Genomic DNA, 576,716 nt, shown 5'->3' on the forward strand with positions numbered 1-576,716 from the left:
CTGCTGAAACTGTGTCATCAAAATGCAACTCACCAAGTCACGAGGAGAGGTTCTTGCTGACTGGAAGCAGTGTCAGAGCCTCAAGATTAAGTATGGCAAATGACCTAGGGAAGATAGAGGTGATCCTTAAACTCCAGCACTTCCCAATGAGTCCACTGGTGGCAATATCATTCCCTGGACTACGTGGGCATCTATCAGACTTTATGGAAAAGAAACAATTGGTACTACAGGGCACGGACCAAACCTTGGTTTCCTCTTCTGACCCATAATTATGTGTAAAGGTAATATGGTCAAGAACAAAAATGGAGTAAAAATTCCCTCAAACAAAGGACAAATACAAAGAAATAATGCATGTGTGGGGTTATGGGTGTCCACCACAGTTAACAGAGCAGCATGAGTGCAATCTTTTATTGAAGAGCTTCAAAATAGCAGAATTCATAAAATTCAAGATAGTTCACAAAGCAGTGAGTCCCCCAACATGGACTTTTGATTTGCCCAAAGGCTGTGACAGCTCAAACTACAACATTAGGTTTTTTATAATGTACATTATAATGTTTTTGTTCTTTGTAAAAAACCTGTTACTTTTGTTTATGTTGTAGCTTGAACACCCCAGATGCATGATTCTATACTACTTGGCATTGAATCCCAGCTGCCAAATCTTCAACCACTCTTCAAGCTTTTTAAAATCATTTTTCATTCTCTCTACTTCTTCAGGTGAGTCCACTTTGTTACAGACAGATAGAAAAGCTTTACCTTCTATCCCTTCCGCAATGTCACTTACAAAATTATTGAACAGAACTGGTCCCAATGCCGATCCTTGTGGCACTCCACTTAATACAGTTCTCTCTTCAAAGCAGGTACCATTTATCATTACACGCTGTTTCCAATCAGTCAACCAGTTTGTAATTCACATCATCACCTTGGCGCTCACTCTCAAACTTCTCATTTTATTCACAAGTCTCCTGTGTGGGACCGTTTCAAAAGTTTTTCTGAAAACCAACTAGATCACATCAAGTGCTCTTCCTTGATCCAATTCTCATCACCCAATCAAAAAAAAAAATAATCCAGATTTGTCTGACTGGACCTTCCCATGGTGAATCCATGCTGCCTTTGGTCAAGCAACACACACAATCATAGATAGCTTACTATCCTTTCCATGGGCAGTGTCTCCATTAATTTTCCCACCACCGAGGTGAGGCTAACTGGCAAGTAGTTTACACTCTGCTTTTTTCTACCACTCTTGAGAAGCGGGGCCAACACTGCTCTTCCTCAATCCCATGACACCACTCCTGTTTGCAGGGATCTATTGAAAACTCCTTCAGCGGACCCGCTAACACATCTCTGACCTCCATCAGTATACTGGGATGTATCTCATCTGGCCCCATGGCCTTGCCCACTTTCAGTTTGCCCAGCTCTTCCCATAAATTCTGTTCTGTAAATGGAGTTTCATCAACCCATTTCCCATCTACAGTCATGTCAACCAGCAATGGTCCTTCTCCTGGGTCTTTTTTAATGAACATTGAAGTGAAGTATTTGTTTAATATTTCCACTATTTATTTGTCTCTCTCCACAAATTGCTCCTCCTCACCATTCAATTCAACTATACCACTTCTGGTTTCCTTTCTTTCTCTGATATTTCTGAAAAATGTTTTGTCACCTTGCTTTATCTCTTTCGCAAGTCTTTCCTTCGCTAGACCTTCTGCTTTCCTTATTTCTTTCTTCATCTCCCTCAGTTTTAACAGATATTCATCCCTGTGTTGCCATTTTGGGATTCTTTATACTTCTTGAACACTGTTCTTTTTGCCTTTATTTTTTCAGCCACCTCTTTTGAGAACCAGATCAGTTTCTTTTGCTTTTACTCTTGTTTACTTTTCTAACATATTGCTTTGTTGCCTTTGTAATTGCTCCTTTTAATGTGGCCCACTGTTGTTCCACCTCACCCATTTTCTCCCAGTCTTCCAGTTCTTCTTCTAGGTATCTCCACATTTTGACAAAGTCCATATTTGTAAATTTCCAAACTCAGATCATCATTTGACCTCTCTGTATCCTATTCGCCATATCGACCCATACTGTTTGATGATCATTGGTGCTTAGTTGAGCCCCTACCTGAATATTAGAGACATTATCACCATTAGTGAGCACTAGATCGAGTATCACACCCTCCCTCATGGGTCCCATTACCATTTGTTTTAGCTGAGCCCCTTGAAGGGCATTCACTTTCTCTCTACTTCTTGTAGATTCTGCAGAAGAGATAGTCCAATCCACATAAAACATATTAAGATCACCGAGCAACACTTCTCCCTTCTTTCCAGTCTTTTGGATGTCTTCAGTCAGATTTATGTCTAGTTCTTCTGTTTGAGTCAGTGGCCTGTAGATCATACCAGTAAAAGTGGAAATACCATCTTCATTTTTTAGGACAGTCCCCCCCCCCCATGTTCCTTGCTTTTCAGTTGCTTGGATATTGTTTTTGACATAAAGAGCTACTCTTCCCTTTTCTGTCCTCTCTGTCCTTCCTTAACAAGTTATAGCCTAGGATGGCCATATCCCAATCATTAGACTTAGTGAACCTTGTCTCCATAATAGCAGCAATGTCCAAGTCTGCCTCTATGATTAGGGCCTGCAAGACTGGGATTTTATGGTCCAGACTACAAGCGTTTGTAGTCAAAGCTTTCCAGCTGTTCTTTCTAATTTCCTTTTCTGCTTTTTTGAACTGATTGATTTTGTTACTTTCCTTTCCCTCTTCCTGTTTTGCTTGAGGGTGACATGCCAGTTTTACTGGCCACCTCCTGCCACTTCTGCTCTCTATAAATGCCTGATAAAGTAGGATTAGAATTTTTCATTTAGTATCCTCTTTCCTGCCATAGACAAATGCAGGCCAGCCTTACCATATAACTTTTAAACGGCTCCATTCATGGCCCTGGTCTCCAATGTATCCAAAACCACTTTCTTTACACCAAGTTTTGAGTCAGGAATTGAAATTACTTATGTGACATAGTCTTTCCTTTCCCTTTCCATGAACAGGTAATATTTTTCCACATATCTAATCTTCTTCACTAGATTCTGGAATTTTTTATGTACTTCATGGACACCATTACTAGCAAGGTCATTGGTCCCCAGATGGATGATAACATTGATATAAGAGTCCTTACTTTCTTCTATAATTGCTTTGAGCACCTAGTTTGCATTCCTATTAGCTGAGGATCTTGGAAGGCATTTAACTGTTGTGTCCCATCAAAATGAGTTCCCAAATTGGTTCTTCTGATGACTGAGTTCTCCAGCAGAAGAAGCTTTATTTTTTTGGCATTTGATCATATTGAAGGGTTTCTCAGTATATTGGGTGACTTCTTCCCTTTCAGATATCACTTTGTAGTCTATTGCTGGTGCATCTTCATTTTACAATGCAGAAAATGGAGAAATTACTTACCTGATAATTTTGTTTTCCTTAGTGTAGACAGATGGACTCAGGACCAATGGGTATAGTGTACTCCTGATAGCAGATGGGAGACAGAGTCAGATTTCAAGCTGACGTCAGCCTACATATACCCGTGCAGGAAGCTTAGCTCTTCAGTATTCTCCTCGAAAAGCAATTGTGGATATATGTGTGTTTTAATAATTTGATTAACTTGTTTAACTTGATTAACTTGATTAACTAGGACTGGTTAAACTGATTTCCAAATTGGAGACTGCCAGTGCACTCAACCAAGAAACGCCGACACCTGGCAACTATGGGTGTCTTGAACTAGGGGTAATACCTGGCTTACCCATGCTTGTCCTGTTCTCGGGGATTGTCACCCGAGGTTTCCGGGTTTCGGGGCAGCCGTGGGTGGGATGCTGAGTCCATCTGTCTACACTTAGGAAAACAAAATTATCAGGTAAGTAATTTCTCCATTTCCTAGCATGTAGCAGATGGACTCAGGACCAATGGGATGTACCAAAGCTACTCCCGAACCGGGTGGGAGGCTGCCCATGGCCCACTTAGTACTGCCCTTGCAAAGGTTGTGTCCTCCCAGGCCTGGACATCCAGGCGGTACGACCTGGAGAAGGTATGTATGGAGAACCATGTCGCCGCCCGACAGATCTCGGCAGGTGACAACATCTTGGTTTATGCCCAGGACACTGCCTGGGCCCTTGTAGAATGGGCTTTGACTTGTAGAGATGAAGGCTTCCCTGCCTCTACGTAGGCCGCCTTGATTACTTCTTTGATCCAGTGGGCTATGATTGCCCGCGAGGCCGCTTCCCCTTGTTTCTTCCCACTGTGAAGGACGAATAGGTGGTCCGTCTTTCGTACGGATTCTGATCTTTCCAGGTATCGGACTAGGAGTCTGCCGATGTTTTATTGGCAAAGATGGCATGAGTCTTCTGAACCTTGAGGGAGTTGAGAGACAACCCCTTCTTCAAGCTGTCTGCAGAAATTCCAGGATCATGGGAATTTTGACTGTCCACGGAAGGATCTCACGGTCCTCACACCAGGCTTTGAATAGTCTCCATATTCGTTTGTAAGCTAGAGACAAGGAGAACTTGCGTGCTCGGAACAAGATGTCAATCACTGCCTTAGAGTATCCGCTCTTCTTTAGGCAAGTCCTCTCAATGGCCAGACCGTAAGAGAGAATTGAGTTGGGTCTTCGTAGAGGATCAGTCCTTGCCAGAGAAGGTCCCTGTGTGAAGGTAGACACAGAGAGTTCCCCGCAAGAAGTTTTCGCATGTCTGCATACCATGGTCTTCTTGGCCAGTCCGGGGCCACTGGAAGTACTAGCCCCATGTGTTGTTCTATCTTGTGGATGATCCCGCCCAGTAGTGGCCATGGGGTAAAGGTATACAGCAGGACTTCCTGTGGCCAGGTCTGGATGAGGGCGTCGATTCCCCGGGATTGCGGTTTTCATCTGCGGCTGAAGAACTTGGGAACTTGGGTGTTGGACCGGGTTGCCAGGAGATCCATGGCTGGGATTCCCCAGTGGTTTACTATCAACTGGAAGGCTGTGGTCAACAGCGTCCATTCCCCTGGGTCTAGACTATCTCTGCTGAGGTAGTCCGCAGTGACGTTGTCTTTTCCCGTGATGTGGGCGGCTGAGATCCGTTACATGTTTGCTTCCACCCATGTCATTAGGGGATCTATTTCCAGGGACACCTGTTGGCTTCTGGTTCCTCCCTGGTGGTTGATGTAGACAACTGTTGTGACGTTGTCCGACATGACTCTGAGAGATTCGCCCCGGAGTCTGTGACTGAATTGCAGGCAGGCTTGTCTGACTGCTCGGGCTTCCAATCGGTTTATGTTCCATCCCAACTCTTCCTTGTCCCATTGCCCCTGGGCCGTCAGTTCCTGGCAGTGGGCTCCCCATCCTCACAGGCTCGCATCCATGGTGAGCAATATCCAGGTCGGTGGGGATAGTCTTACTCCCTTGCTCAGATGGTCTTCCTGTAGCCACCATTGGAGCTATGTCTGAACCTCTGTCAGTAGCTGGAGGCAAATGGAGTATTTCTGGGACATCGGGTTCCATTGTGACAGTAGGGAATGTTGTAATGGGCACATGTGGGCCCTTGCCCATGGAACGACTTCTAGGGTTGATGTCATGAGACCAAGGACTTGGAGGTAGTCTCATACCTTGGGGCGAGCATAGTTCAACAGTTTTCGCAATTGGTTCATCAGTTTCCTTCTCCTTGTGGGGGGAAGGATGACCTTGTCTTGCTTGGTGTCGAACCGGACTTCCAGGTACTCCAGCAACTGGGAGGGCTGCAGCAGCTCTTGGCTGTGTTGATGACCCACCCCACATTCTGCAGTAGATTCTTGACTTTGGTAGTTGCCTGGTAACTTAACTCTGGAGATTTTCGCCCTGATCAGCCAATCGTCCAGATATGGATGTACGAGGATTCCTTCTTTCCTCAGTGTCGCCGCCACCACCACCATGATTTTGGTGAATGTCCAAGCAGCGGTAGCTAGTCCGATGGGTAGCACCCGGAACTGGTAATGATGGTCCAGTATCGCGTAGCATAGGAAGCGCTGATGGTCGTGGTGGACCAGGATGTGGAGATAGGCTTCAGATAGATCCAGTGAAGTCAGATAGATCGTAAAGATGGCGCCGGCCAGCCAGTGCTCCTACCATGTGACAGGGGCCAGCCAATGGCATGGATACCCTGTCACATGGTAAGGGCAAAGGGCCATCGGCGCCATCTTTATGATTGGCAGCCAACGGCCCGAGAACGGGAGATCGCTCCCGAAACCACCACTAGACCACCAGGTAATTTAAAAATGTTTTGGGGGGATCAGGAGGGTGGGAGAAGCTAAGGGGTCATCTTTAAAGGGTCGGGCAGGGCTTTTTTTAATCGGGCCATCGGCGCCATTTTTGAGTGGCAGTCAAAATGGTGCTGATGGCCTGAGAGTGGGAGATCAGTCCCCGTGCCCCCACTGGACCACCAGGTACTCGTAAAAAGTTTGGGGGGGGGGGGGGGGGGGGGGGGGGGGAAGGTAAGGGGTCAATTTTAAAGGGTCGGGCCTCATTAAAAAAAAAATTAACGATGTGAATCGGAACCGTATCCGATTCACATCTCCAGCGATCAGATTTTTTTCTCCCTCCAGCCGAACCCAATCGTTAAGACGATCATGCACACGATTCACATCTCTAGAGTCCATCTGCTACACACTAGGAAATGCATTATGTAAGGGTAACAGCTGGGAGAGTGAGTATCTCTTCATCACATGCCTTACTGCCAGAGGCCACTGTAATCAATTTATTCCTGAGTTCCTGAACCTAGATGTTTGATTTCTCTGTGGGAGTGGGACAGATACACAGGAGAAATTGGGTGTCTCAGAGTTACATACCTTATTCTACTAGAGCCCACTGTAAATGATTTACGCCTGGGTTTCTGTATCCACTGTGGGAGTTGGGAGAGAGATTCTGGATGCTGGAAAGAAGGGGAGGTTATTAAAACAATTTCTGTTTCAGGTGATTTAGCTCCTTATTCATGGCAGACAGCTGAAGGCAAATTGGACAACCCTTAATTCTCCAAATAATGGGCTTTGGGATATAAGTTCCACAATCGTTGCACTGAATAAAGGACATTTTGCTAATACTGACTAATAATCAAGTTGTGAGATTGGTACTCTGGTCCCATATTTGTTACTAGAATAAAATCAATAAATTTCAATAAATCTTCTCAAAATATCTATTTCCTGTTAAGAAATATGTTCACTAGAGTTCATCTCACAGAATAAACTAGGAAGAAGGGGCACGCATACTCATGACATTATAAAGCACATGTCACAGTTATAATAATGACTTGACAGAGTGAAAAGTAGCTTGATTGTAATTATTGCTATGATTATTAGGGATGTGCACACTAATTTTTTGTGTTCATTTTTTTTTATTTTTACTTTGTTTTCTTTCAAACTTTTTCTTTATTTGTTTTTTTAAATTTGTTTTTTTCATTTTCAAGAAACAGTGTACCCTAGTTCCTGAAAACATCAAATTTACAAAGTTTTTCATTTTTAAAAAATATTTTTGGTTCATTTAAAACAAAACAAAAAATGAGCTCATTTCTCACACTTTCATTTCAAATGAATGCACAGCCCTAAAATTTATAACTGTGATATGATCATGGACATGTGATGGATATTGTGGTGTGTATATGTATCCTTCTTCCTAGTTCAGTGATCTTCAGTAGCCTTCAAGCAGTGGCCACTTTGGCAAAAAAAACAAACATGACAGTCTGGACCATACCTGGTCAAATGACCCAGTGCCCTGGGCAAAGGAAGAACCCCCTTTATTGACATAGCTGGCCAGGGGTTGGGGTTTTCCTCTGAAGATGCATCCAGCTCTGCTACTGTTATGTTTGCCGTCAGCGGAGCCCTGCAGCCGGTTCCACCTACCTCCCGATGCCCTCCAGTGTTGGCAACAGGCCCCGGCTCCCTGGCAGCTGCGGGGAGCGTCTCCCGATGCAGGCCGTCTCGCTCCCACACCGCTGAGGTCTCGTCTGCTCTGTCGGTGGCCGGGACGCTGCCGACTGCCGCCTCGGCACGGGCCTCCCTTATGTGCGCGTGTGTGGCCCCAGCTGGGATTTATAGGGCCGGCAGAGGAAAAATGCTGCCGGCCCCTCTGGATGACATCACTAGTCCCAGCCTATTTAAGGCTGCATCGGGCTTCCATCAGGAGGCTTGGCAACAGGTCTCCATGCTGTCATCTTCAGCGTTCCTGATCCAGCGTTCCTGATCCAGGGTTCCTGACCCTGCCCTCCTTTTCCTGTTCCGAATTCTTCATCCCTCAGATTGATCTCGGCTCTTGACCCGGCTTGCCTCTTGACCTCACCTTCTGCTGCTTGCCTCCGACTCTGGACTGGACTTGACCTCGCCTTCTGCTGCCTGCCTCTGACCCCTGGACCAGACCTCACTTCACCTGCTGCCGCCTGTCTCCGAACCCCAGCGACTCACTGCTCATCTGGATTCCGTGGTCCCCTCTGGTTCGTCGGTTCCTCCTGCTTCAGGGTATGCAGCCCCCATACCAACGGCACATCCCATCATACCTCTTCCTGCTCCTCCATGTTTCTCCGGGGACCCTCAACACTGTAAAGGCTTCCTGAATCAGTGCAATATGCACTTCTGCCTCCAATCTGCGCTCTTCCCTGATGATACCACCAAGACCACCTACATCCTTTCCCTCCTGGACGGCAAGGCCTTGGCCTGGGCCTCCCCCCTGTGGAAGTGCTCTGACCCGGTCCTGCAAGACCTACAAGGCTTCCTGTCTCTCTTCAGCACTGTCTTCAATGACTCTGGCCAGCAGACTACCTTGGGCTCGTCTCTCCTACACCTACGCCACGGTTCCCGTTCCTTAACGGACTACGTTATCGAGTTCCGTACCCTGGCCTTGGAGCTTCACTGGGGTGAGAACTGCTTATGCTCCATCTTCCTAGATGAACTGGCTGCCCGAATCAAAGAAGAGCTGGCAGACCGTGATTTACCTGCCTGCCTAGACATTCTCATAGATCTAGCCGGTCTTATAGACCGCCATCTCCAGGAGCGGACCCAAGAAGAACAATCCTCGAAGGGGCATCCACCCACTTCCCAATGCTTCCGGAGCTCTCCCTCTCCCAAGCAGAGCTCTGCCCCGACCGGGGCCACTGCAGAAGAACCCATGCAGTTGGGTCGTGGCAAGCTATCCTCAGAAGAACATCTCTGATGCTGACAAGCTGGACTCTGTCTATATTGAGAAGAGGCTGGGCAAGTAATAGCCCATTGTTCGGTGCTTCTGGTAAACTCTCGGGCCTAGATCACAGTGGGGGACTGTCGCTAGGCCTGACTTCACCAGCTCCCCTGCTTACCCTTCCCATGACGCTTTCGGTGGGTAATCATGATTTCCATACCCTGGCACTTGTGGACTCCACCATGGGAGGCAACTTCATCCTGAAGCAGCTGGTGAAACATCTCCAGACTCCCACCTGTCTCTCCTTGGTGTTGCTCATGTTCTCCTCCAATCATGGCAAACCCCTACCTGGCAGGATCACCCACACCACCATTCCTGTTATGCTCTGCACAGGCTCCCTCCACATGGAGCACTTGGCGTTCCACGTCATTGACAAAGCCATTCACCCCGAGGTCCTTGGTCTACCTTGGCTCCAGCAGCACTCCCCCCAATTTGAATGGGCGTCTCTGCAGCTGTCCTAGTGGAGTCCATCCTGCTGCTCCTCTTGTCTGGAGATGGTCACCAACCAACAATGTCTCATGACCTCGCTGGGCTCCCTGCTGGGCTTCTGACCCACTACACATCCTACACAGATGTCTTCTTGAAGAAGGGGGCAGACACACTACTACCAAATTGCCAGTATGATTGCGCTATCAACCTCCTGCCCAACACGGAGCCTCCCTGGGGCAGGGTCTACCCCCTGTCCCTTACCAAGACCTGGGCAATGTCGGAAGATGTGCAAGAAAACCTGGCCAAGGGCTTCATCTGGCTCCTCCGCAGGGGTGGGCTACTTCTTCGTGGTGAAGAAGAACGGGACGCTTTGTCCATGTATCAACTATCGGGGCTTGAACGCCATCACCCAAAAGGACCGCTATCTGTTGCTGCTCATCGTGGAACTGTTCGACCACCTACAAGGGGCCAGGTTGTTCTCCAAGTTGTATCTTCAGGGGGTCTACAACTTGATTTTCATCTGGGAGGGTGACGAATGGAATATGGCCTTCAACACCAGAGACAGCCATTACAAGTAATTGGAAATGCCATTTGACCTCTGCAATGCACCAGCCATCTTCCAAAATATGATGAACGAGGTATTCCATGCTATGCTGTACGAGTGTGTAGTCGTTTACCTTGACGACATTTTGATCTTCTCCAAAGACCTCCACATTCACCGCTGAGATGTCGCCCGTGTGCTCCAATGCCTCCAGGACAACCAGTTATTCGCCAAACTGGAGAAATGTTCCTTCAAGAAGGAGAGTCTGCTGTTTTTGGGTTACATAGTCTCCAGACAAAGAGTCCAGATGGACCCAGAGAAGCTCAAAAGCATCCAAAATTGGCAACAACCGACAGGCCTACGGGCCTTACAAAGATTTCTTGGCTTCGCCAATTTGTATCGCACGTTCATCCACAATTATGCGAGGCTGGCGGCTCAACTCACGGCCCTGACACATAAAGGGGCAAATCCTAAGCGATGGCCTCCCGAGGCTGAAGCAGCTTTCCAGCATTTAAAGGCCTCCTTCCTCTGGGAGCTATGTCTCTGGCACCCTGACCCCCAACGTCCTTTCATCGTGGAGGTTGACACTTCCTCCAAAGAAGTTAGGACTATCCTGAGCCAGTGTTCCGCCACTGACACTCTCCTTCCATGCTCCTTCTTTTCTAAACAGTTTTCCCCAGCAGAACAAAATTACGGGATCGGCGACAAGGAACTCTTGGCGATCAAACTCGCCTTCAAAGAATGGCACCCATGGCTGAGGGAGCACAACACCACATCACCTTGTACACGGGTCATAAAAACTTGGAATATTTACACCAGGCCCAGCGGTTGAACCCACCTCAAGCCCAATGGGCTCTCTTCTTCGCTTGCTTTGACATTGTGCTCTGCTACTGCTTTGACATTGTGCTCTGCTACTGACCCGCAGCCAAGAACATCAGAGCGGATGCCCTCTCATGCCACCCAATCATTGAGGCATATTATAGACCCTGCACGAGTTCTACTCTCCACCACTATAACTGTTCCCACTGGGAAAACAGTCGTCTCATGCAGACTCCGCGACAAGGTACTGTTTTAGGTTCACAATTCCTGCATTGTGGGCCACCCCAGACAAGCTCATACCCTCGCCTCCCTCCAATGGTGCTATTGGTGGCCCACCATTAGGAGGGGCGTTCGGACCTACATGGACTCGTGCCACGTCTGCACTCAGCAAAAACCCCTGACAGGCCAACCTTGGGGGTTACTACAGCCTTACCAGCCCCCAAGGAGCCGAAGATGCACATTTCATTGTGGATCTTCTGCCCTCTGAAGGCAAAACTATAATCTGGCTGGTAGTCAACCACTTCTCAAAGATGTCACATTTCATCGCCCTGCCCAGTCTCTCCTCTGCTCCTCAACTTGCACAACTCTTTCACATATCTTACATATCCACGGTCTCCCCAAACAAGGGTCCATGTCTGGTAACAGATTCATAACAGCTATTCAGAGGCACTCAGATCAACTCATGCAACTAAATCAAAATCTTCTGCTCCATACAAGTGCTCTTTCAGCCCATCTCCACCCCACTGTCTTTCTTCCCCTCCTCAAACCAATCTCCCCCTGCACATTTCCCTCAGCTTCTCTCCCAATGCTATCCCCAACATTCCCTCTCTCCTCAGCTTCTCTTCTCCATGTAGTCTCTTCCCCCAAACAAATCACAGCCCATCTCCACTTACCTCCCCTCCACATCGTATCCTAACCCCCAACCCCCATCCCCACATCATCCCCTCCAAGACTGCATTCCCCCCCCCCCCCCCGAAATACTCAGTGCCCCCTCACCTTATTCAGAGGCTTGCTGCTGGCACCTCCTTCAAAACAGGTATTCTGTTTCTTTTCTGACCCTGTGTGGCTCTCTCTGTCAGTAAGTTTGAACTGTGAGGTGCCTGAACTCTCACTATTCTTGCAAGACTTGAGAATAGTACAATAGTTTGGGCACTATACAGCTCAACAGTGCCAACAGGAAATACTCTGGAGATGATAAAGAAGAGTGTGTACTGACGACAAAAGGTCAGAGAGCCACATTTAAAGTCAATTGGAGTTGCTACTAGCTGTCAGGCCTTACAATAAAGAACACTGCCCTAGTTTATACTTTTTGCCATATTTTTATTTTCTGGAAGAGAGCGGCACCCCCCAATCCTTCCACATACAGTCAAAACCTCTCTCTCCCAGCACTCCATCTGTGCCTCTCTCCATCTTCTGTCATCACCTACAGAGTCCTCCATCTCTTTTTAATCTCACCAGGCCCTTTTTATTCTCTCTTACTACAACCCCTTACTGCTATAATCTCTCTCCTCCCTATCATCTGCACACTCTTCGCCTTTTATTGGAGGCTATATTTTTATTTTTATATTTGTGTTAGATGTTATGCATTATTTGATTTTAAGCTTTGGTGTTTTGTATGTATGTATGTGAATTTTAACTGAAGGTGTAAGGAAATATGTACATGTTTTGTTGTAATCCACTTTGTGCTAATTAATGATATCAAATTAAAAAAAAAATATATATATATAAATTAACTTGCTGTTTCTCTTCCTCTCCCTTCCACCTGCCTGTTCTTCTCTCCCTCCTGCTGTCTGTTTTCCAGTCACCCTTTCTCTCCTTGCCATGTTGGTTCCAATCCCCTCTATCTTTCATTTACTCTCATCTTTTCCTTCTACTCTTTTTTTAGGTACTGGAGCAGGAACTCTGGGATAATTAAAACCCATTTCAGTTTATTCTCAGTGTTTAAAATCTGCAGCTGTTCACTGTTTTATTCTCTCTTGATTGCTTTTGTAATTAGATTCACATCTTCTAGTTCATGCCTTTAGGTGGAAAAAATATTGTTCAGTATTGTTGTGATTGTCCTTATCACAACAGACAATTAACGTAAGTGGAAGTACTCTTCATATGGGAAAAGAGACGGTCACAGTATCCGAAGGGAAATATATGAGAGAGCGAGCAGCAACACTCTGCGAAGAAAAACAAAATGGATCAAAAGAAGTGAAAGTGCGTGCCACCGTTTAGGATGCAAGAACCAAGGCTAATCTATATTTCACATAGCTGTGGCTGGGGCGACGGGGGGGGCGACGGGGGGGGATTTAAAGGCTAACTCCTTGTATGCACCTCTATCTTCGCATTAATATCGTTCATCCTTTCCCCCCATCTATGAAAACGAGAATGTTTTAGAGCTTTCCGTAAACCATTTTGATCAACTGCAGTCTCCAGTCTGTGAAGGAATGGGAAGGGGAGGGTCGGAGAAAAGTGGGCGGGGAAGGGGGGAGAAGGAAGCCTGTTGCCCCCCTAGGGAGTTAAAGGCTCGGGCAAACTTGTGCACCAGGCATGTGCAAAATAAGGCATGAGGCAGAGAAAACAATAATAAAGAAGATGTCGGTTTTAAGTTGAGATCGTGCACCCAAGGGGCTGCCCCTCACTTTCTCCTGTGTGCGTGCGTCTCTCCTTGGTGTGTCTCTGATGTGTGTGTGTTTTTCCTTGGCGACTGTGATCTCTCCTCTGGACAAGGCATTTAGCGAAGAGAAACGTGAACAGGCTTAAAGTATGGCATGCAAAGATGGTTTCTGTCAAGAAGGCGCCAGTGATCGCGATGTCCTCCTGCGCTTTTGCCACTCTCACGTACTTTCTTTGCCTGACGGCTTGGTGAGTACTCAAAGCAAGTAAAGACCTAGCTGTGCCGTGCCACCCTTTTATTTCAGAGATGCCGCCCTATTGTTGCCTGCTTTGTACTAGATTCTTGCTCCGGCGATTCCTAATCCGCTGCAGGCGAGCCATCCTGACTATTCGCTTGTTTTTATTCAGTCGCTTCTCTTCCCTTATTTTTGCAGTATAGCTGATTCCCCGGGAGAGATCAAAAAGGATGAGAAATTATATCCCGAAAATTTTACACGCATCCTGGACAGTCTGCTGGATGGTTATGACAACAGGCTGCGTCCTGGATTTGGGGGTATGATGATTTCAAGCGCTCGACTACCGTGTGCACTGTGCAGTGCTCCTGTCTGTCTGTCAGTCTGTCTGGTGGTTTAACAAGCTCCAGTACTGTATAGCATGATGTGTGCATAAAACGGAACCGACGTCTGTCGGATCTTGTTAGGTCCTTTGCGTGTGCAGGATTTATGTAGATTTCAGAAATCACACCTTTCTAGTCATTCGCCTTTTCTGATAGAAATAAATGACGTTCGGCAGATGAATAAATGCTTAGACGTGGCTTTCTTGGAAGTACTTTTCTGCTTTCCAGAAGTCTGCCTTCACTTTACACGTGACGCACCTACAGGATCATATATGTATATGTTGTGTGTGTGTGTGTACAGAGGCAGAGAGCAAGAGAGCCAGAAGAATCTCTGTTTTATGTGTGTGTATTGCTTGAACATACAGCTAACCATATAATTATAGATATAGATCTAAATACAAATCTAGAAATGGATCAGAATATACGGATACTTTCATAAAAAGGCACATGCATAAACAGCTTTGCAATAACTGAAAAAAAAATGAACATAATGAACTCATTCGGTGCATCCTTTTCACTGCTTGCATTACTGATATGCGTTTTCAGTAGATTGTATTCACTGTTCTCATAAACAATAAGAGTTCATAAAACTCCTATGGCACCTAGGAAAGTAAGCAGATGATCCGAGGAGTTGGGATGTCCTAAGGACAGATTGCTTTTCACATTTCAATAATGATCAAGCAGGAAGTGTCTCTGTATTTGACATTTGGAATGCAATTGTGATGTGGCTATTATTTTGGTGTAAAGTTTTTGCATCACTCAAGAGCCCTGCTTCCCAGCATGCAGGCTTTCCATCTCCTTCGCCTGGGAGGAAGCCTTGAATAGGTTGATAGAGATGTTTTCATAGTCACATAATGGGAGGAAACCCCTAGTAGCTCATATAGTATGTACTATAAAAAGAATTGGCAGTGCAACTGGTAGATGGATGCCCAGTTGTCAGGTTCATGCTGACTGTGCTGCAGAATTGCTGAATCTATCCACTTGGCTTTTGCAAATACACACTTACTATCCACTTTATCTGAAATCAGTTTGAAGCTTTTCCTTCTGAAATGAAATGTCACTCCATATAGCTTTTTTTCCCTAGTTTAAGACAGTTTACCCTAACCAGTCCTGGTTTTCTGGATAGCCACAATGAAGCTGCATGAGATATGTCTGCATATACAGTAGGTCTCCAATGTATGCAAATCTTTCTCATGCATATTCATTACAGATACCCTGAAAAATAGACTGATTTGCTGTGCCTCCAGGACAGGGTAGGGAATCATTCATTTGAGAGAATATTACAACACTAGGTCAATGTCAGCTTTGTTACAAAAATATTACTTTAGGGGAATGTAAGATCATGCAGATAGATAGTGATTGTTGTTGAAAGCATTGTTAAATTAATACCACTCAAAGCTTATGAAATATAATTGGCATTGTGATGCTCACAGTCCAAAACTGTGCTAGTTCAAACTGAGGCGATTAAAAAAAAATGCAATAAAATTCTAAGGACATTAGTTGTTTATCAGCCCCTTTCAAAAACAAAACAAAACAAAATCAACTAGTCCCTTGCGTAATTCTATGTATTTTAATGCATTGGAATAGACAGCAGAGAGTTCTGTTCAAACAACGTTGCTTAGCAACCTGGTGGTGTGCATCAGAAATTGTTGCTGGTGTTCCTGCATTAGTAGTGTTCGATCGGAAAGCAGTCACTTGTACTTTTCCAAAGCATGTCACATGACCTAATTCTAAGCAGTCATGTTCCTTAAAAAAATGAATAGATAGTATATATTCTCTTTATTTCTATGATTTTTTAAAAATAGAGCTGTAAATCATCTGATATTCAGAAGCAGTGGACTTAATGGTTTTGTGGCCAATCAACTACTATAATGCTATGCTGTGACTGATTCTGTACTTTAATTTAGAGATTCTCGGAAACAGCACATTTAATAAAAATAAAAATGAAGAAAAAAATTGCTGCCTTGAGCTTTGTGTAGGAATGACTAATGAATACACCAAATAAATGTAAAAAATTAACTTCCATTTTTCACTTTTTGAACAAGAATGAGCCAAAAAGGCTTTTTTTTCAATCTGAAAAGTAACTGAAGATTTGATTCTTTTTTAAAGATAGCTACATCTTTTTTTGATCCTTTTTTCCTTGTCCTGAGGAAGCAGGTGAGACAAGGAGAGAGACATAGTCTTGGAGAAACCTAAGTTTTTACAATATTATAAAAATAATATATAATAAAACTAAACGGATATATAGTGTTGAAGCTTAGCTGCAAATTATCATTTATTGCAAAGTCATTTTAACTAAAATTTTCAGTATCTGCAGCCAAAAATATAACATACATATACTATAGAATCCATTTTCAACAAGTGGCTGAGCAGCAAAAAATAATAATGTTATTTTATCTGGCTATCTTTAGTCAAATTTTCATTTATAGCTAACCACAGGCCTGGATTTACCAATAGGCACATTAGACTGTGCCTAGGGTGGCAACATTCTAGAGGAGGGGCAGCAGGCCAGCTGAAGATTAGCTTCCTCCCAGTTTGGCCTTCTGATCCTGCTTCAACCCCTCCTCTCCCAATGCAGAGAACAGGGAGGAAGGAGTGAGACTGGAAGGGAGAGAGCAAAGAAAAACTACTTTACTCTCTATTTCAGCCCCACCCATTCTGTCTTGTGCAGGAAACAGGAAGAGGGAGGTGAAGCCAAAGCACAAAGCTGGGAGCAAAGAAAAGTAATTCTATACTTAATACAGCCATTGTTCCCTCTAAGGCTTAGGTTGCTCTGTACGAATATTTTTGCTCCTGAGCAAAAATATTTGGTTCCATTACCATATGAGCACTACTTTCTTTGATGCAAAACGTCTATCAATTTTAAGCTTACAACAACCCAATCCTTAGAGGGTATATTGGAGAAGCATGCACCCAAACTTTCACACACACACACACACACACACACACACACACACACACACACACACACACACAAACACTAATACACTTGCATATTCATTCAAACTCTCACACACATAGATGTTCATTCTCACGAGCATACACGGACACATTTACACACATGCATACACACACACACACATACTCACACTCATTCCTCTTATTCACTCCCCAGACTCTCACGTACATGCACGCACACTCACTCAATTCTCCTCCTCTTCCACATACACACTTAGCTCAGTAACTGCAAACTCTTCACTCCCAAACATTTTGAGAAGTAACACAAAACCCTTTAGGACTCAAACAGCAGCACCTTATCTATGACATGGCAGCAGTGCAAATATTATACTTTGCTGTAGAATACTAATATTCCACCTACTGGGTTTAACAGAACAAAGTCCTAGAGAAAAACTACATGCCAGCAAAAATACTGCACCTCATTTACACATACAGAACACAGACAGACCTTTACCTAATACAAAATAAGGAACTACAAATTAGAAACCAAAACATGCAGACAAAAGTAAAATGGAAAGCCTGAGAAACCAGACTCTGAACAGTGGAATATTGAAGAACAAAATACAAATATGTAATGTACATTCCCAAAGATAACATATGCCAATCACTAAAAAAACAAAGACTTTTTTTTTTTTTTACCTTTGTTAGCTGATCTTATTTTTCTAATCAGTTGGTCCTAGGCTTCTTTTTTCCCACATCACCTTTCTTGGTTTTTTTCCCAATTCCTTTTACAGGGTCCCACTTTTTTTCTTTCTGTTTTTACTTTCTCCATCTGTCTTCTTCACTTCCTTTCTCCATCCACACCCACACACTGGCAGTCACACACAGGCTGTCACCCAGCCATTCATTCCCACACAGGCTCTCAAACCCCACCTCCACACATACACAGCCTTTCTCACACACACAGCCTCTCATCCACCCCCAAACACTCACTCAAGCTCTCACCCACCCACAGGCTCTTATCCTCTCCCCCAACACACACAGACAGACATCCGCACACAGGCAGTCATACACCCTCACCGACAGGACCTCACCCAGCCACACATACACCCAGCCTCTCACCACCCCATACACACAGCCTCTCTCACACACACATCCACACAGCCTCTTACCCACACATATACAGGATCTCACCCACCTAGGTAGTATTCTACACACACGGGCAGTCCCCCCTCACCCTCCAAGTACACACACACACAGCCTAGCTCTCTCACCCCCACAGCCAGGTACTCATTCATCCACCCACACACAAGCAGTCACCACCCCACCACCCAGGCTTTCACCCAGCCAAACACACATACACAGGGCTTCAGCCGCCAGTGGGATAGGCTCCGAGGCAGCCTGCCAAGTTGAGGGGAGCACAGCAGCAGGAGTCACGTTTATCCTAATGTCATCTCCTGCTGCCATGGGGCTGATCTTGTGGTAAGAGCTGTGGGGCTGGCCCCCACGGCAGCAGGAGATGACGCTTGGATAAACGTGACTCCTGCTGCCCGGAGAGAGATATAGGGGTGTGAGATGCCATTGATCAGATTGGGCAAGGGTTTGGTTTATTCCTGCCCAATTCGATCCCTGCCTGGGGGTGGTAAAAGCTGTGTACAGCTGTGCATGCGCGCAGCTTAGATGGAACAGTGAATCCAGCCCCTCTCTTTCTGTCGTTCAGGGACATAAAGGGAAGTGGTGAATCTGGAACAGATAGAGCAGAACAAACTAGTCTGTGCCTTAAACCTTCTGCTCTGTTGTGTCTTGTGTGGGGTGGGGTGGGGAGAGGGGGAAAAGGGGGGCAACAGCACCAGCAGTGCCTGGGGGTGGCAAAATCCTAAATCCATCACTGTCTAACTGGCCAGATATACCGATGAAACCTTTCCTAGATCTAGCCGTATAAAATTTGACTGACTAGATTTTGGACAACTATTTGTTCAACCAGAGTTTTCTGGCTAAATGTAGTCAGTTCGTGCTGACAATCCACATACTGACTAGCTAAATTGAATACTAACTGGCCTGGGAGTGTCACAGAGCTAGCCCTTTTTTGACTTGCTAAAATGCGTATTAATTGTGAATTTGGGAAGACAAAGTTATCTGGTCAGTGGGGACAAATTTTCACAGTCAGAAGTTAACTCAGCTAACTTTAGAAGTTAGCTAGGCAAATGTTTTCAAAACTGACAAGTATCTATTCCAGTAGCTAGGTTTTACCTTTAGTTATCCTGAGTAAGTGCAGCAGGACGTCCCAAACCTGTCCTGGGGACCCCACAGCCAGTCAGGTTTTCAGGATATCCACAATGAATATGAATGAGATAAATTTGAATATACTGTCTCCAGGGTATGCAAAATTATCTCCTGCACATTCATTATGGATACCCTGAAAACCTATGGGGTCCCCAGGACAGGTTTGGGGAGCTGTGAACTATAGCATGTGTAACCTATTCCATGCTCCCTACTGTTTGGTTTTCTGTATTGCTTTAAACATAAGGTATAATTTTTTTAGTTTAAAAAGTATGCATGTAAATTCTCTCAGCAAAGTTACATGCATCAAACAGTAGTTGTAACTGTGTGTGCTTAGTTTTGCAGGGATTATTTTCAAAGCAAATGTGCATAAACTCACTTTGAAAACTGGTATAACTTATGTGCATATGTGCTGGCTAGTGGTTAACTTATGAGCGATGTTACAAAATTACCCCTATTAAAAGCTTACCTTTAATCAATGATATATTCTTTATACCATGTGTCTCTTTCACCTCTCCAAAATATTGGCAAATTAAAAAACAATCCGAATTGAATAAAACAGAAAATAAGCGAACTAATGTTAATTCAGTTTTCATAAATGTGTTATGTGGGCTTACAGTTTCCAAAAATCACAGCATTGTGAAGAAATTCAAATTGGTTGACAGCTGCTGATATTCAGCGGTGAATGGCATAGATAGATTGACTTGTTTAAGTTGTCAATGAAATGTCTGAAGAAAGTCGCATAGGGTAGTATTGGAAGATGGACTCTGAGCAGCTTATTTGACTTCTTTATTGGATGAGTTGATTACTGTGGGCTCCTGGGTTTTGAATTATAATATCTGATTTTTTTAAATATATATACAGTGAGTGCAGCTATCTTAAGTTGCCATGTCTTCTATTTGCTTGTTTGAAATTTGAGATCATCTTTCAGGTTGTTCTTCAAATGTTTCCTTCAGCACTATGAACCTTATTTCTTCTTTTTTTTTTGTCTCTTCCTTTGTTCATCTGGAAAATGAAAAGTCTTTTCTAAGTCAGGCCTTTAGCATCAGCAGACTTCAAGCCGTTGGTTATGCTATCCTGGTTTGATTTTATAACTGTGTTGATGGGAACAAATTGAAGTTCCTCATTATGTTAAATATATTATCCATGACAAGTAGCAGTGGGATGTGACTTATTCTTATAGTGGATGAAGTGGGGAATGGAGAATTATAACTCACTGTGACTGTAAAGATTTAAAATGAGCTATGATGAGCCTGTTCTCTTATAATGAAAAATGAGAATAATCACTTTTGCACTGCTTTCTAATGTGCGTATTGTCTGTCCTGTATTTCTTGAACCCTAGCTGGGCTTCAGTCCGTCTTTAACTTACCCGTTACTTGCCCCACCTCCTGAAATTATATTCCTTACCCTCCTTTCCTGATCTTTTTTGGATACTTGCCAGGTACTTGTGACTTGGATTGGCCACTGTTGGAGACAGGATGCTGGGCTTGATGGACCCTTGGTCTGACCCAGTGTGGCATGTCCTTATGTTCTCAAGTTCTGATGCTAAAATATCGCAAGTAGCTGCTACACTTCTTCAAACATGCTCTTGCATTATTAATCTGTAAACTGACATGCTGAAATGTTTTTGCCTATCTGCTTTGCTGACAGTCTCTTGAAAGTATTATATTATGCTGCAGAGTTGACTCAATATAAAATAATAATCACTATGAAGTTAAATTATGTTATTTAGTAATAATGGGAATATAATGCTTTGCTGCAAGTGTACTGTGCTTTGCCATCTTAATTTAGGCTGCATTTGAAAATGGGCCAAAACCTACCAATTGCTTCTTCAGCCCTGGGTTTTATTATTGTGCATTAGCTTAAGTAGCACAACCGTTCATCAGAGTAGTGACCTGTGCAGAAAGGAAATATTCTTCATTAGGGAAGAAAGTCTCATAATGTTTATGAGCCCCCGTCAAGCTTTTATTCCTTGTGTTTCCAGTCTTTCAAGCCACTGTACTTGCTAATGGCAGCTTGATGCAAGTGTAAGGGGGCAAGGCATGGTGGGAGGTGGGGGGGGGGGGGGTGGGAGGCAGAAACTTTCTAGTGTGTTGGTAGCATGAAGAAAACACATGAAATAGAAGAGGGTATAAGAATACTTTCATAGACCTGGCCACGTTTACCCAAATGTTGGAATACCTTCTGTAATCTGTAGCTCCTTGGTAAAGTGAGAATTTTGCTAGGGATATTAAAATGATGGCTAATCTTCCTGTTGTACACAGCATAGCCACACTGACTGCAGGTAACAATAGAATGATCATTTTATAGTCAAAAATTATAACTGTCAGAAAAAGGGTAGCTGATTTAACATGCTAACTCTGCCAGAGAATTGGGACACAGTTATTTTTATCTAGAATAAAGCAAACTGCCCTATGCCATCATTAATCAAATAATTGCAGTTGAGCAAATAGTGAAAACTCAGTACCATTATTTCCTCTTATGTATGTTTTGATGTTTTTCACATTTCTTTCATTTATTATTATTAATTCTGGGTCAACAGGAGAGTATTCAACTGATGTGCATGGAAAATGTTTTCTTTTTGTATTGTTATGCTGTTGTTGCTTTTTTTTTCAGTTTTATGCTATTACTATTGTTTCATCTTCCCATGTATATCATTTGTAACATTTTGGCACATTTTATTAGGGATATGCATTCATTTGAAACAAAAGTACAAAATGGGACAAATGAGCCCATTTTCAATTCATTTGAAAGGAATAAACAAAATTAGTGATTTTTCATTTTTGGAAAAAAAGTGCACAATATTTGCAAATAGCACTGAACCCTTCCCTCCCATAGAAACCTAGAAACATGATATCAAAAAAAGAGCATATGCCCCATCTAATCTGCCCATCCATCCAATTTATTTAGGATTTTAATTCCCATCAATCACTTCCTTAGAGATCCCTAGTACTTAATCCATGCTTTCTTGACTTCAGATACTATTTTTGTCTCCACCACCACCATTGGGAGGCTATTCTGTGCATCCACCACGCTGTCTATAAAGAAATATTTCCACCTTTTAACTTCATCGTATGACCCCTTGTTCTAGAGCCTCATTTCTGTTGAAAGAGGCTCACCTCCTGTGCATGGAAACCTTTGAGATAATTGAATGTCTCTATAACATCTCCCCGATCTCACCTTTCCTCCAGAGTGTACATGTTTAGATCTTTAAAGTCTTTCCTCTTACGCTGTAGAATGAACACCACTGACCATTTTAGTAGCCACCTTCTGGACTGACTCCATCCTGTTTATATCCTCATGGTTAGACCTGCTGGAGGAAGTGAGTTTAATAAGATGATACAACGTTGCTCACATTAGATCAAAAATAGAGAAAAGTTGTCGTCCCCCCCCACCCCCCAATCATCCCCCAAGCCTGTGGTAAGCAGTGCTCTATAACAAAAAACCTGAGGTCAGAAATAGAATGCGGTGCATGTAGCTAGGGGCACTACCAAGGGAGCTTCTAAGTGCAACTGGCAGATGCAAACATCAGTCGTGCTTCTGCAAATTATTGTCTAGTGTGCACTGTGTGTGCACTATAGTTTCTCTTTGATGTATTTCTTGGCCATGAATATTAGTTTTTGCCAACTGTTTTGATTGGCTACAGTCCTTGGGTTGTTTTCTGTTTGGCTGTTCTGTGCCATGCAATTTTTTTTTGTTCCCATTTTTGAAAGGTCCCTGTAGTTTTAAAAGGCTTTGTGTTTGGTTTTAAGTGGGTTTGAATGTCTTCATTGATGGAGTCTGTTTAAAGCTCTGTTTTGGAGATGTTTTATAGGTTTGATCGCATTTATATTGTTTATCATCTGGGCTGTATTCACCTTTTGTTGGATCTGTCATTAATGTTACTGCTTTACTTCTTAGGTTATTTTTCCTCCCAACACAGCCACAGTGAAACATGATCTGTGTTGGGGACTACATTAATAACTTTCCTGTTTAACCTCTTGAGCAATTTTGTCTACAATAAATGATTTTACATCTCCTGTATGGTTTGGACAGTTCCTTAAATTGTTTTATGCACACCTACAATTATTATTGTTGTATTATCTCCACCCCTGTGTTTGCTTTGTTTCCATGTTGTTTTAAAACAACATCAAGTCCCTAGAGCTTTCTGTGTCACTGTTGTTTCACAAATGGAGGTCACAGATGACCATCTGAATGCTATTTAAGGAGAAAAGTTTAAACAGTTTTCTGAAAAGTTCTCAACAATTCTTTTTTTGTTTTTGCTGGTTGAAAATTATCTTAAGAGAAGCTTTATTTTAAAATGCTGTTTAAATGACTTAAACTAAGAGCTTTGATGCTATTAGTTGTGTTGCCTATTAGTAAGACTTGGTAATCAGAAAATTTGTCTTAATTAATATAAAGAGATTTTCCATGAAAAAAAAAATATCCTGTCTACCTCAACACAGTCACCAGAGTAAGGAACCATGGCTGACCTCTATATTCAGTTTGATGAAAAATACCAGAAAAATTATATGTAGCGCTTAAACCAGTGGCATAGCCTTGGTTGGGCCTGGGTAGGCCATTGTCCACCCACATTTTACTCAGTTTTTACTCAGTTTACCCAATTTTTTCTGCAGTCTTGCCATGGGAACAGTATCTTATTGCAGCCACACAGGGTGCCTGACAGCAGCTTCAGCAAATGGCATTGTGACGCCAATAAACGGTAGCAGCATCAGTGAAGGGCTAATCATAAGGAGCTAGGATGTGGGTTTAGCATTCACAGGGCAGAAGCCAGAATGCTGGCTTTTGGGGGTGAAGCTGAAGAACAGAGCAGTCAGTAGCAGTGGAAGCTTATTTTGGCAGGTGCTGACGACAGGATCAGCAGTAGGCAGGCCTTCCTCCCATTGTGAAGAATCAGTGTCAGTCAGGACAAAAGGTAGTATGCCCTGAGGTTAGGAGCTGCTACTAAGAACATGAACGATGTTCATGTTCTTAGTAGCAGCTTGGATGACTGGGGCAGAGAGGTGAGTGAGATACAACTTGAGGGGATGAGTATGGGAGATCGGGAATGGTGAGGGGAGAAGAAGGGTGAGTGTGAGACTGCTGGGGTTGGTGGAAGAGTGAAGAGGAAAGGGTTGAGTGTGGGAAGCTCATGACAGGAGGATAAATGATGGGTGAATGTGAGACTTCTGGAGAAAAGGGAGGGCAGCAGAGGGGTGAGTGTGTGACTCCTGGGGACGGGGAGGAGAGGAGAGGAGAGAGTGGGGGACTGCTGGGTAAGGGGGATTAGTGGAGAGGGGGAGTGAGAGACTGCAGGGGTAGTGGGGGGGAAGATACATTTGCACTGAAGAAGGTACAGAAAACAGCAACCAAAAAGAAAAAGGGGAAGAAACGGCTTCCCTGGGAGGAAAAGCTAAAGAGGTTAGGGTTGTTCAGCTTGGAGAGAAGAAGGCTTAAGGGGGGATATGATAGAAGGCTATAAAATAATGAGAGGACTAGAATGTGTAAATATGAATTGGGTGTTTACTCTTTCAGATAATAGAAGGCCTAGGGAGCACTCCATGAAGTTAGCAAACAGCACGTTTATAACAAATCAGAGAAAATATCTTTTTCACTCAACGCACAATTAAGCTGTGGAATTTGTTGTTGGAGGATGTGGTTAACGCAGTTAATGTAGCTGGGTTTAAAAAGGGTTTGGATAAGCTCCTGGAGGAGAAGTCCATAAACTGTTATTAATCAAGTTGACTTAGGGAATAGTCACTGCTATTACTGGCATCAGTGGTATGGAATCTAATTAGTGTTTGGGTACTTGCCAGGTACTTGTAACCTAGATTGGCCACTGTTGGAAACAGGATGCTGGCTTGCTGGACTCTCGGTCTGACCCAGTATGGCATGTTCTTATGTTCTTATGATAGACAAGAGGGTAAGAGTGTTGAGGTCATAGGATGAGGTGAAGGATGAGAGTACAGGTGATGAGGGTAGAGGAGAGGGTGAAAGTGCTGGGAATGGGGAGGAGTAGAAGGTAAGTGGTGAATGAGACTGCTGGAGATGGTGGGGGAAGGAGGAAGAGCAGGATGAGTGTGCTGTGGACTGAGGGAGGAGATGAAGGGTGAATGTGAGAGTGTTGGAGAGGAGGAGAAGCTGAGGGCTGAATGAGAGACTTCTGGGAATGATGTGGCATTGAGGGAGGAGGAGGAGACTGCTGGGGATGGTGGAGGATGAGAAAATGAATGTGAGTGCTGGGGATGGAGGGAGGAGGAGAGGAGTGAGTGAGAGAGTGCAGGGGATGGAGAGCAGGAGGAAGAGAAAGGTGAGTGTGAAAGTGCTGGGGATGGGGCAGGAAGAGGAAAGGGGTGAGACTGTCATCCTCCATGTGCCTGCAGTCTCAAGCCTCAATGCTCCTCCTCAGTTTTCTCTCCCAATGCCCCTCCTCCTTACAAGGGTCTCTCTCTCTCTCTCTTTATGGCAAGGAGGGGTGTTGAGAGAGACTGCGAGGGACAGGGGAGTAGACTTATTGGTTCCATTTCAGGAAACATGACAATTTCTACATTTGTTGCAAAAGTAATACATAAAGTTGTTAAAATACATAATTGTGGTAACAGTAAAATAATGTTACATGTGAAAGAGAGGACAATAACAATTCCCAGGTTCTAGTGTCGGTCCATTTTTCACCTTTACTAGACAAAAAGAGCAAACACCTCTCAATAGTAAAAACCACAAAGGAAATGAGGTGAGAAAGCAAAATTCCAAAAACTATCCCCCCAATTTTTGTATTTTATATATATAATTAAATGACTCCAATTTAAAAAAGGAGAGAATGTATCAGAACATGTAAGAGCTAAAGACTTAATCTACTGTCTCCTGCCCACAATGGGCTTCAAACAGTATCACTCAAAAGCACAAGGTTTCAAATCATCTACCAAATTTCTTACTGTATAATCCCATATGCAAAATAACTAGGACTGAAAACTGTCAAACCGATGACAATCCTTTAACCAGAATGCACACAAAGTTACACTTGCTCCTGAGGTGCATGGTTATGCGCATTCACATGAACTTTCAATGTGGATTTAAGCGAATAAATCAGCTTTGAAGATTCTGACTGAAGTAGGCAGGTAAAAAAATACTCACAGATGCTTATATAGGTTGTTTGAAAATTACCCTTAAAATATTGAAAGTATTGTCTGTGATGTATGACATCTGTTGAGGACTATTTAGAAATCTGTTGTCAGGTGAACTCTAAAGCATTACCTGTCAATAAGAATAAAACTGCCATGGTTCAGACCTGTATGCCTAATGCCCATCCATATTAACTTTGGGCCCAGCCAAAAAAGTCATTTCTGGCTATGCCACTAACTTAAACCCACTTAACTGAATTTAGATTGAGTTTACATTCAAAGAAATTCTATTGAGAACCAATCATTCTCTGGTTTGATTTGGCTTTGTAAGTATTTTTGGCTTTGTAAGTGAATTACTCCTACTTTCGTAGTGTAAGCCAAAAGCAGTGTGTGTGAGATTTGAAATCTGAACAATATGTATTTTATTTATTTATTTATTTGTTTTTTGTATACCGATATTGAACCATGGCCATCACATTGGTTCACATATAACAATGATAAAAAGTTACAATGTAGAGAATAGAAATAATGGAATTATACAATATAATAGAGAGAATTAAAGAGGAAAGAAGAAAGAGAAAAAGAACAACAATAGAGATAAAATTTAGTATATAATTAAATTGAACATGTTGGAAAAGCTTTTAGAAAAAGGAAAGTTTTTAAATTCTTCTTAAACATTTTAGTAGAGGATTCTAGTCTTAAATCAATAGGAAAGGAGTTCCATAAAATTAGACCAGCTATTGAAAAGGCATGTTGTTTTGTTGAAGTAAGACGGTATAATTTAGTAGATGGAATTTCGAGGAGACCAGTGTTTTGAGGATCGTAAAGATCGCCTTGAGTTGTATATAGATAGTATGATGTTAAAAGCAAATTAATGCTTGAAATTCACTATTATCTCATCTTAAAGTAACTTTCTTATGAATTCCTGCCATGAAAAATGTTTAGCAGCATAATTTGAGAAGCTTTTGCAGTTTAAAATTATGTTGCTCAAATGTAATTCTCTTTTCTGTTCAGATTTATTTCACTTAGTAACATAGTAATAGTGGCAGAAACAGACCAAAACGGTCCATTGGTAATTAATTGGTAACATTGGTAATTTCATTGCTGCACACATGTTAGAAAATCTCCCAATTTACACCTATAAAAGCCGACTAATGTATCTAATTTACACATGTTAAATTTATTTGTGTTTAACTTTAAAATTAGAAGTGAAACTATGTAGTTATACCAGTTGCACATACTTATACAGCTAAATTCCAGCTTATCAGGTTTTGGTGCTAATTACCTGAATATGTTCTCTGACTTAGTAATGGCACTTAGGGCCTCATTTTCTAAAGTATCGCAGGCCTGCAATACTTTAGAAGATGAGGGGCGGGGGGGCCAAAAACAGGGGGGAGGGCCTGCGCTAGCCGGCAGTGATTGCACCATCTCGGTGTGATCACTGCCGGTTTCGCACCCAATAGCGCCACCATAGGAGGTGTAGCTATTGGGAGCGAAAGCGGACGTGAAAAGGCACTTACCTTTTCGCTGTCTGCGGCGTCGGCGCAGAGTCGGCCCCAGTGATGCCCCAACTCCTCCTCTTCCTGGGCCGTCTCCACCCCGACTCTGCCCCCATCCTGGTATCGCACGCGATAAGGGACTTTTCGCGTGCGAAAGGTCCCTTATCGCGTGCGAGCGGCGTGGAAAATGAGGCCTTTAGCTGGCTAAGGGCCTTATTTACCAAGGCTATCGCAGGCTTGCGCTGTTAGCACAAGCCTGCAATAGCCTGTGAAGGTAGCGCCCGCCTGCGCTACCTAAATTGGCGGGGAGTCGGCACCGGAAGAGGAGGAGTCGGGGCGTCACCGGGGACGACTCCGTTAAGACGCCGCGGACGACGAAAAGGTAAGGGCCTTTTCGCGTCCTACTTCACGCTCAGTAGCTACACCTTCTATGGTGGCTCTATTGGGTGTGAAACCGGCAGCGATCGCACCACAGCGGTGCGATCGCTGTCAGCTAGCGCAGGACCGCCCCCCCCCCCCCCCGTTTTGGCCCCCTGCCCCTCATTACCTAAAGTATCGCAGGCCTGCGATACTTTAGAAAATGAGGCCCTAAGTCTTAAAATGCTACTTATCTGATTAAATCAATAAGCTAGATATATCTAAAAGGTGCTACTTATCTGACTTAGCTGGATAAGTAGCATTTTAAGATTTATCCAGCTTTGCTGATATGTAGCTGGATAAATCAGAACTGGATAAGATAAGGGCCGATACTTTGCTGGATAACTCAAAACTTATCCAGATAAGTTCAAAATATATATCTGCATATTTTTTTACATGCGGGCACATATTCTGGTGTATATTTACACATATTTTATGACCTGTATAACTTGTATATGTGCAGGCTATAAAATAGCAGTGCAGTTATGTGTGCACCCATATATATATGTGTGTATATGGGTGCACACGCTCATGTTTTAAAGTTAGTCTCCCTATCAATCAGGCAATAAGTTGCACACCAACTTAAATTGAGAATCAGAGTTCTGAAGAAATTTAAAAGATCACCTACCTAAAATGTTTTAGCATGGAAAGATTTATTGTGTGAATTTCTTTCAGGCATAAAAAAGTTTACATTTTAGGTGTCAGTTTGATTTAAACTTACAACCTTTGACATATCCTCTGTTTGCCCTTTGAATATGGAGTCTTAGTAGATTATGATACCTTAGGATCAACAGAAAATGTAGTGCATGAACTTCCAAGATTACAAAAGTCTCTTCAGATGCATCACAGCCTACTAAGGCAGCAGTATTCTCCAAACCAATATATCTACTAGAACTGTTCTTTTAGTATAAAGTAAATTATTTCCAGGTTCGTCAGTAGAATAAGGATTGAAAGTTCCTTAAACTATTCCCAACTGTATGCTTTGCTTTTTTTTATCTCATTATATCCCCTCCTCCATCTGGTACTTAAAAAAAAAACAAAACCCTCTCAGTTCAATAACTCACTGTTGCCCCAAAGTCTTTTTATTTTATTTATGTATTTAATCGTGTTTATATATCGGTATTCGTCAAAACTTCATATCGGTTTACATGGAACAGAGCATGGAAAGTACACAAAACAGGGGGAATGGAACTGGGAGGAGTAATTGGTAATGCATTAAAGGTTAAACAGTATATACAGGAGATATAGGGGTAACGTCATAAATACAAGGGTCTAGTCATGTTATGTACAAATGAGAAGAGAAGTTCAAAGATCTACAAGGGTACCATGGTGTTCAGGTTGTTTGCTGGGGGATGGGGGAGGAGGAAGGGGGGAGTGGTACTATTCTGGGAAGGCTTGTTTGAATAGCCAGGTCTTGAGTTTTTTTTTTAATGTTTGTGTACTTGGCAAAAGCCGAAGATCAGTTGGCATTGAGTTCCAGAGGGCGGGTCCGGCCAGGGAGAAGGCGCGGTCTTTTGTAGCGCATAGGTGTGAAGACTTGAGGGTAGGGGCATGGAGGGTTCCCTTGTAGGTGTATCTGGTAGGGCGGCTGGATGTGTGAAGGCGGAGGGAGTTGTAGAACCAGTGAGTGTCATTGTTGTGGATTGTTTTATGCATAATGGAGAGGCATTTGTAGGTGATACGAAAGGGGATAGGTAGCCAGTGAAGCTGCTTGAGGACAGGGGTGATGTGGTCAGTTTTGCGGGTGCTTGTGAGGATTCTTGCAGTTGCATTCTGTAGCATTTGGAGGGTTTTAAGGGTGGAAGCCGGGAGACCTAGTAACAGGGTGTTACAGTAATCAATTTTTGAGAAGATAGAGGATTGGAGGACGGTGTGGAAGTCATTAAGGTGGAGGAGAGGTTTAAGCTTTTTATGGAGCTTGCAGTAGCATTCTTTGATGGTAGTATTGATGAAGGTTTTTACGTTGAATTGGTTGTCAAGTATGACACCAAGTTTTCGTACGTTTTGCTGGAAGGGGGTTGGGCATAGTGAAGGTTGTGGTTGGATGGGGTATGGGGTCATTGCGGGGGGAGATGATGATGAGTTCAGTTTTTGCCGTGTTAAGAGCAAGATGGAGGTTGGTGAGGAGGGAGTTTATGGAAAGGAGGCAGTTTTGCCAGAATTCAAGGGATTTGTGTAGGGATTCTTGGATAGGGATGAGTATTTGCACATCGTCCGCATAGAGGTAATGGGTGAGGCTGAGGTCTGAGAGGAGTTGGCACAGGGGCAGGAGGTATATGTTAAAGAGGGTGGATGAGAGGGGTGAGCCTTGGGGGACTCCTTGGGGGAGCTGGATGGGTTTAGATTCAGAGTTGGCAATTTGGACTGTGTACTGTCTGTTTTCCAGGTAGGAAATGAACCATAGTAGGACTGTTCCAGAGATCCCAATCTCTGTAAGGCGTTTAATGAGAATATTGTGGTTAATGGTATCAAAGGCGGTGGAGATGTCTAGTAGGGTGAGGATGTATGAGTGTCCTTGGTCCAGGCCTTTATGGAAGCTGAATTGGACAGGAGATAGGATGTGGTGGGTCTCCAAGTGATCGGTGAGCTGTGTGTTGACAATTTTCTCCATTACTTTAACCAGAAAGGGGAGGTTAGAGATCGGTCTGTAGTTGGCTGGGTCAGCAGGGTCGAGGTTATGTTTTTTAAGGATGGGTTTCACTATAGCATGTTTTAGGGAATTGGGGACTATGCCATGGGAGAGAGAGCAGTTTATTATCTCAGCCAAGGGTTTGGCAATTGTGCTTGCAATGGGTAGGAGGGCTTTGCTGGGGATCATGTCAGCTGGATGTGATGAGGGGTGTAATCTCTTTAGTATGGTTTCAACTTCTGAGGGTGTGGTGGTGTCGAGGGACTCTAGTATGGTGCTAGAGTATTTAGAGGAAGAGGGCATGGAGGGAAAGGGTGTGGAGAATTGCTGAAAGATGTTTGCGATTTTTTCTTTGAAGAAGTCTGCGATCTGATTGCATCTGATTGCATTTTGCTTTTGTGTCTTCTTCGGAGATCTGGGTGAGTGAAGGTTTGGTAAGTTCGGCAACGTATGACAAAAGGGCTTTGGGGTTGAATAGGTAATTGTGGATTTTAGTAGCGTAATAGTCTCGTTTGTTCTTGAGTATGGCGGTTCTATAGTGGTGTAAGGTTGCTTTGTAGTCAACTTGAGTGGAGTGGGAGGGATCTTTGCGCCACTTTCTTTCTTTTTGTCTAAGGTCATGTTTCAGTTTCCTTAGTTCCGGTGTGTACCAAGGTTTTTTTGCATTGGGTGAGAGGGTCAATTTCTTGGTTGTCAGGGGACATAGGTTGTCGGCAATGGAGTGGGTAAGGTTGTTCCAGGAGGAGAGTGCTGTGTCAGAGTTCGTGAGGTCAAGGTGGTGGAGGGAGTCAGTAAGGGTGGCAATAAAGTCTTTGTTGTTGCAGAGTTTCCTGAATTGAATGTTGTTATTGTGTTTGAGGGGGGGAGAGGGGTGTGTTTCAAGGTTAGGTGAGCCTTTATGAGCGAGTGGTCAGACCATGGGACAGGGGTGCAGGATGAGGTGTTGGGGGAGAGTATATGGTCGTTCAGAGACAGACGGTTGAGGGTGTGTCCAGCTTTGTGGGTGGGGGAGTTGATGAGTTGTTGAAAGCCTAAGGCATGAAGGGCATTTAAGAGGGATTCACAGGATGATGAGAGGGGCATGGAGTCCACGTGGAGTTTAAAGTCTCCCAGAATGATGGCAGGGATGTCAAAGTTGATGTTCTGGGAAATAAATTCAATGATGGGTGAGGGATTGTATTTCAAGAAGCCAGGCGGTGCATAAATAAGGCAGAGTTGCAGATATTGCGATTTAAAGAGGCCAATTTCCAGTCTGGAGGGGGTGTTGGTGTTCATGGGTCTAAGACTGAGGTCCTTCTTGGCGGCTAAGAGGAGCTCTCCGCCTATTTTCTTGGGCCTTGGGATTGAGAAGAGGTCATAGGTTTGTTTGGGTAGCTGGTTCAGAAAGACGGTATCAGTGGGTTTCAGCCAGGTCTCTGTGATAGCACAGATGTCTGGTGTGCAGTCTAAGAGAAGGCCATTCAGAATGGGTGCTTTTTTATCTAAGGATTGGGAATTGAATAGTATGATGGAGAGAGCGGTGAGGCCAAGGAATTGAGTGAGAGGGGTGATCATGATGAGTAAGAGTCATTTAGGGTGAGTGGTGGAGGTGTGTGACTTGAAGGATTTGTGGCAGTGTGTGCGGTATTGTAGAATGGGGATAGGGAAGAGGGATATATTGGTTTGATTGCAAGGAGGGGAAGGAGGTTCCATCATTGGGTCAGCCTGCTGTGGAGTGGGCAGCAGGAGAGGCAAGGGGGAACGGGCTGATTCTGGATAGGCTCAGGAGCGGTGGAGGTGGGCAATGTGTGGTAAAGGGTTATAGGGGGCTGCCAGGTGGAGGGGGGAAGGGACGAGAGCATGAAGGGAGGGGGGATTGAGGGGTTTACAATTGAAAGAGAGTGCTGGTAGAAGTATCGACAGGATAAGAGGACTAGATGTGGCGCCAGGGGGGGGGGCACGAAGGGGGCAGCATGAAGGGGTGCACTAAGGGGCAGGCCCCTTAGTCGCGCTCCTTCAGTGCGAGATGCCGGAGGCCTGAGTACTGTCTAAGTAGGCCCTGGAGCTTCCGGCGTGACATCAGCGTGGTGGGCGGTCTCGAAGTGGTGTCGGACAGCCAATCGGGCTCAATCGAGGTAGGCCAAAACCGCGGCCTCAATTTGCAGCTCGGCTCGGCTAGGACCCTGGAGGGTCTCCCATGCCGATGGCGTTGAGCCGGGATGTTGGGGGGGCGCGCGGATCGGGAGCGGCGCAGAAAGGGCAGTTCGGAGGCCTGCGTACTGTCTAAGTAGTCCCTGGAGCTTCCGGTGTGACTTCGGCACAGTGGGCGGTCTCGAAGCAGCGTCGGGCAGCCAATTGGGCTCGATCGAGGTAGGCCAAAGCCGCGGCCTCAATTTGCAGCTCAGCTTGGCTCGGATCCCGGCGGGTCTCCCACGCCGATGGCGTCGAGCTGGGATGTTGGGGGGACACTCAGATTGGGAGCGGTGCAGAAAGGGCAGTTCAGAGGCCTGCATACCGTCTAAGTAGGCCCTGCAGCTTCCGGCGTGACTTCGACACGGTGGGTGGTCTCAAAGCGGCGTGGGGCAGCCAATCGGGCTCGATCGAGATAGGTCAAAGCCGTGGCTTTTACCTTGCCTACCTCTGGAACTTGCTTTCCCTTTCGATATCCCAGACTCCCTCCCTCTCCACTTTATGAAGACCACTTCTGTTGTGATCTACAATCGCATTATCTTGGCTGTTGTCATCCTCCTATTTCTTGTATGCCTTCCAGTTTCCTATGCAGATTAAAAATCTCAAATATTCACTAATGGTATGGAGTTTTCTTACCAGTTTGACGGTACATCTTATTCACCTTCTGATTTCACTTATAATAATTCTGAGTAGACTCCCAGTGCTATCTACCATGCAGTTTACATTTCATTTTCCATCAAACACATTTGAAATACATTCAAATACAGTTGAGTAAATGTATTTGAATTTCAAATGGATATCATTTCATCAGATCTGAAGAAAAGTTAAATGAGAGTTTCATTGTAAAAGCAAAATATTAATGATAGCAATTTGGGTACAATTTCAGCATGTTTATCTTTCCAATAAAATATCTTGTTTATCCAATAGAATGGCTGTTCATCTTTGGCAATATTTTTATTTAGATACCCTTTGTTGTTAGCCTATTTATTTAGATACCCTTCTGTAATTTAGCCTATTAATCCTTTAAAATGCCCTAATCTTCAAATGATTATTTTTAAATATCCCTATAAATGAGAGCTTTGGCTTCTGTTTTGTCCATCACTCAGCTGGAATTTATGTTCTAAATCCTTAAAAAAATAAACAACAATAGTAGAAAAGAAAAATCATCTAAGAAAGAACAAATTCTCCTACAGATTATATTGATCAATAATCCTAAAAGCAGGATGGACCTCCATACTAAGATGTGATAATACAAGTGCTACTGGTTATCTGTATATATAATTCTTTGATCCATGTGGAATCATTTTTTTTTTTAAATTGTATTTCTGTTTCACTAAAATGTCCCCGTCAATATCATGTGCTACTTATGTTCCAGCAGAAACTTGACTGCTACCACTAACTGTGGAACAACCCAGCACTGGCACAATGTTCACAGCATCCCTAACATTGAAACATTGCCAGTGTTGATTTTTCTAGAGGAACAAGAATACAAAAAAAAATAAGATTTCACATGGACTGATGATTATATATATATACAAACAGCCCATAGAACTTGCAGTTGGTGCATTATGGCTTCTTTGTATGGGGTCCATCCAGCTTTCATTGATTACTGAACAAAACTAGGTTGGTGGGAGGGGGAAATACAGAAGGGACATAGGGTTGGCAACCATAGAAGAGAAGGGAGAGAAAGGTGTTTAATAATTATAAAGAGGAGGAGGGGGTGTTAGGTGAATAGGTGTGAGGTTGGGTTGGAAGTCTCAAAAAAGATGAATGGTCTTTTTCTTAATGCTAGATCTTTCAGTAAAAAGGTAGCTTTTCATGACAAATTCTAAGAGCAAAGAATGACCCAGAAGAGCTATTTAAGATAGTGCAGGTTTTATTAGGTAAATATTCTAGGCCAATTGTTGGAATTACTGATGTGCTGGATTATTAATTGTTTTTTCTGGATACTGGATGTATAAACTCAAGGGGTGTTGTAAAGAACTGGGAGATAAGTTAGTGACCTGGAGAGGGCAGATGGTTGTAAAGGAGGGGTTGTATGAAAGAAGGGAATTGTGGAACACTAAACAAGGCTTAGTACATTTTTGCTCAGTAGGACAGAGAGAAATTAAATTGATTTTGTCATCCTGCAGGCCTACTTGGAGTCTGTTAGATCCACATCCTTTGCTTTTGATAAAATCCCTTCCAGAAGATTTGTTGCTGTGATTAAAACAGATTGAGAACTCCTCTTTAGAAGATTGCTGTCTTGCAGTTCACCGTAAACAAATGGTGGTGACTCTCCTCCTGAAGAAACATACCCTGAATATGACCTCTTGTGCCAGTTACCTTTCCTGTCCAAAGTTACAGAGAAATCATCTTTTTCCCCAACTTTCCTCTTATTTGGAAGAAATGGAGGATTTGCATGATTGTCAGTCTGGATTCAGGAGTGGGTATAGCATGGAGACAGTACTAGCGGCATTAATTGAAGAGATGATACATTTAGAGATCGTGATATTTTGTGATTTTAATTCTGCTTGGTTTATTTAGTGCCTTTGTCTGGTATAGCACAAATGAGATTTAGGTAGATAAACATAAGAAAATTGGATTGGGAGGGACAGTGGTTGAATGGATGTCTTCTTTCCTGATGGCTAGAACCTCTGTGGTAGGTGTGAGAGGCGAGTTGTCTGAGCCATTTCAGATGTAATGTGGGGTCCCTCAAGGGTCTGGGTCTCCATTATCACCAACACTGTTTAATTAGTTTATGCAGCCACTGGGAGCCCTTATACACTTTTTAGGACTCACAGGATCTTTATATACTGATGAAATTCCGTTAATGGTCCCAGCCAAGTTGGATCTAACGTCTACCATAGAAAGTTTGAATAAAGGATTAATGAGGATCTCAGGGTGACTGTTGGATAAATCCTTATTCTTAAATGAAAGAAAAACAGAAATATTGTTTGCGGATGGAGTGATCACTTAACCCTTCTCTGACTCTTAAAATTAATCAATTTATCTATTTATTTACTTACTTACTTATTTATTTCAAATTCTTTATCACCTAACAGATTAAAACATCTTCCTAAGCGATTTACAACACAATTAAAAAACAATTAGTTACACAATTGCATCATGAATAACAAACAAACATCCTTTAAAATATAAATTCATTAATCTTGCTGAATCATATCATTCATTAGGGAAGTTTTTAAAGCCTTCCAGAATTTTAGTAAATCCACCTTCTTTCTCAAATTGGATGACAAACTGTTTCAAAATTGTAGGATCATCCCTGAAAAAAATCTAGCTTTCAGATGGGAATGATAGTACATTTCAGCCACTTGACCTTTCAGAAAATGCCCTTTCATTGATCTTAAATTTCTGCTAGGCCTATACCAAGTTAAATGATTTCCCAATGAAAGTGTGCTAAATTGAGGAGAAAAGGTAAGAGATTTGGGAGTTTAATTGAATACTTTATTTAATCTGGAATCCACTAGGGGTGTGCATTCGGATTGACCGCATTAGTAAAACGCAACTCATATTTTTTTTTTACTTAAAAAATTGATTCGACATAAACGATCGGATTTCCCACATATCGAACATAGATATGTTCGATATGTGGGAAATCGCGATTGTTGAGCCAAAATAAAAATATAAACCCCCTCACCCTCCTTAATCCCCCCCCCCCCCGACTTACCACAACTCCCTGGTGATGGAGCGAGGAGTGAGGACGCCATTTCTGCAATCCTTGGCGAGAAGCATGTGACGTCGGCGGCATGTCGAGTGACGCCGGCGTCACGTGATTCCCGGCTCGTTCGCGCCGGACGGCTCGTTCGGCCCAAAAAGAACTTTTGGCCAGCTTGGGGGGGCCTCCTGACCCCCCCAAGCTGGCCAAAAGTTCTTTTTGGGCCGAACGAGCCGTCCGGCGCGAACGAGCCGGGAATCACGTGGCGCCGCGTCACTCAGACGCGACGTCACGTGATTCCCGGCAAGTTCGCGCCGGACGGCTCGTTCGGCGCGAACAAGCCGGGAATCACGTGATGCCGACGTCACGTGATTCCCGGCAAGTTCGCGCCGGACGGCTCGTTCGGCCCAAAAAGAACTTTTGGCCAGCTTGAGGGGGTCAGGAGACCCCCCAAGCTGGCCAAAAGTTCTTTTTGGGCCGAACGAGCCGTCCGGCGCGAACGAGCCGGGAATCACGTGACGCCGCGTCACTCGACGTGCCACCGACGTCACATGCTTCTCGCCAAGGATTGCAGAAATGACGTCCTCACTCCTCGCTCGATCACCAGGGAGTTGTGGTAAGTCTGGGGGGGGGATTAAGGAGGGTGAGGGGGTTTAATTTTTTTTTTTGCACATATGTACATATACCCAACTCATTGGATTTTTTTTATGTCCATATTGGCCGCAAGTGGGACCCCCTTTCGGACATAAAAAATATGAACATAAAATTTTGCTCTGCACATCCCTAGAATCCACGGTGGTGCATAAGGTTTTTTTCAACTCACGCACATACGGAAATTATGTCTATTTTGTCATTCAGATTTATATATTGCCATGGGTCTCCTGAACACAAGTATTTAGGGGTAGATTTTAAAACATGTGCGCGCATGTCCATGTGTGCATGATTCCCGGCGTGCGCACTTGGACGTGCCGGTTTTATAACATGCGATACTCGCACACACATGAGAGCCCGATTTTAATATCGGCGCAAGTATGTGTGGGCAGGTCGTGACTCGCTTGCACTGGGGGGGCGTGGGATTTTTTTAAAGTACTCGAGGCCATGCAATCAGGCCTTTAGCAAGTTCCCTTCCAGTCCGCTCCAATTAAGGAGCGGACTGGAAGGGAACTTTCCTCTACCCCTACCTACCTACCTTTCCTCCCTTTTCCCCTCTCCTCCCCGACCCCTAAACTAACCCTAGCTACCCTCATTTTTCTTGTTGATGAACTTACCCGCTCCTCCGAGTGGGAGTAAGTTTTGCATGCCGGCCGGCTGCTGGCGCGTGTTTCCCTGGGACAGGGGGTAATGGCCACTGTCCCAGCTGGCTCCTGCCCTCCTCCGCCCCCGCCCTACCCAGACCCCACCCCCCGGCCCGACCCTTTTCAAAACCTGGCTCTTCTGCATGTACTGGTAGATACGTGTATTATTGGGCTGTTTTGAAAATGTATCCCCCCATTTTGGTATGCGCAAAGTTTTGAAACTTTGGGCTTTTATGTTTACAAATGTAATTCCTGGGCTGGTCATACCTGGATAGTTATACTAGGGGCCTCATCTCAAATCACAGTTTCAGGTGGTAAATTTCTCATAATGTTAAAATAACTCAAACTGCGGGTTTCCCTGAGCAGGGGGAAAGATAACTTTCAAGCCCTTGCATTGCTACTTTTAATTCCCAGTTCAAAGTTCTTATATCTTGCAGTGATGATAACAGCACAGATACCCATTAAAGTCATTAAATCAGGAAACAGACTGGAAGCTTTGATGATTTCCAACAATACATTTACTGATATGGTATGAAATGATGAAAATGTTCTTTACAGCAAATGATGTTGCAAATGCTTTAAATAAATTTGTGACTGCTCCTAATATGGAACCTAACATCGTGTAACTACAGCAAGGGTTATTTTTCCCTATGTGCAACACCTTGCATGTGTCCACATTAAATTTCATCTGCCATTTGGATGCCCAATCTTCCAGTCTTGCAAGGTCCTCCTGTAATGTATCACAGTCTGCTTGTGATTTAACTACTCTGAATAATTTTGTATCATCCACAAATTTGATAACCTCACTTGTCGTATTCCTTTCCAGATCATTTATATATATATTGAAAAGCACCGGTCCAAGTACAGATCCCTGAGGCTGTTTACCCTTTTCCACTGAGAAAATTGACCATTTAATCCTACTCTCTGTTTCCTGTCTTTTAACCAGTTTGTAATCCATGAAAGGACATCGCCTCCTATCCCATGACTTTTTAGTTTTCGTAGAAGCCTCTCAAGAGGGAATTTGTCAAACGCCTTCTGAAAATCCAAATACACTACATCTACTGGTTCACCTTTATCCACATGTTTATTAACCCCTTCAAAAAAATGAAGCAGATTTGTTAGGCAAAACTTCCCTTGGCTAAATCCATGTTGACTGTGTTCCATTAAATCATGTCTTTCTATATGCTCTACGATTTTGATCTTGAGAATAGTTTCCACTATTTTTCCCAGCACTGAAGTCAGGCTCACTGGTCTATAGTTACCCAGATCGCCCCGGAGCCTTTTTTAAATATTGTGGTTACATTGGCCACCCTCCAGTCATCAAGTACAATGGATAATTTTAATGATAGGTTACAAATTTTAACTAATAGATCAGAAATTTCATTTTTGAGTTCCTTCAGTACCCTAGGATGCATACCATCTGGTCCAGGTGATTTGCTACTCTTTAGTTTGTCAATCTGGCCTACTACATCTTCCAGGTTCACAGTGATTTCGTTCAGTTTGTCTGACTCATCACCCCTGAAAACCATCTCCGGAACTGGTATCTCCCCAACATCCTCATTAGTAAACAGGGAGGCGAAGAATTCATTTAGTCTTTCTGCTATGGTCTTATCTTCCCTAAGAGCCCCTTTAACCCCTCAGTCATCTAATGGTCCAACCGAGTCTCTCACAGGTTTCTTGCTTTGGATATATTAAAAAAAGTTTTTATTATGAGTTTTTGCCTCTATTGCCAACTTCATTTCAAATTTTTCTTCGCCTGTCTTATCAATGTTTTACACTTAACTTGACAATGCTTATGTTTTATCATATTTTCTTCAGATGGATCCTTCTTCCAATTTTTGAAGGATATTTTTTTTGGCTAAAATAGCCTCTTTTACCTCACCTTTTAACCATGTCGGTAATCGTTTTGCCTTCCTTCCACCTTCCTTAATGCATGGAATACATATGGACTGCGCCTCTAGGATTGTATTTTTAAACAATGTCCAAGCCTGTTGAACACTTTTAACCTTTGCAGCTGCACCTTTCAGTTTTTTTCTAAATATTTTCCTCATTTTATCAAAGTTTCACTTTTTAAAATTTAGTGTTAGAGCTGCAGATTTACTTATTGTCCCCTTCCAGTTATTAGTTTAAATTGGATCATGTTATGATCACTGTTGCCAAGTGGCCCCACCACCGTTACCTCTCTCACTAAATCCTGCATTCCACTAAGAATTAAATCTAAAATAGCTCCCTCTCTTGTTGGTTCCTGAACCAATTGCTCCATGAAGAAATGATTTATTACATTCAGGAACTTTATGTCTCTAGCAAGTCCTGATATTACATTTATCCAGTTAATATTGGGGTAATTGAAATCTAAAGAACACACGAAGCAGCAACCTGCACTTAACCAAGGAGCTCCTTGGTGAAATTTGTAATGCCAATATATAAAATTATATTGAAGTCTACGGTCCCTCCCGACACAGCCATGGCGAAACACGGGACTGTGTCAGGGGACCTCTATGAGATGTTTTCTGCTTAAAAATTTATTTATTTATTTATTTAACAGTTTTTTATACCGACCTTCATAGTAAATAACCATATCGGATCGGTTTACATTTAACATAGGGTATAACTGAAGGAACAATTCAGGTAAACAATAAATAACCATAGATAGGAATAAGTCACAGTTACAATCAACGGGAGTCAAGAACTTGGAAGCTTAAAACAAGCTGGAAGGAAGATAAAGGCAAGTATTAATTATGAAAGATACGATAGAGATACGATAGATAGATAAATGGAGTTGTCAGTTTAATGTTATGAAATAAATATACATATTTCAAGACTCAAGGTGGAATTGAGACATTTCCTTGCACTAACGTGGTTTTGGGTAATTGAAATCTCCCATTATTATTGCACTGCCAAATTGGTTTGCTTCCCTGATTTCTCTTAGCATTTCATCATCTGTCTGACCATTTTGTCCAGGTGGATGGTAGTATACTCCTATCACAATACTCTTACCCAACACACATGGAATTTCTACCCATATAGATTCTACTGAGCATTTAGTCTCTTGTATGATCTTTATCCTGTTGGACTCTATAACCTCCCGGACATAAAGTGCCACACCCCCACCAAGTTGATCCTCTCTATCATTGTGATATAATTTGTACTCTGATATAGCACTGTCCCATTGGTTATCCTCCTTCCACCAAGTCTCTGTGATGCCAATTATGTCAATCTCATCATTTGCTGCTATACACTCTAACTCTCCCATCTTACTTCTTAGACTTCTGGCATTGGCATACAGACATTTCAAAATGTGGTTTTTGCTTGTTTTAACAACCTGCTTTTCAGTTGATTGGGATAATTCGGAAATCATTAGCTTTGGTGATTTTTTACATATAGGCATATGGACAAGTGTGGTTTGCATCCCTATGAGCAGATAGAGGCAGAGAATAAAAACATTTCAGGTACTGCAACATAACAGAGAGTGCCATCTGCAGTCCCTCAGTATTTCTCTATCTCCAGCAGATGATAGAGCTGCAAACCTGCAGTCTGAGAGAAATTAAAAAAAAAAAAGTAAAGAGAGAGATCTAAGGGCTGATCAGTAAGATATTAGGCACCTTTGTGTGCCATCCCTCAGGTGGAAACAGGTGAGCAGGGAGTTGGTAATCCCTGTCTGGTCTCTGCCTGCAACATCCAGAGGAATTGATAGCCAGTGGTCTGGCTCCCTCTCTTCTTCTGTGGTCTGCTCCCCAGGGCCTTTATTCGGATCAGGGAAGTATATCTTTTTGTAAGGGCTTTCTTTTAAAAAAGTGCTGTGCCTTTATTTAATTACAAAAAATATAAGGCTAGGCTTGTCAGCAAGGCCTGTTGGCTGTGGGAAGCTTCAGCAGGAGCTGAAAGCTCTGTGGGGAGTGATATTTTCAGGCCCTCCTCAGCCTGGGGTCCAGAGCAGTTTGAGCAGGGTGTATCGTGCCAGTGGCATAACTCCTGCAATCGTGTGTCTTGGCAGGCCTCATTAACCGTGTGGCACTGCGATTGGGCCACATGAACTGAAAAGATGGTGCTGGCTTCTCTCCTCAGGGGATCCTGTTAGGCATGCAGTTCGCAGCGCACTCACCTTAATTCAGCTGTGATCTGTTCCAACTGTCCCTTGGTGGGGGGGGGGGGAAGGGAATCTCCTCCGAGGTAGACAGCAGGAGGAAAGCTTCCAGATCAGCAGGGCCTGCTGCAGAAGACCCTGGGGGAATTGAAGAGGCAGCTAATGTAGCTGAGCCATGCAATAGGAAGCAGGTGGCTTCCATGATGCTCAAGGATTCCCCCCACTTCTATCTCTGATGGTGGAAACAACAAGCATCAGGAATAGGAAGGAGAGTCTCAGCATTCAAGCCAAGGATTCTGCTGAAATAGATTTCTCAGCATATTTTGATCTGCTCCTTCACAAATCCTATTTGGCAAGGAAGGGGGCAGGGAGGAAGCGGACCCTGAACCAGCAGCCATGGTGCTCCCCTCAGAGAGTGAAGATGACCCTAGAATGGGCTCTGGATGCTTGGAATCTGGGGGTTTGGATGCTTGGGGTCTGGGGGCTCTGGATGCTAGGGATGTACAGGCAAAACGTTTTCGTTGTGTATGTGATACGTATTCGTGGGGGGTCAATTCTGTTTCATGCGGAAGTATGGAGAATTCCATAAGTTGTCGATCTGTAAATATGTTACTACGGCGAGTTAAATTATTGTCCCAGCTAAAATTAAAATTAACTACAACCTCCTTCCCTCCTGACCCCCCCCCCCCCCAAGACTTACCAAAACTCCCTGGTGGTCCAGCGGGGAGTCAGGAAGCTATCGCTGCACTTGTTTGCTGGTTTCGTAACGGCGCCGATAGCCTGTGTCACAGGGGCTACTGGTGCCATTGGTCAGTCCCTATCACATGGTCACTGGTGCCATCTTGTGCTCCTACCATGTGACAGGGGCTGACCAATGGCACCAGTAGCCCCTGTGACATAGTATGGGCAAAGGCTATCGGCGCCATTTTGAGTCCTGGCGTTGGACAGCAGGTCACTCCGGGACCCCCGTTGGACCCACAGGGACTTTTGGCCAGCTTGGGGGGGCCTCCTGACCCCCACAAGACTTGCCAAAAGTCCAGCGGGGGTCCTTGCACGCCGGCCGTCCGATGCCAATACTCAAAATGGCGCCGATCGCCTTTGCCCTCACTATAACACACATAGTGAGGGCAAAGGCGATCGGCGCCATTTTGAGACTCAAAATCGCCGTCCGATGCCAATACTCAAAATGGCGCCGATCACCTTTGCCCTCCCTATGACGGCGATCGTCATAGTGAGGGCAAATACGTGGAAAACGGATGCACACCTCTACTGGATGCTTGAGGTCTGGGGGCCCATTGATTCCTAAAGTTGATGCTTTGGTCTCGGCAGTGACCAAAAAGACAACTATTCCAGTGGCGGGGTTGGCCACACTGAGGGAAGTGCAGGACCGCAAACTGGAGATTAAGAAAAAAGGGATGTTTGAGGTCTCCGCCTTGAGTCTGCGGTGACTATCTGTGGTAGTCTTATGCAGAGGGCCTGCTTATGCTGGGTATAGAAGGCTCAGGAGAAGGATTCCTTCCAGACAGCTAATTCCATGCAGGCAGCTAGGTTGGAGGGCAGGGTAGCCTATGTGGTGGATGTGCTGTATGATCTTGCGCATATATTAGCCAGGAGTATGGTTTCAGCTGTTAATACGCATCAACTTTTGTGGTTTCAAAACTGGTCAGCAGATATGTGGTACAAGACCCAGCTCTGTAATCTTCCCTTTAAGGGGAAGCTGCTGTTCAGTGAAGATCTAGATAAGCTGATGAAGCAGCTGGGGGAGTCAAAATGAAATAGGTTGCCGGAAGATAAGAAAAGTAGTAAGAAAAATGTTTACTCCTCGTCTCCATTTTTAGGATACGAGGAGGTTTTATTCCAGCAAGAGTGCCTCAGGCTCTGGGCAGAAGAAGACCTCAGGAAGGCAGCAACCCTTTCAGGATTTCCACAGACTCTCTGGAGACTCTTCCAGTCAGGGGACTGCAGGAAGAAAGTCCTCACAGTGAGGCTATAGGGATGTCCACTCTTCCATAGAGGTTGTAGGGAGAAGATTACCCCACTTTTATGGGAAGTTGTCCAGGATCATGTTGGACTAGTGGGTCCTTGAGGTGGTAAAAGATGGATACACTTTAGAATCTTCAAGCCCAGTCAGAGAAACCTTCCTAGAATCTCATTTCTCATCTCGAAGCAAGCAAGAGGCAGTCTGGGACATGTTTCTTTGATTGCAAATGCTGGAAGCTATTGTCCCAGTTCCACCTGCGGAACAGGGACAGAGGAGGTACTCAATTTATTTTATGATTCCCAAGAAGGAAGACACCTTTCGGCCAATTCTGGATCTTCAGAAGGTCAATCTATCATTGTGGATTCTGCGCTTTCATATGGAACATTGTGGACAGTGATAGCAGCAGTATGCAGGGGGGAATTTCTTGTGTCATTAGACCTGATAGAAGCCTACTTGCATATCCCATTATGAGCGGAACATCAGACGTTTCTGAGGTTCATGGTGTTAGGACAACAATTCCAGTTCTGAGCTCTCCCTTTTGGGCTAGCAAAAGCATTGTGGACATTCATGAAGGAGGTGGTGGTAGCAGAGGCTTTCAGAAGGGAGGGGATTCTAGTCCATCTTTACTTGGACAACTGGCTCATTTGAGCAAAGTCAGAGGAGGAAGGCTGTCAGTTGGTTTGACAGGTTGTAGAAAGGTTGCAATCACCCGGTTGGATTATAAACCTGACAAAGAGTCTTCTAGTACCCATCCAATTCTTGGAATACCTGGATGCGAGATTCAACATCAAGATTGCCTTCCTGACTCCAGAAAGGATTGTGAAGTTGCAGGCACAAATAACTTGTGTATTATGCCTTGCGGTGCCCAGGGTCTGGGATTATTTACAGGTGTTGGGCTCCATGGCGTCCACACTAGATTTGGTGCCATGGGCTTTTGCTCACATGCATCCACTGCAGAGGGCACTTTTATCTCATTGGGATCCATTGTCGGTCTTCCCTCTCTTCTGCAGGAGGAATCCTGATCCAGTCTCTCATAGTGGCTGTCTCCAAAATTTGGAAAAGGGAGTGGACCTGGAGATTCCAGACTGGGTGGTGGTGACAACCAATGCCAACCTCAAAGATTGGGGGGCAGTCTGTCAGGGGTGGACAGTGCAAGGTCAGTGGATGACAGTGAATGTGGTCTGGTTTATCAATCATCTGGAAATGAGAGAGGGACACAGAGTGTTGTTGTCCTTCCTTCCTCAGTTTCGTGGGAAGATTGTGAGGATCTTCTCAGACAATGTGACAAATGTGGTGTACATCAATCATCAGGGAGGGACAAAGAGCCATGTGGTAGCCCAGGAGGTTCAGGAGCTGTTTGCCTGGGCAGAGCTGCATCTGGAAGGAATAGCAGCATCTCATGTCACAGGAGTTGACAATGTGCAGTAAGACTTCCTCAGCAGGCAACAGCTGATCCTGGGATAATGGTAGTTATCTTCTGAGGATTTTGACCTCATTTGCGCCAAGTGGGGCAACCTGCTGTTGGATCTGATGGTGTTGCAAGACAATGCCAAGTTGCAGGCACAAATAACTTGTGTATTATGCCTTGCGGTGCCCAGGGTGTGGGATTATTTACAGGTGTTGGGCTCCATGGCGTCCACACTAGATTTGGTGCCATGGGCTTTTGCTCATATGCATCCACTGTAGAGGGTACTTTTATCCCATTGGGATTCATTGTTGGATCTTCCCTCTCTTCTGCAGGAGGAATCCTGATCCAGTCTCTCATGGAGCGCCGGAGGCCATCGTGGCCCTCCAATGATGCCTGCCCAGACCGCACTGCACCCGACCATATCAAGGCCGCCCAAGACTCCGCCCACCGACATCAGACCAACGCGACGAGGGACAGATCTTCTTAAGCGAGACAGTGAGTGTGTCCCAGCCCTTTCACCAGCACTGAGCTCGCCGTCGGGACCCTACCGGAGTGCTCTCCAGGCCTGTGAGGTCTTGCTGGTCTGCCCCTTTGCAGCACCGATCGATCTGGCTTGCACAGACCCCTGCGGACCGCCCCTGCCATCTTGGACCACGCTGCTCCCCCGATCTAGTCCCGAGCCTACCTGGGGTCCCTGGGAGTGTGCCTGCCACAAGTTTGGAGCGCCGGAGGCCATCGTGGCCCTCCACTGATGCCTGCTCATACAGCGCCGCACCCAACTGCATCGAGGCTGCCCATGACTCTGCCCACCGATGTCAGACCAACGCGACGAGGGACAGATCTTCTTAAGCATGACGGTGAGCCTATGGCGCCGTGCACCAAAGGAGCACGACAAAGGGGCCTACCCCTTGGCATGCCCCTTTGCGCTGCCACTGAAGCTGCTCACACTCGCTGCTCCCAACGTCGGAAGTGCTAAATCTGTTTTTAAGACATTTCCTAAGTGGCGACCTTAGCCCCTCCTGCCTGCGTCAGTGGAGGCCACCGCCTGCCAGGCCTGCCCCATCCATCCGTGGCTCACTGACGCTCCATGCGGCTGGCGTAGTCCCATCGGGGTCAGGAAAAGCCACAACTGACACCAGGGAACACCCGCACCGTACCGACAAGAGGCAGGGCTAGACAATCATTAAACCTCGGCAGCCATCCCAGCTATCCTCACCCAAGGAGCATGACAAAGGGAACTGCACCACATTGCCCCCCGTCTATGCATCTGTGCCCCTTCCCCTTGCTCATCCCATCCTACCCTCACTCAGTGCCGCCTCTGTTGGTCGCCTCTACCCCTGAGCGTCTCTCCGTATTGGCTTCAATCTCGGCACCCTCCTTCCCCCCACCCTCCCCTTTTTCTCCACACCGGCTCCACAAACACTAGCAGCAAGATGCAAACCTACCCTATTCCCATCATAAATCACCTTGGCCACAATCCCAAAAAAGCAGCCACACATAGCCAGACCCACTCAACAAGAACTCTTATCACCATTATGACCTCTCCCCTTACTCAGCTTCTGGGACTCACACTCTTCACTCTAACACTCTTCAATGTGCAGTCCCTCACAAAGAAAACCCATATCCTCAACGATCACCTACTAGACTCAAAACCAGACATTTGTGCTATCACCAAAACCTGGCTCAAACACACGAACATAGCCCTTTGCCCTCACTATGTCGACATAGTGAGGGCAAAGGTAGCACCGGCACCATTTTGAATATTGGCAATACGGTCCGAGTGCAGAAGGTCGCTCCCGGACCCCCGCTGGACTTTTGACAAGTCTTGTGGGGGTCAGAAGGCCCCCCCCAAGCTGGACAAAAGTCCCTGGGGGTCCAGCGGGGGTCCGGGAGCGATCTCCTGCACTCGTGACGTCGGGTCACAGGAACCAAAATGGCACCGGCGCTACCTTTGCCCTGTCATATGATAAGGGCAAAGGGCCACTGGCGCCATTTCTCTTAACGCAGCCGTGGCCAGAGAGCGGGAGATCGCACCAGGATCCCCCCCAACTGGACCCCAGGTAATTTAAAACATTTTGGGGGGGTTCAGGAGGGCGGAGGATTTATTTTAAAGGGTCGGGGTGGGTTTTAGGGCTGTTTTGGTGTGCTGGTTTTCCCGCCCTCCCCCCTCCCCCGATAAAACGATTTTTTAACCTACAAAACTAAGACAATCAGATTCCCCCCCCCCCCTCAGCCAAAATCGATCATTAAGACGATCGATCTCACGATTCACATCCCTAGATAGAATAGCTCCCCTAAGTAGAAAGGCTGAAGAGGTTAGGGCTGTTCAGCTTGGAGAAGAGATGACTGAGGGGAACATAAGAACATAAAAAATTGCCATTTTGGGTCAGACCAAGGGTCCATCAAGCTGAGCATCCTGTTTCCAACAGAGGCCAAACCACGCCACAAGAGAATAGAAACATAGAAATGACATAGAAATGATGGCAGAAGAAGACCAAATGGCCCATCCAGTCTGCCCAGCAAGCTTTCACACTTTTTTTTCTCTCACATACTTATCTGTTTCTCTTGGCTCTTAGTAACCTTTTTTTATTCTATTGGCAAGTACCCAACACCAAGAAGATCCCATGCTACTGATGTGATTAATAGCAGTGGCTATTCCTTAAGTCAACTTGATTGATAGCAGTTAATGGACTTCTCCTCCAAGAACTTATCCAGACCTTTGAACCCAGCTACACTAACTGCATTAAACACACCTTCTGGCAACAAATTCCAGAGCTTAATTGTGTGTTGAGTGAAAAAGAATTTTCTCCAATTAGTCTTAAATATGCTACTTATTAACTTCATGGAATGCCCCTAGTCCTTCTATTACCCAAAAGTGTAAATAACCTATTCACATCTACTCGTTCAAGGCCTCTATGATCTTAAAGACCTCTATCATGTCCCCCCTCAGCCATCTCTTCTCCAAGTTGAACAGCCCTAACCTCTTCTGCCTTTCCTCATAGGGGAACTGTTCCATTCCCCTTGAATATATGTCTGAAAATCCAGACATCTCAATCAATACAAAGAGAAACAAAATGACCTAATTATGTTAAATGTTAACAATCGCATGAATCTTTTCGACACTATGTTAAACATCGAAACTTTGTAAACCATTGTGATGGTGAAACCGAACAACTGTACATAAAACTCGATGAATAAATAAACAAATAAATAAATAAGTATAGCCTTTGTCTAACAAAGGCTAAAACCATCAAAATCAATCACTATACAAGAAGACAGATATAGACAACTGTTTCATACCTTTACAGACCTTTCTCATCTTTGACTCTTATCATACCATCCCCCTTCTCTCCTTTTCTCTTTCCATAAGGCACCATTCTCTGTAATATAACTTAGAAACATGCTTGCATATCTCATATAAAATATTCTTATTATACAAATACCTGCCTTTGTTTCTACTCTCTTCTGTACCCACTGCCCTATGAAAGTGAACTAAGGACCTTGCATGTCATTACTATAAGAAGATTACATGACAACCTTAATTTCTGAAAATTTTACCCCACCTCACCCCCTTCAGTTTTTATATATATATTTATTTGTTTGGTTTTAGATACCAGTGTTCTGAAACAATCACATTAATTTTATTACATTCGTGCCTCTTCTTGCCCCTTGCTCCACCCTCCCTACCTTGGGAGTGACACCCTTTGGCTCTGATGGACGGATGCAGCCGCAGCTTCTCTCTGCCTCTTGGTCCCAGTGTCCCCGGGCTGGCTTGACACTACAAATCCACCATGTTCCTGATAACATAAGGGCACGCACGTGCATGCACTCCAGACTTTGTACTAGCAAGGGCTCAAACCTCGGGGGCATCCCCCCGTAGTGATGTCATCCATTTCCACTTTAAAAGGTCTTTGTTTGCTAACCTCTAATGAGTTAGCAAGGAACTCCAACAGGACTTGCTTCGGCAGTCCACGATACGTGCAACAACGATCCAAGTCAGCTAGGGGAATCCTTCCCCACTGCTTGGCCTTTTCAAACTTACCAGGAGTTACCGCTCCACGGGGGCTCCACTCTCTCTTCTTGATTTCAGATTGCCAGAACACTCGGAAGGCTCCTCATTGCCTGGAGGCGATCGCAGACGTGAGCACAGTGAGTTCTATTGCAGATAGGAATCGGTACTCGCTCCATGAGGGCCTACATTCCCATAGCTCTGAAGACTCCCTTCTGTCCTAGATGTTATCGCAGGTACAGGAGATCGTGAGTTACATTGGCAAGATTACAGATAGGAACCAGTACTCGCTCCACGAGGGCCCATGTTCCTGGAATCCTTTACAGACTCTCTTCTACTCTAGAAGCCATTCCATATAAAACTATTGTGAGTTCTTATTACAGACTGTTTGCAGGAACCAGTGCTCACCTACAGCTCCTGTTCCTATATATACTGAAGACTCTCTGTGGCATAAGAGACCATTACAGTCATCTACTATTGTGACTGTATCATCTTGTATCCAGTATACCCTGTCTACTCACTACTTCTAGTCTCTCTCTATAGCTCAGCGACCCAGAGATTATATTCCAGTATCAGAGGGACTTCAGCCTGCCGAACACATTGACTCACTACTGCCACCTCTGGTGATCCACCTTCCAGCATAATAAAGAACTATTGTGTTTATCTCATATTCTAGCCTAGCCGGTGGTTCCTCTCAGGATCTCCTCCTGGGGGCGCTGTCATCTGCCATCGGCCCAGGGATTCACCATTTCCTCTACGTGGTCATTCCTTACACTACTATCACTCTGTGGGAGCCAACCACTACAGACCACTAACACCGCTTACGGAAGTATTATATAGAATAGCTAACTCCTCTTTCTATGGGACTTGCCAGCAGCCTATATATAACAGATTACTACTCCATAGCGGAGGCATGATAGATTGCTATCTCAGTAGCGAAGTACAATATATCTATTGTTAGCACCTCTCATTAGAAGAGTATCATCAACAGATTGCCATCTCCTCTTCTCTGGAGAGTTGACCCATAACAGATTGCCACCTTCCCTTACAGGAGCATCTAACAGCAGTTCGCTAACAGATTATTAACTCCGCCTCCCTGGCAGGGTAAGCATTACAGATAGCTAACTCCTCCCTTCTGGAGGAGCAGATCATGCCAGATTGCTAACTCCTCCTCCTTTCAAGAAGAATGCAGAACAAGAATGCTAACTCCGCCCTCCTGGTGGGGTAAGTGATGACAGATTGCTAACTCCTCCCCTCTGGAGGAGGAGAGCATTACAGGCTTACAGCATAAAATATTACAAAATTTAAATACAGCATAAACTACATCAATGGGAATACACGTTTGACATATTAAATAAATAAATAACCTCTTAAAACATAAAATCAAATCAAAGTAAATCAAATCAAATAAGATCAAATGAAATCTAAAACATAAAACACAATAATAAAAGTTCAATAAAGTCCAACAATAACCATTCTCCTCCAAACGCTTGCAACAAAGTTATACATTACTCTATCTTCAAAAGCTTGCCAAAACAGCCATGTTTGAGATTCTTTTTAAAAGATGAAAAACTGGTTTCTAATCATAATTCCATTGGCATAGTTTTGGTCCGGCTAATGGTAAAGATCTCTCTCATACTTTATTGAGTCATGCCATTTTTGGTGAAGGTATTATTAAGAGGCACTTATTCCCTGATCGAAGATTTCTTTGTGGAACATAAATGTGTAATAATGTATTATACATTATTTATTTATTTGTTTATTTATTTACTGATTTTTTTATACTGCCTACAGCAGAAAAAAACTGTACTAGGCAGTGGACAGTTAAACAAAAAATTAACGCATAATGGAGTGGAAGAGTAGCCTAGTGGTTAGAGCAGGGGGCTATGAACCACGAGACTGGGGTTTGAGTCCTGCTGTTGCTCCTTGTGACCTTGGGCAAGTCACTTTATCCTCCATTGCCTCACCTCATTTATCAAAATGCTATAAGGTGTTTTTGCATGCAATAAGCCCTTAAGGCATGCAAAAACACCATATCATATTGTGCTATGCAAATCTGCCGATTTTAGCTACAATGTTTTCAGTAGCATTAAGACATGCAATAGCTTGCGTTGGTAGGTTGAAGCTCCCAAAGAGCTAACCTAGATTTCAGGAATCTCAGATGAGAGAGAGTGAGCCTAGCCATAATGCCCTCACACTAGATAGGTATTTATATCCCTATGGAAGGCCTACCTAGTAACTCGAGTTGAGGTTTAGGTATTAGTGTAGGGGTTAGGGGCCAGTTTGACATTCAAAGTGAGACGTACGAACAGAACAGTGCTCTCTAGTGAAGATTTGATGACCCTCGGAGTGAGGACACTCACCCAAAGCTGAGATTTTACTTCTGGGGGAATTCTGCGCAAAAAAATTAAAAATTCTGTAACAAAAAATTGAAAATTCTGCGCACACATTTTCTAAATTCTGCAAAATTGTGCACATTTATTTTTCAAAATAACACAATATTCTTTGCTAATTATTATGCATTTCAGTGCAATGAGTGTCCCTGCCAAGCTGGCAGGGACTGCTGCAGTTGTTGCTAACCTCTCCACCTCAGTCTGACCCCCTTCCCCCTCCCCTATGTTCCCCTCCCTTCTCTCTCTCTCCCTCTTCTCCTCCTCTCTTTTCCCCCTCTTCTCCTTTCCCCCTTCTTTCTCTCTTTCCCCCTTCCCCCTTCCCCCGTCTTTCTCTCTTTCCCCCTTCCCCCTTCTTGCTTTCTCTTTCACCCTTCCTTATCAGGGCCTAGGAGGAAGCTAAACCATGGTGCATGCTATAGGGAAAATTATTCATGCATTCTGTGATTTCTCTTCTGCGCTGTCTTATGCTGAGCTACTTTTGGAAAATTGTTTCTCAGAAGGAGGCTCAAACCGGCTGGGAGCTGTGTTTGTGGTGACTAAAGTGTGAGCGAGACCTGCACACCCCGCTGCTGGAGGCAGCGCTCTGCTGCCAGGACCTGCCCTGGGGCTGTGTGTACCTGAAGAAGCTCTTCGCTCATAATCTGCTGTGGAACCAGTGCGCGGCTGGAGAGGAAATGGGTTTTGGGGATCACTTGTAATTTTTCATTGCAGGTGATGAGCTGCGATGCTATGCCCCCGGCATGCTTTTGTTTTTTTTTATCCTTTTCCGCGCAGGAGGAAATTGCGAGGCAATGGTGTGAGGAAGGGCAGCGAGGGAGGAAATCTGCGCGGCAGCAATGAAATCTGCGTGGCGGAGGTGAAATCTAAGAAATCTGTGACATGAGGGAGGAAATCTGCGTGAAGGAGGAATTCTGTGTAAATTCTGCATTCCGCAGTAGCGCAGAATTCTCCCAGGAGTAAGATTTGTACAATGTTTTCTCAACCTAGCTTGATGGACTCTCTCTATCTGATAACATCAAACTAGGTTGAGAGAACATTGCACAAATCTCATCTTTGGGTGAGTTTCCTCTATCCGCAGGTCATCAAATCTTTAGAGAGCACTGTTCTGTTCGTATGTCTCACTTTGCATGTCAAACTGGCCCCTAACCCCTACACTAATACCTAAACCTCACCTCTAGTTACTAGGTGGGCCTCCCATAGAGATATAGATAGCTATCTAGGGTAAGGCATTACGGCTAGTCTCTCTCTCTTCCCCCCCCCCCCAGTGGTTGAAATGGCACTTCACACCCCTTTTCTATCACAGGTGATATTTAGTTGATATTAGATTGTAAGTCCTCTGGGGATAGGGTAATACCTACAGTACCTGAATGTAATCCACTTTGAAGAGCTGAAAAAAGTGTGAAAAGCAGAATATAAATGTAAATATTAAAACAAAATAATAAAAAAACCATAAAATTATAAACACATAACCAAATAAAATATCACGGAAAAGCCAAGCAGAAAAGATGCGCTTTCAGCAACTTTCCAATAAGTTTATAATCAGAAAGAGTCCTCAGGTCCATAGGTAACTCATTCCACGACATGGGACTGGAAAAACAAAAAGCCGTGATACAAATTGTCTGAAGATGGTAAAATTTAACTGTTGGGACAAGATCTTATCTGCAGACCTTAAGGACCACAGCAGGATGTACCTTACAAGTTTATTAGCCAAAGAAACAGAACCTACAGAATGAAGAGCTTTGTGTACTAAAGTCATAAGTTTAAACTGAATCCTATACTTAATAAGAAGCCAGTAGAGTTGGCACAAAGCAGGAGAGATGTGTTCCTTGATGGGGCAAGAAGTAATTAAGCAGTCAGCCACATTTTGTAACAAAATGCATATAATTTAACAATCCTGCACATTAAGGTTCATCTGGAGAGACTTTTGCTAAGTTCCATCTATAAACTGTGTGTAAATCACCATTCACTGCAAAGGATACATGATTGTCTTCTATTTTCAGGAACAATGCACAGCAGGTAACTGGATACATATAATCAAACTAGAACAGCCGGCAGCATGCAACCTCATAGCAAGTGGAGTTGGAGCAGTAGAAGGGAAATAGAGTTGTGCTGATTTGATATCTATCGGTCAGAGTGCAGATAGATGTCAAAATACCTCACAAGATGAATCAGGATGAGAGGAAAGAGAGAAACATTCACCGGCATGAAAATGTGCCATTTGCCGGTTCTAGGGTGCAACACATGGGGGATGGGAAGGGGGTAACATTTTCAGAAATCAAAGGTCATAATGATCTATTCATGGAATGATGGTATATTAAAATGTCTAAAATGTCTAAATAATGTAGTCCCAGAATTGCAATGTGCTGCAATCATGTACACTGATTGTGCAAGCCTTTAAAATTTGCACCAGCTTGAGAACGTGCCGGCAGTGGTTCTAATTAATGCAGCTTAGTAAATGACCCCTTTAGATTGTAAGCCATCTGGGTCAGCAAAATTCTACTGTACCTGAAATGGTAGCTTACCTTGAACTTGTATTTGGAAAGATGAGTAATTAATCAAAAAAATAAAAAATCAAATTACAGATGTTCATATTTAAACAGATATAACACATACAATCTTAAATGGTACATCAACATTGCTAGGCAATCTTCAGGTGAAACAAATTGGCTATTACGTTTTAATTTGAATGCGCTATGCAGTATGGGGTGTTCTGGTAGTGATGTAACTGTTCACATTACAATACAAAAATTGTTTTCTGAGCTCTGATTAAGAGAAGGCCCATTGCTAAACTTGTTTACAGTGATTCATGCACATTTGCAGTACTCGTTCACTGCTTATTTGTAATGAATCATTCACATGCAGCTTCACTGTTTGTTGGTCTGGAGTTAAGATTCTATTTTAAGTATATGGCCTTTTGTTTTTCACCCTATTTGATTGAGGCTTGTTCTTCTCCTGTGGGTAAATTTGCTTTTTTAACTCTTAGGGTCACTATGAGTTCTTTTTGGTGAGGGGAATGATGTTCCCACCGTTAGTAGATGAACAAAAGTGCTCTTTTAATCATCTAAAATTAGTTCTGTCCTAGAAGAACCTACAAAAAATGTTCAGCTGACAAACTCTTTTTTAATATTATTTTCTTTTCCATCATTCTGTACAATCTGGGATTTAATGAGATCTTTTAATTTAGGAAGCTATTCGATTCTTCTATGGATCACATGTTCCACTTTTGTTATTGTTTATGGATTCTTATAGCATTCTTACTGTGTACCAGTTTAAGCTTTTCCAGCTTTTGCTTTTAACTTAATTGATTACACCTGAACAGGTAAGAAGCATTTAACTACCCTTGCAGGTAAAGACCTTGTATGATCCAATGAGCTCACACTAAAACTCATTAATGTTTGAATATTTTCTATTGCTGTTTTGGGCAACACATCCAGAGCTGGATTTAACATAAGCCATATAGGTACGTGCCATGGGTGCCAGATTCTGAAGGTGCTCAAAAACTGGGACTTCCACCCATTGCCCTCTGCTTTCCAGGGAGAGGAGAAGGAAGAAACCCCTTGCCTTAAGCCCCTGCCTATGGACGCCTTCATCTTAAATCTGGCCCTGAATACATCTATTTGTGTCTTATGTTTAAATCTTTTTATTGAAAGATTCACAGAAACAGCAGCATAGTACATCAGTGTTTCTTTCTACATACTATAAAATAGATTCCCAATCCACAGTTTTTACTGTTATATCTTTCCTGCCCCCACCTAGGCTGAATTCACAAGATCATACTCCACTCCACCCCCTATCCCCCGAGGCAGACCTGACAGATATATCTCTTTCAAAGATTTTCATTTCTGGCTTGCTCCAATGTGTTTCATCATCTTAAATCATTTCTTTTTTTTCAAGAATTCTGTTGGCAGCATGGATTAACAATAACATTGTATGCCTCCTTTAAAGTTTTCCTTTTGGCAGGTGCCATATATCAGATCAGTAAAGCTCCATTCTGGAATACAGGATTTTGATATAGTAACATAATAGAAAACACTGCTAAAGGTATACCCCACTTGGAGGCCATAGAAGCTTGACTGCTTGTAAGATATTACTATTCAAGTCAGTTCTTGTTGCTTTCCTCTTTGGTTCTATATCACTCCGGGAGCATATAAATTTCCATACTTAATCCAGCACCCAGACATTCCCCCCCCCCCCCCCCCCCATTAAAAAAAAATAAATTCTTAGCACCAAGCTTTGTAATAATCTATACAGCTACCAAAAAATAATGAGGCCTTTGCCTGAACAGCTTGCTGCCTAACTCTCTGTGGCCTTGCTGGTCAATACCCAGTCAATACCCAATCACTACACCGCACCTGAAGAAAAGCAGAATATAAATAAATAAATAAATAAAATATAGTGAGAAAATGTCTAATATATCCAAAGTGCTGGCATCGGTCTGGTTGGTTTCTGAGTTGTTGTAGCCTGCTGGTTCCAACCCATCTAGCCCATGGTCTGAGATGGTGCTGGGTCATACTTCCTTTATCTGCCCTTTGTTTTCCTCCTTACCATTTGTGCTTATGGGGCATGGTTCCTTGAACATGTTTCTGGTTTTGTACACTTGCATCCAGTATGGAAGAATCTTCTTTCATATTTTTTTTTTGTAACCCCAGCCCCAGATGGGGACTGCTACCCGATGAGGCAATAAAGGAATTTAAGTCTTCAGGACTGGAACCACTCACCGGTTAACTCTCTCACTGGCCTTCTCTCCTCCAGGACTGGATCCTTTGTAGGTGGGGGGAAGGTTTTGCTTTCAGGGCCCAGTGGGACAGTGGTGAATCTTAACGGTGATTCCTGGGAAAGGTACACTTATCCCCACACTGTGGATGCTGTAGGCACCAGAAAGAATAAATAGGTGATTCTGAGTGTCCAAAAGCAAAACTTTTACTGATGGGTAATTAGATAAAATAATGGCACAATTCAACTTAATTCCTTTGACTCCCACAGGTGGCCATTACAGTTCTTGGTCTCTCTCTGTGCAATGGTCTCTTTGATTGGATCCAGGGCGCAGGGGAACCACTCTCCATCTAGGGCTTAAATTAATGAGGTTCCCAACTGGGCAGGAATATAATTTTTGGGATGGGAAAACCCCCTTCAAACTGGTCAAAAATCTACCGAACAGTCTCTGCTCAATAATCTCAGTTATCTCTCCTCCCAAGGAGAAGACTCCAAGTAGGGGGTCCTCAAATGTAACTCAATTTGGCATTACTTACTGTTCTTCTCAGTCCTTCTCAATCTCACTCACAATCTTCGTATCCCAAGGTGACATGGGATCTCCCTGGAACACACAGCTTTCAATGTTCCTTTTCAGGGCAGGAAGAAGGGGTGGAGACTCGTCCTCCCAGATCTTCTAACAAAAATGTCTCTTTATCCCCCACGTAGACCTTCCCCATATTTTATCTTAGACCTTTCAATTAACCTGTAATTTAGTTGATCTCAAATGTACTCTTTTGTTTATCCCTTAACCTGCTCTCAAAGTTGTGAGCTTTCTCACCTGGCTTTCAACAGTTTCTCATTTTCTCTGTAAGCGTTATTAATTTTTTGTATCACATGTTCCTTGTATCGCTCCCAGGCGACTGTTCAGGTTCTATGTAAACCGGTGTGATGTGTATTCTATATAGGAACGTCGGTATATAAAAAAGTTAAATAAGTAAGTAAGTAAGTAAATAAATAAATAAATAAAAACATATCTGAACACCGGAGTTGTTCCTTGCGTCAGCTTGCCACCTCCTCCATCCTTGTTGAGGGTTTGGAAGGGCAGGTCTTCCCTAACCTGAGCAGCCTCAGAAACAGGGTTCACCGTGCCCTGAACCTAGGTGGTACACAGGCTTTCACAAGGCTCCTACCATGAAAAGGTGTAAACCCGAAAACAACCCACAGAGAAAATCCTAACCAGCCAGGGAGTGGACTGGAAAAGGAATACCCTCCCAACTCTGGTCAGTCTCTGCAGTCAGGGTTTCCTGGTTCTTCTGACAGGGCCTGAAAAATCCAACTCAAAAAAAGCTCAACACTACCTCCTAACTCTTAACCAAACTAAAAGGATTGCCCCCAGATTGGATTTCTGCTAATTGCTTTTGTTACCTCATAGAAGGACGGTTATTCCAGCACCCTCAAGGGGAAGGGCTGTATTTGAATGGAAGCCAGAGGCGTTCTAAGGGGAGGGTGAGGGGAGAGATCTGCCCCTGGTGACAACAGGGGGAGGGGTGCCATTGCTGCCAACAGGAATGTCCTGCCGTGACGCAAAGCAGTGACGTGCTGGTGGGGTTTCCACTCCCCACTAGCAAAAGCAAGGAAGAGGCCAGCTGCAGAAGAAGAGACCCAGCATTGCCACTGGCATTTTCTGGAGCTGGCAGTAGAAGAAGAGGCCCAGCGTTGCCGCTATCTCCTGAAGCTGGCGGCAGAAGAGGCCCAGCATTGCCGCCGGTATTTCCTGGAGCCAGCGGCAGCAGAAGCAGCCGTGCTGTGCAACCCGCGGCCGAAGAAGCGAGAGACTGGCCCTATGAGAGTAAGTGCCAGTGTATGAGAGGGGTGTGTCGGTGGGTGTGAGGATGTGGATGGGGGTGTGGGTGTGTGTGTGTGTGTGTATGAGGAGGTGTGTGTGTGTGTGTAGTATGTATGTATGAGGGGATGCCTGTGTGTGTATGAGATGGTGAGTGTATAGAAGAGTGAGTGTGTGTGTGTGTGTGTGTGTGTACCTGTGAGTGTGTATGAGAGGGTGCCTGTGTGTGTGGGGGTGGGGGTGAGAGAGAGGAAGCATGAATGTGTGTGGGTGGGAGATACAGGAATCGTGTGTGAGAGATACAGATGAAGCGTGTGTGTGTATGTGTGAGAAGGAGACGGAGGAAATGTGTGGGTCTCTCTCTTTCACAATCACACACACATACACGCACGCTCAAGCTCCCTTTGACTCTCACTAAGGAGTTGATTTTAAAATGCGCACTCACGCGTCCATGTGCACATGGTTCCTGGTGCGCGCATGTGGATGTGCCGATTTTATAACATGCATATGTCACAACATGCATGTAATAAAATATGATATCTATGCGCACATAAGTGGCCGATTTTATAATTGGTGTGCGCATGTGCAGGCAGGCATCAGTCACGCGTGCAACGGGGAGGATTTTTAAAAAATAAGCGCAGTCATACAGATAGGCCTTTCCCAGTTCCCTAACCCTAACCCTATCTTTCCTCCCTCGTCCCCTCTCCTCCCTGACTCCTAAACTATCATTAACTATCCCCTATTTTTTTTTTTTTTGCAACTTACTACTCCTCTGGAGTAGAAGTAATCTTTGCACACTGGCCGGCTGCCAGCATGCGCTTCCCTGGGACAGCGTTGAATGGCACTGTCACCCCCCACCTTGCCCTCCCACGCAGACCATCCCTCCCAGCCTGCCCCTTTCTTTGGGCCCAGCACTTCGGCATGCAACAGGGACGGCCTCGCATGTAACTCTCCAATCTTATATGCGCCAGGCTTTTAGAATTTGGAAGTAAGCGTGTATGCGTGTGTGAGACAGAGGGAGCATATTTTGTTTGTGACTCTGTGTGCGTGTGTGTGTGTGTACCCCCAGTCCACGACAATCTCAGGGTGACAGGCGAGGAGTGCAGGGGATTTTAAAAATCCTTATTAGTTTTAATTACTGGGTGTTATTTGATGTCTTCTGTTTTGAAATATTTTATCGATGTTTAGGAATTTTTTTTAAATTTGTACAGGAGTTTCTAATTATTGAATGTTATTCTGTTCATCAACTGTTTTGAAATGTACATTTTTTGGTATGGTTTTACTATTTTGATTGATTTATATTTCTTGAATGCATTGTTTTGAGGAATAGTAATTTTCTACTTTTCCATTGTTGAACTGCATACAGAATCTGACTTGTAGTTTCCAGTTCAGTTTTTGTCTGCATGTGTGCGTGTGTTTGAGAGAGAGAGATAGGTGAAGCATGTGTGTGTGTGTGTGTGTGTGTGTTAGCGATATGAGATACAGAGGAAGTATGTGTGTGTGAGAGAGAGATGGAGGAAGCATGTCTATGTGTGAGAGAAACACAGAGAAAGTGTGTGTGTGTGTGTGTGTGTGTGTGTGTGTGTGTATGAAAGGTACACAGAAAGTATGTGTGTGTGTGTGTGTGTCTCACACACACACATGCTCCCTCTATTCTCACCAAGCATGTATATGTGTGTGTATGAGAGAGAGTGGGATATTTTTAAAATCCTTATTAATTTTAATTATTGGGTGTTTTTTGATGTGTCTGCTGTTTTGAAATATTTTAACGATGTTTAGGAAATTTTAAAATTATATATTGGGGGGGGGGGGGTGCAAAACAAGTATTCACCCCGAGTGCCAAATAGTTTGGGAATGCCTCTGATGGAAGCTTCCCATTTCTAACTTACACTACTGCTTTTTGAATACAGGAGTATCCAGGGCTTAATGGTGATATGAATGTAGGTTCTGTCACACTTTCATCAAGATTGTCTCAGACTGCAATAGTGCATAGCACTAGTTTCATGACTGAGCCAGGAAGAATGACAACACTAATCTCTTCATATTCATTCACCCAATTATATTGGGTAATTAATAGGAAGCACATTAAATCATTTCATTTTTCCACAGTTAGGTCCTGGTAGAAAAAAGTCAATCAGATTCTGTACTGTGTGATGCAAAAATCATGCCAGGCTAAAAGCCCAGTGAGTCAGAGTCCTCAAGGGCTGCAGACCAGTTTGTTTTTCAGGTTATCCATAATGAATACTCATGCAATATATTTGCATGAATTTGATCTAAGGACCAGAAACATTTGCATATTTTGGTTCCATTGAAAGCCAGACTTGTTTGTGACCCTTGAAGACCAAATTTGTGCACCTTTCTAGTAGGTTATAGCTGGCTGACAATGATGATTCAGTTATAAAACCATTTAAAACTGTTCTGGATCTTGTACCTTTGCTATTACTTTTTTATTTCATTCTAAGACTAATATGAATTAGGGATATATTGGCATTTTTAACAACATTTGCAATGTCAACAGCATTGAAAATGTCATTTCATATTGTTTCAAAATTGAAACAGATTTTTCACAAAATGTTTTTATTTTTTTTTTAGTTCACACTTTTTCCATTTGGCTTGCAACTCAAATAGTGTGTACTAAATGGGAATAGTGTACACTAAATAGAAAGTGTGCACTAAAACTAAAAAAAAAAACCCCCAAAAAGTCCCCTCATGAATTAAAAAGAAATGGGTACCTAATGAAATGAATCAATTCCAAAACAATAATTTAATTTACAACCCTCATAATCAGATGAAAAAATGGCACAATCCTTCCTTTGACTCCCATAGGTGGCTATTAAGGTTCTTTGTCTCTATCTGTGCAATGATCTCTTTGATTGGGTTCAGGGGCAAGGAAAACGCTCACCATCCAGGGCTTGAATTAATGAGGTTCCCAAGTGGGCATGGGTATCTTTGTTGGGATGAAAAACCCCCTTCCAACTGGCCAAAAATCTACTGCAGATTCTCTGCTCAATATTCCCAGTTATCTCTCCTCCCAGGGTGATAAATCCATGTGGGGGTCCTCCATGTAACTCAGTTTGGGGAGTGTTATCCACTGATCTCTTTAATGTATACAGTGTATGTCATACTATGTTCTGTTTTGGATTGGCATTCCATTACATTCCGCATGTATGCAGACAATTTGCAATTATAATTCCAGTAACCGGGTCTTTACAAGCTACATCGGTTACTGTTTCTAAGGGTCTTAAAGTAATCAATAATTGGATGACTGCCCATCATCTTGGGCTGAAAATTGCCAAAACGGAGGCTGTTTGCTTTCTAGAGACCCCGATTATTTGGTTAGTCATGGGCGTACTTTCCTTTGGGTATGTTGTTCGAACTTTAGGATTTTTCTTTGACTGTAGACTTTCTTTTTGCCCAGAGACATCAGCAAATTTTTTGTGTGGGTTTTATAAATTATGGTTATTAGAGGCATCTAAGATATACTGTATTTCAGATCAAAATGATTTTCGTACAATTGTTAAATTTTTTGTTTTATCCATAATTGATTAATTTCGTTTTTGTGTGGCTTTTAGCTTCTTCTGTACATCCATTACAGGTCCTTAAAAACTCTGGCCCATTTGATTTCTGGAGGCCATAGATGGGATCATGTCTCCCCACTGTTGCATTGGCTGCCTGTTCATAAATGAATTGAATTCAAATTCCTAAAATTAATTTTTAAAGTATTACAATTTGTGGAGCCAATTTATTTGACATCCTTATTTAAAAGTTATTTGTCAGTTCATAATTTATATTCTCAAGGCAAATTTTTGCTAGAGATCCCATCTGTAAAGGCAGCTCATTTAGAAATATTTTTAAGAAGCATTTGAAAGCTTTTATGTTTAACAAATCCAAACTACTGGATGTCAGCCTTGTCCTTATTTAGCATCAGCATGGAATGTTATTGTATTATGAAGCTATTTTATAATATTATATTTAACTGTTTTATTATAATATTTTTAGATTGTGTTAATTATCTGTAATCCTCCTAGCATGGATTTTCAAAATAGGTAGAATAAAAATTGTTGGAAATAAATAAAATAGTAAGAATGTTTCTTCTGAAAAGAAAATTTTACTATATGCAGGATCCCCAGTTTCCTGTGATTGAGTCAACTGCCAAATAATTTTTTCTCTGCCACTAAATATAGTCTTGGCCCCAGATATGTGGGTAACCTTTTGGCTACCTCCAACTGATGGAGATGAGGCCTGCTGATGGAGATGAGGCCTTCACTCCAGTAATTCTGTTGCCAGCAGCTACTGCTTCCTCCCTTTCTCTTCTCAACCAATGTTGATATAGGCCACCATCTACTCCCTCCCTCCTGCTAGTAGTGATATGACTATTACCACCTCCTCCCTCCAATTCATGTGCAAACAGCTGCCTCTCTTATATGCTAATATGAGCCACTGCCAGTCTATTTCACTTCTCAGTCTGGGTATACAGCTGCCTGTCGAACATTAATGTAAGCTGCCACTCTCCTCTCTATTTTCTTCTCTCTTAGGTCAGAGTTGCTGTTTCCTTCCCATGCAGATTTGGAAAGCTGTTGTTCCCCTACTTCCTGTTACCACTTCCTTTCTCTTTCCCGTGGCAGCAATATTTCTCTTTTGCTGCCTGTACTGCATGCAGGGGTAGTTCTATCATGAAGCAAGGTGACGCGGCAAAATTTTAGAGTGGCAGAAAGTGCCTCTCAAAACACACCTGTGGTGGTGGCCTCACTCTGCATCCACAACCAGACAGAAAAAAAATGCCAACTGCCCCAAATAATGGCATGCCTGAGGGGATCCTGGGACCTGCAGGCAGAAAGAAAAAAACCTAGCGCAGGTGGCACAGAAGTCTGACATGACACGGCCAGGAGTATGAATTGCTTGTGGGGATCCCAAGTCCTGCAGGCAGAAAGTCATTAGTGACAGCGGCACAGGATTATGCCATGCCCTATAGGATCCCATACCCGTGGACAGGAATACACACCCTTGAACCGGTGGATCGAGATTTTGACATATCCAACAGGATCCCAGGCCCGCAGGCAGGAAGACGCACCCCCGAACCGGTGGCACAGAATTATGATGTGCCCATGAGGATTCTAGGCCCCACAGGCAGGAAGAAAGAGACACAGTGATTGAGGTGAACAGGAAGAGGTGGGGTGTGAGCGGAGGAGGGCTGAATGAGAGAGAATGGCATGGGGAAGGGGGTTAAATGAATGATATGGGATGGAAGGAAAACAAAGGAGGCTGAGTGAGTGAGAGGGGAAGAAAGGGAAAGTGGGGTAAGTGAATGAGTAGGAAAGGAAGAGAAGCATTTGAGTGAGGGAATAGAAAGGAAGGTTGAACAAGAGGTCAGTATGTGCATGTGACAACCTGCGAAAGTGTAAGTGAGTATGTTTGTGTGAGCATGTGAGAAAGTGTGAGGAAGAAAGTGTGTGAGCATGTGAAAGAGTTGAAGTGGGTGTATGTGTGTGTGGGTATGAGCATACGAGAGAGTGTGGACGAGCATGCATATTTGAATATTTGAGCATAAGATAGAGCTTGATCGAGCATGTGTATGTGACCGAGTGCATGTATATGTGTATGCCTGTGAGTGTGTGTTTTGAAAATGAACATATGTTTGTTAGAAAGTGTGTGTCTATGAGAGAAGGTAGACAAAGTTTGTGTATAACTCTCCTTCCTACACTAATCCAGGACAATTTCAAGGTGACTAAATCAAAAGTTCCCAGGTATGGAAAACTAGGAATATTTTTTTATCCTTATTAGTTTTAATGATTATTGGATGTTATTTGATGTAGCTGCTGTTTTGAAATATTTTATTGGCTTTTGGGAACATTTTAAAAATTTGTAAATGAATTTAATTATATAATGATATTCTATTCATCAGCTGTCTTGAAATATGTATTTATTAGTATGGTTTTATTATTATGATTGTTTTATATTTTCTGATTTTATTGTTTTATAAGGAATGGTGATGTTTCTTTTTTTTCCACTGATGCATTACATACAGAGTCTGGCTTTTTGCAGTTTCCAGGACAGTTTTTTGCTGTGCATTTATCTTTATACTTTATGGTGACTTTATTCTGTATTTGGCGAGGGTCTAACTATCTTCTGGTGTATCATGGAGGTGAGATATTCTGCTATTGTGTAGTTTCTATGAAGGGAATTATATATAGCAGTCTGGCTTGTTTCTGCTTTTTTTAATAGTATTGATTTTTTAGGGCCTGGTGTTATGGGGCAGATTTTCAAAGGGGTACGCGCGTCCCCCCCCCCCCCGAAAACCTGCCCCAAGTTCCCCCTGCACTTGCCGAGCCTATGTTGAATAGGCTCGGTGGCGCACGCAAGCCCTGGGATGTGCGTAAGTCCCGGGGCTTTCCTGGGGGGGCATGTCAGGGGCTTGTCGGGGGGGCATGTCGCGGCGGTGTGTCATTCGGGGGCAGGGCCGTGGGCGTGGTTCCAAATCATAGGCATTTTGGGGGCATGGCCGAGGCCTCCGAAACTGCTCCCGGGCCGGGGATTTGCACAGCTGGCGCACACATGTAATGCCTGCCTCGGGCAGGCGTAACTCTTCAAACAAAGGGAGGGGGGTTTAGATAGGGCTGGGGGGGTGAGTTAGGTAGGGGAAAGGAGGGGAAGATGCAGGGGGTGGAAGGAAAGTTCCCTCCGAGGCCGCTCCGATTTCGGAGCGGCCTCGGAGGGAACGGAGGCAAGCTGCGCGGCTCGGTACATGCAGGCTACCAATTTTGCACAGCCTTGCGCGTGTCGACCCCGGATTTTAAAGGATATGCATGGCTACACGCGTATCTATTAAAATACGGCGTACTCTTGTTCGCGCCTGATGCGAGAACAAAAGTATGCACGGGCGTACTTTATTAAAATCTACCCCTATATTTGCAGTGTTGTATTTTCATACGTAGCGTTTTTACTGTTTGAATGCTGGCAGTTAAAGTCATTTTGGTATGGGAGGTTTACTATATTGTAGTTGTACTTCATTTATTCATGTCTTTCTGAGGGCCAAGCTCAAACCTAACACACTTCACAATAGGCCTATGGGATCCAAGTGACGTTTTTTGTAGAGTTTCCTCATTGTCACTACAGCACTGCATGTAAATATAATATCCATGTTGTTGTCAGTGATATTTTTATATCAGAAAACTGTACTTTGAATGCCTTTTTCATATAAAATCGGTTATTATAAATGCATAATTTTTAATTGTGTGTGTGGTGAGAGATGGGTAGGATGGGAGCAAGGCTGAAAGGTTTGCAGAGTGCCTAATACCCTTGGACTAACCCTGACAGACCCTTGCCATTCACTTATCTCCCACATTCTGAAATGCAAATGCTAGGGAAGGTTGGGAAGCAGATGATAGGGTTCACAGCGTCCTAGAAATATTAGCGCTGACATTCTTTTCTGGGAACCCTGACCTCTTCCTGCCCACTTCCACAACATTTCAAATCATCGAAAGGGACAAACTCCAAGGGGACCCTTGCCCCCTACCTTCCCAGGTCCATCTTGGTGATTTGAACTGCATTGTGCTTTGTGGGGTGGGCACCATCTCATCCCTCGCCTCAGGCAGCAGATTGTCTTGAGCCTCCCCTGTCTGCCTGATCCACACAAACCAAGAGTTGAAGGTGTCCAGGAGAGGGCAGCAATATCAGGCTGGTGTATAGCAGGATAGGTGAGAAAAGGAAGAAGAGGGAATGATGAAGGAAAAAGCTGTAAGGGATGGCAGACAGGATAGGGAGGAAGGAGAAAGAGGTGAGAGGAGGAGAGAAAAGAGTAAAGGATAGAGAGAAGGAAGAGAGACAAAGAAAGGGAAGAAAGATTAAATAGAGCCTGATATGCTGATGAGGTTTTTCCATTTTTATCTATGGAAAAATTGCTTAGTGTAGAGGTACATGAGGGGAAAGAAGGTGATTGGAGATAGCAAATTGTAGAAATGGAAGGAAGACACCACCACAGAAAGGAGGAGAAGCAGGGGATTAGAGAGGAGGTGTCTTCGATAGGGTGATAAATTAGTTATAGTGAAAGAATGGGGCAAGTGGAGAGACAGGGAAGCCAAAATGGAATGGGGGAAAGCAAAACCAATGAAAGATTTTAAAAGAAAGAGAAATGAATTATAGTAATAATAGAAATAGTAAAAATTGACCTTTTGTGACCATAATGAAAATATTGGACATTTGACAATTTATCCAAATGTGATACAGAATTAATACCCTATTTAGAAAAGCTTGCCACAGAATTTTCTAACCCTGGATGCAGAATCAACCTTTGAATTGCCACAAGAGATTGGGGGACTTGAATATGTGATACAACATAGTTAGGATAAAATATTCACAGAGTTCACAAATATGAACTGAAGAATCAATTTCTCACAAACATTCCCTGTGTCAAGCACCCATCCCAACTTTAGTATGTATTTTTACTATTCTCACAATAATTATTTAAAAAGATAATTCCATTGTGATAGACCAAAAAATTATTGTGCATCACAAATTATTCCTTTAAGCTAGTCAGGATCTTTTTTATGCCTTTTTTGAATGCGCTGGAGGATCTTAGTAACTGTGTTTGTCACTTTTGTTTTGAATGTTTTGTTTTTTGAATAAATTGAACTTGTTAAAAGCATTAGAAAATGAATATTAACAATAATGAGGTATAATATGTTAGTTCAGTCTTATAATTATAATTCTAGATGATTCCAATATAAATATATATATTTGTCAATTTCTTTTTGCAGAGTTTTGATTATTGAATACAGTTTTCTCAATTTTCAATTATAAGCAACTCACCATGACAAGCATAGTGTTACGCTTGGGCTGAGTTCAGGGGTAGTGAACACCACCCAAAAGGGTGGCTCCAGGTGGAGAGAGACAGGAATGGCTGGAAACCGTGTCTGGGTCCCGGCTGGGTCAGGGCAGACAGCAAGTAGCAGTGTCTGGGTCCAGGCTGAGCCAGGGCAGGCGGCAGTTAGCAGGGTCTGGGTCCAGGCTGGGTCAGGGCAGGAGGCAGATAGCAGTGTCTAGGTTCAGGCTGGGTCAGGGCAGGCGGCAGATAGCAGTGTCTAGGTTCAGGCTGGGTCAGGGCAGGCGGCAGATAGCAGTGTCTAGGTTCAGGCCGGGTCAGGGCAGGAGGCAGAGCAAGGCAGGTCAGAAGGCCCGTAGGCCACACACACACAGAAGGCCCGTAGGCCAGACACCGTAAGCGGGGCAAAGCAGGTCAGAAGGCCCGTAGGCCACACACCGTAAGCGGGGCAAGGCAGGTCAGAAGGCCCGTAGGCCACACACACACAGAAGGCCCGTAGGCCACACACCGTAAGCGGGGCAAGGCAGGTCAGAAGGCCCGTAGGCCACACACACACAGAAGGCCCGTAGGCCACACACAGTAAGCAGGGCAGAGAGCCCGTAGGCCAAACACACACAGACAGTAGAGCAGAGGGCCCGTAGGACCGCACGCACAATAAGCAAGGCAGGGCAGGGCAGAAGGTCCGAAGACCATACACAGCACAAGGTAGAAGGCCCGAAGGCCGCGCAAGGCAAGACAAGACAAGGTAGAAGGCCCGAAGGCCGCGCAAGGCAAGACAAGACAAGGTAGAAGGCCCGAAGGCCACGCAAGGCAAGGCAAGGCAAGACAGAAGGCCCGAAGGCCACGCAAGGCAAGGCAAGGCAAGACAGAAGGCCCGAAGGCCACGCAAGGCAAGGCAAGGCAAGACAGAAGGCCTGAAGGCCACGCAAGGCAAGGCAAGGCAAGACAGAAGGCCTGAAGGCCACGCAAGGCAGGGCAAGGCAAGACAAGGTAGAAGGCCCGAAGGCCACGCAAGGCAGGGCAAGGCAAGACAAGGTAGAAGGCCCGAAGGCCACGCAAGGCAAGACAAGACAGAAGGCCCGAAGGCCACGCAAGGCAAGACAAGACAGAAGGCCCGAAGGCCACGCAAGGCAAGGCAAGACAGAAGGCCCGAAGGCCACGCAAGGCAAGGCAAGGCAAGGCAAGGCAAAGCAAGGTCAAAGGACCACACGCACAGCAAGCAAGGAAGGCTAGAGCAGGGAGCCCAGGCGAGCTCGATGCCGAAGCACTGAGGGAACTGTCAGGCAGGGTTATAAGGGAAAGCCCAGAACATAGAGAGGAGAAGGGAGATAGACTGGGCCTGTCAGGGGAGCCAGCTCTAGAGGGACCCCTGGTGGTGAGGCGGTTGCACAGCAGCCATAGCCGTAACAGTACCCCTCCTCAAGGCCTCCCCCTCCTCCTGGATCCCATTTTTGCAGGAGGTACTCAATAATAACGTGAGACCACTCCGGGGGCGATGCGGCAGGTTCAACTCTCTCCCGAGGCAGCAAGGCAGTCCATAACCCTTCCTGAAGTACTAAGGCAGACGCAACCCCAACCTGGGGCAGCAACATAGTCCATAACCCCTCCTGGGACAAGGCGGCAGAGTTAGACCCCTCCTGGGGTAGCAGAGGCGGTGCAGATTTCCATAACCCCTCCTGGGGTGACAAGGGGAACATAAACCCCACCTGGGGCAGAGAAATAGTCCGTAATCCCTCCTGAGACAACAGCAGGACTGGTCCGGACCCCTCCAGGATCGGCATCAGGGCCGGCACAGACTCCTCCGGGGTCGGCGACCGTAGGACCAGTACGGGCCCCTCCCGAGTCGGCAGCTGGATCGTTATAGCAGGCTCAGATGGTTGAGTAACAAAGTCTGTTGGCAGGCCCGGTTCGGACCCCTCCGGGGACTGCAGCAGGGCCGGTTCGGACCCCTCCGGGGACTGCAGCAGGGCCGGTCCAGCAGGCTCGGATGGCTGAGTCAGAAAGTCTGTCAGTAGGGCCGGTTCAGACCCCTCCGGGGACGGCAGCAGGACCGGTTCAGTAGACTCAGATGGCTGAGTCAGGAAGTCTGTCAGTAGGACCGGTTCGGACCCCTCCGGGGACGGCAGCAGGGCCGGTTCGAGCCCCTCTGGGAATGGCAGCAGGACCAGTTCGAGCCCCTCCAGGGGCGGCAGCAGGACTGGTTCAGTAGACTCAGATGGCTGAGTCGGAAAGTCTGTCAGTAGGACCGGTTCGGACCCCTCCGGGAACGACAGCAGGGCCGGTTCGAACTCCTCCGAGGACGGCAGCAGGGCCGGTTCGAGCCCCTCCAGGGGCGACAGCAGGACCGGTTTGGACCCCTCCAGGGGCAGCAGCAAAACCGGTTCGGACCCCTCCAGGGGTGGCAGCAAAACCGGTTCGGCAGTGTCAGACGGCTGAGAAACACAGTCTGTCAGTAGGACCAGTTCAGACCCCTCCAGGGGCGGCAGCAAGACTGGTTCGGACCCCTCTGGGGGCGGCAGCAAGACCGGTTCGGCAGTTTCAGACGGCTGAGAGACACAGTCTGTCAGTAGGACTAGTTCAGACCCCTCCAGGGGCGGCAGCAAGACCGGTTCGGACCCCTCCGGGGGCGGCAGCAAGACCGGTTTGGCAGTTTCAGATGGCTGAGAGACACAGTCTGTCAGTAGGACCTGGTTCAGATCCTTCCGGGGCCAGCAGCAGGACCGGTTCGAGCCCCTCCGGGGGTGAAGCAGCGGGCTCGGACTCCACTCGAGGCGATGCAGCAGGCTCGGAACCCTCTCGGGATGATGCAACAGGTTCAGGCCCCTCTTGGGGTGATGCAACAGGTTCGGACCCCTCTCGGGGTGATGAAACAGGCTTGGGCCCCTCTCGGGGTGATGAAACAGGTTCGGGCCCCTCTTGGGGTGATGAAACAGGCTTGGACCCCTCTCGGGGTGATGCCACAGGTTCAGACCCCTCGCGGGGTGATGCCACAGACTTGGGCCCCTTGCGGGGAGATGCAGCAGACTTGGACCCCTCTTGGGGTGGTGCAGCAGGCTCAGGCCCCTCTTGGGGTAATGCAGCAGTCTTGGAACCCGCTCGGGATGATGCAACAGGTTCAGACCCCTCGCGGGGTGATGCCACAGACTTGGGCCCCTTGCGGGGAGATGCAGCAGACTTGGGCCCCTCTTGGGGTGGTGCAGCATGCTTGGGTGGCAGAGCAACAAGGTTAGAATTAAGGCGCAGGGAGGACAAAGATTGTACTGCCGTGGGCTTGATACCTTGAGTCAGAAGCTCCTGCTTTTGTTTCTGGAGGAGCTGCTTAGAGAGGGCACAGGCAGTTCTAGGACGTCTAGGGAAGGTGCTCCTTAGTGTCTTAACTGCAGCTGTGGGAAGCAGAGCTCTGCTAGAGTTAATTACTTCTCTCAGCTTTCGTTTCTGAGGCTCTAGCGTGGAAGTTATAGAAGGCTTCTTAACCCGGTGAGTTCTAAGATTTTCAGAATTAATACTTGTTTCCTGGTAGCAAGTTTTTTCCAAAGTGTCCAGAGATGAAGTGCTAGAATGCTTAATCCATAAACTGTTACATGAAATAATGTTGCTAACTGAGCCAGAAGCTGAACGCCCGGTAGTAGAACTAGCTGAGCTTTTGGGAGAAACAGATGGCCCGTTAGCTTTGCAGCGGGGGCAGGGTTCGCCTGGAGGCAAAAGGCACGGAAGACATGAACATTTCCACCATCCTGGCTGTGGAGTAGAACAGTTTAAACACTCTTGATAGACAGAGACATTTCTCTTATTGCAGGTACTGCACGACCAGTGTTCCTGACCAGCAAGTTGACAGGCTAGACAGTTCTGATAGCTTAGGTAATTCAAGGTCTGACAGGAATTGCAGGTATAAAACTTTGAAGGAGGCATTTTGTAATAGGGAAAAAAAGTTGACTCACCGGATTAGCACACAGACCTATCTCTTCCCCTGGAATTTTGATGGCTTCGGCATACTGTTACGCTTGGGCTGAGTTCAGGGGTAGTGAACGCCACCCAAAAGGGTGGCTCCAGGTGGAGAGAGACAGGGATGGCTGGAAACCGTGTCTGGGTCCCGGCTGGGTCAGGGCAGACAGCAAGTAGCGGTGTCTGTGTCCGGGCTGAGCCAGGGCAGGCGGCAGTTAGCAGGGTCTGGGTCCAGGCTGGGTCAGGGCAGGAGGCAGATAGCAGTGTCTAGGTTCAGGCTGGGTCAGGGCAGGCGGCAGATAGCAGTGTCTAGGTTCAGGCCGGGTCAGGGCAGGAGGCAGAGCAAGGCAGGTCAGAAGGCCCGTAGGCCACACACACACAGAAGGCCCGTAGGCCAGACACCGTAAGCGGGGCAAAGCAGGTCAGAAGGCCCGTAGGCCACACACCGTAAGCGGGGCAAGGCAGGTCAGAAGGCCCGTAGGCCACACACACACAGAAGGCCCGTAGGCCACACACAGTAAGCAGGGCAGAGAGCCCGTAGGCCAAACACACACAGACAGTAGAGCAGAGGGCCCGTAGGACCGCACGCACAATAAGCAAGGCAGGGCAGGGCAGAAGGTCCGAAGACCATACACAGCACAAGGTAGAAGGCCCGAAGGCCGTGCAAGGCAAGACAAGACAAGGTAGAAGGCCCGAAGGCCGCGCAAGGCAAGACAAGACAAGGTAGAAGGCCCGAAGGCCACGCAAGGCAAGGCAAGGCAAGACAGAAGGCCCGAAGGCCACGCAAGGCAAGTCAAGGCAAGACAGAAGGCCTGAAGGCCACGCAAGGCAGGGCAAGGCAAGACAAGGTAGAAGGCCCGAAGGCCACGCAAGGCAGGGCAAGGCAAGACAAGGTAGAAGGCCCGAAGGCCACGCAAGGCAGGGCAAGGCAAGACAAGGTAGAAGGCCTGAAGGCCACGCAAGGCAAGGCAAGACAAGGTAGAAGGCCCGAAGGCCACGCAAGGCAAGACAAGGTAGAAGGCCCGAAGGCCACGCAAGGCAAGACAAGACAGAAGGCCCGAAGGCCACGCAAGGCAAGGCAAGACAGAAGGCCCGAAGGCCATGCAAGGCAAGGCAAGGCTAGGCAAAGCAAGGTCAAAGGACCACACGCACAGCAAGCAATTAAGGCTAGAGCAGGGAGCCCAGGCGAGCTCGATGCCGAAGCACTGAGGGAACTGTCAGGCAGGGTTATAAGGGAAAGCCCAGAACATAGAGAGGAGAAGGGAGATAGACTGGGCCTGTCAGGGGAGCCAGCTCTAGAGGGACTCCTGGTGGTGAGGCGGTTGCACAGCAGCCATAGCCGTAACACATAGTCCCAGAACAATATTTAATAGCACATGCCATGCTCAAAAGCAAGTGCTATTAAAATTACAAAATATAATATAGGCAGCCAGGATTTTGGCCTCTCCCTGCTTCTTAGAAACATAATAATGTGATGGCAGAAAAAGACCATATGGCCCATCTAGTTTACTCAACCACACCAATGATACATGATTCAGCTTTACAATCCTTATCATTCCATCAGAGATTCTTTGTGTATATCCCCTGCTTTCTTGAATTCAGATGTTATCCTTGTCTTCACAATATCCATGGGGAGGCTGTAACTTGCATCCACCCCTCTTTCTGTAAAGAAATATTTCCTTAGATTACTTCTTAATCTTTCCCCCTTTCCCCCTTATCCCATAGCCCTCATTCTAGAGCCTTCTTTTCTTTGAAAGAGGCCCTCTGCATATAAACCTTGGAGGTATTTAAATGTCTCTATCATATCTTCCTTATCCCACCTTTCCTCAAAGGTAAACATGTTTAGTTCTTTACGTCGGACCCCATATGCTTTAGAATAAAGAGCACTGACTATTTAGTGGCTACCTTTGGACCGACTCCTTCCTGTTGATATCCTTTTGAAGAAGTAGCGTCCACAACTATACATAGTATTCTAAATGAGGTCTCACCAGAGGCTTATACATTCATCCTTTTTACAAAGACAAACCACAGACACAATAACAAACCAACACCATTACTTGGGAGTCAACAGGCCACAGCTTTTTTGACCAACAAATATACATCATTACCAGAGCTATACAAAGACTGCTAATTACCTTAACCCTGGTGAATATCTACTGCCCCCCAACTCTACCTCTACTCCCAATTCCATCTCTCCCTCCTCAAATACCAGAACATTACTGGAATCATTTGAACCTACTTCCGCTCTAGAGATAGAATCTTTAATAAAGAAAATGAAACCCTCATACCACCCCCTCGACCAAATCCCAACTAAACTACTCTTATCGGTGCCAGACACCATTTCCAAGTTCCTAGCAGATATCATAAACTGCTCACTATCTCAAGGAATCTTCCTGGACATCCTAAAAATTGTCACCCTCAAACCACTTCTCAAGAAACCAAACCTAGACCCTAAGGAACCCAACAACTTCCACCCCATCTCCAACCTGCCTTTTGTGGCTAAGATTATGGAAAAACTAGTCAATACCCAATTATCAGACTACCTGGAAGACCATAACATTCTCTACCCAACACAATATGGATTCAGCAAATCACTAAGCACCGAAACCCTCCTCATCTCCCTTACAGATCATCTCATCATGGGTCTGGACTCTGGACACTCCTACCTTCTAGTACTTCTTGACATCTCAGCCGCATTCGACACGGTGAATCACTCTATCCTCCTTAAACGACTTTCAGACATTGGGATAACAGGTACGGCCTTCAAATGGTTCAACTCCTTTCTCAGTAACAGAGGCTACAAAGTAAAGATCAATAACAAGGAATCTCCTCTCCTCAACTCCTCAAGAGGAGTACCGCAGGGCTCCTCTCTGTCTCCCACACTCTTCAACATATACCTTCTTCCCCTCTGCCAGTTGCTCACGAATCTAAAACTTAAACACTATCTCTATGCTGACGATGAACAAATCCTGATCCCAATAACCGAATCCCTCTCAAAAACACTTAAGTTCTGGAACAACTGTTTCCAAGATATCACTACCTCCTCACTAACCTAAACCTGGTTTTAAACATGTCTAAGACATAAATGCTCCTTATATCTCCCAACCACAACGATAACCTCCAGTCGACCCACACCAACACCCTGGTCAGCCAAGCAAGAGACCTCGGAGTTATAATTGATAACCAGTTAAATCTAAAGAAGTTCATCAACAACACAACCAAAGACTGCTTCTTCAAACTTCAGGTGCTAAAAAGACTCAAACCGCTTCTGTACTTTCAGGACTTCAGATCTGTACTCCAGGCCATTATATTTTCCAAATTAGACTACTGCAATTCCATTCTACTAGGCCTTCCCGCCTCCTCCACCAAACTGCTTCAGATGCTTCAAAACTCGGCCACTAGACTCTTAACAAATTCCAACAGAAGAGACCACATCACATCCATCCTAAAAAATCTGCACTGGCTTCCTGTAAGCTTTAGAATCTTACACAAGTGTCTCACCATCATCCACAAATCCATTTACAACTGGACCCCTATCGATATCCACTACCCACTCACTCTGCACACCTCTTCCAGACCCATCAGAGAAGCTTACAAGGGCTCGCTACACTCTCCCCCATCCAAATCCACACTCCACTCCTCCACCAAAGAATGAGCCTTCTCGACAGTGGCACCAACCATCTGGAATGCTATGCCCCTTGACCTTAGACAAGTACCCTGTCTACTGTCGTTCAGAAAAAAACTCAAGACTTGGCTATTTCTACAAGCCTTCCCTTAATCAGGGACCTCCACAGCTACAGTAACACTCCAAGGCCCTCTAGTCGATGCACCCCAATTCCGATATTGTACATGACTTGATATTGTTTAGTTCCGAGTTACTTCTGCCTCTGTCTCCTCTTCTTCCCAGTTCGAGTATCCCTGTTTTATTGTAACTTTTTGCTATCTTTGTTTATGTTAATGTTATTTCCCCCTTGTTCCTTGTAAACCGATATGATATGATCTGTATCATGAATGTTGGTATAAAAAAGCACTAAATAAATAAATAAATAAAATACTCCATCAAGATGACCAACCCTCAGGCTACAATACTGTAGACATCCTGCAGCCATCTGCTTCCTCACTGTATAGCCCCCACCGCAGCCTACCTCTGAGACAACTGAAACCAATCACTCCTCAGACCCAGGGTTCCCAGTGCTGGCCTGGCTAACATGTTGACAGCACTCTGAGAAATCAACCTTGCTTGGGTAAACCCCCACTTATCCCATGTCACTCAAAGATGCACCTTATGATTCCATGAATAAAGTATACTCCAAGGCCTCCTAAAATACATTATTTGACAAATCCGACCCTCATCAGACAAGTGCTCACTGTTGGCCTTATACGGGTCTCTACACACATCCCACGCCTAGGCAGGCTTAATGTGCTGACCTCTTTGAGAATGCTGCCCTGAACCAATTTGCTTGTTGGCTTTCACTTGACTGTGCCCATAATTGATATGTTTCATTATTGAAGACATACCGCCATAATAGGCAAGCATATTAATACTGTGGCTAAATCTTTTCTGACAACATCAATTAATATGCAGGAAGGCCATTTCCTCAAATTATTCCCCTCTAGAAGTATCATCAAGACCTCAGACTAGGCTCTTGATTTTAAATACTACTGCATGGAAGATAGAAAATAGTTCCAGTGCATTATTCGCCATCCAAACACCATGCACCATCAAACCCAAATGTCAGCCATAAGGGCATTGACAAGCTCGCTTTTAAGCCTAGGCTATATGAGAGTGCCCCATGAGCCACACACATTCCTGTCACCTTGCCATCAAATTAAAATACAAATAAAGTTAAATTGACAGAAATTATACATCTCTCAATCCTGGCCTCACATATAAGTCAAAGGCATCTGAATTCCACTGATCCATCCGTCATATAATCACATTCCATAGGCCAGACATCACTACAGAAGTAGCAGCTCCAATCCAAAATTAATGAGTCTTACGCATTGGTTACCTTTTCATTACAGCGTCTGTTTAAATGTATAACATTGGCATTTAAAATCATGAAAGAGTGATGGTCTCCACATTTCAGGGAAAAATTAAAATGGTACAGTAGCAGACAGGCCTTTCAGTCTTCTCAAAGATGTCAGCTGCAATTTCCCATTGTAAAGGCTTTTCACCATGGGGCGGATTTTCAGACCCCGCGAATAGGCCTACTTTTGTTTGCGCTCCAGGCGCAAACAAAAGTACGCTGGATTTTAGTAGATACGCGCGGAGCCGCGCGTATCTGCTAAAAACCTGGATCGGCGCGCGCAAGGCTATCGATTTTGTATAGCCGGCGCGCGCCAAGCCGCGCAGCCTACCCCCGTTCCCTCCAAGGCCGCTCTGAAATCGGAGCGGCCTTGGAGGGAATCCTCTAACGCCCTCCCCTCACCTTCCCCTCCTTTCCTCTACCTGACCCACCCGCCCGGCCCTGTCTACACCCCCCCCCCTTACCTTTCTCCGGGGATTTACGCCTCCCGGAGGGAGAAGTAAATCCCCGCGCGCGAGCGGGCCTCCTGCGCGCCGGGCCGCGACCTGGGGGCGGGTACGGAGGGCGCGGCCACGCCCCTGGACCGCCCCGGGCCGTAGCCACGCCCCCGTACCCGCCCCCAAAACGCTGCCGACACGCCCCCGAAACGCCGCGACGACCGGGGCCGCCCCCGACACGCCCCCGACACGCCCCCCTCGGAGAACCCCGGGACTTTCGTGAGTCCCGGGGCTCTGCGCGCGCCGGTAGGCCTATGTAAAATAGGCTCACCGGTGCGCAGGGCCCTGCTCGCCTAAATCCACCCGGTTTTGGGCGGATTTAGGCGAGCAGGGCTCTGAAAATCCGCCCTCATGTGTAGATACAAAATAGGGCCTTTTTTGCAGTCACTCCTTCAGTTTGGAATAAGTTACAATCCCAGCTTAGAGGGGACACTGATTTGTTACAATTTAGAAAATACATGGGCCCATGGCCGATGATTAGAGCCTACCTGTAACTGCGCACCATGGGTGTCGGCCTGGTGATGGCCAGTCGACTCGAGACTTTGGCACTGCGTCAGGGCAATGGGAGCCCTGGTGCAGCTCTCTCTCCTCCTTTAGCCGTTCCCCTCTGATGACGTGGCTGAGCGAGGGAGGGGGGAGGGAGAGCGGTTGCAGGCTGATGATGTAATGGCCTGTTTAAAGGGCTGTGACCGAGGTGCATTCGGCTTCTTTGATGCTGGCCAGACTTCCCACTCTCCCACCCTAATTACGATGTGCGGCAAAAAAGTTTCATGATTGTTAATAATGAATGTTAATTATGTGAAATGCTAGACACTGTTTAACATGAATAATATCTGTTACTGTAAATGTTATGGTTTGTGCATATGATAGATAGCATCCAATGTTAATTAGCAATTCATGTTCTCCAGGATGTAATATGAGAACGATGTAGTTAGTGGTACATGTTAGTCACACGTTGATGAATGTATAATTGCATGGTAATGTGGCAGCAGGGAGGGAGGAGGCAGTTACCAAGGCTGGTGGGGGCATTTCAGACATGGTATAGGCATGCATCACAGTCCAGGTCAGCAGTGGACTGGCACCTTGATGGCACATGGCGGGGCATCCATAAACCTCAGGGGGCCCCCTTGCTTGGGGACAAGGTGGGGGGCCTGGGTTTCGATGCTGCCTTGCTTGGTTTTTTCGGCAAGTGGCTGAGGTGGTGGTGTAGCCTGGTCTTTGACAATTACCATATCAGCTTGGGTACCAGTTTTTAGGGGTATATATATCTTGTTTAATAAAGCTGTGTGTCTGTTATTGCATTGTGTTGAAGGATGTACACAGTTATGGCAGTGAATTATTAGAGATAATGTGGAAGGTAGGGGATTTGGGAGTGGGAGGGATGTAGACAGGGTCGACACTATAGTCACGGCTGCTAGAGTTAAAGTTGAAAGACATGTCTGATGCTTGCCAATAGTTGATCAGGTTGAATGTACTGGTTGCATTTGAAAGTGTCTAATCAATGATGCTCTGGAATTTTAATGGACTTTGCGAGTTGGACCGTATTAGAGAAGAGAATAAAGAGATATTATTGAAGATAGTGGTGTAGAGAAACAACGAAAGAGAAGAATTAAGCACGTGGATGATATTTGAGAGAGGAACGGTATATTGAATCTCCCTGAGGAAGCCTTGGGGTACAAGGCGAAACGAGGCTCTCGTAGGAGGATGTGAATTCATCTATAACTTATATACAAAATACAAAATACAACTTATATACAAAATACAAAATACAGTTTTTCATTTTTTGTATACTTTTGTATATTTCTGGATATTTTTATGTGGGTAATGTGGGGAATGTGTGTGTGAGGTATGAACGAGAAGTGAGTATGAGTTGGGGTATTTCTTGGGTAGCATATTAGAAATGTTAGAAAATAGTGTTTTCTTAAATGTAGTCTTGATGATTTATATGTGATGATATGGTCCAATCGCAAGATTAATTGCAGATGTAAAAAGATGTTATGGTAAAAAGATGTTGTGGAATAAAAGATAAATGTGAAATGTTAATTAATATGAACTCTGATTTAGTTGCCATTATTGGTTATGGCAAGAGCAGTTTTATTGTTGTCTACTATTTGTTTTATTATATGTTTTATATAATGTTTTGTAACTTGTACATTGCTTTGGGTGATTTTTATCTGGAAAGTGATTGATAAATGTCAATAAATGAAATGAAATTATACCATCCCAAATTGATACTTTGTCAGCCGCTTGTCAGCATGTATCAAGCATGTATTAAAAAATCCCTTACCTTCAACACCAGACAAGTCCTCATACCTCTCACTGCCTTCAAGATTATGTTATCAGCTATATTCGCCTGGTCAGTTTTGAAACTATTGATCTTCAAAGTGATCTTCACCCTCTCCAGCACCATATGCCAAAACTGCAGCCCTGACTACTCCACTCCAAAATTAGCTCTACCAACTAACTCAGTAATTTGAAAAGCTCCAAAAAACATCAGCACAATGTCAACTTGAAGAACACATGACACATAACCCAAAATGCATTCCAAAGGACCACATCCTACAACCTACAATTGCTATAGATCCCTTCACAGACACTATATGCTAGCAGAATCTCTCACTTTAGTCACATGCGCAGAAAAGAGGTAGACCCTCACCTACAAAGGAATAAAATCAAAGATCACAAATTAGAACCAGCAAAATGCAGACAAAAATGGAAATGGAAACTCCAAGAAGCCAGACTCTGTCTACAGTGTAACAGTGGAAAAACAGAATCACCATTCCTCATAAAACAAACAAAATCAGGAAACATGACGCATCAATTATAATAGTAAAACCATACTAATAAAAGAATAAATATTTCAAACTACTGATGAATAGAATGACATACATTAATTAAAGGCATATACATTTAAAAAAATATCCCAAACATCAATAAAATATTTCAAAAACAGCAGACACATCAAATAACATCCAATAATTAAAACTAATAAGAGTAAAGAAAAGCCCCTGCTGTCCATACCTGGGAACTCTTGATTTCCAGTCACCCTGAGATTGTCAAGGATTAGAGGGCTGGGGGGGACGACACAAACTTTATCCTCTCTCTCTCACACACACATTTGCATGTTCAATTTCTCTCACATACACACACTGTCACATACACACACAGACATGCTTTCAACCTCTGTCTCTCACAGACACAAACATACACAGGTTCTCAGACCCTTTCTCCCCCACAACCCCCCATGCTCACCATCACACACAAGCACTTAGTCCCCCAGATTCCCTCATACACACATAGGCTCTAACTCTAACTGGCTCTTTCACATATATACACACACATGCCCTCATTCTAGTTCCTTCACACACACACATACACACTCACACACACACACACACATATGCACTCACTCTCACTAGCTCCCTCACACACACACACAAACCCCAGGCTAGCTCCCATTCAATCACTCACACAAAGACCCCCCAGGCCGGCTCCCATTCATTATCTTACTGGTCCCCCATATCCACAACTCTTCCATTCATTCTCACACCCACACAGAGAACCTAGGCAGGCATCTATTATCTCTCTCTCATACACAGGCACATACACACTCACACAAATCCCCAGACAGTCATTCATTCATTCATTCATTCATTCACTCACACACACAGAGACCCCCAGACAGGCACCCATTCATTCTTTCTCTGTCTCAAGCACACAAACACACACACACACACACACATACGCACACACAGAGGCAAGTTCCCACTCATTCTCACGTATGCAGACCTTGAGGCAGGGTCCCATTCATTCTCACAAACAGGCAGTCCATTAGGCAGGCACCCATTCATTCTCACAGCACACCCCCACCCCCAGGTTGGTACCTGTTTATTCTCACACACACACACACACAGACCCCCAGGCACGCACCCATTCTCACACAGTCACACACAGACAGACCCCAAGCAAACTTCCATTCATTATCACGCACACAGACTCCCATGCAAGCTCCCATTCATTCTCACACAGACTCACAGACAGACCCCCCCCAAGCAAACTCCCATTCATTCTCACATATAGACAGATCCCCAGCAAGCTCTCATTCTTTCTCACAATGCTCCCCCACCCCCACTCCTAGCCAGGCTTCCATTTATTGTTACACGCACTCACAGTCTCCAAGGCAGCACCCATTCATCCTCACAAACACACAAAAAGAGACCCCCCAGGCAGGTACCCATTCATCCTCACACACATACCCAGGCAAGTTCCCATTCACTACATACATACAAACACAGACCCTCAGGCAGGCCCCCATTCATTCTCACACTGCTTCCCCATCTGCAGGCAGGCTTTCATTCATTTTCACACCCACACATAGATCCCCAGTTAAGCACCCATTCATTTTCTCTCTCTCTCACACACACACACATACGCACAGGACCCCTGGCAGACACCCATTCTCACACATTCACACACAGAACGACCCTCAAGCAGGCATCCATTCATTCTCTCACAAACAGTCCCCCAGCCAAGCTCCCATTCATTCTCTCACTTGCAGACCTCCAGGCAGGGTCCCATTCTTTCTCACATTGTTCCCCCACCCCCCACTCCCAGCCAGGCTTCCATTGATTCTTAAACCCACGCAGATTCCCTAGCAGGCACTCTCTCTCTCTCTCTCTCTCTCTCTCTCTCTCTCTCACACACACATACACACACACACACAGAGGCAGGCACCCATTCATTCTCACACACACAGAATTTCAGGCAGGCATCCATTCCTAATATCAAACTCACACAGACTTCTCTCATATGCAGATCTTCACGTAGGGTCCCATTCATTCTCACAAACAGGCAGACCCCCAGGCAAGCTCCCATTATTTCTTTCATTGCTCCCCCCATCCCTCCTCTGCTAGACAGGCTTCCATTTATTCTTACACACACTCACCAACTCCCAGGTAGGCACACATTCATCTCTCTCTCTCATACACACACACACTCAAACTCACATAGACCCCCAGTCAGGCACCACTCATCCTCACACACACCCACAAAGAGACCCCCAGGCAGGTACCCATTCATTTTCACAAACAGACCTCCAGGCACTCACCCATTCATTCTCACACACATACCCAGGCAAGTTCCCATTCGTTACATACATACAAACACAGACCCCCAGGCAGGCTCCTATTCATTCGCATACACATACAGAAACAGACCCCCAGGCCCGCACCCATTCATTCTCATACACACAGACTCCCAGGCAGGCACCCATTCCTAATATCAAACTCACACAGACCTCCAGGCAAGCACACATTCATTCTCTCTCTCTCTCACACACACACACACCACACACACACAGACACACACACACACACACACACACACACACACACAGTCCCTCAGGCAGATACCCATTCATTCTCACACACACAGACTCCCAGGCAAGCTCCCATTCATTCTCTCATATGCAGATCTTCACGTAGGGTCCCATTCATTCTCACAAACAGGCAGACCCCCAGGCAAGCTCCCATTATTTCTTTCACTGCTCCCCCCACCCCTCCTCTCCTAGACAGGCTTCCATTTATTCTTACACACACTCACCAACTCCCAGGTAGGCACACATTCATTTCCTCTCTCATACACACACACACTCAAACTCACATAGACCCCCAGGCAGGCACCACTCATCCTCACAAACACACACAAAGAGGCCCCCAGGCAGGTACCCATTCATTCTCACAAACAGACCTCCAGGCACTCACCCATTCATTCTCACACACATACCCAGGCAAGTTCCCATTCGTTACATACATACAAACACAGACCCCCAGGCAGATTCCCATTCATTCTCATACACATACAGAAACAGACCCCCAGGCCCGCACCCATTCATTCTCACACACACAGACTCCCAGGCAGGCTCCCATTCATTCTCTCACAGACAGACCCCCCAAACAAGCTCCCTTTCATTCTCATATACACACAGAAACAGACCCCCAGTCCGGCACCCATTCTCACACACAAACTGACCCCCAAGCAGGCACCCATTCATTCTCACACAAACAGACCCCCCCCCCCAAGCAAACTCCCATTCATTCTCACATACAGACAGATCCCCAGGCAAGCTCTCATTCTTTCTCACAATGCTCCCCCACCCCCACTCCTAGCCAGGCTTCCATTTATTGTTACACGCACTCACAGACTCCAAGGCAGCACATATTCATTCTCTCTCTCTCTCTCTCTCTCTCACACACACAGACACACACACACACACACACACAAACACACATACACAGACTCCAGGCAGGCACCCATTCATCCTCACAAACACACAAAAAGAGACCCCCAGGCAGATACCCATTCATCCTCACACACATACCCAGGCAAGTTCCCATTCATTCCATACATACAAACACAGACCCTCAGGTAGGCCCCCATTCATTCCTCACACACACAGAAACAGATCTCCAGGCAGGCACCCATTCTCACACACACACACAGACTGACCCCCAAGCAAGCTCCCATTCATCCTCTCACATGCAGACCTCTAGGCAGGCTCCCATTCTTTCTCACATTGCCTCCCCCCCCCCCCCACACTCCCAGCCAGGCTTCCATTGATTCTTACTCCCACACACAGATTCCCTGGCAGGCACCCTTTCATTCTTCTCTCTCTTTCTGTCTCACACACACATACACACACACACACATACTCACACACACATACATAAGACCCCCAGGCAGCCTCCCATTATTACACACATGCATACACACACACACACACACACACACACACACACAGATACATAAGACCCCCAGACCCCCAGGCAGCCTTACATTATTTCTCTCACACACACACCCAGGCAGGCACCCATTCATTCTCACACACACAGGCTCTCAGGCAAGCACTCATTCATAATCTCACACTCACACAGACCTCCAGGCAAGCACACATTCATTCATTCATTCACACACAGACAGACAGACACACACACACACATACACACACACACAGAGTTCCCCAGGCAGATACACATTCATTCTCACACACACACGTGCATACTCACACACATACCTCCAGGTGGGTACTCATTATTCTCACACACACATACACACACACACACACACACACACACACACACACCCAGGCACATTACATACATACACACACAGACACCCCCCCCCCCAGACAGGTTCCTATTAATTCTCACACCACTTCACCACCTCCAGGCAAGCTTCAATTTATTCTCACACCCACACACAGATCCCCAGATAGCCACCCATTCATTCTCACACACACCCCAGACCCCCAGACAGGAACCCATTATTACACACACACACACACACACACACACACACACACACACACACACACACATACCCCAGACAGGCATCTATTCATTCTTACACACACCCAAACAGACCCCCAGGCAGGCACCCATTCATGCACAAAGATACACACACTGAAGGCAGTCTCCCTCTCTTTCTTTTTCCAGGAGCCTTGGAGCCTCTCTCAGTCCTTTGCTGCTGCAGTCACCACTGCCGCATGCTTGTTGGGGGAGGAGTCAAGCTGATCACTGCTATTGAAGCCCTGCTGCCTCCTCTGTGCAGGCCTCTTGGTATTAAAAATTCATGAGGCTAGCACCTCCTCCATGCTGATCCTGTGCATTGCACAGACAATGAAAAGAGCACACTTTTCTGCTGAGCCGCTGGTGGGATGAGAATCACTGGCGGCAGCACAGTCTCTCTTCCTGTTTTTCAGCCGCTGGTAGAAAGGGGGTTCACCAGTGACTACTCGGGCCTCCCTATGTTAGCCATCAGCAGCCCCTTATGGCCCTGCATCCAGGGCATTGGCACTCCTCACTGTCCCTCTCCCCCATTATGCCACTGCTCAATATACTGCACCAACAAAATATCAGACACTGGGCCCCAGGATCAACCCTTAGATAAAAGGAAATTCAAAACTTTATGAGTACAGCTTTTGCACCCAGTCCATGTAGATAAGAGCATAAGAATATAAGAGCATAAGACTTGCCATAAAGAGTCAGGGTCCATCAAGCCCAGTATCCTGTTTCCAACAGTGGCCAGTCCAGGACACAAGTACCTGGCAGGATCCCAAGGGGTAGATAGATTCCAAGCTGCCTATCCCAAGAATAAGCAGAGGATATATGCAACTTCACCTTAATAATGGTTTATGGACTTTTCCTCTCGTAACTTGTCCAAATGGTTTATAAATGCAGCTACACTAATAGCTTTCACCACATCCTCTGGCAACAAATTCCTGAGCTTAATTATGCATTGAGTAAAATATAGTTTCTCTTATTAGTTTTAAATATATTACCTAGTAACTCCATTGTGTGTCCCCTAGTCGTTGTACTCTTTGAAAGAATAAGAACTGCACACAATACTGAAGATGTGGTCGCACAATGAAGTGATAAAGAGACATTATGATATTCTGTTTTATTCTCCATTTCTTCCTAATAATCCCTACCATTCTCTTTGCATTCTTGGCTGCTGCTGCTGCACACGGAGCAGACAATGTCAGCTTATTATCAACAATGATGCCTAAATCCTTTTCCTGAATGGTGACTCCCAATGTGGAACCTTGCATTTTGTGGCTATAATTTGCGTTACTCATCTCTAAGTGCATTACATTACATTTCATTTGCCATATGCATGCTCAGTCTCTCAGTTTTGAAGGTCTTCTTGCAATTTCTCACAATCTTCTTGTGATTTAACAGCTTTGAAAAATTTTGTGTTATTGGCAGATTTGATCACCTCACCTGTTGTTTCCATTTCCAGATAATTTATAAATATATTAAAAAGCAGTGGTTCCAGAACAGATTTCTGGAGAACCCCTCTATTCACTTTTCTCCATTGGGAAAATTTACCATTTAGCCCTACTTTCTGTTTTCTATCTTTTAACCAGTTGGCAATCTACAACAGGACTCTGCCAACTATCCCATGACTTTCTAATTTCCTACGAACTCTCTCATGAGGGACTGTCAAATGCTTTCTGGAAATCTAATAAACTATCAGGTGAATTTTAAAAAGACTGCACATGCGCCCATAAATACGCCTCATTTTATAAAGTATGCACTTAGTATTTAAAATGCTGTTGCCATCTGTAGTTTTACAGACTCTGTACATATTTTTTTTTGGGGGGGGGGGGGAGAGAGAGACCCTGTAAGGAGCTAGTCTGATATTCTTTATATATGTACCACTCTAGGGGTCACTTTAATTCAGGGTGGGTTTTCGGGAGGTAGGTTGGGGTTTGGGGGGGTGTTGTTTACAGACATATTGAGAGGTATTCATAGAAAAATTGACATCAGTAATGAATTTCAGTCCTTATAAGCATTGAAAAGTCTAACAAGAGGAGTTGATTTGTACACTGCAGTTCTAGCTGCAGTGTACAAATCTATACCTTTTCATCGCTTTCTTGTAACAGAGGCTACTGGTGCCATTGCACAGCCCCTGTCACATGATAGAGACAAGCCCTTTTCCCCATCATTTGACAGAGGATGCCCAATGGCACTGGTAACCCCTCTCATAATATAGGGGTGAAGTGAGGCTGGTGCCATTTTGACTAATGGCAACCACTGGCCTGGGAGTGGAAGTTGCTCCAGAGTCCCCCACTTGACAACCAGGCATTTTTTATGAGTCTTGGGGTGGTCGGGAGGGTGGGCTAGGGTGGGTGGGGGTGTCTGCTGGCGAGAGTCCTCAATATTTTAATAAATAGGAAAAGATGGGGTGGGTTCTGGGACTATTTTCTTAAAACTTGGTTTTTTTCTTTTTGCACCCCCTAAAAAACGATAGGAAAAGCAACAAGAAATGTTGTTCTTATCATTTTTTTAAAATTTCAAAATGCAACAAAATAGGAAATATCATCAGTATTTCCTTTTTCATTGCAAACGAATGCCCACCTTACTAAACAATAACATTGGGTAACAGCACAATAAACTTGTGCTGTTACCCAATGTATAAATGTACTGAACATCTCAAACTTTGCACAAGCCACCAAGCAGCCCATCAACATACACTTATCTAAATAATAATGCCCTCAATGAAAGCCCAAGAAAGGAAATCTATCTCACTGCATCGGCAAAAGACAAAATGCTGACTCAGTATTTACCTTCACCATTACCACTTCCCACCCACATAAATGCATCAGCCATACCACAAAATCAAAGACTACTCTGTGCATAACTCCAGAGGCACAAAATCATTAACAGAACTTCCATTCAGAAAAGTCAAATTGTGGATCAATCAAAATTTACCAAGTTCCTTTTTAGGGATCACTATCAATGGATTCACAATCATCTTCTCAAAAGAAAGCTCTGCAAATGGCTCAGCAATCCTACCTAACTCCAACTCATTCTGCATCTTTTCCTGCACCAAGTTTCCCATCCTGGAGACTGAACTTGGGTTCACTAATTGAGTCTTCTCAAGACGACCTGTACATGGGATCTTCAAGCCATAACAAAAAACAAATAATCAAATGCAGCCTTGTTTTAAGGATATAGCTGAAGCTACAGCTCTATGACCTCCACGGTAACAGTGTGGGAGCCCTCTCAGTCCTCTAGTGGGACTCCCTCCTGGCCATTTAGCATATTTAGTGGCTTGATGCTTGGTTCCACACATTGAACAGAGATGCTTAAATGTACAGTCCTGGAATTTGCAGGCAGATTTGTTTTATTGTCAGCATTCCTTCAGGAACCTTACCCCTGACTTAACCACACGTCCTGTTATAGAAGCATCCCAAAAGGATTTTGCTGCTGGTGCTGGAACTGTTCCCACTAGAGATGTGAATCGTGTGCCAGATCATCTTAACGATCAGATTCGGCTGGGGGGGGGGGGGGGGAATCTGATCGTTAAGATATGTGAATTGGAATCGTTTCCGATTCCAATTCACATCACTAATTTTTTTTTTAGGGAGGCCCGTGCCGCTTAAAAAAAAACCCCACCCGACCCTTTAAATCGACCCCCCCAAAATCTTTTAAAATTACCTGGTGATCCAGGGGGGCCTCGGGGGGCCTCGGGGAGAGATCCAGGGGGGCCTCAGGGTGAGAGGAGAGATCCAGCTATGGGCTGATGAGTAAAGATGGCCGGCGCCATCTTTAAAGATGGCGCCAGCCATCCAGTGCTCCTACCATGTGACAGGGGCTGGCCAATGGCACGGATACCCTGTCACATGGTAAGGGCAAAGGGGCATCGGCACCATTTTTTTTTTAGAACAGCTGATGCCTGGGAACGGGAAATCTTTCCCCGAGGCCCCCCTGGATCTCTCCTCTCACCCCGAGGCCCCCCTGGATCTCTCCCCGAGGCCCCCCAAGGCCCCTCTGGACCACCAAGTAATTTTAAAAGGTTTTGGGGGGGTCGGGGGGGGGTCGATTTAAAGGGTCGGGTGGGTTGTTTTTTTTAGCGGCGCGGGCCTCCCTAAAAAAAAGGGTCGGGATGGTGGGGGAGGCTAAGGGGGGTCGATTTAAAGGGTCGGGTGGGTTTTTTTTTTAATCGGGCCATCGGTGCCATTTTAATTAGTGGCAGCCAAAATGGCGCCGATGTCCCGAGAGCGGGAGATCGTGCCGGGACCCCCCCCCCCAACTGGACCACCAGGTAACTTAACATTTTGGGGGGGTTCGAGAGGGTGGGGGAGGGTAAGGAATTGGTTTTAAAGGGTCGGGGTGAGTTTAGGGGTTGTTTTGGTGTGCCGGTTTTCCCGCACTCCCCCAAATAATTCCCGTGCCCTATTTAACAATACAATACAAATGCCCCTGACGATAAATCAGGGGCATTTGTATTGTATCGTACACTCTAACGATTTAGAACGATTTTAAAATTATCTGACGATAATTTTAATCGTTCAAAAACGATTCACATCCCTAGTTCCCACAGCTAGTCCTGACCCAGCCACTTTGTTGATCATTTGGTATGCCAAAGACCCACATTCTGTATGCACTGGGACATACATTTGTTCTCTTGCATTTTTTCCTGTAAGTGTTCATCAAAGTTGAGCCAAGACCAACCTTCATGATCCAGAATCATGTTGGCATTAGGGTTTCCAACTGCCTCCATATTTTCAGGACAGGTTAATCCAGCCCTGGTTTTACCCCCACTTATAGTCTTGAGACAGCTGGGGTAAAACCAGGACTGGACTCTCATACTGAAAATCTGACACAGTTGGCAACCCTTGTTGGCATAGGCCAGCAGCATTCCATATTGAGATGAGTCATGGTGACCTATCACACTGGCCAACCAAAAAAAAGCACCTAATCCAATTCAAAATATTTTAAGGAACTCACTTCTGTGTACTCCAAGACCTCTCCTTATCCTGCTTTTTCTTCCCTTCCTTCCTCTTGCATCTACAGCCTTCCAGCAACATAAGTACTGTATATCAATATATTTGTGCTTACTTATTTTATTCCTAAAGATCATGGCATACACTACCAAACCTCCAAAAGTGCCATCAAATCCGGCAGCCCATTATCATCCCTTTTATTCGATTTTTCTAGGACCTGGGAAGAATGATGAAGAAGCAAAAGAAGTACATAAGAACATAAGAACATAAGAAATTGCCATGCTGGGTCAGACCAAGGATCCATCAAGCCCAGCATCCTGTTTCCAACAGAGGCCAAACCAGGCCACAAGAACCTGGCAATTATCCAAACACTAAGAAGATCCCATGCTACTGATGCAATTAATAGCAGTGGCTATTCCCTAAGTATGATTATTTTATTTTATTTATTTATTTATTTAACATTTTTATATACCGGCATTCGTAGGACACATCATGTCGGTTCACAATTAACTGAGAAAGGAAATTACATTGAACAAGGGGGTTTAACTGGGAGAAATTGGATAATAATTGGATAAAAAGAACAAGGTAAAAAGCGAAGTACGAGAGAAAAGAGAAAGCAAGCATGGATAACTTAATTGGAAAGATATGGGTTTAAAATTACATATTACATATGTGAACTTATTTACAACGTTGGGGGGAGGGGTGAGGGGAGAGGGAAAGGGGGGGAGAATATATGCGAAAGGGGAGGTAGAGGTAAGGGAGGGAATGATATGGTAAAGAAGGCGGGGGGGGGGGAGGCTGAAGAGGCTAAAGGCGGGGGGGGGGGGGGGGGAGTGGAGGGGGGGAGTTAGGGGGAGCATGGGGTATGCTGGAAGGGTTACCAGGGTGGGAAAGGTGGGAAGGGCTGTATATAGAAAGCAGGTTCCTGCATGCGTGGGAGGCCTAGGGTTGAGAGGAGTTGGGGTAGGCCTGTTTAAACAGCCATGTTTTTATTCCTTTTTTGAAGTGGCTCAGGGATGGTTCTAGTCGGAGTTTGGCCGGGAGGGAGTTCCAGAGGGAGGGGCCCGCGATAGAGAAGGCTCTTTCCCTGGTGGCGGTGAGGTGCCCAATTTTGAGTGAGGGGGTTTGGAGGGTGCCGGCAAGGGCGTTTCTGGTGGGGCGGTTCGATTGCCGGAATTGAGGCATATCTTCAAGCCAGGGGGAGCTGTTTTTGTATAGGGTGTTATGTAGGATGGTGAGTGTTTTGTATTGGGAACGGAATGCAATGGGGAGCCAGTGGAGATTTTGTAGTATGGGAGTGATATGATCGGATTTTCTTGTGTTTGTTAGGATACGTGCCATGGCATTTTGGAGGATTTGAAGAGGTTTAGTAGTAGAGGCTGGGAGGCCTAGGAAAAGGGCGTTGCAATAATCGAGTTTGGATAACATGGTGGTTTGCATGACGGTGCGGAAATCATGGGCGTGAAGGAGGGGCTTCAATTTTTTGAGGGTTTGGAGTTTAAAGAAGCCTCCTTTTAGCAGTGATTTAATGTGGGATTTCAAGTTTAGTTGGTTGTCTAGGTAAACTCCTAAGTCTCTGACGCTATGTGGTAGTGATTGAGCTTGTGAGGCGTTTTGGATCATATGGTGGATCGAGTCGGAAGATTGATTTGTTAGGATAAGGATTTCAGTTTTGGAGGTGTTGAGTGCAAGGTGGAGATTGGAGAGGAGTGAGTTGATGGAGGTCAGACAAGTTTCCCAGTACTGCAGGGTTTCGTTGAGGGATTTTCGAATGGGAATTAAAATTTGTACGTCATCTGCGTATAGGAAAAATTTCAGTCCTAGTTTAGATAGTAAGTGGCAGAGTGGGAGTAAGTAAATATTGAAGAGGGTGGATGATAGGGAGGAGCCTTGTGGGACGCCCTGCATGAGGGGAATGTGAGCGGATTCGAAGTCATCGAGTTTGACTAAGTACATTCTATGATCTAGGTATGAGGAGAACCACGATAGGGCTGTGTTTGATATGCCTATCTCGGATAAGCGTGATACTAGGATTTGATGGTTCACAGTATCAAATGCGGCTGAGATATCTAGGAGGGCAAGGATGTAGGATTGGCTGTGGTCCATGCCCTTAAGGATGGTATCTGTTATGGCAAGTAGGAGTTTTTCGGTGCTTCGGTCTTGGCGGAAGCCATATTGGGCGGGGTGTAAAATATTGTTTTCTTCTAGGAATTCTGTGAGTTGGGTGTTGACCACCTTCTCCATGATTTTGGAGATAAAAGGTAGATTCGATATGGGTCTGTAGTTTGCAGGATCATTGTGGTCAAGGGTGGGTTTTTTTAGTAGAGGCTTTACAATAGCAAGCTTAAGGGGGTCGGGGACTTTGCCGGTGGTGATGGAGCAATTTATAATGTCTGCTATTGGTTTTGCAATGGCGGTAGGAATGGTAAGGAGGATTTTTGATGGGATGGTGTCTGCGGTGTGGGTGGCTGGTCGCATCTTTTTTAGTATGGATTCAATTTCCTTCAAGGAGGTGAGGTCAAGGGAGCTGAGGGTACCTCCATTGTGGAAAGGTAGTGGGTCTGTTGGGGCAGGGTTGGATGGGAGCCGAGTTAAGATTTTGGAGATTTTATTTTTAAAATAGTCAGCAAGCTTCTCACATTTCTCTAAGCTGTTTTCATCTTGGGGGGAGGGAAAGGGGGATTTTGTGAGATCTGAAACGAAGGAGAATAAGGCGTTGGGGTTGAAAGTGTAGTTATGGATTTTGGCTGCATAATAATCACGTTTGGCGAGGAGAATAGCTTGCCGGTATGTATGCAATGTATGCTTGTAAGCCATATTGAGGGAGGGTGTGGGTTGTTTACGCCAGGTGCGTTCCTTGGATCGGAGCTCTTGCTTTAGTGTTCTTAATTCATTTGTGTACCATGGTTTTTTTTTTTCAGTGCGTGTCGGTGTTATGGTTTTGTGGATGGTGGGGCAGAGGGCATTAGCAATGTCGGAGATGGACTTATCCCAGGACTGTAGGACAGTATCTGGATTGGTAAGGTCGAGATATTCACTAATATTGTTGAATGCTAGGGAGAGTTGCTCAGAAGGACATGGTTTACGGAAGGAGATCGTTTTCTTTTTTAGTGGATTTGAGATCGGTGTGTTGGTGTTGATAGTAAGGTGGGCATTGATGAGAAAGTGGTCGGACCAGGGGATGGGGGTGGTGGTGGGTGCGTGTGGTACTATGATGTCTGTATTTACGAAAAGGAGGTCGAGTGTGTGACCAGCTTTGTGTGTAGGCTTGGAGATTAGTTGTCTGAAACCCAGGGCGTTTAAGGTGACGAGTAGGGTTTCACAGGCAGGCGTTGCGGGGAGGGTGTCTATATGGAGATTGAAGTCTCCGAGAATTACTGCGGGTATATCTGGTTTTATGTTTTCAGTGATGTATTCGATGAGGGGGGATGGGTCCTGTTCGAGTATTCCAGGAGGGGCGTAGATAAGGCATATCTGCAGGGATTTCGATTTAAGTAGGCCAATTTCAAGTCTTGGTGGGGGGGAGATGGTTTGTAGCTTAAGGTTGAGGTGTTTCTTGGTAGCTAGGAGTAAACCTCCTCCTCTTTTTTTAGGCCTTGGGATTGAGAAAATGTCGTATGACTGTGTGGGGAGTTGGTTGATAAAAACATTGTCAGACTTTTTTAACCAGGATTCTGTGATCGCACAGATATCAGGGTTGGTGTCAGTGAGCAAATCTTGGAGTATGGGGGCTTTTTTAAGAATGGATTGTGCATTGAAGAGGGAGATGGCGAGCGTGGCTAGGCCTAGGAGTTGTGTGATGGGGGAAATCATGATGGGGATTAGGGATTTTTGTTGGGTTAGGAGGTGAGGGTGTACTTGGCGTAGGATTCGCCGGTTGGGATGGTGTATGATAGGTATAGTAGGGAAACACATTTTTTTTGGGGGGGGGGTGAGGACAGGTGGAGAGGAAGACAAATTTTGAAGTGTTGGCACAGAATGCAATTAAACAGAATGCAATTTTAAACAGTTTTACAGCAATTGTAGCAGGTTACTGCAGATGGTGGGGTAGTACAACAGGTTAATAGCCATTAATGGAATTCTCCTCCAAGAACTTATCCAAACCTTTTTTGAACCCAGCTGCACTAACTGTACTAACCACATCCTCTGGCAACAAATTCCAGAGCTTTATTGTGCGTTGAGTGAAAAAGAATTTTTTCCGATTAGTCTTAAATATGCTACTTGTAACTTCATGGAATGCCCCCTTCTATTATTCGAAGTAGAAGATGAGGAGGAGCTTGAATCCAATAAACTGAATAAGTTGCTGAGCTTCTGCTGGTGCCTACTCTTGTACCTGCTGTACTTCTCACACTGGGTATCACTGCCGCCTTTCCTCCTAACCCTGTTGCTCATACTCCCAATGACTCCTGCACCCACATCTGCCACCTTCAGTCCCTGCCCCTTCTCTGGCAACCCCGATGATGAATCACCTGTTAATTCCAAACCAAACACTCCTGGATCCTGTGCAACCTGTTGTACTGCCCCACCATCTCTCTGCACGACATTGACTGAACCAGTCCCCAAACTTTTCTATCCTCTGCTATGCTTCATCTAGGTAGTTCCTCTATGCCTCTTGCTGTGATATCCCAATACAGTTTGTGGCATCCAATTTCCTTTGGCACTGCGATCCCACCTGAAAAGGAAACAGAGCACAATCTCCAAGCACTTCCATAGCTGCTTCATAAGGCTGCTGACTCCAATGGGATCAAGTCTACCTTGCCCAACCCCTCATGTGTTGCTCCATTTTCATTCAATGTTATCTCACCCATAACGTCATCTAATTGCTCAGGCTATTCTGACACTTCTCTTCAATGGTTCCTTCACCTTATACTCTGTACCTGTTCCTTCACCTTTCTCCTGATACACCTTAACTGTTCCAGCACCTTTCTTATAGTGCTCCTGTTGCACTAGAGGTGGAACCTTGGCCTGGTGCAGGATTGGTAAGATCCTCCGGTCGGACCCGGAGAGCACCTGCCACCAGGAGGCGGAGCACAGGAGGAGACAGAGGCTAGCTGGAGCTTTACCAATTGCAACATGGGGTTCCCTCAGGTCGAGTCCTTGGTTACCCAGGCCGCCTGGTCTTAGGTGGGACTCACAGGGTCTCCTAGAGAGGAAGTGCAGAGGAGTGCCCACCACCAATGTCGATGTCCAAACCAGAATGTCCAGAGGTCATAGGAGGCCAGAACAGAGAGTCCTAATGAATAGCGAGGATCAAGGCCACAGTAACAGTTCAGAATGGTCAGCTGAAGAAGGGGTCAATACCTGTAGTCAATCCAGACGTACTCAGGTCAGGCAGAGGTCAAGTTCCAGGCAGTGATCAAGAATAGTCAGTGTTCAGAGGTCAGTTCCAGGCAGCGATCAGGAGTAGTCAATGTTCAGGCAGAGGTCAGGTCCAGGCAGCAATCAAGAATAGTCAGGAGCAAGCAATAGTACCGTGAGATCAGTCTGAAGGGTACTACCAGGGATGGAGAGACAAAGGAATGGAAGATGCTGGAACAGGAGACACAGGAGACGCTGGAACAGGAGACGCTGGAACAAGAAACACTGGAAGGCAAACTAGACACACCAGAGTATGTGTCTAGTTGCCAAGGTGAGGAAGTGGTGTCAGACCACTTCCTTTAATACAGCCATCAATCAGGGTGCGCCGCGGAGGTGAGATCCGCCCCTGGCCCTTTAAGAGGCGGGTGGTCCACGAGCTCGTGCCTAGGGGCATGGCCAATGCCACAGAGGACGCCGAGCCCCACCGCGAAGCCTGGACTGGAGCCTGAACTCAGGGGAGCCGGGGACGCCGCGAACTGGCTACAGCTGTGGCGTGAGAGAGCCCGGAGCTCGTGGACAGTCGGGAAAGTTGAGCAGGCCCAGCCACTTCGCTCTGTGGCCGGGAAGTGCAACAGCTTCTTGATAACTGTTTTAACTTATTTATTCTGGGGATTCTCTCTAAATCTCGTTTGGTCTCTAGCTCTCTTTCTGCATCAGCACTTAATTGTTTTAAAATGTTATTACTAACTTACATCTTTAAGACTTACTGTACCTCTCAGATTTTTACTAAAACCCTATTTGGTTCTTCCCAGTTGATTAGTATTTAACTCTCCTTGACACCCCTGTTGCATCTGTACTTGCATCCTCTGTATACACTTTGAACTCTCTGGTTGGAAAAGCATAATATAAATAAATGATGATGATGTTGGTTCAGAAAACTTGCAACCCCTAAAACAGCTCTGCTTCTGAGGTCTGAAGTGGAGAGAATAATTTAATGGAGTAAATTTCTCTCACCAAGTGAACTCATTTCAGTGACCACATGGTGACATCATCTCAGTAGGGTGAGCATTACTACCGAAGTATGAAAGGAAGCAAAAAGAAAAATTCATACTGGTCTCACATCACTCAGAATAAAAAACGTGCCCACCTTTAGCTTCAGCACTAGGGCTAATCATGATGGTAGCGATAGTGTAGACCCTTCAGGTGATGACAACATAGCTGGTACAGCTATAGATCATGGTGACTCTGTTCTTGGCTCACTGAAGCAAAAAACTTACCACAGAAGCTAATGAAAATCTAACAAAAATAGATAAAATGATATGGATACCTGAAGATAACCATGTACCTAAACCTATTTCTTGAATTTTTTTTGAGGAACCTGAATTGGAAATAGCGATAAGTTTTCCTCAAATTCTTTTTGTGTTTTTAAGAGCAATGAATAAAAAATTGAATATAAAAAAAGTACTTAAAGTGACCAATGATTAGATTTGGGCAGTGTTACATATTATAAGTGCTTTAATACACTGAGAAGTGTGATTTATAGCCCATAATTATGAAGATCCTTAAATGATATCCCTATAAGTCTTGGTAATGAAGCATTTAGTTTTATAGTGAGAATGCTAGATTTATTGAGAGAATGATTTTTACAATATTTCTGGGTTAAATAAAGCCTTGTGTTTGACTTGTGGACTTCAAGGATGGTGTAATAAGATTGGTTGCTTGAAAACAAATGCTATTAGCCCTGTTGATTTAGGGTCTTGTTTATCTTGTCTAAAGCTTCTATTTAGTAGCAAGGGATATGCTGTCAGCTGGATTACTGGTAAATAATGGCTGCCTATAGTTTTCAATGGAAAATGGAAGATTTAAATATTTCATTGTAAAATGGTCATTTTTATATGAGAGAGGTTTTGTTCTGAACTGGCCATAAGGTTGAAGGAAGTGCAAAAATTTATGCTTGCTTTTGAAACAAATGCTGTGATTCCTTTTCCAAAATCAGGGGTGAAATGAAAGCTCTTAGGAGTTAGTTCCTACTTCCAAGTATTGATTCAAAAACCTCCATAGTACTGTAAAATTCAGCTCCATGTAAAGCAATGCAATTTTTTGTCAGCATTTCTGAATTCCTTCCTAGAATCCGTTGAACTCTTATGTTGGTTGAATACCCTCCTTGCCCCTTATCCTTGTATTCTTTATATAAACTTACTTTTCTGTTTCTATGTTAAATTAATATTATGGCTATAAGTTAAATTATTACAGAGAACAGAAGATAACAAAACCCAATGAATGCAAAACTTTATTCATTTTGCATACATCTATAGGGGTTTACAGTATTGGTAGCAGTAAATTGATAATATGGTAACCTGCAACAGAACATATGTGATTTCCTATAAATGGACCATTATTTTCTATGGTGTTGCTAATATTCTATCACGGTAAAAGGATTATTTATTTTACCCTACCAGTTTCCTTCCAGTTTAATCTGAATTAGTATCTATTTGTACTATCTATCTATCTATCTATCTATCTATCTATCTATCTATCTATCTATCTATTTATTTATTTATTTATTTATTTATTTGGCCAGTTTTATATACCAATGTTCGGTTTTTTGGACCTTCACAATGGTTTACAATTGTATAAAAGTAAAAGAACATGCACTACAGAATACAAACAATATAATTTAAATAAAATTGACTTATAAACTATAACAATTACAATTAAAAACTTAATAAAATACAAATAAAAATAGCTCACTGACAAACTTAAAACTATTAAAAAACACATTAAACTAAATAAAATAAAAATAAAAATCTAAATCTAAATCACTGGCTTGAGTCAATACAGCTTCATTCTCTACTACAAAAGGATTTTCAACATTTGTAGCCCTTTCACCCCTGCTGTCTAGGCCAGCCACCACATCATTCATTGACCAGGGTTAACAGATCATGGCTCCTTGGAACCTGGAACAGGTACACCTGAGTCTGATCATGTGTCATAGGGTAATGTCTCTAAATGGGTTGATTTTGCACATACCTTGACAGTAATGAACCTCGCTCAGAAGACATGTTATCTGTCTAAATGACAAGTTTTTTAATATACTGAGCAACTTATCTGGCTAACTTTTATCTGGATAAGTCATAATCTGGCTAACATCTAGCTAGATAAAAAAGGCATTCCATGGGCATTCTGGGATGCTTGTAGGCTATCTGGCTAATAGGGTCATTCATCAAAATGCGTTATGGTGTTAACACATGTGAAAAGGCATTAACGCATGTGTTAATGCCATAATGCATGCGATAATTGTGTTAATGCATGGTGTGAATGCATATTTTTAGAAGGGGTGGGATTGGGGAGGAGTTTGTGTGGAATTAATTAAAATGAGGGGCAATATTGCATGGTTTTAATGCTGGAAATGACTACACCCTTTTTCCTGGTGTTAAGGTGTGTGATATGCCTGAAATGACCATAATGCAATTTGTGATAAATTTTGCAAATTGCATTTTGGTCTTCTCTGGGCTTGGGGAGGGAGGGAGGGGGGAGGGAGTGAGAGCCTCTGAGGGGCTGTTTCAGTATTCAACTATTTATATCTCTATAGGAGGGCAGCTAATAGCTCGAGGTGAGGTGTTGGTGGTGATTTAGGGTTTAGGGGTCAGTTTTAGATGCGGATTGAGACATACAAACAGCACAGTACACCGAGATGAATATTTGATGTCATTTGGAGTGAGGAAAGTCTCACAAAGGTGAGATTTCTACTATGTTATCTCGTCCTAGCTTGATGGTACCCTTTTATAGAGTCCATCAAGCTAGGACGAGAGAATATAGTAGAAATCTCATAATACATTTTGATGAATGACCCTATAAGTTATCCAGCTGTGTGTGGCTGGATAAATTGCTACTTAATTGGATATCTTCAAAGATCTCGTGCTAAGTAGAACTGAAAAGGAAGGAAAAAAAATAGCTTGCGGGTCTGCAGCCTGATTCACTACTTTTTCCCCAATATATAATAACTGTACCTTCTGAGTCAAGCAGCCCCCCCCTTTCCAAACACTTCACCCCCTCTCCCCCACCCCCTCTTTCCTTGTATTTTTAACAGTTTACTTCTGTGCCTTTTTCCCACCCTCTTTCCACCTGCAACCTTGAGAACATCCACTCCCCAACATAGTAACATAGTATTGACGTCAGAAAAAGACCAAATTGGTCCATCTAGTCTGCCCAGCAAGCTTCCCAAGGTAGTAACTACTGCTCCATGCAGGTTACCCCATGTTTCTCTTAAAGGTAGTAACTGCCGCTCCGTGCAGGTTACTCCCATGTTTCTCTTAGATTTAGCTTTTTTTATTTATTCCCATCCTCTAGCCTTTTAGGGATCCACAGTGTTTATCCCATGCCCCTTTGAAATCCTTCACAGTTTTAGTCTTCACCACTTCCTCCGGAAGGGCATTCCAGGCATCTACCACCCTCTCAGACCCCTGCCGAGAGCGAGGTAACTGTTAACTGCTCCTGTGCCTACAATGCTGTTCTGATAAGAGAAGCTTGAGCTTCTCTTATCAGAACAGCATTGACACTTTTCTGATAAGAGAAGCTTGAGCTTCTCTTATCAGAAAAGTGCCTGAAGTGTCTCCTGATAGGAGCTTTTCAGGTCCTGGGGGAGAGTGAAAGTGCAGGTATATGTGTTCTTGAGTTTGCGGGTAGGTAGAGAATGGAAAGGGGGGCAGGAAGAGACAAAATTATTCAGAGTAGTTAAATCACAAGCAGACTGTGATACATTACAGGAGGACCTTGCAAGACTTGAAGATTGGGCATCCAAATGGCAGATGAAATTTAATGTGGACAAGTGCAAGATGTTGCATATAGGGAAAAATAACCCTTGCTGAAATATGTTAGGTTCCATATCAGGAGCTACCACTCAGGAAAAAGATCTAGGCATCATAGTGGATAATACTTTAAAATCATCGGCTCAGTGTGCTGCAGCAGTCAAAAAAAGCAAATAGAATGTTAGGAATTATTAGGAAGGGAATGGTTAATAGAACAGAAAATGTCATAATGCCTCTATATCGCTCCATGGTGAGACCACACCTTGAATACTGTGTACAATTCTTGTCGCCGCATCTCAAAAAAGATATAGTTGCGATGGAGAAGGTACAGAGAAGGGCAACCAAAATGATAAAGGGGATGGAACAGCTTCCCTATGAGGAAAGGCTGAAGAGGTTAGGGGTGTTCAGCTTGGAGAAGAGATGGCTGAGGGGGGATATGATAGAGGTCTTTAAGATTATGAGAGGTCTTGAACGAGTAAATGTGACTCGGTTATTTTCACTTTCGAATAATAGAAGGACTAGGGGGCATTCCATGAAGTTAGCAAGTAGCATATTTAAGACTAATCGGAGAAAATTCTTTTTCACTCAACGCACAATAAAGCTCTGGAATTTGTTGCCAGAGGATGTGGTTAGTGCAGTTAGTGTAGCTGGGTTCAAAAAAGGTTTGGATAAGTTCTTGGAGGAGAAGTCCATTAATGACTATTAATCAATTTTACTTAGGGAATAGTCACTGCTATTAAATGCATCAGTAGCATGGGATCTTCTTAGTGTTTGGGTAATTGCCAGGTTCTTGTGGCCTGGTTTTGGCCTCTGTTGGAAACAGGATGCTGGGCATGATGGACCCTTGGTCTGACCCAGCATGGCAATTTCTTATGTTCTTATGTACTTTAGAAAATTGCGCTAATGGGGGGGCAGGGGGTCAAAACAGGGGGGTGGTCCTGCACTAGCCGGCAGCGATCACACTGCCGCAGTGTGATTGCTGCCGGTTTCGCACCCAATAGCGCCACCGTGAAAGGTGGCGCTATTGGGCACAAAATAGGATGTGAAAAGGCTCCCCATGTTCACCGTCTGCGCTTTCTTTGCAGAGTCGGCCCCGGTGACGCCCAGACTCCTCTTCTTCCGGGGCCTACTCTGCCCCCCATATCGCTAGTGCACGCTTGCGCTGATAACACAAGACTGCGCTGCTAGCACAAGCATGTGCTAGCATTGGAAAATGAGGCCCTTAGTCTCTGAGGAAGATGGGATAGTTGAAACACTGCCAGTGTCGGGCTTACAGCTCTAACTTCACTAATATGAATGATTCATAAAAGAGAAGATCACTTCTGACTTAACAGAGTTAAGTACAAAATAACACTGAAAATTGGCGAAGTGGGTTGACCGTATAAGAGAGTGCTATTTGAACAAGACCATGAATACAACTTTTAAATAAACACCTCAGGTGGAGGGACGGTATTGGATAAAAGAATCACACAATTGAATATAAAATATCAAAAAAATATAATAAATACGGTATTAGTACCAATAATGCTATCACCGATTTGTGGTTGAGCCTATTTTACAATACCGAACATCCATGTACAGAAGATAATATATTGCCTCTGTTTGGTGGCATTTAGGTTTTTAAGTAATCCAGCTACATGCAGCTGGATAACTTAAGGTGAGTAAATTCAGTGGGATGTTTATTCTGTTGAATATCCAGTACAAGTTATCCTGCTAACTTTACCGGGATAACTTGCCCAATTGCCAGCTTACTGAATATGGACCTTGGTGTATTGAGTATGATCTCAATCTATCAAATTCACTGCTAGTGACCTTCTTAATACTTGCATTGTGCCAAAGACAGCTTTCTTCTGGAGTCCTAAGATGTTATGTGGTCGATATACAAAAGCCATTTAGATGGATAACTGAAAATGATCTGTCTAAATGGCTATCTGACAATATTGATCACCAAAGTCGGTGGTGTTGCAGGGGCAGGCGGGAGGTGTTAGCTGTTTAACCTATGCGGCTAACTCTGGTTGGACTGTAGGGCTGTCCTAAAGTTAGCTGGTTAGACTTAAGATAGCCACTTATGGTCAGCATCGTAATAATGCTGCTGAATATACCTTACGTTAGCCATATATGTTTATCTGGCTAACTAGTTAAGCCACACAGTGGCTGAAAATGGACCCCTATATATTAGGCAACTTATCTAGACGCACCTGGAAGTTCTTTTTAATCAGTCCATTGGTACCCAATAAGGACAATTTCTGTATCTTTCTGCCATATGTTTTTGTGTCTCTGATTCAATCATTTGATACTTGAGTATCTTTTCTCTTTCTCCATATGATCCTCAGGATAGTCGCTTGATGCTTCTATCAACAATGCTGTTCTAGTGTTTTTCTCCTTGTCCAGAATATCGGTTTTCTGCATTGAGCTTTCTATCTGTTGGAATAGGAATGACCCAAATGATCACAACTTGTTCATTCTCTATAGTTCTCCCAGGTTCACAAACCCAGTGCTTTTCTGGTACAATGGTGTTATAATGTTTACACAATTCCCAGTGGGTGTGCTTTGCCACCTTATCATGCCTTTCTGTATACAGATCTTCTGACATCAACACTTGAAATGCATGCAATGAGGTGTATAACTGTTTCTAGTTCTGTTTCACAGAATCTGTGTTTATCTCATTTAATCTTTGTTTCTATGCTGACTGTGAACCTTCTTTTCTGTAATCCACTATCATGTGTTGCACTTATCAATCTCTCATCTTCAGGTTTAAGCTCACATCTCCTTATACCATTCCTTGGTCATATTTTGATTCACATGTGGTTTCTAAAGCAAAGCCTTGTATTTCCCTACTATGCTTATACTTTTGCCAATAGATTTTCCTTGTCTGCTGGTCAGATTCTTTAAAGAATTTCTTGCCTTACTTTGCAAATCCCATTGCCTCTTTCCCATTGTTTGCTGGTAAATTCTCACTCATTCCTTCCACTTGGTGAAACAATTTTCTGATCTTAAGGATGGAAACCAAATTTGACCATTTACTTTAATACTTCAGCACTTTTTGAGAATTAGGATCTGTTGATGCTGTTATAATAGCAGTTTTATTTGTATAATCTATTTCTGTAAGGTACATACCACCTTCAGTTCTTGGAATATTCAGTCATAGCATACACTGATTCTTGATGTGCATGAAGGAGATTTCTTGTATTTACATCAAACTGTTTAAAATCTTTATCTGAGCAATCTACTATTACAAACTATAGGAGAGTATAGAAATTGCAAGTTGATTAATAGCTTGCATCGTATTTCTTGTTGTTAAAGCACTTTTCAAAATCAATTTCATTCTCCTGTAGTATTCTTTACTGGTCTTTTCTCTCAGTAACTTGTGCTGAATTTGTTCACCTACATCTACCACTAGATATTTGTATACACCTTTCCGCTTAAGTGATCTCAGTCAGAAAGATGTTTTTAGTTTTGTTTAATTTTCCTTTATGGGATGTTGCCTTAGCACATTTATCCAGGTTGAATGTCATGCTGATGTCATCAGAGTTTTTCTGCTAAATGATGATCATTCAAGCTATAAAGCTTCAAGTCAGCTACATACAGTAGGTATGAAGTTTGTGGATCATTAGTATCTCCAGAACTAAGGCAAAGTTCATATTTGAAAAAGTTTATGAGTACTCAAATGGATTTAGTGCCAACCAAAACAGGAGTGATGACAAGAAATCTCCCTGAACTTTTCATTGCTGGATCTTGATGTTAGGAATGACATATTGTCCATCTTCTTAATTCAAGTGGAGTGTAGTCTGACACATTTTCATGGTAAACTTAATATACTCAGTCAATCCAGGATTCACTCTATACATGTCAAGGCAATTTATTATCTAAGAGTGTAGAATACTATCAAAAGCTTTTGTATAGTCTATACATGCTATACCAAGGTTTCAACCTGTCCTACCGCTAATCATGATGGCTTTATTCAGTATCAACTGGTCCTTGGTTGCATAGGCTACTCTTTTGTTGCCCTTCTGATCTATTGCATTGATTTTATTAATATAGCCAACACAAATTCAGAAATGCTCTGAAATTGTAGACGCACTGATTATGGATGATATTCGACTACTGTATATTTATGACCGTCATAAATATACAGTAGTCGAATATCATCCATAATCAGTGCGTCTACAATTTCAGAGCATTTCTGAATTTGTGTTGGCTATATTAAATATAACATAAGAGTCGCCGATACAGTCAAGCATACAATAGTTATTATTCTCACTCTGTTTTTTGTTGAATTGATTTTATTAAAACATAAATGATCATATATTCTATCTCCATCTATTACAGTGAAAAGCTTGTCTATTGTAGGTAAGCATGATATTGATTGATTTTTTCAGGGATGTTGCTTGGGTCACCCTTGGAAAGTAGAAGTGTTCTTCCTGTTGTTAACCACTGTGGTTTAATTCTAGTTGACTAATGGATTTATGCAGTTTTCCAGATCTTGGTATAAAGATATTAATTGCTTGAGCCAAAAATTGGGTACTCTGTCAGGGCCAGAGCTCTTCCAGTTTGAGGTTTTATTTTAACCTGCCTTCCAACTCTCTCATTGTTAGTGCAGGACATTCCACAGTTTGATTCTCTTGTGTAGCCATTCTGCTTCTCTGTTATACTCTATGGGATCCACATATAAAATTCTCCAAAACTCTTCTGTTTTAGCCTTAGTTGGTGGTGTTTTAACTGCTCTAATCCACACATATTAGTGTAATGGCTGGTGCTCCTCCTTTTCTACAGCCTGAAGAGCAGGGAGCTGGCTTCAGAAATTTCAAATCCAGATCAAGCCACATGGCAGTGAGCAGCACCACCATGTAAAATGGTTATATTATTGCATGATCACATCCAAACAATGTTTGCTTAGATTGTAATTGAAGTCAACACAAGTGAGTCATGGTTTGTAAGCATATGTATTTATTTTATTTTGTGTCTGTGTACAGACACATTTTTTTTATATACATAAAATTGTATTTATACATAAACTTGATTTTATGCTCATAAATATGACTTTATATCCATGACAATGCATTTATGTGCAAGAATTAACAAAGCAAAATGAAAAAAAAAAACCCACAACTAAAATAAAATGAAACAAAACAAAACAAATACCTTTGTTTGTATACACTCCTAATAGTTTGCATTGTCTTTGGAGTAAGTCTTTGGTTTACATGTTTCATATCTCATACTTATCCCCCACCCATAAAATAGTTTGAGCCACTACAATCAAATAATTTCATCTTCTTTTTTTTTGTCCTTTCCTTTCCTTTTGCATGTGGTTTGTTATTTTCTCTTTCCATGTAAAATGCAGGGACTCGCTAAATCATCTAACAGATTGCAATCTGAATTCCATGTATAATAATATGACTTTGGACTTGATTTTGTATATTAATGCCAAATGATATATGCAGCGGTCACAGTTTCTGCTAGAAGTTCAGAAAGCTATAGTTCCCTTTTTATGAGTGACTCTTTTGTGCTACATTTCCTGTGACACATTTTAGATGAGCTCTGTGATGACAATTTGAAATCTGGATAATAAATATATAATTATGGCTCAATAAATTCTGTTTAAAATGCTGGTCAAAAATCAGCATGAGTGCCAAGATACCCTAACAAGGAAATGAGATCTTGATGTTTCCAGCTTCTCAATCCCTGTTAGATTTTCATGAAGGCAGAGACAAATGAGAAATGGGCAGTTTATATATCTTAAAAACAACATGTTTTCTCTCATCTGTTACTTTAATCAAACCTGGATGCATGTAGCGCGATTATGTCACTAACAGACACAGAAGTGCAAAACATTCTGTGCCTGCGTGAATGCATTTTTCAGAATATTCGTCAAAAGAAAAGAACACCAACCAGCTATTTTTAAGGTACATTAACAGACTCATTTCCCATTTTGTCTCTGCCCTGCTGAAAATCTGACATCAAGTGAAATATTTTACTGATGCAGCATTTTGTTTTTTGTTTTTTTTACTTCATGCTGTTAGACAAAAACATGATGATTTGAGCACACAGATTGCCTTTTGTTTTGTTTTTTTTTGGATTTTTTAAAATAAATTTAATGACATGCTTTGGTTTTCAGTCTTAAAATGGAATTATGGCATAATAAATATGGACTTGCTTTCATACTTGAAGCAAATGTAGTACTTAAGCTTGAATCAGCAAACTCTTTAAGGCAATATATAGCACATTATTTGTCACTTTCTCTCTGGGGCATGTTTTCCAAACATTTTTTTTTCACATTGTTGAACTTTTTTTGTACATTTAGGTCCTGTTACTGAAGTGAAAACAGATATATATGTTACCAGTTTTGGACCAGTATCCGATGTAGAAATGGTATGTATATATGAAACTGAATAATTTTGTCTGGGAATTCTGTCCAAAAAGTATACCATTCCATAGGGAGGGGTACGTAATATTAATCTCTTTCACCTTTGTGCTGTGCATCAAACCAATTAGACCATAATAATTTTAGCTGTTAATAAAGTGTAAGTTGAGATCTTACATGGTTGGTGCCGCTTCTAGATAATATTATATATAAAAACTATAAGGTGAATTTTAAAAGCCCTACGTGCACATCGGTCATGAGATAAGTCGAGCTTGTGCGCCGAGCAGATTTTAAAAGCCACTGAGATACGCACATATCTCCCGCAGCGAGCTCATCTCAAAGGTTCTCAAAAAGGAGCGTAGACACGGGCTTAGTCTGAGCGGGGCATGGGCATTTTAGGACGGGATCCTGGGATGTGTGCAGAAATGCTGACGTGACCCAGCACACACCGAACTCCCTCCCGGGTAACTTTACTTCTGCTATGGATGCCGTGTACGTTAAAAACGAAAGAAAACTAGGCAGATATGTGGGGTTTTAAAAGTTGGGGCTAACTGGGGAAAGTGAAAGCTATCAAACTAGGGGGGGTTGGAGGACCTATCTCTTAACTGGGCAAACTGGGGATGAACTGGTAAAACTGGAAGTGGCATTGGCGAGTGCCCCTTTTAAAATCCCCCGATTTACATGATAGAAGTAGGATTTGCACGCATATGTGTGGGTCCACTTAAAATTTGGTGCATTTGTGCACGCGGCCACGTTATTTTATGACACGTGGCACATGTTATAAAATAGCCCCATCCCTGGGCGCAGGCCGATGCACATGCATTCATGTGTGCCTGCTCGCCGGTTTGAAAGTTATGGTCTTTAGGAGGCAATAGCTACAGAACACATATTTTGCTAATAAGGTTTTTTTAGGATTGTAAATTTAATGTAGCAATGTAGGGGATAATTTTCACAAGCATGTACATGTACAACTGTACTTTTTGAAAATTACCCTAGAGGATGCACGCATTAAAAGCATGAGCAGAAGGGATTTTCTTCATTCTTTTACACATACTGCAAAGAGGTATCTCCCAGGGCAGAGTTGAGGGTAGGGAAATCATTTATGTGCATGCTTTCAGTTTTCAAAAGTATGCCTGTATGTGTTCACCTGAACATTTATACCTGTTCTCCAGCAGGTGTAAATGGGTGTGCCTATGTTGCACTAAGGCAGGGGTGGGCAGTTCCGGTCCTCGAGGTCCACAAACCAGTCTGGTTTTCAGGATATCCCTAATGAATATGCATGAGAGAGATTTGCATGCACTCTGCCTCGGTTGTATGCAAATCTATGTCATGCATATTCATTAGGATATCCTAAATCCTCGACAGGTTTGTGGCTCTCGAGGACTGGAATTGCCCACCACTGCTAAGGTATGCCTGGTCCTGCTAATTTTTCTGCTTTTTAAATTAGGGCTGAAGTCCATGTGTACAAAATGTGCAAGGACTTCAGCAGACTCTTATAAAATTACCATCTAAACGTAAAATGTACGTTGATACAAGTATGTATTATAGTGGAATAATTTTATACCCAACCCAGTTCTAGGAAACCAACAACAGGAAAATCCATAGCTAAATAACTAGGAAATTGTGCCCTGTGATTGCATAAAGGCACAATTATATTCCACTGACTGGTAGCCTAATATTAAGGCTTGAAGCCTGACAATAGTTTTGTAGACTGTAACTGTAGCTAGTGCTGTAAGGTGCATTATGCATTGTCACTGCAGTGGGCATTAACACCATGGCAACCTTGTTGAAGCACTCAAAGCATAAAGAAATGGTTAAAAAAAATCATAATTTTTTCAAAGCTTTTGCTTTCACATTGCTTTGTTTTCTTTTTCTTTTTGGACTAGTGCTTCCCAAAATTGCCATATGTTGTTTGGAACTGCCATGGTTAGCTTCATGCATCAAACTCTTCTTTCTACAGACAATGCCTCCTTATAATTGCTAGGGATGTGAATCGTTTTTGGACGATTTAAAATATCGTCCGATATATTTTAAATCGTCAAAAATCGTTAGGGCCACGATACAATACCAATTCTCCCGATTTATCGTTAAAAAATCGTAAATCGGGGGAAGGGGGAGGGCAGGAAAACCGGCACACTAAAACCCCCTAAAACCCACCCCCGACCCTTTAAATTAAATCCCCCACCCTCCCGAACCCCCCCCCCCAAATGCTTTAAATTACCTGGGGATCCAGCGGTGGTCCAGAACGGCGGCGGTCCGGAACCCCCGCTGAACGACCTCCTGCAGTCGATCTCCTGCCGGCGCCATTTTCCGTACGGAAAACGATTCACGGCAAGAAATCGCTTCCTGAACCCCGCTGGACTCCCAGGAACTTTTGGCCAGCTTGGGGGGGCCTCCTGACCCCCACAAGACTTGCCAAAAGTCCAGCGGGGGTCCGGAACGACCTCCTGCGTCGAATCGTTTTTGTCTATGGCCGCCGCCATTTTGCGGCGGCCATTTTGCAAAATGGCGCCGGCTGAAGACAACAGGATTCAATTGAGGGGGCCGTTCCGGACCGCCGCCGTTCTGGACCACCGCTGGATCCCCAGGTAATTTAAAGCATTTGGGGGGGGGGGTTCGGGAGGGTGGGGGATTTAATTTAAAGGGTCGGGGGTGGGTTTTAGGGGGTTTTAGTGTGCCAGCTCACGATTTTAACGATTTTCACGATAGTTTACACACCCAAACGGCAACAATACGATTCCCTCCCCCTCCCGGCCGAAATCGATCGTTAAGACGATCGAGGACACGATTCACATCTCTAATAATTGCTTGCTTAGGCAGGCAAAATAATGCTGCAATATGTATAAAGTAACATTATGCAGTGTTTCATGTTTCTGGGTACTGTGCTATTATTACATGTTTACAGTGTATACATTATAAATTATGTCCAATATGTATATTTTCTCATTAAACAGTCTTTTGCAATTAGTTTGAGTTGTGTTGTAGCTCTTCCATGTTGGAGAAAATAATGTTGGAGTCCTATCCTATAAATGAATTTTGAGTTGCCCATTCCAGAGGTAGCATGCTGTTATGTTGCTCCTCACATTTTTTTGTTTTTGAAAACAAGGACCTTTGGGATTCTTGGAAAGAAACTTGGATTTGAAATAGAATATAAAATACCTTTTACCCTATTAGAGAATCCAACTTCCTCCAACTCCTTTGATTGGAGGAAGAGATTTTATCTACCCTTATTTCCACATTTTCGGCCCTCTTTTTAATGGCCCGTATGCGTAAAAAACAGGGTTAAGCACGTGGTTGGGCCTTGTGCGCGCCACGCGCATTATAAAAGGGGCCCGGTCCCATGTGTAACCCCTGTTACGTGCACAAGAGCCAGGCATAGGTAAAGGGGAGGTCCGGGAGGCGGGGTGAGGTGGAGCTGGAGGTGCCAGTACAGTGGCCATTTGCTGCTGTGCTGGGTGATCGCGTGCCGGCAGGGTGCCGGCACACGCAACCTACTACTGCTCCTTTGGAGGAGCAAAAGGTAATTTTAAAAAATTGGGGGTACCTAGGATAGGGATAGGGGGCGGGTAGGGGAAGGGAGGTTAGGGTAGGGGTTAGGGAAGTTCCCTCCCAGTCTGCTCCTTAATTGGAGCGGACTGGGAGGGAACTGGAGAAGCCCGATGATGCGTCGCCGCATGATTTTTGCTTAACTCTGCCCCTTCTTGCGCGCGCCGCCTGCGATTTTATAACAAGTGCAGACCGGCTCACGCATATTATAAAATCGCACGTCCATGTGCGCACGCCGAGTAGCGCGCGCACATGGATGCACACGCGTATTTTTTAAAAATCTACCCCTGATTTATACCATTCATCCTCGTTTCCTTTGGGACCCAGGAACTCAGAGAATGTCATCCTAAAAGAGAATAGGAGTTTCTCATTCGAAGAGACTGAATAACCTTCCAGAGGTTACTCAAGGAAGGAGTCTTCATTCCTTGGAGAAAAAGAAGTTGGACTTTGGAAAAGAACAGTGGCACCGATTCGGTGTTAGCCTCTATAATATCAACATGATAGTGAAGAGAAAAGTGGAGACAGTTTGAACTGGGAAATAAAGAGTACATTCTGTTCATCTGGAGAAAGCATATGTCTTTTGGGGCTTTAATATATATTGTCTAAATTGGATTAGAGGAACCTGAATTCTGAATTTGAGAGGGAGCTCCAAAACTAACTTTATAAGTGGTCCAGGTTCAGGGTAATGCATTAAGCATTACAAAGTCACAGATTTATTGATGAGCTAAACCTGTAAATGGTTTGGATTGCATGATTAGTTATAAATAATAATTTTCACTATTCAATAATCAGCTTCCAGTCTGATTATTATTGCTGTATACAAAGACTGTTTTAACAATGCTCAGAGCCTTGAAATAGTCTCTTCCACCCTTGACAGAGAATCTTGCAACTCAGAAAGGGACTTAAGTACTGGATGTGAAGTTGACTGTATTAAGCCTATTGAAATTAAAATTGATCCTGGGGTTCCATAGAGATGTTAATAGCCAAACAGAGACTCGGTGGTAATGGAAACTGACTTTGTGAAGAAATCTGTATTTTGAACTGTTTAAGACATTTTCACTGTGATTGAAATTGAAAATGCAAAGTGTTTTAAGAACTGCAGGATAGATACAAGATGGTCACCATTCTCACTGCAGGAGCGTATTGAAGCAAAAGCATGTGACTACAGCCCCCCAAAAATGAGTTTTGTGCATGTTATGTTGTCATTGAGTTATATCAGTATTTTCCATAGAATGTGAGTAAAGAGCATGGAGTGCAATGTCAGTATGTAATCAAAGCAAGCATAGAGAGTATGCAAAGCACATGGTATGGGCTTGGTGCTAGACTGTGCCTGGGTATCTAGCTGCACATTTTGTTGTGTGCCAAAGATTCACCAAGAGAAGTGTGAAAAGCTACCGATGTTTGGACTGCTTTCGGTAATCTGAATCACAATCCCTGTAAGGGGCTGCTGTCAGAGAGAAAGCCACAAATCTTCCTTCTTAGATGGAAGGTGCCATTGGGTTCTATGTCTGAAAGGTAAGTGATCTGAAAGTTGCTGGATAAATTTGTTTGCTGCTGTGCACAATCAGGACAGGAAACTGCCATTGAGCATGTCACGTTCTGAGTGCCAGCTCTCCTTCGGTTTGTTAGCATTCAGAGAAAAGTCAAGGTATGACAAACCACCAAGAGCATCCTATCCTTTATCGAGTTAAAGAATGTGTGTGGCTGGGAGTGGATGATGGTATGCTGAAGGTTAATTATAAGTGCTAAGGCTACCACATTTGACAGAGATGGATGCCTGCTGTGCTTCAGTGTTGCTGAGGACCTACAGAAAGAGCTGTTATTCCCTAGCAAGTTTGTTCTAATTTGAGAATCTGGACCATTTGTGGGAGAAATGAGTGGAACGGTGTTATCAAAATCCTCTATGTCATCGGGTGGTAAGATTTATAATAAATCTGAAAACATGCCAATTAGCCCAAAGAACTTTATCGACACCAGCATTTCTGGATCACTACAAATAGCCGCAATATGAGAATCAGAAATTAAGATTTCCTTATTGGGGAGAGCCAGCTGTGTGGAAACTGGAAAGTGTACTTCCCATAACTGAGGTTTCTAAATGTGGGCCTTGACTTAAGCCACATTGAATCTGAAATTGTGCCTACACCCTCTTCTGAATTTTTTGAACCTAGCAGAGTGTAAAGATCATTCTTAGCATTGAGACTGCTGTGATTCCCAAGAAGGGGGTCATAGTTTGATGCAACACATTTATGAGAGAAAATTGGAGAATTTGGAAGCTACTGCACCTGTCATTTCACCTAGTCCTTAAGATCAATGGATAGAAACTCTGAAAAATTGGAATATTATTTGAAATCCATAGCGTCAGGCAGTAGCCCAAGCCCAAGGAAGGTCCCAATATTGGTGGCTCCCATTCCTGAGATATTCCAGGACTATTTAGATTTGGCCCAATAACTTGGTTATGAGCTATTATCATCTGGTGTAAGTAAAGGGAGTTTTTCAAGGAGCTCCCTGTATTTGCTCCTTTGTGAGGAAGGCCAATTTAGGAGATGAAGTTCCTTTGAGGACTAAGGTGAATCAATACCATTGTCAGAAGTAGACTTATCAACTATTCCATTCCAGAGTCATGGAGAACAAGATACTGTATTAGTCTGGAAACCCACCTGATGATAAGATCTTAACCTAGTTATTACAAGTTGAGAGACTGGTAAAAAAGAAATTTGCCAGATATTTGGAGCACAGTACCCCTATGTCCCTCTACATATTATGGAATTTGTGGAGCATAAATGAGATCAGTGTCTGTGTGAGTTTATAGAAGAGCAGCTGATTAAGGACTAAACAAGAGCAGAAATCACAAGGAATCACCCAGTGTTCCAAAAAGTGATGGAATTTGGAGTGAAGGAAATGAATTATGGGCATAATATGCATAGACATTATGGGGTAGATTTTCAGAGCCCTGCTCGCCTAAATCCGCCCAAAACCGGGCGGATTTAGGCGAGCAGGGCCCTGCGCGCCGGGAAGCCTATTTTACATAGGCCTCCCGGCGCGCGCAGAGCCCCGGGACTCGCGTACGTCCCGGGGTTCTCGGAGGGGGGCGTGTCGGGGGGCGGGGCCGGAGCGCGCGGCGTTGCAGGGGCGTGTCGGCAGCGTTTTGGGGGCGGGTACGGGGCGTGGCTACGGCCCGGGGGCGTGGCCGTGCCCTCCGTACCCGCCCCCAGGTCGCGGCCCGGCGCGCAGCAGGCCCGCTGGCGCGCGGGGATTTACGTCTCCCTCCGGGAGGCGTAAATCCCCCGACAAAGGTAAGGGGGGGTGTAGACAGGGCCGGGTGGGTGGGTTAGGTAGGGGAAGGGAGGGTAAGGTGAGGGGAGGGCAAAGGAAAGTTCCCTCCAAGGCCGCTCCGATTTCGGAGCGGCCTTGGAGGGAACGGGGGGAGGCAGCGCGGCTCGGCGCGCGCAGGCTATACAAAATCGATAGCCTTGCGCGCGCCGATCCAGGATTTTAGTGGATACGCGCGGCTCCGCGCGTATCTACTAAAATCCAGCGTACTTTTGCTTGAGTCTGATGCGCAAGCAAAAGTAGGCTGATCGCGCTTCTTTTAAAATCTACCCCTATGTAGTGTTTGTTCTACTTAGTGGGCCAGGAAGTATGGCTCAGAAGAAAATATTCTATCTGATGGGACTTCTGTGAGGAAGACTAATCCCACACATTATATGGCCTATTAAGTGAAATCCTATCATATGGACTGGATCCACTGGACTTTTTTTTCGGTCACTAAGAATTTTTTTCCTTTTGTCCCCCTTTGTGGAGAGGACCGTACAATTGAAATGAACACTGCTTCAAAGACATTCTCCTATGTTTTATTTGTGTGTGTTTGTGTCTGTTTTGTTGCAGGTACAGTGTTATGGAATCCAGAATCTCAGAACCAGTGATCATCTAAAGATTCCATATGTATAGAAACCTTAAGGGTTCAAATGGACTTTCTTTTGTCTCAGATGTGACTTTTCTTGCAAACAGATGACCTGGTTGTCAAGAATGCCAAGAAGAACAAAAGAAGTCATGGAGAGTTAAACTAATTTGTGACATTTCCCCTTAATAGAGACAATTCAAATGCCTTATTATCACAAACTTATTTTTTATTATTAGAATATGTTATTTAGGGGGTTATTTTCCAACTCGCATTATGGCCTTAACACATGCGAAAAGCACCATAACACATGGTACAATGCTAATTTGGAAAAGGGGAAGAAGTTTGGATGCCTGTCAAAGTGTGCTGGCTTTGCAAAGCCATATTGCACAATTTTAACACTGGAAATAACCATACCTTTTTCACTGGCCTTAAAGCTGTATGATCTAGCTTGATAAGAGAGAGACTGAGACTAGCTATAAGAGCTGTTTAGTAGTTAGGTATTTATACCTCTATAGGAGGCCCACCTAGAAACTCAAGGTGAGGTTTAGGTAGTAGTGTAGGGGTTAGGGGCCACTTTGACATTCAAAGTGAGACGTATGAACAGAACAGTGCACTTTTGTAAATATTTGATGACCTTTGGAGTGAGGAAACTCACACAAAGATGAGATTTGTGCAATGTTTTCTCAACCTAGCTTGATGGACTCTCAACATCAAGCTAGGTTGAGAAAACATTGCACAAATCTCATCTTTGTGTGAGTTTCCTCACTCCAAAGGTCATCAAATATTTACAAAAGTGCAATGTTCTGTTCATAAGTCTCACTCTGCATGTCAAAGTGGCCCCTAACCCCTACACTACTACCTAAACCTCACCTTGTGTTACTAGGTGGGCCTACCATAGAGATATAAATAACTAACTACTAAACAGGCCTTATAGCTAGTCTCTCTCTCTCTCTCTCTCTCTCTCTCTCTCTCTCTCTCTCTCTCTCATATTACCACAGTGTGAAAAAGTTATCAAACTTGTAATACCTATGAATCTAACCCATTGGGGTAGATTTTTAAAAATTGCACGATCGCGTACTTTTGTTCGCGCACCAGGCATGAACAAAAGTACGCTGGATTTTATAAGATACGCGCGTATCTTATAAAATCAGGGGTCGGCGCGCGCAAGGGGGTGCACATTTGTGCAACCTGCGCGCACCGAGCCCAGCGCGCGCTACCTGTTCCCTCCGAGGCTGCTCCGATTTCGGAGTGGCCTCAGAGGGAATTTTCTTTCGCCCTCCCCCTACCTTCCCCTCCATTCCCCTACCTAACCCACCCCCCCGGCCCTATCTAAACCCCCCCCCTTACCTTTGTTGGCAGATTTTCGCCTGCTAAAAGCAGATGTAAATCTGCGCGCGCCAGCGGGCTGCTGGCGCACCGTCACCCAACTTGGGGGCTGCTCTGGAGGCCTCGACCATGCCCCCGGGCCGGCACCACGCCCCCGGGCCCGCCCCCAAAATGCCACGGCACGCCCCCGAAACGCCGCGTCATTTCCGGAACGCCCCTGACACGCCCCCTCCCCGCCCCTTTTACAAAGCCCCGGGACTTACACACGTCCCGGGGATCTGCACGCGCCGGCGGCCTATGCAAAATAGGCACGCCGGCGTGCGCAGGGCACTAAAAATCCGCCTCATAGTGTGTTAAGGTGAATGGTATGCTGTTAAATTATGTGAGATACCAATTAACTAGGAGTAGATTTTAAAAAATTGCGCGATCGCGTACTTTTGTTCGCGCACCAGGCGCGAACAAAAGTACGCTGGATTTTATAAGATACGCGCGTATCTTATAGAATCCGGGGTCGGCGCACGCAAGGGGGTGCACATTTGTGTAACCTGCGCGGGCCAAGCTCAGCGCGCGCTGCCTGTTCCCTCCGAGGCCGCTCCAATTTCGGAGCGGCCTCGGAGGGAACTTTCCTTCGCCCTCCCCCCCCTCCCTTCCCCTACCTAACCCACCCCTCCGGCCCTATCTAACCCCCCCCCTTACCTTTGTTGGCAGATTTTCGCCTGCTAAAAGCAGGCGTAAATCTGCGCGCGTCAGCGGGCTGCTGGCGCACCGTCACCCGACTCGGGGGCTGGTCCGGAGGTCTCGACCATGCCCCCGGGCCGGCACCACGCCCCTGGGCCCGCCCCCGAAATGCCACTGCACGCCCCCGAAATGCCACGTCGTTTCGGGAACGCCCCCGACACGCCCCCTCCCCGCCCCCTCCCCGCCCCTTTTACAAAGCCCCGGGACTTACGCATGTCCCGGGGCTCTGCGTGCGCTGGCGGCCTATGCAAATAGGCGCGCCGGTACGTGAGGGTCCTGCGCACGTAAATCCAGCTGGATTTACGTGTGCAGGACATTTAAAATCCACCCCATAGTGTGTGTTAAGGTGAATAGTATGCTGTTAAATTATGTGAGATACCAATTAACTAGGGGGTAGATTTTTAAAAAATTGCACGATCGCATACTAAAGTCCGGGGTCGGCGCGCGCAAGGGGGTGCACATTTGTGCAACCTGTGTGCGCCGAGCCCAGCGCGCGCTGCCTGTTCCCTCCGAGGCCGCTCCAATTTTGGAGCGGCCTCAGAGGGAACTTTCCTTCGCCCTCCCCCCACCTTCCCCTACCTAACCCACCCCCCCCTGGCCCTATCTAAACCCCCCCCCCTTATCTTTGATGGCAGATTTATGCCTGCTAAAAGCAGACGTAAATCTGTGCGCGCCAGCGGGCTGCTGGTGCACCGTCACCCGACCCGGGGGCTGGTCCGGAGGCCTCGACCACGCCCCCGGGCCGGCACCACGCCCATGGGTCCGCCCCTGAAACGCTGCGGCACGCCCCCGAAACTTCGCGTCATTTTGGGAACGCCCCCGACACGCCCCCTCCCCGCCCCTTTTACAAAGCCCCGGGGCTTACGCACATCCCGGGGCTCTGCGCGCGCCGTCGGCCTATGCAAAATATGCACACCAGCGTGCGAGGGCCCTGCGCGCGTAAATCCGGCTGGATTTACGTGCGCAGGGCATTTAAAATCCGGCCCTAGATGCGCTATTAATAATATGCAGAGTGATATATACCTCAAATCTACAAAATGGATGAATAACCATTACAATTTTGAAAGAGCTTTTTCACAGACAAGATATATTTTTTTCTTTTTTTAACAAGAATAAGAAAGGTGAAACCACGCTATATTATAGATACAAAAGTACCAGGCAGGAGAAGGTTAGTTAATGATTATATTGAATACACTACCAGATGTAGTGACATAGAAAATTGTATGAAACCTTCCTTCTCTTTCCTTAAAACATTTTTTGTTTGTTATTTGAACACCACTTAAAAATCATGCAAAAAGCAAGCATACATTCATGTGGGTGATTAACAAGATAAACATACACTATAAAAAAAAATTGAAAAAGAGGTGATATTTTGTTAAATTATGTGATGCATCACAATGTTCTGTTTGGTTTTTAAGATATATATTTAAAAGCCCTAGTATCAAAGTTAATAAAATATTTAAAAATTGTTTTCCAACCTAACACTGGTTTCATTCTATTTTCTCATTAATTCCCCTTTTGTCTATCAGGTATTTTGGATCTTGCTGCATATTTTTTTTAGTTCTTGACTAAGGCCTGGATTCACTATTCTCGCAGAGAATAGTGAATCCCGGTGCTAACGGGGGGCAGGAGGTGTGAAGCGGGGGGGGCGGGCCTGCGAAAGCCGGCCACGATCGCACCTCCGCGGTGCTATCGCTGCTGGCTTTCACACCCAATAGCGCCATCGTGAAAGGTGGTGCTATTGGGCGCGCTACTGGCAGCGATAAGGGTTCTTACATTTTCGCAGCCAGTAATGTTGCCACTGCGTCCGCCCCGGTGCTGCCCCAACTCCTCCTCTTCCAGTGCCAACACCGCCCCGAATCCACCCAGATTTAGCTATCGCATGCGATCCCATTAGAAAATGACCCCCTAAGTAATGTTTTCTTACAGCTTTGATTTTAATCCATACATTTTGTCCAGGAGACAGATGTGTGTCAGAGTGTCAGAAGAAGTAGAAGACGACTACAAAATACAATTGTAAATGACATTTATCCTAGCAGCATGAGTTATTGGAGTACTTTCAGATAGGGTAAAGACTGGTTTTTCATCTAAAAAGTATGTTCTGCTAATAGTTTCATTGCAGTAGGAATGAATTATGTTAAAGTAATATTCATGCCTTGTAAAATTTAAGAGTATAATGCTTTTATGTCCACCTCCCTGAAAAGGTATGATGGAGAAGCATGCTTATTAATGTATAGAGTTATCTCAACAAATAAAATAACTATGTAGTGTGTTGAAAAATGAGAAGGACACATGGATATGAATAGGCTTGGTAACAACTGAGTTTGAGAGTGAGTAGACCTCTTGGGACATCTATAAAGTAATTTCTGTCTATTTCAGCAGACCCCAACATAGATGCCTAAATGAAATTTAAGTGATGTTATTGTATTAATTTTGGTATTTTTCATTTTAGTATACAGCTAAGATTGAAGAAGATGGTTTTGAATGGATACTTATTAGTGGCCAAGATAAGCAGTTGTTTTATCCATTTCAGATGTCTTCTTTTCACCTTTATTGGGAGAAACATTTGGTGATAAGATTTTCAATTATTTTAGTATTTTGTGTTAGGAGAATAATTAATAAGACTCACCAAGAAGATAGGAATGGTGTTTGATGTTCTCATAGAAACTCTGTTCTAGCATGTGCAGTTTTGGGATCAGTGTGACTATACTGAGTTCTCATTTTTTTCATAGACCCAGAGCCAAGATGTATATGTGAAAAGTATATTCATTGGTTTTAGTTGTTTACAGTAGGGGTTCCCAAATCTGTCCAGGAGGACCCCCAGCCAGTCATGTTTTCAGAATACCCACAATGAATATGCATGAGAAAAATTTGCATTCACTGCCTCCATAGCACGCAAATTTTATCTCATGCATATTCATTGTGGATATCCTAAAAACCTGACTAGCTGGGGGTCCCCCCGGAAAGGATTGAGAACCTCTGGTTTACAGGGATTGGTGAAAGTGTCCCACACCATTGAGCTGTGAGAGAGCTCAGGCATAACCACATAGTGAGAGTATATTGTAGTATGGTACATATAACAGTTGGGTACTTTTGGTGCACTCCACCTACGGAGCCTGTCAGCAGGAGTGACAGAGTTTCATGGCTGTTTCATATTACATTTGTTTGGAGATTCCACTTGGGGAGGTAGATGGCACTAAAAAAGGAAGCATTTGAGTATGATATGGTATGTTTAACCAGTGATTGTAAGAACTTTCATGAAGTGCAGGTAAGGAGGTCTCTTAGAATGTGTTTTTGGAGGATCTCATTGAAATGGACATAAAACTCTGTTATTTGAATATTTTCACATGTATAAAATACAATGTGGTAATTTGTCACTTATCTAAATTTTCAGTTTATAGAATGGAGCAAAGCCCAAGATTTAGAATGCCTGTATCAGTTTCTATTTGGTTTGGAACATTTAACCAAAGTAGTAATGGGTAGGGATGTGCAGAAAGAAAAAATGTGTTTCGATTTGTTTTTCGTTTCGTCGGGACCCAAATTTGTTGCATAAGTTTCATAGGGGAAAAAACCAATTTGTTGATTAGTTTTATTCGTTTTTCATTTTCCCATTAAAGTCAATGGGGGAAGTATATTTTTGGCTGAAGAATTGGGGTTTTCTTTTCAATTCTGATGAAACTTCTGGGGAGCAATCATCAGAACGGGAAAAGGTACTTTGACTGTGGTGCACCAAAGTGGCATGAATAGCCTAAGGCACTGTAAAGGGGCAAAGGGGTACCAGGAGTGGCAAGAATGCTTTAACAGAGGTGCAAAACAGCAGCAAGAGTGTCAAAAACACACCACAGATTCAAAAGAGAGCATCGATAACAGTTGAATGAACCCTCGAAGACAGCATGACAGGCAAAGTAGCAAGACAAGTGGCATCAACATCCTACAGCATAATGAAGGGGGAACACAGCAAGCAGAAAGAGTGTCAGAAAAAAAAACCAAGGCGCCGATAAAGGGACAAAGCAGCAGAAAGTCTAGCACCAACACACTGAGGAACCATGATAGTGGCAAGAACACCACAAGGAGTAGAGTGAGTCATCTGGTGTATGGCAGCAAGGCAGACTGGCAGAAAGTTGATAGGGGCAAGACAGGCTGGCAGAGCGGAGGTAGTCTGGTTCCTGTGGTTTTGATAGGAGCAAAACAGGCTGGCCCCGGGGAGAGTTCCCTTTCCTTTGTGCAGGAAAGGGCTCCCTAGAATGGGTTCACCCCTAGAGTGGGGTGTTTCTGTTGGCATCTAGTGAGTTCTTGCTGGTCTTTTAAAATCTGGTGGACGTAGCAGATATACAAACGAGAATTTTGAAAGCTGAGGCAGAGGAGGTTTCCATGTGAACAGCGGTTCAACATGGGTCAGCGGGTGTTAAGAGATAGGTGTTGTGTCCATCGGTCTCAGACGACTTCGCCCGTATGCCTCACCTTGTTCTCGGCTCCTCCCACTTACCTTGGGAAAATGTACACTGCCGCATCTGCAAGCCGCCCTTTCCGGCGTCCCCAGAACGGCTATGGCGTTGCCTCCTGCCATGTTCCTCCCAAGGGCCTACTAGGGTGCGCGCGCACGTGCTGCCCACTTTTTTATTCCAGCAGTGGCGTGAACCTTGGGGGTGCTCCCCTCAAGTGACGTCACGCCATCCGGGTATTTAGCCTGCCCTTACTTGCTAGCTAATCGAGTTAGCAAGGACTGGATTCGGATTGGTCTCGGTCGGTCTAAGCTACTCTGCTGCTTCCGTGCTGCCGCTGGAAGCTCTCTCTCTGCCCTTCGGGGTATTGACTAACCTGGGTACCCACTCCTCGGGGGCCCTCTGCTTTATTTCAGGTGCCTTACTGTGATCAGGTACTCGTTCCTCTAGGGCCTGCTCTCCCTGCCTCGGTGCCTGTACCATCTACTTCAGCCTGGTGGAATCCCAACCTACAGCTACCATCTAGTGAGTAATCTAACTCTCATTCTGTCTCATCTACAGCATTACCTTGCCTGGGAAATCTACACTGGAATCCCCTATACCAACGTGGTGAGACGGGCTCCCTCTGCCGAGGGTCCCGGGACTGCTACCTCTGGATCACCTCACTACTGCCACCTCTGGTGGTACACATCAAGCTGTATAATAAAAGAGCTAAATTCTGTGTTTGTGCATCCTAAGTCTAGCCCAGTACTGTGGCTCTCCACGAGGCTCCTCCCCGTGGGTGTGGTCATCTGCCACAGTACCCAAGAATCCACCCAAACACTGCTAAATAATAACAATAGGCTGTCTACACACGGGGAGAGTTCCCTTTCCTTTGCGCAGGAAAGGGCTCCCTAGAATGGGTTGGCTCCTAGAGTGGAGCACAAGCCTTCAAACTGTGGTGAGTCGACGTGGAGGAGGTTTCCATGTGAACAGTGGTTCTGGATCAACATCAGTCAACGGGTACTAAGAGATAGGCTGGCTACACCCGGGGAGAGTTCCTTTTCCTTTGCACAGGAAAGGGCTCCCTAGAATGGGTTGGCCCCTAGAGTGGAACAAGAGCCTTCAAAGTGTGGCGAGTCGACGTGGAGGATGTTTCCATGTGAACAGCGGTTCTGGTTCAACATGGGTCAATGGGTACTAAGAGATAGGCTGGCTACACCCGGGGAGAGTTCCCTTTCCTTTGCACAGGAAAGGGCTTCCTAGAATGGGTTGGCCCCTAGAGTGGAGCACGAGCCTTCAAGCATGGCGAATTAACATGGAGGAGATTTCCATGTGAACAGCGGTTCATCATGGGTCAGCGGGCGTTAAGAGATAGGCTGGCTACACCTGGGGAGAGTTCCCTTTCCTTTGCGCAGGAAAGGGCTCCCTAGAATGGGTTTGCCCCTAGAATGGAGCATGAACCTTCAAAGCGTGGTGAGTCAATGTGGAGGAGGTTTCCATGTGAACAGAGGTTATGGTTCAACATGGGTCAACGGGTACTAAGAGATAGACTGGATATACCCAAGAGGAGTTCCCTTTCCTTTGTGCAGGAAAGGGCTCCATGGAATGGGTTGGCCCCTAGAGTGGGGCACAAGCCTTCAAAGTGTGGCAACGTGGAGGAGGTTTCCATGTGAACAGCGGTTCAACATGGGTCAGAGGGCGCTAAGAGATAGGCTGGCTACACCCGGGGAGAGTTCCCTTTCCTTTCCGCTGGAAAGTGCCATCTGGAATGGGTTGGCCCCAATAGTGTGGGTGTTCCGTTGACGTCTAGTGAATACCCAGAAGCTAATAACTGTACTTATGCACTTCAGCTGATGATAAAGGAATTTAAAGAGCTCTCAGAAATAAGAAAACTGCTACTCAAGTCCAAATGTACAATATCAACCTATGTTGACTTTGTACCCTACAGTGCCTCTGTAAATTATGGGAACACAGAAAATGAACTAGAGTACAACTACAACCAGTTTTCTATAGTACTAGAAACATTAATGTTGGCATCTAAGAAAGATTTAGGGAAAATGGTCCATATTATTAAGGTCATGAAAACTATTGAGCATATGAAATATCCAAGCTCCAAACTGGACAGACAGTCACAGAATTTGAGATCAAGCCCTTGTAAGGATGTAAGACCTGGACAGTGGACAGACTGGCACAGCGTTTCATGTCAGGCCCTTGTAGGGACGTAAGGCCTGGTCAGACAGGCACAGCATTTGAGGTCAAGCCCTTGTAGGGATGTAAGGCCTGGATGGACAGGCACAGCATTTGAAGTCTAGCCCTTGTATGGACGTAAGGCCTGGATGGACAGGCACAGCGTTTGAGGTCAGCCCCTTGTAGGGACGTAAAGCCTGGACAGTGGACAGACTGGCACAGAGTTTCAGGTCAGGCCCTTGTAGGGACGTAAGGCCTGGACGGACAGGCACAGCATTTGAGGTCAGGCCCTTGTAGGGACGTACGGCCTGGACAGTGGGCAGACTGGCACAGTGTTTCAGGTCAGGCCCTTGAAGTGACATAAGGCCTGGACGTTCAGGCACAGAGTTTGAGGTCAGGCCCTTGTAGGGATGTAAGGCCTGGATGGACAGGCACAGCATTTGAGGTCAGGCCCTTGTAGGGACGTAAGGCCTGGATGGACAGGCACAGCTTTTGAGGTCAAGCCCGTGTAGGGACGTAAGGTCTGGACGGACAGGCACAGCATTTGAGATTAGGCCCTTGTAGGGACGTACAGCTTGGACAGTGGTCAGAGTGGCACAGCGTTTGAGGTCAGGCCATTGTGGTGATATAAGGGCTGGATAGACAGGCACAGTGTTAGAGGTCAGGTACATGTGCTGATATTATCTGGAGCATATGAGGCAGTTGGAGCTGCTGTAAGGCTTTAAATTGCTTTTATTCATCTTGCCATTCACAGAGAAAATTTGTAAACCCAAGCAAAGGCAGGTTTATTTTCAAAAACACTAGCATTTCCTTCAACTCTGGTGCCAGCCTTTAGCGGCGAGGGCTCATGATATCCCCTGTCATTGAAAATACATGTTCACTGGGCACACTGGTTGGTGGACATGACAGATATCGCTGAGCCACTTTGGATAGGTGTGGCCAGACAGTGGACTTGGGTGCCCAATATGCCAGCGGATCTGTCTCCATGTCCTCAGTGGGCTCTATGAGATACCATGTCACTGACATTTGTGCTGGTGTCTCCTTTGCTTGGGTGGGCTGAGAGTCCTTCTTGCCAGCTGCTTTCACTCTAGCCCGTTCCAGAACAGATGCTTGTTTATGGGCAACATGGCTTTGGCGTACTGAAATGGAGGAGGAAGTACTAGCTGTCTCTGACAGAGTGCTGCACCTGTTTGGGCTAGCACTACTCTCTGAAGTGCTCGCTGTTTCCTCCTCTGCTTCATGCCTAATCTGTCTCTGCCTATGGCGCTCCTGTTCACGGACTTTTACTAATAGCAGGACCTTCACAAATGTGAGACAATCGGACTGTAGGGCGAGTTTCCCTTTCACTTGGGGATCACAGACTGTGGCAAGCATGTATGTGTGGTCTTTTGTTAAAGGTCTTAATCTCTCTTGCACCTGCTTCTGCAAAAAGTCCAGACAATGCAACACTTTTGCTGTCATTCTCTCTTCCTGTTTAAAGCCCTCCATATTTTCCTCCAGAAAATTAACTATAGGGATGATGTCAGCCAAGGTGGCACTTCTGGAACTCAGCTCCTCCGTGGCATCCTTGAAGGGCTGCAGGATTTTTACCAGCTGACTGATGACTAACCAATCATGATGCCCTAGGGGACTCTGCACACCTATGTCCATTGCTGAAGAAAGTTCATGAAGGGGTGTCTGCTACTCCACTAACCTCTGCAGCATCATATAGGTGGAATTCCACCGGGTGCCAATGTCTTGAATGAGACGCTTGTGAGGCATCTCCAAATCAGTCTGCTTTTGTCGGACAACCTGCCCCGCCTTCACACTTCTGTGGAAGTGTGCTGCTATGTTTCTGCACTTGTGTATTAATGTATGCAGGTATTCATTCTCTTGGTGAATGGACTCCAACCCCAGAGCTGACTTCACTACCAGGTGCAGAGTATATGCAAAACATCGGATGTTCTTAAAGCACCCGTTGCATATTGCCTTTACTATGTTTGCACCATTGCCTGTGACAAAGAGCCCTGCCTGAAGATTCCTGTCTCGCTGGTGTAGCTTCCAGCCCACCAGCATCTGTCTGATGCATGCTAGAATATTGGCTGAGGTATGGGCCTCGTCCATAAGGTGGGTGTACAGCAAAAGAAGCCCACCTCCACCCTGATACTTGTTCACTAATAGAGCTGCTGTCTGCCCCTGCCTCAGTCAGGTCCCACCGGTGTACTGTCAGGGAGAGGTAAGATTGTGCAGCATTCATGGCGGTCCAGATATCGCAGGTGAAATGCACACTCCCCTGTGCTTTAGCTAGCAGCACTTGTAGCCAGTTTCCCGCCAGTGCCGACTCCGCCCAATTCCTGACGTCAGACGCCGCGGCCTTGATAAGCCGGCCGCGGCCATCCAACCTTTGCCTTGCAATGGGTTAGCTTCCTGGTTTCCTGTTGCGTTGCGCCCCAGAGTGACCTGCTTGGCTACATCGCTCCGTTCCTGCTACAGTACCTGCTTGGTTCCTGCCTGCTTGGTACAGTACCTGCTTGGTTCCTGCCTGGTTCCAGTATCCGAGTCTTGCTATAGTTCCTGCCTGGTCCCAGTACCCGAACCTGCTACAGTTCCTGCCTGTTTCCAGTACCCGAGTCCTGCTACAGTTCCTGCCTGGTTCCAGAACCCGTACCCACTTACAGTATCTCTACTGTTCTAGTCTGGTTCCAGTTACCTGTCCTGATCCACAACCCGCCTAAGTCCCAGCGGCTGGGCCCCTACGGGCTCCTCCCGGGGGTCTTCGGCTTCCTAGGGTGAAACCACCTACGTCCCAGCGGTTGGGCTACTACGGGCTCCTTCCGGGGAAGCACCAGCTTCCAGGGTGAAGAGCATCTACGTCCCACCTGAACATCTGCCTCCCGGCCCGCTGTTCATCAGAGACAGTGTCCATCTTGTCCTAGTCTCCAGCAGGTCGGCCCAAGGGTCCACTAAACTGAGACTCCCACAACAGAGGCCTACTGGGGATTTGGCTTCAAAGAGCACTGCTGTCCCAATATATTGGAGTCTGCAAAACTGCCCACAGATGCACGATGCAGTGCCTTGATGTACACTACAACTGGGACCTCTGTATGTGCACACACCAAACTTGTAACTACAAAAGAGGCCTACTGGGGATTTGGCTTCAAAAAGCACTTTTGTCCCAATATATGTGAGTCTGCAAAACTGCCCACAGATGCACAATGCAGTGCTTTGATGTACACTACTACTGAGACTGCTCTGTCTGCACAAAAAAATGAAACAGCAGAGAAAAGACTTGACTAGAAGCCCGAGCAAGCACAATTCCTAGTGATGTTGCTTCTTGTTTGAAAATACCAACTCACACTATCTCCTACCCACACCCTGCCTATGCCTGCAACTACCTTCCCCAGGGGGGTAAGATAAGCAGCAAAATGCCACTGCTAGCAGCTTGTCTCATTGGGAGAGTCAGAGAAACCGTCTGAGTTCAATAAACAAAATGTGTGGTCAAAAAAAGCCTGGCTGGCTGTCACTGCAGCAAAAACAAATATCTTTTTCAATGGAAAATTCTATCAAAGTAGCCAGCAATTGAATACAAATTTGAGACACTCAGACTAGCTCTGAGTAAAGCCACCTCCCCAGGCAACCCCCGCAAAGAAAGAGCATGACACGCTGCATGCTTAACGTATAAATAGTACAGCGTCAACAGGAACAGTGTCACAGAGCACTGAGTGAGAGCGGCGATTGACTGCATTAGAAAAATGCTTAGCTCTGATAGGTTGCATTCTCATCTCCTTGCCAAACTGTCCGACCCACTCTATGACAGGGCTGTGAGGTCATTTATGACTCACAGGAAAGGGCTGGTTTTTGCTATAGATACTCCCACATGGCCTACTCCTATTTCAAATGGCTGCTAAGAAATCACTGCAAACCAAAAGAATGAAACTAATATGATATGTTTTATTTGTGGGGGATCGCCATGTGTTTCCCGAACCCACGAATCAAACGAACAGGGAATTATGTGTTGCGGATTGCACATTCGTTGAATACGAATGCACATCCCTAGTAATGGGTTTTGAATTACTCTCTTAAAATGTTATGTTTGTCTATGACTGCAATAGATTGTTTTATAGTTATTTAATCCCAAATAAATGTGTGAATGTGTCCCAAATTTAATTAGCTGGGGAAGAGTGAAGCAAACTCTACTGTCTCTACTAAAGGAGAATATCAATTAACTAAGGGGGTCATTTATCAAAGTGGGGGGGTTCACATGCAAAAAACGCCTTTAACGCATGCAAAAAAAGTGGAGGATATTGGCTGGGCTCACAGTTTTGCATTAGAAATGCTGTTTAGTGGTTTTAAGCTGGAGAGCCCTCCTATAAGGAGTGAGTGAGTGAGTGAGTGAGTGAGTGAGTGAGTGAGTGAGAGAGAGAGAGAGAACCTAGCCATAATACCTGCTCCCTAGATAGGTATCTATATCTCTATGGAAGGCCCACCTAGTAACTCAAGGTGAGGTTTAGGTATTAGTGTAGGGGTTAGGGGCCACTTTGACATTCAAAGTGAGATGTACAAACAGAACAGTGCTCTCTTGTGAAGAATTGATTACCTTCGGAGTGAGGAAACTTATCAAAAGATGAGATTTGTGCAATGTTCTCTTAACCTAGTTTGATGTTACCCATGTAGAGAGTCCATCAATTCAGGTTATGGACGGTTGCTTGCTCTGCATGGGAGGGTGAAGATACATCTTTGAATCTGTGCTGGCCCTCCATGGGAAGGTGAAGTTCCAGACACCTCTCGAGTGGGAGATTACTTCACGTACAAAGACTTAATAATCCTGAACTCTATAGCTGAATATAGTAAATATGAATGTATTGATTATCTGCCACCACAAATTATAATGTTATTTCAGGCTTTAATGCTGTTTCACATACTTAGGTGGTTTATTCCTGCATCATGAATATATCAAATTTTAGAAAAAATTCATAAAAATGGGTCTTTAGATTTATTTATTGCCATTTTTATGATTAATCATTAATTTTCTTCACAGGTGGATTCCTACAAATAGGATTGGACAGTGCCATAGTTAAGCTATTTGGCACCTACGGTTAAGTGAAAAAGTGTGCCCTTACTTTTAACGCAACACACAACACCATGAGTTGGGAGATTCAGTTAAATATAGGGTGATTTAATTTCTAATTTTATCTGACAGTTTCTTCCTGCTCGTTTGGGCTTCCAGCTCAGTTGGAACCAATATGGGCATCCTATTGCCTTAGCCTTGTTTATTTATAAAAATGTATAATTCACTCAATCTACAATTTTAGGAATGGTACAAAATGGCATACATATTATAAACTATGAAAAGATTCACCAAAAAATATACATCCACACATCAAATACTGTTCACTGTTAGTTAGGTTTCTAATGTTGGAATAATGAGCATGGACAATATTTTTATCTGTATCTTATGGATAAATCAGAGGATTTAGTATCATCAGACATATCCAATATACATAATGTAAGAGACTAGGAAACTGCCTACGAAGTTTCTCTTTGAAAATCTGGACCCAGTGGGTACTTACACACCCACAGACTTTGCTCCTGCTTTGTAGCAGGTTCAAAGTCAACATAATACAGCACACAGGAATTTCAAAATGAAATCCCAGCATGTTGCTTGCCAGCTCCACTCTCCCCCTTACAATCTTGTACCCCAAACATACAATTAAATATTATGCATTTATAATAAGATTTTATATGAAAACATTCAAAGTACAGTCTTCTAAGACTAAAAATCCCTCTTATAACATGTATATTATATTTACATGCAGTGTTGTGGTGCCAATCAGAAAACCCTGCTAAAAAGTAAACAAAAAAAGATATTTGTAACCTATATGGTATTAGGCCTATGGCATGTTGGTTGTGCTCTTGGCCTTGAAAAAGCCATGAGTAAACTGAATTACAATTACAATATAGTAAACTTCAATACCAAAACAGCACTAACTGCCAACACTCAAACAGTAGCAACCCTACTTATGAAAAGACAGCACTGCAAATATTATACCAGTCCCTAAAACACTAGGAAAATAGAAAAAGCCAAGCTGCTATAGATTCCTACAGAGAAATTACATACTAGCAGAATACCTCAAATTCAATCACACATGCAGAGCACAAACAGACCCTCACCAAATACAGATAAAGAGACCATAAAGTGTAAATGGAAATGTGTAGATAAAACCTTAATTGGAAACCACAAATAAGCCAGTCTCTGTTTGTAGTGCAACAATGGAAAATCTGAAACATGCTCAACAAAGGAGAGAAGGAACAAAAATCCTCAAAAACAATTATCATATCCAAAAAATATTTAATTCACATTTAATTATTGTCACTCACAGTTTGATTTAGATTTTTTAAAGAAGTGAAATTTGTAGAGCTAAACTTTTTAAAAGAGTTTTACAAGTCATTCCATCTTGAATGAGACAAAAAACAATTATTTATTTATTTATTTATTTAATTTGAAGTTTTTATATACCGACATTTGTTTAGTAACCTCACATCGGTTTATATTCAACAAAATGTTGCAGCAGTACTAAATAACAGGAGGTTAGCTCCAGTGCATTACAATTAATGAATAAACTAAGTAAAGAGGGGGTGGAAAAAAGGTGCAAAAAGATACAATAAGGGCCGGATTTTAAATGCCCTGTGTGCGTAAATCCGGCCGGATTTACGCGCGCAGAGCCCTCGCACGCCGGCGCACCTATTTTGCATAGGCCGCTGACGCACGCAGAGCCCCGGGACGCGCATAAGTCCCGGGGCTTCGTAAAAGGGGCATGTCGGGGGCGTTCCGTAAATGACGCGCCGTTTCGGGGGCGTGACGTGGCGTTTCGGGGGTGGGCCCGGGGCCGTGGTGCCGGCCCGGGGGCGTGGTCAAGGCCTCTGGACCAGCCCCCGGGTCGGGTGATGGTGCGCCAGCAGCCCGCTGGTGCACGCAGATTTACGTCTGCTTTCAGCAGGCTTAAATCTGCCAACAAAGGTAAGGGGGGTTTAGGTAGGTCTGGGGGGGTGGGGGGAGGGTGAAGGAAAGTTCCCTCCAAGGCCGCTCGGCCTTGGAGGGAACCTGTGCGTGCCGAGCCCAGCACAGGTTGCACATTTGTGCAACCTGTACTGGGCTCGGCACGCACAGGTTGCACAAATGTGCACCCCCTTGCGCGCGCTGACCCCGGATTTTATAAGATATGCGCGGCTACGCACGTATCTTATAAAATCCAGCGTACTTTTGTTCGCACCTGGTGCGTGAACAAAAGTACGCGCTTGCGCAAAATTATAAAATCTACCCCTAAGTGAATAGAGATACAAAGAATAATGCTATAAAGTGGGACAAAGAAAGATAATTGTAAAATACCTTAAGTGAAGAGCGTTACAAGGCAAAATGCCATATAGTGGAACTTGAATAAATAAATGTGAGAAAGTTTCTAGAAGATTGGGGATCTTATGAATATTCCACAGAAAAACGATTGCGGACAAGCAGGTAAGAGGAAAATGTGTGAATTATGTATAAGCTTGAAGCAATAGCCACTATGTCATACGGCCCGTGAGGGCAAAAGTAGCGCCGGCGCCATTTTGAATATTGGCAATACAGCGCGAGTGCAGGAGGTCACTCCCGGACCTTCGCTGGACTTTTGGCAAGTCTTGTGAGGGTCAGGAGGCCCCCCCCCCAAGCTGGCCAAAAGTCCCTGGGGGTCCAGCGGGGGTCCGGGAGCGATCTCCTGCACTCGTGACGTCGGGTGACAGGAACCAAAATGGCGCCGGCACTACCTTTGCCCTGTCATATGGTAAGGGCAAAGGGCCACCGGCGCCATTTCTATTAACGCAGCCGTGGCCCGAGAGCAGGAGATCTCGGGAGATCGTGCCGGGACCCCCCCACTGGACCCCAGGTAATTTAAAACATTTTGAGGGGGTTTGGGAGGGTGGAGGATTTGTTTTAAAGGGTCAGGGTGGGTTTTAGGGTTGTTTTGGTGTGCCGGTTTTCCCGCCCTCCCCCCTCCCCCGATTTACAATTTTTTGACGATAAATCAGGGGAATTGTTATTGTATCGCGGCTCTAACAATTTTTGACGATTTAAAATATATCTGACGATTGTTTTAAATCGTCAAAAAACGATTCACATCCCTACGGTATATATGTCTTTCACAGATGTGTTTAATGTGGTCAGGTATAGATAATCGGTGCCGAGGAAGGACTCAGACTACCTCATTAGCAGTTAGGGACAAGAAGCCACAGACATCAATGTTGTCTGATGACAAACATTCCAGGAACATATGCATTGCCCATATGTAGGTACAGGAAGTGCTTCAGGTAGTCTGTATTTAAAAGATAAGTGTGTCAGTATGCGTCTTGGTGAGTGGCATGCTGTATTAGCCTCTGTCAATCTCTGTATTTGGGGGTGCTGTTGCACTCAAATGTCTCTCCTTTACCACAGCAATGCATACTCCAGAGCAGGCAGTGTGTGTGCATTCATTTTGCACCCACTGCTTTTGTACAGTAGTGATCAAGTGCTTCCACTCTTGAGAAGGGGAGCCTCTGAGAGTTGAGCATATGGGCTGCAGTATGAATGGCCTCATGCCTTGTACTCTAAAATTTCCCTAGTCTGCTCACTGTTTAAACCTAGCATTGAGAGAGGGGCGGAAATGTGAAAGTTGCCAACATGACACATCAAATTTGCAGTCTTACATGTGTGTATTAGTTGACATTAGTTTCTTGGAGTGGGCCCAATAGTCCAATTATTTGGGGGTGTCACAGAGGCTTGCCACTTAGGGAGAGAGGTAGTGGGTGTTAAGAAGCTCTCCACTGAATGTGGGTATGCTGGGATGGCAGGAATGTGGAGTGGCAAGCACCACCTAATGGCATCTATGTTGGTCTGATTCAGATGAATGGTTTGGATGAGGGTTTAGTGGCAGCATGTAGTGAGATACCCGGTGCAGGGGGTTGTGTGTGTGTGTGTGGGGGGGGGGGGGGGGTTGGCTTGGCAGGTGCCTGAGCTGAGGCCTGGCGCTAGTCCTGTTTGAGATTCCCTTTTTCCAGTCACTGGTCTCCTTAGCGTCTTCCCTGTTGATCATATCATGCACAGATGACATAGAGGCTTCCACCCAGGCTGCTTCATTTGACACTCACTCTCTCCTCTGTATACGCTGGCAGCGTAGGGCTTCCTTCTTTATGCCACAAGTAGATCAATAGCTTTCCTGTGCATACATAGAGGTGGTGCACCTATATCTGCTGTAGAATCTAGGGGACAGGTTTTGCTTGGCACTTTCAGCTCTTCACTTGTACCCTAACCAACCTTTTCCTTCTTCACCACTGTGTACTTGGTGACTGTTGGAACAGAGTCTCAGCTTCTGTGTGACAACTAGGGAGGAGGAGTGAGGGAGTAATGTCTTGTCAAGAATGTTCACAGATGAAGAGCAGAGGGCATAAAGGGCTGCTCCTGCTGCTTGGGACTAGGCAGTAGAGATGTGAATCGTGTGATCGATCATCTTAACGATCGATTTTGGCTGGGGGGGGAGGGAATCGGATCATCGCGGTTTTTGTTTTTTAAAATCGTGTAAATCGTAAAATCGGGGGAGGGCGGGAAAACCAGCACACTAAAACAACCCTAAAACCCACCCCGACCCTTTAAAATAAATCCCCCACCCTCCCGAACCCCCCCCCCCAAATGTCTTAAATTACCTGGGGTCCAGTGGGGGGGTCCCGGTGTGATCTTCCACTCTCGGGCCCCGACGTCACGAGCGCAGGAGATCGCTCCCAGACGCCTGCTGGACCCCCAGGGCCTTTTGGCAAGTCTTGTGGGGGTCAGGAGGCCTTTGCCCTGTCATATGACAGGGCAAAGGCCCGAGAGTGGAAGATCACACTGGGACCCCTCCCACTGGACCACAGGTAATTTAAGACATTTTGGGGGGGTTCGGGAGGGTGGGGGATTTATTTTAAAGGGTCGGGGTGGGTTTTAGGGTTGCTTTAGTGTGTTGGTTTTCCCGCCCTCCCCCTTCCCCTCCCCCTTCCCCCGATTTACGATTTTTGACGATAAATCGGGGGAATTCCTATTGTTTCGCGCCTCTAACGATTTTTGACGATTTAAAATATATCGGACGATATTTTAAATCGTCAAAAAACGATTCACATCCCTACTAGGCAGACTTGCACAGACTGGCTGGCCCCCTATACTGCCATGGCTTGGGGATCTGTATAATATGTGTAAGGTAAGGATGACCTTACAGGTAGCATGAAGATCCCAAAGGCAGCCCCTACTGGGATGGCAGTCAGTCTGTGGAAGTCTGCCTGGTCCCAAGCAATAGCAGCCCTCTATGCCTCAGCTGTTGGCCTGTGGACATTCTCGACATGACGATACTCCCTGACTCCTCCTTCCTAGTTGTACACAGCAGCTGACACTCTGTTCCATCAATCAGCAAGTAGACGTCATATTTGGTTTAGTGTGAAAGTTACAAATGGTTGGGTATAGATAGCCTTTGAATCATGACACAAGTAAGGGGGATGAAGATCTAGTCTTTTGAGATTATGATTCTAACTTCCCCTTAACACCACACGAGCTCTACATGTGGCCCAGTACAATATACTGTGTGGGCCAGCTAGCTACTGTCCATCTCACATATAGGCCCTGGTAAGTAGGAGTTAGTTAAGAGTATGCAGTGTGAAGAAGGCCAAAATTGAAGGTCCCCACTAATGAGCTTCTTCTTTAGTTCTTGCTGTCTTCCTTAGGAGCATATACTGAGCGTTCACTTGTATGGTGTAGTCCATATGGTCTTGCCTGCCAGATAATTGGCTAGTTGGAATGTGCAAGGGCATGCAAGCATGCAAGGTCATGTGGAGAGAAAACCTTGTACCTAGTGAACTGTTAAGCATAAACCAGGAAGTGTATTTTTCAAACCAATGACCACTTTATTAGCAAAGACATATAGTCCTCATTTTGAAATAAAGTCAATGTCTTTGGTAATCACATTCTGCAAGTGTTATGCTTGCTGCCCACAGCAGCACCGCGGTGCGGCCCTCTCACCTCTCTGCACAAGCTTCAGGCTCTAGCTCCTCATCGTTGGCGGCAGTGGGCTGCCAGTCTCGACCTCGGAGTTCTGCCAGCACTTTCGGCCCTGCTCCGCTTCCCGGGACCTCCAGCCAGGATGTCTCCACTTGGGCCTCTCCACGGGCCCCATGGAGAGACGCCGCCAGCAGCACCGCGCCCCTCCCTAGGAGCGCGCGTGCATCAGTGAATAATTTAAAGGGCCCACAGCGGGAACCTGGCCGTGGACCCGGATGCTGACGTTAGATCCTTCGGCACATAAATACTCAGGCCATGCTCCTCAGCGTCTCCTTTGCAACAGATCTCCTTGATCTCCTGTTTCTGGTTTCCGAGTGCACATTGCTATAGTACTTGTTTGTTCGTGTTCCTGATTTTCAAGTTCCCGGTTCCTGGTTCCTGTTCCACTGTTCTTCTCGTCTTGTGTTTGATTGACTTCCTGGATTTAACCACTGCTTCACCTGACTTCAACTACCTGCCTTCTCCAAGCCTGACCACTGCTTTGCCTGACTTTGCCTACCTGCCTTCTCCAAGCCTGACCACTGCTTTGCCTGACTTTGCCTACCTTCCTTCTCCAAGCCTGACCACTGCTTCACCTGACTTTCCCTACCTGCCTTCTCCGAGCCTGACCACTGCTTCGCCTGACTTCGCCTACCTGCCTTCTCCAAGCCTGACCTCTGCTACATCTGACCACGCCTGCCTTCTCCGTGCCTTGACCATTGCTACATCTGACATGCCTGCCTTCTCCGTGCCTTGACCATTGCTACGTCTGACTACGCCTGTCTTCTCTGTGCCCTGACCATTGCTACGTCTGACCATGCTTGTTTTCTCTGTGTCTTGAACTTTGCTATGTATGACTTCGCCTCAGACTCCCTTGAGTCCAGAATTTCCACGTTGCTTGCTGCACCTTCAAAATGCCATCTGCCTCTAATCAAGTTTGAGAGTGACACCTCTGACCCTATCCTCTGGACACGGACTATTAAGTCTTCGGCCTTCCTTTGCTCAAGGACCTTCAGTATCCTCCTGTTCCCTGGTGCTTGGGTTTCCGTTCTGCCTTCTGTCCAGGATAGGATCATGCCACCTGCTGGCTGCTGTCTCTGGACTGAACCAGCTATTACTGATACCCAACCTCGAGGCCCGCCTAAGTCCTGCCGGCCCCGGCATCCAAAGGCTCAACCCTAGGGGAATGAGGGCTGGTATATGTGAAGATCCAGTGGCCTCCAGCTTCAGCCCACTCCACCTGCTGACGGTGGGGACCCGTAGGCCCTCACCTACAGGTTGCGTCAACCCCACCTCAGCCCAAGGATTCACCTCCTACGCAACAGGTTGCAAAGGCCATGGATTTGGTGGAGCCATGTGCCTCCCAGGTCATCGCTGACTTGGCTTCCAAGGTACAACAACAGCAGCAGTTGTTGGAGGCCCTGGCCGCCTCCATTGGATGTCTTCATATCCGGTTCAACGTTCTGAACCAGGATTCAGCTTCCACCCTGGCTTTTCCTTCTCAGCCGCCTCCATCCTCACCTCATGCCTTGTTGGCACTTCCAGCGCATCCATGTTTCAATGGCGACTCCAAGCTCTGCAGAGGGTTCATAAACCAGTGCTATATCCAATTTGCTCTGTAGCCCTCTGTCTTCCTGGACGAGCTAAGGTCACTTTTATCCTGACTTGCCTTGAAGGGAAGGCCCTGGCCTGGGCTTCCCCCCTGTGGGAATGCTCAGATTCCTTGCTAAGAGAACTGGTTTGATTTGTGGCTGTATTTAAATGGACCTTTGATGATCCAAGGTGGCGTGCTGTAGCAAGCACCAGTCTACTACATCTTTGTCAAGGACAACAAAGACTTTTTGATTAAACAATAGAGTTTCGGACTTTGGCTACTAAGCTCGCTTGGCAGGAGGACTGCCTTCGAGCTATCTACTTGGATGGTCTCTCCTCACAGTTAAAAGATGAGTTGGCTGCTCGGGAGCTCCCCTCCTCCATGGAGGACCTTATAGATTTGACAGGTCATATTTACCACCGTCTTCAAGAGCGTCACGGGAGAGTTGGATGCCCAAGAGGCCCGTGCAGCTTCGCTCCCGCTCACCACCCGTTACTAACCTCACATCTAGTGACAGCAGAGTGGTCAAGGCGGAAGAACCCATGCAATTGGGTTAAGGGCAGCTGACACCAGAAGAGCACCACCGTGAAGACAGGCCAGCTTGTGTCTGTATTGTGGAGCCCCAGGCCACCATCTACAAAATTGTTCCATCCATCCAGGAAACTCCAGGGCCCAAATTCCATAGGGGCCTTGAACTTGGGTGCAACTTCTCCTGCCCACCAACTCTCAGTTCCAGTCAGACTAATTTGGAACTCAAGATCCTTTCCGTGCCTCACTCTGGTAGATTCCAGAGCAGGAGGTAATTTTATCCTCAAAGATCTTGTACAACTCCTGGGTATTAAAACCTGTTCGCTTAACCCTTCCTTATGCATCACCTCTATCTACGGAGAGCCACTTCCAGGTCATATCACTTTGACCACCGAATCTGTCCAGTTATGTACAGGGGCCCTATACCTTGAAGAACTTGAGTTACTGGTGTTGGATAAGTCAATCATCCCATTCTGCTTGGACTTCCTTGGTTACAGAAACATTCCCCCCAGTTTAATTGGACTTTGCTACAACTGGTAGAGTGGGGTCCAGCTTGTCACCAATCTTGTCTACAGAATATGATTCCATCTTCAATGATTCCTTTGGTTACCACCTCTTCTGGTATACCACCTCCATACGACACCTATGAGGATGTATTTTCTAAGCAAAAAGCCGATCTCCTCCTGCCTCTCTGTCAGTTCAATTGTCCAATTGACCTGTTTCCTGGAACTACACCTCCTCGTGGACGCATTGTCATTACCTGAGATGAAAGCAATGACCGAATACATTCTGGAGAATCTGGCAAAAGGGTTTATCTGTCAATCCACGACACCCGCCAGAGCAGTATTTTTCTTTGTAACCAAGAAAGACGGATCGCTCAGACCATTCATCAATTACTGTGGTCTAAATGCTATCACCTGTAAGGATAAGTATCCCTTGCCATTGATTTCTGAACTATTTGATCGTCTACAAGGTGCTACCATCTTCACGAAACTGGATTTACGTGGGGCGATAACTTGGTGAGAATCTGCTCTGATGACATCTGCTAAACCGCCTTTAATACTAGATACGGCCACTCTGAATACTTGGTGATGCCTTTTGGCCTTCTAACACACCAGCTGCATTCCAGCGGATAATGAATGAAATTTTCAGAGATCTGCTATATACTAAGGTCGTGGTCTATCTGAACGATATCCTCATATTTTTGAAGGATCTCGACACCCACTGGACCATCGTGCGAACGGTGCTACAACGCCTATGAGAAAACCACTTGTTTGCAAAACTGGACAAGTGTTTGTTCGAGAAGTCCAGTTTACTGTTCCTTGGCTACATAATCTCTCCTCAAGGCTTCTCCATGGATCCAGAAATTGAAGGCAATCCGGGATTGGCCATAACCAGTGAGACTTAAAGCGCTCCAGTGCTTCTTGGGATTCCTTAATTATTATCGCCACTTTATCCCACATTACTCCACACTGGCTGCTCCTTTGATGTTCCTGACCCGGAAAGGTCAAAATACATGGAATTGGCTGCCCGAGGCCGTTACCGCTTTACATCATTTGAAGGAAGTCTTCCAGTAGGGATCCTGCTTAAGTCACCCTGATCTGACTCGTCCATTTTTAGTTGCGGTAGACACTTCTGCCATTGGGACTGAAGCCGTTCTAAGTCAGTGTACTGCTTCTGGCACTACTGTCCCATGCTCATTCTATTCTCGAAAATTTTCTTCAGAAGAGCAGAACTATAGTATTGGGGACCATGAGTTACTCGCTATTAAATGAAGAACATAAGAATATGCCATGCTGGGTCAGACCAATGGTCAATCAAGCCCAGCATCCTATTTCCAACAGTGGCCAATCCAGGCAATAAGAACTTGGCAAGTACCCAAAAACTAAGTCTATTCCATGTTGCTGTTGCTAGTAATAGCAGTGGGTATTTTCCAAGTCAACTTAATTAATAGCAGGTAATGGACTTCTCCACCAAGAACGTATCCAATCCTTTTTTAAACACAGCTATACCAACTGCACTAACCACATCCTCTGGCAACAAAGTTCCAGAGTTTAATTGTGCGCTGAGTGAAAAAGAACTTTCTCCAATTAGTTTTAAATGTGCCCCCTGCTAACTTCGTGGAGTGCCCCCTAGTCTTTCTGTTATCTGAAAGAGTAAATAACCGATTCACATCTAGATCTCTCATGATTTTACACACCTCTATCATATCCCCCCTCAGCCGTCTCTTCTCCAAGCTGAAAAGTCCTAAGCTCTTTAGTCTTTCCTCATAGGGGAGCTGTTTCATTCCCTTTATCATTTTTGTCGTCCTTCTCTGTACCTTCTCCATCGCAATTAAATCTTTTCTGAGTGGCGGCGACCAGAATTGTACACAGTATTCAAGGTGCAGTCTCACCATGGAGCAATACAGAGGCATTATGACATTTTTCGTTTTATTAACCATTCCCTTTCTAATAATTCCTAAAATTCTGTTTGCTTTTTTGACTGCCGCAGCACACTGAACCGATGATTTCAATGTGTTATTCACTATGACGCCTAGATCTCTTTCTTGGGTGGTACTACCTAATATGGAACCTTAAATTGTGTAACTATAGCATGGGTTATTTTTCCCTATATGCATCACCTTGCACTTATCCACATTAAATTTCATCTGCCATTTCGATGCCCAATCTTCCAGTCTCACATGGTCCTCCTGCAATTTATCACAATCTGCTTGTGATTTAACTACTCTGAACAATTTTGTATCATCTGCAAATTTGATTACCTCACTCGTCGTATTTCTTTCCAGATCATTTATAAATATATTGAAAAGTAAGGGTCCCAATACAGATCCCTGAGGCACTCCACTACCCACTCCCTTCCACTGAGAAAATTGTCCATTTAATCCTTCTCTCTGTTTCCTGTCTTTTAGCCAGTTTGTAATCCACAAAAGGACATCGCCACCTATCCCATGACTTTTTACTTTTCCTAGAAGCATCTTGAAGAGTGGTGCCCATGGCTTGAGGGTGCACAAGATAAATTAATGGTGTTCACTGACCACAAAATCTTAGAACATCTAAGCCACTTCCAGTGCCTCAATGCCTGTCAAGCTTGATGGGCTTTATTTTTCTCTAGGTTCAACTTCAAGCTCCATTACCTCCCTGTGGATAAGAATCTTCGGGCAGACGCCTTATCCTGGTCTTTTAAACCTGAGGACATCCCCGAAGAGCCAATTCACATCATCAACCCAGCCTGTGTTTCTATGTCTGCTACCCATCCTGGAAAAACTGTGGTGCCCCGATGACTCCGGGAAAGAGTCCTTCGCTGGGCACATGATGCCAAATTTGCCGGCCACCCAGGTCGTGCGCAAACCGTGGCACTGTTCCAGAGGTTTTTCTGGTGGCTTACTCTGGTCTCCGACGCTAAGGCATAAGTCTATTCCTGTAATGTGTGTGCACAACAAAAAACCCCGGTCGGGTAACCTTGGGGACTTTTACAACCACTTCCAGCATCTGAAGAACCATGGACTCACTTATCTATGGATTTCATCGTAGATCTGCCTCCTTCTAAGGGAAATACCGTGATATGGGTCACCATAGACTGTTTTTCTAAAATGTCCCATTTTGTACCTCTTCCGGGCCTAACATCTGCAACAGAGCTAACACGTCTCTTTTTTCATCACATTTTTAGACTGCATGGCCCTCCAGTGGATATTGTTTCCGATCGAGGTCTTCAATTCATTGCCAGGTATTGGCGTTCCCTCTGCCAAAAATTTGGTATTAATATCAGCCTCACGACCACCTATCACCCCCAGGCCATCGGACAAGCTGAACGAATGAATTACTCTTTGAAGGTGTTCCTGCGGGCCTATATCAATGACCAACAAGACAACTGATCGGACCTCTTATCCTGGGCAGAGTTTTCCCACATCGCCACAGCTACTGGAACATCGCCATTTTCTATAGTCTATGGGAAACAACCTCGACCGCCTCTACCCATACCTCTCTACGTGCCGTCTTCTGCGGCACAGGCTACTGAGGATACCCTTAAGACATTATGGGAACAGATGAATCTTTGCCTGCACCAGACTGCTTCCCGGGCCAAGAAGACTGCTGACAGTTGCGCCGCGCAGCTCCTGAATTCCTTCCTGGCCAGAAAGTCTGGTTGAGTACCAAGTACATTAGACTCCAAATCCCTTCACAGAGATTTGCTCCGAGTTTCATTGGACGATACCTAATTACTTGACACCTCAGACCGGTGACTTACCAGCTCCGGTTGCCTCCTTCTTTGGGTATACATAATACCTTCCACGTTTCCTTACTTAGGCCATGCTGCACCTGTCAGTCACAGATGGCTGCGCCTTCTACTGCTCACCTTTTTTCTGCCTGACTCAGTACATTTCGGAAAGATGGCTGCCTCCGCTTCTCCATACCAAACCCTCCGGCGTCCCCGGGCTGGCATGGGTGATTGCATTTGCCATCTTTCTCCAGGAGTCACCTAGGGCATGCACGCGTGCGCAGCCCCAACCTTTACATCCATCATGACGTGAACCTTGGGGGCATCCCCACTGCATGACGTCACTAGCTCTGGTATTTAAACTTCATTCATGATTCGTAATACGAGTTAGCAAGGAATCTTCCATGCTGATCTCTCCACGTTACCAGACACTCCCGTTCTGTGTACTCTCGCTCCAGGACGACTTAGGTACCCGCTCCATGGGGGCCTTGCCTCGCTCCTCTTTACCCTCTGAGGTATTCAGCTACCAACAAGGACGCCTAAGGTACCCGCTCCTTGGGGACCTTGCCTTGCTCCTATCTACCCTTCGGGGTTGCCTACCTATTACCAGGACACCTATGGTACTTGCTCCTCGGGGGCCTTGTTTGTCCGAGACCTCCGCTCCTCGGGGGTTCTCTCCTACAACAACTACCAGCATCAGAGTGAGTACTGCCACTCCAGTTCTGCCTTTGCATTGTCTCATCTCTCTCTCCATAGATTCTCAGCCTACCTCCCACTGCGGACCACTACTGGATCTATTGGCCTCTACATCTAAGCTTGGGTTCTCGGCCTACCCCACTTCACAGACCACTACGAGACCCATCTCCCGCTTGGGACCTGATGAGACTTTGGAACTGACTTTTCCATCCTGCAACCTACAGATGGAACATTGCCATCTGGCTTCTCCTCTCCTAGCTGGAATCATCACCCGTTCCTCAGGTTACCATTTACGTTGCAGTACAATAAAGCTATTTCTCTGTGTCCATCTCTGCCTTGAGCTAGCCTATTGCTGCAAGTCCCCACAGGGCAGAGCACTGTAGGAGGTGCTATCTCTTATAGCAACCAAGGGCCCACGCTTCAATGTCTAAAGTACAACAAGCTGGTAGTATTGTCCTGGCCTACTCGGAAGGTCCCTGAGCCACCTGCATTGGTGGCAGAGACTGATACCACGTATAAGGTCCACAAAGTTCTGGACATCTGCTGCAGAGGTCGCCGATGGGAGTACCTCCTTTCTTGGGAGGGTTATGGACCAGAGGAGAATTCATGGGAGCCCGCTCATAACATCTTGGACAAGACCCTCCTCTCGAGCTTCCAGGAGGGAGTGTAAAGGGGGGGGGGGTTACTGTTACGCTCGCTGCCCGCAGCAGCCGCACTGTGCAGACCTCTCACTTCTCTGCACACGCTTCAGCTCCAGCTCCTCATCACTGGCAGCAGTGGGCCGCCAGTCTCTATCTCGGACTCCCGCCAGCACCTCCGGCCCTACTCTGATTCCCAGAACCTCCAGCCAGGATGCCTCCTGGAGCCTCTCCGTGGGCCTCACGTAAAGATGCTGCTAGCAGCGCTGTGCTCCTCTATAAGCGCTCCTCCCTAAAACTTCCTGGATTCGACCACTGCTTCGCCTGACTTTGCCTACCTGCCTTCTCCAAGCGTGATCACTGCTTCGCCTGACTTTGCCTACCTGCTTTCTCCGAGCCTGACCACTGCTTCGCCTGACTTCTTCCTTGTTTGAAATGGCATCATTACATATACAGGCTTAGCTTATTATCCTTTTGCACTGCTGGTCTCTGGGGCTTGCTGGCTGGGACCGGCAGCTTCGTAGGCAAGAGCTGTGGAAACAAAACATAAGACATAAGTAACAATGGCAGCAAATATCCTTTTTTCATTTGGCATCAGAGATGTACTTTGCTTCTTAAGCATTTTAAGCATCATATGCCAAATGATGTGTACACCCGTTGCTGCCTGCCCATTTACAGGTGAGGTGAACTTACTGTCTGCGGCTCACGTGGTGTCCAGCCGCTCGGCCATGACTTCAAAGACATCTGGTCCCAGCCTTTGCACGAGGTGCTCCTTCATGGGGGTGAGGATGATGGGTCAAGGGGCACCTCCTCTGATCCACTGTATATATTTATTACTGCTCGCCACCTTTGCTTTCAACTGTGTTTTGATGTTCTGGTACCTGAGGGCCACCTGCTCCTCGCTGTGTAGGACTCCACTGTGCTTGGAGATACCCTGGGCTATATTGTGCCAGATCTGACCCTTGGCTACCTTTGAGGTCTTGGCCACACAGTTGCCAGACAGCATGACATAATACTTCAGGACCCCTGTAATGATCATCTCATTATCCTGCACACTGAACTTGATAGCCCTGAGAAGAGGGCATCCTGCTGCCTGGCTTCCAGAAGGAGGGTGCCACTACCACTTCTGGAGATGTGTCCTTCCTTTCCTCAATCTCCTTTCCACTCCTCTCTCCCCTCCCTTCCTCCACCTCCTGCCCCTGCCCTGAAAACTCCTTTCCCCTCTGCCCTCTCTGTCTATCCCTAGCCTGCCGGCCTCCTCCCTCTGTTCTTGCCTGCCTATCCCCTTCCTCCTAATGCCTCCTATCACTTCCCTCCTGCCGATCTCTACTCCTTTCCCTGTCCATACTCCTCCTCCTCGCACTCCTGCCCCCATCCTCCCTCCTCCTCTCCTCCTCTCCTCCTCTCCTCCCTACCCCCTCTCTTCTCCTCATGCCTCTCCTCTCCGCTCTTCCCACACCTCTTATGTTCCATCCTCCTTACTCCTCCTCACCACAACCACCACTCCTCCACAACAGCACTCCTTGTCACTCCTCCACTCACAACAATCCTTCTCACTCCTCCACTCTTCCACCAACACTACTCCTCACTCCTCCCATCCTCCACCACCACTGCTCCACACCAAAGGACAAACTGGACAAACAAACAAAAACTTTCACTCCAACAAAGAAGACAAAAGAGTAAGGTAAAGGGAAACAGATGGCAACAGAAGAGCAGAGAACGCACTCAGGTAATCGAATCAAAAAAAGCTTCTACTCCTAATAAAGCACTCACCAATTCTCCTCTCCTCTCTCTACCATGCCTGACACACCATGAGGAGGCAGCTGCAGGAAGCCAAGATATATAAACTGAAAAAATAATACATGACGCACTAATCTACGTTATCCACGTAAAATGATGTGGTACGCGGTAATACAACGCGCGATCCGATGACGCAACACACTGTGCTCTCATGCAGTGCCCCGTGCATTAGTTACTTATGCGATGCAGTAGGCAGGAAATTAGCTATTTGCACTAAATTTATAGCTATTTGATGAATCTAGGTCTAAATGAGAAGGCAGTTTGCAGAAAGCTCACATTGCAGTGAAGTCTGCACATATACTGTACATGCAAACTTTACAGAGTATTTTCAAAGCAAAGAAAGTGAGCAAATGTGATTGAAAATACTTGGGTAATTGGCCAAGAATGAACATACATATGCTTACTCCACTTCAGAAAGTGTAATTTTTGCATGTGTAGTTCTATGCATACTTTTTAAATTAAAAAATTATGTGCTCGTATCCTACCCAGATGGGGCACATAAAATGTGACACGGTCTGGCACCCGAATGAGTTGAGTGCCAATTTCTTGATAGCATTCAAGAGAATTTAGGTCAGGAAAACACATCAGTATAATTCTTTTGCTTTTAGAGCAAACAGCAACAGCAAAATATGACTGATTTCTACCAAATTGCATCATTTCCTTCTGTTTTGGGGGCTATCCATTGTCCCTGTGAGACCACCTGCAGGCAGCAAGGCCACCTTCCGCAACCATAAGGGCTTTCACTCCCACAACATGCAAGTGGTCTGTAATGCCAAGGAGATCATTTTGGACAAAATACCCAGGTTTCTGTCATGACACATATATCCACATACAGTCAGGAAGTAATGACCACTTCCAGGATGGTCTCATCACATGGACTGGCTTCTAGGTATGTATGCTGCTCTCACAACACCAACACTACAACTAATCTCTGCCAGTCAGGTTTTCAGGATATCTACAATGAATATGCATGGGAGAAAATTTGCATGTTAAAGAGGCAGTGCATGCAAATCTTCTCTTATGCATATTCATTGTGGATATCCTGAAAACCTGACTGGATGGAGGGTCCCCAGGACAGAGTTGGGAACCACTGGTCTAGATAGTATTACTAGTTTGCATCCTGAGGTTTGCTCCAGCATATATCATGGGGTAGCCTTACTGCCTACCAGCTTTGGATATCTCACTCTCTTCTTCTTTGCCTTCTCCCCACAGGGAGGATATCCACTCAAAACCTGGCTCATGACCGCACTCTGGTACACCAACAGACTGCAGCAAATGTCCACTTCAAAAGGGCCTACAGCAGACCAGAACCTATGGACCACTCAAAATACATTTCTGCTGCCTGGGCATTTCAGGGGGGGAATGTCTTGTCTACAACCCAAGTCTGTGACATCTTTCTAGCCTGCTTCATGATTCATAACCTTTCCAAAACCAAAGGCCTGTTGCCTCCTGAGGGAGAAGATGCTCCTTTTACAGTGCCCAATAATGAAAAGGAGAAAGTAGAAAACAACTTGAGTGAGTAGGAATTGAAAGAGGTACAGCATCAGACTCACCAGCAAATTGTAGATGAAAGAATTACTCTAATTCAAATAAATTGTTAAAGGTGGTACATTTATGTACAGCTGAAAGGTGCTATTTATGCATTAGATAAGCATTATATTTTCCTGGGTCATCCTCTCTTTATGGAGGAGGAGGGCTCAATTAGCTTGTACTGCCCTAGCCTGGTGCCTCTGTGCCATAGCCACAGACGGCTTTGCCAGAGGTGACAGCTGTAGGAGTGCACTGAGTGTGCAAAAGGATGCTGAGAGCTGAGGTATGTGAGACCAGAGGATGAAGGCCTGGCAGCTTTGATGTGCTGCACCTCTTAAGAGGGTGTGGACAATGAGGCCATACTTTTGTCAGTGGAGATACTTGTGTCATCAGAGGGAGAGAAGACATTGGTGAATGAGGCATCCTTGGAGGTGATGGAATCATAAGTGCAGGAGTTTATTTTTTTACTTTTATTTATATTCCGCCTTTAGGACCAGCATGCGACTCCTGACGGAAATGAAAGGTGCCTCATCATCTGATCTGGGAGAAGAGCTGGCCTCTTTCCTTCCTCTACCTTCTTGTCCAAAGACAGCTGGAGTATCAGGTTCACTCTAGGTGGGAAAGGTCTTGTCCTCTAACAATACCTAATCTTCTGTCACATCTCTTGCATGCTCTTCTGTGGCTGCTACAAACTCCAGAGACCCCATCCTCTTCAACTTGCCCTGGACTTTACCTCAGCAATTGAGGATGCTCCCTAAAACATCCTGGGCCATTTCAGCCTGGCCCATTTGAGTCATGATGTGTGTCTCACCACCTGCAAGAAGGTAAAATGTCACAATTGACTCTTTCTATCTGGCCTTCTCTCTTCTCATACACTGGACCTCTCTTATAGATATGGAGAACTGCAAAATGGGCCCCTCTGAAAGACCTTCAGCTACCGAACAATCTTCTAGTCTAGCAATCCCTAGGGTGGCTGTGCTAGCATTATGCAATTTTTTATATCAAGAGGGTTAGCAGTAAAGTGCTGCCCATGACTGCAGGTGCTATCTGCCTTTTAGATCATATAATGTAAATATGTATATTTATTTATAGTTTGCTACATTATAATAAATCCTATATACAAGTACCTTAATACCTTTCTTAAAAAGACTATTCATCTTGTCTTGGTCCTGAGCACCAGGTGTCCTGCTCACCAACCCTCTTTTTGCAACCTCTGAGTACTCAGGAACATCCATTCTTCTTGGGTGAAGATTATCTGACTGACAGGATCCTCTGCCTTCATTCTTGCCTGTTTCTCTTTGACCTTGCATCTAAGGTCTCACCATTTGTGACTGAGGTTTTACACATTTCTATTGAGGAAGAGCTGGGAAGAGAACTGGTTTATGTAGCTAGAAGGTGAGGATTGGGGATCTAGTTACATCAGCCAGGGATGGTTCTATCATGAGGCAGGGTGAGGCAACCTCAGGCGGCAGAATTTTGGAGCGGCAAAAGGTTCCCCTCCAAAACACCTCTACCGCAGCTGCTGCCTCACCCTGCCTCATCCTGCTCTAAAGTCAAACATTGGATCGGGCAGGAATAAACCAAACCTCTGCCCGATCTTCTCAGGGGAAACACATGTCTCTAATCCCGGGCAGCAGGAGTCGGGTTTAGCCCGTCATCATCTCCTGCTGCCTGGGGTTAGGGATGCAGGAGCACTGGCAACTCCGGGCAGGACATTTGGTAACTGCATCTCTTTCTTCCTGCCCCCATGGCTGGAAGAGGGAGTGGTGTTGCTTGGTGCTGTGGGGGCTAGAAGAAGGATGTCCAATCACAACGCACAAAGGAGCAGGAAGAGCAATGTTGGCCCCCACAGACCAGAAGAAAGGCCTCCTGGGGTGGAGCAGCATCAGCCAACCTTTGCAGCCGAAGAGAAGCAGGAGCAATGTCGGTAGTGCAGGCAGTCTCAGAGAGGAGGGGCTTTGGTTGGGTGCAGGCAGCAGCAGAAGGAAGAAAGGAACAGTTAGCAGGAGCAGCCTTGGCTGGGCTTGCACGGCTACAAACAGGAGAGAGCGTGAGATAGATAGAGGAGGCGTTGGGAATGCAAGCCTGCCCAAGGAGGCTGCTGCTTATGCTTACCGGTAGGAGGGAGGGAGGGAGGGAGAGCTTGAGTGTGTGTGTGAAACCATGCTTGACTGTGTGTGTATATAAAAGCATGTGTGTGTGTGTGTGTGTGTGTGTGTGTGTGTGCCGTTGTGATTGGACCTCCTTATTCCCGCCTCCGTGGCCCATGCAACACAATTTGCTCTTCCGATGGGGGAGGAGGGAGAAGGAGGTATAGTTATCAAAAGTCCTGCTGGTGCTCAGCTTTCTCTACTGCTCAAATGTGAAAGCTTTGTGTGTGTGTGTGTGAAAGCAAGCTTCGCTCTGTGTGTATTAGTATGTGAAAGTATGTGTGTGTGTGTGTGTGTGTGTGTGTGTAAGCATGCATGTTTGGAGGTGTCTGTATGTGTGTAAGCATATATGTATGTAAGAGAGAGGAGAAATTTTGTGCTCTAACCCCTCCCTTCACCAATGAACGACAGTCTCTGGATGACTGAAATCAAAAGTTCACAGGTATGGAAAGCAAGGGATATTTGTAATTCTTATTAGTGGTGGTTGTTTATTATATGTGCTGCTTGAAATATTTTATACAGAGTCTGGCTTTTTGCAGTTTCCAGTTCAGTTTTTATCTTCATGTTTCTGTTTATACTTTATGGACTCTTTATTTTGTATTTGGTGAGGATCTGACTGTGTTTTGCATGTGATCAAGGTGAGATATTCTGTTATCATGTAGTTTCTGTGTAGTGATCTATAGCAGTTTAGCTGATTCAATTTTTCCTACTTGGAGGTGTATTGGTGTTTTAGAGCCTGGTGTAATATTTACAGGGTTGACTTTTTATAGGTATGGCTGTTCTGGTTTGAGTACTGGCAGTTAGTATATTTTAATTGTAATTGTTTCCTCATGGCTTTCTGAGGGTCAGGCTCATACAAAACACAATTTATAATAGGTCTAATACAAGTCCAGATATTGAAAAGAATAATATACTACTAGTACTAAAAGGCTTTCTAGTAACCTCCCTGGTTACAAAGAGACTTTCTGGGACAGGTTAAGGGGGTGGGGAGGAGAGGGGAAGAGGGGAGGAGGTTTAGGTAGGAGGGTAGGGAATGGGGGAAGGCCTGATTGCACCCAGGTAGAGAGTGCATCAAGCTAGGGCAAGAGTACATTGTAGAAATCTCATGTTTGTGTACCTTTCCTCATTCGAATCACATAAAATCTTCACTGATGTGTACTGTGCTGTTCGTACCTCTGATTGTGGAAGTAAAACTGCCCCCCCCCCCCCCCCAAACCCTAGACCACCACCAAAATCTACATGACCCTCCTATAGTATTATAAATAGATGACTAATATGAGAGTCTCTTTCTCTCTCTCTCTCTCCCTCTTTCTCTCTCTTCCCCTCCTCCCAAAAACAAGGACATGAATGCTTGCAAAGCTAAAATATTGCAGGTGTGATAAATTTAACATGTTGCAGTAATTAAAAAATTACCCTAACCACACCCGTTTTAAAATCACAGGCATTATTCATGCGAAACTTATAGCATTTTGATGAATCTAGGAGTTAGTCACCTAATTTAGGGGCCTACATTTAGGAGCTTAGCATTTTTTGAATATCAGTCCCTGTGCATTTAAATCCTTATCCTCACTTTGACTCTACCTCCGGAATGCGTTCCACATTTAGAAATGGGTTTTACACATGTAAATGCACTTTACACATGCATAAGTTGGATTTTGAAAATTGCTACGATATAGCAAATTGAACTGTCATTAGGTTTTATCTGCGTTAAGTGCACTTTAAGCACGTAAATGGATTTTTGAAAATTGCTATGATGGTATATTACATATATCTGCATGAAACTCCTTTGAAAAGTACCTTCCCTGTTTATGCATATAAATTTATATGCACACATGGTGTGAATTTTAAAAGGGGCTATTTATGACTTAATTGATATCATTGACTTTCCCTAGCTTTATAATGGCATAAAACTATTTTAACATTTAATGGCAAATACTTGATCTGCTTTTCTTAACAACATTCATTTTCTACTACTGGATGACTAAATGGAAGTCGTAGACTGTAGATTACATTTTTTAGGGGGTCAATGTAAAAAAGTGCACAGAATTTCATGCAGAAGTTACAATTTTGCACACATAAGTTTTCTACCGGGACTTGTATGCAAAAATGTCTGATAGAGAACGTATGCATATAAGTTTTTTATGGACAACTTTACAGAAAAAAATATCATTTTTGTGAAATCTGGTCTGCAAAAACCTTTTTGTGCATATTCTAGCACTGTAAACATAGATAATGAGCTGCTTTCCATAATTTTATGTATCAGCAGCTCAATAACTGAATTTGCATGAAATTGCACAAGAGTAAACATACATTTGTAACTTTATAACATGCAAAGCCAAATAAAATTGCAAAGTCCACTCTATATGTATATAGAGAAACTTGTGTGCCTAAGGTCAGCTTAGGTGCACAGGTTGCCATTTTTTCATGCAAAGCAGACTTTGCAAAATTTAGCACACTTTATTATATCAATCTGTTGGTTAGGGTATATTTTTAATTTCTAGATTTTGCTTAAGGCAAAAAAAGAAAATTATAAAGGTGATAATTTTCAAAAGAATGAATGCACAAAAATCCAGGTTTATGCATGTAAATTGGCTTTTGAACATTATCACAAGTTCTGTACAGGGAAAAGTACATACATAACTCAATTACACATATAGCATGTTTCTGGCTCACTTTAGTCCTACTCAATAGCAGGTCAAATTGATCCATCTAACTGAGCCAGATAAGTCTGAATATTGCCACTTATATGGCTAAGTTAGTTGGATAAGTAGCTCCTCCCTGGTAGGCCCACCACGTAGATGGATAACTATATGGCCAGATAAATAGTAATCTGGCTAAATGGCAGCTGCTGAATGCAGCCGAATATTGAAATGCTACTATGGCACTTAGCTGGATAAGTCCAAACTTATACTGCTAAGTGCAAACTTTTGTTGCTCTTGTGGTGGTCTTGAGTTGCTATATGGGAAAGAATTTAAGCATATATTATAGATTTTTGAAAGTATGGACATAAATGTAAACGCAGAAAGTTACACTTGCTTAAGAGTAGGTGTAACTTCCTGTATATTTGTGTATTGATTAGGAGTGTTACAAAAAATAATTTCAGTTCGTTTTTCCTATCGTTTCAGGGGTGGGCCATTTCAGGTCCACCCCTGGATTATAGGTTTTTAATTTGTTTCATTAACAAAAAAAAATGCTGCAAGAACCCAGCCCAACCCTTTCACTTTTTTACATTATTCAACGCTGACCAGTTGGCTCATTTTGGTCCAACCTAGCCCACCTTCCTGAGCCTCCCCCAGATTCATCAAAATATCCCTAGTGGTTTAGTTGGAGCCCGGGAATGACCTCCTGCTCCCAGGCCTTTATTCAAAATGGCACTGGCTGCCCTTTGCTCTATCATGTGATAGGGGCTACCAGTGCCATTGCACAGGCCCTGTCACATGATAGGGGCAATGGGCTGGCCGACACCATTTTGAATAATGGCAGCTGCCAGGCTGGGCATGGGAGATCATTCTCAGGCCCCCATTAGACCATTAGGAATATTTTGGTGTGTCCACAGGGGCTCAGGATGGTGAGCTAGGGTGGGCCAGCTGTCAGCATTGAATAGTGTAAAAAAAGGGAAAAGGATGGGGTGAGTTCTCACAGCAGTAAATCCACTTTGAAAAGTCGGGCTAAAGACCTCACGTACTTTCTGTCTCAAAACTTTAGCCATATATTGGCTGCTAAAATTGACTCTCTAAATATAAAATTGTCTCCTGTCTGATACAGAAGCGGTGGCTGTTTTCTTGTCTCTATTAGAAGGGATATAGGAGTTGGTTATAAAGCTGATTCAGTCCTTGCAAGTGATTATTCTGGTATGTCATAAATTTACAAAGGAAGTAGAGGAGAAATAATAATACAAAATTATTATTAATATCAATAGATATGAATGTGGCTTTACAAGTTGTGGATTCTTTTACAAGGTTTTCAGCAGCATCAACACCTTCAGGAATGCCTTCTGTTATTTGTAGAGCCAAGATAGCTTTCACAAATTGCTCCATAAATTTTATAATGACTTGACTGGGGTTTCCTCTTTCAGTCTTCTGGACCTCTGCGCTCTGCTGTGCAACTTTCTTCTTAGCTAATGCTGAATTTTCCTAATTTCCTATTGGCCACCCCAAAAGAATGAATTTGTTCAAGAAATGTCTATGATATGTCATTTTGAGGCATAGACAATTTGAGACTAGGAGTGCCAAAAAGCTTGATTTCAATTGACAATGACATTTTGAACCAACATATCCAGCTCTGCCTCAGAAAATAGATCCTATTTTTCCTGACATTCTCCTGCTTAGATATATTTTCTTTGGGAGTCATTTTTCCTATTAAAGCAATTTTGTACTGGAGGCCATGATAGAAGGTGCAAGAGACAGGAGAACAGAGAGTAGTCTGGAGTGATGATATCAAGCAAAGGCCAGAATCTGGTAACATGGGCAAAACAAAGAGGAAATCTGAGCATAGTGAGAACTAGTGCACCATGGTTGCTGACCTTTGTATCAAAGATGTCACTTATTGATGAGGGTGATGATGATGGTAATGAAACTCGGCATTCCCTCCTTGTCCTACAAATTGTGCCAGTGTATAAAGGAGGAGCCGAGCAACTTTTCATGCAACCCTTCAGAACTGGAAGCATGCATGCATAATACAAAAAAATTCTTGGAAAATTGTATTAAATTCCACAAAGTTTTGGCATAACAGTGTGCCAAAACCTTGGTAGAAAATGTGCAAGCACACATTTATTTCTATATTTGTCACATTTCTGAGTGAAAACATTTTTTGGCTTTAATCAGGTGCAGCACATTTAATTTTTGCATACATAAAACATTGTACTGTATGCTATACACAGCATGAAAGCTTAAATCAGCCTCTATGTATTCAAGTCCAATTCTTCTATTTAGCTGACTATATCTGGCTATACAAAAAGACCAACTGACATTTGTTGCCTCAGATAGTCATTTTTTTAGTCAGTAATATGCCAGAGTACAAGCTTAATTGCCTGCTTCTGGCAATTTCATCAGATTATAGTAATTATTCCTGAGCGATTAAAAAAAGTGTACTTGTTTATTCATATGACTAATGCAGTAAATTAAGGAATTAAAAAAGTACTCTGTTCCAATAATTGGATGGAAACTATTTTTCCTTTTGACATATTTATACTACCACTTCCGTCTTTGCTTTCAGGTTTTTAAAACAAAACATGAGTAAAATATTAACTCTTTTGCTGTTATTTAGGAATACACAATGGATGTCTTCTTCCGTCAGACATGGGTTGACAAAAGATTAAGATATGATGGTCCAATTGAAATTTTAAGGCTGAATAACCTGATGGTCACAAAAGTATGGACACCTGACACTTTCTTCAGGAATGGAAAAAAGTCAGTCTCTCATAACATGACAGCTCCAAATAAACTTTTTAGGATTATGAGGAATGGCACCATCTTGTATACAATGAGGTATTCCCTTAATTTATGTACTGTCTTGGAATCACAAAGAATTGTTGCTGCTCTGGAATGAAAAGCTGCAAGTCTAATGCTGTGTTTGATGTTGTTTTTCTTACTGTAGACTCACCATACGGGCAGAGTGTCCCATGAGATTGGTGGATTTTCCAATGGATGGTCATGCTTGTCCTTTAAAATTTGGGAGCTGTGAGTTACAGACTTGACACTTTTATTACTGAAAGATAGCATTATAGAAGTTAATTAGCTTTTTATCACAGTGGACTTTTCATACACAAGTTCGAACTAATGGCACAATTGACTCACAAAATATAAATTATTACAATTATATAGATACCGACTGATAAGTATTCAGGAAAGCATATTGAACCCCAACATTATACATTAAGGGCCGGATTGTAAAAGCTCTACATGTGTAAATCGCCTTACGCGTGCCAGGCCTATTTTATAAAGGCTCGGCGACGCACATAAAGCCGCAGGACGTGTCTGTCCTGGGACTTTACTAAAGGAGAGGTCCGGGGGGCGGGGGCGGGGCCAGAGGCCTCCGACACAGCAGTCATTGCCGGCACGCACAACTTACATCAGCCCCAGGAGGGCTGGGGAGGTAGGGGAAGGGAAGGGAAGGTGGGATGGGGGTAGGGAAGTTCCCTCCGAGGCCGCTCCAATTTCGGAGCGGAAGGCAGTGCGGCTTGGCGCAGGCTCGGTGCACGCAAGGTGCACAATTGTGCACCTCCTTGCGTGCGCCGACTCCCAATTTTATAGCATGCACGCGCCTGCATGCGTATGTTATAGAATTGGGCATATATGTGTGCACACCGGGTAGCGCGCAGGTCTTAAAATCTACCCCTAAGTGCTACAAAGGACTGCATGGAAGATAAATATCTTTAAAAAAGCATAACAGATAACTTATTTGGCTAAAGTTAGCTGGATAACTTATCAGGGTTAGTTAGCAAGATAAATGTTCTGCTGAATATCCTCTAATAAAGTTATCTGGATAAACCTGCCCAGATAACTTTGAAATCTAATCGGCTATGTTTGAATATTGCTAGTTAGGCTTCAATGTTATAACTTTAACCTTATCCAAATATATTCTAAAGAATATAGCCAGTTAAGTGCTGAACAGGGTTTAAAATAATTACACTCAAGTGGGCCCAGTGGCCCGATCCCCAACTTCCACTGGCATTTGCCAAATATTGGGCCTGTCAGCCCGATCCTCCCTTCCCCCTCAAGCCCCTCCAAACATTAAAGAATATACATATTGAAAGTGACGGATCACCACCCCTCCCCCTTCCCTCCTCGCTTTAGCTATATAGATTAGCATCTGGCCAGTTCCTCTTCCCTCTTCCCTTCCCCTTCTCTCTCCCTCTCTGGCAGCCCAACCCTAACCCTAACCCTCCCATCCCACCCAGCAGCCTCAAACATTCTCTGCAATTCCCTGTGATTGTGCTACACTCGTGCAAGAATCCTAAGCTTCTAGCATTGCTGTCAGACAGTTACTTTGACAGGAACATTAGTCATAGATTTAATAATAGAGAAAAGCGCACGCGGGTAGTTTGCTGCTTATTGAATTCTTTGAAGAAAGGATTTTTTTCTTAGCGGCATCAATCATATTCTTATATTGCTGCATTAAATCTAGACATAAATCTTTATCAGCGGGTGTGGAAGATTTCCTCCATCACTGCTCAGCTGGTTTTAACCTTGTCTTAAGTGATGCCAAGTCAACAGTAAACCAGGAATTATTAGCATGCTTCCTAGGACCATGCAATGTAACCCCATCTCTGAGTGTAGTCCTAATACCAATGTGGCCATAAAAGAATTTGTCTTTTTGGGGCTGGAATCACCCTGGCTAGCTTCTTTCACATTTTCTCTTTCCCCTAGGGTCGGGAACCTTTATGGGTGGTGGAGGGGAAGATTTATCTTTCAGGGCCCAAAGTGACAAGGGTGCTAGGATACTCTTTTCCCTGGGAAGGTGCACTGAATTTTCCCAATATGGGTGCTGTAAATGTTAATAAAACACCAGAGTCTTTGGTTTGGTGTCCAAAAAATAAAATCTTACTGATGGATATTTAAAGGGAGTAATGGCACAAATAAAGTTCTCAGCACCACAGAGATTCTCAGAATATAGTCTCTTTCCCTCAATCTGTGCAGGAATCTCTATTACCGGGACAGAGAGGCCCTCATGTTCCAGGATGTGGAGGTAGCAAGGTTCGAGGTGGACAGGGTATTCTTTGTTGGAACAGGGAAAGAAACCTCCAGTTCTAGTGAAAAGGGTAAACACAGTCTTTGCACCCAGAGTCCAATTTTCTCTTTCTTGAGGGCGTGAAGACTCCGGATGGGTGTCCTCAATGATCTCAATTGGTTCTTTTCTCTCAACTAATTGTTTGTTCTTCTTCTCTTTCTCGCTATATGAATCCCTGATGGGAGGGATTCCCTCTGAAACCAGCAGCTCCAGTTCTTCCTTAGTCAAGTAGGAAGAGGGGCAGCCAAATCTTTCCCTTTGATCTTGAACAAAAATCTGCTTCCCCAAAACTTAGACGGAACACTTAGAAATTCCTGACTGTGGGTCCCTGAGGTGGCAGATGGGCAGATGTTCCCTAGCCTGGATCTGCCAGGCTCCCTGTACCCTCCCTGTAGGCTGCACACAGGGTTCTCACCAGGCTTCTTACAAATAAGACTCTGCAAAAGTCTCTGGGATACAGCCCTCACTCACTAGGGAGTGGATAGGCAGGGCCGATCCCTGATCTGTGTCACAGATTCCAGTCAGGGTTTGCCTGAGCCCTTGGAGAAGGCCCCAAAATTCCAACTAAGGTAACAGGCTCCAACCACCTCCTCTAACTTCCAAAACCAAACTGCACTCCCCCCCCCCCACCCCCAAGCACTCAGTAGAGAGCTTCTTATGAAACCTACAGAGGGGAACAGCCATCCCTGGTCCTTCAAAGGGAGGGACTGTACCAAGTGGCATCTCCTCTCACTATTTTAGTATCCCCCTTCCCTTGTTTAAAGAGTTAATCCATTCCTGTAGTGGAGCCCAGAGGGTCCATTACACTTAATAACAGGAGCAATAGTATCAAGAATTTTCACAATATCACAGTTGCAATAATTGTTTATTTCAGCAGTGGAGAGATCTCTTAAATGTTTACCAGTTGCTTCCCAGTACAACTGTAATATGACAGGGTCAATAGGATTATGTCTTTAAGAAAGCAGAGGAGGACACAGAACTAGAGAAACTCGTAGGTTTACAATTAAAATAGATTAAATCTGTAGTCAGTCCATGAGACAATACTATAACTGAGATTGGACAACAAACTCAGACCAAAGGCAGATTCACCAATAAAAACCAAGTCTAAACTATGACCAGCAGTGTGAGTGGGGAATTGGATCACTTGTTTAAATCCAAGGACAGTCATAGCAGATAAAATTGTGGTTGTGGTTGCTTTAACAGAGCAAGGCAAATCAACTTGAAAACTAAAATCCCTTAATACCAAAAAGGTTTTCAGCAAAAATTCAGAGCATGCAAGAAATTCAACAGTAGGTGACAGATTAATACTAGCAAGGAAAGGAGGACGATATAACACCAGAAACCACCTGGACTGAGAGACCAAAGGCTTGCAAGGTTGTGGTAGTGTCTAAATGAGTCAGTTCTAGTTCCTCCTTGAATAGACCTAATTCACCTCCTCCTCTTTTATCTTTCCTTGGATAGTGTTCAAACCTGAACCCAGGAGGATATAATTGATTTAATATTACAATATCAGAGTCCAGAAGCCAGGAGTTGGTAATACTCAGAATATCCAGGGAATGCTTCTCAAATCATAAAGAATAGGAACTTTGTTTCTGTCACATCTAGTATTAATATGTACACCACAACAACACTTGACCAATTCAAATCCCCTCTACTATTCAATAAACAACATACCACTCATGGGGAATTTCTAGTGAATATGTTTATGTGCGGTAACAAGAAGGTTATTACCTTCTTGTTCTCCTATTCTTCCTACTGCCTTTCTGTTCTTCCCCCCGCCCAGTTACATTCCCCTGTTGCAATGTATTTTCCAATCTTTTCAATTACTATGTGAACCGGTATGATGTCCCCACAAATACCGGTATATAAAAGTTTCTAAATAAATAAATAAATAAATAAATAAATCTTATGAGAACCACTGTAAGGTTATCTTTTTGTTCGTGCATACCGTATTTAATTTAAATCTTCAAATTTATTTATATTTATATTTTTTCTTTTTTCTTAAAAAGCTTCAATATCTTATACCGTACTGGCTTCCCTATTCGGTGATCCCGACTCACTTAATTTGTTTTATTTGTGTAGCCAATTACTTAACTCCATTAAGACAGCATATTTTAAGGTCAGATACCAGGCCATTAGGACCATGCAGAAAATAAAGGGCAGTCTCTGGCAGAGAGAGATGGACAGAGATTGTTAAGTCCAAGTCCCCTCCAGCACTGACCCTACCTCCACAGGACTCAAACATGGAAAACTCTCCCTGAGTACCTGATCTGCCTCTGTAAAAGTGCTTGTGCCATCAGATATTCCCAATGAGACGTCTCCATTGACCACTTCAAGTTGCTTAATCCTTTGGGTTTCTGGAGTGGGAAGGCTGCTGATATACTAGGATTGTGCCTCAGGGATTGGTTCTTCAATATTTTAGTAAGGGATAATGCATAAGGATTGTTGGGAAAGGTTTGTCTTTTTGTCAATAATAACAAATCTGCAAAAGTGTAGAGAGCCAGAAAGATATGGAAAACATGAGGAGGGATCTAGAAAAATGCAAGGAATGGTCTGAGGTCTGGCAGCTAATATTTGATGCTAAAAAATATTCAGAGTTGTATAGAGTATAGAGGATTTAATTTTTCTAATCAAAAAAGAAGAGCATAATGTAGGGGTGATCTTATCTGATGATCTTAAGGTGGCCAAACAGGTGGATAAAGCCAGAAGAATGCTTTGCTGCATAGGGAGAGGAATGATCAGCATGAAAAGGGAGGTGATATTGTCCCTATATAGGTCCCCGATGAGACATTGTTTGGAATACAGTGCACTAGGGATGTGAATCATTTTTTGACGATTTAAAATATCATCCGATATATTTTAAATCATCAAAAAATCGTTAGAGGCGATATTTAATAGGAATTTCCCCGATTTATCGTAAAAAATCGTAAATCGGGGGAAGGGGGAGGGGAAGGGGGAGGGCGGGAAAACCCGGCACACTAAAACATCCCTAAAACCCACCCCGACCCATTAAAATAAATCCCCACCCTCCCGAACCCCCTCAAATGTCTTAAATTACCTGGGGTCCAGTGGGGTGGGTCCCATTGTGATCTTCCACTCTCGGCCACAGGTGCGTTGATAGAAATGGGCGCCAGCGCTACCTTGCCCTGTCATATGACAGGGCAAAGGTAGCGCCGGCGCCATTTTGCTTCCCTGTCCCCCGACGTCACAAGCGTAGGAGATCGCTCCGGACCCCTGCTGGACCCCCAGGGACTTTTGGCCAGCCTTGGGGGCCTCCTGACCCCCACAAGACTTGCCAAAAGTCCAGCGGGGGTCCTGGAACGACCTCCTGCACTCGAATCGTGTTGCTGTACGGCCGGCGCCATTTTGCAAAATGGCGCCGGCCATATTGCAAAATGGCGCCGGCCATACGGCAACACAATTTGAGTGCAGGAGGTCATTCCAGGACCCCCGCTGGACTTTTGGCAAGTCTTGTGGGGGTCAGGAGGCTCCCCCAAGCTGGCCAAAAGTCCCTGGGGGTCCAGCGGGGGTCCGGGAGCGATCTCCTACGCTCGTGATGTCGGGGGATAGGAACCAAAATGGCGCCGGCGCCATTTTCTATCAACGCACCCGTAGCCCGAGAGTGGAAGATCACAACGGGACACCCCCCCCCCCCCACTGGACCCAGGTAATTTAAGACATTTGGGGGGAGTTCGGGAGGGTTGGGGGATTTATTTTAAAGGGTCGGGGTGGGTTTTAGGGATGTTTAAGTGTGCCGGTTTTCCCGCCCTCCCCGATTTACGATTTACACGATATTTACAAAACAAAACTGTGACGATTCGATTCCTTCCCCCCCCCCCCCCCCCCCCAGCCGAAATCAATCGTTAAGACGATCGATCACACGATACACATCTCTACAGTGCACAATTCTGGAGACTGCACCTTCAAAAAAATATAAACTGGTTGGAATCTGTCTACAGGGTAAAATGGTCAGTGGTCTTCATTCTAAAGCATCTGGGGACACATGAAAATCTAAACATGCTAAATTAGTTTGCAGATGGGCAGACCAGATAGTCTGGTCTTTTTCTGCCATCACATTTCTATGTTTCTGTGTTACCTGCCAGTGGTAGAAGGGATTCAGCAGTGTTTCAGGCTCCAGTGAGGATGTGCACACACTTGCCAAGGTATCCCCAAAGGCTCCTTTGACCTGAACAACAAATCTGTCCATACCACCATTCATAGGAGTTGAGGTGGGCTCTGGTAAAAAGACCTGATTCGACCCCTTTCTATTGATCATCCTTTGGGTCAAGAGCTTCCCATAAGTAAGTGGAAAAAATACAAAATGATAGGATCTCATAGTGCAGGCTGTTCCTCTGCTCTCACCATCTTCCTTTAAGAACTTATTTCTCGGTGTCATTTAAAGTTGTCAGCATGAGGACAGGAGGTAACCATGCTGTTTTCTGTCCTAATCTTTGATATGGCTTATTCAGAAAGGGTAGGCGGGAGGAGGGAGGAAATGGAGTATGAGAATTGAATTAGGATGCCCAGGGTCATTAATTGTGTCAAAGGGGTGCAGGCAGCTAGTGCTAATGTTTACAATTGCTTTTTGTGTGTATAGTATAGATTGTACAAGGAAAAATATGCTTGTAGACCTGAAAATATAATCTACATTAGGGATGTGCATTTGTTTGAAATTAATGTGTAAAACACTACAAATGAGTCTATTTTTATTTCGTTTATGGCCTCTTGAACTGAATGGAGGGTTCCCATGAAAGAGATGAAAAATTGTGTCTCATTTATGTGTTTCCAATTCAAGTCTATGGCCCATTAAAATCTATGGCTATATACTGTTGAGCACAAAAAACCACTGGTAACTAGCAATCAACTCTTGTCTGTGTGACTTCACAGGTCTTTTTAGAGACAAGGCAGGACACGGCAAGAAAACCACACAGAGGAGAACTCACAGTGCAGCATCTTTTTAAATAGCCTGATGCTTTTATCTAGATCATGTGACATTGACCTAGTCCCACTGTAAACTCTGAGCATATGCAAGAAGCTCTGTATTTCCTCTCTAGCAGTTAATAAAGAAGGATGTATTTGGAGAAGGTTTCTCAGAGTTTTAAAAAAAGCTAGAAACTTCTAGCTAGAAATGTCTTGCTTCTTATCTACTCTAGGTTGTAGTGATTTCACTCACTGTGCCAGAAGAGCAGAGGCAGTGCAACATTGCTGGTGTTTTTGATTTTTCAGTTCTCTGGGGGAAGGTCAGGGTAAGAGACAGTGTGCAGATTGTAGCAGTGCTAGTGATTTTTTTTTGTCTCTGTCTATCTGGACATCTGTGAGGTGAGAGCACACGGACAAACTGAACAAGAGTCTTACCATGCTGACAGTCATTTTGGTTCTGATAGTGTTTAACAGTTATTTTGTGTGTGGATTGGAAAAGGAGTCCATCAGCACTGAGTGCAGACAGCACACACATGCACTGTATGTACCTGTATCTTTGTCTGTATGTGACAGATAGTTATCCACACTGTGAGGGTCATTCACTAAGCTGTGATATTTTTCCAAAAATGGAACACTAGGCTCCGATCCCATGATGGCCATTTTTCAAAATTGCCACTGCCCAGCCATTTTCTCCTAGTATGTGAGGGGGAAAATGGCCAGGTGATGCTCATTTTGGAAAATGGCCACTCTGAGTCCAAAGTCTAAGGGGTACTCTGGTCCCCAATTGCTAACTTTTTGCAGGTTAGAAGGAGGTCTGGGGTAGGGGTCTAGTGGTACACTAAGTCTACCAGAGAGATTGTTAGGAGTAAGAATGAGGTTCAAAAGCATGGGGAGAGGCAATTCCCTGGATATGTATTAGCTCTACAATCACCACAATTTTACAAGTAACAAATGGAATCATAATTGATTTATTGAATCATTTGCAGTTTCACTGTACTGGCCGTGTGAACATTACATGCACATGACTTGATCTTTACAGTTTGACAGAAGCAAATGCTATTAGTAAGATCAATCAAATTCTTCCTACTGAAAATAGGTAGCCCCCACTCCATCTGTCTTTAGGGTACTTTTCAAATCCCCTTTTCTTACGATACTTGTTGACTCTTGGCCTTCCGTTGCTTTGCATACTTGCTGCACCACTTCTCCTGCCCTTCTTTCCAATCCAGGTACTACTTTGCCCTTCCATTTTGCACTCTACTGTTCTGGATGGCTTCTTAGTGTCCAAATCCCCTTCCCCTACAGTATTTTCTGACCCTTGGTCTTGCCCTGGCATCCATTGCTTTGCACACTTGCTGGAACACTGCTTAGACCTTTTGTGCCACTCCAGGTACTGCTTTTCTCTTCCTGGTGCCTTAGCTTTTGATGCCATTTTTCCACTTCCTGCCTCAGCCCTCTAGGTACAACTTTGGTCTTTCTGGCTACTCTTCTTTCTGCTGCTTCTCTCTGTTCCTACCATTTCAGTTTTTAATTATTGCCAACACCACTGCTGACTCCACCATTCCAAGTCAGTCTTGGTACCTTAGGGTGCTTCCTCTGCTGCTCTGGCTGGCTTCTTGGTGCTTTCCAAATCTCCTTCCCCTTATACAGGCCTTACCCAGTTCTTTGATAGCTCTTGCAATTATTGGTATCATCTAGTGTTTAATCTTCAATGGATTATACTATAGCAAAAGGCAAGAGCTGTATAAGTGCAGCAACAAGAACCAGGAACTCACTCTTCCATGATTACTGCTGAGGTAATGGAGGAACTATTTACAATAACTGATCAGAAGAAGAATTGTGTCCTGGATTCCCTGAATCACAGGACAGTAAACCTCTAATGGCAAAAGAGCGTTTGGCATTTGGTGCCTCTAGTTAGTAGCATCTTAGCCTCAAGTGAAGACCAACTCCAAGCCTGAACTGCCAGCTCCTTCACCTAATGATGCCATATGGAAATGGCATTAGGCCTCCTCCAGGAATTTCCTCTAGGAAAGTCCTACCTAGGACTTTCTACTAATTTTGCCTCTTATTTGGAGTCTTGGAGTATTCTTGTCATTCTGGGTGGCTGCTTTGCACCTCTTATGATGCTTTGGGTTCTTTATGCCACTTTGTCAGTTTCTTTTGACCTTTATCACTGCCTTAGGTGGTTTTCTTCCTCATTTGGTGCTTTGTTCCCCTCTTCATGGTGTCTTGAGCTCTTCAACCACAATTGGTGCCACTTTGCCCATCTCATACAAACTTGGGAAGTTCATGCCACTGTTGCTGGTGCCCTTTGTTCTACTTTTTCAGCCTTGGGGTGATCTGGCCATGCTTGCTGCTGTTTTGCTCCTCTGTTGGTGCTTTGCAGAACTACTGCCACTGCTGGTACCATTTTGGCCCATTGCAGGTTTTGGAGATCTTCATGCCACTTTTATTTATTTAGTTATCTGAACGTTCAAGGCAGGGCTCATAATTGAAACATACATAATTAAAACAAATTAGGTCATCAAATGACATCAGAGAGTTTAACAAAAAGAGGACAATACATATCAGCAAGCATGATGTTTACCCTTTCTGAAGTTTGCATTAATACAATTAACATTCACTAAAAGCTCATCAGAACAGGCAAGCTGTTAATGTCTTCTTAACAGGCTTGGCATGTTGACATCGTCTTGTTGTGTTAGCATGCCTTCACCCTTCTGATGATGTCTAACCACCCATTTCATTAAAAATGATTAGAAAAAGAGAATTTGGAAGCTAAAAATACTCTGCATTGTTTCCTCCATTGACTAAAATTGTAAACGAATGAAAGAATAAAATGAAAAAATAAATATTTTTTGCATTTGAAATGAATTTAATGAATTACTGTGACCTATAAAATGAATGAATGAACTGAAACAAATTTGTTGACTCTGCACAGGCCTAATCTACATGTATTATTTAATGCTAGCAGCCGCGACTATAAGTCGTATAGGGGCGGATTTTAAAGCCCTGCTCGTGTAAATCCGCCCGGATTTATGCAAGCAGGGCCTTGCGCGCCGGCGCGCCTATTTTGCATAGGCCGCCGGCGCGCGCAGAGCCCCAGCACACGCATAGGTCCCGGGTTTTTTTTAAGGGGCGTGTCGGGGGTGTATCGGGGGGGCGGGACCGGATGACGTGGTGTTTCGTAAATCTACGCTGCTGGCGCGCGTAGATTTACGTCTGCTTCTCGCAGGTGTATATCTAGGGACAAAAGTAAGGGGGGGGGTTTAGATAGGGCCGGGGGGGGGTGGGTTAGGTAGGGGAAGGGAGGGGAAGGTGAGGGGAGGGCGAAAGAAAGTTCCCTCCGAGGCCACTCCGATTTCGGAGCGGCCTCGGAGGGAACGGAGGCAAGCTGCGCGGCTCGGCGCGCGCAGGCTGCACAAAATCGGCAGACTTTTGCGCGCCGATCCAGGATTTTAGAGGATACGCGCGGCTATGCGCGGATCTTATAAAATCCAGCGTACTTTTGTTTGCGCCTGCTGCGCAAACAAAAGTACGCGATTGCGCTTTTTAAAAAAATCTACCCCATAATCTGGGTGCCCGGCGGCATAGCTCTACCCTATGTATCCGGACTGCTAATGCATCCCGCCCGAACCCGATGGTATGCCATCTGTATTCGCAGGATACACATACCTACTGCCATGTTGATGCCCTTGTTGATACACAGTCCAACCGGTCTGTGGCTGTGCCCTTTCATGGGGACTCTTGTGTGAGGTGAAAGGAACCGCTGCCTCCCTGGGGGTGTCCTGCTGTGAGTCAAGCTCTGCGGACCACCCTGTCATCTCCATATCCATCACTGCATTTCAGATTGGTGGGCTCCCTAGGTCCATCCATGTTTCATTCGATGAGGTGCTGACTGGATGCCCTCCTTGGACAGATACGTTTATTGCCTCATTAATTGCTGATGCTCCTCTGTCCCTTCTCCAGCCACCATGGTCTCTGCTTTCCCAGTTACTCACTGCTCTTGACAGTTTGCCTTACCACAGCATCAGCTGTACCTCGGTTGCTGCAGTTACCACGTGAGCCATCTCGCAGGTAACGCACAAACGTAAATCGAAGCCCTGCACTGGCTCTGTCAGGTGTGCCTGGACTGAGATGCACTATTTATTTAGTTATGCTATTTTTCTGTCTATATATGTATTTTATTTTATTTATTATTATTATTTGTTTTTTTTAATATAACTTGCACTCCTTAACTTTTTACCAGTGCTAGATTCAAACTCCCAGCCCTGAGCCCCGGGCCCTCCACCTCACTGCCTATACCCGGCCCACGATCTGCTCCCCCCCCCCCCCCCCCCCCCCCCCCCGCACGTGGCTGTGGTCCAACCGCGTGCTTCTGCTCGCTCAGCCACGCTCCCAACTGCTTGAGAGAGCACGATTGATGTTTCTCTCTGTGCTGTCCTTGCCTCCCCCCAGCACCCAGGAAGCTGTCTGGCCGACCGCGGTTTGCCACTGTTGCAAAGGAGTAGGAAGCTAGCCGGGAATGGAGAATGTGGGCAATGATCCAAGCCGGTTGGGAGGAAAAAGAGGCAACATGTGCCTCTGTTGTGGCCCTTTAAAGGGCCTGTGACATCATCATCCAGCAACGACTCTTCCTCCCCGCCCCCCCATGCCTGGCTGCGCCATTGTCGTGCTAGAGCTGGGAAGGGGCCTATAGGGAGAGGGGGACCACCGCTGCAACGCCGAAGTCCCACCCACTGGGATGTGACCAGGCCACTGCGCACAGCGGGGCGGATTTTAAAAGCCCTGCTTGCGTAAATCCGCCCGGATTTACGCGAGCAGGGCCTTGCGCGCCGGCGCGCCTATTTTCCATAGGCCGCCGGCGCGCGCAGAACCCCGGGACGCGCGTAAGTCCCGGGGTTTTTCGAAGGGGGCGTGTCGGGGGCGGGGCCGATCGACGTGGCATTTTGGGGCGGGGCGATGCGTTTCAGGGGCTGGATCGGGGGCGTGGTTTTGGGCTGGGGCATTCCGGGGGCGTGGCCGCGACCTCCGGAACTGACCCCGGGTCGGGTCTCGGCGCGCCAGCAGCCCGCTGGCGCCCGTGGATTTACGTCTCCTTCCGGGAGGCGTAAATCCATGGATAAAGGTAGGGGGGGGGGTTAGATAGGGCCGGGGGGGTGGGTTAGGTAGAGGAAGGGAGGGAACAGAGGCAGGCTGCGCGGCTCGGCATGCGCCGGCTGCCCAAAATCGGCAGCCTTGCGCGCGCCGATCCAGGATTTTAGAGGATACGCGCGGCTATGCGCGTATCTTATAAAATCCAGCGTACTTTTGTTTGCGCCTGCTGCGATCGCGCAGTTTTTAAAAATCTACCCCAGCGTGCGGTTATGGGTGGGCTCTGGCCACGGGGGCATGGGTCCACGTATTTTTTATCCCCTTTACCCATTTCCTCTCCAGACATGCAACAAACATGAAATGGACATACTTTTAGCTGTATTGAGAAAGGACAATTTTCGGACATCCAACTTACCCAAGTAAATAGCTGTCTGTTGGCATAATTGTCCTCTAAAGAGCATAGCTGTATAGATGTATTCATGTGGATGTTCAACACAATAAGAAGATTAAAAGTTGCCAGACTGGGTCAGACCAAGGGTCCATCAAGCCCAGCATCCTGTTTTCTACAGTGGCCAATCCAGGTCACAAGTATCTGTCAAAGTACCCAAAGATTAATAAATTGAATGGCACTAAAGTTGGTAATAAATAGTGGCTATTACCTAAATCAACTTGATTAATAGCAGTATATGAACTTCTCCTCCAGGGACATATTCAAACCTTTTTTAAACCCAGCTACACTACCTTAATCACATCCTCTGGCTATGAATTCCAGATTTTAATTGTGCATTGGGTGAAAAAGACTTTTCTTTGATTTGTTTTAATTGTTCTATTTTCTAACTTCATGGCATGCCCTCTAGTCCTTGTGCTATCTGAAAGAGTAAATAACAAATTCACATTTACCTGTTCAAGTCTTTTCATGAATTCATAGACTTCTATCATATTCCCCCTTCAGACGTCTCTTCTCCAAGCTGAATAGTCCTAACTTCTTTAGCTGGTCCTCAAAAGGGAGCCGTTCCATCCCCTTTAACAGATTGGTTGCCTTTCTCTGTACCTTCTCTAGTTCAACTGTATCTTTCTTAAGATGCATTGACCAGAATTTCACAGTGTATTCAAGGTGTTGTCTCACCATAGAACAATACAGGGTTCTCAGTTTTATTTAGCATAATAAATGCTTTTAATATTAACTTGTAGATTTTATTTTTTGGCCCAACAGTTTCCTCATGCCCCTTTCTAGACATCTAAAAGGGGGGGGGGGGGCATTTTCAGCACCAGGATTGAATATCTAGAGGGCAATTTTCACACTTCCCCTTAGAAAAGTGGTTTCACAATTATGCATCTGCTTTTTGAGCAGATGCTTTTTCCAGGTAATGTTACTCTCATACTTTTGAAAAATGTTAAAGTATGCACATACTTGCAAGCTTCTCTGTAACCCTGCCCTAGGAAAGCCTCATTTCATTGAAGGTAAAACTATGTGCCTGCTGGCACATATTCATAGATCCTATTTCCTCAGGTAACACTGTTCTACCCACAGGAATGGTATGGAAAATGCCCTTTCTAGTATTCTTTGAAAATTCACTCCACTTTCCATGTAGAACTTCCATAACTTTGTAATGTACTAAAATCCTAGTATTATTTACTGCAGTACTTGTTTTTATGGTTGTCTTGTTTTTTTTTTACATCTTTTTCTACAATTCATTCGAAAACAGTTTTGGTAACTTTAAAATATGTTCCAAGGGGGTGAAAAGCAGTTTATGTGGTAATAGTTAAACTGCCATGAATCTTATTTCCAAGGAACGTGATGTCATATATATAAACAACTGCAAAAATGGGTTTTACATCATCATAGAATATATAATATATTAACTAGAAAAGAAATGCAATAGCATTTTTGAAAAAGTTTAATGAATACTCAACTGTACCAGAAATTGACCACAAAATCTTCATGTTAATAGCAAACGCAGGGTTAGATATGATCAGGCATTTATCACATGGTTAAGTTATTTACTGAGTGATAAACACATCACTTATGTATTATATACTTCTGGTAATAATATTTATTGCACCTATTTAAATATGGTAATGGCTATGCAAATGAATAATAATGAGTTGATTAGTAGGGATGTGAATCGTTTTTTGACGATTTAAAATATCGTCCGATATTTTAAATCGTCAAAAATCGTTAGGGCCACGATACAATACCAATTCCCCCGATTTATCATTAAAAAATCGTAAATCGGGGGAAGGGGGAGGGCAGGAAAACCGGCACACTAAAACCCCCTAAAACCACACCCGACCCTTGAAATTAAATCCCCCACCCTCCCGAACCCCCCCAAATGCTTTAAATTACCTGGGGATCCAGCGGTGGTCCAGAACGGCGGCGGTCCGGAACGGCCCCCTCAATTGAATCCTGTTGTCTTCAGCCGGCGCCATTTTGCAAAATGGCCGCCGCAAAATGGCGGCGGCCATAGACCAAAATGATTCGACGCAGGAGGTCGTTCCGGACCTCCGCTGGACTTTTGGCAAGTCTTGTGGGGGTCAGGAGGCCCCCCCAAGCTGGCCAAAAGTTCCTGGGAGTCCAGCGGGGTTCCGGGAGCGATTTCTTGCCGCGAATCGTTTTCCGTATGGAAAATGGCGCCGGCAGGAGATCGACTGCAGGAGGTCATTCAGCGGGGCTTCCGGACCGCCGCTGAACGACCTCCTACAGTCGATCTCCTGCCGGCGCCATTTTCCGTACGGAAAACGATTCGCGGCAAGAAATCGCTCCCGGAACCCCGCTGGACTCCCAGGAACTTTTGGCCAGCTTGGGGGGGCCTCCTGACCCCCACAAGACTTGCCAAAAGTCCAGCGGGGGTCCGGAACGACCTCCTGCGTCGAATCGTTTTGGTCTATGGCCGCCGCCATTTTGCGGCGGCCATTTTGCAAAATGGCGCCGGCTGAAGACAACAGGATTCAATTGAGGGGGCCGTTCCGGACCGCCGCCGTTCTGGACCACTGCTGGATCCCCAGGTAATTTAAAGCATTTTGGGGGGGGGGTTCGGGAGGGTGGGGGATTTAATTTAAAGGGTCGGGGGTGGGTTTTAGGGGGTTTTAGTGTGCCGGCTCACGATTTTAACGATTTTCACAATAGTTTACACACCCAAACGGCAACAATACGATTCCCTCCCCCTCCCAGCCGAAATCGATCGTTAAGACGATCGAGGACACGATTCACATCTCTATTGATTAGACCTGCTGCTATGTACTAAAGTATAAGTAGGGCAATATCTATCACATGATAGCTTAAAAAAAACATTGCCACCTGACAGTGCTAAGTGCAGATTTCATCAGACAGGGTGATGTCTTTATGTAACATGAAGCCTCTTGTTGTGTTCTGACTACAGCAGCAGAGAAAAAGGAAAGAAAGAAGAGAGAGAAATGGGGGTGGGGAAAAAAGAATAAAAAAGTAACAAGGGAGACAGGAGGATAAACCTCAGCAATTATGCATCTGCTGAGAAGGCAAAACAGGTAGTTCAGAGCTAGGATTTTTAGGACATAATGACTCTGCTAGACTTTCTTGTGGTGAAAGTCATCCACAGCTATAGATTGTCAATATGGCCTTATATGAAGAAATACATAAATAATCACATTGAACTTCTAACAACTAAGCAGATACCTGGTTGACTCTGTATGTGTGAGAGAGGGAGATTGTGAGGTTGAAAGCATATGTGTGTGTGTGTGTATATATGTGTGTGAGGGAGCTTGTGCAAGTGAGAGGCTGTGTGTGTGTATGTGTGAGAGAGAGAGAGCTTGTATGTGTTAAAGGAGCATGTGGGAGAGAGAACCTGTGTTAATGTGGGAGAGAGAACATGTGGGATAGAGGGAGTCTATGTAAGGAGAGTATGAATGTGTGAAAGCATGTTATGTGTGTGTGTGTGTGTGTGTATATATATGTATGTGTGTGTTTCTGTGTGTGTGTGTGAGAGAAAGAGAGCGTGTATAAGAGCATGTGCTTGAGAGAGTGTATGTGATAGCATATGTGTGTATGTTGTGTGAGAGAGAAGGAGTGTGTGTAAGAATATTTGTGTGTCTGTGTGTGTGAGAAAGAACGTGTACATATAAATATACAAAGAACGTCTTTCTATATTTATTTATTTTTATTTATTTATCTGTTTTTATATACTGATACTTACCCGAGGGTATCACATCGGTTTACATGATGTAGTGAGATAGTGTGATATTTGTGAAAGATTGTGTGTGTGTGTGTGTGTGTGAGAGAAAGAGAAAGAGAGTATATGTGAGAGAGATTGAAAATATGCGTGTTATAGAATGTGTGTATATGGCTCGTCGTTTTCCCTCTTTCCATTCCTCCACTAGACCATCTTCACTAACCTGTCTCTCGCTCTCTCTCTCTCCCCTTTCAACACTCCATCCTTGCCAGTCTCTCTCTCTCTCTGTCTCTCCCACCCTTCCAGTCCCTTTCTGTCCCTCTCTCTACCAGTCCATTCTCCCAGTCACTCCAGATCCAGCTATGTGACTGCCTGTAGTTACACTACAGAAGTTACTATGAATAATATGAATACAAATATGAATAAGAATATGAATACATTCTTGCACATTTACTGCTGCACTTTGCAATTATAAGGTGAATTTTAAAACCTGCATGCGGGCACACATGTGCTCGCATATGTTGGCCTACGCCCAGGGACATGACCATTTTATAACATATGCGAGTATATGCATGCATGTTATAAAATAGACTGGCTGTGTGCACATATGCACCCAATTTTAAGTGGGTGCACCTGTGTGCGGAAATGCCATTTCTACTGCATAAGTGAGAGGATTTTAAAAGGGGCACATGCCGCCGCCATTGCCACTATAAACAGTTTGCTCCCAATTCACCCAGTTAAGAGGTAGATCTTCCAAACCTCCCCTAGTTTAATAGCCTTCCCTCCCCCCAGTTCGCCCTGACCCTTAAATCCTCACTGATCTGCCGAGTTGTCTTTCTGTATCACTTACATGCCAGCCATAGCAGAAGTAAAGTTATGGGGCAGGGTATCTTGGCACGCAGCAAGGCGCATAATTATTTACTTGCACATCTCAGATACGCATCCAGAAATGCTCCTGCCCCACCCAGACCACAGCCCCACCCAGCCCCTTTTTTGAAAACTTCTGAGATGTGCGTGCCTCTGGAGAGATACACGTCGTATCTCGGTGGCTTTTAAAATCCACTCGGCGCATGTAGCCCAACTATTTGTTCGTCCACTAGTTGATGAGTGCACTGGGCTTTTAAAATTCACCTTTACATGTATTCAGTATTTATATATATATCGGTAAGCATTATTTACCAAGTTTTATATATTATGAATAAGTCTGTTTGTGGATATAATGATCTCGTTGTTAAAACTGTTCTATAGATGGTATATGACTGCAGGTAAAAATTAGAGAAGCATATGGAGGTCCATAAATATTTTAGAGGCCCAAAAGGGGTCCATGCTCCCAAAAAGGTTGGGAAACCCCTGTCAAAACCATAAAGGAATGAACTAAAGAAAAGCAATAAGAGATAGAGGACTTCCTTTGCTAAGTTTCTCCCCCCGCCCCCCATAGACACAGAATGGGAAAAGCTCATAGTAAATCAGATCCTCCATGGCATTTTTTTCTTCTTCAACCATATAATTTCAAGCTGGACATGAACAGGATGTCTCACTGTCGGGATGAAGAGGATACACAAGCACTGAGAAGAAAAATGAACTTCAAAATTTACAACCACTGCTCTACTTTAGTTCCTCTCCTTTAAGTTTATGGTGTAAATTAAAGTGAAGTTGAATAACTGTGGGAGAGAGCATGAAAGATACACGAAGGAGAGCAGAGGGCAGAGGTGATGCATTACGTGCTGCAGATCAGAGGGGGAGAGTAAGGAAACCAAAATTAGGAAATGAAAAGGAGCGAGAAAAGCATTTTTTTATCAACCAGATACACAGAAGATGGATATGACTGAGGCTCCCAGCATTTCCTCTTCTAAACTTTAACCCACACTGAGAACGCGAGGTGTTCATGACATCTGTTCATACTGTGGAGAAAAATGGAATCTGATATCCTTATTCTACCAACACAACCCCTCCCCCCCAAAAAAAAAAAACAAAAACTACAATCCTAATTTAATAAGAAACACGCTGCACTGCAATAACGAGGTATTTTATACAAGTACTGCATTTGCAGTATTAACATTTTATACATTGTTTCATATGTAATAGTATGAATATTATTTTTGGTCCTTTAGCATATAGTCATTGAGATTGTGTTTAATTTCATCAAGATGAACGGTTTCAGTCTAGCAATAATATACTCAATTTTTAAATTCAAACTACTGCCAATTTTCACTGTTTTAGTAAAATGTGGACAAAGTGGGAGCAGAATTCAAAAACATGATATTGTGCCAGAAACGAATCATGTATTCTGTATTTGATGATGCTCCCTGGTTAAAATTTAAAAAAAAAATAATTGTTTTTTGAAACCTTGAATGTACCCAGCACTTGCTGATTCTCTTGTAGCTAGAGATGACTATTGTCTTTCTTTATACGTTGGTCCATTTATCTTTCTACAATGCTTTCTCTGTGGTCACTAATATGGTCAATAAACAGGTCTCTTACACACAAAATAAATCCAGATCCCCCTTTTGATGAAAAGTGACTCAGGTCAATTCACCCTGACCTTTTTCATCATAAAAGGGAATATTCTGCTGCTGTTTAATCTGGGCTCGATATTCAAACAGAACTGGATGAGTAAGTTGGCTGGATAAGATGGTAGACAGCCAGAAAAGTCACTAGTTAGCTGGATAAGTCTTATCCTGCTAACTTTAGATCTGCTATTGAGCAGGTCTAATTTATCCATTTAACAGGATAAGTCTGAATAACAGCAAGTAGCTCCCCCCAATCCTGTCCACCACTTATCTGGCTAACTACTTAGCCGGATAAGTGCACTAAAACAATTATGGTGCACTGAATCAAAATAATGCGCACAGGGATGGTAACTGAAACCGATGCACAGGCGCACATTTTATAACTTGTGCATATATGCATGCCTGTTATAAAAAAGCCTGGCCACATTGACATGCATGTCTAATTTTAAGAGGGCACATGCACAGGCGCTCAAATCCCCCTTCAGCCATGTAAATCGGGTGGTTATAAAAGGGGCACGCGCCTGCAACATTCCCAGTTTACCAGTTTGTCCATCGGTTCACCCAATTAAAAGCAACCCTCCTACATGCCCCCTGGTTACCCTAGACCAGGGGTGGGTAGTTCCGGTCCTCAAGGGCCACAAACAGTCTGATTTCAGGATATCCCTAATGAATATGCATGAGAGAGATTTGCATGCACTCTGCCTCAGTTGTATGCAAATCTATGTCATGCATATTCATTAGGATATCCTAAAACCTCGACAGGTTTGTGGCCCTCGAGGACTGGAATTGCCCACCCCTGCCCTAGACCCTTTAAACCCCACAGAAATGACTCAGTCCTTTTATTTTATAACTTACATGTCATCCATAGCAGAAGTAAAGTTACGCGGCAGGGTTCTCAGTGCACATAGGGACACTTAGGTTGGGGACAGGGAAATACCTACAGTACCTAAATGTAATCCACTTTGAATTGCTGAAAAAAGTGTGAAAAGTGGAATATAAAAATCTAAATAAATTATACAAAACAAATATGTGCACATCTCTTGGACAGGCCCTGAAACATGCACGCCTTGCCCAGACCGTGCCCTGCCCTGCCCCTTTTTGGGACATTTTTGAGATGTGCACACATTGGTATTTATGTGTGCAGGACCGGTGCGACCATTATGTGGGATTAGGTAGTCGCCTAGTGCAAGAGCCAGAAGGATTTCCTCACCCAAACACCTCAATAATGAATGTTTCCAATCTCTTCCCACACAAGCACATCATAAACCCCTCTGAAACATCCCCTCCCAATTCCCACCCTATATGAATAATGACATTGGCCTCTTCCAAGGCATCCTTCTACCACCCCTCCCCCCCCCAAAAAAAAATTACATCCACTCTCTCCAGGGCAAATCCCACACTTCCTCCCCACCTGAGCAATGATATTAGCTCCTATTAGAAAGGGGGGATACCTAAGATTGCCCACCAGTCCTTTGAAATAATCCCTTACCATTGCAGAGATACTTTTTCTCATCTGAATGAGGGACTGAAGATCTCTCCTGCCAACTCTGGTAACAAACTGCAAATGACACCACATACTAGTGCTTCACTATATGTCAAATAGTTCTATGCTTGATATGTAGTGAAGTGCCACTAGGCAGCATCATTTACAGTTTGACAGGTCTCAGCTATTCCTTTCTCCAGAATGATAACTGGCCATTCTGGATAGGCAGGTGGGGATGGGCATTAGTAGCCTCCAGAGGGAGCTAATATTTTTTTCACAGGAAGGAGAGGAGAAGGAAACAGGAAGTGAGCTCCTGGAGAGGGCTTATGATGCCACAGAAGGGGGTGGAGACATTCTTTGTGGCATGAGTAGGAGGAAATTCCCCATACTAACCAGCCATTTTACTTAGGCATCAGTTCATTGAAGGACGTTTGGGAGGTAGTTAGCATACATAATATTTTTTTTAGGTTACAATGCATGTTAGGTCAGAGGCCACACAAATGTGCCAAAACTTCAAAATACACACAGTACAACATTAGATACAATATTTACTATGTGTATTCAATTTTTACTGACTCACATGCTAATCTTCTATTCAGCATGAGTTTTATTGCATGGGCTCCTAAATGCCAATCAAAATAAATGTATATATTTATTACAAAACAAAATGATTAGGTTTTTCCCCATCCTGGGTACTAAGCAGGTCCTCACTCTCTCTAGGAGGCCTTTGTCGCCTTTTCCTCCTTCTCTTGGAGGCAGAACATGACACTGAAAGAGTGAGAAAATAGGACAGTTATTTAGGGTACTTCACAGATAAATCAGAAAGCAACTGGTGCAAAGCAGCTGAGAAGGCAACAACAGCATCATCATCTATAATACCTTAATGCTTCTGTATTGCTCCATGGTGAGACCACACCTTGAGTACTGTTTTTAATTCTGGTTGCCGCACCTCAAAAAAGATATAGTTGTACTGGTTAAGGTACAGAGAAGGTCGACCAAAATGATAAAGGGAATTGAATGGGTCCCCTATGAGGAAAAACTAAAGAGGTTAGGGCTGTTCAGCTTGGAGAAGAGAAGGCTGAGGGGGGAATATGATAGAGGTCTATAAAATCATGAGAGGTTTAGAATGGGTAAATGTGAATTGGGTATTTACTGTTTCGGATAATAGGACTATGGGGCACTCCATGAAGTTGGAAAGTGGCACGTTTAAAACTAATCAGAGAAAATTCATTTTCACTCAACACACAATTAAGCTCTGGAATTCATTGCCAGAGGATGTGGTTGTGGCAGCTAGTATAACTGGGTTTAAAAATTGGTTTGGATAAGTTCTTGAAGGAGAAGTACATTAACTGTTATTAATCAAGTTGACTTAGAGAATAGCCACTACTTGTTGCCGGCATTAGTAGCATGGGATCTGTTTAATGTCTGGGTACTTGCCAGGTACTTGTAACCTGGATTGGCCACTGTTGGAAACAGTATGCTGGGCTTGATGGTTTCTTGGACTGACCCAGTACGGCAACTTCTTATTTTCTTATGTTCTTATATATATGCTACTTATATAAGGGGTGTAGCAGCTCTATCATTAGGCAGGGTGAGGCAGCTGCCTCAGGCAGAAAAACCTTGGGATAGCACTGACTGCTCCCCAAAAACACTCCTGTAGTGACTGCCTCTCATTGCCACCAGATGAGTATTTAATGATGTGCCTGTGGGTTCCCATACCCCATATTAAGGAAGAAGCAACCATAACTGTGCCTGGGTAGCACATCAGCAGCAAAAGGTGATTTGCCCACAGGGTTCCCACTCCATAGGTCACAAGAATAGCCCATGGCAATGCCCATGATATCATACCAATGGAGTTTCCATCCCCCTACCAGCAAGAAAAAAATAAGACCTTGTGAGGGGGGAAGTAAAGGGGACTAAGTGAGAAAGGAGGCAAGGGTAGGGAGGAGAAAAGAATGGGGTGTAAATGAGTGAAAGGAAAAGGAATGGAAGGGGAGAGCAAGAAGGAAGGGGGGAATGAGTGAGAGGGAAGGGGTAGGGAGTGTAAAAGGGAAGGGAATGGCTTGTGTGAGAAAGTAGGCAAGGAAAGGGAAGAGGGTGTGAGTGAGAAGGAAGAGGTGAGTGAGAAGAGAGATAAGTGGGAAGGATGGGAAGAGGATGGGTGAGGGAAGACGATGAGTGAGAGTTGAGGGGAAGGAAGGAAAGGGTGAGGGATAAGAGACTGGTGAGTCAGTGAGAGAGAAGGGAAGGAAGTGGTGAATGAGAAGGAAGGGATGGGAGGTTAGGGATTGGATGAGTGAATACATGGGTGGAAGGAAGGGAGGGTGAGTGAGAAGGGGGTAAGAGGGGAAAGAGGAGAAGAGGGGAAACAGAAGACTAGGGGAGGACGGGAGGGAAGGGGATGTGAATGAGAGGAGAATGGAGGGACAAGAAGATAGCTGAATGAAAAATGAGGGAAGTTAAGGGGCATGAGTCAGAGGGGAGGAAAGGAAAGGGGTATGTGGGAAGGAAGAGGGGAGTTTTATTCTTTATTTGTTTGTTTAAAAGTTTTTATATTCCACATATATTGGAGAACCCATACTAAATGGACTGCATCAACAACATAAGCAACATTTAAAACAAATTAGAGAAGCAAGACCCAGTTAACACAATATAAACATAAATATAAAATCGTTAGCAAAGTTATGAATATGTAAGCTAAAACAGATGACCTTTTAGCTTTTTTATGGAAACGTTTCTAGTCTGTAAAAGCACAACGTTCCTGAGGGAGGACATTCCATATCTTTGCATCAATAACCAAGAAGACTCAATAGAAAGAGGACAAAGTTTGTGTGCAGCATTTTCTCCCTTACTAATCCATATCAATCTTTGCCCTAGGTTCATCAAAATGCTATAAATATAGTGGAAATAGTGCCTGCAATAAAAGGGGGCATGGTTAGAATAATTTCCCTCTTGCATAGATAATTTTCACAACATGCAATACACTTTTCACACCCTGATTAATCTGTGCTCTTTAGGTGTATTACCAACTGAAAAGAGAGGGAGAGGGAGTGAGAGAGACTCTATAGGGAGCATTATGTCACTCTACTATTTATAGAACTGTAAGAGGGAGCACTAGTAACTTGGGGTGAGTTTTGGGTTTCGGGTAGGGTACACAGTCAGAGGTACAAACAGCAAGGTTGACATCAGTGAAGATTTTCTGTCATTTGGAGTGATGAAAGATAAAAGAGGAGTTGATTTGTACTAGGGGTGTGCATTCGTTTTGAACTTAATGGAAAACGCAACTTATTTTTTTTTTTTAACTTAAAAAAAAGATGAGGCTTAAACGATCGGATTTCCAACTTATTCAACATAGCTATGTTGAATACGTTGGAAATCGCGATTGTTGATCTAAATAAAAATTTAAACCCCTCACCCTCCTTAATCCCCCCCCCAAGACTTACCAAAGCTGGCCAAAAGTTCCGTGAGGGTCCGGGAGCGGACGTGTGGGGAATCATGTGACGTCCGCGTCACGTCAGAGTGACGCGGCGTCACGTGATTCCCCTCGGGTTCGCTCCCGGAACCCTCGTTGGGCCCAATTTCACGTAAATCCGACGCACGTTGGATTTACGTGAAATTGGGAAGTATTACGTGCGTCGGATTTACGTGCATCGTATTACGTGCGTCATATTTACGTGAAATTGGGAAGCACAACATGTGAAGATTTTTTCATTTAATGGAATATGAGAAGTGAACCACTACGATTAAGTTTCAAAGGATTAGAAGTTCAACAGTTTTTGCCGATGTGGTGTTAATGGAGGTAGCGGTGACGAGTATTGAAATACTTATACGGGGTAATGGCTGTGTTCGCCAGCTTGTAGTGGTGTGTATATAGAAGGTAATCACATCCTGGCCACGATTGTATCGTGGTATGGTTTAGAAAGAATACTTTATTGGAGTGTGGCTACATTGTAAGAGAATTGAGTCATCTATGAATAATTTATGTGAAATCCACGATATCAACAAAGTGGTTCATGGTGTGATGAATTAATCCCTGAGGAAGCCTGAAGTTACAGGCGAAACGAAGACGTCTTTCGTTGGATAATAATAACGTAACATTTATTGAGGCCGACATTGAAGTATGTGGGCAGAGATATAAAATAGGAGGTTTCATCCAATGAGAGGGGATATATTCAAATTTTGTATTAATATTAATTTGTTATATATACATTGAAATATTTGTAATTTATACAGAGTGCTTTTTGGTGAAGAAATGTTTTTTAATATGATGGTATGAATGTATGGGTGGAATGAATGGGCTAGTTTAGTTTTTAATGTGTCTATTTAGGTATGTGTTGTGAATTCTAAATAAATGGTTGCACTTTATATGAATATAAGGTCTCTCTGTGATGTGATATAACCACACTGTACAGAGAGACATTCTGTCTCTTCCTTCTGCCTGTTCAATGATACAGTATAGCTATAAAGTGTAACATTGAACAGACAAAAGATTTACATTCAGTTACATTCAATGTGTGACAAGAAGAAATAGCGGCAGAGTCCACCTCACGTTTAAATTATCTTAGGTTTTTTCTTGAATGTTTTCAAACTTTTTCTTTAGCTGAGAGCTTAAGAAGACACAAACTTCCTCTGTACTTTCCAGCACATAAAGGAACTAATATGGTGCTGCCAAAGTTTCTTGCATTTTCAGGTTGAAAAAAAAAGAGGAAACATCTCTGAATCCATGCAGATATCAACTAGAATAGGTTTGTTAAAAAATTTGCTTCGCCTTCCCTATCCCAACTCAAATATTCAAATATTATATGAGCATTCAATTCTTCAAACTGCCCGTTAAATATTTGTAGGATTAATGTTCTAAAAATCACCAGAGAAGTGATTACTCCTTTAATAAGTCATTTGGTTAATCTCTTATTATCTGAGGGTTTTGATGCAGGCCCACTCAAAATGGCTACTGTTCGACCCTTTAAAAAAAAACAAAAAAAAAACCAGTTCTTGATCAAACTGATCTTCTGAATTTTAGACCCATTTCCTTATTACCATTTTTATAAAAGATTTTAGAATCAGTGGTCTTAAAGCATTTAGAAATCTTTGTTGATGACAATATTATCCTGCCCAATTTTCTATATTGTTTTAGGAAGGCTTTTAATACTGAGATGCTGTTGATCTTTCTTACAGATACCATCAGTTGTAGTTTTGAGAAAGGCCATAGCTGTATTCTGGTAATGTTAGCTAACACGACAGCATTTGACACTGTTGATCATTTGATTTTATTATCTCAATTGAGAGAACTTGGGATTTTGGACCCAGTTCACAGATAGTTCCAAACCTATATCCAGAATAGAAAGCAATAGGCCTGGTGCAATTAGAAAAAATCAGATTGATATCCCGTGAATTTAGGAGTCCCTCAGGGGTCCACCTTATCTGCTTAATCTTTAACATCTATTTGGCTCCTGTCTGTGACTATTTGGCTGACCATGTCAACTTCCAAATTAATGTGGATGACATACAATTCTTGCTACCCATTGAAGACTCCTGGTCTGAGACATTGAATTCTGGCTTAGTGAAAACAGGTGATCACTCAATTTATCCAAAACTGAATTTGTAAATCTTCAGCATCAGAATGTTATTCCTAGACCAATGTCTATTTCTATTCATGGAGATACAATGAAAGTAAGTTCCCAGCCTCAAAACTTTGGTGTCATTATTGACTCAACTCTATCTTTTGTCTCTCAAATTAAGGCTGTTGTAAAATCTGGTTTTTATAAACTTTGGCTGTTGTGTCCTCTCAAACTTTTGCTTCTTCCATTTGATTTCCATACTATGGTTCAGTTGACGATCATGCCTCACCTAGACTATTGCAATGGCTTATGTCTAGGTCTTCCCTAGTCTGTCATTAAGCCAATCCAACTCTTATAGAACACAGCAGCTTGTTTCATGTCCAGACTCTCTATTTGCAATCATATATCTCCTCTACTGGTAGACCTTCATTGGCTTCCATTACAATCAAGGATCAACTATAAAATTGCTAGTCTGATTCATTTTCATAACCATCTTTCCATTCCTTGGATTTCTACAATGTTAAAATCTTATTGTCCTAAAAGAACCCTAAGATCCTCTCAGAAGTTTTTATTGGAGGCTCCATATATCAATCAAATACATCTAATGGAATTTTCTAAATGTGCCTTCTCTTTTGCTGCAGTAGAGTATTGGAATCAATTACCAGATGATTTATGTTTGGTTCAATGCTCCAAATTTTTCAGAAAGCAACTTTCCTTTTCTTTCATGATTTTTTATAAGAAAATGTTCATCCAAAATTTGTATTCTATTTTTGCTGTTCTACTTTATTTGAATCCACTGTTTTACATTAGTTTTAATGATATATTTTAATCTCTTTTAATTCTTTTGATTGAGTATTGGACATATTGATTTTAACAGTTTCTTTTAACAATGCTTATTTTGTTAGCCACTTAGGGTTATGATCATAAGCAGCATACAAATAAACTAACATAACATAAAATAACTCTGACCAGTCTAGTTTCACTGTGACATCACTGGATTCCAGCAATTTTGCTTGCCCCGTAGACTTCAGTAGGATCCAAAAATAATCACAAATGAACATTTTTGTTATTTTTGGGGCACTCTCAAATTCATTTTGGATTTCAATGAACTAAAATTAAAATGGTTTTTTTTTCAGATCAAATTCCTTATTTATATAAAACAAATACACATCCCTACAACTGAATGAAAAAATTACCAAGCTAGACTTAAGGGGGAAAAAATGTTTTCTTTGACTAAGTGGCATTTCTAAAATATCCATTTGCCATAAATCAAATGACATTTACCATTTACAATCTCTATATTATACAGATGCATACCCAAAGAGTGAAATGATCTACACCTGGACAAAAGGACCTGAAAAGTCAGTGGAAGTCCCTAAAGAATCTTCTAGTTTAGTTCAGTATGATCTGATTGGGCAAACAGTTTCTAGTGAAACCATTAAATCTATTACAGGTAAGAATATTTTAAAATAAGAACAATTTAAATTGTAGTTTAACAGTCATATTTATTATGTATTTTTGTGTTCTTAAAATAATAAAACTAATGTTCTGAAGACTCTGACCTGCCTTTATTTTACAAGTTCTCTTGCATATATATTTATAGGATATATGTTATTGTTTTTTTTAATGTCAATTTGTGCTATCTCTGTACATCATGTATTTAAAGCAGCATTCAATTTTCTTGTTTTTCTTTTTGTCATTCCATGTCAAAAATACAATACAAAGCAACAGTTCTTAATGGATGAATATTCCAAGTAGATTCATATTAAAATTATAGGCAGATACAGCTAATGTTTATCCTACTAAGTAAAAAACATTTTTTGACATTCAGTAGCCATAATTAGAGATGAAATAATCAGTTGTGATTAAATCAGAACACTATCTGCACTGGGGAGGTTCAAATAATCAGAGCTAAATTGGGGCAGGCCTCAGATTGATCAGGATAACTGAGCTATTTGTAGATTTCCAAAGCTCTATATTCATCTTGTTTTAGATTTTTTTTTTACCTATTTCAGATGCAAATAGTTGTTGATTCATACTTCTTTTACTTATTGTTTTTTTGTTCCATAGGTTTCCTCCTGTTCCATTGGGCTTATAAATCAATTATAAGCAGCCACAATGCCAAGGGTCTTTATTCACAACTACTTGGGAGGTTTCTCATATCTTTTTTATAACTCTTGTAGCATGGTCATAGTAGTAACAATCCTTGGCTAAGGGCAACAGACTACAACTCTCCCTGGAACCTGGTATGGATGCACCCTAAGGGCCAGATATTCATACCTACGCGCGGGCATAGATTTGTGTGCGCAATCCGGTGTGCACAAATCTACGCCCGATTTTATAACATGCACGCGCAGCCGTGTGCATGTTATAAAATCCGGGGTCGGTGCGTGCAAGGGGGTGCACATTTTTGCACCTTGTGCGCACCGAGCCCTAGGGGAGCCCCGATGGCTTTCTCCATTCCCTCCGCCCCCCCCCACCTTCCCCTCCCTTCCCCTATCTAACCCACCCCCCTACCCTACCTAAATCCCCCCACCTTTATTTTTTATTTACGCCTGCCTCTGGGCGGGTATAAGTTGCGCGTGCCTGCTGAGTGCTGGTGCCCGATCTCCAGGCCCAGCAGCAGTGGAGAGGCCTCTGGCAACGCCACGCCCCTAGACCTCCCCGCCCCATCCATACCCCGCCCATTTTTTCAAGCCCCGGGATTTACACACATCCTGGGGCTTGTGCGCATCACCGGGCCTATGGAAAATAGGCTGGGCGCACGTAGGAGCAGGTTTTCGTGGTTACGCACGTAATATAAGCGCATAAACCTTTTAAAATCCGTCCCTAAGTTTGGCTAGTAGGTTATGGCCATTGAGTGGTGGCTGACACTTCTCTCTCCTGCCCCAGTGGCAGATAATGCTGCTTTCATTGCATCCCCAGCCCTGGATGACCTGAGAAGCATAAACCGGGCCTTGAAATCAGATCTTGGTCTATCAAGTCAGCCTTTAATTCACATTTTTCTTTGAAGTATTCAAAGATTCATATTAGTTTTGAATTTTTCAAACACTTCAAATTTATGACTACTTTCAAACTCACATTTGGAAGAATCACACATTCATGAAATACATTAAATTCTTTGTTACTACAAATATTTACATAAATCTAAACCAAACTGAATACATCAGTAGGGGATGTGCACACATCCCCTAGTTTTGATTTTCATTGTGTTTTTTCTTTCATTTGTTTCTATTTTGTTTTTGTTTGATTTGTTAGATTTTTTTACTTGAAATAAAAATTAAAAAATGAATTAAATAAACAAATAAAAATCAAAAGAAACCAAAATAATTGTTGGATCTTTGCCACTGCCAGAAAAAACTTTAACCCTTCCACACCCTCCTCTTTTCATGAGGCAGGAGCAATCCCGTTACTCCTGCCCCATCAGTGTTACAGTTGTAAATGGCAAAAGCAAACTGACATGGTCAATTATCATTAGCACTCACAATAACACCCTAATGCACATTTTAAATAGCACAACAAGAGAGAGAGAGAGAGAAAGACCACACCTTTGTATAGCAATCAATATGTCACTCTCTATTTATACCACTGTAAGAGGGGGTATGGGAGTACCTTTAACTCGGTGTGGGGTTTGGGGAGGGTAGGTTTGAGGGGGGGTTACATACACAGAGATGCAAACAGCAAAGTTGACATCACTGAAGATTGTATGTCGTTTGAATCGATGAAAGTTACAAGAGGAATTGATTTGTACAATGCACTCTCTACCTAGCTTGCTGCACTCTCTACCTAGCTTGTCTGAGGCTAGGTAGAGAGTGCATTTTACAAATCAACTACTTTTGTACCTGTCATTGATTCAAATGACAGAAAATATTCAGTGATGTCAACTTTGGTGTTCGTACCTCCTATTGTGTATGCAAAACCACCCCCCAAGCCCGAGATAAACGTATCCCCTCTTACAGTGGTATAAATAGCGGCATATTGACTTCTATATAAAGGTGCTCTCTCTCTCTCTCTCTCTCCCTCCCCCTAATAAATATTTTTAGCTCACACCTAAACCTACAGGTGAGTCTGGTGCCATATTCAATTTTTTCTATAAAAGAAAATGGCACTAGTCTGGCTTAGTCCATTATCATTTTCTTGTATGGCAGACATTTATATTAGCTCATCCCACGGGACATGGATAGCCTCCTATTGAGTGCTTATCTGGTTGCTCACATACCCTAAACTGTGGCCCTCTTTCATTTTTCAATTTAGAATCACCAGCATTTGCTCTAATGCTTTATTTATGATCTGAAGGGAAAAATCTTTCTCCCATCTGACAATTGGATACCATCCATTAGCTATAATCCACAATATACCCAATCGAACCTAACTTGTTGCTGCCATCGCCTTGTAACCTTGAATATCCTTTTAGTCCCTTTGTCATCTAGTGGTCCAGGTGACTTTATCACTGGCTTCTTGCTTCAAATGTACTTGAAAAAAGTTTGTATTATTAGTTTTGCCTACATGGCAAGGTTCTTTTCAAGTTCTCTCTTGCCTGACTTATTTTTTTTACATCTAACTTGCTGGTGCTTATGCCCTTACTTATTTCCTGATTTGAATCTTTTTTTCATTTTCTGAAAGATTTCCTTTTGGCTTTAATTTTTTTTTCCACTTCACCATTTGACCATGCTGGCAGTCATTTGGTCTTCATTTGCTCTTTTTTAATGTGTGGAATACATTTTATCTAGGCTTCCAATATAGAATTATTAAATAATGTGCATGCCTCATGCAAACTTTTAACCTTTGTATCATTTTAGTTTTTTTCTAATGAATTTCCTCATTTTATCAGTGTCTTCTTTTTTAAAGTTAAATGCTTCTGCTGTAGTGTTATTTAATGTCTTTCTGCCTGTGATTATGCTAAATTTGATTGTATTATAGTCAGGTCACTATTACTAAGTGGCCCAACCACCATTACTACTGTTACCATCCTCCCCCATGTAAAACTGAGTGCGTGCCACTCGGTGCAGAGATGTCTTAGTTATTTGCAGCGTCCATGCACATTTGCATGGCACCATTCATATAACAATTTACATCTGTAAATTGGTTTTCTGAAAATTGGCCTCTTTCAATACATCTAAAAATATGTATATTGTTCCAAAATGCATATAATTTTGCCATCATCAGAGGAAGACATTCCTGGTGGCATGTTTAGGTGAGAGGAGGAAAATAGTACACATGGATTACATTTTCAAATCTGCACATATTTTCAGTTACAAAAGTACCATTACAAAAGGTACAAATGTCTGTTGCAACCTTGAACCAGGTGCAAGTTTCAAAGCAAAAGTTTAAGTAAGTGCATACATTTAAAAAAATGGTGCAAAGATCCCTGTTAAAAAGAGTGAAACAAGTGGTCTTTGACTATCTGACAGTTTTTGGTACATTTCTTTACAGCATCCAAAGTTGTAGCCAGGCCCTTGGTAAAGCATCCTCTTATCCTGTGTGATAAGCAATAAAGAGGCAAGAAACCAATGTAGATGTTCTTAATGAAGATATAGAAGTACATTTTAAAACATAGCGCACCCGCGTACTTTTGTTCGCGCATCAGGCGCGAACAAAAGTACGCTGGATTTTATAAGATACGCGCGTAGCCGCGCGTATCTTATAAAATCTGGGGTCGGCGCATGCAAGGGGGTGCGCATTTATGCAAGTTGTGCACGCCGAGCCCTGCGCATGCTGCCCGTTCCCTCCGAGGCCGCTCTGAAATCAGAGCGGCCTTGGAGGGAACTTTCCTTCCACCCCCTGGACCTTCCCCTCCCTTCCCCTACCTAACCCACCCCCCCGGCCCTATCTAGACCCCCCCCCACACCTTTATCTGAAAAGTTACTACTGCCTCCGGGCAGTAGTAACTTACACACACCGGCGTGGCAGGCCCTGACACAGGCCGCTGTGTCGGGGCACTCGGTCACGCCCCCGGACCGCCCACACGCCCCTGAACACGCCCCTGATCCAAAACTGTGACCCCTGGCCATGGCCCCGACCGCCCCTTTTTGCAAACCCCGGGACTTACGCGCTTCCCGGGGCTTGCGCACGCCGCCGAGCCTATGCAAAATAGGCTCGGTGTGCGCAGGGGAGGTTTACAAGGGTTACGCGCGTACCTTATGCACATAACCCTTTTAAAATCTGGCCTATAATCTAGGATTATTAGAGGCATTTGAGATCATATCAAACAGGAGATAAAAAGCCAGATATATTAAGCATTATTTTGATTGATTCAAAATGAGGAAAATCATTGAGAACATATGGCTCAATGTATGGATTCCTAAGAAAAAATGTATTTTTCAATGTTTAATATTTTACTTATTCGCACTAGCTATGAGAAAAACCATGCAGTATGGTCTGGCAAAGATCACACATTTCTTTTTGTGTGAACCATTCTGGGGGCAATTTTCAAACTTTCCATATTGTGACAGTCCATGAATTCCTTTTACTTTTTCTCACAGTGCAATTAAAATTGTGCAGTTAAATGAGCACTTTTAGCCATGTTAACTAGAGAAGTTTTCAGTCAATTTACACATCTAAATCTCTATTTTTCTTTATAAATAGCTTTGAAAATTGTCTTTTCCATGAATAGAATAGAAAGAATATATTCTTTTAAATAATATACTACTATAGTATTGCAGACTCATTCAAATCAGGCATGTTTTCTTATGGTGTTGAAATATTAGCACACATATGAAAATCTGTGTCCAGCATATTATCAAGGAGTAACATACATCATGGTCTTTATTTAATTTATAGTGCCAAGCAATTTTCTTTCATGAGCAATTTTATAAATCAAAGCATATATGGATAACCTTTATACTGTTCTGAAAATGGTCTGGTGTTGGTAAAAGTAATCTCAGTTGTATGGAAGAATAATTAAATTGTTTTAAACTTTGGTATACTAGAATACTGTATATCTTCCTAGAAATATCCTATGAAATGTAGGCTTTTCATTTCTGGACATGGTTGTCCAAATTTGGGTAATATGAACAGATTGCTCTCAGCGGACTGAAAAGTAATAGTAGTTGATAGCAGAAAAAAATGAATTGGCCCATCTCATCTGCCCAGCTACTCCTACCTATCCTGAATGGATATATCTCAGCAGCCATCTGCAGATGCTTGGTTACTTGCAGGATATCACTCTTTATCCATGTCTGTTTCTGTTGTCTTCCTTTTCAGTTTTCTACCATCTTGGTGGTGAACATACAAATTCCAAGTTTTAATCTAATATCCAGCCAGCTTTCCTCCAACTAAACCACACAGCTGTTAAAACTAGAGAGGTACTTGCCCAAATATATGACCTTCATGATATTCCTGGAAACTAGCCAACTACCAGTGCCACGAAATTGCCGGCACCAACTCACTTGGTTTCTGTGGAGTTGTAACCTGCACAGCATGACCTGGACTGTGCTTCCTTTATTTGTCACTTATTTTCACCTTTTCATTTTGCCGAACAGTACAATGGCCACTACATAAGAACATAAGAAAATGCCATACTGGGTCAGACCAAGGGTCCATCAAGCCCAGCATCCTGTTTCCAACAGTGGCCAATCCAGGCCATAAGAACCTGGCAAGTACCCAAAAACTAAGTCTATTCCATGTAACCATTGCTAATGGCAGTGGCTATTCTCTAAGTGAACTTAATAGCAGGTAATGGACTTCTCCTCCAAGAACTTATCCAATCCTTTTTTAAACACAGCTATACTAACTGCACTAACCACATCCTCTGGCAACAAATTCCAGAGTTTAATTGTGCGTTGAGTAAAAAAGAACTTTCTCCGATTAGTTTTAAATGTGCCCCCTGCTAACTTCATGGAGTGCCCCCTAGTCTTTCAACTATCCGAAAGAGTAAATAACCGATTCACATCTACCCGTTCTAGACCTCTCATGATTTTAAACACCTCTATCATATCAACCCTCAGTCGTCTCTTCTCCAAGCTGAAAAGTCCTAACCTCTTTAGTCTTTCCTCATTGGGGAGTTGTTCCATTCCCCTTATCATTTTGGTAGCCCTTCTCTGTACCTTCTCCATCGCAATTATATCTTTTTTGAGACGCGGCGACCAGAATTGTACACAATATTCAAGGTGCGGTCTCACCATGGAGTGATACAGAGGCATTATGACATTTTCCGTTTTATTCACCATTCCCTTTCTAATAATTCCCAACATTCTGTTTGCTTTTTTGACTGCCGCAGCACACTGTACCGACAATTTCAATGTGTTATCCACTATGACACCTAGATCTCTTTCTTGGGTTGTAACACCTAATATGGAACCCAACATTGTGTAATTATAGCATGGGTTATTTTTCCCTATGTGCATCACCTTGCACTTATCCACATTAAATTTCATCTGCTATTTGGATGCCCAATTTTCCAGTCTCACAAGGTCTTCCTGCAATTTATCACAATCTGCTTGTGATTTAACTACTCTGAACAATTTTGTGTCATCTACAAATTTGATTATCTCACGCGTCGTATTTCTTTCCAGATCATTTATAAATATATTGAACAGTAAGGGTCCCAATACAGATCCCTGAGGCACTCCACTGTCCACTCCCTTCCACTGAGAAAATTGCCCATTTAATCCTACTCTCTGTTTCCTGTCTTTTAGCCAGTTTGCAATCCACAAAAGGACATCGCCACCTATCCCATGACTTTTTACTTTTCCTAGAAGCCTCTCATGAGGAACTTTGTCAAACGCCTTCTGAAAATCCAAGTATACTATATCTACCGGTTCACCTTTATCCACATGTTTATTAACTCCTTCAAAAAAGTGAAGCAGATTTGTGAGGCAAGACTTGCCCTGGGTAAAGCCATGCTGACTTTGTTCCATTAAACCATGTCTTTCTATATGTTCTGTGTTTTTGATGTTTAGAACACTTTCCACTATTTTTCCTGGCACTGAAAACAGGCTAACCGGTCTGTAGTTTCCCGGATCGCCCCTGGAGCCCTTTTTAAATATTGGGGTTACATTTGCTATCCTCCAGTCTTCAGGTACAATGGATGTTTTTAATGATAAGTTACAAATTTTTACTAATAGGTCTGAAATTTCATTTTTTTAGTTCCTTCAGAACTCTGGGGTGTATACCATACGGTCCAGGTGATTTACTACTCTTCAGTTTGTCAATCAGGCCTATCACATCTTCTAGGTTCACCATGATTTGATTCAGTCCATCTGAATCATTACCCATGAAAACCTTCCTCATTACGGGTACCTCCCCAACATCCTCTTCAGTAAACACTGAAGCAAAGAAATCATTTAATCTTTCCACGATGGCCTCATCTTCTCTAAGTGCCCCTTTAACCCCTCGATCATCTAATGGTCCAACTGACTCCCTCACAGGCTTTCTGCTTCGGATATATTTAAAAAAGATTTTACTGTGAGTTTTTGCCTCTACAGCCAACTTCTTTTCAAATTCTCTCTTAGCCTGTCTTATCAATGTTTTACATTTAACTTGCCAATGTTTATGCTTTATCCTATTTTCTTCTGTTGGATCCTTCTTCCAATTTTTGAATGAAGATCTTTTGGCTAAAATAGCTTCTTTCACCTCCCTTTTTAACCATGCCGGTAATTGTTTTGCCTTCTTTCCACTTTTCTTAATGTGTGGAATACATCTGGACTGTGCTTCTAGAATGGTATTTTTTAACAATGACCATGCCTCTTGGACATTTTTTACTTTTGTAGCTGCTCCTTTCAGTTTTTTTCTAACAATTTTTCTCATTTTATCAAAGTTTCCCTTTTGAAAGTTTAGCACGAGAACCTTGGATTTGCACACTGTTCCTTTTCCAGTCATTAAATCAAATTTGATCATATTATGATCACTATTGCCAAGCGGCCCCACCACTGTTACCTCTCTCACCAAGTCCTGTGCTCCACTGAGAATTAGATCTAATATTGCTCCCTCTCTCATTGGTTCCTGAACCAATTGCTCCATAAAGCTATCATTTATTCCATCCAGGAACATTATCTCTCTAGCGTGACCCGATGATACATTTACCCAGTCTATATTGGGGTAATTGAAGTCTCCCATTATTACTGCACTACCAATTTGGTTAGCTTCCCTAATTTATCTTAGTATTTCACTGTCCATCTCACCATCTTGACCAGGTGGACGGTAGTATACCCCTATCACTATAGTCTTCCTTGACACACAAGGGATTTCTACCCATAAAGATTCAATTTTGTATTTAGTCTCATGCAGGATGTTTATCCTGTTGGACTCTATGCCATCCCGGACATAAAGTGCCACACCTCCTCCCGAGTGCTCCTCTCTGTCATTGCGATATAATTTGTACCCTGGTATAGCAGTGTCCCATTGGTTATCCTCTTTCCACCATGTCTCTGTTGTGTAACGATGGTTTAGTGTGCCCATGGGCCTCAGCCCGACCCAGGCCATCCCGGACCGGACCAGGGGTTGACAGTGGCTCCGCGTGGCTGAACACTCTACCCTCTGCCAGGCCGGCAAGCTCCCATGGCCAAACATCCGAGGATGTTGGAAGGTGAATGGTCCTCCGACCATTCCGGGCCCTTTCGGGCCTGCTGCGAGCAGCATGGGGCAGCAGGCCTGGCCTGAGGTTGAGGGCAGACGGGCCTTGACATGAAGACGTGGAAACAGTTGATGCAGCGGCATCCAAGACGAGACGAGGATGGTGCAAACGGCACCCAAGACGAAGACACTTGGCAGGATTGATGCAGACGACATCCGAAGCAGGAAACATGGCGGGGTTGATGCAGACGGCATCTGAAGCAGGAAACATGGCGGGGTTGATGCAGACGGCATCCAAGGCAAGACACTGGACATCAAGGCAGACACCGGACATGGACTTTGGCACTGTCTCTCAGGGCGCCCTACTCAGACCACCCACGGGACTGAGTCGCGGACCACCCTGTCCGTTACGTGCCCTATACAGCCCCAAGGCTGGTCACGGACCACGACGGGAGCGGGCAGCACAGGAAGACACACCAGGCTTCACGGCTCAGGAGCACAGGACAACCATCCACCGGTAGCCTAGTCCACCCAGGAACTACATCTGGGGAACCCCCGGCCTACCGGTACCAGAAGGCTCCAGAGCGAGGACGAGGTGGAGTGAAGGCAGAAACATTAGGAAGGCTGGAACACCAGGACGAAGACGAAGACTTCTGGACATGGACCTCAGGCACAACATGGAACATGGGATCAGGATGAGGAGCTCCACGAAGAAGACCTTACAACGAGCTCTGGCAGGCGGGAGCCTCCAGGGCGAAGACTAACAATGATACAAGGCAAGGAAGAACTGATGGAGCAGCCCTAAATAGGGCTCAGGCAGGAAACAGTCATTCAGGTGGGGCCCAGACACTTCCTGTGTCTGGCCCTTTAAATCATGAAGAGAGACGCGGCCGCGCGTCTAAAGCAGGCAGAGCAGGGCTGTGCAGGACCCTGGACAGCGGCCTGCACAGCGTCTTCACGTTGGCAGCGTCAGACGCTGCAGAGAAGGCAGGGGAGAGCCTGGACGCAGGCTTCAGCGTCGGCAGCGGCTCCAGCCGCTGCGGGAGGCCCCGGGGGTGGCTCCTGCCGCTACTCGAGCCCGGGGCTGCGGCCTAAACACCGCGAAGATCCGAATGGCGTCGGGGGCGATCCCAGGCCCCGAGGAAGCTGCGGCTCCAACCGCGGAGCCCGAAGTTGTGGTAGGCGGCCTCCTGGCCACATGGGCATGCCGACGGTGGCGTCCTGCCACGTCGGTGAAGACGACGACGCGGTGAGTGTGTCTGCTCGCAGGGGGGGGACGGGACCCCGCGGGCGGCAATCATAACAGTCTCTGAGATGCCAATTAAGTCTATGTCATCATTTACTGCTATAAACTCTATGAAGACTCTCTTAAAATGTCAATGTGTGGTAGCAGCTAAATTCAATCAGAGCCAAAATGTACTGTAACACCACAAATCATCTGTTGTGATTACTATCACCTCCAGTGAGGAAAAATTATTTTTGTTCTCATATACCAGACCTCATATAAGGGCATGAATTGTAATGCTAAATAGCATATGTTTAGTCAGCCAGATTTTATAATCATAGGTCATTGATGAGTATTTTAGTATGCTTCATGAATCCAATACACCAAATAGTATTAATAAAAATGGTATGCAGTTGCATAAATTGTAGAAACACGTATTCTTAAATTATTCAATTTTTCAATAATAATATCGAGCTTTCAATAGCGTGAACTTAGCTTTGTTAGTGCGGTGAAGAAACGCCATGTTCTTCATGCGAGTCTAGTATGGAGAAAAGCCCGACACTGGATCCGTGTTTCGGCTTGTGCCTTCATCGGGGGCCGAAATAGCTGTCAATGCAAATGTACATGATTACTAAAAACATTTAACAAAAAATCGGGTGAGTACTTATCAATTGTAAAGACGAGATCACTACACCGACATGTTATGGAGCGGCATGAGGTGGCCGCGTCTGCCGGTAATGCCTTTCTTCAACCAAAAGTGAACGGAAGTGCGCCCTGTCTTAAACTCACTCACAGCCAATCATAATGCAATACGTCAGCAGATGAGGTTAAAACATTCAGGTGGCATTTAAACCAAGGAATACCATTCAACCGCAATATTGAGACCCTGCAGTTGTACAGAATTTAATTTAAAAATCCATTGTTGTTCTCTGATGTTCAATATTTTCTGTGGATCACCCTCCCTCCTTGGTAGTTGGATACAGTCTATTCAACTGGATACAGTCTATCCAGTCTATTTTGTTTTCAATGGACGTTTCTACAAGCAAATCCATGGGACGGCCATGGGCACAACCATGGCCCCAAGCTTGGCCAATTTATTTATGGCTGATTTTGTGTCAACACATATATATCCTTCTGCATATTTTTCTCATATATCTCATTGGTTCCGTTATATTGACGATATTTTCTTTTTATGGCACAGCAATATTCAGCATTTAAATCAATTTTTAGATTGGCTCAATTCAGTTGATAACAATATTTTTTTCACGTTACATTATCATCACACATCGATTAATTTTTTGGACATTCTGATTACTAAACAAGAAGATCATCTTATCACTTCATTGTACAAAAAATCCTGCTGACCGTAATACTTTATTACATTTCTCTAGTTTTCACTCATACAGTCTTAAAAAGAATCTGCCCATTGGACAATTCCTCCGGTTATGACGTTTATGTTCTGAGAAGTCTGAATTTTTTCTACAAGCACAACAATTGGCAACAAATTTGTTGCAGCGTGATTATCCACCTCGCATTATCAAAAAGGCATTGAAGCGAGCATCTAATGTACATCGTCAATGGTTACTGTTAGAAACCTCATCGACCTCTGAAGAACATCCCCTTGTGTGCACTATACGTTTTTCTTCAAAATCTGCCACAATAGCATCAATTATATGAAAATACTGGCATGTATTACAAACTTACACTATTTTTTCTGAGTTGCCCATAATTGCGTATAGCCGTGGCAGGAACTTAAGAGAGATGTTGACTCATTCATTTTTTACGCCTCCTAATATTGTTGCGCCCGATCAACCTTCTGGACATTGGCCATGCCATAAATGTTCTTTATGTCAACTTACCCTTGCAGGTTCTGATTGGACTGACAATCAAGGAAGAACATGGTCGGCCAAAACTTACTCAGATTGTCAGACCTCATATGTTATATACATAATTAAATGCCCTTGCGATAAACTATACGTCGGCCGTACTAAACACGCCATACGCACCAGACTCATTGAACAGAAAAGTTGTTTACAAACTGAAAAGATTCAAGCTCCAATCGTAGCGCACTGTCTCCTGGAAAACATCAGTTCGTGGATCTAAGATGGAGGGTGATAGACTGTACCCAACTACCAGGGAGGGGGGGGGGGTGATCCACAGAAAATATTGAACATCAGAGAACAACAATGGATTTTTAAATTAAATTCTATACAACCGCAGGGTCTCAATATTGCGGTTGAATGGTATTCCTTGGTTTAAATGCCACCTGAATGTTTTAACCTCATCTGCTGACGTATTGCATTATGATTGGCTGTGAGTGAGTTTAAGACAGGGCACGCTTCCGTTCACTTTTGGTTGAAGAAACGCATTACCGGCAGACGCCGCCACCTCAAGCCGCTCCATAACATGTCGGTGTAGTGATCTCGTCCTTTACAATTGATAAGTACTCACCCGATTTTTTGTTAAATGTTTTTAGTAATCATGTACATTTGCATTGACAGCTATTTCGGCCCCCGATGAAGGCACAAGCCGAAACACGGATCCAGTGTCGGGCTTTTCTCCATACTAGCCTCGCATGAAGAACATGGCGTTTCTTCACCGCACTAACAAAGCTAAGTTCACGCTATTGAAAGCTCGATATTATTATTGAAAAATTGAATAATTTAAGAATACGTGTTTCTACAATTTATGCAACTGCATACCATTTTTATTAATACTATTCGGTGTATTGGATTCACGAAGCATACTAAAATACTCATCAATGACCTATGATTATAAAATCTGGCTGACTAAACATATGCTATTTAGCATTACAATTCATGCCCTTATATGAGGTCTGGTATATGAGAACAAAAATAATTTTTCCTCACTGGAGGTGATAGTAATCACAACAGATGATTTGTGGTGTTACAGTACATTTTGGCTCTGATCATTTACTGATATACATTCTAATTCTCCCATCTTACTTCTTAGACTTCTGACATTAGCATACAAACATTTCAGAGTTTGTTTTTTGTTTGTATTTTAGTTCTGCTTTTTAATTGATAGGGATAAGTTAGAATTTTTTACCTCAGGGGAGTTTTTAGTTACAGGCACTTGGACTACTTTTCTAATTATTGGAACCTCACTGTCGGGATGCCCTAATTCTAATGCATCATTAGTATCCTTTAAAGATACCTCTCTCCGAACCATGCGCTGCTGAGCGACTGTTGGCTTTCCCCTTTGTTCTAGTTTAAAAGCTGCTCTATCTCCTTTTTAAAGGTTAGCGCCAGCAGTCTTGTTCCACCCTGGTTAATGTGGAGCCCATCCCTTCGGAAGAGACTCCCCCTTCCCCAAAAAGTTCCCCAGTTCCTAACAAAACTGAATTCCTCTTCCTTGCACCATCGTCTCATCCACGCATTGAGACTCCGGAGCTCTGCCTGCCTCTGGTGACCTGCACGTGGAACAGGGAGCATTTCAGAGAATGCTACCCTGGAGGTTCTGGATTTAATCTTTCTACTTAAGAGCCTAAATTTGGCTTCCAGAACCTCCTTCCCACATTTTACTATGTTGTTGGTGCCCACATGTACCACGACAGCCGGCTCCTCCCCAGCACTGTCTAAAATCCTATCTAGGTGACGCGTGAGGTCTGCCACCTTCGCACCAGGTAGGCATGTTACCAGGCGATCCTCACACCCACCAGCCACCCAGCTATCTACATTCCTAATAATCGAATCACCAACTATGACGGCCGACCTAACCCTTCCCTCCTGGGCAGTAGGCCTTGGGGAGATATCCTCAGTGCGAAAGGACAATGCATCACCTAGAGAGCAGGTCCTTGCTACAGGATCCTTTCCTGCTACACCTGGTTGGTGCTCTCCCATCATGAGACCTTCTTCCTCCAAGGCAGCACCAGTGCTGCCAGTCTGAAGTTGGGACTTGACTTCTGTGTCCCTGAAGGTCTCATCGAAAAGTATATTCCCTGGTTTTGAACTTGGCTCTGCCTAGTTCGGGGCTGAGGTTTTGCTTATAGAGCCACTACTAACCTGCCAACCAGCCACTACTAACCTGCCAACATCTGCTGATTGTTCTCTGGGAGATGTAGCCTTCTGATACCAATCCAGCTATCCCATGGTTTCCTGTGTCAGCTAATTTTTTCTTGAAACAAAATTAACTAGATAGCCACAGTGTATTTTAGTACAGGGATATCACACTTAATATCTTCTATTCTACAGATAAAGAATATTGAAACATATTATAATTTTCCTAAGCACTGGAAATCAGATATTTATTTCAAATCCAGCTTAAACTTCTGAAATAATAAAAACGTTGAAGAGATTCAATTCTGTTTTTGAGATCCCTGTTTCTGTTTTTTTTTTTAGGTGAATATATTGTTATGACAGTTTATTTCCACCTCAGGCGAAAGATGGGTTATTTTATGATTCAGACCTACATCCCTTGTATCATGACAGTAATACTCTCCCAAGTGTCATTTTGGATTAACAAGGAATCTGTTCCAGCTCGAACAGTATTTGGTAATTCTAATTTTCTTTTTATTAACTATATCATTATGTTATTAACCATATTATTGCTATACTAGTATAGCTACTGTAAGTGAGATATATATTGTCTGTGATAACATGAAATTTCAAACTCAGCTCAAAAGAAGATGTACTACATGCAGAGATAGGCATCTGCTTTTTTTCTGCAGATATTTTTCCTGACCAAATCAACATGCATAGTTTTGAAAATTCAAACCTGTGCATGCATATACTTTTCTTCTTCAAACTCACCCCACCCTGGAAATGCTCCTACCACAATGTTGTAAAAGTAACCATCTAATGGAACTGTGTGCATAACTTCACCCACATCACTGGTTGGGCAGTTTTCACCCAAGAAAATCCCTTTGAAAGTTGTCCTCTTCATACAGAACAACATACACACCAAATTTAATACACAGTGGTAGGTTTCATCCATTAACGGACAAGAGAAAATAGAGATGTGCATCATTTTTTTAAATTATTTCGTGCTTCATTTTGGGGCCTCCCGCGGGAAATTTCATTTTTCCTGTGGTTCGGGGTTTTCTTTTTTTTTTGGGGGGGGGGACCCAATTTTCTGGCTAGTGCGCACTAACAGGTCAAATATTATACGTCCCATTTGTTTATGTTTCTCATTCATTTCTTTGGCCCATTGAAGTCTTTGCCTCTGCAACAGGTACAAGTAACTATCACAACCAGCTCTTCCTTGTGTGACCTCACTGCCTTGACAGAGCTAAGCACATTGGCAAGGAAATGACACATTTGACAAATCACAGTGTAGTATTTTTCTAAATGGCCTATTGCTGCTATTTGAATCAAGTGATGCTAAACCACTCCTACCAGAATGTCTTAGCATGTGTAGAAAGTATTGTATTTTCTCTCTAGCTTTGGTTTTAGAAAGGCTTAAGATCTCTCAGGTTAAAAAAAAGCTTTTTTGCTGCTTCTAAACAACTCTTTGCACCACTGGTGTCACTCAATGTGCCAGTCACCAGAGAAAGAAAGGCAGTGGCATTTTTATCTTCACTGGGGAAGGATCTGGATGTGGGTGGGAGACAGTGTAGAATATTTTTTTTTGTCTATGTTTGGGCACTAGTGAGGTGACTGAGCAGTGACAGAGACTGAAGCAAAGAGTTCATACCAGGCTCCTATTCTTTATTTGTGTGTGGAGTCTATCAACATGGCACAACACTGCAGGCAGCACGGCACAGCACACATACACTGCACTATGTGTGTGAGAGTGAGACAGACAGTTCTCCACACGTAGTAAAGTGATACTGTGATTGGGGTACAGTTTCAATACTAATAACTAAATATTTCCTTGTAATATCCAAACTCGAGGAAGGCAAATTCTATCCTGTCAGGGAAAGACAGAGGAGGGAATATTGGCAGCAAAAAAAAGCAATCCCACACCTAATTTGAAGAGGGGCATTTTCAAGTCAAGAATGGAAGGAGAGTAAAGTAGTTCTAAGCAGACAAAATTGAAATTTGGAAAGGCTATGCTACCACCTGTTGTTTTGGAGTAGAGGGATGTGTTAAGACAGCCATCCAAGGCAGACAGTAGCAGGGCAACAGAGGTAGCAGAAGTACAATGCTCTAAACCAGCAGAGTGCTCTTCTTTTGTTACTTCTGCTGAGGCAGTTAAGGCAATATTTTTATCAAGTGATTCTGAGGAATAATTTTATATGAGATTTCCTGAATTAGATATTGAAAGCTACGAGTGGAAGAAAATTTTGGAGGATTAGTTAGTAGCATCTAAGCTTCAATTTCAGTGAAGGGGTGATAGAAAAAAACTGAGGTTAATGAAGAAAAACAAGCAGCATAGGTAGAGAATGTAAGTAATGCAGCTGGCATTGTTCCTCAGGGTTCACCCTGTACTTAGGCTAACATCAGCCCCCAAGAATGTAGAGAAGTGATTGCAGAGGAAATCCCTGATCTTGAGACATTTCAAACTGAGGGAGGATCTGTGTTTTGCTTAGTGTATTCACTGGCTCCCGAACCAGCATCTTGTGCTCCTACCATGTGACAGGGGCCGACCAATGGCACCGGTAGCCCCTGTGACATAGTAAAGGCAAAGGCTATCAGCGCCATTTTGAATACTGGCAGCTGATGGCCCAAGTGCAGGAGATGGCTCCAGGACCCCTGCTGGACCACCAGGGACTTTTGGCAAGTCTTGGGGAACTCCTGACCTCCCCAAGACTTGCCAAAAGTCCCTGGTGGTCCAGCGGGGGTCCTGGAGCCATCTCCTGCACTTGGGCCATCAGGTGCCAGTATTCAAAATGGCGCCGATAGCCTTTACCCTTACTATGTCACAGGGGCTACCGGTGCCATTGGTTGGCCCCTGTCACATGGTAGGAGCACAAGATGGCTGTCCATTGCTCCTACCATGTGACAGAGGCCGACCAATGGCACCGGTAGCCTCTGTGACATAGTAAGGTCAAAGGCTATCGGTGCAATTTTGAATACTGGCAGCTGATGGCATGAGTGCAGGAGATGGCTCCCAGAACACCACTGGACCACCAGGGAGTTTTTGTAAGTCCTGGGGGGGGGGGGGTCAGGAGGGTGGTGGGGGGTTGTAGTTAATTACATTTTAGCCGGGAAATGAATAAGAATGGAACGCATGAATGGATCGGGGCCCCCCCTTGGGGGGCAGATACGAATGCAACGTATCTGTCCCCCCATGAATATGAATACTGAATGTGATGTATGCGGTCCCTCTGCACATCCCTAGTATCAAGTGCTTCCACAGGAAGACTGATATTACCAATGCCCCTATGCCTTGCTGCAATACCCCTTATCCTTCATCTTAGGAGTCTTTCTTCTACTCAGCATTGCTGCCATACCCAGTATTGTATAGCTTGAGGATCTTGCTGTCACTCTGCCTTTCTGTCATACCTCAGGCTGTACACTTTGGTGTGTGTTCTTGCCACTGTGGAGGGCTGCTTTGCACATCTCATGGTGCTTTGATGGATTGATGCCACTTTTTGTACTGCTTTGTCTCTTTATCTGTGCCTTGAGGTTTTTTATGCCACCTTTTCTGCTTTATTCCCCCTTTTTGCTACCTTAGGATATTGCTGCTATTCTTGGTGATACGTTGCCTCTCATGGTCCCTTTGAGGGTTCATGCTACTATTGTTGGTGCTCTCTTTTGAAGCCTTGGTGTGTTCCTCCTCCTTTTGTTGGTCTGCTGATGCTTTGGATAATTTCTACCACTGCCGGTACCCCTTTACCTCTTTACTGCACTTTAAGTTATTCATGCCACTTTTGTTGCCACTTTGCTACATGCCTTGGAGTTCTTTCCCCTTTCTGAATATGTCTTCCCATGAATTTTATAAGAATTGTTGAGAAAAACCCAATCCTGGTGCCCAAAACAGGCTGCAGTGCTTCCCCCATTGATTTTAATGGTAAACAAATGAACAAATAAATAAAAGTATTGTTGCGCGTCCTGGCCGCGCTAGGTCCATGCCTGGGCCTGCTTACCTTGCTTGTGCTCCAGCGTGCCCCGGTCCGACCTCTCCCGCTACTGTAGCCAGCTCCCTGCGCCTGTGGCACCTCGTGGAGGCATCCCCAGGTCCTTCCGGGCCTTCAACCTCCCAGAACTCCTCCCGGCGTGGTTCAGCGTCCTCTTCAGCGTCGGGCCCGCCCCTAGGCACGCGCACACGGACCGACGAGCCCTTTAAAGGGCCCATGGCAGGAAACTGCTCTGCAGCACACAGAGATAACATCACCTAGCTCTAGTATTTAAGCGAGGGCCCGCTCCTCAGTCCCTCGCCTTGGCAATCGGGTCATCACCTCTGTGTGAGCTAGTTTGCCGTCCTCGTTCCTGTGCTTGTTCCAGTGTTCCTGCGTTCATTGTTCCTGTGCTTGTTCCAATGTTCCTGCATTCTTTGTTCCTGTGCTTGTTCCAGTGCTCCTGCATTCATTGTTCCTGTGCCTGTTCCAGTGTTCCTGCCTTGCTCCTGTGTTCCCATGGTCCTTCCTGTGTTCCAGCATCTGTTCCTAAGTTCCTGAGTCCTGTTCCTCGTCTTGCTACCCAGGTAATACCTTCTCGGACTGATACCCGGTACTAACCTCGGCTTGTCTTGACCACGCTCAGACTGATCCTTGGAACTGACCTCTGCTTGCCTTTGACTATGCTCAGACTGATACCTGGAACTGACCTCTGCTTGCCTTTGACCACACTTGGACTGATACCTGGAACTGACCCTTGCTTTGGCTGACCATTCTCGGATGGATACCCTGGCTCTGACCCTTGCGCTCCATTCGGACACTCTCTTTACTCCTCCTGTGATCACCAGGCCTGCCTGCTTCGACACTACCCACAGCCTTATTCGAGCTGGACCACTAGGCGCTGCCTATCCTACCCGGAGGACCTTCCATTCCTGTCTCGTTCCAGTGGTCTCTGGTACTCTCGGTTCCGGTCTAGCTCGCCTATTCGCTGACAGCTGCTCACTTCTCTTGGTGGGCACACCTCTCAGTCATCTTTTTGGGAGAACCCAAGAGGCCACCTAAGCCCAGACAGTCTGGAAATTCAAGGGCTCAACCTGCAGAGCCCCCGGACTGCTATTGGTGAAGTTCCTATCTCCATGTGTGCTCCGCCTCCTGGCGGCAGGCACCCCCTGGGATCCCTCAGAGGGCCATACCAATCCTGCGCCAGGTCAAGGGTCCACCTCCAGCGCAACAAGTATAATGATTTATTCTGAAATTAATAAAATGAATTTATGTGCACAAAGCAAATGACTGAAGCTGATAGGTTAAAGATTATAAAAGTGATGATCAGAGAGGGCAAAGAAGAAGAAATTACATATCCATAACAAAGCAGAATATTGGAGGCAAAAGTAAGCACATAGACAACACACACCTTTAATTCCAAAACATGTTGATATATGAGAAATAAAATATTCAAAATGAAAACAAATGGATGGTTATAAATATATGAAAGGAAGAATCTATAGACCTTAAAAGCAAGTTACTTAAAATATAATAACATTTTTTTCTGAATAATGTTGTGATCATTAGGGATGTGAATTGTGTGCCCGATCGTTTTAACGATCGGGTACGGCTTGGGGGGGGGGGGGGGGAATCAAATCGTTAGAGATGTGAATTGGGATCGGTTCCGATTCCAATTCACATCACTAATTTTTTTTAGTGAGGCCCGCGCCGATAAAAAAAACCCCACCCTGACCCTTTAAAATTACCCCCTTAGCCTCCCCCACTCTCCCGACCCCCCCCCAAAAAAAACTTTTTACACATACCTGGTGGTCCAGGGGGGCCGCGGGGAGCGATCTCCCGTTCCCAGGCCATCAGCTGCGCTAAAATAAAATGGCGCTGATGGCCATTTGCCCTTACCATGGGATAGGGTATCCGTGCCATTGGCCGGTCGCTGTCACATGGTAGGAGCACTGGATGGCCGGCGCCATCTTTAAAGATGGCCGCTGCCATCGTAAAGATGGCCGCCGCCATCCTTAAAGATGACGCCGGCCATCCAGTGCTCCTACCATGTGACAGGGACCGGCCAATGGCACGGATACCCTGTCACATGGTAAGGGCAAAGGGCCATCGGTGCCATCTTTATGAGTGGCAGATCGCTCCCCGCGCCTCCCCTGGACCACCAGGTAATTTTAAAAGGTTTTGGGGGGGGGGTCGGGAGGGTGGGGGAGGCTAAGGGGGTCGGTTTAAAGGGTCGGGTGGGTTTTTTTTTTTAATCGGGCCATCGGCACCATTTATATTAGTGGCAGCCAAAATGGCGTCGATGGCCCGAGAGCAGAAGATCATGCCGGGACCCCCCCCCCCCCCCCACTGGACCACCAGGTAATTTAACATTTTGGGGGGGTTCGGGAGGGTAAGGGATTGGTTTTAAAGGGTCGGGGTGGGTTTAGGGGTTGTTTTGGTGTGCTGGTTTTCCCGCCCTCCCCCCAAATAATTCCCGTGCCCGATTTAACGATTTTTGACGATAAATCGGGGGAATTTGTATTGTATCGTGCACTCTAACGATTTTTGACGATTTAAAAAATATCTGACAATTTTTTTAAATCGTCAAAAAACAATTCACATCCCTAGTGATCATTAAAAATGTTTTATTGGCAATATCATAAGTGTAAGAATCTGATATTCTAGTTAATAAATCTAAGTACCTAATAGAAAATTCGCCCCTTCTGAGTTCATAAATATAGGCATTTAAATAAACAAGGCTCCTAAATTTATGTTCGTTAAGAATGAGAGGGTCCAGAGTGAAGTTAGGAATTAAGTCCAGATTTCATGCACTGGGTGCTTTACTGAGGTGCCTAAATTTATGAAAATCAACAGCAATCTTAAATACGATTACTTCAGTTTTAGACACATACAATGTCATTTAGATGCTGTAGGAAAGTGGGATTGGGGTTGGGTATTAGGAATATGCATTCATTATAAAGGAATGCAAAAAATGGGATGAATGTGGCCATTTTCAGTTCACTATAAATGAAACAACCAAAAATGGCCTTGCAAGAAAATTCCTGAAAATTTTCAGGTATTTTCATTTTGTGCCCTAAAAAGTTAAATAAAAAAAGGCATTCACTAGGTTTTTCACTCCCCTCGTGCCTCTGAACAAAGACTTCGAGCCTGAGCCAAGCCCAGCTAGGGCTTTCTTGGGTCCCATTGAACCCCTCTTCTACCCTGCAGATCTAGTTTCAGGGCCCAAGCCTACCTAGATAGGCCTTGCTGAGCCCAGCTGAGACCTTCCTGGGCCCATCAAATAGCTGGTGAAGTATTTACTGGTGTTTCCCAGCTTCCACTTACCCCTTCCATTTGGGAGTCTCCAAGAAAGGGGCAGAGGCAATTTTCATTGTTCCTTCCCCCAGCAAGTCCTGATAAAACTGGCACTGACCAGCTGGAGGATGGCACCAAAGAAATTCCACATCAGCACATGTCCTAGGGGCGGGCAGGGCCATTATGTTGAACAGTGATGTCACTTTGTCACCGTCCTGCAGGCAGCTGGCACCATTGTTTGATTCTCTAGGGGGCAGCAGCAATGGGAATTTTGTCTGCCCCTTTCATGGAGATTCCCATTAACAGAAAGGGTAAGTGGGTGCCAGAGACATCCTTTGCCCCTGCACATACTTCACTGGTTATTTGAGGACCTGAAGAAACCTGTCTGGATAGTATTGGGTCCTAAGCCTAAATTTGTGGGATGGGAAGAGGGTCACAGGGGGCCAGGCAGGGGCCCAAGCCCCAACTCCTTTTTAATGGGTGGTAGAAGGGGATGGAAGGACTCGGGGAGGCCCATTCAAATTCATTTTAGTTTTTTGGGGAGTTTTTTTGGTTTGGAAAATGAACCAATCCAAAAAAAAAAAACAAAAAAAATCCCAGATATGAAATTATTGGGCCAGTACATCTCTGTTGGGTATAGAACAGCTGAACTCTGCCACACAACTATATTTCACAAGAGTTTATTTAGGGTCAAGCCTCTATACAGTCTTTAATGTCCATATTCAACATGTTTGTCCTGATACGTTTTGATCAATTGCTGGAATTTAAAAATTCAGCTTGGAAAAGAAACAGCTGAGAGGGGACTGGATAGAATGTTATAAAATCATGAGTATGGGAGGGGGGAGCAGGTTATTTACCCTTTCAAATAATACTAAACCAAAGAGACACTCCATGAAATAAACAGCCAGTAGTTTCAAAACAAATCATGGAAAGTACTTTTTTTTACTCCGTGCACATTTAATCTGTGTTGCCAGTGGATGTGATCAAGGCCACTAGCATTGGGGATTTGAAAGAGGTTTGGATAATTTCCTGGATGAAAAGTCCATAACACATTATGAACCAGGTAGGCTAAAGAAAGTTATTGCTGTCCCTGGGAGTACATTAGATCTACTTTGTGGGATCTGCTGGGTACTTGCAACCTGGATTGGCCATTTTCAGAGACAGGATGCTGGGATCAATGGTCCTTGATCTGACCCAGTATACAATTCTTATGTTCTTAAGACTAAAGTCAGTGGAGCTCATTCCTGGTCAGGTGGCTTGACTGAGAATCCAGGCATGATACTTCAAGCCTGGTGATAACCACATATATTGCTGGCCAATGGAACGAGGTCAGCATCTTCTTGGTTTTTCTCTTCTCAGGTGGCCTATCCAAAGGATTACATGGGATAATGGAAGTACTTTAGCTTTAAAAACCTTGGCTCTTGTTCACTATCCTGCATATCTGCAATTTTTTCACAAAAGGGTAGTTCTTCAAACTCATTCCAAGTTTCTTCCAAAGGTGGTCTTTTCTTTCTATATCAATCAATCCATTATTCTGCCTACATTCTTCCCAAAAGCTGCATGCACCTGATGGAAAAAAAGCCCTTCATATCCTGGACTGTAAACAAGCATATGCATACAACAAAAGAAGGACTCAGCCACACCATCAAACCAATCAGATTTTCATCTTCTATAACCTGAACTGCAGTCAGCAAGCAAACGTTTTCTAATTGGTTGGCTGAGTGCATTCAACTCTGCTACCATTTAGCAGGCAAACATCTTTCAGACTCGGTTAAAGCTCATCAAGTGAGAGCTATGGCTTCCTCTGTTGCTCACCTTTGTGAAGTACCTGTGGGAGATATCCACAAAGCTGCAACTTCTTTTTCAGTTTATACTTTCACTTCCCACTACTGTCTGGATAGCCTCTCAAAGGTTGACAGTAAATTCAGATAAGCAGTTTTGTGCAACCTATTTACGCTATAGTACACTTTCCACAATGGAGACCAGGTTGATTATCAAGTAAATGGTCCGCTGCAAACCTTAGCTTGGGACTACCCACATTTAATGGTTAATTCAGCCCACTCATTGATTGAAAAAGCAAGTTTGCTTAATATAAGCATTGTTCTCAATAGATAGCAGGATGAATTACCCATGGAATGCCTGATCTGCCTGGAGAGTCACCTACATAGCTAGATTTAGCTTTGGGACTGACTGAGGAGGTTAACGAAGTAATGGCCAGAGGGGAATTCCTACACATGCTCACTCAGCAGAGTTCAAAGCTGTACTATTTTGGAGAGATGAGTCCATTTGGTGCTGCCAAATGATGTCACCTATATATAATGACAAATTCATCCTGCTATCTATGGAAAACACTATTTATGGTGAGAAAATGTGCTATTTTTGCAGATAAGTGAAGAAGATCCAAGGGTAATGACTCTTGGATGTGTACTGAACTCCTGTTTCCCCCTTTGGGCTTTATATCCTAAAAAAGCATGAAAGTGGGGCTAGTCTCTCCCCAAGAGTATGGAGAATTGTAATCTGTCAGTTATCTCCATCATGATCATATCATTTTTGGCTCCCATTCCCAGTGTTATCTTGTCTGTAGAAGAGGCCTGGACATCCCCGTGGATGCAGGGCATGTTTTGGGTTTATCTCATCTGTAAACTAGTGTGGTTAAGAAAAGTCTGCATTATCTAAGTTCTGACAGAGCCCAGCAGTATCTTTACCTTTATCCCATTTACCTATATAGGGATACACAAATCCCTGAGGTGGCTGAGCCCTGAGGTGGATGAAGAGGCATTTTTAAAAGTACAGTCCATGAAAGGGCCTTCCAGATCCACATGATAGTTTGACCACAGAGCTTATACCAGTTTTTGCAGGCTAGGTCTAGAATTTTTCAGTCCAGGAAAGGCCAAAAGAAGCCCTTTCCTTTTACCCTTGGGACTCTTGGGATGTATTCCTGGAGTTGTCTTTAGGCCCACTTATGGGACCACCGTAGCAAGTGTCTTGGATTCCCCAGATGTTTCTGCCTCCTTTTCCTGATTTCAGAAGTCCCTTAGGATAAAATCCCCCTCTGGATGTCATCTGGGCCACAGGGGACTCTCTCAGTCAGTCGCAGTAAACCTTTTCTTGCTAGAACACTGCCATCTCCATGGTACATTTGATGTCATGCACTTGGTAGGATTGAGAGGAGTAGCTCATAAGAATATAAGAACATAAGAAATTGCCATGCTGGGTCAGACCAAGGGTCCATCAAGCCCAGCATCCTGTTTCCAACAGAGGCCAAAACCAGGCCACAAGAACCTGGCAATTACCCAAACACTAAGAAGATCCCATGCTACTGATGCAATTAATAGCAGTGGCTATTCCCTAAGTAAAATTGATTAATAGCCATTAATGGACTTCTCCTCCAAGAACTTATCCAAACCTTTTTTGAACCCAGCTACACTAACTGCACTAACCACATCCTCTGGCAACAAATTCCAGAGCTTTATTGTGCGTTGAGTGAAAAAGAATTTTCTCAAATTAGTCTTAAATGTGCTACTTGCTAACTTCATGGAATGCCCCCTAGTCCTTCTATTATTCAAAAGTGAAAATAACCGAGTCACATCTACTCGTTCAAGACATCTCATGATCTTAAAGACCTCTATCATATCCCCCCTCAGCCGTCTCTTCTCCAAGCTGAACAACCCTAATCTCTTCAGCCTTTCCTCATAGGGAAGCTGTTCCATCCCTTTTATCATTTTGGTTGCCCTTCTCTGTACCTTCTCCATCGCAACTATATCTTTTTTGAGATGCGGCGACCAGAATTGTACACAGTATTCAAGGTGTGGTCTCACCATGGAGCGATATAGAGGCATTATGACATTTTCCATTCTATTAACCATCACAATGATCTTGACAATTGACAATTGACAATTGCTGTCATGCTTCTGTTGTTGAGTTTTAGCCAGCACATGAGAACTTATGTAGCTGGACCAATAGGACTCTTGGCAAGATCATAGATAGATTCCAGAACGTGTGTTGGTAGCTACTGTCTGTGATGGTCAGATGGTGCTGGATGGCAGCCTTCACTGATCTTAATCATTACTGACCTTACGTGATAATGTATATACCACATGAGAAGTTTCTGTCAGGAAAGAAATGAAATACAGCACCCACTGTTCATTTGGCCACTGTGAGATAATGGTAGCCCTCTCAAACATCAGCAGGTAAGCCTATGGGTCATCTGCCATTCATATTTTACTCAACTGAATCTTTGGTGGAGTTGGAGACTCCAATATGCCACCTTGAGACATCTTCCCCAGCAGTCGGTGCTGTAACTTCTATTGCTTTTGCAACTGAACCTGGCATTTCTGCTAGGCTTTGGTCTGCTCCTGATGCTGGGCTAAGATCCATTTCAATAGCTGTACTTGCTTGGTTTGGAATTGTTGTTACTGGTCTTAGGTCACCTGCTGCTGTTAGGTGAGGACCTATTGTAGTTAGGCTTAGGCCTGTTGCTGAACTACAAAAGTTCTTCTATCCATCCTCCAGATTCCATATGAAAACAATTTCTAAGATCACTTTTCACCAATGCCACTTAAAAAAAAAATCATTCTGTAACCTCCTTTTTCAGAAAGAAATCAGACCCCACTTATGAGCACCCTAGGATATGGGATTGGGTGTAAAACAATCAAACTGCCACATGAACATAGTTCATAAGGGTTTATTTAAAGCCAAGCCAGCACACAGTCTCTGGTTCTTTATCACTGCATGACAAACAGAAACCCCCAGACATAGTATGACTTCTCTTCAGCAAAAGGTACATCAAATGAAATGCTTCTTGGCAGCAGAAAAAGTTTAACACAAAAACAGTGTCTTGACAGCAAAGATATATACCTGGAAGTTATCAGAGTACCCCACTTTTAGGTGTAGAGCCTTGACTCTGGAAAGCAAAACTGATCTCTCCTTCCCCTGCTAAATTTCAGGCTTTCCTTATTGGGGTGTGTCTGCTCCTGGAAGCCTATTCTCCAGCAACTCGATGCTTCCTTCCCTCCTAAATAGCAGAAGAAAGATCCAGACCCTGGGCTAGATACATCCACTCCATGAACCTGTAACTAAGAGTATCTTTTACTCTTAGTTACAGGTAACTAAGAGTATCTTTTACACTGTTATAGGCACATATATTCAGACCAAAATTAAGATGTCTTAAATTAGGCACATAACTTACCCTGGATTCATCAAAAATGCTAGAAATATAGCAGAAATAGTTTTCCCTGTTACTGCATCACACCGGTATTTTCTACAACATGTTAGTTTTTTCCATTACATGAGTTATGAGTATCTGCGCCTCGGCCTTCTTGTTATATGGTTTTGTTAAGTTAACCCCTAAGTTTGATGTAAACCGGCCTGATATGAAGCTTGTCATGAAGTTCGGTATAGAAAAATGTTAAATAAATAAATAAAATATATAAGTTTACTATTTATACCACTGTAAGAAGGGTGAAGTTTGGGGGGTGGAGTAGGTTTGGAGGAGCAGTTTTACATTTACAGTCAGAGGTACAAACAGCACAGTTGACATCAGTGAAGATTTTTTTTCTCTCTCTCTCTCAGATTTTCATAAGTGCACACACTCATGGACATGCCAATTTTATAACATGCGTGCGTATGTTATAAAAAAGCCGGGCCGCGTGCAAGGGGTAGTACAATTATGCAAAATTTGTGGGGTGATGCATCCCGGCCTTCCCCAGTTCCCTCCCAATTCACGCCAATTAAGGAGGGAACTTCCCTACCCTAACCTCCCTTCCCCTTCCCCTCTCCTCCCCACCCCCTATCCCTATCCTAGCTAACCCTGGTTTATTAAATTTACCATTTGCTCCTCAACTGGAGCAGTAGCAAGTAGCATGCACTAGCACCTTGCCAGCGCACACTTCCCTGGCACAGCGGCAAATGGCCCTTGAGGAGGCCCGGCACTTGGGCCCCTTCGAAAATTTGCTCAGCCCGCACAAGGCCCAGCCACGCATGTAAAGCTTGGATTTTACGCTCTCAGGGCTTTTAAAATCTGGGCGTTACCAAATAGTAAATAAGTGACACATTATAAAAAAAAAGAATATACAAATGTTTAAATGAAAACACTAAGAAATACTAAGAGTTGTATGTTGTGCAACTCTGGGACACTAGAAACTGATATGCATTTCCTCCTTTATGGTGCAAAATACAGATGTAAAAGCACATTTCCTTAAGATGATGGAAAAAAATAAAATACTTCCCAGAAACAGAATGGGCAGGCAAAAAGAGACAAAGCAACTTTGCAACAAAATATGTCATATCCTGCTACCATGCCAGAAAGGTAACCGGAGACAAAACCAAACATTACCAGAATCCTGAAATTGTCCCTGTTGTTTTTATTCTGTATTTTGTAATTTTTTCTTTTTACCCCTTTGGGTTGACTCACGAAAGCTTTTTTCTCATTCTGTGCCTTGATGAGTCAGTCCCTAAAAGTGTTACTTTAGCAACTCATGTACACATTTGCCATGTCAATAACGTTTCTGGAATGTGCATCCATCAACTCATTTCCACAGAAGCAACTGAGAATTGATATATTCTGCTCAAGAAAATAATATTTAGCCTGTGAATTTTTCACCTCTGCCCAATAATTGTACTAATGAAGAAGGAACAATTCTTTTCTTAACATGAGGCACTTCTTTACTGGATTATTTAGCATATCAATAATATATATATATTATTGATGACACATATTGCAGTTATCTCTATTCCTTTGAAAGAGTCCCTGAGTGCTCATTTTTCTAAATTGGAAATTGATTTTCTTTCTCTTTATTACTAATTGTATGATTTGAGCGCTATGTATAATTAAATGACTACTTTTAAGAACTGCAGTTTAATTGCATTTTGTTGTTGCTGATTGTATTTGATTTTACAATCATAAAAGCAAAAACTAAATTGTGAATGTATTTTGTCTCAGGTTACTTGGTTATTATGTTCATGTGATAACATTTAATAAAAGGATTAATTGTGCTTTACCTTTTGCTTTAAAGGAATAACTACAGTGTTAACAATGACAACGCTGAGCATCAGTGCAAGGCATTCCTTGCCAAAAGTGTCCTATGCCACCGCCATGGACTGGTTCATAGCTGTTTGCTTTGCTTTCGTCTTCTCTGCTCTTATTGAGTTTGCTGCTGTCAACTATTTTACAAATGCTCAAATGGAGAAAGCCAAAAGGAAAACAATGAAGTTCCTCCCTGCATTTCCATCTAGTCCTGCACAGAAAGAAAAGTGTAAAGAAGAATCACATCTGGTATACTAATTATTATTATTATTACAATGAAATTTGTATAGAAATCTGTCTATCAGTAATTGACTGCTTGGATGCAACATGAGAATGTCTATAAGCACAGCACAGTTTATTATGTGAATCTCTTGTGGTAATACCACCTGTTCACAACCAATGATAAATGAGAAAATATAATATGCAATATATCAAAATGCTAAATACTTCTAATTGATACACAATATTTCAAAGGTTGCTCCTTATGAAAAGATGCATTAATGCAACAGAGTATAGGAACATAGTAATATACATAGTAAATGATGGCAGAGAAAGCCAATTAGCCTATCCAGTCTGCCCAATTCATATTCTTCCTCTCTGGTTCTTTACCACCCTGGTTAAATGAGCAGACAAATTCCCATGCTCAAACCAACACTAGCTCCCCCAATCACTCTCACCTGACCTACTAGCCTTGCCCCATCCCTACACCCGAAGAATCTATCCTAAGAATGTGCAAACCTTGCCACTGCATCAGCCTTTATCACCGCTCCTGGCAGGCCACAAACTCCTCATGATCTTTTTTTGATTCTCACAGTATCAACCCTTGATTAATTATCTAGATCCTTCTCAGCCCCTTTACCAAGACCTATGAGGCTGTTGTCTTATAGATCCAGCCCTTCCATGTTCATTGATGTTTGGATGTTAACCATGGTCACTCTATGCAGATTACACCAGACTTCTTGCAAGACAAATACAGTTGAACAGCTGGAGATCAATACTGAAAGCAATTTAGATGGAGAACTCACAAGTTCTCCATCTAAATGCCAAGTTACCCATCTAACTCCAGATTATCCAAATTATCCATATAACTCCAAATTATCCATCTAATTCCAAGTTAGCCATCTAACTCCCAGTTAGCCATTTAAATGTTTAGTTTTGAATATTGACCTCCTGTTATTTAGAATTGTTAACTGTTGTTCAACAAAGGTTACCTCAGTGCAGTTCAGGATATAACCATGGAGATGCTGGGCATGTTACCCCAGTGTTCTGGAAACCTTGATGTAGTTGAAGCACACTCTCCATCCATTAGCCTGTATCTGCCCCTCTTTGGCCCTCTTAAATTTAAAATGACTGAGCAAACACTCAAGCTCTCACCTTCGTTGCTTTACCTGTTTTGACCCTCCTGAACCATATCACTGTGCTCTGTGTTTATTCCAAGTATGTTTAAATTCTGTCTTATTTTGGTTGACAGTCAAATCAGTTATGTTATCTGAAGATTGAAAAGTAGCCTACATAATGCCCTTTAAAAAAAAAGCAAAAAAAGACTTCAGGGTGATTTGGTTAATTACAGACCAGTGAGCTTGATGTCAGTACCAAGCAAAAATGATAGAAGCTATTCTGTAGAAAAAACATTTACTAGCCATATGGATAAATGTAGAGTAATGGGGCAGAGCCAACATGGAATTAGCAAAGGGACGTCTTGTTTTACAAATCTGTTAGACTTTTTTGAAGGGGTTATCAAAAATGTGGAAATAGATGAATCAGTTGGCATAATATATCTGGATGTTCAGAAGAAATTTGATAAAGTCTCTCATGAGAGACTCATCAGGAAATGTAAAAGTCATGAGATAGGAGGAAATCTTCTAGTGTGAACTGGTAACTGGAAAAAGAGATAGGAAACAGAGAGTAGAACTGAATGGTCATTTCTCTCAGTGGAGAAAGTTCTGACTAGAGGCATGCCCCAACACTGGTGCTATTTGATATGCTTATGCATGATCTGGAAAAGGAGTGAGGTGGTCAAATTCACATTTGATACAAAATTATTCAGAGATGTTAGATGACAAGCCAGTTGTGAGGAACTGCAAGAGAACATTACAAGTCTGGGGGATTGGGTATCTAAATGGCAGATGATAAAATTAAATGTGAAAAAGTGCATAGTGATGCATATAGCAATTCATAGGCTTCACCACCCTGGAAAAGGATCTTGGAATCATTGTGGAAAATACTTTGAAATCCACAGCCCACAGCATGGGAGTGGTCAAAAAGAGCATATAGAATTTAGATATTATTAGGAAAGGAATGAAAATGAAACAAGATATCATAATTAGGGATGTGAATCATTTTTCTGATGATTGAAAATATCGTACAATATTTTCAAACTCATCAGAAATCGGGGGTTCCCCGAAACCGATAGGAAAACCCCACGAAAATGTTTGTGGGGTTCTCTTATCGTTTTGGGAGATGGTTGGAAAAATGGCACACAAAAAAACCCCCTAAACCCACCCGACCCTTTAAAACACATTCTATAGCTTCCAAAGGGCCATCGGCGCCATTTTGATTAGTGGCAGCCGACAGCCCGAGAGCGGGAGATCTCTCCCAGGACCCCCACTGGACCACCAGGTACTTTAAAAAAAGTTTTGGGGGGGGGGGGGTTGGCAGGGTGGGGAAAGCTAAAGAATGTGTTTTAAAGGGTCGGGGTGTGTTTTTTGTTTATCAGCTTGGGCACAGCCGATAAAAAAAAAACGATCGGTCCCCATAATAAAAAATTCACGATTGTCCCCGAACCTGGAATCAGAACCGATTCCGGTTCCGATTCACATCTCTAATCATAATGTCTCTGCATTATCCGTGCGACCACACTTTGAGCATTTTGTGCTAGGGATGTGCTTTTATTTAAATGACAGACAATGTCAGTGACTTAATCTATATCGGGTCATCTCATTTTGTAATTGAAATGATAGTTTAAAAAAATCACAACATTTCATGTTTTTATTTCTTACATTTTTAGTGCCTACAACTTGCAAACAGTGCATACTATTCATAAACAGAGCACACTATTTGCTGCAACAAAAAAAAGAAAAAGAAGAAAGCCCTCAACAAAATGGTATTCAGATGAGAACGTCTTCCCAGTGCATTGAAACAAAACAAGATATTTTGGCCTGCGTATCCCTATTGTGTGTGGTTATGGTTACTCCATCACAATAAAGATGTAACAAAACTAGAAAAGATAAAGAGAAGGATGGCCAAAATGATACATGGGATGGAATGACTCCCTTTTGAGGAAAGGCTAAACAGGTTAAATCTCTTCAGACTGGAGAAGAGACAGCTAAGAGGAGATATAGTGGAGGTCTATGAATGCTTGAGAGGGGTGCAGTGGGTAAATAGGAAATGGTTATTTACCCTTTCAAATAGTATTATGACTTGGGGACACTTCATTAAGCTCATAGCAAAATTAAAACTAAGGAGGTAATTTTCAAAAGGATTTCCAAGCATAAATGGTCTTTTGAAAATTGATACTTTAAGTGCATACTCCTTGAAATTTCACTGAATTTTCAAAAGGTTTTATATGCTAGAATATAGGTTACTTTTACATGCGTAGCTCCTTTTAAAATTCACTCCAAATTGTAGGACTTTTTTTTTTTTTCACTCAGCTTACAATTAAACTGTGGAATCTGTTCTCAGAGGATGTGGTGTAAACAGAATAGCTTGGTTTACAAAGGTATTAGACAAGTTCCTGGAAGAAAAATCCAAAATGAATTATTAGCCATGGAGACTTAAGAAAGCCACTGTTTATCCCTGATTATGAGCAAGAAGGATTAACTCTATTCTTTAGGTTCTAATCGGGTACTTGTGATTTGGACTGGACCCTAGGGGTGTGCATTCATTTGAAACAAAATAGGAAATATCAATGATATTTCTTCCCATACCTCGGCACAGCAGCTGGCATTACTCAAAATGGTGTGGACTACCCTTTGCCTGTATTATGCAACAAGGGTTACCAGTACCATTGGGCAGCACCTGTCATATGATAGGGGCAATGGGCAGTAAGGAACATTGTTCAAAATGGCATCAGCCAACCCTTTATCACTTTTCATCTAATTTCTCTTTTTCTTCCAACCACTGGGCTCTTTGATGGTCTCTGTCAATGGTAGCTATGCTACTAGGTTTCCCTCCCTAACTCTGCACCACAGAATGCCTCTTTCTAGTGAGAGTAAATGTAGATGCATAATGTCTTCTGAATATATTTTTACATGCACAAACCCCCAAGCAGTTTTCAGAAAACCATCTTTATGTGAATAAATCCAGATTTTTGCACATAAATTCTTTTGAAAAATCAACCCTGAAAGAGATTTCAGGGTGTAGAATGGAAGGTCCACTTGACTCACTAATTTAAAAAAAAGATTTCTGGGGGGCAAAAGGCCCCCCAGAAATTTTGTAATATTTCTTAGGAAGAGAGAGGGAAGGGGGGGATCTGCTACAGCTTGATGGCTCATTTTTTCTCCTTTTTTATATACATATTCAGTAAAGCCCAAATTTTCAAAAGGCCACAGGCACGTGCAAGTTTTAAAATTAGGGGTCGGCGTGCGCAAGGGGGTATATAATTGTGCACCCTGTGCGTGCTAAGCCATGCTGCCTTCCCCCATTCCCTCCCCCCCTAACCTGACCTTCCCAACCCTTCCCCTAACCTTTCCTCCCCCTAGACCTACTCTAACCCCCCCTCAAAATTTTATTTTACCTTTTGCTCCTGCCTCCGGACAGGCGCAAGTTGCACATGCTGGCAGCCTGCCGGCATACGATCCTCTATCACAGCGGCAATGGCTGCTCTGTCGAAGGCCTCTGGCCCTGCCCCCACCCCCAGACCACCCCTTTTGTTAAGCCCCGGGACTTACATGAGTCCCGGGGCTTTACGCACATTGCCGGGCCCTTTTAAAATAGGCCCGGTGTGCATAGATCCAGTTACGCCCGTAAATCTTTTAAAATCTGGCCCAGTATACGCAGAAGTGCCAGGCTTTCAAAAAGGGGTGGGCATCGGCCGGGAAAACACCATTTTGTGCTGTCCCGGGGAAGTGTGCGCCGGCTGGCACACACAACTTATATCTGCTCCTTAGAACATGTAAGCAATAAAACAAAAAAATCTAGGGTAGTTAGGGTGGGTTTAGGGGTCAGGGAGGAGAGGGGAAAAGGGAGGAAGACCAGGTAGAGGTTAGGAAAGTTCTTCCTAGTCCGCTTAGGAACACCAGAGGCAGAGGTACAGTGGAGATGTAGCAAAGGAAAGAGTTGTCACCTCAGAAAGTAGTGGAAGAAGAAGCAGCATCCTGTCAGCTACCACTTTCTCCCCCATCTCAATACATCAAAGTCATGCTGCTTACAAAGAACCATCTCTCCTGACACAGGTCAAAGCTAGAGCATCTGTAGAGATCCTCTCCCCACCCCAGCAAAAGAGACAGCAACACAAATTTCTGTGAAGAGCCCATCGAGGACATGGACACAGATGCACTGGCACGATCATACTCAATCCAGTACTCAGGACATACATAGCCAGTCTGGTTTAAAATATATCCACAGTGAATATGCATGAGAGATATTTGCATGCACTTCCTCCATTGTATGCAAATCTATCTAATACATATTCATTGTGAATATTTTGAAAACCTGACTGACTGGGCATGTCCCATGTACTGGGTTGAGAACCTATGCATTGGCATCCTGTGCATACAAGTCCACACTCTGGCCAAACCTAGCCAAGATGGCTCAGCACCATCTTTTCTACCCACAAACTAGCATGCCCTGTGAATGTGTCTTCTCGATGGAAAGGGACATTGTGAACCCTCATCACTCAAGAACTGATGGAAAAGCTTGTCTTTTTAAAATCAATCTGCCTTTGCTTGGGTTTCCAGAATTTCCATGTGATTGGCAATAAGACTGACATCATATTGAATACCTTGTTTCTGATCTTCCTGTCTGCCATGTCTTAGATGTAGCACTTTAGAGATATTGCTGCCGTTGCTCTGCCTACCTGCCATGCCCCTTAAGTATAACCTTGTTACTGCTCTGCTAATCTGTCATGCCCCAGATTTTCCATTTTAGGAATCTTATCATTACTTTGCCTATCTGCCAATCCTATGATGTACCAACATGGGAGTTTTGGTTCCTCTATGTTGTTTGCTGTTTAGATCTCTGCCTAGTTCTCCCACCCTGTTTCTTCATTAGTTATTTTGGGGGGTTTGTCCCCAGAAAAACTATTTGAAAAAAAGAAAAAAATACAAGTTTCTCCTCCCACCCCACCTCTTTTCTATGTTTTATTTTTTTTTATTTTGTTCTATCTCTAAAATCTCAGATGAGTTCTGTCACCCTATTTTATTGTTGGTTATACAGAGGTGTTTTGTCCCCAGAAAAAAAAATTGAAAAAAGAAAAAAATACAAGTTTCTCCTAACACCTTATTTCATTTCTGGTTCTCTTTCTTATTGCTTTGTAGTACATCTCTAGGATTCCAGCCTCATTCTCCCACTCTTCTTTTTTGGTAATACTGGGCTTTGTTGACCCCCAAAACTCTCAGTCAGAAGGAAGTAATGCAAGCACAACATAAAACATGCACAGGAGAAAACTTTTACGTGTTCTGAATTTGGTAAAGGTTTCAATAGGAAGAAAAAATTAATGCAGCATCAGAAAATCATCAAAGGGAAGAAATTGTGTTCAGCTGCAGAATATGGGAAAAGCTTTCTTAATAAAATAAATCTCAAAAATTACCAAGAAAGACACACTGATGAGAGACCATTGTCATGTTCTGATTGTGACAAAAGTTTCAATTGGAAAGCAAATTTCATAAGAAACCCAAAATTCCACCCATCAGCAAAATCAATTTCAAGAAGAGAATGTAATTAAAGCTTATGTCAGAAAAGTAATATTGATTACAGATCATTTTCTTGTACTAAATCTGGCAAGGTCTTCAACAGAAAAACAGACATCTCGCATGCCATTTTGCCCTACTGCTATAACGCTTATACTACACCTTAGGGATCTTTCTTTTACTCAGAAATGCTATCATACCCAGATTTTGCAACTTGAAGTCCTTGCTGTCTCTGCCTTGCTGTCATAACCCAGACTTAAACCATGAGGAAAGGGGTCTGTTTTGTTCATTTCATGGTGCCTTGGTGTTTTAATGCCACTCCTTGTGCTGCTTTGTCCCTTTATCTGTATTTTGGGATTTTTCTTTGTAGCTTTTCTGCTTTGTTCCTCTTTTATGGTGCTTTATGATGTTGAAGTCACTTTTGGTACCATTTTGTCTCTTGTGCTGCTTTTGATAGTTCATGGTATTGTTTTTGGTACCTTCTTATGAAGCCTTGAGATGTTCTTCCCATTCTTGCTGCTTCTTTGCTCCTCTCACATTGCCTTGGAGAATTCCTGCCACTGCTCATACATCTTTGCCTCTTTATGGTGTCTTGGGCTATTCAGGCCACGTTTGGTGCCTCTCTGCTACTGTCTATGTACCTTGGAGGATTTTTTACCTTCTGATGAATACTTCTCACAAGTTGAATTAGAATTTGTAAGAAAACCCCAATTTTAAGCTCAAAATAAGCTGCATTGTCTCCCCTATTTACAATGAACAGATAAAATGAGCAATTTTATTTAGTTTGAAACTAATGAATTGAGATGCCTTACAAAATGAATGAACCAAAACAAAAAGCTTTCTTCTATATATCCCTATTATTTACCCTCCCAGATAATAGTTGAACTAGGAATATTCCATGAAACTAACTGATGGCAGATTTCAAATAAATTTAAGAAAATATTTATTTTGGTTACTGTACAAACTGTAGAAGTAGATGTTGGCACGTGATAAATATTAAATCTATTGTAAGGTTTTAAATAGCTTGGATAAGTTAGTGGCCAGACAGAGTTGTAAAATCATCATTTATTACTTCTGGGAGTAAGCAACAAGAAATCTGTGGGTATTTCCTTATGACCTGGATTGGTCAATGTCAGACTCAAGATGCTGAGCTTGAAGGATGATTGCATGCAACTTCTTATGTTCTTAAATTAGTTATTATATTTTGCTTTCTTGATGCACAGGAGGTTAAGTTTTTAACTTGGAGTTAGACACACAACTGATTCTTATTCCTGAAATGTTTATTGATCACTAAAATAAAGTTCTTCCTATGATGACTACTGACAGTACATACACAGCATACATAGAGATTAGGTATGTGCAGGGGTAAACAATTTGTTTCATTTTTCATTTAATTTTCAGGAGGTTTTTTCCCCCGTGAATTTCAATTTATTTAATGCTTGATTTATTTCTTTTGTTTAAAAAAGAATCAAACATTAAAAAAAAAAGAAAAAGAAAAAGAAAACAAAACAGGGCCTCCTGACCCCATCTGGAAAAATGCCAGGGCGATGATCTCTCCCAGCCACAAATTATCCAGTCCAGTGGTGATCTGGTGGTGAGACCTAGGCCCAGGCTGAAGCCTCAATCTTGCAAAGGCTGAGGCTATGGTAGGTCACTGTGAACTCAGTTGAGACTCTGGCAAGGCTGAGGCTTGGAGGACTGGTCCTGACACCACAGCCTAGGCCCAATGCCAGAGCTAAAACCAGATGCCAGAGCCTTGGCCTAGGATGGAGCCAAGGCCTGACACTAGGGCCCTGCCCGGAGGTCGGGTCACAACATTTGTGCTTCAGCTCAGATCCAGACCTGATGCAAGGGCCTGACCTGGAGGCAGGATCCTGATGTCAGGGCCTCAGTCCAGACCCAGGCTTGACATCGGGGCCTGGCCTGGAGGCCGGGTCCCGATTCTTTGACCTTGGCCTGAGGTTAGGCTCTGGCCCATAACCCACGCTTTAGAGGTCTTCTTCTTGGGTCTTCTCTCTTCTTTTTTTGAATGACACGGTCTACTGGGGTCATGCAGGAGTAAATAAACTTTGACTTATCCTCCTCAGCAGAGGGAGCCATTTTGCTGTATGAAACAAATTGCCCCTTATTCGTTACATTTTGCAAATTTGTTTAAAATGAATGCATATCCCTGATAGAACTATTGAGAGGCATTTGTTTAGGTAAAACAGTGCTTTATCCACAGAAGTGACTTGTTATAATATTGGCTATTCAGTATGCGGGGAAACATTTGTATGTATGCCCTATGTATGCCCTATATGCACACAAGAATATTCATGAGATACATTTGCATATACAGAGTCTCCATGATGTGCAAATTTATCTCGTGCATATTCATTGCGGATATCCTGAAAACCCAACTGGCTGTGGGGTCCCCAAGACAGGTTTGGGAAGCCCTGTACTGCTCTAACATCAGTCACAGGCCAGTTATTAGGGTGTTAATGAGAACTCTAAAAAACCTTAACCAGTGAATCTCTTTGCCTCCCTTCTAACAAGGTCTCGTTGACTAGTGGCAGCATCATGACCACTGAGGTCCTGGAATCCAAGGCAGAATTCACAGAAACCTGCCCTGCTACATAGCCTATCTGGGAAGCACTATCACTAAATGGGCACCATGCTGTACTGATTAGGTGTACAGACCTTTTGTTTCTGTTAGAACCTATATATGGTCCTCCTAATAGCAGATGGGTGACCCATGGCTTGGATTACATCCCATTGCAAACTCCATAGAAACCTGTCCTGCCACTATCACTAATTGGACACCATCCTGAAAAGACTAGGTTTACAGAAGCCTCTGTTTCTGTGAGAGCCTATATATGGTCATCCTGATAGCAGATGCGTGTCCCACTGCTTGGATCTCATCCCATTTCCTATACCTCTTCCATAAATGGAATGCACACACAGTTTTATGATGCTCTACATCTCATCCTTCTGCATCCCAGCTGACGGCTTGCCACATACTTTTTTTCTATTTTCACAGACAATTCTAGCTTCTCCTCTATCAAGGAGGAGGAAGAGGATGAGGAGGAGGACAAGAAGATGGAAAAGTCCCCTTCTGTCAGTGCAACTGCTATGCTGGTTGCAAGTGGCCATCTTCCTCCACCTCCACCACTTGCAACAGCCGCTCATCCAGGCTGCCCTGGGTCTCTTGAGGATCTGCCTCCCCAGGCAGCTCCCCCTGGATCTATCAGTGATCTACAAACTTTCCTTCATATCCCCCTCCCTATTTTCCCCAGAACCTCAAGATGCAGGTCCTGAGAATGCCCTGCATTTGCTGGGGGAGGGGGATGAGAATATAATAATGGGGAACAGCTTCTCTTTGAATTAGGGCAGCACCATATGGTTATATATGCTGGCTCTGTGGCAGGAACTCCTGCTCCTAGACCAGAGGCCCAGTCTATCATAGCTACACACACACACACACACACACACACACACTAACACACACACACACATAAATGCACACATCCACCCATATCCTAGCTTCTTACACACAAATCTTGATTCCCCAGTATCATATCACACATAGCCATCTCTCTGTCCCTTCTCACACAAGCCCCATCTCCCCTAGTCACACACCTTTCCCAGCCCCTCCATCAAACATCCATCTCCCATCTTCTTTCTCATAATCTCTCCAATCCCTGCATCAGATCCTCATCCCGTTTCACATATTACCTCACCACCTCTTTCTATTATCCCCTCCAGCCTCTACCCTTTCACAATCTCCATGCCCTAGTCTCTTCCTGTGTCACACAATCATCCCACCATTTTTCCCCTTATCCCTTCCAACTTCACCATTTCACTTGATCACCCCATCCTCCCATCCTCCCAGCCTATCCCTGTTTCACACAATTACCACATCCTCTTTATCCCTTATCTTCACCTCTCCCTCTTTCACACAGACACCGCCATGCTTTTTCCCCTTATCCCCTTCACCTGGTCACTGTAAGGAGGAAAAGATAGCAGCACATCAAGCCATGTCTTCCTCCTCAACCAACCAGGCCTGACTGCTGCTTTCAGCTACAGGACTGTGCAGTGTCCCATAGTTGAAAGCAGCAATCATGCCCAATCAGCAGAGGAGGACACGCCTGACGTGCTACCACTCTCCAGTCCTCCTCTTCACGTATGCATGCATAGGCCTGGGGGGGGGGGGGGGGGAGGACCATGGACCATGAAGGGGTTTTATGGGGATTTGAAGTCAGAACAAATACATACATATCTGTATATACACACACAAACACACATACTCATGAGGATGGTATGTTTATTTTGGTTTTCCCTTATTAATGCTATTTGTGCTATTCACAATGGTTTCTACTTTGCCAAATTCTAAACTGTGTATTTTTAATCTGGCTACATGGAGGAGAGTTAACTCTATTATGGAGGTTTTCTTTTGTGCATTGCTTTCTCCATAAGGGCCTGATTCGCCAAGGTATTTTCCCATAGACACAGAATGGGAGAAAAGCCTTAGGGGTAGATTTTTAAAAAATATACGCGCGCGTCCATGTGCACACACATGGACACGCGCGCAAGGGGAGGCAGAATTATACAAAAATGATGCGGGCTTTCCCAGTTCCCTCCCAGTCCGCTCCAATTAAGGATACAAGCGTGACTGGGACACGTGCAGGCCGTGCAGATTTTAAGAGGCCTTCAGCCACATGCGTATCTCCCGATGCGCACATTGGAAAGGCTTTTGCAAAAGGGGCGGGCCGAGGGCGGGATCTAGGCGGGTCGTGGGCAGGGCATTGGTGGGCCGGGACAGTGCCATTACATCAGTATTATGCACAAGCGTTGCTCAGATCCCATAACTACATAAGTTGCTGCTGCTATGGACTGTGGGTAAGTAGTAAAATAAAAAAAATTAAAGGTAGATTTTAAGAGCCGCGTGCGGGCGTACATGTGTGTGTGTTTGCCGACGCACGCACATTGACACGCCGATTTTAGAACATGTGCGTGTCTATGTGAGTATGTTTTAAAATTTGCTACCCGTGTGCACATGCATGCACAATTTTATATCGATGCACGCATGTGCACGCAAATGATGTCTCGCGAGCATAAGTGAGGGGATTTTAGTAGATGCGCACGGCGATGCATTAGGGCCTATTTCCTTGTTCCCTCCCAATTCGCCCCAGTAAAGAAGCAGTCTTCCTAATCCCCCTACCTAATCTGCCTCCCTTCTACCCTACTAGGCCCGACCCCTAAAACCACACTGCCTACCCTAAATTTTTTATTTTACTACTTACCCACAGTCCACACCAGCAGCGAGTTACGTGGTTGTGGGATCCCGGTGCGTGCTTGTGCATGACCCTGACTTAAGTACACTGTCCTGGCCCACCCATGCCCCGCCCACACCCTGTCCATACCCTACCCCCACCCCTTTTTTGCAAAAGACTTTCCAATGCGCGTACCAGGAGTTATGCATGTGGCCGCGGGCCTCTTAAAATCCTCACGGACTGTACGTGTCCCAGTCACGCGCATATCTCCCGGATTTGCCGTGCGTAGGGCTTTAAAAATTCACCCTTTAGGGTTGTCAGCGGGATTTTAGTGGTTGGGGCTAGTAGGTAAAAGGGAGGCAGGTTAGGTAGGGGTTTTGGAAGCCCGCTCCTTTATTGGGGCGAACTGAGAGGGAACAGGGTGCATCTACTAAAATCCCCCCACTTATATGCACAAGACGACATTCGCTTGCACACGTGCACGTTGATATAAAATCATGTGTGAATGTGCACGTGGGAGATGGGTTTTATACAATGTGCACATAGACTCGCGCATGCTATAAAATCGGTGCTTCCATGTGTGCATGCTGGCAAGCATGTGCCCGTGTGCGGATCTTAAAATCTACCTTATAGTTTCCATGCCATAAATATATTTTTTGATAAAAAAAAAATATTGTATCATTTATTTTTCAAATTTGCTTTAGAAAAGTGTCCTATAGAGGTCCAAGGCTTTATTAGTCCTCTTGAAGGAATCATGGTTTAACAACAACAAAATCCCCCTCTGTTTTTCAAAAGTATAAGCTTTTATAGACTCCCTGGCATTAGCTTTTTGATTTATTTTCTAAAGGGAAGGAAGTTCTAATAGTAACAACTGATGAAACAGGAGCACATCCTTTAGGCATTTGAGATGGTTTTGAAAAGTTTCTGAAGCTCCTCATTCACACAGATAGAGTTCTTTGCACTAAACTATGCATACCCTTAAAGGTAGATTTTAAAAGCTTTGTGATGAAAAGGAGATGATTTGTACAATGCAGTCTCTGCTAGCTGCATTGTACAAATCAACTCATCGCTTATAAGGTCAAAAGTTATTTAATGAAGTTAATTTTACAATGGTACCTCGGAATGTGTCTGTAGCAACACTCCCCCAACCCCAACCCACCTCCCGAAAACTCGTCCTGAATCAAAGTGCCCCCTTACAATGGTCCACATATAGAGTATCAGACTGAGCCTGATAGAGTCTCTCTCTCTCTCTCTTTCTCTCCCTTTTCTGTGCTTAACAAGGAGCAGTAGGAAAGTGGCGTGTGTACAGCTCCAGGCACATGGAGAGTATTTTATAACCTACATGCATAGGTTATAAAATAGCACGTATTTTTGTGCGTGGCGAGACGGGCGCATGCGCGGCCCTTTTAAAATCTACCTTTTACAGTTTATAGAGTGAATTAAGGGTGGTAGAATAAACATCATTATCCTGCTGGAGAAGCAGCATACTTGACATTTGCTGATCCTGTTTTCTTTGGACTGTTCATTTCTGAGATGGCAGCTTAGTGAAAAGTGCCCTTCAGGGGCACTGATGATAATTTTTTTTTTACATTTTAATGTTTTTGCCTAAATGAAGACTTCATACAGGCTGCGCTGTGAGCTCAATATGCTCAGTCTGTTTCTCTGTCAGATTATAGATCATGTGTGCTTGCCTTGTAGTAAGAGTTGTTAAATCTGCCTAGCAGTGGTAGGTTTTATGACCTCATAGGTATTGGATGGATATCTAACAACACCACCATACCCGAATTTAACCAATCCAATGGAAAAAAAAATATTTTCCATCCCTTTTCTAATCATATTTCCACACTGGGCAAGAGGATGCAGCAGTGTCAGTTGCTAGGTAACAACAATGAAATGCAGAAGGGAAGAGAAACATTACTGTGGATTATGAAGCTGAGCAAAATAAAATAAAACACTTGGACAGATCATGGCTACTGCTTCTTTTGTAGCAGTAGTCAGATGTGGTGTTCTCCATCCCTTCTTAACTTCTAACTTGGCAAAAATGCATTCATAAATTTAGCAAATGTCTTCCCCTTGGGCTTCAGTAGAATTCACATCTTGTTTCTAGGCATTGCATGTTGCTATCCTATGACGGCAGCACTGATTGCGGAAAACTGCAGAGGGCCATGGGAATCTTCAGGCAGCTGGAAGGATATTTATGGTAGATTCCTTACACATAAATTATGCGCATACTTTTGCTTTGAAGCTTCCAGAGTGCAAGGTATGCGTAATGACTTGATCCTGCTTTTTCTGAGGGAAGATTTTTGCTAGTAATGTACACACAGTGATTTAAAAATGTCATCTTTGTGGGCACTTTCCTCCTCAACTTAAACATGCTCCCAGAAATATACTGTAACCTCTCAATAGGGATGTGCATTTGTTTCAAACAAATGCATATTTCATAACAAAAAAGTCACATTTTAGTTTGTTATGAATGGAATGAACTAAAAATTATTTTCAAAAATTCCCCAAAATATTTGGATATTTTAGGTTTATTTAAAAACAACAACCTGGGGATCCCCAGATGTCCCCATCCTGCCCGAACTGAAATAAGACCTCTCTGGCCTCCATTTACCCTTTCTGTGGAGTCTTCAATGTAGAAAGGTAAAGATCAATCCCCATTTTTTCAGGCTCCATTGATTTCTGCTGCACAATGGTGCTGGCCAGCCCCAGAGATGGCACCAGTTTGTTTTAGGGCCTTCCAGTTTACAGCCATAAAATGGAAAATGTCATACTGCATCTGTATCTATCCATGGTGTGACCGCACCTTGAGTACTGTGTGCAGTTCTGGTTACCCTATCTCAAAAACTACATGGTAGAAGCAGAAAAGGTGCAAAGAAGGGTGACAACAGTGATAAAGGGAATGGAACAGTTCCCTGTAATGAGAGGCTACACAGGTTAGGGAAAGAGACGACTTAGAAGGGACATGATAGAAGGTTATAAAAACATGAGTGGGGTGGAAGGGTTAAAGAACAGTTATTTACCCTTTAAAATAATATTTAAATAAGAAGATGCTCCATGAAACTAACAATCAGCAGATTTAAAACAAAGCATAGAAAATTATTTTTTACTCAGTACAGAATCAAATTGGAATCTTTTGCCAGAGGACGTGGTGAAGGCATCTTGCATAGTGTGATTTAAAGGAGGTTTGGATAAGTTCCTGGAGGAAAAGTCCAGAAAACATTATTAGCCAGGTAGACTAAAGAAAGCTATTGCTAACCCAGGGAGCGAGAACATGAAATAGGTCTACTTCATAGAATGTACCAGGTACTTGTGACTTTGAGTGCCCACTGTTGGAGACAGGGTACTTGGCTTGATGAACCTTGGTCTGACCCAGCATGGTTTTTTTCATGTTCATATGTTCATGAACCATTGGTGCTGGTCTCAGAGCCAGCCTCTGCCATTGTGAAGTGGGAGCCAGCAGGCCAGGAACGACTGGGGATCACTCATGCCTCTTTCTATATTGAAGACTCCACAGAATCTTTAGGGCGAGGATGGTCCTGGCTCACCTGTGGAGGGTCAGAGGTTTGGCATAGAGAGGTCCCAGCTCTTTTGGGGCAGCAGCAGGGAGAAAAAGGAAGTCCCATTTCAGTATTTTTTTTTTTATTTAAAGTTTATTTCTGTTCGGTAAATGAACTGGATTAACATTAACATGAAATAAACCAAATCCCAAAGAAAAAAAAAGATACAAAAATCTTTGCTGTGCACATCCTTACATCTCAATGGGCCTTATTTTCCAAGTGGCTCGCACGCGATAAGGGATGTCCATTACCTGCTATTAAGTTCACTCAGGGGCGGATTTTAAAAGCCCTGCTCGCGTAAATCCGCCCGGATTTACGCGAGCAGGGCCTTGCGCGCCGGCGCGCCTATTTTCGATAGGCTGCCGGCACGCGCAGATCCCCGGGACTCGCGTAAGTCCCGGGGTTTTCAGTCGGGGGTGTGTCGGGGGCGGAACCGATTGACGCGGCGTTTTGGGGGCGGGATGCGGTGTTTCGGGGGCACGCCCGGGGGCGTGGTTTCAGGCCGGGGCATCGTTTTGCTGTACAAAATGGCGCCGGCCATACAAGGTATGGCCGGCGCCATTTTGTACGGCAAAACGATTCGAGTGCAGGAGGTCGTTCCCGGACCCCCGCTGGACTTTTGGCAAATCTTGTGGGGGTCAGGAGGCCCCCCCAAGCTGGCCAAAAGTCCCTGGGGGTCCAGCGGGGGTCCGGGAGCAATCTCCTATGCTCCTGATTTCGGGGGACAAAAACCAAAATGGCGCCGGCGCTATTTCTATAACGCACCGGAGGCCCGAGAGTAAAAGATCACACTGGGACCCCCCCTCTGGACCCCAGGTAATTTAAGGCATTTTGGGGGGGTTCGGGAGGGTGGGGGATTTATTTTAAAGGGTCGGGGTGGGTTTTAGGGATGTTTTAGTGTGCCGGTTTTCCCGCCCTCCCCCAATTTACGATTTACACGGTATTTAAAAAACCAAAACTGCGACGATCTGATTCCCTCCCCCCCCCAGCCGAAATTGATCACACGATTCACATCCCTAACCGCATCTACGGTTAGCCCATAAATGGAATTTTAATACACTTTACATATAGCTTATTATATTGAATCATGTATCTGAACACCTGCGGCACCCCCTGGTTAAAGTACAATCCATCTCGAATTTATTTATGTGCCTATTTGTAAACCGTTGTGATGGTATATCACTAAACGACGGTATAGAAAAATTTTAAAATAAATAAATAAAATAAATTTTGGCCCCCCGCCACTCATTCCCTAAAGTATTGCAGGCCTACGATACTTTAGAAAATGAGGCCCAATGTGACTATGGGCCTCATTTTCTAAGCGGCTCACATGCGATAAGGGACATTTCACACGCTAAAAGTCCCTTATCGCGTGCGATACCAGGATGGGGGCGGCGTCGGGGCGGAGTTGGCCCCAGAAGAGGAGGAGTCGGGGCGTCACCGGGGCCGACTCTGCACCGACGCCGTGGACAGCGAAAAGGTAAGGCCCTTTTCGTGTCCTGTTTCACTCCCAATAGCTACACCTCCTATGGTGGCGCTATTGGGTGCGAAACCGGCAGCGATCGCACCGCAACGGTGCGATCGTTGCCAGCTAGTGCAGGCCCGCCCCCCGTTTCGGCTCCCCGCCCCTCATTTCCTAAAATATCGCCAGCCTGCGATACTTTAGGAAATGAGGCCCTAAATTCCAAATGAACTTTTAGCCACATTAGAGTGTTATTTACAGACAATTAACAGGGAAAAATATTTTTACCTGTGTAAATCACTTTCATCATTGTCCTCAGGGAGATTAAGTGACGGTCTTAAGATCACAGAGCAATAGCATGCGCTATTTGCAAAAGTGTGCATCATTTAGATATAGTATGCACTAGAAACCAAAGGAGAAAAAAATAGTATTTTGTGATTTTTCCTGTTTCATTTAAAAAATTGCATGAAACAATATAGAGTATGTTGTTGACATTTTCTGTGTCAATTTTAAATGAAAGCATATTCCTTCTGTGCCAATAATATTACCAGAACTGATTGCAGATTTTGTGATTTGGTCAGCATTGCTGGTTTGAGACAACAGATGCCACTAAATGGCTTTCACATGATAATGATAGTAATGCATGGCCAACAGCAAGAACCCGCAGCCTACTCTTTGTGTAAAAGCTTGCATTTCTGTCAAGATTCCAAAATGTCAATTTTTTTTTTGCTTCTAAAGTTACCTTAATTATGAAATCATGGCAATAATTACTTGTAGAAATATTGTTTGGCTAATGAACGCAAGGGTATTTTCTAAGCTTCCTTATTCCAAAACTTTGTGTAAATCAAAGCAAGTTCAGTCAGAATATTTGTGTTAGTTTTGTACTTAAAAACTTTACCTAGTTTTATGAAACACTAGATGGCACCAAAGAAGGTTTAAATGGCTTTGTGGGTCAAATAAATTCCTGAATTGATCATAAAATCAGTGCTTTAATGGTAGTTTGTGCCTGAAAAAGATGAAAATAAATGATCAGTGTGAACATTAATGGCAAGCTGTAGGCAAAACTATTTAGTGCTTCTCGTGCCATTGATGGATTTCTACAGACGCCATCCCTAGGCACTGCTGGTACCATTATCATTGCCGGCACACCTCTCCCAGAAATTTTTAACATCTTATCTTTCCCTTTGGTTGTCATCCCCAAGACACTCGAGGAGCTCCACTCCAGCTATGTATGCTTTGATTGCAGGGAGTGCATAGTAACTAAGTCAGTGCATGCTCACAGGCCTTACTTTCTCCATGGAAGCCTGGAGAGGGAGAGCCATTGCAGAACCTATGAGCATAATCTGACAGAAACCCCATGCATACTCACTGCTTTAGGAAAATTCATTACTGGAGCTGAGCTCTGAGGTCTGGCATGGCAGGGGTGCATGGCAGGGGTGGAAAGGGAAGGTTCCTACCCAGATTTGCAGTGGGATTGGAGGTCTGCAGCGCAGCAGGGGCAGGATCTTTTATTATCCCCCCCCCCCAAAAAAAAAAGAAAACCCCCCAATATTTATTTACAGGCCTAGTAGCACTGTAAGTAAATCCAAGCCTGTGTTATAAAAGGATTTGGGTGCACAGCTGCTTTTTATGAATTTTTATACTTTGGCACATCTGCTATTTCAAAATCACATAGCCATCCTACTGAAGAGGGTACCTTTATGGACTGAAAAGTTCAGGAACAACATCTTTGGATAATCTATATACTGGGCCAGTAAAAAATATCACAGTCTGCAAAGAAAACAAAATTGTGCATGCAAATTGATAGGGTATGTCTTAACATTTTAAAGTTGTATTTAAATGCAACTATGCTTGTCTCCCACCTAAATTGCTGCATCAAATATTTTAATGATTTAATCCTGATGTGGACTATCTTGATTTTGATCTTTTGGAGCATTTTAGCATTATAGTTTACCAGCTATATACATACACACATAGATTGCTCTGTAGGCATAATGTTTTGTACCATCTCAAAAGGAAGGAGACTGGCACATGTTCAGTTTTATTAACATAATTTGTTAAAGCAAATTAAACACATAAAAAACACCCCCACTATACATAAAAGGCAGTGGGTTTAGTCGGGCCAAGTTTGCCTGTTTCACTGGCCCCTGAGCTACTAGCAGTCTGATTGTTTAATCTTCAGCTGCACTGGGGTACCAACCAATCTGCTGAAGGTGCAGCACGATGCCAACTGATGGACTGGAAAACCAAAGACAATGGTGCCAGCGGGAGCCGCAGAATGCATCAAACTGCTGAGGGGAGGGGGAAAATTGGTCCATGTGGACTGGAGGACAGCTGGAGTGGCAGAAGTAAGAGGCTGAAGAGGGAAACAATCACCAACCCAAAGCCTTTTGAGCTTGTCTACTTTTTTTTTATTTATTTATTTATTTATTTATTTATTTAAAATCTTTTCTATACCGTCGTTAAGCGGGTGCCATCACAACGGTTCACAATAGGGCTCAAAAACTATATGTTGTATAAAGTGTCTAGAATTCTAACTCTTAAACAGGTGCCATCAAAATACTGTAACATAATTTCACAATAAATATTATTTGGTGGGTGTTATAAGTTAGGGATGTGAATTGTTTTTTGACGATTTAAAACAATCGTCAGATATATTTTAAATCATCAAAAATCGTTAAGAGTCGCGATAAAATAGAAATTCCCCTGATTTATTGTGAAAAATCGTAAATCGGGGGAAGGGGGAGGGCGGGGAAAACCGGCACACCAAAAAAAACCCCTAAACCCACCCCGACCATATAAAACGAATCCCTTACCTTCCCCCACCCTCCCGAACCCCCCCAAAACGTTTTACGAATACCTGGTGGTCCAATGGGGGCACGGGGACCGATCTCCCGCTCTCGGTCCATCGGCGCCATTTTGGCTGCCACTTAAAAATGGCGCCGATGGCCCGATAAAAAAAACCCCCACCCGACCCTTTGAAAACGACTCCTGATCCCCCCAAAACATTTTAAAATTACCTGATGGTCTAGTGGTGGTCCCGGGAACGATCTCCCATTCTCAGGCCGTCGGCTGCCACTCATAAAGATGACGCCGATGGCCCTTTGCCCTTACCATATGACAGGGTATCCGTGCCATTGGCTGGCCCCTGTCACATGGTAGGAGCACTGGCTGGCCGGCACCATCTTTAAAGATAGCCGCCGCCATCGTAAAGATGGCCGACGCCATCTTTAAAGATGGCGCCGGCCATCCAGTGCTCCTACCATGTGACAGGAGCCGACCAATGGCACGGATTCCCTGTCACATGGTAAGGGCCATCGGCGCCATCTTTATGAGTGGCAGCCGACGGCCCGAGAACGGGAGATCGGTCCCGGGACCACCACTAGAGCACCAGGTAATTTTAAAATGTTTTGGGGGGCTCGGGAGGGTGGGGGAAGCTAAGGGGTCGTTTTTAAAGGGTCGGGTGGGGGTTTTTTTTATCGGGCCATCGGCACCATTTTTGAGTGGCAGCCAAAAATTGGGCACCAAAGTAAAGATGCAGAAAGTTGAATACGATGGCCACAAATTATTTAATGATTTTCATAACGTGGTCTTTTTTTGGAAGGAAGTGGAGTTGCTCTGTTTGACCTTGCACCACTGAGGAATTCATTTTGCACTCATGTACCCAGCAAAACTGAGTGTTTTATGAAGGTTCTGTGAAATTTTTCACCAATAAAGCCAAAGCTACAGCATTTGTGGAGCAGCTTAACGAGGCAGCAGGCTGAACCTAGAAGTTCTTTGTCTTCTTAGTTGGTTCAATTACTAGGAGTTATAATGCAGCACAGCCATAAAGGTTTTTGATTCATGCTGCTTTTCCTGTTCATGAGGCAAGATAACGTACAGTCAATATGGGATTAAACTGCTATGGATATGCTATCTTACCGGTTGCTGAAGCCTATTAGCTAGCAAGTTTGATGTTTGGTCATATTGACAGTTTCTAAGTTTTAATTGTTAATGGCTAAAGTTAAACTTTGAGATGTATTGAATCATGGGGTTCTCTCTCTGGGCACATCTAAGGAGGAATGGGAGATACAATGGTGGATATGGTCCCTTGGAGCTTAGGGTTTCATGAGTTTGTGTGGATGATGGGAATGTTTGTGTGTGTCTGGCAGTATGTATGTATGGCAGTGTGAATGCAAGGAGGAGGGGCTAGCATTTGGCTCAGGTGTGTGGTGAAGATGGGATTGTTACAAAGCTGGCTTGGGAGCCCTAAGTGTCTAGGCTGGGAAACACTTGGGAAGTTTTTTGTGGGTTTGATACAGCCTATGCATATGCTTGTTTATTTTTATATTAGACAATGGTTATGGTAAATGTCTGCACACTAAGGGGGCATTTTCTATCGGTATCGCATGCAAAAAGGGAGAGCTTCAGAGGGGTGGAGTCAGGGCGGAGTCGGAACCGGAAGAGGAGGAGTCGGAGCGATATCGGGGCGGATGTGGTGGTAACTTCACTGGCGGTGATAAGGTAAGACCCGTTATCGCCGCCAGTAGTGCGCCCAATAGCACCACCTTTCACGGTGGCACTATTGGGTGCGAAAGCCGGCAGCGATACCGTGGTGGTGTGATTGCTGCTGGCTTTCGCAGGCCCGCCCCCCACTTCGCCCCCCATCCCTCATTACCGTGGGATTCACAAACCTGTGCGCCGATAGAAAATCCAGGCCTAAATGTCGATGGAATACACTCCCAATTAAAAGGAAAAAGTTGTTGACCATGTTTGCAAGGCAAAAATCTCATATTGTTATGATTCAGGAAATGCATCTGACCACGGAGGAGCATCTTAAATTGAAGAAAGAATGGGGGGGGGGGGGGAATGCTATTATTCCTCGTACACTTGAGAGTGAACTCACTCTTTTATAAGGTCCTTGGTCTTCACAATGCTGCTGTTTAGTAATTGGAACCCATAGAGATACTTCACCACTAGCATGTCATAATGGTGAAGTACTAGTAGTGATGAATTGACCCCAGTAGGGCCATTCATCAAAGAAGAGTTTTGCAGATGGAAGAGCTTTGCCTTCCTTTCTGCTTATGAAGACCTGGAACACTCTGGAAAGGGAAGAACACTCTTCAGGTCAATATAACCAGGAAAACTGCATATTTTCTTCAGTATTAGTCTATTTATATATATTCAGACATTTCCCTTTATCAGCTTTTTTTTTTTCAAATTGAATATTAGGGATGAGCATTCATTTTAAATCAAATGGTAATATGAACCAAATTGAGCATTTATGCTTTGATTTGTTTTATATCAAACCAGTACATAAGTCCCCAAAACATCTCCAAAATGTTGGGGTTCTATCATTTTGGGAAAGAGTGTGCATTATTTTCAAAAATGAAGAAAAATAAAAATTGAAGAAAAAAGACCAAAAATAATGAAAAAACCAAAAACAACTAAATAGAAAATTATCTTAAAATGACTAAAATGAAACGGCCAAAAAACATATTTCCCTTCACATCACCATTGCATATCATTCTATTTTATTTATTTATTTATTTAGAATATCTTACAGCCTGCCTCCTCCAATTAAATTGTTTGACACGGCTAACATCATTATATACATAATAATAAGGACAGATATACATATACATCATTGATTAATATTTTCCTAATATAATTATCAGATATTTAAAAGCATCCTGAAAAAATAATGTTTTTAAACCTTTTGAATCAGATATATTTCACAATTCAACTTGTAGAAAGTTCCAAATCACAGTTGCTGCCCTGGCATAGGCTTGTTTGCTTGTTACTTGTAAATATCCGATCGTCCACAACAGAAAGTAATACAATCAACCCTGACCCTCTAGATTTTAAAGATCAAACTGGCTCATACTATTATTTGACCCCATTTGATCCTGCCAATTTCTTTTTAATTTGCTGAGTAGAAATGATTTGTGGAAGTTTGAGAAAATCTGCAGACTTTTTTTTATTTTAGTGCATTTTAGATTTTTGCCTTGGCAAATCAAGTCCTTTATTTGGTACTGTAGTTATTTATTGATTTTGTTTTGATGCATTGATTAGTTTCTTTGTGGTATTTTTACAGTTTCCTCTTAGCGGTTTATTTTTTTTTATTTATTCAACTAATGAAACCAGCTATTCACTTCAGAACTACAATCCCCTTTCTATCATTAGGTGGTTCTATAGGTTAAGTGATAACTCAGAATTATTATATTTTAATTAGTTGCTTTATAGATAAGCAATTGCAATCAAAATGTGAATTTCCTACTTGTGAATGAAACAATTTTTAACAGTTTTCTGTTTAGTAAGTGCTAGGTTTCAAGTTTTTCAGTTTAGCCCTGATGCTGATACCTTACCATCAATGCTTCTATAAATCACAACATGCCTATACTAACTTTGGCCTGGATTTATCAAAATGTGGTAAGTACCACAAAAGGTGCAATAAATGTAGGGGGTTAGGGGCCACTTTGACATTCTACATGACACCTACGAACAGAACAGTGGTCTCTTGTGAAGATTTGATGGCCTTCGGAGTGAGGAAACTCACTCCAAGATGAGATTTGGGCAATATTCTCTCAACCTAGCTTGATGTTACCCAGGTAGAGAGTCCATCAAGCTAGGTTGAGAGAACCTTGCCCAAATCTCATCTTGGAGTGAGTTTCCTCACTCCAAAGGTCATCAAATCTTCATGAGACCACTGTTCTGTTCGTAGGTGTCACGTAGAATGTCAAAGTGGCCCCTAACCCCCTACACTCTTACCTAATCCCCACCTTCTCTATAGTAGGCCCACTAGGTGGGCCTACCATAGAGAAACAAATACCTATGGGCCATGATATTATGGCTTCTCTCTCTCTCTCTCTCATGATGAAACATTACTGCACAGTCATGGCAGCTAAAGCTTAGAAATTTGCAGTGTGATGAAACAACTGTTATGGTAGGCTATTACATCACAAACATAAATGGTAATAGTAAAAAGCTGATTTTGTGACAAATTTATTTGCCCTACTTTAGTCTTGTATACAGTAACTGCTAAGTATATGGGACCAGATACATAAACGTTTCCTAGTAGACACAAGATGGTTAAAATCTCTTAGTACATTTTGCTCAAAATGATTAAAATTGCCCTGTTGTATAATATACTGAGAGCAATTTTTAAAGGGATTTCCCAGGGTAGTAAAGGTGTTACCTGGGTAAATCTCTGTGGGTGATAATTGCCCTCCCCTCTTGTTAAAGAAAGCATGTTAGAAACATAGAAACATGAAGGCATAAAAAGACTGTATGCTCCATCTAGTCTGCCCACCCATCCAATTAATTTAGCATTATAATTCCCATCATTTCCTTAGAGATCCCCTGAATTTATCCCATGCGTTCTCAAATTCAGATAACTGTTTCGTTACAGAGAGGGTGGTTCCACTCACCCACCACCCTCTCTGCAACAAAATATTTCCTAAGATTACTCCTGAGTCTGCCTCCTTTCAACCTCATCACATGACTCCTCATTCTAAAGCCTCCTTTCCATTGAAAGAGGCTCACCTACTATGCATGGAAACATTTGGATGACTCTATCATATTTCCCCTTTCTTGTCTTTCCTCTAGGGTGTACATGTTTAAAAATTTGCCTAGAATGAAGACCACTGACTATTTTAGTAGCCGCCTTCTGGACAGACTCCATCCTGTTTATATCCTTTTGAAGGTTAAGTCTTCAGAACTATTCCAAGTGAGGTCTCACCAGAGACCTATACAGTGGCAATATCATCTTTCTTTTTCTACTGACCATTCCTTTCCCTATGCAGCTAAGCATTTTTCTGGTTTTTACCATCGCTTTATCCACCTGTATTGCCACTTTAAGATCATCAGATACAATTAACCCCAGATCCCGCTCTTCCTTTGTGCCTAGAAGAATATCACCTCCAATACTGTAGCTTTCCTTTGGGTTTTTGCATCCTAAGGGGCGGATTTTAAAAGCCCTGCTCGCGTAAATCCGCCCGGATTTATGCAAGCAGGTCCTTGCGCGCCGGCGCGCCTATTTTCCATAGGCCTGCCGGCGCGCGCAGAGCCCCGGGACTCGCGTAAGTCCCGGGGTTTTTTGTCGGGGGCGTGTCGGGGGCGTGTTGGGGGCGGGGCCGATTGATGCAGCATTTTCGGGGGTGGGCCCGGGGGCGTGGTTTCGGCCCGGGGCGGTCCGGGGGCATGGCCGCGCCCTCCGGAACCGCCCCAGGGTTGCGTCTCGGCGCGCCAGCAGCCCGCTGGCGCGCGTGGATTTACGCCTCCCTCTGGGAGGCGTAAATCCGTCAACAAAGGTAGGGGGGGGTTTAGATAGGGCCGGGGGGTGGGTTAGGTAGAGGAAGGGAGGGGAAGGTGAGTGGAGGGTGAAAGAGGGTTCCCTCCGAGGCCGCTCCGATTTCGGAGCGGCCTCGGAGGGAACGGAGGCAGGCTGCGCGGCTCAGTGCACGCCGGCTGCCCAAAATCGGCAGCCTTGCGCGCGCCGATCCTGGATTTTAGCAGATACGCGCGGCTACGCGCGTATCTACTAAAATCCAGCGTACTTTTGTTTGCGACTGGTGCGCCAACAAAAGTACGCGAACGCGCATTGTTTTAAAATCTACCCCCAAATGCATTATTCTGTATTATTTAGCGATAAATCTTAGCTGCCAAACCTTAGACTATTCCTCGAGTTTTGCTAGATTCATCATCATATTTTCCACACCTTCCTAGCTGGTCACCCTGTTACAGATTTTAGTATCATCAGCAAAAAAGATTCCATACTAAGGGTGCCCAATTTATTTATAAGTCTTCTGTGCAGAACCATTTAGCTTGATAGGACCCTGGTATAGAATCCATCAAGGCAGGGCGAGAGAATATTGAAGAAATCTCATCTTTGTGAGAATTTTCTCAGTCCAAATGATGTCAAATCTTCACTGAGGTATACTGTACTGTTTGTACATCTCACAGTGCATGTAAAACTTGCCCTTAAACTCTAAACCACCACCAAAACTCACCTCGAGTTATTAGCTGGCCCTCCTATAGTGATATAAATAGTTGAATACTATAAAGGCCTTAGAGTCTCTCTCTCTCTCTCTTATGCTTGTCTGGGCATGTACTAAAGTACAAGTATTGTGGGGTGTGAAAACTTTACCACATGTTGCAGTAAACTGCCTGTGTGATAATTCTAAAATTACCATAACCACACCTCTTTTTCTTATTGCAGGTATTATCTGTGTGAAATTATAGCATTTTGATGAATCTAGGGGTCTGTTTGTAGAAAACTTTGGAGCATTATATAGATGAAATTCCATTGGGTGCCAATATTTTGAATTAGATGCTTGTGAGGCATCCCTAATTCTTCCTGCTTCTTATAGAGAAGCTGCCCTACCTTCACACTTTAATGGAAATACACCAATATTTTCCTGCACCTCTCTATAAGGTCCTTCAGGAATAGATTCCAGTCATCATTGGGTTTCAGCCCCAAAGTATCCCTCACTTCCAGGTGCAGCAGGTGTGCAAAGCAATGGATGGATACCATGAAAGCTTCCCTTTTCTATTGCCTTTACCATTTCTGCACCACTGTATTTCACAAAGAAACCTGCTTCAACATTCCTGCCTCTCCGGTCTAGCTGCCAGCCCGCCAGTATTTTTCTTACAGTGAACAGAATATTGCATGAGATATGGGGACTGCATCAACTTGGTGTGCAGGAAAGTCCATCTGATCTCTAATACTCTGTCCCTGTTAGAGCTGCTGCCAGCCCCTGCTTCAGCCAAGTTCCATTCAGTATGCCATCAGGGAGAGATGAATGTGCAACTATGCATAGCATTTGAACTGATCCAGAAACACTGGTGAAATGCACTCTACTCCCCTCTGCCTTAGCCAGCTGTGCCTGCATTCAGCTATGGCATTGGTTGTAAAAGGTGAAGGTGACCTTCCTACTAAATGTGGGACTGGAGGGGACTTTCCAATTAGGGACTAACACATGGAGCATATGCTCAAACCCCATGTTCTTCACTACCTGCAAAGTCTGGTCCTCAAATGCAATCATTTCACCTATGCTCTTTATTACTACTTTCAAGACTGCTTGCCTCTTACCCCATTTCTTCTATGTTGAGTTGCCACTTCAGACAATGGCTGAGGACTGCTGGTTTGCCACCAGCTGCTGGAAGGGGACTTGTAATTAGCTCGGGGAAAAAAAAGTCTTCTGTTTTTCAACTCCTTTCCTCTAGCTTTTATTTTGACTGGCAGAAGGGGTTCTCATATGGCCGCCGCCATATGTAAAAATGGCGGCAGCCATTTTTACATATGGCGGCGGCCATCTTTAAATATGGCGGCGGCCATCCTTACGAAGGTGGCGGCCATCTTTAAAGATGGCGCCGGCCAGCCAGTGCTCCTACCATGTGACAGGAGCCGGCCAATGGCACGGATACCCTGTCATATGGTAAGGGCAAAGGGCCATCGGTGCCATCTTTATGAGTGGCAGCCGATGGCCTGAGAACGGGAGATCGCTCCCGGGACCACCACTAGACCACCAGGTATGTTTTGGGGGGATCGGGAGGGTGGGGGAAGCTAAGGGGTCGTTTTTAAAGGGTCGGGTGGGTTTTTTTTTTTATCGGGCCATTGGCGCCATTTTTGAGTGGCAGCCAAAATGGCGCCGATGGACCGAGAGCGGGAGATCGGTCCCCGCACCCCCACTGGACCACCAGGTACTCGTAAAAAGTTTTGGGGGGGTTCAGGAGGGTGGGGGAAGGTAAGGGATTTGTTTTATAGGGTCGGGGTGGGTTTAGGGGTTTTTTTGGTGTGCCGGTTTTCCCCGCCCTCCCCCCTCCCCCGATTTTTCACGATAAATCAGGGGAATTTCTATTGTATCGCGACTCAACGATTTTTGATGATTTAAAATATATCTGACGATTGTTTTAAATCGTCAAAAAATGATTCACATCCCTAATAACCAATGTACAGGAGCATGCAACTGATTTTGGCTGTTGCACTTCTGCTGTCCCAGTCTGTGCCCCTGCTATTGTCTGCCTTATATGGCTTGCATGCTTTTTCTCTCTGCTCCTAAACAAGAGGGAGGGGAACAGGTGGCAGTAGTACATGCTCTTCAAATTTAAAATTCTAAGGCTTTGAACTACTTTCTACTCCTGCCACTCTATGTTCAAAAAAGACTTTCTTTAATTTGGGGGCAGGACTAACATTTTTACTACTGCTCCTTAGCTGGGCTCCCTCTGCACCACTTCCTTTACTCCTGTCAAAATACACTCCTTTCCTGTTTCCTGACATGATGGAATTTGTTGAAATGCACTGCCTACCTGGGGGTTGGGTATTACAAATGAATGTATTTAGTGATACTATTATTGCACCTCTGCCCAAAGTACCACTTACTGTATGGAGAACTATCTGTTATACACACACACAGACAGACACATATATAATGTATGTGTGCTGTGTTGCCTGTGCAAGTGCTGACTGATTCTACACACAAAAACAGTTAAACAGTTAAACAGTTAAACACGCTTCCCCCACAATTCCCACATGCCCCAATTCAATAACTTATGTCACACAAAAGAATCTGCACCTCAGCTAACAATCTTTGAAAACACAGCAACAACTGAAATTGTATCCCTACTCAAAAAAGCCAGACCCTCCTCTCACCCTTCTGATACCATCCCCACAAAACTCCTCCTCACTGTCCCTGATCTAATAGCCAGCCCTATCTCTAACATTATCAATGCATCCATTGAATTTGGGCAAGTGCCCAACTCTCTCAAATTTGCTATTCTTAAACCCACTTTAAAAAAACCTAAGCTCGACCCATTAGACCTTGTTAATTACCGCCCTATTTCTAACCTCCCATTTATTGCTAAAATCCTAGAAAAAACTATCAACCGTCAACTTAGTGACTATTTAGAAGAACACCATATCCTCTCTTCCTCACAATATGGATTTCGCAAATTACACAGTACTGAAACTCTTCTCTTATCCCTGTCTGATTACATTCTCAAAAGCCTTGATAGAAATCAACTTCATCTTCTAGTAATTCTGGATATCTCAGCGGCTTTTGATACCGTTAACCACCAAATTCTCCTCCAACGCCTACACGAGATTGGAATAACTGGTACTGCTCATAACTGGTTTACTTCCTACCTGTCTAACCGTAATTATAAAGTCAAAATTGGCAATCACCTATCTAAAGAAATCCCTTTAAAGCAAGGAGTCCCGCAAGGCTCTTCACTTTCATCTACCCTTTTTAACATCTATCTTCTACCGCTTTGCCATCTCCTCGCCAATCTTAAGCTTCCACACTTTTTGTACGCTGATGATGTACAAATTCTTATCCCAGTAATGGAATCCATATCCAAAGCCCTTGAAATCTGGGACACTACTCTTATCTTCTATCAATAATCTTTTAACTTCCTTACAACTTGCCCTCAACTCCACAAAAACTGAACTCATGATCATATCTCCTCCCACCCCATTACATGCTTCTCCTACCTCACTTATAACATCAACGCACATACAATTCGCCCACCAAGTCCGAGACCTAGGAGTCATTATTGACGACCAAATGACCCTCAAAAAATTTATCAGTGCAATCCTTAAAGAGTGTTTTTTCAAATTACATACACTCAAAAAATTGAAACCATTGCTTCACGCATCTGATTTCCGGACAGTTCTACAAGCCATGCTGTTTTCCAAAACAGATTATTGTAACTCACTCCTCCTAGGCCTACCTAAAAATGCCATCTGCCCCCTACAAATCCTGCAAAATACTGCAGCCCGTTTTCTTACTAACACAAACTCAAAGGAACATATTACGCCAGTTTTGAAGGAACTACACTGGCTCCCCATTCAATCTCGCATACACTACAAGACACTAACACTTATCCATAAAGCCCTCCACAATCCTGAAATGAAATGGTTTAATAATTCACTACAATTTCAAACTTCTATTAAACCTACTAGAAATCAATACCTCGCCACATTACAAACCCCTTCGCCCAAACTATATAACCATGCTTCCACCAAAGCACGAGCGCTGTCTTTTGCTGCCCTTTTGTTATGGAATACCATGCCCACTGAACTGCGCCTCGAGCCATCTCCCAAAACATTCAAGCAAAAACTCAAGACATGGTTATTCACACATGCCTATACTTGAAATTTTCATGTTTTTCCTCTCCTTTATATGCCCTGCATTAACTACCCCTCTCCCCCGGTCTAGACACCATCTCTAATTTCCCCAAATTCTGCTTACTGTAAATACCTCTCCTTACAATTGCTCTTAACTGCACTCAATGTGCTTTCTCCCCCCTCTTACTATCTCTAATTTAGAACTCCATCTCATCCTAACGCTCTCCCTTACTCATCCCAACGCTCTCCCTTACCTCATACCCAATTTACTAGAATCCCTTTTCTTCTCCAGTTCTGTTTAACTCAGCTCTGTTAAGTTACTCCTAAATTATAGTTCTGTTTTTTAAAAGACTCTACTTGCTCTATGTTCAAATATTTATATTTTTACTATTGTTAAATGTATAACGATTATATAACCCTGTTAAATGTATAACGCTCCGGCGTAAGTTCCTGTTCACTGTACACCGACGTGATATCTTTGATGAGCGGCGGTATATAAAAAATTATTAATAATAATAAATAACAGCACCAAACTAACTGGCAGCCTGGTATGACTCTCAATCTCTGAGTGTCAACTGCTCACCTCATTGGTATCAAGTCAGAAAAAAAAAATCACTAGCATTGCTGCAACTGCCTTCACATTGTCCCTAGTCTGGTATATTGAAAAATCAAAATCAGCAGCCGTGCACTGCCTTTCTAGCACAGTGAGAAAGAGACCATTCAGTGGAAAGGATCAGAAGCAGCCAAACACCAGTGCCAAATCCAAATTTTTCCAAATGTTTCTGTTACGAGTGCCGGCCACGGCACACCTGCATCCCAGCCCCCTTACCTCTCTCAGACAAATCCAGTGCCTGGTTCCTCGTCCCTGGTGGCGGTGGGCCGCTGGCTCTATCCTCAGGCTGCCCCAGGTACCCCTGGCTCAGCTGCAGATCCCTGTGCTCCATGTCGGGCCTCTCCGCGTGGCCCACAGAGAGACACTTCCATCCAGCGCAGTGCTCCTCTCTAGGGCCCATGGCGGGAACCTAGCCACGGTCCCAGATGATGACGTCTCCTGAGCTCTGGTATTTAAGGCCGGGCTCAGCTCCCTATGATCGCCTTTGTAACAGGTCTCCATGCTGGTCATGTACTCGTTGCCTCCTGGTGATTCTCCTGTGTTCCTGGTTCATGATCCTCACAAGTCCTGTTCCTGTTCTCCTTTGTTCCTGTGTTCCTGATTCCTAACCATTCCTCAGATTGCTTCCTCGGACATGACCTCTGCATTGCCTGACCACGCCATTGACTCTCTCCAAGCCCGGACCTCTGCATTGCCTGACTACACTACTGACTCTCTCCAAGCCTGGACCTCTGCATTGCCTGACTACGCTATTGACTCTCTCCAAGTACGGACCTCTGCATTGCCTGACTACGCTATTGACTCTCTCCAAGCCCAGACCTCTGCATTGCCTGACTATGCTACTGACTCTCTCCAAGCCCGGACCTCTGCATTACCTGACTACGCTATTGACTCTCTCCTCTGCATTGCCTGACTACGCTATTGATTCTCTCCTCCTACGGGTAGCGTCAACCTCACCTTGGCCCAAGGGTCCACCTCTGGCACAACATTTTCTTTAAACTCAGAGAGCTTCTATGCACATGCTCTTCCCTACCAACTGCTAGAGAGAAACAACAGAGCTTCTTGCACATGTTCAGAGTTTATAGTGGGAGAATGTTAGTATCATTCAGTATAGCTAGCTGCTATAGGCTAATTGAAAAATACTGCACCAAGATTTGTCCTCTAGCTATTCTCCTTGCCAATTTGTCCTGTCTCAGCTCCAATAAGGCTCTAACAAGGATGTGAGGCCTCACAGGCAAGAGGTGTTTGCTATAGTGATCAGATTTTTTTCTCAGCAGTACACAGCCTTCAATAGGTCATAGAAATGAATGGGAAACAAATGATTATTTGTTTCATTTGTGGGACCACTCCCTCCATTTATTTCTGGGGGCCAATAATGAAATGAATATGGATTCATTCATTGTGTTTTACCCATTTTTCAAACAAATGCATATCCCTAGGAAGCTAACAGGAGAACATTGGAGCCGATGCAATAACATTTGTGGAAAGAGGGTGCTGACTTTTCAGCGCCCGCTTTCTTAGCACATGCGGTTACCGGCAGTCTGCCAGTTAAGAACACTGATGCCAATAAACTCAGCGTCGGTTTTCATAACTTTAGTCAGCCGGTTATGAAAAGCGCCACCAACTTTATTGGCGTCAGTTTTCATTACTGCGGCCAGCTGATTATGAAAACCGACTCCAAGCATATCGGCGTCGGTCTTCAAAGTGGCCAGCAGAGATTTTTTTTTCTTTTTTTTTAACTTTAAAAAAGTACAGAAAAGCAGTTTTATCCATGTGATGAGCACTAACTCATTCACTCCATGTGGGACGCGCATTAAATAGGCGCTAATCCCCCTATTGCATTAGGGGGTAGATTAGAACCTATTTAACCCATGTCACACAGGGGGTTAAACAGTGCGCTCGGCTGAGTGCACTGTATTGCATCGGCCCCATTGAGAGGGAACTTGAGAGTAATTATATGGGGAGAGGAGCTGGGATAGGCTGGGTCAGGAAGAAGTAAGAAACAGTGCAGGTTTGGATGTGGGGGTGTAGAAGACTGAGTGGGAGTGTAGAAGACTGGGTTGTGTAGAAAGTGTTGCAGGAAAGATCCCTGCTCTCAAATTTAAAGATCAAATTATGCTTATAGAAAAGAGGGAAACTTTATAAAAATAAATCAGAGAGAGTAAAGAAGAGTGTGAGAAGAGAGGAAAAAAGTGGAGAGGATGATGAAGAAATTGGGAGGAAGTGATAGATAGAGGAGTGAAACTAGTGTGGGTAGGCTAGAGCGGGGAGTGAGACTGGAGAAAACTGGTTGGATAGGAGATTCCATTTATATTAATAGACGGACCATGAGTTGCTAGTAAGAATTGTCATTCTTTCAGCTGTTGGCTTGGAAAGGGCAACTTTCAAACCTTTTTATGTAGGTAAACCGCTGTTTACTTAGGTAAGAAAGGTCAATGAAATTTAAGCTGCCCTTCTAACCCCCCTCCCCCCCCCCCCCCCACTGTGGATAAGGAGGAAGAATTAGATTGGTGAGGGAAAGAAACATGGGGCTTTCATTTTGAAAGCTCTGCACATACTTTCATGAGTACATTTTCACCTGCTTCAAAGTACACTGGGGTAGATTTTCAGACGAGCGCGAATAGCCTACTTTTGTTTGCGCTCCAGGCGCAAACAAAAGTACGCTGGATTTTAGTAGATACGTGCGTAGTCGCGCGTATCGGCTAAAATCCTGGATCGGCGCGCGCAAGGCTATCGATTTCGTATAGCCTGCGCGCGCCGAGCCGCGCAAGGCTATCGATTTCGTATAGCCTGCGCGCGCCGAGCCGCGCAGCCTACCCCCGTTCCCTCCTAGGCCGCTCCGAAATCGGAGCGGCCTAGAAGGGAACTTTCCTTTGCCCTCCCCTCCCCTTCCCCTCCCTTCCCCTACCTAACCCACCCGCCCGGCCCCGGCTAAACCCCCCATCCTACCTTTGTCGGGGGATTTACGCCTCCCGGAGGGAGGCGTAAATCCCCGCGCGCGAGCGGGACTCCTGCGCGCCGGGCCGCGACCTGGGGGCGGGTACGGAGGGCGTGGCCACGCCCCCGGACCGCCCCGGGCCGTAGCCACGCCCCCGTACCCGCCCCCAAAACGCTGCCGACACGCCCCCGCAACGCCGCGCGCTCCGGCCCCGCCCCCGACACGCCCCCGACACGCCCACTCCGAAAACCCCGGGACTTACGCGAGTCCCGGGGTTCTGCGCGCGCCGGTGAGCCTATGTAAAATAGGCTCACCGGCGCGCAGGGCCCTGCTCGCGTAAATCCGCCCGGTTTTGGGCGGATTTACGCGAGCAGGGCTCTGAAAATCTGCCCCACTATGTGCTGCTGGTCTGTTTTTCAAAGGGAAGTCCCTTGAAGCATAGATTTCAATTTGGGAATAAAACTTTAGTAGGCGGTAGGATTGTACTTTTGTTTGAAATAATATAGACAATATCAATGATAAAGCCTACATCGTTTCACATTTTTTAAAATGATAAGACAGTAAAAATCGTGAAATTTCATTGTTTCAGTTCAGTGCATGTTTTTTTGTTATTTTTGAATAGCACACACTATTTGGAAATAGATTGGGCTGTTCCGAAAGTGCCTAAGCAAAAAAAAAAAAGGAAAAAGAACCCTCCCTTTAATGAAACAATTTTTTGGCCTGCATACCCTTAGGAGACAAATCTTTAAATCACTTTATTTAAACACAACACTGCAGAGAAAATGTGTTTCACATATCTGAAATTCCACATGAGGAAAAGTACTATACCTTCCAACTCAGGGCTCCTTAATCATGAAGTGAATGAGTTTTTCATACCATTAATGCAGTGATTCTCAAGCCTGTCCTAGGAACACACCCAACCAGTTGGGTTTTTAAGGATATATACAATAAATATGTATGAGATAGATTTGCATGTGCTACCTCCAATGCATGCAAATCTATTTCATGCATATTCATTATGGATATTCTCAAATCTGGAGTGGCTGAGTGTGTTCTGAGGCCTGGGTTGAGAACCATTGCATTAGTGGATCATGCCAAATATTTAGGATAATGCATTACTTATATTATATATTGTTTTGTTTGTTTTTCTGTTTATAGAATGCGGATGCCAATTCAAATGTGAGAAAAAGAACAAATGTAATGCTCCAATCAGAAGGTGACAGTGGTATCAAAACAGACAAGGAATGCAGCAAGAAGAGTAGCTCTACCAGACATACCACTTTTGGTCAAGTGTCTTCAGCCTTTGCATCCCCATCTCTTTCCATGTCAAGTCCAAACCCTTTCAGTCGTGTTAATGCATCAGAAACACTTGCTTCTGCAAAATGTACTCCTCCAGCTCCTCCCTCTACTCCAATTTTAACTGGCTATGTTCCCCAGCATAGTGTAACTGGCTCTCCAGCAATGCATAATGTCCTAGGCTCCAGACTGGAACAGATTCAAGCCACAGGTAATACTCCAGGATCTACTACAAAGCCCTCTGTGGTTACTCCTGCTCCAGCTCCTCCAGCTTCAAGCTCTGGCACAAGTAAGATTGACAAATATGCACGCATTCTCTTTCCTGTCACATTTGGGGCATTTAACATGGTCTACTGGGTAGTTTACCTATCCAAAGACACCATGGAAAAATCTGAAAGTCAAATGTAGTCTTGCTGCTATGTAGTAGTTTCTTAATCTTTAAAAGCATTTGATGCAGAGTTTCTTTGTAGCTATTTTTAAAAGGAAATCCTTTATCCTTACTGAGAAAAGAAAAATTATTTCTGCTAGCTTTCCCTTTTACAAAATTCATGTTTTATCATTTACTGCTTATCACAAAATAGAATAGAAAACGATAGCCCTTGCGTTCTGTGAATGTTAGTAAAAGAATAAGTGGATCCTCATCAACTTGAAAAAAGGAATATGGATAAAAAAAACTCTCTTAGCTTGATACAACTAGCAAGTGGAAAAATAGAAAGGACTTTATAATAACAAGTAGCAGGAGAGCCACAACCTTGATAATATATCTGTTATAAAGAAATGAATATGTCTGTTCTCATATACAATGTATTGTTCATTCTGTGCCATCAAAATGTATCAGATCCTGAATAATGTGATTCTGAAAACTCCGATGCATTCAAGATGGCAGTGGGACCTATGCACTAAAGCAAAGGTGGGCAACTCTAGTCCTGATGAGCCACAAACCAGTTGAGTGTTTAGGATATCCCTAATACATATGGATGAGAGAGATCTGCATGCAGAGTGCCTCAATTGTATGCTAATATATTTCCTGATTATTTATTAAGGATTATCCTGAAAATCTGAATGGTCTGTGGTCCTCAGAGACTGGAATTGCACTAAAAGGTATCATACATGCTACGGCCAGTTAGTATGCTCAAAAAAATTGTGTGCTATACAATAACGGCTTAGCATGCCTGCTAACCAGATCTCACCCAATGGTACTGGATACATGCTGAAATTAGAATAAACCTGTAGTTAAATTAAGAAATATTGCATGCAAATGAGGCTTTTGTGGAATGGCCATAATTGTGGGGTATGCTTTCCTCATTTGCTATTTTATGCATGTCCACCAAGGTCTAAAAGTTAATACCTGCCTTGGACCAGGTGTTAACTATTTTAGTGTGCATGCCCAGACTTAAAATTACCTATGTCAACAAGTCCAAACTAAAGGAAACAACCCCATAGTCCAAAATAAAGCAACATGGCCATAGCACTTCCCAGAGAAGACACAATGAAAACAACCTCTTTCAATCAAGGCAGGCCTCTCTACTTCAAGAGGATCCTAAGTCACAATCTAAACCAGTAGGTCAGATGTGAGAGCCTATCTGCTGGCATCAGAACAGTCACTAAATAACACCACTAACTAATGCTCTGTTATTATTATGTAATAGCAGTAAAGAGCCACATAATAGTATCATTCAGTGGCTACCGTCCTGGTGGCAGGAGGGCTTTAATGTTCCTCCCACTGATGAAGATTGAGACTCAGGACCCTCCAGAATAGTAAGAGATCATTCTGAAGACATGGACAGGATCCTGGAGGTTTGGAGCTTGCCTTGATGGTGTCAGGAATGCTGTGTTCATTGGGGGTCTCTCACTGAGGGGTACTTTGTTTACACAATGGGGTTATTTTGAATGGATGGTTTCCTTGAAGGAGCCATGGCCTTCATGGTGGAGGGGGACTTGATGTTCAGGTTAAGGGATGGATTGTAGGTGTTATATTGTGAAACCGAGCTTTTCATTATGTTGGTTGTATATGAGGGAGGGGCTGGTAGGTGTGATGTTGGAACGACCAAGTCTCTTACTGCATGTACAGGAGTGGGGTATTTGGGTGGTAAGGCTGATGAGACCTTTATTACTTGTATGGGGGAGAGGGCAACCATGCTCTTTCACTTTGCCCCAGTATTATGGGGGATTTCATGATTCATTATGAGTATGCTAAACATTTTAGTTAGTGTGTTGACTATTGTGAAGACATTTCTTTTGATAGATGTAAGCTCACATGTAGTGCATAAGCCATTAATTGGTGTTTTAGTGTGAACATTTTGAGGATAGTTTTAAAACAAGCACGCATACCTATATACACAGCTATATGGACACATGCGCGCATGCACAGATATTTTATATTGTGCATGCAAATGCATGCACACTATATAAAATACACTTAAATCTACTCAACATCTTGTTCATGTATCTGAAAGATTCATGGCATGTATTTTCAACATAGGCAGATAAGTAGCATTTTAACACTTACCCAGCTAAGTATCAGTTCTTGAAACTTATCTGGCTATGTGGCAGCAAAGATGCCACTTACTTGGATAAGTCAAAATTTACCTGGATAAGTGGCATAAATCTCCTATATTTGAGTATTTGTGCTCCTAATTTTAAGCATTTAACCGTGTAGATTTTAGACATGTGAATCGTGTCCTCGATCGTATTAACGATCGATTTCGGCTGGGAGGGGGAGGGAATCGTATTGTTGCCGTTTGGGTGTGTAAACTATCGTGAAAATCGTTAAAATCGTGAGCCGACACACTAAAACCCCCTAAACCCCCCCCCCGACCCTTTAAATTAAATCCCCCACCCTCTCGAACCCCCCCCCCCCAAATGCTTTAAATAACCTGGGGATCCAGCGGTGGTCCAGAACGGCGGCGGTCCGGAACGGCCCCCTCAATTGAATCCTGTTGTCTTCAGCCGGCGCCATTTTGCAAAATGGCCGCCGCAAAATGGCGGCGGCCATAGACAAAAACGATTCGACGCAGGAGGTCATTCCGGACCCCCGCTGGACTTTTGGCAAGTCTTGTGGGGGTCAGGAGGCCCCCCCAAGCTGGCCAAAAGTTCCTGGGAGTCCAGCGGGGTTCAGGAAGCGATTTCTTGCCGCAAATCGTTTTCCGTACGGAAAATGGCGCCGGCAGGAGATCGACTGCAGGAGGTCGTTCAGCGGCGGTCCGGAACCCCCGCTGAACGACCTCCTGCAGTCGATCTCCTGCCGGCGCCATTTTCCGTACGGAAAACGATTCGCGGCAAGAAATCGCTTCCTGAACCCCGCTGGACTCCCAGGAACTTTTGGCCAGCTTGGGGGGGCCTCCTGACCCCCACAAGACTTGCCAAAAGTCCAGCGGGGGTCCGGAACGACCTCCTGCGTCGAATCGTTTTTGTCTGTGGCCGCCGCCATTTTGCGGCGGCCATTTTGCAAAATGGCGCCGGCTGAAGACAACAGGATTCAATTGAGGGGGCCGTTCCGGACCGCCGCCGTTCTGGACCACCGCTGGATCCCCAGGTTATTTAAAGCATTGGGGGGGGGGGTTCGGGAGGGTGGGGGATTTAATTTAAAGGGTCGGGGGTGGGTTTTAGGGGGTTTTAGTGTGCCGGTTTTCCTGCCCTCCCCCTTCCCCCGATTTACGATTTTTTAACGATAAATCGGGGGAATTGGTATTGTATCGTGGCCCTAACGATTTTTGACGATTTAAAATATATCTGACGATATTTTAAATCGTCAAAAAACGATTCACATCCCTAGTAGATTTCATTTGTTTATTTTCCTTAGCATTTGAGTTTTCCGCGTGTAAATCATTAAATTTTGTAACGTGCTTGTGAAAGAAATTACTAGTTAAAGCAATTAGCCCACTAGTTTGCCCAGTCTATCTCTAGATCATGAAGATTCTCCTGGTTCTTCAGCCTGAACTCCCCACAGTATACCCTAACGCCTCATAAGAACATAAGATAATGCCATACTGGGTCAGACCAAGGGTCCATCAAGCCCAGCATCCTGTTTCCAACAGTGGCCAATCCAGGCCATAAGAACCTGGTATTTGTCTATAAAGATTTTTATTCTTACTTATAGCAGATAATTAGCAGGTATAAATTTATGCAGGTAACAAGCATATATGCGTCAATTTCACAGGTTATATAATATCAACTTATATGTATAAATGCCAGCCCTGCCCCAGAATGCTCCTGGCCTGCCCCTTTATTTGTACAAGCAAATTTAATTGTGCACCATTACTTATGCATGTATGTGAGAGGTTTGTAAAATAGCATTTATGCGAATATGTGCTATTTGCGCATGAATCTGCTAATTTGTGTGCGCACAACTGTATGAAAATTCACCTTTGTAGTTGTAGCTCATGTACACAAAAAGATGCTTTAGTGCATAGGCCCCAAAAACTGTTTTAGGATAATCACATGTATTGGCTTTCCTGAGAATGATATTCAAAGCATGATGTACTGGGTCAAGTCAGAACCTGGCTGGTATTTGCTGTTTTTTTTCTTTTTTATTTCATTGACAGGATTTGAATGAAAAGTTTTCTGCAATACAGTGTTTACTGATGATAATTATACTGTGTTGAGTAAGAGCCTTGACATTGGCCAGAAGTAATAGCCAGTGGACAAATGGGCAAATACATTTGTTGGCAGCTGTAAGATTAAAAAAAAACAAAAACAGACATGTTCAAAATTTGTCTAAAGGATCTCAAACACAACGATAAAGCTAACATCTAAAACCCTTTCTAAAATAAGTGGACACCATAAAAGAGAAGACATCTTGCCAGCTGAAGAAAAGACCAACGTAGTATTGAAAGCTCTTGTGCTACACATTTTTGCATTATTACGCTGATTCAATAAAAGATACCACTGCTTGCAAAGAATCCATAATGTACATACAGAACAGGGTCAACTAAACTTTTCATAAACTGTGCATTTATCAACAGGATAAGAGAATGAAGAATACTGCTAGGCATATTTTATTTTATACGTGAAACCATTGCTATAATCCACCTCAGCATAGCAAAGCATAGAAAGGACAATCCTATATACTGACCTGAGCGTCTGTAAAACTAGAGCAAAGGTAATTCCAATACTGAGCAACTTGCCTTCTTCCCTCAAAGGCTTGTCATCTACAGACCTCTTGAAGTTGTGTATTGTCATTGAATGTGATGTGGTATAATAATCCTTTTTAAGCTTATTCAGGATTATGGGCCAGAAAACAACTTTGCAGAAGGCATTCTAAGATCTACTGTGCACTAGAAGTAATTGTTTCTTGAAGCTTTGAAAAAAAAAATGTATCCACGTTGTGGAGTTGCACATTTTTCCTTCTGTTTTGTATAAACACAGGTATTGCTTCAGTGCGTATACCATGTAATTCAAACTAAAAAAAAAAAAAAATCAGCTGTGGTACTGATGTGCTTCAAACTCTGAATATCCATGAAATATACATAGTGCCTATGCTACCACAGTAATATAATGATGTGTGCATTTTTATACTGATAACCGATTTGGCAATATTACATGGGGAAATGTGCAAGAAATGCTGATTTATTTCTGCTGCCTGTTTTAATTTTTTTTTCTCTCTTTCCTGTGTACTTGTTCTATTACATTGGTGTGAATGGATAGGCTGAGAATTTCTACAAGTGATCCACTGCCATTCTTTTGGACAATGGAATATCTACCATTGACCTCAGTATTTCAATGACCAGTTGCAAATAAATGCAGGTTTGATTTTCTTTTTTTTTTTTTTTTTTTAGCAGATAACACACTATGCTCCTCAATAATTAAGAATAATTTTGGACTCAGTTCACCCCTTACCTTCTGATCTTACACAAATGTTGGGCAAATTGTTTTTGTGTCAGGAAAATATATATTTCTTATATTGTGTAGTACAAAAATTCTTAGGTCTGAAAAAGGAAGCAGAGAAGCCTGCACATCTTGAGAAGTGGAATTAATCCCCTTTAGATGAGTTTTTAGGCTGGACACATTCTGCAGCATATAATACATTACTAGCTTTATCAGGACTTTTTTTTTCCAGGGGCACTTTCCGGTACTGAGTACTGGCACCTTTTTTTCTCCACTTGCTTCATTTGCCTTGTGATCCCTCAAAAAAACATGCATCCTACATGTGAGTACCAACACCTTTAATTTCCAGAAATATAGCATTGAGCTACATACATGAATTTCATGCAGAGTCGCTCTTCTGACGATAGCAAAATCTGAAAGAGAGCAGATTCTGCTGTGAAGTAAAAACAGGAATCTGAAACCACTTGCCCAAAGTGCATGCTTCTGTCACCACACTCTTTCATTCCAGTAAGCCAGTGCCTCTCAACCCAGTCCTGGGGGTAGACCTAGCCAGTCAGGTTTTCAGGATATCCACAATGAATATGCATGAGATAGATTGCATGCATATTCATTATGGAGATCGTGAAAACCTGACTGGCTAGGTTTGCCCCAAGGCTTGGGTTGAGAGGCACTGCAATAAACTCTGAAATCCTTGTATGCCCCTACTACAGAGGAAACAATGGGAGAAAAAGGAGGTTTACGAGGGGAAAAGTAAAAAAGAATATGTTGACTCGAAAAGTAAATGTAATAATAAAAATAATAATAATAATAAAATGATGTGATATTGACCACCTCCTCCTTGGGGTCCTTATTATCCATAATGCTTATCACTTGAGGCAATATCATATAGCCAAAGGCCAACAAATGGTTGTTCCAATGGCCTGATCTTCAAAATAGTTTATTTGCAGTGGAAGCAAAACAGACAAAAATAAATCCTTCCCTCCTGCCACTGTCTACATAAAGCATTGCTGACCTTAACTGGTCAACCCCAAAGTTTTCCTTTAAGAGGTTCTGAGTACAGGACTTATCTATACTTTGTCACCATTATTACAAAAGAGACCTGTATAGCCAGACATGTCTTTTTAATAGTGTCAACTGTCCTCCCATCCTCTCTTCAGTATATTCCTCTGAGACAGACTTTTACACTTGTAAATCCTCCTATGCTGGTCTGATTAGCTTGAATAACTGCCATTGCTTTCAGGGAAGGGGAATCGGAGCTATATTTAGCTTTCTGCTAACATACATACCCTGATTCATTCTATCACAAGTTTTGGAGCCTTTACTACACTTGATACCAAGATTCAATATTAGTTATGAGCTATTCATATATCTTACAAGCCATTTACCAAATTCTAAGTATCTCCTTTTTCTTGAGCTGGATAATGGAGAGATGCTGGGTCTCTGTCTAGACCCATAGAATATCAATTTTCCAGAAGGCTGGCAATTAGGATGGTCTGCTAGAGATCTCTAACCTCTTTCCTCCTACTTCAGGTCTATGCTAAATCCCTGATTCTCATGTAGTTCTAATTGGACTCAGCTGGATCAGAAGCCTCCCATTTCTCATTGGTCTTCCCCTGGGACCCTTTAGCTTCCCTCGTGAAGATTTCTCAATGAAGAAAACCTAAATGCTTCGCTGGGGTCAGGCTAGTGCATTTTCAGCAGTGCAAGTTAGCAGATCTGGCTGTAACCCTTTCCTTTTTACTTGCAGCCTTTCTGTGAATAATGAATAATGTAGAATCTGTCACACTATGCAATATACTTAATTAGAGACAGCTGAATCTCCCTGTAACATACATTGACTCTGCATATATTTTTTGTTTGGCAGTTTTTAATCCTTTTTTTGCCAAAGTGTATGATCCATAAACCCCATTACACTTATGTTTTGCACTTTGAGATTAGAGAGACCAAGATTCTTTTTCTGGAGAACCCTACCTCCAGGCTAATAGGCTGAGTTCATCAAAATGACAGAGTGTCCTAGTGTCTGCAAAATGTTTCCAGCTTAAACATTTTGCTGGTGCAGTACTGCTCAAATCAGTTAACAGCCACCAACTCTCAGCCAGTCACGTTCTCATGATATCCCAAATTAATACGTATGAGATATATTTCCATGTATTTTCTCCAATGTGTGCAAATATCTCGGGCCTGGTATTGAAAGTGTGTTTAGCATTGGATAGTTGGATAAGTAGGACCTATCCAATTATCTTTTAGCTGGCCAATTTGTGGGCGGGCAGTAGGCAAATCAGGGCAGTACTACGTATCCAGTTAACTTAACAGGATAAGTAGCAATATTTGTTTTTATCCAGTTAAATTAATCGCATAATTTAGATCAGCCATAAAGCTGATCTAATTTAGTCGGCTTTAACTTATTCAGTTAAGTAGCACCTTGACCAAGGATATTCAGTGGCATAGCCATGCTGCCGAATACCCCTGTAACTTAATCAGATAAGTTATATCCAGATAAGTTACCTACCTAGCCAGTGCTGATTATGGGGCCCCTCATGTTTATTCATTAGGGCTGTCCTGAAACCTGACTAACTGAGGAGGGCCAAGGAACAGTTTGAGCATTGTTGTATTAGTAAGTATCAGTTGAATGTCCTATTCAGCCAGCTGGGACTATATTAATTTAAGATGCATCAAGCACTTTCATGGCTGTATGTGTTTGTATACCTGAAAGTGTGGAATAGGGATGTGCATGATAAAAAATGTCTCATTTCGGAATTCATTTTATAATGACCCAAATTAATTTGCTTAGTTTCAAAACAAACAAACACAATTTTGTTTTGCTTTTTAATTTGTTTTCTTTTGCCATTAATGTCAATGGGTAATCTTTGCAGCCTATACTGGGATCCAGAAATGGAGTTTTTGTTATGCTGTAGGATGTGGACCCTTGATCCAGCGAAGGGCGAGCGTCCAGTCGCTGGAAGGCGAGGCCAATTCCAAGATTCTCAGGAGAAGTGGAAAAAGGAAATCTGGATGCAGGCGCCTCTTGCAGGTCGTGTGGTCCAGATAGCTGGTGCCTCCAGCAGGTCGTGGGATCAGAGGTTGATGTCTCCTACAGGTCGTGGAAGATAGAGCTAAGCTGGCGACTCCAGCAGATCGTAAGATCCGAAGCTGACATCCACAGCAGGTTGTGGAAGATAGAGCTGAGCTGGCGCCTCCAGCAGGTCGGGAAGTCGGTATGCACAGTCCAAAAATCAGAGCCAAGGGAACTCCATAGCAGGTCCAGGGGTCGAGAGCCAGAAGCATACACCGCAGCCAGTCCAGGGGTCGAGAGCCAAGAATCCTCCACAGCCAGTCCAGGGGTCGAAAGCCAGAAGAGTACACCGCAGCCAGTCCAGGGATCAAGAGCCAGAAGAGAACACCGCAGCCAGTCCAGGGATCGAGAGCCAGAAGAGAACACCGCAGCCAGTCCAGGGATCAACACGGAGGGTCAGACGCAGGAACCAAACACAGGAACAAACCACAGGAGCCAAGATGAAGTCAAGGCAAGGTCTGAGGTGCAGGCCTTGCCTTTAAATAGTTCCTAAAGGCTGACACTTCAAGGGGGGAGCCAATCCCAGTGCAGGGATGACTCCTGTAGCGAAACCTCTTCTGCCGTGTACGGCCCTGGAGGGGGCGGAGCCAGAAGCCCCGGGAGGACAACCGACGCCGCGGCCATGTTGAGCGGCGCGCACCCGCGGACCCGACCCCCTGAAGCAGGATGCCGTCATCAGAGACGCAGCGGTCTGCCGCGCTGGTAAGGGACGGGCCCCGGTCATGGCCTGCCGCCGCTACGAGTCATAACAATTTTCTAATCAATTGTCTTGTTGGAAGAAATCAAAAAAAGGGGCAAAGAACTTCAAGGTATCTAGAAAGATTGTGGATACTGGATAGTGGCACCAAAAGTGGCATGAATAGCCTAAGACTCCATAAAGGGGCAAAAGGTTCCCAGCATTGGCAGGATTTCTCAAAGTCACTGTGAGAGGAGCAAAGAATCAGAAAAAGGGGAAAGAACACCCTAAGACTCAAAAGGAGGGTACTAGAAACAGTGACATGAATTCTTGATGGCAACTGAAGTGGCAAATTGGCACAAAAAATGGCATCAATATCCTAAGGCACCATGAAGGGGAAATGAAGCAGAAAAGGTGTCAGAAAAAAAACAAACCAAAACATGTCAAGTAGGAATGTGCCAGCCAGCATCCTTTGATGGTATAAGAGGCATGGCAGGTAGCCATGTGCCAGCCAATACACTATGCTGGTACTAGGGGTATTTATTTTATTTATTTATAACTTTTTTTATACCGAAGTTCAGGTAACAGAATTACTTATCACTCCGGTTTACATTATAACAAGTAGAAAACAATGACAACATATGTCTTACAATGAACAAGGGAGTGAACAACTTGGATAATATAACATAACATAACTAGGAACAGTAGCAGTATGCACTATTAGAGCGAAACTAGCGCATGGGGAGGGAGGTTTGCTAATGGGGGGGAGGGGGAAGGAAGTTTGTTCGTGGAGTGGGGGAGGAGGGAGAAATTTCTTATTGATGAGTAAAAACATGAGCATAGGTTCGGGACGTCAACAGTATGAAAGCAGTCTATGGGAGCTGTGGAAGACTAAGTAAGTTAAGGGAATGCTTGACCAAATAGCCATGTCTTGAGTCTTTTTTTGAACGTGTTGGGGCAATGTATCAGCCTTAGCTCCGGAAGAAGCAGATTCCACTGTTTGGGGCCTGCTGTGGATAGGGCTCTTTTACTTAAAGATGTTTTCATGGGAGGTGCATGTAGAGTTCCTCTTTGTGCTAATCTTAGCGGTCGGGAAGAGGTGTGAAGCTGAAGAGGGATTCTGAGGTCCAGTGGAGTGTTGTTGAATATGGCTTTGTGGGTGATTGATAGAAGTTTAAACAGGATTCGAGATTTGACTGGGAGCCAGTGGAGCTTCTTTAGAATTGGTGTTATATGATCTCTTTTGTTGGATTTAGTGAGACACCTTGCTGTAGCATTCTGTAACAGTTGAAGAGGCTTTAGGGTGTAGACTGGGAGACCGTGAAGCAGTGAATTACAGTAGTCCATTTTTGAGTATGATTTTTTAGTCCATTTGGGTATGACAGCTAGACAGAGGCAGCAAGTCCCCTATGATGATACTAGGGTTATAACAGCTTAGACATGAGGAAACAAGTCCTCTCTGCTAGTACTAGGGATATGGCAGCTACACATGAGGCAGCAATCCACTATGGTGGTACTTGGTGTATGGTAGACAGGCAGAGAGGTAACAGCCAGAGGTAGCAGCATGCAGGCACTGTGCCTGCATGTTAGTGGCAGAAAGAGTACCAGAAAGCCTTTAAGATGTTCTTAATAATCTTGCCATTCACATAAAAATTTGGAAACCCAAGCAAAGGGAGATTGCATTTTAAAAATGCCATCATTCCCATTAACTATGGCATCAGCCTTGAGCAATGATGGGTCACAATATCTCCTCTAATTGAAAAGACATGTTCAGTGGGATCACTGTGCCACTTTGGCTATGTCTGGTCAGATTGTGGTCTTATGTGCCCATTGCCCAATATACAAACACATCTCTGTCCAATCCTCTCTGGGTTCTATCAGATAGCATGTCATAGACTATTGCACTGAATGTTCCTTTGCTTGAGAGGATTAAGAGCCTTTCTTCTAGCCAGATGCTTTGGGTCTTTGTCAGGAAAGATGAATCTTTGTGTGTACTATGGCTATGGCATATTGTGATAATGGAGTTAGTGCTAGCTGTCTGGATGGTAATGGAGTTAGTGCTAGCTGTCTCTATGAGGTAGCCACTGTTTCCTCTTGTGCTATACTCCTAGTCTTCCCATTCCTATGACACTCCTACCAACCTTTCCAGCATCTGCTTCATCTGTTTGAGACACTCAGTCCAAAGGCCCTCCCACGTGTTGGCACTTCTGACCAGTGGGGAGCCAGAAGCTGACAGGGAGGAGTAAGGACTTCTGAGCCGCCTCAGGGAGTGATGGAGGGAACGGTAAGGTCTGGGAAAGGTGGTTCAAAAATGGAAAGGGCTCGGAAAGGCAAGCAGAATCCAGGCAGGTCTGCACAGAAAAATGGCCAAAGAAGAAAAGCACAATCGAGCAGCAGTGGCAGTTCTGGTATGCTCAACATTGAGATGCTGCAGCTCTGAGCTGAAGAGACCAAAGACCAGGTGGATCTCTTGACCAAAGTGATCACACCTCCCCTCCCCCCCCTGCTCCAGTACCCGCAACAGGTCTGAAAAACTCGGTAGATCATGAGGAGCATGCTTTGGCACCTCCTCGCGAGCCCAGTGTTATAAGAATATGCAGTCCACAGGAGGAGCTGCAGTACAGGTCACCATCCTGGCCTGCCTCATGCTTGTCTTCCGAGTGTCTCCATGAATATCTCACTCTTGGAACAGGTCGTACTGGAGGCCCACTGAGTATTTTTACACCCTAAGGGATGCAAACGGCCTTATGCAGCATTGTAAGGACAGGCCTTTTGAGTGGGACTCCTGGTCCATGCGGGAGAGATGGCCCCACACCTCCCCGACTGCGCATAGATCCCCCTTACTCCTATCAGGAATACTCACTATTCCCTGCTAGCGGTGGGGAATTTGGAGAGTGCAGCCAATACCGCACTGGACGCAACAAGCGCAGGTGGGGGCACAGGGAGCACGGTGTGGCCCTTGAAGTGCTTCCACCCAGCCCACATCTACCTGGCGGCGAGGAGGCACGCAATCAATGCCACTGTTCATCACTTGGGCGCTCAGCTGAATCGCATGGCAGCAATGCTGATGGCAGACTTCAAACACTGAAGCCACCATTAGGTATCCCCAAACCCATGCCACAGCCAACCAAGGAGCTCAGTAAGTCTGCTTCATTGAGCGCAGATAAGGCTTTGTGGGGAGAATGCAGAGGAAGAAACAGACGCAAGTGGGCGAGCTGCAGGTGGTCGACGTTTTCTCCAAGCAGCAGGTCCCCCAGCATGGTCTCCTCTACTTCAGCATCTTCACGTTCCTCCTCAGTGGCAAGTAAGTCAGGCCGGGATGAGGCCACCCATCCTGTGGAACTACAAACTGGGGAATCGGTGCCCAAAAATCATAGACATTGCATCAGGCACAGGCACAATAGTGACCTGTTCCGATTGCTGGAGAGGCATAGAAAGAGGAAGCAGACCAAGCGGGAAAGAAAGAAGGAGTTGGAGGCAGTTAAGCCTGCACAGAGGGAAATCAGGAACTGGGTGCAGGAGTTTGCCCAAATGGCTTCCGTGGTCATGCGCATGGAACCTGCTGCTGTGCAGCCTTTGTTTACGTATCTTGACACCATTCTGGGCACTTTCAAGGAGCACAGTGAGTTGCATGGCTGAAGTACGATGAAGCCTTTTGGGAAAGAATGGCCAGCAAGCCCGCCATGTCTTGGGGAAGACAGGTCATCAGCCCTTGGATTACAAAAATGACCCCCCACGCCACCAAGCACCCCTGATACCAAACCTTACATGCAGTCTTTTCGCAGTGAATAGGCGCGGGGCGGACAAGCCAAGCGTCTGCAAATCTCCAATGATATCTGCTGGAGATTCAATGGGGAGCCTGCTCCAACACTGATTGCAGGAACAAGCACTTCTGCAATTGATGCACAGCACCTCAACAGGAGACCAAATGCCCGCACAAGGATAAGTAAAGCGCGGACATAGGTTATCACCCCTGCCCCATAAATTGGCAGGCCATGCTCCCATGGTTAGTGAATTACCCAGACAGGGTCAGGATGAATACTCTTCTGAGTGGTTTCCAAGATGGTTTTCTCATTCCACACACAGGTTGGCCACAAACCGGCAGGGTTATTAATGCCCCTTTGGTGCACAGTCTGGCCAGTGTCATCAGGGAGAAACCTGGGAAGGAAGTTAAACTCGTGTGGATTGCTGGTCCATTCACCGAGTCCCTGCTGGACCGTCTTGTCTCCCCTGGCACTCATACCAAAGAAGAAGCTGGGAAAGTACAGGTTGATACAAAATCTATTGCATCCAGTGGGGGCTTCCATAAATGACCATACCCACTTAGAGTACTGCTTGGTACAGTATTCGTCCTTTCACACTGCATTAGAGATGCTGAGGTCATGCAGACAAGGCACCCTTATGGCAAAGGCGGATATCGAGTCTGCTTTTCGATTACTCCTAGTTCACCCAAGCAGTTTCACACTGCTTGGCTTCACTTTTGAAGGGGCTTCTATTATTACAAGTGTCTGCCAAGGGGATGCTCAATCTCTTACGCCTATTTTGATACATTCAGTACCTTCCTATATTGGGCTACTGCAGAGGCCACCGGGCTGGCATTGCTAGTCCATTACCTTGATGATTTCCTGTTTATAGGAAGAGGGTGTATGGCTGAAAATGGCAGGTTGTTTGACACATTTTACAATCTGACGCAGAGGTTTGGCATCCCATTGGCAGAAGAGAAGTCACACACTTTCCTTCACAATCTTCCTTGGAGACATGTTTTTTTGTCTGTGCCTTGCATAGAAAAAAATAAAAATCTGACTTCTGGCACCATATGTGACACTGTAAATCAGCAATCAGGTTTGTGTTCAGTGATTTTTATTTACTGTGCACATTAAAGTTGTGGAAAACTGCTTACCTTCAGCAGTAAACACTGGTACCAACAGTATTCAAGTACAGATTTCTCCTTCCTCTTGAAACCAGTTCACCTTGAGGACCTAAATGTTAGACAGGAGCTGCCTTCCCCTGGAGATCTGGGCCTAGTCTGATTATCCCAGTTGGGTTCTGCCTCTTAACATTCCCAGCTGGGTCCTGCACACAGAGCTCTCTCCCTCTGTGGGATTTAAGGTGTACCAGGCATCCAGCCTGGTCCTGCACAGGTTAAGGAGGGAAAATTCTGTCACTCATTCACAAGGTGACTCATTTGCTTCCCTCAACTGACATCCTTTGCACATTGATTACACTTCACAAAACATGGGTCATCCCTAATTTTGAAGTGCCTGTAGATCACGTAATTTTTCCGTGATTCCTTCTCTACATCTTTAGTGGAAGGTGCTGGCACTGGAGCTGAGGTAGAGGGTGGACTCTCAGTATCAATGCCAGGTACATTAGTCATGCTATCAACCTATGCTACCTGCTTTTCATTTTCTCTACCTCCGCAATCAATTAAGTGGATAATGCTAAGACACTATTGTATATATTTCCCTAATTTTTCTCTTCCAGTATCCCTTCAATATCTTCTCATTCAGACAAATCAAGAAAAGACTCTGTATGAATCAGCAGATGAAAGTATTGCCTCCACTACATCATCTCTAGTGAGGAAAGAGCAGCATGCTGATGTATTTTTGGGTACCCTTTTTGCCTTGCTGCTACTCTTTGCCTGCAACAAATCTGTCACCTCTTCCCTCTTTTCAAAAACAGAATGAAGTGAAACATGTTCAACATCACCTGCACTCTGAGGTGACCCATGCTCATCTCCATATGCCAGTTTCTTCTGGATAAAGCTGGTTTCTGCCTTATTAGTCTTGAAGAAATCCCACTTCAACTTTGGTGCAGAACTACTTCTTTAGTTGTTGCTGGCACTGCCAACCTGGCCAATTTTGGCAACATTTCCTTTACCTGCTCTGCCTTTCTCTATCCCTGACATGATTGATTCTGTCACTGGGGATTTGGATAATGTGTGTGTACGGGGAACACAGTGACAATACTGCACTCTCACACTGTGTGCATAAGTTCTGATACTGCTAAGCTTAGTGACAGGCTCCACAACACAGCCCGGTATGCTTCAATCTCTGTACTGCGCTTTGTGCTCACCTTGTGCCTACTGCCCAGGCAGAGACAAATTCAGTAGCAGTTCTGCAAGCAACTCTCCACACTTTGGTCCACCCTCTTCAAAGGAAGAAAAGAATAGTGACACAGGTCTTACACAGAGTTTCTGATGCAGTGCCTGGCTGATTTTCTCTACTCTGTGACTGGCACAATGACAGACTAAAATGGGCAGCAGCCAAAATGTTGTTTGGAAAAAGTTATCTAGGATCACAGAGGAAGCTCAAACATCATTCTTCACAAACAATATCTTCAGAAGGAATGCACAGCAAATCTCAGACATGCTCAGTTTTCAAGATCAGTATCACTGGATCTGATGCGCAACGTTAGGTTGGATTGGAAAAATGCTTCACTGCAATACGTCATCCATGTTGTCTCCTTGATAACATATCCATCCTATCTATATCTGCTAGCTGGCCGCTCTATACTTTGCATTTATTTATTTATTTAAAAACTTTTCTATACCGTTGCTAAGTTAAATACCTAACTCTATACCTGTTGCTCTCCCATGGATTTTTATGAGGCCATTGACTTTAATGGCTTATTGAAATAATTCATTTCAAAACGAATGAAACAAATAGATTTGTTTAATTTGGGGGTCCCTCTCAATACATTGCCAGGACCCATGAAAGAAATGAATTGGACCAGTTCATTTCAAGATACCCATTCATTTAAAATGAATGCAGAACCCTAGTGTGGAATCATGAGTTGTCTGAAATGGAGTCCTGTGAACAGGACTCCATTTCAAACAACTGGTAGAATTGGTGAACCAATTTCTACCAATTTAAAAGTGATTTACATCCTAATCCCATACATTTTAGATGCACATAGTGGTAGTTGGGGGTGTTGAGTTATGTTTTATTTGTATACCTCCTTCTTTAGATGTGGTCCAACCCAAAGCGGCTCACAAAACATAAATATAATACAGTAAATAGCAATATATCATAAAACATACATCAGAAATACATTAACATTTTCTGTGTGCTTTTGTTGAGAAGGGAAGAAAGGCTTCAGTTAGTCAGTTAAGGTTTTGCTTTTGCAGGTGATTGCTGATATATTAAACACTGGATTTTGGGGGTTACATTGTTTAGTTTTTGGCAGCCATTATGAATTGCCATCTTCTTTCTTTTTTGGTAACAATTTTTAGTTTCTATCATCCCCACTCTATCGGCTTTCTTATCTTCTCTGTAGTTGACATGGTAAAGATAGCTTTTTATATTAGCTGAAAAGCTTTAAGAAAGAAATTAAGTAGTACTTGTCAATGTACTTATTTGTTTAAAAGCAGTTGCAACCCACTGATCTGAAAGGCTTGTTCTTGGTGGGGTGCAATCTAGAAATCACATAACAATGCATCAGCACCTTCTTTTTCAAATATTAAAAAATGACCACAAAATTAGTGAAACTACCATGGACCAAACTAACCAAAAAAGATTGCAAAAGAAAATCCACAGGACATCTTAAAAAATATTCAGACAACAAATTGAATTCATTCAATGTATAATTAGCTAAATAAAGTGAAAAAAGAAGAATGTTTGTCTCTCAAATGTCATGGTAGTCATATCCTCTTTGTATCTGTACAGACCCAATTAAAACACATAACTGTATTAATATGACTGAGTCCTATGAATCAAGATGCACAGAAAGATAATAGACAGACAAAGCATCCTCTCATATAGCTATAAAAATGAACAAAAAGTACTTCAATGCCCTATACAGATCTGAAGCAGGTCAAAACACAGTACGTAGGGTTCCTATTTTTGACATTAAAATAAAAAGAAAAAAAAAGATTCAAAACCACTCATATTGACAATAATTGGAGAAGCGTAACTGCAGCATTCATTCAGTCTAGAGATATTCTAGCTTTAGTCAGTCCTATATATTTTATATTAAGATCTAAAAGCTACAGGAGGTTTCTGGGCAGGTAAGTGGACAGTGCAGAGAATGTTACAATAGCATCTGTGGTGATTTCTTCCTTTTATTTAGATTAATCTATTTAATTATTTGCCTATTTATTTATTTATTTACTTACTTACTTACTTACTTACTTACTTACTTACTTACTTATTTGACAAGTGCTTTTATTCCACCCTACATGGACATGTAGTTCAGAATGGATCACATTATTTAACTTGCTTCATTCATAAAATAATGGTCAAAGTGGGATTATAATCAATCAATATCAATTTATAATATACATGTCTCAAATATTTTTTTTTCAAACCTCAGTGAAAGATTTTCTGACTATCCTATCTTTTTCACATCTGCTGCCATTCAAGAAACCCTGAATTACTTTAGATATTTGCCTTCCAGAGCACAAGAATCCAGTGGTGAAATGAGTCTATAGAGTACAAGGAGCAAAATGCATGACAATATTTTTAAAATACTTTATATTTTCATTTGGGTACATTTAGAAAGTTGTCATACTATATCCTGTTGTTCAAATGTTATTTTGGCATACCAAACTAAAACAAATGATCATTCTATCTATGAAATGTTATTTGGTGTCAGGTGTACCTGTTGTGTATTATCTGGTTTTCGATAGTGAAGACAAAGACATTATTTTCAGCCTTATATTGTATTTATTTTATTGTACTCTAAGGAAACAGCAGATATTTTGTGGGAATTCTATGAACTCTTGTCAGCAGTCCCTTCACACTATGCTGACAAACCCTTTGTATGCTTAATGACACCATACACCAGAAATGTGCAAACATTGAAAATTTTGTTTCTGTGTTATACATTATTCAGTGACACGCTGAGCAAATAAAGGTCATTCCCAAAGCTGTTGGTGATACATTTCTATACTATAACAATACTTTCTGACCAAAGTATTTCCTACAACTTTTGGGGTTGGCCTTTATTTTTATGCATTGAAGTGAACTATCACAGCAACCAGATTATTTGTTTCAATGACACTCCGGGGAATGAATCATTAATGTGATGTGCAAATCATCCCAGCATTTGTAATAAAGTTGTCACTGATTTGTCCCTTTACTTTCTGCTATTCAGGAGGAACTGGAACTAGCACCTGCCTAATGTGTGTTATTCATATTGCCATGGTGAACATGATTGTACTATATGTATGAATCTATCAGTGCCTTGAGTATATTAGAACGGCTGAGACACCCCCAGATATCCTGGGCCTTAACCTATAAAGGGATGATAATTTTTAATGAATGCTGACACACATACACATTTGCACCAGCATAAGCATTGACAGATCAGCCTTGATATGTACATTTTTACAAAAGACAAACAAGCAGTAAAACCTGTTTATATAAGAACTAATATTAAAAAATGTCTATATCAAGGTAATCAACTCCTGTCCTTGAGTGCCACAAGTCAGTCAAGTTTTCAAGATATCTACACTGAATATTCCCAAGATGCATTTGCTTCCAAATTTCCAAACACTTGGAGATTCTGTTTAATATTTTCACTGATGGGGTTTACAAACATATGACTTTTATTGCCACTCTTCAACATTAGACACAGAAATATAGAATATAATAACAGATAAGGATCCATCTAGTTTGCCCAGTTTATTTCCTGCTACAGTGCCCTAGACCCCAATTTATCTCTGATTTTCCCCTCACTTCATTGAAGTTAATGATCTTCTGTATTTCTCCTGAGCTTTATTGAATTGTTATTGTTTTTAACATTATCATCTGCACTGGGAGTTTGCTCCATGTATTCCACCATTTTCTGATGATACTCCTGAATTCACCCTTTTGAGGCCTTATTTCATGACCACTACTTCTCAGACATCTTTATTTTGAAAAAAGTTTGCTTTTATCAGGCCAGGGGTAATTGCTGTTTTATATATATATTTTTAGATCTTTTGATAAAATTGTGGACTAAATCTATGGAAGTAACGCAAAACAAATATATCCAACACATATTCAAGTGAATTTTCAAAGGAATTATGTGCATAAATGTAACATACTATCGTAGCATTTTTCAAAAGTCATTTATACGCACAAAAATGCACTATGCACAATTCAATGGCATATATTGTAGAAATTTTCAAAAGCCCACTTATATGGGTAAAGTGCATTTACACAAATAAAACCCAGTTTTAAGTGTGTAATTGCTTTTGAAAATTACCATCATTGAATATAGAGTAGTTACCAAAGTACACACTGTATTGCATAATTTCATAAAATTAGGACATTTCCAGACATTTTTTTTTCTTTTCGGCACCCCAAAAATCTGTACAGTCTGAAAAGAATCAAAATAGTTGCCAACCCTACTGGTAAGCAATATATTTTACTAGAAGAATCGTTATAAGTAAACTGACCTTTATGAGAATACTCATTTACTTTAGCACAGGTACTGATTGAGATATTGGTGGAACCAATATGTCAGGGGCTAGACCAAATGGGAACTCTGATAAAAAATAATGTTATTTTAACAGCCATAGAGCAAGCAAAAATATGTAAAAAGGTTACACTATCTGTAGTGAAAAGTACCATGAATAAATGGTCAGGAGTTAGCAGACACATTGTGTGAATGTTTTCCAATGTGGTAGGTGACTGCAAGATCATATACAATATATATATACTACTTCCTCTGCTTTCCAAGTTGTCTATTCATGGACTAGCACTTTTTCATATCAATGCAAAAGAGTTAAGAAAACATATGGAAGGAAAAACAAATTACACTCCATGATTCACAAATAACAGATACTATGCAAATATACAAATGTGGAAATATAACAGTAGAATGCTGGATATAATACTGGTGTTTATGAAGGGAAATGTTCCATTATTGAGGTTTTATTTTTCTAAGGTTCAAATATTACAACATTTCACAAGTATCCCTGACCCTGAATGGGTTAAGCACTATATTGAATATGAAGGGTGATCAAAACAATAGAGGGGATGGAATGGCTCCCCTATGAGGGAGGCTAAAGAGGTTAGGGCTGTTCAGCTTGCAGAATTGACAGCTGAGAAGGGGAAAAGGATAGTGGAATAGAGTGGGTAAATGTGAATTATTTACTTTTTCAAAAAATTCAAAAATGAGGATTCTCCATTAAACTTGTAAGTAGCACCTTTAGAACAAATCAGAGAACATTCTTTTTCACTCAACGCTCAATTAAATTCAGAATTCATGACTGCAGTATATGATAAAGGTAGTTAGTGTGGTTGGGTTTAAAAATGTTCTGGACAAGTTCCTGGAGGAGAAGTATTAACCAAGTATACTTGTGGGAAAGCCACTACTTATCCCTCGGAGTTAGCAGCATGGGATCTATATAATGTCTGGAATTTTGCCAGGAACTTGTGACATGGATTGACCACGGTTAGAAACAGGATATTGGGCTTTCTGGCCCATTGGTCTGACCCAGTACGGCAAGTCTTATGTTCTTATGAATGTAACAAAATTTCATGTAATGGATTTTGAAATTTGAGTTCATTGTACTTTTATATGTATTCTGTCAAGGAGATTGGCAAGGCCTATATGACAATCCAAACCTTGAGATTTCTTATGGAAATATTCCTGCTTGCATGCTTTAACCTATCTTCTACCAGAAACCAGATTTAGAAAAACTTCCCTTTATGACTTCTCCAACATTTTGGGGCTAATGTCCTAAAAAACATTAAATGCTATTGCAAGCTGTTATCATGCATTAATAGCTTTGTTAACACTAGTTTTTACATATTAATAACAATGTTAACATGTGTAAAATTTCTTGCCTTAGTTTTAAAGCAAAATCTATGCTAAGAAATTAATGAGATGCAAAACTATGCCCAATAGCTGATAACCTATTATAGCTTTGTAAACGTGTATAAAATGCTTCATGGATTCATTATTGCAAAAAACTTTACCTCAGGGAGGATAGTTAAGTTTTCCCAGTACTATTCACATTTATACACATATGTGCACATGTGTACTTTTCTATCTGTCTCATTTTTATCTCATTAACATTGGTTGTAAATATGCACAATAAACATCACATTTACACATGCTAATGGATGATATTAGCACACTTCAGCACACTAGTTCCTAAGTTTCTGAAAAAGAAAAGCACACAGAGCAAATAGCATATTGCATGTTATTGGACTTTTATTATATTTTTGTTGTATATATACTCATTCCTGTACATTCTAATCTTTTTTAAATCTTGTTATTAAATTTTCGGAATAAAGTCAAAACAAGTATAGTACAGAAAACCATAATAACAAGCAAACTTACAAAAAGAAAAGAAGAAAAAGTTATCATCAATGCTAAACAGAAACAATCCAAAGCATACTCAACACACCAAAACATAAGATAATTCACCCCTGCCCCTGAAACAAGGACAAAGAAAAACCCCACCTTTCCCACTAATTATAATAGTTCCTCCTCTCACAATGCCCTCCCATGCACTGCTACTGTATGATACTTCCCCCCTCATGTTAAGATTTTTCAAAGTTTAATTCTTGTTGTTGTTTTCATTTCATTCCACGCTGCTCTTAAGTTATCCCCCCCCCCCAGTTCCTTCTTCTGTTATTATGTAATTTCAGAGCTACTGTTCATATGTAAACCATTATGATGTCCCTACGAATACAGGTATATAAAAGCCGTTAAAATAAATAAATAAATAAATAAATAAATAAATAAATAAATAAATAATTACACAGAACTTCAACATTGGTGGAAAGAAACCTTGAGTATTTTAGTTCAAAAAATGTTATTAAGAAAAACAATTAACAAAACATGTAGACAATTAACATGTAGACAGGTTGGGTTGTACTTCAAAAGTAACTGTAATCAACAGAAATACAATATTTTCACATTTTACACCCCATTACAGAAAAAACCCTTCCTCTCTCCAATCCCAACCCCACCCTTTCACACAACAATATGGAAGTCTACAGGCAGTCAAAAAAGTCCAAAAGTTAAGAACCAATATTTAGAACTAGACTCCTAGCTCTAGGAGGTAATGTCTGAATACATTTTCCCCATGTTGTCATAAACAATAGTCTTTACTTGAAAGAAGTATTTGAAGCCATGATTTCCATCTGTAACATTTCATGCAATGAGTTACACCACTGCCATAAAGAAGGTACTTCTGTCTCCCTCCAATGCATGAGAATTGACTTCTTTCCCACAATGCAGGCTTTTCTGGGAAAACAGGCCATCTCCTTTATTATGAAATGACCTCAGGAATACTCCTAACTTCTAACAGGTGCTAAAAAATGTTTTAAAATTACCTGGTGGTCCAGTGGGCCCCGGGAGCGATCTCCCGCTCTTGGGCCATCGGCTGCCACTAATAAAAATGGCGCTTTTGAATATTAAAGGGTTAGAAAAGAAAGTGGATAGTTTAATAACAGGAACTCAACAGGACACGCTACAAACACAGAAACAAATTAAAGAGTTGGTTGACAGGACCAAAGAGTTGGAGAATTCCCAAAAGAAAAATATAGAATTCCAAGTAGCTGTTGTCAAAGACAGAGAAATAATCTCTAGAAGGCTTGAATCTCTAGAAAACACAGCCAAGAAATATAATTTGAGAATCATGAATTTTCCCAGAGTAATTGGGGAAATACCCCATATTACTTTAAAAAATTTGCTTAAGGAAATACTTGGCTCTGTTGCTGGAGATAAAATCATTGTACTTAATTGTTATTTTATACCAAAAAAAAGAATTCCAGAAGATAGATTAGAACAACCCTTTCAGGGTGATCTAACAAATTTTCTTGAGTCTAGTAACCAGGTAATTGATTGGGGGACTCTTTTGGCCAATTTCTCCATATTAGAGGATATAAGCTTGATAATGAAAAATTATTTCCAAAAATATCCAGTCAACTATATGGGAAAACAGATAAAGATATTCCCTGATCTTGCTTTCTCAACACAATTACGTAGGAAAGCATTCCTGGCCTTACGCCAGGAGGTAACTGATATGGGATTTATTTTCACCTTAAGATTTCCGTGTAAGTGTGTCCTGAGAAAACAAAATGATGTATTTATTTTTTTCTCCCCTGACCAACTTAAAGATTTTTTAGAACAGAGGAAAATTCCAGCCTCATCCCCAATAATGAATTAAGGAATAAAGGAATATAAAACAGGCAGGTATTATGGGCCCTTTTGTTTATAAATTGAAGTAAAAATACTCCCAATGATTTCTGTATGTAGTGCAATGTCCCCTCAAATGTGATTAATACTGAATGAACATGGCTGTGGTAAAATGTCAGTAGTGCTTTACAATGGAGATAAGAGCCCATTGAAATTACCATTATAGATTTTCTTTATTATTTATGTACCGCAATCAGATCATGTATTTCCTATTGCAAACATAGTTTGTATATATTGAAAATGATAAATAAAGGATTAAAAAAAAAAAAAATGGCGCCGATGGCCCTTTGCCCTTACCATGTGACAGGGTAACCATGCCATTGGCCGGCCCCTGTCACATGGTAGGAGCACTGGACGGCCGGCGCCATCTTTAAAAATGGCACGGGCCATCTAGTGGACAGCCAGCGCCATTTTTAAAAATGGTGCGGGCCATCCAGTAGACGGCCGGCGCCATCTTTAAAAATGGTGCCGGCCGTTCAGTGCTCCTACCATGTGACAGGGGCTGGCCAATGGCACGGTTACCCTGTCACATGGTAAGGGCAAAGGGCCATCGGCGCCATTTTTATTAGTGGCAGCCGATGGCCCAAGAGCGGGAGATCGCTCCCGGGGCTCACTGGACCACCAGGTAATTTTAAAACATTTTTGGGGGGGTCGGGAGGGTGGTGGAGGCTAAGGGAGTGGTTTTAAAGGGTCGGGTGTGTTTTTTGTTTATCGGCCGACAGCTCGAGCGCGAGAGAACGCTCCCGGGACCTCCGCTGGACCACCAGGTAATTTTAAAACATTTTTGGGGGGGTCGGGAGGGTGGTGGAGACAAAGGGAGTGGTTTTACAGGGTCGGGGTGGGTTTTTAGGTTGTGTCCTAACTCCCATTAGTGTGCACTAACCCGATTAATGATTTTTTCATGATAAATCGGTGGAATTTCTATTGTATTGCACTCTTTAACGATTAATGATGATTTAAAAAATATCAGACGATATTTTAAATCATCAAAAAATGATTCATATTCCTATTATATATCTAGTCCCTAATAATTCAGAATAAGCACGCTAAGTTATACATTTCCAAATCTGGAAGTCTTAATCCCCTGTCTTCCCGAGTATTCTTCAGACACTGCAAAAGAACTCTAGGCTTTTTTTCCCACCACAAAAATGTAACCAACAGTGAGTCCAATAATTTTAAATGTTTTTGTTTTAAATGAAGTGATAAATTCTGGAGAACATAAAGTCACTTTGGAAACACTACCATCTTAAATAAATTGATTCTTCCCACCAGAGATATTGGCAGATTTTGCCAAGCTTGAAATTTCCATTTAGTATGATCTAAAAGCAGAGAGATATTTACAGCATAAAGGGATTCTAGATCTGTAGATATATCTGCAAACTCAAATACCTAAAGCTACCAGATGTTATTTCAGTGGAAAAATACCAACCTTAAGAGAACTGGGGAAACCCAGAGCCTCAGACTTATCGACATTAAGCCTGAAGCCAATAAATCTCCCAAATTCCAAAAACACTTTCATTAAAGCTGGCAAATATGTTTCAGGGGTAGTAGGGAAAACTAGGATTGGCAAAGGCCACATATTTGAACTCTTGTACACCCAATTGAAAATCTCTTTTTTCCTGTGACATTTGAACATAAACAGCATCAGCTCTAAAGCAAGCAAGAATAACAGCAGGGAAAGGGAATAGTCCTAGTTCGTCACCCTATGGGAAATAGTTCAGATTGAAACCATTAGCTGTTCTCTTGGATTCTTATACAGCTTTACAGCTTCCTGAGACCTACCTGAGACCCATAAAATCTAAAAGCTAAAAGAGAAATGGCCATTCCACTCTATTGAATGCCTATTCAGCATCGAAACTAACTATCAAATGTGGAATCCGTCTATGCTTACTCGTCATAGCAGTTAGTAAGAGGCGCACATTGAAAAGCATATCGCCTGTAAACAAAATCAACCTGACCTACTTTGATAATTTTAGGGAGTATGATCACCATTCTATCTGCTAACAATTTAGCCATTAATTTTTAATTAAAATTTAATAGGGAGATAAGGCAGTATGATGCAGGTGAAGTGGGGTCCTTCCCTGGTTTGTGGATTACTGTAATTTGAGCCACATTGGCTTCAAATGGATAATCTCCCCTGTCCAACAATGCTTTATTCATGGAACAAAGGGGAGTCAAAACTTTGTCTGGTACTATCTTGTAGAATTCAGCATTATATGTTGGGACTCGGAGCTTTTAAAAATGTTTGCTCTACAAATCCCCAACACAATTTCCTCTGAGTTAAATGGCCTGTTTAACCAGTATAAATGTTCTTCAGTAAATTTAGGAAGGTTTATCCTATTCAAAAAATCCTTTCAAAGCTGCATATTACAAACTCTGGTGTATATAATCTCTTAGAAGTTGAACTATTTCTTGGTTAGAATTGGCAAGAGTACGCTTGGAGGACTTCAGCTGTTATGAAAGTGGACCCTTGATTCGAGGTAGATGACTACCATCGAAAGGCAAGGCCTCTTGGACTGAAGATACTTGCTAGAAGACTTCACCCTGGAAGCACGTAACCCCCCCAGGAGGAGCCCGTAGGGGTCCGGCCGCTGGGACTTAGGCAACTCCTCTGAAGACTGTAGAAGGTCTGGATGCAGGCGCCTCCTGCAGGTCGTGGATTCCAGATGGCTGGCGCCTCCAGCAGGTTGAGACAGTCTGAAGACGGAATCGAAGATGAATCCAAAGCTGGTCTGAGAATCAATATACCAGCGGGGTCCGAGTCCAGTCCAGGGTCAAAGCAGGAGAAGGGTCCAGAGCCGTACCGGGGTCAAGCAGGAGAAGGGTCCAAAGCCGTTCCGGGGTCAAGCCAGGAGAAGGGTCCAACGACGTACCAGGATCAAGCCAGGAGAAGACACGTCCACCAGTCCAGAGGTCGGAAGCCAAGAATCAATCCACGGAGCAGGGGAGAAAAGCAGGACGAAGAACGAAGAACCAGGAGCCAGGAACACACTCAGGCAGGAACCTCAATACCAAGGCAAGGACTGAATGCTCAGCCCTTGCCTTAAGTATAGGAAACCGGGGGAGGAGCTTCAGGGGGAGCCATGACACTTCCTGTCATGGCTCCTTTAAGAATTCTCTTCAGCCTCGTGTGCGGCCCTAAGGGGCAGAGGAGGAGGAGCTGGATCGTAGGAGCACGCTGCCGACAAGGCAATGGCAGCGGCCAAGAGAGGGAAAAGAAGAAGGGCTGCCTGCCCCCGCAGGCCCCCTCAGCCATACCCGGCGATCCGGGTGAGTAGTTAGCTGCGCCGTCGGCCTTGCCTCAGTCGCGGCTGACCGCGGCCGGCGGCCATGACACTCGGTCACGGTCGCGGCCTGCCGCGGCCGGCGGCCATGACACTCGGTCACGGTCGCGGCCTGCCGCGGCCGATGCCACTAACATCAGCATGACAATAAATCTAGGACCAGAGTTAATTTTAATCAAATTTGCCAAAAGAGTACCCATTTTATTCCCATACTAGAATAGTTAAAATTTGAAATAGGTGATACATTTTATGGTTCTCTGATGTATTAGAAAATTTAAGGCAGTCTGCAGGGCTAGATATGCCTCTCTATTAGCTCATGTATTTAAACATATCAGGAGACATGTAGCTTTATTAAACTGAGATTCTAAGGTAATCAATCATTTATCAAAATCCTTTCTTCTTTTTACAACATAAGAAATTATTTCTCCCCAGAGAACTGCCTTTATAGTATACTAATGTAAAATGGGATCATCTTTGTGCAAAGCATTATGACAATCATATTCTAACCACGTGGATTTGAGATAATCTTGTGGCTCAGTTGCCAAAAAATAGGGAAACGCCATAGACGGTGCAATCCACCTCCTTCTTCTCTAGCCATATAAATCCAAATCAGGGCATAATCTAAGAGTGTAATATCATCTATACCCAAGTCATTAACATAAGAGAAAATACTCTTAGAAACCAAAATATAGTTTATCCTGGAGTGAGAGGCATGTGCCATAGATAGATGAGTGAAGTCCTCCAAGGAATGAAGACATCTCCAAGAATCTACCAAACTTAAACCATCTTCCAAAAAGGCAATACCTGTGTCAGTTTATACTTTATCTCTCTGGGTCTTATGTAATCTATCTAAAATAGGGTCTTACACTAGATTGAAGTCTCCTCCCACCACTAAACCACCATTCATATAGGAAATAAGTTGTTGGAAAATTTCCATAAAAAATGAGTCTTCATAAGTGTTAGGAACATAAAGATTACATAGTACTTATGATTTGTGGTATAATTCAGCGACCAAAATCACAGAGCAGCCTTTTGGATCTATTATTTCTTGCTTAATTATAAAGGGTACATTTTTACGAATCAAAATAGCTATCCCTGCTATTTTGCAATAGTGGAAGCATATTTAATATCTCCAACCCACTATATTTTGAATTTATGACGTTCTGTATAATTCAAATGGGTCTCTTGCAGCAACACTATATCTACCTTTTTTTTATTCAAAGCCATATCTTAGGCCTGGATTTTCCATTATCACAGAGAATGGTGAATCCAGTGGTAATGGGGAGTGGGGGGGGGCAAAGGGGGGGGTAAGTCTGCGAAAACTGGCAGCGATCGCACCACCACGGTGTTATTGCTGCCGGCTTTCGTACCCAATAGCGCCACCGAGAAAGGTGGTGCTATTGGGCGCGCTACTGGCGACGATAACTTAACTTACCTTATTGCTGCCAGCGAAGATATCGCAGTGTCCACCTCCTCGCCACCCCAACTCTTCCCCTCCCCACCCCAACTCCGCCCCTGGCAAGCTATCACATATGAAAAGTCCCTTTTCATGTGCGATAGGCTTAGAAAATGACCAGCTTGGTTCTTTTGATCACTGAGTTGATCCCACATACATTCCAAGATATTATCTTTATATCAGCTTGAGATATTAAATCATCCCATTATCAGGCTTAAGAAAACAATACTAACAAAAGGTGTAGATCCCTCCCAGCACGAGCCCCCACCTAGAGAGAATCCGAACAACATCTTTTCCCCCACCACATGGAAAGTCTGAGAGCATTATTATGTCTTCCCCACCTGGAAAAACCCAAAAAACAATCACACCCCTAATTTTTCATTTCCCTGCCCCCATCTTCCCACTTTCTATACCAAGCAATCCCTTACTTGAGAATAGGTTTTAGGTGTAAGGCCCCCACCCTCCCCTTCCCCCTCCCCCACCACGTCCTCTTGTACCTTATTGTGATATGAGCCTTACATAATCAAAACACCATAAGCAGCATTCAAAGAATGAAAGGATGAGTTAGCAAACCTCAGATTCAACACCCAAAAACAATATAATTCGGGACCGAAACAACAGTGTATCATCAAACCCATTGGGGTAGATTTTTAAAAACTACGCCTGCACGTACTTTTGTTCGCGCACCAGGCACAAACAAAAGTACGCTGGATTTTAATAGATACGCGGGTAGCCACGCGTATCCTTTAAAATCCGGGGTCAGCGCATGCAAGGCTGCCCAAAATCGGCAGCCTGCGCGCGCCGAGACGCGCAGCCTGCCTCCATTCCCCTACCTAACCCACCCCCACAGCCCTATCTAAACCCCCTACCTTTGTTAGAAAAGTCACGCCTGCCTGAGGCAGGTGTAACTCGTGCGCGCTGGCCTGGGAGAGGTTTCGGAGGCCTCGGCCATGCCCCCAAAATGCCCCCAAGCCAGAACCACGCCTGCAGCCCCGTCCCCAGATGACACGCCGCCGCACCATGTCCCCCGACACGCCCCCCCCCAGGAAAGCCCCGGGATGTACGCGCATCCCGGGGCTTGCATGCGCCACCGAGCCTATTCAGCATAGGCTCGGTGCGCGCAGGGGGAGCTTGTGGCAGGTTTTCTGGGGGTACGCGCATATCTTACGCGCGTACCCCTTTGAAAATCTGCCCCATTATGTCTCTTTTATTTTTTTTTCTCTTTCTCCTTCTAATAGACCAAATCACCCATTTGCCTCCTACAAACCACTACAGTTCTTCTTCTCTAACTCTTCCACAAACAGATTTGCCTCAGCTAATGAATGAAACCATTTGATTCCATTGCCATGTTCCACTAAGTTTAGCAGGATAGAGTAGTTCTGAATGGATGTTCAGTGAAAAAAGCTTGGAGCATAAAGGTGCAAACTCATGACATTGTGCTTTTAGTTTCACAGAATAATCTTGAAATACAAGAATTTTCTTCCCTTGTTTGCTCAATTGTTTCCTTGCTCTAAGAGACTGCAAGATTTCCATTTTATGGGAAAAATTTAGTAAACTGGCTATAACTGCACTCAGTCTGTCCCATTTTTCACTACATGGGCCTAGCCGATGTGCTCTTTCAATGTATAGTTTCCCATGTGTGCTGGATATACTCAGCTCCTGAGTCAACCACAACTCTAGGGGTTGGCAACTATCTCTCCCCCAGAGACTCTGGCAAACCAATGAGTCTTAAGTTATTGCAATGAAACCTGTTTTCCAGGTCTTCTAGCCGCTCATCTTGTTTATGAACGGCTGTCTGGAGCTCAGCCACTTGCATTTTTGTTTCTAGCAATGCATCTTGTGTATGCATATGCAACACCTCTGTAAAATGACTTTCAAACCTGGTCAAAGTGGAAGAAACTTCAGTGAGCTTATCAAAAATTCTCTTCAATTCTGGTTCCAATGCTTCGACAACCACTGCCTTTAGTTCAGAAATCGCCACAGTTTGTGCTGCTCCCTGCTCATCGTTAGAGCTGGCATCCACCATTTGGAATCCCCCAATTTTGGCTTGTTCTTTTCTTTTCTTTTTTAGCCAGATGGGTCTAAGTGTCCGAAGGAGCTTAATTGAATCCAAAAGTGGAGACTTTCACCCACTGGCAAGGCTCATTGTTCGCCAGATAATATAGCTAGATGGGGTGAAAAGAGGAAGGGTAAGACCAAGAGAGAAGAGCTACATCGCTATCCTCTCACAACACCAAGTAAGCTCAACCTTGAGCATTTTAAGCTAAATTTTAAAAGCCTTGTGCATGCCGAAATTAAGAGATGCACGCATGTAGGACATGTGCATGCCCAACAGATTTTAAAAACCTATTACATGTGCATGCATCTCTCAATGTGTGAATATCTCACTCCAAATCAAAAAGAGCCATGATGTGGCTGGTGCGTGGATGTTCAAGGGTGAGGCCATGAGATATGCTCATAAATACTTAACACACCCCAGCGCATTCCCAACTTCAGTGCTGCATAATTTTATTTCTGCTATTGAGGAGGTGTAAGTATTAATAAAAGTATTTCCAGTGATGGCTAATGGGTTTGAAGGGTCTGGGTTAACTGGGAAAGTGCAGGCTATTAAACTAGGGGGGGGTTGGAGAACCTAGCGCTATATTAGATGAACTGGTGGATGAACTGGTGAAACTAGTCATGGTGTGAACGTGCACTGGTTTTAAAATTTCCCCACATTGAGGAAATCCAAATTATGTTGCTGGACACACACAAGCTTAAAATTAGGCACACATATGCTCGCATCTGGACTGTTTTATAACTTGTGTGCATTTATATGTGCAAGTTATAAAATGGCTGAGTCCCTGGGCATGCACCAACATTGTGGCACATATGTGCACCTGTGCACCCATTTGAAAGTTACCATCAATGTGTAACAAGAAAAACACATGATGCAAAAGACACAAAGAAAAATAAATGAATACAGGTAAAAGTACACCCTTAAACTGGATCCAACCCTCTCATTTCAACTAATTTATGAAATGTCTTCCAAATTTTTGCACATGAACAGGTAAAAAGCACCCAGGTAAGTTTCTAAAACACAATAATTTTATTGAGGAGGAAAATAATTTCATATGCCAAACCTAGGCAATGCATGCCTTTGATATAGAAAACAGATGCACCATCATTAGTATAAAAACCTTCATTTTTTTTATTAATAAAATAAGTTTTTAAAATGTTTTTAAATTTTGTACTTATTTGCAAAATGTGTTCAAAAAATTCTGTATTATCCCAAGAACAGAGTAAATTGTTACAGAATATTTTCAGAAACAAAAGTGTACTCTTCTATTACTTACATTGAGCTGGTGTCCCAACTTCAGCAAGGGTTGCATCAGAGGAAATGTAACAAAAACACAAAATATCTGTGAAAAATATAAAATTATTTATTAGAAAGACTAAAAAAAAATTATTGTGGTACAACATAATTCTAAAAATCAGCTCACCAAACTTATGCTGAATTATTACACATAGGGGTAGATTTTCAAATCTGCATGCGGGTCGAGCCTGCGCCGAGCCACACTGCCTTCCCCCGTTCCTTCCCAGGCCACTCCGAAATCCCTCCGAGGCCACTCCAAAATCGGAGTGGCCTCGGAGGGAACTTCCCTACTCCCCTACCCCACCTTCCTTTCCCCTACTTCCTGTTATGTTTGTGGACCCTTGGGCTGGCTGAGACTGCAGATGTTATACTGTGGGAACCCACAGGAAGCGTCACAGTCAGGAGGCGGCACTGAAGAGACTCCGGAGAAGACTTCACCACTGGAAGTCCGAGGTCCCCCCAGGAGGAGCCCTAGGAACCCAGACCTCTTGGACTTAGGCAGGACCCTATGCAACCAAGGATCCAGGCAGCGGCCAAAGAGATGGGTGATGAGGACGGCAGGGCCCAGGAGGCTGGAATAATCTTCACCCTCGGAAGCCCGCAGCTCCCCTGGGAGGAGCCCATGAGAGCCCGAGCCGCTGGGACTTAGGAGAATCCTCTGGGCCAGCAAGTACCGGATACCTGAGGTGGTGGAAGAATCTGAAGTCGGAGTCCAAGAACGAAGCCGGGTCAGAAACCAGAAGTTACAGGTTTGAAGCCAGAGCCAGGGGCGGAAGCTGGAAACAGTCATGGGACAGAGCCAGGTCAGAAGCCAGAAGTCAGAAGTTCAAACCAAAACCAGGGGCGGAAGTTGAAGACATAGTCAGGAGATGAAGTCAGGTCAGGAGCCAGAAGACAGAAGAGATGATCCAAAATCCAAATGCAGCATCTAGCAACTCAGGGGACTGAGTGAACCTCATTGCAAGGCGAGGTACAGCTGTAGCTGCCAGGTTTAAATGACCCGGTGGCATCTGACGTCATCAGGAGGGCTGTCCTCAGATTCCTGCACTGGCCCCTTTAAATGTTGAGCCCCGGCACGCATGTGCGCCTAGTGGGCAGGGCCATTCGCTGCCCGTCGGTGGCATCTCCCTCTCAGGGAGAGCGCTGCGGTAGGCCGCGTCTTCGGGTCTGGGCAGTCGACGATGGTGTTCCGCAGCCGGACTGGCCGCGTGGTAAGCGAAGGCCCCGGGGCACGACCAGGGACCGTAACACTTCCCCCCTACCTTTTTCTTTGTTTTTCTTTTATTTCCAAACTTACTTTTGCATAACCCTTTGAAAATCTGGTCCAATGTGCCTTCTTCATTTATTTCCAGTCTAGCATTGATTGCACTGAAATAAAATATTTTCCTGTTTCAACAACAACAGTATTTTCAGGTATGAGGTACAGCAATGGGAGTCACAATGGCACAATTTTTAGCTAACTTATACATGTGGAATTTGAAAACAGTTGGATAGAGCAGTGATTCTCAACCTTTTTCCCATTGTGACACACCTGACAGACCACACTCACATATGTGACACACTGCTTATTACAATTTACGGCGGAAATAAAAAATAAAGATCCAGTATTATTTTTATTGTTAAGAATGATACAAGGAAAAGATCCATATTCTGTCTGAACAGAAATTGCATAAACAGTAAACAGCCCACAACAAAACAGCACCAATTTCCAGCACTTAACAGTAACCACCTTACGTAAGAAAAGGCAACACTGAAAATATTACACCAGGCCTTAAGACACAAATACATCTCCTATTAGGAAAACGGACCAAGTTAGGCTGCTATAGAGCCCTACACAGAAACTACACGCCAGCAGAAAACTCACCTGAATCACATGTGCTGACCCTCACCTAACAAAGAATAAAGAGACCAAAATGCATAACTAGAAGCATGCAGACAAAAACTGAATTGGAAACTGCAACAAGCCAGAGTCTCTGTATGCAGTTCAACATAGGAAAAAAGAAACATCACCCATTCTTATAATACAAACCAAGAAATATAAAATCAGTAGCAGTAAAACCATAATAACAAAAAGAACAGATTTTTTCTAAATAGCTGATGAATGGAATATCCAATAATTAAAAACTCATATCAAAAATTTCTAGATACCAATAAAATATTTCAAAATAGCAGACACAAACACCCAGTAATGAAAAATAATAAGGATACAAAACTGTTTTTGCTCTGCATACCTGGGAATGTTTGATATCCAGGTGTCCTGAGATTGTTTTGAATTAGCAGGAGGAGGGATGGTTTGCTTGCAAATTTCTCCTCTCTCTCTCTCTCACTGGCTCTCAATCGCTCACATATACACGTGCTTTTTCTCTCTCACTTACATAGGCTCTTAATTACACATTTACACACAAGGGGGTAGATTTTCAAAGGGTTACGCGCATAAGATACACGTGTAACCCCCGAAAAGCTGCCCCAAGCTGCCCCTGCACGTACCAAGCCTATTTTGCATAGGCTCGGCGGCACGTGCAAGCCCCGGGATGCGCGTATGTCCTGGGGTTTGCAAAAAGGGGTGGGGCATGGGCGGTCCTGGGCAGTCCGGGGACGGGGACATGGCCGGAGCCTCCAGGCACAGTGGCCATTTGCTGCTGTGCCCGGGATCGCAGGCTGGCTATCGGCCGGCACTCGTAAGCTACGCCTGCTAGGAGGCAGGCGTAACTTCTTTAACAAAGGTTTGGGGATTTTTTAGATAGGGCTGAGGGGCAGGTTAGGTAGGGGAAGGGAGGGGAAGGTGGGGTTAGGCGGAAGGAAAGTTCCCTCTGAGGCCGCTGTGATTTCGGAGCGGCCTTGAAGAGAATTGAGGAAGGCTGCGCGGCTCAGCGTGCACAAGTTGCACAGTTGTGCACCCCCTTGCACGCGCTGACCCTGGATTTTATAACATGCGCGCACATGTTATAAAATCGGGCGTAGATTTGCTCACGCCGGGTTGCGCGAACACATCTATGCCAGTGTGCACTTTTTAAAATTTGGCCCATGCTGTCTATCTTTTCAGGCTTATACACACAGGTTTTCAATCACACACATACATGCTGTCTTTTTCTCTCACACACAGACTCTCATTCACATGCTTACAAACATGCTCTCTCTCTTTCTCTCATTTACACACAGGCTCTCTATCACATGCTCACATGCTCTATCACCTAAACCAGCTCTCAATCACACACAGACACACATGCTGTCTTTCTCTCACTTTCACACATGCTCTCAATCACATACTCACATGCTCTCTCACCTAAACCAGCTCTCAATCACACACAGACACACATGCTGTCTTTCTCTCACTTTCACACATGCTCTCAATCACATACTCACATGCTGTCTCACCTAAACCAGCTCTCAATCACACACATACTCTCTTTCACATGCACAGGCTGTCAATCATTCACATACATGCTATCTCACTCACACACACACACACACACACGCACACACGATCTCAAACACACATGCTTGCTCATTCACTCACTCTCCCCCCTCCATGAACTAGCGGCAGTAGCAGCCTCCTCCACTTCTAACCCTAAAGGCAGAGCAACCTACTTCATTTTCAGCCCTCACGGAGAAAGGAGTCCCATCAGCCGTGGGGGTTGACGATGTTCTTTGTTTTTCTCCGAGCTGCGCTGCTCATTTCTCAGGCTGGGCCTCTCTTCTCTTCTTCGGGCCTACCCTGCCTGCACTCGCATGGTCTCTTCTTCCCGCGCATGCACCTGCTGCTCACCACTTCCTCTTCCGGGCCGCGGGGGAGGGGGGGGAAGAAGAGAGAATGCCGGTGCCACTGACTCCAGCTGTCCTGCCACATTCCGCCCGTGCTATCAGAATTTTAAGCCCGGGCTGAGGACCTATTTTGCTTGGGTAGGGGGAGCAGCTGGGTCAGCGGGGTACCGGGAAGTGTGGCGACAGACCTGCGTGTTCTTGGTGATACACTGGTGTGTCGTGACACACCGGTTGAGAACCACTGGGATAGAGCATTCTCCCTTCAGAGAAAAGATTCTACTATGGAAAAGGTACCTCAACGACATGATTGTATTGTAGGAAGGAAAAAATCTAAAAGAAAGATTGAGTCCAGCATGTTTAATAGTGGAACCCAGAGATACATCTAAAATTACAGGTCATTTTAAATGTGGGTCTTGCCACTCCTGTAAATTGACAATGAACATCAAAATATTTGCTCATCTGATTACAAGAAAAGAATATCTACTGCGTTTCTTCACCAGTGGGTACATTTTTAAACCCACGCACACACATGGATGCGCTGATTTTATAACATGCGTGTGTGGCCATGCACATGCTATTAAATCCGATACCCACGTGCACATGCACGACCGATTTTGTATCGGCTTGCACATGTGTACGTGGGTACTCACTTGCGTGCGCGGGGGGGGGGGGGGGCGGGGGAATTTTTTAACACATGCTTGGAGACGCAATCAGGCCTTTGCCCAGCTCTCTCCCAGTTCGCTCTAATAAAAGAGCAGAATGGGAGGGAACTTCCCTATCCCCCCCTAACTAACCTTCCTTTCTTTTCCCTTCTCCTCCCCGACCTCTAAACCCACCCTAACTATCCTATTTTTTTGATTCAGAATTTACCTGCTCGACTGAGCAGGATTAAATTCCATGCGCTACTGGCGCAAGCTTTGCTGGGACAGGGCCTAATGGCGCTGTCCCGGCCAGCCGCTGCCCTATCCCTGCTCCACCGCTGCCCCACCCCCAGCCCGCCCCTTTTCATGAATCCGGCACTTTTATGGGTACCGGCAGATACGCGCGTAGCCGGGCCGCTATGAAAAATGTGCTTGGCGCGCATGCAATCTGGCCACGCGCGTATCTGCTGGTATTAGCACACGCTGGCATTAAAAAAAATTCCCCCGCAATTGGGCATCCACTTTTGTCATGTTTGCAGCTGAGTGCCCATGCATGAAAATGTATGTTGGCAGATCTACAAGATGTCTAAAGATGTGCAGGTCTGAGCTCAGAAGTTGTTTATAAACATGCACATTTTAGAAGCACCACTGGTGGCACATTCAGTAGAGGCATCACACAAATTCTCTGAATATAGGTTTTCCATGATCAACACTGTCCCAAGACACCCAAGGGGAAGGAACCACTACAAACCTTTACTGAGGAGTGAACAAAGATGGATTTACAAACTGGAAAGCTTTCAACCAGAGGGTTTGAACCTTAGCATTGAATGGGGTCATTTATTTTAAAAATAAGATTATTCTAAAAAAATGTGGTTTATTTTTACAAGAATCATTTTTGGGCTGTTTTTTTTTTATCTTCTTCAGTTTCCATACTTCACTAAAAAAAATTTAAATTAAACAGTCATGTGACTCTGTTCTGATTGGGTAAGGATGTTTTTTAAAGAAAGATTAGGAAACTGTCCGGCCATGATCATTTTAATTGCAATACAGTAGGCGAATGAGAGAGAAAGTTATGTTATAAGTCAACACAATTGTCGTGAGTTGATTTTTGGAATATTGTTACACAACAAGAATGTTTTTTAAACTTTCTAATAAATAATATATTTTTTTCACAGATTTTGAGTCTTTCTTCTACCCAACCCTTTCTGGGCAAAACACTGTGTAGGACAGGATGTTTTGAGGTTGTGACACCAGCACAAAATAAGTGATAGAAGAGCACACTTTTGTTTCTGAAAAGATTCTGTAGCAATTTGCCCTGCTCTAGGGATAATACAGAGTTTTTTGAACACATTTTGCAAATAAGCACAACATTAAAAAACATTAATATTATTTAATTCATAAACAACAAAGGCCCACGCATGTTATAAAATCCAGGGTCGTCGCGCACAAAGGGGTGCACAATTGTGCAACTTGCACGCGCTGAGCCGCGCAGGCTTCCTCCGTTCCCTCCGAGGCCGCTCCCTTCCCCTATCTAACCCCCCTACCATTATCGTTGAAATTACGCCTGCCTCTGGGCAGGCGTAACTTGCACGCGCAGGCCAGCTGCCATCTCCCAGCACGGCAGCTGTTCCGGAGGCCTCAGTCCTGCCCCCAGAATGCCCCCGGGCTGATTTCCCACCCACGTCCCCACCCCCAAAACACCCCTTTATCGAAGCACCAGGACGCGCATATGCAAAATAGGCTCGGCGCGCGCAGGGGCAGATTTTCTCGGGTTACGCGTGTATGTTACTGTTATGATAACGTGTGTTTTGTGGATCCTTGGGTGCTGTGGAGATGACCACACCACTGGGAGGAGCCCCGTGAGGAGCCACAGCACTGGGCTAGAGTCATATACACAAAACACAGGATAGTTCTTTACTGTACAGCTTGGAGATCTCCACCAGAGGTGACAGTAGTGAGGCAGTCTGTGGTTGTATTCTCAGGGACCTTGGCAGAGGGAGCCCTCCTCTCCTTGTTGACGGCAGGAGGTTCCGCAGCAGGTATCCCAGCGAGGAGATACTGTGGATGAGATAGACTGAGAGTTAGAATACTCACTAGATGTAGCTGTTGGTATGCGATTCCACCAGGTATGTTGTAGAAGGTACAGGCACCGAGGCAGGAAGAGCAGGCCCTCGAGGAGCGAGTACCTGTTCCCTGTAAGGCACCTGAAATAAAGCTGAGGGCCCCTGAGGAGCAGGTACCTAGGTTAGCGATTACCCCGAAGGGCAGATAGCTTCCTGTGGCAGCACGGAAGCAGCAGAGTAGCGTAGACCGGAATGGATTTGAGTCCTTGATAACTCAATGAGCTATCTCAATGAGCTGTGGAGGTAATATACCCAGATAGCGTGACATCAGCATGAGGGAACGCCCTCGAGGTTCATGCCAAGGGTGGTACAAAGACGTGGGATGCACGTGCGCACCCTAATAGGTACCTGGGAGGAGCAATGATGGGAGGCTGCACCATAGCCATTCTGGAGATGCCAGAGAGGTCGGCTTGACGCTGCAGTAGCCATCTTTCCCAGGTAAGTGGGAGGAGCCGTGAATAAGGTGAGAAAAATGGGGCAAAGCCGTCGAGGACTGTCGGACGCAACAGTTACACGTGTAGCCTTTGAAAATCTGCGCCAATGCGCATAAATCCTCTGGATTTACACGTGTAGGTGGGGTTATGCATGCCGGGCCTATTTTAGAAAGGCCCGGTAACATGTGTAAAGCCCTGGGACACGTGTATGTCCTGGGGCTTCACAAAAGGGGTGGGGAGGGGGCAGGACAAGGTTGGGCCAGAAGCAGGCACAAGAGGTAAAATAAAGGTCAGGGTGGGGGTTTAGGATAGGGCTAGGGAGTGGGAGGGTTAGAGGAAGGAGAAGGGAGGTTAGGTTAGGGGGTTAGGAAGTTCCCTCCGAGGCCGCTCCAAAATCAGAGTGGCCTGGGGGAAGGCCGCGGGCATTGGCACATGCAAGATGCACTAGTGTACATACCCTTGAGTTCGACAAGCCCCAAATTTATAATATGTGCGCACGTTATAAAATCAGGCGTACATGTGCATGTGCCGGGTAGCACTTGCACATGGACGCCCATGCGAAGTTTTTAAAATCTACCCGAAAGGTTTTTACACTAATTATATTATTTTACACTAATTATATTATCTTAGTTTTATCTAATTATATTAGATAATTTGTACATATTCTAGAAATTATTAGATAATTTATTTATAACCCTATTAACTTTCACATATATTTACTTATTTATTTATTTGCTTTTATATACCGACATTCGTTGGGGTACATCACATCGGTTCACATTAAAACAGGATAGTAGCAAGACGGCGGGTCATGCTATTTTAATTGTAACGTTAACTTATGCGTAGGAACAGTTGTAAACGGAACACAAAGGAACATAGGGACCGTACTTTGTACATGGCAACAATTAAGAAATACTTTATAAATGGGGATTTTATACAATACTTATTAACATTGCAATCTTTATAAGTTAAATTAAACATAGTAGCCTATATACAATGAGGCTTTCTTGTGGTGTCTGTGGGACAGAGGAGAGGGAAGGAGGGGAGGAGGAGTTAGGTCACAAGTTGGTAGGCTTTCTGGAACAGAAAACATATACAATGTTTTCTCATTATAACCTTCCAAGTTATTGTATTATTTAATCTCAGTTTATTGTAAAACCTTGTTAAGCTTTTTTAATGTTCCATGTAAACCGATATGATGTTCCCAGCGAATATCGGTCTATAAAAATGTTAAATACATAAAGAAATAGATAGATAAATAAATAAATACATTAATGATGGTGCTTGTGTTTGCCATATCAAAGCCATATGCTGTCTAGATTTGGAATCTGAAGCTATTTTCCTCCACAATAAAATTATTGTGCTTTAGGGACTTACTTGTGTGCTTTTTTCCTGTTCATTTTGATGCTAGTTGTCTCCTTTTTCTAATTGAATTGTTTCCAAATTTTTGATACATCAGGATATGAGTCTCTGACCTGATGTGTTAACAATCCCATAGCATAAATGTGTCATCAATTGTGGAACCACAAGAACAAAGAAGGTTTGGATGGTGAATTCCAGAGCGAAGCTATTATTAGCTGCCCTGCCACCACTAACATATGGATAATTAAGGTAGAGCATCTGATGTTGTCTGAGCAGTGACCCTTCAAATTATGCCGCAGAAGCACTATTGCAGAATCAAGGGGAAACTTTACCTTGGACATCAAGAAATAATTTCTGTCCAAAATATTGTAATAACAGGGCATTCCTTCCAGATATGAAAAAGGGAACCTCCCCCCCCCCCCCTACCCTCACACCCTACCCAGCAAAGAAGATCCTTTTTGAACTCCATTATATGCAACTTAATAGGGGTAAAACATTTATGCCAAGACTCCTGAATAGAGACACTAATAGAATTCCCTTTATGATGCCTTTAAAATTTGACTCACTCTACATAGGCCACTTGAGGGCCACAGGGAGAAATTAGTCTTAGTAAAATGATAAAGGACTTCAACATTATTCCAGAGTGAAGAGAAAATAGAGGGAAAGAATGAAACACAATACCAAGCATCTAGAACAAAGAAATAAAGGGATGAGCATGAATCAATTTTCTCAACTTTTGTGAGGCCCAAAGAGGAATAGCAAACCTTTTGTCAGGTTTAAGTTCCTTTTCCATCAGGATCCAATATTTATCAGGAAATTTATTTATTCAGATTATGTCACTCTTCAACATTATAGCCCAATAATATATTCTAAAGTCAGGAAAAACAAAATCTCCTGCATCCCTTTATCTGTTCAGGATCAGGAAATTAACAATAGGCTTTCTACTTTGTCATATAAAATCTTAAATTATTTTTTAAATTTTCTTTAAAAAATGTTGGAACCTGGATAGGCAACATATCAAACAAAAAAAAACAAAAAACTGAGGAGAATCTCATTTTGATAGCAGCTATCCTACCAAACCAAGAAATGTGGAGATGAGACCATAGTCTAAGATCATTTGAAACTTTACTAAAGCAAAGGTAAATAGTTACATAAGATCATAAGATTTGCCATACTGGGTCAGACCAAAGATCCATCAAATCCAGTATTCTGTTTCCAACAATGGCCATTAAGGCAACAAGTACCTGGCAGGATCCCAAAAGGTTGAAAGATTCCATCTGCTTCTCCCAGGGAGAAGCAGTAGATTTCCCCAAGTTCATCCTAATAATGGTTTATGGATTTATCTTCCAAGAACATGGCCAAATCTTTTTTAAACCCTGCTACACTAATAACTTTCATCACAACCTCTGGCAACAAATTCCAGAGCTTAATTATGCATTGAGTATAAAAATATTTTTTCCTATTTGTATTAAACATATTTATTTATTTTATTTAGAACTTTTTTATACCAACATTCATGTGCAAAAGAACATATCAGATCGGTTTACAATGAAACAAAGAATGAGCATAAACAGATGCATTACATAGAACAGGGATAAATTAACTGGGAGACAAATGGGTACAAATAAATACAGGGTTCTTCAGTATAGCAAGTCACTGTAATGTCTCAAAACTGAGGAAACTAACATGGGATCAAACATATCACCTAGTAACTTCAATGTCCCCTACTCTTTAATTTTGGTCAGCTGTGGCAGCCAAGCCATGGCCAGCCTGCACTTACCCCAGACAATGGAGACCTCGCCATGACTGCCTGCTGACACTCGCCCCCTATCTGTGTCTGCATGGCACATGCTGGACTATGAAGATCCCATGGCAGGAAATAGGAGCCAGTACCAGCTAATGATGTCAAAGTGGGCTAGGGATCAGCATAAGGTTCTCCTGCTCTTCAGTGAGTGCTACTCTTACCTGCCTCATTTGGTCCTGCCTTGCCTTGACCCAGCCTGCCTCGCCCTTCCTGCCTTATCCTCCCTGCCTTTTCCTGCTTTGCCTCTGCCCTGCCTTGTCTCCTCCTTGCTTTGCCTTGCTCCTTCATTCCTTCGTTCCTTCATTCTTTGTCCAAGCCCTGCCTTCTCCCCCTTGGATTGATCTCTTGTGTTTGAACCCAGCCTGATCCTCAACCATGCCCATCTGCAGCCTGCTTTGACCTTTCCCTGGACCAACTGTGCCTGCCTGCCACCTGCCCTGATCTCAGCCTTCTCCTTGATCTTTGTCTGTTTTCTAAGGGGACCCTCAACTAAATCCTGCCGGTGTTTGACAAAGTTCCTCATGAGACGCTTCTAGGAAAAGTAAAAAGTCATGGGATAGGTGGCGATGTCCTTTCGTGGATTGCAAACTGTCTAAAAGACAGGAAACAGAGAGTAGGATTAAATGGACAATTTTCTCAGTAGAAGGGAGTAGACATGGAGTGCCTCAGGGATCTATATTGGGACCCTTACTTTTCAATATATTTATAAATGATCTGGAAAGAAATACGACGAGTGAAGTAATCAAATTTGCAAATGACACAAAATTGTTCAGAGTAGTTAAATCACAAGCAGATTGTGATAAATTGCAGGAAGACCTTGTGAGGCTGGAAAATTGGGCATCAAAATGGCAGATGAAATTTAATATGTACAAGTGCAAGGTGATGCATATAGTGAAAAATAACCCATGCTACAGTTACACAATGTTAGGTTCCATATTAGATGCTACTACCCAAGAAAGAGATCTAGGCGTCATAGTGGATATCACATTGAAATCATCTGTTCAGTGTGCTGCGGCAGTCAAAAAAGCAAACAGAATGTTGGGAATTATTAGAAAGGGAATGGTGAATAAAATTGAAAATGTCATAATGCCTCTGTATCGCTCCATGGTGAAACTGCACCTTGAATACTGTGTACAATTCTGGTCACCACATCTTAAAAAAGATATAATTGCGATGGAAAAGGTACAGAGAAGGGTGACCAAAATGATAAAGGGAATGGAAAAGCTCCCCTATGAGGAAAGACTAAAGAGGTTAGGACTTTTCAGCTTGGAGAAGAGACGGCTGAGGGCAGATATGAGATAGGTGTTTAAAATCATGAGAGGTCTAGAATGGGTAGATGTGAATCGGCTTTTTACTCTTTTGGATAATAGAAAGACTAGGGGGCACTCCATGAAGTTAGCATGTGGCACATTTAAAACTAATCGGAGAAAGTTCTTTTTCACTCAGGGCACAATTAAACATTGGAATTTATTGCCAGAAGATGTGGTTAGTGCAGTTAGTATAGCTGTGTTTAAAAAAGGATTGGATAAGTTCTTGGAGGAGAAGTCCATTACCTGCTGTTAATTAAGTTGACTTAGATAATAGCCACCACTAATACTAGCAACGGTAACATGGAATAGACTTAGTTTTTGAGTACTTGCCAGGTTCTTATGGCCTGGATTGTCCACTGTTGGAAACAGGATGCTGGGCTTGATGGACCCTTGGTCTGATCCAGCATGGCATGTTCTTATGTTAACTCGTTCTTTCCAGCATGCCCAACCTTGGCTAGGATCTTATTATCATAAGTTATGTGGAAAATGGTCTTTAAGAGCTACATTTCACAGGGTTTTTCCTTTCATAAGTATAACAAAAACAGAGGCAAGTAGAAAGACATGAGCAAGGAAACACCTAGTCAAACACTGTTTTATATTGCTGTCAATCTGGGAGCAAGGGAATCTGCAAATGTCATAAAACAATAAAGAAATACCATTCTCCCCAGGACACATACCATTACTCAAAGCCAAAATCACATTTGATCCTCCAGAAAGGAGATTGGGGTCTCTAGGCCCTGAATCTCCTAGTAGCATAGGTAAGGCAAGACCATACAAAAAAAATGTTCATTTCTTCCCTAACCAATAACTCAGAAGTATACAGGGACATATAATATTCACTGAAAGTCTCACAGATATCACTAGCATCTCATGAGGTTTCTCCTTAAAGAGTCCTAATAACTGATACCAGGTCTGAGTTAATAGAAGCCTTCAGTGGACTAGCAATTTATCTGCTTTAGTTTCTTTACCAGAATTGTTGATTAAACTTATGAAGAGTCTTACCCACTTTCTGTATAACAGTAGATTTGAGGATAGCCCTCTTATGCAGTATAACTGTTGCGATCCTGCCCGCGAGGAGCACGGGCAGGCTCTTACCCCACGCGGCCAGTCGGGCCACCGACGCTGTTTTCTTCGCGGCAGGCCTGCCGCCGCTGCTGGGTCCCTTCCTGGCTGCCTCCAGCCCTGAGCGGCAGGGTCGGGCCACCGGGAGCTCCTTCGGGCGGCTGGGCCAGCTGCCACCGCTCCAGTGTTCCCTGATGCGCTGCAGGCTCCTTGGGGTCTTCAGCCGGCAGGGAGGCCGTCCCTGCCGGTGCCTGCTTCAGCCCGAGTCCTTGGTTGGCAGGGAGGCCGTCCCTGCCGGTGCCTGCAGTCTCTTCAGCTCCCTGCAGTCAGCGTCTGACTCCGGCCTGCTTCCGACTCCACTTCAGCCTGCAGCCTGCTTCAGACTCCGGTTTGCTTCTGACTCCGCTTCATCCACTGCCTGCCTCTGTCTCCAGTTGCTACAAACTCCGCAGCCGCCCGCTGCCCTGCCTTCCTGCTTCAGTTTTCGTGGCTGAGAGCCGCTAGCAGCCTGCCACCTTTTCTACCTTCAGAGCAGCCCTGCTCCGCGGCGTGCCTGACTCCTTGGATCGTCCACATGGTCGGGGGGATGCCGTCAACTTCCAGCTTGTCTCTTCAGTTCCTTAGGGCATGGGCGCGCGCCCCTCTACTCCTCTTCAAGGGCCAGCTAGGTGTGGTCCCCTGCTGGCTCCTCCCAGGGCATTGTCCTCATCAGCCCTACTAAAGGGCCCAGCTTCCAGTCTAACGTTGCCTTCGCAAGGAGTTGGTCACTCCTGGGAGTTTACCATCCTTGCTCCAGGAGTTGTCCATGTTCCAGCCTTCTGCAAGGTCCAGTGTTACTCATTCTCTGTTGGAGCTCCTCGTCCCTTCCTAATAATTCCCAACATTCTGTTTGCTGTTTTGATTGCTGCAGCACCCTGAGCTGATGACTTCAAAGTATTATCCACTATGATACCTAAATCTTTTTCCAGGGTGGTAGCTCCTAATATGGTCCTAACATCTTGCAAGGTCTTCCTTGCGATTTAACTACTCTGAATAATTTTGTATCATCCGCAAATTTGATAACCTCACTCGTTGTATTCCTTTCCAGATCATTTATAAATATATTGAAAAGCACCAGTCCAAGTACAAATCCCTGAGGCACTCCTCTGTTTACCCTTTTACACTGAGAAAATTGACCATTTAATCCTACTCTCTGTTTCCTATCTTTTAACCAATTTGTAATCCACGAAAGGACATCGCCTCATATCCCATGACTTTCTAGTTTTCTTAGAAGCCATTCCCATTATTCTAAAAAAATCCTTGATAGACTGAACCATAACTGAGCAAATTCACTCATCCTTTAACAAACATTCATTCAGTTTCCACCTTCTAGAAATTTGAACTTGAATAGCCAAAGAACATTTTAACAAAATGGGGCATGATCAGATCATTCTATAAGATCCGCCATAGCACAACATGCTTCCCAACTTTAATTTATCGATAAAAACAAAATGTATTCCTGAACAAAAATTATGTAGAGGAGAATAAAAAGTAAAATCTCTGTTGTTCAAATATAGATATTTTCACAGGTCTACTAGCCCAGTGTCAATAAACAACTGCTCTTCAAAAAAGCTTTTCACAATGAGAGTGGAGAGTAAGGAATACTAGCGGACAAGAAAGAGAACTCTGGCACACTGTTAAAAGTCAACAAATAGCAGTTATCCCTCCTTTATTATTTTTTCTCATACCTAAAGATTAATTTAAGAGTACAGTATTCTCATATGGATATCCTATTATTCATATAAATGGAACTTCTAATCCACAATCCAAATAGCGTATATTATTTGAATAATGTAACCGAAACTTTATTGGCACCTACTAGCTAATTTATAATCCTAACCAGGCTTATTTATGTGCCTATCTGTAAACCGTTGTGATGGTATAATACTAAACGACGGTATAGAAAAGTTTTTAAATAAATAAATAGTAGGATAATACTGCTCAGGTCCTTAGAAATTGGGCTAGTTTTATCCAAGAGTGACTACCATATTAAAATCTCCAACAATGAACACTTTGTCCTCCAAAAAGGACTTAAGGTCAAAGAAAGAATGAGAATTTAGCTAAATTTGATTAATATTCAGGGAGTAGACAAAAACCAAAGTATTAGCAAATCCAACAACCTTGCATCTAACAAAAGTATACAGCCCACCTTGGTCTCTTCTAATCTTGTGAACAAAAAATGGAAATCACCTGGCCTGCCTAAAATACTACCTACTCCTTCTTCTTAGCCAAAGCAAGCTAAGAAGAAACATTATATTTGTTTTTAATTGGAAATTCTCTATTTTGTAGCATATCTCCTATATAAAGTATACAAAGCCCTATTTCATAGTGTTTCCTGGAGCAGCATGCTTCATTTAACTGGTGAGTTCAGACCCTTTCCATTCAATGAGCAGAAAGAAAATTCATGATTGAAAAACAGTAACTTTTCTAATAGGAACAGTCACAAAAGTGACCTGAGAGCAGAGAAGATTAGTCAAAGCAAGAAAAAGAAATCAATCAACTACAACAACCCCCACCCCAAATATAAAGAACACCCCCCCCCAAAGAAAAAACAATTATGGCCTACCATACCCTAAAATGAAGGGTGCAGTAGCAAAAAATAAATATCACAAACTACAAGTACACAGTGTAGTGAACATAAAAGAACAAAAACAAACTAGCAAAGAGCAAACCAACCCAGGGCAGAACACTCCATTTCACCCTCCAAATATTTAGGGGAGGACAGTCTCAGCTTCTTCCTATAATTGTGGTAGTGACTTCTAGAGGAATCTTCCTACCACTTTAAAACCATAGGAGAAGAGGGATCTCTACTGGACTTCATTCTCCCAGCAAGATGATCTGTTACTTTCTTGCATTCATCTAAATCTGTGATACGATAATCCTTCCCATCATATGAGAATTGAGATCAAATGTGAAACCCCACTGATACCTGATGCTTTTGTCTCTTCACAAAGAGGTCAAGATCTAAAACTTCTGATTTTCAAGAGTGAATTGGGAAACATCCGGAATAATTTTTACTTTTTTACCCTTAAAATTTGAGTCATCTTTTCTCTGCATACCACTGAAAAAATGCTTGTTTATCCTCAAAATAATGTAGACATGCTATGATAGTCCTAAAATATTTACAGCCTTCAACCCTTGACCTAACTATTCTATGAGCATTGTTAAATTTCACTGTCCAGTCTGCAAACACAGGGATACAGGCTCTGAATACATCATTAACTATCTTGGCAGTATCTTCATGCTTATCGCATTCTGGAACCTAAAAAACTCGGATATTATTTCTGCATTAGTGTGTCTCTAGATCATCCTCATGCTCCTTGAGCAACCTTGTGTTTTTCTAACATCCTTCACCGTTGGTAGGTGAGGCTAATGTGAAGCCTGAGACCCTGTTGACACTTCACCACTACCAGCCCATGTTCCTCTCAGGTTGAGCCCTTGGGTACCGGGGCCAGCTGGACTTACGTGGGGCCTCAAGAGACAGAGGCAAGCATGAGTAGAAGGCAGGAACTAGCAAGGCAAGGCAGATGACGTGGCTGGAGGTTGGGTGTAAACTGAGCTCTAGGTTGGCAGCATGTCTCGGAGGTCAGCTAAAAGCAGAGGTCTTGGCAGGCAGCAAATCTCAGAGGTCAAGTATAAGCAGAGCTTGTACCTGACCTCTGAGATACCCTTGTGGACCCTTACCCAGAGGACCCTTACCCAGAGCCAGGGGCATTCTGGGTAAGGGTCCACAGTTATGCAGGTAATCTTCTATTTTATAAGCAATTTAAGCATGTAAATTATTCAGCTTACTTATATATATTTATACCTGCTCTGTATCTTGAGTAAGTGATTGTAAACATCTTAAAAGTCAAATACTAACTGACTGGGGGTCTGGGTGACATGGGGGAGTTCAGGTTGAAAAGTCAAGAAGGTCTCAATGACTTATAGGTGGAGAGGTAATTTCATTGCCATGTTCATGTTACAAAATCTCCCAATTTATATGTGTAAAAGCTGACTTCTGGGGGGAAGGGTGGTTAAATGGGTGTAAAATACACAGGTAAAATCTGTACATGTATATTTTTAAAGTTAAAATAAATATAAGCTCAACCATATACATGGATTTCAAGCACTGCAAAATCAATTCTCTTTATCACACAAGGGCATCCATGCCTATTTACAACTGAGACTTACAGAACTTCTAAATAGAGATGTGAATCGTGTCCTCGATCGTCTTAACGATCGATTTCGGCTGGGAGGGGGAGGGAATCGTATTGTTGCCGTTTGGGGGGGTAAAATATCGTGATATATCGTTAAAATCGTTAAAACCCGCTAAAACCCACCCCCGACCCTTTAAATTAAATCCCCCACCCTCCCGAACCCCCCCCCAATGACTTAAATTACCTGGTGGTCCAGCGGCGGTCCGGAACGGCAGCGGTCCGGAACGGGCTCCTGCTACTGAATCTTGTTGTCTTCGGCCGGCGCCATTTTCCAAAATGGCGCCGAAAAATGGCGGCGGCCATAGACCAACAGGATTCGACGGCAGGAGGTCCTTCCGGACCTCCGCTGGACTTTTGGCAAGTCTTGTGGGGGTCAGGAGGCCCCCCCAAGCTGGCCAAAAGTTCCTGGAGGTCCAGCGGGGGTCAGGGAGCGATTTCCCGCCGCAAATCGTTTTCCGTACGGAAAATGGCGCCGGCAGGAGATCGACTGCAGGAGGTCGTTCAGCGAGGGTTCCGGCGCATCGCTGAACGACCTCCTGCAGTTGATCTCCTGCCGGCGCCATTTTCCGTACGGAAAACGATTCGCGGCGGGAAATCGCTCCCTGACCCCCGCTGGACCTCCAGGAACTTTTGGCCAGCTTGGGGGGGGCCTCCTGACCCCCACAAGACTTGCCAAAAGTCCAGCGGGGGTCCGGAAGGACCTCCTGCCGTCGAATCCTGTTGGTCTATGGCCGCCGCCATTTTTCGGCGCCATTTTGGAAAATGGCGCCGGCCGAAGACAACAAGATTCAGTAGCAGGAGCCCGTTCCGGACCGCTGCCGTTCCGGACCCCCAGGTAATTTAAGTCATTTGGGGGGGGGGGGGATTGAAGGAGGTAGGATTTGGCAAGGAAATGTTTAAGTTATTTGGGGGGGGGTTCGGGAGGGTGGGGGATTTAATTTAAAGGGTCGGGGATGGGTTTTAGCGGGTTTTAGTGTGCCGGCTCACGATTCTAACGATTTATAACGATAAATCGTTAGAATCTCTATTGTATTGTGTTCCATAACAGTTTAAGACGATATTAAAATTATCGGACAATAATTTTAATAGTCCTAAAACGATTCACATCCCTACTTCTAAAGGTCAATCTGGATTTAGACACTGGTGGGAAAAGGAAAGAAATTCTCATAATGTTAACAAAGGAAAAGCATCCTGTACTAAGTTCACTAGAGCACTCAACAATAGAGATTTGAATCGGAACCAGAATCGGTTTGGATTCCGGTTCCAATTCACATGTGGGTTTTTTTTCATTGGGCCCGATCGCGGTTTTGTTTATCGGCTGCGCCCGAGCCGATAAACAAAAAACCCACCCCGACCCTTTAAAACTTATCCCTTTGCTTCCCCCACCCTCCTGACCCCCCCAAAAAACATTTTACAGGTACCTGGTGGTCCAGTGGGGGTCCCGGGAGCGATCTCCCGCTCTCGGGCCGTCGGCTGCCACTAATCAAAATGGCGCTGATGGCCTTTGTCCTTACCATGTGACAGGGTATCCGTGCCATTGGCCGGCCCCTGTCACATGGAGGGAGCACTGGATGGCCGGTGCCATTGGGTATGATTTCTCCTCTCCATTCTGTCCAGCATGATGCCGTGAATAGATGGAACGGAGAGGAGAAATCATACCCGATTTTGGCAGCTTGAATACAAAGATACAGCGATGCAATAATCCTGATTGTTGGAGCTCTTTTCACAGATATATTCCCCTGAAGAAAGACACGAAGTCTGAAACACGTAGCGTGTCAGGATCGAGACTTACAAGTATAAGGCATACAGCACACAGGAAGTTGGAAGGTACCCGCTTTGAAAACTATTCCTCTCTTTATCTCAAGCTATAAGTTTAACATCCAGCCAATAATACTGTGGATGATGAAACTCACGGGACTTGATATTTAAAATCTTTAAAAAATTTTTTGCATAAAAATTAATACAGAGGTGGTAGGAGGTTAATGATTATATTTGCCTAACAGTGCAGTGATGCCAACACACATGTATGAAACCTTCTACCTACTCTTAAATAAATTTTAGATGGGATAAAAAAAGTTTCTCAAATAAATTTCCACGAGTTGTGTAGGCATTGAGAATAATCGTGCAATGTATTAAAAACTAAGGTAAAAAATATAACAAAAAAATAGTTATTTATTCACAGTGATAGAACAGCAGTTTTGTTCTTTATATGATTATAAATCTTGAAAGCGGCATTTATCCAGACAAATTCTGATTTATCCAGCTAACTAGTGCCACTTAACTGGACACATTTTGTCTTATCCAGCTAAGTAGCCACACTTATCCAGACACGTTTCAACTTATCTGGCTAAGTAGCAGCAAAGTCTCTACTTAAACAGTTAAACCTGAAAACACTTCTTAACCAGCTAAGTCAGATAGTTAGATAAGTCTAAAAAGTCATACTTATCAGGTGATCTGACTTAGCTGAATAAGTAGCACTTTTTAGACTTAGACTTATCTGGCTAATTAGCAGCTTGGCCACTACTTAGCCAGATAAATTGAAACTTATCCAGATAAGTTCTCCTACTTAGCAGGATAAATTGGAATTGATCCCGATAAGTGCAATGTAACACATTACCTGGGCAAAATTTAGCTGGATAAAAAGAGGCAGTGATGGAGGCATTGTGAGGTTGTGGTTAAATTTAAGCCAATGAAAGCTGATACTCAGTGCTACTGGCTAAAATTAACTTGGTAAGCCTGGCCAGAAAAATTGCTGTCCTAATGTTACATGAAATCTTTCACTCTCTTCCTCTCCTTTACGATCTGCCCCCTCCCCCCCCCAAAAAAAAAATCTTCTAATAAATTATTTACTATATATATAATTGTTGTATCTGTTCCTTGCCCTGCTGTGAAGGGATGTAAGTAGTTATATACTCTGTTAGTCTCATCTGACACGTTTACCAGGAAAATATTCCTCGTAAAAATCTTTTAACTTCTGCAGAGGGTAATCTTGATTTGCAGTCGGCTGAATTTACTTCAGACATTTGTGCATCTTTTTCAACAGTATTAAAAGGTATTTATTTCATTGCATTTGTGCTGTGCTGAAAGGTAGTATGTCACTAATGTAAGAAATTCTCACAACTAACACATTGTTTGGAAAGCACAGAGCTAGGAGGTCTGTCATGATCACAGAGGGACATTCACAGCAGTTAGTCAAAATACTATAAAGCAGCTCTGACTGCTAACAAAACAAAATCAAATTAAAAAATGTTAACAAAGACAATCTTGACAGAACTAATTTTAGCTTGCTGGTCCCAACTGATCACAACTCTATTTAAGGAAAACCCAGCTGTAATTATTTTAGTAAACAAATGCTGCTGAGAAAATGTCATAGGAGAAAATAGCAGAATTATATTTTTAGCAAAAATAGGTGGTTCTACTGTGTTATAAGACTTCTCTTCATTTAAATCCTAGTGCAATAGATAAAGTAATTGGAACAATAGCTGCAAAAACTCATAGAATAAATGGTTGAAAAGAGAAGCAAAAGACATAGTTTACTAATGGGGTAATTTTTCAAGGCACATTAGGGCCTTATCACACACGATAAATATCGCAAATCAAATGTGCACGCAAATTTTACATTGAGTATGCAAGTGGGAGGAGTTAATGGAAATGAGGATCTGCTAGCGAGGAATGTGATACAGTATCGCACACTAATGTGGGATTTAACTACATCTTTTTTCTGTGCATTATTCCTACGTTAGCGAAGAAAATGTTTTTATGAGAGAAAAGGAGAGAGAGAGTATGACTCTATATAGAATCAATGTGACATGCTATATATATATTTGAGGGGTGCTTTTACATATACAGTTCCCAGCAGCAAATTAGATATAACTGATGAATTTCTAATATTTGAATCAATGAAAGGTACCAACAAGAGGAATTAATTTGTACAATGCAGTAAAGACTGCTTTGTAGTGGCATTGATTCTAGCATTTTGATGAATCTAGGCCTTAGAGTGTTAATATGGTCATTTATTTGTATTACTATTACTATTTTTATATTTGTCCATTAGTTTTGTTTGGGGGTTTTTTGTTTTTTTTTGCTGTTTTGGGGTTTGTTTTTGCAATATTCATTAAAGTTTTGATTGGCTTAACATCTTCTGGCCTCTTGGGTCAAAATAATGAAAATATTTAGGTTTTATCAAACAGCAACTGCTGTAAAAACAGATATTTACAAGTAGGTATATATTCAGCTGCTGTGTAGCTTGGCTAGTCAGCCAGATAAACTTATCTGGGTAATTTAGCTCATATAGGGGCGGATTTTAAGAGCCCTGCTCGCCTAAATCCGCCCAAATCCGGGCGGATTTAGGCGAGCAGGGCCCTGCGCGCCGGTGAGCCTATTTTACATAGGCTCACCGGCGAGCGCAGACCCCGGGACTCGCGTAAGTCCCGGGGTTCTCCGAGGGGGGCGTGTCGGGGGGCGGGCCCGGTCGTCGCGGCGTTTAGGGGGCGTGCCGGGAGCGTTTCGGGGGTGGGCCCGGGGGCATGGTTACAGCCTGGGGCGGCCCGGGGGCATGGCCGCGCCCTCCGGTCCCACCCCCAGGTCGCGTCCCGGCGCGCTAGCAGCCCACTGGTGCGCGGGGATTTACGCCTCCCTCTGGGAGGCGTAAATCCCCCAACAAAGGTAAGGGGGGGCTTAGACATGGCCGGGTGGGTGGGTTAGGTAGGGGAAGGGAGGGGAAGGTGAGGGGAGGGTGAAAGGAAGTTCCCTCCGAGGCCGCTCCGATTTCGGAGCGGCCTCGGAGGGAACGGGGGTAGGCTGCGCGGCTCGGCGCGCGCCGGCTACACAGAATTCATAGCCTTGCGCGCGCCGATCCAGGATTTTAGCGGATACGCGCGGCTCTGCGCGTATCTACTAAAATCCAGCGTACTTTTGCTTGCGCCTGATGCGCCAGCAAAAGTACGCCTATTCGCGGTCTTTGAAAATCTACCCCATATTCAGCTAACTTTAAAACAGGTCTATGGGCTGACCAGAATAAGTCATAAAACATATTCGGCTAACTTAGCTCCTCCCAATAATGCCCCTGGAGTGCCCCGTGACCTATGCTAAATTCTAGCCAGCTAACTTATTACCCAGTGTATGAATAGTAGAATAATAGAAGATACCAGAAAATGCTGGAATGAGAAAACGAAACTTAAAAACAGACAAAGGAATGGATCCCGCTTCTGCGCATATCACAAGCTACACGAGGAACAGTGTTAAAGCTCCTAGTAACATGGCAGGTATATGTGTGAAAATTTACTAATTGGTCAAGGGATAAAGGGCGGGCATACTCAGACACCTGTTGATTGGCTGAAGGCAAACCCTTATAACACTGTGCATGGACAATAGATCAATGAGTAGAGTCTGAGCTTGCATGCTTGATTGTATCGCTTACTACTCCTAAAGAAATCACGTCTTTCTTTATAATAAATCTCTTAGATTGACTCTTAGAGCTGGTCTTTACTTGTCTTTCTTAACCGAGGTTTTATACATATGGTGCCGTGACTCAGATCTCGGGAGGCCTTGTGTAAACCTCCATGGGAGTCCGTTTCAGGTATCAGGTGTGTGGCGGCCATCCAAACCTACCGCCTAGTACCGGGTGCTACAAGCACGGCTGGCGTCGGTAATCAGCACGCAGGAGCGGTGCTTTATTCGGGCCCACGTGTCTGGCCAGAGCTCGCTTTAGTCTTAAAAACCTCACCCGAGATGTCGGAACAGGAACCCCGGACAATCGAAGGGATGATTTGGATCGACTTCCATCAGTAAAAGTTGGTGATCTGGTGTGGAGAAAGAACTATATGCACAAGAGTTGGAAAGATCCCGTATATGTCGGACCATTCCTGGTCTCCGCTGTTACTACAACTGCTGCTAAATTAGGACAATATTCTGTGTGGACTCTCCTTCAGGATATCCGCCCGCAACCACAACTAACGGACTCCAAGCACGACGTGGATCCTGAAGAACAATTACCCCCTTTTGACGATTTGCACTGAACCAATTAACAAAGAGAAAGAACTTTACTGACATGTTTTATCAACTTCTGTTGCTCTCTTTTGATTCCTGGATGTGTGTATTTTTAGTTTTGTTTATAATCTTTATCTCCCTTAGGCTATTTCTATATTTTCAGTTCGGCATACGAATTCTGTAACCTGTGACAATGTTTAACTATTTTTATACGTGGCCCCTTTGGGTTGGCCTATCCCTATTGCCAATATACCTCACTGACCCCAACTGTGAAGTATGTATCACAATAACGATAGATGGTATGACCAAAACTTCCACTTTATTGTACAAGTCCCAATACGAGTATGAAGGGAGCATCACACACTGCACGTACAACTCCACACGGTACAGCGTTTGTACTGCAGGAAACAAAGTCACTTGCTTTGATCCCACTGAAAAACCTGCCCAACAATGGATACAAATCCATAAGGGTGGTTCAGCCAAAGGACAGCTTTTGGCATCAGCTCAACTATCTCAACCCGAGAGGGCAGTCTCACTTCTATTTGAAGTATGCTCATTGATTCCCAATTGGGATCTCATTCGCACATGTGGGACCTCTCTAGATTGGCACCACACCCATATGTATAACCACAAATATATATGTCCCATGTCCTGGCCTACCAAGTACTACAAGTCTTATTGTGCCTTGACCGAAACCCATTCCTATTGTGGATACTGGGATTGTGCTGCTTTTGCTACCTGGTATACCACTCACAAGTCCGCTTCTGTCAAATTGTGCCTTGAACACCTAACCTGTCAAATTGTGCCTTGAACACCTGTAACAAGGTGTATTTTACCCTGTTTAAGCCATCCAAATTCCTATGCACATGGGGTAACACTTTCAGTATCTAAATCTATGCTATAGGAACAGACCCTGGAGGTCTTGTTTACCTTCAGAAGGTTACCACCCGTAAGAGTCCATTGGACCATTCTGATATTTTTAAAGCATTCTACCAGCATGTTCAAGAACCTTTCCCCGTATCCCTGACTGCCCGAAACCTTTTTATTGACCTCGCCAATGCTATTACTACTTCCCTGAATGTTTCTAATTGCTATGTTTGTGGAGGAACTAATATGGGAGATAATTGGCCTTGGGAAGCGAAAGAATGGGATTGGAAAACACCTTACAATGTTTCTAGTATTCATCTACCACCTAGATATGGGAAAACACAGTGGATACTAGCCCACTTCATTGTTGTGACATGGTGTGTTCATAGATCTTATATAGCATTGCACACTATTGCTTGTAGGTAATTCTTCTTGTTTGTCACAATCTTCCCTCAACTATACTGCAAAAGTCCACATGACTATTTCCCATTGGCCTAATTCTTCTGTAACCCTGAACTTTACTAGCTGGGAAGGTGAGCCCTTCCTTTCCCTGAGAAATGGACTAACTCCCCCGAGTTGGTTTGCCCCGAACGGATTATACTGGATACTTGGCACCTACGCACATTCTTCCTTACCAAAGGGATGGTTTGGAACCTGTACTATGGGAACCATTCGTCCCTCATTTTTCTTAATCCCCCTAAAAATGGGTCAACAACTAGGGATGCCCCTGTATAGCACCTATTCTAGTCTTAGAAAGAAATGTGACCTCAAAATAGGCAATTGGAAAGATGATGAATGGCCTCCAGAACATATTGTGGCCTATTACAGTCCTGCCTCCTGGGCTCAGGATGGCTCTTGGGGTTATAGAGCCCCAACATACATGTTAAATCGTATCATTAGATTGCAAGCTGTTGTTGAGATAATTACTAATGAAACTGCTAAAGCACTCAGAATACTAGCTACACAGCAAAAGGGTTTCTGGAATGCCATTTACCAGAATTGTCTAGCGTTAGATTGCATAATAGCTTCCGAAGGAGGACTATGTGGAAAGTTCAACCTCAGTAACTGCTGTTTACAAATAGATGACAAAGGTGAAGTCATTGAAGAGAGCACCCGAAACATGGTATCCATTGCTCATGTACCAGTACAGACCTGGAAAGGATTCTAAGTCACGGATCCTTTTGGATCTCCTCGATCATGGTTCTCCAGATTAGGTTCAGGTTTGAAAAATTTTATTTATTTATTTATTTAAAATTTTTATATACCGCACAATGGGTAGAGGTCTATCCGTCTAATTGGATCAGTATGTACCATTGCCTTGGTGTTTGCTTGTGTTTACCATGCCTCTGCATCTGCATACAAAGATGCCACAATCGAGTGTCTGAAATGCTGGTGACCCAGACGAGTGCCAAAATCATGCTGAACCAGGCGGAAACCTTGAATCTGCTGCTTGTAGATTCCAACAATTCCAATGTTTCATTACCCCAACACGAATAAGAACCATCTGTGAAAAATGAGCACATTGGTACAAGGACGGGTAAGTCTCTAGCCACTAAGGGATAGCCTTGGTCAGGCAGGACAACCTAAGACAGAAGATGTGCGACGCAGATAGGTGTGAAGGGCTCCTAGGCGAAACCCTTCAAGGGGGGAATGTATGAAAAGTAGAATAATAGAAGATACCAGAAGATGTTGGAATGAGAAAACAAAACTTAAAACAGACAAAGGAATGGATCCTGCTTCTGCGCATGTTATAAGTGGCAGATCACTCCCGGACCCACCACTGGACCACCAGGGGGGCATCAGGAGGGTGGCACTGGGGGGGAGGCAGGGCGAGTCAGGGGCTGGCGGAATTTTGAAAGGGCATTTTTTGCCCTTTCAAAATTCTGCTGCCTGTTGCAGCGCTTCTTAAGTCTCGGCACCTGCTCTCCGGCTGTGCCGATCTTCCTTTCTTCGGCAACATGATCAGCTAGACCAGCTGTGCCGATCTTCTTTCTGTGTGTGTGTATGTGGTGTGTATGTGAGAAAGGAATGGTGCTTCTGTGTGTGTGTGTATGTGGTGTGTATGTGAGAAAGGAATGGTACTTCTGTGTGTATGTTTATGTGATAAAGGAATGGAGCTTCTGTGTGGGTGTATGTGATGTGTGTATGTGAGGAAGGAATGGTGCTTCTGTGCATGTGTGTATGTGATAAAGGAATGTGCTTCTGTGTGTGTGTGTATGTGGTATGTATGCGAAAAAGGAATGATGCTTCTGTGCATGTGTGTATGTGGTGTGTATATGAGAAAGGAATGGTGCTTCTGTGAGTGAGACAGGGCCCTATACCACCAGCTTCCAGGCTGGCCTCCAGCCTGTGGCATGGAGTCTTCCTATCCAGAGGCCTGTCACCATGTAAGCCACCATAGAAACAAAGACCCGACACTGCATGTCCATGACCTATGGCAGTAGCTATTTAAGCGCACACCATCCTTACGCAGCAGGATGTTTTGACTGATGACTATGGGAATAAAAAATATGAATTTTTATCCTAGATGGGATCTAAAAAAAAAAAAGGGTATTATAATGGGGGAAACTAGGTACATATCCCTTCTAGTAGGAAGACATACTTTTTAACAAACTTGGTCATGCGGCCTATTTGATCAAACTTTTTCTTTCAATATCTAGGTGTGTGTTACAGGTATTAACAACCTTTATGTTGGGATTCTGCCAGTTTAAAAATATGAAATGTGATAATACATATTAGGGATGTGAATCGGGCTTCGGATGATTGAAAATATCGTCGATATTTTAAAAATCGTCAGAAAACGGGGGCTCCCCCAAAATGATAGGAAAACCCCACGATATTGATCGTGGGGGTTCCCTTATCATTTTGGGGGATGGCGGGGAAAACGGCACACAAAAATAACCCCTAAACCCACCCCGACCCTTTAAAAGTAACCCCTTAGCTTCCCCCACCCTCCCGACCCCCCAAAAAAAACTTTTTACAGGTACCTGGTGGTCCAGTGGGGGTCCTGGGAGTGATCTCCCATGATCTCCTGCTCCGGGATGTCCTCCCACTCCTGGGCCGTCAGCTGCCACTAATCAAAATGGCGCTGATGGCTCTTTGCCTTTACCATGTGACAGGGTATCCGTGCCATTGGCCAGATCCTGTCACATGGTAGGAGCACTGGATGGCCGGCGCCATCTTGTGCTCCTACCTTGTGACAGGGGCTGACCAATGGCACTGGTAGCCCCTGTGACATAGTAAGGGCAAAGGCTTTCGGCACCATTTTGAATACTGGCAGCCGACGGTCCGAGTGCAGGAGGTCGCCCCCGGACCCCTGCTGGACTTTTGGCAAGTCTTGTGGGGGTCAGGAGGGTACCCCAAGACTTGCCAAAAGCCCTGGTGGTCCAGCGGGGGATCGGGAGCGATCTCCTGCACTTGGGCCATCGGCTGCCAGTAATCAAAATGGCGCCAATGGCCTTTGCCCTTACCATGTGACAGGGTATCCGTGCCATTGGCCGGATCCTGTCACATGGTAGGAGCACTGGATGGCCGGTGCCATCTTGTGCTCCTACCATGTGACAGGGGCTGACCAATGGCACTGGTAGCCCCTGTGACATAGTAAGGGCAAAGGCTATCGGCGCCATTTTGATTACTGGCAGCCGATGGCTCAAGTGGAGGAGATCACTCCTGGACCCCCGCTGGACCACCAGGGCTTTTGGCAAGTCTTGGGGGACCCTCCTGACCCCCACAAGACTTTCCAAAAGTCCAGTGGGTGTCCGGGAGCGACCTCCTGCACTCGGACCGTTGGCTGCTAGTATTCAAAATGGCGCTGATAGCCTTTGCCCTTACTATGTCACAGGGGCTACCGGTGCCATTGGTCAGCCCCTGTCACATGGTAGGAGCACAAGATGGCACCGGCCATCCAGTGCTCCTACTTTGTGACAGGATCCGGCCAATGGCACGGTTACCCTGTCACATGGTAAGGGGAAAGGGCCATCGTGGGAGATTGCTCCCGGGACCCTCACTGGACCACCAGGTACCTGTAAAAAGTTTTTTGGGGGGTCGGGAGAGTGGGGGAAGCAAAGGGGTTACTTTTAAAGGGTATGGGGGGTTTTTTGTTTATTGGCTCAGGCGCAGCCGATAAACAAAACCGCTATCGGGCCCGATTGAAAAACCCCCACATGTGAATCGGAACCGGAGTCCGAACCGATTCCGGTTCTGATTCACATCTCTAATACATATACCTCAACTTTTGTGCTTTTAGCACAACTTTTGAAAAGTTGGATGAAAGATGAAATTACTGAATTTTAAGCATCCCTCTTCTGGAAAATAAAATTTAACAAAGTGGGTAGAGACAAATACTAAAGCAAAAAAAAATTAAACTATTTAAAATGTTCATCTCAGCAAAATCACAAATTTAAGATACTGATGCTAGGTGGGGGTTTTTTTGTTTTTTTTTAAAGCATAATTTAAGCATGAAGACTAGAATAGAATCTGAAACCGTTTTTCTTTTTTTTTTTTTTAAGCCTTTAGAAAATGTATATTTTTAAATGACTAAGACTGGAATCTTCCCATTTAAAAGGGAAGCTGAGTAAGGATGTCTTTCTGTTCCATATCTCCCACATGAATAATCATACGACTGATAGTTTGAAGAAAGACACTTGCTTTATTGCCTGAAAGCGTAAAACAAGAGAAGCTGTACAGTGTGAGTAGCTGTCCCATGGGAGGACAGAACCTGAAGGAAGGGTGTCGCCTTCTGATAGGAATGTGGTTTTCTTATTTAACGGTTGGGAGCATCACTTTCACTTTTAGTAAAAGTGAAAAATCATGCTGCAAGTCTGAAAGCAATGTGCTTCTGTGAGAGTGTAATGTGTATGTGAGACAGGGATGGTGCTTCTGTATGTGTGGTGTATATGTGAGTCAGGGAGGTTGCTTGTGTGTGTCAATGTGTGTGTGCGAGAGAGAGCGAGCATGTTTTTGACTGGCTTATGGCTGTGAGAGAGAGGGCATGTGTGTGATTGAGAGCTTGTGTGTAAGTGAAATAGAGAGAGCATGTGTGTGATTGAAAGCCTGTGTGTAAGTAAGAGAGAGCAAGAGCATTCTGTGATTGAGAGAGACTGGCCAGAGAGGTGACGTGTGTATGTGTGAGAGGGACTGATCAGGGAGATGACTGGTATGTGTGTACTTGGGTGTGTGTGAGAGAGAGAGAGAGAGAGAAAAACTGGTTGGGAAGATGACTGGTGTGTAAGATACAGAAACTGGTCCTGAGAGTGTGATTGGTGTGTGTGTGTGTGTGTGTGAGAGAGAGAGAAGAGACTGGTTGTGGTCCCTAAGGAAGAGGACTGTGAGGACAGCTTCAGCAGCTACTGCTGCTTCTGGTGTGGCCTGCAAAGGAAAGGAATAGGAGAACTGCTGGAGAGGGTAAGTAAAGGTGGCTTTTTAAGTTCATTTTTCTTGATTGACTACCATTTTAATTACTAGGTAGTATGTGATGTACCTGCTGTTTGAAATATTTTATTAGTGTTTGGTAAAGCTTTCAAATTTTGCATGAGTCTTTAATTATTGGATATTCTATTCATCAGCTGTTTTGCAATTATTTTATTTGTATGATTTTATAATTATGATTAATGATTTATATATCTTGTTTTAAGTGATTTGTTTCACGAGGAATGGTGAAATTTTTGTTTTTCCATTGCTACACTGTAGAGTCTGGCGTGATGCATTTTACAGTTCAGTTTTTGTCTGCACATTTCTATTTATACTTTATGTGGCTTTATTCTGTATTTGGTGAGGGTTTGAGTTCTGCATGCAAAGACTGAGATGAAGCATTCTTTTAGCATGTGGTTTCTCTGTAGGGATCTGTAGTAGCTTGGCCTGTTCTGTTTTTCTGATAGGAGGTGTATTGATATTTTAGATTCTGGTGTAATATTTGTGGTATTCTTTTTCATAGGTGGGGTTGTTATTCTTTGAGTGTTGGCAAATAGTACTGTGTTGATACGGGAGGACCATACCGAAATATATCACAATAGGTATGATGCCATATGAATTCCAAGAAGCAAAGTTTTCTTGTTGGCATCACAACAGTACATGAAATTATCACAACAATTTTATATTAATTTTACCTCAGAATGTCATTTTTCATGTAAAATATCTTATAAATGCATAATTTAAAATTGTGTATGGGGAGGGGGCACCAGACTGTAAGGTTTGCCGAGGGTACCTAATACCATTGCACCAGCCCTGCCCCCACCCCACCTTTACACTGAATGAAAAAAAACATTTCAAGGTTCACAAGTTGGACCCCCTTCCCAACTCCCATTCTCCTGTTCTCATAAAAAAAGAAATGGCGATCCCAGCCCGGGTCCTATATGAACCCACCCATTGCAAATAAGTAGTAGACCAGCCATTCCCACCTCCACCTGGACCCACTTCTGTTCCCCCAAAACTTAAAATTCCCTGCTGGGATTGAGGTACTGTACCTACTGCTCCCTGTGCTTCCAAGACAGCTTCTGACAGAAGATGCACTGAAATTATAAATTATCCCTAGTCTATGATTCAGTGCTGATGCTACCTTCAGAAGGCACAGGACCTGGGGGCAGTAGCACATCATTATAGCTGCTTGAAGGTCCTACAGGGCTTCAAGTGAGCTGAGAAGATAGCCTGGCAGCTGTGGTGCTCCTTGTCTCCTCAGTCACCTGTTCCCTGGGAAAGGGTGGTGTTGGCTACATCCACAGACCCATGAAAAAGTATGGAGCCAATGAGGGCTGCAGCTGGCAGGGGTGCATCCTTTCCAGCATTTTGCTCCACACTGCAGTCTGGGTGTCTGTTGCCTCATGAATGCTCCACATCTCTTCATGAACAACATCCCTGAGGCTCTGAATTTCCTCCCTCACATCCCTGAGGCTCTGAATTTCCTCCCTCACAGCATCCTGGAAACCATTTATCTCCATGTAAAGTCATGCTATCACCTCAACCACACTAGTATTGATGTTCATGAGTTGCCTTTCAGCAGGAGTAACTTGCACTCCTCTTATGGCAGAGAGATGAACTACTCCTCTGTCAAGCTGCCCAAGATCAGGTGACTTTGAAAGAAGAACATCCTACTTGGTCTCCTCCTCCTCCTCCTCCTTGGGCTGTTACTTCTCCTCTCTGCTCCCGCTTCCAACTCCATATCTTCCTCAGAAGTAGCAGACAGCACCCATGAGCATTGCCTGGCCTTTCAGTGGCTACTTGGTTCTGGCTCATCTGACTCATTGCCCGACTGCTCCCCTGCAATATTGAAAACAGTCCATAATTTAAATAAACATGCAAAGTGAGTATTTGTCTTCATACTCAGTTGACCTCCCTTTATGTCTAAGGGAACTGATCCATGATTCCTCATATAACATCAACTGCTATACCACTAACTATATAGAATGCATTGCTGTTATATGTATATTCCTTGGAAATACTTGTCAAGCACCAGCATGCTATGCCAGAGAGAGAGGACACAATAAATGGTGTGGCTCTTGAAAACGGTTGCTTACTGGTATATAAAACTGAAAAATAAGACAGCAGCTCATTTTATTCTACTGCGGGTGGAAGCCCAGAGTGGAGGTGGTACCTGTCCCAAAGACTTATCCAGTGTTGTGGGTAAGGAGGTGACAGGGAAGTGGGTTCCAGTAGTTTCTATGTACATACATAGGCTGTGGCTAGACATTACAGAAAAGGTTCCTGGTTCAACATTCATTTCACAGCTATCAATCTGTTTTTTTGGAGAGTTTGACAAAGGAGCAGGAAAAGTGTCATTGATTACAAGTGCATTAGGGCTATTAAAATATTCAGCTTTTCATCCTGTCCAGAAACCCCAGGAGGACAGGGGGCCTAAGGTGCTTACTGGCCCTCCCAGAGTGCCCAAGTGCCCAGGAACTTCACTGGATGAGGGCCACATATATCAAAAAATGGTACAATGCATATAAGAAATCATTCCATATACACACTAGGGATGTGCAGCAGGGACGGATTCATCCCATTCGGTATTTGTATTCGTGGGGAGCCAAATCTGTTGCATCCATTCTCTGGGGACCCCGATCCATTTATTAGTTACGTATGTATTCGTTTCTCAAAAAACCCTCATCCCAACCCTTTAAATTTAATTAACTACAACCGCCCACCCTCCTGACCCCCCCCCCCCAAGACTTACCAAAAGTCCCTGGTGGTCTAGCGGGGGTCCTGGTGTGATCTCCTGTACTCGGGCTGTCAGCTACCGGTATTCAAAATGGTGCCGATAGCCTTTGCCCTTACTATGTCATAGGGGCTACCGGTGCCATTGGTCGGCCCCTGTCACATGGTAGGAGGAATGGACGCTGGCTCCATCTTGTGCTCCTACCATGTGACACGGGCTGACCAATGGCACCCCCAAGACTTGCCAAAAGTCCCTGGTGGTCCAACAGAGGTCCTGGTGCCATATCCTGCACTCAGGCTGTTGGCTGCCAGTATTCAGAATGGTGCCGATAGCCTTTGCCCTCACTATGTCACAGGGGCTACCGGTGTTTGAGAGCTGTACATTTGGTTTAGTCTTTGAAGAGATTTGGAGATTGGAACTTGGAGTCTTCAGGCAAAAAGCAGGGCCTTACCTGCAAGGATAGGGAGAATGAGCATAAAGAGACATAGCTTGAATGCTGGTCAATAATCTGACATCTGTTTTAAGGTTGGTTGACATTCCATCTCTGTAGTATTTGAAATATTGCAAATTATTTTTGTAACTTTGGAAGTCTATAGGACATGGAGGTAGCTTAATAGACACTGAAGCACCAGCCTGCTTTAGGGGAATGCAGATCATATCAGAACCTCTATATCATACCTTTTATTTGTTGTGAAGTGTAATGATTCTGAAATGGCTGCCTCATGTGTGTTCTTTATCTCCTTATAATTTGCTGTAATTTTAGAGGATACATATCATAATATAAATTTGATACACTAAACCACTGCTTGTGGCTTTGCTGCACTCACATCTTGTGCCCTTTGGGGGAAGAAAGTGGTGGATATATACCCACTGATCTGTAGTCTCCCTTAGTGTTAGCTGTTTTAGGGGTGTAAGGTTAACACAACTAAACCAACTATATTTGCTGATATAATTGTAGATAAAAGAACTCAATTTTTTTTTTTTTTTTTTACAAATCAGCACGAGAAGCGACATGCAGAGCTATGTTTGTTTCAGAGAATCATGGCTATAGAATATGCTTAAAGGGTCTTTACTATAATGGCAAATAATCCATAGTAGGTAGTAAATAATGGACACACACACCCAAAGTTCAGAGAACATTTTAAAAATTTTCTAAAGCATATTCAAAAAATAAATCTTTTAAAAAACTATTTACAATGTATAAAAATAAAATGATACAATGGTGAGGTGATCTAGGTAGCAACTAGGGATGTGAATCGTGTCCTCGATCGTCTTAACGATCGATTTCGGCTGGGAGGGGGAGGGAATCGTATTGTTGCCGTTTGGGGGGGTAAAATATCGTGAAAAATCGTGAAAAATCGAAAAATCGCAAAACCGGCACATTAAAACCCCCTAAAACCCACCCCCGACCCTTTAAATTAAATCCCCCACCCTCCCGAACCCCCCCCCAAATGACTTAAATAACCTGCGGGTCCAGCGGCGGTCTGGAACGGCAGCGGTACGGAACGGGCTCCTGCTCCTGAATCTTGTTGTCTTCAGCCGGCGCCATTTTCCAAAATGGCGCCGAAAAATGGCGGCGGCCATAGACGAACACGATTGGACGGCAGGAGGTCCTTCCGGACCCCCGCTGGACTTTTGGCAAGTCTCGTGGGGGTCAGGAGGCCCCCCACAAGCTGGCCAAAAGTTCCTGGAGGTCCAGCGGGGGTCAGGGAGCGATTTCCCGCCGCGAATCGTTTTCGTACGGAAAATGGCGCCGGCAGGAGATCGACTGCAGGAGGTCGTTCAGCGAGGGTTTCCGGCGCCTCGCTGAACGACCTCCTGCAGTCGATCTCCTGCTGGCGCCATTTTCCGTACGGAAAATGGTGCCGGCCATACGCGTATGGCCGGCGCCATTTTCCGTACGAAAACGATTCGCGGCGGGAAATCGCTCCCTGACCCCCGCTGGACCTCCAGGAACTTTTGGCCAGCTTGTGGGGGGCCTCCTGACCCCCACGAGACTTGCCAAAAGTCCAGCGGGGGTCCGGAAGGACCTCCTGCCGTCCAATCGTGTTCGTCTATGGCCACCGCCATTTTTCGGTGCCATTTTGGAAAATGGCGCCGGCTGAAGACAACAAGATTCAGGAGCAGGAGCCCGTTCCGGACCGCTGCCGTTCCGGACCGCCGCTGGACCCGCAGGTTATTTAAGTCATTTGGGGGGGGGTTCGGGAGGGTGGGGGATTTAATTTAAAGGGTCGGGGGTGGGTTTTAGGGGGTTTTAGTGTGCCGGCTCACGATTCTAATGATTTATAACGATAAATCGTTAGAATCTCTATTGTATTGTGTTCCATAACGGTTTAAGACGATATTAAAATTATCGGACGATAATTTTAATCGTCGTAAAACGATTCACATCCCTAGTAGCAACTGCAGAAACAAAAAAAGGCCAGGTGCTACAGACTTAAAAGTTGGGTCATGTGGAGGGAGCTTCATGACCATGAGTTGCACCATCATGGTGAGGAACTCTTTTACCTTACCTTGGTTGCCCAACATACTGAGCAGATTCATGATCTCAGCTCGGATCCCTCATTTCTCTTTCCCAATCATCTGCATACTCTCCCCAAATGTCTGCTGAGATACAGATCCATCACCTGGAGTGGGTGTTCCAGACAATAAGCCTGGCTCAAGAGCCCTTGGCAGAGCAGCAGATGATAGTGGGAGAGGTGAGCAAGATCTGGCCATTCTCAGTCCTGGCATCCCTACATCCCTGGAAGAACAAGGAGGAAACCCTGTCGGGATGGTGAGAAAGATAATGTCCTCTTCAGGCTTGGAGCTTGCTAGTTGGGGGTGGAGAGACTGGACAGACACTGCAGGGTCCTCATGTGGTGGAGGGGATGAGGAGGAGCAGCCAGTTCCTACCTAGTGGTGGTATTGGCTGCCTGTGCAGGAGTAGCTTGGACCTTACCACCATATTCCTCATCTTCCTCTTCCTCCTTTGATGGCGATGAGGATTTGTCACCTATGAAGAGAACAGTAAATGTGTGTGTCATTTGGTGTGCTCACATGGTCCAGGGTGTGATGTGCATGATCATATAGGCAGTTAGATACCATTCCTTTTTTAGGAGAGGTGTAGGAAAAGGGAATTAGCTACAGGACACCTGTGTCCTATAGGAGGTAGGAAGGCGATAGAATGATTCCATGACATACAGAAGCTTGATTTACTTATTTATTTATTTAAAACATTTTTAACCCACCTTTACTATGTTCAGGGCAGGGTACAATATAGCATTCATAGATAATAAGACAAGGAATCAAAAAATTACAAACAATAATTATAAAATGTATATCACATAGTCAAAAGCTTAAAATATAATATCAGTCTTTAAATGCTTGTTTAAATAAGAAGGTTTTCAGTGCTTTTTTAAAGAACCTAGGATCTTTCAGGTTTCTAATTTTGAGGGGCAACAAATTCCAAAGAAGCAGTATTTTACTAGATGGTGCCTCGCTTGTGATATAGACTCAGAATTAAATTATCCAGGGTTTTAGTGTTGGTTTGTGGTTTACATAGCAAGTCTAGACCATGAGACGGTCCATAGCTGTATAAGACAGAGGGCATATACTTTCAGAGGGAATAATTTAGACATGTGTGAACATCCTGAAGGGTTTCCAGCCTGAGGGTGACTTCGAAGAAATGCTTCATGACAGTGCTGCCTGTGACACAGATAACTGCCAAGGTATAAGTATGATTGCATAAAGATTTGTTTAAGCTGAAGGCAGAGGTAGAATTGTGCTGAGCAGAAGGCGTATAGTGTGGCTGGTGATGGAAACAGGACATATACAGATCTAGTGAAAATCTACCTGATGGCCATATCATGAACTTACCTCTGACCCCATCCCATCTGGCTCTCAGTCGGTCCAGCCATCTCATTCGCTTCCTGCACAGCTCCCAGTCCTCTTCTTCTTCTTCACATCCTTAATCTATAAAGAAATAGGATTACAAAGTTGAGTGTGTCCTGTAGCTGTTTATGTGACCTCCATACTGGTAACATGGAATAGACTTAGTTTTTGGGTACTTGTCAGGTTCTTATGGCCTGGATTGGCCACTGTTGGAAACAGGATGCTGGGCTTGATGGACCCTTGGTCTGACCCAGTATGGCATGTTCTTATGTTCTTATGTATTTATAGATTGTGATGGGCATTATATTCCTCAAGTGACAAGAAGGCTGGCTGTAAGAAAACCCTGAGGAGATCCAGTATGTAAAAGAAATCAGAACAGGAGGCAGATTCCAACTCCCAGAAGGCACAGGGGTTCTGGAGGGGGAGGAACTTCCCAGGCTTTGCCCTATCAAGAGGATAAGAGAGCCCAGGCATGGTGGCAGAAGGTTGAGAGCCTGTCTTAAGGAGGGGTGGGACAGGAACAGGAAGGAGACTTACCAGAACCAGGTGAGGAGATGGAGGGGGAGGAAGGGGAGGAGTTGAGCAGCCTGAAGATGAACCAGAACTGATGGATTTGGGAGATGAGTGGTGGGAACACCTCCAGAAGAGAACACACTCATGGAGAATGCAGGTCAGGAGTTTTAAGTTAACACCGCCATGGGATGGAAGCAGTTGCAGCCATAGTGAAAGGGAAAGCACAAACTCCAGCTGCAGACCAAGGTGGGCGGTGGCAGTAGGGTTCGGTTCCCTAAGAACCAGGTCCATAGATCACAGCCAAGCTTAGGCTGTGCAGGAAGCAACTGTGAGCAGCATTCAGGAGGATTTAGGCAAGTTGCTTTTTATCATATGAGTTTGAGACTGAGGTAGTTTCATAAAGTAAAGCTATAGAGAATTTAAACTACTATGATAACCTGGGACTATGTGTACTTAAGCCCAGCTCAACAACTGGGGTGAAATCATTTGAACCCAAAGCTGAGGAAGGAGAGGGTAAATTATAGGCAATAGAGACTGGAGTACCTGACTAGAGGAGCTTCCGAGGCTAGAATTGGGGAAGCTGCAAGGAGGAGTTGGGCAAGAAGACCATGGAAAAGCATCCCCCAGAGGCTGAACCAGTAGTTCAGTTTTTTATGTAACCAGGGAATTCCAACCAGATTGTGACTTGGCCTGTGGCACGAACTATTGACAGTATTCTATTGACATCTGAAATGAGAAACATGGGTCTTTGCATTCCCTTAATACACCTAGAAGTGCTGTACTGCCACCAGGCCTGAAAGTACCTCAGAACAAGGACACTCCAAAAATGTCATTGTACCCTTTTTCATGAAGGAACAAGCCGAGCATTTCAGCCCATGGGAATACCCCTTTCCATCATGTACATAGTTTTGGGGTGTAACAGGAATCGTGTGACATGGCCAAATGTGTCCCTTCTAAAAAGAGGCCATAGGTTTCCTCTGCTATTGGGTCCACTTTTAAATCTATAACATGTCCCATAGAAAGATCTAGCTCATGACTGCGCCTTTACTATACTTGTGACTATTAGTTCAAGTCATCCCTTTTCATCCTTAACAACGGTTTCACTTTTACCTTATATAATATTGGCAATACATGCACAAGGATCATTTTATTAACAGAATATACATCTATTACAGTATCCAGACATACCTAGTCACTCTTGCCCTACCTGTAGGTCATACTGGGGCTCCCCCTAGAGACCCCCTCATGCATACCCTAACCACCCCTATATTCCTAAATGCCTCCTTACTGAACCCCAAGCTATCCTCTGATCTATCATATTCCCACCCTCACACCCCTAGAGTCCCCTCTAGTAATTTCCATGCACACCTAACCTACCCCCACCCCTCTCATTCTACTTAATCCAAGTGGTTAGAAAGCTCTGTGGTAAAACAAGCAGCAAAGGGAGTGCTAGGCTTCCAGCTTTGGTGCATGTTCCACTGCACCCCATGGATGGAGAACAGGTTCCTCTCGTGCTCCATCACCAGGCACACAAAGCAAGTGATGTCCCTGGTGGTGACGTCTGGCTGCCTGGCTGGTGGCGGCATGGCTGTATAAAGCTACCCTGGATAAAACAGAAGTTGTGTGGTGTGGAAGAGTACATGTCCATGGTTTCTGCTTAAAGTTGCTTGTAAATGCATAACCACGCACATAAATATGCATACAACATCTATGTTAATGTAACATATATTTTATATAATGCATGCAAATGTGCACACACAATATAAAATACATGTGCATGAGCGCATAAGTCCATATGCACACAAATATGGGCTCATTTGCAGTTATTTTAAAGTTATCCTCCCTGTTTATAAAGATTTTCTACAGTAAAGATGCATTTATCAGTAGAATTGGAATTATTGCCCCATTTTACTTTGTGTAGGGTCATTGTACCAGAAGGAATGTTGCTCCATGTTAAATATTACAGATTAAATATGTTGTTCTATGTTTTTTGAAAATAAAGAATATTTTTGACCTAAAGCGTTGTCTTTGTTCTTTGAAAACATACACTGCCCTTATAAAAAAACAAAAAACAATCTGAGCAAAACCTAGACAGGCTATATATTATTTTTCTGCCATCACATTTCTATATTTCTATAGAAGAGTACTTACTTCTACAAGTCAATACATACAAAATGAGGTCAATTTGAAAAGCATTGTTTGAGCAAAAATGCCCACATACGCGTGTTGTAGGCCACGCGTGTGCAACATAGATTTTAAGAACTGCAATGTACATGCATATGTACCTGTGCATACATATATAGAGCCGGGGCATGGGCATTCCAGGGCGGGGCCAACACTTATGCACGTAACTCCATATTTTAGAACCGGAGGTCGCAGCGTACATCAGCTTGTTAGCCACATACATTTACTGCTCCACCTGATGAGGAGCAGGTCTGTAGATCTCGTGTTTTAGGGCTTACAGGAAAGGGTGAGGGATCCAGGACAACTGGCGGGCGTGTAGGATGATGAACCAGAGAGGTCTGGAAGATCTTGATATTGAATGGGCAAACTGGTGGATTAATTTGAAAAACTGGGAATGTCCCTTGTGCCAATATGTTTTAAAATTCACTTACATACATACCTGTTTTAATGCTAGCAACATCCTATGGAAGATGAGCGAAGAAGGTTTGCTCACATAACCTCTTAAAAATTAGAATCCTATTTATGTATGGTAGGTGTATTTTAAACCATATACGTGCAAGTACGTGCATGGTTTAAAATTCCAGCATATCTCTGCTTGCATGCATGAATGCGCACTGGTTTTAAAAATGGCCTGTGCATATATAAGGGCAGATCATTAAAGCTGCGCACGGGCATAGATTTCTTCGTGCAACCCGGCGTGAACAAATCTATGCCCGATTTTATAACTTGCACGCATGTTATAAAATCCAGGGTCAGCATGCACAAGGGGGTGCACAATTGTGCAACTTGTGCACGCAGAGCCGCACAGCCATCTTCCGTTCCCTCTGACGCCGCTCTGAAATCGGAACGGCCTCGGAGGGAAATTTCCTTCCACCCCCCTGCCCCCGCACCTTCTCCTCCCTTCCCCTATCTAACCCGCCCCCCAGCCCTATCTAAAACCCCCTCCTGACCTTTATCGTGAAAGTTACACCTGCCTCCGGGCAGGCATAACTTGCGCGCGCCGGCCGACTGCCAGTGCGCCATCCCCCGGCATGGCGGCTCTTCCAGAGGCCTCGGCCCCGCCCCCGGAATGCCCCTGGGCTGTCGCCCACCCCCGGAACGCCCCTTTTTAGAAGCCCTGGGACATACGCCCGTCCTGAGGCTTGTGCGCACCGCCGAGCCTATGCAAGATAGGCTCGGTGCGCGCAGGGGCAGCTTGAGGCAGCTTTTGGGGGTTACGCGCATATGTTACGCGTGTAACCCTTTGAAAATCTGCGCCATTATATGATGGCTGAAGCAATTTCAGAAGCACATAGTGGGAAGGCTATTTTATTTCTATTTTTCTCTTGAAGCTGTCCTTGTTTTCTGATACTAAGATGAGCTTTTCTCAAGATTTGAGAAGAAGAACAAAGAATGAAAAACCATTAAAACTTCACCATAGACATTATGCTATTCCTTCTTGCAGATCCATGGATCAAGTTACCCAGTCATAAACAGAAATCACTATAGTGTCAAATCTTATATTTTCTCACTCCAGTGGAATGTGAACACTTATTTTTCTATTAAGGGACTTGTGCATTCTTTCTGAATCATTGTAACTTCAATTAGAAAAGGATTTATAAGTGCAGATTCAGAGGTACGAACAGCACAGCAAACATCAGTGAAGACTTTATGTCATTTGGAGTGAAGAAAGGTACACAAAGATGAGATTTGTACATTATACTCTCGACCTAACATGATAGCAGCTAGGTAGCGAGTGCATCAAGCAAGGTGGGGGGTACATTGTATAAAATCTCATCTTTTTATACCTTTCATCACTCCAAAGCACATAAAATCTTCACTGATGTGTGCTGTGCTGTTTGTACCTCTGACTGTGCATGTAAAACTGCCCCACAAAACCTAGCCCAGCACTAAAACCTCACCCCGAGTTCAGAATAGCTCCTCTTATAGTGGCATAAAAAGTTGCCTAATAAGTGTGCTCTCTCCCCCCCCCGGATTGGGATTTCCATATTTGCAAATCCTGTTTCAGGCATAACGTGCCCAGTAAAAAGGTGTCACTATGTGCTAGTTATGCTATTGCACACAACGTTAAGCACCCCTCATTTTCATAAACTCCTCCCATTTGACTATGTTTTTCAAATTTGCATACACATCTTGCGATGCTTTATTTTTTGCATGCATTATGGTGTTATCGTGGGCATTAGGGCCCTAACACCCATGATAATACCCCAACACAATTTGAAAGATGAACCTCTTAGGTGTTAAGAGCATAGCTCATGGGATGGCCCCGCAAGCCTTTGTACTCACACGAATACTGCTAAAATCGGCCCGGATACCGTCGTCACCATCCTGCAGCTGGAACGCTACCATGCTGCTCCTGCCCCAGACGTCCTAAGGTGCATACACACAGCTTCCCCTTTGAAAGGGCCCATGGGAGGAAAGTCCCTGGAGCGCCCTTCGATTATGTCATCCAACCCTCACATAAGGGCACCTCTCCAGTGCCTCAGCAATAGGTCTTCTGCCTTGCAGTGCTTGTTGCCAGTGTTCCTGATTCCTGTGCCTTGTCTTCAAGTTTTGTCTTTCAGCCTTGCTTTCCAACCTTGCCTTGCCCAGCCTTGTCTTCTCCAGCTGTCCTAGTTTAGCCTTCCTGTCAAGCCTTGGCCTGTCCTTTCCATCTCTGTACCTTGACCACTTGCTTGGACTGACCATGAATCTTGCCTGCTACTTGGACCTGACTCTGTGTTTTGACCTGACCACTCTTGTTAGCTACCTGCCCCCGACCTCTGTCTGTTCCTGACTCCGTTAGTCAGCCTCCTGCCTTGACCTCAGTGTGCTTTTGGTCTTTACTTACCTTTGTCACCCTAGGGGCCTGCTTAAGTTTTGCCGACCATCAGAACCCAAGTGCAACCTACAGGGGAGGCAGCTGGTAAAGGTGACGCTATAGACTCTCTTGCTACAGGGTGCATTAGCCAGCTGCTGGCGTAGACCACCTGGGCTCACCCTTGAGACTGTGACAGCTACACTATGACACAAAGGGTTCACACACCCACTACCCTTCACACCAGGTAGCTAATATGCAGATGCAAACTGTTAAAATTGTTTATGAAATGTCTTCACATGAAAAATAGTGCAAAATGTCCAGAAATGCCAAACAATGGTAAAATGAATGGTGCATTATTTTTTTCATGTAAAGCCCACTTTTGTGAGGTATGCTATAAAATCTATGCCCACCCGTAGGTTAGAAAATCTGGCCCATAGTGCTTAACACATTCAAAAGGAAAATGCAAGCACAAAGGCCGCGGGTTTTACTGTATTGGCCTGATAGCTGGTTAGCTTTGAAAATTCTCCAGGTAGGCATATCCGGATAACTTTATTCAAATATGTTTAATAAGGCGTTTATCTTACTGAACATCCTGGACAAATTATCTGGCTAACTTTAGCTAGATATAAGCTGTCCATTTGATGTGACAGAAATAGCCTCAGTTACTGCAGATATATCAAACTAAATGTAAAACATTTTTCAGCTTTGGATATCACATATTTTACTAGCCTAAGGACAGAAATATGAATCTAAAACATAATGTATGGATTACAATTACAATTAACTTTGACAAACATTTTATGTCCTCTTCATTTGTGAGAACTGTGCAATTTAAGACTGTTGTCCTTATAATTTGACATGTTTACTGTGCATTTTAATAGTGCTGAATTAATATACAACATTCAACGCTGATGTGGAAAAAACAGGCATCCAAATATAACTCTTTCAATTATTTATGTTGATATGGTGTTCAGGCAGCTTTGAAAGGTTTCTTTATTAATGTAATATAAAAGGATGGTTTTTCTATAGTAAATGTCCAATTTATTATCAGGTGAAGTTTCAAATGGTTGCACACAGAAGCATTAGCATATATTTGTGTAAATAGCATGTACATCAAACATATGCATATAAATAAGGGTTTGTGCACAAATATACATGTGTAAATAAGGGGCGATCTAGGGGTGTTTCAGGGTGGTGCCAACATGTGTATTTTAAGAGAGACTTCCACATGTAGATTCGACAACTTACATGTGTAATTTTACATCTGCTAATTATCTAGCAGAAATGATATCAAATGTGTTTCTACTTTCTACTATTTTAGTGGCTGGCTGGGAAGTCTGGGTCAACTGGAGGGGTGGTCAGGCTGATGAACCAGAAAGGTCTCAATGAGCTAAAAATGGAATGGGTAAACTGGTGAAGGAATCAGAAAACTGGTTAATTTCCTTTAAACAAGCATGTTAGAAAATATGCTGACTTCCACACGTAAATGGGGACTTACACCTGTAAGTTCTGCTTTATTTTATATGTAAATTATCCATGCATATTGGGCTGTTTTTCAAAAGGTTCCGCACATAAATCCGGTGGATTTACATGCGTAACCAGCCTTATGCGCGCTGGGTCTATTTTAAAAAGGCCTGGCGATGCACATAACGCCCAGGGATACGTGTAAGTCCCGGGGCTAGCAAAAAGGGGTGGGGAGGGGGCGGGGCATGGGCAGTGCAGGGACAGGGCGGGGGGCAGGGTCAGGCTCTTGGCACAGCGACCATATTTGCTGCTGTGCTGGGGATCGCTGCTGATGTCCTGTCATCGTTGCGGCTGGAGGCCGCAAGCCACGGTCTGGATTGGCAGCTGGAGCTGCCCTCGGGGCCTCCTGCAGTGATAGGAGCCACTGCCATCGTCAGGGCCTGCCTCTAGGCCCAGCACTGCTTCCTCTACGCAGACGTCGGTGCAGGGCCACTGTCCACGGTCCTGCACAGCTTCTTGCTTCCTCTCTAGGTGTGCGGCCGCGCTTCTCTTCAAGATTTAAAGGGCCCACGGCCGGATATGCCCTGGGTCCCACCTTCAGACTGTTTCCTGTGCCAGCCCTATAAAAGGGCTGTTCCTGCATTCTGTCTTCGCCTTGCATTGGAGTTACTTCAGTCCTGGAGGCTCCTGCCTGCCAGTGCTCCATCAGATCCTTTGTGTTCTTCGTGGAGCTCCTCGTCTTGTCTGCTTCTTGCCATGTCTTCGTCGCCTGAGGTCCTCATCCAGGTCTCCTGATGTTTCGTCATTTGATGTCCCGCTTCCTGATGTTCCAGGTTCCTTGGTGTCCTTCTCCTGTGTTCTTGAGCCTTCTGTTCTGCAGGCGCTTTGGTTCTCCAGGGTGACGCGTCTTCGTCATTGGAGTTGCCTGCAATGGACTTGTGTCCTGTGCTCCTGAGTCGCCCTGTCCTGCCAGCCTTTGTGGTGCTCTGGATGACACCAGCTCCGTCGTCGAAGTCCCGCCTCGGCTGGATTCCTCCCTGCGCTCGTCCTGCTCTCCTCGTGGTCTGTGACCAGCCTCTTCGGGCTGTGTAGGGCATGCAGTGGGACAGGGTGGTCCGCGACCAGCCCATTGGGTCCGCCTGTGAAGGTGGGCTGTGTAGGGCGCCCTGAGAGACAGTGCCAATGTCTAACCTTCCCAGCTTCTCGTCTTGTCTGGACTTCATCAAGTTCCTCGTCTCATCTGTGATGCCGTCGCATCAGCCTTGGTGTCATGCCTTCGCATCAGCCCTCGTATGTGATGTCTTCGCCCTAGTCATAGTCTCATGTCTTCGTGTCAAGGCCTCCATCTGCCCTCATCCTCAGGCTGGCCTTCTGCTCCATGCTGATTCTAAGTGGCAGGTCCGAAAGGGCTTGGAATGGTCGGAGGACTATTCACCTTCCAACATCTCCTTGTTGGCCTTGGGAGCTTGCAGGCCCGGCAGAGGGTAAGACCGTGTCTTTGCCATGCTGGGACATACTGCCAACCCTCGGTTCGGTCCTGGATCCGTCTGGGGTCGGGCCGAGGCCCAAGGGCACACGAAAACCCGTATGTAACAGTTATACTGGTACTGGAACAAATATGAAAAGCCTGTAATTATTGGCCTTAGATGGTGCATTTTGATAAGATGCAGAAAGTGTACAAATTTGTTTACTATCACCTATTAGATTCTCATGACTCAAGGAAGCCTACAAATATTGTTAAAGTTAGCTTTTCTTGCAGTTTATTTGACTTTGTGGGTAGCAAACATACAATGGTAGCAAACAAGTAGAGGCAATTTTCAAAAGCATTTATTCACATAAATGGGCTTTTTGAAAATTAACTTAGAGGTTGCACATGTAAATGTACATGTGGAAATCATATTTTTTATACTTTTATCCCTACTACAAAGAGATGTTCCCAAGAATGTACTTTTGATTTTACTTTTACACACGTACTTTTCATTTTAGAAAATATGTGTATAAATGTTGACATGTATATTTACTCCTGCTCTGCAGCAAGTATAAATTCCTGCACCTATGCTGCACTAAAGTATGCATGATCCCACAAATTTTCAAAGTAGACTTAAGCCCTACATAGGCTGTTATAAATTTACTCTGAAGGACAGTAACTTTCAAAATGGCACCCGGGCGCATGTTTGACACGAGTGCATTAGCATGCATCCAGGGACATGGTAGTTTTATAACATGTGTGCACACATTCTCTTTCCTTCCTACTGCCTATTGTTTTACCCCCCGCCCAGTTACATTCTCCTTGTTGAAATGTATTTTCCAAGCTTTAAGTTATTATGTGAACCGGTATGATGTCCCCACTAATACCGGTATATAAAAGTTTCTAAATAAATAAATAAATAAATAAAATACACTGGATGCATGCATGTGTGCCCAATTTTAAATGGTCTGGTGCCTAGACATATACATCTCAATTCCACCGCATAAGTCAGAGTATTTTAAACAGGCCTGCACACACGCCATTGCCAGTTTCACCAGTTAGTCCACCAGTTCACCCAATTAAGAGCTAGCCCCAACCCCCCCCCCTCCCCATTAGTCCCCAGTTACCCCAGAACCTTTAAACCCATTAGAATTGGCTAGTTTGTTTTATTTTTTAACTTGCACCTCCTCCATAGCAGAAATAAACGTATGTGGCTCTGGACCTGGGCGTATATCCAGGCATGCAAGAATTTATGCACATATTTCTTGGCCATGTCCCAGAATGCCATGCCCTGCCAGACCATGCCCATGCTATTCTCCTTTTTGAAGTTGAATGAGATGTCCATGCAGTGGGAGATATGTGAGTATCTGGGCGACTTTTAAAATTTGGTCGGTGGGCATAAGCCTGACTTGTTCGCACATCTCCCAGTTGATGTGTGCACTTAGCTTTTAAAATCTAGAGAGGACAATGATATGTACTTTTATTTGCATATTATGAGGTTTTCCTTACTTGATCCTTTTTCAAATTGAGTTTGTCAGTGCACACAAGATGCTCTCAGATTAACTCTCACAGCTGCAAATATAAAAACTACATCCATTAATGTTATTTCATCAGATCATTATAGCACCAATAAATTGAGGAAAAGAAGAGAAATGCTGTGCATGTTTAATATTTGATCATATGGATGGGCTAACATTGTTTAAATCTGAGAAGAACATTTCAATGCTTAAATAATAACCATGGAATAACTTTCTACTATGGAAAAGTAATTACTGTTAGGTTACATACTGCAGGAACTGGGTTCCTATCCAAATTAACTGGTAAAACAGGAATGCAGTTTGTCCTACTCTCAAGTAATTCTAATGCTTTTGACACAAGGAATGACTCTTAGACTGACCAAAGCAAACTTGATTACATGGAAAAGCAAATCATTTATTTCCTATTTTTCATTTGCTCTTAATAGTCAGTATGATTGGGCAATAATAGAATGAATTTTTGTGCACATTTTAAGCAGTTTTATTACATTTTGCCATGTTATTCCCAGAACTTACAGTGATGTTTGCTATGAAATGCTATACAATGCAATGAGTGCATTAGAATTTGGAGAAAGTTATGTCGAGTAACCAATGAGGATAAGAAATGTGCTGTGTTCAACACTGTGCAGTATATTTCTTAACACAAATATATATTATGCAATTGAAAAGATACTATCAGATTTTGAATCTACATTAAGTTACAATTTAAAAGCTAAATTAAAAAGTCCTAGAGAAAGAAATGGATACATTGTTAATCAGAATGAAGTGACAAGGTTTTCAGTTCCTTAGGTGTGCTTAGGTAATTTCCTAGGCTTCTTTTCACTAATATTATTATTTATTTCATTTACATACTACTTAATGCACAAGGCCCACAGTGGTGCACAAATCACACCCATATCAATAAAACCCATTACAACAATTAAAAAAAACCCAAAAACCTAATTTACAGCACTATACAAGTCACAAAACAAAATCATTAACTCAAATATCACCCCTCCCCCCCCCCCCCCCCAACAAAGAATTCGTGCCTGGAAAAGATGCAAACTATAATCAAGGACCTAAATACAATGATGATAGCAAATTACAGGAATGCCAATCTGAACAAAAATGCTCTTAACGTAACCTTGAATGTTTTAGTACATTGCATCAGCTGGAGCTCTTATGGCAAAGAATTGCAGTTAACTGGAGTGGCCACTGAAAATGCCTCTCCTGATCTCTGCTAAAAGTACCTGACGAACGGTAGGACCACCCAGCAGGCTTCTCTGTGATGAACGAAGAAGACTTGAAGGGTTAGAAACATGCAGCATGCTATTTGCCCACACATACGAAACAAGAGAGACAGCCGCTTGTGGACTAATATTGCAACCTTGTATTGAATCCGCCACTTGACTGGCAACCACTGAACATCAAACAAAATAAAACAGAGCAGATATTATCCCACCTGACATCACAGAAACATCAAGCAGCAGAATCCTGCAAGAGCTGCAAAGATTTCAATACTGTTCCTGGTAAACCTAAGTAAAGTGCATTCCAGTAGTCTTAATAGAGGCAGTATGAATGCCTGGGACAACAGAATGAAAGTCAAATGCTTTTAACAAAGGCTGAAGGCCACACACTACATGTAGCTTAAAAAAAACCTGACCAAATCAAGTTCTTAATTTGTTGAATGAAAGACAAAATTAGAGTTAATACAAAATCCCAGGCTGCGGGCATGATTTGCTCAACATAAATACAAGATGATATCCCCTCAGGATTGACAGTTTGCCCAAATAATGTGAATTCCATTGAACAAGTATTAGAAAATTATATATTTTTATTGAAAATTGCCAGAATTGTTTTTTTTTTTTTTACTGTATTTGGAGCTATTTAGTAAAAATGTTTTTTAATTAACAATAATTCATGTTTAAAACTAGTTTCAGTAATGGTTCATTAAAGTAACTGTACATTAAACTTTATTAATTTCACACATGCTTAGCCAGTATTTAAGATGCATCTAAGCTTCTGAATGCAAAAATCATTAAAATTAGCCTTCTATTTTTTATTTATTATGTTTTATTTGTTAAAAGTAAAACAATACATCTTAATGACTAGTATAGTCAAATATTTATTTTGTTATTGGACTAAATGGGTTATTTTCATTCAGTGCTGATTAACTTATAATTTATAATAATGAAAACATATTTAGGTGGTTGAATAAATAAAATTGTTTAGCTATTGTGCAGCTTAACTGTTGGTTAAATACATCTGTATCATGTCATTTTCAAAGTGATAAAATTTAAAATGTTAATGTTATTATATATTGCTGATGTTTAAGTACTGTTGTGAAAATTATTATATGAATAAATTATTGTCCTCTGATTGTGGCCTGGAGTATTTGAGATGCTAGTTGATGAGAGATTTTTGGATGTGTCTGTCATCTTACAATGATTAACTACAAAGCATCAAGCTAAGTGGTCTATCAACTGGTAACTTTATATGACAAATAAAGGATGTTTTGCTTGTATTATGATGAATCATAATACAAGCAAAATACAGCTAGTAAAATAAACTGTAAATCCAATCACAATAGCTAGCTTTACAATGTCTTGAATCATATATTCCTATATGAGGGACAGTGACACATGGAAAAAGCTCCATGGACTCTTCCTATGGAGAAAATCCCACAATTTGGGACTCTGATTATAAGTGTGTGTTTTTTCTCTGAAGGTAGAATCCATGCAATTTTTTCCAGTTATGACTGTCCCTCATATATAAATATGTAAGTTTCAAAAACTGTGAAGCTTGCTATTGTGTTTGGATTTATGATGAATGAGAAACAGGTTATCTGATTCATTACATATAAGCCCACAAGACTACTCACATAATAATTAATTGTCAAGCGATTCCTCAGTACATTAGTCAGCTAAAAGCTAAACAAATTAGTTTGTATCTATAACTGTGACAAAAATTACTGCAAACTAATTAGTCAATGTACTTGAAGCAGGTACTCACATTTCTGTTATTTCTCCCTTAGTGTTCCTTGCATAAGGGTAAAACAAAATTGGTTTAAAAATATGCAACCAAGCCACCAAAATTATAAAAAGAAATCAAGGGTAAATGTACAATTAATTTTAACAAAATCGAAAACCAAAGAAAAAAACAAAGAAACCCACATAAACCCAAACTCCATACATATTTTTATAACAGACTATCTGTATACAAAGACAAAAATTAAAATATGCATACATACATATACATATCCCACTAACCTCAAAACACAAATAACAATGGGGCGAATTTTAAATGCCCTGCGCGCGTAAATCTGTCCGGTATTTACGCGCGCAAGGCCCTCGTGCGCTGGCGCGCCTATTTTGCATAGGCCGCCAGCGCACGCAGAGCCCCGGGACGCGTGTAAGTCCCGGGGCTTCGTAAAAGGGGCGGGGAAGGGGCGTGTCGGGGAGTTCCCGAAACAATGTGGCATTTCGGGGGCGTGATGCTGCGTTTCGGGGGCGGGCCTGGGGGCGTGGTGCCGGCCCGGGGGCGTGGTCGAGGCCTCCGGACCAGCCCCCGGGTCGGGTAATGGCACACCAGCAGTCCGCTGGCGCGCACAGATTTACGTCTGCTTTTAGCAGGCGTAAATCTGCCAACAAAGGTAAGGGGGGGTTTAGAAAGGGCCGGGGGGGTGGGTTAGGTAGGGGAAGGGAGGGGAAGGGAGGGGAAGGTGGGGGGAGGGCAAAGGAAAGTTCCCGCCGAGGCCGCTCCGAAATCGGAGCGGCCTCGGAGGGAACAGGCAGCGCTCGCTGGGCTCGGCGCGCGCAGGTTGTACAAATGTGCACCCCCTTGTGCATGCCGACCCCGGATTTTATAAGATATGCGCGGCTACACATATCTGGTGGTCTAGCGGGGGGTCCGGGAGCCATCCCTTCAATCATACCCTCGGTGCCTGTGCTGGTGCTGGACTGGTTTCAAAATGGCGCCGATCGCCTTTGCCCTCACTATGGGCCTCATTTTCCAAGCACTTTACTGTGTGCGATAAATTCGCAAATCGCGTTAAGAGCTGTTAACGCGATTTGCGAATGCAAATTAGTCATTTGGTATTCAGGGGGCGGAGCATATGTAAAGCGGGAACCTGTGTATCGTGTGCGGCGAAACAGCCGCAGTGTTAGCGCAGCTGCTATCGTGGCTAATAACTACAACTCCAACTTCGCGTTATGGACTGCGCTACGGGCCAGAAAAGGATTATTGCCATCCACGATAGTTCCGGACAGCCTGTTTCAGGCTCCCGGGGGGGGAAGAGGGGGGGAGAGAGAGAGAGTGAGAGAGCGAGCCTTACTATAGTGCCTATGCCCTACATAGGTATTTGAATCCCTATGGGAGGGCTACCTACTAACTCGGGGTGGGGATTAGGTATGAGCGTCGGGGGTTGGGGGCCACTTTCGCATTCCACATGAGACCTACGGAAAGAACAGTGGTCTCTAGTGCAGATTTGCTGGCTGCCGGAGTGAGGACGCTCACTCCAAGAGGAGATTTGGCCAACATTCTCTCCACCTAGCATGTTGTTGCCCAGGTAGAGTGTCCATCAAGCTAGGTAGAGAGAACGTTGCCCAAACCACTTCTTGGAGTGAGCGTCCTCACTCCGACGGCCAGCAAATCTGCACTAGAGACCACTGTTCTGTCCGTAGGTCTCATGTGGAATGCGAAAGTGGCCCCCAACCCCCGACGCTCATACCTAATCCCCACCCCGAGTTAGTAGGTAGCCCTCCCATAGGGATTCAAATACCTATGTAGGGCATAGGCACTATCAGTGGTAGCCAAAATGGCGCCGATGGCCCGAGAGCGGGAGATAGTGCCGAGACACCCCCCTCCCCCCCCACTGGACCACCAGGTAATTTAACATTTTGGGGGGGGGGGGGGGGTTCGGGAGGGTGCGAGAACAAAGGGGTCATTTGTAAAGGGTCGGGTGGGGTTTTTTTTTATCTGCTCAGGCCTCACTAACAAATTAACGATGTGAATTGGAATCGGAACCAATTCCAATTCACATCTCTAACGATCCGATTTTTTTCTCCCTCCATGTGAACCTCCCTCCATGCGAACGATCGGGCACACGATTCACATCTCTAAAAATCAGTGCATTATATGGGATAACTGATACCTTTACAATATGACACTATATCTAAATTTCAAAAGATATGGGATCCTTTTCAGAATTGGTTGGCGACAGCATGACTTCATCCTAAGTGAGATGGGAGGCTCATATTTGAGAGTTGGGACTATGAATATAGTAGTTAGAGAAGACATGGATTCCTATATCTGCTCTTCTTCTGGACAGAGAATTGAGATTTAATTGAGTATGAGTTGGGGATATAGATACAGTGGGGTGAGGAGTAAGGATATTCAGTTTGTATAAAAAGTTATGCAAAATGACTGTTGTTGGCAGTTCGTATCTCATTTGATTGCTATTTGCATTAAATAAAGACATAAAATGAATGAAAGAATGACAAAAAAATATACTCAATTTTTGGTCACAAACTGAATGAAACATGGCAGTGAGCTGAACGAATGAACCAAATCAAAACATTTTTTTTCCATGCATTTTCTTAGCTAGAGGCTTAAAAGAAGTAGTACTACTGCATGAGGCTTCCAAGAACAAGTGACAATTGTTGAAAACAAACATCAGATATTTTTGGACAATAGCTCAACTTTTGGTGGCTGTGTGTATTGTTAGAAAAGTATTGGTAAGACATAGAAGAGGGAAAGGGTGATGGACTAAGTATTGGTTTTGTAATAATCCAAGAGGAAAATAGCAATTCCTGAAGTAGCCTATCAGTGAAGGTGGTGAAGGCCAGCACTGTAATATAATTTGAACATGTTTGGGACAGGTAAGGAAGGCAGTATTAAAAATAGGATGAGAAAAAGAAATGGGCCAGATGGGGGTGGAGTGAATCTGATGTTGGTAAAAGCATGGGAATTTATATGCTCATCTGTTCAAAGTGAATAAGAAAACCCTGAGGTGAATTATATGTATATGCATCTATTCAAAGTGACAATGAACCAGAAAGGAGGAATCTAGACTGTGCAGACTGGATGGACCAATTGGATTTTATTTGCTGACATTCACTTTTCTTGCAGATGAAAATAAGAACAATTCAAAATAATATACTAACACTTTAAAATTTGCTCAATAGAATTTTTATGTATTTATTGAGGTATTTTAATTCTGATTTCAGATGTTAATTGTTATATTTTGTATATTATATGGTCAATATTCTGCTGCTAACTGGCTGTACAAGTTAGCCAAATATATTTGGTTAATTTGGCTGGGATATTCAGTGGTGCAGCAATGCCACTGAAGATACTCGGCTATCTTATGGTTAGCACAGTAAGTTTTTCCAGGTAACTTTTAGGGCAGCTGAATAACAGGCCTACACTTATTCATCTAACTAAGCTGGATAATGTTGAATATCAGCATTTACCTGGCTTAAGGGTCAATTTTAAAAGTATTGCTTGCACAAAAATGGCCACATACGCATGTATGTGGGCCTCGCGCGAGCAATGCACAATTTAAAAAGCTGCAAAGTACGTGCACACATACCCGTACACGCATCAAGAAGGGGGCGGAAAAGGGGTGGGGCATGGACATTCCAGGGTGGGGCCAAGACTTAAATGCAGAAGTTTGCATTTTAAAAATACTGACCATGGCATGCGTCAGCGTGTTATCTGCATAACTTTACTGCAGGTCCTGATGGGGGAGCAAATTTGGTGATCTTAGGTTTTAGGGCCTTTTGGGGTGTTGGAGTCATTTTTTGTTACTATTTGCTGAGGATGTACATGGAGGATAGGCTGTATGGATTCAGAGTTTTCACCCAGACACAGACTAGTTTGAAGGCCACAGGCCAACCTCTGAGTGAACTCCTGTTTACTGCCTTGCACTGTGAAATGAATACGAACAGGCAAGAGTGTTTATTTAGTTATTCCACTAAGTCTATGATAAGAAAGCAAACAATTAACTTATAAAAAAAACTCTGAGAGAGAGAATCAAGGCCCCACAGCTATGTCTGAAAAAGTGATAAGAATTCAGAGGGAGGGAATGGGGCTGTTCTCACAAGGGTTTGTAGTGTATAAGGAGAGACAGTGAGAAAGAGGGGAGAGAAAGAGCCCTGGACATGATGGTACAGCTGATCCTTTGGAAATGTAAGCTTTTGTATCTATCTAGCAATTGTTATTATCTACCATTACTTCTTCTATTTGATCTGATTTTATTTGCTCTATCCTTCTATTGCTCAAATAAACTTACTTCCTTACCTGGAACCGTGACCTACTGAATCCAAGTTTGTATGTGGCTCTCTGTGTAGAGAATAATCTCCTGGGTTCAAGCCCCCAGGAATAATCCCAGTAATTGTGGGTGATCATTTGTGAAGGGGATAAGCCCCTGGGTTCAAGCTCCCAGGTATAATCCCAGTAATTGTGTGTTTAAATTAGATTAGCCCCCAGGTCAGAGCCCCTGGGCAGTGCACGGTCTGAAGCTGTAACACGGGGTTGTGGGGGACCTGCAGGATGAAGAACCAGGTGGGTCTTGAAAACCTTGATATGAACTGGGCAAGTTGGTGGTCTGCATGGAAAAATTGTTTTTCCATTGAGCAAGCATGTTTCAAAATCAGCCTGCATAAACGCATAAAAGCCACTAAAACCCTAGCTGAAATACAGTGTACTTGCGAACATAATTTAAAATTGCAGCATATCTCCATTTGAGTGCTGATAGGGGTGTTTATGGATACATGCGTGTTGCTTTTAAAATTACCCTGTGAGTTAGTCAAACAAATAACTTCACTCAGCAATACTCTGTGACGCTGCCTCATTTAGCTGGCAAAGTAGTTGATGCTGACCTCTTCTGGGATGTTCAAACAGTACCACTTAGCTGGCTAAGTCCAAACTTATAACTAGATTTATCAAAAAGTGATAATTTTTGCATGAATAATGACTGTGATAAGGAAAAGGGGTCTGGCTATGATAATTTTAGAGTTACTGCACTTTGTGCTTTGCATAGGTATTTATTGCAAGGAGTATTAAAATGATCAAATCCCATAACATTTGTGAGAGAGAGTGAGAGAGATGGAGAGAGAGAGAGTGAGACTCTTTATAAGGTTTTCATAGTAGTCAACTAGTTATATCACTATAGGAGGGCCAGCTAGTAACTGAGGTGAGGTTTTGGGGATGGTCCAGGGTTTGGGGGCGGGCAGTTTTACATTCATATACATATACAAACAGCACAGTGCACATCAGTGAAGATTTGATGTGATTTGGAGTAAGGAAAGTCTCAGAAAGATGAGATTTCTATAATGTTCTCTCACCCTAGCTTGGTATATACTACTCTGGTAGAGCTTCTATCAAGCTAGGGCAAGAAAATTTTTATTGTCGGGAAAAGAATGAACAGGGGTGCAAGATCTTTGAATCACTGGTCTGGCTTAGCACGGCCCCTACACCTACATCAGAGGCATCAACTTCCACAATGAAGGGTCATGTAGGGTCTGGATGGCGGAGACAAGGTTTGCTTGAAAAGGCGTCTTTTAACTTCTGGAATGCTGTCACAGCTTCCATAGACCAAGTGGCAACGTTGGCTCCTTTCTTAGTCATTGCTGTTAATGGCACAGTCAAAGAAGAGTAATTCTTGATAAAGGTCCTGTAATAGTTGGTAAATCCCAAAAATCATCTTAGAGCTTTTAGGCCCATGGGTTGTGGCCACTTTTGGATACTTTCAAGCTTCCATTTGGAAACCTTGGTTGGAAACAATGTACCCTAGGAAGGACACTAATTCCTTATATAATTTGCATTTGGTCAATTTGGCGAACAGGCAATTCTCACAAAGTCTCTGCAGAATCCTTTTGACATCTTCTTGAAAATATCAAGATGTCATCTAAGTAGACGACACACTGGTAGAGTAAATCACGCAAAATATCGTTCATCATGTTTTGGAAGACAGCCAGGGCATTGCTCAAGCTGAAGGGCATCACCAGGTATTCAAAGTGCCCATCCCGGGTATTAAAAGCGGTCTTCCATTCATCGCCAGAGCGAATGTGAACTAGATTATAGGCTCCTTTGAGGTCAAGCTTGGAAAATATCTTGGCTCCCTGTAATCTGTCGAAGAGCTCCGAGATGAGTGGTAAGGGGTAGCGGTCCTTTATAGTGATCTCATTCAGACCACTGTAGTCAATGCATGGACGTAATGTTCCGTCCTTCTTTACCACGAAGAAAAATCCTGCTCCGGCAGGAGACTTAGAAGGTCTTATGAAGCCTTTCTGGAGATTCTCCTAGATGTACTCTGACATCACTTTATTTTCCACTACAGAGAGAGGGTAGACCCTTCCTTTGGGTGGTTCCATATTTGGCTTCAAATTAATTGCGCAGTCATATGATCTGTGTGGAGGCAACACATCAGCAGCTTCTTTCAAGAATACATCTTGGTAAGATGCATATTGAGGCGGCAATCCAGGCAACAATGGAGTAGTTGGCATGCAGGGTATTGGAGAGACCTCCATCAAGCATTTGCCATGACAATCTGGACCCCAATGTGAAAGCTCCAAAGTGGCCCAGTTGAATTGTGGTATGTGTTTCTGCAGCCATGGTAACCCCAGTACCAAGGGATGCATGGCCTTCTCTAGCACAAAGAAGGAAATAGTCTCAGTATGAAGAGCACCAGTACATAAGCTCACTGGCTCTGTCAGCAGGGTAACTTCACCCGGTGAGGGATCTCCATGACTAGAGGACAAAAGTAATGGAGGCATCAAAGTAGTGGTAGGGATCCGCAAATGTTGCACTAGACGTTTCAAAATGAAATTTCCCCCTGCCCCAGAGTCCACTAAGGCAAGGGTCTTGTATTCCAAAGGCCTGCAGATTAAAGATACTGGAAGAGAGAGTGGAGGAGAGGGTGCAGTTAGACCTAAGAAGAGTCCTTCTACAGGACTTAGGTCTGCCAGTTTCCCGGACATATAGGGCATGTTTGTACAGCAGGACCAGCTTGTCCACAAAACATGCATAGTCCCAACTTCTTTCGGAATCGTCTCTCTTTAGAAGTTAAATGACTGCAGCCCAATTGTATTGGTTCTTCTTCGCAAACAACAGGTCCTGGGTGTTTAGGCCTGAGTACAGACTTGACACGAGTCTCTCCCTGAAGTGGTCTTCTGAGACCCTTGACCTCTTGAACCTTGTCACGAATTTGACGATCAATTTTTGCTGCCAAGTTCATCAGCTCCGCTAAGGTCTCAGGCATCTCACAAGTCACCAGTTCATCTTTCAACTGGGAGTTCAGGCCTTCAAAAAAATAGGGTTTTCAGGCACCTCAGGTCCCAGTGTAATTCAGAAGCCAACGTCTTGAATTCCTTGGAGGTCTGGTAAAATTTTATTACCTTGTTTTAGAAGAATCAAGGTTGTTCCTGCTGTCGAGTACAGGGCAGGGTCATCAAAGACTGGCTTAAACAGTTCAAGAAACATGGCAAGATCATTCAGGATAGGGTCATTGCACTCCTACAGCAGTGAGGACCAAGCCAGTGCTCTTCCTTCCAGATACGAGAGAATATAGGTGGTCTTGGCATATGCTGTGGGAAAATGATTAGGCTGTAGAGAGAAGTGCATGCAACATTGATTAATATATCCTCTACATTTCCAAGCTTCACCCACGAAGTGTGTCGGAGCAGATAGAGGCACTGTAGACTTGACCGTCACTTCTGGCTGTGTAGCTTCTTTACCTGTGATTGTCTGTGTATTCATCTGTGTGTGTAATTGATTGAAGGCAACAGTCAAGTTGTCCAATGAATTCTGTTGTTCGGAGATTCGCTGGACCAGACCCGGAATGGACTGCAAAGCGGTGAGCTGAACCGAATCCATGGAGATAGCAATCTGTTATTGTTTTGAGGTGTTGGAGTGGATTCTTGGGCACTGCGGTGATGGACACTCCCATGGGGAGGAGCCACGTGAAACCGCAGTAGTAGGCTAGACTCTATACACACAGACACAGAGAATTTGTATTTATTATACAGCTTGTTGGTACTGCCCAGGTTGGACAGTAGTGAAGGCAACTCAGTAGAAGCAGTCCAGGGGTCCTCGGCAGAGGAGACCAGTCCCACACTTAGGTAGCTGAAAGGCAGTGCAGGGTAGTAGAGGCAGAACCCAGATGTAGACTCCAAGCGCTGAAGCTAAAGGTGAGACAGACTGAGAATTAGTACTCACTGAGCAGTTGGCTGTATTGATGATGATCTTGGCAGGCAGAAGCAGATCGGATACAGGCACCAGGTTAGGGAATGTAGGCCCTCGAGGAGCGAGTATCCGGTTTCCGAGATAGGCACCTGAAAGACAGAAGAAGGACCCCCGAGGAGTGGGTACCCAGGTTAGTGATGAATTGCCCCGAAGGTCAGAGAGAGAGCTTCTAGCAGCTGCTAGGAAGTGGCAGAGCAGCTTAGACTGGAGCGAATCCGATTCTTGCTAACTCAGTTTGTTAGCAAACGAAGGGCAGGCTAAATATCAGGATGTGCTGATGTCACTCAGAGGGGACGCCCTCGAGGTTCCCGACATGACGTGGATAAAGATGTGGGTGGCGTGTGTGCGCGCACACTAGGAGGCCCGTAGGAGAAACATGGCGAATGCCGTCGCCATTGCCGATCTGGGGATGCTGGAGAGAGCGACATGAGGACGCGGTGGCAGCCAGCTTCGCAAGGCTTGAGGAGAGAGAAGGAAGAAAGGTGAGGCAGAGAGGTTGAAGCTGTCTGAGACCGACAGACGCAAAAAAAATATTGTAGAAATCTAATCTTTCTGTTACTTTCCTCACTTCCTCATGTCAAATATTCCTCACTTTCCTCATGTGAAATATTCACTGATGTGTATTGTGGTGTTCGTACATCTCACTGTGCACGTAAAACTGGCCACAAAACCTTAGAACCCCCCCCCCCCGCCCCCCAAAAAAAACTTCACCTCGAGTTACTAGCTGACCCTCCTATAAGAACATAGGAACATGCCCATACTGGGTCAGACCAAGGGTCCATCAAGTCCAGCATCCTGTTTCCAGTGGCTATTTTCTAAGTCAACTTAATTAATAGCAGGTAATGGACTTCTCCTCCAAGAACTTATCTAATCCTTTTTTAAACACAGCTACACTAACTGGACTAACCTCATCCTCTGGCTACAAATTGTGCATTGAGTGAAAAAGAACTTTCTCCGATTAGTTTTCAATGTGCTATATGTTAACTATGGAGTGCCCCCTAGTCTTTCTATTATCCGAAAGAGTAAATAACTGATTCACAATAACCCATAAGAAACATAAGAACTGTTTTAGACCTCTCATGATTTTAAACACCTCTATCATATCCCCCCTCAGCCATCTCTTCTCCAAGCTGAAAAGTCCTAACTTCTTTAGTCTTTCCTCATAAGGGAGCTGTTCCATTCCCCTTATCATTTTGGTCACCCTTCTCTGTACCTTCTCCATCGCAACTATATCTTTTTTGAGATGCGGTGACCAAAATTGTACACAGTATTCAAGGTGCTGTCTCACCATGGAGCGATACAGATGCATTATGACATTTTCTGTTTTATTCACCATTCCCTTTCTAATAATTCCCAACATACTGTTTGCTTTTTTGACTGCCACAGCACACTGAACCGATGATTTCAATGTATTATCCACTATGACGCCTAGATCTATTTCTTGTGTGGTAGCTCCTAATATGGAACCTAACATTTTGTAACTATAGCATGGGTTATTTTTCCCTATGTGCATCACCTTGCTCTTATCCACATTAAATTTCATCTGCCATATGGATGCCCAATTTTCCAGTCTTAGAAGGTCTTCCTGCAATTTATCACAATCTGCTTGTGATTTAAGTAATCTGAACAATTTTGTATCATCTGCAAATTTGATTACCTCACTTGTCGTATTTCTTTCCAGATCATTTATAAATATAAGGGTAGATTTAAAAAAAAAGCGCGTTCACGTACTTTTGTTTGCGCAGCAGGCGCAAACAAAAGTACGTGAACGCGTAGCCGCGCGTATCTTCTAAAATCCTGGATCGGCGCACGCAAGGCTGCCGATTTTGTGCAGCTGGCGCGCGCCGAGCCGCGCAGCCTGTCTCCGTTCCCTCCGAGGCCGCTCCGAAATTGGAGCGGCCTCGGAGGAAACTTTCTTTCGCCCTCCCCTCACCTTCCCCTCCCTTCCCCTACCTAACCCACCCCCCCCCGGCCCTATCTACCCCCCCCCCCCTTACCTTTATCCACAGATTTATGCCTCCCGGAGGGAGACGTAAATCCACGCGCGCCAGCGGGCTGCTGGCGCGCCAAGACCCGACCCGGGGGCGGTTCCGGAGGGCACGGCCATGCCCCCGGTCCCGCCCCGCCCCGAAAACGCCGCACCATTCGGCCCTGCCCCCGACACGCCCCATTCCAAAAACCCCGGGACCTACGCGCGTCCCGGGCTTCTGCGCGCGCCGGCGGCCTATGGAAAATAGGCACGCCGGCGTGCAAGGCCCTGCTCACGTAAATCCGGGCGGATTTACGCGAGCAGGGCTTTGAAAATCCGCCCCATAATGAAAAGTACGAGTCCCAATACAGATCCCTGAGGCACTCCACTGCCCACTCCCTTCCACTGAGAAAATTGTCCGTTTAATCCTACTCTCTGTTTCCTATCTTTTAGCCAGTTTGTAATCCACAAAAGGACATCATCTCCTATACCATGACTTTTTAGTTTTCTTAGAAGTCTCTCATGAGGGACTTTGTCAAACGCCTTCTGAAAATCCAAATACACTACATCTACTGGTTCACCTTTATCCACATGTTTATTAACCTCTTCAAAAAAATGAAGCAGATTTGTTAGGCAAGACTTCCTATGAGTAAATCCATGTTGACTGTGTTCCATTAAACCATGTCTTTCTATATGCTCTATGATTTTGATCTTTACAATTGTTTCCACTATTTTTCCTGGCACTGAAGTCAGGCTCACTGGTCTATAGTTTCCAGGATCACCCCTGGAGCCCTTTTTAAATATTGGGGTTACATTGGCAACTCTCCAGGTACAATAGATGATTTTAATGACAGGTTACAAATTTTAACTAATATTTATTTATTTATTTTTAGATTTTTATATACCGGTGTTCCTGTATTAAAATACAGATCACATCGGTTTACATTGAAACATAAAAATTACGCCAAGAGGCGGTACATATAACAAGGTTATAGAACTTGGAAAACATGGAAAACAGGTTCGAAAAATAACATTGAGAAAATTGTATAGTCTCTTTGAGAAACCAAATCATAAAATAAGGCGTAATTGTCTAAGATAAATGTGATCTGCAGAAGGGATTGCGATGGTGAGAAAATCTTGATAGCTGGAGGTAAAAAATAATCAAAGTTCTGGAAAAGCTTGGCTAAAGAGCCAGGTTTTAATTTTCTTTTTGAAGGAAGCGAAGCAGATCTCAAGGCGGATGTCTGGCGGGAGCATGTTCCATTGGACGGGTCCTGCTAAAGAGATGGTACGTTTCTGATGTAAGGATATTGTTGAAGGAACATAGAGTGTGCCTTTATAAGCTCCTCTGATAGGTCTAGATGAAGAGTGAAAACGAAGTTGGGTACTTAAGTGGAGTGGGGATATGTTGTAAATAGATTTATGAATTGCTGTGTATACTTTATAGAGAATCCTTTGCTTAATAGGCAGCCAGTGGAGGAGTTTTAGTATGGGGGTTATATGGTCTCTTTTATTTGTATTGGTAAGGATTCTAGCTGCAGAGTTTTGAATCATCTGGAGGGGTTTGATGGATGAGGTAGGGAGACCAAAAAGGAGCGAGTTGCAATAATCAATTTTTGTTAGAATAATGGCTTGTAGAACCATCCGAAAATCATTGAAGTGGAGAAGTGGTTTCAATTTTCTCAGGACAAGAAGTTTATAGAAGCAGTCTTTAGTGGTGGTGCTTATAAATTTTTTGAAGTTAAGCTGATTATCTATCATGACGCCTAGATCACGTACATATGGTGAGTGATTAATTATAGGAGTGGTAGAAATGAGTGGGACAGCTGGGTATATTAGATTGTTATTAACGTCATGATTGATAATTAAGATCTCGGTTTTGTTGTTGTTGAGAATAAGGCTGAGACTGGATAGAAGATGATTGATTAGTTGCAAGCAATTATTCCAGTGAATCAAGGTTTTGTGTAGGGATTCTGAGATTGGGATGAGTATTTGGATGTCATCCGCGTAAATGTAGTGTGTTAGGTTTAGATTATTAAGAAGACGACAGAGAGGGAGAAGGTAAATGTTGAAAAGGGTTGGAGAGAGGGAGGAACCTTGAGGGACTCCTTGATTTGCTGGGACCGGGTGTGATTCTTTGTTGTTTATCTTTACCTTGAATTGTCTATTAACCAGGAAGGACTTGAACCAGCTGAGTACTGTTCCCTTAATGCCTATGTCTATCAGACCTTGTAATAAAGATGAATGGTTGACAGTGTCAAAAGCCGCAGAGAGATCTAAAAGAATAAGGAGGTGAGGTTGTTTTTTATCCATATTAGTTAGAATATTGTCGGTGAGAGAGATAAGTAGGGATTCAGTGCTTAACGATTTACGAAAACCGTACTGGGAAGGTGCAAGAATGTAGTTTTCTTCCAGGTACTCTGATAGTTGTCTATTGACTATCTTTTCCATAATTTTGGCGATCATTGGCAAATTGGCTATTGGGCGGAAGTTAGCTGGATCTGTGGCCGGAAGATTTGGTTTTTTAAGAAGAGGTTTAAGAATTGCTAGTTTAAGTTGGTCAGGAACTAGACCTTGGGAAAGAGAGCAATTAATGATATCGGCAATTGGCTTTGAAATGGTATTCCTTATAGCAATGAGGAGGTTGTTTGGAATTGTGTCTAAGGGATGAGAGGATGGTTTCATTTTCTTGAGAATATTTTCGATCTCAAGAGCTGATGTGGTTTCAAAAGTTTCTAGAGTCGTATTTAGTTTTGGTGGAGTATTAGGTGGAGATGGAGAAGAACTAGATGAAGAGAAAGAAACAGTCAATTTATCAATTTTTTCCTTGAAGTATTCAGCTAGTTCGGAGGCTTTGTTGAGAGCTTGATCATCTGGGATGGTAGGAGGGGTTGGTTTAGTGAGGGCAGAAACGTAGGAGAAGAGTGCTTTCGAATCAAAGATGAAATGATGTATTTTTTTAGAGAAAAAGTCTCTCTTAGTTTTAAGAATGTTGATCCTGTAGGCATTGAGAGTGGTTTTGTATACAGCTAATGTTGTGGGGGATGGGTTTTTTCTCCATGTGTGTTCTTTATTTCTTAGTTTTTGTTTAAGCAGCTTCAATTCAGTGGTGAACCAGGGTTTTCTGTTGTCAGGCGAAGGTTGTACTACTTTGGTGATTGAAGGACAGGTTAGATCTGCAATTTTATTGGTGATGTTGCACCATGAAGATATGGCTGTAGAAGCGTTGGAGAGATCAAGTTGAGATAATTCATTAGAGAGATGGTTGCTAAGAAGGTCTGTGGAACAGGGTTTCCTAAATTGGATAGTGGTTTTTGGGAATGAAGTGGGAAGATGTCCTGAGAGCTTGAGTGTCGTGTTGATAATTTGATGGTCCGTCCAAGGGACAGGAGAACAAGAGGGTGAATCAGGGGGCAAGATACACTGATTAATGAAAATAAGGTCCAACGTGTGGCCTGCTTTATGGGTTGGGCTTTTTATTATTTGTGTGAAACCCATATAGCTGAGTGATGAAAGAAGGGTAACACAGTTTGCTGTTTGTGGTGAAGCATCGACATGTATGTTGAAATCTCCCAATAAAATGGCAGGTTTATCTGGGTTGAAATATTTGGCGGTAAGTTCAATGACCGGAGAGGGGTCAGAGTCTATAGTTCCAGGAGGAGCGTAGATTAGGCCAATTTGTAGATGCTCGGATTTAAAAACTGCAAACTCTATGTTCGATGTGATGTTTGAATATTGTAAAGTGAAACCTAGCTCTTTCTTGGATGCTAGGAACAGACCTCCTCCCTTTCTTTTGAGTCTAGGGATGGAGAAAAAATTGTAAAGTTGAGTAGGTAGTTGGTTTAAAAGAGCTATATCTGTGGGTTTAAGCCATGTTTCTGTGATTGCACAGATATCTGGGTTTACTTCTGTAAGGTAATCATTTAAGATGTGAGTTTTTTTCGAAAGCGATTGTGCGTTGAAAAGTGTTAGGGATAGAAGAGAAAGGCCCAGGAATTGAGTGATAGGTGAAATCATAATTGGAATTAGCCTTTGTTGACGGTTGTAATGTTGTGGTAGAGGTTTAGTTTGATGATTGCGTTGTTTCCTGATGATAGGAATGGAGTATGAACCATGGCAAAAATGGTGATGTAAGGGGATTGGGAAACCAGTTAGCATGTTGGTTGTTGATGTTGACTCAGCTGTCTTGACTCTTGTTGCCTATGTAAACCTAAAGTTTTGAGGGTGAAACGCTGAGATCTTTACAAGATATGAAAGGAGAATGACGTGGCCAATGAAGCAGGTTCTGTTCTCAGGGGCTGCACAAAGGGTGGTCCGAGTGATGGATGCTGGAGGTTGAGGTTGAGAGAGGACCGAGTGAAGTAAGCTGGAGTTTGAGTGTAGTCCGAATGATGGATGGTAGAGATTGAGTGCGGTTCGAGTGAAGGAAGCTGGAGGTTGAGTGTAGTCCGAGTGATGGATGATAGAGATAGAGTGTAGTCCGAGTGAAGAAGCTGGAGGTTGAGTGCGGTCCGAGTGATGGATGATAGAGATTGAGTGCGGTTCGAGTGAAGGAAGCTGGAGGTTGAGTGTAGTCCGAGTGAAGAAGCTGGAGGTTGAGTGTAGTCCGAGTGATGGATGATAGAGATAGAGTGTAGTCCGAGTGAAGAAGCTGGAGGTTGAGTGTAGTCCTATTGATGGATGCTGGAGGTTTGTTTGTTTATGGGTATCTGAAAGAGGAATGTGACGCAGAGAGGGTCCCTGGTCAAAAGGAGGGCGGGTGCATTTGCTTTGTAGTCGAGAGATTAGCAGCCGAAGGAGGGGATGGCTGAGGTTGAAGTCAGGAGATGAATATCCTTCTTACTTTTACCTTTTTTTTTTTTTTTTTTTTCTATTATCTACTTCTTCTTGAGACTCAGAGGCTGCACGAAGGGGCGCACAAAAGGGGCAAGATCAGAAATAGAAATTTCATTTTTTAGTTCCTTCAATACCCTAGGATGCATACCATCCGGTCCAGGTGATTTGCTACTCTTTAGTTTGTCAATCTGGCCTACTACATCTTCCATGTTCACAGTGATTTGGTTTAGTTCGTCTGACTCATCACCCTTGAAAACCATCTCCAGAACTGGTATCTCCCCAACATCCTCATTAGTAAACACAGAAGCAAATAATTAATCTAGTCTTTCTGAAATGGCCTTATCTTCCCTAAGAGCCTCTTTAACCCCTCTGTCATCTAAAGTTCCAACAGACTCCCTCACAGGTTTCTTGCTTCGGATATATTTAAAAAAAATTTATTATGAGTTTTTACCTCTACAGCCAACTTCAGTTCAAATTCTCTCTTTGCCTGTCTTATCAATGTTCTACACTTAACTTGACAATGCTTATGCTTTATCCTATTTTCTTCAGATGGATCCTTTTTCCAATTTGTGCATGCATGTAAAAAAAAAAAAAAAAGCATGTAAGTACATATTTCACTTATCTAGATAAGTAGCGGGATAGTTGCTACTTAGTCTTAAAATCACTACTTATCTGGCTAAGGGCTAGATTTATCAAAATATTACATGTGATAGGAAGAAGTGTGTGTTTTATGGTAATAGCCTATAATGTTATAAACAGTTGACTGCTATGTGTGCCACCCTAGAGGCTCCCTCCCCACAAAAAACAGAACTTGCAATAATATCACAAACTCTGTTTTAGGAATATTGCACAGCTTAGCACCAGGAAAAAAGGTGTAGTTATTTCTTGCATTAAAAACATGCATTATGCTATCAGACACTGCAATAATTCCCCTCATTTTCATTGATCCCACCCAAACCCTCCCCAGTCCCATCCCCTTGAATACATTTTAAAAATTTGCATTTGTGTTATTGCATGCGTTATGGTGTTATCGCGGGCGTTAAGGCCCTAATGCCCACAGTAATACCATAACACATTTGGATAAATAACCCTGTTAATCAGCTAAAGAGCACCTAATTTTAGTTCCTTAACATTTATTGAATGTAACCTGTTTTGATGACTTTGGACTAAAGACAGACAATCAAATATTGTTAAATAAATCAAACAACTGAATTTTAATTCAGAAAATTCTGAAAGCAGATTGCTAGACACAGAGCTAGGATGATCTTTTAATCAAAATCACATTTTTCATCTTTAATTTTCAGTGAAATATTTGTAATTTTCCTGTCTTAAACTGTAGCACTAACTTATTAATAAATACCAGATAAATTTAATTTTGTGACTTAAGTTCTCACATCTCTTTTGCGCTTCATAGCTGACACATCACTCACCAAGACTATTTATTTCCCAGTTATGAGTGCACAAAAACTGAAATTATTCTTGAAGCAGTAATCAAGATCTTCTTTTGGTTACAAAGAAAATGCATGTGTGTTTGAAAGAGAAAACTGAAATTGTGCAGCAGATAATAAAGCACATTCCTTTTCTCTTTTAATTTTGTCTGCTCATATCAGCTGAGCTGCATTAATAAGACAGAGGATGCCAGTTTACTGCTAGTAACTGAAAAACAATATTCATTCACCTGAAACGATGCATTAAGCTTGCGGAGCTTTGCTCATATCACAGAATCGTATGCGTTTATCACATACTTCTATCACTGATGTGTTAGTGCAAACTGAAGAATGACAAGCTGTTCAGTGGGAACATTTTGTTTACCGACATTAGGAATGCTTGTCATGATACCTTTAGAGTACCAGGGTAGTAGACTGCCTGCACTCATCTGTCAATCTCTATACAGCAAATAAAATGCAATAATATCTCTCAAAATATGAGACACTAGCTGATGCTTTCCAAGTAAAATAAAATCTTTTTTTTCCTTGTTCATAGTACTTGTATTGTTACCTTTGTCTGAACGCCCAGGAATTACATAAGAAGATAATATTTTATTGAGTTACTTTTCAAGGAAGTTACATGCATAAAGAGGATAACTTTCGAACAGCAGCACACGCACCCATATCTATGTGTATATTGGCACGTAAAGATCTTCTCCTGCATTTTCTAATCTGCACATATATGATATGTGCAGGTTATAAAATTCACATAAATGTATCCTGCAACATGTGCACGCATGTAAAAAAAGCATGCAAGTACATATTTCACTTATCTGGATAAGTAGAGGGAAAGTTGCTACTTAGTCTTAAAATCTGGCTAGATTTATCAAAATATTACATGTGATAGGAAGAGGGGTGTGTTTATAGTAATAGCCTGTTTATCACAATGTGTGTTATCTTAGCACTTTGCATAGATATTACTACAAAGGGCCTCATTTTCCAAGCACTTTACCGCGTGCGATAAATTCGCAAATTAGTAATTTGGTATTCAGGGGGCGGAGTTGGGGCGGAGCATATGTAAAGCACTGCGCTACGGGCCAGAAAACGATTATCGCCATCCACGATAGTCCCAGACAGCCTGTTTCAGGCTCCCGGGGGGGGGGGGGGGGGGGGGGGGGGGGAGAGAGAGAGAGAGAGAGAGAGAGAGAGAGAGCCTTACTATAGTGCCTATGCCCTAGACAGGCTGTCTGGGACTATCGTGGCCTGCGATGATTGAAATCATCGCACACTGGGAAAACATCGTGTGCGGCGCTAATGTTTTCGCAAATGGCGAAAACATCGCCGCACGCGATGTTTCCCCACTGCACGAAAGAAGCCTCTTTGCATTGGTAACGCCCCCTAATGCGTTATTGGAAAATGAGGCCCAAAGTGAGTTAACTTTTCACACCTTGCAGTAACACCTACATAATTGCATTTTCCTACCAGCAAAATTCTCATTTTACCACTGAGGAGAGAGAGAGAGAGAAAGAGAGAGAGAGAGCCTGAGCCTATCTACAAGGCCTCTCTAGTAGTTAGCTATTTATGCTATTATAGGAGACACACCTAGTAACTCAAGGTGAGATTTAGGTAGTAGTGTAGGGGTTAGGGGCCATTTTTACATGCAGAGTGAGACGTACGAACAGAACAGTGCACTCGTGAAAATTTGATGTCCTTCGGAGTGAGGAAACTCACACAACAATGAGATTTGTACAATGTTCTCTCAACCTAGCTTGATGGACTCTCATACCTGGGTAACATCAAGCTCTGCGATATGGTGCTTTTTGCATGTGTTAAGGCATTTTTCGCATGTGAAAATGCCATAATGCAAGTTGGAAAATGACCCTATAAGTCAGATAGGGCCTCATTTTCTAAAGTATCGCAGGCCTGCAATACTATAGGAAATGAGGGGCGGGGGGCCGAAACAGGGGGCGGGCCTGCGCTAGATGAATAAGTTTCAAATAGAGCTACTCATCCAAATAAGTAAGATAGACGGAAACATTTGCTAATTATCCAGATAAGTGGTCTGTTTGAGACTTATCCATCTAACTACATATCTGGATAAGTAGAACTTTTCAGACTTATCTGGCTATCTGACTTATCTAGCTAAGTAGCAGATGGATAAATTGAAACTTGTTCGGATAAGTTCTGCTACTTAGCTGGATAAATCGAAAATTATCTGGATAAATGCCGCTTTCATGATTTATCTAGCTAATTAGAGGCAAAGCCCCTATTTAAGCAGATACATCTGAATTTATCTGGATAAGTGGCATTCAAGTGCTATACTTGCATATTTTTATATCTAAACTTTAAAAATATATGCATAGAGATATTACCTGTGTAATTTTCATACATTTTAAACGTGTAAGTCGGGAGAATTTCTAACATATGTGGGGCAATGAAATTGGCAGTTTTAACAATTAGTCTACCAGTTCCTCCAGAGCATCTGCAATCATGGATATCCTCCTGGCTCTTCATGCTGAACTCCCTCCTTTTGCCTAGACCTCCCACCCAGTCAGTATTTCACTTTTAATGTGTTTATGATCATCACTTACTACAGAAATAGAACAGGTGTAAACCTACACAAGCAAGCTGCCAAATTTACACGTGTTAGTTGCTTAGAAAATAGCAACTTACATGCGTAAATGTTGGCATTACCCTGGAATGCCCCTGGCCTGCCCCTTTTTTAACTGCACAAATTTACTTGCAGACCCTTACTTATGCATTTTGAGGTTTATAAAATAGCATATATATGAGTGTATGCTATGAACATAAAAACATATGAAGTTGCCATACTCAGTCAGACTGAAGGTCCATCAGGTCCAGCATCCTGTTTCCAACAGTGGTCAATCCAGGATACAAGTACCTAGCAAGTACTCAAACATTAAATAAATTCCATGCTACTAATGCCGGTAATAAGCAATAGGGATGTGCAGACAAAAGTTTGCGTTGATAAGTTGATAAGTTGAAGTTGAGGGTCGATTTCGTTCAATATGGACATATGGAGAATTCCATAAGTTGAGGGTCTGTCCATAAGTTCACCGGTTCCCTAAATAAAAATTTAAACCCCCCACCCTCCTTAATCCCCCCCCAAGACTTACCAAAACTCCCTGGTGGTCCAGCGGGGAGTCAGGAAGCCATCCCTGTATTCCTTTGCGAGGAGCACGTGACGTCTGCGTCACGACGGAGTGACGCAGACGTCACGTGCTTCTCCAGCCTCCTGACCCCCCCAAGCTGGCCAAAAGTTCCGGTTGGGTCCAACGGGGGTCCGGGAGCGGAGGCGCGGAGAAGCACGTGACGTCCGCGTCACTCCGACGTGATGCCGACGTCACGTGCTTCTCGCAAAGGAATACAGGGATGGCTTCCTGACTCCCCGCTGGACCACCAGGGAGTTTTGGTAAGTCTTGGGGGGGTCAGGAGGGTGGGGGGTTTAAGTGTTTATTTAGGTTCAACATATTCAACATAGGTATGTTGAATAAGTTGAAAATTGCGATGCGTTGCGCATCATCACTTTTTTAAGTTTAAAAAAAAAATACGTTGCGTTTTACATATGTGTTCAAAACGAATGCACACCCCTAATAAGCAATGGCAATTCCCTTAGTCAACTTGATTAATAGTAGTTTATGGATTTCTCTTCCAGGAATTTGTTCTCTTCCAGGAATAGTAGTTTATGGATTTCTCTTCCAGGAATTTGTTCTCTTCCAGGAATAGTAGTTTATGGATTTCTCTTCCAGGAATTTCAAACCTTTTTTGAAACCCAGCTACCCTGTCTTTACCACATCCTCTGGCAATGAATTCCAGAGCTTAATTGTGCATTGAGCGAAAAAATAATTTTCTCTGTTTTGCTTTAAATGTGCTACTTACTAACAGTGCCCCTAGGTCCATGTATTATTTGAAAGCATAAGTAACTGATTCACATTTACCTGTTCTAGTCCTCTTATGATTTTATAGACTTCTATCATAATCCCCTCTTAGCAGTCTCTTCTCCAAGCTGAACAGCCCTAACCTCTTTCACCTTTCCTCATAGGAGAGCTATTCTATCCCCTTTATCATTTTGGTCATTCTTCTCTGTAACTTTTCCAATGCAACTATATCTTTTTTGAAATGCAGTGACCAGAACCCAATACTCTAGGGGTAGCCTCTCTAGGGAGAGATACAGAGGCATTACGACATTTGCCATATTATTCTCCATTCCTTTTCTAATAATTCTTACTATTCTGCTTGCTTTTTTTTAACCACTGTCATACTCTGAACCGAGGATTTGAAAGGATTGTCCACTGTGACACCCAGCTCCTTTTCCTGGGTGGTAACACCTGATATGGAACACTACATTGTGTATCTATAGTGTGGGTTACTTTTTCCCATGTGCATCACTTTGCACTTTGCATTTCTTCACATTAAATTTCATCTGCCATTTAAATGCCGTCTTTCAGACACGCAAGTTCCTCCTGTAATCTTTCACAATTTGCTTGTGATTTATCAACTTGGAATAATTTTGAGTCATGGAGAAGTCCATTACCTGCTATTAAGTTCACTTAGAGAATAGCCACTGCATTAGCAATGGTAACATGGAATAGACTTAGTTTTTGGGTACTTGCCAGGTTCTTATGGCCTGGATTGGCCACTGTTGGAAACAGGATGCTGGGCTTGATGGACCCTTGGTCTGACCCAGTATGGCATTTTCTTATGTTCTTATGTTCTTATAAATTTGATCACTTCATTTGTTGTTCCCCTTTCCAAATTATTTATAAATATATTAAAAAGCAGCGGTCCTAGTACAGCTCCCTCAGGTACTCCACAGTTTCAATTTCGCCAATGAGAAAGCCGGCCATTTAGTCCTACTCTGTTTCCTATCTTTTAACCAGTTGACAACCCACAATAGGACATTGTCTCCTTTTTAAATTTCTCAGGAGTATCTCATGGGGCACTTTGTCAAACACCTTCTGAAAATCAAAATATACGATATCCTCTGGCTCACCATTATCCGCATGGTTATTAACCCCTTAAAATTGGTGAGGCAAGATTTATCTTGTGTATAATCCATGCTGGCTATGTCCCATTAAACCATGACTTTCTATATGTTCTGTGATTTTGTTCTTTAGAATAGTTTCCATAATTTTTCCCAGCACTGAAGTCAGACTCACCGGTCCACAGTTTCTCTGATCATCCCTGGAGATCTTGTTAAAGTTTTGGGTTACATTGGCCATCCTCTAGTTTTCAGACACAATTGACAATCCCAACGATAGGTTATAAATTACCAGCAACAGACCTGCAATTTCATTTTTTAGTTCCTTCAGAATTCTGGGATGTATACCAGCTAGTCTGGGTGATTTGCTACTCTTAAGTTTGTCAATCTGCCTTATTACATCTTTCAGCTCCACAGTGAGCTGTATTAGTTTTTCTGAATCATCACCATTGAATACAGCTTCTGGTACAGGCATCTCAATAACATCCTCTTCAGTAAATACTAAAGCAAAGAATTCATTCAGTCTTTCCATCAGGACCTTATCTTCCCTAAGTACACCTTTGACCTCTTGATGATTTAATGGTCCAACCGTCTCCCTTACAGGAATCCTACTTCAGATATATTTAACAAATTTTTATAATGAGTTTTTGTCTCTAAGGCAAGCTTCTTTTTATATTCTCTTTTAGCTTGCCTTGTCAATGTTTTCATCTAACTTGACAATGCTTAAGCTTTTTCTTATTTTCCTTGGATTCTTTTTCCAGTTTTGAAATAATTTCTTTTAGCTAAAATAGCCTCTTTCACCTCACTTGTTAAGCATGCTAGCATTCATTGGCTTTCATTCCACTTTTTTAATGCATGAAATTCATCTGCGTCGGGCTTTTAAGATGGTATTTTTAAACAATGACCACACCTGATTTAAACTTTTAACCTTTGTAGCTGTAACTTTCATTTTTTCCTGTTTTCCTCATTTTATCAGTCTCTCTTTTAAAAGTTTAATGTTAAAGCTGTAGATTTACTTAATATACTCACAGTCATTATATCAAATTTGATTGCACTATGTTCACTAGGGATGTGAATCGTGTCCTCGATCGTCTTAACGATCGATTTCGGCTGGGAGGGGGAGGGAATCGTATTGTTGCCGTTTGGGGGGGTAAAATATCGTGGAAAATCGTTAAAAATCGTTAAAAATCGAAAAATCGAAAAATCGAAAAACCGGCACATTAAAACCCCCTAAAACCCACCCCCGACCCTTTAAATTAAATCCCCCACCCAAATAACTTAAATAACCTGCGGGTCCAGCGGCGGTCCGGAACGGCAGCGGTCCGGAACGGGCTCCTGCTCCTGAATCTTGTCGTCTTCAGCCGGCGCCATTTTCCAAAATGGCGCCGAAAAATGGCGGCGGCCATAGACGAAAAAGATTGGACGGCAGGAGGTCCTTCCGGACCCCCGCTGGACTTTTGGCAAGTCTCGTGGGGGTCAGGAGGCCCCCCACAAGCTGGCCAAAAGTTCCTGGAGGTCCAGCGGGGGTCAGGGAGCGATTTCCCGCCGCGAATCGTTTTCGTACGGAAAATGGCGCCGGCAGGAGATCGACTGCAGGAGGTCGTTCAGCGAGGCGCCGGAACCCTCGCTGAATGACCTCCTGCAGTCGATCTCCTGCCGGCGCCATTTTCCGTACGAAAACGATTCGCGGCGGGAAATCGCTCCCTGACCCCCGCTGGACCTCCAGGAACTTTTGGCCAGCTTGTGGGGGGCCTCCTGACCCCCACGAGACTTGCCAAAAGTCCAGCGGGGGTCCGGAAGGACCTCCTGCCGTCCAATCTTTTTCGTCTATGGCCGCCGCCATTTTTCGGCGCCATTTTGGAAAATGGCGCCGGCTGAAGACGACAAGATTCAGGAGCAGGAGCCCGTTCCGGACCGCTGCCGTTCCGGACCGCCGCTGGACCCACAGGTTATTTAAGTTATTGGTGGGGGATTTAATTTAAAGGGTCGGGGGTGGGTTTTAGGGGGTTTTAGTGTGCCGGCTCACGATTCTAACGATTTATAACGATAAATCGTTAGAATCTGTATTGTATTGTGTTCCATAACGGTTTAAGACGATATTAAAATTATCGGACGATAATTTTAATCGTCCTAAAACGATTCACATCCCTAATGTTCACTGTAGCTGAGTGACTCCAACCACTATCTGTGAAGGGTAGTAGGTGTGTGAGCCCTTAATGATGCAGTGTAGTTCACATTGCCTTGAGGGCAAACCCACAAATCCTTTGCCAGCAGCTGTCAAATGTGCCCTATAGTGGAACAGTCTGGAGCTTCACTTTTGTGAGATGTCTCCTTTGTATGTTGAGCCCTTGGGTTCTGGTGGCCAGAAGAACTTATGCATGAGGAAGATACCAAAAGTCTAAAAGCACACCAGGGTCAGGGCAGGTAGAAGATTAGCGGAGTCAGAGACAGGCCAAGATGGTGGTAGGTGGCTAGCAAGAGTGGTTAGGTCCAGTCAAGGGATCAGGTCCATGTGACAAGTAATTGTGTTCACGTCCAGGCAAGGGTGGGGTCCAGGTGGCAAGGAATCATGGTCAGGTCCAGGAAAAGGGTTAAGATCCAGAGAGTCAGGCCAAGGTTGATAGGAAGAAACACTGAAGAAACTCGACAAGACAAATAGGACAAGACAAGGCAGGATGAGGCAAGGTTGGATGAGATAAGGCTGGACGAAGCAGGAACCAGGATACCTGGAATTGGAGTAATATGCACAGGAAGGAAACAGACTCGTTGCTGAGGTATCTGCTTGCTGCGGCACTGTGGCTTAAATAGGAGCCCTGATGACATCATCAGAGGGTGACAGTAGCTGGGATTCCCACCACAGAGCCTTTAATGGGTGCCACAAAATGTGCACACATGCTAGGGAGGTTCACGGCAAGGGCAACATGGTGGCAGCGGATCAGCTGCAAAGATGGGCTCATCGGCAGCTCATCGCGGAGCCCTGCCGCTACCCATGAATCCTAACACTCCCACACCAACTCCTGCATTGCACCAAAACTTAGCTCTAAAATGGCTCCCCCTCTCATCGGTTCTTGGATCAACTGCTCCATATAACAGTCATTTAATTCCTCCCTAGCTTGTCCTGATGTTATATTTACACTGTCAATATCGGGGTAATTGAAATCTCCCTTTATTATGGTGCTGGTGTGCTGCCAAATTTATTCACTTCCCTAATCTCTGTTAGCATTTCATTGTCCGGCTGTTCATTCTGGATCAAACAGCTTTGTTTTTATGTATGTATTTTGGGGTATCCTGAATTTGCATTTATTTTCTGTATGCTAGTTTATGTTTGAAATTCTTATTATTCTATTGAGCACTGCCTTAAATAGCAATGAGGTCAATATTCAAAGCCATTTAGATGAAAAGCTCACAGGTTTTCCATTTAAATGGCAAGTTTTTGTATATTCGGCCTCCTATCCAGCTAGATATTAGTTGGATAATGACTTATCTGGCTAAAATCTTGCCAGATTAAAAAAAAGAGGCAATGCAAGGCATGCCTAAGTTATCCAGCTACTTTAGCTGAATTTCATTTTTAACTGGCTAAGGACCAGATTCACTAAGGCATTTCTCCCATTCTGTGTCTAAGGGAAAATGCCTTGATGAATGAGGTCCTAATTTAAGTTAGCAAGATAACTTTAAACCTGGCTGGTTAACTTACTCCTTGACTAGATATCTTCAAAAAAATATCTGCTTAATCAATGCTGTGAAATAACAAAAACAAAATAAATAAAGGGGTCTGTGGCCTGATTTCCTACCCCCCTTCCCTCCACCACCACCAAATTTAATTGATGGCCCTATCAGGCCATACACCCCAACCCCACATCCCCTCCTAAATGTTTTAATTTTTCCAGAGTCCACAGATCAGGCCCTTCTCCCCAACCCCCATTTGCCTATTCTCTTGAAAAAAAAAAATCTTTCTCACCCAAGTTCCAGCCCCCACTGAACCCGTTGTGCATAAGTACTGGGCTGGACAACCCCTACACTACCTGGACCCTCTCCTATCCCTCCTCCAACACATAAAACCCCCTGCCGGGAGCAAGGTACAGTACGTCTCCACTCCCAGCACAGCTTCTGACAGAAGCTATGCTGGAAGCATAAGTTAAACATAGCTTACACTTTCAGCAGGGAGGAAGCACTGGCAGAGAATAAATACTATACTTCACTCCCAGCAGGGGTTTTAAGTATCAGGGAAGAGGGGCTGGGAGGGGGTCCAGGCAGTGGTTGGAGGCCGTCCCAGAACTTATGGAGGACAGTTGGGCGGAGGCAATGTTGGGCGAATAGGGGGGTGGAGAAGGGGCCAGGCCTGTAGACCCTGGAACAATTTTTAATTTTTAGAAGGGAATATGGAGTAGGAGTTGCATGGCTTGAATAGGGTCATCGATGAAATTTGGTGGGAGAAAGGAAGAAAATCGGGCCACAGGCCCTTTTACTTTTATTTTTTTAAATTTCACAGTGCTACTTAACCTGGATATCTTTTAAAGTAGGAAGTACCTTTTAAAGTAGGAAGTTATCAGGTCACACAAAGCCAGATAACAAAAAAATCTAATTGTTTATTTTCAAACACAGCTGGTTAGGTTTATTAATTATCCAGCTACATGAAGCTGGAGAACTTTAGACATGTATATTCAGTGGGCCAAGTTATCTGGCTAACTTTATCCAGATTACTTGTTTATCTATCTATCTATCTATCTATCTATTTATTTATTTATTTATTTATTTATTTAAAGGCTTTTATCTACCGACATTCATAAGAACATCATGCCGGTTTACATCGAACATAGTTAACCAAAGAAAAGAAAAGAAGTTACATAGAACTTACCAATATATTGATATTGACCTCCTGGTCAGTAAAGTGGTATAAAAATTGTTTATCCCATCTTTCAGACTCAGTTTGAAACCTTGTTTGTTGGGTAATATATATATCAGGAAGGAAAAAAAGAAATAAAACTGGAATGTCAAGTTTTATAGCAATTAAAACAAAATGTTTAATTTTATAAGCAGATGAAGCTTGACATGATTCTGAAATTAGTATTCAAGTAACACGTTTAAATACCGAAGACTAGCCAGCTGGGTTAGGTGATAAGGAGTTTCCGAAAGAAGAAATTTCCATCTCATTGTGAGGATAACAATTATCCAAATCATGCATTCTGCTAGGTATGGCTTAGAAAATAAATGTTCAGGAACATGATGGCAAAATTGAAAGATTTAGATTAAAAAGCTAAAGTAATTCAGATATGCCTGATTTGTCAGGTCTTTGGAATTAAAAAATATATGAAAACATATTTGTGCTAGCAGGGCTTACAAATTTAATTATTGTCATTGAGTTTCTCCCCTGAATCAACTCTTCAGGGAAGGACTTCAGGATATCTCCCTTCCCAAAGATGAGGCATGATGCTTCCATACCTTTTACATGCTTTATTTCCAGTCAGATTTGCAAACTTCATAACTTGTTTTGATTTAGAGTCTTTGCCTTCTAGCTGTGGACTCTATTTGTGAATCTTAAACAGGCAGTTAGAGACAGAATTCTAGGCCAGTCTGACTCTTTGCACTGCAAAACTCAACTCCTGAGCTTTAACCTGTCCTCACCAGCTCTTCCACAGCTAGATGCTTTTGACTGCCAAAATGAACAGGGGTGTGGTTCAGCCTTGGTCTCCTGGTCCCATTCCTAGGCCCTTTCAGGACTTTGGCCTCTTGACATGTCAGGCTCAGTTCCCCTTCTTTCTCTCTCTCTCCACTAACTATTTGGTCTTTTAATCTGTCTACAGCTCCTCTAATTGGCTTCAGCTAGCTAATTGTCTACAACTGGCTGCTTAGCTGTAACCAAATGAGGACTAGATGAAAGAAAAGAAATAGATGCCTGTAGTCTTAAAACAATCCTTTATTGCAGTGGAGACACAAGGGTAGCCCGACTCTGGCCGAGTTTCGCCGTTTCAAAACGGCTGCCTCAGGGGCTAAAAACATAAATAAAAACTTTAAGAATAAGAATAAAATAATAAAAATGACATCATCAATAATTGTATAGTTATTTGAATCAATCAATCACATTTTAGTGAATCAGTCATTTAAAAGTTAGATAAAAAAGCCAAGGTGACATATAGAGGATAAATACACTAAAAAGATGGGTTTGTAACAAACCAAGTCAATTTGTACATAGCCTCACGGTAGAATAAATTGCATAAAAACAAAATCCGGAATATTAATAAAAACATCAACATTACCTTACAATAATCTTCTTGAATTCATTAGTTATATATCGACTAAGAATATAGTGTGATCATATAAAGAGCTGTATGATCTCTTATGTTGCGTCTGTAATGGTGCAGAAAAAAGATGACAATATCACATGATGTATTATACATTAAAGTTGAACATTAATCAAGATATTGTGAACATTAGCTGTACATATCAATGTATCTCTGTTAATATAAATAAATATATCACTTATTGTTGTGTGTGGTTAAGCTGTACTCTATTGAGCTTAAAAACCGTAAAAGTGAAACAAATTAAGAAACTATGGGAATAAAAATAATTGTTTAGAATCTCTGTGCTATGTGAAGATCTGTGCTATGTGAAGATCTGTGATATATGTGATATATGTGTCTTCACTTTCTGGCAGCTCAGAACACTTGAAGACTACACATTATACGAAACTCATTTTAATTATGACCTCACTTCTTGCCTTGTCTTCACTATGCTATTTCTGTTCCCCCAGCAGAAAACTGATGTAAATTCAATGACAGGCTGTATGGTTTGTCACATTATTATTAATATTTATACTTAAATTTCTGGTATAGGGAGAAGCAAGGTATTCTAATCATGTGTAATCCTGGGCTGATAGTCCCGGATAATGTCCCAGAAGCCACACCTCAAACACAGTCTCTTTCCCAAGCTATTATTTCATCTAAATGCCTATGATTCCCTGAGAGAGGGGAAGAATAATCTTCTAAGCCCTGGGAATTGCTTCAACTCAAAAACCAATTTAATGTTCATTGTAAACAATGCTGATGATCATGCAAAAGTACACAGTAGCAATAATCATGCTGAAAGTGGTTGATAGTTTCCAACATAACTTTTACTGCTAACTTTTATTGTTTTAAGATATAATGTCACAAACCTAGGCCTAGATTCATCAAATTGCTATAAATTTAGCAGAAATGGCACCTGCGATAAAAATGTGGGTGTTGTTAAGCTAATTTCCTGTGTACCGCATTGCATAGGCAATTTTCATGAAGCACGATACGTAATTGTGCTGCACGTGGTGTCAGCACATCACTTGTAGCATCAGTGTGTTGCTCATCATTTTACGTGATACGTGTTGATTTATGCGTGGTGCATTATTTTTTCAGGATTATATATACCGGCTTCCTGAATCTGCCTCATTGAGGGAGAGTTGCGTTTGAAGAAAGGAGAGGAGATTAGGTGAGTGGTTTAGTGGGAGTAGATTTTTTCAGATTACCTGAGTGAGTTGTCTTGTCTTCTGTTGTCCTCTGCTTTCCTTTCCTCTGTTAGTTTGTCCTGTTTGTCTGTCTGTCTTTGTGTGTGGTGAGGCATGGTGGTGAGGCTGAGGAAGAGTGGTGAGGTGTGGTGGTGAGGCATGGTAGTGAGGTAGAGGAGAAGTGGTGAGGTGGTGGAGGAGGAGTGGTGGGGCGTGGTGGTGAGGCATGGTGGTGAGGCAGAAGAGGTGAGAGGGAGGAGTGGTGAGGCATGGTGGTGTTGAGGACTGGCGAGGATGGAGCATGAGAGATGTGGATTGAGAGGTGAGGACTGGCATCAGGAGAGGAGGAAGAGGAGAAAAGAGAGCGTAAGGAAGAGCGAAGGCAGGGGTTCTAGGTGGAGGAGAAGGAGTAGGGACAGGAATAGAGAGACAGAAGGGAAGGGATAGGAGGAGGTGGGATGGGGAAGGGGATAGTCAGGCAAGTATAGAGGGAGAAGAAGGATGGCAGGCTAGGGATAGATAGAGAGGAGAATGGAGTTTGTATGGCAAGGGCAGGAGGGGGTAGGAAGGGGGAGAGAGAAGTGATCACTTATCCACCTAAATTCTAGCTGGACAACAAGTCATTTATAATTTAACCAGATAAGTTAGGGGCATTCTGTGGGCATTACTAGGAGGTGCACATTAGTCGGATAAGTTATTTGGCTAACTCCCGTATTCAGAGGTAGTTGTATGACTTATCCTGCTAATTGTGGTCAGCCCAAAGACCTGTCCTAAAATTAGCCAGATAAACATATCCAGCTAACTTTAAGATACCTAGGAATATTCATTGGTGTGGCTGTGCCACTGAATATACAGTGCTAGTTAGTTTTTGGGTACTTGCCAGGTTCTTATGGCCTGGATTGTCCACTGTTGGAAACAGGATGCTGGGCTTGATGGACCCTTTGTCTGACCCAGTATGGCATGTTCTTATGTTCTTATGTTCTTAACTAGCCGAGCTGCACAGGGGCCAAATATAGACCTCATTATTCCTACTTCTCCTTCAAGATGAAGGCCTGGGAGCTGAGCCACAAGGAGGGGAACTGATTAGACTAGCTACATGCCAGGCAGTAGGAGGCCAGAGACAAGTTCCCTAACTGCCCATCAGGAAAATGTCAATATTGTCTATTTCCTGCTTCCATCACAGACCCCAGTGTTGCCCCACCACTCAACAATACCCAGTATCAGATAATAGCAGAAAGAATCCCTCATGCATATTTTATTTATTTATTTATTTAACTTCTTTTACTATACCGACACTCAAGACCAGGTCTTATCGTACCGGTTTACATTAGAACAAGGGGAAAAATCAATTAACGTATAAGTGGAAAAGAGAAGTTACATTAAAACAGGGAGAGTAAAAACATGGATGTCGGAAGATAGGACAGAATTAAGTAATTGAACAATAAGTTAACAAAATTACAAACTATAAATTAACATAAAACAATAAATTAATAATACAGAAAACATGGATTATAATCAGCGGAAATATACATGGAAATATATATATATGGAATATATACAGCTGGAATATACATGTTATGTCAGATGGGAGGAGTGGCGGGGGTGAGGGAAAAGGGTGGGTTGAGGATGTGAGTGGAAAAGGGAAAAAAGTGAAAAAAGTTTGGGAGTGCGGGGAGGGAGAAGGGTGGGTTGGAGGTTGAGAGAGAGTTGGTTAATATGGAATCCTTCAACGATAGGCTTGTGTGAACAGCCAGGTTTTAAGTTTTTTTCTGAAGGTTAAATGGCATTGTTCCTGGCGTAAGTCTTGAGGAAGCGAATTCCAATGTAGGGGACCTGCTGTTGAAAAAGCTCGCTTGTGGATGGAGTTGTGAACTGATGATTTGTTGGGAGGGGCCTTGAGCTTACTTTTGTAGGCAGTTCTTATTGGTCTTGAAGATGTAAGTAGTTCCAGAGGGAAGGTGAGTTGGAGAGAGGATTGTTGGTAGACCGATTTGTGGATGATAGTGAGAGCTTTGAACAGTATTCTATGTTGAATAGGAAGCCAATGTAAGATTTTTAGGATAGGTGTGATGTGGTCCTTGCGCCGTGTGTTTGTAAGGATCCTGGCTGCTGCGTTTTGCAGCATCTGTAGAGGTTTGGTCGAAGAGGCGGGGAGACCGAGTAGAAGAGCGTTGCAATAGTCAATCTTTGAAAACAGTATTGCTTGAAGCACAGAACGGAAATCCTGGAAGTGTAAGAGCGGTCTTAGATGCTTCAGGACCTGTAGCTTGAAGAAACATTCTTTAGTTGTAGCGTTAATGAATTTTTTGAAATTCATTCTGGAGTCAAGGGTGGCCCCAAGGTCTCTGACATGGCTTGCTAGTGGGGTTATTGTGTTATTAGTGAAGGGGTGGTTATCGCTAGGGGAGATAACCAGGAGTTCCGTTTTGGACGTATTTAGGACCAGGTTGAGATTCGTGAGAAGCTGGTTGATGGCATGTAGGCAGTCGTTCCAGAAATTTAGAGTTGAGGAGATGGGGTCCGAGATGGGGATTATGATTTGCACATCGTCTGCGTATATAAAATGGGTGAGGTTGAGGCTATTGAGCAGCTGGCATAAAGGAAGTAGGTATATGTTAAACAGGGTAGGGGACAGAGAAGAGCCCTGTGGTACTCCTTGTTTTGATGGGACGGGGTGGGATTCTTTGTCGTTTATTTTAACTTTGTAGTGCCTGTTGTTCAGAAAGGATTTAAACCAGAGCAGTGCAGAGCCAGAGATGCCTATTTCCATTAGACGGCTGATGAGGATGTCGTGATTTACCGTGTCAAACGCCGCAGAAATATCGAGTAGGGCTAGGAGGTAAGATTGTCCCTTGTCAAGGCCCATCAGGATGGTGTCCGTTAAAGAAAGAAGGAGGGATTCTGTGTTTAGGCGTTTCCTGAAACCGAATTGAGAAGGGTATAAGATATTGTGGGAGTCCAAGTAGTCAGTGAGACGGAAGTTGACAAGTTTTTCCATTATTTTAGCTATAAAAGGTAGGTTTGCGATGGGGCGGAAATTTGCTGGGTTGGCTGGGTCCAGATTGGGTTTTTTTAGTAAGGGTTTCAGCGAAGCAATTTTTAAGGAGTCAGGGACAGATCCTTGATTGAGGGAACAATTTATGATGTCTGCCAGAGATCTGGCAATGGTGTTAGGAATGGTGAGGAGAAGTTTGGTTGGTATTTGGTCTAGAGGGTGAGATGAGGGTTTCATTTTCTTGATAATCGATTCTATTTCCAGGGATGATGTAGGTTCAAGAGATACTAGCGTCTGTTTAAGAATAGTAGAGGATGGATTTTGGCTAGGAGTTTGGCTGGGGGGTTGTAAGGCTATTGATGATTTGTTGGATGTTGCCAGTGGGCCAAGTAGGTTTTTGACTTTGTTGTCAAAGAAAATCGCCAACTCTGTAGATTTGTTTTGGGCTTCTTCTTCTGAGAAGGTAGGGGAAGTGGGAGTGGTGAGGGCTGCCACATATGAGAAGAGCGTTTTCGGGTCGTATAGGAAACCGTGTATTTTTTTGGCATAAAAATCTCGTTTGGTGCGGGTGATCGATGTTCTGTAGAAACTCATTGCTGTTTTGTAAGTAGCCAATGATGTGGGGGAGGGGTCTTTCCGCCAGCGTAGTTCCTTGTGTTGTAGGTCTTGTTTGAGTTTTCTTAATTCCGTAGAGAACCAGGGTTTTTTGTTCGAGCGTGCTGGGTTGATAATTTTTGAGGATAATGGGCAAATTGAGTTTGCTACTGCGTGTGTGATTGTTTGCCAGGAATTAATTGCGGTATCAGCATCTGTGAAGTCCAGTTTGGATAGGTCTTTGGCAAGGCTGTTGTTGAGTGCGTCCATTGAACAAGGTTTCCTGAATTGGATGGAGGATTTGGAAGCAACAGGGGTCTGTTTTTGATTAATGGCTAGTTTTGTAACTATCAACGAGTGGTCTGACCAGGGGATGGGGGAGCAGGAAGGTGGGGAGATGGGCGAGATGGTTTCATTAGTGAATATCAGGTCAAGCGTGTGGCCTGCCTTGTGGGTGGGATTATTTATGATTTGATTGAATCCCATAGCCTGGAAGGAGGAAAGTAGGGCTTCGCAATTGGAAGATGGGGAGGGAGAATCAACATGGATGTTGAAATCTCCTAAAATGATAGCGGGTAAGATGGAGTCGATATGTTTGGCTATAATTTCGATGAGTGGAGAGGGGTCGGCTTCTAGGAGCCCTGGGGGGGCGTAAATAAGGCAGATTTGGAGTTGGGAGGATTTGAATAATCCGATTTCTAATTTAGTCGTAGATTTGAAGGCTTGTTGAGTTAGTCTTAATTCTTTTTTTGTGATTAACATTATTCCACCCCCTCTTTTTTTAGGTCTGGGGATAGAGAAGACGTCATATTGTTGTATTGGTAGTTGGTTGATTATGGCTGTATCAGTGTTTTTCAGCCATGTTTCGGTAATGGCACAAATGTCCGGTTGAGAGTCTAGGAGATGGTCGTTGAGCAAGTGAGATTTTTTTGAGAGTGACTGTGAGTTTAGAAGGCTTAAGGTTATTAAGGATAGACCTAGGAATTGTGTTATTGGGGAGATCATGATTGGAATCAGAGATCTCTTTGAGCGTAGATTGAGTAATGGTGCGTTAGCTCTGATGGGGATTGAGCGAGGGATAATCGGAATGGAGAAGGTTTGTAGCATGTTAATGTCTTTTTTGGATGTAGGTTGATGCTGGATGCTGGAGTGGCTGGATGAATGCTGGATGCTGGAGAGGCTGGATGCTGGGGTGACTGAATGAATGCTGGATGCTGGAGAGGCTGGATGAATGCTGGATGCTGGAGAGGCTGGATGCTGGGGTGACTGGATGAATGCTGGAGTGGCTGGGTAAAGGATAGAAGCTGGAATGGGTTAGCGCTTATGAGGAGAGGGTGGGGTAGTTGATGGAAAGTAGCGACGGTTGCTTCTATGGCCCCTTAGTTGCGAGATTCCAGGGGCCGACGCCGACTGCGCAGGGAGGCCGACCTGGGCTGAGGGAGTATCGTGGGATGGTGGGGCAGGAGGAGTATAATGGCTGCCAATACGAGAATCGTGGTTCTGCTGCTATTCAGGTGCGCACGAAGGGGCACACAAAGGGGCAGGCCCCTTTGTCGTGCTCCTTCGGCGCGCGACGCTCGGCGCGTGACGCCTAGTAGGTTGTGCAGTTAAAGCCTAGCCGGGCTGTAGCTGGTTGGCTGGCTTCTGGTTGAGGGCGGGCCTTGTCGCGTTTCGCGGGTTTGTTTTCTTCGTTTTTCGCCGCGTTTCCTCCTATGGCTTTGGGCCTCGGCGCACGCGGCTGGCGTTGGGGTCCCCCGGGTGGGGAGGCCGTGTACTGACCTGACCTTCCCCCGGTGGGGCTCCGGCGCCGGTCGCGCAGGTCTCCGGTCGCGGCGTGGACAAGGGGCGAAATGGCGCCTGCAGCCTAGCTTTAAAGCCCAGCCGGGCTGTAGCTGGTTGGCTGGCTTCTGGTTGAGGGCGGGCCTTGTCGCGTTTCGCGGGTTTGTTTTCTTCGTTTTTTCGCCGCGTTTCCTCCTATGGCTTTGGGCCTCGGCGCACGCGGCTGGCGTTGGGGTCCCCCGGGTGGGGAGGCCGTGTACTGACCTGACCTTCCCCCGGTGGGGCTCCGGCGCCGGTCGCGCAGGTCTCCGGTCGCGGCGTGGACAAGGGCATATAAATGTCTTCCTTCTAAATCCCATCAGCTTTCATCCAACAGTATGGTAGACACAGCACAACCTTTGGGTTATGGCCTGTTATGTCATAAAGCACAAGTTTAAAAGCACTCACAGGCCAACTATAGACATTAATAGGGTGTTAGAAATTACTCCAAATACCCTTACCAGGGAATGTCTATGCCTTCATTCCAACAAAGACCCTTTGCCTTATGGCCACATCATAGCTATTGATGGCTTGGAATCTATGGCACATGCCAAGACATACCACCCAGTTACTAAAGCTGCCTCAGATCCCTTATCACTAGGTAAAAATAACATGAGGCGAATGACACATACACTAACCAATTTACTGAGGTATGAGCTTTTGAGGACAAAGTTCACTTTGTCAGATGCATCTTTTTTTTCTAGGTAGAAAGTACCTGGTTGAGGTTCCTGGGGTGTGTCTATATAAATCTGTTGGCATATTCTAATGGGGAATCCCTTCAGGAGCTGTGTGGTTCCTTCTGGCATTCTCCAGTGGGATCTGAGGGCAGGGGCTAGTAAAATGTATTGGAGAGTTGTATCTTTTCTTCTCATGCATAGTCCAATCTATTCATCTCAACCATGGCTCCTCCTTTGTCAGCTTCCTTGAAAATGATATCTAGGTTGATTCAGAGGTTATGGATGGCTTCCTGTTCTATGCGGCTGAGGTTGTGGTGCAAGTGATGATGTTTGGTGCCCTGGGTAGGCACCATACTGTAAAGGACTGTTTTACAGATGCCAACATATCTCAGGAATCAATATATGGTTTTGCAACCCCCCCATAGCAGACAAGTGTCTTATAGATAGGATCAGTTTCAATTGCCTCCACCTCTCCTACAAATGGAATGCAGCTTGGATGCAGGTTATCTGGCTGACCTATTTAACCTTGTCCTTGTGTCTAAGATCCCCATATTTGAGGTTACAGTAAAAGAGGTTGGTGAGCTGGACATCTCATTTTCTCAAGGGCAAGGTGAGCAGTCTTTGTAAGAAAGGCATTGAGAGTTCCATATTCAATCACTGGCTGGATTGCAAAGTTAGCCAGATAAACTTATCTGGCTAACTTTGAAGGTATATTCAGTAGAGATGTGAATCGTGTGCCAGATCGTCTTAACGATCAGATTCGGCTGGGGGGGTGGCGGAATCTGATCGTTAAGATATGTGAAAGGGGCTGATGAGTAAAGATGGCCGGCGCCATCTTTAAAGATGGCGCCGGCCATCCAGTGCTCCTACCATGTGACAGGGGCCGGCCAATGGCACGGATACCCTGTCACATGGTAAGGGCAAAGGGACATTGGTGCCATTTTTTTTTTAGAACAGCTGATGCCTGGGAATGAGAAATCTTTCCCTGAGGCCCCCCTGGATCTCTCCTCTCCCCGAGGCCCCCCTGGATCTCTCCCTGAGGCCCCCCGAGGCCCCACTGGGGGGTCAGGAGGGGGGGTCGATTTAAAGGGTCGGGTGGGTTTTTTTTTTTAGCGGTGCGGGCCTGCCTAAAAAAAAGGGTCGGGAGGGTGAGGGGGTCGATTTAAAGGGTCGGGTGGTTTTTTTTTTATCGGGCCATCGGCGCCATTTTAATTAGTGGCAGCCAAAATGGCGCCAATGGCCTGAGAGCGGGAGATCGCGCCGGGACCCCCCCCCCCCACTGGACCACCAGGTAACTTAACATTTTGGGGGGGTTTGGGAGGATGGGGGAGGGTAAGGAATTGGTTTTAAAGGGTCGGAGTGGGTTTAGGGGTTGTTTTGGTGTGCCGGTTTTCCCGCCCTCCCCCAAATAATTCCCGTGCCCTATTTAACGATACAATACAAATGCCCCTGACGATAAATCGGGGGCATTTGTATTGTATCGTGCACTCTAACGATTTAGAACGATTTTAAAATTATCTGACGATAGTTTTAATCGTTCAAAAACGATTCACATCCCTAATATTCAGTGTTGTAGATATACCACTGAATATAGCTGGCTATCTTAAAGATAGGCAGATAAGTTTATATGGCTAAATTTAGAAATGCACTACAGCACATCCAGAGTTAGCTGGATATGTTATCTGGCTAACTCTGAATATCAAACTTAACTTCATAACTTATCCCACTAACAAAACTCCACCCGGAAATACCCCTGAAACACCCCTAAGTAATCTGGCTAAATTTTAGCCAGATAATGAGATATCCAGGTAAACTTCAGCTGGATAAGTGTCCAAAATATTCCAAAGTTAGCATTAAGCCAGATAACTTACAAGTTATTCAGCTAAATACCGCTGAATATGGACTCCATATGGTTCTGGCATGTAGCAACTATTATAAAGTTTCTAACTATGCATATATAATGTATGTATAGTTAAAACTTTATTGGTAAAGCCCAAATTACAGGCGATTAGCATCATAATTACAAGAATAAACAACGGGAATGCTCCAAGGTGCTTTTAGAGCTCTACAATGAAATGCTTAAAGAATTTGCTATTGAAGTGTTGCTCATAAGAAACAGTAAAGGCTTGTCGGTTTTAAGCACCACCATTTTAAATAGCCGGTGTTGATTGCAAAGATTAGGGATGTGAATCGTTTTTTGACGATTTAAAATATCGTCCGATATATTTTAAAGCATCAAAAATCGTTAGAGCCGCGATACAATAACAATTCCCCCGATTTATCGTCAAAAAATCATAAATCGGGGGAAGGGGGAGGGGAAGGGGGAGGGCGGGAAAACCGGCACACTAAAACAACCCTAAAACCCACCCTGACCCTTTAAAATAAATCCCCCACCCTCCCGAACCCCCCCAAAATGCCTTAAATTACCTGGGGTCCAGAGGAAGGATCCCAGTGTGATCTTTTACTCTCGGACCTCGGACCTCCGTGATTTGTAGAATCAAAATGGCGCCGGCGCTACCTTTGACCTGTCATATGACAGGCCTGCGCCATTTTGTTTTTTTGTCCCCCGACATCAGGAGCGTAGGAGATCGCTCCCGGACCTCTGCTGGACCCCCAGGGACTTTTGGCCAGCTTGGGGGGGCCTCCTGACCCCCACAAGACTTGCCAAAAGTCCAGCGGGGGTCCGGAACGACCTTCTGCAGTCAAATCGTTTTTCCGTACGGAAAAACGATTCGCGGTAGGAGATCGCTCCCAGACCCCCGCTGGACCCCCAGGGACTTTTGGCCAGCTTGGGGGGGCCTCCTGACCCCCACAAGACTTGCCAAAAGTCCAGTGGGGGTCCGGAACGACATCCTGCAGTCGAATCGTGTTGCCGAATGGCCGGCGCCATTTTGCGCAAAATGGCGCCGGCCGTAAGGCTACACGAATCGACTGCAGGAGGTCGTTCCGGACCCCTGCTGGACTTTTGGCAAGTCTTGTGGGGGTCAGGAGGCCCCCCCAAGCTGGCCAAAAGTCCCTGGGGGTCCAGCGGGGGTCCGGGAGCAATCTCCTACGCTCCTGACGTCGGGGGACAAAAAAACAAAATGGAGCCGGCCTGTCATATGACAGGTCAAAGGTAGCGCCGGCGCCATTTTGTTTCTACAAATCATGGAGGTCCGAGGTCCGAGAGTAAAAGATCACACCGGGACCCTTCCTCTGAACCCCAGGTAATTTAAGGCATTTTGGGGGGGTTCGGGAGGGTGGGGGATTTATTTCAAAAGGGTCGGGGTGGGTTTTAGGGTTGTTTTAGTGTGCCGGTTTTCCCGCCCTCCCCCCCACTGGACCCCAGGTAATTTAAGGCATTTTGGGGGGGTTCGGGAGGGTGGGGGATTTATTTTAAAGGGTCGGGGTGGGTTTTAGGGATGTTTTAGTGTGCCGGTTTTTGATTTACACGATTTACATGATATTTAAAAAACCCAAACTGCGACGATCCGATTCCCTCCCCCTCCCAGCCGAAATCGATCGTTAAGACGATCGATCACACGATTCACATCTCTAGCAAAGATCCCCTGAGGAAGCCATGTTTGGATGATGAAATGAGAGCCTTCAGTTGGCTACTTTTAACTACCTGTATTGTTTTACACTGTGCTGTTTCCACCAGACAAAGCAGTTAAAATACAAAGTATATTCCTACAAATGGTGCTTCTTGGTGCATTACATATTTTGGAAGGCAAGATTAGGAGTGAGTAGTTCACAGAAAAAAAATATATAAAAAAATATACAAAACTGAAAATCTAACCAAAAAAAAAGTTTTTTTTTTATGCTAGTAGTGATTACAAAAACTTGAAGTCGCTTGGCACAATATGCAACGGTCCTACAATATGCAACGTCCTACAAGGTTGCTTCCCCCATTTCAACTTTAATTACTGGTGGGGAATGGGAACCTCACCTACATGTCATCCTTCAGTGCTGCAGTATGCCTACCAGCGGGGTATGGAAAAACTGTTATTCTTAACATTCAAAATATAAAGGGAGGCAGCCACAGCAGGGGAATTTTTGGAGATGCTTGCTAATTGCTACTGCTCCCAAAATTTTGCTTCCTGACGTGACCTCATTATAAAAACACCCCTGCAACTGATCACCAGATTTTTAAAAAGAAAAAGCCATTATTATTTCAGGTACCATTTCTAGTGCACTGAAGTTCTGGTCACCGAAAAATAAAATCCCAAATTAAACACACAATTGGAAAATGAAAAGGAAGACAAAAATGTGAATGAACATCAATTTTTGTGCATGCCTGTGACTTTTTTTTAGAAATTATTTTGAAATGTTGTGGCTTTTTAATTTACCTTTTTGTCTTCAAAGCAAACAGTCTATATAGCAGCTCCCTATGGAGAGCTCAGGGGCAGCTCCTTTTGGCTTGCTTACAGGAAAGAGGTAGTTAGGAGCTTAGACTTCATTTTCATTTTTTCATTTTATTAAAATTTATTAATCACCTAACACAAACAGGCCTAGGCGATATACAATAAAAACATACATAATATGAAATATCATATGTATTATCAGCCACAAACTTAACAAACAAAATACCTTTAGTTTCATAGAAACTATAATGTCCAATACCTTACCTAAGGTAATCTGAATAATATTTAGTATTATATCCCTTATGAATTATATCTGTCACATAGGATAAGGGCATCATCTCACTTATTTAACTCTAGAATACACTAAAGGCACGATGGAGTAAGAACGCTTTCAATAGATGTTTACATTTTTTTTAAATTGTCTAAGGAATGGAGTTCAAAGGGAATGAGATTCCACAGAGCTGGTGCAGCAATAGAAAATGAGGTCTCTCTAATGAAAAACAAGTGTGCTTGACGCACTGAGGGTATTTCCAAAAGATTCAAATGAGAGGATCTTAATCCTCATAGGTTTATAAATACGCAACAATGCGTTTGACCAATATGAAGAATCTGAATTAAGAAGTTTGAAAACAATCATAACTATTTTGAAATCAATTCGCTCCGTAACTGGTAACCAGTTTAGTTTACATAAAATTGGAGAAATATGCTCAGACCATTTTGTATGACAAATGAGCCGCGCGGCAGAGTTAAGCAATAATTGAATAGGCTGTAATGTAACCTTAGGTAGTCCTATGTAAAGACTATTACAATAATCTATATGGAGAAAAATAATCGCACGTACAACTGTAAGAAGATCATGATCAAACAGTAAATGCCGTAATCCTGCAATGAGGTCAAACAGGTCAGCCAAATAACCTTCCCCCATTTCAATTTTAATTGAAATGGGGGAAGGTTATCTGGCTGACCTGTTTGACCTTGTCCTTGTTGCATTTCAATTTTAATTTTATTTAATGAAACCTACATGACTTTCTCAATTCGCCACTGTATGTTACAGATAATTAAAAAAACATTGTGTGAGTTTTTGCTGTTGTTACATTAGTATGTGTGTGTATGTGTGTATATATATATATATATATATATATATATAATTTTGCTGTAATTTGATAGAGCGATTGTAAATAATACCAAAGAAAGGAAAAAGCACTAATGTTGAATGCTTGCAATAAAAATGAGCAAGCTGTATTCAAAATTCACAAATATAAATATAAAAGTAGAAGAGCAGTTCCATTCACTAAATATAAATATAATGCTTTGTTGTCATTCCTATAGCATCAAATAAATGACAAAACACAATATGATGACTGGATTTATGTGGGCAATGCCTAAGGCTTTAATTTTACTTTAAATGTAGAGTGATACAAGCCCCAACAAGGCCCTTGTTTCGCCAGTAAAGGCTTCCTGAGGGAGAACCCTGTTGTGAGAGACACCAAACAATCTAGTTTAAAGAACTGGAAATTAATGTACATAAATATATAGGAAGTTAGGAACTGCTGCTTGGTAGATGAATGTGATGGCGATGCCTGGGGATATTGGCTGAAGTGACCAAATCACCCTCGCTGAAGTACAGCCTCACAAAATTTAAAAAAAAAAAAAAATCCACCTCACTGTGAAGCACAAGCTGGGATGCACATGATGTTGTTTATAGAGAAAACCAGTAGTGCGGGAGTCAGTGTCCCCAAAATCAAATAGATGCTGTATCAGAACAAATAATTCTAAATTGGCCCAAAACAAATGGTAAGGGTGAGAATTTCTTAGCCCGAATTGACATCGGTTTGCCTCTGAGTGGGGCAAGTGCATCTGGTGCAGAGACCTTCAGATTTCAAAGCATGATTTAAGAGTGTTAAAAACAAGAGATAACCTTCCTCCTGCCATCAGAACGAATGTAGGAGCACATATATACATACACATTTATATATTTAGAGATAGTCACTTGTTCAAAAAGCTGATGGGGCTGCAATCATGTGCAACACCAAGCTGTTAGTCCTTTTTCTGTTCATCCTTGTAGGTAAGAAAATGTGTATATGGGTAGCTTTGACACCCAAAGGGATGCTAGACTAGAAGTTTCTGAAGTTGCTGGAGGTCATACTGTGTGTCCCATTGAGTTGTACTTCATGCTTATTATGAAGATCCACTGGGTGAGAAGAAAGAAGGCCACATAGAAAGAGTCAGTAGTGATAGTTTGTGCACTTTACTTTCTTGCAAATGATGCCACACAAGATGATTTTAATTGGCCACAACCCAGTGATATTGGAAGGCCAAGGTGGCATGCATGAATACTGCTGGACTGTCCTGATGAACAGAATGAGTCAGAAGAGCAGGTGCCTGCGGAGCCTGCAGCTGATATAGAGGAGATGGATGTGGGAACACATGAGAAATAGACACAGGGATTGTTGCAGGATGAACCCTTGTCTACCTATAGAGAGTTACATACTGTTACAATTCCCGGTCTCAAGAAGCTTGTTCCTACCTTCCAGCACCGGGCCCAGGATGTAGCCCTTCTCGCTTCGGCCGCATCTGCCAGCCGCTGCCACGGTCCTGCCACTTCCTGGCTCTCCGGCTTGGCTCAGGACTGCTCCTCGCTTCCCTCTCCACGGTGGAGGGGTGACGCCACCTTGGCCTTCGTACAGGCCACCTCCCAGTCAGAGCTTGCCTTGGCAATGGGTCGCCTTGCTCTTGTTTGCTCGAGTTCCTGAGCTGCTGTTCCAGTTCCCACGTTCCTGTTCCTGCACCCGTCTCCGGCTCCTGCTTCTGCTCTGGATTTCCTCATTCTAGTTCCCGCTTGTCCCTTGCTTCCTTGGACAGATCTCATCCTGTCTGACCTCTGGACCGGACCTGAATACACATTCTGCTGCCTGCCTCTGACCTCTGGGCTGGACCTGACCACGCACTCTGCTGCTTGCCTCTGACCCCGGGCGTATGCCCACACTCTCCGCTACTCATCTGGACTGGATCTGACTGATCTCTTGGCTTCGGTCTCAGGCCTCTCTCCTAGAGATGTGAATCGTGTGATCGATCGTCTTAATGATCGATTTTGGCTGGGGGGGAGGGAATCTGATCGTCACGGTTTTGTTTTTTTTTAAATCATTTAAATCGTAAATCCGGGGAGGGCGGGAGAACCGGCACACTAAAACAACCCTAAAACCCACCCCGACCCTTTAAAATAAATCCCCCACCCTCCCGAACCCCCCAAAATGTTTTAAATTACCTGGGGTCCAGTGAGGGGGTCCCGGTGTGATCTTCCACTCTCGGGCCACGGCTGCATTAATAGAAATGGCGCCAGCGCTACCTTTGCCCTGACCCCCACAAGACTTGCCAAAAGTCCAGCGGGGGTCCGGGAGCGACCTCATGCACTCGGGCCGTATTGTCGTATTGCAAAATGGCGCCGGCCATACGGCCATACGGCCGGCGCCATTTTGCAATACGGCAATACGCCATTTCTATTAACGCAGCCGTGGCCCGAGAGTGGAAGATCATACCCAGGAAAAATGAAATTGTTTACAATGCACATATAACCTTTGATTTGGTAAATAAATCCACCTTCACCTTTGAAAATTTTTTCATATCAGAGTATTCCTTTCCAATACAGAATGCTGGTGTGTTTGGCAATTAATGTCTTGCAATTCTTCCTCAAACAGGTCATATGCCTTCTCTGCTCTTCATCATTGGGCCCTGTAAGATGATCATCTTGTCCTTCTAGAGGAGGCATTCCTCAGGTTTTGGCCAGTATGTGAAGCATGCAGCAGGTCAGAAAAATCACATAGATCTTTGTTATATTGTAGAGTATAAAATTTGTCCTGGCAGTGGAAACGTGTTTTGAGTAGGCCAAAGTTTCTTTTGATGACTACCCTGGTCTGCTGGTGAGCCCTAATTTAGTGGACACCTGCTACAATTTGTGGGTATGCCAGTGAGATCAGGAGCAAGGTTTTGAGTGGATATCCTCTATCACCTGTAGGGGAAGAAGCAGACAAGAGCAGAATGAAATATTCCCAGCTGGTAGGCAGTGAGGCTTTCTTCAGGTAGAGGCTTCAGCCAAAGCAGTAAGATCACCTTGAGACAGAGGAAGAGGAGAGGTCAGTTGTGGTGTGATTGTAGTGAAAGCAGCTTACCTACCTAGAAGCCAACTCCCATTGATGAGACCTTCCTGGATATGGTCATGAATTCCTGACTGTGAGAGGATGTAGGCATCATAACAGGATCCCAGAAACCTGGGCACTAGGTCCATAATGACCCTGTTGGCATCTCAGACAACCTTCATGTTGAGGTAGTGAAGCCCTTGAAGCCTTATTGTTTGCAACTGATCTTATAGGGATGCGAGAGCAATCAATAGCCTTTCAGATCAGAAGGGAAGTGCAATATAGTAAAAATCAGTCATACTTTGTTGTTGCTATCTTCTCTGAGGGAAAGGTATATAGTGATGTGTTTTCCTGAAAAATGCAGCCAGAAACTGATCAATACAAATGGAAGTGGCTGACTGGATTGTTCCATCCATAACTCATAGAGGTGTCTGGAAGGTGCCAGTGGCAAAAAATATCTGGTCCATATTGACATTAAGGTGTATTAGCTAGGCATAGGCATAGCATGATTTCCTTGTTGAACTTAAACCGCACAGGACTTTCTCCTCAGACAGAACCAAAGACTGTGCTCTGGTCCTGTATACTCTCTGTAAGGGGTAACTTCTCCTCTACCTCCTCCTCCTCCTCTGATCTTTCTCCTTCCTCAAACATTACATCATGAGTATCCAAGGTTTATATTACTCATTTTCAATGTCAATTGACCTCCATTCACACCCACCCCAATCAGCCCCAGTGACAACACCCCCCTTTTAGCTCCAGTCACCTCAACAGACACACATATACTCTCTCAGAAATGCTGTGCCATTCATAGCAAGACTTTCCCAAAGAATAGAAACAAAAGTACATCATAGAGGACAAACCCGACAAAAAAAAAAAATTTCAGCAAAACACACTTCTGGGCAAGGACAAAGATTTTCCAGATAGTCCCCCCGTCCCCGGTCCCCCCCCCCCCCCCCCCCCCCCCCCAATTCTCTCTCCCTAGCAAGCAGCTCTGTACAGTCACTGGGAGAAACCAGCACACCAAAACACCAATTCCAAAAAGACAATGCAATTTTGAATTGGGCATGTTAAACAATGTGTGTAAAATTGTTTGTGCATTCTTGATGATGCTTATGCATACATTCTTTATAAAATTACAACATACGGGTGAACATCCAAACCACACTTCTACATGCCTGAAACACACCCAATCTGTTTGCACATATTTTCCCACATTAACACCTGGGTACATTCATACTCGGCGTGCTTTGCAAATCATTTGTACAAGTGTATGCTGAGTGTGCAGGATCACAAAGCTGTTTAATGCTTGAAATGCCTTTGAAAATTTCCTCATTAGGTTTTATTTTTTCTTTTCCCCTGAGGTCATGTCTGATAAAGTGGGCACTGGGGACTCCTACTAGTGGATTTGCATTCATTTCCTTAAATTATTTGGGGTTTTTTTTTGTGTGAAGGATAATCTGGCTTTGTTTTCTTTCACTTCTGTGAAGCTTCTGAACTAACATTACAGTTATATGTATTTTAGGTATTAGATTTTTTATTATTGCATATTGGTCAGTATGATTTGTATTCCATGAGTTTCCTTTCTAGGAAAGGAAGAAGGTAAGTGAGAAAGTGAAGAGAGTGGCATTATCATTGGTGATATTTTGAAGATTAACCAAAAATAAGAGGGATGTACAGTGACTTCAGAAATTATAGAACTACAGGTCATGAGAAGAGTTGTGGGGAGGACTTTGACAGGGAGTTAGATCAAGATTTGAAAGGCTGCTTCCAGGATCCTTCCCACCCCTTTTTATTAAGAAGTCAAGGCATTTTTTACAGCAAATGGTAAAACCAGAAACATAAAATAATATATTGTCATTTAAACCCAAGTTGAACTGCCAGATAATAGAAAGTCTTCTGCAGAAATTATTATCCCCACTACCTGATTCATCACAATTTTCTTAGCTAAAGAAGACCTTTTTATTACTCACAACTATGCTCCTCAGAATAGTATCTGATCCGATGTGAAGTAGAAGAAAATACTGAGGTAGGGCTTTGCGAAGTCTTGTATCAATAGCGCAGTGGCAACGTGAAAGGTATAATAAGGCAACCAAACTTAAAATCAAAATATAGCTCAGCACACCAATTTTTTTGGCATCCAAGAAAAGTAACATATAAATATAAATAAGGTATCTCATGGATGCAAAATTTCTGAATCATCAAGCAACGCTTTGTGGCATACCAAATGATAAGTAAAAACATGCACTGTACTGGACAAAGAAAACAGGCTGCATCAATGTACCACATGTTTGATTTCTTTATTCAAATGCTTCCTTGTTTTCAATTCTCTTTTTCTAACTCATACAGTCTTCTTTATGTATTTAGAAAACAATAAAATGCCATGTTTCTATTTCCCCTCTTTATGAAATAATGAAGCCTCAAAATGTAGCTCTCCCTGGTGATTTTGTGGACGCCTTGAGCAGGAGCACGCTGTTACAGGTGGGGAACCATATTGCATAACATCCAAACATAAGACTATACAATATATCATCACTGGAAAGAATGGCTTTTTCTTCCTTGGATTTCTGTCATGAAATAACATTTATTAGGGTATTTTCTGTTCTGTTAATTTTTAGAACAAGAATTAAAAAAACACAAAAAAACTTCTATATTGTCAATAGAAAGAAGTCTACTATATACACATTTTAACTTTTCTATCATTTTGTGATAGACTTCTACTGTCCATTAACCATCACAGCAACATGTGAGAAGTACATAAACAGATTTTTTAAACTGTATAACATGTAAGGAGGTTTTCTGTAAGGCCTCTCATGTACTGTACAGGATATTAAAAGTCTGTCTTACTTATTTTACTGTATCTAGAACCCATAAAGGTATATGAATCTTCTCCCATGTTAATCATTAAAAGTGCAGAAAAGCAAAATATTTGTCAGTGTTTCATACTTTCTTAATTCTGGATATGCTGATGTAACCCCATGTTACTGGTCATACTGGTTTGTTCCAATCTGTGCTAAAGGCGTGAATGGTTTAGCCAGGTTTAATATGAAAATGCTCCAGTAGAGGGAGTCAGTTCCCTTAGAAGAGTGAGAAGTATGCGTATCAGTTCCTTGCTATGGAGTTTGCTTTTTAGGCTCCTAAATCATGTCAACAACTTTAAATACACAGAAATGCTTAGCTATGGACAATTGAATAATATACTTAATTTTATTTGTTGTCCAAGTAACACTTTAATCTAATGAACTTTATGGTTTTATTTATTCAGGGCCCAAAAATTTCAAAGGCATCATTTGCCCTTTTTTTTTTTTTTTTGTAAAATACTCCAATGTTATTTCCAGGAAAAAGAACACTTTATCTTGTTCTTAAAACACACAGCTATTAGCGAAACATAAGCAGTCTAACATAAAAATATATACAGTGTTGCACAGTGTGCTGAAATGAAGGATTGTGAAACTGTTGTCTGCATGCAAGATGATGGCAAAAATATGTCACTACCCTTATTATCTACAACTATTTATTTATTTAATTTTTTTTGAAAACACAATTTTTATTGCGTGAATTACACGTAATTGGAAAAACATTATTGTCAACAAAACAGTAGAACATGGAACAGAATACAAATATCGACAATAATATTCATAGGACAATAGAGAAACACCCATTTAATATTTTTTCCTGTGTACCCATGTCCACACGTGTACACATCAGGGTCGCCCATTGTAATAACCAGTGCCAAGTGGTATTGGGTGATGTTGCACTCTGATACATCCCCCATACCAGTTTATCCATCAACCGCAGAGGATGGGACCCCAAAGGTAAAAGATACAGGTACATGAGGCCCCCATACCCCCCCATACCCCTCACATCCCCACCTCCATCCCCCTACCCCCTCCCCCTTCCCTCTCCCCCAGGTCTTGGCAAAGAAAACACATAGATACAACAAGATAATCAAGAATCAAAACTAATTCATGAGGGAGAGAACCCATTCCTCGTCCAAAAGTGTTGTCGTCCTTCAACGTTCAGTCATTGAGGATCAAACTACGAGCATGGTGTGGCAAGGCTTGCAGATATATCTCCCAGGTTTCCAAAAAGAATCAACGTTGTGCTGGAGACAGTTTAGAAGTGAGGTTGTCCATGTGCATCATACGATGAAAATGATTACGCCAAGTCCAGTATGAAGGCGCTGACTGCTCCAACCAATTAAGTAAAATAACTTTTTTCCACGCCAGCCAGGCCTTTTTGACCAGAGTATGCCAACCCACTTTTCTAATAACAGACTGGGGAATGCAATCGAATAAAATCAGCTGCGGGGTGATAGTAAATTGCACTTTCAATAAATGCTGCAAATAATTTACAATTTTCCCCCAGAACAATTGTATGGGAGGGCAGGCCCAGAATGCATGGGATAGGGTACCAATAGTGAGGTGACATTCGGGGCACGTGGAATCCGAAATGAGACATGCTCACCAAGCAACTTGTGGGGAGACAAAGGCCCTCCGCAGAAATTTATATTGCATTTCCCAGAAATACATATTGTCAGTGGTCCTTTTTAAGTTCCCCATGCAAGCAGAAAAAGTTGCCACTGAAAGAGTGAATACTCCATCTTTTTCCCAACGCTCTACTGAGGTAACATACGTGCTTTGTGACATATCCCGTTGGAGAGCTCTTTAATACATAGAGATAGAGGTCTTTGTCTTTCCAGGTGTAAAAAAGATTCTAATGCTAGAAATTGAGCTGGACTATGGCAGTCAAGCTTTAACGCCAATATATAGTGCCTGAGTTGGATATAACCTAATAACTGAGCTGCAGTTAAGCCATAAATTCGTTGGTCAGTGGGAAACGGCATCAATGCCCCCTCGGGATCCAGCAAATGTCCCAAATGGGTAATGCCTTTCTGTGCCCACCCCCATAGGCTCGTATCTTGGGAGCCCAGGAGAAATTCCGGGTTTGCCTGTATGGGGAGGAGGTACGGACTACATTGGGGCAGACCCAATCGCTTGGTAAGGTACATCCAGGCCTTTCGAATTGGAACAATCAGTGGGTTGTGAGAAAGCACAGGCGGAAACTCTTTGCTCGGCCCCATCAAGATATAGGTAAGCTCGAGGGGAGCCACCAGAGTACATTCTGCCAAAATATTGATCTAGAAGGATGTACCCAGTATCCATTCCCGAATGAGACGAAGATTTGCCGCCACACAGTAAGAACTGAAATTGGGGATGCCCATGCCTCCAGCACCCCAGCACAGAGTTAGCCAAGACAGTGATACACGTGTCCTCTCCCCCTGCCAAATAAAGTACCTCAGCATTTTTTGCAGGGCAATATTGTCACAGCGCCTAAACATCAGAGGTAGATTTTGCAACATATATAACCACTTAGGCAAAAGAGTCATCTTAAACAAATTAATATGCCCCCCCCCCCAGGGAAAGTGGCAAATTTTTCCAGAGACTGAGTTTTTCCCTAGTGTGCTGGAACAATCTCGGGACATTTAAATCATACATAGCCGACAAATCCAAGGATAAACCTATCCCCAAGTATTTGATTGCACCTTCCACCCAATTCAAAGGGAAGGGACCTCCCCACTTTTCCCGGAGAGTCGATGGGAAATCCCAATGCTTCTGATTTATCCAAATTGATCCGCAGCCCAGAAAATACCCCATATTCCTGCACCACACCCAATAATGCTGGTAAGGAATGACATGGACTAGTAAGAAATACCAATAGGTCATCCGCAAAAGCGGCATACTTAAAGACCTCTTTTTGTCCATGGACCTGAAACAGCAGCCCTCGGATCATGGAGGAGGCCTGAATGGCCAATAATAAAGGCTCCAGAGTCAGTAAGAAAAGTAGGGGGGATAACAGACATCCTTGTCTAGTACTTCGAAACACTGGGAAAGAAGGGGGATATTGACCATTCACCATCAGTGAAGCAACCGGGTTCGAATACAAAAGTTGGAGTGCTTGATAAAAAAACCTCCAAACCCCATCTCCCCGAGGAGGCCAAACATAAATCCCCACTCCACACGATCAAAGGCCTTTTCTGCATCTAAACTTGCAATGAGAAAAGGAGCGTGGTGTCTAGTGCATAAGTCGATACCACTGCCAGATGTCATATGTTAGTCAAAGCATAATTTTCTGAATGAAGCCCACCTGTCCCAGTTGGATCAGTTGTGGAAGAATAGTGCCCAGCCTATCCACCATAATCTTTGCTAGGAATTTGTGGTCTACATTTAGTAGGGAAATGGGGCGATAAGAAGCAGGCTGTAATAAATCTTTCTCTGGTTTAGGAATCAAGGTAATATAAGCCACATTTCCATGAACTGGGAAATTTCCCTTTGATATCAATGCATTAAATACTAATGGAAGAAATGGGGAGGGGGCTCACTCAGGCAGCGATAAAATTCATAACTATATCCATCCGGCCCCGGAGCCTTAAACCTTGGGGAGCCTCAGATGACCTTCCTGACCTCCTCCTCTAAAATAGGCTAATTTAGCCACTCTACCTGGGCATGGGTAAGTGAAGGAATGTTTAGGTGGGCACTAAAGGCCTCCCATTTATCTGGATCCCAGCCCTTCGCCTGATAAAGCACGGAGTAGTAATCCATAAAAGTATTTAATATATTAGGGGTATCGTGTTCTATATTGCCATGAGGGGTGCGGATAGCCGTAATGTGACGGGATCCCCTGCTGGATTTGACTAGGCTAGCCAGAAGCTTCCCTGATTTGTTACCATGTTGATAAAGCCGATGTTGATAGTAGAGGACTATGTTTGGCCCTTTGATGTAAAAGAGAGTTCAGTGCAGACTTCAGAGGTAAGAATCCTTGGTAGTGGATGTGTGAGATCTCAATAATGCCTGTTTAGCCTGTTGAAGTTTCTTGGTCAGTAACAACAGCCGGCTATTCAATACTTTTTTCCGGTGGGCGAGGTATAAAATGATGTCTCCCCTAATTACAGCCTTAGCTGTATCCCAAAACAATATAGGATCATCGCTATGTTGGGCATTAAGTGTTGAAAAATTGTTCTATCTCTCGAGTAAGAACGCTTGAAATGCATTATTCGCGGCCAGGTAGTAGGGGAAGCACCAATAACGCCGGGTACCTTCCTGGGGGAGTAACTCCAAGTCAACCCAAATGGGGGCATGATCCGAAATGGCAATATCCCCAATTCCCACCCCGGAGATCTTGGAGAAGGAATGTGTACTAATTAGCCAGTAGTCTATACGGGAGTGGGTCTCATGCACTCTAGAAATATGTGTAAAGTCCCGCTCAAAAGGATGTAAAGTGTGCCAAGTATCCGCTAAATGTAAATTCCCTTCAAGAAGATGTATCCCCTGTCCTACAGCCCCAGTCTGCCACACATTTGAGGACCTATCCAGCTCAGGGTCCCGCAAAGCATTAAAATCACCCCCCACTACCAACAATTGATCAATATGCGGGAGTAGTAATTTGTGCAAATTCTGAAAGAAAGGCATTTGATGTGAATTTGGGGTGTATATGTTACAAAGCACCACAGGAGTCTGATTAATCAGAACTTCTAAAATGAGAAAATGACCCTGAGGGTCCTTGAGCTCAGAGAGAATCTGCAGCGGGATATTTTTGCAAACCAATATAGCCACCCCTGCCAAACTCGTGGTGGCGGATGCAAAATGTACTGAGTCCACCCAAGTTTGACGTAATTTCTTGTGCTCGACATCATTAAGATGTGTTTCTTGCAAAAATACTATATCCGCTGATTGTCTTTTCAAAGCCTGCAAAATATTTGACATTTTAATGGGCAAATTGATGCCACATACATTCCATGAAATCAATTTAAGGCCACAAGTAGCCATTTACCCCATATCATTCTACTGTAGAGTAATCTGAACAATGAGAAATTTCCAGCTCCAAGGGAGCAATGGCCATCTCAGCTCTGACCATCTCCCTGTGACAGTGAGTTCCCCACCCCATACAACAACCACATAACCAAAATCCCCATATTGCCAAGACCTGGAGCCCTCTCCCTGCCCACCCACCCACCCCTCCCCACACCACTCCCCACTCCACTCCTTCACCTGTTCCCCTCGTCCCCTACCCTCACTCCCCAGAAATCTCATCTCAACTAACCCCCTCCTTGGAGATCAACCTAGACACTGAGGCTCCTTCTCTCCCTCACCAACCCCATTCCTGCACTATGAGAACATCGGGGATACTGAGGACTAAAGAGTGAAAGAAAGGAATTAACAGCAAAATACAACTCCTACAATTACATGTCACATTGCAATCCCTATGGCACAAAGAGTAAACCAATAACAGAAAGTGTGTGATGTGGAGACATGCTACAGCTGACACTATAAACAGTATGGAATAACCAGGCTGATAAAACAGAGAAAAACATTTATGAGAAATCAGTAGCCCAGCCCCCACATCCTGTAAGCCAGGGATAGGAGCAAGCTATGCTCTCGCCCTAGATAGAAAAACAAAGTACAAGCAACTGAGGCAGCTTTTGTTATAAATCATCCAGTGTCAGACCCGGAGCTGCTTCTGCCTGATCGCTGCTCCTCCACCCATCCCAGCGTTGCAATATAGGTCTTTAGTTCGGCCACCTCCAGGGATGCTCACCCGAACTCGTGCAGGGTAAATTATCACGGCTCTTTGGCAGAGATTAAACAATTGGGCACACATGGGGGAGAGCGCTCTCCTCTGCGCTGACAGGGCCTCTGAAAAATCCTGGAAAACCAGGATCTTCTTTCCCTCATACATCAAAGACTGCCCCCGGGGAGCTGCCTGCAGGATTTTGGTCTTATGTGCATAATTTAAGATTTTTATAATCACCACTCGTGGCTTATCTTGCTGGGCGCGCTTCTGCCCCAGCCGGTGGGCCCTCTCGATGTGCAGGGGGCCATGTTCTTTAGCCAGAGAGAGTTCACGGGTTAACCAGTGCTCCAAAATTTGTGGCAGGTCTCGGTCATCAATAGCTTCCGGGAGACCAATCAGGCACAGATTGGACCCCCGGGACCTGTTTTCCAGGTCCTTGAGGTGTGCAGTGTGCCGGACGATCTCGGCCTTCAGTGCTGCGACCTCCGACCTCGTGGTCTGTGCGCCATCTGATATCCGTTGCTCCAGTGCCGAGAAACACGCCATGTATTCCGCAATCGCCGCTATCACCTCCCCGATCTGGGAGGATAGCTTTTTGAATTCGGGTTCAAAAGCTTCCACCACGGCAGCGCGTAAGTCCGCCCAATTCGCCGGCACCGGGGAGTCCACCATGCTGTAGTGCTCTTCGGACGCCACATCAGTAGGCTGTGATTTTTCTTTCGCCTGTTCTTTCGCCCTGCGCGCCGTCCGAGTCGACATCGTGCTCTAAGTCAGAACTACGGAGCAGCAGCTGTTGGAAGATGGTGTCTAAGGACCGCAAAATTAAGAAAACAGCTCTGGATGGGGCTGAATCAGTGAAAAATAGGAGCCAGAGAGGGTCGGCTACATCCGCTCCCTCTCACATGTCATGTGATCTCCCATTTATTCTTTTTTTCAAATGAACTGCCAGTTAGTGAATAGTCATTCAAGAAAATGTGCCGGCCAGCTCTAAGATAGGCACCATTTAGTTAATGTCAGTTTGTTGCTGGTCTCAGGGTTAACCAGCACCATATCTAATGGGATGGTGCTGGGGCAGGAGCAACTGGGGCTTACTCCCTCACCTTTTTTGTGGAAGACCCCCATGTAAAAAGGTAAGTATGAGATGAAAAGGGGTTAGAGGGGCCTGGCCAGGTAATCCCTGGCTCCATCTTATTGGTAGGGGTTGGGCTGCTATTGAGGGCCCTGGGGGTGGGCCTATAAAACCCCAAAATTGGTAGCAGAGACCCAGAGAGGCCACTTTTAAAAAAAAATTAAGGCTTTTAAAAATGAATGAAAATATCCAAAAATACTGGGATATTTTCGGGCAAGTCAATTTTCAATTTGAAAAACCATTCATTTTTAAATAAATGGACATCCCTACCGGTTGATGAACTATGGAGAGACTTGGACAAATGTATGTCTTCTGTACAGATTTTTCTTGACCTCTCAACCATTTCTGATGCAATTGATTGTATAATATTTTAATAGAGTGGCTAATCCATTAGAGTATAAGAGACAAAGTACTATAAAGGTTATGGTCTTTTTAGGGGAGATCCCAGAAGTTGAATTGGGGAAACTGTTCTTCTCTGTCTAGAAAATTCAAATGTGGCATTCTATAGGGTTCCATTATGTTGTCCATACTATTAAACATTTTCTTTCAAACTGCTCTGCAAAATTATTATATCATTTGTTCTCTATTTTCATTATATGTCAACAATATTTAACAGTAATTGCAGTTAGGCACACATTTTTTTTTATCATTAACCAATACATACAAGATGGCAAGAAGACGTGTAATAAATTGAAGTTTAATCTCCATAAAACAGAACTGTTATGAAGCTAACAACCCAAGAAGCCAATATTCACCTTATGCTTGACAGACTGAAGTTCTTAGTTTACGTGTTATGATATATTCTGCTTTAACTACAAAGATCAATATTTCTTCTACAGTGAGTAATACATTGGGAAAGCTAAGTCTAATGTGCCAACTTCAACCATATCTAAAGATGTTTGTAATGCACACTTTGGTGCTTTTGTGATTAGATTATTGTAATTCCCTGTAAACTGGTTTACCAGAAAAGAGCACATGCCAGCTTCATCAGGTGCAAAATGTGGTGGCTTGGATGATTACCTGCTGCAGTTTTAGAGACAGAATTAGCCTTTCACTCAAATGTAACTCCTCAGAAAGAAATGAATGGGAGAGGTATGTTTCCCCTATACAGTGCCAAATTTAAGTGATACTCTGGGGCAGATTTTCAAAGGGTTATGCATGTAAATTTACATGCACGTAAATTTACATGCATAGGGGGGTTACGTGTGCCAGGCCTATTTTCAAAAGGTCCGGAGGCGCGTGTAAAGCCCTTGGACGCGTGTAAGTCCTGGGACTTGAAAAAATGAGTGGTCCGGATGTGGGGCTGGGGCGAGGCCTCTGCAAGGCCGCTGGGCCAGGAGATCGCGTGCTGGCAGTCGGCTGGTGCGTGCAAGTTATGTCTGCCTCTGGCAGGCTTAATTTGTGAGATAAAGGTACGTTTTTTTTTTTCAGGCTGGGGTGGAAAAAGTAGGGGAAGGGAGGAGAAGATGGGGGGGGGGGGCGGGGAAAGCCAGCTGGTCTCCCCGAGGGCTCGGCATGCACAAGGTGCATTAGTGTGCACCCCCTTGCGCCCGCCGACCCCTGATTTTATAACATGTGCGCAGCTAAGTGCATGTTATAAAATTGGGTGTACATTTGTGCACACCGGGTTACGCGCACAAATGTAGGCCACATGCGTACCTTTTAAAATCTGCCCCTCTGGTTTTAATATTACCTTTACCATTATTTCTGTGGAGTATAGAAAAAAGAATACCATCTTTCTATATAGCAATGATTAACTATACAGTCAGTTTCTATGGAGCTAGGAGAAAAAACTGGTAACTTTTAAGTTAAAATAACATTTAAATAATTTAAAAGATTTTGGAATAAAAATGTATTTCCTGAAAAATAATCACACTGAGAGAAATTTGTTGAATTTTATTAAACAAGAAACATTAATGAAATCATTTTAAATGGTAATTGTTCTTTCGATTTTTGGAAAGAAACATCCATTTAAATAGATATTCATATCAGTGCACTGAGAATTTGTCAAAATGTAAATATTTTTCATTTTTCATGTCTTTTTTTGACTTCTAATTTTTCTCTCAGGCTTCTAAGCTCATATTATTGTATATCTTATGCTAATTCTTCTTTTCTCCAGACTTTTCAAAACTACTCTAAACAGCTCTATCAGATAACTATGGGATTAGAAAACAGTAGAAAATAAATACCTCACTTTCTAATTTAAAAAATCAGTTCTTTTCTTAAATTTTTCCTTCTAGTGTGTTTTTCAGGAATCCAGTTCTTCTGAAAGTTCTCTTTTTAGGAAAGATATATATTTTTGTTACTTCTTTAAAGTATATAATACTGTATACATTGTATCTATGATCAAACACTATCATTAATTATAACATCCAAAATATGAAAATATTTTTGGCCAGAAATGTATGTAAATGTTGTGAATATATAGCTCACAATTCTATAGTGGAGAATCATTGGTATGCTTTGCTGATATCTTCTTTGTCAAGTCTTTGGTTCCTCTCTGACAGCTGATCAGTGATGAAATCCTACTACTCTATCTTGAATAAATCAAAAGGCCCGGTGATGCGCATAAAGCCCCGGGATGCGTGTAAGGCCCAGGGCTTGCAAAAAAGGGTGATCCAGGGTGGGGAGGGGGTGTAGCCAGAGGCCTCCGCATGGCCACTGTGCTACAGATTTTGCGCCAGCTGTCGGCCGGTGCGCGCAACTTACTTCAGCCCCAGGGCTGAAGTAAGTTTTAAAACAAGAAAAAAAACAAGAAAAACGTAGGGGGGAAAGGGAGGGGGAGGTAGTGGAAGGGAAGGGAAGGTGGGGTGGGGTGTAGGGGATGGGGGAAGGCAGTGTGGCTTGGTGTGGGCTCGGCGCATGCAAGTTGCACAATTGTGCACCCCCTTGCACATGCCGACCCCCAATTTTATAACATGCGCACCTGTGCACACATGTTACAAAATCACGGGTCCATTTGTGCACACCAGGTAGTGCTTGCACATGGACATGCGCGCGTATCTCTTAAAATCTACCCCTTAGTGTAATACTAATTAGTGTAAAAATAAAACACTAAAATTCATGTTTCCTTGTCTACTTTTAATTAACAATAATTTGTATTCTATGGCTGTGCATGTTAATTTTACTAAAACAATATTACCAAATTTATGTTTGCTGCATTTTATTATTTAAACTTGTTATATTTTTTATTTTTATAATCTCCATATTCTGAGTTGTAGGAGTTAAATATTTCCTTCAAAAATGTTTAAAATTTCATTGATTAGAGGTTTTAAGCTCCTTTGAAATCTCTGACAGCCACTGAGAGTGAGGTACCATTCTATGATACTGACAGTACTCTCATACAGGGGTAGATTTTATAAAACTAGGCCCACGCATACTTTTGTTTGCGCACCAGGCGCAAATAAAGGTTAACCGGATTTTATAAGATACGCGCGTAGCCACGCGTATCTTATAAAATCGGAGCAGCCTCGGAGGGAACTTTTCTTCAGCCTCCTCCCACCTTCCCCTCCCTTCCCCTTCCCCATCCCCCCAGCCCTATCTACATCCCCCCTATCTTTATCGCAAAAGTCACACCTGCCCCAGGCAGGCATAACTTGCATGCGCTGGCCGGCCGCCGCCGCGCAATTCCCCGGCTTGGGAGCAATTTCGGAGGCCTCGACCACGCCCCTGAAATGCCCCCGGGCCGGAACCACACCCATGGCCACGCCTCAGAACACCCTCGAATAATGCACCGCCGTGACACGCCCCCAACATGCCCCACAGGAAAGCCCTGGGACTTCCGAGCATCCCGGGGCTTGCGCACTCTGCCGAGCCTATGCAAAATAGGCTTGGTGCATGCAGGGGGGTTTTGAAAGGGTTACGCACATAACTTATGCGTGTAACCTTTTTAAAATCTAGCCCACAGTGAGCCACTTGGTTATGGTTCCAATAAGCAGCATATAGGTTTCAAACTTAGGGCTGGATTCATCATTCTTTGCACAATAATGAATCTCATGAAAAAGGGGATGAGGGGCAAAGGGGGGTGGGCCTACAAAAGGCCGCAGCCGTTCATACCACGAAGGTGCAGCCTCCCCCTCCCCACCCCAACTCCTCCCCTTCCCTCCAGCTTATTTGCATCCTATCGCACGCGAAAAGGCCCTTTTCATGTGCGATAGGCGTTTATCGCGTGCATTAAGGCCTTATTGCACATGATAAACGTTTAGAAAATAACCCCCTTAGTTTTAGAGAAAAAGAATATTTTTTCACCACAGATAGACTTCACAGAAATTTCCAGGTATTTTCAGGAATTTCAGAGCATCTCTCTAATCCTTTTAAATTTGACTAGATCAGATTTAATGTATATTCCATGATTCTGCTCCGATATGTTGCTATAACTACACCCTTTCCTTGTTTATTTATGTTCCTTATATTTTTATGTAGGAATATATTTCCTATAATATGTTATTATAACAAATTGATGTCAAAACCACTATTTCTCATTATCTTGCACTGGTTTTCAATCACAAATGTTCCAGCATTCACTACTGTCATAGCTATTGGTTATTTTTCTTTACAATTCATTCAATTATGTGAATAATATTCTAGTTTTAACTATGTGAAAAAGTAATTCCCTCAATGAGCTTCTGTATACTTTGATCCCCAACCATTGATTTCCAGCTATTGTGTACTGTCTCTCCTTAAAAAATAGGCTTTCCTCTCCAGCTTCTCTCTTGCCTAGTAACACAGGAATGTAAAGCTCTGAGACAGAGACTGAGAGTCATATAACTTTATTGGTATGACGATTTTACTTATGTTGCCAAGTTAAGATACAGAATATTTCTAACTACTCCTTCCTCTAAGAGCCCCTATTCCCTGGGTCACAGCAACACACAAAAAATGAAAAAAGTTTTGGGCTCTTAATCACAGCATTGTAGTCCTGTCCCAGCCACCTCCACAAACAATCAAATGGCTACCTGCCAACCATGCCATTTTATAGGTAGCCATGCCAGCCAGCACCTTGACATCAATAGGGCATCTGTTTTCACCTCAGGAAAATGAATTACAATGGCTTTTTATTTCCTTTTGGGTTCAGTTTAAGAAATTGAGCCTAACATTTAAAGTTCGGCATAGCTGAGTGTAGTTTATTTAAAAGATTAATTTGGTATGTTCCTGACAGAACATTAAAGCCAACTGATGAGGCATTTCTCTTTGCATCTCCTCTTTAAAGGAATTATAATTGGTTAAGTATCAGTGAAGAGCCTTCTCCTGTCTGACCTCAACACTTTCATATTTTATTCTGATAGAAACTAAACTGGAATCAGACTAAGCAATGGTGCCAGGCTGAGGGCACAGATGCCATTAATAACTTCATGCTGTGCCACAGAGCAGGGGAGGAAGAGGTGGGCCACACGTTCACCCAGGTTCTGGAGTATCCATGGTCCACCTTGTGGCACAATGTGGCAGGTGCTCAATGCCATCACCGTGGTGATGCCACTGATGCCTTGGTAGGGCTGTTCCATAGCGGGGCTGGTGGAAGAGGCCACAGTGGAGGGTGAGCCATAGGAAGGGCCAAACTGGTGGGCAAGGCTGGAAGAGGTGTCCAGCAGGAAGGCTGCCTGGGAGCTGTCCCTTTTGCTCCCTGATCCCTATGCTGCTGCTGCCTCGATTTGGTGAGTGAATTCCTCATCCAATGGTTGGCTGCCCTGATTCATTTAAAAAAACAAAACAAAAAACCTCAAACCAATTAATCCTCGATTAGTTGCAATCTAGACATTGTTTATCAAAAAAGAATGAATAAACACTAATTATTTTAAAAACAATAAATAAATGAAAGAAAAAATTGAAAAAGAAAAGCAGATCCATTCATCAGTGTTTTAACAACATAGTATTTCCATCACAAAAATGATCCAAATAGTTTTGAAGAAACAGTTACTGATATGAAGCTTATTCACAATGTAACAATGTTTACATAATCAATTTAGTATGAGACTTTACTCTTCAAACAGGAGGCTGCTCGGTTTTGCAAATGAGCAGCTCTTCATTAGATGACCTGCTTCAGTGCCTCAATCGGGCACATAACAATGTTTACATAATCGATTCAGTTTGAGACTTTACTCTTCAAACAGGAGGCTGCTCGGTTTTGCATATGAACAGCTCTTCGCTAGAAGCCCTTCTTCAGTGCCACAACCAGGCTGCCTGGCAATAATCATATATATTTTTCAGATGCTAATTCTATGTTCTCTGTGTCTCCACTCTTGACAAAAGATCTTCTGTTTTGCCCTAAAAACAGGGCTTCATCAGGAGAAGGAGATGGAATAGGGCATTTGGATCATTAGTACATTTGAAGTTATGTCTTAACCCATATAATTTAGCAGGAGGGAAAACATTTGTAATTATTCAAGTATACAAATCAACCTGGGAAGAGCCTTCCTCTCCTGAGTGTTTTCTACAGGAAAATTATTATGTGGTGAAACAGATCTTTAAATATATAAAAGAAAATAGAGAGGCAGACAGTGCGAGGTTCTTCCTTTCCCCAAAAAAAGTGAGAGAGAAAAGGAAGGTTTCTTCCTGTTTAAATGCAGCGCTGCACATAGCCGCTTAGCAGAGATGATAGCCTCAGTTGCAGTCATAGACCTGTCTGCTAGCTCAGGGTTCAGAAGACAAGGCAACCATTCCCCTTGGGTTCAAGTCGGTGGCTCCTGCCCACCACTTGTCCTGCCAAGAGGGTTGCTAGTGCACTCCACCCACTGAGGATTCAGGGATTGCACTGTTCATTGCTCTCTCTTGCAGCAGAAGTAGGCAGGGAGGTCCAGGGGCCACCGAAGAGGAGGTAGGGTTGGGTCCTGTATCCCTGTTATGGGCACCCCTGAGGGGAAGCTACAATATGCGGCAAGCGGCTCAGCGGGGAGAGTGGGACTAGGGTGAAGCAGGGAGATAAAGACTGTGGTTGCTGGTCAAGACCCTTGACTCCTGGGGTCCCTCTCCAGCCATTCTCATGGATGCCATTTCTGGGTGAGGAAGCCTTGCTTCAACCTGGTAGTCTTGCACCACTAGGGAATGGTTGGTACTCAGCTGGGGGAAATCAGCCATGTAGAAATCCAGTTCCCCCATACTCAGCACCCTCCAGACAGGCCTCAGTTTGGAGGTCACCTGAGGCCATGCTCCCAGAATGGATGGCACAGGCCTGCTCAGGATCCACTTTTCTATCCTAACTATTCATCATAGATTTGACAGCCTGGGGCTATGTCGGCACCTGGGTCTTGGTTTCACACACCAACCCCTTGGTCTCAGTGTAGGGGCCCCATTATGTCCAGTCCGTAGGTTCCTCCGAGCCTTGTCACCCTCATGCCATGTGAGTAGTCATACTCTGACTCTACACTGGCCTTGTTATTTGGAACGGATGCAGGCCCATGAATGTCCTCAACCTCAAAACACATTCTAAAGCTACTCACATCTTCTCCACTAGGAATAGGTCCATGGTTCGAGGTGCAAACACAAGTGCAGAGGCAGGAGGCACTCCCACTGCTCTGCGTCCTCTGGCAGCTGGAACTCCTCATTAAATTTTTCATCAGGTTCACGGGGGTCTTCAGTAGCTGAAGGTTCAGGGAGCACCACCACTGTGAATGCGGGCTTTTTCATGCATAATACTGCCAAGTAGGGATGTGAATCGTTTTTTGACGATTTAAAACAATCGTCAGATATATTTTAAATCGTCAAAAATTGTTAGAGCTGCGATACAATAGCAATTCCCCCGATTTATCGTCAAAAAATCGTAAATCGTGGGAGGGGGGAGGGCGGGAAAACCGGCACACCAAAACAACCCTAAAACCCACCCCGACACTTTAAAACAAATCCCCCACCCTACCAAACCCCCCCCCAAAATGTTTTAAATTACCTGGGGTCCAGTGGGGGGGGGGGTCCCGGCACGGGAGGGGGGGAGGGCGGTAAAACGGGCACACCAAAACAACCCTAAAACCCACCCCGACCCTTTCAAACAAATCCCCCACCCTCCCGAACCCCCCCAAAATGTTTTAAATTACCTGGGGTCCAGTGGGGGGGGGTCCCGGCGCGATCTCCCGCTCTCGAGCCACGGCTGCGTTAATAGAAATGGCGCCGGTGGCCATTTGCCCTTACCATATGACAGGGCAAAGGTAGCGCCGGCGCCATTTTGGTTCCTGTCACCCGACGTCACGAGTGCAGGAGATCGCTCCCGGACCCCAGCTGGACCCCCAGGGACTTTTGGCCAGCTTGGGGGGGCCTCCTGACCCCCCCCCACAAGACTTGCCAAAAGTCCAGCGGGGGTCCGGTAGCGACCTCCTGCACGCGGGCCGTATTGCCAACATTCAAAATGGCGCCAGTGCTACTTTTGCCCTCACTATGTCGACATAATGAGGGCAAAAGTAGCGCTGGCACCATTTTGAATATTGGCAAATACGGCCCGCGTGCAGGAGGTCGCTCCCGGACCCCCGCTGGACTTTTGGCAAGTCTTGTGGGGGGGTCAGGAGGCCCCCCCAAGCTGGCCAAAAGTCCCTGGGGGTCCAGCGGGGGTCCGGGAGCGATCTCCTGCACTCGTGACGTCGGGTGTCAGGAACCAAAATGGCGCCGGCACTACCTTTGCCCTGTCATATGGTAAGGGCAAAGGGCCACGGCGCCATTTCTATTAACGCAGCCGTGGCCCGAGAGCGGGAGATTGTGCCAGGACACCCCCCCCCCCCACTGGACCCCAGGTAATTAAAAACATTTTGGGGGGGTTCGGGAGGGTGGGGGATTTGTTTGAAAGGGTCGGGGTGGGTTTTAGGGTTGTTTTGGTGTGCCGGTTTTCCCGCCCTCCCCCGATTTACGATTTTTAACGATTAAAAAAAAAAACAAAAAACCATGACGATCAGATTTCCTCCCCCCCCTCCAGCCAAAATCGATTGTTAATACGATCGATCACACGATTCACATCCCTACTGCCAAGCAGTTGTGGCAGGGTGTTCCCAAACCTTGCGGTGCCGAATCAGATGCCGTCAGTATGTAGATATATTTAGTTTGCTGGAAGGGCATAGGAAGCAGGATGACTCACAAAAAGGGCACAGGCAGCATGAACCACCAGCATGTCTCAAATAAAGACACCTTGTATGCCCCACAAGCCAAAACATCATTTAGAAAACGCGCCATCTCTACGGTTGGTCCACACCCTGACCTCAGACGAGAACCCTGCCCTTCTATCTTCAAAAAGAGACTGAAAACATGGCTTTTTAGCCAAGCCTTTCAAGACACCTAATCTCCCCTTGCCTTCAACCTAACTCTCCCAGGCGAATCCAACTAGTCTCTTTCCCTTTTCTCTTTCTCCTAACTCTCCCTAACCCTCTCTCCGGCTAGACACCGCATTCCTCTTCCTTCCTATCACTTTTCTTTCCCTATCTACCATCTCCTCTGTACCTCATCCCCTGAGCTGATTTATGCACATTACTTATATTGATTTATTTATATTATTTACTGTATGTACTGTTAAGATGAGTTTTCATGAGTTTTAGATTATGTTAATATGAGTCTCAAGAGTTTTAGGTTACGTTTAGTGTTTCTACTGTTAACTGGCAATATTGTTCCATGTACCGCGTTAGAGCGAAATTGAAGTTTCATTGTAAACCGATATGATTTGTACTTCTACAGGAATGTCGGTATAGAAAAAATAAAAATAAATAAATAAATAATGAGGAACATCAATAATTGGATATGCTTCTTTGCCTACCTGGAGTCAACAGCTGGCAGGGCCGATCCGTCTCAGCACCTAGCAATGTGGTCTTTTTTGGACATGATTGTCACCACCCATTCAGCATATGTAAAGTAACTTGAAACATTACCCTGTCTAAGAAACTAACATTGCCTTGCGGGAAAGCTTTAGGAATGGCTTCAAGATCCCATATGAAGGCCCATTAGCTCTAGCTCATTGTAAGGACATGCCTTCCGCTACTTGATATGCCATAGTGATGAGGGAAAAGTTGGCCACTGAACTGAGGATAGGGAGGATAACAGGTCCATTCTCACATCCCCCCTTTGCTATGATGATTATGTTGATACTAGCTGTAGTGCCCAAAAAGGAAACATGTAAGTTTAAGTTAATATACAACCTTTCTTACCCAAATGGTAAAGCTGTAAATTATTTCATCCTGCAGAAGGCATGCTTAGTTCAGTATCGGGTAGATTTTATAAATTTACGCGAGAGCGTACTTTTGTTCACGCACCAGGCGCGAACAAAAGTACGCTGGATTTTATAAGACACGCGCGTAGCCGTGCGTATCTTCTAAAATCCGGGGTCAGCGCACGTAAGGGGGGTGCACATTGAGCCCGGCCCGCACTGCCTGTTCCCTCCGAGGCCGCTCTGAAATCGGAGCAGCCTCGGAGGTAACTTTCTTTCCACCTCCCCGCACCTTCCCCTCCCTTCCCCTCCCTTCCCCTGCCTAACCCACCCCCCGGCCCTATCTAAACCCCCCCTACCTTCGTTGGCAGATTTACGCCTGCCGAAAGCAGGCGTAAATCTGCGCGCGCCAGCAGCCTGCTGGCGCGCCAACACCCAACCCGGGGGCTGGTCTGGAGGCTTCGACCACGCCCCTGGGCTGGCGCCATGCTCCCGGTCCTGTCCCGAACCGCCCCCTGACCCTGGACACGCCCCCAGACACGCCCCCTCCCCCGCTCCTTTTACGAAGCCCTGGGACTTGCGCGCGCCGGCGGCCTATGCAAAATAGGCGCGCCGGCACGCGAGTGCCCTGCGCGCGTAAATCTGGCTGGATTTACGCGTGCAGGGCTTTTAAATTCCAGCCCTATGTGTTTTTCAACAACATACTTGATCTTCTCAGACAATGTGGTGAGAGGGCCCTCATGCAAAGGCTGACATAGACTTTCTGACTCCTCCACATGTTCCTGGACAGCTTCCCATTGCTAGTCTTCTTCTTTGAAGGTGCGTATTGTTTTGATATGTGCATGCCAATGGGCTGCTCTATTTCCTGGGCATACTTTGAATCTTTTGATACCTTCCTGCACTGAGAGCTAACTCACTGTATGGGTTTGATGAGCCTGGTCTACTATCTATATGATTTTCTATTTGTCAGCCCTAGTAGCTCTGACACACGCTGGGGATTATTCAGCAGTTTTCAAAACTTGGCACACGACTTTGGTATCCCACTGACTGACGACATATTGCAGCCACTAACAAGAGTGTTTACATTCCTTGGCATTGAATTGAGCTCCACCCAAATGATGACTAAGTTCTCTGGGGTAGATTTTATAAAAGTACGCCCGTGCATACTTTTGTTCGCATACCAGGCGCAAACAAAAGTACGCCGGATCTTAATAGATACGCGCGTAGCCACGAGTATCCTTTAAAATCCAGGGTCGGCGTGCACAAGGCTTACCAAAATCAGCAGCCTGTGTGCACCGAGCAGCGCAACCTGCCTTTGTTCCCTCCGAGGCTGCTCCAAAATCAGAGCGGCCTCAGAGGGAACTTTCCTTCCACCCCCCCGCACCTTCCCCTCTTTTCCCCTACCTAACCCACCCCCCCCAGCCCTATCTAACCCCCTCACCTTTGTTTTAAAAGTTATGCCTGCCAGAGGAAGGCGTAAATTGTGTGCGCCAGCCGGCCGGCCGGTGCGTAATTCCCGCTCATTTGGGGGGGTTCGGGAGGGTGGGGGATTTGTTTTAAAGGTTCGGGGTGGGTTTTAGGGTTTTTTTGGTGTGCCGGTTTTCCCGCCCTCCCCCGATTTACGATTAAAAAAAAAAAACACGACAATCAGATTTCCCTCCCCCCCCCCAGCCAAAATCGATCGTTAAGACGATCGATCACACGATTCACACCCCTAGTCTCTATGGGGCAGCTAGTAAAATGACCTGGCAGGACTTTGGTGGTGCAAGAAATTGACCAAGACTTCACATTCCTCAGTTGAGACTTTGCATATATGGCCAATCCACCAGGATGTATCATAGATGCAAGCTAAATACCGACCAGGTTGGAAGCTGGAAACTGGAAGGGCATGAAAATATTCACGTTCATGTTCTGGAACACTTACAATGAATGAGGTGGTGTCATTCAAAATCTTGCTAATGCAAATTGAAGTTGCATCAATGGGCTTGAATTGATGATTTTCCCTTGTGCCAGGAACTGTATGACCTTTGCTAAACCTCTCATCCTGAGCAGGTCTGATTTCTTCAATATCCTCATTTGGCACAAAGAAAAATTTGATACCAGGGATACAAAGAGCAGAATGGTATTACAGGCCAGGTCATGTTCCCAAAATCTCTGCCACAACATACTGCTAACATGACATTACCATACTTCCTTGTGAAGGTGATACTTTTGCATGTTCTGGCTTGCATGCAGTAAATAACACAGCACAATAACATGTCCATTTTGAGGAGTCACTTATAAAAGTATGTCAAAGCAAGATGTGTCATAAGCTACAAGCATGGTAAGCACAACAAGCTTCACCGCACTGTAGAATTTCACATCTCTAGCTCATTTGTGTGTTACACAACAGGGTGCCAAAGATGCCTCTATTTAACACAGCGTGTCCACGCATACAAATGATGCATACAGTTGGGGCCTTATTTCTGACCAAAGCAAGATCAGGTCCAAAATTATATGACATAAAAAAGAAAATAATTAAAAACTACACAGTAGAGATATTTCCATCTGAAAATTGTCAAAAATGTGCATTAAAAAGTAAAGTAATTATATATTTGCTTCCAGTTGCCTGTAAATACTCTTAGTGCAAATCTTATACGTATATGCCATGGCCATGACTACTGGTCAAGTCAGGGCCTGAATTAAAATATAGTTCAGGAGGAATGAGGAGACAAAGTAGACCTTATATTTCTTTTGTAATATTTTTCACATAATTTGCTGGCCCATAAAAAGGGAGGCAAAATCACTTTATGTTCCAAATTTTGCACTGGGACTTACCACCAGGGGTTGTACTAATCCAAAAAATTTCAGGCCCCCCGAGGTATTGTTGGGCTGCAGCTCCGGGACCAAATATAGAGCATGGTACTCAGAGGTGACTTCCTTTCAACTGCCTCTAGCTCTCCAACCAATGGAGATCCAGATGAAAAATTTAGTACAGTTTTGTTTGAGACCCTAGAGAACATCCATGAAAAATGTTGTTTCATTTCAAGGAGGTTGAGCGTGGACTCTTGGTCCAGTTGTTATGGAATGACCCCCTCTCTCTTCCCCTGATCCACCAATCTCCCATTTCTGTTCCTGCTTCCTTCCTAGACCAGCACCAGTATTATCCTCTTGCTTACCCCCAGTGTACCCCTCTCTGTATCTGCCTCCCCTCCAGTTAGTACCAGTATTTCTCTATCACTCTTCCCCAAACCAGCCAACATCCCCTTCTTCCCTTTTTTGGACAGGACACCACAAACATTTCTCTCTGTTCTTAACCGCACCCCCAGGCACCAGCAACATCCGCCTCATTCATTCAATTATTTATTTATTTTTCATTCTATTCTACCTATAAGAAGTTTGTTAAGCTAAGCGGATTACAAAATCAACATAAAACAATGTTAGGATAAACTATAAAAAATAAAATTAAAAAATTAGAAAACAATTCAGTAAATAAAACTGCTTTAACATACTTTTGAAATATTTAAGTCTGATAAATCCCGTCATTCATCAGACAAATCATTCCAAAGGGTAACAGCCCTAACTGACAGCGCCCAAAGTCTAGAATCTTGATATGAATTTCCCTCACAGGAGGCAACTCCAACAATTTCCTAGAAGCTGAACATAACATTCTAGAAGGAACAAATTAATTAAATAAATTGGTTAAATATTTAGGGGCCAAACCATGAATTGATTTTAAACTTGACCCTCTGTTCCACAGCCAGACAATGAAGCTTGCATAATAACATGCTCTCATCAAGAGACATTCAAAACCAACCTGGCTGCAGAGTTCTGCAAAATCTGTGAAGCTCTTAACCTATTCCTAGGAATCCCCAAATATAACAAATTGCCAGAGTCCAGAGTCGTCAGAATAAAAGTCTGGACTAATGTACAAAAATCTGTTTGCTCAATGAGGGGCTTAATGTGTCTAAATTGTTTTAACTTGAAATAGCTTGAAGAAATAACACTATTAATTTGCTTCTTAAAATTTAATGATGGATCTAAATAAAACTGCAAACTTAATCACCAAGATTGATATTATCACTCCCATTTGAAAGAATAGGCAAACCCTCTGGCCAAGATTTACAAGAAAACTACTTTAAGTTCAATGCTAGAGCATTATCTTGCAGCCAGTTAGCAACAGCCAATAGACAAGTAGAAATAATAGCAAATGTAGCTTGAACATCAGTATAAACTTCAAAATACAGCTGGATATTGTCAGCAAAAATGCTATAAAATATATTAAAATTATCCAATAAAGTACACAGTGAGTGTTGCGGTCGTGGTCGCGAAGTTCGCAACCGGGTCCTTACTTCTTCCCTTCCCGGGGAGTCGGCAGCAGGCTCCAGGATCCATTGGGCCTACTCGAGCTTCGAGTCTTGGCTCTGCACCCCATAGGCGCGCGCACGCGAGGGGAACATTTTAAAGGGACTCTGGTGCGAAACTGCAGCCAGCCCCCGGAGATGATGTCAGACGCCGGCAGGGATTTAAACCCAGTGTCTGACTGTAGATCTATGCCTTGCAACGAGGTCCTTTCCTGGTGAGTAGATAGTTGCTGTTCCTGCTTCTCCCTGTTCCTGTCTCTGCTTCTGCTCCTGATCTGGATCCTGTTCCTGACCTAGCTGCTGTTCCTGCTCCAGCTGCCGCTCCTGTTCCTGCTTGCACTCCAGTTCCAGTTCCATTCCTGCTCCTGCTTCTGCTCCTGCTTCAGTTCGCTGTTCCAGGTTCCAATCTTGCCTTTCCTTCGGATTGCCTTCCTCGTTCTTGACTCCAGCTCATCTTCCCATGCTCCTGGTTTGCCACCTGCCCAGTACTTGGATCGACTTCACACTGCTGTTCATCGTCCCAAGGGAATCCACCTATGTCCCAATGGTCCGGGTCCTCATGGCTCCTCCCGGGGGGATCCCGGGCTTCCAGGGTGAAGTATCCACGTCTGACCGTCGTCCCAAGGGAATCCACCTAAGTCCCAGTGGTCCGGGTCCTCATGGGCTGCTTCTAGAGTGAAATATCTGCTTGGTCTCCTGGTTCCGAGCTGCCACCCGGCCTTCTCATCTCAGCGGAGTCCACCTATCTTTCCATCTCATCTCCGCACGGCCAGCCCAAGGGTCCACCTTCCTGGTCACAACAGTTTGCAAGGCCATGGACCCGGCGGACATCTCCTATCTTCAAGCCATTCCTGGAATGGCCCAATGCTTGCAGCAGCACTGCCTGGACGTCCTTGCTGCCACTGAATGGTTGGCGAACCATTTGGATTCTACGCCTCCAGAGCCACCCCTCGTGCAACCTTCTACTCCTGTGGTGAGTGTGACTGCACCGAGTCAGCTGCCCACTCCTTCTCGCTACTTGGGAAATGCTAAGGGCTGCTGGGGGTTTTTGAACCAATGCTACATAAGGTTCTCTCTCCTACCAAGTCAGTTCTCCTCTGACTCCGTAAAGGTAGCTTACATTCTGTCTTTACTGGATGGGAAGGCGCTGAGTTGGGCTTCGCCCATGTGAGAGCGCAATGATCCGCTACTAAATAATTTGCAGCAGTTCGTAACTAATTTCAAGCAAGCCTTCGATTAACCCGCACACTTGTCTACAGCAACGTCTGAACTTCTGCAGTTACGACAGGGACCCCAGTCTTTGGCAGACTATGCGATCGAGTTCCGCACCTTCGCCCTGGAGGTAGGATGGCGAGATGACAGTTTGCGGGGAGTCTTCTTGGAGGGTCTATCAGCTCGTATCAAGGACGAGTTGGCCGCCAGGGACATTCCTGATGATCTCAACGGATTAATAGACTTGGCTGGGTGAATTGACCGTCGCCTTCAGCAAAGGGCGAAGGAGGTTCAACCACCTTGCCAAACAATACCGTTGGCTCCTGTTTTCTCCAGACCTGTGATGTCATCATCTGGCCAAGGAGCAGCACATCCTGAGTTGTTGACAGAAGAACCCATGCAGTTGGGACATATGCCGCTGACTGCAGAGGAGAGGCGCCGACGCCGGGCACTGGGCTTATGCCTATACTGTGGCAGCAAGGTCCACTATCTAGCCCAATGTAAGGAGTGCCCGGAAAACGCCAAAGCCTAGGCTGTACCGGGGAGCTGCTCCTAGGCTGTGTTAATTCTGCTCCTCAATGTACTGTGCCTGTCACCCTGGAGGGTCTTTTGATACTCTCGCCTTCATTGACTCTGGGGCAGGTGGGAACTTCATTTTGTACAATTTGGTGCAACAACTCCGGTTACCCACTCTTCCTCGTACTCCTCAGCTATGGATTACCTCTATCCGGGGTACAGTTCTTCCAGGAAGTATCTCGACCTCCACGGCTCCTCACTCTCCGAACCGGAGTCCTTCATTCTGAGGAGATTTCCTTCCTGATCCTGGAGAGAGCAGTACACCCTGTGGTACTGGGATTACCGTGGTTACAACAACACTCTCTGGTTATCCATTGGGACATGTTACAAATTGCGCAATGAAGTCCCTTTTGCTTCTCTAACTGCCTCAAGGTTCCATGCTCACCTTGCGTGTCTCTGCTGAACACTTCCGTCTTGCCTCCTACGCCTTACGCAGAGTTTGCAGACGTGTTTTCCAAAAAGAAGGTGGAGATCTTGCCACAGCATCACCCCTTTGACTGTGCGATAGAACTGTTACCTGGAACTACGCCGCCCCATGGAAGGGTCTATCCCTTATCACTGCCGGAGACACAAGCCATGTCTGAGTATATTTCCGAAAATCTCGCTAAGGGGTTCATCAGACCTTCCAAGTCACCTGCTGGGTCTGGATTTTTCTTTGTAGGGAAAAAGGATGGCTCCCTAAGGCCATGCATTGATTACAGAGGCCTAAATGCCATTACCAAGAGGGATCGTTACCCTCTCCTGTTAATCCCTGAAGTCTTGGATAGATTACAAGGTGCCAAGATCTTCACCAAACTTAACCTTCGGGGTGCTTACAATCTAGTTCAGATCCACCCAGGAGATGAATGGAAGACTGCCTTCAATACTAGGGACGGGCATTACGATTATTTGGTAATGCCATTCGGACTATGTAACGCACCGGCAGTCTTCCAAAATCTTATGAATGAAGTGCTTCGTGAGATGCTACATTCCTCAGTCATAGTGTATTTGGATGACATTCTGATTTACTCCTGGGATTTGGAGCCTCATCAACAGCATGTAAAGCGAGTGCTACAAGTTCTCAAGGGCAACCATCTATACGCAAAACTTGAAAAATGCATGTTTGAATGGGAGTCTCTTCCTTTCTTAGGATACATTGTCTCATCTACGGAATTTCAGTGTTTCCTCGGATTCACGAATTTCTATAGACAATTCATTCCCCACTATTCTCTCAAGGTGGCTTCACTTACTGCCCTTACTAGGAAGGGGGGCAATGCTAAAATGTGGCCGAAGGCGGCTTGTCAGGCCTTTGTGGATCTAAAGGAGGCTTTCTTACTGGACACTTGCCTACACCACCCAGATCCGCTACGTCCCTTTATTGTGGAGGTGGACGCCTCCAACATAGCGGTAGGGGCAGTACTCAGCCAAAACTCCAGTACTAGAAAACTACTTCCATGCTCATATTTCTCCAAGAAATTCTCCACAGCTGAATGTAATTACAGTATAGGAGACAAGAAACTCTTGACAATTAAGTTGGCGTTTGAGGAGTGGAGACGATGGCTGGAGGGGGCTATCTATCCCTTCACAGTTTACACGGATCATAAGAATTTGGAGTTTCTGTGTCAAGCACAGCGTCCAAACCCCAGACAAGCTCGTTGGTCACTCTTCTTCAATCGCTTTGACTCCGTACTTCACTATCGACTAGCATCCAAGAACATCCGAACAGATGCTTTGTCTCGTACCACGGAGCTGAAGGGAGAGGGGGAACTTCCTCAGTACATTTTGGATCCAACAAGGATCAACTTATCCAGTACAGTTGTAAGTTGTCTAGGGAGGAAGTAGTCCCACAGCGTCTTCGAAGAAGAGTTTTGGTATGGGCCCACGACTCCCTCACTGGCGGTCATGCTAGTCATGAGAGAACGTTGGATCTTCTGAATTGCTATTATTGGTGGCCTAACATGAGGCAAGATGTTCGCACGTATGTCAGCTCCTGTCCCACCTGTGCTAAACAAAAGCCCCAAATAGGACAATCGTGGGGTCTTCTGCAACCTTTGCCCATACCCATAGAACCCTGGACTCATATAGCCAAGGATTTTGTGGTTGACTTACCTTCTTCCGAGAGGAACACAGTCATTTGGGTGACTGTGGATTGTTTCTCCAAGATGGCTCATTTTGTCCCACTTCCCAAGTTACCCTCTGCACCAGAGCTAGCTCAACTCTTCACACAGCACATATTCCGAACTCATGGTCTTCCAAAAAACATTGTTTTGGATCGGGGACCCCAATTTACCGCCCGATACTGGAGGGCATTATGCAAAATATTTGGAGTCCAGCTTAATTTGTCTACAGCCTTTCATCCTCTGAGTAATGGGTAGACTGAACGTATGAATCACTCTTTAAAGGCATTCCTTCGCATTTTTGCTACTGAAAGACAAAACAACTGGGTAACATTACTACCTTGGGCCGAGTTCTCCTACAACAATCATACCCATTCGGTCACTGGGAAGTCGCCCTTTCAAGTTGTGTATGGTAGGCAACTCAAACCTCCGATTCCTCTGCCTATACCTGTTCCTTCGCCAGCGGCTCAACTATCTGCTCTTCAACTACAGAATCTCTGGAGCTCCGTTCAAAAAAAGCTCTCCAGATCTGCAAAGCTTGCTAAGAAGTGTGCTGATCGGCATCGACAATCTGCACCTGTGTTTCTACCAGGCGACAAAGTTTGGCTAAGCACTAAAAATATACATCTTCGAGTTCCGTCTTGGAAATTAGCTCCTAAGTACTGTGGTCCTTTTCGAGTGGCTGAGAGGGTAGGGCTAGTGTCTTACCGACTACGCCTTCCCACTACTCTACGCATTCATAATGTGTTTCATGTCTCTTTCCTAAAACCAGTGATTCTTTCCAGGTATCATCGTAGATCACCAGAGCCTACAGAGACTTCGGTGCAGGATGGTACAACATATCAAGTTTGGGAGGTTCTTGACGTTCACTTTCACCATCGGAGATTGGAGTACTTATTGGCCAAGGAAGGATGTGGACCTGAGGAGAAAACTTGGGAGCCCATTCAGAACATCTTGGACAAGTCTCTCCTGCAGCAATTCCATTTGGATCATCCTGGTAAACCTGGCCTTTTGAGGAGGGGGCGTAAGATGGGGGGTACTGTTGCGGTCCTGGTCGCAAGGTTCGCGACCAGGTCCTTACCTCTTCTCTTCCCGGGGAGTCGGCAGCAGTCTTCGGGATCTGTTGAGCCTACTCGGGCCTCTCCGCGATGGCGTTTCCATGAGGGACACGCCACCGAGCTCCTAGTCTTGGCTCCACCCCCCATAGGTGCGCGCACGCGTGAGGCAGAACCTTTTAAAGGGACTCTGGCGTGAAACTGCGGCCAGCCCCCGGAGATGACGTCAGACGCCGGTAGGGATTTAAACCCAGCGTCTGACTGTAGATCTTTGCCTTGCAACGAGGTCCACTCCTGGTGTGTAGATAGTTGCTGTTTCTGCTTCTCCCTGTTCCTGTCTCCGCTTCTGCTCCTGATCCGGATCCTGTTCCCTACCTAGCTGCTGTTCCTGCTCCAGCTGCCGCTCCTGTTCCTGCTTGCACTCCAGTTCCAGTTCCACTCCTGCTCCTGCTTCCACTCTTGCTTCAGTTCACTGTTCCAGGGTCCAACCTTGCCTTTCCTTCGGATTGCATTCCTGGTTCTTGACTCCGGCTCGTCTTCCCGTGCTCCTGGTTTGCCGCCTGCCCAGTACTTGGATTGACTTCACGCTGCTGTTCATCGTCCTAAGGGAATCCACCTAAGTCCCAGCAGTTTGGGTCCTCACGGGCTCCTCCCGGGGGGATCTCGGGCTTCCAGGGTGTAGTACCTGTGTCTGACCATCATCCCAAGGGAATCCACCTAAGTCCCAGTGGTCGGGGTCCTCATGGGCTCCTCCCAGGGGGACCTCGGGCTTCCAGGGTGAAGTATCTGCTTGGTCTCCTGGTTCCGAGCAGCCACCAGGCCTTCTCGTCTCAGCGAAGTACACCTGTCCTTCCATCTCATCGCCGCACGGCCGGCCCAATGGTCCACCTTCCTGGTCACAACAGTGGGTACAGATAAATGTTAAAAAGAGTCGGTGAGAGCATAAAACCCTATGGAATGCCCCTAGCCAACTGATATCAATCAGAGCATTGAATATCCACTCTAATTTGCTGATCTTTATGAGATAAGAAGGAGGAAAACCATTATAATACCACTCTTGATACACCAAGAGACTGAATAAGCAGATCAAGAATTTCATGATTAACTAAATCAAAAGCAGAAGACAAATCCAAATATATATAGCAATAACTAAACATCCTCTATCCATAACCCTCAACAAATAGTTATTAACTGAAACTAAGAATGTTTCAGTACTATGGTTTTTACAAAAAACACTCTGATTACAGTATAAAATATTATAAGCATCCAAAACATTGCTCAATTAGCTCAATATTAATCCAAGTGTTTTCCTACAAGGTGATGCAGGTGGTGGTCCCTGATGCACTGCTGGCCACCTCCAAAGTCCAAAGCTTCCTTCAGTGGCAGCTACAGCCTGCGTTGTATCCTCTTCTTCCTTATGCTCTCTCTTAATACTTTTCTCAGCAGGTCAGCAGCAGCAGAACACCAATATGGATTGGATCAGCTGAGATCCTTCCTCTGCAGGTAGAAGTACCTGCCTCACTGACTTCTCTGTCTCCTCCCTACACATGGGCTTAGCCGTTCATAGTTATGCTACAGCAAGGTATTGCACCTACTTGGCTACACCTACTGCAAGCATCTCAACATGCTCTAAGCAGCAGTACTTGGAGAGAGGGAAGAAGCAACTGAAGCTGTTGAAGCTGCAGTGCTCCATTAGCTTTAGGGTGAATTTTAAAAGTTCTACGTGTGGCAAATCCTGGAGATACACGCGTGACTGGGTCATGCGCGGATCATGTGGATTTTAAGAGGCCTGCAGCCATGCGCGTATCTCCCAGTAGTGAGTATAAAAAGGTTTGGCAAAAACGGGGTGGGATGGGGTGGGATCTGGGTGAGGCATGGGTGGGAATGGATGGGCTGAGACTGCACCCATGATGTCAGTTGCACGCACTAGTGTGCACCAGGATCCCACAACTGTGTGACTTGCTTCTGCTATGGACTGCGTGTAAACAGTTAAATAAATAAAGGGTAGTCAGCGGGGTTTCAGGGGTCGGGGCTAGTAGGGTAAAAGGGAGGCAAGTTTGGTAGGGGGTTTAGGAAGTCTGCTTCTTTACTGGGGCAAACTGGGAGGAAACTGTGAAATAGGCCTATTGCGTTGCTGTGCATACCTACTGAATCTCCTCTGTACGCGCTTGAGATGGGATTGGTGCACACATGTGTGTGTTGATATAAAATCATGCATGCATGTGCTTGTGGGTAGCCGATTTTATAACATGCATACATAAAAGTGCATGTTATAAAATCGGCACATCCATGTGTGTGAGCCGGCAAATTCACACACAGTTGCGCATGCACGTCAGTTTGAAAGTTACCATCTTTGTTCTGCAGTGGAAGTTTCTATAGCGTGGCTAGCAGCGGTGGTGCTTTTCAAGTACTAGTGCCAATGGCCATGTCCATATTGGCTAAAGCCTTACCAAGGCACCACTGTGTTGCTCTGACCCCACTGGTGCCATTTCTGATAATGGCACTGGTCATTTCCTGTACATAAAATGGCAGCAGCACCAAATGAAATAGAAAAACTACAAACAACAGTTTATTCAATTTCTTTCATTTTGTTTAAAAAATGAAATTAGAAATGTTGATATTTCTTATTTCATTTCAAATGACAGCACATCCCTAATGTGCTGCAGTCTTTACATGCAGCCCTGTATGCAAACCCTTTCGCTACCATCACTGTAATAAAAAAAAAAAGCTGTTTTAGGCATAAAGGTGAAAACATCTTCCACAGGATGTTAAATATCCTTTTATATTTCTTAAGGTAATTACCATACCACTTTTCCAATGCTAATATGGCCTCATAGCTGAGAACAGAGCTCTCTTTAGGCCAATGTAAGTGGTGGAACGCAGTGAATCTTACAGGAAGATGGTTTGCGCTACATAAGCCTAAAGATAGCTTTGCAGCTTGGACAGCAATGGATGAAGCATATCCGCAGGGCCAGTGGCAAGAAGAAGAGCTAGCAGTGCAGGTGGGAAGGAAGAGGAACAGGAAACATAAAAGCCAGCTTCATCACTGATCCTGTAGCTTCAAGAAGTGGCAGCCAAATGCATGACAACTGGAGGAGAAACAGCAGAGAAGTGATGGCTTATGAAGTACTGATGGCTGGAAGAAGAGCTAGAAGTGCAGGTTGGCAGGATGAGGAGCAGTAAACAGAAGAATCAGCTTGAGCACTAGTATAGCAGCTGGAAGAAGAGGCAACTGTATGCAGGAGAACAAAAAACAGAAGAGTTGGATCAAGCAAATTTGGTGGCTGGAAGAAGAGATAGAAGCAGGTTCACAGGAGGAAAAAAAGGATGTTTCTGAGATCAGCAACAAGTGTTGGTGAAGACAGGTGCAAATGATGAGACTGAAGGGGAGAAAAGAGAAAAGGGAAGGTGAAGGGAGCAGAGGGATTAAGAGTGATACGGAGAAAAGGAGATGGTGATGGAGAGAGAAAGGAAGGGAAGGGAAAGAGAGGAGTAGAGGATAGATCAGAGAAAAGCAAATGGGGGAATGAAGGGGAGGGAACTAGAGGAAGATGGAGAAGGAAATTGTTATGCTGGTGGACCCTTGGACTGAGGGGGAGTTGACGCTACCTGTAAGGAGTAGCCTCACAGATCCCTACCGTCGGTAGGCAGAGCAGGTGGCAGCATAGGCCCTGCTGGAGTTTCACCAATACCAGCCCATGTTCCCCTTATGTTGAGCCCTCAGGTACTGGGGCTGGCTGGTCTTACGAGGGGCCTCTGCGGTAGTGGAAGTCCAGATAGTCAGGAACATTACGGCCAGCATGCCGAAGGGTCAGTAGAGAAACAGCCAGGGGTCCAGAGAAGCTAAAGCGAAGTAGGTAAACAGGCCAAGGTCAGGGGAAGGCAGCAAAGCTCAAGGTCAGAATCAGGGCAGAGGTCATGTCAGGCGGTGAGAAACATAAGATCGGAGTCCAGTCCAGTGTCAAGCCAAGGTGAAAGGAGAAGGAAGGCGAGGACTACAGAAGACAGGTACAAACCAAAGAGCTGGGGAACTCAGGTAAAATACTACTGCAAAGAGAGCTGACCTATTGCCAAGGGAAGGGTTGAAGGCAGGGACTGGCCTTAAGTAATCCCAGAGAGATGATCTCATCAGTGGGCATCCAGAGCCATTTTCCACTGCTGGCCCTTTAAGAAGGGCAGGATTGGGCGCAAGTACCCATAGGAGAGTGGCACATCAGGGCTGGAGAGATCATGGTGGCAATCACACGAGCAGGGGAAGGACTCCGTTTGGAGCTCCTGCATGGCGGCCAGCCCCCCCTGATGTTGGGGACCACCAAGGTGAGTGCAGCAGCTCTCGGGAAGCTGTGAGCTGCCAAGCACAACAGTACCCCCTCCTCTAAACCTCCCTCCTCAGGGTTTAGGTCTTTTGGGATGAGAGGCATGGAAGTCTCTGAAGAGATTTTTGTCCAAAATATTGGAGGTAGGTTCCCAGGTATTCTCTTCCGGCCTGTATCCTTCCCAATAAAGGAGGTACTCCCATCTCTTGCCACATTTCCTTATGTCCAAGACCTCTCTTACTTGGTACGTGGTGTCGTTTTTTGAAGAGATCTTCTGCGGTTGCGGTGCCTTCTGAGAGGGCCAAGAGAGTATCAGAGGTTTCAAGAGCAAGACATGGAAAGAGTTGTGAATCCTTAAGGATGTGGGTAACTGAAGTTGATAGGTTACTGGCCCAAGCTGTCTCAGCACTATAAATTAGGGATGTGAATCGTTTTCCATATCGTCTTAACGATAGAAATCGTGTGGCAGGGCAAGAAAATCGTCTTAGGCACGATTTTTTAGTTAAAAAAATCGTTAAAAAATCGTTTTTTCCGATTAGTGCGCACTAACTCGAGTTAGTGCGCACTAACGGGAGTTAGTGCACACTAACTGGGAGTTAGTGCGCACTAACTGAAAATGATACAATTTGACACTTTTCAGGTCAGTTAAGGTCAGTTTAGGAATGAATATGTATTCCTATTGGCTGCCCTCTTATTTATTCATGTTACCAAGTTTCCTACTGACAGTATATGGGGGATGGGAAATGGAAACAGTTGGTAGCTTGACAAAACAAGTAATGTGATCAGTCAATGTGACTAGAACTTGTGCCCTAACCCTGATACCAGGGGGTATTGTGATCTTCCTGCACACAGTGCCCTATCCCTATTAATACCAGGAGTGTTGTGATCTTCCTGCACACAGTGCCCTATCCCTAATACCAGGGGTGTTGTGATCTTCCTGCACACAGTGCCCTATTCCTGATACTGGGGGTGTTGTGATCTTCCTGCACACAGTGCCCTATTCCTGATACCGGGGGTGTTGTGATCTTCTTGCACACATCCCGATATCAGGGATAGGGCACTGCATGCAGGAAGATCACAACACTCCTGGTATTAATAGGGATAGGGCACTGCATGCAGGAAGATCACAACACTCCTGGTATTAATAGGGATAGGGCACTGCATGCAGGAAGATCACAACACCCCTGGTATCAGGGATAGGGCACTGTGTGCAGGAAGATCACAATACCCCGGAGGAGTGAGGGTCAGGCAGCTCCCCCCTGTCTGTGAAGCCAGCCTCTCACTAGTAATGCAGGGAGGAAGCTGTCTCAGACTTCACCATCCTCCCCCCCCCCCCTTTACCCACACACCATTCACTAGCTGGGACATGGGGGAAGTCAGGAGTGAGGGTCAGGCAGCTCCCCCCTGTCTGTGAAGCCAGCCTCTCACTAGTAATGCAGGGAGGGAGCTGTCTCAGACTTCACCATCCACCCCCCCCCCCCTCACCCACACACCATTCACTAACTGGGACATGGGGGAAGTCAGGAGTGAGGGACAGGCAGCTCCCCCCTGTCTGTGAAGCCAGCCTCTCACTAGTAATGCAGGGAGGGAGCTGTCTCAGACTTCACCATCCTCTCCCCCCCCCCCCCCCTCACCCACACACCATTCACTAGCTGGGACATGGGGGAAGTCAGGAGTGAGGGTCAGGCAGCTCCCCCCTGTCTGTGAAGCCAGCCTCTCACTAGTAATGCAGGGAGGGAGCTGTCTCAGACTTCACCATCCTCCCCCCCCCCCCTCACCCACACACCATTCACTAGCTGGGACATGGGGGAAGTCAGGAGTGAGGGTCAGGCAGCTCCCCCCTGTCTGCGAAGCCAGCCTCTCACTAGTAATGCAGGGAGAGAGCTGTCTCAGACTTCACCATCCTCCCCCCCCCCCCTCACCCACACACCATTCACTAGCTGGGACATGGGGGAAGTCAGGAGTGAGGGTCAGGCAGCTCCCCCCTGTCTGTGAAGCCAGCCTCTCACTAGTAATGCAGGGAGGGAGCTGTCTCAGACTTCACCATCCACCCCCCCCCCCCTCACCCACACACCATTCACTAGCTGGGACATGGGGGAAGTCAGGAGTGAGGGTCAGGCAGCTCCCCCCTGTCTGTGAAGCCAGCCTCTCACTAGTAATGCAGGGAGGGAGCTGTCTCAGACTGGTATCAGGGCTAGGGCACTGTGCGCAGGAAGATCACAACACTCCTGGTATTAATAGGGATAGGGCACTGTAAGAGATGACTGTAGTAGATTGAATAAAGATCTGATGTTTCTGCTCTCCTCACACCAAACAAAAACAACACACAAGCAGAGAAGCCCTTCTTACAAAGCTGAGCTAGTGAGTTAAGTAGGAGGAAAAGTAAACATACTGGTGCCAGTGTGGCTACTTAAAAAATACACTTACCAACAATCAATTACATATATTTGAACTGTGTACAGTTCCAGCCAGGACCACCTTTCTAAAATGCACAGTGATTGGCAAATTCAACATGCACTAGCATTTCAGGTGCCTGCTAACAAAAATAATAAACAAGTTCTAGTCACGTGAGTGCTGATCATTACATTACTTTTTTTGTCAAGCTTCCAACTGTTTCCATTTCACATCCCCCCAACCATATTGGTAACATCAATAGATAAGAGCACAGCCAGCCAATAGGAATACATACATACATATTCATTCCTAAGTGACCTTTACTGACCTGGGAAGTGTGAACACTTTGTTTCATTTTCTGTTGGTGTTCGTTAGTTTCCAGTTCCATTTCCCATCCCCCCAACCATCACCTCAGTGGTAACCTTGGTAATATCAATAGATAAGAGGGCAGCCAGCCAATAGGAACACATATTCATTCCTAACTGACCTTCAGTGACCTGGAAAGTGTTTATTTGTATCATTTTCAGTTAGTGCGCACTAAATCGAGTTAGTGCGCACTAACGGGGAGTTAGTGCGCACTAACTCGAGTTAGTGCGCACTAACACGATTTAACGATTTTTAACGATAAATCGTTAGAATTTCTATTGTATCGTGTTCTATAACGATTTAAGACGATATAAACATTATCGGACGATAATTTTAATCGTTGAAAAACGATTCACATCCCTACTATAAATGGCCCGATGTACCATGGCTCAAACTGTATGAATGGAACTCGAAGTCTGATATGGCGAGTACTGAGCCATAATGTTTCCCCAGATTTAAGCTGTGGTGCAGGTCTTCGGTGAAGGTCAGTGAACATTTTAGCTTTTAGGCCCACTTTCTGCAGCATCTGCTGAGTATGACACCAGAGTTTTTGGAGTTCTTGCGCTGACAGTTGAGCCGCTGGTGAAGCAACTGTTAGAGGAAAAGGTAGAGGAGGTAGCAGCAATCTACCATAGATGATTTGAAATGGTGAGGAACCCATGGCGGTGCATGGATAAGAGTTATGAGAGAACTCCACCCATGGAAGCAGAGCCACCCAGTCATCTTGGTGGGTGTTGACATAAGCCCATAAGAAGTTTTTCAATGTCTGATTGGTTTGTTCAGACTGACCATTCACTTGCGGGTGATAGGCTGTAGTGAAGTCCAATGTAATGTTGAATTTCTTGTTTAAGGACTGCCAATAGCATGCTGTGAACTGGGTTCCATGATCTGAGATTATGTGTTTGGGAAGCCTGTGGAGCTGGAACACATGCTGGATGAAGAGCTGGGCCAGCTCCGGAGCCATGAGGAGACCAAGAAGTGGCGTGGGCCATTTTAGAGAAATCTTCAACTACTACCCAGAAAACCATATTGCCATTAGTGAGGGGAAGATCCACAACAAGGTTGGTGGACAAATGTGTCCAGGGTTCCTTAGCAGCCAGCAATGGCTGTAACAGCCTCCATGGTCATTCCATCAATGGTTTCTGCTGTGCGCAGGTGGGACAAGAGTTCACATAAGCCCAAACATCTTTCTGCATATGGGGCCACCAGTAGAATTGCTGGAGTAATGCAAGAGTCTGGGCTTGTTCAGGGTGGCCTGCAACACAGGAATCGTGGGACCATCTTAACACTTTTTCACAATGCTTGTGAGGAACAATCATCTTCCCCGGAGGGATAGTCATAGTGGAAGCAAGGAGAACCCGGGCTGGGTCAATGATGTTTCGAAGTGATTCAGCGGTGTCCTGAGTCAGAAACAAATGAGAAAGAGCATCTGCCTGGCTGTTTTTGACTGCAGGCCAGTATCTGAGTTTGAAGTTGAAGCGAGTAAAAGGCTGTTATGGACCAGACAACCAAGCAACACTGGGCAGTTTTCGCTAGTATACTGTGAGGCAGTGTTCCCTTGTAAGTGTGTACAGGACCAGGTTAGAAGCCTTGTCTACCTTAATTCAATGCACAGATAATGTTCTATGGGCAGGACCCTGCAGGGGCTGGAAAGAGTCCAGAGGGAGAGACACAGCTGGGGCTGGGTTAAAAGTGCAAGCCCAACTCTGTTCAGTAGGTTCCTTTGCCTCCAGTAGGAAGGCAGCTCCTGTAGTCTGTCCAAACCAGAAGGGAGTGAAGGTACATTGACCTGAAGCAAGGCAGTCTACAACCCTGTGTATGTAAGTGATTACTACGGAAGGTAGGAAAGCTTTGGAAGTATTGTGTTGCTCATTAAAGTTTAATCTACGCCAGAAAGGCTGAAGTCAATGTGGATTCTGTCTCCAGCCAGGGAAACTCTGCACGGTCTCTCACATATGGTGTTCTACATGGGACTTCTCTATGCTAAGCACAGAGAGAAAAAAAAAGAAACCCAAGCTCCAGGGGAGAAAAATTTTGTACTGGGTAATGTTGTTGAGGGAGGGTGAGGCTCAGTGAAAGCACACTGCAGAAGGCAGCTGGTTTGTGAGTTTCTGGGAACATACACTGAAGAAAAAGAAGAAATATTGGTGTGCTGCTTGTTAGCAGATGAAAGAAAGGTTGTGGATCTGGAGAGCACTGAAGCAGCACTGCTGAGCACTGACAGAGAGAGAGAGAGAGAGAAAATACTGAACTGCTTTTAAATCCCATAGAGAGGTCTGTGAAGGGGCCTGGTAGGGAAAGCAGGGTTAGAGTGTTTTTCATTGAGACTAAAGGGACTTGCCCTGTTTCGAGATAGGGCTGCATAAAAGTTTAGTTAAAGCTGGGGAAGCAGGAGTTCTTTTGCTTTCTGTTTTTTTGAAATGAGAGAAAAGTAAGCAGTTGTGCACTGTGGCTAGAACAGGGTGTTATTCAGAGTGAGAGTATAACTGCTTAGAGGCTTAGCAGTTTTATCAAAACCCTGGTTGGAATCAAGTGGGTATACTGCAGTGCAGGCAAAGAAAAGAAAAATAATGGAATATGTCATGGAAGTTCTCCAAGCCCAAGAGGCAATGCTGAGGGAGAGCCTGAAACACCTCCTGGATGCCATAGATGCCATGGGAGAGGAATGGCAGGATAGAGAATCAAAGTCAGGAATGCACTTAGACAGTAGCTGAAATATTGGCACTGACTGAGAAATAGAACAAGAGATAAATGAAGAATTGCAGTGTGCTCAGGAGGAACCAAAGATCACGGCTGCAGCAAAACCTAAAATTGTTGCTACAGATGGTCCTAGTGAAGTCCCTGTAGGGTGCTCAAATACTACCCAGAGTCCAGGAATAGCTCCTTTGAGAAGAATCCCGAGAGAAGGGTTACAGAGAGTCCCAAGGAGAACAATGCAGACCATCCAGGAGGAGGCAGTATTGAGAGGCTTAATGAATGCAGCAGGGAAACGCTGGTGCAGAAAGCTGCAGGGAGGCCTGAATTCAGTGCTACAGGAGGTCCTGAGAAAGGCCCTGTAGGGTGGCCAAACATTACTGGGAGCCCGGATATAGCTCCTGTAAGAAGCCCAGTGAATGGAACTGTGGAAAATCCTGAAGATGAGTCAGCAGAGTCCCTAGTGAGAGGGAGCTCAGCGGAGATAAGATATGCCAGCAAAGGAGGAAACAATGAAAGCCTCGATAGAGTCACCAGAGGGCACTAGTCATGACAATTCAAGGGAGGCTCAAGTCACTGCAGAGATGATGAACGAGAACTCACTGCAAGTCACATCATCCAGTCCAAGGAGTCCTAAAAGGGTGGATGTGGAACCCGGAGCTACAGCTGGATTCAGTAAAAGGACTGAGGGTGTACAGTGGATAAGGGCCACAGTGGGTGGTACTTACATGGCGGTCTGGGTTGGCCCTAATGTGTGAGGGTAAACAAGACCCAGGATCCCCATCCTCAACCTTAGCAGATGGGAGGCCAAATAAAAGAGAATGGGATGTGTTGGACAGACGGGCCTATGCTGAGGGGGGGGGGGGGGGCGGTATGTGAGGCAGTACCCCTAATGTCCCCCTTGTGAGCATGTGCAGGACCAGACTAGAAGCCTGATCCACCATAATTCCATAGATAGAGAATGTTCTATCAGCGGGACCCTGTGGGGACAGGGAAGAGTCCAGAGGGCAGGACTCAGTAGGGCTGTGCTAAAAGTGCAAGCTCTGTTCAGTAGGCCCTTTTGCCTCCAGGAGGATGACAGCTCCTGAAGCCTGTCCAAAACCAGAAGGAAGGTACACTGTTCTGAAGCAAGGCAGTCTACAACCCTGTGTAAGTAAGTGACTACTACAGAAGGTAGGAAAGCTTTCAGAGTATTGTGATGCTCAATAAGTTTTACGTACACCAGATAGGCTGGAATCAGTGTGGATTCTATCTCCAGCCAGGTCTCACACTAATCATTAATATCTATATTAATAAAAATGTTACATAGTTTGGACAAAATCGCTAATCTCAGAAACCACTGAAGCGATTGCTTTCAAATTTGGACACAACCTTCATTTTGCATACAGGAACGTTCTTCTGTACTTACATTACAGATATGTCACACCTGTGACAGGTAAAATAGGTTTTATTGAGAAAACAGCGACATCTGCTGGACGTAAGCGCCATCTGTTACACCTTACACTAACACACGCTACACTAATCATTTTGCCAGTCCAGGTCCACGTTTCACTTCCATTTTAACACATTCGCACACTTTTTTCGCCGGAAGATAACTATTTCCTTTACAGATAAAATACACCCACCACCCTCCTCACACCCACCACACACATGCCAAATTTATTTACTTCCCAGGCCCTCACAACACACACAAAACCTGACAGAAGTCCTGGAGGCTCCAGCAGGGGGCCAGGACTGGTCTGGGACACATCTCCTGCACTACAGCCATCGGCTGCCAGCAATCAACATGGCGCCGACGGTTCTTTCCCTTACTATGCCACTCGGGGACACCAATGGCGGCAGTAGCCCATGTGACATAGTAAGGGCGAGGGCCCCTCGGCACCATTTTCAGGACTGGCAACCGGTGGACCTTTGCCCTTACTATGTCAGAGGACCTACCGCTGCCATTGCTCTACCCCACTGACATAGTAAGGGCAAAGGGCCGTCAGAACCCGTTTCAGTGCTCGCAGCCGACAGACCAACACTAATACATCGCTCCTGGACCGCTCCTGAATGCCCACTCCACCGACTGACATTTTTATCAGGTCTCGGGGGGTCTGGAGGGTGAGGGGTGGTAATTAATTTATTGCGAACATCTTGGGGAGGGGTCACGCGGGGGGGGCAGGTTTCATTCATTCAGCAACTTTGGGGGGGGCAGGGGGGGCTACTGTTTTTTGCAGGGCTGGGGGAGGGGGGGCAGGAGAGTGTGGGGTGGTTAGTTTAAGAGAACTTTTCTCATAGGATTGTTTTTTGGGGGAAGGGGGAGGTTCACACACAAATACATACACTAAACTTGCACGATCTCGGGAACGCACCAAAATAGCCCTCCCCAGACCACAAAACAAATTTGGAAGTGCAAATTTGGAAGTGCAAATTTGGTTAGGCACTCCCCTATTTGGCTACATAACGCGCACAGACGCCCAGGGACAGACCAAATGTAGCACCAACAATTTTAATTTCCCAGGTCTTGGGAGGGGGCAGGAGGGTGGGGGGTTATTATTTGATTTAAAGGGTTGGGATTGGGGGTTTTTTGGGGGGGTGGGGGGTTCCCACAGAAATAGAAAGACAAAGGTTTTCTGATCTGAAGGGTAGGCAGTAGGCGGGGGGAGGTGACAGTGAGGGGAGGGAGAATGAGGGGAGAGGTGAGTGTGAGGGGAGAGAGTTGGAGTGGGGACAGGGGAGGGAAGGGGGTGAGTGACTAAGGGGGAGGAGGATGAGTGACTGAGGTAAATGAGTAAGGGGAAGGGGGAGGGAGGGTAAAGAACCTGACTCTGCCACTGCAACGCAACATCTGACCTGAAATTTTGTAAATAAACTGATTAATATATTTAGAGGACAATTTTCAAAGCAGACTATATGAATAAATAGCAATTCATGCTCGGAAAATGGATGTCTGAAAATTTCCCTTCTTCAATGTGGATAAAAGCAGGTGCATTGTCTTCCTATATGCACACATTTTGCCACATTGAAAGGAGGCATTGCTAGGGGTGGTGTTTCAATTCAGGAGAGGAGAATTGTATGTGTTATTTTCCTTGAAAAATATACTCACAAAATAAGCACTTTCAAATGTCCATTAGGAATTTGCATTCATTTGAAACAAATGGGCAATCTGAAACAGAACAGGGCAGTTTGGTTTTGATTCGTTGGAAATCTAATGAAAAACGAGTACCCCCAAAAATAAGCTTTTCTTTTCATTCCTTTTTGGATGCCATTGAAGTCAACGGGCAAGCAAAACTTTAAAAATTCAATGCCCCCCTGGTTCTGCTCCTACCACCTGGACGCCTCTTACACCATCATTGGTTTTCAATTTCAAATGGGGTAAGGACGATCATCACTTACTCCTGCCCTGCCTGGTCAGTACTTTAAAATAGCATTGACTGACCCCGAGGCAGGTACCATTTTGTTTTATGGATGTACAACAAAACATCAGTACAACAAAATGGCACCAAGCCTTAGGGCCAACCGGTCCGGCACTATTTTTTAAATATCTACTTAAAGTGGCAGGAGTAACTGTGTATCACTCCTAGGGATGTGCAGACAAAAAGTTTATGTTCATAAGTCCATAAGTCGAAAAGGGGGGTCAATTTCGGTCAATATGGACATATGGAGAATTCCATAAGTTGAGTCTATGTCCATACGTGCACCGGTTCCCTAAATAAAAATTTAAACCCTCACCCTCCTTAATTCCCCCCCAAGACTTAACAAAATTCCCTGGTGGTCCAGCGGGGAGTCAGGAAGCCATTCCTCTATTCCTTTGCGAGGAGCACGTGACGACCGCGTCACGTCGGAGTGACGCGGCCGTCACGTGGTCCACCGCGGTTCCACTCCCGGACCCCTCGTTGGACACAAACGAAACTTTTGGCCAGCTTGGGGAGGTCAGGAGGCCCCCCCAAGCTGGCCAAAAGTTCCGTTTGTGTCCAACGAGGGGTCCGGGAGTGGAACCGCGGTGGACCACGTGACGGCCGCGTCACTCCGATGTGACGCGGACGTCACGTGCTCCTCGCAAAGGAATAGAGGAATGGCTTCCTGACTCCCCGCTGGACCACCAGGGAGTTTTGGTAAGTCTTGGGGGGGATTAAGGAGGGCGAGGGGTTTAAATTTTTATTTAGGATCAACGATCGCGATTTCCAACGTATTCAACATAGCTATGTTGAATAAGTTGGAAATCCGATCGTTTTCGCCTCATCACTTTTTTAAGTTAAAAAAAAAAAAAAGTAGCGTTTTACATATAAGTTCAAAATGAATGCACACCCCTAATCACTCCTGCTTTATTTGGATTTTAGAAACACCCATTATGAGGGTAAGTTATGCGGGGGTGGAGGTGTGGGACAGACTGAGGATTTTTAATATTTTAATTTTATAGACCCTGGAGACTTGTTTTGTTTAATTTTTATTCATATTGATATTTATATCATTTCAAATAAGCAAAATGAAACAAAAATAAATATACGTGCACACCCCTAATGTTTATTATTGTATACTGCTCTGGGCAAATACCTTCTTTTTGGAGAAATGGATTATAAATTATTAAAAATTAGATTTAAAAAAATACGTGCACGTGCCCATAGGCATGTGGTTCCTGGCGCATGTGCATAGACGCAGCTATTTTAAACATACCAGTCCCATGTGCGCATGCGCATCGGATTTTCATGTCCACGTGTGCATGTCCAGGCAGGTGCCTGCTCCGCGCGTGGGGGGGGGGGGGGGGGGGGGATTTTAGAAAAATACATGTGGTGACACGATCGGGCCTGCTCCAGTTCCCTTCCTATCCACTCTAAATAAGAGGCGTACTGGGAGGGAGCTTCCTATCTCTAACCCTATCCTTCCTACCTTTTCCTCTCTCCTTTTTTAAATTTTTGAGCTTACCTGCTCCTTTAGGTAGCAGTAAATTCTGCATGCTGGCCAGCTGCCGGCGTGTGCTTCCCCAGGACAGCGGCTAATGGTGCTGTCCCGGCCCAACCCTGACCCTCCCCGCCCAGACCACGTCGCAAGCCCACCCCTTTTGCAGGACACTCCACTTCTGTGCGTTAACAGGAGTTACGCGCATGGCTGGGCCTGTTCTAAAATATGGGCAGCACGTGCAAGGCCCGCTGCACGTAACCCCCATTTTTACACACACAGGCCTTTTAAAACCGAGCCTTAAAGGAAATGAACTGATTGTTGCGTCCGTCAGTCGCAAACGGCTGCGACCGCTCTGCCTTACCTCTTTTTATCCCCTTTCACTCTCTTTGGGCAAGATGGCTGCCTCCGGTGCCGAGTGCCAAAGGCCTCGGCATTTCCAAACCAGCATGGGCATCCCCATCCGCCATGCTCACTCCCGTGGCCTCCTAGGGCGTGAGCGTGTACATCTCCTATGCTCAAATACACGTCATAGCGGGAACCTCAGGGGCGGCCCCATCGCATGATGTCAGTACCTCCGGGTATATATAGCCTCCGCTACCACCTTCAGTTGGCAAAGACTTTGCTTCGCTACTCTGACTGCTCTAAGCTGCTCGCCTAGACGCCACTTTAACTCTAAGGGCCTCGCTCCAGCAAGAAGCTCTAGACACCCGCTCCTCGGGGGTCTCTCGCTTCCAACTTCCTTTCGGGGCACCTCACTAACTAAGACAACCGCTCCTCGGGAGTCTTTCTCTCTATTCTACTTACAGGATATTGGACCTTTGGGTATTTGCTCCTCGAGGGCCTATTTACCTTTATATCTGCACCATGGACATTGGGTCCCACCATTCTACCACCAGGAAGACGCCATCATTCTGTGAGTACCTCTACGATCCGGTGCTCCAACTCCACCCACCAGCTGCAGCATTACCCGCACTGTGGGCTCCCGCCTATCGTGAACATCTGGGTGAGACTATACTTCTGAGTCAAATGTACTGGCACTTCATGGATCAGTGCCTTGCCTTCCTGCTTTCACCATCTATCTACAGCAGTACAATAAAGACTCTATCCATACTGTGTCTGCTATCTGTGTCAGCCTATCACAGTGGTTCCCCATGGGGCTTCTCCCCGTGGGTGGAGTCATCTCCATTGCGACCAAAGGTTCACAATGTCACAAACACAACACTGATACTTTGATGAACTCAAACTTTGCTCTCTGCTTCAACAGCAAGGCAAAACAGGGAAGTGGATTCAACAGCAATCAAGGGCTAGCATGGGAAAGTGATAAGCACTGGGGTAACAGGGAATTGGATTCCATCAGCAACCAATGAGGGCCCTGACTTTTATGGTCTGGGAAACAGATAAGCGTGGGGGTAACCTACACGGCACAGCAAATTCTATCATAAGTTTGCTGGGCAGACTGGATGAAAATGAAATGAAATGCAATAAGGGTTATATGCATACATGACAATTCTATGCAAAGGTTTTAATTTATTTATTTTAACCGATCAACTTGTTTTAACTGGTTCAATCATGTGATCTAGTTCTATAGATTTTGGGAACTGTGACCCAGAATTTGTTTGAGCTTTGCAATAATGAAAGCTAAAACAAATATGTGGTTTCCCTAAGTAATCTTGAAAGCAGAATACACTGTTTTAAGTTTGAAAATATTATTGTGAAACACCACCCTTCTGTTAAAAGAAACTTAAAATGTCTTGGCAGTAAAGGATTGAATTACCTTTAACGGCATGTTCTCATATTTCTTTAGAAAGTAGCTTACTATTTTATACTTCTGCTTGAACTCCTTATTTGTTCTCAGTGGTGCAGCACCAAAGATATGCAAATTATAGCAGCAGGATAATTCCATGTTGCTGTGTCTGTCCCTGTTCAGCTTGCATGTCTTTATTGCCTCACCAGAGTTATGAACAAATATCATCTATTTCCATTTTACTAACCTTGACAGCATCCCTTTAACATGATTCAAATTACCCATGTTTCTTTCATTATTTGTGTAGTGGAACTTAAGTTAATTATGTTTCATCTGTGGAAAAGAAACTCTTCCTACTCACAAGCAGGCAATTCAGAATAAATCCCTGGATCACAGCCTCTCAATTCAAATACCATCAAATCTGAATCCCAGTAAAACCATTAACCTCTAGGATCTCATTCAAATTAATTTCTAAATTGTTTATTGATGTGGGTGGTTCAGATTCGGAGAACTTATTCATGTTCAGCAATCTAAAGTACAACTGTGGCAGCAGCTGCTCTGAGAATTCATTTTACATGGACGCTCTTGGGGTTAGGGAATAGCATGGCCAAAACAGAGCAGCTTGTGCAAAAGCTGGTACAAGCTTCGCCTCCTAATAATTCTTTTGCATGACACAAACTCTGTCAGCACAGTCTTTTTTTTCCAGTTTCACACAAAATATGTAATTTAAAAAGTAGTCAATGCTACTATATTACATGCTCCTAAAAGACTCTCTTTCTTCTCCCTGGATTTTGCTCTGATTTCTGCTTCAAGAGAATATTTCCAGGTTCCAAGCTGTTGATAATCTCCAACAGGGTGCAACATGTAAATGCTTTGAATTTTCAAAAGCTTGCTCTCTTAAAAATGGCTATATTTGCGTGTATGTGGCCTGAGAACATGGAATACATATTTTTAAAAGGGGTTAGCTATGTGTGTATATGTACATTCACAAATAAAAGTACATGTGCACAACAGAGGCATGTTAGAGATATTTCAGGGCGGGATTAACACATATGCACTTACGGGTGAATTTCCAAAGGAGTTATGAGTGTAAATTTCACATTTTCAAAAGCCATTTACGCATGTAAAGTGCACATACGTGAGTAAATCCTATGGCTAATTCAATGGCATATATTGTAGCAATTTTCAAAATCACACTTACATGAGTGCATTTACACATGTAAAACCCAATTTTAAACGTGTAAAGGCTTTTGAAAATCATGCCCATAATGAGATATTTTAAAAGCAACATATGAGTGCATGTCATCCAACTTACAGTGTTCATTTACTACTGCTCATTTATGCAGACGACTGAAAACGTTTTTATTTGGATTTTGGACTTGGTGTTTGGAGGTTATCTTTTCCAGGGGAGTGGATACAGGAGTAAGCTGAGGGGTGGGAATGAGTATACCTGTGACAGACTTATACCTACTGTTACTGGGACATACGGGTTTATGCTAGGGGTTACTGGAATAGACTGGGGGATGAGGAACTGGGACATACAAGGTATTAAAGGAGGGAGAGAGTGTGTGTTATTTGGACACACTGGGAGGTGTGAGTCAGTGGTGGAAAATCCCATTTCAATATGAATCTAATAGCCGTGTATAGGTCACAACAGCTGAAGAAATAAAGAGAACAGATGAAGAGGAGGAGGTCCTCCTTACAGAGAGCATACAGGACTAGGACACAGATTTTGGATCTGTCCAAGGAGCAAGTCATGCGCTGGTTAAAAACATAAGAATTTGCCATACTGGGTTAGATCAAGTGTTCATCAAGCTTAGCATACTGCTTCCAACAGTGGCCAATCCAGACAGACTACAATTACCTGGCAAGCATCCAAACACTAAGTAGATCCCTTGCTACTGTGCCAGTAATAGCAATGGCTATACACTAACAGCCTGATTTTAAAAGGGCCTTCTGTGAGCTGCCTGCGTTTAAGAACATGCGAGATTACTTGTACTCCCGGGGAGCAGTAAGTATTAAAATAAAAAATTTAGGGATAGGTTAGGGGTCGGGGAAGAGGTAGGAAGGGTAGGGTTAGGGATAGGAAAGTTCTCTTCCAGTCCACTCCTTAATTGGAGTGGACAGGGAGGGAACTGGGGGAGGACCGATTGCGTCGCCGCACATAATTTGCTAAAATCACCCCCAAGTGCTCAAGTCACACACTGCACGCACATGCGCGCACTAATTTTAAAATAAAGCACACATGTGCGCACGACCATTGCATTTTATGACATGTGCACGCACCTGGAACTGTGAGCAAGTGGATCTTAAAATCGACCCCTAAGCCAATTTGATTAATATCAGTTAATGGACTTCTTCTCCAAGACTTATCCAAACTTTTTTTAAACCAAGCTACACTAACAGCACTAAACGTATCTTCTGGCATCAAATTCCAGAGCTTAATTGTGAGTTGAGTGAAAAAGAATTTTCTCCTATTAGTTTTAAATGTGCTACTTGCTGACTTCGTGGAGTGTCCTCTAGTCCTTCTATTATCCGAAAGATTCACATTTACCGTTCTAGACTTCACATGATTTTAAAGTCCTCTATCTTATCGCCCCTCAGCCATCTCTTCTTCAAGATGAACAGCCCTAACCTATTTAACCTTTCCTCATCCTGCAGTGATGGGTTGCCCATGGGTCTTTAGAAATCATGCACGCCAGCTGATATGCACAAAGTTGACTCCCAAAGGTATACCACAAGCACTCAGATAAGTGTGGTTTCTTATATGGACTAAGCTGAGTTTTTACATGGAAAAGAACATTTAAAAAAAATGTACCACTTTTTGAAAAAGGTGTCTTTAATCTCATGACCAATGATTATAGTTCTGAACACAAAAATAGGACTATGGAACATGGAATCTGTGTTAGTCCTATGCTAAAATTGACGGTTTATTATTACTTACATATATACCTTTAGCTTTTATGCATAATTTCTCTATTTATGTGATATAGAACAGAAATGGTATACATTAAGGAATCTCAATCCAATCCTTTTGACACACCTAGAAAGTCAGGTTTTTGGAATATACACTACATCTATATTAAACTAACTTATGCATATTCATTTTGGATATCCAGAAAATCTTACATCCTTGGTATGTCAAGAGGACTGGGTTGAGAGACCCTAGTTTATTCAATGGATAACAACTGGATCTACCTCCTCTGGGACATTTGGATCTGGTTGGTTACATCTCCAGAAAACTAGCAATGTGGGAAAGATATGGACCGGACCTGCCAGTCCCAGATGCCAAGGATCCAGATGCAATTCCACCACCACAAGGTAGATCTTGGAATTTTGGATAGCATGGAATTTGTGGATGACTACATGAACACTGGAAGTCTGGATGAATATTTTTTGGGCATGACCATTTTCCCTGTGAAACAGTATTTTTCTCCATCTGCAAATGGACCTTATATTTGGCAGTATGTATTTCCTAGGCCTTTATATATGTGTCCTGTATTTCACTATTTATCTGGCCTAGATGTTCTATTCAGACTCTTATCTTTACTTTTACCCTCTCATCCCTTTGTCTCTTAAATCAATATGAAAAGTAAATTGCTACTGACAATTACACTTCACACCAATCTCCAGGTGCTAGACAAGTTCTGAGGCTTCTCTTATCAGGTCATTGTTTTAGTCCATTCTGTTTACCACTGATAGAAGAAGGTGAGGGGGCCAGCTAATTAGGTCACCAAGGAGTAACTGATTGCTTTCAGCTGGGAGCTTTAGTATAAGTGTTCTACAAAAGCACATGATCCTGGATGTCTTGTAAACATAAGCATAGGGGTCTTCCAGCAAGCTCATGTCCTTTGACAGGTAGGTGTTTGAGAGCTAATATTTGTTTTTGTCTTTGAAGGGATTTGCTAATGGTATCTTTCAGCTAAAATGCAGAGACTTACCTATAAGGATAATCCTTGTGAGCATGGAGAGGGGTAGGATGGGTACAGGTCATTAATTAGACAGTTGTTTTAAGGCAGATATGCACTGCATCTCTATAGTACTAGAAATCTAGTGTTTCTTTAAATCTGGGACCAGGGACCAACATTCCCTTCCCATCCAGATCAACCCCCTCCAGATGTTCTTACATCCAATTAAAACATGATACAGTAATGCAAAAAGCCTGCAAATGGCTGTAAAGGCCACAGCCTTATTAACATAACAATAAATAGAAAAATAAAAAAACATGTACCCGAGCCATGGACATGGACACGGACACCAGGGCTGTGCCCCCAAGTCATTCACCACCCACCAAGACAACCAAGCAAGGTAGCGATCTTCACCCACTGGCCCCCTGCCTTGGTACCAAAAAAGGGGGCCACTCGTCCAGGCTTAACCATGCCCTCCAATTCTGCCATAGAGTATTCCCTTGGCAACTGACAGCTGGCCCGTTACCATAATACAACACTTACACCACCCATCGGAGCTTGCCATCGACTTGGGTACCCACCCTTGCTGTGACAACAAACAATAACAAATTATCTGTTTTCTGACAATTGCATTCTGTCTGTCAAACAAAGCTGAATGCATACTTGAAGATGGGGAATCTATCTAACGTCATCTGCTAATGGCTAAATAAAACAATTAAATACCTAAAAACTCCATACCCAAATTACCTCTCACACCAAATGCAGGGTGCAAATATTTGAAAAAACATACATGTCTTTTGAATAAGGGTGGGAGAGTGGGGAAGAGAAGGGGCAAGCAAAAAGAAAGTATGGTTCATCAGATCTTGAATTTAAAAGGTCTGCATGCCATCACCCCGTGTCTGACGTCTCCCACCACCGACATCATTGGAGGTGGCCCGGCACCCTCAATGATATCACCAGTGCACTGAGGATGAGTCATTGCACCAGCGTTCCTGAGCGGCAGCGAGGAAGAGTCCCACCAGCCATGGGTCCGCCATGGGAGGGAGGACAAGAGTAATAGCCCTGCCTTGCCCCAGGTTAGTTATGGGCTTCCATGCATGAGGCGCGGGCCCGTGTATTTCTGTTACATCTGACGTCCATGTGACATTGAGATTACTTAACAGAACTTTAAGCAGTTGCCTGTTCTGGAGAAAGCAGCTCCTAACAGAACATATATAGAACATTTCTTCTCAGTTGCAATGTGTAGTGATTCAGAAAGGATCAGCTCATGTGTGCTCCTTATCTCTTTTTGTTGTGATTTAATTTAAGAGCATACCTAACATATTAGAATCTTCATAGACCAAACCGCTGATTGTTTATTTGCTACACTCACATCTGGTGCCCTTTGTGGAGGTGATATATGTAGATTTATACCTCTGATTTGTAGTCTCATTACTGGTAGTTGTTTCAGGTATGCAAGGTTTACATGACTAAAACAACTATGAATGCTAACATTTAGGAGTCTAACATTTATTGGACAAACCAGCATGGCAAGCAACATGCAGGGCTATATATGGTTGAGAGGGTCATTCTTATTGGATATGCTGAAAGGGTCTTTACTAGGGATGTGAATCGTTTTTTGACGATTTAAAATATCGTCCGATATATTTTAAATCGTCAAAAATCGTTAGGGCCACGATACAATACCAATTCCCCCGATTTATCGTCAAAAAATCATAAATCGGGGGAAGGGGGAGGGCAGGAAAACCGGCACACTAAACCCCCCTAAAACCCACCCCCGACCCTTTAAATTAAATCCCCCACCCTCCCGAACCCCACCCAAATGCCTTAAATTACCTGGGTGTCCAGCGGCGGTCCGGAACGGCAGTGGTCCGGAACGGCCTCCTGCAATTGAATCGTGTTGTCTTCAGCCGGCGCCATTTTTCAAAATGGCGTCGGCTGAATGACCTCCTGCAGTCGATCTCCTGCCGGCGCCATTTTCCATACGGAAAACGATTCGCGGCAGGAGATCGTTTTCCGGACCCCCGCTGGACCCCCAGGGACTTTTGGCCAGCTTGGGGGGGCCTCCTGACCCCCACAAGACTTGCCAAAAGTCCAGCGGGGGTCCAGAATGACCTCCTGCAGTCGAATCGTGTTGGTCTATGGCCGCCGCCATTTTGCGCCGCCATTTTGAAAAATGGCGCCGGCTGAAGACAACACGATTCAATTGCAGGAGGCCGTTCCGGACCGCTGCCATTCCGGACCGCCGCTGGACCCCCAGGTAATTTAAGGCATTTGGGTGGGGTTCGGGAGGGTGGGGGATTTAATTTAAAGGGTCGGGGGTGGGTTTTAGGGGGGTTTTAGTGTGCCGGCTCACGATTTTCACGATACTCACGATACTTTAAACACCCAAACAGCAACAATACGATTCCCTCCCCCTCCCAGCCGAAATCGATCGTTAAGACGATCGAGGACACGATTCACATCTCTAGTCTTTACTGTAGAAGAAAATAAACCATAGAAGGTAGTAAATAATGGAGACACACACCCAAAATTTTGAGAAAAATATAAAACTGTTCCAAAACTATGTACAATAATAAAAAATGGACAAGGCTGGGGCAAACTAGGATGCAAACAATTTACAGAAACAAACAAAAAAAACAAGTCCAGAGAACTGGAGAGGCTAAGTGCTGCAGATTTAAGAATCTGGTCAGTATGGTGGGAGTCTCATGGCAATGAACTTCACTGCCAGAATGAGACGCTATTGTATCTCATTGAGATAGTACATCATATCAAGCAAACTCCTGAGGTTAGCTCAGATTCCTCTCATTTCCTCCATCGCAGCTGCATGCCCTCCATAAAAAGGGACTGTGACACAGGCTCACTGCCTGAAGTGGGTGCTCAGGAGCTTTTGGCAAAGCAGCAGATAATGGTGGGAGAATAGAGAGGAATCCGAACCTCCCTCAGCCAGAAAGAGCTGGTCACAGTCTGAGACCCAACATCCATACATCCCTAGGCATAACAGGGAAGAGGCTCTACCAGGATGGGAAAAATGATAATCTCCTCTTCAGGCCTAGGGCTCTCTGGTTGGGGATGGTGGGGCTGGACAGCCACTGCAGGCTCCCCCAGTGGTGGAGAATGTGGGAGAGAAGCAACCAGATCCTACCCAGTGGTGGCATTGGCTGCTTGGGCAGGAGAAACTGGGTTCTCACCACCATTTTCCTTCTCAGACAGGAGTTCTCACCTGTGAAGAGAACAGTAAATGTGTGTTATTTAGTGTGCTCATATGTTCCAGGATGTGATGTGCATAATCAGATAGGTAGGTTGAGGGCACTGCTTTTCTAACAGGCCAATACAGTAAAGTGCGGCCGCGCTTACCCTGCTTCTAACCCGCTTTCTACTCACAATTTGGCCGCATTAGTCCAACCTGCGATTCACTATCCCTTTTAACCCATCCTTACCGCATCTTTAAATCAACGGGTAACCCTTTCCACCCACGGCATGTATATGAGATGTAAACGATTGGATTTGCTATTCCCTCCCATACAGTAACGTGCACCCCGATTATCACTTTTTAAACCTGCAGTTTTGCTGCGCGTTTAACCTGCTAATTTACCGCCTACCCTTACCCCTGCGTTAGAGGCAGGAGTAAGGGTAGGCGGCAAACTTTCCCCCAGACACCGCTCACCTGCCCTGGCTGTGTCCATGGGTGCCGGTCTCCGGGGCAGCCCCAGTCCTCTCTCTCCTCCTCCCGAAGCAACTTTAACCAAAAGAAAACCTAAAAACCTAAAATCCCCTCCTCCCAAAGCAAGGCAGGTGAAAAGCGACTCGGCTTCCAGCGGCCCCCGCCGGCGAAGATGGACGAACGCACGCCCGTAGTGCATGGGAGCTCAAGCTAGCGAAAGCACATGAACGGGCATGCGTTACGTCACGCACGCCCATTCATACGCTTTCGCTGACTTGGGGGCCCGTCAATTTGGGCGCTCAAGCCAGCAAAGCTCATGACATCACGGCATACGTTCATACGCTTTGCTGGCTTGAGCGCCCAAATTGACGGGCCCCCAAGTCAGCGAAAGCACATGAACGGGTGTGCGTGACGTCACGGCGTACATTCATACACTTTCGCTGACTTGGGGGCCCGTCAATTTGGGCGCTCAAGTCAGCGAAGCGTATGAACGATTACACTTATTAACAATACTTTACATGTCGAGTCACTTTTCGCATGCCTTGCTTCGGGCGCCAACTTTTTTGATCAGCACACTACAGACCCATGATTATATTGGCGGTATACTTTGATGCTAATCAGCACTGATCATTGTATGTCTTGTATGAGGTCTTTCATTAGAAGTATTCTATATGATGTTGTGAATTCACGTTTATATAATACTCTAAACCTTTGGGACATTAGCGTTTATGTTTGTTGCTTTGTTGAGCCGCTATCCCTGCCTTATACTTAGTGCTATAAGAGATCAGTTTTCTAATTGATAATCTGATCCCAGGAATCAAATGCTGATGAGGCATTGGCTTGATTTAGTTCAAGGAGCTTATTTTCTATTGATTCTGCATCTACCTCCGTGTCTGTATTTTTCCTGAAGGTAAGGTAAGGTATGATTATTGTCTATACTTTTCTGAGTTGTGTTGCAGAAGTTTATTTCTGCCTTTATTGATTGGTGATCAGACCAATGTAATATAGTATGAGAAATATTGATTATATTGTCACTGGAACTGGAAAATATTAGGTCTAGAATAAGAACATAAGAACATGCCATAGCCCAGCATCCTGTTTCCAACAGTGGCCAATCCAGGCCATAAGAACCTGGCAAGTACCCAAAAACTAAGCCTATTTCATGTTACCATTGCTAGTAATAGCAGTGGCTATTTTCTAAGTGAACTTAATTAATTGCAGGTAATGGACTTCTCCTCCAAGAACTTATCGAATCCTTTTTTAAACACAGCTATACTAACTGCACTAACCATATCCTCTGTCAACAAATTGCAGAGTTTAATTGTGCATTGAGTGAAGAAGAACTTTCTCCAATTAGTTTTAAATGTGCCACATGCTAACTTCATGGAGTGCCCCCTAGTCTTTCTATTATCTGAAAGAGTAAATAACCGATTCACATCTACCCATTCTAGACCTCTCATGATTTTAAACACCTCTATCATATCCACCCTCAGCCGTCTCTTCTCCAAGCTGAAAAGTCCTAACCTCTTTAGTCTTTCCTCATAGGGGAGCTGTTCCATTCCCCTTACCATTTTGGTCGCCCTTCTCTGTACCTTCTCCATCACAATTATATCTTTTTAGAGATGCGGCGACCATCCTAATGCTTCCATTGTCTCTAAAAACATTTCACAGGCTATGCCTCTTGGTGTTTTATCTACATAGAGTTTAAAGTCACCTACTATTAAGGTAGAATCTGTTGATGGAAACACCTTAGCAAATAGTTCATTCAATGGTGAGCAATCTTTTAGTAGAATACCTGGAGGACAATAGGCCAATCATATACTTAGTTGAGTAGATTTTAGAATTGGAAGGTACTCAAACCTATAACCATCTCAGTGTCTGACAGATGTATTCCATTAGGCTGATACAAACCAGAATATTCAGCCATGATTACTTCATGGGATTCTACATAACCCCTGGATACCACTACATATTTTGACATTACCCAATTGTTCCTTCTACAATTCTTATCCACAATCTTAACATCCCTGGTCTTCTTCCATACTCTTCTAAGTATGATATGTGACCAACTCAATCTAACATAAGTAAATTCACAATGAATCAACAGAAAATCTTTTGTCATCATGCAAATGAGGTCCGCACATTTCTGACTGCAAATATCATTACATTCCAGGTGAATTTAGAAGAAATTTGCAGTAAAACATTAAGGGCCAGATTTTCAAAGGATTTACGCACATAACCGCTCCTGCGAGCACCGAGCATATTTTGCATAGGCCCGGTGATGCGCGCAAGCCCCAGGACACGTGTATGTCCTGGGGCTTTGTGAAAGAGGCGGAGCGGGGTGGGGGTGGGAGCAGGGAGGAGCGGGACCGAGGCCTCCGGCACAGTGGCCTTGTCAGAGGATCGCACGCCAGCACTTGGCTGGCGCGCGCAACCTACGCCTGCCCAGAGGCAGGTGCAACTTATTAAACAAAGGTTATGGGGGGTTTTTAGATTGGGCTGGGGGGCGGGTTAGGTAGGGGAAGGGAGGGGAAGTTGGGGGGGGGCAAAGGGAAAGTTCCCTCCGAGGCCGCTCTGATTTCGGAGCGGCCTCAGAAGGAACGAGTAAAGCCATAGGGGTTCCCCTAGGGCTTGGCGCGTGCAAGGTGCACTAGTGTGCACCCTTTTGCGCATGGCAAACCTGGATTTTATAACAATTGCGCAGCTGCGCGCGCATGTTATAAAATCGGGCATACATTTGTGCGCGTCGGGTAGCGAGCACAAATATACCCCGCGCACGTAGGTTTTAAAATCCGGCCCTAACATTTTGCCTGCAAAAGTATAGGACACATCTAAACATGACTCTGAGTTCAAGCCACTGTGCCCAGTTTCTGAATGCTACAGGTCCAAGATGAATACCCAGCCAGAATTCAATGGCTCTTTTGCAAGCCAGAAAAATGTAGAAATGCCCACACATTCATACACTTGCCTCCTGAGCTAATAAAACTGGAAAAGAAATTGGAAAATACAATTAGTGAAGAAAAGCATTATTAACCAAACTTGCATACTTAACACTTAAATCTGTTAGAACACCAGCACTCCAAACAATCCCTGTGAAGCCACAAAGGAGGCTGCACTAATCCAACATTAATGTATGCCAAACACACTCGGACTGAATCTGGCAGCAGATCCACTTTTCTTTAGCACCGCTGTGAATTGGAATTTTGTGAGAGAGGAAGGTTCTTTATGGGTAACCCAAAGCACACTTCCAGCTGCTCTGTAGGCTGTGAAAGCCCATGCACAAGACACTGGGCATGTCATCATACCAGACGCATGATGTAAGAGCAGCCAAATACCTTTTCCCAGCTGATCCATCTTGGAAGGCTGATATGCAAATAAACCATTCTTTCAGACAATTAAACATCACCTTGTAATAATCCTGTGTGCCCTTCACTGATTCTCAAAGCTTCAGAAAGGCAGATTAAAAAGCCTCATAAAAGTGAGTCACTTTATAACTACTAAAACAAACTTTAGACCAAACAAACTCAGAGCAGTGCAATCAACATGTCATGTAAAATAGGAAGGAAAAAAACCAGAGAGGCAAGCCCCTTCCAAACAGAAGAAGCAACAATGTACTTGATTCACTAAGGGCCAGATTTTAAAACTTATGCGTGGGTGAGATTTGTGGCGCAACCCGGCGCGCACAAATCTACACCAGGTTTTATAACATGTGCGCACTGCCGCGCGCATGTAATAAAATCCGAAGTTGGCGCACACAAGGGGGTCCACACTTGCACACTCCAAGCCCAAGGGGAGCCCCGATGGCTTTTCCTGATCCCTCCAAGGCCGCTCCAAAATTGGATCGGCCTTGGAGGGAACTTTTTTTTTTGATCCCCCCACCTTTCCTTCCCTTCCCCTATCTAACCCACCCCCCAGCCATACCTAAATCCCCCCGCCCCTACCTTATTTGATGGAGTTATGCCTGCCGGCCTACTGCCTGCACACAAACCTCCAGCACGGCCGTTGTGCTGGAGGACTTGGAACTGACCCCGGCCCTGCCCCGGGCCACCCCCGTGCCGCCGTCATGCCCCCGCCCCCGATCCGCCCATTTTCGAAAGCCCTGGGACATACGCGTATCCCGGGGCTTGTGCTCACTGCCTAGCCTATGCAAAATAGGCTCAGCTCATTCAGGGTCAGATTTTCTTGGGTTATGCGCATATGTTATGCACGTAGCCTTTGAAAATCTGCCCCTAAGGATTTTTCCCATAGACACAATAAAAGGCGAAAAGCCTTAATGAATTTGACCAAAGGGGGTCATTTTCACAGGCTTATCACGTGCAATAAGCCTCTATCGCACGTGAAAAGTCCCTTTTCACGTGCGATAGCATGCTGGGGATGGAGTCGGGGTGGGGAGGGGAGGAATTGGGGTGGCGAGGGGGCAGACTCGGCAATGTCTTCGCTGGCGACGATAAGGTTAGTAACCTTATTGTCGCCAGTAGCACGCCCAATAGCGCCACCTTTCATGGTGGCGCTATTGAGTGCGAAAGCTGGCAGCAAAAACACCATGGTGGTGCGAAGGCTGCCGGCTTTCACAGGCCTGCCCCCCCTTTGCCTCTGGCCCCCTGTTTTCGCTGGATTCACCATTCTGCGATAGAATGGTGAATCCAGGCCAAAGTGAGCTAACGGGGTAAAAGATAAATAAATATCAATACAAATAAATCAATAAATGCACAATTTTAATCCAATAATTATAAAATACAAAACAAATGAAATTGCATAAATCAAGATTCAATTAAATCCCGACGTGATGCATCTATGTCTGCATCAGGAGTTACAAACTTGTCCAATTTATTCAAAATGAGTAAAACAAAAAGGTAGAAAAACAGCAGAAGTACAGTATAACATGAGAGACTAATCATCTATAAAATATAAAAAGTAACAGGTCAACTTAGGCAATAACAAAAACAAAAGTTAAAATATAACATATTTTAAGGAGAATATTCCATAAACATATCTAATTGATAAAAGCAGTGTATATAAGTATATGGTGTATATCTGTAAAGAATACATAAAAAAAGGGTTGCCCAAAAAAAAATGTATGGTCCATAAAGGAAGAGAGAATTGAATATAGTAATAAAAGAATACAATAAATAATAAACATGGACAAGTTAAATAAATGATTTAAATATATAAACAGCAAGCGAGTAACAAGTCGAGTAGCTGACCCGGTACCCCCTCGCCGAATATGATTAAGAATGCTGTAAATATACTGTACATTGTAGTTATGATAGTTCTATCTATTTATATTTATATTTACTCAGTTGTTTCTGCTACCCAGTCTCAACAATAGTTACTGTTACTGTAATTGCATATGATACCCCTATTTTAGTTACGTTGTCATTTACTAATTATCTTCAACTGTTACTTGTAAGGGCCCTGCCCAAAAGTTATTTGTTTGATGTAAACCGATACGATGTGTGAACGACTATCGGTATAGAAGAGACGTTAAATAAAATAAAATAATAAAAAATATATTTGTATAGACAATTTTTTTTTAATTTTAGGAAAAAAATGATTAAGAATTAATTATAGGTACCAATGTTCCACAAGTAGAACATTTTAAAGCCAGGTTTTAAGTTCTTGGTACCTAAAAGGTTAAAAATGAAATAGTTATTTAAAAAAGAAGTAAATTTTTTTTTTACATACTATAGGTAAGTTGCCACCCAAGTTTTTATATGTGTATTTCCTGCACTCATTTGCTGCCACTCTTATAATTGCAACAGCAGGTAGATAGATAGTATTAATCTACTTCTGCCACTAAGGGGGTCATTTTCATAGCGTATCGGAGTCGGCCCCAGAAGAGGAGGAGTTGAGGTGTCATTGGGGCGGATGCGGCGGAAACTTCACTGGCGGTGAAAGGTTAAGAGCTCTTTTCGCTGCCAGTAGCACGCCCAATAGCACCACCTTTTATGGTGGCGATATTGGGTGTGAAAGCTGGCAGCAATTGCACCGTGGAGGTGCCGGCTTTCACAGGCCTGCCCCCGCTTCACCCCCCCCCCCTACCTCCTGTTACCGCTGGATTCTCTAAGGTCTGCGACCATAGAAAATCCAGGACTATATCTTTAGATAAAGTGCATTGTAAGAAATAATAATGGGAATGTTCCTCTCCCATAGTCTACATCAGTAATCAGCACAGTGTATCATGAATAATATAAATTAGGGATGTGAATTGTTTTTTGATGATTCAAAAAAATCGTCCGATATTTTTTAAATTGTCAAAAATCGGTACAGTGCGCGATACAATAGAAATTTTCACGATTTATCGTGAAAAGTTGTTACTCCTGTTAGTGTCCACTAATGGGAGTTATTTGGGGGGAGGGTGGGAAAACCAGCACACCAAAACAACCCCTAAACCCACCCCGACCCTATAAAACTAATCCCTTACCTTCCCCCACCCCACGACCCCCCCAAAAATTTTTTTACGAGTACCTGGTGGTCCGGTGGGGGCGCGGGGACCGATCTCCTGCTCTCGGGCCATCGGCGCCATTTTGGCTGCCACTCAAAAATGGCGCCGATGGCCTGATTAAAAAAAAACCCACCCGACCCTTTAAAGAAGACCCCTTAACTTCTCCCACCCTCCCGATCCACTCAAAACATTTTTAAATTACCTGGTGCTCTAGTGGTGGTCCCGGGAGCGATCTCCCGTTCTCAGGCCGTCGGCTGCCAATCATAAAGATGGCGCTGATGGCCCTTTGCCCTTACCTTGTGACAGGGTATCCGTGCCATAGGCCAGCCCCTGTCACATGGTAGGAGCACTGGCTGGCCGGCGCCATCTCGATAGTGTTAATGGTGCCATCTCGATAGTGTTAATGGTGATCTTGGCACTCAATGGCAATCCTGGTACCAGACATGGTCCTTACACTGATGTATCAGACCATCAGTGCGCTGGCACAGGTGTGCATGGGCAACTGTTACCAGGCTTGTCACCAAAGGTGCAGCAGCACGCTGCTTGCTCTGGATCCTGCTCATTCTCTCTCACAAGGAAACTGCACTGCCATCACTGGCAATCATAAGGTGAGGCTACATCATCCAAGGCTACTGCCCATCAAGACTATTTCCTTAGAATGTATGGAAGATGAGCTCTTCCCCCCACAGGAATGGTCCGTGCCTCCAACAATGCTGATCGATGAGTAAAATGAAATGGAACTTCTGCCTTGGTGGAACTTAGGTGAGTCCCCAGGCTCAGTGCCCTACATGGATGACCCACAAACTACATGCTGTCAGTCCTGTCAGAACAGGGAAAGGTATCAAAAACAGACAGAGCAAGGAGAGGACACAGAAACTAAACTGCAGATGCTGTATTTATTTATTAAGGAATATAATTAGAATCTGCCAGGCTGCTCAGTGACTAAGACCTGCCAGGCACTTGGCAAATAGGAAAAGAAAAAATAAAATAAGAAACAAAAAAAAATACTACTGTAAGGAAAAAGAAAAATAGCTGCAGCTCAAGGAAAAAATCACAACAAAAACTGTAAGGCGAGAGCAAAGCTGAATACTGAAACCACATGATTCTCGTGACCACATGGCTCCATGGAAACAAAGAGACTGATGGACTCTGCCGGAAGAAGGGTGATAACTACAGCTGCACATGCTCAGTAGGGCTTGTTTGAAAGCTCTAGAATATTTGAGATCATAGATCTGGACTGGGCTCCATCCAATGATGTCACCCACGTGTGAGAACTGCCATTCTGGTTATCCTTCGATAAATTAATCAAACCAACCAAAATTATCTTGACAAATTTTGAAATGTTAAAAGAATTAAGAAAATAATGGAACTGATGACAAGTCAATTGTATTTCTTATACCTCTTCTATGCAGCCAACTCTAGAACTAAAGACTAACTATGCTTCATCCTTTCAAATATCCATGAATACATCCAATTTTTTCTGGGTGGGATATTTGATTAGAGTTAGGTATGGAAGCGGATTAAGGGGGTTTATTGTTCATAATGGGGCGGATTTTAAAAGGCGCGCGAATAGCCTACTTTTGTTTGCGCTCCAGGCGTAAACATAAGTACGCTAGATTTTAGTAGATACGCGCGGAGCCGCGCGTATCTGCTAAAAACCTGGATCGGCGCGCGCAAGGCTATGGATTTTGTATAGCCGGCGCGCGCCGAGCCGCGCAGCCTACCCCCGTTCCCTCCAAGGCCGCTCCGAAATCGGAGCGGCCTCGGAGGGAACTTTCCTTTGCCCTCCCCTCACCTTCCCCTCCCTTCCCCTACATAACCCACCCACCCGGCCCTGTCTAAAGCCCCCCCTTACCTTTCTCCGGGGATTTACGCCTCCCGGAGGGAGGCGTAAATCCCCGCGCGCGAGCGGGCCTCCTGCGTGCCGGGCCGCGACCTGGGGGCGGGTATGGAGGGCGCGGCCACGCCCCCGGACCGCCCCGGGCCGTAGCCACGCCCCCGTACCCGCCCCCAAAATGCTGCCGACACGCCCCCGAAATGCCGCGACGACCGGGCCCGCCCCCGACACGCCCCCCTCGGAGAACCCCGGGACTTACGCGAGTCCCGGGGCTCTGCGCGCGCCGGGAGGCCTATGTAAAATAGGCTTCCCGGCGCGCAGGGCCCTGCTCGCGTAAATCCGCCCGGTTTTGGGCGGATTTACGCGAGCAGGGCTCTGAAAATCTGCCCCAATATGTTTATTATGAGGAATGTTGTATCTTTATAAACAACTCAATAAACAAAAGTTATGAAAAAATCCCCAGCATCTTGGAAGCCAAGATCAAACAGATTTCATGCATTAAAAAGATGGAATGGCTGCTGTTATAGATAAAAGATGAGGTGAGAGAAGCTATTCTAGCCAAAAGAACATCTTTTAAAATATGGAAAAAGGAACCAGCATAAGCACTGGTAAAGATACAAAGCATTGATAAAGAAGGCTCTAGCAGAATTTGAAAAAGAAGTATGCTGTGGAAGTCAAGACATGAATGAATCCTTTGGTTCGGTCTTTATTGAGGAAGATGTAAGTCGGATACCCATTCCAGAAGTGATATTTAAAGGTAATGATTCAGAATAACTGAAACAAATCTCAGTGAACTTGGAAGATGTACTAGTGCAAAATGACAAACTAAAGAGGAACAAATCACCTGGATCAGATGGTATACATCCCAGAATGATGAAAGAGCTGAAAAATGAAATTGCAGACCTACTATTAGTAATCTGTAAACTATGATTAAAGTCAGCTATAGTTACCAAAGACTGGAGTGTGGCCAATACTAACCCCAGTTTTTAAAAAGGGTTCCAGGGATGATCCAGGAAATTACAGACCATTGAGCTTGACGTCATTGCTGAGAAAAATGGTTGAAACTATTATAAAGAACAAAATTACTGAACAACATAATGCCCAAATCTTACGTTATGAAGCAATATTGGTTTAGCTTAAAGTTTGAAATACATGACATGAGAGGATCACTTGACTGAACAATTTTTTAAAATATTTGTCATGTACATAAGATGGCGCTTTGTTCCCATTTGGGAACAATGGGCACATATGGTATCATGTTCCCATTTGGGAACAACACTGTTTTAATTATGAACTAGGGATGTGAATCGTTTTTTGACGATTTAAAATATCGTCCGATATATTTTAAATCATCAAAAATCGTTAAGGCCACGATACAATACCAATTCCCCCGATTTATCGTCAAAAAATCGTAAATCGGGGGAAGGGGGAGGGCAGGAAAACCGGCACACTAAAACACCCTAAAACCCACCCCCGACCCTTTAAATTAAATCCCCCACCCTCCCGAACCCCCCCCCCAAATGCCTTAAATTACCTGGGGGTCCAGTGGCACACTAAAACACGGCACACTAAAACACGGCACACTAAAACCCCCTAAAACCCACCCCGACCCTTTAAATTAAATCCCCCCCCTCCCGACCCCCCCCCCAATGCCTTAAATTACCTGGGGGTCCGTAGCCTTAAATTACCTCCGTAGCGGCGGTCCATAGCTAAATCGGGGGAAGGGGGAGAGCAGGAAAAGCGGCACACTAAATCGTGTAGTCTTCAGCTGGCGCCATTTTGCAAAATGGCCGCCGCAAAATGGCGGCGGCCATAGACTAAAAGGATTCGACGCAGGAGGTCGTTCCGGACCCCCGCTGGACTTTTGGCAAGTCTTGTGGGGATCAGGAGGCCCCCCCAAGCTGGCCAAAAGTTCCTGGAGGTCCAGCGGGAGTCCGGGAGCGATTTCCTGCCGCGAATCGTTTTCCGTACGGAAAATGGCGCCGGCAGGAGATCGACTGCAGGAGGTCGTTCAGCGTCCCTCGAACGACGCTGAACGACCTCCTGCAGTCGATCTCCTGCCGGCGCCATTTTCCGTACGGAAAACGATTCGCGGCAGGAAATCGCTCCCGGACTCCCGCTGGACCTCCAGAAACTTTTGGCCAGCTTGGGGGGGCCTCCTGACCCCCACAAGACTTGCCAAAAGTCCAGCGGGGGTCCGGAACGACCTCCTGCGTCGAATCGTTTTGGTCTATGGCCGCCGCCATTTTGCGGCGGCCATTTTGCAAAATGGCGCCGGCTGAAGACTACATGATTTAGTGTGCCGCTTTTCCTGCTCTCCCCCTTCCCCGATTTAGCTACGGACCGCCGCTACGGAGGTAATTTAAGGCTACGGACCCCCAGGTAATTTAAGGCATTTGGGGGGGGATTTAATTTAAAGGGTCGGGGTGGGTTTTAGGGGGTTTTAGTGTGCCGTGTTTTAGTGTGCCGCTGGACCCCCAGGTAATTTAAGGCATTTGGGGGGGGGGGGGGGTTCAGGAGGGTGGGGGATTTAATTTAGAGGGTCGGGGTGGGTTTTAGGGGGTTTTAGTGTGCCGGCTCACGATTTTCACGATTTTCACGATACTTTACACACCCAAACGGCAACAATACGATTCCCTCCCCCTCCCAGCCGAAATCGATCGTTAAGACGATCGAGGACACGATTCACATCTCTTTTATGAACTAACAAGCCGTTAAGCCCGTTAAAACGGGCTACATCCCTCTGTCTCTCACCTCCCCCTCATTCTCTCTCCCCTCACTCTTCACCATCCCCTACCTCCCTCCCTCACCCACTCCTCCCCACCCTCCCTCTCCTCTCACTCTTCACCACCCCCTACCTCCCTCCCTCACCCACTCCTCCCCACCCTCCCTCTCCTCTCACTCAGTCCCTCCCTCCCACTCAGTCTCACTCACTCCCCCCTCTCTCCCTCCCTCTCACTCACTGTCCCCTCCCTCCCTCCCTCTCTCTCAGTCCCTCCCCCTCACTCAATCCCTCCCTCCCACTCAGTCCCTCCCTCTCACTCAGTCCCTCCCCCTCACTCAATCCCTCCCTCCCACTCAGTCACTCCCTCCCCCCTCTCTCCCTCTCACTCACTCAGTCCCACTCACTCTCCCTCAGTCCCCCCTCTCCCTCTCACTCAGTCCCCCCTCTCCCTCTCACTCCCTCCCTCTCACTCAGTCCCCCCTCTCCCTCTCCCTCAGTCCCACTCCCTCCCCCCTCTCCCTCAGTCCCACTCCCTCCCTCCCACTCTCTCTCTCCGTCCCTCCCTCTCTCTCTCTTCTCCCTCCCTCGCTATTGGCCGCTACCGCCGCCCGCTACCGCCGCCGCCGTCGTCGCTCGCTGCCGCCGTCGCTACCGCCGTCCGCTACCGCCGCCGCCGCTCGCTACCGCCGTCCGCTACCGCCATCGCCACCGCCGCCGCTCGCTACCGCCGTCGCCGCCCGCTGCCGGTACCGCCGCCGCCCGCTGCTGCCACTGGACGCCGCCATTTTTTTTCTTCAATACCTATAAACGAAGCTTGACAGACCTGCCGCGTGCTCGCCCGCACATGCGCGGTAGAGCTGGTCTCTACTGCGCATTTGCGGCACGTCGGTCAAGCTTCGTTTATAGGTATTGATGACATTAAAATCATAGACTCAAGTATTTTAAGCAGTTTTGACGGAAAACTATCTAGTAACTACAGAAAATCATTTAATTAGCTACGGGAAACTATTTAGTAACTGTGTTCTCAATCAGCAGAGTTTGTTTGATCCAATGATCATTGGCTATGATACTGCTGTTTGCAATGAAGATGAAGTGGAACCCTGCACTTGGAGCACTCTAGGCGGGAGTTTTTCTTGCACATCCTACATCTTCCTTGTTTCTCTGATGGAGTAAGGTGATGATTATGACCATCAAACCTCACATCGCTGACTGGTCTACTGGAAGGTCCAGATGTCGATGGTGTGCGATGTTCTGAATGCTGAAGCAGAGTGCGAACAATGTACCGACGAAACTCCAGGTGATCAAATTTACCTCCTACTTCAACATGAAGACGCCAAGCTGCAACAACTGCCATGTTGATGCCGTTGACAAATAGAGGCCACCACCATTTCTTTGAATGAAACACTGGACGGTAGTTTGCCATAAATCTGTCCAGTATGTCCACTCCTCCCATATGGGTATTGTATAAGCCAATTACCGCTGGCTGTGGAAGGTCAACTGGACACTTTCTGGCATTGCTCCACCTTCTTGCTTTTCCCAGTGGTTCTATGTTGTTGTAGTTTGAAGCTACAATAACACACTGGTTGTCATGCCATTTCACAGCCAAGACATGTCCGTCACATACGGTAACAAAGCAGCCTCTCTCCTTCTTTTTCATTTGGCTTGTCTCCATCAATGAGCACTGCTTCAACCTATTTTCGTGAACAGTTCCAGTGGCCTTGATGTTTTGCTTTTGCAGTGCCAGAAGAAGATCATATGAGGTAAAGAAGTTATCAAAGAATACCTCATGGCATAATGGATTTTCTATGCAGCTCAGTAATGATGTCACAACACGATGACCTAGCCCAAAACTTTGATTCTAACCATCCTGTTCGCAGTTGGTCTTTCCACAATAAACATCAACATTGAAAGGATAACCTTTTGATGAGGCCAGAACCCAGAGTTTATAGCCGAAGCAAATCGGCTTGCCTCAAACATTTTTGCAGAATGGTGTCCATAATATGGGACCATCTGTTCGTCAATACTCAGATGCTCACTGAATACTCCAAACTGCTGCAGGCGACCATTCAGTGCATCAATGAAAGCATGAACTTTGTACAGTTTATCATTTTGATTAATCTTGTCATTGTCTGCAAGATGTATGTATTTCTTTATGTCCATGAAACGGTTATGAGTCATATGGGATGAAACAAAGGATTGCTGAACATCTTCACCCCAATTCCAATATAGCTGTTCACGAGGCAAGGAATTATATCCGCTCAATAGAAGATTTCCAACAAAAATGTCCAATTCCTTGGCCTCAAGTTCAAATTTCATGTTGTTCTTCTGCTGACCATATCGAATGCTTTCGGTCAGAATCATGTCGCTCAGCTCATTGTCATAGTACAGTTTGAAAAGTTCAAATGGTGTTTTATCCTGAAGTTCAGGATGCCTCTGGGCTAAATTTTCCAGCTGAGCTGAAGGTATTTTATGCGTATACTCCACTTTCTTGCTCCATTTAATACCATGTTTCTCTCCTTTTTTCTGAACAACTTTTCGCCTTTTCTGCTGCCTCGAAGTTCCATCAGAGGAACCAATGGCTGCCACATCCTTCAGTATAGCTACAGTTCCAGGCACTTCATTTGGCAGAGCCGAAGGCAGTAGATCATCTTCGTCAATCACTTCTTCATCAGACACATTATCAACTTTATTTGGAGGTAGCAACACTATGTCTCTTATGTCATCACTTTCTATGGCTTCGTCAATAACGTCGGCTAAACATTCATATTCTTCTAAGGATTCACCATCTTTACAACTTTGATACTCATCTAAAATGAATGTTAATGTTTCTGCACTGGAAAATTGTTTCTTAGACATTCTGTAACGTAATAACAGCATATTGAATATTAAAACACTTAAATATAAGGATGTTCCCAAATGGGAACATAGTCACAGTTGTGCCCATTGTTCCCATTTGGGAACATCACAGAATCGATGCAATTTTCATATCTATAAACATTTTCAATTTTAAAATAAATAAAATCAAAATGATAACTAAACACTTTTGTATAGTTTTGCAGCAAAATTTGTAAAAAATATTTTATTCTTACCTGCAGAAGAACTTTTTAACCAAAAACACAAGTGGCTGTTGTAAAAGGTCAACTTTCAAGATGGCTGCCGCAAACACAGAGTGACTAAATATACCTCAAATGATACCAACGGATGCAAAAACTATTTAAAAACAAAGAATTAAAGTCAATATGGGAATATCTTACTTATCACAAAAATATTAATGTGAAATTTCAATGTTCCCAAATGGGAACATTGGGCGCTAATGAGACAAAGCCAACATGTATTTAGCCAAGGGAAGTCTTGCCTCACCAATCTGCTACATGTTTTTTAAGCCATGAATAAAATGTGGATAAAGGTAAGCCACTGAATATAGCGTATCTGGATTTTAAGAAATCAATTGACAACCTACCTCATAAGAGACTCTTAAGGAAATTAAAAAATAATGGGCTAGGAAGCAAGTTTCTATTATGGATTAAAAACTGGTTAAAATATAGTAAACAGATAGTAGGGCTAAATGGTAAATTTTCTCAATGAAAAAAGGTGAATAGTAGAGTATGCCAAGAATATGTACTGGGACTGCTGCTTTTTGACATATTTATAAATGACTTAGAGAAGGGAACAATGAGTGAATTGGTGAATTTTCTGATGATTCAAATGTTTTCACAGTTGTTATATCACAAGAAAATCATGAGTAATTGCAGGAGAAACTTGCAAAACTGGGAATCTGGACATCCAAATGGCAGAAAACATTTAAGATGAACAAGTGCACAATGATGCACATAGGGAATAGTAACTAAAATTATAGCTACACAATGCAAGGTTCCACAATGGGGGTCACCAAACAGGAAAAGGATCTACATATCATTTTGGATGATATGCTGAAACCCTCTCCTCCACCATTATTAGAGTAGATTTAGGGAAATCCATTGCTTATACCTTGGATAAGCAGCAAGAAATCTATCAAACCTTTGGGATCCTGCCAAATACTTATGACCCTGATTGGCCACTGTTGGAAACAGGATATTGGGCTTGATGGACCTTTGGTTTGACTTAGTATTGCAAACTGTTGTGCTCTGCGGCCGTGGCGCCCCACGACCACGTCCCCCTACCTGACTCTCAGCGCCATGAAAGCCCCGGGGGAGGGCTCCGACTCGGGCCTGTGCTGCCCGCTGTCCTGCTTCCCCCAGCGGCGTCTCTCCTCCATCGGGGAGATCCAAGATGGCCGCCGCCATGGGATCCAAGATGGCCACCGTCAACTCATTTGCATTTAAAGGGACCTGGTCCCTTTAACTAGACACACCTGCTTCCAATGATCCAGAGCAGAGGAAGTATATAGGGAGGCTTCCTCTGCTCATTCCTTGACTTGGCAACGTCTCTTGCGAGTGTTGTTTGAGTCTGCTTGCCTCGGTGAGTTCCTGCTGCATGCTCCTGTTACGTCTCGGTGTTCCTGGTTCCTGACTTCGGATTGGCTTACAGTGATTCTCTGGTTCCTGACTTCGGATTGGCAAGCGGCAATTCTCTGGTGCACGACTTCGGACTGGTGAGCGATGACCCTTTGGCACTCAACCTAGGACTCCTCCAAGACTTCGTCTCCAAGGGCCCACCTAAGTCCCAGCAGCCCGGGTCCCTACGGGCTCCTCCTGGGGGGACCGCGGGCTTCCAGGGCGAAGCTCCAGTTGGCCTTTGCACCGTTGCTCTGACCTCCCTAGGTCCACCTAAGTCCCAGCGGCCGGGTCCCTACGGGCTCCTCCCGGGGGGACCGCAGACCACCAGTGGTGAAGACTCAGCACCTCATCTCGTCTCTTCGTTGCCTCCGTATTCGCCTCAGCCTCCAGTGCCAAGGGTCAGCTGGTCCCGCCTCCTGTTCTGCCTTGCCACCCGACAAGAGAGCCTACGGACCTTCCGAAAGGTATACCATCCTCTTGTCGGCCAAGGGTCCACAAGCCGGAGCATAACACAAATCTTATTTTCTTATATTCTAACCAGTTTCTGAAAGATTTGCACATCTCTATCAGAACATTATCTGAGTGGCATGAGTTCAGCATTGAATAAGCAAGATAACTAGAAACATGTTTGAATCATTAATGGAATATGGAAAGAAAATAGCACCATTAATTCCAAAATGTCTAAGTATCATCATAAGATAGCAGCAATTTGCAAAGAGTATTAAAACCATTGGAGAGCATGCACCACAACACCAGTCAATGCTCAAATTAAAGAAAGAGTATGTGTCTGCCATCTGCACAATCTACTCATAAGTAAGAAAGGACAATCTCAGCAAAGACACACAGGTAGTCAATATATCAGCATACACATGCTATGCAGACTGCACTCACCCTGCAGCCTTAGCCTTTTTTGTGTTTTGCAAATGTTTATGGTTGATGTTACTAGAGATATGTGGAGATCCTGTCAGATCTCATATAGGATAGTCTGTTAGTGTAGACAGGAAGCATAGCAAATCTGCGAGGAGGAGGAGTTCCACCATGTGGGAAAAAGCACTTGGTGTGTTCTCCTGATACAAATAATCAGTCCATCATCTTAGGCTGTGGATTTTCTATTTCCTTTTGCAAGGGCAGCATGCTCTGGCTATCCCCTGATTTTCCTATTGATTAAGTTACAATGCCTCTATGGAGCCTATCATTTTATATATGGAAGTTTCTTTCCACCCTCCCTATCACTTTTCTAGTTTAAATTGACTATTTCAGTTTTGTGTTCCTGTTAACTAAGGACTGATATGAGTTGATTTCTTTGTTGTTCTAACATCATTGGGAGAGATTGCTTCATTGAGAAGGGAGCTGAGGATCAACAGCATCCAGTGGAGGAATAACTTACAGCCATCCAAAAGAGAAGGAGAGAGGAGTTGGGATGGACTCCTATAGGGCCCAAATACATCTAGTGGAGATTTTGGGAGAAGATGAGTAACAGGAGTATTGTTCAGATACTAAATGGGAGAAGAGGAGAATAACTGGTGCCTTTCAGGTACTGCGAGGAAACTAAGGAGTTCAAAGAAGAAAACTACATGGAGCAGTAGGAGAAATAATGACTGTGTAAAATGGATTTCACCTTTAATACTTCACATACATTGGGAGAAAAGCAATGAACTAGCTGTATACTAAAGCGATGAGAGAAACATCATATTAGAGAATGAAATAATTGGCTTTACCATCTTAAAGAAGACTTTTACAAATTTATTCCAAAAACCTTGTCAACGTCAATAAGTGAACTAAACCACTGTAAAGAATATTTTCATCATTTCAATACATCTCAGTAAAAGTAATATTGGAAAAACAAAATCCACTTCCAGTGTTCTTCTTACTGCATAATGACTTCACTTTAATGCTCATCACTGCTGTTTACATGATCTGTATATTGGGACGTCAGTGTCTGCAATTCACAGGGCCTTGAAAGTTAACTTACCTCCCCACCCCCAGGGAACCCCGAGTTTAAGACTTGTTGACATTGTGGGAAGATTACCACTTGAAACTGTTTTTGATCTATGGCCTCTGATACCACTGTCTGAGTACAGCCAGCCCAGGGCTTACAGGCATACTTTAGTAATGTATAAAATATATTTGTATGATTGTTTTTGTATCTATGGTGATAATAATAACCAATATTTGCTATAAATGTGTTCTGAGTCTATAGGATTGTTTATTTTGTAATTATGTTATATAACACTTACATATTCATTAAGGGGTTGATTTCAGAAATGTGCCCTCACGTCCATGTGCGTGCGTGGTTCCTGGTGCGCGTCCATGGATGCGATGATTTTATAACATACGCACGTTGCTGCGCTGTTATAAAATATGATTCCCGCACGTACGCGTGCACCGGATTTTAATGTCCGTGCGCATATGTGCGGACGGATGGCCTCTCCCGCATGCAATGGGGGAGAATATTTTTTAAAAATACGCGCGGTGACTCAATCGGCCTTTTCCCAGTTCCCTATACCCCTTCCTTCTCTGCCTCCTATTTCCCCTCTCTTCTCTGGCCCCTAAAACCCTTTTTTCCCTACTTTTGTTTTCTTTATTTCAGAACTTACTTCATCTGAAAAGATGAAGCAAGTTCCATGCGCCAGCTAGCTACCGGCGAGCGCTTTCCTGGAACAGCATCTAATGGGGCTGTCCCGGCCGGTCCCTGCCCCACCCCTCCCCGCCAAGACCCTGCCCCCAGCTTGCCCTTTTTTTGATGGCCCTGCACTTCTGTGCATACCGGGGGATAAGCGTGTGGCTGTGCCATTTCTAAAATGATCTCTGTGCGCGCACGGCCCGACCACGCACATATCCCCCCATTATTACGCACGCCAGGCTTTTAAAATTTGGGTGTAAGTACTTTATTAACTATCCCAACATAGCTGTGTCTTCATTATTTTGTACCTCACTGAAAAGAGAATAGAGCTGTGGAATAGATGGCAAAAGGAGAGGTTCCTCCACAAGCTTCTCAGAATGAAGTTCACAATTATGAAGGTTGAAAACATTGAAATATGACATCATATGAAGTCAGCATTGGGCTGACATGGCAGGATTTCTCCTTTGTAGTTAAAACACCTGAACTATTTTCTCATGATAAGAAAAGTCCTCTTTAGCATAGACCTTTTTCTGCAGCTTGCATGGTGAAATTAGAATACAGTGTCATCAGCTCAGTGTACACCACTGTCTCTGGAGAAGAGGAAACACTTTTATTAGTAAAACAGTGCTGGTACAGAGTTGGAATGAAATATAACATGGTACTTACCTAGCAACCAACCATCTCCATAGACCCCCACTTTTCAACTTCCTGTGGATAGAAGATTTCTGAAAAATACAAGATTGATGTGCTGATCATGGGAAGCTAGCTACCACATCAGTGATATAATGTGCAGCATCACGAATCATCCTCCCATTGATGAATCAATACAGTTTCCAGTCACACACAATGTGCGTCATGTGTGTCTGCAGGTGCCTTATGCATTGAATCCAGCATATGAAAAACTCTGCCATCTGAAAACATCCAAGTGATGTAGCATCACTTGGATGTCCCTGTCCAGCATTTGATGCAATGTCCCAGAAAAAAATATCTTGGTTGATCCTACACACTGCTGCAATAGTTGATTTGAAAGATCCTATTTGCTGATATTAAAGTGCAAAAAGCACTTTAGCAAGAACAAGGATTGTGAGTGTCCTGCATGTACTAGGGTCCAAGTCAAATTTTTTAATAGTTTAAGTACTATAAATTTATGATGGCTCTGCCGGAAAAGCTATTCCTCAGCCATATCAAAAAGAATAATCCTCTCCTTCTTCTCTCTTAGATCCTCCTCCAGTAGAAGAAATCTAAATTACTGCCTGTTATCTCCTCAAATACAGAGATGGCATGATCCCATATGTAAAAATCTGATGAAAGACAGAGCAAAGCTTTTGAAGGAAGCACAATGATGCTTACCTCTGGGTTCCATGGCACTAAGTTATCTGTCTTAACTGAGATCACTGTGCAGCACGATGTGATCAGTACATCATATTATACCACAATTAGTGGCCATACTTCTCAGATCTTTGCTTGCACATACATTAACTATTTGCCACACCTTTATATATATATATATATATATATATATATATATATATATATATACACACACACACACACACACACACATATCTAACTAGATAAATGAAGCTTGACCGACGTGCCCGCAAATGCGCAGTAGAGAGCAGCTCTACTGCGCATGTGCGGGCGAGCACGTCAGTCTTAGGCAGCGTCAAAAAAAAACCAAAAAAACATGGCGGCAGCGGTGGTAGCAGCGGCAGCGGGCAGCGGTAGCGGGCGGTAGCGGCGGCGGTAGCGGGCGGCAGCGGCGGCGGTAGCGGGGCCGGCAGCGGCGGCGGTAGCGGCAGCGGTGGTGGGCGGTTGCGGTAGCGGGTAGCGGGCGGCGGCGGTAGCGGCAGCGGGGGCGGGCGGCGGCGGCGGTAGCGGGCGGCAGCGGAGGCGGTAGCGGCGGGCGGCAGTGGCGGCGGTAGCGGGCGGCGGCGGTAGCGGCAGCGGCCAGTAGCGAGGAGGGAGGAGAGAGAGAGAGGGGAGGGAGGGACGGACTAAGTGGGAGGGACGAAGAGAGAGAGTGGGAGGGAGTGACTGAGTGAGAGGGAGGGATTGAGTGAGGGGGAGGGAGTGAGGGGGAGGGACTGAGTGAGGGGCAGTGAGCGGGACTGAGGGAGAGGGAAGGAGTGAGTGGGACTGAGGGAGAGGGAGGGAGGGAGTGGGACTGAGGGAGAGTGAGTGGGACTGAGTGTGAGTGAGAGGGAGAGAGGGGGAGGGAGTGAGTGAGACTGAGTGGGGAGGGAGGGGACTGAGTGAGAGGAGAGGGAGGCTGGGGAGGAGTGGGTGAGTGGGTGGGAGGGAGGTAGGGGAGAGAGAATGAGGGAGGTAGGGGAGAGAGAATGAGGGGGAGGTAAGAGACAGAGGGATGTAGCCCGTTTTAACGGGCTTAACGGCTTGTATATATATATATGAAGGTGTAACAAATAGTTAATGTAGGTGTGAGCAAAGATCTGAGAAATTTGGCCACTAATTGTGGTATAATATGATATACTGATCACATTGTGCTATATATATAAATATATATTAGAGATGTGAATCAGAACCGGAATCGGTTCGGATTCCGGTTCCGATTCACATCGTGGTTTTTTTTTCATCCGGCCTGATCACGGTTTTGTTTAGCGGCTGCACCCGAGCCGATAAACAAAAAACCCACCCCGACCCTTTACAACTAATCCCTTAGCTTCCCCTACCCTCCCGACCCCACAAAAACATTTTACAGGTACCTGGTGGTCCAGTGGGGGTCCCGGGAGCGATTTCCCGCTCTCGGGCCGTCGGCTGCCACTAATAAAAATGGTGCCGATGGCCTTTGCCCTTACCATGTGATGGGGTATCTGTGCCATTGGCTGGCCCCTGTCACATGGAGGGAGCACTGGATGGCCAGCGCCATCTTTAAAAATGGCGCCGATTCACATCCCTAATATATATAGTTAAATACAGAAGTGACAGAAAAAATACTAAGCTAGTTCCAACCTAATACATATGTATGGGAATACAAAAATGAAGGAACCCTATTATCTTCTAGAAAAACTCAATATCATACTTTATTTTATTATAGACAACAATACGTAAAAGGGTTTATGAAACTGTATTAAAACAGATACTGATCATACTAAATAAAAAATACAACGACCGCCGCAGGTAGCTAACAATGACTCTTCCATATTTGCATAAATAATAGCAGTCTTGCAGGAATGTATGGTACAAGGATAAGTGATCTTCTTTCAAGAGCAATTAGCAATCAAGTATGCTGGATCTTGCACAGTATGCAGCAAAGAAGAATGTGAACCAACTCTTCTAACCCCAACAGAAGGCCTTGATGTTTCACTGATAAACGGCTTCATCAGAGAGAGAATACCAACATGTGTCACGGTGAGTAAATACTGTTGAACAATAAAAGATATATATTTCCAAAAATCATCCTGTTGTATGTATTCAACAATCTTTTATTGTTCAACAGTGGATTTTGAATGTCTGTAAATAAAAGTATATATCTGATCGTTAATTCTAATAGCTTCAAGCAACAATTGAAGTCTTGAGACACTGAATTGCCAAATCAACAAATAATGGTTAGACAAATGCTTACTTAAAAAGTTTAGTTTGAAAAATCTTTTATATAACAATAGTCATATACAGGTATTAATACATTACTGTAAACATTATTCATGTTTTCCAGTAGAATCAACAAAAAGAGATCAGTTTCTCTTCACTAAATACAGTCCATGGTATCATCAGAAGAATAGTTAATGAACCATATTTTCCCTGGAAGAAGCCGTTTCCATGGCGAAACAGAGGCCTTTGTAAGAAGAGAAAGAACACAGGATAAAGCAGAACAGAGACTACACACAATAGGGATGTGCAGAGCAAAATATTATGTTCATATTTTTTATGTCCGAAAGGGGGTCCCACTTGCGGCCAATATGGACATAAAAAAAATCCAATGAGTTGGGTATATGTACATATGTGCAAAAAAAAAATTTAAACCCCCTCACCCTCCTTAATCCCCCCCCCAGACTTACCACAACTCCCTGGTGATCGAGCGAGGAGTGAGGACGTCATTTCTGCAATCCTTGGCGAGAAGCATGTGACGTCGGTGGCACGTCGAGTGACGCGGCGTCACGTGATTCCCGGCTCGTTCGCGCCGGACGGCTCGTTCGGCCCAAAAAGAACTTTTGGCCAGCTTGGGGGGGCCTCCTGACCCCCCCAAGCTGGCCAAAAGTTCTTTTTGGGCCGAACGAGCCGTCCGGCGCGAATGAGCCGGGAATCACGTGACGCCGACGTCACGTGATTCCCGGCAAGTTCGCGCCGGACGGCTCGTTCGGCCCAAAAAGAACTTTTGGCCAGCTTGGGGGGGCCTCCTGACCCCCTCAAGCTGGCCAAAAGTTCTTTTGGGCCGAACGAGCCGTCCGGCGCGAACTTGCCGGGAATCACGTGACGTCGCGTCTGAGTGACGCGGCGCCACGTGATTCCCGGCTCGTTCGCGCCGGACGGCTCGTTCGGCCCAAAAAGAACTTTTGGCCAGCTTGGGGGGGTCAGGAGGCCCCCCCAAGCTGGCCAAAAGTTCTTTTTGGGCCGAACGAGCCGTCCGGCGCGAACGAGCCGGGAATCACGTGACACCGGCGTCACTCGACGTGCCGCCGACGTCACATGCTTCTCGCCAAGGATTGCAGAAATGGCGTCCTCACTCCTCGCTCCATCACCAGGGAGTTGTGGTAAGTCGGGGGGGGGGGGATTAAGGAGGGTGAGGGGGTTTATATTTTTATTTTGGCTCAACAATCGCGATTTCCCACATATCGAACATATCTATGTTCGATATGTGGGAAATCCGATCGTTTATGTCGAATCAATTTTTTAAGTAAAAAAAAAATATGAGTTGCGTTTTACTAATGCGGTCAATCCGAATGCACACCCCTAACACACAATACAGAATCATCAATGGGACAACACTCTTGTGAAACAATTACAAAGTATCCTTTGTTGAGATCTGTGGTTCAACTATATCCCCTTTTTAAAGAAGGAGTCATCCATGTAACTCATTTTCAATTCACTAACGGCCACATTTTTATTCTCCCATGCACGTTTTAGTAGGGGCCTGGCCGCGCGCATAACCCCTGTTCCATGCACAAGAGCTGGGTCTCGGCAAAGAGGTGGTCTGGGGGGCAGGGCAGGGCAGAGCTGGAGGCGGCCGGTACAGCAGCCATTTGCTGCTGTGCTGGGGAATCACGCTCTGGCAGCTTGCCGGCGTGCGCAACTTACTCAGGAGCTGGCGTAAGTTTGGAAACAACTAAGAAAAAAAAGGTATGAAGTCTTAAGGGGTTGGGGAGGAGAGGGGAAGAGGGAGGGATGGTAGGTAGGAGGGGTAGGAAAATTCCCTCCCAGTCCGCTCCTTAATTGGAGAGGACTGGGAGGGAACTGGGGTAGGCCTGATCTCATCGCCACACGTAAATTGGCCAAATCTACCTTCCCTGCATACGCTGGCGCACGCATGTTATAAAATCATGCATCCATGTGCGCAAACCGGGTCACGCGCATGTATGTTTTTAAAATCTACCCCTAAGTATTTTTCTTGAAGTCCAGCTCTATCGTAAGTGATTTATTGTTTTATTACCAGCACTCTGTACATATTTTCACAATGTTTTATGTAGATATCTATATACACATTGGGGTAGATTTTAATAAAGTACGCCCACGCGTACATTTGTTCACGCACCAGGCGCGAACAAGAGTACACCGGATTTTAATAGATATGCGTGTAGCCACGCATATCCTTTAAAATCCTGGGTCAGCGCGCACAAGACTACCCAAAATCGGCAGCCTGCCTCCGTTCCCTCCGAAGCCGCTCTGAAATCGGAGCAGCCTCGGAGGGAACTTTCCTTCCACCCCCCTGCACCTTCCCCTACCTAAATCAACCCCCCAGCCCTATCTAAACCCCCCCTACCTTTGTTGGACTTACGCCTGCCCGAGGCAGGCGTAACTTGCACACGCCGGGCCGGCTTCCAGCGTGCGATTCCCCGGCCCGGGAGCAGTTTCGGAGACCTCGGCCATGCCCCCAAAATGCCCCCGGGCTGGAACTACGCCCATGGCCCCGCCCCCGAATGACGCGCCACTGCAACACGCCCCACCCAGGAAAGCTCCGGGACTTACACGCGTCCCGGGGCTTGCGTGTGCCGCCGTGCCTATTCAACATAGGCTCGGCACACGCAGGGGGAGGTTGAGGCAGGTTTTCGGGGGGTACGCATGTATCTTACATGCATACCCCCTTTGAAAATCTGCCCCTATATATACATAACACTATAGAGAGTTTAGAAGTGGTGTGTATGAAGAATGACTGACTAGGACAGGTGATAAATATATGTATATTTATTATTGTGCCAATTTTATCTTTTGAATAATTTTGATATTCTTTGCCATTGTATAATAAAGCTTGCTACCTTAAATATCTTTCAAATCTTTTAAAATATGTCGTGTTATTTACCCATTTTTATGGTTCTCTGACGGATATACCATTTAGGTACCCACATATCCAATGGCAAATTTCAAATGTTTTCTACACAGCTGAACATATGTTTTCCCACCTAAAAATGAGATTTGAAAATTTCCGTCCCACCTCTCAAAAGCCATTTTCCTTGGGAGCAGGAGGCCAATAACTAATACAGACTCCTTTGCATGATAGCCTTCCTGTAACAGGCCCAAGTGTGGTTCTTCTGTTTCAAGAATTAGGTATGACTATTCTTGGTTTTGCAATTCTCCAGACAGGTCAGGTTATATCAGGACATAATTCTCTAATTATGCAAGTTATTAGTTGGGAAGCGCCTTGGAAATCAATGGGAGAGACTGGGCCTAGTCATTAGATTCTTTGGGGCGACTACCATCAGGCTGAGAAACATTGCTTGCATGGAGAGTTTAAGATGATATGGCTTAGGGAGGCGGATGATTTATGAAAATTATTAATTTTATTATTACTATGTTTCTGTTCAGTTTTTAAATTTTAACTGAATCCATTCCCTAGTGAAAGCAGGGAATAGGATCCAGCTGAGTATAATTTTTCAATACATTATTTATGTTCTTGTTTTGCTTTGAATTAGTATGTAATCTTTTATTATGAATTTGATTTTATTATTTTATTATATAAATTATCTTATTGTATTTTATTGTATTTATGTTTGTAATCTACTTTGGTTGTTCCCATTGGGTTCAATAAAGCAAACTACAAGTCCAAATAGAATAGAAAATAGAGCTGTTCATTACTGTATATACCAGCACAAGCCATCCAAACCCATTTGTTCCAGTGTTAACACATAATACATTACCTTATAATAAAAAGTTATTTTTTTGTAGATAATACTGGGTGAGGAAAATGTTACATATTTTCAAAAGTATTCTGTGCACGCTGCCAATATTACTGCTATTACTGATTGTGGAAAAAAAAACAAATTATCATTACCCTCCGACCATGCAGAGAAAATCTTTTAGAACATAAGAACTTGCCATACTGGGTCAGACCAAGGGTCACAGCATCCTGTCTCCAACAGTGGACAATCCAAGTCATAACAACCTGGTAAGTTCCCAAAAACTAAGTCTATCCCATGTAACTGTTGCTAGTAATAGCAGTGTCTATTTTCTAAGTCAACTTAATAGCGGGGAATGAACTTCTCCTCCAAGAAATTATCAAATCCTTTTTTAAACCCAGCTACACTAAGGGGTAGATTTTTAAAAGCAGCGCGATCGCGTACTTTTGTTTGCGCAGCAGGCGCAAACAAAAGTACGCTGGATTTTAAAAGTACACGCATAGCCACGCGTATCCTCTAAAATCCTGGATCGGCGCGCGCAAGGCTGCCGATTTTGGCCAGCCGGCGCACGCCAAGCCGTGCAGCCTGTCACCATTCCCTCCGAGGCCACTCCAAAATCGGAGCGGCCTAGGAGGGAACTCTCTTTCGCCCTCCCCTCACCTTCCCCTCCCTTCCTCTACCTAACCCACCCCCGGCCCTATCTAAACCCCCCCTTACCTTTGTCCGTAGATTTACACCTGCGAGAAGCAGATGTAAATCTACGCGCGCCAGCGGACTGCTGGCGCGCCGTCCTCCGACCCGGGGGCTGGTCTGGAGGCCTGGACCACGCCCCCGGGCCGGTGCCACGCCCCCAAAACTCCGTGCCCCGCCCCCGGAACGCAGCGTCATCGGGTCCCGCCCCCGACACGCCCCCTTCCAAAAAACCTGGGACCTACGCGCATCCCGGGGCTCTGCGCCCTCCGGCGGCCTATGGAAAATAGGAGCGCCGGTGCGCAAGGCCCTGCTCGCGTAAATCCGGGCGGATTTACGCGAGCAAGGCTTTTAAAATCCGCCCGCATGTGCACTAACCACATCTCCTGCCAACAAATTCCAGAGTTTAATTGCACGCTAAATGAAAAAGGACTGTCTCCGATTAATTTTAAATGTGCAACATGCTAACTTCAGGGAGTGCCCCCTAGTCCTTCTATTATCCTAATGAGTAAATAACCAATTCACATTCACCCATTCTAGACCTCTCATGATTTTAAACAACTCTATCATATCCCCCTTCAGCTGTCTCTTCTCCAAACTGAAAACTTCTAATCTCTTTAGTCTTTCCTCACAGGGAAGCTGGTCCATTCCCTTTATCATTTTGGTCGCCCTTCTCTGTACCTTCTCTATCACAACTATATCTTTTTTAATATGTGGCGACCAGAATTGTACACAGTATTCAAGGTGCAGTCTCACCATGGAGCGATACAGAGGCATTATGACATTTTCCATTTTATTCACCATTCTCTTTCTAATAATTCCCAACATTCTGTTTGCTTTTTTGACTGCCGCAGCACACTGAACCGAAGATTTCAATGTGTTATCCACAATGAAGCCTAGATCTCTTTCTTGGGTGGTAGCTCCTAATATGGAACCCAACATTGTGTAATTATAGCATGGGTTATTTTTCCATATATGCATCACCTTGCACTTATCCACATTAAATTTCATCTGCCATTTGGATTAGGGATGTGAATCGTGTCCTCGATCGTCTTAACGATCGATTTCGGCTGGGAGGGGGAGGGAATCGTATTGTTGCCGTTTGGGGGGGGTAAAATATCGTGAAAAATCGTGAAAAATCGTGAAAAATCTAAAAATCAAAAAATCGCAAAACCGGCACATTAAAACCCCCTAAAACCCACCCCCGACCCTTTAAATTAAATCCCCCACCCTCCCGAACCCCCCCCAAATGACTTAAATAACCTGCGGGTCCAGCGGCGGTCCGGAACGGCAGCGGTCTGGAACGGGCTCCTGCTCCTGAATCTTGTTGTCTTCAGCCGGCGCCATTTTCCAAAATGGCGCCGAAAAATGGCGGCGGCCATAGACGAACACGATTGGACGGCAGGAGGTCCTTCCGGACCCCCGCTGGACTTTTGGCAAGTCTCGTGGGGGTCAGGAGGCCCCCCACAAGCTGGCCAAAAGTTCCTGGAGGTCCAGCGGGGGTCAGGGAGCGATTTCCCGCCGCGAATCGTTTTCGTACGGAAAATGGCGCCGGCAGGAGATCGACTGCAGGAGGTCGTTCAGCGAGGGTTCCGGCGCCTCGCTGAACAACCTCCTGCAGTCGATCTCCTGCCGGCGCCATTTTCCATACGAAAACGATTTGCGGCGGGAAATCGCTCCCTGACCCCCGCTGGACCTCCAGGAACTTTTGGCCAGCTTGTGGGGGGCCTCCTGACCCCCACGAGACTTGCCAAAAGTCCAGCGGGGGTCCGGAAGGACCTCCTGCCGTCCAATCGTGTTCGTCTATGGCCGCCGCCATTTTTCGGCGCCATTTTGGAAAATGGCACCGGCTGAAGACAACAAGATTCAGGAGCAGGAGCCCGTTCCGGACCGCTGCCGTTCCGGACCGCCGCTGGACCCGCAGGTTATTTAAGTCATTTGGGGGGTTCGGGAGGGTGGGGGATTTAATTTAAAGGGTCGGGGGTGGGTTTTAGGGGGTTTTAGTGTGCCGGCTCACGATTCTAACGATTTATAACGATAAATCGTTAGAATCTCTATTGTATTGTGTTCCATAACGGTTTAAGACGATATTAAAATTATCGGACAATAATTTTAATCGTCCTAAAACGATTCACATCCCTAATTTGGATGCCCAATTTTCCAGTCTCAGAAGGTCTTCCTGCAATTTATCACAATCTGCTTGTCATTTAACTACTCTGAATAATTTTGTTTTATCTGCAAATTTGATTATCTCACTCGTCGTATTTCTTTCCAAATAATTTATAAATATATTGAAAAGTAAGGGTCCCAATACAGATCCATGAGGTACTCCACTGCCCACTCTCTCCACTGAGAAAATTGTCCATTTAATCCTACTCTCTGTTTCCTGTCTTTTAACCAGTTTGTAATCCACGAAAGGACATCGCCACCTATCCCATGACTTTTTACTTTTCCTAGAAGCCTCTCATGAGGAACTTTTTCAAATGACTTCTGAAAATCCAAATACACTACATCTACCAGTTCACCTTTATCTACATGTTTATTAACTCCTTCAAAAAAGTGAATAGTTTTCTTCTTCAGGCATGATTCAAATGAAATATCTCTTTATACCATGAGATATTGGCAGGTCAGCTAAGTATTTCTATATGATATCCTGAAAGCATAGAGCGTACTTCTCTGTTGCTCAATCAGTGCCTCCTTTCATAGGATAATTCACATCTTTAATGTAACACCAAATCTGAAGTTCTATTGAGCATGTAAATCTTATGAGGTTTAAGCTCCTTTTTTTTTTAACTTTTATCCATTAAGGACAAAAGTAAGGAGAGTGAGGGAAGATGAGTAAGGATGAAAAGACTGCTGCACTTCAGCTATGCAAATCTTTTCTTTTCTAGTCTAGCTATAGAAAATGTGCCCCACTTTTAAGAACTGAAAAATTCTAATGAGATCAGGCTAAGGATTATGTTTTATACCAGTGCATTTCCTAAAGAAATAGTTTATCATGAATGTATTAGAAAAGAAAGCACTGCTCAGTGGAAGAACCATGTAAAATCTGTTTTCTATAAGGATCACCTTATAGAAGCAGAGAAGTTCTGTAACAACTATATCTATTCTACTTGCTTATTAATTCTGTTTAAATTACTATATTTTGTTCCCTCACTTATTCCCTTTAATATATAGGGGCAGATTTTCAAAGACCTACGAGCATAAATCCAGGCGGATTTACATGCGTAGGGGGGTTACACGCACCAGGCCTATTTTCAAAAGGCCCGGCGGCACACATAAAGCCTTGGGACACGTGTAAGTCCCGGGGCTTGAAAAAATGGGTGGTCTGGGGATGGAACGGGGGTGGGGTGATCTGGGGGTGGGGCGGGGTGGTCTGGGGCGGGGTGGGGCATGGCCAGAAGCCTCTGCAAGGCCACTGGGTATGGGGGGGGGGGTTCAGGCTGGGGGGGGCGGGATAGGTAGGGGAATGGAGGGGTAGTGCACACAAATGTAGGCCGCGTGCATACATTTTAAAATTTGCCCCATACTGTATCTGGTTAAAATGAGATTTTAACTTTGAATGAGATAAGTGAAGGTTTTCCTTTTTTGCATGACAATTTTCTTCTTCTCTTTTGGTCTTCCAAGTCAATTAGAGTCAATTAGAGTCAATTAGAGTCTGGGTGGCTTGCCAGAATGACGGCTACTGCCTGGAGATAATACCCTTATTCACACAGTTACTGCGACTCCAACATCGCTCTAATCTTCAACGGCAAGAGGAAATGTGGAAAAAAGGATTTGCACTCACAAAGCGGGGAGTAGCTGACTTGTTACGGTGGTTACTACCCCAAACCAAATAAGCCTGATACTTCACTTTCAATGCATATCCAGCATAGCTCTCTGCTTCAACAGCAGGGGAGAAGAAAAACTGATATTTCACGCATATCCAGCATAGCTCTCTGCTTCAACGGCAGGGGAGAAGAACAACTTAGCTCTCTGCTTCAACGGCAGGGGAGAAGTAAAACTGATACTTCACGCATATCCAGCATAGATCTCTGCTTCAACGGCAGGGGAGAAGAAAAACTGATATTTCACGCATATCCAGCATAGCTCTCTGCTTCAATGGCAGGGGAGAAATAAAACTGATACTTCACGCATATCCAGCATAGCTCTCTGCTTCAACGGCAGGGGAGAAGAAAACTGATACTTTACGCATATCCAGCATAGCCGGCAGGGGAGAAGAAAAACTGATACTTCACCATATCCAGCATAGCTCTCTGCTTCAATGGCAGGGGAGAAGAAAAACAACCAATAAGGGCTGAATAACATAGTCTGGGTAAAACAAATAAGCATGGGTGCAACTTGCTTATTGCGGCGGTTACTACCCCTAACTAATCAAGCTTGATATTTCACTTGGATGCAGCTACATCACTGCTCTCTACATTAAAGGTGGGGGTGGAAGGGAAATAGAACCAAAGGTTACTAAGAGCCAAGAGAAACAGATGAGAAAAAAGAAGTGTGAAGCTTGCTGGGCAGACTGGATGGGCCGTTTGGTCTTCTTCTGCCATCATTTCTCTGTTTCTATATAACCACTATTGAATTAGAGTGGCATAACCCTTCATTCCAAAATCCTCTAGGTTTTTTCCTCTTATTTAAATCTACCAGCCATTGGCATTGCTGGGTACTTCAAAGATTTCAGGCATGGACCGATAGGTCCTTCCTTTCCTCTCCCCTCCCCCAGGATTGTCCACTTTTACACAGACCAGAAATGGACATTTGAGGAGTGGAGGGAAGGAGGAGAACCTGACCATCTTATTCCCCCCCCCACCCCCAGTTGAATAAAATTGCCACCAGTGCCCCTGAAACAGCCTCCTCTTTCTCGTCTCTCTGTTCTTTCTATTCTAGCATCCCCAGGACAATGGCAATGAACAATCTAACAATGGATCAACAAAACCAACAGGGCCACCAATGATGAGTAGGGTATTCATGAATCATGAAGCACCATAAGAATAATGGAGCATAATCTGTAGAGATGTGCTTTGGCTAAAAATTTAGTGTTGGGCTTCGTTTCGGGGCCCCCGTGGGAATTTTGTTTTTCCCGTGGTTCTTGGGGGGTTTTTTCGGGGGCCCTGATTTTCGGGTTAGTGCGCACTATCGGTGTTAGCGCGCACTAATTAAAAAATGAATTTTTTCCGAAATTTCAGAAAAAATTCAATTGTTTTTCGGTTCTCCCAAACCATTACAAATTAGACAACTTCATTGACATTGCCTAATTCAGGAAAAATGATTGCACATCCCTAATAATCTGCATAGGTGTATGCATACCATTAATTCCATGCAGACTTGTGTATTACGGGTGCATTGCTCATTTTTCCCAATGTTATAGAAATATTATGAATGCATCAATCATCCACACTCTTCACTGATCTCTTCTTAAGGTTATCCAAACAGCAGGTTGAGGGACACAGACACAGCACAACATACATCCACTTACATACAATCTGTGGATTATAGTATTGTAGACATCTTAAAATTATCTTGTCTTTAATTTGATGCTGGAAACAAATTGGTAATGAATTCTCTCAAAAAACTGATTTACCATACAATAAAGTAAATCTCCCAAACCAAAACAGCATTAACTGCCAGTATTCAAAAAGTAACAACCCTACATATGAAAGGACAACACTGCAAATTTTATACCAGTCCCTAAAACATCAATACTCTTCCTATTAGGAAAACAGAAGAAGCCAGGCAGCTATAGATCCCTATACAAAACTATATACTAGCAGAATACCTCAGTCAAACATGCAGAACACAGACAAAGCCTCACCAAACATGGATAAAGACACCATAAAGTATTACAGAAACATGCAGACAGAATCTGTATTGGAAAGCACAACAAGCCAGACTCTCTATGCAGTGCAACAATGGAAAATCAGAAATATCACCATACACATGAAACATGAAACTATAAAATGAAGAAATATAAACCATCGTGGCAGTAAAACCATACTCATAAAAAAATATAAATATTTCAAAACAACAGACAAAAAGAATATCCAATAATTAAAAACTCATAACACATTTTTCAAATTTCACAAACACCAATAAAATATTTCAAAACATCAAACATATCAAAAAACATGCAATAATTAAAAAAAACCAAGGAAAAAAATCCTCCATTCTTCATACCTGGGAACATTTGATTTCCAGTCATTCTGAGATTGTTGTGGATTAATGGAGGTAGGAGACACAATGTACACTCATCTACTCACAAATGCTCACATACATTCCATATCTCTCCCTTTCTCCCATGACATATAAACACAAGCACATGCTCTCTCTCTCTCTCTCTCTATCTCATATGTTCTCACATGCTTGCTCTCACATGCTGTCATTCACAAATACATATATATGCACAAGCAGATGCTCTCTTTCTCTCTCCCTCTTCCTCGAACATAGAGGCAGCAGGTGCCTCCTTCTTGGACCTGTGTAGAATTTCACACACACACATGCTGTCTCACATATAAACATGCTCTCACACACATACAAGCTCTCAAATGCTCTCTCTCTCACACACACATACACACACATACACACAAACACACATGCTCTTTCTCTCTCTCTCTCTCTCCTATATGTTGCCACATGTGCAATCTCTCTCTCTCTCACACACACACACACACACACACACACACGCACACGCCCTCTGTCTCTCTCTGGAATGTTCAGGCTGCAGCTGGGCTCACACAGCATCTCTCGCATACACATGCGCTCTCTCTCTCACACACAAATATGCTCACACACAATCTTTCTCGCATGTTCTCTCCCTCTTCATATGTTCTTACATGTTCTTTCTCTATCTCTCTGATGCACAAACAGGCTCTCTTTCCCTAGAATGTGTAGGCAGCAGCAGCCTCCTCCTTGGATCTATGCAGCATCACTCACATACACACACACAAGCTCTCACACATGCTATGTTTACACACACAAGCTCTTACATATGCTATTGCTCACACATACAAGCTCTCACACTTACTATTGCTCACACACAAGCTCTCACACATGTTATTGCTCACACACACACACACACAGACACACAAGCTCTCACACTTTCTTTATCCTAGGAATGTGTAGGGTACATTCAGCAGCAGTAGCCCTCCTCTCTTCAGCTTTGTGGCCTTGCCTAATGCAGCAGTCTTAGGCTATGCAGTCCAGCCCAATAGACAGCCTCTTCTTTTACATATGGGGGCTGGACCGATGCAGCAGCCTTCTATTTTCAGTCGCACGACCCAGCCCAATGAGGCAGCCTTCTCCCTTATGCTGTGTGGCCCAGCCAATGCAGTAGCCTCCCCGTAAGCTTAGCCACAGGTCTGGTTGACACAATAGCTGCCTCTTTTCTGGTGCATGGGAGTAGGGTCCCAGCAGAGCACAGGTAGCCTTGACTCCCTCTGACTGCACCGATCCCAAAACAGAGCAGTGCAGCAACTGTTGATGATGCAGTGCCTCCTAAAGCAGCAGCCTTCTGGCAGGCTAAATTTAGAGTAAATAAAAAATATTTGTGCGGCTGCTGGGACTTGGGGCACTGAGCTGTAGACATGGAACAGGGGTCCTGTGTACCCAGTGCTAACAATGCCCCTGCTACCAGCCTTTTCCTTTTTCCCTCAATCTAGCCCAGACATTACAGTAACATGTTGTGGCTAGGGGCCACAAAACAATTTCCCTCCAGAACTCAGAATACACATATGTCCTGAGTCAGGCCAGTAGGCATAATTACTGTTTGATTGCTCAGAGTACCTACCTCCACTACTTCTGCAGTCCTGGTGGTCTCAGCAGACTCTGTATTTGGAAAATGAGACCTAAACTCCCACATGGCAAAGCATGCCACTCTGCAATAAGTCTCTGGACTGGCCCCTTTAACACTTTTTAATTTTTAACCATTTTTGAGATTGGAACAACAAATGACAATTTATATTTATTGTATAAAACAATTCTTACATTAAAACATAGAATATATCATAGAATAAACTTAGATAAAATCTCTAAGACCCATCTAGTCTTCCCAATTTCTTTTCCAGTTGTAATGCCATGGGTGTTCTGTTTCCACAGTGTATTTGTATGTTTCTGCAATATACTGCAATCCTATGTCAACTTGTGAGATTGCTTGGCTTAGATTTTCTACAAAGTACAAGCTTTCTCTATTTTGATTGGTTATTGTTTGAATGTTTCTAACCTTCTTATTAGACTGTTCCTGTCTTGCTCTCTCTCTCTCTTTCTCTCTCTCTCTCTCACTCTGTGGCTCTCTTCTCTTCCTATTGGCCCCCTGACAAAAAGCACCCTGGGACTGTTTTCTTCTTGAAGGACTTTCAGTTGGAAGAAGGCTCTTGGCAAGCTAACAACTCTTTCTGAGCCCTGCCTCAGTCTTCACAGAAGAATTGTTTTTCATCTTTCTTTCATACTCCACAGCTTTTACTACAGATTCAGTTGTTACCTTACACTACTAGATGTCCAGACAGAACATATCACAGCTGTAATAGTCTCTCCTATCTGTCTGGTTACTCTTGATGCCTTCTCCTTCCTTGAATGTTGAATAAATGTTGTTTGGTATAAAGAACTGAGTTTTCTCTGGTATCCGAAGTTGGAAAGAAGGTTTAACTGACTGTCTAAGGACTCAAGCTAGAATCAGGTGCCAAGGGCAGTACAATAGGCCTCACTTTATCTTCTATTTCTCACAATTTAAGTATCCTCTATGTTGATCCAATGTTTCCTTGAAATCTAATCTTTCTATTCTGGGCACAGTATCAAAACCTTATCCACTCTCTCATCACTGCTCACTTAGGGGCCGGCTGCAGTAATGAAAACCGACGCCGATAAACTCGGCATAGGTTTTCATAACTGGCCAGCTGCAGTAATGAAAAGTGACGCCGATAAACTCTGCATCAGTTTTCATAACCAGCAGACCGCCCGTAACTGCGGGGTCACGTTAGCACAGAGGCGCTAAGGTCGCACTAGCGACCCTAGCGCCTCCTTGCTAGCACGACCACCTAATTTGCATATTGCATGGCGCCCCCCTTGCGGGCACCATGCGCGCGTTAAAAAAGAGGGTGCTGAAAATTTGTGGAGCCTGCACATAACATCCTGGACAAAGGGCTTCTCCTCCGATTTCATCGTGCCCATCCGGACAAACCCAGGCCTCCAAGAGGGGGGTGTAAGTGGGGTGTACTGTTGCGTGTGCCACCCGTGGGAGGCCCGCATCCGGGGCAACTCACCCCCAACTGCCAGCTCCTGCTCCCAGTTCGACCTCCCTCGTGTCTGTGGGCAGCCCCCTGCGCACCCGAGCTTCCTCTGTCGTCCCTGACTCCTCCGCAGACTCTCCAGTTCTGCGGTGGGCCTCCCGCTGTGGTCTGCGGGGAGATGCCACTGTCCATTGCCATGCCGCCTCTTAGATGAGCGTGTGCCTATCTGAGTTTTAAAGGGGTCGCGGTAGGAATCCACCCCATGGCCCCGGATGATGACGTCACTGGGTCCCGGTATATAAGGCCGGACCCAGCCAGTGCTTCCTTGCCTTAGCAACAGATCTCCATGCTTGTCGTGTGCTTGTTGCTTGTACCTGTTCCTGTCTATCTTCCTGGCTCCTGCTCCTGAACCCGGTCCTTGTTCTCTACCTTCAGATTGACTTCTGGTTTGACCCCTGCTTTGCCTAACCACGCTTCTGATTGACTTCTGGCTTGACTCCTGCTTTGCCTGACCACGCTTCTGATTGACTTCTGACTTGACCTCTGCTTCGCCTGACCATTCTTGGACTGACTCCTGTTTTTGACCTTTGCTAGTTTGACCGCCTGTCCTTGTCTGCCGCCTGTCCTGACCACAGCCTGCTCTCCAATGCCTCTACTGGTCTACTCCTGACTTGGCCTTTCAGGCTTCTGCCTTTTACTACTCGGGCGCCCTCTGTCTTTCTTCTGGTATTCCATTGGCGCCCGAGTCTCTGGAACCCTGCCTCGTCTGGACTCGCCTTCTTCTTCCAGCTACCACTGCTGAACTCTGGCTGATCCCGACATCGTACCCTTGGAGTTCTCGGACAGAGGCCCACCTAAGACCAGCCAGCCCTGGCACCCAAGGGCTCAACCTTGTTGAATGAGGTCTGGTATTGGCGAAGCTCCAGCTGACCTCCATCACTCAGCCTGCTCTGCCTACCGACGGTTGGGACCCATAGGGCCTCCTGCATTGTGGGTATCGTCAACCCCATCTCGGGCCAAGGGTCCACCTCTGACGTAACATCTATGTCATCAATTTCCCTCTCTCTCTATCCCCTGGCATCATCTCCCTCCACTATCCATGCCAATCACTTTCATTCTCTTTCTCTTCCTTTTCTTTTCACCCCCTGGTATCATTTGCCTTCTCCTTCTCTTCATAAGAACATAAAAAGTTGCCATGCTGGATCAGACCAAGGGTCCATCAAGCCCAGCATCCTGTTTCCAACAGTGGCCAATCCAGGTTAAAAGTACCTGGCAGGTACCCAAACATTAAGCAGATCCCATGCTACTGATGCCAGCAATAGCAATGGCTATTCCCTGTCAACTTGATTAATAGCAGTTAATGAACTTCTCCTCCAAGAACTTATCCAAACCTTTTTTAAACCCAGCTACACTAAGTGCCCTAACCATATACTCTGGTAACAAATTCCAAAGCTTAATTGTCTATTGAGTGAAAAATAATTTTCTCCAATTTGTTTTAAATCTGCTACTTGCAAAGTTCATGGAGTGTCTTCTAGTCCTTCTATTATCCAAAAGAGTAAATAACCAATTCACATTTACCCTCTCATCATTTTATAGACCTCTATGATATTCCTCTTATCTGTCTCTTCTCCAAGCTGAACAGCCCTAACCTCTTTAGTCTTTTCTCATAGGGAAGCCATTCCATCCCCTTATCATTTTGATTGCCCTTCTCAACCTTCATGGCATCATTATCATCATCTCTCTCACTCACCTCCTGGCATCATCACCTTTCTTCTCTCTCCACCCCATTGACATCATCATTAATCTTCCATCTCTCCCACCCCCTGGCATCACCTTTTCTTCCCGTTCCCTCCACCCCCTGGCATCACCTTCCCTCAACCTCATTCCCTGGCATCTTTATCACCTTCCCTCTTCTTCCACCTTTCCTCCCCATCCCCTTGAATCATCATCTTGCATCTCCCTCAGCCCTTCTCCCCCAATCCCTGACATCATCATCTTCCCATCTCTCTCCCCACAACCCCTGTGACACATTCATCTGTCTCTTTCCCTACTCCACCCCCACTCCTTGAACATCAAAAGTCTGAGAGCAGGCTTACCAAGTTCTTCTTCTCCTTCCTTTGCCAGCTTGCCTCTGCTATCTGAACTGCAGGGAGCCAGCAAGTCTCACAAGGCTACAGAGCCCCATACAGTTTCTGCTGTAGGGGAGAGCCAGCAGAGGGGAAAGCAGGAGGAGCAGCTGCCGATAAGGGCTGCTCTCCCATGCTCCCTACTGGCATGAGGACATCCTGAAGACCAGGAGCAGAAGCGAAAAGGAGAATGCAGCTGCAGCACATCTGCACTTCAGCTATGGCACACTAGTCTGCCATGGCACACCAGTTGGGAAACACTGTACTAAAACATTAACACACGCAATTTATAAATAAAACAAATTAACATATGCTTAGTGCAAGCTGTTTGAAAATAATGCACATTAAAAAAAAAATCAGACATGCTGCAGGGTAATGGCAAAGGTGGCAGGCTGGCCTGGGTGCAAGGGTGGACGAAGGCCATTGGCACTGGAATGCAGGTGCTAACGAAGACGAAGACACTGGGCCGAAGAAGACGAGGACTTGGAACTTGGAACTCACGAGACAAGATGTGGAGCTTGGAACTCAGGAGACAAAACGTGGAGCAAGGAAATCAGGAGACACAGACAAGGTGAGCAAGGTCCCTCAGGCACCCTACACAGCCCGGGGGCTAGGCACGGACCACACTGTCCCCTACGCACCCTACAAAGCCAGACAGCTGGTTGCGGACCACGAGGGGAGCAGAGCAAGCTCTGGACACACACACACAGGTCAGGAATGAAGCAACCCCTTGGATCCTCCGGAGTCAGAACAGGAACAGACTCAGAACTAAAACACGGAACTTGGAACCCGTAACTCGGACTTTTCAAAACCAGGAACCTCCAGAGGCATGGGCTACTCAGGACTTGGAACATCGGGTCTTGGAACATCAGGACTTGGACAACAGAACTTGGACATCAGAACTTGAACACAGAACATCAGGGTAAGACAAGGACATCCAGCAAGAGATCAGGAACAAAGATGCCGAGCAGGAGCAGGATGCAGAGAAGTCCTAAGGAGGAGAAGCTCCCAGGAGGACTGGCTCCTTGCGAAGGCAAGGAGTGAATGCAGTCTGAGCCCTTTTGTAGGGCTCTGCAGGAAAACGCCCAGGGATGAGTCCACAGGTGGGGCAGCAGGACCACTCCCACGCTGGCCCTTTAAGACCGGGAAGAGGCACGGGCCCGTGCCTAAGGAACAGGAAGTGCAGGGAGGCAGGACCCTGGACAGCATCCAAACTGCTGCTAAGAGGAGCAGGAACAGGAAGCAGGCCTCAGCGCAGGCCCCGACCAGGGAGGTGGCTTCCCTGCCACACGAGGAGACAGGTGTGGAGTGGTGGCCGTGTCCATGCCGCTGAAGAGCAGGCTGAACTCCACGGCTCCCTGTTGCACTGAAGAGGAAGACAGAGTGGCTTCTGGCCGGCCGCAGGAGTGGCGAAGACGAAAGCTTCCGGGTCGTGGGAGACAGGGCAGACATCGGCGGCCTCCTGGCCATGAAGGTAAGCGCCTGCTCGCAGCTAGGCCTGCGAGCAGGAGTGCAACACCTGTGGATGCAGGAAGAACTGAACCAGAACTACATATAATTTGTAATCTACCCTTGGTTAAACCTCAAACCATTACGTTAGATGCAATGTGGATGGTCTAGTCTCTATGGATAAATCTATAAATGCTCTAACTGTCATGTTAAAAGAAAATCTGCAGAATACTAAGAAGTTGGATTCTAAGGTTTCAACTTTGGAATCCACAGTGAAAGAAATTGAATCGAAAGTCATGAGGGTTGAAGAGGTTCAGAATAATCTTGTTAAATCTGAGAGTATCTATTTCAATAAAATGGATAATTTGGAGAATGAGATAAGAAGAGTAAATTTGAGAATATTAAATTTTCCAAGGCTGAAAATGGTTTCCCCGCATGATTTATTCCGAATTTATCTTATGAATGTTGTGATGTTTCCTGAAGAAGGAATTCCTGCTATTTCCAAAATATATTACATACCTATATTCAAAGAAAAAAAGGAAGACCAACAACAAGGAGTGCTAGAGACTTATTTGAATGTATCAGCATTACTGTATTTAACCCTAGAGATGGTCATAGAGACTAGATCCACTATTCTGATCTCATTCGTGTTCACTACAGAAAGAGATTCAGTATTAAAAATTTTCCTCCGTAATCAAGCTTATAACTTTCATGGTCAGAGAATCTGGATGTATCCGGACATTACAAAGAACACTCAAGAAAGGAGGAAAAAATTGTTACTGGTAAGAAATGAAGGGTTATCAAGGGGGGCAAAATGTATTCTACATTTTCCATGTAAATGCATTGTAATTTACCAGAATTCTAGATATATTTTCCTTGACCCTCTTCAATTACGTGCCTATCTGGACTCACATTCCTGAAAGAATATTCCTTGGGGGTTTGGCATTTAGAAGTTAAAAAACCATGGGTGCTAGTTTATATTGCAATGTTATATTGTGTAGGAATAATTTACTTGTTATGACTGCTCATTGTATCTTGGACTTCCCAATTTCCTATTTTCAGATGTGTGTATCATTTCTGAACAAAATGTTATTTTTTTTCTGTGATTATTTGATTTATCTGATTTTCTGAAAACTGAGTTCTGTAAGAAATGTGAAAACTTCAATAAAAAAAAACAAACCCTAAAAAACCTCCAACATTAAACCTCAGGACCACATTACTCCAGTATTTTACTCATTACATTGGTTGCTAGACCAATGGCGAATAATGTATAAAATACTCTCCATTTTTCACAACCTAATACACAATGGAGTAGATTTTTTAAAAATGTGCACGCATGTCCATGTGCGCATGCTACCTGGCACGCACATGTGGACACACAATTTTATAACATGCGCGTGCTGGTGCATGCATATTATAAAATCCAGGGTGGCATGCGCAAGGGGGGGGGGGGTAGAAATTAGCTAATTTGCATGGCGACGAGATCGGGGCTCCCCCAGTTCCCTCCCAGTCCGCTCCTATTAAGTAGCGGACTGGGAGGGAATTTCCCTACCCCCTACCCTAACTTCCCTTCTCCTTCCCCTTCCCTTCTCCTACCCGCCCCCTATCTATATCCTAGGTACCCCCAAAGTTTTTAAATTACCTTTTGCTTGTCCTAAGTAGCAGTAGCAGGTTGCGCGTAAATGGCTGCTGTACCGGCACCTCCAGCCCCGCCTTCCCCCGCCCCTGGACTGCCCATCCCTGCCCCCTGGATCACCCCTTTGCTGGAGCCTGGCTCTTGTGCGCGTAACAGAGGTTAGGCACGCACCTGGGCCCCATTTAAAATGTGCGCAGCGCGTGCAAGGTCTGACCGCGCACATAACCCCTGTTTTTTACGCACCCGGGCCATTTAAAATTGGGACTATTATTCAAGCCTACATTTTTATGTCTCCTTCTGAAATTTAAGGTCACAAAGGCAATGTTTACTTGAAATATCTTCTTCAAGACATACTGGCTAGGCAGTTACATGAGACTGAGACTTATCGATTGCAGGTCCTACTATTTAGAATTCATTCCCTCCATCCATTAGACTAATACCCAGTGCCAAATATTTTAAGAAAGCCTTGAAAAGCTATTTATTCAGACAGGCATATCCAGATATCAGCAATGTGTAACATCCTTCTAGGCCATTAAGCTTGTGCTTTTTTGCCCAGTTCAATTGTCAGCAATGTGTAACATCCTTCAAAACCAGTGAACTTTTTTTTTTTGCCCAGTCCAGCACCACTGCTTTTATATTGCACAATTTGCAGTGTTTAGCTTGTTTTGAGGTCTCTTGTTATTTGTTTTTCTTTTATGAATATGGTTTTTCTTTTATTCTCAATGTTTTTTACTGTAACCTGCCCTGAACATTGGAGAGCATGGGTAACAAGTTCTTATAAATAAATACATAGATAGATACATAAATAAACAATAGGTCACAGGAAGAGTCTATAAGAGATAGATTCAGAAGTGGCAACAAAAAAATATTTTTTTCACTGAAAAGGTGGTAGATGCATGGAATAGCCTTTATGAAAAGGAAGAGTAAGCAAAAACAGTAACAGAATTAAAGAAAGTATGGGAAAAGTGTTAAACAATTGCCTCCAACTTCTAAAATGTGAAAATTGCTATGCGATGATATAGAAGATGAAACGTATACAACAGTAGGCAGATGTATATTTATAGAAGGCTTGAGCAGTGCATATTTAATCATCCCAGTTGATGATCTGCTGTATAATTGCATATATCATACTAGCATTTTCAGCGTAGATATATTCAGCATTATTTTTAGCAAAGTGGATCTAGACAGAACAAATTTAATGAAAAGAATTGAAATTTGGGATATGTTAGAACAGGCTTGAGTCTCGGCTTGTTTTTTTGTTATACGTAGGTTGGAAATATCATTATTGAGAAATAAGTGCTTGCACTATTATGGGATAATGCTGATTTTATTCTTAACTAAATTTATTACTGATCACATGCATCTATTGTTAGCAACAGAAAATGTGAGTTGTTATGGTTTGCAGTCATATGTTTGTTTTTTTTTCAAAGTGTCACATACTATTGCATTAAAATCTGTGACCTTGTTTGCATGTTTTTAAAAGAAATAGCATTGCTTTTTACCTAAAAATAGAAATGTGATAATATGACAGGCTACACAAAGCTAGCTACACTCATTAGAAAAATACAGAGAAAGTTAGTAAGTGAAATCAAAGAACCCACGGGAGACTTGTAGACTTTAATCACATTTCGTCACTCATCAAACTTAAAATAGGAAGACTATTATAATTTAAAAAAATAAACCTTGTTCTAATTGGAATATAAGTATGTATATGTTATAAGGACCAAGAAAGTAAATAAAAGATACAATTAGCAGCAGAAAAAGATAGCGAATTGTTGGAAAATGAAGTGCAAGAGAGAGAGAAGAGGATCCATGAGGTGCTGATACAATCCAGTATTAAATACATAGGTGTATCTTTCACTATGAGTAACTCCGTCCCAGGTCAGAGTGACTTGTTTCTTTTTCTTCTTTACTTGTAGTGGGGTGCTGCTGACATTGTGTGTTCAGCAGCACCAGAAGGGATATAGTTGCAGAAGTCAATGACACATCATACCATCATCAAAACCAATATGCACAGTATGTGGAACATAATCAAAATGCTATAACCACCAGTAACTATATTTAGATATTTAGATTGAAGGCTTTGAAATTGTAAAACAACTGAGCTCCCAAATATAGTCTAGGTGGCTATATTTAATAGCTCAAAAAGGGGGAACTTCTGGAGGTGTGGATAGGTTGGGTAGATGTGTATGTGGCCGGTGAGGGGAGGGGCGAGGAATTAGCCAGCTAATTTTAATTATCAGTACTAATGGTTCTTCACAGCAGAGAGGGGATGCAATAACGGTAGTTCAAGTGACACCATCTGGACAAGATTCTGGGGAAAGAATATGAACCAGGATAGTGCTAGGTCTGCTAACTAACGCCTGAATGTTCAATGCCCTGAGAGCGTTAAAACCGGGGGTACATGCCATGCATGTGCCGAGCACATGTTAGAAAGGGACTGGCTATGCACATAACCTCGTTATCCACAGAAATGCCAGGCCAGCGAAAAGGGATCGGACAGGGGGTTACATCTCGGTGGGTAAGGGGCGGGACGGGGGCCAGTCGAGACAGCGGCCATTAGGCCCTGTCCTGGGGAAGCATGCACCTGCAGCTGGCCAGCGCACATAACTTACTTCTGCTCCAAAGGAGCAGGTAAGTTAGAAAACAGAAGAAAATAGGGTAGGTAGTTAGGGTTTAGGGCGCAGGGAGGAGAGGGGAGAGGGGAGGAGAGGGGAAAACATAGGAAGGTTAGGTAAAGATATAGGGAAGTTCCCTCCCAGTCCTCTCCTTAATTAATGTGGTCTGGGAGGAAACTGGGGAAGGCCTACTCGCATCACCGCGCGTTGGTTTACAAAATTCCCCCCGTTGGGCATGCAAGTGTGAACCAGCCTGCCAATGCCTGCGCCGATTATAAAATCGAGCAAGCATGTGCGCAGATATATTTTATAACATGTGCACAGCGACACGTGTATGTCATAAAATCGGCTCATCCATGTGCGCACACCAGGAACTGCACACACATGGACATGGGAACACAGATTTTAAAATTGACCCCTGAGTGATTAGAATTTCATAGTTAACTGTATCAAATTTTTCAGAGAGGTCACACAGCACCAGTAGAGTTGCTTGCCAAAATCTAAACAATGACATAATTAATTCATCAACCAGGTTTAGCAGTACTGTTTCTGTACTGGAGTGAAGATGGATTGAAATGGGTCCCAATTGTTTATAGCACTGTAGACAGATGGATGATTTTGTCTAAGAATGTGAAGATAGATATTAAGTGGCAGTTGCTTAGTTTGGGTCCAAGTTGGATCTCTTTAATGTAGGTCACACAATCTGGTAATTGCATTGATGTTGGGCTGGATATGACCAAGCAGTCCAGTTTGTGCTTTTTTGATTACCATAGAGAGGCAAGGGTCTTCTTGTAAAGAAGGCATCAATGTTGCCTTCTCATAGCTGGTGGAAACTAATACAAATTTAGCAGGGTGAGGTATGTTGCGCCGGTGGTAGGCTCTCTTCTGTGTCCATGTTGTAGTCTGTCCAAATGTGTGTGATCTTATCAATAAAAGAACTCAACTCAGCTATTTTATTGCAGTATGTTGCTGACATTGGAGAAGGGGTTAGAGAGGGATGAGTCTCATGAGCTTATTGACTGTCTGAAATAATTCTCTGGGAGACATTTTTATTTGGTCAATTGTTTTTGTGAATTAGGCCATCTTTCATAAGACCATAAGAACATAAGAAATTGAGATGCTGCATTAGACCAAGGGTCCATCAAGCCCAGCATCCTGTTTCCAACAGAGGCCAAACCAGGACACAAGAGCCTGGCAAGTACCCTGACACCAAGAAGATCACATGCTACTGATGCCAGTAATAGCAGAGGCCATTCCCTAAGTCAACTTGATTAATAGCAGTTAATGGACTTGTCCTCCAAAAACTTATCCAAACCTTTTTTAAACCCAGCTACACTAACTGCACCGACCACATCCTCTGCCAACAAATTCCAGAACTTAATTCTGCATTGAGTGAAAAAGAATTTTCTCCGTTAGCCTTAAATGTGCTACTTGCTAACTTCATAGAGTGCCCCCTAGTCCTTCTATTATCCAAAAGTGTAAATAGCCGATTCACATCTACTCGTTCAAGACCTCTCATGATCTTAAAGACCTCTATCATATACCCCCTCAGCCATCTCTTCTCCAAGCTGAACAGTCCTAATCTCTTCAGTCGTTCTTCATAGGGGAGCTGTTCCGTTCCTTTTATCATTTTGGTTGCCCTTCTCTGTACTTTCTCTATCACAACTATATCTTTTTTGAGATGTGGAGACCAGAATTGCACACAGTATTCAAGGTGCGCTCTCACCATGGAGCGATACAGAGCCATTATGACATTTTCTGTTTTATTAACTATTCCCTTCCTAATAATTCCTAACATTCTGTTTTGCTTTTTTGACTGCTGCAGCACACTGAGCTGACAATTTCAAAGTATTATCCACTATGACGCCTAGATCTTTTTCCTGGGTGGTAGCTCCTAATATGGAACCTAACATCGTGTAACTGCAGCAAGGGTTATTTTTCCCTATATGCAACACCTTGCACTTGTCCATATTAAATTTCATCTGCCATTTGGATGCCCAATCTTCCAGTCTTGCAATGTCCTCCTGTAATGTATCACGATCCTCTTGTGATTGAACTACTCTGAATAATTTTGTATCATCCGTAAATTTGATAACCTCACGTGTCGTATGTGGACATTTACTGGCAACAAATTACACAGTTTGATAGTATACTGAGTGAAAAATGTTCTATGATTTGTTTTGCATCTACTGGTTGTTAGTTTCTTGGAGTGTCCCATGTTTTACTAATATTTGAAAGGGTAAATAATCATCCTTTATTTTCCCATTCCACACCACTTATGAATTTATAACCTTCTATCATGTCCCTTCTTAGCTGTCTCTTTTCCAAGTTGAAGAGTTCTAACCTGTATAGCTTCTCATCTAAAGAGTTTGCCAGGGTCAAGGCAACTAGAATTGTTCATCAAAAAGCACAGGTACAAATGACCACTCCATTATTATGCCATAGGAAATCTATATTAGGACCACTACAGATCACCTTCGGAGTTTACTCTCGCTACTGTTCACTATTAAGAATGCTTTGCCCAATTCACAATGCCACTGTGGTTGGCTGCTTTGACCCTGTCATGGTGCTTTGGGCTGTTCATGCCAGTGTTTGAGTTGATTTGACCCTCTGTCAGTGCCTTGCATATTTGTGCCACTTTTGACGCCCCCTATCATGGTGCCTTGGAATGTTCATGCCCCTTTTGGTGCTGCTTTTTCATCTCTCTAGTGCATTTCTGTCTTTATGTCACTGTTGTTGATTCTCTTTACCCTTCTTTTGAAGCCTTGGGATATTCTTGCCACTTTTGCTGCTGCTTTGCTCCTTTCACAATGCCTTGGGATGTGGCTGCCTCTATTACAGCTCCTTTGTTCTCTCATGATGCCTAAGGCTATTCATGTCACTTTTGTTGGCACTTTAACACAGTGCTGGTGTCTTGAAGTGCTCTTCTCTCTTGTGATGATCTACCTACAAGTTGCATTAGAATTGATTAGAAAACCTTAATTTTGGAGCCCAAAATAGGGTAAATTGCTTTCCCGATTGATTTTAATGAGAATTGAATGAATGACATGAAAAACATTTTTCATTTGCAAAGAATTATGGAGGCTTATGAAAAAAATTAACAAACTGAAACAAATTTGTTCTTCTATGCACAGCCCTATATGATATCCTGATTATATGGGATTTTGATTCTTTGTTAAGCTAATGGATTCACTTCTTTCAAATGAAATGATTTCCATTGATGTCAGCATTAATTAATTATAATTGCTTTTCTCTGAGCACTTTACAATCAATTTTATTATGAGATTTTGACAAAGGCAGGCCTGATATAGTTTAATTGGCAGCTCTTTTGTTGTCAGAAGGGTACTTCAAGATTACCCTGGTGTGTTTATGATAGTAAAGTACAGCTAAAATAATCTATGTTCCAGGATCCCCAGAAGTACAGGTCTGACAAGAAAGATGCCATTTAATGGCAAAAATACACTTATTCCTAGTAACTGAAAATTATGAATAAATTCAAACATTAAAGTACCCATTCAGAAAATCTACAAAATTATACCTTTAAACACCAGCAAGAAAACAATATTTATAAGTTCTCCTTTTATTTGAACAATAAGTAAAATGTGCTAGTTCCTGGAACTCTTAAGTTACTAAAATGTATCACATTAAAGGATTGTACCATTTACCACCTCTTTGAAAAAGTTAGAATTAAAAAAATAGAGAAAACATACTAAGAACCATTGTACTCTAAAATTTGCAAACATTACTTGGTGCAGATACAAATGGATAGAGAAGGTGTCCAAAATATTGAATACCAACAAAATGTGTACTAGAATAGACCTGGAAAATGGAGATGAGTAAAGCAAATGTGGCAGTTCCTATCAAAGCCTCAACCTAGCAAATAATTGTGCTGCCATTACCGTTGTGTTTTGCGGTTTGTAGGAGACACCCGCAAGCCACGATACTCACTCCAAAGCCAACGCTGCCAGGCCTTCTCCTCGACACAGCAGGACGCTAACATTTCTGCCGGCATGGCAGGATGCATCCAGCCTCCCCTAACATGCGCGTGTGCCAATGGTCTGAAACTTAAGGGCCCACAGTGGAAAAACCCCCGCCGCATCTTTAGATTATGTCACCAGCGTTTTCCTTCTTAAGAGCGGACCAGACGCTCCCCAGATGCCTCAGCAATAGGATCAACTGCTTGATAATGCGTGTTGCTTCATTGCTCCTGCCTCTACTGCCCAGCCTTTTCCTGCCTTACCAGGCCAGCCAGCTTCTGCCTTGCCTGACCCACTTCTTCGTTACCCTTGCCTGTTTCCTCCTCAGATGGATTCTTGGTTTTGACTTTTGCCTGGACTCTCACTATGCCCGACTGCTGCCTGCCACCGACCTTTGCCAGGACCCTCATTACACCTGATGTGACAGCCGCCTGCCTCCAACCTTAGCCTAACCCTGGACTCCGCTTCTCCATTTAACAGAGACCCTCGCCTAAGTCCTGCCGGCCCCTGTACCCAAAGGCTTGACCTGAGGAGAATAAGTGCTGGTTTAGTTGAAGTTTCCCACTGGTCTCTGCCTTGCCAGTGTCCACCAGCTGGCAGTGAGAACTTTTTGGGCTCTTCCCCACAGATTGAGCCAATCTCACCCCAGTCCAAAGATCTACTGGCACAACAATAACAAAACTAAAGGATATTTTAGTTACATTAAGCAATAGTTAAAATAAAAATGAATGAAGATAAGAGGAAGGGGGTGGCTTGTGGGAATGACAGCTACTACCTGGAGATGAATACCCTTATTCAATAAACATATACACGGCTAATGCGACTCCAACATTGCTCTATGCTTCAACGGCAAGAGAAAATATGGAAAAAAGGATTTGCATTCACAAAAAAGCGGGGTAGTAGCATGCTTGTTGCAGCGGTTACTAACCCAAGTTACTACCCCAAACCAAATAAGCCTGATACTTCACTTTCAATGCATATCCAGCATAGCTCTCTGCTTCAATGGCAGGGGGAATGAAGAAAAGAGGATTTATATTCAGACACAACCAACAAGGATTGAATTGCACAGCCTGGGTAAACAAATAAGCATGGGAGTAGCTTGCTTATTGTGGCAGGTACTAACCCTAACCAATTAAGCTAGATACTTCACTTAGATGCAGCTCCAGCATTGCTCTCTACATCAATGGCAAGGGTGGAAGGTAAATAGAACCAAAAAGTTACTAATAAAAGCCACGAGTATCAGATAAGTATGAGAAAAAAAATAAGTGTGAAAGCTTGCTGGGCAGACTGGATGGGCCGTTTGGTCTTCTTCTGCCGTCATTTCTATGTTTCTATATTACTGATATATTTTGTTTTATATAAATATATGTTAACAGTCATGCAGCAGTGGCTATCAGTAACCATCTGCAGCAGCAGGACCTTGTGACTCTTGTTATTAGATTTTTGCATGTGCTGTACTTATTGCTTATATCATTTTTCAAAATAAATAGAGCAATTTTGTTTAAGTGAGTGACTAGGGAATTAGATTTAAAAAGAGTGCTGAATCTGGTCTATGTAGATTTCAGCAAGTCCTGACATTATTCTACACAGAAGGCTCATTAGCAAGCTGGAATGCCTGGGATGGGTTATGTGGTATTAAAGTGCCTAACAAATTGTTGGATGATAGACAACAAAAGGTGGTGGTCATTCAACAGATGCCACAGGGGTCATTCCTGGGACTAGTTTCCTACAATGTTTTCATGAAAAAAAATTGTGACAGGGTTAGAGAGGAAGTTCTATGTTTTTGCAGAGAGAGTGGTAAAAATGAGAAGGGATTTTAAAATGCTGAAGGAGTCTACCTGCTAAATTTAATTTAAGAAGTGAAGGAACAGGGAAGAAATACATGGGGACAGATTTTCAAAGCCTACGCGCGTCAGTCCAGGTAGATTTACGCATCTGGGGGGGTTACGCGCACCGGGCCTATTTTCAAAAGGCCCGGCGGCGCACATAAAGCTCCAGGAAGTGTGTAAGTCCCGAGGCTTGAGAAAATGGGCGGGGCTAGAGGCCTCTGCTAGGCTGCTGGCAGGCGTAACTTCTGCAACAAAGGTAAGTTTTTTTTTTATTTTCAGGCTGGAGGATGGTGCTAAAGGAAAGTTCCCTCCGAGGCCACTCTGATTTCGGAGCGGCCTTGGAGGGAACGGGAAAGCTATCGTAGCTCCTCTAGAGCTCGGCGTGAACAAGGTGCACTAGTGTGCACCCCCTTGCGCTCGCCGACCACGGATTTTAGAACATGCGCGCGGCTGCGTGCGCATGTTATGAAACTGGGCGTACATTTGTGCGTGCTGGGTAGCGCGTACAAATGTACCCCACGCACATAGATTTAAAAATCCTGCCCATAATGAATAGTGAGGTCCTGATGAAAACCAAACAAAAAGGATCTAAGGATAATCACTCTTGATGGCCTCAGTATTGCCAATGTGTCAAGTTAGTGGAGAGACTTAGTAGATCCCTAGTGTAAGGGATACTCTGATCCCTTATTAATACATTTTTCCCTTTTTGACCAGCTCTAAAAAGTTTCTTTCTCCCAAGGCTGGGATTGTTCAGGTCTACCTATAAAAGGCGGTGCTATGCCATAAAAGGTGGTGCTATTCCCCATACTACTGCTGGCGATAAGGGCCTTTTTGCGTGCGATAAGGCCCTAACGTACACGATAAGTCCTTAGAAAATAAACCCCTTGGATTGTAAGCCCTCTGGGGATAGGGAAATACCTACAGTTCCTGAATGTAATCTGCTCTGAAGTGCTGAAAAGCAGAATATAAAAATCTAAATAAATAATGATGTGGAGTATGAGCAGAGAGAGTGTTGGTGTTGAGAGGAGATCTGAGGTGAGGTTGGTGAGAAATCCTGTTTAGATAATAGGGACCAGCTGAGTGGTGGTGGTTTAGATAATAGATCCTATTTAGATAATAGGGACCAGCTGAGTGGTGGTGGTTTAGATAATAGATCCTATTTAGATAATAGGGACCAGCTGAGTGGTGGTGGTTTAGATAATAGATCCTATTTAGATAATAGGGACCAGCTGAGTGGTGATTTTTTAGGACAGAGTTTGGATTTTTCAATTTGTGTCCTGTCAGGAAGGAAGCCCCTCCTCCTCCCCTCCCCCCGCCTGGGCAATCTAGGATAGGGTGCTGCTCTGTCCTGCTACTACCTGAACTGGGGTTTTTCAATTGCCCTCAAAAGGATAAGAGAAGCGTTTCTGAGAGGCAATTTAGTCTTTTGCAAGTGTTTGGACTTTGTCATCCAAGGTCCAAGGAGTACTGACCATTAGAGTGACTGAGACCTGGCCTTTTTTTGCCACTTGCCCACTTTTAGTTGCCCATGGAGCGTAGTTATTGAAATCGTTCCTAGCCTATAGAAATAATGGCTCAGAGGACGGCAAGTGAAAACAGGCATTGTGGATGTTTTCATTTATATGAAGAACTGTGGACTTTGTTTTACAAACCGGACTGTCTAGTTTATGTTTGCTGCAGTAAAGTTTTCAGCTTGAACACCATTCCACTTGTCCTGCCTGTTTTTCAAGGGAGAGAGTATTCACTATCTGAGTCAATGGACAGTGAGTGATGACTGAACATAAGTCCCCCACCCCCATGGCTCCTAGGGCCCAGGTGGTTGAGCCTCCCTACTATCGACAGAATCCATGCCCTGGGGTTAAAAGGACTGGTGGAAGACAGCTAGGTCCCCCTGCACCAATTTAGCTAATAGTGAGGTAGGGGATTAGACTAGGATGCCTAGCAGAGATATAATTAACAGCAAAATAATTTGTAATATCCCTAGTACCTGTGTCTGGAACTGAAGGCTTGATGTCCCGAGAAATTTTGAAAAAGTAGAAGCAGTTTTGAAGGATGCTATCAAACTTCTGCAGCAAAAAGTATGTCATATGAACTCTGTGAGCTAAGACTTAAAAATGGTCTTCTTTTGCCATCCTGTTTCTATATTTCTGTGTTTCTATGCTTAATCATTGAGAGCAAATTTAAAAGTCCTTTAAATGGGTAAATACCAATTTGACCTGACTGGAAATTGGCCTGCATGGAGGGGCTGAAAGTGTGCATAAGCGCTTCACAAAATATTTAGTTTGTTTTAGCTGAATTAAAGAAAGGTATTACTTTGTGCATGTTTGGTTCGAGGAAGCAAAGCATGCAATTTTGACATTTCCTAAAGTACATGTACTATTTTGTAGAGATGTGCAATCGTTTTTCACGATTTAGTCAATGCCAACGACATTGTCTAAATCGTCATTGTTGGGGAAGTTGGGAAAAAGAATCAAAATTCCACGAATTTTCGGGTTAAAGTCGGTTTTTTATTACTGCGCACTAACGGATGTTAGTGCGCATGGACTATCCGTTAGCGCGCAGTCGCTGGACGTAGTGCGCAGTACATGGCGCCTCACCATACTGCGCACTAACGGATTATTAGTGCGCGCTCAGTACATGGCAGTGCGCGGTGATATATGTTAGTGCGCACTAACGTAAATTGATACTAAATTGACACTTTTTTTTAAATTGAAGGTTGAATATGTATTCCTATTGGGTGTCTTCTTGTTTTTTATTCATTACCAAGGTTACCAACAGCCAAGGTGCTGTTTTTTACAGATTGTTTTATATGGGGGATGGGGAATGGGAATGGGGGATAGAGCTATTAGCTTTTAGCTTGAAGTTCTAATCCTACTGTAGTAGTGTGTCTGTGGATATTGTGATTAGGTCATCAATCATGTGACTAGAATTTGTTTGATATATTATGCATAATATTCATTTGCATCATTTTTGAATTGGCCACTTAAATTAATAGGTTTATTTTCCCTCCTACTTTTAGTCAATAGGTAGCTATAATAGCTATATAATAAGGGGTGCTCTGCTTATGTGTTGCTTTTGTTTTGTGGGTTTGAGGAGAAAACATCAGTCAATCAGTCATTATAGCTAGCTGCAGCTGTTGATTGATAGCTAATATTATACAGCCTTTATTGTTATTAATAAGGGGTAGCTGCTAGCTGGCTTAGCTAGCTGATACTAGTATCAGCCTATGATACTAGCCAGCCAGCCAGCCAGCCAGTAGCCATTGCCACTAGCCACAGTAGCATATAGCTACTGCTAGCAGCCAAGTACCACTAGCCAAAATAGCCAATAGCCACAACCAGTGAGCTGAGCTGAGCTCTACTCTTTTTTTCTGTTTCTTGAGTGAGCTCTTCGTTCGCAGCATTCCTAGCCTAGGCATAGGCAGGCACCAGCACTCCAGTCCAGCAGCAGTGCTTGCTTATAAAGGACAAGGTAGGTGCTTTGACTGCTTTCTGAACATTGTAGCAGTAGAGTTTTAATAGATTTATAAATATATAAAATTATATAATATTATATTTATCAATATTATATAGATGTATGTGTAATCTACTAGATTTATCACTAATAGTGTTTATAGCTAGCTAGCCATAGCCAGTGACACTAGGCTAATAGCTAGCTTGGCTATTAGCCTAGTGTCACTGGCTATGGCTAGCTATTAAAGCCAGTGAGTCACTACTATCAAATCAATTCTACTACTAAACCTATAATTGGCCAATAGTCTGTCCAATATCCTATATTATGTTTCTTGTGCTTGGCTTAAGGCTTCTGCTCCTGTGTGTGAGATTTGTGGGTAAGACTTGAAGTGGGAGGGAGAAGTTATTTTAGTCCAAAGAACAGAATAGGCCTGAAAAGGATATGAAAAAATAAGAATAGGACTTCTCTAACCTCAATGCTTGGCTTGCATGTAGTATTAACAGAAAAACCTAGCCAGTCCTGCCAGGAGGCTAATGTAATGAGTGAACTGAAGTATTGCAGCCTAGTTTCAGTCTCAGTCTGCTGCAGTTTGATGCTCTGGCCAATGCATGGTATAAATTGCAATATAATATATTAGTAAGTATACTATATCAAATTATCAATTGTCAGTGTCACTCACTGACTAATAAAAAATAATCACTATATCCTTCTTTGTCCTGTGGTCTGGGGGTAGCCTTAGCAATAGCTAGCTAGCTAATGCTATTAGCTCAATAAAGTTTTAAAAATGAATACCAAACTAATTTATTAACTTGTTTAATGTACTATATTTATTATATATTTCTTTGACCACAGGATCATAATGCCCCTACCAGTACCCTCTGGAAAAAAACGTGTTGCTAGTGATAGTGCTACTGGAAAGAGCTGTCTGCCAGTCCCTAGGAAAAAACTGCGATTTTTTGAGAAGAAAGAGGATGTAGAAGTGCAAGGAAACTTGTTGCAAGGGAAGGAACGAGCAGAATTTGAGGGAAAGGTGAAAAGATTAGATGAAAGAATGGTGATACAGAAAATATTTGATGATGATGAAGAATCAGATATTGAGGAGGAGGAGGAGGAGGAGGAGGAGGAGGAGGATGATCAGGAGTTTTTGGCTAGTAAACATTCAGAGGAGAAGGAGGAGGAGGAGAACAGAAGCAATGACAATGTTAGTCAGATTGCAAAACAAACAACTACTGCCAGTGCCAGCAGTATTGCTGGTACCCTGTCCCCTACACCATTTGAACATCCACGTGTGACTACTACTACTACTACTACTATTTCTACTACTAGTATGAAAATGACAAGTATCCAGCCTAGAGTAAGGAACAGTACAAGGACATCAAAGATTTGGAATCATTATCATGTTGTGGCTGACCAGAGATTTGGACAATGTATCCATTGTAAAAAGATGGTGAGCCGTGGAAGAATTATTGGACATCTTACTAACAGCAACATGAAATATCACCTTGAAAGAGAACATAGAGCACTGTTGCTTGCAGAAGAAGCTGGTCCCACCGTGCTTGCCCAGGCTTCAAGTAAAGCAACAGGGAAGCAGCCACAGAAGGAAAGTAGTAGTACTAAAGAAGATACAGATTGTGTGCATCTGCAGAAGCAGCAGTCTCCTCTTCCTCATCCCCAGCAGCAGCGGCAAGCTACCATGGAGCAGATGGGGGTGGTGTTCTTCTGCAATGTCACAGAGCAGGAAGCAGGCAATGTCTAAAGTGGGTACACGACATATTGCTCTAATGATTGCTTTGGATGATCAGCCACTGCAGATTGTAGAAAATGAGGGATTTAAGCGGATGCTCCATTATTTCGCCCCTTACTACAAACTTCCTTCAAGAAGTACATTTAGCCGTCAGGTGCTTCCTTCCCTATACAGAAAATGTCGTGCTGAAATGCAGATTATGATGGCAAGGCAAAGGGGAGGAGCATCCATCTCACCACTGATGTTTGGACTAGTATGAATGCAATGCATGCATATTTGTCTCTAACAGCACATTGGTGGCAGCTGGATGAGGCATTAATACCTGTAAGCACTAGCAGCATTGGCAGTGGCAGTGGCAGCAGCTCCAAAAAGGTTTCGCCAGGATACCATTGGGCTTTACTGCATGCTCAAGTGCTAGACAAGAGACATACTTCAGAAAATATCTTACACGCAATTCAGGGGATGATGGAAAAATGGAATGGGCTCCTTAGAAGCAGTGATATGGAATGCTTAAATGGATTTTTCATTACTGACAATGGTTCCAATATTATTAAGGCTCTGGCTGATGGCAGATTCAGCGGCATCCGATGCTTTGCACATACCCTGCATCTGATAGTGAGGGATGCTTTGGGGCTTAGTGGCAAGGAAGGTGGTACTACTACTAGTTGTAGTAGTCAACTCCTGAAGCGGTTGATTGAAAAGTGTCGCAAAATAGCTGGGCATTTCAATCGTAGTGTAAAAAGTGGGAAGCAACTCAGAAAGAGGCAAATAGCAGTTGGCGCACCTTTGCACAACCTTCTTCAGGATGTGCCTACCAGATGGAATTCCACCTATCTTATGTTGGAGAGGTTGTCTGAACAGCAGACACCTCTTCATGATTTGGCAATGGCAACTGAAATTGGATTGGAAAATCCTCTTGGATGTCAGGACTGGACAAACATTGCACACATGGTGCATGTCCTCAAGCCTTTCAAAGTATATACTGATGCATTGAGTTCAGCTAATGCCACTTTGGGTGGTGTCATCCCTGTAATAAACTATCTGGAGGAGGTATTACAGGAATTTCTGCATCATCCAGATTTCTCTAAGGAAGTGTTAATGCTTGTTAAATGCTTAAAAGAGCAAGTTGAAAAAAGATTGAAACCTCTCATGCAAAGGGATTGCTATATGTTAGCCACGATGTGTGACCCACGTGTGAAAGGCAGTATTGCTCTCAAGAACAATGCTCTTACACATTGGAAAAAAAGTTGATTAAAATGGTTGAAAACATAATGTCTAACAGGGTCTGTTCCACTGGTAACGATGAAAAAGAATTAGTATTATCCTCTCAGTCTCCAACTCCATCCTGCTCAAGTACTAGTATGATCAGCTGCTCCCCTACCCCTTCCATAACACATCAAAATATGAGTCATTCCACATTTAATGAACTGCCTGCCATGTCACAAGCAATCGCATCAGCTGTTGGCAGAAGAGTTACTACTACTGAGTCCTACCTGCAGGAGAATGTTTCAGAACTGCATGTTAAGAGTTTTCTGTCTGAGCCAATTCAGAGCATGGACTCAGATCCCTTGAGATATTGGGCACAGAAAGCTTCAATGTGGCCTGATCTTGCAATACTAGCACAGCACTTTCTTTCCTGCCCGCCAACAAGTGTGCAAAGTGAAAGAGTATTTTCAATGACAGGGAACATAGTGAGTCCACACCGTGCACGTTTGTCTCCAGACTTAGTCGAGCAATTGGTTTTTATCAAAACGAACTTTCCACAGCTTGGGTATCCGCACTTTCCCTGTGACTGGGAGGAGTGAGCCTCTTGTCGAGGGCCGAGATCCAAGGTCAAGGGGTGGAAGAGAGGCTTGGCTCTATGCAGCTGTGCTCCCCGCATCGCTTGCTGGGGTGCCCGGCCACAAGAGGCAGCAGCGGCCACAACACTGCCGCTGCTGCCTCTTGTGGCCCACAGGAGAAGCCAGTCTGGGAGTCACAAGACATGAACACTCTGTCCTGCTGCGTCTCCAACACAGGCTTCTCACTCCCAGGCTCCTTTCCCCCAGTGTCCACCTCTGAGGCAGGCAAGTCCTCGCTGGGTTCTTCTGCCTCAGCGTCCATCTCCGACAGCATGATTGTGTGAATGAAGTATGAAAGAATTTCAGGCCATACAATATAAAATTGCACTTACAGTGCACAGAGAGGTTGATACTCTAACTAAGTAGCTAGTGGTTGTACTAGTAGTAGCTAGCTACTAGCTAGCTACTACTACTAGCTACTACTTGGATATCCAGTTTATATCCAACTAGTAGCTACTACTACTAGCTACTAGTTGGATATAAACTGTTACTGTTATATCCACTACTGTAACAATATATTGATTAACCAAATATATACAAACACCCTTGAGTGTAATAAAAAGAGAAAACTGAGCACCCAGAAGTTGTACATTTCTGAAGGATTTTTTGTTCATGAGTCTGCTTTCTCCTAGTCCTTACTCCTACTTTAGTATCACAAGCATTAAAGTTTTTGCTTCAAATGGCTGTCTTGGTCATGGAGCAATTTTTGGCATTGACGTGTGAGTCATTGCAGTAGCTTGAGTGCTGCACACACTGCACACAGTGCACAATATTGTATTGGCCAGGTTGAAAGATGTGTGAATGGTCAGTAGCCACGGTTGAAGCCTTGACGTTGGCGCTACTGCTCACAAGTATACAACTTGTGCTAATTCAGCCAGACTGAATGTTGTATGGAAGTGTATGACTAACTTAGTTACTACTAAAACAATGAAATATGTTGGATTATAATAGACATACATCCGTACATGTCTGCTCTTTGTAATTTAGTAGTACCATACTATATTATTTTTGAATAATTATTATTAGTTAAATGACTAATAAAATAATATATAAAAAGAACAAACAAACATTTTGCACAATGTTAAAACATTTATTTTTTTTTACATATATTTAACTATTAGACATAGACATTAACAATAGTAGACAAACATTTTTGTCAAAAAAAATAAATTAAAATAAAAAAAAACCAGCCCAGCAGCCCAGGTCAAGGCGAAATATGATGCCTTGACTTCATGATGTTGCAGCAGGGTCAGGCTCATGTGGAGAGGAGGGTGCCGCCACTGGAGAAACCTGCTCTGAAGCAGAGGGAACTGGCACCTCCTCCTCATGAGGCATCTCATGAGGAGGAGAAGCCATTTCCCTCTGCTCCTGAGGGGCCTCCTCCAGGGCTAACAACCTCCTCTCCACAGTGCAGACACTGGCCTGCACCTCTTCGACCTTCTGCTGCAACATCATGTAGTCGGCATCATATTTCGCCTTGAACTGCCGTACTTCCTGCAGGATCTCCTCCAACTTTGAATATTGTGCACAGCAGCACTTACAGGTTGGAGGAGATCCTGGAGGAAGTACGGCAGTGCTGGTGCTGGTGCTGGCACTGGCGCTGGCGCTGGTGGTGGTGCTGGTTGCAGTGGTGGGCCGCTGGCTGCTGGCAGCTTTATCTTGGCCTGTAAAGAAATTAAAAAAAAATAATAATTCAACATGAGACACAGAACTATACATTATACATACATTACACATAGTCAGATATGACAAATAAAAAAGCAAATACTGGATGCGTGCGAGCAAGTTTATAAAATAATCTACCCCTTATTTAGTTTATTGACCTTGAGGATTATAGAAAAATGAGGAGTCCATTGCAGGGGAGAAGGAGTGAGGGGGAGAGTGGAGGGATATCAAATCTATCAACATAGATTAGAGAGAATACATAATTTGAAGGATTGGAAGGAGAAATAATAGTCAATCTCAGGTTACACAGAATATGATGGTAGGAGATACACTACAAACCTCTTCTTTTTTTTCACCTTCAATTCTTTAGTTTACTATCATAGCCACTCAGTGTCATTTAATATATACAAATAAATAAATACACACTTCCCCCCATTCCCAATCCCCAGCCACTAAAACTGATTGATATTAAAAAAAAAAGATTTTGTTTTTCAGCCTCAGATAATATATACTACTTTACTGGCCATGCCAAGAGATATATTATTTCCTACCTAGACCACTACTGGTTGCTGCCTCCGTCCTCCTCTGGTGACAGCTCTGCCTCCCACTAGGCCCAGGAAGCCCCGCCTCGTCCCTGCCTGGGTGTGGTTCTGTACAAGACAAATCAAAATTCAGAGAACAGTTAGAATTTTAAAAACAAGAATGAGATCAGACACAATGATTCATTCACTGTTATAGTAAAGAAACATTTTTAAACACAAATTCCATTACAATTAATTGAATACTTGTGTAATGTGTGTTGTTCTTGTGTAGTATTCTGAAAACAACTTACCAGGCACGGAACGGGCCACGGTTCGGCGGACCTCCTCGAGCCACCTACCCTCGTGCAATCGCAGATGGCGACCTGAAAATTAGAGGGATATACAGGAAAAAGAATAACATTGATTAATTTTTACAACATGCCCATGTTTTGCCTTGACCTACTAGATTATTTTTTATGCAACATACAAAAGTTAGTTATACATAAATACTATTTTATTTATATTTCAATGTGGCTTTCAAAAAAATCCCAAATACCACCATTTCAAAACGATTAATATATAAATATCAATAATATACCACAGATAATTTTATTTCCTTTGTAGTCTAGTTATTAAGTATTAATACTAGTATAGTATAGGGTAAGGGTGGTACACTAGTAGCTAGCTAGCTAGTAGCTAGCTACTAGTATTTCTGTTTTTTTAAAATATATTTACTTAACATTATAACTTTTATTACTTATAGTAGTTAATTATTACATTATAATTATATAACTCAATGTATGCTACTAGTAGCTACTGTAGCTAGTATTACTATCATACTCTATTTAATTTTCAATGACAAAATAATATACATAATTTATAATTGAATATTATGATCAACATTATTATTTTCACCTTTCTTTTTCAGGTCTTCCACCTCACGAGGGTAGGAGGCCCGCCGGCAAAACTCCTCCTGGAGAGAGGCCCAGGCAGCAGTCTCCCTTTGCAGGTTAGGCCTGCTGCCTGGGGGGGTGTAAAGGTTCCCCTCATCCAGGAGCATGAGCCGGGCTAGGAGGTCCACGTCGGCCTGGGTAAAGCGGGGCTTCCTGGACCTTGCTGCCACCTTGGAGGAGGACGGTGGGGAGGAGTCAGACTCCCTCCCCCTGTCACCACCAGACTCCCTTTCAAGTTCCATCCTACCATGAGAAAATAAAAAAGGAGATGAAAAAAAGTATGTGCTATAGGACAGCTGTTTGTTCAGAAGCTCACACACTAATGCAGGGAGGGGCTAGGCAGCTCCCCCCTGTCTGTGAAGCCAGCCCTCAGCCCTCACCCTCACAGTGACAGTACACTATTCAGTTCAGTGGCAGGGACATGGGGGGAGGGGAGGAGTGAGGGTCAGGCAGCTGAGCTCCCCCCCCCCCCTGTCTGTGAAGCCAGCAAGCCTCTCACTACGTAATGCAGGCAGGGAGGGAGCTGTCTCAGCCCTCACTGTGAGGGTGAGGGCTGAGACAGCTCCCTCCCTGCCTGCATTACGTAGGGGGGGGGGAGCTCAGCTGCCTGACCCTCACTCCTCCCCTCCCCCCATGTCCCTGCCACTGAACTGAATAGTGTACTGTCACTGTGAGGGTGAGGGCTGAGACAGCTCCCTCCCTCCCTGTCTCAGCCCTCACCCTCACAGTGACAGTACACTATTCAGTTCAGTGGCAGGGACATGGGGGGAGGGGAGGAGTGAGGGTCAGGCAGCTGAGCTCCCCCCCCCCCTACGTAATGCAGGCAGGGAGGGAGCTGTCTCAGCCCTCACCCTCACAGTGAGGGCTGAGACAGCTCCCTCCCTGCCTGCATTACGTAGTGAGAGGCTTGCTGGCTTCACAGACAGGGGGGGGGAGCTCAGCTGCCTGACCCTCACTCCTCCCCTCCCCCCATGTCCCTGCCACTGAACTGAATAGTGTACTGTCACTGTGAGGGTGAGGGCTGAGACAGCTCCCTCCCTCCCTGTCTCAGCCCTCACCCTCACAGTGACAGTACACTATTCAGTTCAGTGGCAGGGACATGGGGGGAGGGGAGGAGTGAGGGTCAGGCAGCTGAGCTCCCCCCCCCCCTACGTAATGCAGGCAGGGAGGGAGCTGTCTCAGCCCTCACCCTCACAGTGAGGGCTGAGACAGCTCCCTCCCTGCCTGCATTACGTAGTGAGAGGCTTGCTGGCTTCACAGACAGGGGGGGGGGGAGCTCAGCTGCCTGACCCTCACTCCTCCCCTCCCCCCATGTCCCTGCCACTGAACTGAATAGTGTACTGTCACTGTGAGGGTGAGGGCTGAGACAGGGAGGGAGGGAGCTGTCTCAGCCCTCACCCTCACAGTGACAGTACACTATTCAGTTCAGTGGCAGGGACATGGGGGGAGGGGAGGAGTGAGGGTCAGGCAGCTGAGCTCCCCCCCCCCCTACGTAATGCAGGCAGGGAGGGAGCTGTCTCAGCCCTCACCCTCACAGTGAGGGCTGAGACAGCTCCCTCCCTGCCTGCATTACGTAGTGAGAGGCTTGCTGGCTTCACAGACAGGGGGGGGGGAGCTCAGCTGCCTGACCCTCACTCCTCCCCTCCCCCCATGTCCCTGCCACTGAACTGAATAGTGTACTGTCACTGTGAGGGTGAGGGCTGAGACAGCTCCCTCCCTCCCTGTCTCAGCCCTCACCCTCACAGTGACAGTACACTATTCAGTTCAGTGGCAGGGACATGGGGGGAGGGGAGGAGTGAGGGTCAGGCAGCTGAGCTCCCCCCCCCCCTGTCTGTGAAGCCAGCCAGCCTCTCATGCAGAGAGGGAGCTGTCTGACACTGACAATCTCTGTTAAACTTTTTTTTCACTAAATTAGCATAAAATTAAATGAAGTACTTTTGTGTGTTAAACTTTTAATTTCCCCTAATGTAAGTAACTTCATTTAATATTATTTTTATATTATTTTATGCTACTTCACCGAAAAAAAGTGCATTAACTATTTAACTTAACCAACTAAGTAACTACTAGTAAAGTAATACTGTATAAAAACTAAAACAAAATCTTATATATTTATTATATTATACACTTACAGTGGTAGAGTTGATGATATAATGTGGTAATGAAGAATGAATCAACGATAACGTTGTGTCTGTTGATTATTACTGGTGTTCTACTACTGCTGCTCACTGCTCAGTGCTCAGCTCACTGCGTGCTGCTCAGCTCACTCAGCTAGCTCTGTCAGAGACTGCACGTAGTAAGAAAATAATTATTAGTGCGTGTATTTTAAGCAAAATGGCCTCCGGGGACCTCACAGAGCATGCTCAAGGTAGTGCGCACTAATCCGCGTTAGTGCGCACTAGCCAGCGGTAGTGCGCACTAACTACGGATGATTTAAAATACTGGTTCTACATTCCCATTGCCTGTTTTCCAGGTGGTGCGAACCAGTGGGAGCAGGGAACCGTACATTTAGCTAACGAACTCCTTAAAAATTGATACGTTTTACTTAAAAGTTGCAATTTTTGGCCGTGCGCACTAACTTTAGGTAGTGCGCACTAACGGTAACATTGAGCGCACTAACCCCGTTAGTGCGCACTAACTACGGATGATTTAAAATACTGGTTCTACATTCCCATTGCCTGTTTTCCAGGTGGTGCGAACCAGTGGGAGCTGGGAACCGTACATTTAGCTAACGAACTCCTTAAAAATTGATACGTTTTACTTAAAAGTTGCAATTTTTGGCGGTGCGCACTAACTTTAGGTAGTGCGCACTAACGGTAACATGGAGCGCACTAACCCCGTTAGTGCGCACTAACTACGGATGATTTAAAATACTGGTTCTACATTCCCATTGCCTGTTTTCCAGGTGGTGCGAACCAGTGGGAGCTGGGAACCGTACATTTAGCTAACGAACTCCTTAAAAATTGATACGTTTTACTTAAAAGTTGCAATTTTTGGCAGTGCGCACTAACTTTAGGTAGTGCGCACTAACGGTAACAGTGAGCGCACTAACCCCGTTAGTGCGCACTAACTCCGTTCGTAAAAAAAACCAAAACACACGCGAAAAACTAAATTTTTAAACGAATCGGTCGACCGAAGCCAGACCCGATACCTAAACACGAAGCACATCTCTACTATTTTGTGCCTCCTCTCAGGCATAACGTAAACAAACACATTTAACTTGCATATTTTACAAAGTATCTGTAGGGAAAGCACCTGTGCACTTTGTAACTATATATGAGTGTGACAGGATGCTGCTTGTACTTTCTCCTGAGCTGCTATAAGTTAGCACAAAATTAACTAGGCAGATTTGCAGAAACATTGTCCTTTATTTCTTTTCTAGGTCCATTACTTTACATATAACCATATTTCTCTCATTGAGACAGTAGCATTCCATCCATCCACATCAAGATTTTATTTACAGGCAGGTCTAAAATACTCTATGCAACTAACTCCCTTTAATGTTTTAACCTGGCACTTTCAAAGTCCCAAAGCTGCAGACTCCCACGGGTTTCTTAGCAGAGTATGTCCACCTGCAGCGGTAGCTCAAGTCGTACCATGATATCCATCCGCCGAACATTTGTTACCCTGGCTGTTCAGTCCTCCCCGGCAGACTTCAGCTCCTTGCAGGCTCCACTTGGAAACTCCTTGACTCTCTGTTTATCAGTTGCTCCTTTCCAGTTTTTGTAAGGGGTTTTTCTTTCCTAGTTGGTCACACCAGTCGTCTTCATTGCTCTGGTCCCATAAATCTACATTACCCAATATCCTGTTTATAACAACATCACTTCCTCTTTTTCTTCTTTGCAGCACCCTCTACATTCCTGAAAACTAACTGTAACTTATACCTGATCTGCTCCTAGCTGCTCAAAGTCCGGACACTGTTATAGACTTCCATCCTTAAGAGCCTAATCTCTAGTCATCTCTCTCATCTTTTGTTCCTTTTAAAATGTGTTCTATGATGCTGATAACCTACCCGCTCTGCATCTCTAAGCTGCTTCCCAGTGTGCAAAACGGTGGTTCCATCATAACGGGCTATTTAAATTGACCCCTAAATGTAGAGAAGAGCATGGACCAGGGTTGTAACAAAAATATACAAATTCCTCAGGGCTATAAATGTTGAAAAAGAAGCAGGTACTTTTTAGAAGAAGCAATCATGATTTGAGAATGAGGGGGAAAAAAAAACTCAGAAGAGCTCAGAAGTAGTTCTTCACAGAAGGAGAGACAGAGAAAAAGATCAACCTCCTGATGGAGGTCATGAAAGTAGAGTTAGTATTAAAATTGTAAAAACCATGGGACAGAACCAAAGGATTTTTAGTAGTGGGGAAAGTTAAACCTGCAAATAGAATAAAGGTTACATTTGCAGCAGGTAGGGAAAATGGACAAACTAGCTTGACCTGGAGGTATTATCAACCTCCAATTTCTATATGTCTATAAATTTGTATCACTACTGAGTTAATGGAGTTGCACTGCGGAAATTCACTACATCTGTTTGCTGAAGAAATTTTTCTTCAAAATCTCAATTTTGATCATTTGGATTAAGATTAAAATCTTCTTTATCACCACTAGTGGTTTATGAGTTAAATTTTCAGTATGGAACCAGTGATCTCAGTTCAGTGATCTTCATTAAAAAGGACAGACTTAAAGATATAAAATGTATACCCTAAAGGAAAGGTGAGACGGGGAAAAATATTATATAGGAATTTAAATACCTCAGATATATCAATACACAGGAGGTGGTATTCTTTCAATGGAAAGAAAACTCTGGAATAAGGGGTCATAGGATGAGGGTGAAAGGGGTAGACTCAGGAGTAATCCAAGGAACTATTTCTTTACAGAGAGGGTGTGTACATAAGAACATAAGAACATGCCATATTGGGTCAAACAAGGGTCCATCAAGCCCAGCATCCTGTTTCCAACAGTGGACAATCCAGGCCCTAAGAACCCGGGCAAGTACCCAAAAACTAAATCTATCCCATGTTACTGTTGCTAATAATAGCAGTGGCTATTCTCTAAATCAACTTAATTAATAGCAGGTAATGGACTTCTTCTCCAAGAACTTATCCAATCCTTTTTTAAACACAGCTACACTAACTGCACTAACCGCATCCTCCGGCAACAAATTCCAGAGTTTAATTGTGCGTTGAGTGAAAAAAAGATTTATCTGATTAGTTTTAAATGTGCCACCTGCTAACTTCAAGGAGTGCCCCCTAGTCTTTCTATTATCCGAAAGAGTAAATACATGATTCACATTAACTCGTTCTAGACCTCTCATGATTTTAAACACCTCTATCATATTCCCCCTCAGCCATCTTTTCTCCAAGCTGAAAAGTCCTAACCTCTTTAGTCTTTCCTCATAGGGGAGCTGTTACATTCCGTTTATCATTTTGGTCGCCCCTTTCTGTACCTTCTCCATCGCAATTATATCTTTTTTGAGATGTGGAGACCAGAATTGTACACAGTATTCAAGATGCAGTCTTACCATGGAGTGATACAGAGGCATTATGACATTTTCCATTTTAATCACCATTCCCTTTCTAATAATTCCCAACATTCTGTTTGCTTTTTTGACTGCCACAGCACACTGAACTGACGATTTTAATATGACATCCACTATGACACCTAAATCTCTTTCTTGGGTGGTAGCTCCTAATATAGAACCTAACATTGTGTAACTATAGCATGGATTATTTTTCCTTATATGCATCAACCTTGCACTTATCCACATTAAATTTCATCTGCAATTTGGATGCCCAATTTTCCAGTCTCAGAAGGTCTTCCTCAATTTATCACAATCTGCTTGTGATTTAGCTACTCTGAACAATTCTGTATTATCTGCAAATTTGATTACCTCACTCGTCGTATTTCTTTCCAGATCATTTATAAATATATTGAAAAGTAAGGGTCCCAATACAGATCCCTGTTGCCCTCCACTGCCCACTCCCTTCCACTGAGAAAATTGTCCATTTAATCCTATTCTTTGTTTCCTGTCTTTTAGCCAGTTTGTAATCCACGAAAGGACATTGCCACCTATCCCATGACTTTTTACTTTTCCTAGAAGCCTCTCATGAGGAACTTTGTCAAACACCTTCTGAAAATCCAAATATACTACATCTACCGATTCATCTTTATATACATGTTTATTAACTCCTTCAAAAAAGTGAAGCAGATTTGTGAGGCAAGACCTGCCTTGGGTAAAGCCATGCTGACTTTGTTCCATTAAACCAATTCTTTCCATATGGTCTGTGATTTTGATATTTAGAACACTTTCCACTATTTTTCCTGGCACTGAAGTCAGGCTAACTGGACTGTAGTTTCCCGGATCACCCCTGGAGCCCTTTTTAAATATTTGGGTTACATTAGCCACCCTCCAGTCCTCAAGTACAATGGATGATTTTAATGATCGGTTACAAATTTTTACTAATAGGTCTGAAATTTCATTTTTTAGTTCCTTCAGAACCCTGGGGTATATACCATCCAGTCCAGGTGATTTACTACTCTTCAGTTTGTCAATCAGGCCTACAACATCTTCTAGGTTCACCGTGATTAGGTTCAGTGCATCTGAATCATCACCCATGAAAACCTTCTCTGATACGAGTATCTCCCCAACATACCCTTCAATAAACACTGAAGCAAAAAAATAATTTAATCTTTCCGCGATGGCCTTATCTTCTCTAATTGCCCCTTTAACCCCTTGATCATCTAATGGCCTTATATTCTCTAATTGCCTCTTTAACCCCTTGATCATCTAATGGTCTAACTGACTCCCTCTCAGGCTTTTTGCTTCTGATATATTTTTTAAAGTTTTTACTGTGAGTTTTTGCCCTCTGCGGCCAAATTCTTTTCAAATTCTCTCTTAGTCAGTCTTATCAATGTCTTACATTTAACTTGCCAATGCTTATGCATTATCCTATTTTCTTCTGTTGGATCCTTCTTCCAATTTTTGCATGAAGATCTTTTGGCTAAAATAGCTTCTTTCACCTCCCCTTTTAACCATGCCGGTGATCGTTTTGCCTTCTTTCCACCTTTCTTAATGTGTGGAATACATGTGGACTGTGCTTCTAGGATGGTATTTTTTAACAATGACCACGCCTCTTGCACACTTTTTATCTTTGTAGCTGCTCCTTTCAGTTTTTTTTCTATTTTTCTCATTTTATCAAAGTTTCCCTTTTGAAAGTTTAGCATGAGAGCTGTGGATTTGCTTACCGTCCCCCTTCCAGTCATTAATTAAAATTTGATCATATTATGATCACTATTGCCAAGTGGCCCCCACCACCGTTACCTCTCTCACCAAATCCTGCGCTCCACTGAGAATTAGGTCTAAAATGGCTCCCTCTCTCATTGGTTCCTGAATCAATTGCTCCATAAAGCTGTCATTTATTCCATCTAGGAACTTTATCTCTCTAGCATGTCCCAATGATACATTTACCCAGTCAATATTGGAGTAATTGAAATCTCCCATTACTACCGCACTACCAATTTGGTTAGCTTCCCTAATGGAAGAGCCTCCCAGTGGATGTGGTGGAAACAAGGACAGCATCTGAAATCGAGAAAGCATAGGACAAGCATAAGGGATCTCTGAGGGAGTGGTAGGGACTGTAATGCTGATAAGTTGTGCGGATGAGCAGACTAGATAGTCCGTACAAGCAAACAGATATCCACATACCTGCAGTCATCTAAAATCTACTCTGGGATTTTCAAACAGTTGCTGCATGAGCAATCCTGGTAAGGATTTGGATTTGGCTTAGAATGAAATACTTGTTTTTGAAATCAGAGCTCAAGGAGTACAGTAAATATTTTTTTTGAAAATGCAACTATGTCTGGTAGGGATATACAGAAATTGGACTGGGGGAAGATCAGGCTAATCAAAGCTATCATGGCTAAGTGGGTATCCATATCCCCTAAAATAGCATCAGCTATTTAAGAGGACAGATCCACTCCTTTTTAAAAATTCTTTATTTAGATTCATTTCAAAATTTAAAAAAATGCAATAAACTGCAAAGAAATATGCAATAATCTAACAAGAATCAAGTTATCCCTCCTTGTATTTCTTCAGGTTGGAAGGTTACCTCTTGTAATAAGATGGTAGGTAACTAAATCAAAATGTATGCAAAATCCCAGATGAATCCCAGCATAGAATAATGAGACAAATTGACTTATGTTAATACAATCTGTGGGCTTGTGCTTATCCAATTTCATGTCTCCATGGTGTATTTAGGAACTTCACTGGGGGAAGGTAATGGGGAGCAAGGGGAGAGACTGTATTGGCTTGGAAATGAAGAGAGAGGAAGAGTCCAGAAGCCAACAAATCCGGCTCTACTGGGTTGAGATTGGCTATTTGTAGATTAATTGCATAGACTGGAATTTTATGAGACCTTGCACAATTAAAGTAAGGGATAATCAAAGGGATTCTGAGGGATAATTTATAAAAAAAAAAAAAAAAAAAAGGGTATTCCACATAGAAATATTGCATAATGGGTACTATTCAGTGTAATAACTGTATAGGTATAGTTCTTAGGTAGACCATCTAGAGGCTTAGATATTGTACCATGCCTGCAGCTCTACAATAAAAGAGATGACTCAGTTTAAGAAGAAATTATGGAAACTAATTTTCCCAGGAGTATTGGGTCATTAATGCATGTCCCAATGCTCCCAGCACTTACCTTAAAGGGCCTAAGCAGGCCAACTAATTTTCCCATAAACAGTGAAAAAAAAAATCCTTGGATCTGATGAGACCCTATGTCTCACACCCCTGCTGCCCCTTGAGGTAGCCCCAGGGTTCCCTATGTTTTAGAACAAACATGGTGTTTTGGACTCTCTCTCATTGACCCCCTGCCTCCTGTTGACATCAAAATATCCCCCATAATTCTTATCTGCCCAACCCCCACCATAGCCATCTTTCACCACCCATTCCTTATTCTGCTGCTCTGGACACCTTGTAAGGCTCCAAGCCCATCACTGTCATTTTCATAATAGCACCAGCTGGCTAGACAGGGTCTTTTGCCCCATCATATGATTCCTTCGCTGGAAATCTGGATGGGATCTCCTTCTCTTGTACTTTCTTCCTTTGGTTATGCTATTATTTATTGCTTTAGCTATTACTGCAAGTGATTTCTCTGGTGGAAAAATCTGGGGACCAGGCTATTAATTTCTAAAAATACTTTAAGACTTAACCTGGATAGCTTGTCTGCCCTCACAGCAGGATCCATCACTGGTGCTTGCCTGCCTAAGGAATACAGTAGGCTCATAGGTCTTTGGCCCCCTGAAGAGAGCCCCTTTGTCCAGGCTTTAAAGTCTATGTCACTGTAAATTATAAGAAGGTCTCTTCAGAGCCATAGCCAGACCATTTAGCACCTATGGCCAAATGAAAAGATGTACCTTCATCCTGAGCACCACACCTACCATCACCAGCTGGGAGACTCTGTTAAATGTAGGGGGCTTTAATTTCTAAATGACACAGAGTTTCCTCCTGCTTTCTTTGGGCTTCCAGCTGAACTGGAACCAGTATGGGGATCCTGAAACCATTAGACATATTTATTTATTAGGGATGTGCAATTGTTTTTCCCCGATTTAGGCAATGTCAACAAAATTGCCTAATTTGGAATGGTTCGGGAGAACTGAAAAACGATTGAATTTTTTCCGAAATTCAATTTTTGAGTTAGTGCATGCTAACTCCCGATAATGCACACTAACCCAAAAATCAGGGGTCCCCGAAAAAAAAACCCCCAAACCATGGGAAAAACAATATTCCCACGGGGGCCCCCGAAACGAAGCCCGACACAAAATGTTTACTGAAGCACATCTCTATTATTTATACAAATGTATAACCCACTCTATCTACAGTTTTAAGCAGGGTACAAAATGGTTTACGGTATATATTAAAACTTATAACCTTCAAATAGTTCACAAACAAAAATATGTATATATCCATGCATCAAATATTAGGGATGTGAATCATTTTTTGACGATTTAAAAAAATCGTCAGATATTTTTTAAATCATCAAAAATCGTTAGAATCGTGATACAATAGAAATTCCCCCGATTTATCGTGAAAAATTGTAAATCGGGGGAGGGGGAGGGCGGGAAAACTATCACACCAAAACAACCCCTAAACCTATCCCGATCCTTTAAAACAAATCCCCTGTGACATATTATGGGCAAAGGCTATTGGCATCATTTTGGTTACTGGCAGCTGACGGCCCGAGGGCAGGAGAACACTCCGGGACCCTCGCTGGACCTCCAGGGACTTTTGGCCAGCTTGGGGGGCCTCCTGACCCCCCTAAAACTTGCCAAAAGTCCCTGGGGGTCCAGCGGGGGTCCGGGAGTGATCTCGCCATTGGCTGCCAGTAATCCAAATGGCGCCGATAGCCTTTGCCCATACTATGTCATAGGGGCTACCGGCGCCCTGTCACATGGTAGGAGCACAAGATGGCGCCGATGGCCATGTGAGAGGGGCTGACAAATGGCACCGGTAGCCCCTGTGACATAGTAATTCAGAGGCTATCAGCGCCATTCTGAGCGAGGCAGGCATGCTGGCCACGGAGGGACACATCACTCGCGGGACCCCGCTGGACCACCAGGGATGTTAGTAAGTCTTGGGGAGGGATCAGGATGATGGGGGGGGGGGGGTGTTATATTATATTTAATTGTAATGCTTGGGGTGGTTTTTAATTTTAAAAAATAAAATGTGCCCCTCTCCCTGTACAAACTCGAAAAACGGATTTTCCCCAAAGTTCGGGGAAAATACGTTATGGGGTTTGGGGCCCCCGACCCACGACAAATTAGGCAATTTCGTTGGACTTGCCTAATTTGTGATAAATGAACCACATCTCTAATACCTACTACCTCTATGCCACCTACTGGCAGGCCTGGGTATCATACATTACAAATATGCAGACGATATTCAACTAATTCTACCCATTGAAGACACAATTGAAAAGACACTAAACCTAGCAAACATGTACCTATATATAATCAAACAGCTGCTAAACCAAATGGAACTAGTTATCAACATTGAGAAAACAGAATTTTTACATTTAGAACGAAAAAGTATCGAGGTCATTCAAAACCCAATTATGCTAAAAAAACAACCAGAAAATAGAAATACCTGAGAAGGTACGGAACCTCGGGGTAATAATTAACATGGAACTAAGCATGAAACAAAGCATATCTTTAAAAGTAAAGGAAGGCTACGCAAAACTCATGGTCCTCAGGAGACTAAAACCATTACTAACACCTACAAACTTTCGAACAGTACTACAGGCCTTAATATTTGCAAGCACTGACTACTTTATATTTTATCCCCCTGTTATCTGTAAACCGATGTGATATGCCTATGAACGTCGGTATCTAAAAGTTGTTAAATAAATAATTAAATACTGCAACACACTGCTATTAGGATTACCTTACTCAACAATAAGACCATTCCAAATACTACGGAACACAGCAGCAAGAATTTTGACTGGTAAAAGAAAAAGAGACCATATTACAAAAACTCTAGCTGAACTGCACTGGTTACCCATAGAGCACAGAATATAGTACAAAGCACTATGCACCATACATAAATTAATACATAATGAAAAAGCAGAATGGCTGAACACAGCACTGAGGGTACATGTCCCACATAGAAACCTGAGATCAGCTAACAAAGCACTACTAACTATCCCTTCTGTCAGAACAGCAAGACTAACACAAGTTAGAGAACGGGCATTATCACTGGCAGGACCTACACTATGGAACACCATGCCACTAGAAATCAGATTACAAAGAGATCTCAAAGCATTTTTAAAAAGTTTGAAAACATGGCTTTTTAAACAAGCCTATCACAAAGAGAACATCCGCACATAGCACTTAACACAATATATGCATTTTATTATTTTATCACTGTTAACATAGAGTAAATATACAATCTATAATAATATACCCATAATTTAAAAGGACATGAATCATCATGAATCATCACTCTCACCAAATATTATTGATCATAAAAGTATGTTACCTAATCTTTATGGCACCTAGTAGAATGTATGATCCTATACCTTAATTTATGTGCCTCCATGTTAACCGTTGTGATGGCATTTAACTTAACGACGGTATAGAAAAGATTTTAAATAAAAATAAATAAATTAGTGGCAGTGGAATGCACAAACATTCTCTGCCACTCATTCACACATGCTTACTTTCTCACACCTTCTTGTACACACATACACACACACACATACTCACCCCCTCTCATACATATGCTCACTCACACACACACACACACACACACACTCACTCCCTCTCTCATACCCACACATATATATTCCCTCTCTCACACATGCTGTCACACATATACTCTCCCTCACACACTTCCTTCTCATATGCTCCTTCCCTCACACAATGCTCACCACTCCATCTCTGACACATTTGCTCCCTTACTCACACAAAATTTCTGACACACAAAGCAAATGTAATGATTGTTACAACATGCTCCTGCAACTACCCTTCAGCTGTCCTTCAAGCTTCAGAAACTGCAGTAAGCTGGTGTGGCCATGAGCACAGAGCAAGAAGGGAAGAGAAAGGAAGGAGGAAGGAAGTAGCTGCATCAGCAATGCTGGCTCCATGGGAAAAAAAAAACCCAACCTGGTGGTGTTAGCAGTCAGAGCACAGCCTCTCGCCCGGCCAATTACACCTCCCCTCTCAGGAAGCCCTCACAAGGTAGATGTAAGCCAGCTTCTGATTGGCTCCTGAAAGCTTTCCCTTCTGATCTTTTGCCTCCAGCAACTTGGGAGCCGCCGGCAACCCCATGGCCTCATTTAATCTTCAGCTGCTGCTGAACGTTTGTGCTCTTTAGCTGCCGATGAGCTGGGAGCTGACAGCGGCTGCCTGGCATCATTTAGTCTTCAGTCACTGGCGGAATGGGAGCCACCAGCAGCCCTCCGACCTCTTTTTCCACTAGATTGATTTTAGCACCTGCTTGGCAGCAAATGAGGTGGCCACTGGGCATTTTAGGGGGCACTTTTTACTTTTCCAAAATGTTGCTGCCTGAGGTGGCTGCCTCATCCTGCCTCATTATACAACCACCCCTGTTCAAAGTACAGTCTTCCGAGATGAAAAATATATCTTACACATGTATATTATTAGATTTACATGCACTATGGTGGTACCAACCAGAAAACCATGCTAAAAAGGAAAAAAAAAGACATTTGGAACCCTTATGGTATTAGGTCTATGGCATATTGATTTGGACTTGGCCCTGAAAACTGAAAAAGCCATGAGTAAACTGAAGTATAATTATAATGTAGTAAATTCCCATACCAAATCGGCACTAACTGCCATCAGTCAAACAGTAACAAACCTATCTATGAAAAGGAAACACTGCAAATATTATACCAAGCCATAAAACACCAATACACTTTCTATTAGGAAAATTGAACAAGACAGGCTGCAATAGATCTCTAAACAGAAACTACACACTAGCAGAATACCTCACCTCAATCACACATGCAGAACACACACAAACCCTCACCGAATACAGAATAAAAAGACCATAAAGTATAAATAGAAACATGCAGACAAAAATAATTGGAAACCCCAATAAGCCTGTCTCTATTTGCAGTGCAAAAGTGGAAAAAGAGAAACATGGCCATTCCACATAAAACAATAAAATACTTCTGGGGGAATTCTATACAAAAAAATGTAAAATTCTACACACAAAAATTTAAAATTCTGCAAACAAAAACTTTTAATTCTGCATACTTTATATTGGTCAAAATACAATATACTTGACAGTATTTAAGTAATTAATTTAAAACATTATACAGAAAATGTTATTACTTAAAGATGCAGAGTTTTCAATATTTTGAACAGAATTTCCCTAGAAGTTCACTATAAGAGTGTCTCTTCCACTCTCTTTCCCTACTCCCCTGCCCAGTCTCCTTTCACTTTGCCTTCTTAGGCCCCAATTCCTCTACCTGACACTAGGGATGTGAATCGTTTTTCAACGATTAAAATTATCGTCCGATAATGTTTATATCGTCTTAAATCGTTATAGAACACGATACAATAGAAATTCTAACGATTTATCGTTAAAAAACGTTAAATCGTGTTAGTGCGCACTAACTCGAGTTAGTGCGCACTAACTCCCCGTTAGTGCGCACTAACTCGATTTAGTGCGCACTAACTGAAAATGATACAAATAAACACTTTCCAGGTCACTGAAGGTCAGTTAGGAATGAATATGTGTTCCTATTGGCTGGCTGCCCTCTTATCTATTGATGTTACCAAGGTTACCACTGAGGTGATGGTTGGGGGGATGGGAAATGGAACTGGAAACTAACGAACACCAACAGAAAATGAAACAAAGTGTTCACACTTCCCAGGTCAGTAAAGGTCACTTAGGAATGAATATGTATGTATGTATTCCTATTGGCTGGCTGTGCTCTTATCTATTGATGTTACCAAGGCTAATACTGAGGTAATGGTTGGGGGGATGTGAAATGGAAACAGTTGGAAGCTTGACAAAAAAAGTAATGTAATGATCAGCACTCACGTGACTAGAACTTGTTTGTTTATTATTTTTGTTAGCAGGCACCTGAAATGCTAGTGCATGTTGAATTTGCCAATCACTGTGCATTTTAGAAAGGTGGTCCTGGCTGGAACTGTACACAGTTCAAATATATGTAATTGATTGTTGGTAAGTGTATTTTTTAAGTAGCCACACTGGCACAAGTATGTTTACTTTTCCTCCTACTTAACTCACTAGCTCAGCTTTGTAAGAAGGGCTTCTCTGCTTGTGTGTTGTTTTTGTTTGGTGTGAGGAGAGCAGAAACATCAGATCATTATTCAATCTACTACAGTCATCTCTTACAGTGCCCTATCCCTATTAATACCAGGAGTGTTGTGATCTTCCTGCACACAGTGCCCTAACCCTGATACCAGTCTGAGACAGCTCCCTCCCTGCATTACCAGTGAGAGGCTGGCTTCACAGACAGGGGGGAGCTGCCTGACCCTCACTCCTGACTTCCCCCATGTCCCAGCTAGTGAATGGTGTGTGGGTGAGGGGGGGGGGGAGGATGGTGAAGTCTGAGACAGCTCCCTCCCTGCATTACTAGTGAGAGGCTGGCTTCACAGACAGGGGGGAGCTGCCTGACCCTCACTTCTGACTTCCCCCATGTCCCAGCTAGTGAATGGTGTGTGGGTGAGGGGGGGGGGGAGGAGGAAGGTGAAGTCTGAGACAGCTCCCTCCCTGCATTACTAGTGAGAGGCTGGCTTCACAGACAGGGGGGAGCTGCCTGACCCTCACTCCTGACTTCCCCCATGTCCCAGCTAGTGAATGGTGTGTGGGTGAGGGGGGGGGGGGAGGAGGATGGTGAAGTCTGAGACAGCTCCCTCCCTGCATTACTAGTGAGAGGCTGGCTTCACAGACAGGGGGGAGCTGCCTGACCCTCACTCCTGACTTCCCCCATGTCCCAGCTAGTGAATGGTGTGTGGGTGAGGGGGGGGGGGAGGATGGTGAAGTCTGAGACAGCTCCCTCCCTGCATTACTAGTGAGAGGCTGGCTTCACAGACAGGGGGGAGCTGCCTGACCCTCACTCCTGACTTCCCCCATGTCCCAGCTAGTGAATGGTGTGTGGGTGAGGGGGGGGGGGGGGGAGGATGGTGAAGTCTGAGACAGCTCCCTCCCTGCATTACTAGTGAGAGGCTGGCTTCACAGACAGGGGGGAGCTGCCTGACCCTCACTCCTGACTTCCCCCATGTCCCAGCTAGTGAATGGTGTGTGGGTGAGGGGGGGGGGGGGAGGATGGTGAAGTCTGAGACAGCTCCCTCCCTGCATTACTAGTGAGAGGCTGGCTTCACAGACAGGGGGGAGCTGCCTGACCCTCACTCCTGACTTCCCCCATGTCCCAGCTAGTGAATGGTGTGTGGGTGGGGGGGGGGGGGGGAGGATGGTGAAGTCTGAGACAGCTCCCTCCCTGCATTACTAGTGAGAGGCTGGCTTCACAGACAGGGGGGAGCTGCCTGACCCTCACTCCTGACTTCCCCCATGTCCTAGCTAGTGAATGGTGTGTGGGTGAGGGGGGGGGGGGGGAGGATGGTGAAGTCTGAGACAGCTCCCTCCATGCATTACTAGTGAGAGGCTGGCTTCACAGACAGGGGGGAGCTGCCTGACCCTCACTCCTGACTTCCCCCATGTCCCAGCTAGTGAATGGTGTGTGGGTGAGGGGGGGGGGGGAGGATGGTGAAGTCTGAGACAGCTCCCTCCCTGCATTACTAGTGAGAGGCTGGCTTCACAGACAGGGGGGAGCTGCCTGACCCTCACTCCTGACTTCCCCCATGTCCCAGCTAGTGAATGGTGTGTGGGTGAGGGGGGGGGGAGGATGGTGAAGTCTGAGACAGCTCCCTCCCTGCATTACTAGTGAGAGGCTGGCTTCACAGACAGGGGGGAGCTGCCTGTCCCTCACTCCTGACTTCCCCCATGTCCCAGCTAGTGAATGGTGTGTGGGTGAGGGGGGGGGGGGAGGATGGTGAAGTCTGAGACAGCTCCCTCCCTGCATTACTAGTGAGAGGCTGGCTTCACAGACAGGGGGGAGCTGCCTGACCCTCACTCCTGACTTCCCCCATGTCCCAGCTAGTGAATGGTGTGTGGGTGAGGGGGGGGGGGGAGGATGGTGAAGTCTGAGACAGCTCCCTCCCTGCATTACTAGTGAGAGGCTGGCTTCACAGACAGGGGGGAGCTGCCTGACCCTCACTCCTGACTTCCCCCATGTCCCAGCTAGTGAATGGTGTGTGGGTGAGGGGGGGGGAGGATGGTGAAGTCTGAGACAGCTCCCTCCCTGCATTACTAGTGAGAGGCTGGCTTCACAGACAGGGGGGAGCTGCCTGACCCTCACTCCTCCGGGGTATTGTGATCTTCCTGCACACAGTGCCCTATCCCTGATACCAGGGGTGTTGTGATCTTCCTGCATGCAGTGCCCTATCCCTATTAATACCAGGAGTGTTGTGATCTTCCTGCATGCAGTGCCCTATCCCTATTAATACCAGGAGTGTTGTGATCTTCCTGCATGCAGTGCCCTATCCCTGATACCGGGATGTGTGCAAGAAGATCACAACACCCCCGGTATCAGGAATAGGGCACTGTGTGGAGGAAGATCACAACACCCCCAGTATCAGGAATAGGGCACTGTGTGCAGGAAGATCACAACACCCCTGGTATTAGGGATAGGGCACTGTGTGCAGGAAGATCACAACACTCCTGGTATTAATAGGGATAGGGCACTGTGTGCAGGAAGATCACAATACCCCTGGTATCAGGGTTAGGGCACAAGTTCTAGTCACATTGACTGATCACATTACTTGTTTTGTCAAGCTACCAACTGTTTCCATTTCCCATCCCCCATATACTGTCAGTAGGAAACTTGGTAACATGAATAAATAAGAGGGCAGCCAATAGGAATACATATTCATTCCTAAACTGACCTTAACTGACCTGAAAAGTGTCAAATTGTATCATTTTCAGTTAGTGCGCACTAACTCGAGTTAGTGCGCACTAATCGGAAAAAACGATTTTTAACGATTTTTTAACTAAAAAATCGTGCCTAAGACGATTTTCTTGCCCTGCCACACGATTTCTATCGTTAAGAAGATATGGAAAACGATTCACATCCCTACCTGACACTATCTCTCCCTCCCCCTCTAGACTCAATCCCTTCCATTCTATCTTCACTCCCAGAGTTTCACCCCTCTCTCAGAACTGCTCCTCATACAGGCTCCCTCAGTCCCTGTCTCTCTCACAAGCACACACTCACAGGCTTCTTCTCTCTATTCCATATATATATACCCCATCATACAGGCTCTCTTTCTTTCTCTCATGTACACACACACTCTCATACAGACTTCCCCTCTCTCTCTTGCACACACATACCCCATCATACAGGCTCCCTCTTTCTTTTGCACACACCCACACAGGCTACCTTTCTCTCTCACACATTCATCCTCACACTGGCTACCTGTGTCTCTCTCTTTCACACACACCCCTGCATACTGGCTGCCTCTCTCGCTCTCCCACACATTTCTTTAAATAGGCTCTTTTTCTTACACATACACATACCCACACACAGGCTCTATCTCTCACAAACAAGCACCCTCACATACACACAATCCCTTTTTCATGCACATCAGCTCCCAAGCTCTCACACACATATACACTCCTTTACATTCTCCTCATATAGGCTCCCTTTCTCTGGCAACTACACCCATGCACCCTCACACATGCACTCTCTTTCACCCCTCAGACTCACAGTCTTATACACACACAAACACACACACACACACAGACACACACTCACTGGGGCCTGCTCCATCTTCGCCCTGAAAGGGGATGCCCTCTGCTCGGGGCACGCTTGAGCCTGTTTCATATTCACCGCAAGTGAAATGGGCTCTGCTCACGGCATGCCGGGGCCTGTTCCATCTTCACTGCAAGCAAAGGCCATCCTGCTCATGGCGAAAATAAAGCAGGCCCAGGCATGCCACAAGCAGAAGACATATTGCTCACAGCAAAGAAGGAGCAGGCCCTGGCATGCTGCGAGCAGAGGCCGTCTCGCTTGTGGTGAATATGAAGCAGGCCCAGGCATGCCGCGAGTGGGATAGCCTCCGCAGTAGTGAAGAATTCCCCCAGGACCAATAAAATCAAGACCTATAAATCAGTCAGACATAATAATAAAACCATACTGATACAAAGAATATATTTCAAAACAGTTGACAAATAGAACATCCAATAATTAAAAATTCATAACACATTTCCACACACCAATAAAATATTTCAAAACAGCAGATACATCAAATGGTATCCAATAATAAAACAAAGAAGGATTTTTAAAAATCCGAGGTTTTCCATAACTGGGAACTTCCTATTTCCAGATGCCCTGAGCATGTCACAGATCAGCAGGGGGAGTTGAGGAGGTTGTTGAAAACAAACTCATAAGCACATTCTCTCACACGCTCAGTCACACTTTCACGCTCTCTCTTACACATGCTCAGTCACACACGCTTGCTCTCTCTCATATGCTCAATCACACACGCTCACATGCTTGCTTTCTCACATGCTCAATCACACGTTCACTTCTCGCTTCCTCACATTAGTCACGCACACATGCTCGCTCCATGCCCAGTCACACACTTACACATGCTCACTCGCACACTCAAACATACTCACACAGGTTTGCTGTTCACATCCTCAGTCACACACACATACACATCCTTTCTCACTGGTTTCCCCCCTCTGGAAACAAAAGGAGCTGCAACAGAAGTCTCTTCTTTCAGCCCATAGATTTTCTTCTAGCCTCTGGCTGCTGCTGTTCCTGCTTCTGACTGTTGGGGTGGGGGTGAAGGAAGGCCAATGGTGCTTCTTCCTGCAGCTAGCCACACTTTTTCTCCTGCTCCTCCTTACCAATGGAGTCTGATGACGCTTATGGCACCACAGGCCATGCAGTGCTCCTCTTGCTTCTGGCTACCAGAGGGGAGGAGAGAAAAGATGCTTCATTTTGTTGCCATGCACCGCACAGCCCTTTCTGCTCCTGCCTGGAGGTGAGGGAGGCCGATAATGCTTCTTGTGGCACCGCGAGCTTATAGGGCTGCTCCTGCTTCTGGCTGCCAGAAGAGGCAGGGGGGGAGGGGGGCAATGATTCTTTCTGCAGCACCGCACAGCTTTTCCTGCCCCCAACTGAAGGGGAAAAGTCCGATGATGATTTCTTTTGGGCCTCGCTGCTTATAACTGCAAGGCGAGGAGAAGAGCCTCTGCAAGCTGACTTCAAGCTCCCTCTAAGGATGGCCCTGAGGGGAGAAGAGACACTAGGAGCAGTTGCAGCAGCTTTTCATACCCCAGGAAGCAGAGCTCTAGAGAGAGGAAGGGAGGGTTTTCCAGCCACATTGTGAAAGCGTGATGGCGCCCATAGAGGATGGTGCCTATGGCTGTGGCCACATTGGCCATAGGCTTGCTACAACTCTGGGACCCTCTGGCAGGGAGTGCATAATGAGGTATCTTCTAAAAAAACAAAACAAAACAAAAAACCCTTTGGACAAGGCTGGGAGGTCCTACCAGAGTGTGGAAAAATACAGGTCTCTGCAGCTGCTCTCCCAAACTGAACCTCTCAAATGTTAAAATAGCTAGGCTAAAAAACACTGAGTAGCCCAATCCAAAGCCTCCTGGTGGGAGGGCCTGAAGGGATGGATGACTCCCACTAAGTACATTCTAAGGTCAGGGATAGTGGCATCTACTGGCCAGACCCGGTACGGGTGACATCTCGAAAGATTTTCTTTGACGGCCACAGAGAATTGCAAGATGATGGCCTTCGTCAATGACGTCTCTAAGGCAGCTCTGGAGGTAGAATATCGGCAGGCTGGACAACATATTAATTTAACCTAAGCTCTGTGGGCCAGAAGAAGGGATCCAAAGTGCTGGTTTTGGCCCGTGGGCCATAGTTTGCCCACTCCTGTTTTAAAACACAAGCACCATTGGGCTGCCTCAAGGGGCAGGGGTTTTAGGATAGGTGGTTTCACCAGATTCCCAGAGATTCTTTCACTACTTGGGAGGGATTGGTCTGGCTGCTTGAGCTTTTTAAAAAGATGGTAGCCCTTGACTTTGGGGCACCATTGCATGCTGGTAACAGGGGCACTTTGCTGCATTATTTTTCCTGACAGTATTTTATCACCAGGGAAAATTCTGTAGGATTAACAAAGCTTCAGTATCGAATCCCAGAGTTTTGTAAATCCTACTTATTTTTCCCGCCACAAAAAATGTTCTGTCTTAGAAAATATACCCTTAATATTGTACCTGAGGAAATGGAGGATGCAGTGACTTGCCCAAGTCCACAAGGAGCATTAACAGGATTTGAACTTTGAGTTCCCTCGTTTATAGTTTGCTGCTCTGCCCACTCGGCTATTTTTCCAAAGTTAGTGCCTATAACCTGTTTGCTGAATCATTTGTATGCAATAAAGAGAACAACCAAGGCAAGCATACCTTTTCATTCAATTATTAGTCCAATCATTTAAAATTCTATCAACACATAGAGGTAGTAAATGAACATTGTGCTTTTAAATACATCCTTTGCATTTTCTCTTAACAGAAATCTAGAAAAACACAAGACTGTGCAATCTGTCAGCTATAGATCACAAACCACAACTATTCCTCAGTTGCTTGCACGGCAGAGGTTATAACAACTGTGAAATTGACCTTAAAGATTAGCTTCCTGATAGATTGCCTGATATTAACCTTTTACATTTAGAAAAAAAATCCAAAACTTCCTTTCCGCTCCTAGGCTGGAAACCATGGAAACGAAAGTGAGAGAATATAAGCCAAGCAGTAAGTCACTTGGCAATATGTCTGACTGATCTCCATGGAAACATGGCACTTTTAATAGAAATTAAAGAGTTACAAAGTAAGAGAAGGCTGATGACGAAATTAATGCACTCCTTGCTTAATTGAATGCATTTAGTTTGGTTAAATGTAATTTCTGGGCAGCAACATTTGATCTGTGAAGCAGAGAGTTTGTCTGCATGGAATAGACAAGTATATTTCAAACATTCTGCAGTTTGTATTCATGTCAGATTTCTAGCTGGCACTGTTCATCTGTGTTGTGCCTAAGCAATTATAATTATAGGTTCTCCTTTTAGTGCTGCATTGTTATTTGTCAGTAAACAAGGAACTTGTGCCTGAAAAAAGTAATAGCATTCATCCATTTATCTGCATGGTGCATTTTACCATGTCATTTGATATACTGTGTAACGTAAATAAGCATATTTACTGTATCTATACTTAGATATTTTTTTCACTAAACAGAAATGAGCGGATTTAATGATTTAGAAATTAGCTAAATATATCATAGTACTTAAAGTACATATTTGAGGTAAAGTAGAAAAGCACAGTATAACAGGGTAATATATTTTAAAATTCTGTGGTGTAAAATAAAAAAGCAAATAGTGTGTAAAGTGAGTCATGGGATGCTTTTTTTAGGACTGCACACAGGCTAAATTTTCTTTGTGTCTTTTCATTTGTTTAGATCCATTTTCCATCGCATTTTTTTTTTTGTTTTGTTTCCATTTGTTTTGCTACTTTACTCATGTAAATTATGTTTTATGTAGATAAAGTTGTACTGATGTGAAATTGAGTTGGAGTTTAACGGGTGAATTTTCAAAAATTAACTTATGCATGTGTAAGTAGCCTCTACTCTGGTATTCCATATTTTATAAATCTAGAAAATACACTTGTATATTCACTTTCGCATGCACATATACACGCATGAAAAAGGGGCGGTCTAGGAGTGTTCCGGGCGGGACCAATAGTTATGTCCATAAGTTGCTGTTTTAAAAGTCACACGCATGAATGTGTCCCTATTTCCTCGCGTATTTTTGTACCTGCTAATTATCTGTCCTAAGTGCTATTGAAAGTGTTGGGTGGAAAGGTTTACCTGAACTGGGAGGGAGTTCAGGCTAAAGAACCAGGAATGTCTGGATGAGCTGGAGAAGGTCTGAGGAACTGGTGGACTAATAGGTAAAACTGGTAAGTTCCTTGACATGCGCATTTTTAAAATTTGCCGACTGATGCGCATAAATCCCAATATATATAAGTCCTACTTTACTTTCACATGGAAAATATGCATGTGTATATTTTTGAAAATAGGAAAAGTCTACATGTTCAATGCATTGATATACATTGTTTCACTGCATTGCATGGTTTCATGCATGAGCCTACATATATATGTATGTTGAGGGGTAATGATTCATGTGCATATATCATATACATAGGTTATAAAATACTATAGTAAAACTGCATGCTGCCATATACACATGTATATGCCGCTGCATGCATTTGTTTAAAAGTAATGTTCCCTGTGCATAAGTATAATTTTTTGCACATAAAAGCATTAGGTGAGTACAGAAAACAAAACAAATCACATCCCAAGTACTTTTGCATGATTCAACAGATTGCAGCAGTATGTTACCGAATATTGTTAAGATGATAGGATTGCATGCAGCCTGTAATGGTCCATATAATGTTATGTTCTAATGTTGAATATTATTAAAATTAATCAAGACTGTTAAAAATCTGCAATGTTCTTTCTTTATTTTTAGGTTGAAATGGTTAAACACTTATATTTAGGTGATCATCTCTATAAATAAAATTAATTCCCAACCCCAAATTTGGTGATCAGATTGAGATCAAAGAGGAGTGTTTTTCTCAAGAGAATAACCATATCATGCCCTTCTTTAAAACTTTATACATCAAATATTTGACAGTTTTCTTTTCTAAGCTAACACATATTAGCTTAGCCTTACTAGTTTTGATAGCTGATTGGATTATTTATTTATGTACATTTATTTAAAAACTTCTAGGCCACTTATTAGCATTTCTAAGCAATTTACAAAGAAAATTCATAACCAATAAAATACATATGATACAAATAAAATCTTAACTAGACAATATCATAAAGATGCATAAAAATAAAAAATACATAAACAGATTTAGGCCTGGATTCATCATTCCTCACAGAATGATGAATCCTGCGAAAACAGGGGGTGGGCCTGCAAAAGACCGCAGCCTTCATACCACAGTGGTGCGCCGGCTGCCGGCTTTTGTACCGAATGGCGCCACCGTGAAAGGTGGTGCTATTTGGCGCGTTACTGCCGATGATAATGTTAGTAACATTATTGCCGGCAGCGAAGACACCACTGACTCCACCCTTCCCTGCCCAGACTCCTCCCCTCCCCACCCAACTCCTCCCCTCCCCCTAATTTGCATTGTATCGCATGCAAAAAGGCCCTTTTCGCATGCGATAGAGGCTCGCGTGCGATAAGCCTATGATAAATGACCCCCTTAATGTACTCTAGATCTAGCTTGATGTATTCTCTATCTAGCTGCTATCAAGCTAGGTCGAGATACATTGTACAAATCTCTTTTTATGCCTTTCATCACTCCAAATCATATAAACTCTTCACTGTCTACTGTGCTCTTTGTACCTCTACTGTGCATGTAAAACTGCCCCCCTAAAACTTAGGCCACCACCAAACCCTCACCCAAGTTACTAGTGGCCCCTCTTACAGTGGTATAAATAATTTACTTATAGGTAAGCCTTATAAAGAATCTCTCTCTCTCTCTCTCATAAAACACTTAGCACCTGATCTAGCTGGTTAGATTTTAGTTGACAAGCTAATTTTCAGCCACAAACATAGTTGCCTATCCCTAAAGCTATAGTCTCTCCACCTTTTTCTATAATTTGTTCTATTATATTCAATTTATACATGTCAGCCCTTGTATGCCATGTGTTCAAAGATGATCAATTTTATGTTTTCTGTGGGTTTAGGCTTCTAACTTTGGGGCTTAGGCTTCTAAATTTGCCCTTTTCAAAATGTACTGGATTTGAATTCCTAAATTTTGGATCTTGCTTTGTCTGGGCTCCTACATTTCATTTAGGTACCTAAAAGGTGAGTAGCTATGGGGGATAGATTTGGGGGGGGGGGGGGGGAGCGGTTGGAAAGTTAGGTGCTTACTGCTGATTTTCAGTAGGCAGCTATCCTGGTACCCTAAATCTAGACAAATGAATAATAGCCTAATTTTAGAAACTAATTTTTAGGTGCCAAAATTTAGGTGAATTTTCATTTGAAAACATAGGCTCCTAAATTTGGCTGCAAATAGGCACCTACTGTAACCCAGATGCATACATTTAGGTACTCAACTTTCTTTGAATACTGGCCTCTAACTTCTATTCAAAATGTTACTGGTCCTCTTTGAGGTGCAGTGATGGTCATAAGGGAGTGTTGGCAGGGACAGGTTTGCAGCAGGAATGAGCTAGGGAATACTTCACAATTTTTGTATACATGTAACACCTCTAAAAGTTCTGTGAAATCATATTATATCTGTTTTAATTTTATTGCTTTCTTTGGAGTAGGGGCATATAAGTGGAGTTCATCCTATTTAAATTAGTCTTTAGTGGGTGTATGTTGCCATCTAACTTTTTGAACACTACCTAAATGACTATGAAATTTACTCTGGATCTTTTTTTTGGCATGCAACCATATTAAACAGGTACTTTATATTGCTTTGATTTCTATTAAAAAGTCAGCTGCAGATTTGAAATTTAAAGTACTGTCATGCCTCCATTTTCTATTCCTAAGAAGAAAAGTTAGATGAACAGGTATTATATAAATTTCTTATCTACAATTAATCAGTGACATTAGGAAAGGTCTGCATTACCTAAAGAAGAAAGCATGAATCTAAGAAGAATCTTTAAAGTATGAAAAAGGGAAATTGGTTCAGTTTCTGATGGTCTTTGTGACTAATTTATTGAAGAAATATTGGTTTGATTGTTTGAAAATCCCTAATGAAAGCCTTTCATCCCTGGTTAGAGCTTATTTCATTTCATATGAAAAACAAGCATGTGATTACACCCCACTCGTGAGTTTGTGAACTTCTAATATATTTCCTCTCAGCCATCTCTTTTCCAAACTACAGATCCCAAGTGTGTGTAGTCTTTTCAAGGTGGTTGCACCATGGCTCTGTACAGAGACAATATGATATTTTCCATTTTATTCTCCATTCTTTTTTGGATCATTAACATTCTATTTGCTTTTTTGACTGCTGCCATGCACTGAGCATATAATTTCAATGTATTGTCCACAAGATCTCTAAGGTCTTTTTTTTTTGGGTAGTGACTCCCAATACAGAACCCAGCATTGTGTACCTGCAGTTGAGATTATTTTTCCCTATGTGCATCACTTAGTACTTTTCTACATTCAATTTCATCTTCCATTCAGTTGCCCAGTTTCCTAGGCTCTCAAGATTCTTCTGCAGTTCCTCACAATCCACTGAAATTTTAGCACATTTGAATTATTTTGTGTCATCTGTAAATTTGATCACCTCGTCATTCCCTTTTCCAGACCATTTATGAATATGTTAAACAGCACAGGTCCCAACTCTGATCCATGTGGAACTCCACTAATTACCTTTCTCCATTTGGAAAACTAATCATTTAGTCCTAACCTCTGTTTCCAGCCTTTTAGCCAGTTACCAATGCACAATAGAGCACACTGTCATTTACACCATGGCTTTGCAATTTCTTGAGAAATCTCTCATGGGGGGGGCATAAGAATATAAGAACCTAAGAAATTGTCATACTGGATCAGACCAAGGGTCCATCAAGCCCAGCATTCTGTTTCAACAGTGGCCAATCCAGGCTATTAGTACTTGGCAAGTACCCAAATAGTAAGTAGATCCCGTGCTACTGAAGCCAGTAATAGCAGTGGCTATTCCCTAAGTCAGCTTGATTAATAGCAGTTAATGGACTTCTTCTCCAAGAACTTATCCAAACCATTTTTAACACAGCTACACTAACTGCACTAACAAAATCCACTGGTAACAAATTCCAGAGCTTAATTGTGCATTGAGTGAAAAATAATTTTCTTCGATTGGTTTTAAATGTGCTACTTGCTAACTTCATGGAGTGCCCCATAGTCCTTCTTTCATCCAAAAGAGTAAATAACTGATTTAAATGTATCCGTTCTAGACCTTTCATGATTTTAAAGACTTCTATCATATCCCCCCTGAGCCATCTCTTCTCCAAGCTGAATTATCCTAGCCTCTTTAGTCTTTCCTCATAGGGGAGCCATTCCATCCCCTTTATCATTTTGGTTGCCCTTCTCTGTACCTTCTCCATCGCAATTATATCTTTTTTAAGATGCGGCAACCAGAATTGTACACAGTATTCAAGGCGTGGTCTCACCATGGAGCGATACAGAGGCATTATGACATTTTCCGTTTTATTCACCATTCCCTTCCTAATAATTCCTAACATTGTTTGCTTTTTGACTGCCGCAGCACATGAGGCAACAATTTCAATGTATTATCCACTATGACGCCTAGATATTTTTCTTGGGTGGTAACTCCTAATATGGAACTTAACATTGTGTAACTATAACATAGGTTATTTTCCCCTATATGCAACACCTTGAATTTGTCCACATTAAATTTTATCTGCCATTTGGATGCCCAATCTTCTAGTCTCACATGGTCCTTCTGCAATTTATCACAATCTACTTGTGATGTAACTACTCTGAATAATTTTGAATCATCTGCAAATTTGATAACCTCACTTGTCATATTTCTTTCTATATCATTAATAAATATATTGAAAAGTACTGGTCCAAGTACAGATCCCTGATGATCTCCACTCCACTAAGAAAAATCCTACTCTCTATTTTCTGTCATTTACCAGTTTGTAATCCACAAAAGGACATTGCCTCCTTTCCCATGACTTTTTAGTTTTCTTAGAAGCCTCTCATGAGGGAATTTGTCAAATGTCTTCTGAAAATCCAAATACACTACATTTCCCAGTTCACCTTTATCCACATGTTTATTAACCCCTTCAATAAAATGAAGCAGATTTGTGAGGCAAGACTTCCCTTGGATAAATCCATGTTGACTGTATTGCATTAAACTATGTCTTTATATATGCTCTGTGATTTTGATCTTTAGAATAGTTTCCACTATTTTTCCCTGGCTTAAGTCAGGCTCACTGGTCTATATTTTCCCGGATTGCCCCTGGAGCCCTTTGTCAAAATTGGGGTTACATTGGCCACCCTCCAGTCTTCAGGTACAATGGATGATTTTAATGATAATTTAAAAATTTGAACTAATAGATCTGAAATTTCATTTTTTAATTCCTTCAGAACCATGGTATACATACCATTTGGTCCAGGTGATTTAGTACTCTTCAGTTTGTCAATCTGGCCTACCACATCTTCCAGTTTCACAGTGATTTGCTTAAGTTCATCTGAATCATCACCCTTGAAAACCATCTCCAGAACCGGTATCTCCAGAACATCCTCATTAGTGAACATAGAAGCAAATAATTCATTTCGTCTTTCTGCAATGGCCTTATCTTCCCTAAGAGCCCTTTTAACCCCTCGGTCATCTAAGGGTGCCACCGACTCTCTCATAGGTTTCTTGCTTCAGGTACATTTTAAAAAGATTTTATTATGAGTTTTTGCCTGTTCAGCCAACTTCATTTCAAATTCTCTCTTAGCCTGCCTTATCAATGTTTTATACTTGACTTGACAGTGCTTGTGCTTTTTCCTATTTTCTTCAGATGGATCCTCCTTCAAGTTTTTGAAGGATATTTTTTTGGCTAAAATAGCCTCTTTTACCTCACCTTTTAACCATGTTGGTAATTTTTTGCCTTCCTTCCACCTTTCTTAATGTGTGGAATACATCTGGACTGCACTTCTAAGACTGTATTTTTAAACAATGTCCATGCCTGTTGCACACTTTTAACCTTTGCAGCTGCACCTTTCAGTTTTTTTCTAACTATTTTCCTCATTTTATCAAAGTTTCCTTTTTGACAATTTAATGTTAGAGCTGTAGATGTACTTATTGCCCCTCCTTCCAGTCATTAGTTCAAATTTGATCATGTTATGATCGCTACTGCCAACTGGCTGCCCACTGTTACCTCTCTCACCAAATCCTGCATTCCACTAAGAATTAAATCTAAATAGCTTCCTCTCTCATTTGTTCCTGAACCAATTGCTCCATGAAGCAGTTGTTTATTCCATCCAGGAACATTATGTCTCTAGCATGTCCTGATGTTACATTTACCCAGTCAATATTGGGGTAATTGAATTCTCACTCTAAGACATTATGAAATTCCAGTTTTTTCTTCAATGCGCAATCTTTCAATGTACAGTATTTCATATATATGACTTTATATAGAGGACTATCATAACACCCGTGGGCATACAAGCACTTTTCGCTTTATGTATTGCCACATTGGATCATATTTAATCATGGGTCCATGTCCTTTATTGCTAAATATATCTTATTTTTATAAATTTTTCTTTAATGTTTTTTTCGATGTTTTTTCTTTCTTTAAAATAGATGTGGAATGATACCTTCCTTATATGTTGCTCAGATGTTGATTTTTTCAAAGGGCGCAGACGCGCGCCAAAAGGCTGTTTCGCTCGGAAGACAATTAGTCCTTGGGTCCAGTCCGACGTACGTTTCGCTTTGCTGCTTCAGGGACTGTAACAAACATAACTTCTTCCGTACTATTCACTAAAAGGTTGTGCTCATCATATCCACTCGCTTGACTGCTAATACATTTTTTACAAAGGACAAGTATCGGCATAACTCAACATTTTTACCGCACATAGATTTAGATACAAAATAGCATATACTTACTTTCCTACATGGGCAAAAAGGCACCAACACGGACTCACCAAACCTTGCCGCCTTTCCTTCTTGTCGGCGTCTAAGCAAGGTTATCGTGAGAGTCCTGTTGTTTTTATGTCATCTGTCATGCTTCAGCTGTGTGTGTGATTTGACTAAGTAACGGTGTTCACATGAAGTGAACCCATTCAATCTCCTTGTTGAGGCCATAAGGGGGTCACTGTTTTTAATTGAAAAATCCAGCGTTGCTCACGTTGGCAAAGGCGCTTAATCCTATCGCCTTGTCTCCAATGTGCCGGTATTATTTCTAAAACAGTCCATTTAATTTCAGCAAAATTGTGTTGATGTTCAATAAAATGAGTGACTAGCGGTTCCTCTGTTCTCCCGGTCTTAATGTCACAGCCTTTGAACAACAATACATCTATCAGAATCAGTGGACATCTCATCTGAAACATTGGAGAAGATACATTGTTGATATCTTTATAGTGTGGCAAGGGTCTCAAGCATCACTGTTAGAGTTTCACACTTGGTTAAATAATCTCAATTCATGTCTCAAATTCAAAATAAAGTTTGACTATCAACAAGTAGCATATCTGGACATTTTGATCACCAGACGTGAAAACTCAGTAGTCACCACCTTATACCGTAAACCTAACGATCATAACAATTTGCTGCGGTACGATAGTTTTCATCCCAGAACTTTCAAATCCAATCTTCCGGTGGGACAATTCATGTGTGTATGACGTCTATGTACTGATTATGTGGAGTTCAAACAACAAGCTGAACAACTAGCAATACGTTTCCTGCAACATGGATATCCAGCATCAAGTGTGAAGAGAGCGTATCGAAGAGTTCTTTACTCTAACAGAGATTATCTATTTCTTCAAAAAAATTTGAAGGATTCAAACCCACAAATTTTGGTCATCAGGCACACACTGGTATCCCCACTCATCAGCAGAGCTATCAGGAAACATTGGTCAATACTTTAAGAATTACATCCCTTGTTTAAAGAACCAATACGTATAGCTTACTCATGAGGCTGGAACATTAATGATCAAATTGTTCACTCCAGCCTCAGCCAGTCATTGGCATTCTCTGCAAGCATCAGTGATTGCACCAATTGTTCTTTTTGTAGTTTAAAATCCACACAGACTATGATAAGTATTCCATTAGGATGCACTATACCATTACCACAGGCTACCTGCAAAACCTCATTCGTCATTTATGCCATATTCTGCCCATGCCCACTTACTTATGTGGGCATGACCAAACGTCCTATCCGTACCAGACTAACAGAACACAAATGTTGCATTAAGACCGGGAGAACGGAGGAACCGCTAGTCACTCATTTTATTGAACATCAACACACTTTTGCTGAAATTAAATGGACTGTTTTAGAAATAATACCGGCACATTGGAGATGAGGCGATAGGATTAAGTGCCTTCGCCAAAGTGAGCAACGCTGGATTTTTCAATTAAAAACAGTGACCCCTTATGGCCTCAACAAGGAGATTGAATGGGTTCACTTCATGTGAACACCGTTACTTAGTCAAATCACACACACAGCTGAAGCATGACAGATGACATAAAAACAACAGGACTCTCACGATAACCTTGCTTAGACACCGACAAGAAGGAAAGGCGGCAAGGTTTGGTGAGTCCGTGTTGGTGCCTTTTTGCCCATGTAGGAAAGTATAAATATGTGCTATTTTGTATCTAAATCTATGTGCGGTAAAAATGTTGAGTTATGCCGATACTTGTCCTTTGTAAAAAATGTATTAGCTGTCAAGCGAGTGGATATGATGAGCACAACCTTTTAGTGAATAGTACGGAAGAAGTTATGTCTGTTACAGTCACTGAAGCAGCAAAGCGAAACGTACGTCGGACTGGACCCAAGGACTAATTGTCTTCCGAGCGAAACAGCCTTTTGGCGCGCGTCTGCGCCCTTTCAAAAAAGCAACATCTGAGCAACATATAAGGAAGGTATCATTCCACATCTATTTTAAAGAAAGAAAAAACATTGAAAAAAACATTAAAGAAAAATTTATAAAAATAAGATATATTTATCAATAAAGGACATGGACCCATGATTAAATATGATCCGATGTAGCAATACATAAAGCAAAAAGTGCTTGTATGCCCACGGGTGTTATGATGGTCCTCTATATAAAGTCATATATATGAAATACTGTACATTGAAAGATTGTGCATTGAAGAAAAAACTGGGATTTCATAACGTCTTACAGTGAGATATTGTACTCGTTGTGTAACAAGATTAACTGTTATTTTTTGGTAATTGAATTCTCCCATTATTACTGCACTGCCAAATCGGTTAGTTTCCCTGATTTCTCTTAGCATTTCATCATCTGTCTGACTATTTTGGCCATGTGGATGGTAGTATACTCCTGTCACTATACTCTTACCCAACATACATGGGATTTCTACCCAAATAGATTCTACTGAGCATTTAGACTCTTGTATGATCTTTATCCTGCTGGACTCTATACCCTCCCAGACATAAAGTGCCACACCTCCACCAAGTTGATCCTCCTTGTCATTGTGATATAATTGTTACCCAGATATAGCACTGTCCCATTGGTTATTCTCCTTCCACCAGGTCTCTCAGATGCCAATATGTCTATTTCATCATTTACTGCTATACACTCTAACTCTCCTATCTTACTTCTTAGACTTCTGGCATTGGCATACAGACATTTCAAAATGTGTTTTTTCTTTGTATTAACAATCTGCTTTTCAGTTGATAGGGATAATTTGAAATTTTTTAGCTCAGGTGATTCTTTACTTATAGGCGCATGGACTACATTTGCATTTATTGGAACCTCTCTGTTGGGATGCCCTAATTCTCCTGTTTTATTAGTATCCTTCAAAAATACATTCCTATGAACTATGTACTGCTGAGTGACTGTCGGCTTTCCCCCTCGTTCTATTTTAAAAGCTGTTCTAGCTCCTTTTTAAAAGTTAGCACCAGCAGCCTATTTCTACTCTGGCACTTTGTCAAATGCCTTCTGAAAAGCCAAATAGTCTATATCAACTAGCTCACTTTTATCTACAAGTTTACTTACACCTTCAAAAAACTCTAAAAGATTGTTAAAACAAACTTTCCCCTTGATAAAGCCATGTTTGACTTTTCCTCATTAATTCATGTCTATCATTATAGCCAGTGATTTTGTTTTTAAGAATGGCTTCTACCATTTTGCCCAGCACCGATGTCAGGCTCAATGATCTATAGTTTCTGGGCTCATTCCTGGAGCCCTTTTTAAAAATTAGAATCACAATGTCAACCTTTCAGTCCAGGTATAGTGGCTGTTTTAAATTATATATAACAGATTACTCTTAAAAGGTTAGCAATTTCAAGGTTCATATTCAAAAGCATTAGCCAGATAATTCAGAAGTTATCTGGCTAAATGAAGATTTGGGTACTTATCCATCTAATTTCAAGCAGGCTTGAATTCAGCTGGATAAGTTAGTGGCATGCCAAGTATGTAACCAATATTCATAGTTAGCCAGATAACATAGCCGGCAAATGAAAGAGCTGCCCTAAAGTTATTTGGTTAAAGTTAGCCAGCTAAATTCAATAATGCAGCTGCATTATTGAATATACCTCCAAACTTAGCCAGATAAGTTTATCCAGCTAACTAGACTATCTGGACAGTGACTGAATATGGACTTCTTCATGTTTTAGTTCTTTTATAACACTGAGGTGCATGCCATCTTGTACCTGTGATTTGTTTCTCTTCATTTTCAATCTATTATATCCTCCATTGTCACAGATATTTGTTTAAGTTGTTTAGAATGTGTACCATGAAAGAAAGTTTCAGGTGTGGGTATGTTTATTAGGGATGTGAATCGTTTTCCATATCGTCTTAACGATAGAAATCGTGTGGCAGGGCAAGAAAATCGTGTTAGGCACGATTTTTTAGTTAAAAAATCGTTAAAAATCGTTTTTTCCGATTAGTGCGCACTAACTCCCGTTAGTGCGCACTAACGGAGAGTTGGTGCGCACTAACTGAAAATGATACAATTTGACACTTTTCAGGTCAGTTAAGGTCAGTTTAGGAATGAATATGTATTCCTATTCGCTGCCCTCTTATTTATTCATGTTACCAAGCTTCCCACTGACAGTATATGGGGGATGGGAAATGGAAACAGTTGGTAGCTTGACAAAACAAGTAATGTGATCAGTCAATGTGACTAGAACTTGTGCCCTAACCCTGATACCAGGGGTATTGTGATCTTCCTGCACACAGTGCCCTATTCCTGATACCGGGGGTGTTGGGATCTTCTTGCACACATCCCGGTATCAGGGATAGGGCACTGCATGCAGGAAGATCACAACACCCCTGGTATTAGGGATAGGGCACTGCGTGCAGGAAGATCACAACACCCCTGGTATCAGGGATAGGGCACTGTGTGCAGGAAGATCACCCCGGAGGAGTGAGGGTCAGGCAGCTCCCCCCTGTCTGTGAAGCCAGCCTCTCACTAGTAATGCAGGGAGGGAGCTGTCTCAGACTTCACCATCCTCCTCCCCCCCACCCCCTCACCCACACACCATTCACTAGCTGGGACATGGGGGAAGTCAGGAGTGAGGGTCAGGCAGCTCCCCCCTGTCTGTGAAGCCAGCCTCTCACTAGTAATGCAGGGAGGGAGCTGTCTCAGACTTCACCATCCTCCTCCCCCCCCCCCCTCACCCACACATCATTCACTAGCTGGGACATGGGGGAAGTCAGGAGTGAGGGTCAGGCAGCTCCCCCCTGTCTGTGAAGCCAGCCTCTCACTAGTAATGCAGGGAGGGAGCTGTCTCATACTTCACCATCCTCCCCCCCCCTCACCCACACACCATTCACTAGCTGGGACATGGGGGAAGTCAGGAGTGAGGGTCAGGCAGCTCCCCCCTGTCTGTGAAGCCAGCCTCTCACTAGTAATGCAGGGAGGGAGCTGTCTCAGACTTCACCATCCTCCCCCCCCCCCCTCACCCACACACCATTCACTAGCTGGGACATGGGGGAAGTCAGGAGTGAGGGTCCGGCAGCTCCTCCCTGTCTGTGAAGCCAGCCTCTCACTAGTAATGCAGGGAGGGAGCTGTCTCAGACTTCACCATCCTCCCCCCCCCTCACCCACACACCATTCACTAGCTGGGACATGGGGGAAGTCAGGAGTGAGGGTCAGGCAGCTCCCCCCTGTCTGTGAAGCCAGCCTCTCACTAGTAATGCAGGGAGGGAGCTGTCTCAGACTTCACCATCCTCCCCCCCCCCCCCTCACCCACACACCATTCACTAGCTGGGACATGGGGGAAGTCAGGAGTGAGGGTCAGGCAGCTCCCCCCTGTCTGTGAAGCCAGCCTCTCACTAGTAATGCAGGGAGAGCTGTCTCAGACTTCACCATCCTCCCCCCCCCTCACCCACACACCATTCACTAGCTGGGACATGGGGGAAGTCAGGAGTGAGGGTCCGGCAGCTCCCCCCTGTCTGTGAAGCCAGCCTCTCACTAGTAATGCAGGGAGGGAGCTGTCTCAGACTTCACCATCCTCCCCCCCCCCCTCACCCACACACCATTCACTAGCTGGGACATGGGGGAAGTCAGGAGTGAGGGTCAGGCAGCTCCCCCCTGTCTGTGAAGCCAGCCTCTCACTAGTAATGCAGGGAGGGAGCTGTCTCAGACTGGTATCAGGGTTAGGGCACTGTGTGCAGGAAGATCACAACACCCCTGGTGCCAGGGTTAGGGCACTGTGTGCAGGAAAATCACTTAAAATCTACACTTACCAACAATCAATTACATATATTTGAACTGTGCACAGTTCCAGCCAGGACCACCTTTCTAAAATGCACAGTGATTGGCAAATTCAACATGCACTAGCATTTCAGGTGCCTGCTAACAAAATAATAAACAAACAAGTTCTAGTCACGTGAGTGCTGATCATTACATTACTTTTTTTGTCAAGCTTCCAACTGTTTCCATTTCACATCCCCCCAACCATTACCTCAGTGTTAGCCTTGGTAACATCAATAGATAAGAGCACAGCCAGCCAATAGGAATACATATTCATTCCTAAGTGACCTTTACTGACCTGGGAAGTGTGAACACTTTGTTTCATTTTCTGTTGGTGTTCGTTAGTTTCCAGTTCCATTTCCCATCCCCCCAACCATCACCTCAGTGGTAACCTTGGTAACATCAATAGATAAGAGGGCAGCCAGCCAATAGGAACACATATTCATTCCTAACTGACCTTCAGTGACCTGGAAAGTGTTTATTTGTATCATTTTCAGTTAGTGCGCACTAAATCGAGTTAGTGCGCACTAACTGGGAGTTAGTGCGCACTAACTCCCGTTAGTGCGCACTAACACGATTTAACGATTTTTAACGATAAATCGTTAGAATTTCTATTGTATCGTGTTCTATAACGATTTAAGACGATATTAACATTATCGGACGATAATTTTAATCGTTGAAAAACGATTCACATCCCTAATGTTTATAACAATCTCATCTGTAAAGACAGGGGCAAAGAATTAATTCAGTTTGTTTGCTATTTCCTTGTCTTCCCTGAGCACACCTTTCACCCCTAGGTCTTCTAGCAGTCCAACTGACCCCCTCACAGGCTTTTTGCTTCAAATGTACTTGAAAAAGATATTATTAGCTTTAGCCTTACTGGCAAGCTTTTTCTCAAAATCTCTCTTGGTCTCTCTAACTAGTTTTTTACATCTAATTTGCCAGTTCTTATGCTCTTTCCTATTTTCAGCATTTGGATCAGTTTTTGAATGATGCCATTTTAGCTTTAATTGCACCCTTACCTCATCAATAAATCACACTGACAGCCATTTTGTCTGCCTTTGACTGTCACAAAATAAAACTCCAGGAGGAATGACTCAGAACCAATGTCAGGAAATATTTCTTCATGAAGAGGGTGGTGGAAGCTTAGAATGCCCTTCTGGAGGAGGTGGTGAAGATGAAAACAGTCAAAGAATTGAAAGTGGAATGCAATAAACACTGTGGATCTCTAAAGGCCAGAAGACAGAAATGAGGTAAGCATGCAATGCAGGGGGGGGGGGGGGGGACTTGCTGGTATGGTGGTTACTACCCTTAGCAGATGGCATGGAGATTACTACCCTTAACCAATATGCCTTGATGCTTTTTTTTTTTAATTTATATTTTATTGAATATATAAATATTTATGACATACAATGTCAAAATAAAATACAGATATCTATTTCTTGAAATATAATCAAAAAAATAATAGTGGATAGTATCCCATTACTATTAAACAAAATAATACAGATATTAATTCAACCATCCATTATTTCCAATAATACAATTTCTAATAGACATCCTCTTTACCATGAAATTTTAGCAATAAACAATTTTATAAAGGAGCATCATTTCCTGTCAAAAATTCTATATCTAAGAAATAGGAAGTAAACCCTTTTACTTTGAATACATGGCAACTTTTTAGCCTTCAATACTCCCCACTAACTTTTTAGCTTCTAAGAACATTTTTAGATCTTCTGGTTTATAACATATATATCTTTCATTATTCCATCTCATTAAGCATTTACAAGGATATCTCACTACTATCTGGGCTCCTAATTGTGTGGCTAGCTGTCTCATGGCTAAAAACTTTTGTCTTCTACGTTGAGTAGCCTTGGCTATATCTGGATAAATCCAGATCTGATGGTTATGAAATTTAACAGCTCTATTATGCAAAAACAGTCTAAGAACTGTGTCCCTGTCTGAGGGGAATACAAATTTAACTAACACAGTACCTCTTTTTTCCACAATCTCTTCCTTAGAAGTTTTAAGTAATTCAGTTACATTTAATAAAGATGTTTGATCTTCTACCACATTATTAACCATAACATAGTATATTTTTACAATAGGAGGAGTGGCTTCTACTGGTATTTTTAATATTTCATTCATATATTTTTTAAATTGATCTTGTAGAGATGTTAATCTTATCAATGGAAAATTAATGATTCTTAGATTTAAATATCTAGATTCATTTTCTAATCTTTCAAGATTTTTCATCTGATTCATTTCCCCTTGAATTATATCAGCCTGACCTTTCTGAAATTTTAATACTTTTTGTTCCAAATCCTCCAATTGTAAATTATGTTTTTCACTTTGTTGTTCTGTTTTTGCAACCCAATTATTCATTTCCATCATAACATTTGTTAGCTTTGATATGGCTTTTTCTAAAGTCACTATTGCTGTCCACACAGCGTCCAGAGTGAATATTGAAGGTTTTTCTAAAATTATAGTAGGGTGTATACTGGCTAATTCTGTATCTTCAATATCTAACACTTCCATGTTTTTATTGGAGATTCTCTCATCCACCCCTGTCAGTGCTTTTACTCTTAGCTCTTCCTTATTTACTTCTCCCACGTCCAAGGATACAGCTTTATTAAGTTCTGCCATTTCAGGTGATATTCCTTCTTCCAAGTGAACCTTTTCCCCAGAACTAGCCGAAAAGGGTGGTGAGGGGGTTGCCGGTGCCCCTGGGCTAAGTGAAATTAATGAAGCAGATGATTCCAGTTGTTGCTCCCTAACTGGAGTCACAGCGCTTCCCTCAGGGTTTCTTTCAAGGGTTGGAGTGAAAAAAACTCTCAATTTTTACTTGAGAAGGGTTTGCTGGGGAGGATGTGGTAGCTACCGCCCTCAGCTTGCCCTTCCTTTTAGTATGAGGCATATTATATACCAACAAGAAAAGGTTCAATTAAAGTTCACTGAGAGCATTCAAAACTTCCAAATTTAATTATTGTTACTGCTATGTGGAGGTTTAGGAGAGAGAAAGGGAAAAAGAAAGAAAAAAGAAAAAGAAAAAACCAGCTGAAAATACTTTAACTTACTTTTAAGGTGGAGGAGTCTAGGAGGGGAGTTTACCAGGCAAAGCCGCACGCCCGGCTTGGGCGATGCGTGCACCACGGCAGCTGCACACCGTAAACGGGCCGATTTTATGCGGCCCACACTGATGATGTCAGTGGGCGGGATTATGCGGATTCCGTCGGGGCTAGGGTTCCTCCTTACCCCGGAGCAGGTAATAAATTCCACAATGCAGAGAAACAGTCCCAGCCACTTCCTGGTTCAGCTCCCTTCTCCTCCACCTCCATGCTTTGATGCTTTTAATGTAACTGCAACATTGTTCCCCACTTCAATGTCAGGGGGCTAAGAGGAATTTGATTCAGATGATAACTGAGGGCCCCAACTTCCATGGTCTGGGATACTGTTATGCAGACATATAGGAAAAAGTACAGGACTGCTTCTATGGCCAAATCCTAAAGGAAACAAAGAAAGTGTGCATAGGAGTAACTTGCTGGAACAGTGGTTACTACCCTTAACCAAATAAACCTTGATACTTATGATGCAACTCCAACATTGCTCTCTGCTTCAATGGAAGCCGAAAAGGGGAATTGGATTTAGACAGGAACCATCAAGGGCCCTGACTTTTACAGTCTGTGGAATTGATGAGCATGGGGGTAACCATCTCAGTGCAGCAGTTACTACCTTTAATAGAAGAATTGGATTACTACCCTTAACCAACAAGCCTTGATGCTTTTAATACAACTGCAACATTGCTCTCTGGTTCGAAGGAAGGGGTGGGGCTGAAAGGAAACAGAAATTTGAATTAAGGGACTGTTGCATCCATCGGTCTCAGACGGCTTCGACCTCTGTGCCTCACCTTTCTTCCTTCTCTCTCCTCAAGCCTTGGGATGATGGCTGCTGCTGCATCTTCATGCCACTCTCTCCAGCGTCCCTGGAATGGCAACGGCGACGGTGTTCGCCATCGATTTCCTGAGGCCCTCCTAAGTCTCCTGCCGATGTTGACAATGACGAGATGAACACAAGAAATGTGCTATCTTACATTCGCTTTTACAAAAGGCATTGAACAAACTGGAATGTATTAAGAATCATGCTTTTTTGCCAGCTTGAGAATTCGAATAAATAACTTAACACATGTGGGACTGACTGTATTAACAACACTGAGATTTATATTGGCAATCGGTGATGACTTTCCACTGAATTTTTCAAAATCAACATGATAGAAACAGTCCCTGAGGCAGCTCCTGCGAGAGCGAAACTCAGCCAGAGTCGTGCAACTCTTTAATAAAGGCATTTTTTACACCGATCTTCTTCGTCTCATCGCTTACTAGATAAAATGTATTCCATATTAGGGATGTGAATCGTTTTTTAACGATTAAAATTATCGTCCGATAATTTTAATATCGTCTTAAATCGTTATAGAACACAATACAATAGAAATTCTAACGATTTATCGTTAAAAATCGTTAAATCGTGTTAGTGCGCACTAACTCCCAGTTAGTGCGCACTAACTCGAGTTAGTGCGCACTAACTGCAAATGATACAAATTGACATTTTCCAGGTCAGTAAAGGTCAGTTAGGAATGAATATGTGTTCCTATTGGCTGGCTGCCCTCTTATCTATTGATGTTAACCAGGTTCCCACTGAGGTGATGGTTGGGGGGATGGGAAATGGAAATGGAAACTCAGGAACACTAACAGAAAATGATACAAATTATTGACACTTTCCAGGTCAGTAAAGGTCAGTTAGGAATGAATATGTATTCCTATTGGCTGCCTGCCCTCTTATCTATTGATGTTACCAAGGTTCCAACTGAGGTGATGGTTGGGGGGATGGGAAATGGAAACTGTTGGTACTTGACAAAAAAAGTAATGTGATCAGTCAATATGACTAGAACCTGTGCCCTATTCCAGATACCAGGGGTGTTGTGATCTTCCTGCACTCAGTGCCCTATCCTTGATACCAGTCTGAGACAGCTTCCTCCCTGCATTACTAGTGAGAGGCTGGCTTCACAGACAGGGGGGAGCTGCCTGACCCTCACTCCTGACTTCCCCCATGTCCCAGCCAGTGAATGGTGTGTGGGTGAGGGGGGGGGGGGGGAGGATGGTGAAGTCTGAGACAGCTCCCTCCCTGCATTACTAGTGAGAGGCTGGCTTCACAGACAGGGGGTAGCTGCCTGACCCTCATTCCTGACTTCCCCCATGTCCCAGCTAGTGAATGGTTTGTGGATGGAGGGGGGGGGGGGAGGATGGTGAAGTCTGAGACAGCTCCCTCCCTGCATTACTAGTGAGAGGCTGGCTTCACAGACAGGGGGGAGCTGCCTGACCCTCACTCCTGACTTCCCCCATGTCCCAGCTAGTGAATGGTGTGTGAGTGAGGGGGGGGAGGATGGTGAAGTCTGAGACAGCTCCCTCCCTGCATTACTAGTGAGAGGCTGGCTTCACAGACAGGGGGGACCTGCCTGACCCTCACTCCTCCGGGGTATTGTGATCTTCCTGCACACAGTGCCCTATCCCTGATACCAGGGGTGTTGTGATCTTCCTGCATGCAGTGCCCTATCCCTATTAATATCAGGAGTGTTGTGATCTTCCTGCACGCAGTGCCCTATCCCTAATACCAGGGGTGTTGTGATCTTCCTGCATGCAGTGCCCTATCCCTGATACCGGGATGTGTGCAAGAAGATCACAACACCCCCGGTATCAGGAATAGGGCCCTGTGTGCAGGAAGATCACAACACCCCCGGTATCAGGAATAGGGCACTGTGTGCAGGAAGATCACAACACCCCTGGTATTAGAGATAGGGCACTGTGTGCAGGAAGATCACAACACTCCTGGTATTAATAGGGATAGGGCACTGTGTGCAGGAAGATCACAACACCCCTGGTGTCAGGGTTAGGGCACTGTGTGCAGGAAGATCACAACACTCCTGGCATTAATAGGGATAGGGCACTGTGTGCAGGAAGATCACAACACCCCTGGTGCCAGGGTTAGGGCACTGTGTGCAGGAAGATCACAACACTCCTGGTATTAATAGGGATAGGGCACTGTGTGCAGGAAGATCACAACACCCCTGGTGCCAGGGTTAGGGCACTGTGTGCAGGAAGATCACAACACTCCTGGTATTAATAGGGATAGGGCACTGTGTGCAGGAAGATCACAACACCCCTGGTGCCAGGGTTAGGGCACTGTGTGCAGGAAGATCACAACACTCCTGGTATTAATAGGGATAGGGCACTGTGTGCAGGAAGATCACAACACCCCTGGTGCCAGGGTTAGGGCACTGTGTGCAGGAAGATCACAACACTCCTGGTATTAATAAGGATAGGGCACTGTGTGCAGGAAGATCACAACACCCCTGGTGCCAGGGTTAGGGCACTGTGTGCAGGAAGATCACAACACTCCTGGTATTAATAGGGATAGGGCACTGTGTGCAGGAAGATCACAACACCCCTGGTGCCAGGGTTAGGGCACTGTGTGCAGGAAGATCACGACACTCCTGGTATTAATAGGGATAGGGCACTGTGTGCAGGAAGATCACAACACCCCTGGTGCCAGGGTTAGGGCACTGTGTGCAGGAAGATCACGACACTCCTGGTATTAATAGGGATAGGGCACTGTGTGCAGGAAGATCACAACACCCCTGGTGCCAGGGTTAGGGCACTGTGTGCAGGAAGATCACGACACTCCTGGTATTAATAGGGATAGGGCACTGTATGCAGGAAGATCACAACACCCCTGGTGCCAGGGTTAGGGCACTGTGTGCAGGAAGATCACAACACTCCTGGTATTAATAGGGATAGGGCACTGTGTGCAGGAAGATCACAATACCCCTGGTATCAGGGTTAGGGCACAAGTTCTAGTCACATTGACTGATCACATTACTTGTTTTGTCAAGCTACCAACTGTTTCCATTTCCCATCCCCCATATACTGTCAGTGGGAACCTTGGTAACATGAATAAAGAAGAGGGCAGCCAATAGGAATACATATTCATTCCTAAACTGACCTTAACTGACCTGAAAAGTGTCAAATTGTATCATTTTCAGTTAGTGCGCACTAACTCGAGTTAGTGCGCACTAATCGGAAAAAACGATTTTTAATGATTTTTTAACTAAAAAATCGTGCCTAACACGATTTTCTTGCCCTGCCACACGATTTCTATCGTTAAGACGATATGGAACACGATTCACATCCCTATTCCATATATTACTAACATAGAAACATATAAATGATGGCAGAAAAGGACCAATGGGCCATTTAATCTGCCCAGCAAGCTTCCCATGGTAGTATTTGCCGTGCTGTGCAGGTTACCTCCATGTATCAGTCAGCTTTGCCATTTTTTAAGATGGTGCCAGCCGTCCATTGCTCCAACCATGTGACAGGGACCAGCCAATGGCACCGATAGCCCCTGTCACATGGTAAGGGCAAAGGGCCACTGGCGCCATTTTTTTTACTGGCAGCCGATGGCCTGAAAGCGGGAGATTGCTCCCGGAACCCCCGCTGGACCACCAAGGACTTTAGGCAAGTTTTGGGGGTTTGGGAGGGTGGAGGATTGTAAATAATTAAATCTGAAGGATCGGGGTGTGCGCTAGCACTAGTGCGCACTAGCTCCCATTAGTGCGTGCTAACACAAATGATTCTATATGAAAAAAAAATGCTGATCCACAGGAATACGAACATTACCCCCGGCTACACGAAAACAAAAGCAGAAAAGATCGGTCACCCGATGCACATCTCTATTTAGATCTAAAATAGTTGCCCTTCTTATCAGTTCTAGGACCAGCGGATCTGTGAAGCAATCATTTATGGCATTTTGATACTTAACCTCTCTAGCATTTCCTGATAAGACATTAACCCATTCAATACCAGGGTCATTGAAATCTCTTATTATTATTGTGTTGCCTAATTTATTTGCTTTTTTCATCTGGAGCTAGCACTTCACAATCCATTTTTTCACTTTGGCCAGGTGGCCATTAGTATACACCCAATGCTATACTCTTTTACCAGACAGATATGGAATTTCTATCCATAAGGATTTCACATTGCATTTTATTTCCTTCAGGTTTTTATCATTATTGACTCTGCAATCTTTTACATATATTGCTACCCCTCCACCAATTCAATCACCCTATTAAGTAGATACAATTTATACTTTGGTATTACAATGTTCCATTGGTTATCCTCCTTCCACAACATCTGTGAAATGCCTATAATGTCTATATCCTTGTATAATCACTAGCCTTACTGTTCAGAATTCTGGAATTCACATACAGACATTTTAAAGTGTGTTTTATTTCTGCATTTTCATTTCTTTATGTATTCACATCTTGATTATTAGCAAACGATACAGGAAGTTTAGAGTTATTTAAATCTGGGTGCTCTTTATCTGGACTACTTCATTCTTAAAAACATCCTCTCTAATGGAATATTTTAACTTCCCTGTTTTGCAAATATCTTTGCCAGATACAAACTTTTGAATCATGCGCTCTTGAGCAGCTGATGGCTTTCCTCCATGGTCTAGTTTGAAAGTTGTTCTGTCTCTTTTTTAAATGTTAGTTCCAGCAGCCTGGATCCACTTTGGTTAAGGTGGAGCCCATCCTGTCAGAATAGCCTCCCTATTCCTCAGAATGTTCCCATGTTTCTAAGAAATCTAAAATCCTCTTCCTTGTACCAATCTCTCATCCATGCATTGAGACTTTGAAGCTCAGAATGCCTCTGGGATCCTGCGCATGGATTGAGGAAAATGTCAAATAATGCTATTCTGGTAGCTCTGGATTTCAATTTCATATAACCTGAAACACTTCCTTTTCGCTGACGACGTACAGATCGTGATTCCCTTAAAAGAAACAATTTCAAAAACAATGGAATTCTGGGACAGTTGCCTTTTACAAATTAAACCTCTTCTCACTAACCTAAACCTCATACTCAATGCTTCAAAAACGGAATTCTTGCTCATATCACCGGAAAACAATAACACACTTCAAAAACCACCCGCACTCCTGCAAACAGTCCACGTAAGAGATCTAGGAGCTATCTTAGACAATCGTCTCAACCTTAAAACATTTATTAACCAAACCACCAAAGATTGCTTCTACAAATTACATATTCTGAAAAGAATTAAACCACTTTTTCACGCTCAGGACTTTAGAACTATATTGCAAGCAATAATCTTTTCCAAACTAGATTATTGCAACTCATTGCTACTAGGCCTCCCAGCTTCTTATACCAAACCCCTACAAATGGTTCAGAACTCTGCAGCCAGAGTCCTTACAAATTCCAGGAAAATGGATCATATCTCCCCTATCCTCAAAAACCTCCATTGGTTACCAATCCACTATAGAATCATGTACAAATCCATCAACATCATATTCAAGACCATTAACCAACACACGCATCTCGATCTACAAATACCATTCAAAAAATACACCTCCACCAGACCCATCAGGGAATACTACAAAGAGTCACTCCAAATTCCAAAAGCCAAAACCTTCCAACATAAAGCCTTGAGTCTCAGAGCCTTCTCATCAGCTGGTCCAGCGTTGTGGAACTCCATCCCTCCTGATTTGAGACAGGAGCCATGCGCTCTAACATTTAAGAAAAGACTTAAAACTTGGCTTTTTAAAAAAGCATTTCCAAGCCTTGAATAAAACCCTTACTCATCTTCATAAACTTGTTTACAATAACTGGATCTAATCAAGAATCCACCTACCATAAACTTATACTCATCTTTACCTGCTGAGGACTATCGTCTTTACCTGCTGAGTATTATCATATCATTACCTTGCACTACTGTGTCTTATTTATTTATTCTCTTGGTTACTCACTACCGTTTCATTTTATTATTATATCTTTCCATGCACACTGTGTCTTATTTATTCCCTTGATCACTTATTTTACCGTCTCTTATTTATGTACCATCACATGTATCCACATAGGCTTATTTATTTACTCTACTATACTATTTCATTAATTGGAAGAAATGTATATATTGCATTGTTCAATTTTTCCCCCTATTCCAGCTCCAAGTTAATTTTCCCTGTTTTATTGTAACTTTCTCACACACGGTATTGATACACTGTATTTAAAGTTTCACAGTTTATTGGGAATATATGTTACGCTATGCTTTACACATATTGTTAATTGTAAACCGGGTTGATGTGATATCTGTCATGAAACTCGGTATAACAAAAATAATAAATAAATAAATAAATAAATATAAAGGAGGCTAAATTTAGCCTCCAGAATTCCCTTCCTGCACTTTTCTATGTCATTGGTACCCACATGTACCATGACCGTCGGCTCCTCTCCAGCATTAGCTACATTTGTAATGATAAAATCAACCACTGCAACAGCCATCCTAACCCTTCCCTCTGAGTCTCAGAACCCTGGAGATACATCGTTGGTGCAAAAGGATAAAGCAAGGGTTTTCCCAATCTTGTATTCTAATAAAAGATTCCCTTACTACACATTGTTGGTCTTATACTGTTTTTGTTGCTTTCTGATCATAATTAAGCCATGTGAACCAACTGTGCTCCTACAAATGCCCAAATAGTGGCCAAACATATGAATAAGGGCTGCACCACAGCGAGCTCTGCACATACAACTACTAAGCCACTTGAGTACCAGTTAACAACCTATTTCTGGGTGGGCTTGGCTGCATCCCGTTCCCTTTTCCTCTCCTGATTAGTGTGGTCCCACCTCCCATGTCCCTCCAGTCGGGACACAGCATCCTCCTGGTTTGATCCACTTGCCAGAGAAGATGGATACAAACCTCCAGAAGATGAGGAAGATGAACTGAATGATCTGCTGTGTGAGGAAGACGAAGACCACTTGTGACCCACCTACAAGCACCCATCCTCTCTTCCATGCTCTTTTCAAGAAGCCCCATCTTCGTTTATCTTGCTCCATGTTTGGCAACAGCACCAGCGCAGGCATCCCTGCCGGTGGATTTGGTGGGATATAATTACTGTTTGGGATCTTGGCCAGCACTTGTGACCTGGATTGGCTGCTGTTGGAAACAGAACACTGAGTTTGATGGACCCTCGATCTGACCACCAAGGCAGCTCTCATGTTATGCTGAAGCATAAACAATAATATCCCCTTCCTCCCTCAAGCTAGAAAAGCCAAAGGAATTGCTGCGGTAGCTTAAGGCTAGATGCCCAGTGCTGCCCAATGCTCCACTTCCTCTGCTGGAACATAGCAATTGTGCTCCAGAGCGGCTGGCATTCATTAGCTGCTTCAGACCTTTGTTCTGCCAGTTCATGACAGAATTTCAAACCTCATTAAAATGCCATCGGTGGATTATCCAGCTGTATGAAATGCACTGCTACATTCTAAGAGAACTCAGACTGGAAAGTGTCAGAGAGAAATCAATTGAAAAAAATGTGCAAGAATCAGTTCAGTTAAAAAACTCATCTGTCTCTACTTCTCCCTGTCACTGGGGAACCACAAAGCTGCAGAATCCTCCCCATTTATTATAGTAGCAATGATGCAAATGAAAGGGAGGATCGAGGCTCCACATCTGGAATCGCTGGAATTCCAGACCCCCTGCACCCCGTTGCTTGTGCCACACACCAAAACTAGGAGACTAGAACCCCAGAGTTTGTCCTGTCCAGGAACACTGACCTGCCTGTGACTCAAGGCCCTGGCCAGCCCATATGCGCACCCGGAGTCCCTCTGCATCTGGAGACCGTCTGTGCCTCCAAGGGCATGGGCCTGTGCAATCCCTGCAAGTGATCCCTCTGGCAGCTGAGGTCGCCAAATGCTGACTCCCCATGGGCCAGTGTGCACCTCAGCAATGACACATGCTCTCCCAACCAGAACATCCACGCCTCCAGTGCCACAGTGCCCACTCTGTCTGTACCAGCCTCATGCCGCTGACTTGCCTCTGGTTGGCTCTGTCCCCTCGATCCGCCAGCAACTCGCTCTATGCACCTTGCCCTGATAGCCATCTGCACCAAGCCTGAGCACAAACTTAACTGCCAGCTGCCATCGCCTCGCCGGACTGTGACCCAAACACTCCTGTGGACAACTGCCAGTCTTCTCTCTGCACTTACCTCCATAAACAAAAGCTTGGCTGCCACTCCAGTGGGCCGACCAAAAGGGGGTCAAATGCCTGCTGACTGCCGTTCCACCACAATGTCACTATTATGAATTGGCTCCTGAAGAAGAGAGGAGTTAGCAATCTGTTATGCTTTGGCTCCTGTAGAAGGGAGGAGTTAGCAAACTGTAATGATCTACTCCTCAAGAAGGGAGGAGTTAGCAATCTTTAATGAATCTGTTCCTGTGGAAGGAGGAGTTAGCAATCTGATCTGCTCAACTCCTGTAGAGGGAGAAGTAAACAATCTGTTAGGGTTTAGACTGCGGAGTAGCAATCTGTTATGAATCTGTTGCTGTAGACTCCTGATGGAGAAGGAGTAGCAATCTGTTACCAGCGGAGTGCTTGGAGAGGACATTCAGCTGTAGAGGAATGTAGATAGGTGGATCCTTGGGCCAATGGCAGATGACAGCGCCCCCAGGAGGATATCCTGAGAGGGACACCAGCTAGGCTTGGGTACGGAGACAGACACAGATAATTCTTTTATTAGACAGGATAGTAGAACCACCAGAGGTGGCAGTAGTGAGCTGATATGCCCAGCAGGGCTGAAATCCCTCAGGTACTGGAAGAGTGATCCCAGGGTTGCTGAGCTGTAGAGAAACTATAGATAGTGAGTAGACAGGGTATACTGTGTTCATAGCCAGAACTGGATGACAAAACTTTTAGGAAGCTCAGTAGATGGAAAGGGTTAGGCCCTCGAGGAGCGAGTACCTGGTTCCAGGGAAAGCTCTGAGAGAGCGATGGTAACTCACAAATGTCTGTATCTGCGATAGCTTCCAGGCAGTAGAGAATCTTCAGAGTGTTCAGGAACATGGGCCCTCGAGGAGTGAGTACCGGTTCCTATCTGCAATCTGAAATAAAGAAAAGAGAGCGAGGCCCCCGAGGAGCGGGTACCCCTGGTAAGTCCGAGGAGGCAGAGTAGCTTGGGAGAAAAGCCGAAGCAATCCCCCTTGCTAACTCCATTCGTTAGCAAATACTGAGACCTTATATATTGGAAGCGGATGACATCATCTCAGGGGGATGCCCCCGAGGTTCGCACCCTTGCTGGTACATGAATCGGAGCGCGCACACGCACGCGCCCTACGTCATCAGGAACATGCGGATCCCCAGTGTCGTGCCGGTCCGGGGACTCTGGAGGGACCCGGAGGGAGTCGCCACAGAGGTAAAGAGGGCGGAGTGAGGGCATCAAGTAGCGACGGACGCAACAGACATGAGCCCACGAATCAAATCGCACCATGCTATGCCGGGGGCCAAGGATGAAACGGCTGAACAAATGGGAGCCAGCAGTTTTAAGCATCCCGCCGGTCCCTCCCCTCTGCTGGCATCATCACATTGCTCCCCCGGGCCAATCGTGTGGTCAGGTGTCGGGACGCATCCCGATGACATCACCGCACCCAATATTGGACCAAAGGGGTGGAGTGACATCACCAGCAGTGCCCCAGCATGTTGCTGAAGAGCTCCGCTCGTGGTGCCGGCCAGCCGCTACTGGCGCAATTACATTGCCATGGGAGGGGGAGGAGAGGACCCCCCCTCTGCGCACCTCTTGCACGCCCAGCACAGCAGTGGTGCAGCGGGTGCCTGGATATTCATGGCACCCACAAATTCGTGCTGGGGTGCCGTCCATTTCCCAGCCCTCTCTTCTGGCCTGTAGTCAGCTTTCACTTTCTTTTATAAAAAAAAAAAAAAAGATCCCACTTCAAACCCATTGCCAAGGCAAATCCTTCCTCCCTCTTCCCTTCTCCCACCCCCATCTCCTACACTTTCAGAGAGATGGAAGTACTGCACAGTTAGGGTGGAAAGAGATGAAGCAACTCCAGCCATGTTGTCTCCTTCCCGCTGCCACTCCCAAATTCATTCCAGCACTGTGGGGGCCAAGCAAAAGTAGCTGTAGGCAGGACTAAGTCAGAGAAGTAAAAAAAAAAATCCTCTCCAGCCATGTCATCTCCATCCTACTGCTGCTCCCAACTCGTTTCCAGCACCATGGGGACTGAAAAGAAATAGCTGAAGGAGGGACTGGGCCTGGAAAAATGGAAAACAATATCTCCTGCCACATTTTTCCCATCCCACCACTGTTCCCAACTCCATTTCAGTGTCACAGTAGCTAAACAGAAGTGGCTGTATTAGTCACCAGGCCGCAAAACAAAATAATTTGGAGGAATCATTTATTTTGGGGGAAAAAAGTGGAAGGAAGAGTGGAGATGAGGGCAGAGCCAGATGTGCTGGTTGGGGAAGGGGAAGCAGAGTGGGAAACAGGGAGTTGGAGGGGAGGGGGGGTTATGCTGGTGGCGGAGGCAGAGAGAAGACTCCAATGTATGATAGCAGTTTTATTTTTCCCATTCGGAGCCCCACTGCCACCATGATCACCTGGGAAATGTAGCTGCAGCCAAGGACAGCATCTGCACCCACATTAAAAACCCCAGTGGAACCAGGTATGCTGGTGGGGTAGACAGAGGGGAATGTGGGATTGTGGGAGGCAGAGCAGACTATGGGAGAAGAGCAAGTGCACTAGTAAAGAGCAAATGAATAAACTGAATAATATGTACACACATTGTTTACTTATAAAGTAAAACACCTAGAACTCAGGATTGTGCAACATATACATTTTGTAAATAAAATCTTTGTTTTGTAAAAAAATACTGTAATGTGAGATGCTTACAGATCTCCAATATTAGTCTTTGTTGGCCACATAAACCAATCTTGTTTTCAGGGCACCCAAAAGGAACATTCATGAGATGTATTTCCTTATATTGGAAGCAGTGCATGCTAATAGATTGTGGAAATCCTCAGCCTTTGAGGATCAGATTAGAATAAAGGCTAATCGCACTGCTTTATTGTTTGGATTCTTTGTGTCTTTGTTATGTACTCTTTCGAATAATAGAAGGACTGGGGGGCACTCCATGAAGTTAGCAGGTAACACATTTAAGACTAATCGGAGAAAATTATTTTTCACTCAACGCACAATTAAGCTCTGGAATTTGTTGCCAGAGGATGTGGTTAGTGCAGTTAGTGTAGCTGGGTTTAAAAAAGGTTTGGATAAGTTCTTGGAGGAGAAGTCCATTAACAGCTATTAATCAAATTTACTTAGCGAAAAGCCACTGCTATTAATTGCATCAGTAGCATGGGATCTTCTTGGTGTTTGGGTAATTGCCAGGTTCTTGTGGCCTGGTTTGGTCTCTGTTGGAAACAGGATGCTGGGCTTGATGGACCCTTGGTCTGACCCAGCATGGCAATTTCTTATGTTTATCAATGTAAAAATATCCCCATGCAGCTATGGAGATTTAAAAAGAAAAAAAAAAGCTTCAAGATACCATCTAGACTAGGGCAGAGCTTCCCAAACCTGTCCCGGGGAACCAGGATGGGTTGTTCTTGATTGCTACTTGGGTAGACTGGTCCTCTGCTTTCATTCATGGTCTCTGCTCACACACAAGATAATTAAGCTCTAGTACTGGACTGAAATATGATTTTAATAAAAAAGCCCATTAAAATCTGAATGATTGTACTTCTTGTCTATAATTTGAGACATATTGCTCACTGTCGTTCAATGTTACTTTTGTGAAACAAGTTTTATTAAAACTAATAAAGTAGAAAATTATGCTAATCTAGTATTTTTGTAATTTGTTTGTTCTCAGACTATGAGAGGACTTCCCTCTGCCTGACCCCCTGCTCATCAAACTCTGAGGGTGACATCCCCTCCCCTCACATACATTGCTGCCAGCCCTCTTGGTGGTTTGAAATGTGCTATGTGGTTCTATCCTGTAAAGCTTGGGGACCCTTGCCCTAGCGGAAAGGTGCAATAGAGGAGATATGATATAGGCATTTAAATACCTCCAAGGTTTCCATGCACATGAGGCGGACCTCTTTCAAAGGAAAGGAGGCTCTAGAATGAGGAATCATGGCATGAGGGTGAAAGGAGGTAGCTCAGGAGTAATCTAAAGAAATATTTCTTACAAAGAGTGTGGTGGATGCAAGAAACAGCTTCCCCATGGAGGTGGTGGAGACAAGGACAATATCTGAATTCAAGAAAGCATGGGATAAACACAGAGGTTCTCTGAGGGAGTAGTAGAGATTGCAAAGCTGAATAGTTGGTGTGGGTGGGCAGGCTAGATTGGTTGTATGGTCTCTTTCTGATTATACATATATATGTTTCTAAGATCTTTGAATCAGATGATTCAGATTCAGAATTGGAAGGTTTGGGGGAAAGGGATATTTCCAGTATGGTAAGGGAGGAGGTCTTGGAGGGTCTGGTTACCATTGTGATGTTGTCCAATAAGCAGGGACTCATAATAATAGAGAGAACCATTAGTGCCTAGGCCAAGAGCACCACCCAGCAGCAGAATACTTTGCATGCAGTTGATGAAAGTGTGAAAGAAGCCTTATCCCTTTACCATACCATCCACTATCAACTCCAGTAGTACTTAAAGTTCCAGAGAGGGGCTCTAGAAAGAAAGCACAGGCATGAAGCTACTTTTGTATCTTCAAGGATCAGCAGTATACAGAGTGCCTTCATTGTAAGAAGACTATCAATCCTGGGAAGTTAATGGGACACCTTTCCAATGCTTCAATGCTATTACGTTTTGTGGCTCACAAGGCTTTCCCATGAGCCATGGCACTCATCCGGCTCCACCAACAAGTTGAACTCTCCCCCCTGCAGTGGGACACAGGCAGTCACTCACTCCACAGTAGGACACCGCTTCCTTCCAAGATTCCCTTAGGCATGGGCATGCTGGACACTACTCCATTTAAAGAGCCCCGTTTGTAGCGGTCATGGTGCCTCCAGATGACATCACCGCCTCAGCCCTATAAAGGGCTTCCTAGTACACCCTCTCTTCGCCTCAGCAATGGGTCACCTGCATCTCGTATGTGTGTGTTGCTACTTCATCCTGCATTACTTGTCCTGTTTTTGTGTCTGCCTCATCTGTCTATCCTAGCTTGCTTCCTCCTTTGAGTCTCATCCAGCCTGTGCCTTCCTTCCTGCTCTGTGGTTTCAGTCCTTATCCTTGTCTCCTTCACCTGCCTTTGGACTGACTACTGGATTTGATCTTAGCCTGAGCACTGACCATTCATGTCTGGCACCTGCCTTGGACCCTAACCTGACTCTGAACCAACACTCCTGCCACTTAGGAAGAGACTCTTGACTTAGACCTGCCTGCCCCTGGAATCCTAGGGCTCAACCCAAGGAGAAATGGGTTAAAATAGGTGAAGCTCCAGATCTGTCTCTTCCTAGCCTAGGTTCACCAGCTGTCAATGAGGACCTAAGGGGCCTTCACTGTAGGTTGAGCCAACCTCACCCAGCAACAAGGATCCAAAAATCTTACAAATGCAAAATAATTTGCAAAACAATATCTGGAGTGATATTTGCAGGGGAAGTTGATACTTTGGGGATCCTATCTTCCAGTAGAAGCAGCAGCAGCACAAATTCCATGGGAAAAGATATGTCAATCTCCAAACCCCGGCCCCTTCTTCCAATGATGCCACAAGCAAGCAGCCCCCACCCCTAGGCAATGGCAATCCATTATTAAGCAGATGAGGCTATTTTTAATATCAGTGTCTTGAGGCAAGAGGCAGACAGCATCTAAGATAATGACATGGTACATTGAGGAAATGATTGCTTTGGATGACAAGCCCTTGCATGTGGTTAACAATGTGGGTTAAGTGGCTGGCCATCCATTACTTCCCAACCACAAAGTCCCCTGTACTACAACATTTAGTAGGCATTCCATACCTACCCTGTATATACAGTGACACACCAAGATGCAGATGCTACTGGTCAAAGCAGAGGGGAATAGCATCAATTTCACCATACATCTGGACCCGTCAGAACACTGTGCCTACCTGTCCCTGAAGACACATGGTGGCATCTAGGTGAGGCAAAATCAGGCAGCAGCTATAATGAGGGTTCACCAGCAGTGTACAAGTGAGCTATGCTGCACACCTAGGTAATGGACCATACCTTGACCCATAATTTAGATGTGAGCAGTAGGGATGTGCAAAATGGAACAGAATGAAATGAAAAAGAAAGAGATACAATTTCATTGGTTTTTCTTTTGTTTTGGGGGATAAACCGTTGGGGAAAAACACTCTGTTTCCAGTTTAAAACTCCCTAAAGCCTCCATAAGGCCTCTCCAGGGCTAAGTCCTCCCTGGCGCATCCCCATGGCTGATCCAAAGTCTTCCTCAGACCGCCTTTAGGCTTCCTCTGTAGTTCTCTTCAAAAATTCTGCTAGGGCTTGGGACATTCCTGGATCCCTCCACTCCCACAAAAATAAAAGTTGATGGGGCCTAGGCCCCTCTGATCCCCTTCCCTTCCTGAAAAATGGGCCAGGGACCATCATAGCCACCACTTACTCCTTATACGGAGGTTCTATTAATGAAAGGGTCAGGAGGGATAGGGAGAAGCTATGGCAGAAAAGACATTGGTTGGAGTGCTTCTAAACAACTTTGTTCAGAATATGGGCACCAGGTGGAATTTTACCTATCTCTTGATGCAGATTTTAATGGAACAGCAGATACCTCTTCATGAGTTGTCTATGGAGGCTGACATAGGTTTGGATCACCAGTTTGAGCATCAGGATTGACTTTGCATCCTGAAACTCTTCAAGGAAGCCATGGAGGTTCTGAGTTTCACAATGGCGACCCTAGGTGAGGTCATCCCCACAGTCAATTCCTTATAGTAGAAATAAGGATTTTGGTAGGAGCAGAAGATTGCCATACCAATCTAACTGACCAAACTGCTGATTTGATCCCTCAGGTGGACTGCATAGACCCTGTCTATTTACCTTTTAATGCTTTCATGCTCTTCTGAACTATCTTTTCAAAGTTCATTTCAAATTCCCTTATGATACTAACTATTCATTTCATCTGGTATTTAGCCTTAAAGAGCATTTACCACAATTTTTCAGCTGGATTCTGAAACAACCCAACTGCAAGTGTTGCAGAGGTGGACCTTTGGCCCGAGGTGGAGTTGGCGCTACCCGTGGGGAAACTCCATGGGTCCACCCCCTGTCGGGAGACAGGGCTGAATGGGAAGCGGAGGCTGACTAGAGCTTCGCCAATACCAGCCTTCATTCCCTGCAGGTTGAGCCCTTGGGTACTGGGGCTGGATGGTCTTAGGCGGGCCTCCATGTGGTTGATCCCAGTGAGAGTGTCCAAGGCAGGGTGCCAGGAAGCAGCAAAGATGCAGGGTCCAAAGGAGCAAAGTCGAAGACAAGGCCAGGTTCTAGAAGCCTGGACAAACAGAAACAGGCAAGCGAATAGAAATAAGGTTAAGTCCGGGCTTGTGAGTAGGCAGGCGCCTAAAGTAGGCCAAGTCCAAAGACAATCCACTGGAGATGAGATCAGGTTCAAGCTGGAGTCAGGGTAGGTGGCTGAAGACAAGGTTAAGTTCAAGCTGACATCAGGGCAGGTGGCTGAAGACAACGTCTGGTTCAAGCTGAATTGAGGGTCAGGGTCGAGTGAGGGTAAAAACCAAGGATTCCATTCAGAGTCAGGTACAAGCAAGGGTCAAAGTCAAGGAATCTGTCCCGAGAGTAGTCAGGTACAAGCGAGGATCAAAGCCAAAGAATCCATCCAAAGGATAGCAGGAGCAGGAAGTAGGCCGCCTTATATAGCAAGGCTGAGAGACATCATCATCCAGGGCCACAGGCGGGTTTCCCACCATGGCCCCTTTAAAGTCAGCAAAGGTGTGTGCGCACGCTCCTAAGGTGGGCAGGCCGGAACTAGGAGATAGTGGCGTCTCCCCTCAACACACGTGGGGAGACCCGACCAGGACCAGAGGAGGCCTACCACTGCCAAGGAAGAAGGGCCAGGTCCAGGACCTGTGCATCGGGGATGAGTGGAGCCAGCCGCAGACCTGCCATGGCCAGGAAACGCAACAGTAAGAAAACCTGATACTGGTGCATCCTAGTCTGCTACCAGCCTAGAACTATCCATTGACTGAGCCTCAATCAGAAATTCTTAGTTCCCTGAGCAGCACTAGATAGGCAGTCTGCTATAAGCCACATTTCCCACTCCACTAAAGAGATAATGATTTGGCTCTGGATTCTTTTAGTGTACTGAGATGTTTTTATCACTGCTTCTGCTGCCTTCCCCTCACTCAATGCCTTGGAGGTTTTTTTACTTCTGCTCTTGCTACTTTGCCCTTTTATTGATGTCTTAGAGTGTTACTGCCTCTGTTTGACCATGACCAGGAGGTAGAGATATTTTTCTTCCAAATAAAGTCATTAGGAATCAAGCCTACAGTGCACTTTGGCTTGACCAAACTTAGCAATGGTAATGAGAATCATAGTAATCCAAGCTGTTCATGATCAAGCCTCAGAATATCTGTGGGGTTCCTTGGCCAGACCAACCACACCTGATGATGCTCTACCCCTCTTTCAGTGGCTTGGAGTGTTGATACCTTAGTTGAACCTGACTTGCTCTTTTCTCAGTGCTGTGGAGTATTGATGCCACTACAACTGTTAGCCTGTCCCTCTCTTGGTGCCTTGAGGAGCTCCAGCCTCTGCTGTTGCTGTCTGTCTATCTGCCTACCTGCTAGTTTCATACAAATTGGATAGAAAGCTCCAATGTAGTAGGCACAAATAGGATGTATTGCTTTTAATGGAAATGTCAAAAATGAGGCAAACAATATAAATTGTATGACAAAATGGAAGAAATGAAATGAATGGGAAAAACATGACATAATGACATGAAACAAACATTTTTTTCATGCACTCCCTTACTTGTAACATAATAGAAGAAATGGTAGATTCTCTTAGGAAAAGATCTATGAGCTTGATATCCTTCGCCTTGGAACTGAACCAAGACTGGATTTTAAAACCTTTGCTTCAGAAACTGGATATTGCCATTTTAGGAGCTAAGAGCAGGTTATACCCAGATGTATCCCATCATAACCAAGAATGGAGAAGAGTTCTATCATACAAACAAAAAATATGGATATTATGGCTGATTTATAAATTCTACCAGGTCAACTTTATATTTATTAGTTTTCCTTGCTTTCTGCTACATGGCTTCAATGCTTTGAATGCTTGTCTCAGAGTGTCTGTGCAATTTTAGTTTTAGTTTTCTTTCTCAGCTTAACGTGTGAGAATTTGTCCTTCTTCCTGTTTAGAACTTACTGCAGAATGACAATACATAGAGCTAATTTGCTCTTCTTTTTCTGTCTGGGACCAGCCTAAAACCTGGCCTGCAGAAAAGGGGGGTTCATTCAATATTTTACAAATATACAAGGGCTCTGAACTGCTTTTTATTTTTAGCCATAGGATGCAATTGTTATTCACAAAAGTGGATGAATAATTCTCATTCATCTTTCTAGGCCCTGAATTTTGTGAACCATGTCTAACCTGAACAGATGATATTCTAAGACGTCTGCAGAGTAGAAATTACTCTGAAAAAAAATGCAGTTTTCAGCATAGCTCAGGAGAAACAAAGACATCCCGTCAGCAACCTATTGTAGTATGACCACATAAACAAAAATACTACAGCAATCAGCAACTCCCGTGGAGCCCGCCAAGAGCAGATTGTCTTTCTTTGAAGAATCTCTTCAATAAGCAGGCATCTGGAGTCCATGATGGCAGACCACACTTGGTTTCATGTAACTAAAGTTATTTGCAGTTTTATAATTTTTAAAGACATAGTCCAAAAGAAATTGAAGAAAGGATACGACACTTATTTAATAAATGCACTTTTCAACTAAGTATCCTCATACGGTACTTATTTTTTAGAGTTTAAACAAAATCAAGTTTAGAATAAAAAGTATATAAATATAAAATGTCTTTCTACACGAGTTTCTTAATTTCCAATAATTTGCTTTCTACAGTCAAGAATAGATTATAATAAATTACATATAACTTAATTAACTGGTGTTAGGATGAGTTTTATCACAAAGGACATAAAGGGGAAAAAGTCCCCACAGTATGTAATGATCCAATTTAATACTGCTAGTGAAGCCATCGTTGCTTACCACTAGCAAAATAGCACACGTGAAATCATCAATTCACTAATACAAAATGCCAGCAACAGCGTGAACTGATAAAAATGTAAAGACTTGATTGCATTTTGAATTGTCTTGTAAATGATTGTGTCCTATATTCTCAGGTAGCAATGACAAACATAAGATTCCTTGAATGTTCTTTAATTAGCAGCAAATGTTATTGCCCTCATGACACAAAGCAGGTGGCACCTTATAGACTAACCAAATTATTGAAGCATGAGCTTTCAAGTACTCAGTCCTCTTCATCATGCATTTGACAGATAAGCAGAACTTAGCCAGCTAAGTAGCAGCCGCTGAATATCTGGTTATGCTTAGTGGCCGCTATATAGCTGGATAAGTCACTTATCAGGTTATCTGGATATCCAGATAAGTTGTGGGCGGGCAGTGAGAGGATCAGGGTGGCTCTATTATCCAGTTATCTTAACTAGATAAGTAGAGATATTTGCTCTTATCCAGTTAAGTTAATCACATAAGTTAGACCAGCCATAGAGCAGGTCTAAATTAGCCAGATATAACTTATATATATATATATATATTTGTTTTATTTATTTATTTATTTAAAGGTTTTTATATACCGATAGCCGTTTGCACATCGTATCGGTTTACAGAAAACTAAAACTTTTTGACAGTGTCATTAAACAGAATTTTTTGGCACTCATTATATATATATATATATAACTTTTTCCGCCAAGCTTTCCTATAATCAGTCCAAACCTAGGATCCTCTCATTTTAAACTCTCCTCGCTATATATGTAGCGAAGTCCTATATATTAATGGTTATCTCTCTCTTCTTCTTTCCTAGTCTCCTTTTCCAGATTCCAAGTTTGCTACACCTTGTTAAATGTAACTTTACCTGCTGTTAATGACATCTTGTTAATCTGTCGTTAATGAATGTTACCCCCCAGGTTCTATGTAAACCGACCTGATATGATCCATATCATGAAGGCCGGTATATAAAATAAATAAATAAATAAATAAATTATCCAGCTAAGTAGTAACTTATAAATGGATATTCAGCATTAAAGATGTGCCATTGAATATCCTTTATAATTTAGCCATTTAAAGTTGTATCTAGCTAAGGGACGTGCGTTAGGGCCTTATTGCGGCAGTAAGATTTAAATTAGGGGGAGGGGAGGAGTTGGGGCGGAGTTAGGGAGGGAATTGTGTTAATCGGCGGTGGCACAGCTGCCGGCGATAATGTTTCGAATATTATTGCCGACAGTAGCGTGGGGAATAGCACCACCTTTTATGGTGGTGCTAGGCCCGCAAAAGCCTGCAGCTGGCCACACCGTGACCAGCAAAACCGCACAACTGTGGTGCGGCTGGCTGCAGACTATTGCACGACCGCCCCCTGCTTTGCCCCCCCCCCCCCCCCATGCCCCTGTAGCACAGGATTTATCATTCCGCACAGAATTATGAATCCTGGCCTAAGTTACTTACCCGGATAACTTATTGTTTTTGTTTTACTTTTTTATTTGTACACCTTTCTTTTCCCTGTATTAGAAAAATTCTGAAAGAGCGGTGGATTCATGGAACACCCTCCAAGTGGAATTACTGGAGAAAAATATGGTATCCGAATTCAAAAAGGATGGGACAGGCATAGGGGATCTTGTGGAACTGAGTAGTTGGTGGCGTTGAGCAGACGAGAGAGGCCATATGGTCTTTCTCTGCTGTCGTGTTTCTATACTTCTATTTCAATCAGCTGTCTGAAAATTTTCTTTCTTGAATGTAGCTAAAAGTATTCCTGTTCTTTCACAACATGTGTATATATAGCCACATTGAGAAGAGATGTTCCTGGGGCTGAGTTTAGGTCAGAAGAGGCAAAGTACATGTGATGATAACATTTTCAACTCTAGGCATGTATGTGCCTGTACTGCAGACTTCTATTCACAGAAAATGCAGGTACAAATGACCGCACATACTTTCTACCCATGATAAGTTTCAAATCAAAATTACACATGTACTACTTTTGCTTTGAGAATTTATTATTATTATTATTATTATTATTATTATTATTATTTTATTTCTATTCGGCTTTTCAGGAACTACAAAGCAGATTATATTCAGATACTATAGATATTTCTTTGTCCCCAGAGAGTCTACAATCAGGGAGGGTAATTTTCAAATATCTCTGCACAGCCCCATGTATGTGGATAGGCACATATAGGGGACCACTGAGAACTGCTATTCAGATCCATCTGTGAAGGATTTAAAAAATGTGTAACTTCACCCCTAAAGTATGTGTGTACTGTACAGAATGCACAATATGTAGCATATACTTGGAAAGCTTAGTATACATGTTTGATATCACATGCCCACTTCGAGTTTTGCTCAGGCGGGCTCCTTCCAAAATGTCTCCCTGCATCAAGAGAACCAAATGTCACCATCAGGGATGTGGCCAGGCTGGCCTCTTGTGTTGGCCAATAAGGGCATGCTGTCCCTCATATGAAGGGTCCACAGAAATATCCAGACCATGAGGGAGGCCTGGCAGGACCTCCACAGAGAATTAAATCATGGAGCCTCCTACCCCTGGGATGTAAGAGTATCCAAATAACTAGGAGATCAAAAAATAAGGGCAACCGGTATTTACTGCTTAGTTCGATATAAACCGAGTTGATTTGATTTGTATCAAGAAAGTCGGTATATAAAAGCCTTTAATAAATAAATAAATATGTGCAAAACCATTGAAACATGGTACAGGCTCTGGCACACTGGATGTAGTTTTGCACAGACGTGTGGGGAAAAGTTTCACATGTTTTCATCATCACACATGGTCACACTGTGGCTGTATGTACCTCATAGCCACAGCTGTCGGAACAGCAAAGCTCTGCTAAGGGCTTCAGAGGACAGCACCATACACTTATGGCACTAGGAAAATTACAAGGGTGATGGTGCAGGGCAAAGGGCAACCAAGGCTACAGCTCTTAGCATTAAAGTGTCATTTGGAATGACAAGCTCTGGAAAGGATGGAGGAGGGAGGACAAATGGCAATCTACATATATTGATGTCAGAAGAGCGAGTGACGAGCCATTGTAACAGTGTGTCAAGGGTTAACTAGCATGAATGGGAACATGCCATTTATGATGTTACAGAACCAGCAACATTTAACTAAGAGCATTTTCTTCTAGCTTCTCATTTGTATAGACTGAGGACCTCAAGAAGAAAGTCCAGGAGCTGTGTCACCTGGGGGGAACTTGTTGCAGGAGCTTCAAGCCAGGCAGGAGGAGGCCAGAGGTAAGTTCCCTGAACCCCCATCAGGGAGATGTCAACATAATCTGCCACTTTCATCACTGTACCCACTATTGCCCTGCCACTTAACAATTCCTTGTCTCATCCAATAGAATGAAGTATCCCACATGCACATAGAGCTTCTTCTGTGTAGAGATCATAGGTGTCCATATAGCAGTATGGTGGATATAGCACAAACTCAGTGTCATGGCCTATGTCATGAAGAACTACTTTAAATGCACTCACATGCCAAATGAAGAAGTAAGTATGGTGTTAGAACATACTCAAAAAGCATTATCAGGTAATCCCTATGCCTTCCTTCCAACAAGGACCCTTTGCTTGTGGCAACATCATGGCTGTTGATGGGTTAGAATCCAAGGCACACTAACACATACCTCCCTGTTAGAGGGCCAACCTTAGAGCTGTTAGCACTAGGTAGGCAGGCCCCATGCCATAAATGATTGCTGTACCGAAGACTATGTTTCTGAGGCAACTAATAGATGGCCTTGCAACACCCTTTAGCAGATGATTGTCCCACAGCAAGAATCACATCCCTTTGCCTCCATCTTTTCCATAAATAGAATGCACTCTAACAGTTTGTAAAATGCTGCACATCACACCTCTGTATACATTAGCTAATTGCTTAGCGCACACTCTTTTCTTTTTCTACAGACATCATCGGCTTTTCTTCGGATGAAGGAGGAGATGGAAAAGCACCCAGACCCTCCTGCTGATGAAGCTGCAGTGCCAGCTGCAAATGGCCAGCAGCCACCACCACCAGTAGTACAGCAACCACCCCCCACTCCAAATTGTGGCCTTGGGCGTGAGAGAAAATGAGCCACCCCTTCTTCTCCCTACTTCTTTAGGTGTTTTTTCCTATTTACCTTGGGACCTCAGGATGCAGGAGCTGATTGTGCTCAGCCATTGCTGGATGAGAGAGGTGAGCATCTCCCAGGGTGTCTTGCCCATGATTCTGGTCTGCACGCCATGTTTGCTGAGCTGAGCTTTGTGGCTGGAAAACCTGTTCCAAGCCCAGAAGACCAAGCTCTAATGGCTATGGGAAGAGGATGGGGAACAAGTGGGTGAGGTGCTCACTAAACTCAGGAGCCTATTGTCTGCCTTGGAGCATTTGTGCAGGCTCAGGAGGGATACACGGCCACTCTTGAGCTAGGAGGCACAAGGCAACCACTCCAGACACCAACCCCCAGCCCCTAAGCTTATCTGGACCTCTCTTCCCGAGCTTCCTGGGGCCATTTATTTATGGATAGAATTATGTCCCTAGATGTTTCCACCCCATCCCGTTTTATGTTTAAAATTCTGTACAAGGTTTTTAAATACATTTTTGTATAAATGGTTCATAATTGTTATTTTTTGTGTGTTTTCTTCTTTGGCATGCTACATACCAATTCATCCCAGAGTCTAGCCCCTTTCAGCACAGCCTACTGTATTCACTCACACCCATGCACTTGCCTGCATGTAGCTAGACATGCAGCCCTTTCCTGTAATATCTATCCTCCAATCATCTACTCCTCCAGCTGCCTTAGGTTATCTCTAGTTTACCATTCTAGATATAGCTCCCCTGACTGTCCTTGATGTAATGTGCATAAAACCACATAGCTTTATGTCATTACTTAGGTTTTATCTCTTTCAAGTGCAGAGACATGAATGTACTCAAGCCATAAAAACTTGTTTAACCTATAGAGTGAAATCATCTTATCTGCTTTACCACTACTGTAATCATACAATGGGAAGACAAGAAGCTGAAATTTTGTGACTTTTTAACCAACAGGAAGCCTTCTAGTAGAGAAAATGTATTATATAGATGTGCAGGTAGAAGCTGTTTTCAACAGAAACTGTTTCCATCAAGTTCTAATCATCCACCTTTATAACCCCAAGGTAGGTTAAGTCAATGAAACTGTAAGGCCCCAATTCAGTTTTACCCCAAGTTGATGATGTCCTACCTGGATTTCACCAGGTGACTGATGTGATTAGATGCCAAATCCTCACTCACTCTGTGCATACAACAGCTCTCCTCCTAGGAAAGGGACAGCTATCTACCACATGGGTCTCTACTTCCAGCTAGAAATCATTTCATCATCCTAACACTAACATCTCTGGAAGCCTCACATGCCAATGGAGGGCAGCCTGTCAGTACAGCGGTTCCCCTAAGGCCTCTGTCTTCTAGCAGACATGTAGGCAAAAGGAGTATATGAAGGCTTTATCATTAAAGCTCCCAGCTGTGAGCTTTCAGGGACTCTTAGCTTTTACCATTACCTTATCCCCTCACCCACCTGCACCTGCATCACTTATAATGGAGCAAAACAACACTTCAGAGTATGAGGTAAAACATCTGAAACAAGGTCAGAACTGTCTGTTCCATCAGTTGCTTCCCCAGCCAGACTTTATTATCATTAAATGGAGTATGTGAGTTACAAATAGCAAAAAAGACCCTCTGGAAACAAACATCCTGAAATTTTCTATTACACAGGAGCCATACACTGATGAATGTATTGTGGTGACTGAAGAACCTCGTATATCTGATTAAATACCAGCTATAGAGATGAACAGCTAAGGCTACTAAAAGATAGGAAAATGCTTCAGATAATGACTTCATCATCCATACCTGCCTAGAATTATTTACACCCAATATTCAGCTTATTAATGAACTCTAAACACATATCAGAAAATAGGCCTCGGAGGGAACGCACAGCACACGCAGGGCTCGGCGCGCGCAAGTTGCACAAATGTGCACCCCCTTGCACGTGCCGACCCCGGATTTTTTAAGATACACGCAGCTAACGCGTGTATCTTACAAAATCCGGCGTACTTTTGTTCGCGCGCGCTGTTTTTTAAAATGTACCCCTCTGCTTGTACATACTTTCCCTGCAAGCTTGCAGCCCATTTTTAAAATTGCTTGTACATGAAATGTACACACATACAATTTTAAGCATGAAACCCTTTTGAAAATGTACTCCTAAGTTTGTACCTGAAGCAATGGAGGGTGAAGTGACTTGCCCACTATCGCAATGAAAAGCAGCAAGATTTGAACGCTGTTTCCATGGTTCACTGCCTGCGACTCTAACCACTAGGCTGTAAAGCCCAAGGTAAAAATATATATACCATGGTCTTTGTCCCAGGGTGGCCAGTTTGAAAATTGGTTCCATTATAGATAGCTAGAGTCCCAATTTTAAAAATTCCTTTCTCAGATTATATTCTTCAGCCATTTGTATGTGTGTACCCTTCTGATGCCTGCATGTGGATCTGACAACGATTGAGGCAGAAACATCACATTTTACTTAGAGTCATAATGCTAGGAGTGATTAGCAGGATGAACATTTAAAATCTTCAACTCGATATGGTTCCTCGCTAACAAACATAACTATAATGATAAAAGGAGAATTTTAATGCTATTTTGTAGTTTAACTCCCAATTGGATTATGCCATTATTCTTAAAACTGTTCACCTGGGCCCTGATTCAAACCTCTATCTGACCATATTAACGAGGGTTTATGCTTCAAGAAAGCTCAAATTGATCATAGGTGATTTATGGTCCTGAATCAAAGATCTGAATTGTGCCCTACAGAATTTCTCTATATAGAAGACATGGAAGACAATTCTTCCTGATCAGCCAAGTGGAGTGGATCTTTTACTACAGAATATCCTATGTGTGACCTATGAAAGCAAAGATTTTTACAAAGAACAGGATATTTTTCCAGAAAGGCATAAAACGTAAAAGGATTTGTTTCTGGTTTAGCCTTCATATCTTGCTATAAGGCTTCTTTTCAATCTTATGAGTCTGCACTGGAAAATTATACTATGCCATCAAATTTCTCCAAGTGTATGGAAAAAAAAAAACATTTTGTGGTTATCACCTACCTAATAAATGAACTCTAAAGATGTATGAGTATTGTATTTTCATTGTTTAATTATTATAGATCAGAGCACCCAGAGATGCTATTTTATCTCTACCTTGCTGTTAAATGTAATATAGGACCTGCTGATAATGAGGGAACATTTCAAAGCCATTTCTCTGAATAAAATGGTGTTTTCATCCATGGGGATGCACTTTTTCAAAACTGCCCACCCTGTACACCAGTAATAATATGTGTAATGTGCCACCGTGTGAGTAATTTTACCTGCATTTGAGGCAGAACACATGCATTTTTTAATTTTCACAAGTATATGCTTTGTTTTAATAAAAAATAGTGTATGCACAAAAGGGAGGTGCAGGTGTCTTGGTACTTTTACTGTAGGAAATTTTCAAAGTAAATGTACCCAATTATCAATGCTAGGATGTTCTGACAGCTCATATATGTTTAAATAAGGGCAAAGTAGAATCAGAAAAGTAGAGACAAAGTGAAAAAGTTCCTAACTTACCCTACATGACCTTAAACAGAGAAGCTTTTCAAAAAGATGACAACAAAGAAAAGCACTATCAGAGTAGGGCAGAAATGCAAAAAATTCTAACATCTAAAATCATATCAGCAATGACATAATAGGGTAGATTTTAAGAGGTACGCGCACAGCGTACATTTGTGCACGCTACCCGGCGCACACAAATGTATACCTGATTTTATAACATGCGCACGCAGCCACATGCATGTCATAAAATCAGGGGTCTGCGAGCACAAGGGGGTGCACACTAGTGCACCTTGCGCACGCTGAGCCCTCAGGGGAGACCAGCTGGATTTCCCCTTTCCCTCCGAGGCTGCTCCGAAATATAGTATAATTTTCCAGTGCAGACTCATAAGATTGAAAAGTAGCCTTATAGCAAGATATGAAGGCTAAACCAGAAACAAATCCTAATTTATGTTTTATGCCTTTCTGGAAAAATATCCTGTTCTTTGTAAAAATCTTTGTTACCATAGGTCACACATAGGATATTCTGTAGTAAATCAGCCAATCGGAGGGAACTTTCTTTTCAGCCCCACCTTCCCCTCCCCAATTCCCAGCGCGATCCCCCGGCACAGTGGCTGTGCGGTGGCCTCTGGCCACGCCCCCGCCCCCGGACCAACCAACCCCACCCATGCCCTGCCCCTTTTTGCAAGCCCCGGGACTTACACGTGACCCGGGGCTTTACGCGCGTTGCCGGGCCTTTTGAAAATAGGCCCAGCATGCGTAACCCCCAAACGCGCATAACTCCACCTGGATTTATGCAAGTAGGGCTTTTAAAATCTGCCCCAGTAAGTTTAACATCCCATACCTCTTTTTGAGATCTCATGGTTGAATAATGAGATACTATGAGAAGTCTCCTGCGTGTTGCACCTGAAGCCATGTGTGCCATCTCTGTGGTGCTTGAGTACTCCCAATATTGAGCAAACTCTTTCAATATGTCCAGGGAGGGGCACTTTGCATTTTGCTTAGCACCTCATTCACTGCCTGAAGCTTCCTTCTCTATGTTTATCTCTTCTGCCTCCACAGCTACTTCCTTTGGCCAAGGAAGATATTGACAGACACTAATATTGTGAAACATATAGCACACAATGGACTCTTTCACAAGTACAAAAAACAGAAAGCCTCCAGTGTGGTTTACAGAGTTAAATTGGCTTCTCAGAAAACCACTGGCATGCTTGAACAGGGACCTGGTTGAGCAATGAATTTTGTTATACTGCTTTTCAGAAGCAGAGGAGAGATGGAAGAAGACAGCAGCCAAATCAACAGAAATACATCTAAGAAAACATCACTAAGATGATTCTAGCATTTATCCAGTAGAAATCTGTCTCTTGGATCCCAAGCACAAATGTAGTCATAAACAGGACTTTGCCTTAATTTATGGGCATCATAGCTATGAACCCTACCAATCATATCTGTCAACTTTAAATGATGGTCATGGCAGATTTGGATGTTAAGACTATGGCAATGTTTATGGTTCTGATAGATAGCTTCCTAGATCCTTGGAGGAATCACACGCAAATGAGTACAATTGATGGTAGAGATGTGTTTCTTTTTTTTTTTTTCTTCATTTCCTGGTTCGGTTTGGGTCCCCCGTGGGTAATTTTGTTTTTTCTGTGGTCCAGGATTTCTTTTTTTGTGGATCCCGAATTCCATGTTAGTGCACGCTAACCATAGTTAGTTGTGAAACTAACATTTTAGTGCACGCTAACCATAGTTAGCGTGCACTAACATTTTAGTGTGCACTAAATTTCGGAAAAATTTACTTTGTGTCAGAGCGCTCCTGAACCATGACGAATTAGACAATTTCGTTGAAATTGTCTAATTTGTTTAAAATGAATGCTCATCTCTAATCAATGGTCCTGATTAGGGATGTGAATCGTTTTAGGACGATTAAAATTATCGTCCGATAATTTTAATATCGTCTTAAACCGTTATGGAACACAATACAATACAGATTCTAATGATTTATCGTTATAAATCGTTAGAATCGTGAGCCGGCACACTAAAACCCCCTAAAACCCACCCCCGACCCTTTAAATTAAATCCCCCACCCTCCCGAACCCCCCCCAAATAACTTAAATAACCTGCGGGTCCAGCGGCGGTCCGGAACGGCAGCGGTCCGGAATGGGCTCCTGCTCCTGCATCTTGTCGTCTTCGGCCGGCGCCATTTTCCAAAATGGCGCCGAAAAATGGCAGCGGCCATAGACGAAAAAGATTGGACGGCAGGAGGTCCTTCCGGACCCCCGCTGGACTTTTGGCAAGTCTCGTGGGGGTCAGGAGGCCCCCCACAAGCTGGCCAAAAGTTCCTGGAGGTCCAGCGGGGGTCAGGGAGCGATTTCCCGCCGCGAATCGTTTTCGTACGGAAAATGGCGCCGGCCATACGCGTATGGCCGGCGCCATTTTCCGTACGGAAAATGGCGCCGGCAGGAGATCGACTGCAGGAGGTCGTTCAGCGAGGCGCCGGAACCCTCGCTGAACGACCTCCTGCAGTCGATCTCCTGCCGGCGCCATTTTCCGTACGAAAACGATTCGCGGCGGGAAATCGCTCCCTGACCCCCGCTGGACCTCCAGGAACTTTTGGCCAGCTTGTGGGGGGCCTCCTGACCCCCACGAGACTTGCCAAAAGTCCAGCGGGGGTCCGGAAGGACCTCCTGCCGTCCAATCTTTTTCGTCTATGGCCGCCGCCATTTTTCGGCGCCATTTTGGAAAATGGCGCCGGCCGAAGACGACAAGATGCAGGAGCAGGAGCCCGTTCCGGACCGCTGCCGTTCCGGACCGCCGCTCGACCCGCAGGTTATTTAAGTTATTTGGGGGTGGGGGATTTAATTTAAAGGGTCGGGGGTGGGTTTTAGGGGGTTTTAATGTGCCGGTTTTTCGATTTTTCGATTTTTCGATTTTTTAACGATTTTCACGATTTTTCACGATATTTTACCCCCCCAAACGGCAACAATACGATTCCCTCCCCCTCCCAGCCGAAATCGATCGTTAAGACGATCGAGGACACGATTCACATCCCTAGTCCTGATGACATTAGGTAAAGAAGCTATCTAAAAGAAGATCCATTGTTCTTCCCTCTTCTCGTGCTTAGTGTAGAGATACTGGAAACATTCAGAATGAAGGCAAGCATACTCTCCAGAAAAGAGACAGATGCCAAATATTTCAGATCAGCCATTGTTTTCACCTCAGCAGATTATCACTGAGGGTGGTCTATCTAATTTATCACAGAGCTGGGAGAAGAGAGTTTTGGTCAGCCTGAACCTACTCGGTGTTGTGCTGGAGGTGGTCCCTTGGCTTGGTGCAGGATTGGTACAGCCTTCTGGTTGGACCCAGAGAGTGCCTGACACCAGCAGACGGAGCACATGAGGAGACAGAGGCTATCTGGAGCTTCACTAATAACAGTCTGGGGTTTATGCAGGTTGAGCCCTTGGGTACCCAGACCGCCTGGACTTAGGTGGGCCTTGGATGGTCTCCCAGAGAGGTAGCGGAGGGGTGTGCCCACCACAAGCAAGGGTGCATGGCTGATGCAGAGAGGATGGACTAGACCCAAACTGGAAGCTCCAGAGACCTAAGGGAGGTAACAGTTCAGGAAGGTTCTCTGGGTGATGTAGGCAGCGCCTGCGAATATCCAAAGGTAATTTCCTTAGCACAAACCATATTATTCTTAAATACTGTTTGTTACTGAATCGGAATGGCACCATCTATGTAAATTAGGATCTATACATTCTTTGATATAGGTGCCCTATTGTAAACCGTTATGATGGTAAATAACTTAATGACGGTATATAAAAACTCTTAAATAAATAAATAAATAAATCTAGTCAGGTGAAAGCCATGGGTGGATTCCAAGTAGGCTGGTCTGGTAGTCACAGTAGGCCAGACGAGAGTGTCCAAGTGAAGCACAGAGGTCAGAGTCAGAGTATCAGTCCAGAAGTGGTCAGCCAAAGCAGGGGTCAATAACAAGGTCAGTCTGAGCCTAGTCAAGGCAAGCGAGGGTCAGTTCCAGGCAGCAGACAAGAGAATGGTCAGACAGGCAGAGGTCAGTTCCAGGCAGCAGACAAGAGAATGGTCAAGCAGGCAGAGGTCAGTACCAGAGATCAGTCCGAGGAGGTACTACCTGAGAAAGAATGCAAGAATACAAGGAGACACTGGAACAAGGAAATGCTGGAACACAGGTTTAGGCAAACTAGAACACCACAGTGTCAACCCGGTTGCCAAGGCGAGGTCCTGGGGTCAGGACCTTGCAATTTATAGGGCTCTCAAGTGATGTCATCACTGTGTGACCACCGCGGTTTTCCCATGCTTGGCCCTTTAAATTCTTGCACGTCGGCCGTGCATATGCCTAGGGGCGGGGCCAAGGCGGCCGAAGATGCGGAACCGCGATGGGAGCTCTGTTGCAAAGCCTGCGGCATGGAGGAAGCTGGAGAGGACCATGGTGAGCTACAGGGATGGCGGGAACTAGTGGGAGCAGCGAGAGTGGAGCTGGTAGAGGGTAGTGCGAGGTGAGCAGGCCCAGTCGCAGAACCCATGCGGCCGGGATGCACAATAGTACTCCCCTTTCTCCCACTTCTAGGCCTCCCCCTTACCAGTCTGGGTTTTTCTGGGTGGTCTCGATGGAAGTCCTGGAGCAGGTTTTTGTCAAGAATATGGTGAGAGGGCTCCCAAGAGTTTTCTTCTGGGCTGGAGCCCTCCCACGACAGGAGGTACTCCCAGTGGCCTCGACGGCGTCGGACGTCCAGGACGTCTTTGACTTATAAGGAGTTTTCAGGTTCCGCTGAATGTTGTGTAGGTGGAGGAGGCCTTCGGGAAGGCCAGGATAAGACTAAAGGTTTAAGTAACGTCACGTGGAATGTGTTGTGAATTCCCATGGAAGCTAGCAGTTGGAGCTGGTAGGTGACTGCTCCTATGCATCAAAGGATGGGAAATGGACCAATAAATTTAGGGGCTAGCCATTGGGAAGGCAATCATAGCCAGATGTGCTTAGTACTAAGCCAGGCTTTCTGACCAGGCCAGAAGAGAGGGTGTCTGTGAAGCGTTTGGCCCGGTCAGCTGCTTGACAGAGCCGTTCCCTTACTTGGTTCCAGAGCCGGCGTATGGTTTAGGCTGTGGATTGGGCTGCAGGTGAGGGTACACTGAGTGGAACCGGCAGGGGTAGGCTTGGTTGATGGCCAAATACTACCGCAAAGGGTGAAACTTCCATGGCAGAGGTGATATGGGTGTTATGGGATAGTTCTGCCCATGGCAGGAGATCAGCCTACTTATCTTGATGGTCGTTGACATATGATCACAGGAAGGTTTTCAAAAAGCAATTAGTCTTTTCGGCCTGGCCATTTGCTTGCGGATGATAGGCTGATGTTAAGTTTAACGTAATATTGAACTTTTTACAGAGAGACCTCCAATATTTAGCAGCAAATTGAGGGCCACGATAGGAGACAATTTCTTGTGGTAGTCCATGTAAATGAAATACATAGGTTAAGAAGAGTCGAGCTAGCTCTGGATCCGATGGGAGTCCAGGTAAGGGGGCAAAGTGGGCCATTTTTGAGAAGCAGTCAATGATGACCCAGATTACAGTATTTCCTTTTGAAGGAGGCAGATCTACGATGAAATCTGTGGAGAGACTTGAGCAGGGCTTGGTGGGCACAGGAAGTGGTTGGAGAAGTCCCCATGGGTGGCCAGTCCGGGGTTTTTGCTGTGCGCAAACCGGATAGGAGACCACATATTCACGGGAGTCCTTTATCATACTAGGCCACCAATAATACCTTCGGAGCATCCCGAGAGTCCGGGCTCAGCCAGGGTGGCTGGCCAGCTTGGAGTCATGAGCCCAACGGAGCACATGCTCACGGAGATGGCAGGGGATCACATCACTGTCTTCCTGGCTGGTACCGTGGTGGCGACTGCAATAGATATGCAAACTGGATCAATAATGTGCCTGGGAGTCTCGGGTGTGTCTTCTGGCTTGACAGAGCAAGAGAGTGCTTCCGCACGGAGATTTTTCCCCACTGGGCAATAGCAGAGCTTTAAGTTGAAGTGCTCAAAGAACAGGGCCCAGCGGACATATCTTGGGTTAAGTAACTGGACCTCCTTTAGGTGTTCTAGATTTTTATGGTCAGTAAATATTTTGAATTTGTGTTGTGCCCTTCAAGCCAGGGACGCCATTCCTGGAGCGCAAGTTTCACTGCTAAGAGTTCATGGTCCCCTATGGTATAATTTTGTTCTGTGGAGGAGAATTTATGTGACTAGAAGGAACACGGTACTAGAGTTCCCTTGGTGGAGCATTGACTCAAAACTGCTCCTGCTCCAATGGCAGATGCGTCGACTTCAATGATGAAGGGGCGGTTAGGATCTGGGTGACATAGTCACGGGCCTCCTTTAAGGCATGGAAGGCTGGTTGGGCCTTGGGACTCCACACTCGAAGGTCACATCCCTTCCTAGTTATGGCAGTGAGTGGAGCGTCCAGCGTGGAGTAATTGGTGGTGAAGTTTTGATAGTAATTTGTAAATCCAAGGAATCTTTGTAGGTCTCGGAGGCCCACTGGTTGAGGCCAATCTCGAATACCCTGGAGTTTGTTGGAGTCCATGGTGAACCCATGGTTGGAGATGATGTAGCATAAGAATGGGAGACTGGGTTGTTCAAAAATTCACTTCTCCAATTTAGCATAGAGATGATGGTCTCTGAGGCATTGAAGGACTGTTTGAATGTGGGAGCCATGAGACTTTAGGTCTTTGGAGAAGATTAATATATCATCTAGATATACTTAGACGAATGAGTACAAAAGGTCCCGGAAAATCTCATTCATTAGCCGCTGAAAGACTGCAGGGGCATTGCAAAGTCCGAAGGGCATTACTACATACTCGTAGTGACCATCTCTTGGGTTGAAGATGATTTTCCACATGTCTTCCGGTTGAATCCGTACTAGGTTATATGCTCCACGGAGATACAATTTAGTAAAAATGTGTGCGCCTTGTAAGCAGTCGAACAGTCGACAGTGGGTACCTGTCCTTATAGGTTACTGCGTTCAAACCTCTGTAGTCTATACATGGTCTTAAACTGCCATCCTTCTTTACAAAGAAGAACCCAGTGCCTGCTGGGGAATTAGAGGGTCTTATGAACTCTTTGGCCAAATTTTCCTTGATGTATGGTAACATCGCTTGGGTTTCTGGGAGAGAAAGGAGATAGGTTCTGCCCTTGGGAGTCATGGTTCCAGGTAGGAGTTCTATGGGGCAGTTAAACTCTCAGAGTGGAGGAAGGATATTAGTGTTTTGTTTGGAAAACACGTTTTTTAATTCCGAGTACAGGGCAGGTAACCCAGGAAGGGTTGTAGAGCTTAGAACTGTCACAGATGGAGATACTTGCCATAAACAGTGGGTTTGACATCGAGGACCCCACTGGGTGAGTTGCAAGGATTGCCAATCGAAGTGGGGTGCATGTAACTGGAGCCAAGGATGTCCAAGGACTACGGCGTGCGTTGATCATTTCAAGATCAGGAGGGAGATCTCCTCATCATGGAGGGTCCCAACGGTGAAGCGAATGGCCATGGTACAGTGAGTGATACGATCGGGGAGAGGTTCTCCTTGAATTGAGGTGATATGAGTGGTATCTCCAGAGGTTGGACTGGTATCTGAAGGAGCTTGATGATCTCTTCCATAATGAAATTTCCACTCACCCCAGTGTCCACGAGGGAGGTGGTGGTGAATGAACGTGTTATTGCTCACCCCGCCAGGAGGGCGGAGTTAGCAATCTATTAGGTTCCAGCTCCCCTGGGAGGAGAAGTTAGCAAACTGTTGTGGCTCAACCTGCCAGGAGGGTGGGGTTAGCAGTCTGTATCGACCAGCTCCTTCGAGGGGAGGAGTTGGCAGTCTGATATGGCTAACCCTGCCAAGAGGGCAGAGTTGGCAACCTGGTATGTGCTGGTTCCTGTAGAATGAAAGAGCTAGCACTCTGTTATAATTCTGCTTTGGAGTTGAGCAATCTGAGACAGATCCGCTAGGGAGTTAGCACTTAATATAATCTCTGTACTGAAGTAGCAATCTGTTATGGATCTGTTCCCTTGAAGAAGGAGTTACAGTGATGATACTCTGTAGGCAGAATTAGTGAACTAATGTGGGTTGGCTCCCACAGAGTGGTAGATGATATAATTTCACTCTATTAGTGTAAGGAATGAACATAGTAGAAATGGTGAATTCCTGGGCTGATGGCAGATGACAGCGCCCTCAAGAGGAGATCCTGAGAGGAACCACCGGCTAGGCTGGAGTATTGAGACATACACAGATAGTTCTTTATTAGACTGGAAGTAGAACGACAAGAGGTGGCATTAATGAGCTGATGTGCTCGGCAGAGCTGAAGTCCTTCAGATACTGGAATAGCGATCTCTGTGTTGCTGAGCTGTAGAGAGAGATTATAGGAAGTGAGTAGAAAGGGTATGCTGGATACATAACCAGTAGTGAATGATACACTCACAATGGTAGATGTCTGTAAGGTCCTCTTATGCAACAGTCTGCCGTATTCAGGAACAGGAGCCACAGGTGAGTACTGGTTCCTGTAAGCAGTCTGAAATAGTAACTCACAATAACTGTCTATGAGATGGCTTCTGGAATAGAAGAGAGTTGAGGAGAGTTGAGGAACATAGGCCCTCGTGTAGCGAGTACCAGATCCTATCTGCAATCTGTAATAGCAATCTATAGATATAGGTATGCAATATCTACTGAGAAAGAAGAGAGTTTGTGAAGGGTTTTAGGAACATGGGCCCTCGTAGAGTGAGTACCGGTTCCTATCTGCAATCTGCAATAACTCACGATCTCCGTACCTGCGATAACGTCTTAGACAGAAAGGAGTCTTTGGGATTAGGAGCGTAGGCCCTTGTAGAGCGAGTACCAGTTCCTATCTGAATAGAACTCACAGTGTTCACGTCTGCGATCGCTTCCAGGCAATAGGAGTCTTCTGAGTCTTCAGGAACATAGGCCCTCGTGGAGCGAGTACCGGATTCCTTCTGTATCTGAAATCAAGAAAAGAGAGAGCAGGGCCCCCGAGGAGCAGGTACCCCTAGGTAAGTTTGAAGAGGCAGAGCAGCAGAGAAAGGTTCCTCCTTGCTAACTCGATTCGTAGTTGCAAGCAAAGATCATTTATGTTAGAAGCAGATGCCATCACTATGGGGGGACGCCCCTGAGATTCGCGCCCTTGCCGGTACTAGTCTGCAGCGCGCACTCGCGCCCTTACATCATCAGGAACATGGCGGATCCGTAGTGTCAAGCCAGCCCGGGGACTCCGGTACACAAAGGCAGAGAGAAGCCGTGGCTGCATCTGTCCGTCAGAGCCAAAGGGAGTCGCCACAAAGGTAGAAAGGGTGGAGCGAGGGCGAGAATAGGCATGAACACAACAGAATGTGACTCCCTAAGGAGGGAGATAGGCAGCAACAGTTGAGGGCCAGAAACTGTAGTGCCCAAGCTCGGGACCCACGCCGGGCGCAGGCTTTGGAGATTCCCGGACGCACAGGGTAAGTCTGGAGAAGGTGTCTGGAACCATCACAATACAGGCAGAGACCCGATTTTCTACATCAGAGACATTCCTCTGGGGTCAGGTGGCCGCGGTTAATTTGCAAAGGCTCTTCGGGAGGTTGGGGGGCTGATGGTAAGGCCTTCAACCTAGGATTTGCCAAATGGAGTGATCGTAAGGCAGGAGGTCGAAGGACACTTACCTCCTGATGCCGTTGTCGAAGGCGGTAGTCAATTCTACCAACCAGGGAGATCAGGTCTTCCAGAGATACAGTGAACTCACGGGCAGCCAGTTCATCCTTAAGGGTAGGAGTCAGTCCCTCGAGGTAGAGTGCCAACCTAACTCAGTAGCTAGATTTCTAAACTCCACTGTATATTCAGCGAGTAAGTGCAAGCCTTGACGGAGGTGGAGTAGGTGGCGGCCAGCAGCTGCCTGTCAGCCTAGGTCTCAATGGTGCACCGGAAGACAGAGATGAACTGAGGGAGCTGACGAAGGGTTACATCAGAATGCTCCATGCTAGGGCCTTCCCCTCAAGACGTGAGAGAATGAATGTGATATTTGTTGCCTCATCGGGAAATAGTGAAAGTTGCAATGAGAACCGCATGCAACATTGATTTATGAAGCCTCATTGAAACGGGGTGGAGCTGGGAGGGCCTGCGGTGCCTGTGAGGGCAATTTATGGGCAAGAGCCCCTGGGTTGGACATAGCAGATTCCTCCAATTCAGAACACATCTTTTCCACGGAGGAAGCCAACTCTTCCATAATCCATTATTGTTCTCGGACACAATTGACCAGACCAGGGATGGCCTGCAAGGCAGGAGACGCCACCGAGTCCATGGCCTTGGTAACCTGTTGTGCTGGAAGTGGACCCTTGTCCTTGTGCAGGATTGGTACGGTCCTCTGGTCAGACCCAGAGAGAGCCTGCCACCAGGAGGTGGAGCACACGAGGAGACAGAGGCTAGCTGGAGCTTCGCCAATAACAGTCCAGGGTTTCTGCAGGTTGAGCCCTTGGGTACCCAGACCGCCTGGACTTAGGTGGGCCTCGGATGGTCTCCCAGAGAGGTAGCGGAGGGTTATGCCCACCACGAGCAAGGGTGTGCGGTTGATGCAGAGAGGCTGGACTAGACCCGAACTGAAAGCTCCGGAGACCTCAGGGAGGTAACAGTTCAGGAAGGTTCTCAGGGCAAGGCAGGCAGTGCCTGCGGATCTAGTCAGGTGAAAGCCATTGGTGGATTCCAAGCAGGTGAGTCTGGTAGTCACAGTAGGCCAAAAGAGAGTGTCTGAGTGAAGTGCAATGGTCAGAACCAGAGTATCAGTCTGTAAGTGGTCATCTAAAGCAGGGGTCAATACCAAGGTCAGTCCGAGCGTAGTCAAGGCAAGCAAGGGTCAGTTCTAGGCAGCAGACAAGAGAATGGTCAGGCAGGCAGAGGTCATTTCCAGGCAGCAGACAAGAGAATGGTCAGGCAGGCAGAGATCAGTCCGAGGAGGTACTACCTGAGTAAGGATGCAAGAACACACGGAGACTCTGGAACAAGGAGACACTGGAACACGGATATGCTGGAATAAGGTGATGCTGGAACAAGGAGATGCTGGAACAAGGAAACGCTGTAACACATGGTTAGGCAAACTAGAACACCACGGTGTTGACCCAATTGCCAAGGTGAGGACATTGGGCCAAGACCTCGCTATTTATAGGGCTCTCGAGTGATGTCATCATTGTGTGACCACCTTGGTTTCCCCGCGCTTGGCCTTTTAAATTCTAGCACGTCGGCCGCGTGCACGCCTAGGGGCAGGGCTGAGGCTGCCGAAGAGGGCTGTGGTGAATGACGGGGACAGCGGGAACTAGCAGCAGCAGCGAGATTGGAGCTGGTAGAGGGTAGTGCGAGGGGAGCAGGCCCGGTCACGGCAGCCGCATGGCCGGGACATGCAACACTTGGGCACCTTCAGTAGGTTCCTATAAATATTCTCTAGGGTAAAGTATTCTGCTATGGGCTGCAGAGGAAAAAAAATAATTTTGTTTCTCTCATTCATTTTGTGGGCACTTCAATTCCTTTCATTATTTTCAAAAGGAAAAAAAAAGTTTGTTCATTCTTTCATTGTTTGCATTAAAGTCAATGGGGGAAGCACTATTGATTATTTGGGGCTTCAGAATTGGGGTTTTCTATCAATGCTTTTTTTTTTTTTTTTTTTTTGCAGTTTCAAAATAATTACAAGAAGCACCTTGTTTAGAAAATGAGGTGTACAGGAAAAAAGCTGAAAAAATAATCTTACAATATCATCCTATAAATAAACATAGAACCACATATATTTCAAGAAAAAAGGGAGGGCAAGAGAAAATCAAGCGGTCTTTATAATTAAGGTATTTAAAAAGAGAAAATCAGAAAAAACATTGAGAAAAACCACTAGTTACAATATATACACTGGTCTATTACAATGGAGCATCTAAAAGCACCCGAAGTTGAGCTGGTTAAATAAAAACCAAAACATAATTAGCATTATTACACCTTACAAGACATTTGCAAGGGTAACAAAGCATGAAATGATTGTACCTCGGAGCGCAGATTGTACCTCGGAGCGCAGTAAAATAAATTTTTTTCGAGGAGATTGACTAATCTTTGTAAGATCAGGGTTAACCCAAAACTTTTGACCATAAAACAATGAGGAATGGAATGGACAAAAGAAACATAAAACATTATCTCTATCAGAGGTAAAAGCAAATGTAATTAACAGCGTCCCTTGGTGTATAATTTCAACTTCTTGAGAATTTTGAAGGAAATCAGTCAACTCCAATGTCGTTCCAGAAGGAGGATTTCCACCACGTATTCCTTCAGACTGAACCTGAGGCAGGAAATAAGCCTTGGTAATTACAGGCATCCAGAATTTTTAAAATCTGGTCAGCATAATTCTTGAACGGTTCAGAAGGAGCAAGCTCTATAATAATTGGAAAATTGGGTACCCTCAAATTTAGAGAGCGTAAAGCATTCTCAATATTCTCAAACATTTTGGAGTATAATACATCAGTCTGAGTACATTTAATTTAGAGTCTAGATTTGAAATCTTACTCTCCTGACTAGCCAATATAGTTGAATTCAACTCGAGAGAGTTGTTCGTCTCCAAAACCATAGTTGTTAATCTAGAGATAGATGTATTCAAGCTGACTAATCCATTCCAAAGCACATCTAGGATAATAATAGCTGGTTTAATTATTTTGGGTTTACCAACCTGGGCATTTATTTCACCTCCATCAGCCCAAGGAGATACCATGTCGAGCCCAAGAGAGAGAGGCTGCCTCGAGTCAACAGGTGTGGAAGAGATCATTCCAAGGTCCCCTATAGCGGGGGCCTTTCCCACTGCCTGTGCCCCATCTGACATTACAGATGAAATAGCAAATCTCTCCTCAATCTCTCACTGAGCTCCCAGCTCCAACAGGCTCCCTCGGGCACCCTCCGGGTTCATCACTGGATCCAAAAGTCCAGGCACAGGAGGAAAAGGTATCACTGGCACTCCTGGACTAAGGGAGATCTCATCGGGCAACAGAGAGGGCTTCTGCTCCGCATCCTTCTCTGCAGCGGCCATCACATCAGGAGCCAAAACTGGGCATGCACTGAAGAACTCCTTGATCCTCTGTTGAACCAGTCCTGGTAAGGGAGAGCTAGGAACATTCTCCCTAAGTCTAGCCTTGTATTTTGTGTGAGGCATTTTCTCCTAGCAGGGAAACACTTTTTTTAAGGAAACGATGAGGAGAGTTTACTGGCGTGCTTCTCAGTGGGCAGTCATCTTGCTCATCCTTTCTATCAATTCTAATAAAACATGTGGGAAGACATCATCAGAAGGAGCAAAGAACTCCAAGGTACTTAGATTATGGCAAAGTGGCATCAATAATAGCATGAATAGCCTAAGGAACTGTAAAGGGGCAAAGGGGTACCAGCAGTGGTAAGGCATTGTCAGAGGAGCAAAGAAGTGTAACCCCACCCTGGTGTGCATGTCCAGCATGGGTGAGACCATAAAATTATGTATACTATTTGGGGCAGGAACCCTGACTAGCTCTTGTACCTCCTTTATTTCTCAAGGTGTAGGTTCATTGGACTGGGGGAAGAAAGAAGTCCTCTCAGATCCCAATATGACAGGGGTGGTCTTCTTGCACATTTGCTTGTATTTTCCTGGGGAGTATGTTGATTCCTGATGGGGGTGCAATGAGTGTAGAAATAAATACTCTGGAGCCACTTGGTTAGTGTCCAAAATAAAGGTATTTAACCTCTGTGCAGGGTTAGTCTGATATGGCTAACCCTGCCAAGAGGGCAGATGTGAATCTCAAACTGCAACACCACATAAATCTCTCTTCAATTCCTTAACAGTCTCTTCCTTCTATCTGTGCAGGATTCACTTATGTCAGGACAGGGAAAACATCCACACTCTTGGTTTAATTAAGTGTATTTCCTAGATGGACAGGGTCTTTAGGATGGTCAAAGCCCTGTTCAAATCAACTCCTCTTGCACCGTTCATTGATTCGAACAGAAGAAAATCTTCAGTGATGTGAACTTTGTTGTTTGTACCTTCTACTATGTATGTAAAACTCTCCCCCAAAAACCTACCCCACCCCCAACCCCACTCTGACTTAAAAGTGCCCACTCTTACAGTGCTATAAATAGTAGCGTGACATATTGGTCTCACACACGCTCATTCTCACTCTCACTTTTACTCTCACTCTCTCTCTCTGTCCCACCCGAATGGCATGTGTGATAAAAACCTTTTCCTGGTAACACACTCTGCGCTGCATTGATCAATGCATGAAATGAAAAATAGCATGGGTGTGATAAATGTATCATACCTTGCGGAAATTACCCATGTGATGCAGGAGCAGTGGAATTAAGCTAACTATGCCTCCTTTTTATTGCAGGTGCTATTTCTACTATATTTATAGCATTTTGATAAATTTAGGCCATAGTAATATAAGAACATAAGAACATGCCATACTGGGTCAGAGCAAGGGTCCATCAAGCTCAGCATACTGTTTCCAACAGTGGCCAATCCAGGCCATAAGAACCTGGCAAGGACCCAAAAACTAAGTCTATTCCATGTTACCGTTCCTAGTAATAGCAGACAGTGGCTATTTTCTAAGTCAACTTAATTAATAGCAGGTAATGGAGTTTTCCTCCAAGAACTTATACAATCCCTTTTTAAACACAGCTATACTAACTGCACTAACCACATCCTCTGGCAACAAATTCCAGAGCTGAGTGAAAAAGAACTTTCTCTGATTAGTTTTCAATGTCCTATATGCTAACTTCATGGAGTGCCCCCTAGTCTTTCTATTATCTGAAAGAGTAAATAACTGATACACATCTACCCGTTCTAGACCTCTCATGATTTTAAACATCTCTATCATATCCCCCCTCAGCCATCTCTTCTCCAAGCTGAAAAGTCCTAACCTCTTTAGTCTTTCCTCATAGGGAGCTGTTCTATTCCCCTTATCATTTTGGTCACCCTTCTCTGTACCTTCTCCATTGCAACTATATCTTTTTTGAGATGTGGCGACCAGAATTGTACACAGTATTCAAGGTGCGGTCTCACCATGGAGCGATACAGAGGCATTATGACATTTTCAGTTTTATTCACCATTCCCTTTCTAATAATTCCCAACATTCTGTTTGCTTTTTTGACTGCCGCAGCACACTGAACCGATGATTTCAATGTATTATCCACTATGATACCTAGATCTCTTTCTTGGGTGGTAGCACCTAATATGGAACCTAACATTGTGTATCTATAGTATGGGTTATTTTTCCCTATATGCATCACCTTGCACTTATCCACATTAAATTTCATCTGCCATTTCGATGCCCAATTTTCCAGTCTCAGAAGGTCTTCCTGCAATTTATCACAATCTGCTTGTGATTTAACTACTCTGAACAATTTTGTATCATCTGCAAATTTGATTACCTCACTCATCGTATTTCTTTCCAGATTATTTATAAATATATTGAAAAGTAAGGGTCCCAATACAGATCCCTTAGGCACTCCACTGCCCACTCCCTTCCACTGAGAAAATTGTCAATTTAATCCTACTCTCTGTTTCCTGTCTTTTGGCCAGTTTATAATCCACAAAAGGACATCGCCACCTATCCTATGACTTTTTATTTTTCCTATAAGCCTCTCATGAGGAACTTTGTCAAACGCCTTCTGAAAATCCAAGTACACTACATCTACTGGTTCACCTTTATCTACATGTTTATTAACTCCTTCAAAAAAGTGAAGCAGATTTGTGAGGCAAGATTTGCCTTGGGTAGAGCCATGTTGACTTTGTTCCAATAAACCATGTCTTTCTATATGTTCTGTGAATTTGATATTTAGAACACTTTCCATTATTTTTCCTGGCACTGAAGTCAGGCTAAACGGTCTGTAGTTTCCCATAGTAATGACAGCAGAAAAAGACCAAATGGTCCATCTAGTCTGCCAGGAAGCTTTTTATGATAACTGCCGCTCCATGCAGGTTACCCTCAACCCTTATATTAAGGGTAGTAATCTTAAAAATCAAAACTAATCAACTGTCAAACCCACAACAAAATTACTGCTAGCAACATTTTTACAGAGTGAGCGGCCTTCCTGATAAAGGTATATAATGCTGCTGTTTGAACATGCATTGATTTTGGACTTGGCCGTTGAAGAAGCAGTCCTGCACTTTTTCCATAATGTCTGCAAATCAGTACCCTAGACCGTAAAGGTAAGGGCCCAGCAATGGTTGTCGACTGAATCCAATTCCACTCCCCCCCCCCTCACCATTGAGGTGGAGAGTGATGCTGCAGTTACATCAAAATCATGTATGCTAATTGGTTAAACATAGTAATCCCTATGCGTCAAAATAATGTAAGCTAAATTTAGTTATTTATTTATTTATTTGTTTATTTATTTATTTATTTATTTTTTGATCTTTTTTATATACCGATGTATGGCTAGATGCCTTCACTCCGGTTTACAATTGTAACAACCTATTACATTTAACAGTAAAATTTAAAATAACCTATTACAATTAACAGTGTAACTTCAAACATAGTAACTTACACATTACAAATGGAATTAACATAAATAATATTGTATAACTGTGAATAGCAAAATAAATCAGGAAAATAAATTATGTAAAATCAGGAGTCAAGTGGACTGTGTCATAGTCTAGGTAGTGTTGTAGCTTAACTGAGGGGAATATGTATTATCTGTGAGGAGGAGACTTAATCGGAACTGTCTGTGAATGTGTGACTGAATATCCATGTTTTGACCTCTTTTTTAAATTGTTTAATGTTACTTTGTGAGCTCAAGTGATCTGGTAGTGCGTTCCATAATTTTGGTCCTGTGATGGATATCGCTCTGTTAAATTGTTAAATTGGTTAAGGGTAGTAATCCCCATGCCTTTTGTTAGAGGTAGCAGCTGCCACTTCATGCTGGTTACCCCCCTCCCCTTTTCCTTAATTTCCAACTCTAGCTTAGGGATACTGCATTCATTGTATATGTGTGTGGTGTACCTTAAGTGAAACATTTTCAAAGCTATTTACCTTGGAAACTAAGTAGTTACATGGCTAGATTGCCCTGATTGAAGATAGTCCTCAGAGTAAATAAAAGTTTGTATAGACCTTTACAATGTACATACTCTCTGCTGGATTAAAGTGAGGTATTTCTGGGTGAGTGTATCAGATGGAGGAGGAAACAATGTCCATATATTTGGATTTTCAAATGTATGAAAAGTGATTTTCCCCCCTTCTGTGACTCATAGAATAGCAGCTACAAAGTACATGGGTGCAAAGTACCTGCATAACTTGAAGACAATTTTTAAAGGTAAACTATGTTGTCAGATTTCTTTGATGATTATTTCAAGGTCCATGTAAACAAAGGTACCCACATAATTTGTGACTATTCAGGCTACTTTATATTCCACCCCCCCCCCCCCCCATGCATATCCATCTTTAGACAGACCAAGTGAAAAAGAAGGAAGAATGGCACCTTTGGGTTACTAAACTACTAGATTGGTCATTGTCCATTATTTGATCTAAACTGCTAAACTGTAGAATGAACTATCAATTTCATTACAATATATGTGGCCCTCAAGTTTCCTTTTCTAACATGCAAAGTCATTCAGATGATATCAGTCCCCTAAGAAAAAAGCAGGGAACTTGTACTGAGTATGACATCAGTAAGATATGAGGTTAAAAAAAACATGTTTGCTTACATTTTAATCACATCTGCATATTCTCTCCAACTCTTATGCACTCCAACTCTATAGGATTAAATTGGGAAAACCCCATGCAGTATATGAAGTGCTGACCTGAAAAGCTAGAATGTATCAAAATGTTAACAAACACTTGCTACTGTCTAAACATTATTTATTCTCTACCTTTCACTTACAACTGTACTGTTTTCCTTATGGAGCCCGGCTCAGGGTTTTAACCCAGTCATCCTTAAGGCTGAATGCTGCAAGGGATTCTGGGTGAAGGGACGTTCCCTTCAGAATACCATAATAACCCAGGCCTATAAAGGCTGGGGGTGCCCCAGTGAGCTGGTAGGACCTCACAATATACCCCGATTATAGCAGTTTACCTGTAAGTTGTGCCTGATGCAAGGTGAGCTACTATCTTGATTCTTATATCTTTGAAGCACTATAAATAAATATATGTACTATAACTAAGTTGGTCCAGTCTTATTGTATTCCTTTAGCCATAGCAGACCCAAATATGCTACATGTAGTGTTAGCAGTGGAATTTTCTTTGCTTAAGCAGGAAACACAAGTAAAAGCTCAGAGCCCCCAAAAAGAAGGAAAAAAATGCTTGCAAAATTTCTCCCTGGGGTCTTCTGATTTCAAATTCTACTACAGCAGGTCAAGGGGGCTATATTTATTTATTTTATTTAAGAATTTATATACCGGAGGTTCCTGTATAATATACATATCACCCCGGTTTACAATGAACAGTAACTATCGCTTCAAGTTAGCGGTTTACAATGAACATAGTTAATCCAAGAAACAGAAAATATATATATATATATAACAATGCTAACAATTAATAAAAAACAATAAATGAAATAACAATTAATAAATAAACAACAATAAATATCAATGAAAAAAAATGGCAATAAATAAAATGACAATAAATAAAATTGCAATTAGTAAAATAACAAGAGGGTTAATGAGAAAATAACATGGTTAAATAACAAGGTTATGTGAAATATGCTGGGGTAATAGGATAATATGTGACTGACTTTCTTCCTGCTCTTAGTTCTACGGGAATGCTTGTTTGAATAGCCAAGTCTTAAGTTTCTTTTTGAATGAAGCGTGGCATGGTTCAAGGCGAAGGTCTGGAGGAAGCGAGTTCCAGAGTGAAGGGCCCGCTGTGGATAGGGCGCGTTTCCTCAGCGAGGATTTAGCCGGTTGGGTGATTAGTCTGTTTTGATAAGCGCTTCTGGTCGGTTTCATGGATGTGTGTAGTTGAATTTGGAATGTTAACTTGAGCGGCGCGATGTTGTACAAAGCTTTATGTATCATCATTAAGGATTTGAATTGGATCCTGAATTTAATCGGGAGCCAGTGGAGATGAAGAAGGATTGGGGTAATATGATTTCTTTTTTTGGCATTTGAGAGGATTCTTGCTGAGGCATTAAGGACCATCTGAAGTGGTTTTGTGGTGCATGCTGGTAGGCCTAGAAGGAGGGAGTTGCAGTAGTCCAGTTTTGGGAGTATGATGGCCTGTAGTACCATGCGGAAGTCTCTGTATAGGAGGAGTGGTTTTAGTTTCTTTAAGGTTTGTAGTTTAAAGAAACATTCTTTTGTAGTGTTATTAACGAATTTGTTGAGGCTGAATCCGCTGTCTAGGATGACTCCCAGGTCTTTTACTTGTTGCAAAAAGGTATCCAGGCTTTGGCTAGCATTAAGAGGTGTGGGTGGGACATAGTTTTCCGATGCTATAATGAGAATTTCAGTTTTTTTTGTGTTTAAGACTAGGTTGAGGCTGGTGAGAAGATTGTTGATAGCTGAAAGACATTTATTCCAGTGTGACATAGCTTTGTGTAGTAAGTCTTCTATAGGGATGAGGATTTGTATGTCATCCGCATATAGAAAGTAAGTTAGCTTGAGGTTGGTGAGTAATTGACAGAGCGGGAGAAGATATATATTGAAGAGAGTCGGGGAGAGGGATGATCCTTGCGGTACTCCCCTTTTGGATTCGATGGCGTGAGACTCTTTGTTATTTATCTTGACCTTGTATGATCTGTTTTCCAAAAATGATTTGAACCAGTTGAATGCTGCTCCTGTAATGTCTATGTCCGTTAGTCGTTGCAGGAGGCACTGGTGGTTTACTGTATCAAACGCTGATGAGAGATCGAGGAGAGCGAGGAGGCAAGGTTGGCCTTTTTCTAGATTAAAGATAATGGTGTCTGATAGAGTGGCTAATAACGATTCGGTATTCCTAGTCTTACGAAAACCAAATTGGTTTGGGGTGAGGATGTTGTTTTCTTCAAGAAATTCTGTGAGTTGTTTGTTAACAACTTTCTCCATAGTTTTGGCAATCATAGGGAGGTTTGCTATGGGTCTGAAGTTAGCTGGGTCTGAGGTGGGAAGGTTGGGTTTTTTAAGGAGCGGTTTGAGCATGGCTAACTTGAGTTGGTTAGGTACATGGCCTTGGGTGAGAGAGCAGTTGATGATGTCTGTGACAGGTTTGGCTATGGTGTTGGTGATCAGACTCAGGGTGTTTGATGGAATATGGTCTGATGGGTGAGAGGATGGTTTTATCTTCTTGAGGATATTCTCTATTTCTAGTGTGGATGTGGGCTCAAACTTGTCGAGTACTGTTGGGGTTGTGTTAGGTTGTAAAGTGGTTGAGTGCGATGGTTGTTGCGTGTGTGAAGGCGAAGATTGCTGGACGATAGAGTGCGAGGTTTGTTGATCTGTTGCGTGCAATGATTGTTGAACGGTTGAGTGTGATGATTGTTGAATGTGGTTTGGAAGTGTAGCTGCTCCCTTGAGGGGGGCTAGGAGTGCTGTGATTTTGTTGTCGAAGAAGTTGGCTAGTTCATTTGCTTTGTTGAGAGCTTGATCATCTGGAATGGAAGGCGCAGGGGGTTTAGTACGAGTTGAAACATATGAGAAAAGTGCCCTTGAGTCAAAGATGAGGTGGTGGATTTTTTTGGAGAAGAATTCTCTTTTGGCTTTGTTGATGTCGTTTGTGTATGAGTTGAGGCACGCTTTGTAGATGAGGAGGGTGGTTGAAGATGGGTTTTTTCGCCAATTTTGTTCCTTGCATCTCAGTTCTTGTTTACCTACCTGGGCAGTCAGAGGTCAAGTAGTAAGTGTTGTATCACCACCCTGCATTCCCATCAGTCATGACATAATACTGAGTGTTCGGCCTCTACAAAGCTTCAGAAGTCATTTTCTAATTGAAGTCATTAGTAGGGCATGTCTCGGTGCTGTCAGAACCCTCTCTGCTATGTCTTTAGCTCTCAGCATTTCCTGTTGCCTGATATTCATTGCTTGAGCTCCTGTGGTCATAGTTTTGTATGTGGTCATCATAGGCGAAGCTTAGCCTATCATCATGTGTACCTGTCTCATTAATGGTTGGGGTCTGGTGCTTGGCATCTTTCATTGGTTAGTAAGCTCATAGACACTGGATTGGACAATGCTCCTGACATGGGGCTTTGTCAGAGTTCATTGTCAGGCCCTAATTGCTTAGAGTTCATTTCAAACTTTATTGGCCATCATTAAGACTGATACATTCCATAGTTCTGCATCTACAGTTATCTGTCCAGATACCTTCCAACAATATGTTGAGCTCTGTCTACCAAAGGTCTGTCCTGTGATCACCTCATGCTGGTGACTCATATTTCTGCTCTGATATTTTGGCTTAATCATTCTCAAACAGCTGTATCCAAGCCTCTTGTACTCATTTATTCTTGTTCCCATCTCCCCTGTAGTTTCTAGTTTCTGTGCAAGGTTCAGAGTCGTAGAGTGCCAGCTAGCTAGGGAATAAAATGACATTTGTGTTTTCAATTCTATATGAATATAGGCTAAAATATCTAAGACTGGCAGCTACTAACTATTAATAGTTTCCCTTTCTTATTCCCATGGAGTGATTGACTGACATAGGGAATACAATTCTGGAAGCAGAATTGCATTGATACAAGTAAAAGATTATTGTTATCAGTAATGCATAATCATGTGAAAATCAAGATAGCTTGTAACATAAACAGAACAATAATTAAGTGCTTCAAGAATGCAAGAAATTGGGATATAGGTGGGTACCCAGACAGTAATTCCCATCAGGATATTATAACAACAGTGCCTCTAATCTGTGCATTTGCCATTAGCTAAATGAATAATTAAATATTACCCATTGTACATTAACCATAGAATAATAACCAGTCAGTTATTGCATTTTTCATAATCTGGTATGGGAAGTGTATGCATAATAAAGGGGCCTTCCAGTATTCAGTTATAGGGAGAAAGGTGAAGTCTCATAACAGTAGTGAATGATGGGACATCATCATCTTTTATGCCCCACAGTAAAAGGTACCAATTATTCTGAGAAAACTTGGGAGTCAGGTGCAATTACCTTTATGGAAGTCTAGGAAAAAGAGAGTAGGCACTGCAGCTGTAACATTTTCCGGGGGCACCATTTTGGGTCAGTTTCACATCTATCCACAGGGACTCTTGGTAATCCATTAGGAGAGATAATGAATGCTGTCAGGAAAATTAGAATTGTCAATTAATGACGGTAAAGAGTTTTTATAGTAATAATATTTTTTTTAGAATGTGGTTAAAGTGATGACCTGGGTATGAAAAGAGGGTAGCTATTACGTAAGGCTACCCATGAACATGTAGCAAACAAAGCATTACTTTTATGAGGAAAGTTGATAACAGCTAAGGATCCTGCTAGATATGTGTTACCTGGTTTGGCCACTCTTGGAAACAGGATATTGGACTTGATGGACCCTTGGTTGGACCCAGTATGGTAGTTCTTATGTTCATAATACTATCATTTGCCTAATAAACCTTGCAAGCAGTGTTAACACACATACCCTCTGTTTGTAGTTTTTTGTTATTTCCTGTTTTAGCTAACACAGTAGAGGGCTGCTATATGATTTATAAACACTTTTTTATTCATTTCCAATGTTTTCCCTCTTAATAGTTTATATTCCTTAGGACAAACAAAGTGACAATGAAATATATCAAATAGTAGACAAGAAAACGTACATATTTACTGATAGTCATTATATTAGACTATGCTTATGCCCCCAAAAGTCATAAGATAATAAAATAAGTAGAAATGCAGACCTGAAAAAAAAGAAAACATCTTCAAAAATAATTGATGCAAGTATCATATATGTAGGGAATTTCATTTTCAATTACTATTTTATTTTTGATGAGAATTTAATTGTTATAACAAAAAAATCAGTAGAAAAAATTAACTGCAGTACATCAAAGTGGTGTACTCAGCTAGGGAGGATGCGCTAGAGTTAATTTACACTAGTGCATCCCCAGCAGATGGAATTTCAAGAAGAAAGAAGACAAGACTCGTGAAGAGGACCTCCAAGGCCTGGGCTCTGGGTCTAGGCCTGACACTGGGCTGATGCCCCGGCATCAGGACCTGGTCTCCAGATTGGGGTCTGGCATTAGGCCTGGGTCTGAACCTGGGCCTGGTGTTGGAACCAGGCCTCAAAGCATGGGCTTTGCTTAGGGCCTAGGCCAAGGAAATGGTGATCTACCAAGGCCTGGGCCTACACAAGGCTGAGGCTTCGACCTGGGCCTAAGCCTGAGCATTGGATTCACCTCAAACCAGGTAAGTGGTGGCCGGGAAGGATTCTGGACCCGGCATGTTTTCAAGTGGGAGGGATGAGTGGTAGGGATGGGAGTCTTCTGGAGGCCCTGTTTTTGTTTTTGTTTTCTTCATTTTTTTTCAATGTTTATTTAGTGTTTTCTTAAATGAAATAAACATTAAACACAATGAAGTTCTTGGGGAAACCCCCCCAAAACAAAATAAAAATTGAAATTACATTTTTACTTCTTCCCACCCCTAGTCTTCAGCAAGAAGCACATAGACCCACTGCCACCCACAAGTCCTATGACTGTCTGATCAAACTGCTCCCAGGAAAAATGTCCCCTATGGACAGGGTCTACACACTATCTACTCCTACAACAGCAGCCATAACAACCTATATCAAATAAAACCTGGAGTGTGAATTGTTCCACCCATCGTTATCTCCAGCAAGGGCAGGCTTCTTCTTTGTCAGGAAGAAGGATGGCTCCTTCAGGCTATGCATTGACTACAGGGGTCTCAACATCACAACCCGCAAGAATAGATATCCACTGCCCTAATCATGGAACTCATTAAATGTCTGCATGGAGCACAAATACTCACCAAGCCAGAAATTCGATGTGTGATGCTATGTCGAGTCCTGTCCTTATTGTGCGGTTAACAAGACCTCCCATGCTTACCCTTGGGGGCTGTTATATCTGTTGCCAGTCCCTGAGAGACCATGGACCCATGTGGCCATGGAATTTGTCATGGACCTTCCTCCCTCTAATGGCTGTACCATCATCTGGGTCATGGTGGAGTGGTTCTGAAAGATGGCTTATTTTATACCACTTGCTGAACTCCACTTTAGCTCCAGAACTGACCCATCATTTCTTGCACAAATTCTGACTCCACAGCTTATCCAAACACATTATTTCTGACTGAGAAGTATAGTTTACTCCAAGTTTTTGTAGAAGCCTGATCAAAAAGTTTGGGAACTTGTTAGATTTCTCTTCAGTGTATCATCTACAAACTAAGGACGTCGGAAAGAACCAATCAAATCCTCAAAGGATTTCTAAGAGCCTATGTGAATGAAAGGCAGGACAATTGGGCATCTCTCTTTCTTTGAGCAGAATTTTGCCATAATAATTACATTGGAAACTCTGCAGGGTCTTGCCCCTTCCAGATCTTACATGGCAGACACCCACAGGTTCCAATTCCCATACCGCTGACAGTCCTATGCCCAGCAGCTGAAGTATTAGTCCAAAATCTTGACCAACTATGGCAAAGGACCTGCCAACTTCTCACCTCAGCTACTGAAAGATACAAGAAGTAAGCTGACAAAAGATGCCGACTGGAACTTTATCTTAAACCTGGAGACTTGGTATGGCTAAGTACCCGCAATCTTCGACTGAAAAATCCATCTACAAAGTTTTCACCTCATTTTATTGGCCCATTTCCAGTCAATCATTAGATTGGTCCATTTGCATATCAATTGAAACTGCCTCCTACTCTCAAAGTCCACAACACTTTCCACGTGTCCCTCCTCAAGCCTCCACTTTTGTCTTGGCCCTCACAATCCCTTCCTAAACTGACTGAGGTAAGCTCAGAGAAGGACACAGAGTACAAAGTCCAAGATATTCTCAATTTCAAATGCATTTGAGACATGCTCCACTGCCTCATCTCCTGGAAGGGATTTGGACTCAAAGAGAATTCTTGGGTACCAGCCTCTCATGTCCAAGCTCCCCGGTTTACTTGAGAGTTCCTTCATTGGTTCCCATGTAAGCCTAAGCCCAAGGCCTTGGGGAGAGGGCTTTGGATTGGGGGTTCCGTGATGTTTTGGACGGCCCTGTAATATCCCTCAACTGCCTGCACTCAGCCACATATTTGTGGCTCACATGCTGCTGAGATTCCATCCTGCCACATCAGCCTAGGGCTTCCTATGTGTATGCACACACAGCACGGCACCTCTTAAATGCTCTGATGTTGCCATGTGAGGGATATTTAAACCCCTTACATGCTGTGAACCAATGCCCCAGCAACAGGTCCTCCTGCTTCTACAGTGCATGTTGCTATTGATGTCTTGTGCTTGCCTTGCATTGCCTCACTGTTTTCTTTGACTTGCCTTGCTGTCTCCTTGCCCATTTTTGTTGTGCCCTGCCTTACCTTATTTGTTTCATCCATGTCTTGGTCCCCTGTGTTTGTACTGTGTATCTGTCTTGCCTACCTCCTGGTTTTAACCCTGGATTTGGACCCTGACTATACTCTTGGACTGCCACCTACTCTGACCTCAGCCTGGACCTTGACACTGCCTGATTTCTGACTGCCCTGACCTCAAGCTCAGCCTGGACCTCAATACCATTTGTTTGTTGTCCACCCAGACCTCAGCACGCTACTCAATTTCATTTGACCACTCCTTACAGGACCCTCGCCTAAGTTGTGCCGGTCCTGAAACCCAAGCACTCAACCTGAGGGAACAGGGCTAGTACAGGTGAAGCCCTAGATCCAGTCCTTGTAAGATTGAGTCTACCTGCTGTCAGCATTGGACTAGTAGGTTTGCCTGCTAGGCTATGTCATCAATGTCAAAGCTCAAGGGTTCACGTCCTTGGAAATATGCTTTCAAAAATTGAACGTTTGGACAGAAACTCCAATCCTACCTCAGCTCTGCCCCTGGAAAACCTTTTATGTTCATAAATGTACTCAAAAAATCATATTTCACATGTAATTTTATGAACATTCCCACTTGGACAGTTTTCAAAGAGCCACTTGCCTGCATATAACCAGGTTTCATGCTTGTAAGTGCTTTTGAAAATTATCCCCATAATAAATAATTTTGTACTTCAAAACATTATACATTCCATTCCTAAACTGAAAACAAAACATTTTTTCTACCTTTGGTGGTAAGTTTTTTTCTCATTGTACTGTTCTGTTTCTTTTTATTTTAATCCAGGTGTCTTTATTGAAATGTTCTAAAATAAAATACATAACATCTTAATCCAATAACAAGTTATTAAGGGGAGAAGAAATGCAATAATCTTACATGTGAGAAAATATATCAATAAGCATCCAAATTTTTAAGTGGTTAAGCAACTGATTCAATTTCTCAGCATTATCAGTCTCAAACTGTCATGCAAACCATATTCCACCAGTATTTAAAATCAATGAGAGAACAATCTTTCCAGTTAGTCAAAATTAGTTTGAATGCAATGGATATGAGAACATCTAACAACTTTAATTGAGGCAATGGAAGGTGATCTTTAGAAAACATAGATTTAAGGATAACACTATTCTAAGTAATATAATAGTCAAGCCCCAGTATATCAGATATTCTCCTCCATATCATAATCCAAAAAGAAAAAATATTGCTACAATAAAATAACACATGGTAGAAGGTGTCCTCTCAGAATTACAGTACCAGCACACCTTGGACTTTGGCAGCTTAGCTCTGAACAGTTTTATAGGTGTCCATAAGGCCCAAAATGCAATAAAATATAAGGAATGTGTTACATTAGCAAAAAGAAAGATTTTTACAACTTTAAAACAAAAGTATTTCCAAGGGACTTCTCCATCTACACAGTGCAACCATTCATAGGTATGCAAACCGCTCAATAATTTATAATATTTAGAGGCCACATGTCCAGAAGTCTAAGTATTGATATGCTCATAAAAAAAAACTGTGTTGCAAGTGCAGCCTTCATGGGCCGATGGTGTGGGCTTGGCATGCATTACTTGGCTCATAGGAGAGCAGAACCCATGGGCCACAGGGTGGCTCAGGTCAAGACATGAGTCGCACCCGTGGTGAGGTATGTCTGCGGGAACGGGCAACACAGGAGCAGAGCTGGATGGAGCTAGGACATAGACTACAATGTAGGTCTCTGGTTAAGACTTGGAACATTGGAGAGTTCAAGGAAAGTGAGGGCACAAGAGTCAGAGGATGACATGGAGCTTGGGACTCACAAGGAGTATGTCGTGGAGCTGAAGACTGTGAACTTAGAACATAGAGCTGAAGACGTGAGACTTGGAACGTAGAGCAGAAGACTTGGAACATAGAGCTGAAGACTTGGAACTTGGAAATAAAGACTTGGAATGTGGAGATGAAGACTTGGAATGCGGAGATGAAGACTTGGAACTTGGGACTTGGAATGTGGGGATGTAGACTTGGAACTTGGAATGTGGAGATGAAGACTTGGAACTTGGAACGTGGAGATGAAGAGTAGGCTTGGGATGTAGACTTGGGACGAGGAAGACGAGTCCCACAGGTGCCCTAAACAGCACGAGGGGCTGGTCATGGACCACACTGCAGACTCATGGAGCATAGGCTAGGAATGTAGATGAAGACTTGAGACGTAGACTTGGGACAAGGAAGGCGAGTCCCACAGGCACCCTACACAGAACATGGGACTGGTCGCGGACCACACTGCAGACTCGTGGAAGAACATGGACACAGACGGGGATGAGCAAGACCCTCAGGCACCCTACACAGCACATGGGGCTGGTCACGGACCACACTGTCACCTATGTGCCCTACACAGCCGGATGGCTGGTCGCAGACCATGAGGAGATCGGGGCAGGCTCAGGAAGTCTCATAGCGCAGGTTAGTGGAAACCCCTCAGATCCTCTGGAGTCAGAACTAGGGAATAAGATAAAATCAGGAAATCTCCGGAGGCATGGGTCCCACCTCCTGGTGCATTAGAACCGGGACAACATCAACAGGGAGACAGGAACCTCACAGGCATCTTGGAACTTGGAATGAGGAACTTGGAACTTGGAATGAGGAACTTGGAACGAGGAACTTGGATCATCTTGGGATGAACTGCAGGACTTGGAATGGACTGCAGGACTTAAAACAGAATCTTGGAGTGAACTGCCGGACTGGAGACATTTGGAACAGACTAAAGGACTTGAAATGGACCTCGGGATATGGACTCACGGATGTCTGGACTTGGAGCAGGCATCGGGAGGTGGACTCACCGATGTCCGGACTTGGAGCAGGCATCGGGAACCGGACTCAGGAACAGGACATCAGGATCTGGACTCAGGCACAGAACATCAGATGAAGACACATCTTCAGGGACATCTGAGCTGATGCGAAGACAAAGCTGGAATGAAGCAGGGCCCTCTTATAGAGCTGAGAGGGCAACTCTCTGGGAGGAGCTGCTAAGAGGACCACACCTCTCTGTCCCTACAAGAAGGGACAAGAGCCGCGGGCCTGCCCCCTAGGAGGAGCAGGAACAGGAGGTTCAGGACCCTGGACAGTGGCATCCCTGCGGCTCCTACCACGGGCAGGGGAAGCAGGCTTCAATCCCACCAACCTGCTGGGAAGGTAAGTGGTGGCTTGTGGTTCTGGCCACAGGCCACATCGCAACAAACTGTTCATGAGAAAAACCAAACCTTTTCAAAAATGAGAGAAAGAACAAATATTTATCATTTTGCATCAACTGATCTAGGTACCATATCCCTTTCCTAAACCAAGGGGGTCACTTATCAAAGTGCTAAATGGTATTTTTGCATGCGTTAAGGTGTTTTCGCATGCGTTAAGCACCTTTAACTCATGTAAAAATGCCTTTAACACATGTGAAAGCACCATAACGCATGGTGCAATGCAAATGAGAAAAATGGGCTGGGCTCACAGTTTTGCGAAGCCATATCGCATGACTTTAATGCAAATTTTAACTACGCCTTTTTCATTTGCATAAAGCCATGCGATAGGGATTTATCATGCATTGCGATGTTTTCACAAATGCCATTTCAGTATTAGTGTAGGGGTTATGGGCCACTTTAACATTCAAAGTGAGACGTACGAACAGAACAGTGCTCTCTTGTGAAGATTTGATGACCTTCGGAGTGAGGAAACTCATCCAAAGATGAGATTTGTGCAATGTTCTCTCAACCTAGCTTGATGGACTCTCTACCTGGGTAACATCTCTCTCTCTCTCTCTCTCTCTCTCACTCCCCCATCTGTGGTTGTAGAAGGGCCCTGACAGCCAGGCTGGCTCTTAAAACTACCAAAACTGGTCCCCCCAGCGGTTGTATGTAGGAAATACAACAATTCTGGCACTTATCGCAAAGTGCGAAAAAGTTAGCGCTTCGCATAGGTATTAGCGCAAATTGCGATAAACTGCCTATTACTATAAAACATGCTCCTTTTCCTATTGCATGCAATATTTAGTGCATTTTGATAAATCCAGGCCCAAGAGGGCCAGATAATAATATGTTATTTATTTTAAATTGAAGACTAAGCCACAGAATATTATTTTTTGTTTGAGCCCAGAGAATAGGAAGTTTCCTATCTAACACATGCATCTTATGTGTATCCCAAATAAATGGATATTTCTCAAAACATTTAGGTAACTCTATCCCAGCCAATTAATAAAGAAAGGAATCCTTATTCTTAGCTTCCACTCTCACCCAATATGTACATAATCCAATGTCATATTGTGTACCAAACCAAAAAGCACTGGAATGTAAGAGAAACGCTTTAAGATAAAGCTTTATGATAAACCCATAATTTAAAAATAGCGAGCTTAGGAGATTTCTCTTTCCAAAAATTTTGAAAAAGTAATTTATCCATTCTAACACAAAATGACCAATGGTACAAGATTATGATCATCAAAGGGGTGATCATAATCTTCATAGAATCTAGCTTACATGGTGATCAGGAATCAGTGCTCTGTTTAACTACAGAATAAATATTCCCCATACTAAGTGACATCATAATTTGGGGATCTCAGTGAAAAAAAACCTAAGAGGTGGATTTTAAAAGCCTGGCACATGTATTAATTAGAGGATGCACATATAAGTCGGGCAGGTGTGCACCGAACAGATTTTAAAAGCTGCCGAGATATGTGTGTATCTCCTGCAGCATGCACATCTCAAAAGTTTTCAAAAAAGGGTGGGGAGTGGGCATGGTCTGGACAGGGCATGGGCTCTTCAAGACATGAATCTGAGATGTGCATGTAAATACTAATCTGCCCTGGCACGTGCTGTGATCTACTGCCGCATAACTTTATTTCTGCTATAGATGATGTATACGTTAAAACTTAAAGAAAACTAGGTAGATCTGTGGGGTTTTAAGGGTCAGAACTAACAGGGGGAATAAAGGCGATTAAACTGTGGGGTTTGGAGGACCTATCTCTTAACTTAGTAAACTGGGGATGAACTGGTAAAACTGAGAATTGCATTGGTGGACGTCCCTTTTCCATGGTAGAAGTGGGATTTACGTGCACATGCACACACACCCACTTAAAATTTGGCACGGCAGCTGAGCCTGAGCACAGAGGAGAGTCAATTGGTGAGACGCTCGAAAATCTGCTTTTCCCGCCCTACTGACGTCACTACTGGGGACTCTGCGCCTACAAAAGCGGCGCCTGGTGACTCTCAGGCTGCAGCTGAGCCTGAGCACAGAGGAGAGTCAATTGGTGAGACGCTCGAAAATCTGCTTTTCCCGCCCTACTGACGTCACTACTGGGGACTCTGCGCCTACAAAAGCGGCGCCCTGGTGACTCTCAGGCTGCAGCTGAGCCTGAGCACAGAGGAGAGTCAATTGGTGAGACGCTCGAAAATCTGCTTTTCCCGCCCTACTGACGTCACTACTGGGGACTCTGCGCCTACAAAACCGGCGCCTGGTGACTCTCAGGCTGCAGCTGAGCCTGAGCACAGAGGAGAGTCAATTGGTGAGACGCTCGAAAATCTGCTTTTCCCGCCCTACTGACGTCACTACTGGGGACTCTGCGCCTACAAAAGCGGCGCCTGGTGACTCTCAGGCTGCAGCTGAGCCTGAGCACAGAGGAGAGTCAATTGGTGAGACGCTCGAAAATCTGCTTTTCCCGCCCTACTGACGTCACTACTGGGGACTCTGCGCCTACAAAAGCGGCGCCTGGTGACTCTCAGGCTGCAGCTGAGCCTGAGCACAGAGGAGAGTCAATTGGTGAGACGCTCGAAAATCTGCTTTTCCCGCCCTACTGACGTCACTACTGGGGACTCTGCGCCTACAAAAGCGGTGCCTGGTGACTCTCAGGCTGCAGCTGAGCCTGAGCACAGAGGAGAGTCAATTGGTGAGACGCTCGAAAATCTGCTTTTCCCGCCCTACTGACGTCACTACTGGGGACTCTGCGCCTACAAAACCGGCGCCTGGTGACTCTCAGGCTGCAGCTGAGCCTGAGCACAGAGGAGAGTCAATTGGTGAGACGCTCGAAAATCTGCTTTTCCCGCCCTACTGACGTCACTACTGGGGACTCTGCGCCTACAAAAGCGGTGCCTGGTGACTCTCAGGCTGCAGCTGAGCCTGAGCACAGAGGAGAGTCAATTGGTGAGACGCTCGAAAATCTGCTTTTCCCGCCCTACTGACGTCACTACTGGGGACTCTGCGCCTACAAAACCGGCGCTTTCCCGGTGCACCTTAGCCGCCGGCGCGCCGCCAAAGCCACGCGCACCTAAGGGGCGTGCGCGGCTTTGTCCGGCTTAGTCCGGTGCAGGTCGGTGAGGCCGGACCATCTGCTCTACTCGGCTGTCATAGAGGCTCCAAAAACCACAGTGTTTTGTACATTTAGCGAATCCTGTGACGACTGTAATTAAGCTTTATGCCTCCAAAACGGAAGGGGAGGGTAAGGGTTTATCCCCCGGCACCTCTCCCATCTCCTATTCAACAGGAGATAATTCGCTACATGTCCAATGCAGCTCTGACCTATCCAGCAACCAAGGATACTGCAGACTCAGTGCAAATGGGAGAAAACACTGAGACAATAGAGGAGGCGTCGCTGAGCCCAAATCTGAGGCCACCACCGCAGAGAGGAAGTGAGACCTCCCCGGGAGATGTAGCAGCGCAGATGACAACTACCGGGACCAGGTTAGACTTGGTGAACCAAGGTGAGACTCCTCCAGTAGCGGAAGGAATTGATCTAGAGCCAACAGTTAGTCTGGACGCTCGATCAATCCAGGCAGCCGAGACTGTGGGATTAAGCACTGCAACCAGAGGTGAGGTAATTGAGATCGTAACACCTCCTCAAGTGGTAACACTAGATCTATTGTGGGACTTGATGACTAAAATGAATACTAATATGAAGGGGTTAGAGAAAAAGATTGATGGTATTGCAGGGAATTATTCTCAGGAGGTTAAAGATATTCGTGAGGAGGTTAAAAAATCCACTGGAAGAATCCAGAAATTAGAAGAATTAGAGAAAAAGAATCAAGAGTTTCATGCTGTGGTAGCAAAAGACAGAGAATATTTGTCCAGAAGACTTGAAACTTATGAAAATAACTCCAAAAGACTAAATTTAAGGATATTAAATTTTCCTAGGATAGTAGGACAAACGCCAATGGAGACATTACATCAATTGTTTCGAGAAGTATTTTTATTTCCTATAGAAGAATTACCTATAATTAATTTATGTTATTTTTTACCAAAGAAAAATCCAGCGGTGAATACTTTGGAGTTACCTTTTCAAGGTAACCTTTCCAATTTTCTGGAAAATTCTGAGAGAATAATAGATAGGGGGGTATTATTAATTGCCTTTCAAAAACTATCAGACCTGAATAAGGTAATGAAAAAATATTTTTCTGCCTATCCCATATCATTTTGTGATAATGTGGTAAAACTTTTCCCAGATCTGTCTTATGCTACCCAGCAGAAAAGAAAAGAATTTTTGGTTTTCAGGCAGGAGGTAATCTCCCTGGGTTATTCCTATACTCTTAGATTCCCTTGCAAATGTATGTTAAAAAAGGAACAGGATCTTTTTGTGTTTCTCTCACCAGATCAATTAAAGAGTTTTATAGAGCAAAGGAGAGTAGTCACATCCTCCCCTCTTTCTAGTGAATAGTAAAATGTAATCAGAACTCACTGTGGATGATGTTAATATAAGAAATTGTCTTTTGTTTCCTAATATACTCCCTTTATTTTCTGAGCCTCTATTTACAAGCAGATGTTTGGGTAATTATTTCTGTTTTTGTTAAAAAATAGGTTGAATTATTGCATTATCATTATTGTTCAGGCTGAATTATAATGAGATTATAATGAGATTATTAATTGTTTCATGTACTAATTTTTGAAAACTTAATAAAGATATAAATTATAAAAAAATAAAATTTGGCACACATGTGCAAGCCGCCAGAGTATTTTATAAAGTGTGCATATGCACACATATGTTATAAAATGGCCACGTTTGAGCACGGGCTGATATATAAGTGCAAATGTGCACACATGCACCG

The 576,716-nt window shown here is 43.9% G+C and overlaps 1 protein-coding gene across 1 annotated transcript; it reads left to right on the forward strand.

Moving 5' to 3' along the window:
- The first annotated feature begins 13,498 nt into the window (after positions 1–13,498).
- GABRA4 (gamma-aminobutyric acid type A receptor alpha4 subunit) lies at positions 13,499–245,147 on the forward strand. Its single transcript, XM_029588371.1, has 9 exons — positions 13,499–13,827; positions 14,013–14,131; positions 105,533–105,600; positions 151,175–151,395; positions 151,505–151,587; positions 178,651–178,794; positions 193,440–193,592; positions 207,352–207,611; positions 242,302–245,147. Exons 1-9 carry the CDS (start codon positions 13,742–13,744, stop codon positions 242,845–242,847), a joined length of 1,680 nt encoding a protein of 559 aa, XP_029444231.1. The 5' UTR covers positions 13,499–13,741; the 3' UTR covers positions 242,848–245,147.
- Positions 245,148–576,716: the final 331,569 nt, after the last annotated feature.

The sequence above is a fragment of the Rhinatrema bivittatum genome, chromosome 1, assembly GCF_901001135.1.
Source record: "Rhinatrema bivittatum chromosome 1, aRhiBiv1.1, whole genome shotgun sequence".
In the NCBI taxonomy this organism is placed as follows: Eukaryota; Metazoa; Chordata; class Amphibia; order Gymnophiona; family Rhinatrematidae; genus Rhinatrema; species Rhinatrema bivittatum.

Coding starts and splice junctions, on each gene's coding strand:
- GABRA4 (XM_029588371.1), top strand. CDS start 13,742: ATGGTTTCTGTCAAGAAGGCGCCAGTGATCGCGATGTCCTCCTGCGCT. Junction 14,132..105,532: donor GCTGCGTCCTGGATTTGGGG/GTATGATGATTT, acceptor TTGTACATTTAG/GTCCTGTTACTGAAGTGAAA. Junction 151,396..151,504: donor ACCATCTTGTATACAATGAG/GTATTCCCTTAA, acceptor TTCTTACTGTAG/ACTCACCATACGGGCAGAGT.